At 39.1% G+C, this 524,194-nt stretch overlaps 3 protein-coding genes, 1 non-coding gene and 1 pseudogene across 14 annotated transcripts; 3 read left to right on the forward strand and 2 right to left on the reverse strand.

Annotated features, from left to right (window-relative positions):
- Nucleotides 1–36,866: 36,866 nt before the first annotated feature.
- Nucleotides 36,867–36,986, forward strand: LOC123789760 (U4 spliceosomal RNA; annotated as a pseudogene).
- Nucleotides 36,987–140,397: 103,411 nt separating this feature from the next.
- Nucleotides 140,398–402,883, forward strand: WDFY3 (WD repeat and FYVE domain containing 3). Of its 11 annotated transcripts, none has more exons than XR_015725422.1 (69): nucleotides 140,398–140,526; nucleotides 172,578–172,663; nucleotides 229,325–229,535; nucleotides 239,551–239,674; nucleotides 246,813–246,866; nucleotides 250,541–250,650; nucleotides 255,251–255,412; nucleotides 259,732–259,924; nucleotides 261,591–261,777; nucleotides 263,890–264,056; nucleotides 266,398–266,865; nucleotides 267,860–267,961; nucleotides 270,591–270,784; nucleotides 275,527–275,984; nucleotides 277,222–277,305; nucleotides 282,427–282,604; nucleotides 283,395–283,609; nucleotides 285,958–286,070; nucleotides 288,540–288,771; nucleotides 290,366–290,466; nucleotides 290,609–290,827; nucleotides 294,860–295,041; nucleotides 296,862–297,093; nucleotides 298,640–298,800; nucleotides 301,017–301,128; nucleotides 302,863–303,053; nucleotides 304,486–304,638; nucleotides 310,022–310,095; nucleotides 310,178–310,339; nucleotides 311,706–311,800; nucleotides 315,147–315,267; nucleotides 315,484–315,701; nucleotides 319,638–319,873; nucleotides 321,119–321,253; nucleotides 323,810–323,989; nucleotides 325,282–325,515; nucleotides 331,959–332,058; nucleotides 334,137–334,297; nucleotides 335,473–335,702; nucleotides 343,234–343,343; nucleotides 344,946–345,128; nucleotides 346,030–346,187; nucleotides 347,258–347,335; nucleotides 348,770–348,997; nucleotides 355,471–355,524; nucleotides 358,038–358,206; nucleotides 360,565–360,728; nucleotides 363,001–363,149; nucleotides 364,260–364,380; nucleotides 364,924–365,009; nucleotides 366,581–366,661; nucleotides 369,257–369,311; nucleotides 369,576–369,695; nucleotides 371,051–371,168; nucleotides 372,329–372,435; nucleotides 374,053–374,206; nucleotides 378,811–378,902; nucleotides 379,121–379,333; nucleotides 381,488–381,635; nucleotides 382,972–383,126; nucleotides 384,069–384,227; nucleotides 387,246–387,425; nucleotides 390,529–390,711; nucleotides 391,816–391,912; nucleotides 394,449–394,772; nucleotides 395,341–395,452; nucleotides 395,845–396,042; nucleotides 399,556–401,203; nucleotides 401,242–402,883. XR_015725422.1 is itself a non-coding variant. In XM_045790966.2 (69 exons), the coding sequence occupies exons 4-69, from the start codon at nucleotides 229,356–229,358 to the stop codon at nucleotides 399,677–399,679; spliced, it is 10,638 nt and encodes a 3,545-aa protein (XP_045646922.1). In that variant the 5' UTR covers nucleotides 152,763–156,673; nucleotides 159,346–159,427; nucleotides 172,578–172,663; nucleotides 229,325–229,355; the 3' UTR covers nucleotides 399,680–402,883. The 11 variants fall into 11 exon arrangements, 10 of the variants coding, with proteins under 10 accessions (XP_045646904.1, XP_045646941.1, XP_045646959.1 ...); XM_045790966.2 differs by lacking the exon at nucleotides 140,398–140,526 and adding exons at nucleotides 152,763–156,673; nucleotides 159,346–159,427 and having other exon boundaries at nucleotides 399,556–402,883; XM_045790948.2 differs by having other exon boundaries at nucleotides 399,556–402,883.
- On the reverse strand, nucleotides 149,418–149,522 carry LOC123789828 (U6 spliceosomal RNA). The gene has a single exon (XR_015725621.1). It is a non-coding gene; the product is annotated as a U6 spliceosomal RNA (small nuclear RNA).
- Nucleotides 402,884–403,056: 173 nt separating the features above from the next.
- LOC148109526 (uncharacterized) lies at nucleotides 403,057–408,952 on the forward strand. Its single transcript, XM_087864023.1, has 4 exons — nucleotides 403,057–403,316; nucleotides 404,091–404,222; nucleotides 404,585–404,668; nucleotides 405,402–408,952. Exons 2-4 carry the CDS (start codon nucleotides 404,201–404,203, stop codon nucleotides 405,875–405,877), a joined length of 582 nt encoding a protein of 193 aa, XP_087720149.1. The 5' UTR covers nucleotides 403,057–403,316; nucleotides 404,091–404,200; the 3' UTR covers nucleotides 405,878–408,952.
- A 10,088-nt stretch (nucleotides 408,953–419,040) lies between these two features.
- CDS1 (CDP-diacylglycerol synthase 1) lies at nucleotides 419,041–485,524 on the reverse strand. Its single transcript, XM_045790934.2, has 13 exons — nucleotides 484,876–485,524; nucleotides 470,177–470,304; nucleotides 459,503–459,599; nucleotides 452,581–452,678; nucleotides 450,011–450,150; nucleotides 437,548–437,606; nucleotides 435,892–435,974; nucleotides 434,505–434,592; nucleotides 431,821–431,889; nucleotides 430,921–431,073; nucleotides 429,129–429,248; nucleotides 426,956–427,059; nucleotides 419,041–422,695 (listed from the first exon to the last, which is right to left on the reverse strand). The coding sequence occupies exons 1-13, from the start codon at nucleotides 484,990–484,992 to the stop codon at nucleotides 422,566–422,568; spliced, it is 1,386 nt and encodes a 461-aa protein (XP_045646890.2). The 5' UTR covers nucleotides 484,993–485,524; the 3' UTR covers nucleotides 419,041–422,565.
- Nucleotides 485,525–524,194: the final 38,670 nt, after the last annotated feature.

Below are 524,194 nucleotides of genomic sequence, written 5' to 3' on the forward strand. Positions count from 1 at the left end.
CCGCCGGGCTCCACACAGGCCATGGGACAGACCTCAAAGACTCCCAGGTTTGAGCTCCACTTGTTGTAAAAACTCACAATAATCAGCTCCTCTTGTTTTCACAGGTGACGGTTTTGGGAAAGTGTTTTTCTTGTGCAAACCCCTGTGTACTGCGCTCTCTCTTTCTATGATCATGGCTCCCTCCCCCCTGCAGCACCTGTGATCCTTTTCTCCCCCAAATCGAGTCTCCACACCTCCTACCTTCCATAATGTGGCCTTTCTCTTCTTTACTTCGACAGTTTGTTCTCTCAGTTCTCAGATCAATTTCTTGGGTGTTCAGAATGATTTGATATTGATCGAGCTGTGTTCTAGGGACGAGACAAGTGTAAGATTCTCCTACCGCTCTGCCATCTTAACAAAGCAGGAAAGAACATCCAATGGAAAAGTTTCCTCAACAAATGGTGCTGGGAAAACTGGACAGCAACATGCAGAAGAATGACAGCGGACCACTTTCTTACACCATACACAATAATAACCTCAAAATGGGTGAAAGACCTAAATGTGAAACAGGAAATCATCAAAATCCTAGAGAAGAACACAAGCAGCAACTTCTTTGACCTTGACCAGAACAACTTCTTACTAGACTTGTCTCCAGAGGCAAGGGAAACCAAAGCAAAAATGAACTATTGGGACTTCATCAAGATAAAATGCTTCTGCATAGCAAAGGAAACAGTCAACAAAACTAAAAGGCAACCTACAGAATGGGAGAAGATATTTGCAAATGGCATAGCTGATACAGGGTTAGTATCCAAAATCTATAAAGAACTTATCAAACTCAACACCCAAAAAACAAATAATCCAGTTAAGAAATGGGCAAAAGACATGAATAGATATTTCTCCAAAGAAGACATCCAGATGGCTAATAGACACATGAAAAGATGTTCAACGTCACTCGGCATCAGGGAAATACAAATCAAAACTACAATGAGATACCACCTCATACCTGTCAGAATGGCTAAAATTAACAAGTCAGGAAACAACAGATGTTGATGAGGATGCACAGAAAGGGGAACCCTCTTTCACTATTGATGGGAATGCAAACTGGTACAGCCACTCTGGAAAACAGTAGGGAGGTCCCTCAAAAACTTAAAAATAGAACTACTCTACAACCCAGCAATTGTACTACTAGGTATTTATCCAAAGGATACAAAAATAGTGATTTGAAGGGGCACATGCACCCCAATGTTTATAACAGCAATGTCCACAACAGCCAAACTATGGAAAGAGCCCAGATATCCATCAATGGATGAATGGATAAAGAAGATGTGGATCTATACATACAATAGAATATTACTCAGCCATCAGAAAGAATGAAATCTTGCTATTTGCAATGATGTGGATGGAGCGAGAGTATATAATGCTAAGTAAAATAAGTCGGAGAAAGATAAATACCATATGAATTCACTCATATGTGGAATTTAAGAACTGAAACAGATGAACATAAGGGGTAAAAAGAGATAGAGATGCAAACGGTAAAACAGACGCTTAACTATAGGGAACAAACTGAGGGTTGCTGGAGGGGAGGTGAGCAGAGAGGAGGGCAGGTTAAATGGGTGATAGGTATTAAGGAGGGCACTTGTGATGAGCACTGGGTTTTATAAGTGATGAATCCCTAAATTCTACTCCTGAAACTAATAATACACTACATGTTAACTAACTAGAATTTAAATTTAAAAAGAAAATAATTAATCCAAAGACACAATTGGAAATTGAGATCTGCTATCAAACCCCAGAAACTATAATTTGCCTGATTCTGGAGGAATAGTATCTCAAACTAAAAACTTTGCCAGGAAGTTAGAAAGTAATGCAGAACAAGTTTTTTTGGTTTTTGTTTTTTTTAAAGATTTATTTATTTATTTGAGAGAGAGACAGAGAGAGCAAGCAAGGGGGAGGGGCAGAGGGAAAGAGAGAGAATCTCAAGCAGACTCTGTGCTGGGCTCAGAGTCCTACCCAGGGCTCAATCCTATGACCCTGAGATCATGACTTGAGCCAAAACCAAGGGTTGGACACTTTACCAACTGAGCCACATAGGTGCCCTTATAAAACTAGTTCTATAGTGACAGTCAAGGGACTGGCTTCTAGCCCTGGTTCAACAGCATATTAGCATGAGACTAGACTAGTCCATTAGCATTTCTGAGCCTCTGTCTGTTGCATATAAGATGAGGGATTTGTACTTCCTGCTTCCAAAACCTTACATGACTTAGTAAGTTAAAAACATCATAAAACTGGAGGATACTAGTTTTAAAAATTTCAAAGCAGAAAGGTGACCATCTAAAAACATAAATGGATTATCCATTACCAGATTTCTGAAAGAAACTAATTGCTAGATTGGGACATCTTATTTGATGTTAAGTTTCCCAGAGAGAATAATTTTTTGAAAAAGAACAAATTCATCAGCAAAAACAACCTTATTCCTGGAAACAATTTTAAATAGGAATTAATTCATCTCCTGCCTATAGTAGAGAATCTGGCTAACACTGTAAAAATTTGTCACTTAATCAATTATGGCTTTATAAATGGCACAGAAATGTCACTCAAATGCAGGTTTCAATTACAAACCCTCTCCATAAAGACAGAGCAAAACATAAAGGGATACTAGGATGAGATACTGTGGCTTAGAAATGCTGTTCCCTGATGACTTCACCAAAGAACGGAAAGAGCTCTTTCTCAAATAGCAGAGGTCTCAAAAGAACTTTATGCAAAGCAGCTTTGTAGTCAGCATGAATTGCTTCCTCTAACTTCACTTGTATTGCTTCTAGGCTGTGATGTTAGCTGAGGTTCAAAACACATACTTTAGATATCAGAGAAATAGAGGTAAACTATTCATTTTATTGTGGAAAATGGAGCAGCCTGACCGGTATTCTGTCCAGGCAGGAGGCTAACCCACTCTGTGTGTACAGCAATAGACACCTCCCAAGTTGAGCTAATTATACAAGGATTTGAAAATTTTCCAAACACCTACACATGTTAATTGTGTAGTGCAGAGCACCTGCACATGCAAAAAACATATAGGAATCTTTTTATTTTAGGGATATAACCCTTGATCTATGATTTCTATAATTGCCCTTTCCAACTATCATTTATATTTGGACTTTGTGGTCTTTCATCATATTAACTTATTTTTATCTCTATGAAGTATATCATCCTTTTTCTTTGTGCTCCTAGGTTTCTCATTTTTTTGCCATGTTTCCTATTATCTTTAATATTTTCTTTTTTTTTAATTTTGATCTATCTAGAATTTATTTTAATGAATGACGTAAGGAACAGATCTAATTTTGTTTTCTTCCAGACAGGTTGTCAATTAGGACAGCATCTTTATTCAATAAACGTAGTTTGGGATTTTATTCTAAATGTAAGAAAGGACATATGCTACTGAATTTTTTATTTATTTTTTTTTGTATTTGGTGTTAAGTTTTTCCATAGTAGAATTACCGGCTGAGACATCTAAGTGCTTCTTGAAACTTATTCTCTTAGACAATAAAATTATGTTATAATTTTAAATGATGATGATTATCTTTATGCTTATTATAATCTAAGATCCTTAAAGACAGAAACATACCTTATTCTGTATCACACCACAATCCGTGGGTTACTTTGCATATATTAGGTATTCAATAGTACTTACTTAAATCAACATTATATTCATAGAACATATATCCAATTTATCCAAGAGACTTGAAAAGAAAAGAGGCTCAAGCACACTGCCACCATTGAAGATTCATTTTGCAGGATGTGAGAGCATGTCTACCAATTGCAATTAACAGGAAAATTCCCATAGGTTTAGTGTGATTACAATATTTGAAGGAAGGAAGCCACAATATAATTGATCATAATAGCAAATATGAAGATAGCTAATTGTTACAAATACTGTTGGATTTTATACCCAACAGGCTGGCCCCTTCTTCCTTGATAGCATATCAGACTTTTGTTTGGGGCTTTGTTCCATTATGGAAGAAGGTTAATTCTCTGAGGTGAATTATGACTGTTGTCATAATTATAACATGATGTCCCATTTCCCTTGATAGTGATTGGTTCGTGCATGGACACGTGACCCCATTCTGGTTGATGAGACCTGTGGGCACATCTGCTGGAGGATTTCTCAGAAAAGTTTTCTCCGATGGGGCGCCTGGGTGGCACAGCGGTTAAGCGTCTGCCTTCGGCTCAGGGCGTGATCCCGGCGTTCTGGGATCGAGCCCCACATCAGGCTCCTCCACTATGAGCCTGCTTCTTCCTCTCCCACTCCCCCTGCTTGTGTTCCCTCTCTCGCTGGCTGTCTCTATCTCTGTCAAATAAATAAATAAACTCTTTTAAAAAAAAAAGTTTTCTCCTATAATAACATGGAATGCAAGAGATGAGACCCTCTTCTTTTTCTCTGGTTGTTTTTGATCTGTCTTGCAATCACAGATTGCTAAAAGATTAAAAAGACCTGGGTCCTTAAGGACATTTTTGAGCCACTAAATCAACCAACCCTGGAACTTCCTCTAATTCCAGACTTATCATTACATGGAGAATTAAACCCCTTATGTTTAAGAGGGATATTTGTAGTTGAATTTTCTTTATTTACAGTAGAAAGCATTGTAACTGGTACACACCAAGCAGTGAATAACAGCACAGACTTGGGATCAAAGGCCAGCTTCACTATCCACTACTCTTTATTTTGAAATTGAGATAAACTTTTATCTAGTTTCCTCTATGTCGTTTTGTTCTATGCAACTGAAACTAATCCCAATTGAGTGTGTTAATCAATGAAATAGATAATTACTGGCACCAAAAGGATAATATGAAACACAGTATTTTTGTTTAGAAAGAGTTGAACACTTTTCACCAATCTGTAAAATGAGGACCGAGGGCCTTTCTTTGACAATGATTGGAGTTCCACATCAATATTGTGGGCGACCATATCATTTATCATCAAACTAGGACTTTTCAGAGTGAAGAAGTTACTAAAGTAATTAATTAAAATTATATAATTTTTTTGAAATATTTACTTATTGACTGACAAATGGCTTTATTTAAAAACTATTCTCAATTAAAATTCTTGCTAAAAAATATGCACATGTACATTAAAACAAATGTTAAAAATCTTTCTATTAATTATATGAGTCTTAAAATAAGCAGAATAAATAAGGAGTCTCGATATGCATTCACATACTTTAATCAATTTCTTAACAATATCTGTCTAATCCTAGGTCACTGGAATTCTTCTAACTGATGTAGTTTTTCTAACTGCTTTTTTGGTTTGTTTTTGGTTGTGGTTGTTGTTGTTTTCCCCCCAACAAAATTGCCTGCAATCATTTTCAAAGTAGCATTTTATAGTCAATAAATTTTTAAATGTTGACACCTTCAATGAACTTTTCTGTGTAGCGTAACTTTTTTAAATAAGAAAATATTCTTATTCGCTATAGACAGCAATATTTTCACTTAGAAATTTATTAATATTTCAACTCAATATTTTCAGAATATTGCCTTTTCACCCACTTCAGGGCACCTTTCCTCAGTAAATATTTTTTACAAGACAAAACTTGTCTGATGAGCCATCTGCTTACTGCATACACACCTCACACCCCAGAGAAGGGGCCGAGGCAGAAGCTCCCAGGACCACACAGAAGTCTAACCCATTCGGACTTCCTTTAATGCAAACAGTGGTGATAATGTTTTGTTTCAGGAAAAATGCTCAATTTGGTGTGCGATACTGGATGTCCAACCATAAAACAAGCAGTTCCACACAAGCCAGGATGTGCAGCCAGCCTACCTATGAGGCAATGTCTATGACTTCAGTTTGAGACTTTCTAAGCAGAGCAAAAAGTTGAATACTTGCTAAGTATCTGAATTTATAATTTTTTTTTACAATTCCTGAACTGCATCTTTTAAAAAAAAATTTGTATTTAAATTCAAGTTAATTAACATATAGTGTATTATTAGTTTCAGGGGGAAAATTTAGTGATTCACCAGTTGCATATAACACCATATTGCTCATTCCATCAAGTGCCCTCCTTAGTGCCCATCACCCAGTTACCCCATCCCCCCACCCACCTCCCCTCCAGCAGCCCTTGTTTGCATCCTATAGTTGAGAGTCTCTTATGGTTTGCCTCTCTGTTTTTCTTATTTTATTTTATTTTTCCTTCCCTTTCCCTGTGTTCATCTGTTTTGTTTCTTAATTTCCACATATGAGTATTAAGTTCAGTTTTCATAGGAACAACTACTATCTTATTACACTCTTGTGGATTTTCATAATTTTAATTAAAGTATGGAATTTCAAAATAAGCTTAACCAGCATAAGCGGGTTTGGGACCAAATGCAATTACTCTTGGTCATCATTGTAGAATCAGAATAGCATAAGCCACCTGGGGTGTGGAGTCTGCTTAAGAATTCTTCTCCCTCTGCCCCCCTCCCATGCCCTCTCTCTCTCTCTAATAAATAAGTCTTTTTAAAAAATTAAAGAATAGCATAAGCCCCTCCTTGCGATGGGAAATATGAAAACAGAAATATAAGTCTCCCCTTTAAGAAGAGAATTAGCTTTAAAGAGAAATGCTAAAGTAATTACTAGATTGTTTTTCAGGAACAGTGAAACAAATTGCCCCTGCTTTGGAATAGCCACTGTACCTTGTGATGCATAAAACTTCTGACTTGTTAGGCTAAGACCAAAGGTTCTGATACAGATTATGTTTTGCTGTATTCTGTTGAGTCTCATACTCCTAATAATTACTGACACGGAATGCCTAAGGAGAGAAAAGTCCTCAAATATATGTATTTTATTTTAAAATAAAAATCCTGGAGTGCCTGGGTAGCATAGTTGGTTGAGTATCTGACTCTTGGTTTCAGATCAGGTCTGATATTGGAGTTGTGAGACAGAACCCCGCTCCGGGCTCAATGCTCAACACGGAGTCTGCTTGTGTCTCTCTCTTCCTCTCCTTCTGCTCCTCCCCATTGCATCTCTCTCTCTCAAATAAGTGAAATAAATCTTTAAAAAAAAAAAAAGAAATAAAATAAAATATAAATCCTAACTCCTGTTCTTATATATGTTTTAAGTTTTGTAAAATTATGGAAATTGCATATACACATCAGTGTGACTAGTAAGGAAAAAAGGGAATGGTTATGAACTTTTGCTCACAACAACTGAAAATGAGAATAAATTTGCAGTGAAACAACCAGGTATTTTTTTTTTATTTCTTCCTTTCTGCTTTATTCTGAGTCTTCTATTTTCCAGTAATATAGAAATTCAATGTAATATCCATAGAGTCCATACTGATACGAATACACTATTGAATAAACAAATAAGAGAGAACAGACAAATCTCTCAGGCAGAAGAATTCTGAATGATTTATATAGATAACCTGCCCTCAAAGAAGTAGAGTATAGCATCCCACTACTTAAGTGTGGGCTACACGTACTGACTTTCTTCAAAGAGTATAGGAAGGTGAGGGGCAGGTAAGTAACTTTACAGGACAGAAAGCTGACAAATACTACCTTACTCATGTAATCAAGGTCAACATCAACAGTGATAAGTCATGTTGATAGTAAGTACTCTTGGTATGATGTAATGAAAATGGCACTTCACCTCTGCGATCTTCCTCCAAAAAACCCATAACCCCAGTCTAATCTTATGCAAAACAGTTTGGAAAAGTTTCAATTTTCAATGACAACAAAGTTACCTTAATAATAATCTCTTCAAAGTTTTTCAAAGACAGATCAGCTTATAATTCAGGATGTACACATATATAATTCAGACCATCTTTTCTGAATTATAAAGTTATTTTCTCCAGGATTGGAGTCAATTATTCAGGACAGATTCTAAACACTGGTTGTAGCAAGACAGCATCTCATGCAGACTTGTTCAATTTTAAATGACACACCGGACAAGAAGGGGTGTGTGTGGTGAGGGGGGGTGGTGTTAAATAAACAAACACCTTCGACTAGCGTGTAAGTGGGAAGGTCCCTAGAATAAATAAGAAGACATTAATTCTAGTGAAGATTTATACTTCTATTAATCTTCTCATCCAAGCCATGTTACAAAGATCAAGATAGCTATGCCTAAAGCTTTTTTTGAGACTCATTATAAGCCACTTGGAATTCTGTTACTGCTTTAGGTTTTTTTGGGGGGAAGAACAGTAAAGACGAACAGTACTTTCCCAGGTCGGGGTGAAGTGGTGGTGATAGTGGTAAAGATGATGCATGCTAATGATAACAGACAGCAAAATTGAACGACTAATTATATAATTTAGTAGGGACGCCTGGGTGGCTCAGTCGGTTAAGCGTCTGCCTTCAGCTCATCTCAGGGTCCTGGGATCAAGCCCCACGTCGGGCTTTCTGCTCAGTGGGGAACCTGCTTCTCCTTCTCCCTCTACATGCCACTCCTCCTGCTTGTGTTCTCTCTCTCTCTCTCAAATAAATAAATAAATAAAATATTTTAAAATACATTATATTTTTAAATATTTAATAAGTATTATTAAATATTTAAATATTTTTAAAATATTTAATAAATATTATTAAATATTTAAATATTTATTAAATATTTAAAATATAATGTATTTTAAAATATTTTATTTATTTATATATACTTATATATATATATATATATATAAAAAATTTAGTAAAGGACTTCTCTGTCCCAACCACTATACAAGGTGCTATACATTTAGCAGCTCATGTAATACAACAAATTTGTGAAGAAAATATTACTCCCATCTTAAATATGAAAAAATTGAAGTGCAAGGTAACTGTTAAAAGCCATACTAGCAGAAATGACTTGAATGTCTGGGCCTTCTCCACAACATGGTACTGCCTCTGAAGAATATGAATTTATTTCTGATATATGAGTAATCCATGTATGAATGATCAGCAGACATGCATTAAAATGCATTGAACTGTCTAGTTGTTGGAACAAGATTGGGGGGAAGGTATTCTTTTTATGTGGGCCAGGGGTCCCCTGATGCTAATTCTTGAATAACAACTAAAACTACAATTGCTAACCCATTCTCACTTCCTCAATTTTTTTTTTTAACTGGAAGTCATGGAAGAAAAGTGAATTGAAATTTCAGAGATGAAGAATCTTCTCATATCAGCTCTATTGCCATGGTCAGACAAGAACACTGATGATCAGGATCTTTCCCTTTGATCCCCAACCCTGGGGATGTCATTAAGGACACTGACCGGCTTACAGAGGATCCTTTCACTTGAGACTTCACGGATATCAAAGAACAGACATGGTCAGAATTAATTAGGTCTAGGACAGTAGTCACTGCAGTAAGTGTGAGGAGCTTTTCACTTTCAGAGGTAAGATAGGAAAGCTGAAGTAGAGGTTACTAGAATCGGTGACTGAATACAGGTTCTGCCTGGACTGAGTGACAGGAAATGAGGGTCAGTCTGAGAAAAAAGAATCACTAACTAGAGAGAAACTTGAAAAAAATTTTACAAATACAGTGAGAGAAAATCCCAAAATACACATATATTCATCAGGCACTGGGCTAAGAGATACAATAACTAGAAACTTTGAGTGTCAAATACCATCAATTAAACTTGTGCATGAGAAATAGTCTCTATTTCTCAGTGTTTTGTTTGTTTTTCAAGTATATCACATACACTGAAATTAGTATTCTTCCCATCCTTACAAAAATACGTAAATTTAATTTAAGGAGAAGCTCTTCAAATTGCTTCAAATTGTGGGCATCAAGAAATTCCCTTACAGGGGCTGCCTGGGTGGCACAGTCGTTAAGCGTCTGCCTTCGGCTCAGGGCGTGATCCCCGCATTCTGGGATCGAGCCCCACATCAGGCTCCTCTGCTAGCAGCCTGCTTCTTCCTCTCCCACTCCCCCTGCTTGTGTTCCCTCTCTTGCTGGCTGTCTCTGTCAAATAAATAAATAAAATCTTAAAAAAAAAGAAATTCCCTTACAGAACGTTGCATCTTTGGACAGGCTATGCAGCAGTCTTTGTAATTTCATGGAACTCATAAAGGAGCTCTAACATGTAAACTGTGCATTGGTTGTCATAGCAAATTTGTTTTCAACTATAGTATATTATATCCATGGGTAGCATGACAGTCATCATCCTAAGACCTTGTTTGGAACATTTCCAAAAATAAGAAACTTCAGCTTTGTTTTCACGTTAACAGAAGGGAATTAAAAAACACCAACTATATAGATCCTGTCTTGATAATAAGTGGAACATTTATTAAAGCCATTCTAAAAGTAAAAGAGTATCAAAACAAATAAACAAAAATTAATAACTTATGGGAGATATCCTACCCCCAGCCTAAGTAACTCTTGAGAGAGAATTGCAATTATTTGTTGTATCTTTATATTAATTTTCTAAAAATAACTGAGGATGCTAACAGATTATATTGAGTAGCACCACTGATTTTAATAATTATAGTAATAATAGAAAACATTTATTGTATTAATACATATAGGTTATGTCACTTGCTAAAGATCTTACAGCTCTTAACTTGCAGAATCAGGATCCAATATCACAGAGTTAGGCTCCAGACTCTGTGTGCTGTTTCTAGAAGAACAGGATTAACTCGGAATGTCAGGAAATGTAAGTGTTCTAGAACTTTCTCTTAGGACTTCCTCAGGTACTCTGAGGCTGGATTCCTATTTTTTTGTAAGGAAATCCTACTGATTTTTTTAAAGTAATCTCTAAGGCCCAACATGGGCTTGAACTCATGACCCCAAGATCAAGAGTCACATGCTCTACTGACTGAGCCAGCCACATGCCCCAAGGAAATCTTACTGATTTTAAATGTGGAGCTGTCAAATATTCCCTGAAATACTCAGACTGATTCTGAGGATCTCAAGGGAAGGTTAAGGGTGAAGAGAATAGTTACCCTTTGGGGAAACAAGCATTATCCACTGGGCTGTTTAGCCTTCCTTTTGGTACTTCATTAAAAGGTAGAAGCAAATTAATATCAAGTAGATATTATAAAAACAGGCTCATGGGATTTGAATAGATGGCAGCCTAATCTGGCCAAACAGTATAATACCTAAGGCTAAATTCTATTTAGCCCATATTTCAAGCACACCTGAGAAGTCCATTCTGCATTTTCTGGGCAATACAAGAGGTAAAATATGTCATAATTGACAAAGTCACACAGTAGACTAAGAAGAGGTCCACAAGATGAGAGCCTTGGGCAAAGAGCCTTTGAAATCTTGCCTGATGCTGACAACTCCCTGGAATTTTCCTCTAAGGGGGATGATGGCTAATAAATCTGGACAGAAGGCAACAAACAGAACACCTGTTGGCTGAGGCACAATTATTCAAATGCAACACCTTCTCTTCCCTTCTCAAACTGGGATCCCCGGCACTTCCATCTCAGCTTCAACCAGATGAACTCTAAAGACCCTGAGAATGATGACATTCTGAACCTTTGTGGGAAGAAAACAGTGATGACAAACAAACAAAAGAAAAAAATCCCTTTATTTTTCCAATAAATGTAATTACATATGCTAAATCACATTCAAAACTATACCTATTATAAATATATTTCTCATTTAAAAATAAAGTGTGTGTGGAGGAGGAGTTAAGATGGCAAAGAAGGAGGGGGACCCTGGGCTTGCCTTGTCCCTTGAATACAGCTGGAGTGAGGTCAGATCACTTGGAACACCCAAGAAATGGGTCTGAGGACTGGAGGAAGGATCTCTATAGCCCGAGGGAGACAGCGTGGTAGGTGCAAGGTGTATGGAAGTGAATTGGGGGAGAGAAAAGCTGCCCTGCTCTGGAAGGGAGGGAACCTTTCCGTGGGGAGAGAAAAAGAAAAGAAGAGAGGGGTTGAGAGAGTGTGGCATTCGGTATACCAAGAAAAAAACCTCTCTGACCACAGACTGGGGAGACGGGGGTACTGAGCGGCACAGGTTTTTTGCCAACAGTTGAGTGGAACTCAAGCTCTGAGGGTTTGGAAGTGTGGGACTTTCACCGGAGCGGAGCTGCAGTGTCTGCTCGTGGAGAGAAGGAGGGCTCTGGCCGGGAGCACACACAACGTGGTGTAGGGATCTCCTGGGTCGCACTGGGAGAGATCGGTCCCCTTCAGACCCTGCAGGCGCCAGCAAACGGCCTTTCATCCACAGGGGACAAAGGTGCACGGAGAGGGTGGATAACCTGCTCACTGCTTTTCACGGTGACATACCATAGATTCCACACACTGCACAGGCCGGGACTGTTCTTCCAGGACAAAGGGCACTACTCAGAGAGCAGGGAGGCTCTAATAGGGAGGAGGGAGTGCATCTGAGTGGCGCTGGCTCCTTTAAGATTTGGCGTTTTGAATCCCCACGGTGGGACAAAGATAAAATGCGGGAGAGCTAGGCATCTGGAGTGCCGAAGGCCCTGGCTCTTCTGTGAGGTCCTCCCAAACAGCGGGGTGTGTGAGATCCCCTGCCCCGGGACAAGAGAGTGGGGTGTTTTATCCCCGCCACCAACACAGTCGGACATCAGAAAGCAACACAGCGGCCCCCGGTGGAGGTGGGAGCTGCTTACGTCAAACCCCACCCTCCCTGTTCTTGACAAGTGCTTTTCTTACTGGGGCAGGATTAACCCTGAGCCAGCACAGCGGGCCTCTCCCCCAAAAAGGCAGCACACCCCCCACACCAAGTCTACTGGTCATACAGTGCTTCAAAGCGTCCCCTTCAGTTCTGGTGGAAATAGGATCAGGCTGTATTTTTCTTCTTCTTCTTCTTCTTCTTCTTCTTCTTCTTCTTCTTCTTCTTCTTCTTCTTCTTCTTCTTCTTCTTCTTTTTTGTTTCCCCCCTTTGGAATTAGGCTTATAGTTTTTCTTTCTTTTTTTTTTTTGGTTTCCTTTTCTCTTTTTTTTGGATCAGTCTTCTTTTTTCTTTTCTTTTTCTTTTTCTCTTCCTTTCTTTTTCTTTGGAATCAGGCTTACAGTGTGTTTTTGTTTTGGGGGGTTTTTTATTGTCTAGGGTTTTGTTGTTGTTCATTTTCCTTTTCTTTTTTTTTTTTTTTCTCTTTTTCTTTCTTTCCCTTATTTCCGGGCTTTTTTCAACAAACAAATCAAAGCATATCTACATAAAGGTCCAAGCACTTCCCACTTCAAGCAAGGAGGAACTCTGTAGAGAATAGGCCAGTGGGAAAGAGCACCAAAACACAACAGCAAAGAGCACACAGCATACACCAGAAACACTTCCTGAAGTGCCAGGCCCTGCACAGTGTAGGACCTCTTTTTAATACAGCATTTCTCTGAGGCGCAGAAAACATAACAAACTTTCATAACACACAAAAGATAAAACTTAGCCAATATAACAAGACGGAGGAATTCTCCCCGAAAGAAAGGTCAGGAAGATATCACAGCCAGGGTCTTGCTGAAAACAGATATAAGCAATATATCTGAACAAGAATTTAGATCAACAGTCATAAGACTACTAGCTGGACTTGAAAACAGCCTAGAAGACACCAGAGAAATGCCTGTTGCAGAAATAAAAGACCTAAAAACTAGGGCGGCTGAAATTAAAAAATGTTATAACTGAGGGGCACCTAGGTGGCTCAGTCCTTTAAGCATCTGTCTTCGGCTCAGGTCATGATCCTGAGGTCCTGGGATCGAGCCCTGCATCAGGCTCCCTGCTCAGCGGGGAGTCTGCTTCTCCCTCTCCCATTCCCCCCTGCTGTGCTCTCTTTCTCTCTCTCTCTGTCAAATAAATAAATTAAGTCTTTTTTTTTAAGTTATAATTAAGATGCAAAACAGACTGGGTATAATCACAATGAAGACTGCAGAAGCAGAGGAGAAAACAGGTGATATAGAAGACAAAATTATGGAAAATAGTAAAGCTGAAAAGAGGGAAAGAAAACTATTATATCATGAAGGCAGACTTAGAGAACTCAGCAATTCCATAAAGTGAAATAATATATCTGTATCACAGGAGACCCCAAAGGAGAAGAGCAGGAAAAAGGGGCAGAGGTTTATTCGAACAAATTATAGCTGAGAACTTCCCTAATCTGGGGAAGGAAACAGGCATTCAAGTCCAAGAGGCACAGAGAACTTCCCTCAGAAATCAACACAAAGAGGGCAACACCAGGCAGGACACATCATAGTGAAACTTGCAAAATACAAAGATAAAAGAGAGAAGCTGAAAGCAGCTAGGAAAAAAAGGTTCTTAACCTACAAGGGTAGACACGTAAGGTTAACAGCAGACCTGTCCACAGAGACCTGGCAGGCCAGGGAGGTGGGTGGGAAGATAGGGTAACTGGGTGGTGGGTATTAAGGAGGGCCCTTGATGTAATGAGCACTGGGTGTTATATGCAACTGATGAATCACTAAATTCTACACCTGAAACTAATAATACACTGTTAACTAACTTGAATTTAAATAAAATCTAAAAAATAAAATAACATAACATAAGTGTGTATATGTATATATGAAAGAATTCTTTCCCTTTGAGAAATTAGCTTAAGGTATAGTTTCAGTTTATATGAGTTATAGGTCTTCTAATAAGCTAACACTTTTCAAGTGTTGCAGAAACAGGTGAAGAGATTGTCAACACTCAAAAGGTTCCATATCACACCTTTGTGACATTCTTTAACACACTTTATCTAGTTAGGTAACTCAGAGCCCTGAAGAATCATTCCTTTGCCAGCTGACTCTCTGTCCTTCTGCCTTCACAATAATGTCTTTAAAAGTGGCCAAGGGGTGCCTGCATGGCAGTTAAGCATCAGCCTTCAGCTTGGGTCATGATTCCAGGGTCCTGGGATCAAGTCCCATGTCAGGCTCCCTGCTCAGTGGTGAGACTGATTCTCCCTCTTTGTCTGCCCCTTTGCTTACTTGTGCTCGCTCTCTCTCTCAAATAAATAAAATCTTTTTTTAAAAAGTGGCCAATCAAGGTTTGTACCTGATACCATCAAAACCTTCCAGTAGAGGTGTCCAAACACTGCAAAACTAAAACCTAAAAGCTATGTTATTTTTATGGAGAAAGATATCACCACATAAAGATGAAGAAATCCAGTTTGTTTTTTTAAAGGACCTATAATCCTCATTGGCCCCTAACTGGAAACGTCTCTGATAGACAAGACATTTGCTTGCTGCACGGAAAGACTGTCACAGCACAAGCAAAGGGGTCAGCGCGGGGGACAAGAGTGCGGACAGGCACCTGGCCTTGCAGGCTACGTGAGTCCAGTGGTTGTCAAAAGCAAGATTTTTAGATAAAACAAAGAAACCAAACCAAACTGAAATCTCCTATTAACAATTTAGGGCAGGGGCCACCTGGTGGCTCAGTCGGTTAAGCAGCTGCCTTCGGCTCAGGTCACGATCCCAGGGTCCTGGAATCGAGTTCCAAATTTGGCTCCTCGCTCAGCAGGGAGTCTGCTTCTCCCTTCCCCTGCTCCTTCCCCCTTCTTCTCCCTCTCTATCTCAAATAAATAAACAAAATATTTAAAATAATACTACTACTAATAATAATAATTTAGGTCAGGACCAGACATTCTTTCTTCTTCTCTCTTATCATATTGCTAAACCATGTTTTCTCCACCTTTCATTTCAGCTAATCTTCCGGACACCCAGCTACACTGAATTTTGTTTGGTCACTCTCCCGCCCTCATTCTCTGCCATCCAGCCGCACAGCTTCCACCGCAGCTTCGGGCGTCCGTAGCTGCACTGTGGGTATTCTGACAGAGTGCATTTTATTTAAGCTCTAGGATTGAGCTCCTTGGAGCACTCTGAACAAAATGCAGCTATCATAAAAATAAAGGCTTACAAAGTGTGATTGTAAGTAATGCTTACGTGTTGGCAATGGAATTAGAATATCTGCACAGCCTCTGGAGATTAGTGCTTGGTTTGTTGTTGTTGTTGTTTTACCCCCCAGGTTTAGTGAGGAAGAACTGACGAGTAACTGCGTAAGTTTAAGGTATACAAGGTGACGATCTGATGTACATGTATGTTATGAAATGATTGCCATCATAAGGTTAGGGAACACAAGCTTTGTGCTTTTGAATGCATTTACTCTGTCAGGTTTGTTTTGAAGTTTTTCAGATTAACATACATGCCTCATTTATCGGTACACCAGTCAATGCGTCATTATTAGAAGACAATCTACTCGATTCTGCATATAGTAATTATGAAGTCTAACTATGTAAGTGAAAAATTAATAAATAACAAATACGATCCTTGATAAAGCCCAGCCTCAGTGGTAACAAAGGCTGTTACCCATTGGCTTAGACTCCAGAGGTGAAGTCAGACCACTGGTTAGAAGCTCACAGCCATCAGGCGTGAGACACTGCACATTTAGCGAGGAGACAGGCTGGGTGGGGGGGGACAGCTAATGGAGGATTTAAGAGAAGGTCATTACAAACAAGTCTTAGTTAAAGAGATGAAAGCAGCAATGTAAAGCTCGGCAGGAATCAGAGCTGAAGACTGAGCAGGTGATCAAAGGGAGAACAAGACAGAATGTGTGAGCCATCCTGAATTCCTGTGATATAAACAACCCGCCGTTCGGGAACTTAATCCATCAAAACTGATTAAGGGAAAAAGCGGAGCATCTTTAGGTTGCTAGTTCTTTAGAACCCCACATGTTCCAATAATTTCCCTGAAACAGAAAGACCTGATCTCACACTGGTGATGACCATACAAGAGCCCTCTGTAGACAGGGAATTCTGGTGGCCCTACAAGGCCCTACAAGTGCACCTGCCCAAGTTAGACAGCAAGGCCACCCGGTACAAACACACCCACAAAGGTCACACCTTCTGCTGAGTGATTCCTGACAGACACACATATAATTCTAGATTAAAAGGGAAAAACAATCAGGTGACACTAATTGTAATAATATTTTTCCAAATAACTTTCTTTTATATATCCAAAAGGCATCGCTTAGCACATAATCAATACTAAGAAATTAGTTAGATATTTTACCTTTTTTTTCATACTAAGTCTTAAAATCCTGGGTGCATCTACATCTATGGCCTGTGTCATTTGAACTAGTCACACTGCAAGTGCTTAACAGCTACTGTGGCTAGTAGCTACCACACTGGACAGTGCAGAGCTGAACTATCATTCAAATGTGTCTGTTACAGCCTTCAAATGAAATGTTAAAAAACAAAAATAAGGGCAACTATCACTTGAAAATCACATTACAATCTAAGGAATGCTTTCATATTTTATCTCCTAGAATTCAAAACAATAACCCATGGGGTTGGTATGACAAATATTATTATTATCTATCTCTAGCTGACAGATTAGAGAACTTAATAACTTAAGCTCTTTATAAGATCACAATCTTAGTAATAAACTTGAACCCAAGTCTTCTATCCAGAAGTTAGGGTACATCCGAGAGATTAAATGAATTACCAAAGGCTAGCCAGCATGTCAGTTGCAGAATATGAATTAAAATCTGGGCCATTTACTCCCAAACCAATGCTCTCCCTGCAACAACACTGCAGATGCCCTCATACTTATATATACAATTCTCAAGACTCATTTTCCCTGCAGTTGGTCTGAAAGTCAATGCTAATCACATTACTAAACCTAACCTTCTTCTTCTTACTTGAACTACTAACCAGGGCCTATTCAAAAGAGTAATACAATTCTTCAGCTCTCTCTCTTCCTTTATATGACACAATTGTCACAGGACTGTTTTAATGGATTCTTGTTTTTTTTTTTTTTATGGCAAGAATAGGAAACTGCAATTTATAGAAGCAGCGTTTGAAACAAATCACTGAGAGTATCCTTTTAAATAATGAAATGCACAAGACTAAGCATAATGTGATCTATTTTGTAAAACAATCAATGACAAGGTGCCCTTCTATAACTTTATATTTAAATACATATAACATATGTATTATGTCTTTATAATTATAATAGTGTACAGAAGAAAAATGCAGGGGAAGACCGAGCAGATGGTTACTCTGGAGCTGGGAGAACTGTATAGTAATAGGTAAAGACAAGGAGGGAAGGGAGAGGCAAATAAAAAATAACACAGGGGAAAAACTGCATCTACAACATGACCCTGTTTGTGTAAAATAGTAAGTTTGTGTGTATATATATATATACTGTGTGGGTGTGTGTATATACACACATGTGCATATAAATGTATATATTTTTGTTTAATATTATATAAATACACAAACCTATATATTTTTATATGATCTCTTTACAGTCACATCATGTGAATAGTTCACCGCTAAAAGCTGAAAGAGAAGTAAGGAAATACTTAGGAACAGGTTCCAGGACACTACTCTTTCTAAAAGTACAAATTGATGTGATTTGCAATTATAAATACCACCACCACCAACAACAACAACAATAACTAAAAAAGAACAAGACCTCCTAAAGCACAAGAATTCCAACAGGAATTCTGGGAGGAAACTGGATTGGATGGTGAATAAACATGTACTTTCTCCAGCCTGTATCTGTTATGACACATTTGCTGCTCATTTCCTAGACATGGATTACTGCTTATATCTAAAATCTTGAAATTCTCAAATGTAAAGTAAATATCAAAAACTTGTTTAATTTGAGAAGGTGGCAAAAAAGAAAATAGAGGAAGTGACCAGACAGATAGAAGAGGATGCCTGGGCTCTTGGCTTTGGCTCCGGTTGTGATCTTGGAGTTCTGGAATAGAACCCACATGGGTCTATGCCACCCAGCTCCGAGTCTGCTTGAGGATTTTCTCTCCCCCTCTGCCCCTCCCCCGCTCTCTCTCTCCTCTCCCTCTCTCTCATAAGTAAATAAATCTTAAAAAAAAAAAAAACAGAATATGGTATACATATTTTGATTAAGCAAATAATTTCCTTTAATAAAAAGTTAAATTGACCATTTTAAGTGACGTATTGTATTTTAAGTGTATTTTAAGTGACGTAATGAGAGTTCCTATATTTATGTTTATATATATGTTTGTATATGTTTAAGTGACGTAATGAGAGTTCCTATATTTATGTTGAACAAATTAGTTTTCCAAATGTAAAGGTCACTCATTTCAATAACTGGAGTTTCTGACTTTTCCTAATTATCAGAGCAATGCATGTGGAAAATAAGAAATAATCAAGTCCCATTCTTGTAACATTACAACGTATCACAGGAAAAGCAAGAAAGAAGTCTCTTGGGAAAGTCAATAAATAGGCAGCTTAATTAAATATTACAGTTTTGTCACTGTGTAGGCAATGTTATTTTTTTTAATTTGGAAATGGAAAAGTATCTCTAAAGACAGCTTATTTTCTAAAGATGATTCTACTCAGCAATTGCCAAATAATTAACTTTGCGGTGATAGATGCTTACCCAAATGTTCTTAAAGGTGGAGACGCCCACTATCTGCCCTACACAGCATTTGGAATCAGAACGGCTATTTGGGAATCATAATGACCACATGCTGCCAGGCTGCCCTCTCCACTCCTGTTGACAGGCGGGCTGATGATGCTAGAACTGCCTCCTCCACGAGTCACAAAGGACCTGACAGGCTTACTACAATCAACGGTCTGGGAGGATGCTCACACTAGCACACGGAGTGTTTCATATAAACGGAACTCTAAACGCACGGAGTGTTTCATATAAACAGAACTCCAAAGGAAATTCATCGAAAACATACGTCAGTAGTTAGTGCTAGGAATATTATTCTCTTAGAGCATTAAGCCAAACATGTTTCTCATAAGCCAAGGTTTTTTTTGAGATTTATTTATTTTATTTGAAAGAGAGCAGGGGGGAGGGGCAGAGAGAGTCTTAAGCCGACTCCGCGCTCAGCGTGGGACTTGATCTCGCGACCCTGAGATCATGACCCTGAGAGGAACCTGGGCCAAAACGGAGAGTCGGAGGGTTAGCAGACTGCACCACACAGGTGCCCCTCTCGTAAGTCAAGTTTACTACAGCTCAGGCAATACCCAATTTCTAAAAGCCACGGCCACATATTGTGTGAAACAAACTGGAGTAGATTCCTTGTTTAAAAATTCGGGAGCTGACAATGTTCTAAAGGAGACAGATAAAATCCAAGTAGTTATGAAATCATGTGATTGCAGTAGACTGAGCATTCTGTAACCATGTATTATTGCAACTGGTCTTCAACAGGTCAACATTATTGCTGGGTTAGAAAAACTGAAGAGAATAATGAATGTGAATTGACTGTCAAAAGGGCAGAATCCCATTTGAGTTACGGAAAATGGAGGGTATTTGAAGTTTACATCCTCAAAGTATACAAGTAGAATCAGGACTCCCATGAATAAGAACTGGACTTTAAAAGCCAGGCACTGGGGCGCCTGGGTGGCACAGCGGTTAGGCGTCTGCCTTCGGCTCGGGGCGTGATCCCGGCGTTATGGGATCGAGCCCCACATCAGGCTCCTCCGCTGGGAGCCTGCTTCTTCCTCTCCCACTCCCCCTGCTTGTGTTCCCTCTCTCGCTGGCTGTCTCTATCTCTGTCAAATGAATAAATAAAATCTTTAAAAAAGAAAAATAAAAAAAAATAAAATAAAAGCCAGGCACTATCACACTCTCCATCCAGCAGTAGTCAAACAGACATTAGCTGAATCTACCTCAGTCTTCCGTTCCCTCTCTCTCCATGGCTGCATGCGGCCAACAAGGCCACAAGTCCCAAGTTTGCATGATCTGCTGGGTCCAGTGCCTACCACTGTTCATTTGAATCAGGCTCGCAGCATTCCACCTCCAAATTTCAGGCTTAACTTGAGTCAGATGTCCATCTATGGTCCAGTCAGCCATAGTGTGGAGCATGAAATCATATGATACATAAGACTACCCCTTCCAGGGCGTAAAGTAGATTCCCTAAGGAAAAAGTATGTGTAGGGAAGGGATGACTGGCATCTCTACCACAAAGGCATTCATTCTTCACCATCCCACACGTCCTAGTCTTTGTCCTTGTTCCGCTCCCAGCACACCACAGCATTTGTCAACGATCAGCTCAAAAGTGCACACAGTGGTAGCAATCAGCCTTGGCATTGCCTTGGGAGTATAAGTAATAAAATGCCTCTGTCATAGGACTGCGTGTTAATTGGGATGTGTGAGGCCACAGAAGGCTCTCTTTTAGACTCTTGCTGCTGGTATGAAATTCTTACCATATCGCCTATAATTATCTCAGTGGCAAATCAAATATCCCACATTCTCAAGTCAGTCTTCCTAAAACCAAAAAGAAAAAAATAAAAAGCTCTGCTATAAGCAGAAGAAATTACACAGTTACCTATATGCAGAATAAAAACGAGTAGTGTGCATTAATCAGTATATTCTATTCCTATATTCTTTAGTTAGTACATTCCTATATTCTTTGATTCTGAATTTTTCTGCTCAGCCACCTGAGGTCAGTTTTTCTTCTATCATTCTGAAGTCTGGACTCTCTCAAGACCCCGAATACTTCTATTCTACATCGGATCCGAGCTGACTTTCTCTTTCCTGCACCTCTTGATCTCTGCTTTTTTTCACAATTCTTTTTTTTTTTTTTAAGATTGTATTTTTGAGAGAGAGACAGAGTAAGAAAGAATACGAATGGGGTGAGGGGCAGAGGGAGAAGCAGACTCCCTGCTGAGCAGGGAGTCCCATGTGAGGCTCGATTCCAGGACTCCAGGATCATGACCTGAGCCAAAGGCAGATGCTTAACCTACTGAGCCACCCAGGAGCCCCTGCAGTTTTGACAATCCTGATTGAAGTCTTTTCTGATTTGCAGGTCCTCATACAGATCCCTGAGTTCTCCTTGAGCCATCATTCCCAAGGTCCAGAGCCATCTTCCTCCACTGTATAAACTAATCAGCTTGTTCCCTTATTCGCTACAGCTCCTATTCACTGGTGACAATAAACACTTTATTACCGACAGTAAGGCTGCGAGTAGTTAAGCACCTGATTACTGGTCCGGATAGTAATTACAATGGGGAAATTCAAATTCTGTCTTTATTGGAACCTTGTGCTATCAGGTCAACATCACCTTAGACAGCTCTGAAAGTATTTTGTTATAACAAATGTGAGGGGCGCCTGGATGGCTCAGTTGGCTAAGTGACTGCCTTTGGCTCAGGTCGTGATTCCGGAGTCCCAGGATTGAGTCCTGCATCAGGCTCCCTGCTCAGCAGGAGTCCACTTCTCCCTCTGGCCCTCCCCACTCTCGTGCTCGCTCTCTCTCTTTCAAATAAATACACAAAATCTTTAAGAAAAAAAGAAGTAAGCATCATGTTCTACTTTCTTAAACACTCAAGCAACAAAATTATTTAAACTACTGGACCAAATGAGAGAATAAGAAGACAAAATTTTTTTTTTAAATAGAGACAATTCATGAAAAAACATCTGAGAATAAATAATAGGTATGATATCAAGAAATGGCAAGTAAGAAAATAAGTCACTTTCGTATGTCAAAGCAATGCTATTATATTTAGCGTTTCCAATAATCATGATTTAAAGCAGAGCAGAGTCCATTTATTCATTAACACCATTTATAAATGCCCACCTTATACAGATGCTGTGCAGGGCAAATTAAAATTAAAATCATAACCCTTGGGAACTTCAGAGTCTAATTGAGAATTGAATGCATAATAAACAGAAATAATCACTCACCACTTTTTTTATCTTGAATACATTTTATCACATTTTAACCAGCTAAAAGCATTATGCCTTTTTCCCCCCACTTGATTGATAGCTTAGCTGAGCACAGAATTCCAGACTGAAAATCATTTCAATCAGAATTTTGAATATGTCACTCCATTATCTTCTGGTGTTCAGGGTTGTTCATGAGAAAATGTGTGCAGTGTTGAACCCTGGTCAATTTTCTTCTTCCTCAGAGACTTTTGGGAGTTTCTCTTGGTCAATTTTCTGGAATTTCATGATGATGTACCACTGTGTGGATCCTTTTCTTATCCCTCAGTGGTCCCTTACCAGTCTGCCCAACCATAATCTTCAGAGATGGGGTGTTTTCCTGATAATTCTCCCCCATTTTTATTCCCTTCTGTGTTCTCTGTTCTCTCTGCTTATTCTATTATCTTGATGGGGGAACTCTAGAACTTATTTTCTAATTTTCTTGTAATTTCTCAACTTTTTCATCTCTTTGGTTGTTTTACTCATAAAGCTTCCTCAAATATATCTTTCAAAGATCCTATTAAATCTGTAATTTCTGGTCCCATTTTCACTTCCAAGAATGCTACTTTGTTTATTCAATGTGATCCAATAGTTTTTATTTTAAGAATTCTAGTTTATTTGATGGCCTTCTTTGTTTCATTTACAAAATATACTTTCTCATCTACTTAGGGATATTCACCCATCCTATGTTCTTTATTTCTACAGGTTTGGTTGGCTTCCAAAAGAAGCTGCCTCAAATGTCTATCAACCCTTGATTGCTGATTTTAAGAATGAGGTACTAAAAAACAGAGTAGATGCTGCATGTGTATATGGGACTTGTTGACCGCTGCACTGACGTGGATCTGATGGTGTCATCCCACTGGACCCCCAACTGCCCACATCTGTAGACATTTTCTCTTAGATGTAAATTTCAAGAGAGGAATCCTCCAGCTCTTACCTAGGAGTCCATCAGTATCATGAGAACTCACTTAGGAAATGAGTGGAAGGGGATTTCATGGCACAATATGTAGGCTTTAATTTAATATATTTGTTTTCTATATGCTTCTCCTGCTTTCAGTTGTGCTCAAGTCCAAAGTCTGCTTGGTTTAACCTCTCTAGAATTTAAACCTCTAGTCTTCTATCAGCATGGAGAAGGGGCTCAGCAAACCATGGAAGGGGATCAGAAGACCTAACTGCTTTTATACAGACTTTAGACCAATTCTTATTCTTTTGGCCCTACTGGTACCACCTTCCTCTTTTCAGAAGTACCTGCAATTCCTAAGCTTAGTTTTCCAGGCCCTGAGGCAGACTCAGCTGACCTCTGTGTTTCCCTCACTGCTAGCCCGAGTTTCAGATTCCTCGCTGTAAGTCTATTACTATTCATATATACAGGTAATAAAGATGGCCATAAATTTTTTGGTCCATTTGTTCTATTGAAACTACTACTTTGACGAATAAAATAGGGCAGGAATGGAGCTGTGCCAGTTGTCAGACCCAGGCCCCAACAGAGTGACGGCCTCCTTATCCCATCTCTTGGACATTCACTGTAGGTGCCCTGGGCTCCTGGGTACACAATCCAACCACCCTGCAGGACAGGCAGCATGGTAAGACCCTGACTGAGACTACATGGAGAGAGAAAGAGACGGAGGTGAGCTCAGACTCCAGCTGCCTGCTCAGGAGCATGAGTAAAGCCACCCTGGATATTCCAAGTCAGCCCAACTGCCAGATAGGTAGCCCTAGGGATCGCAGTCAATGCCACGTGAAATGGAAGAATCTCGCAATTGAACCCCGCCCAAATTTTGGACCACAAAAATTGCAGAGTTTGATAAAATATTTGTTTTAATCCAGTAACTTCTGAGATAATTATGTAGCCACAGAAGAACAGAAGAATCAGTTTTTCCCTTCCAAATTATGTTGTATTGTTCTCCCCTCGTGGTCTTTCTGTCCTTGAGATTTATGGCTTTTTTTTTTTTTTTTTAATCTCTACATTGTCATTTTAGGGAGCTTTCAGTGGCGGTGGTAGAGAACGCATATATGTCATCCGCCATGCTTAATGAGAAGTCCCCTCAGTTATTCTTTAATCTCTTTTATATTCTGAAGTATGATTTATTTTTTGTGTATTTTCGTTGTTAGGTTTTTGTTAGATTTGCAAAATGTAAATGGAAAAGTCTGATGGCATAAGCTATCTCGTCCATTAATCATACCTCTACAAACCAAAGTCATTCTGATAAAACAATTACATTCCTTCTGGTCTACCAACACATTTGCGATATTAAGATTGAGCCATATTTCTAACAAAGTTTAGCATTCATTATTCTTCCCAGAAAAGCCAATGACAGATAACGGCAATGAATTTAATGCCACATGTCAACTCATTTTACAGAACTAAAGAGACTGTCCTTTTTTTAAATCTAGTTAAGGAAATGTCTAATCTCATCTTTTAGCCCAATTCCTGACAGGATCCATCAGGTCTTGGTAAAAATTGGATCAAATTAATGCTTTGCAGCATGCATTAGCAGCCAGCAAGGTCACTCATTAGTGTGTGAAATAAGCCCAGCATTTCAAAAAGGTAGAGGTGCCATTTGAGAAGAGAACACACTAGCACTTCACCCCAATCACTCCTACACCCCAACCTAAGTTGTAACGCACCATCCTCTTCAGGAACATGGCAGTAGGTAGGAGTATAAGCAATAACAGGCACTCTGATATTTCCTTAGAAGTCAGCATGCTCCTGACATATGGCTAAACAGCCATTACAGTGATTTAGGGATTTATACAAGTCGGTGACTCCTGCTACCATAAGCCTGATTATAACCAAGAATTAGGGAGTGGGGGAAGAGGAAGGAAGGGTAACCCTAGATACGTCTGCATTTCAAAGTGAGTGCTCAACAGACATTAGTTTCCTAACCCACTTCTTGTCCCCCTGTGGAACTATCTGATGAACGCTGTTTATGGAGCCAACTCAGGAGAAGGGAAAGAACAGGGATCTGGAGAATGGACTGGACAATGTGCTACAGTCCAGTGCTTCTCAGGCTAATGTGCGTACAAATCACCGAGGACGTTGTTAAAATGCAGATTCTGATTCAGTAGGTCTCACTAGTGCTGAGATTTTGCATTACTAATAAGATCCCAAGTTATGCCAAGGCTTCTGGTCCAAGGAACACACTTCGAGAAGTGAGACTATAATCAGATGTTCATATATCTCTCTTCTCTCATTAATTTCAGAACTTATCCTCCCAGTATACCAACAAAATTCGGAAAGGTTTTATCAAGGGTTTAGGGCAAAAGAGCACAGCATAGCCACTTAAAAATTAGGCCTGTATATATCCCTAAATACCACACTCTTTTAATATGCTTTTTTTAGCTTTATAAAAAAAAATGTTGTAATCTCTAATCTTCTGAGACTTGCTTTTTTCATCACGTTTCTAAAATGTATCCATAAAGTTGCAGCTTCACCAATAATGATAATGTGCTGGTTCTTAGCCGGGTGGTGTGTTCAACAAGTGTTCATTTTACTACTATGCTTCAAAATTAAACATCACTATATATTCTTTTATATGTATCAAGTGTTACATTCCTTTTTTTAATTAATTAATTTATTTGAGAGACAGAGAGTGAGCAAGCAAGACAGAGAGAGAGAGAGAGAGAGAGGGAGAGCACAAGCTCGGGGAGGGGCATAGGGAGAGGGAGAAGCAGACTCCCCACCAAGCAGGGAGCCCAACATGGGGCCCCATCCCAGAATCCTGGTATCGTGACCCGAGCCGAAGGCAGACACCCAACCGACTGAGCCACCCAGGCACCCCTCAAGTATTACATTCTAAAAACATTTCAACTAAATATGTGACATCTCCACTCTTCAAATTCCTACAGCCATTAACACTGCCAGCAGCATCTTACTTCTGAGCATCCGCTCCATGGAGCCCAAAGATCACGTCACTTGTCTCCAATCCCCCCTCTCATTTGTTTTCCTCTAATTGAAGCACTTAACCCTTCAGTCCCTATTACTGATTTTTCCAGATATATTAGTCAACATTAACTTGTGACAGACAGCTGCAGCCTCTCAGCAGCTTGATTCAATAACACAATATTCCTGCTCATATAAAATCCAGAGCTGAAGTTCCCGGCCCGGAACTGGGCAGCTCTTGCAAGCGCTCAACTCAGGACTCAGGATATTTCTGTTGTGTGCTCTGCCACATCAAATGCCTTTCCTTTACCGCTGTGTAGTTGGGGTGAAAGAGCAAGGGAGATTGCACAAGGGCTTTTTATGGCCTGGAAGTGGCACATATCACTTCCACTCACCTTCCATTGGAAAGGCTCAGTAACACAGTCCACCTGGACACAAAGGGATACTGGGAAATATATGTCTTCTTGTATGCCCAGGAGAAAAATAAAATCGTTTTATAAACTAAGAAAAAAGAAGAACTTACCATTCTCCCTGCCCCCATACACAGTGCCTTAAAAACTAAATTCTTGATACTATTCATGAAATGAATTGGCATGGATAGTTGCTTACCCACGTAGAGGGATATAATCTGACTGCATACACCTGGTTCCTTGAGTAACTGCTAAATATTTTTAAACTCCATTTTCTTTAATTGGTTAAAAAAATGTTCCTATATAATTGAAAATCAATAAAATATCCATTGAGAACTTCATTAGGACTTTTGGGTAATACAAAAATTAAATTATAGTCCCTGTTCTCTGAAGGCTTGCAATCCAGTTAGCAGGAAAAAAAGAAACTAGCTGTGCAATAATACAGAATCTAAATACCAGTTTTAAAATAACACAAGACCAGTTGCCAAATGATTGCTGCAAACTCTATGGAATATAAATTTTGATAAGAAAGTAGTAACTTATGGCTGGGGAAATCTAGAATTATTTGAAAAGATAGATAGATGATAGATGATTGATTGATTGATTATAGATAATTAGATAGATAAATAGAACAGAACCTTTTCTCCAAGAGGTACAAGACACTCTTGTAATGCACAGAAAAGAACAAATAGACAGAATTTAATGTATTTTATTAGCTTGACCTATGCTGCAATAGGCCCATTTATCCTATAGCTCAGTTCCTAGTATAGTTTATGCCCCAGTAAAAATAAGATACTATAATGTTCTACTCTAACTGTTATGCTTCTACATTAAACATTCCTTTGGTAATAAGGAAACAGGCAGGTTCATTTATCCCACAGGGCCTCTAAATTCAGTAGACAACATCCTGTATTGCCCTTAAAATTAATCACGTCCCAGGGTGCCTCAAAATGAACTTTAGCAAATAATGCAACTGCGATAAAATTTGCATATCAGATTTACAATATAGTCAAGGCTTCTATTTTCCCCCATCTCAGCACTTCTCTCCTGAATGAAATTGCACATACCTGGTAAGAGCAAAGGTGAAGTGCGCTGCAAGAAATGTCAACCTTTCTAAAAGAAGCAGATATGTGACTTGTGCCCTGGGACCACAGTAACGATGTTTAAGCAGATGGTAAAGCTGCATTTAGATTTGCAGTTGTGGCTTGGAGCAGGACACACAGGTTATCTAGCAAATAAGATCTTCTCCTACTGGCAATTTCATAACAGGAAGTGGAGCCATTTAGAATTATTAAAGGGAAAATTTGCAGCTCACATTAACTAGTGTGTGAAATACACCCAGCATTTCAAAAAGATAGAGGTGCCATCCCGACCGCTCCTGCACCCCAGTCCCAGTTGTAACACATAATCCTCTTCAGGACCATGGCGTCAGTGGGAGTATAACCAATAACAAGAGCTCCAAGCAGTATTTTCCTAGAAGTCAGCAGACTACTGACGGACGTATGGCCAAACAGCAATTCCAGAAATTCAGGGATTTATAGGAGTCTTATAAATTCACTTATATGAATTCTCAGACATCAGGATGAGCCAAAGGACAAACCCAAAGGGATTCCCACCCTAAACTTTCATTCACCTGTCCCATCCCCAAACTCTTCTTTCCTGCCCCTACTGCAAACACCTGATGGCCTCCAGCTCTCTTCCTCCATCAGAATGTTCTCTTAGAAAGAGATGTGCCACCAGCAAGCTGTCTATCAGTACCCCAGTGCTGTACTTCTCAAATAAGAGGCATGGAGAAGGTGAGGGCACCTGCTAGGGAACAGTGCGCCAGCCCGCACACAAAGTCTCAGAGTAAAAAATCAGGCCATGCATTGAGAAAGTCAGCTTGATTCAAGGTAGAAGACTTTTCTATTGTAAAAGACACGTAAATTGGGTTAAATTTACATTTAAATTAATTCTAAAGATAAACTCTCTGTTTGTGGCAGATTGGCTTCTTAATACATACCACTATAATGGATCTCAAGTCCAGACCTACATACTCACCTTCTTCTGCCCTCATGGATACTTAGGAGGAAAATTTTGAGACGCACGGTCTCCACACTTGTACTATGTTTGGATCTACTTTAATTTTCAATCCAGTATTGTTATTTTCCAATGAGTCAAGAAGTGTATTGGTAGAAGACGCTCTCTTATCCACCTTTTTCTGCGTGAAAACACCTGGGGATAAGACACTTTGATAGGTAACACAGAGAGCAATGCTCAGCAGAGTATCAGAATCTTGGCAAAAAGCTGATTATGATCATTCCCTCGGGAGGGGATACTATATTACCTCCCCCCATACCTCTACCTATTCATTTAGCCAATAAACATTTAAAGTCAGTTCTCTGTAAGTGAAATGCTATGCAATCATTAAGAAACTTACATATGTTTGAAGCTGGGGATAGGGAAGGCAGTGAACGTTTATTGCAACATATTGTAATAATCAAAATTCATAGACCTTTGAAATGGCAGTAAGATGTGTCTAAAAGTCAAGAGAATAAGAGAATAATAACCAATGCAGACCCAGGGATGACTCAGATATTGGAGTTAGCAGAGAAATCCCCTTACATTCTTCACTGTTGCCTCTCTGTCTCAACCCAGTCATGAGCAAGTCCAGGAGACCAGGAAATACAGCCGACAGGACTCAGACAGCAGCATACAGCACAGAGCAGAATATGCATGAGGAGGAATCTGAGGACAGATTGTCCCAAGACTGGCAGAGAACTCACACAGAATAAGGACTGCAGAAAAGTTACTAGGTTTGGCAAGTATAGAGTCAATGATGACCAATATTTGAGATAGCTAAGAAGTACTTGGGAAGTTTGTGGGTCAGAAAACAGGGAGTAAAGCATACAGTCCTAGAGCAGATAGAAAGTAGATTTAAGAACACAGCTTAAAAGACTAACCTTGGGTTCCCTATTTTCTGCTTGACCTAAGTCTTAGGGAGCTTACTTATCATTGTGGCACCAGTGTAAGGGATGATCTGACCCTCCTTCTCAGATATTCATCACCTCCTTGAATACAGCCCTCATTTCACATGATCCCCAACACATGAGCCCAAAACATAACAAAAAATAGAACACAGACATACATGATGGAGGCACAGTTAGGAATGCCGTTACTGCCACTGGCATGCCGTGTCCCCACCCACAGAATAGTTGTTTCAACAGCAGAGAAGGGCCTGAGCTTTCCTGTCTGCTCTGAACTAGTGTTCCTAAACTCCCCGTAGGCAGCACTGATGACAGGATCTGGACAGCAGCTCCTTAAGAAACAAGGGAGACCTCAAGGGAGACCTCTGATCACTGCGTACCTTCACTTACGTACTTTTCTGATGGACATAATTCTCTTACAGTTTTGGAGACTAGAAGTCTGAAATCAGTTTCACTGGACTAAACCTAAGCTCTTGGTAGTACTGATTCCTTCTGGAGGCTCTGGGGAGAATTCATGTTCTCGTTTTTTCCTAGCTCCTAGAGGCTATCTGCATCCCTCGGCTCCGGACTACTTCCCTGCATCCCTTCAATCTCTTGCTACCATCATCTTCAAAAAACTCCCTTCCCAAAACATCATCTTCCTTTTATGAGGTCTCTTGTGATTATATTTAGGGCCTGCCCAGATAATGCAGGATAATCTTCTCATCTCTAGATCCTTAACTTAATCACATCTGTGAAGTCCCTTTGCCATATAAGGTAAGTGTCACAGGTTCCAGGGATTAGGACACAGATATCTTTGGGAGAGCCATTATCTAGCCCATCAACTATGAATACATAAAAACAGAAAAACGCCAAATGCCAATACCACCGTGGAAGTGGAAGAAAATACTACAGTAACAACAGGAAAAAATAACTTCTAAAACAAAACAATTACCAGGGGAGCCTCGGTGGCTCAGTCAGTTAAGCTTCTGCCTTCATCTCAGGTCATGATCCCAGGGTCCTGGGATCAAGCCCAGCATGGGGCTCCCTGCTTAGCGGGGTGCCTGCTTCTCCCTCTCCCACAGCGCCTCCCCTGGCTTGTGCTCTCGTTCTCTCCCTCAAATAAATAAACAAAATTTTTTTAAAAAATTACTAAAACTATCATTTTTTTAACTTTCATAATATTATCAAAGGCTTTCCATTGAATAATTTAAGAGCTTCAAATTTTTTTCATTCAACACCCAAGTGAGGAGGGCTTCATGGAAAAATCATTTTTCTTTTCACGATTAAAAAAAATCTAAGCTTACTCACAAAAGGATTAATGCAACAACTTCTACGTAGACCAGGTATAATTTAAATAAAGCCATGATGGGGGTGCCTAGGTGGCTCAGTCAGTTAAGCAGCTGCCTTCGGCTAGGGTCATGATCTCAGGCTGCTGGGATCCAGTCCCAGGTTGGGCTCCCTGCTCAGCAGGGAGTCTCTTTCTCCCCCTTCCTCTGTGCTCTCTCTCCCTCCCTTTCTCTCTCTCTCTCAAATAAATAAATAAAATCTTTTAAAATATTAAAATAAAAAATTAATACATAAAGCCATGATGACATAACAGTAGGTCAATACACACTGTCTAGGGTTCTAAAATTTAAGCCTTTTTCTTTCCTCTTTTTTTATTATAATTGATATAAATAAGGTGGATACGTCAATAAAAAATAAGGTGGATATTATCAAACGGAAGGCCATCAGGTAGCAAGCAAAAATAAACAAAGGGCTTTAAATATCATTCAAGATGTCTTTCAGAAAATTCTGTGCACTTTTAGGTAGACACATTTTGTTTTTAAATTGCATCTTTATCTTTAGAGTGGGTCAGCTTGTGAGCAAAATGTAAGTACAAACTTTCATCACAACCTTAAAAGACATATTTCATGAACAATATTACCTGGGCTCCCACAGGTTATAAATATGTACTCTTCCTTAACAACTTGCCTAGCACTGTGAGTAACAGCCCTACCTCAAGAGTCATGGTGCATATTCCGACCGAAGAGCAGTATAACCATTAACTCCTCTGTGCTTGGGTTTCTGCATCTACAGTACCTAGTGCTTAGGGTAGTTGCACAGATTAGATGATACCAAAGAAAGCCCCTAGAGGAGAACCTGGCAAATAAGTTCCTACTCCATTTCAGAGAATTCCATTATCTCAGCTTTTGAATTCACCACTTTAATTTTTAAAAACAAGAACAATCTAGAATGACCATAAATTAGCAATCTTAAAAATAAATTGTAGTGGGGCACCCGGGTGGCTCAGTTGGTTGAGCGTCTGACTTTTGATTTTGGCTCAGGTCATGATCTCCAGGCTGTGGGATCAAGTCCCACGTCGGGCTCCACACTTAGGGGGAGTCTACTTAAGATTCTCTCTCCCTCTCCCTCTGCCCTTTCCCCCTCTCATGTGCATGCACTCACGCTTGCTCTCTCTCTCATAAATAAATAAATAAATAAATAAATAAATAAATAAATAAATAGTGACTTCATGTAAAGAACATACACTCATCAGATTAGATAGCAAGAAGAGACTGAATAGCTTAATAATAAACACATAGAACAATGAAACGAATAAAGGACCCAAAATGGAGCCACATAAATATGTTTAAGTGATTTTTGACAAAGCTACAAAGCAGTTCAATGAAGGGAGGATGGCCTTTTCAACAGATGATGATGCAGCAACTGGACATCCATGTGCAAAAAACTAAATAAACCTTGATTTAAATCTTATACTGTGTATAAAGATAAACTCAAAATAGACCACAGGCATAAATATAAAACCTGAAACTCTAAAACTATTAGGAAAAAAATACAGAGGAGAAATTCTTTGGAATCTGGAGCTAGAAAGAATTCTTAGAATTGACACCAAAAGCAAAAGCCATAAAAAGAGAAACTGATAAATGGGACCTCATCAGAATTTAAAATTTTGCTCTGTGAAAGCCCATTTGAAGAGGATATACATACAGATGGAAGTGAGCACATGAGAAGATGTTCAACATCACCAGCCTTTACAGAAATACAAACTAAGACCACAATGTGATTTCAGTACACACCTATCAGAATGGCTAGAAGAGTGACAACACCAAAGGCTGGCATAGCTCTCTCTGTTTAGAAACTGGATCACTCATATATAGCTGATGAAATCGTCAAACGGTACAGCCATTCTAGAAAACAGTTTGTCAGTTTCTTATAAAATTAAACACTCAACTACTATACGACCCAACAGTTGTACTCCTGGGCCTTTATTCCAGAGAAAAGAAAATTTACATTCACACAAAAACGTGTACATGAATGTTCCCAGCAGCTTTAACCATAATAGCCAAAAACTGGCATCAGTCCAGATGTCCTTCAACAGGTGAAAGTTTAAACAAATTGCAGTACATCCATGGGATACTACAGCAACTAAAGAGAGGAGAAACCATTCATACATACAACAACCTGGATGAATCTCCAGAGAATTATACTGTGTGAAAAAAGCCAGTTTCGAAATCCAACTATGATATGTATGATTCCGACTACATAACGTTCTGGAAAAGGCAGGACTATGGAGACAGTAAAAAGATCCATGATTGTAGGGGTTGAGGGGAGGAAAGACTGAACAGGCAGAGCACAGAGGATTTTCAGGACAGGGAAACTATTTTGTGTGATAATGTAATGGTAGATATACGTTATTATACGTTTGTGCAAACCCACAGAATGTACCACACCAACGGTGAACCTGATAATACCTAAACTATGGACTGCGGGTGGGAACGATGTGTCACTGCAGCTTCATCGGTCGTAATATACGTACTACTCTGGGTGGGGGGCTATGCACGTGTTAGAGCAGAGGGATATGAGAACGCTCTGTACTTTCTGCTCCACTTTGCTGTGGACCGAAAACTGCTCTAAAAAATAAAGTCCACTTTCTACCTCAGGCGTGATTCGATTTATATAGGTTTATTGACACGGCAAAATATAGCAACAGGAAACAGATGAGTGGCTGTTTTAGGAAAATATGGGAGCAAGAGGAAGGTAGGTATGTTTTTAAAAGGGTAGCACGGGAGATCTTTATGGTATCAGACGTGTTCAGTATCTTGACTGTGGTGGTGGATACATGAACCTAAAAGATGATAAAACTGCATAGAACTTAATACATACATCATACAACATACACATACATGCATGTGTGAGAGCACAAGTAAAACTGGGGAAATAGGAATAAAAGTGTTGGACTGCATCCGTGTCAATATCCTGGTTGTTTTTATACAACAGTTGCTACCACTGGGGGAAACCAAGCAAAGGGTCCAAGAGAACACTCTGTATTACATATAACAATGTGAATTACAATTATTTCCATTTTAAAACTGAACTTCCTTTCCAGCAGGTTTTAATGATGTCCTAGAAACTTGCCATAGCCTTCTTAATTTTGCTATTTATAGCCAATGTTCACTCTTCAGCTATGGTCATCAGCAAATGAACATGACATGCTTCCTCTCTTTAAGAACTGAAAGCTCTTCTAGCGTCAGAAATTGCCCAGTGTGCTGGCACTGGGGGCTTGTCTCACCCTGCCTGTGTGGTTGTGCAGCCCTACCGTCCAGAGATTAAAGGAACCACAATCCATGTAGTCAGGCACTCACAGTGTTCAGTAGCTCACAGGCTTTGTCGATGTCACTGAAACATCTGTGAAAATGATCTGCTCACCTGGGTTTTTAAAACAGCAACTTACTGGCCTGGGGGAAAGAAATTTGTGCCACAGAAAATTATATTATAAAGATGCAGCCAGCCACCAACAAAAATGTTATGGCAGAAGGCAGGGGGCAATGAGAATTGGAAGGAACTACACAGAGCATTTCTTCTTCTTCAGCAACCATCAGGGTATACTTCTGGCATTCTCTCCAAAATAAAGAGCATCAATCTGGATGCCCGTAAGCTTATCACTGCTCAAAACTTAATTTCATTTGAACCATGAAATCGTATCTACTGTGTGAAGTGTAAAATGTAAAGATTTTGTTGGGTTCTAATTGATACCATCTGATAGGAAATAGCAGATTTTGATACCAAGAGAAGGCAAAGGTTAAATATGAAACAAACAAACGTCAGAGGGACCACATACTGACTGAGGGAAGAAAGCTGACTGAGAGACCGGTTTACTGTTTTTGCTGTTAATTTTTTTTTTTCTTTTTTGCCTTTCCTTTTCTTCTACTTATCCTCTACTTCTTTTTCTCCTTATTGTTTTGTTTCATTTTTTAAGATTCTGCACTCAACCTGATCTCCCAGCTTCTAGTTCATTTCCAGGCTTCCAACGTGTCTACATTTTTCTGACAGGGTTGGGAAAAAGGGTGGAGGAGGAAATATAGACATACATTTGCATTCAGGACTGAGAAGCAAGCCCCTCAGGAAAGAATGTATCCGAGAATTTAAATAAGTTGGACAAATAACGTTAGTCACTAGTAGAGAGACAGCAAAATGTTTATCATAAGCCATCTATCCTGACCCATTCACTCAATCCTAGTTAGGTTTAATCGATATATATGTGATCTTTTCACTAAAACCTAAGACAACTAAACCAAGGCAGCGCTAGTTTGGTATCCGTTTGACAAAACAAAACTCAGCATGGGAGAAAGACACCCTCCCTATCTCTGCAGGGAGGAGGCCGGGTGTGGCTGAGGGCCCACATTTCACTAAAGGTCCCACACAGCACGGTAGTGCGTTAGGACATCCAAGGGCAGCATTGCCACTGGATGGTGGTGCCCAATGGCTGTGTCTACTAGAAAGCTGTGGAAACCAGAAGAAGCTAGGAAAAGCCTTTACATAGCAGCTGAAGAGACATCTTCCTGAGATCACAGGAGACAACCCTGCAGATGCCCAGAGATGTATAGAAGAGATACAAAGGTTTACTCTCATTTAACGAAGAAAGTACTCAATCAGAATCAATTGACCTCTGGTCTCCTCTCAGATCTACCTGAGTAGACCCTATATATGTCTTTTTATTCTTTATATAACTAGTTAAATATGGCTTTCTCCATGACAAGTTCTTTTTTAAAGATTTTATTTATTTATTTTAGATAGAGCACGCATGCGCATGAGCTGGGGGTGGGGAGGCGGCCAGGGGGAGAGGGAGAAGCAGGCTCCCCATTGAGCAGGGAGCCCAAAGCAGGGCTCCATCCCAGGATCCTGAGATCATGACCTGAGCCAAAGGCAGACGCTTAACAACTGAGCCACCCAGGTGCCCTTCAATGACAAGTTTTTACACCAGCATATAAATACTCATAAATAAAAACTTCAAAAAACGATTTCATGTATACAACAATTGATTGTCAGCAATGAAGTAAATGCAGCATATAACATACTATTAACTGCCCAATAGATGTGATTTTTACCTCTGAGCAAGATACCTATAACATATACTTCAAGATATAAAATAAAAGTTCTTCATGAAGGAACATCCAGGTCATACTTGTAACACCTTCCAATTTGTTCTGTGATTTTACCTAATATCTAATAAATTCTTTCTTCCTAAATGGAAAATCCATGGCCGCCTTTGGTCATTATTTCCACATCTGAACTTCACTCTCTCAATAATATTCTTTAAACGTCAGTCCCTTCTTTGTTCTATTTCATGCCCTCTTGCTTTTGAACTATTATATCCTTGAAGAGTTTCCTTTCATACACCTTTTCTGTCTTCCAAACTTCATCTGCATTCGTCTTGTTCACCTTTCATTTCCCTCTCAAGAATGAGCACTGACCTCATATTTTTAGTCTCCACAAGGATCTATGACCTAAAGATCCTTTATCATCATGGCTGTCTTTATTGATGCTTCATTACCATTCCTGTCATATAAGGTTCAGAGTCACGCACAAAGCTTCAAGTGGGGTGGATTCCCAGTCCTTCGAAATGCTTTTATAATGATGTGAACCTGCGTCCCATTAGCTTTCCTAAATATTAAGATGCTACTGCTCTCATTCTGCTTCATCTCACCCATAAATCTTGTTACTAATATACCCTTTAAAAATGTTATTCTAATATATATTTCTTTGCAAGCCTTGGCCTAATTCTTTTCCCCACTTTTCTTAAGTTCTTCTGTGCAGTTTCTAATTGACATACACGCTTTGTGCAGAGGCGGTATCATGGCCAATGAGGTTGATCTGAGGTGCGATTACTGCTCTTGGAAAACTTTTCCATTATGACGTACAACAAGTACAATGACAAACATTTTCTTTAGTATAAAAAATCAATAGAGTAATTGTGTTCTTCTAATTAGATCAATTTACATGAATGTTTTATCTCACCAAAATACCACTTAATGGTCTTCTACATGGTATTTTCACAAAAGGAAAGGAAGCCAGGTGAAAGGAGATGAATGCAAAGAGTGGTATAGAATCATTCCTGCTACTGAAAGAGGAACCCAAGAACGTATATTACTGATCGTGCACTAGTTGAGTCAGCTCTTTATGAACAGCATGTTTTGTGGATTTTTCTGGAAGTATTTATATGACTTGAAAATATTTACAAAGCACACAGCAGACAAAACTTTCAACTAAAATAACCTAAAAACTCAGAGAGCCTATACTTTTTTTATCAGCTTTGGTTTTTGATACTTTGATTTCATTTTGGTTTTTTTCTTTTATTTTACAATTCTGAGAACTGGGTAGTGAAAAGAACGCCCAAGGCGTTCTTGTTCAAGGCCACATACAAGAGGACTATGCAACTGAAATGAGGAGTCAGAGCAGCCACGTTTATACTGCAGATAATCTTTTGCCTTATTACCTTATAACACTCTGCAATTTTGCTTTCCCTGTTTCACATTCCCGGAAAAATGACAATTAGTGAACTCTGCGATGTGCCACTTTCTTTTTCCTTCCTCACCAATTTCCCAGAAGCTGACATGCTCCAATCTGTCTATCACATCCACATCCTATCTGCAGTGTCCAGAGCAGAGAAAATGAAATCCTTTGGTACTGTCCCAGAAAACAGAAATAGGCCGCCAGTATAGGTAAAACCGAAATAAATCTATAAATGGTCAAAACAATCCATCTCCCTGCTTGCTTTCTTTTATATATATTTACCTTTTTCTCTTATATTTCCCACCCCAGACGGTTTATCTCAGAAAATTCCTACAGAGATTACCTCTGTTCAACGGAACCCACACCTGCCGTCCCAGGGAACTTGGGGCTAGACACTAAAAGTGAGAATTGGAGGAAGGAGAGCATGTTTTATCCATATTTTTTTACCTCTGCATGTAGCAAAACACCTGCCACATAATCAGTACTCAGAAGTGTTGAACAAATAAAATATAATGTGAGCGTGCTATAGTCTCCTTCTAGATCATGCTTACATTTGAGATCGCACTGCCAAATTATTGTAAATGATACCAAATATAATACGATTTCTCATTTCTCTCCTCAGAGTTTACTATCATGTTTTATCATTAAGGCTTTGATCACCTGGGAGACAATGAACTCCAGAGAAACATGAGCTGAATTATGCATGGTCTTGTGGTGAAAAGCGCTGACCCTGGAGCCAGGCTGTCCGGATTCAAATTCCTGCTCCACCACTTACCAGCTGTTGACGTTAGGCAACTTAATTAATGATTCCATGTCTCAGTTGATCAATCTGTTATAACACTAGCTACTTCATCAAGTTATATAAGTATTAAATGAGCTAATAGTTGTAAACCTCTTAAAACAGTGTCTGGCACATGGTAAAGATTATATAAATGATTGTTTTTAAAAAGGTGTCTTTTGGGATACTACCATCAGTTGGTCAACTAAGAAGAATTTACTATTTGTTATAAGAAAAAAATGGTAGGCTACGTCTCTGAAAATATTCCATGCTAGATGTAATATTTTAATTGATAAAGCCTATCAAGACCTCAGAATATAATTAATTGCACGATCATAGGTATAAGTCGTTAAACTAAACTTCTCTTTTCCATCCTCCTCTCCCTGTTCATACTCACAAAAAAAAAAAAATTAAGAGTAATATTTCCTCCCAAAATCTGGAAATGTTCTTTAAAGCACACTGTTTCTCTTTGCCAAATGGAGGAGGCTTTGGCCTCTGGCAATACAGAGAACAAGATATCCTGAAAAACCCTTCCAGACAAAACACCAATGTGAGATGACTTGCAATAAAGAATAAAGATCCTATAAGTAAATAGCTAAAACTACAAAAAGTAAAAGAAGTCCTCAGAGGCCGCAGAATGAAGAAGAAGCAGGAGGCGGTGTGACAAATTGGTACTCAAGTGACTGCTGCCTGAAGGCATGTGCTGACTCCTGGAACCTAGAGCCTTCCATCTTAAGGCTACATTGGATGGATCTGACAGAAATGTGCCACAAGATAGCAATATTTATTATAAAGCTAGAGCAAATATGACTGTTTAGTAATGCTTCAGAGATAGACAAATAGATCAATGGAACAGAAAAGAGTGTCCAGAAATAACACACACATATGAATATGTGATGCATGACAAAGGAATTATTACAAACAAGGGGAAAGGAGGTGTTATTACAAATTGTAACTAGATGATCTAGGGTAGTTGGGTATCTTCATTTTTATTTTTTTAAAAGACTTATTTATTGGGGCACCTGGGTGGCTCAGTCGTTAAGCGTCTGCCTTCGGCTCAGGGCGTGATCCCAGCGTTCTGGGATCGAGCCCCACATCAGGCTCCTCTGCTAGGAGCCTGCTTCTTCCTCTCCCACTGCCCCTGCTTGTGTTCCCTCTCTCGCTGGCTGTCTCTGCCAAATAAATAAATAAAATCTTTAAAAAAAAAAAAGACTTATTTATTTATTTTAGAAAGAGCGAGCACATGAGATGGGGTAGGGGTAGAGGGAGCAGGAGAGAACCTCAAGCATACTCCCCGCTGGACACAGAGCCTGATGTGGGGCTCAATCTCACGACCCTGAGATCATGACCCTGAGATCATGACCCAAGCTGAAATCACGAGTCAAACACTTAACTGACTAAGCCACACAGGCACCCCAGGTAATTTCATTTTTAAAAAAGCCCTGCCTCTTGGCACAGAATAATGTCACTTTAAAGTAAATTAAAGACCTATGAGAAGAGCAAACCATAAAGCTTTCATAAGATAATATAGGAATGTATCTTCAAGATTTCAGTGGAGGGAAAGATATTTAATATGTAAAAATTACTAACCATAAAGAAAGAATGATAAATTTAACTACATTAAAATTAACTCTTCATCAGAAGACACCTTAGAAAGAGAAGGAAATGAGCAACAAAGTGGAAAATGACATTTGTGACACATATCATTGACAAAGAACTGGTGTAGAGAAGATATAAAGAACTGCTACCTTTGCACCCCTCCCAGGTTGCCAAAAATATGAAGAAGGTTACAAACAATATCAAGTGTTGTGAGATTGGAAAGCAAAGGAAACTCTCATGCACCACTTACAGGAGTATAAATGGTAAAGCCATTTTGGAAAACAGTTCGGTAATAGCTAGGAACGTGACAATGCACATATTGCAGATGAAGGGAAAGTGGAATCTTTTTTTTTTTTTATTTAAGATTTATTTCTTTATTAGAGAGGGAGAGAGAGAGCACAAGTGGGAGGGGCAGCGAGAGAGAGAGAGAGAGAGAGAGAGAGAGAGAATCTCAAGCAGACTCCCTGCTGAGCGAGGAGCCCAGTACAGGGCTCGATTTCCAGACCCTGAGATCATGACCTGAGATGAAATCAAGATTCGGTTGCTCAACCGACCGTACCACCCAGGCATCCCGGGAAAGTAGAATCTTAAAAATCTTCACCTACTCAAAAGAACGTAGAAAAGGGTGAAAAAATCATATATAAGGACAAAATAAAAACTGTAAAATAAGATGGAGGAATTAAACCCAAATATGTCATAGACTACATTAAGTATACAATTCAAATTTAAATATTTAAATTTACCAATAAAGAAATATTATCCTATCAGATTTATAAAAAGTATTCAGCTATAGCCTACTTACAAGACACATCTACATGATACAAGATAATATAAACATATGAAGTGTTTATTAATAAAAAACATGCAGCAGATAAAAATCACTCAAAGGAAATCTGGTATAGTGATATTAATATCAGACAAAAATAGGTGTGAAGCCAAAAAGAATGATCAAGGTTCACTATAATGATAAAATTTTTATTTAAACATTTCCAAATATATATCCTCCTAAGAACACATTTCCTTAGGGCAGACGAGCCAGCTAGTCACCAAACACCAGACTGGAGTTGGACTATATCTCCTAGCCTCCCCTTAGGTAAGGCCATTTGCCTAGATCTCACCAATGGAATATGAACATTCTGTTTCCATATCAAAGGGATGGTCCTGCACATATGCAATCATTTAGTTAGTAATTCATATCTATTCAATGATGACTTCGATTGTTTAGAGATACTGAGCTATTAAGACAAAGTCCCAACTCTCAAAGACTTTCAAGATTCTGAGGACACAAATATAGAAAGAAACACATACAGTGCAGTCATAATTGCTATGATGTATTGGAAATACATACAAAGTACCACAGGAACCAAGAGAAAGGAGTGCTAAGTTTCCTTGGAAAGTCAGTCATGGCTTCCCATCACAGAAGGACTGACACGAGCTGACTAATGAAGGCAGATAAAATGCAGAGATGCAACACGAAGGCGTGAGCGTTTATGGCTAGTCCGAAGAAAAGCAAGGAATTCAATATGACCAGAGCACATGACCGTGTGGGGAAATGATCCAACCTAGGGCCGTGGCAAACAGTATGGAGAGGAGAGACTTTTGAGCAATATTGAAGAAGTTCATAGAAATGAATGACTTACTGAGAAGCAGGGAGAAGGTGGCATGCAGGATCACTCACAGGTAGACGGCAGTGGCATTACCTGAGAAGGAAATCAGAGAAGCAGGTCACAGAGCAGTTGGGTTCGAATGGGAGAATGTTCCAAATGAGGATCATTTGTATATACTTGGTAGCTGGGACAATGGGCTTACATAAATTTCCCTGGAGATTGTTTAAAGTAAAGAAATAAGAGCATGAAGAATCGTCTAGTTTTGTCCCAGATGCTTAGCAACTGGTGCTAAATACCAAGACAATCTGAGGGTCTCAGTCAGAAGGTTACCAAAATTCTAATTAGTTGTGAAATTTCCCCTCAGTAAACTAGTGAGCAGTCTGGAGTGATGAAGCATTTCTAAATCTTTGCTACCAGAGTCTCTGGGGACATGTTAATCTTTTCTCATAAAACAATCTGGACCAGAGAGAAAGAAGATGTATTTTGTTTTAATTTTTACTTAAGACCCAGTATAGCAGAACTGTTTACTATATGCAGAATATTGAACTGTGCTTGGGCTCAATTCTTTGTGGAAACTTCCAAATCAAGCCTGGGAGACGTCCTGGCCAAGTTCCTCCCCACTTCAGCCCCTCTCGTGGTCCATTTTCTTCTCCTCAGGGCAAAGTGCTACTAGAACCACTTTGCATGGAAAGAAAAAAAGAACTAACCTATCAGGGAGCTCAAACAGCTCTGCCACCTGAGCAAGATTGAGTTATAATATCTTAACCTGGGATGGGTCTCAGTTTATCTTTTAAGGGTTCCGGTGTCAGAACAGGGAACTGAAGGGAGTCCTCTGACAGCTTCTAGGAGCGATGAACCACGAAATGAAGGTACATGCTGATCTTCTTGAGCTCCCTGCTTTCTCAGGTCTCTGGAGGTGGTGGACAACACCCTCTCAGATTCCAACTCCGTAGCTTTTGTCTTACGAGCTTTCAGACTTTATCTGACCATTTCTTTTTTCGGACTGGATCCAGAAACTGGCCTGAGTCAGACTGGGTCTGGCTTCAGCCTGGACTAGGTCCAGGGTCCGATTGGGTCTGACCTGGAAACTGGACTGGGTCTGAGGTGGGACTAGGTCTCACTTAAGCTGGACTGGGTCCAGTGTGAGGCCTCAGGTGAATAAAAAAATTTTTATGGCTGAATAAGTAGGTTAATCTTATTAAAGATAATCTTCAATTGCAGTGACCACCGTGGAGAACTTTTAACCTAGATAAGCTTATCCATTTATGAGGAGTCCTAGAGAAAAAGGGGTCTCAGCCAAGCACTCACCATAAGACGTAGAGGGAAACTTTTCCTCCTCTATAGTTTCTGTTGACCAGCATGAGACCTGCTGGGGGACCCTACTTGCTCCAGAGCCTGCAGACAGGACCCTGGGAAAACCGGCAGAGGCCAGAAAGGGGTGAGAATTCTTACCCAAGTTAGCACTCCCAGATCACTGTCTGTAGTGCCTGGTTGAGAGAGGAAAGTAAAATTTTGCATTTTTCCTTTTCAAAGTCACACTGGCAGGCAAAGAAACATTTGTAAGAATTCGATCTTTGAACGTGACTTGTGAATTTGTTTTGGGTACCTATTGGTTGCTGATACTTATTCTCCCGGGGACAGCCATTGTCTTCTTGTTTGTCTCATCTAAGAACTTGGCTTGGCAACCCTCAGGTTGGGGCCCCAAAATATGGTCAAACAGAAATGCAGTTTGCACCCCATTTGGCCAGACAGAAATGTGTGTTTTAATCCATTTGCTGCTAGTGTCCAACCATCACTGTCTGCTTTCAGGGCAATTGTCTAAGTCTGTCCTTCTTTGGTTATCTTTGGGAGTGGCTCTGGTTCTTGCAAGGGGAGTATCTTTTACACCCTCTTTGGGGATGCCTCTTGACCATATCTCTACAGTGAGAAGTTGGCCAGATTGGAAGCTGATATTCAGAACATGATAGGAATTTATTTTAGACCCTCTCCCCTAAGCTAAAATGAAACTATGTACTCAGCAGGAAATATTGTGAAACCTTTGAGGAAGGATTTATGAAAACACTCCAAGACACGCAACTCTAAATTTACATTTCAGTTGAAGATCGTCTCCATAATATCAAGAAGAAAACTGAGGATAATATAGTTGGATGGGTGGTGGGTCAGCCTCTGACTATCCTCCAGTTTGCAATCCAGTTCTTTAAGGAGCTAAAAACCACTGCACTTGTCTTAACAAGCTAGTCTTTATAGGCACAGAAATGCGACTCTAAAAACAACTCCAAGCCCACCTGTTCTATTTACCCATCCTAAACCTCCCTTCTTCACTTCAAAAGGCCCAAAGATATTATAAAAAACCTAGACTTAGAGAACAAAAATCATCTTGGTGGAACTTACATTCTTTCTCTGTGCTTTTTGAGATGGAAGTATTCAACTAGTTTTCCCTAGAAACCAAGGTAATTCTTATCAGAAGAAAAAAAGAAAAGGAAAGGTGATTTTAACGACGAGGACCATAAAAAGTCTTAAAAATCTCTTGCACAAATATTAGTAAAAATCTTTAGCCATCTGTCATCTGAGTGGGTAACCTTAATTTATTCTATCTGCCAGAAACACAATTTGGATCCAACTATTCTTTTAACAAAAAAAAAAAAAAGAAGAAGAAGAAGAAGAAGAATATTGCACTCTTGGAGCTATATTGTGGCTAAAATTTTAAAATAAAAGCTGTATCTGTTTGCATTTGTCTGTATGTTTATGTATGTGTGCATGTTATAAACATGATTTTTTTTTCTACCTCCAGATGGTATTGCCAAAATTAATTTGTAAAGACCTCTATTTACTTGGCTTAAATACAAACAGGTATTTATATAAATCAAGTATATTCTCAGAAATATGGAAATTAACCCAAATATTTTCCAACTTCATTTGATTGACGATAATTTTCAGTAAAAAAAAAAAAAAAAAGTAAAAAGCTAGTTTAACTTTGCTAGTTTAATTAAAACAGGCATGTTATCAGCATTAATAATACATTTATTCCACCTCGATTTACTAAAAGTCAAATAAGCTCATTATCTCTGTTACAGACTTTGTCAACAAAAGAGATAATTTAAAATAATGGTTAGGTGTTACATGTCTCATAAAATTTTCATGACTAATCTAAACGTAATTGTTAAGAACAAGTGAATTAAATAGATGGAATTAAGATAAAAGTTCATAAATGAACTTTCCAATGATAATTATGTTTTATGGTATGCCAACTTAAAAAGTTTCCATAATTTTTTTGGTAACTTGAAACTTTAAAGTTATACTGAGATAAGTGAAATGATGGATAGTTATTGAATATCTAGATCATTTCCAAATGAGATAAAATACTTAAACATTAATTACTGAACACAAATTTATCTGCTTTTGGCTACTTATTACAAAGAAACTAAAGATATTTGGGTCAGTCAGTTAACAAACCTTGTACTACACTGAATAATTTGAGAAAAAATATAATTCTAGAAATTATGAAATGTATTGATAAATTTGCCAGTTCAGAGGGTGCTGGTGTAACAGACCTCCACAATTGTTTATTTCTCAGTTTTCACCAGGAATAAAGGATTCTAAGGATAAGGAATTCTAATTAATATATGCAATTAAAACTACTTAGAAATAACAGAGTGAAAGGAAAATGTGTAGGAAAAGTAGGTAAAGAAAGTAAAATGAATGATTGTTCCAGAATGAGAAAAAAAGAAAAACTACAGTAAATCTGAATAGATATACATAGTTGTAGAAATTTTGTTGGGAAAAAAATTTTCTGTGTAGTCAAGCTGGCTAAGATTAGAATGGATTTATTTAAGGTTTTAAAATGAGTTTTTAATATCAAAAGTACACTGGTACCATATCAGAATTTGGTTTTCTCTCTATTAGAAACACAGTTTTCTTGATTATTGGTCTGCTCTTGATAAGAGATCGTGAAAGGTTTTTGTTTTGTTGTTTTATTTTTTGAGTAACCTATGTGGAAAGCAAAGATGTTGTCTTACCAAAATAACTTACGTGTCTCACATTACGTTTATCCGGTCTTTAACCGCTTAAGAAAACCCAGTCCTCCCAATACTAAGAGCTAGGTTTTGTTCACAACTCTGTAACCTTCTATATTTGCCTTTAGAATCTTCTCTCGTCACTTTGTTAAAGAGATAATTAAGTGTTATTTGGTAATAATCTATGCTCTTAAAATGTTCAAACCTTTTGACATTTTGACAACTTCCCAAAATGAAATTCTAGATGTAGTCTTTTCCGGGTGCCTGGTGGTTCGATTGGTTAAGCATCTGTCCTTGGCTCAGGTCAGAAACCGGGGTCCTGGGATCGAGCCCCTCGTCAGGCTCCCTGCTCAGCGGGGAGTCTGCTTTTCCCTCTGCCCCTTCCCCTGCTCGTGCGCTGTCTCTCTCTCTCTCAAATAAATAAAATCTTTAGATATAGTCTTTTTGACCTCAAAGTAACTTTGAGATTTCCCAGAGGATCCCAGAAAAGTCTCAAAGGATTTATCTCTCATCTTGTACAGGAGAAATGCTAAATTAATTAGGTTTATTTGGCATGTTAAATTACATGAGAAGCATCGGCAAATAAGTGATGGTAAACCTTCTAAGGTACAGGTACATGTTATTGATAACTATTCTAAAAAATTGTATGAAATTCCTAAAAATCTGATATGCCCTGATATAATGTTAACAGTAATATTTCCAGTTATTATTTTAAAATGTTACATATCACAGAAATAACCAAATTTCCTGTCTATTCCTTTATAATAAACTCTTATTGGATCTTAAACCCTGGGCATTTTAAAATCTTTTGTCATTTACAGACAGTTATTGTTTTACTCTGATGCTTTTTTTAAAGTGTCAATCATTATAATTGATTGACCCCACCAAGAACTCCTGACCACTGACACTGCTGCCAAATTACAAGGTGTCAAAAGTCAGGTGAATATTTCACTACCGGGACGCCTGGGTGGCTCAGTCGGTTAAGCATCTGCCTTCGGCTCAGGTCATGATCCCAGGGTCCTGGGATCGAGTCCCGCATCAGGCTCCCTGCTCAGCAGGAAACCTGCTTCTCCCTCTGCCTGCTGCCGCCTCTGCTTGTGTGCTTTCTTTCTCTGTCAAAATAAATAAATAAAATCTTTTAAAAAATATATTTAACTACTGAAGGAGGGGCTCCACCTGACATCTGGTCCTATGCAAATGCTGAAGACCTAGAAATCAAATTGGCCAGGAAGAGGAGTAGCTGACCTTGATGCAGACTGCTTCCTCCCAAGATGTGCAACGAGAACGTTTCTTTCTAGCTCTCCTTTCCTCTCTGACCACCCTTTTCCTAATTCTTATACCTGAAGATCTTTATGATTCTTTTGTCTACCTTTCCCTTGCTCGGGCCTGGGAAGATACTGCCACTGTTCACCTATCTTAGGCCATTGCAGAAAGGGGTACTCCAACCTCCAAACGAAGATGGATTCGCCACAATGATGGTGACCAGTAATTCTGCCCATCCCAAACTTCTCCCTGATTTCCGATGCCTGTTTCTCTGCAACAAACTCAGGCCCATCTCTACCGTGTCAGACTCCCTAACCCTGTAGGTCCATTTCCCTATCTCTAGTTAACAATCCCAAACCTGAGAAACTTGGCACACAGCCTCTATACCATGAAAGGGACACAAGGCAAGGGTAGTCAAAATAAAACCGCTTGTGTGGTCTATAGACCTTTACATTTTACGGGCCTCCATGGCTGTCACCTTTTCAGTAGTGAACCACAGAACCAAATGGGAATTACCAGGAGGCACTTATTATTCAAAATCCATTTTCTTTGGCAGAGCCCTACTCTTCCGGCTAGGAGTAAGTGCAAATGAGGCTAAATGATCAGAAAACCTGTCCTTAACTCAAAGCTGTTGCAGAATCTCCTGCTAAAGAAATACCCGCCTAACAAAAGTCCTCAGATTCTCTGGCCAAAGTTGTTCATGGTAACAGGAGAGCCCTTAATTATCCCTTAGCAAAGCAAGGAGACGTCTGTGCTGTGGCCAACAGCACTTGCTGCACTTAGATGGACGTTTCTGGGGAAGCTGAGACTGAACTACGTAAGATCACTGAACAAGCCAGTCGGCTTAAGAAAGTGACTCCTTCAAAAGGGTTTTTCTTTGACTTATTTGAGTCTGATTGGTTTGGGCCTTGGAGACCATGGCTGTAAAGTGCACTCCACACATGCGGAATGATCCTGCCCATAATAATCATAGTAGTCTCCCCGGTGCGCTATATTCTCTCAAAAGATTTAAATGCATGTTCACAGCTGCTAACCACCAAGCAAATGACCTCCCTAAGAATAGAACATCGTAAAAGGAACAAAGAGAATGACCAGCTTAAAGAATGTGAACCCAACAGTGAGACATGTGAATAACACAGAGAGATGTAGCAAAACTTCAAGAACTCCAGAGTGGTAGCTGAGAATAGAGCTCAGACCTTAAGTTTTTTTTAATCAAGTCTCAGTTAGACTTAGAGTCTGATCAAAAGTGGGGAATTGGGGGCACCTGGGTGGCTCAGCCGTTAAGCATCTGCCTTCGGCTCAGGTCGTGATCCCAGGGTCCTGGGATCGAGCCCCGCATCAGGCTCCCTGCTCGGCGGAAAGTCTGCTTCTCCCTCTCACACTCCCCTTGCTGTGTTCCCTCTCTCGCTGGCTGTCTCTCTCTCTGTGTCAAGTAAATAAATAAAATCTTTAAAAAAAAAAAAAAAAAAAGCGGGGAATTGTTTAAAAACAAAAAAGACAACAGACCCAAAATAGACTTGTTTATGCTAAGCCCCACATGACCATACTAAGACTTAATTACAGTTTTGGCTCCTCCAGAAATGACATTTTAAACCAGTTCCTCAGGAATCACGTCATCAGCACTCATTAGGTCATCTGCCTGAGAAATCCTTGCTGTCTCCTAAAGGAAAGTAACCTTGCAATAATCAACCTGGTTCCTTGCCTAGTAGAACTTGTTGCTCCTCCCTTCTGCCTACAAGCCCTTCACTTTGTAAGGCTCCTTGGAGTTTCTTTCTATTGGCTAGATTGTATGTTGCCTGATTCAAATCAATTTTTGCTCAAATAAACACTTAGAAATTTTCGTATGCCTCAGTTTATCATTTAACTGAAACATATACACCACCACCACTCAAGCCGTCTGGAGCTTTAAGTCTATAGTGACTTCATTCTTCCATTCGTGTCCACGGCTCTTCGTGGGAGGCACTCCCATGCAGCTCCATGCCTGGGGTGATAATAGTCTCCCCCTTGTTGACAGTCCCAAGGTGGCTCCATGCCACTAGTTAATTCTCTCCACCTTCCCCATTCTGTTGTCCCCGTATGTCTACAATGCCTTCTGTTTGCTGCTCAGATCTTGAGAAATGGAACCTATATGAAAATGCACTTCATCTATGACAATGAAACAAAGCTGAACTAGTTCTCTGCTCATGAACAGGCATGGTTTGTTTTCTTGATTAGCCAGTGTCCAGAAAGAACTCAAACTTCTGACTCCAAGAGGGTAAGACAATAGAATAGGCATGTTTTGATGAATGTACAAGTAAAATGAGTTTGCTGAGTGCCCACAGCGGTGAACATGGAGCAGCTGGTGAGAGCAAGAGCAGCAGCTGGGAGAAGGGACTTCCCAAAAGTAAATGGGAAAGTAGAGAACCCCGCAGGATACCAAAGACAGGAATTAATTCACCACTCTGTAGTATTGCCTGGGGCTAACTTTAGCCCTTAATACCCTCTAGCTTTTTTTAAAGATTTATTTATTTATTTGGATGAGAGAGAGTGTGTGAGAGAGAGAGCATGGGGAGGGGGGAACAGAGGGAGAAGCGACTCCTTGGGCTGAGCAGGGAGCCCAAGTCAGGGGCTTGATCCCAGGACCCTAAGATCACAACCTGAGCTGAAGGCAGACACTTAACCTACTGAGACACCAGATGCACCCCCCCCTAATTTTTTAACTCAGTATCCAATGACTTCAATTAATAAAAACTGTTGCTCTTTTTAAATCTATTTTTCTTTAATTTTTCTTAAACTAAGAGTTTAATGCCTTGTTTTTTTATTTTATTATATGTATTTCATAAGTAAAGATCAAAACAAAATTCACATTCTCCCTAGTGAGAGTTTCCCAGATTAATATGCCTACATACAAAAAGTAAGCTAGGGTATAGGTATAGATCAGCTCTGACATTTTCTACCTGACACCACTATTGTTTTTCAACTTGCATCTCATGCCACCTAGTGCTATAATTTGGTTTTACAACTTGACACTACCAACAACTATGATTTCAGCTCTGAAAAACACAACTCAAATTTTTGGTTTCCTATTTAATGATTCTAAGGAAATTTTTCACATTATACCATCATGTGGTAAAAGTCTTCTACAGAATAGTACTGAACGAATACTTGTTGTTGTTGTTGTTGTTGTTAAGAATTAAAGTTAATTCAGGGCGCCTGGGTGGCTCAAATGGTTAAGCATATGCTCTGGCTCAGGTCATGATCTCAGGGTCCTGGGATCAAGCCCTACATCAGGCTCCTTGCTCAGTGGGGAGTCTGCTTCTCTCTCTCCCTTTTCCCTCTGATTGTGCTCTCTGTCTCTCAAATGAATAAATAAAATCCTTAAAAAAGAAAAGAATTAAAGCTAGTTAAAAGTAAACATTAAAATAAAAACATTTGTGGGGCACCTGGGTGGCTCAGTCAGTTAAGCATCTGCCTTCGGCTCAGGTCATGATCCCAGCGTCCTGGGATCAAGCCTCACATCGGGGGTCCCTGCTCAGCGGGAGTCCGCTTCTCCCTCTCCTCTCCCCCTCACGTGCTCTCTCTCACTCTCTCTCTCTCTCTCTCAAATAAATCAATAAAATCTTAAAAAAAAAAAACTTCCATGAAATTTTAAAAAATAAACACATAAGAATTTTAAAAAATTAAAAAAATAAAAACTTGTTTTATGATTCTATCTACCTCCTTTCTTCCCTTAATGTAAGACCGAGAGCCATTCAAGTAAACTGAAAGCAAACTTGTTTGAAATCAGCACTACAAATTCTCTCAGCTACCGCTATCACAGTTTCCTTCTAACAGTAAGAATTCTCCAGGTCTCCTGACAAACTGTTATCAGCCCCCTTTCATGTCATAAACTTCAAAAAAAGTTTAAATCTGATTCTTTAATTGAGACCAAAAGCCCACTTTCTCTTTTTCCATGTACAACAACAGTTTCTGAAATTCAACAAATACTTATTTTGTGCAAGGTACTGTTCTAGCTTAATGAATTCATGGGGAAAAACTGACAAAATTTTTGCCTTTACGTCATTAATTATATTCTTGAATACTCTTAGAATTATAGACTTGTATAGTTGGAAGATATCTTAGATATTAGTTAATCCAACCTAGTTGTTTCATTTGTAATTCATTACTTACAAACAGGAAAACACAAACACAACTGGTAAAAAGAGAAATACACAAAAGCCTATCACTGAGCAGTCACAATACTTTGAGTTTATAACAAAGTTATACTTCTAACCATATCTGGTCCTTATTATATAAGAATAAACCCTGAGGGGCGCCTGGGTGGCACAGCGGTTAAGTGCCTGCCTTCGGCTCAGGGCGTGATCCCGGCGTTATGGGATCGAGCCCCACATCAGGCTCCTCTGCTGTGAGCCTGCTTCTTCCTCTCCCACTCCCCCTGCTTGTGTTCCCTCTCTCGCTGGCTATCTCTGTTAAATAAATAAATAAAATCTTTAAAAAAAGAAAAAAAAAAAAAAAGAAAGAATAAACCCTGAGTGTGGACTCCAAGCCACAGATTTCCAGTTTCCATCCCTGTCTTATACTGGTCCCATCCATATTGGACTTCTGCCTGCCACGATCCGAGGTTCTTCCCAGGGAATCTGTATACTTTCGTAATCTGTCCCCAGCACTAGGGTATTATGCTGAAGACCAATGTGCTTGAGTAGGGCGCTGATGCCCCAATGATTCCTGCTAGTTCTCCCTTAGCTGTGGGGTCAGATTCTGCTTCATCTGAGCCTGAAGGGGTCTTCCTGATGACATGAAATAGAATTCCTGCAATTCCTGAGTTCGAAAAATACTGACCTACTCAGCTACTGGATTCATCTACCAGATCCTGGTACTGATACTTCACAAACCACACTGTGCCTTGAGTCTTCCTCATCAAGACGAGCCATTGCACTTAGAGCAGTAACTTCGACTTCATTTAATTTTCCAATGGTTTTCCAGTGTAATTAGGCTCATTCGTATTATGAGATTTGCAAGGTATCAGCATATAGGTGAGAACAGAAGTTAAAACAGTGGACGCCATAGCCCAGGGATACAATGTAAAGAATAGGAAAAGAAAATGCTTAGTATCTCTTTGGGTGCCCATCCTTCTCCCATTCTCAGGCCATGTGTTTCAGAAAGAGATATAACCAAAATCCCAATTCCAGTACTGGGTGTGTGATCCAGGCCTCGGAATTCCAAGTCTTCCCTTCCCTTGGCCATAGTGATTGACTCAAGGATGATGACAGGATCCAGGCAAGCCAGTAAAGTATACCTCAAACAACTCCAAAGTTATCAGAAGAGGGACATTCTTTTATCCCCAGGATTGTTAGCTATAATGATAATGTAAGCCTAGAACTGTCAGTGGTCAACTTTGCCTCCACGTGGGCCCACAGTATGGAGGAATACAGGGCAGACAGATTCTAACGACAATATTAGAGCCTATGAATCAGACCCACTGTTACATTCTTGTTACTGCTTCAATTGGTCTGAGTTGGGTTTTGGTTCCTAGTAACTGAGTATGGAACGTCACTTAGCATCCATTTTGTTGTTGTCGTTACTGCATATGAAAAACAAGAACCAATGAAATAAGTAACATAGGAATGGCCAAATATGTATAAAGAAAAACAAGGAAGCTAAAGAGAGCTAACAAAAATGAGATAGGGTTATGAAATATAGGATGGATCAGCAATGTCAAATGTCAAAGAAAGGTTATGAGGTCATATGGTATGAAGGTAAAGAAGAATTATTGGATTTGACAATGAGAAGATAACAGGTTACTTCTGAGGTAAAAGGGCTGTGGAGATGAGGCAGTAGGAGAAGGGTTTGGAGCCCTCTTTCTCTGCTATAAGAGGAAAAGAAAGTTTACATAAAAATTAAATACAATTTGGGGCACCTAGGTGGCTCAGTTGGTTAAACATCTGACTCTTGATTTTGGCTCAGGTCATGATCCTGGGATCCAGCCCCGGGTCAGCCTCCACACTTAGCAGGGAGTCTGCTTGAGATTCTCTCCCTCTCCCTCGACCCCTACCCCCCCCCAGCACATTCTTTCTCTCTCGCTCTAAAATAAATGAATAAATCTTTTTAAAAAATTAAATACAACAGAGAACATGAGGGAATTTACATCTAAGAGAGTCTGTATTTTCAGTGGATAAATCAGAAAATATTCTACTAATTAAAGAGTATGTTGGATGTGAAGGAATTCACAAATATACAGGTTTGATGCATTGATCATGGATAGTGAATGAGGGACAAAACAGAAAGTCATTAGAGATGATGAAAAGAACATAATTGCATGTCCTTATATTCAAAAGATATTTTAATGAATTAAAACCCATTGGAGCAAAATCTAATATCTTGCATAAGAATAAAAAGGGAGAGCAGGTTGTGAAGACATCGAACAGCTGAGCACACAAATGGGCAGAATCAGCCTTCAAAAATAATTAGCACAAAACGCATCCATATTCATGCAAAAAGTTGGGCTAAAGAGCCTACTATATGCTAAATACTGTTTCAGGCAACCAGGGAGTCAATAGAAAACCAACCAGAAACATCCCTGCTCTTGTGGAGCTTTCATTCTAGCGTGGGAAACAGACCACAAATGCATACAGAGCAATATACAATATAATGTCAGGTCACAAGAGTCCTGGAGTTCAAGGATGAAAACCAAATCGGGGTAAGAGGATAGGAAGTGACAGTGCAGGGCAGGGAAAGGGAAAGTTTCTCCAAGATGACAAACGAGTAGCTTAGCTAAATAAAGGAGGGACCGAGCCCTGTGAGCTCCGGCAAATGTGCAGTCTATACAGAACAAACTGCAAATAAGAAAGTGCAGAAATAGGGACTCAGCATGTTCGAGAAGGAGCTAAGAAGTCATGTGGCTGGAGCAGCTTGGGAGTGAGGAACGATACGAGAAGAGGTTGAAAAGATAGGCAGAGCCCAGGTCATGAAGAGCCTTGTAAGTGAGAAGTATGGCTTTTACTCTCTATATCATCTGGAGGGTTCCAGACAGGAAAATGGCATAGTACCACTCATGAGTCAAAAGAATTGGGCTGCGTGTATGTGGAGGTAGGAGATATATGGAAAATCTCTGTACCTTGCACTCAATTTTGCTGTGAACCTAAAACTTTTAAAAAATAAAGTCTATTTAAAAATATATATATGTACCTAAAATATAAAGTAAAATAAAGACAAGGGTGCCTGGGTGGCTCAGTCGGTTAAGGGTCTGCCTTCAGCTCAGGTCATGACCCCAGGGTCCTGGGATCCAGCCATGCATCAGGCTCCCTGCTCAGCGGGGAGTCTGCTTCTCCTTCTCCCCCTGCCCCTGTTCTTGCTCTCTCTCTCTCTTTCTCACTCTCTCTCATGCATGTGCTCTCTCTTTCTAATAAATAAAATCTTTATAAATAAATAAATAAAGTAAAACAAAGACAGAGAATTAACATTCTAAAAAGCAAAAACAGGAATGGATTTTCCTGGTCACAGTGTGAAGCAAGGACACCAATTAGGAGATTGCTACAGAGGGGCACCTGGGTGGCACAGCGGTTAAAACGTCTGCCTTCGGCTCAGGGTGTGATCCCGGCGTTGTGGGATCGAGCCCCACATCAGACTCCTCCGCTGTGGGCCTGTTTCTTCCTCTCCCACTCCCCCTGCTTGTGTTCCCTCTCTCGCTGGCTGTCTCTGTCTCTGTCAAATAAATAAATAAAATCTTTAAAAAAAAAAAAAAAAGGAGAGTGCTACAGAAATCGAGGCAGAGATGGAGGTTAAATATGTGGATATGAATCCAGGTGATAGGCAGGAATGGATATATAAATTATTACCATATGGATGATATTGAAAACCATGGGACTGGATGAGAAAGTGTAGAGGGAGCGAAGGTCGGAGGATTGGGTTGGGGTATTCCATCATCTCAGAAGTAGCCCTCTAAGAAAAACATACTTGAGAGTAACAAAGGATTAAACAAAGATGGGGAGGTGGAGATGGAATGCAAGAGGAATTCAAATAACTCTGAGTCTTTTTTTTTTTTTTTAAAGATTTTTTATTTATTTATTTGACAGAGATAGAGACAGCCAGCGAGAGAGGGAGCACAGCAGGGGGAGTGGGAGAGGAAGAAGCAGGCTCATAGCGGAGGAGCCTGATGTGGGGCTCGATCCCATAACGCCGGGATCACGCCCTGAGCCGAAGGCAGACGCTTAACGACTGCGCTACCCAGGCGCCCCAACTCTGGGTCTTTTATTTCCAATTAGCAAGTCCCTAAAGAAAACTAGCCATTGACTTTATACGTTATAGCAATCATATTATCACTGACAGAAAACCATTGGAAACTTGTCTATGACAGCAGTTATAAAAGTTCAAATTATTTATACGGCAAGAACAGATGTATAATTGACTTGTGCCAACTACGCCATAAACCACGGTCCTTGCAGTTGCTTCTCTGTGTCTGTTTTAAAAGTCCTCTTTCACACCTCCAGCTATTTCTTCACCATAGTACTGACAGGTATTTATTCTATCATCATCACTGACGGGAAAACGTAAACGAATTCACTGCCCTTAGGAATAATGGACTCTTCAAAATCGTTTCATGGTATAAATAGATAAATAATCCCATTCGCATTTATCACTACTCACAATAGCCAAGAAATGGAATCAAACCAAATGTCCTTCAATAGATTAACAGATAAATAAAATATGATAAAATAGATACCATATAATATATAACTGAATATTATGCTGCCTTAAAAAAAAATAAGAAAATCTTGTCGCATGCTCCAAAATGGATGAACCTTGAGGGCATTATGCTAAGCCAAAAAAGCCAGTCACAAAAGAACAAATATCGTATAATTCCACTCATATGAAGTATCTAAACTAGTCAAAATCATATAAACAGAAAGTAGAAAGTTGGTTGCCAAAGGCTGCGAAAGAGGAGGAGGAAAAATTAGTAGGTATACAGTTTCAGATTTGCAAGACGAAAATGTTCTAGAGATCTGTTGCACAGTAATGTGAATGAATATACTTAACACTACCAAACTGTACACTTAAAAATGGTTCAGATGGTAAATTTAACATTATTTATTTTTGCAAGAATAAAAAATAATAATAATCCCCTTCAAACTGGCATTGGTTCTTAGAATAAAGCAAGACTACAGATCTCCTTGCTTCCAACCTTCACAGGTAAATTTTCATCCATCGGCCCCTGTATTAGTCTGATCAGGCTACTATAGCAAAATCCCACACACCAGGTGGCATAAACAAACAAATTTATTTCTCACAGTTCTGGAGACTAGGAAGTGTGAAATCAAAGTTCCAGGGGATTTGGTTCCTGATGAGATCTCTCTTTCTGGATTGCAAAGAGCCACATTCTCACTAAGTCCTCATATGGCAAAAAGAGGAAGAGAATGAGCTTTCTGGTGTCTCCTCTAATAAGGGCACTAATCCTATGGGTTCCAGGCTCCAACCTTATAACCTCATTTAACCCTAATAGCTTCTTTATCCCAAATATAGTCACATTGGAGGCAAAAGCCTCAACATATGAATTTTGGGGAGCCACAACCAGTCCACAGCAGCCCCACTGATTGATACATACAATGCTCCTATAGGTGTGCACACACACATGCAATGCTTTGGGTATATGGCTGCAGAAGGAATATAACTTCTGGAGCTGAGGTTTTAAATTTGCTGATACAAACACCAATAAAATGTATCATACAATCACAGATAAACTAATTCACGACAGTAATTTTAATGCAATAAGGAATTGAAAATGGGGCACCTGGGTGGCTCAGTCAGTTAAGCGTCCAGCTCTTCATTTCCACTCAGGTCATGATCTCAGGGTGGTGAGATGGAGCCCTGAGTCAGGCTCTGTGCTGCGCACGGAGACTGCTTAAGATTCTTTCTCTCCCTCTCCCCCCGCCACTTTCTCGCTCTTTAAAAACAATAATAGTAATAAAACTTAAAAAAAAAGAAAAGAAAGGAAAATGCAACTGTTTGAGCCTTTAGAAAATGAAGTCAAGTCAGTAGCCACAGGAGATAAGAAGACCATAGATAAACGATAAAGTAAATAAGCTAAAAACTTCATTTCATTCAATAATTTGTCATCAATCTTCTCTATGGACTTCTACCTCTCTTTGACGAAACTGTTCTTTAAGAAGTTATAATGTAGGCTTATTTCACAGTCATATTTTGAGTTTTCTCTGGTTCACCCACTAAACTTTCAATAAACAACAAAACGGACAGTGTATGAAGGAAAAGGGAATTCACAAAACTTGACTGTACAGTCTTGGAAAGAAAGGATAAGTTTTGCTTACCACTGTTATGTTTCCATGGTTAGCAGCAGGCCTAGCGCATGGTGATAGACTTGATCTATCATCTGTCTATCTAGCCACAGACACGTACACACATGGATTTGTTTATGTTGTCAATTAAGGGATGAAAAAAATGAAGGAGATACTGATAACTGATTCACACTAGTAACTCACTAATTAGATAATCTACCTCTGTTCAAAATTCAACTGTGATATGGCGTCACAATTATAGGACCATATTTTATGAGGATGATTCCTGTTGACTCTCATTCGCTTCTATATTGTATTTTTACTTTGCTCTAAAATGTGCCCATGACATACCAAAGATGAACAACATGGCAGATTGGAGCTGAAGAACACCAGGTGATGAGAGGTTATTTACAAGTCTGGCAGTTTGCCCAATGTTCTGAGTGTTGAAACGTCCCCTGTTCCCAAGAAGCTGTTAGCATCACAAGAATTAAAGCACTAATCTGTGACCTTTGACCCTCACTGACTGTAGTCCATCAATGCCAAGATGCATCATAATGATTTAACTGAGCCCAGAATGCTCAAGAATATAATAGACTCCTCCACGCTCAGGGGCTTGGAAAATATAAACTGATCTACTTTGGAGTTTTACAGTTCCCATTACCATAATAAAAACTTCAAGAAATCCCAAATTAATTTTTTAACCTGTGTTTAACTTTGTCAACTCCTCTGATTTAGATTATCTGTCAGCAACTCAGCACCATTCTTGCTCTCTTGTGGAACAGGGACTAAAAGCCAGGGAACACTATTCCCCACAATCTCTACAGTCTACCAGGGAGAGACCCTTCCGTGAGATTGACAAGGCAAAACAGGGACAGAAGCAACTGTCTTGGGGCGCCTGGGTAGCGCAGTCGTTAAGCGTCTGCCTTCGGCTTAGGGCGTGATCCCGGCGTTATGGGATCGAGTCCCACATCGGGCTCCTCCGCTATGAGCCTGCTTCTTCCTCTCCCACTCCCCCTGCTTGTGTTCCCTCTCTCGCTGGCTGTCTCTATCTCTGTCAAATAAATAAATAAAATCTTTAAAAAAAAAAAAAAAAGAAGCAACTGTCTTGCTCCATGATCAGTGTGGACAGATATATGAGCATTGAAGACATAAATCCCTAAGAGTTTCACTGCAAATCACCCACTTCTCTTTAAGGAGCTCAGGCAGCAGCAAAAGGAAATAATTAATAATAATAATAATAATAATAATAATAATAGAAAACATTTGTTAGTCTTTACTATGTACCATCATTTTCTAAAGATTTTACAAGTGTTAACTCATTTAACCCTCATAGCAACTCTTTGGCATAGGTCTTACTATTTAGGTGATAACTATTGGTATTTATTATATTGGAAATTAAAACTGAGAACGTTAAAATGAAAGTTTTAAGAAATCATGTAAAAAATAATGAACTTAATAAATATAAACACAGAGGCGCCTGGGTGGCTCAGTCAGTTGAGCATTTGCCTTGGGCTCAGGTCAGCGGGGAGTCTGCTTCTCCCTCTCCTTCTGCCCCTCTGCAATCCTCCCACCTCCCGTTCATGCTGTCTCTCTCAAAAAAATAAAATATTTTTTTAAATAATAAATAAATATAAACACAAATTACCCACAGTGTGTAAAAATAATTACATTTTCCTAACAAACAAACAAACAAAAAATACAGTGAGATGAGTGCTCTTGTTTCACATTTTTACAAATCTCTGCAGTAGATGACTTAGTAAAGGAGAGTTGTATCCTCACATCTATTTCTGCATTCAATCTTTTGCAACAAGCTGTTGAGATTGAAGTACATGAAGAAAATCCAGCTTCACACAAATATGTAGTTGGAAAAGGGAGGAGTACTTTAAATAGCCTTTTCAGACAATTATGGATACTTTTCCTTAATATTACCAGGAAAACTCAACCAAAGTTGTTTTACTTTTTTTTTTTTTTTGCTTTTTTTTTTTCTTACTTTTTTCTCTTTAACCAAAGGTTATTTCTTAAAGGTTAGCTACAATATGGACTCTGAAACCGTATCAGTGATTTTTTTTTTAATTTGGAATACACTAAATTTCATTAGATTGTCTTAAAGTTTGAACGGATTTTCTTTTTACACCAGCATTATTTTGTAATATCATATATTATTCACTTGGAAAGTATTACTTCAATGAGTTATATAGATCTTCCAAATGTTGACAAATTTCATTCTACAAAAGTTTTTTTTAAAAAAACCACAGTTCTTAGTATGAGTACTGATCTCATCAGAAATGCCTCTAAGTATTGGAAATCTGTTAACCTCGCTGTGGCAGATAAAGGTTTTCCAAAATTCTAATTTTCATCTGAATGCTCAAATTTTGTCATTGGTAACAAATACTGTCAGCTGTTTCTCTTGAAACAAAAGGCTCACTTTGTTTGTTTTTGATCAATCAATTTTACTTTATTTTTTTCCAGCTCTCCTGAAGCATAACTGACAAGTAACCATGGTACGGATTTAAGGTATATAATGATGTTTTGATATACATATGCATTGTGAAATTGTTCCCCCAATCAAGCTAAGTAACCTGTTCATCACCTCGCATATACCTTTTGTGTGTGTTGGGTGAGACCACCTGAGATTTACTGTCTCAGCATATTTCAAGTATACAATACATTATTATTAACTATAGTCACCACGTTATGTATTAGATCTCCACGATCATTTGTTTCTGAGAACAAGTCTACCAAACACTTCATCTGAATGACTGCCTTTCTCTCAAATAAAAATGATGTTTCTTTTTTGTTTTTTAAGCGGCTAGGTCAGATTATCACGAAATAAGGACACTTCCTTAAACAAACCATATTTCAATATGCAACGGTGTTTTATGCATAGTTCCCATTTTGTCACAAAGAACACTAAGAAGATGTATTCTCAAGGGTTGAGATTTAACAAAATTAAACATTATTACCACTTCATACGAACATTCTTTTTTTTTTTTTTAAGATTTTATTTATTTATTTGAGAGAGAGAGAGAGCACAAGCTGTGGGGAGGGGCAGAGGGAGAAGCAGACTCCCCCCTGACCTGGGTCTTGATCCCAGGACGCTAAGATCATGACCTGAGTCGAAAGCAGATGCTTAACCGGCTGAGCCACCCAGGCGCCCCTATGGGGACATTGTTAAGCCACACTGGCCCTTCAAGTGTGCGGTGATAATCTTCTGACTTCTAGTTCAGCACTGCCGCCTTGATTCACACAAAGATGCCAATAGTTTCACCACCACTGCTTTATGTCATCAGTGCAAATATCAACATGGTGAACCAGGGAAATAACATGTGAGTGTTATTACAAAAATAGTTTTGACCTCATAGATCCCTAAAATGATCTGGGGGATGCCCAGGAGCCTGTGGACCGCACTTTGAGAACCACTGCTCTGTTCTTCCTCTCTGTTACAATTACATTTTCCTAAATGATTGTTTTCCCCCTGACTAACTGTTCTCCCTCACCTACGGCACAGAACTCAAACAGCCAGCTTTTAGGGATGTATCATCGATGTATCTGGCACCGCCTACCTTTCCAAAGACGCCTCCCCAATCTCTCTACAGTCACCAAGCCTTACTCTAAAACCAGGTCTGATCTATTCCCTAGATTTCCATTTTCCTCTCACTTTAACCTGGCACACACTATTTGCTTTTGTGAAACATCCCACCCCTTCCTCACTGGCCATAAAATCACAACCAGCTGAAGAGTGCCTTCCTCAGTAACGGTGCCCCTCTGACCACTCCTCTCCAAGGTAATTTGTTCATCCTGTACACTCAGCATTTATGTTCTACATCGTTCCTTTGGCACCTTCTGCGCTGCTTTGGTTGAAGATATCCTTTGTGGTTCTTTTGCACAAATTAGTCACACTTTCATAGGCTTGATGCCTTGGCTCCCCAGTTCCCTCAGGGGTGTTACCATGTGTAACAAATATTTGTACCTAGAACAATGGGAGATACATAGGCCCCAAAATAGGTTTCGGATGAAAAGTTGTGGTTGCCCCAGCTAGTCTACTGAGAGCCAACTCCTGACAGTCTTCAAGAAATAATTTGCAATCTAATCATCAATGAATATCTTTTATGGAATGTCAAAATAGAAAAAAATGGACCATAAATTTCAGCTACAATTCCGTACACTCCTCTAATGTGGTCCCTAGGACTACACTAGTTGAGAGAAACATTTCCTAAAAACTGTAAGCTTGACAAAAAACATGCACATGTTAATAAAACATCCAATGGTCATTGCTCTTGATGACAATTCCTCTGGTCCCAGAACAATGCAGAAAAAGAAAAAGACTAATCAGTGCTGATTGTGGTTTGTGTGCTCTTGACTACAGATCTTCTTACTAACCGGATATCTGAAGACTCTGCTGTCTCTGGGTATGTGCTGCCAGCCTCCAGTCTGCCTGAAGGTTTATTGCAGAAGAAACAAAGACAAGGATGCCCCAGCTACGGTGAGTGCTGGAGACGTTTTGTCTCTCCCTCCCTCGGCAACAGGCTTGCACGGTATATGAAGCAAATCCTATTGAGAAGCCTTGATTACTCTGATGTTCTCATGACTACTACACTGAACGCTGGAAGTGTGTCTCTGAGTCCTAAAAAATTTTTTCATAAGCCTAGGCCATTAAGTGAGCAATTGAGGCAGAGAGGAACATTCTCCAGGCTGATTTTAGTTTCTCATCAATGAGCATTAGAAGATCACCATGACAATGGTCTGTAATCTCCAGGTGAGGTCTACCCTGAAGAATCAAGTGAGTGAGCAGGATTAAGTGCGAGACTTGAATGCATATTGGGTGTTATAGGAGAAAAAGTATGGAGACAAATCTAGAGATGAAAGCTTTACATCTGTCTGAGTGTAATTTAATTTCCCCAATGAAGTATGTACGCGTACCCATATCCTCTTTTGTGTAGCTCCTATGAAACAGACAGGGGTTGGAGGTGTCAGCAAATCTTTACCTAGGCTTTTAGTCTTATGTGTAAGAAGCTCCTAACACAGAATTGCGTCTGGTTCATTTCTTAATGTCACGATCAATGCTGAAGGACGGATTGTCCAATTAAAGAAAAATATCCCATTTAAATATATGCATTTATCTGTTTTTTAAAGACATACTTAAAAAAGAGCTAATATTATATAAATCTTAAGGAAATTATATTAATCTTCAAATAAGCCTAAAAGGGCCTCAGAGATTATTTACTCCAAACCATGTGATTTCATAAAGGGAAAGCCAGAAGTTCAAAGAGGTTGTGATTTTCCAAAGCCATCTAGGTGATTATAAATTGAAGTAGGACTAAATCCGAGGCTCACGGTTCTTGGTCCAGGACTCCTGTCTCTTTCATATCACATTTGCATACCACAGATGCCCAGGGGTGATGGTTATTACAAATGCCAATATTTATTATCCACATTCTAATATTCCCTAAATGAATACAAATTTCAAAAATATGACTACTGCAATGAGGAACTATCTTTCCTATTTAACATAGTGATACCTAAATTAGACTAAATTGGAAGAAATATTTGTCTGAATTAATAACAGTCTGAATTATGAAGTATTTTGTTTATAACGTATCTCATTCCACACAGCATTTGGGGCTGTTTATAGAAGTATAATTGCTAAATATGAATAAAAATGTATCATCAGAAGCACTGAGAAATATAGGTCGGAAGAAACAATTACAGACTCCGGTGGTGTGGAGGAGGGTAGTGTGAAAGAGAGTATTTACGGTGATGAATTTCTGACTATTGTTTAGCTATCAATTTGATGCAAAGCTGCCTGACTGAGAAAATGGAAAGAGAAGCATGGTCAGTGACACATTTGACATTAAACACGGGGATAAAATATTCTAATTTTCCAGGGAAAGTAAACGTTTCCCACATCTCATACTAACATTAATTTCTCACATGGGTCATATATCTCACCTACACCAATGAGAGCTAAGATTGTCTGTAAACTTGTAATTTGCATAGTAATTAGTGTAATTAGATTGAGTTTGTAATATTAGTAAATGCCACATATATAAAACCTAAAAACGACTGTTTCTCAAAATATGGTTGAGGTGCCACCATCATCAGAGCCATGTACTTGTCTAAAATGCAGGTTTCTAAGCATGTACCTAAATCTGAAATCTGAATTTCTCCAAGTGGGATCGGGAGACTACGTTTGACAAGTTCCAAAGTTGTTTCAAACGTTCTCTAAAGTTTGAGAAACACTGACCTAGACCATCTAGAGCTGTGATGAGAAACTCTCATTCCATCAGGATTCCTGGAGAATCCCCAGCATGACCACATGGCTGTTATCTCATTCCAAATGCAACTTTCATGTCATTAAAAATACAGGAATCTGAAATCAACCAGTGATCAGAGTTTCCCAATGGGAAAATAGCAGATTATCACTGTAGTTCAAACAATACCTCTTTCAACTGGGGTTTGGGAAAGTGTTGCAAGGTAGACCATTCTAGGCTATAGAATGTAAGCTCATAAAAGCAGCAATTTTGTTTGGTTGACAGCTACCCCCTGCATGCCTAGAACAGGGTTGGGCCCACGCGAGACACTCAGTAAAGATTTATTCATTCATTCTCTGTCAAGGACCCAGCCAATAAATATTCAAGGTTGTCGAACATATATTTTAGCAATCCATTCCCTTTCAGAAAATGTACATTGTCCTTTTAGGAAATTCTAGCACCGCCATGTGAAGCCAAAATAGAATCCCTTAAAGAGACAACTGTTTCTATTTAAGAAACATAAAGTAGAGAAATGAAGGTTAAAGCAATGGCTAATCATGATTTGTAATCAGCATTTTAAGGTCATCAGCATAACAAGCAGATTTTTCTAATTTTATCATTATAATGTTGACATTAAAAATGATTCTAAAACAATGTGTTGCCTTAGACAAATCCTCATGATCTTGCTTTAGTCTAACATTTTATAGCTACCACAAAGGTCAAGGTACAAGAGGTCTCAGGGGTGAATGGTGAAACAAACACATCACATATAAATTACTAAGGTTTTTTCTCATAGTTTCTCTTCTATGTCACAACAAAATAATGCTAAATTAGCTGCCTAGGGTTTGTTACAAAACTCCTTTACAAAATAATGATGACTGCTGATACTAATGTTATTATCATTTACTTGAAAAGCATTTTGTTTTCCCGTGGAGATAATATTAAAACCTCTCAGTTAAAGCAAGAAATTAAAGCTATACATAAACCATGATACCATTTTAGAGCATTATAAAAGTTGCAAGCAAATTTAAAAGGTACTGTCGCAATGTACTAATGGCAACATGTCTTCTGCCACCTCTAAACATCACGGCTAAAATACTCTGCAGGTCACATAAGGAAATAAAAGAAGAATCAATCACAGGAGCTACTCACACTGCTATTAAATGCAATACTGAGTGATTACAACTTTTATAAACTGATGACTAGACATAACTACAGTTTACATCCTAAAATGCCCTGGTGATGGCCAGAGAAGCACAAGCAGTTCCAGCAGGCTAACAGACATATGGATGGGAGCAATCAAGGACAAAGCACTCATCACTAAAATCACAAGGAGAAAGAAAATGTCAGTTGTTCCTGAAACCAAGTGAGGCAGAACAACTAGTAATAACCAACAAAAATGGGTAACATCCCAGAAAGCCCCATCTCAGTAACTGTGCACTTTATCGATCACCACTATTATGGTAAGATTACAAGCAGAAATCAGCCCAGATGTATGATGGTAAACAATTTACACAATTCCCTGAGATTCAGGACTATTTTGGAAATAGCTGTTATAAGATATACTAACTACTGTTGAACTGACCAATGAATCTTGGCCAACACACTAAGAGTTCCGGGATTTAGTAAAATAAATATGAAAAGCATTGCTCTAGTTCCCCCACATAGCCTAGCTATAACACATGAAAAATAATAATCTCTAAAGTAGATTTGGAATTGAGTATTTATCATCTTTAAGCAAATAGTCGAAGCTTTTACAAACTTGCACTTTCATCCAGAGATTTCTTTCCCAACAACAGATTACTGAAATGTGGTAAGGTATTAAGAATTAAAAGAGCTTAGCCAAAACAATCCTGAGAAGGAATAGCAAACAATCACAGGGACGTATCACAATTCCAGATTTCAAGATATATTACAAAGCTATAATAATCAAAACTGTATGGTACCGGCACAAACAGACACATAACAATGGAAGAGAATAGAGAACCCAGAAATAAACCCACATTTATAAGGTCAGTTAATCTATGACAAAGGATGCAAGTCTATACAATGGGAAAGACAGTCTTTCCAATAAGTGATATTGGGAAAACTGCACAGCCACATGTAAAAGAATGAAACTAGACCACTTTCTTACACCATACACAAAAAATAAGCTCAAAATGGATTAAAGACCTAATTGTGAGACCTGAAATCATAAAACTTCTTGAAGAAAACATGGGCAGTAATCTCTTAGACATCAGTCAAAGCAACATTTTTCTAGGTATGCCTCCTCAGGCAAGAGAAAGAAAAGCAAAAATAAAATATTGGCGCTAAATCAAAATAAAAAGTGTTTTCACAGTGAAGGAAACCATCAACAAAACAAAAGGACAACCTACTGAACAGAAGAAGATATTTTCAAATGATATATCCAGTAAGAGATTAATATCCAAAATACATAAAGAATGTATACAACTTGATACAAAAAAAAAAAAAAATCTGATCAAGAAATGGTCAGAGCACCTGAGTAGACATTTTTTCCAAAGGAGACATACAGACAGACAGCAGACACATGAAAAGATGCTGAACCTCACTAATCATCAGGGAAATGCAAATCAAAACCACAATGAAATATGACCTTACACCTAGCAGAATGATTACAATAAAAAAGGCAACAAATAACAAATGTTGACAAGGATATGGAGAAAAGGGAACTTACAAAAACAGTTCCTGGAGTGTTCTTGTAAATAGCATTTTGAGAGGATAGTAGTGAATTCAACTATGTACCAAATAGTTTGCTAGCACTTCACGTCTTTCCTAACATTAGTCCTGAGCGGTAGATACGATTACACCATTTTATACGAACTAGCTCAGAAAGCTTCAGAAATGGTAAGTTCAGTGCTTTCTCCATTGGCCTGCTGCTTTTCACACTTTAATCCCCACAGTGCCCCTGAGGGCAGACGAGAGGAAACATGGACCCTGAGGTCTAGGGTCCCAGCCTATCTTTCCAGTCTTGTCCCTTGTCCGCCATCACTAGCATCCACACAGAGTCAAGGACACAGCAAGTCAACACACCAGACACTGGAGGCCACCCAGGTACACCAAGTCCACACATACACAGGTCCTCTCACAACTCTGTGGTTCTGACCTCCTGTCCCTTCTGCCCAGTTCACTATTTGTAACTTCATTCCCCCAAAACTTCTTACTCTTCGCCTCAAACCCCAACTTAAGCATCACCTCCTGAATAAATCCTGAAGGCTTTTTGGCTCCTATAAACAGTGACTTACACATTTTGTTCAAACACGTACAAGAACATTAACTACATTTATTGTGACTTATTTCCTCTCCCTCCTGTCACTAGACTTTGAGTTCTCTGAAGATAGAGATCTCTCTGATTCATTCTGATATCTTTAGTGCCAATCACAGTTCCTGGGACAAAACAGGCTGTCAATACGCATTTGCTGAATAAAATGTCCCTCATTAGTAGGTGAAGTAGAAAAGCCTTATAACCACGGAGTTTTTTAATGCAAATATGCTTCCAAATTATTTCTGGGTAAACAATGAATGAATAGTTAAAAACTGTATTCTCATTATTTTTTGAAACATTCTTTCTACAATCTTGTTTTCTCAACCTATTTGCTGTACCATTGGTTTCAGACCTGGCTAGAAGAATTCCACTCAGCCTAAACTATGACATATTGCCAATTAATATCATCCAAATTAATGAAGTACGGTATTTCTAAAGGGAAAAAGATACTAAAAATTGGAATGCCCAAAAATACATAAGTAGCTATTTTCTTTTAATAATCAGAACAATCAGATTTAACTAAACTATTCAATATTTTTTATCCTGTTACCATGGAAATACATTTGAATAGTCTTGCTCAAGCAAAAACCCTGATGTCATGAAAATAAATTTTTATAAAAAGTTTAAAAAGTGGATGTTTTTAAAATTCCAAACATCAGTGTGTATCTTTTATGAAGTTTTAACAAAGCATACCAAGAAAAAAAAAAAAAAACCCATACCAAGTAAAACTTCTATTAAAAGGAAGAAATAAATAGTAATCACTGTTCTCTTGTCCCCAGTCATCTCTGCTAGCCTTAGGAAAATATTCATTCTCGTGGAAATTACACACATTTTCAAAAACTACAAAGCAATGACGAGGTAACAAGATAAAAAAGTTTCTCTCCTCCACTGAAAGCAAAAGGCAGTTGATTTCCTATACTTCCATGATTTTGTCTACCTAAGATCATTCTTCTAGTAATTTCAACAATAACAACAGCATTAACAATATGTTTCAAGAAGTGATATTCTTCCTGGAGATCGATTTTATTATAGGGTTCCCCCACACCAACAGCAGCAAATGATCTCCCGGCCACCCCTAAAACAATCGCAGTTTAGGAACCAGCCAGCGAGGACCACAGAGGCTTAAATGGAATTGGCAGGGTTCATTTGGCCCTCGTAGTCACTTTTACGACAGTAGATGTGCAAACATGGACACAGAACCACCACCAAAACCATGAAGTCCGCAGGAAATGATGCAAACTACTCAGAGAACATACATACTGATTCCTGAGCATGTGTGGCTAAAAGCAGTGGCCACCAGCCCTGACAGACGGGTTTCTCTGAGGGCGAAGTGAAGGGTCAACATGATTGGCACTTGACTAGCAAAATACAAAGGAGGAGAGAATGGAAAAGACCAGCCCCCCTGGAATTAATTACAGAGAAACAGCATCCAGTCTCCAGCTTATGAAATGGTTCCTGCAAACCCACCTGCTGATTCCCCTTCTTTCCCCTTTCAAAGTATGGGAAAGCAGCCAATCAGAAGCAGTTACAAGAGGCCACCCACCCCACTGCCCATCAGTTAGCTGTATGTTGGCAAGAGAACCACCACCCCCCCTCCTGACTTTGCAGTCACGGTTAATACTGATAATTATTTGGTCACTGGAGAGTCCTGTAATTGCTACCTCCTCCTCCTCTCTCACATTTGCATTTCAATTACCTTCATCATAACACTGAATGGCTCAAAGCTTTGTTTTGCCTGACCTTGTGCAGACAACATGCACTTCTTTACAGTCAGTCGCTCCCTACCATCTGGGTCTTCCTTGAAGGCTGCCTGGGTAATGTCCTCCTCTCCTAACAGATGTTCTATAAATAATCGGGCGCTTTTTTTCTTGAATAAGCATGAGTGCTTATAATATCTACATGTAAAATAGAATATCTACATGTATAATATCTATAATATCTACATGTAATATCGACATGTAAAATATATACAAATGCATATGTGTGTATACATATATGCCTGCAATCTGATTATATGTGCTTTTCTTTCAAGCTGTTTGGTGATCATTCAGCTTTAAATGGTTTTACAAACAGCATAGTCTCATTTTGACTAAAGATGAGATTGTTAGTTCCATCTGTAAAGGAAGCTCTTAAATTGCAGCATATTTATATATTGAGGCTTGATAGCTGGGAAAGTCAAAGTGTGGGCTTCACTAACAAATGTGATTTGCCAAGTACTTTCACAATATTTGAGACACTAAATCAGGCACTTCCTTCAACCAGAAAAAATGGCAGTCTTTTCCCTTATCGGGTTTATATTCTAACAGATATCACCATCTGCTATTTATTCTTTATTTTGAACATGGCATCACAGAGACACAACAAGTTTTAATGAATTTGTAAGATCTTATAGTTAACTTACTCCATCCAGGGAGCCGGGAAATTTTTAGAGAAAATGAGGTATTTAAAAACCCACTTTCTTGGAAGACATTCTCTCATTTACACTGGTGATTAAGAGCACAGACTCTGAAAGCAGATCGTCTGAATTCAAACCCTACCTAGCTCTGCTGTGAGAGCACCCTACTTAACTCTCATCTCCTACTTAACTCTTTGTAGATAAGTTTCCTTATCCACAAAGGGAAATAATAGCTCTCACTACTTCTCAGAGTCATGGGTAAGGGTTAAATAAATGAATACATACAAAGAACCAGATTCAGGGGCACCTGGGTGACTCAGTCGGTTAAGTATCCAGCTTTCAGTTTTGGCTCAGGTCAGTCTCGCGGTTGTAGGCTCGGGCCCCGCGTCAGGCTCTGTGCTCAGTGGAGAGCCGGCTTCAGATACTCTCTCCCTCTCACTCTCAAATGAATAAATAAAAATCTTAGAAAGAAAGAAAAAAAAAAAAACACAAAGAACTAGATTCAGAGTAAATACCCTGTCAACATTAATCATTATCCATGTGCTGGGAAACTACCTAGGGTGTATCTTCTAAATCCACTGTTCAAGTCCACATATCCACCATTTCTGTATATTTATATACATTTTAATTACAATCGCAAGCCTAATGTAAGCGTGTGTAACTAAGTACCCATCGTGTGTGCCTTTCCCCGCTCCAACACAGTTAGTTACCTATCCAGTATCCAATCCCCACTTTTTCTTCCCAGCCTAATCCTCTTTACTTTGGCGATAGCAATATGCCCAGCTAAAAGAAAGAGGACACATTCCCCAGACTCCTATTCAGAGGAGGGGTTCATGTGACACCGTTCTGGCCAATGAGATATACTGGAAGATTTGGGTTGAGACTGAGAAATCTCCTGAAAGGGCGGCAAATCACTCTCATAGAGAGTTTGCTTGTACTCATCTCCTTTTTCCCACCTGGAGAGCAGATGCAATAGCTGGAGCTCCAGCATCCACCAGGTGACCATAGTAAAAGGCACACTCCAAGGTTGACTAAAAGAAAGGGTAGAAAGAGCCTGGGTCATGATATCATAGACCTGCCACACAGCTCTGAACTACCTCTCTTTCAAGCAGCTTCTCATTAGGTAGTGAAAGATAAACTCTTAATCCTATTTGGATTGAAACTGACCCTTGAACAATGCCGGGGCGGGGGGGGGGGGGGGGGGGTCGGTTAGGGGCACCAACCCCACTCCCATGTTGTTCATGGATCAGCTGAACTCCTCTCTGGGTTTTCTATACATACAAACTTACATCCCTGACATATCCACTGATACAAGTGGGTGTAACTGTCCCCATTCACAGATAAAGTCAGGGAACATTATGTGATGACATATCCTGGAGATGACAAAACTAGATTTGGAACCTAGGCAGTCTGGGTCTTAATTACACACTATATGTCTCTCCAAAGAGTAGTGATATGATTGGATTTGGGAAACAAAAATTGACTTTTCTAGATTCAACAATCATTCCCTTGGACAACCAATAACCATTTAATCTATTAAGTACCAAGCACAATGTGTCAGGCACTGGAGACACCACACGGAAAAAGCAGACAAGACCCCTCCCCTCGCAGAGCCTACATCTGCTGGGGTCGGGGTGGGGGGGACATAAGAACACAGACAACTATAGTATTGTAAGCCCAGTTACGTGAGTGATACAAGGCACTCTAATAGAACAAAGGAGGCAGCCTAACCAGGCCAATTTTCTCTCCCTCCCCCAAAATATTCAGTTGCTGAACGTGCAGGAAAAATTCTGCAATGGTCAACTGCTACCCTTGAGTAGTCTCAGAAATGATTTTCTACCCAAGGTGAGAAAGGCAGGCTGAACTACTTTCCCCTTGCACCCTCCTGACCTGACATTGGGTTCCCAAGGCTTTTTCCACACTAACTATGCATTCACCCTTTCTCTTACTTAAAATTGTTCTTACTCTTAACATGCAGAGGTGAGAAATGTCTCCCTAGCTTCCCCCACATGCATTAAATGGGCTGTTACAGGTTAGTCCTGCCCATGTCTGTCCACAAGCTCTGTTCTCGCCAGCACTCAGAGGACATCCCTTCAGTCTATTCTATCACAGAACGTTCACCACTACACTTGCCTTTGCTCATTCCTGTCACTCCTGGACGGGACGGCAATTAAAATGCGACCATGAGGACCCGCCTTTTAAATCTTCAGTGTCAAATCCAAGTAAAATAATTCCCTTCTCTGAATCATAAAGCCTGAACGTTTCCTCTGACTCCATCTCGGTCTTCATCTGCAGTTCACGTACCTAATCTAGAAGGACCTCCCTTTGTTAATCATCACATTGGGAAATCAAGTAAAACAATAAACTAGTCTCTTTTGTTCTCACCCTCAATGTCCTTCTCTCTCACGACAGCAATATATCTCATAAGGTTCCAAAGAGGAAGGCAGGGTGACATTGTTAAAACCTCTGCTGTGTTTTGATCTTATTTTGTCGGTTAATTATCCACTCACCATTTGCCCTCCGAGTAGGAACCATGAAAACATGGAACACCATGGGACCACCAAGCCCTATCTAGGACGTTTCTACCAATGATAAGAGCTACTGTGGAGTCACTTGACAAACCGAAAAGCAAGGTCAGTGTCCAGGCAGGAGAGACAGCACAAATAACAACAATGAAAAAAGCAAATATGTATTTATTTTACTTGTCCTTAGTGGCTTAAAAGCATGGCACAGTCTATGCTTGTTGCCTGAATAATGGCCCCTTTTGCCTTTCAGCTTTTTGCATCAACAGATTTCTATGCCTGCCTCACTTCTTAACACATTATCCCTGGTCATTCTATTTGTCACTATAATTATGTGACTCAAAGGGCAATAATCTGGTGAAACAAGGACTGTAAGTTCTCATCCTAAGCCAATAACTTCTCTTGTGACCTTGTAGGACTTGCCCAAGCTCCACATTCTTATCATGAGAATGGCAGTGACAATAACCTACCTCATAGGTTTATGTAAAAACAAGTATATTTTTCAAATTATGATAAAACATTTCATAAACAAAGGGCTTTGAAGCGGCATGATCATTCTCGGACTTGTGCTGCATTTCCAATTACAGACTGAGTCATTACTGATTCATCATGACTGGAGCCATAATCCCTTCCCATCAAGTACAGCCACAGGGCAGAAGAGTGTCAAGATAAAATACGCATTGAAACGCAGCTCGCACAACTCGGGATATCAAAAAATGCCATCAGATGTTTTTCATTGTCACACAAAGCACCGGAGCTCTTTGCATCTTCACACAAAACTGAACATGGGGAGGCTCAATAGAGGGGAGTCAAGGATGAGAACATTGATTTCCATCATTTACCCTTGCCAGGTTGGAGGAGAATCAGTAATGAGCATGAAATAAAGGCTGCTCTCTTCCAGTCTACTCACCCATACTCAGTATCTGACAGCAGCAAGGTTTAGCATGTTGGACAGAAGAGGCAGATTCAGGTGGCACAATCGTGCTCCTCACAACACCCTGGTTTGCTAACCCTTTTGAATCTCATTTTCCCCTCCATCCAGCGTTCCTGGTTCATTCGTGACTCTCTGACCAGATTTTTGTACAGTGTAGTTCTTGTTCAACTCCCAGGTGTTGGGCCTTTTCCCTAGGGCCAGAATTCCAGGAGACACTTCCGCTTGTAAGAGCTTTATTTATGGTAAATATTTACATTGATTTGAGGCAAAAGATAGTAGCAGCCATTAAACTCCAAACCCTCCTGACACACTTAGAATTTTTCTGTGCTTTCTGCCTCAGTGTTTCCTGTTTCTTCTGGCCCTGCCCACTTCTGCGAGCTCCATTCACTTCTCTCTTGATTCATAATCCCTTCAGATTCTTGAGTAAGAGCCTGGGGTAGGATGAACAAATTAGGAGCATGGAGAGTGACAAATGCCAAGCTTCCACACTTGCCCACCACCTGCCTCCATGAAGCCACGAGGGAAAGATGCATCAGTACCTACTTCATAGTAATCCTGGGAGGCAAAGGGACATGCTCCACGTCAAGCATTTAGAGCAATGCCTGACATTTCCTAGGTACTCAGGAAATATTAGCTATTCACAGTAGCTGAAATATGGAAAGGTCCCTAGTAGTTGTTATTATTGCGACAATAGTCATCTCTATTCTTAACCTGTGTCTACTGTAGTGACCAAGTCTTTAAGAATTTCCATCATTGATATTTTTATTACATTTCAAGAAAGCTTTTTTACAACTGTATACTATATCCTATTTCAACTAAACAAACTCAGAAAAGTATAAAATTTATATGTACAAATTATTTCAGAGTAAATATATTCCTTTGATTTGGAAACCTTTGATTTGGAAAATAGAGATAGAAAAGGAGGAGGCTCTTTAAGGGAAAAGTTCTCATATCCGAGCTGTATATAGCAGGCGATGGGAAAGAGAATGTGGGGGTAAGGGTGTTACTTGAAGTAGGTCTCTATGAGAAGGTAATGTTTTAGCAAAAAACTTAAAGAAGGGGCACCTGGGTGGCTCAGTCGGTTAAGCATCTGCCTTCCACACAGGTTATGATCCCAGGGTCCTGGGATTGAGCCCCCAGTTGAGCCCCGTGTAGAGAGCTCTGCACTCAGCAGGGAGTCTGCTTCTCCCTCTCCCACCACCCCTCCCCTCTCCCCCCTCCACCTGGAGCTCGCTCATGCCCGTGCTCACACATGCTCTCTTTCTCTCTCTGAAATAAATCTTAAAACAAACAAACAAAACAAAACAAAACAAAACAAAACAAAAAACACCTTAAAGAAACCAGCTGAACATCTGAGAGAAGACAATTCTAGAGGAAGAAAACAGTGGAAAAAAGCCTCTTATACGAAAAGATGCCTGTTATGTTAGAAGGACATCAAGAAGGCGAGCATGGCTTTCTTCTAGGAGTGGAATGGGAAAGCAGGAGAGTGGGTGTGTCAGAGTGGTAATAGAGCCCACAGTGCTTAGGGCCTCAGAGACTATTATAAGGACTCTGGGTTCTAGATATATCTGAAAACAGAACCAAAAGATTTCTTAATGGATTGGGTATAAACAAAGAATTCAAAGATTATTTCAAGAAATTTGGCCTGAGCCCTAAGACTGAGGGCAGAATTGCCACCAACCTAAGTGGAAAAGGCTACAGGTAAGGATGGGCAATCAGTAGTTTAGTCTTTAACATGGTGATTTTTACATGTCCAACAGACATCCAAATGAAGATGTCTAGTAGGAGGTTGTCTGTATGAATCTGGAGTTCAGAAGAAAAGTCTGGACTTAGGAACCATGGGCTTCATACTAGATGACAGCACTGAGTTAGTATAGATAGAAAAAAGAAGATCAAGGAATAACAACCACTCAATCCTAGAGCACTCTAACATGACAAGCTCAGAGAGAAGAGTAGGAGACTGAGGAGTTAACAGTGAGGTTCAAGGAAAACCAAAAGGGGGTGGTGTGATGGAAACCAGGTGAAGAAACTGAATCGAGGAAAATGGTGTGATCAGCTATGTCAAATAGGCTGATAGATACGAATCACCATATTGTACAAAAAAAAAAATGTGCTGACAGATAAAACAAGATAGGGGTTAGGCACTGGCCAGCAGATGAAGTAAGTAGTAATGTGGATATCACTGGTTACCTTGACAGGGGTCAATTCTCTGGAGTGCTGAGGAGTCCTCCTGATTGGAATGAGTTGAAGAGAAAATGAGAGAAGAGAAATTGGAGACAGCCAATACAGACAACTCTTCTCAGGAGTTTTTCATTAATGGGGATTAAAGGAAAGGGGTAACTGGTGAGAGAATAGGCAAAGAGAAGATTTTATTTTAGATGGGAAAAATTACAGTATATTTGCATGCTGATGGGAAAGATATAGTAGAGAGCAAAGAATATATGTAGACGATAGAAGAACTACTAAATGAATGTCTGTGTGGCAAGAGGAAAAGAGATCGAGGGCACAGGAAGATGGATTGACTTTAGATAGACCATGGATAGCTAACTCGTACCAACAGGCAAGGAGACAGAGTATCAGGATTTACATACTGTTAGATATGGAGATGGACATTCCAAGGAAGTTCGCTTTCTATTGGTTCGATTGTTTTGGCAAGGAAGTTAAGAGTGATGACAGGGAAGAAAGGATAATGGGTTTGAGGGTAGAGGAGAAATGTTAGGTAGTTGTAAAGGACAATGGGAGACTGAATGGGCCACTATGATTGCCTGGCATCAGTAAGGGCCCGCTTGAGGTTTATATAGTGAATTTAAATGAGACCAGTCAGCATGGTTCCAAGTTTCTCTCCGGCAATACTGAGCTGCATGACTGTAAACCTAGAAAAGGGAGAATTTAACCCAGCTGTAGTTTCATGAAGCAGTGCAATGAAATGAGAGGTGGGGCAAGAGAGTCAAGAGTGAACGTCAGGGAGATGATTGTGCATGAATGAGGCTGGCTACGAAGCACAATGAAGATGTCACAAGGAGAAAGACAGTTTAAAGGTAGTGGATCAATGAACTGTAGGTCCCAGTGGAGGTAAAAGGATGGCTGGAGGGGAGCTGAAGGGAGGCCCTAGTTAAGGAGTAGGATATAAGTAATTAAGATTATGCAACATGATATACCACATTAATAAAAGAAAGATAAGAAACATATGACCCTCTCAAAAGATGCAGAAAACGCATTTGATATAGTACAGCATGCATTTATGATAAAAACCCTCAACAAAGTAGGTATACATGGAACATACCTCAACATCATAAAGGTCATATATAAAAGACCCACAGTTAATAGCACCCTCAATGGGGAAAAACTGAAAGCTTTTCTTCTCCCATCAGGAAGAAGACAGGGATGTCCACTCTCACTATTTAATATGGTACTGGAAGTCATAGCCTCAGCAATCAGACAGCAAAAAGAAATAAAAAGGTATCCAGATCAGCAAGGAAGAAGTCAAACTTTGACTATTTGCAGACGGTGTGATACTCTATGTAGAAAACCCAAAAGACTCCACCAAAAAATTGCTAGAACTAATGCATGAATTCAGCAAAGTCACAGTATATAAAATCGATGTACAGAAATCTGTTGCATTTCTCTACACCAATAATGAAGTAGCAGAAAAAGAAATCAAGGAATCGATCCCATTTACAATTGCACCAAAACCATAAGATACCTAGGAATAAGCCTAACCAAAAGGGTAAAAAGATCTGTACTCTGAAAACTATAGAAAACTGATGAAAGAAACTGAAGAGGACACAAAAAAATGGGAAAACATTCCATGCTCATGGATTGGAAGAAAAAACATTGCTAAAATGTCTATACTACCTAAAGCAATTTATACATTTAATGCAATCCTTATCAAAATACTACCAGCATTTTTCACAAAGCTAGAACAAACAATCCTAAAATTTGTATGGAACCACAAAAGACCCCAAATAGCCAAAGCAATCTTGAAAAAGAAAAGCAAAGCTGGAGGCATCACAATTCTGGACTTCAAGCTATATTACAAAGCTGTAATCATCAAGACAGTCTGGAACTGGTGCAAAAACAGACACCTAGATCAATAGAACAGGATAGAAAACCCAGAAATGGATCCACAACCATATGGTGAGCTAATCTTCAACTAAGCAGGAAAGAATATCCAATGGAAAAAAGACAGTCTCTTCAACAAATGGTGCTGGGAAAACTGGACAGCAATATGCAAAAGAATGAAACTAGACCACTTTCTTACACCAGGCACAAAAATAAATTCAAAATGGATGAAAGACCTGAATGTGAGACAGGAGTCCATCAAAATCCTAGAGGAGAACACAGGCACTCTCTGACCTCAGCCGAAGCAACTTCTTACTAGAAGCATTGCCGGAGGCAAAGGAAACCAAAGCAAAAATGAACTACTGGGACTTCACCAAGATAAAAAGCTTCTGCATAGCAATGAAAACAATCAACAAAACTAGAAGGCAGCCTACAGAATGGGAGAAGATATTTGCAAATGACATAGCTGATACAGGGTTAGTATCCAAAATCTATAAAGAACTTATCAAACTCAATACCCAAAAAACAAAAAAGTCCAGTAATAGAAATGGGCAGAAGACATGATTAGACATTTTTCCAAAGAAGACATCCAGATGGCTAACAGACACATGAAAAGATGTTCGATATCACTCATCATCAGGAAAATACAAATCAAAACCACAAAACACCTGTCAGAATGACTAAGATTAAGAACACAGGAAACAACAGATGTTGGCAAGGATATGGAGAAAGGGAAACTCTCTTTCACTGTTGGTGGGAATGCAAACAGGTGTAGCAAACTCAGGAAAACAGTACGGAGGTTCCTCCAAAAGTTAAAAATAGAACTACCCAAGACCCAGCAATTACACTACTAGGTATTTACCCAAAGGATACAAAAATACAGATTCGAAGGGGCACATGCACCCCAATGTTTATAGCAGCAGCATCAACAACAGCCAAACTATAGAAAGAGCCCAAATGTCCATTGACTGATAAATGGATAAACAAGAAGTGGTGTATATGTGTATAGATATATATAGATATATATATCTAATGTCTAATCATGTCTTCTGCCCATTTTCTTTATAATATATATATATATATATATATATATATAATGGAATATTACTCAGCCATCAAAAAGAAGGAAATCTTGCTATTTGCATGGTGTGGATGCAGCTAGAGGGTACTTTGCTCAGTGAAATAAGTCAGTAGGAGAAAGACAAATACCACATGATTTTACTCATATGTGGAATTTAAGATACAAAACAGAAGAATATATGGGGAAAAAAGAAAGAGAGGGAAGCAAAACATAGAAAGACTCTTAACTATAGAGAACACACTGAGGGTTCATGGAGGAAAGTGGGTGGGGGATGAGCTAAATGGGGGATGGGCATTAAGGAGGACACTTGTGATGACCACTGGGTGTTATATGTACGTGATGAAGCACTAAATTCTACTCCTGAAACCAATATTACAGTATATGTTAGCTAACTAGTATTTAAATAAAAATTTGAAAAGAAAAAAAAAGAAATTAAGGTTATGGAATTAAGACTAATGAGTAAGTCTAGGATATAGCCATGAGAGTAAGGGGCTACACTAGGCTGGAGTCAAGTTCATTGAAGAAGAGTTCAAGGAACTAGCAGGTCAGTATGTTGGAAGGATTCTTTGTTTCCGTATTAAAATTAGCAAGACTCAGGAGGATATCAGAGAAAGCAAAAATGAGCCACAAGTAAAACCATAGAAAAAAAGAGGAAATGCCTGGAGAACCAGTAAATATGGCAACAGTAGGGGACAATGACAGATATAATATGACAGCATAAGAATCAATGTTGAGAGGTCATAGGTAGGGAAAAGGGAGAATGGTCTGGAAGCAGCAATAAGGTGCAAAGAAGAGATCTTCTCCACTCTCGTGCCTTGTGGGGAGAAAGCTATGGAACAAAAACAGCCATCATTTGAGATGGATGTCAGGAAAGCAGAAACTCTGGGAGAGAGCCAGCTTTCTTTCAGAGCAAGAAGATGAAAAGAATATTCAAAGAATAGGATGAGGAACGGGAGATTTTACTTCCTATAGAACACAAATTCCAAAGGGCACTGCAGAAGATTTTTAGAAGTTGGATAAAGGCAGAGAAAAGAACAGAATGGGGGTATGTGGCACTCAATGGGGATTAAAGTGTAGGAGACTAGAGGTGACCTGGATGTCTGGAGAGCCCTTTGGAGGCTGGTGTAAATAGGCATAAATGGAATAACTGAGTAATCCAGGGAGATACGACACCAATGCTATGCTGATAGGCTACATTAACGCGTAGGGAAAAATGGATTTCTGGAGCTTCCTAACAATGAGAATAAAAAGTTAGAAGTAGGTGCACCTGGTGGCTTAGTCCACTAAACGTCTGCCTTCGACTCAGATCATGATCCCGGGGTCCTGGGATCGAGCCCTATGTCAGGCTCCCTGCTCAGCAAGGAGTCTGCTTGTCCCTCTCCCTCTGACCCTCCCCTCCGCCTGTTCACGCTCTTGCTCTCTCTCAAATAAATAAAATCTTTAAAAAAACAACAACAACAACTTAGAAGTAAAATGGTCTTAATCTAATGTACCATCTCTCTCTTAGCTTCTGTTGGGGAAGAAGCAGTTCTATTTTAAGCATACGTGACCCATCTCGACCCCTACAAATGAACTCAAGGACTGGCTGTACCTCTTCTCCGTCCTCCCCTCCCCCACTTCATTATCTAACCAAAGTAATGACTTGAATAAAGAGAATTTTGAGAGAGTTAGAAAACAATGTCATAACAGACTAGCAAGGGTGAAAGTTTAGACCAGAGAGCAGCCTTGTGTATCCTTCAATCCATTGTGACTATGCATTTAACTTTCTGGTAAGAGGAACCCTGACTTATTCTTCTCTATAAAGTCTCTGGGATCACTTACATTTTTCTCAAGACACATAAATTCCACTCTACCTATTATTTCCCTAAATTAACCATAAGAATGCAAATCTGGTGTGTATCTTGCCTTTTAAAATGTATATATATTTATGTGTATTGTTAATTACAGGAGATGCAATAATTAAATTTTTCAGCTAAAATTTTCAGTATAAATGGCATTATGTTCTATTCTATAGATAGTAAAAATAAACTTTGAAGGTACAAAAAGCTAACAAGCAATCAACCTAAAATCTCCAAAAACAGAATTCCCCTACTTACGAATGAAAAGTTGTCTAACTAATCAGTTATTTTCTTAGTTTCATTCAACACTGATAAGTTGCTAAAAAAAAAAAAAAAATCCTGTAATACTCAGTTTGAACTAAATTCTCTAAATGTGCTCACATTCAGCTGATTAACTTCTTAAAGGTAAGTTGTTAATATAGGCCCGACAAGATAGGCAAAAATGCAACTTGTGCTCCAAACATAATTTTGGGTCACCTTATCCTTATTCCATGCTTCAAATAGCACCTATATTCTGATTCTGATTCACCTATATTCCCAACTACCATAGGAGATTAAGCAAAATTGATCTCTTCTCTAAATGCATACATTCATCTACCAAAAAGTAAATGACATGGGGGCCTGTATCAGTCAGGTTACTCACAGAGAAAATAATACCCCCAAAATGGATATTGAAAAGAGCTTAAGATATAGATAATTTACAAAAGTGTGGTCAGTGATAATGGGACTCCAGTAAGAAATAAGGAGCCACCCTGAGTCTAGGAACAGTGGGAAGCAACTACTATCCCTAGGTGTGAAAAGGCAAGAATAAGGAGCAGTTCTAAGAACCTACTCGTTAAGCTTTATTAATACTTGTTAAGCCTAGTAGGAGCTGTGATTCTCTGTAGAGAAATTCAACCACTGCCCATGAATGGCTCAGCTGGGAGGTTTCCATAGGAATAAATACATCAGTTTTACCTTCGTCCCTCCTTCCAATATGATGCCTGCCATTGTTTAAACCCAACTACTGGAAGCCAGAGGGCAAAAAAAAACTCATTTTTGCAGTCCATAAAAGCACCCTCCTGCGGCATACATCAAGATGAAGGGTGGAAAGTGCATCCAGAGAGACAAGTGGAGAATATCCAGCACAGGAGTCAACACAATGAGACAGAAACAGCAGGCATAGGAAACAAAGATCTTAAATTGGCAAAGGAAAATGGAGACCTCTAAGAGGGAGGTCTCTAAGGAAAAGGGGATGGGGAGAGAATTCAATACAATCTATGGTATGGATGAGGGCTTGAAAAACTCAAGACCATGTGTACTTCTGCTCAATGATGCAAGTAAATAAAGAATGAGAGACAAAACAACACTTACAGGAGAAAAAGAAACAGATAAAGCTATAGAAGAAAGGCAGCTTAAATTTGAAGTAAACTAAAACATGGCATGAGTTTGAGCAAATAACAAAAAAATTCTGAACTTGACACTGGGATTATTCTTTTTTAGATGACACCAAATCCTGACTGTAAACTTAAAAGAAGGACATATACTCGTAGTGCATTATTTGGCTCACTAAGCAATTTTTTAACAGCTTGGAATATCATGAATGCTATTTATTGGTCTTCAATGTTAAGAATTTACCCATATGTGGTTCATTCTAATTTATAGATTAGAATGTAAATTTTATCAAATAAAAAAAATGGGGTGAGGGGCAGAGGGAGAGGGAGAGAAAGATCTGAGATTTGAGATCATGACCTGAGCTGAAATCAAGAGTCAGCTGCTTAGGGGCACCTGGGTGGCTCGGCAGTTGAGGGTCTGCCTTCAGCTGGGGTCGTGATCCCAGAGCCCTTGGATCGAGCCTCACATCGAGCCCCGCATCGGGATCCCTGCTCGGCGGGAAGCCTGCTTCTCCCTCTCACACTCTCTTGCTTGTGTTCCCTCTCCCGCTGTCTCTCTCTGTCAAATAAATAAATAAAATCTTTAAAAAAAAAAAAAAAAAAAGAGCTGCTTAACCAATTGGGCCGCCTGGAAAGCTCAGTCGAAGGAGTGTGGGACTCTTCATCTCAGGGTCGTGAGTTCCAGCTCCATGTTGGGTACAGAGATTACTAAAAAAATAAAAAAATAAAAACTTTAAAAAATTAAAATAAAAAATAAATTTAAGAAAATAAAAGCAGAACTGATATATAGAGGGAGACCGAAATGGGGCAAAAAGGTGGCACAAAGGAGGAAAGTGATAATGGTCTCACCTTACAAAGTTGTTGACAAAAAATATACATATGTTTTCTTTAGGCACTGGAATAAGAAACAGGGATTAGGTATGTAATTTGAAGTTGCAGGATGACTAGTGGAGGAACTTAAAGAGATATTAGTTTCAAGGGGAGAAGGAAGAGATGACGGAAGAGAGAAAGGAACAGAAGTGACACGGATAGCACAAAAATACACTAAGTCATCATTTATTAGAACAGCCAAAAGACAAAAGAAAAATTAAAATGATAAATAATCAAAAACAGTAAAAACAGGGGCACCTGGCTGGCTCCGTTGGAGGAGCACGTGACTCTTGATCTCAGGGTCGTGAGTTCAAGCCCTTCATTGGGTGTGGAGATTACTTAAAAATAAAATCTTAAAAAAAAAATTTTAATTAAAAAATAGTAAAAACAAAAAATAGTAAAAAGTTATTGCCTCTGGAGAATGGCATTAGGTCTGGTGTAGAAAAGATGACTGTATCAGACTCCAATCAGGAGAAACACCCCAGTAATTTGAAGATGGGAAGTTAAAGTGCTATGAACTATAACATAGGGTTGAAGTAACAAAAGATTGACTAGTGAGAACTAGAGAGAAGTCTGAAGAATTAAGGACTAGCAGATGAAAAAGAGCAGCCCCGAAGTCTAGGGCTGAGCTAGGGTACTTAAGGAAAGTGCACGCCACAGAGCTGATATACAGACCTGGCAGTAGGGGGCAGAGCTGTGGCTCGCTGGAGGCCAGAGGAGTCATTGTGGAGCCATGCCATGGAATTTTCTGGAAATCCGTCATCTGGAGCTGGCTGGAAATCCACCCTCTGAGGTGCCAGAAAAGCCATTCATAGGAAAGTCATTTACGGAGAGGCACCAAATCTAGAACTTGCTACAAAGCTGCGAGAGGAGACATTCCAAGGAAGCTGTGGGCCACTGCGTGCTGGAGAACCTGGGCACACTGCCAGAGCCCGAAGCTGGGGAAGCCTGCTTCTGCTATTAGTTCCAGCCCAGACAGAAGCCATCCACGCTGCAGGAGCTGACTGAAGGCACACCCAGGAATCAGTAAGAGACATCTCTTTCTCTTCCAGTGCCCTGCCAGCATCTTCTTTTTTTTCTTTTTTTTAAGATTTTATTTATTTCTGTGACAGAGAGACAGCCAGCGAGAGCAGGGCAGTGGGAGAGGAAGAAGCAGGCTCCCAGAGGAGGAGCCCAATGTGGGACTCGATCCCGGCACGCCAGGATCACGCCCTGAGCCAAAGGCAGACGCTTAACGACTGCGCTACCCAAGCGCCCCAACATCTTCTAACGTGAAGGCTTAACGATGTCCTTGCTGCAATGGGGAAATGCTCAGAGGGTCCAGGCTCATGCCTGCAGAGCAGGCATAGAGGGTGGACTTGGAAATGAGAGCCAATAAATTGGCAACCGTTCTACCATAATCATGATTTTTCTTTATACAGATGATTTGATGTTGTTAACTATGGGTGCGTTTTATTTTGATAAAATTTTATTTTCCAAACTCCTGTATCTGTAATGTAATTCCTTGATTTTCAGGCCTACTTATAGAGTATTTCCTTTTAGATATGCCATATATATGTTAAATTCAGATACGAGCCATCCTCTTTCACCGCTCCCCTCCAGAAATCCTGTTCCTGCTTCTCTTCCCATCTCCCTTGTCTCCCCTGGGAGCCCTAACCAGGAAAAATAGGAGTTAATTTAGACACCCCCTCCAGAGTCACACACACTGCCCCCCACACACAAATGTACCCACCCCCTACAGCCAGCTTGTCACGAAGTCAAGTCATTCAATGTGCCTTATTCCTCGAAATTGTTTCCTTCTTTGCTTTACTACTACTTTACTTCAGGTCCTCATTATCCTAATAGCCTCTTAATGGTCTCTCTCTCATCACTCTCCCATAAGCCAATCTATATTTCACACTGTGGCCGGGCCGAGGCTTCTCTAAATTCACATCTTACGCTCTCTCTCAGCCTTCCTTGAAATTCATCAATCCATTACCCTCTCTTGCTTGCAGAATGAAATCCGAACCCCTTAGCTTAGAACACCAAAGCCTCCAGGGTCTGGTTATTTGTCCAGCCTCACTCTCAACATACCCTTATGCTCTAATCACACCAAATTTCAGGTATTTGTCCAAGAGAACAAGCGTTTACACATGGCAATCAGCAAATCCCTCACTAGTAGAGGGAGAAAGGAAAAAAAAATTCATGCAGACAAAGCATGTGAACACTACTTGGAGCACATGGCCAGAGGCTCTGCCAACAGTGTCCTGGGGAGCTGTAATCCTGGGCTCTCTTCCTCACCTTGGCGCCTGAGATAAACGTGAGGTCAGGACTCAGCATCAGAAGGAACTGAGGCTGCCTGGCCAAAGGGTAAAGAACAAAAGTGTTTGGTTTTGATTTTGCTTATTTGATTTTTTGTTGTTGTTTGTAAAACAAAAAATAAAAATTAAACGTGTAACAAGAGAGGTATCTTTATCATTGAAATGTCTGCAGAAGAAAAAAACTTCCACTACAATCTTGTAGCCCTCTAGCCTCTTCTCTGTCTCCACTGGAGCATATCATGCGCTATAATGTGACTTTTTAGTAATACGACGTTTCTTAAGAGGGCAGCCAAACAGACTGTTTCCTCTGTCCGGCTAACATCAGCGGGTCCTCTTTGACTTAACAAAAACATCGTCACCTTTGGAAAGCTTTATCTGCTTCTTTCAGCCTAAATCCAGTGTTCTTTATCCCTGCTGCCATGGCACGCTACCCGTATTTCTTCTGTTGAACTTAGCACTCTATGTTCCAATTGTTTATTTAATGCTCTTTCTCTCCTGCCTGTTGTTTAAAGCGGGAGCTTGAGAGCAGAAGCCTTCCTTCATCTGGGTATCACTGTGACCTTAAGTGGTACTTCGTGCACAATATGTTCACAATACATATTTGTTAAAAAGAAGTGATCGATTGTAGGATGGCTATTAACTGATTGTACAATCGCTATTCTTCTTTATTTGCAAATTGTAAATGGTTCGGGAGCCCCTTCCCGATAATCTTCTCAAGGGCTTCAAATTTCTAAGCTATAATAATTTTCTCCCAGCATTTATTCCTGCAACTCACATGCAAATTGGAACACCACCCTGTGGAAAATTCTATTTATTTCCCATCCAGAGAGCTGGACTACACTTAAACCATTATCCGTCCTACCTAATAAACAGGATTAGCTGGCATTGTCCCCTAAGATCTGATTCTCTTGCCAAACTGGGAAGACATTTAGAAATCAATAACTCATAAAACATGCTAATAGCTTCAAATAAGCTTCTTTAGAACTGTAGCATTAGGGGAAGTCCCTGGATGACATTTACTCTATCCAGCCTCTCCCACACATCAAACATTAAATCACCGACGGTGGATACTTATTTATTCATTTGCTTACTCATGATTCGTACTCCAACTTCCTTAAAATAATATTATAAGAGTGATTAGCTAGGAATATCACTAATATCTGTATTTTGGGGATCTTATGATTCATGGGTGCGTGAGAGTAGCTAAAATAGCTTGGGTCTAAATCGATAGCTTAGTTCTATATTTGCTTCCCCTGGCCTTTGTAGCAGCAATTTTTTAAGAACAGTTCATGGATCAAGAATACTGTGCTATCGGGATGCCTGGGTGGCACAGTCGTTAAGCGTCTGCCTTCGGCTCAGGGCGTGATCCCCGCGTTCTGGGATCAAGCCCCACATCAGGCTCTTCCGCTGGGAGCCTGCTTCTTCCTCTCCCACTCCCCCTGCTTGTGTTCCCTCTCTCGCTGGCTGTCTCTGTCAAATAAATAAATAAAATCTTTAAAAAAAAAAAAGAATACTGTGCTATCACATAGCTGTGTGCAGAAAGTATGGAGTGACTCCATGTGAGTTTGTATGTATAGAAAACAAAGAGAATTCATTCAGTGCTTTCCTATAGGACCAAATGATTAGTAAGAGAATTCAAGAGCAAAACATTATGGAGACAGTAGTTTTACTTTTTGAAAATCAATGGCTCTAGCAAACTGCACACTTAAAATGAATGCATTATCTTGTATGTAAATTATACCTCAATAACTTGAAAAAAATCAATATTTGTAGTGACAGAAAGTAGATTAGTGGTTTCGTAGGGCTAGGGAGGTGAGGATGTTATAAAGGGGCCTGTTCTATATCTTGACCGTGGCTGGTGATTATTCGGGAGGATATACTGCCAAAACTTACCAATATAAAAAAGGATTTATTTAATTTTATGTAAATGATACCTCAATAAAGTTGAATAAAAAAAATCAATGACTAAGCAAAGCAAAATTCATTTTTTATTCGAGCCACACTGAGTTGCTATCTTAAAGATTTATAATAAATTAATGGTAAGTACTATATCTTTATGGTGACTTTTCTTTGCCAGATAGCTCACACACAAAAATTATTCATGTAGATCTCATTAAATGAGTCACATCATAAAATGTCTTTCTCTATGAAGGGAAATTATTAATTTTCAATAATGAAAGGTGAGTGAATTACTCATGTATATTAAAATGTTTATAACATTCCATATATATATAACAACTTACCATCTAGTTGTTAAGCCCGTTCTAAAAGAAATGCAAATAGCTGATAAACTCGTGAATTCACAAATATAGTTCACCCTATGTTATATTTAGGTGGAGAAATTGTCACTTCAAAATGGAAGAATTGGACAGTAGCCACCATCAATTAGATGCTATCTGAAGAAGAAACACCCCCCCCAAGGTAACGGTGAAGTGCTGTAATTGCCAGGTATACACGGCACATTATAGTGGAGACCTCTCAGGCATGGCCTCCTATCACCTTTTGAATATCTTCTACATTTTATGAGTTTCTCCATTGTGAGCTTTCCCTTCTCAAGAGAAAATCCAGAAAACCCATTTCTCCCCCATCCTTGGCAACTGGGATGCAAGCAGATAACCTTGGTTCCAACAAGAAGGTGCACCCATATGAGGTTTCCACTCACAGCGTGAGGAAACAGGCTAAGTGTTGAGCATTTATTTTCCTAGGACAAGTGACAGCTGAGGATCTTGCTTTAAAGGGGTAGCTGCAGAAGTTGCGATAAAGCCAAGTGCCGGACATCTAGAACAATTCATGAGAAGCTGAGTCCCTGGCATCTGCAGGCTGGGTTGTGGCAGCAGTGACAGTGACAGTTCCCACACAGGCACGTCCTGCAGTATCCCTCTAGGGTCTGGATGTGGTTTCTGGTAATTTGACCTGATGACAAGGATTCTGTGAACCACCTGATTTTCTCTACTAAAATCTTTATTAGTTTAAACGAGCTGGAATGGATTCTGTTTGCCACTTTGACCAGTATGCACACTTATACAGAGGTTTGATAAGGAAGGAGTACTCCCAGTCTTGGAAGATTCCTAGGCAGTTAAGATCATATGGAGAAAATTCTACTCCAGGATATTCTGAAAAGTTAATTTTACTACAGCAGCCACAGAGTGGAAACAATCTCACAAGCTCTTCCAGGGAGATATCTGCCCTATCCCTAAGTGGGCAGTCTTAGTGTTTATTCATTAGGTTAGATTCTTTCTATTCGTAGATTATCCCAATACTCTGGGGCACACACTGAACCCCAGTGCTATGTGTAATGATTATGAATTGTGTCTTTTGTGACTTGCCTACTTCTACTCTCTCTTTCTCTCTGAGGGATCGCATCAGGCCCAGGGGTTTAAATATTATCTATACACTGAGTACTCCCATTTCTATCCAATGTGAGCTCTCCTCTGAAGTTCAGACTCCTACACAACTGCCTACCTGATATCTCCATTTGGATGTCTAATAGGTAACTAAAATTTAACCTGGCCATTTCTTAGATATGACACTAAAAGCAAAAGTGACTAAAGAAGAAGACAAATTAGGCTATATCAAAATTGAAAACTTTTGTGCTGCAAAGAATACCATCATGAAAGTGGAAATCCAGTCCAAAGAAAGAGAAAAAATATTTGCAAATCATTGTCTGCCAAGGGGTTTATATCTACATTATATAAAGAAGCAGTACAACTCTCTTGAAAAATAACCCAACTTAAAAATGGGCAAAAGATTTGAATAGGCATGTCTCCAAAGATATACAAATGGGTAATAAGCACATGAAAAGATGCTCAACATCATTAGTAATTAAGAAAATGCAGACTCAAGCCACAATAAGATACCACTTCATACCCTCTAGGATGGCTACAGTGAAAAACAAAGACAATAACAAGGATTGACAAGGATGTAGTGGAATCAGAATCCTTATTCATTGTCGGTGGAAATGTAAAATAATACAAACACTTTCTAAAATAGTTTGGCAGTTTCTCAAAATAGACATAGAGTTAGCACATAACCCAGCAATTCCACTCTTGATTATATGCTGAAGAGAAATGAAAATATATGTCCAAATAAAAACACACCTTCATAGCAGCATTATTCATAATAGTCAAAATGTAGAAACAAATGTTCATAAGCTGATGAATGAATAAATAAAGTGTGGTATATCTCTATAGTGGAATATTATTTAGCAATAAAAAGTATTAAAGTACTGATGGATATAATAAGATAAAGTTAAATGAAAGAATCCACTCATAAGAGACCACATGTTATAGCATTCCTTAATTTGAAACGCCAAGTATGGAGAAATCTATAGAAACAGAAAGTAGGTTAGTGGTTGCCTAGGGCCAGGAAAATAGATACAGTTTTCTTTTTAAAGTGATAAAATATTCTAAACTTAGATTGTGATGATGATTGCCTGGCTCTGTGAATATACTAAAAAATCCTTGAATTGAACAATTTAAGTGTGTGAATTTTATGTTATGTGAATCATATCTTGATACAGATGTTAAAAACAAAACAAAATAAAACCTAACAGCTAAAACTAAATTTCTAATTTCTTACTCCCTCAAACCCAAACATGTTGTCTCCCAATTCTACCCCTATTTTTTTCCAGGCCAAAAGCATAGAGGTCATCCTTAATTCTTCTTTACACATTCTCTACATCCAACCTATCCACAAATCCACTTGCTATTACTTCAAAATATATCCCAATTCTGACAACTTCACTCCTTCCCAGCTCTCATCCAGGTCACCATCACCCGAGTTCCGGTGAAAGTGTGTTCTAGCTGGTGTTTCAGCTTCTATATTTACTTCTCTCTGTTTCCTCATTATAGCTAGCAGACTTTTTTAAAACTGTGAATCAGCTTCTGTACAGCGAAGGAAACAAAACTGAAAGGCAGCCTAAGGAATGGGAGAAGATATTTGCAAATGACAGAGCTGATGAAGGGTTAGTATCCAAAATATATAAAGAATTTATCAAACTCAACACCCAAAAAGTAAATAATCCACTTAAGAAATGGGCAGAAGACATGATAAGACATTTCTCCAAAGAAAACATACAGATGGCTAAGGGACACATGAAAAGATGTTCATCATTCATCACCAGGGAAATACAAATCAAAACTACAATGAGATACCACCGCACAACTGTCAGAATGGTTAAAATTAACAACACAGGAAACAACAGATGTTGACGAGGATATGGAGAAAGGGGAACCCTCTTATTCTGTTGGTGGGAACGCAAACTGGTGCAGCAAACTCTGGAAAACAGTATGGAGGTTCCTCCAAAAGTTAAAAATAGAACTACCCTATGACCCAGCAATTGCGCTACTAGGTATTTGCCCAAAGGATACAAAAATACAGATTCGAAGGGGCACCTGACCCCAATGTTTATAGCAGCATTATCAACAATAGCCATATTATGGAAAGAGCCCAAATGTCCATTGACAGATGAGTGGATAAAGAAGATATGGTATATATATCCAATAGAATATTATACAGCCATCAAAAAAAAAGAAATCTTGCCGCTTGTAATGACATGGATGGAACTAGAGGGTATTATGCTAAGCGAAGTCAGTCAGAGAAAGACAAAAAATACCATATGATTTCACTCATATGTGGAATTCAAGAAACAAAACAGATGAACATATGGGATGGGAAAAAAGAGAGAGAAGCAATACATAAGACAGACTCTTAACTACAAAGAACAAACTAAGGGTTGCTGGAGGGGTGGTACTCAGGGAGATGAATTAATGTGTGATGAGTATTAAGGAAGGCACTTGTGATGAGCATTGGGTGTTATTTGTAAGTGATGAATCACTAAATTCTACTCTTGAAACCAATATTACAGTATATGTTAACTAACTAGAATTTAAATAAAAACTTTGGGCGCCTGGGTGGTTCAGTCGGTTAAGCATCTGACTCCTGGTTTCAGCTCAGGTCATGATCTCCCTGTCGGGGAACTGAGCCCCGCATGAGGCTCCACAAGCAGCCAGGAGTCTGCTTGTCCCTCTCCCTCTCCCTCCGCCCCTCCCCCCACTCATGGGCACACACATGCATGCACTCTCTCTGTCTCTTTCTCAAATAAATAAAATCTTTAAAAAGTAAAAACTTGAAACATAAAAAAATAAAATAAAAGTAAATAAATAAAAATAAAAACTGTGAATCAGATCCTATCATCCACTACTTAAAACTCTCCAATGAATTTCTATCATCCTTAAATAAAATTCAATCTCCTTTCCAAAGCCCACCAGTCCCTACAGAATCTGCCTGCCTCCATCAGCAAACCCACTGCATGCCCTGTGAATTGTCTACCTCTTCTCCTTTATGTAGGACAGATTTGTTTCTGCCTCATGACCCTTGCATTTACTATTCCTTCAGACTCTCATGACTAATCCACGTCATCAGTCTGGTCTCAGTTCAAAAGCCACTCCCTCTGGGGGCTTTCTAAAGTAGCATCGCCTTGAAGTAACTTTACGCTATTATCCTGCTTTATTTTCTTAATAGCACTTACAATTATCTGACACTAAATAATTTCTACTACTTATTATGGCAAAAAACACATAAAATTTACTATTTAATCATTTTTAAGTGACTAGTACAATAGTGTGCAGTTAACTACATGTACATTGCTGCACAACAACCTCTAGAACATTTTCGTCTTGGGAAACTGAAACTCTATACTAATTGAATCACAACTTCCCTTTCCCCCTCTCCCCAACCCCTGGCAACTGCAATCCTACTGCATGTTTCTATGAATTTGACAACCTTAGGTACCTCATATAAGTGGAATCATGCAGTATTTGTCTCACTGTGATTGATTTATTTCACTCAGCATAATGTTCTCAAGGTTCTTTCATTTCGTAGCATATTGTCAAATTCCCTTCCTTTTTAAGGCTGAATGATACTTTGTGTGTGTATATATCAAATTGTGTGTATTTCTTTGTTGATCTGGTTCTTATCTGTCCCCAGCTAGATTACAGTCTACAAGCTTACAAGCTTCATGAGAGCAGAGACATTGTCTGCTTTGTCCGTTGCCATATCCCCTGCACATAGAACAGTTAAAGGAAGTTCCACAGAGGTGGCAAGACAGGAGTTGAAACCTGGAGCATATGATTAAATAGGGAAATAGTAGTCCCCAAGAACAAAGAGCAGGAATGTTGAAAAAGATGTTGGAATGCATATGGCCTGTTTGTGGCACAAAGAGATTGGTGTGATTAAATAATAGAGATTAGTGGAAAATACTTTGATATAGGTAATTACAGCTAAACTCTCATGATCTGGAATATCAGTTGAAGTTTCTAGATTTTATCCTGGAGACAATAAAACAATGAAAAGCTTTGCAGGCAAATGTATTAGTAAATATCATTTACTAAGCATCTAGTATATGCTATATACTCTTGCATATATTAATTCATTTAAAACTTACAACCCTACAACAACCCTACTACTACCTTTATTTCCCTGAAGAATATTTTAGGTAAGCAATTAATTAGTGAGGACAATTCAGAAAGAGCAGTAAGAGTACAAGTCTTTAACTATTTAACTTCAACTTTTAAGTATTTAATTTTTCTTTTTTTTTTTAAGATTTTATTTATTTACTTGACAGAGCAAGAGAGCACAAGCAGGGAGAACGGTAAACGGAAAGAGAGAAGCAGGCTCCCCACCGAGCAGGGAGCCTAATGAGGGGCTTGACCCCAGGACCCTGGGTTCATGACCTGAGCTGAAGGCAGATGCTTAACCATCTGAGCCACCCAGGCATCCCTAAGTATTTAATTTTTCAAAGGAAAATTACTAAGACAAGGTAACAGACTGTGAATAGAGAAAGAAACAGAAGGAAAAATCATTCCAAAATTTATTACCAGGGTGTCAATTGATTGGGAGTGTGCAAAGTTGGTTGGTGGAAGAGAGGAAAAATTTGGCAGAACATCTAAGTAGAGAAGCTTGTAGATATGCAAAAAATGTGGCCAAAAAAATAAATGTATTCATGAAAGATCAAAGCTACAGATGGAGAATTTCAGTATTTTCCCCCCACAGTATGGTGAGATCTTAAAACTGAATTAATGACTTAATATTAAAATGTTGCCTTCTTCTTGTTTGATGTTTCTAACAAAAGCAAACTTCGCCATACTCATAATGATTCCACAAAATTTTATCTAAGTGTGGTTTAACTTTAGGCTCAGCCTCCAAAGCCAACTGGTGTGAGACACCCACAGAAGAGGGAATTCATCCAGAGTGAGATCACATAATCGTGGAGGAAGTAGGAGAAGGACGGTGTGGTTTTAAATTATTGTTTTACAAAGTCACACTCTCCCATTAACCCCGAGATTACTTTCAAATTTCCCAAAACCAAATGAAGCAGAAATGTTCAGGTGTTCCACAAGCCATTCTGTTACTGAAACCTTCAATGGTATTTCAAAGACTTCAGACCCTGAAGTCTAAAAAGAGTTATCTTTTTATTGTTTTGATCATCCTTACTTTTCTTCATTAAGTCTTTTTTATATCTGCTACCACTGGGACATTGTTTCCTGCTTGCATTCACATCCAGTTAAATGCTAATTATTCTTCAACACCATCTTTCTGATTTTCTTCCCTAAATTATTATAGTACTGCACTAGGGAACGTGAGATTTCCAGGAAGCTGTCAAAAGACTTAACAGCATCGCTTAAAGATAAAGAACAAGCTTTGTTGAATTTGGCTTCCCATTGGGTTTTTCCAAAGTTAAACTTTGAATTTTATGTGAATATATTTGAATACATTGAACTTTCAATATTTTTTACCTATTTATCATTTACTGGTATAATCAGTGTGAATGTGTACATACACACACATAATGTACACATTTCACTCGCTCTTTAATTAATTTATTCAACATTTCTTGAATCCCTTTCTGTACACTAGGCACTACATTAAATGTTACTCCAGAAACCTTGTTCTTCCTTATATTATTATCTAATTTAGAGTTAATCATTCTCCAATATTCCTATATATTTTCTTCCCAAAACTAGTTTTGCTACTAAAAATAAGAATATTAAGACATTAACCCATCTGTGATTCTTAATGAGGTTCTATTAAAATGCTGTTGTCTTGCCAGAGTTGATTTCCCTTCCACTTAACAAGCACTTACTATGTGCAGGTACAGGGCCTAGAGCAGACTAATTCCGAAGAGTGGGGTATTCAACAGCTGAAAGCAACACTGTTCCAACAAGGTGTCCCTGTAGACCATATTACAAGCTGGACCCAATCCACCTTTTCAACCACATCTTTATTCCTCTACACACTCAGGGATCTCTATTTCAGCCATAGAGAACTATTTCCCAAATTGAGTTCATAGGAGGCTTCAAGCTTTAGGTCCTGTATGTAAGCTCTAAAAGGACAAGATCTTTAAATCTTGTATTTAAGATTGTCTCTATTTCTTTTCTTTTCTTTCCTTTTCTTTTCTTTTCTTTCTTTCTTTCTTTCTTTTCTTTTCTTTCTTTTCTTTTTCTTTTTTTAAGTAAGCTTTACGCCCAATGTAGGGCTTGATTGAACTCACGACCCTGAGATCCAGCATCACATGCTCTACCGACTGAGCCAGCCAGGGGCCCCATTTCTGATGCAAATTAAATGAAAGGTAATATCTAAGACCTATCATTTATCCCAGGAAAAAAATACAGAGAAATCACAGAATGATAATTTTGCATAGACATTTAAGCAGGAAAATTGTAGAAATTTCTTCTCAGTAGGGGAAAAAATAAAAATCTTAGTTATTTTTCACAAGTTTAGTATCCAGATAGTACCACACTTAACAACAAGTTCTAATGAATAGCACCTAATTGTGATGCAAATATTTGGGAGGACATTTGTCTAGCACAACAATATTTTTGTAACAGAACCAAATATTAAAACTAGACAAATTATACCATACTAATATATGTATATAAGGGAGGCAGAATAGGACGGCAAATAGGAAAGAAAGCTGGCTCTGGAGTATGACAGTCCAGAGAAAGAATCTCTGGCTATTACTTATTAGCTGTATGACCTCTAAAATCTTAACATCTCCAAGTCCCAGTTTACTAATCATTAAAGGTTAGCCATACAGTGGTCAGGAAAATTCAATAAGAGTGTAATAGGATGGGGGCACCTGGGTGGCTCAGATGGCTAAGTGTCTGCCTTTGGCTCAGGTCATGATCTCCGGGTCCTGGAATCAAGCCCAGAGTCAGGCTCCCTGCTCAGCGGGGAGCGTGCTTCTCCCGCTCCCCCTGCTTGTGCTCTGTCTCTCTCTCTCTCTCAAATGAATAAATAAAATCTTTAAAAAAAAATAAAATAAAATAAAAAATAATAATAATATTTTTTAAAAAGAGTGTAATAACATGAAGAGCACATACAAAGTATTCCACCAATGTTATTACCAAATGTTTTGGTCTTGTATCTTCACTAAGAGTACTTAAGTTTAATCAGGTTAACCGGGTATCTTCCTTTCTGGGAGAATGTTCCATATAAATGAGCAGTGTCAAGTGTTCAGCTTTAGGGAAGAAATGGAACAACAGTGTCAATATTGAGCAAAAGAGACTTGTTTTCTTCTCTAAATAGACTATATTAAAACCTCAGATATGGGATTTTAACCTCTTCATTAGGTATATTTGACATGCCATTAACTATTTTATCTCTGGATATAATTGTACTTTTTTTTTTTTTTTTTTTTTACCAGATTTGCCCTGGGTAGAGGAAAGGTGCTCAAATATAAGAATTATATTATTTTCAGGGTGTTTGTGTTATGTTTCAGTGTTTACTGTGTTTATTTGTGTTGGGTGCTGTTATTCAGACTATCTCTAGAGTAATTAAAAGAACCTTCTTGGCATGCCTGGGGGGCTCAGTCAGTTGAGCATCCGTCTTTGCTCACGATCTCAGGGTCCTGGGATCGAGCCCCACATGGGGCTCCCTGCTCAGCAGGGAGTCTGCTTCTCCCTCTCCCTCTGCCCCTCCCCAGCTCATGCTCACTCTCTCTCTCTTCTCTCAAATAAATAAATAAAATCTTTTTTAAAAAAGAAAGAAAGAACCTTCTCTTTACCTTTTGTCCCACCCTTATCTATCCCCAACCCCCCCCCCCATCAGATTGCAGGTTTACTGACTGGTCCATCACTAAGGATAAAATTTCTACTAACCCCATATGCTTTCTCATCCCCTTTTTCTCTGAAGAAAGCAAGTAAGACCTTTTGTTAAAAGAGTAAAATTCAAGACTCTGGTTTGGGTTTGGAGGTGGAAACAGAGTGGGCTTACTTTAAGTCTACTTTAGTATACCTGGTATGATAGTCTATTAAATACTGAAAAATATTGATTGAGTGAATGTCATTGAAATGGCATCATGGTAATCTTGACTAGGACCTGGAAATATCCATACCTGCCTTAATCCACCTCTCCCCAGAATGTCGTGTGGGAGGTATACGCACATATGATAAATCAAAACAAAGCCACACTTTACTGCCTGGGTCCTGCCACTAACTCCCATAATAAGCCTCAGTTTTCTAGATTAGACAAAGGAGAAAACTCCTCTCTACACTGGATAGGCCTGAGGAGCTCTGAATTGGAAGGTCTGATCTGTTATTTCCACTCCAAAGCCAAGTTTGGATCTCAGATCTTATTTTGTCGATGCTACATAGAAAGCCAGAAGAGGGAGATGAGAGCCTGCTACCCCATCTACCCCATCCTGCGTAGGCTCCACTCCTAAAACAGCTTGGATAATGTCCTGATAAATCCCATTCAACACCTCCCCTCTCTAGAGTGGAGTAGGGAAGGGTAGGGTAGGCAAGTGGGAACTGGGAGATACACAAAATGTTCGCAGGCACATGGGTGGCTCCACTGGTCAAGCATCTGACTCTTGATTTTGGCTCAGGTCACGATCTCAGGGTCCTAGGATCAAGCTCCAAATGGAGCTTTGGATTCTCTCTCTCCCTCTCCCTCTGTTCCTCTCCCCGCTAGCACTATTTCTCTGAAGTAAACAAATAAAATCTTTAAAAAAGAAAATGTCCCCCCAAAAGTCTACAAGAGATTTTTTCATAAGTGAAAGTGTTTAATAAAAGGAAACTATAAGGATCTGTAAGCCATCAACATATACGAATTAATTTTAATGTATTTGACCACTGCATTTAACAGAAAAAACAGAGAAAGGTTATTATCTCTATGTAATCCTAAAACAGATAGCAAAACTCAAGGCTCCAGGACCACTGATGTTAAGTATCCATAAAAATAAAGTCAACTTGCTAGAGTAAAGAACTCACTGAAACCTTTCTATATTCACAGTCATAATAATCTCATGACTTATCACTGTACATCCCGTAGTTCAGCATGTTGGAAATGACTCGGAAGTTAACTGACAGCCTTTTCCAAAGCAAAGAATAGTATGATTAGTGGGAAAAAGCGAATACAATATTGCTCTTTAAAGAGGAAAAGAAGAGCCAGTTCATATGAGAGATATAAGACCTAAGCTAGGTAATCATTGGTCTAATGTAAATTCCTTTTCCAAATACCCTTGTGTGCCTTTATAATACAATCTTCCTATACCTAACACTTCACTTAAATGCCAAGACAAAGCTTAACAAAGTTTTTCTTCTCGGCATGTAACATTGTCTCACAAATAATGTTCCAAAATTCTGACATCCTGATCTGATAATTGATACTTTCTGAAGGAAATGACAAGAATCAATATGATATTGATCTGTTCAACTAAAGAACCACAGAGGGTAAAAATTAATGTTGCTGACTGAAATGGGAAGACCAAGCAGGAAGATTTCAGTGAAAACCTTACACTTCTGGAAATCAGCAGCTATTAAGTTGTTTCTGAAGAGAGCCCAGATCTTCAGCTTCATCAGTACAATTACATTAAAACAAAAGTAACTTTTGAAAAGGAGTAGAAACATGGACAAAAATAGTAAGTGCATGTGGGAGAGGAGTTAATGCCCATTTCAGAGCAGGGGCAAGGACAAATGAGATGCGGATGAAGTTGCTTTTGAAAGTTCTAAACAGGTGTATGTTGCCCACCTTTCACATTAGACGTGCACAATTAAAGTTTTTTGAATGAATGATGGCTAGTTAACTAAATAATTAGTTAAAAAAAATGCTTAGTGAAACAGGGACATGAAAAATAAGAAGGTACTGTGCTGCAGAATGATTTGTGACTCAACCAATTTTCTCTTTTCCTATGATAGGTAAGATCATGATTCCCATTCTAACTGATTTTCAGTACAGTTCTCTTGACAACATTACTTTTATGCTCATAATATGACCTAATGCAATTAAGTCAGAAGACCCAAAAAGCTATATTAATATTTTCCACTGATCAGAGGGATGAAGTTATTTGACTCGATTATTTAAGTCAGCTTGGCAACCCATCTATTTGGAATATTTGTCACTTGAGGATCTCAAGGCACTTTATAAAACTTTAGTGAGACATATCTCCTCTCTACTTCAAATGGTAGGAAGCAAGGGCACACTTCATTTTAATGAAAATTTTCCAATGGAAAAACGCCTTTACTCTGAACTTCACATGTTAGAATGCAGTTGCCCCTAGTATTTCAAGTTAGTATTAAATGAAACATTGAAGACAATGAAAAATTTTTCTTTGGAAGGTACAACAATGCATTCTTCCCCCGGAACAATATACTTCAGAGAATAGCAGAGAGAAATTTCCCAAAAAATCTTGTGAAGCTTTGTGGCAGTAAAGGGCAAGAGCAGGTCTGGGTTTAAACGGCAGGACTAACCCTTACTAATTGTGTCATTTGGACAAGTTACTTAACTTGGCAAGTCTCATTTTCCTTGTCTAGACAAGGAAGACAGTAGCAGTAGTTCCTTCATGAGGTAATGTGAAGATTAAAGAGCGTAAACTGAGAAGCGCAGGGTCTGGCACGTGGTAAGCATTCAATGCAGTGCACATGTCACCATCACCACCATCACCGTGGCCATCACCACCATCACCATCATCATCCGCTCTAAGCACCTCTAACCAGTGATGGTTAATGCTATATGTCAGCTTGAGGCTAGTTTTGGATGAGATTAACATTTAAATCAGTGAACTGTGACTAAACAGGTTGCCCTCCAACTGGCTTCATCTAATCTACAGAGAACAAAAAAGACCCACCTCCTCAAGCAAGAGGGAATTCTCCAGCATCAGATTGCTTTTGGACTTGATCTGCACTATCAGGTCTCCTGGGTCGCCATCCTGCCAGCCTTTGGACAAGAACTGGAACTTTCACGAGTCTCTGTCTTTTGGTCCACACTGCAGATTTGGGTTTACCAGTCTCCGTAATCAATGTGAGTGAATCTTTATAATAAATCTCCTTCTCTAGATAGACACAGGTTATTGTTCCTGTATCTCTGGAGAACGCTGACTAATACATTTGTACAAGCCTGAGAATCTAAATCAATAGTAAGAAAGAGGGCACTAACGTCATCACAGAGGCTATAAGATCCTTGAGGGCAAGGATCAACATCCAAGTACTGACCATGCAACAAATATCCAGTAAATGCTCAAAGAGTAAATCAACCAATCAGTATATTTTATCACAACCATGTAAATATGGTGCCTTTTTTTTTTAAGTGTATGTGAGCTGATATGCATTAGGCAAGCCTTAGGATTATCGTGTTAAAAAGGTGTCGATGAAGACGTGGTCAAATCACCAGCGATGCCAGATGGCTGATAGAGAATATGAGCTGCCCTAAATGACATCCTAGGGAACAAAATGTCCCAAAGGAAACAGAAAACTAGGGAATGGATGAATCACATCTGCCGTTGTCATGGATACCGTTCATCTTATCGGTGTGAACTTGAAAACTGAAAGCACTACAGAATAGAGTGGCTAGCTATGTAATTGAGGCCTCATCTGTTACTAACAAAGTCCAATAGAGTCATCCTTAATGTTTAATGAGTATTCCAAGTATAGTTGGCCTCGTGCAAATTCTGCAAAATGTACAGTTTCTATTCTCTTGTCCAGTTGTTCTCTATTCTGGGGGCTCATTAGAATCGTCTGGAGAACTTTAAAAAATATCCTTGATAGAATCCCATCTCCAGATATTCTGACTTGGTGGTAATGGGCAGTATCCAAATATGTGTATTTTTAAAAGGTCCCCAGGTGATACTAATATTATGTATCTGGGTTAAGAACTGTGGCTCTGGGCTTCTACAGTCCAAGTAAGACACAGAAACACATGTAACATACACACACAAAAACCCTTTCACATATTAACACTCTTCATAATCCTTCACATCTCCAACTCAAATATTTCGGGAATGATTAGCCATGACAACTGTGTCTCAATGCTTTGTGATATTCTAAGTATATGTATTTGATCCTCATCCATGGTTCCCAGCTCCACCTTCTAAAACCTTTGGAATTTCCTGTGACAAGAGCGATAAAGGTATCTTTTGTTATTTCTATGAGGTGACTTTCGGAAAGCCCTTAGGGTAACCTAAGGATGGGTGGGGGCTGGTTGCCAGGGGAACCAACCAGGTGGTGAGAGAGTAGGAAAGTTCAGTCCCAGCCTGTCCCTCCTACCCCTCACCCCTACTCTCTTCCCCACAGGGAGGGGGAGAGAGGACTGGGTTTGAATCAGCCAGTGGCCAATAACTTAGTCAATCATGACTAGGTAATGAAGTCTCATTAAAAATCCAAAAGGGTGGTTTAGAGAGCTTCCAAGATGGTGAACATGAGAAATGTGGGGAGAGTGGAAGCTCCGCATCCTTTCCCCATGACTTACCCTATGTATCTCTTCATCTCGCTGTTGATTCATACCCTTTATCACACCCTTTCATAAGCTGGCTAACCAACTGTTTCCCCTAGTTCTGTGAGCCACTCTAGCAAATTAATTGAACCTAAGGGGGAGGTCCTCGAAACCTCCAGTCGGCCGCCAGTGTTAATGATGAGGGAGCAGAAAGCCAGCTGAGGGCAAAGGACAAGCTGACACCCTACAAGCCCCATCCCCCCCCCCACCACTCCTGGGTGGGTACATGTGACACTCCTCCAGGAAACTTCCAACTATCTTAAAGTTAATGCTTTGCTAGAGGGAAAAACTACCTTAGCTTAACAACTGTGAGGCCTCCAGGATCCTGAGAGTCTTAGCATATGAAAGTCCTTTTGGACACCTCCCTTTTTCCTTACCTCCCCCAACCCCATACTATATAATCAGTCACCCCTCACAACCCCAGTGTCCATGGGTCCTGGCCCCATGCTTTAATAAAATCACCCTTTTGCACCAAAGACATTTCAAGTATTCTTTCTTGGCCGCTGGGCTCCGGACCTCACCAACATTCCAAAACTACATCAGTGATAGCCTAGGGCTTGTGGCTGCCATCTCGACACCCTGCTGGCATCTAAGAACTGCTTGGTGTTGGGGGAGGAGGGGCTCCCCTCATGTTGGAATTGTTCGAGAACCCCAGTTTAGTGCTTGAAATCTCTATCTTCCAGTTGTTTCTATGCTCCTCATGTCCTCTTTCAGAGTCTACGGAGGTAGGGATAATAGGCAAATGAAAGGGTAGCTGATTTTATCATTGACGAGAAGCTGGAAAGAACAGTCACTTGAAGTTAATGGTTAAAATCAATGGTTCTGTTAACCTGTGAGTTGTAGAACAATCACATAAAAATCAAAAGACTAATACAAGACAGAGACAAATTCAGGCGATAAGTTATCTGAAAATAAACTAATTTGTGAACATATATTTATAATATTATAAAGCTCTGGAACAACCACATTTGTAGGGATTCACTGAAGTTTCAATGATTTTGGACAAAACTGTCTCATTTAGAAGTTTAAAGTTTAATTTGTGGAACAAGGCACCATAATATCCAGTGAAAATAATATCTAGAAAATTTATATGTGAATATTTAGTGATTTGTTTGCAATGTATTCTTTATTTAAATTCAATTAATTAACATATAGTATTTAGTTTCAGAGGTAGAGTTCAGGGATTCATCAGTCTTACATAACACCCACTGCTCATTACATCACGTGCCTTCCTAATGCCCATCACTCAGTTACCCCATCCCCCGCACCCCATTTGCTATGTAGTCTATACTAAAGGGATTGCTTGCTTTTGACCAGTTTGGTAAACCCCATAACAAGTAGAACAGTACTTCTTAGTTTAATTTATTTTCACTTTTCAAAAACAAATGACAGTGAAAAATTCCATTTCTAGGTATATATCCAAAATAATTGAAAGCAGGGGTTCAAACGGGTATTTGTATATCCATATCCATAGCAGCATTACTCGTAATAACCAAAAGGTGGAAGCAACCACGTATCTATTGACAGATGAATGTGGAATATAACACAATGTGTTATATACATTCAATGAAATATTATTCAGCCTTTAAAAAAAGGAAATTCTAATACTACAACATGCAGATGACAACATTATGCTAAGTAAAATAAGGCACTCATCAAAAAGAAAATAAATAAATAAAACTTGTGTTATTTTGCTTATATGAGGTACTTCGAGTAGTCACATTCATAGAGACATAAAGAATGTCTTATTCTATGAGAAACAAACTGAGGGCTACAGAGGGGAGGGGGATGGGGAAATGGGATAGACCGGTGATGGGTAGTAAGGAGGGCACGTATTGCATGGTGCACTGGGTGTTATACACAACTAATGAATCACCGAGCCTTACATCGAAAACCGGGGACGTACTGTATGGTGACTAACATAATATAATAAAAAATCATTATTAAAATAAAAAAAAATAATGTAAATTGAAAAAAAAAAAAAAAAGAATGTCTTATTGCCAGGGAGAGGGGAGAGAAGAATGTGTTGTCCAACAGCTATAGAGAGTTTCAATATTGCAAGATGAAAAGAGTCTAGAGATGGACGGTGGTGATGGTTGCACAGTAATGTGAATGTATTTAATGACACTGAACTATGTACTTAAAAATGGTTGATAAATTTAACATTATGTGTATTTCACCACAATTAAAGATAAAAACACTAGTATCAGTTGATGTAGGAAACAAAGGCAAAAGAAAAAGTAAATTTCCTTACTACTTACAGCCCATTGACAAGTCCTTGAAACAGGCAGAGTGACATTCCTCTAAGAACCCAGCTGCCTGGAGGTTAATACTTTGCTAAGAGCAGAAGGCAATTTTTAGCCCCACCCCCCAGGATCCTATAAGTCTACTTTAATGTATGAAAATTCCTTTGGAAGCTTCCTTTATCTCTACCCCCAAGATACATGTTGGCAATCAACCCCCAAGCATATGACTCATTGATACACATCTAAAGGGTCTCATGACTGAGACTGTTTTTACTAAACAGTAATAAATGATCTCTCCTAACAATAGCTGCCCCTCTCAAGGTCCTGGAAATCTCGTTTTCAAAATACCTTGGAGGCTTGTGCTATCCCTAACCCCCTCCCAACCTGAAAGTGTATCATCAGCCACTCCTCATAACCCCACTGCAGCTCTTTCTGCCCGCGGGTCCTGTCCCCGTGCTTTAATAAAACCACCTTTTTACACCGAAGACGTCTCAAGAATTCTTTCTTGGCTGTTGGCTCCCAACCCCAATATCTTTCCTACATCATCAGTCATTTATTTTGCTCCTGAACCTGCAATTTGGGCAGGGCTGGATGTAGATGGCTCTACCCTGTTCCTCATGGTGTCAACTGGGGCCATTCAACTGTACCTGGAGGATCATCTCTATAATGGATTACTCACATGACTCCTATATTAGGGCTGCTGTTGGCTGGGAGCCCATTCCAGGTTTTTGAAAAAGAGAGAGGGGCCATGGTTCTCCACATGGGCCTGCCTCTCCATGAGCCTGCCTCTCCATGAGCCTTCTTAGTGGCATAACATGCTGGCTTGTTTCCTAGAGTAAGTATTCAAAGAGACAGAAATTGGATGCTAACAATCTCTTGAGATTGCAGAACAGCACAGGATCACTTCCACAGTATTTCATTGATCAAGCAAAAAAAGAAAAAACAATTCCACCCAGATTAAAAGGGAGAAGATATAGACCTCACCTTTGCATAGGACAAAGTGTCAAAGAATTTGTAGCCATATTTAATTTACTACACCACTGGCCCAGTTTTTTTTTTCTTTCTGTATTCTAGAACTCTCCTCCCCCCAACCCCATAGCTTCTGCTTATAACTCACATTTTCCTGGCCTTTAATAGACTTAAATCTAATCTCTCATACGTGGCTACAGATTTGTCTCAAGGGTTTCTTTCTATGCATCCTCAGCTTCAAGCCCAATATTAATGGCCTGATTCTTTCTTTTCTCAATTCATGCAAGTGGGAGTGAGAATGTGATTGGCCCAAATCATCATTTCATGGTAAGTCGTGCATGTCAGAGGTTACAGACCTATGCAATGGCTGCCATCAGATCAAGAGCTCCTAATCCTATACCGATAGCCAAAGGGGCAGAGTCAAATAATATAAAATGTGGCTGGTTGATTCATCTTTCTCACACCTGCTGTGAGTATACAGTGAGGGATGCAGGTAGAGCAGTGTATGGGTCGTGAATGCAGCAAGCACTGTAATTCATTTTCCTAGAATAAAGTGGCGCCCTTAGTGGCTCTGAAAATACTTACAACTGCTTCCCAGGTCATTAAGGTATGGAAAATAGAACTGGTTTATTGCTTTTCCTTTCACACTTCCTTCAAAAAATGCATGTGGTTTTCCTTTAACATTTTATTTTCCCCTTAAGACTGCTGCCTCTGAATAAAAAGCATAGTGTGATTTTCCCTGGACCCTATACAAGATTAATCCTTCCTATTCATGTTAGCAGCAAAGAGGTAGCAATACATAGGTGATGATTTCTTCCTGGTTGACAAAGACCTCTCCTTTACCAAACTTCGGTTAGGCTCCCCTGAGCCCTCTTCTCAACTAGGCTTCAACCTTGGGCTTCAGTGTCCACACTTGTTGGGACTGAATTGCCCAATTCATCAAGAATCCTGACATGTCAGTTTAGCGACAAACTCCCTTATGCCTGATATTTCCTCTTAGTACTTTTTTTAAAATAATTATTTATTTATTTGAGGGAGGAAGGTCAGAGGGAGAGAGAGAAAGAGAATCCCAAGCGGATGCGACGCTGAGCGGAGAACCTAACACGGGGCTCGATCTCACAGCCCTGACATCACAGCCTGAGCCAAAATGAAAAGACAGATGCTTAACCAACTTAGTCACCCAGGTGCCCCACCTCTTAGTAATTTTCGATACACTGACCCCCACCCTGCTTCTTGGCAGTAAATCCCCACTTGTCCTTATTGCATTCAGAACTGAGCCTAGTTCCACACCAAGATCTTTTTTCTCCTATCACAACGGTTCCTGAATAAAACCTGTTTTTACACTTAAGCTTGGGTTTTTCTTTAACATGGTTTATTATTTGATTTTATGTATTACATTTTGTTTCTCACTTTCATCTTTACCTATTTTCACTTAGAGGATTTAATCTGCTAACAGAACTTTGACAGAAGGTTTAAAGAGAGAGAAATCCTTAACAAGCAAACTGTTCTCTCATGTAGCTGAGATTCAGGGAAATAAGAAGCCTCAAAACAAAAGAGTAGAAAAATGGGTGAAGACATCAAAAAAAGTCCCATTAATAAGTGTTCATCAAAAATAATGCGTGTTTAGCATAAATCTAATTTGATTTAAACAAATCCTAGTTAAATCAACCATTTCCAGGTTTTCAAGTACGTAAAAGGGGATGGTGATCCTTATTTTCCTCATGCTACTCCCTGCATTCCCCTCATGATTCAGAAAAATGAGTTTCCAAAGCATTCACACTACTCCTTTCTCCATTTTCCCCATGGAAACCAGACCGATCTTCTTAGAATTCATTAGACTATATTTCTCCCCTCTTTAAAACTCCTCAATGGCTTTCAATCACAATTAGAATAAAAGACAAGTTCCTTCTATGTCCCGCAGGGCCACCTATGATCTGATTCTTGCTTATCTCTCTCTCCAACCTGAATTTGTACCATTCGCTCCCTTAATCCAGCCATACCATTACTTTCTTGGATTTTTGCACCCCTTGTTTTCCTTATTTTTTTAATCTGAGCTTTAATGCCATTTTCTCAAAAAACTTCCTCTGTCATTCTATCAAAGTCATCCCAGTCCCTCTCTGTACTATGCTCCCCAGTGTTTTTACGGGACTAAGTGCTATCAGAATTATCATATATTTGTATGTTCCTTTGTTGTCTTCACCTCTTAGCTCCATAACAGCCAAGACTATTTCTTGTATTACTAGTTACCAGTTCATTACCTAGCATGTCATTTTCTTATCAAATATTTAGTGAATGTATGAATGATGAACGTCATCTTTCACAAATACCCAGCTTTCCATTGGAAAGCTCTTTCCCTCAGATGCATAAACCTCTAGCAACACAATACAGCAATGCTAATAAGTCTTTCCTGTCCTGTACTGTGTTTTTAAGTTACAACATAAAAAGAGTCGTAGCTAAAAAACAAACAAACAAAAACCAGCTATAGAGAGACTGACTCTTATCAATACTGATGTTCAGGTTTAACTTGAACATCCCTATAACTAACTAATGCCTCAACTCAACTGAATTCAGATATTCACCTTTTGTTATCTGCTGCTGTGCCCAGATCTGTTAATATTAGTTTCAATGGTTAAGATATATATTTACCTTTATAAATTGGCCCACCCAGATGGAATAATGAAAATTCAAACAAGTATATTGTCAAGTAACTAATTAAAAGAAAGTTTTTTTGATGAAAGCATTACAGGGAATGCACTAAGCATAGCAATGATGTGTTATTTTTTTAAGAGGCAAAAGGATGTATTCCAGAAAAATAATGATAACTTTCCACATTAGTATATAATAAATGTCCATTCTGTTATTGCGTTACAAACAGTAATGAAAGGATTAGCTGAAAAAAGAAAAAATAGGGTGTAGTCAAGAAAGTGATAAAGAAAAGTTTGCATAAGATTTAAAATCAACATGTTCTCCCTTTCCTAAATTCAGTTTATTTGAAATGAGTGTAGTGATAATTGCTAAATGAGTAATTAGTGATTAACAATCAGCAAACACTTTATTATTTTTGGAAGGTATGAAGGGTGACAGAGGGAGTATTGGTAAAAGAATAATAACTTATCATACCATATGTAGTGTTAATACCTGTAAAAAAATAGTTGTATAAAAGTTTCATGTTTATAGCATAATTTAAGTTACAAGAAAGATTTTTTTCTATTCGAAGATCATATCTACATACAAGATATATCTACTATAAAGTAGGATGGAATACATTTGCATATTGGTATATATCACAGAGACCATTTGTCTCAGAGTAGCAAATCAGTTTCATCTTCTTTGCCAATCCTACGTGACTGGAAGTGGCTGCCTGGGGCATGGTGTTGAGAAAGATTCTGAGGATGAGATGTGTTATTATAAAAAGGCCTGAACACCAAAATGATGTGTTTGATATTAATAACTAGTTCCCAGAGAATTTAGAAACTTGAATTAATCATATCCACTTAGAAAATTCCAGGGATCTACAGCTAAAGAAACAAAATCATTAGGAAGCCAGCAAACGAAGGAGAAACTGAGGATCAGATAGAGTTCCTAAACAATATGTTCAAAATTCCTAATTTATGAGGTAGACCAACTAAGGTATAAGTCAAGGAAATAAGCAAACTGTGAGCTATGCATCTTATATAATGGTATTTAAAATACAGTCTGAGAGCAATGGTTGAATTTTAATATACTCTGAAACTTCGTAAGTATATTATGAAATCATGCCAGCCTAATGTCTTGCATAGCTTTTATTATGATCATGAAAAACCAATCCATTCTATTTCATGCCCAAAAGGATGACCTGCCTGTTCTCCATAATAACCTAATCTTCTCTACAGGAGATCAGAGGAACAGAAATCAGCACAGAGCATCTGTTCCCAACATCTGGAACTCATGGCTCGTAGCAGTTGCTCAGCTGATCGCAGCGGAGACACTGTCGTGTATGTACGTCCATCTTTCCGCTGGGATACATTTCAGGACCAAGCTTCCATAGTTAGTAGAAAAATGGTAAAAACAGCATGTGCAGGTATAAACATAACTAATAAACATAACTTCAATGTTAGTGGTAACCCTACTTTGGGGGAGGAAGTAGCAACTACAACAGATGCTATAGGATGTGAATTTCTATCTCCGTGTGCTGATGAATTCCAAAATCAAAATTTCATAGTTAATGGAAAATTGGTAAAATTGATATGTGCAGGTATAATTATAACTCCAACACTAGTAATCTTAACTCGGGAGAGAAATTAGCAACAGTTACAATCTCATTACTATGGTTTATAGAGGTCAAGAAAAATTATCTTCCTAGATTTTTAAATCTTCTATTATCTCTTAGCAAATCACAGCAAGCTGGCCCCTGAGATGCAGCAGACCAAAGTCTGAAGACATTACAATCGTCAAAGCTACCCAGGCTATTACAGTTATTATATGGTAACAGAAATTTCTCCAGGCTACAGAAAATGACCAAATATACATGAATCTAAGGAGACTATCTAAGATAGTTTTATCCAGTAGGTCTCAGGTTGCACAAGAACAGGTCCCATTTACCACCATCTTTCTGGTGCTCTATTTTGATCCAGGCTCAGACTCTTTCAACCAATATTTATCGAATACTTTTTAAGCTCAAGGCACAGTAGAACACTGTCCTCATGGGGCTTACATTCCAGTGGAGGGAGAGACAGACAGTATTTAAGTCCATCACATGGTATATTACATACACATGCAACTGAGAAGAAATCAGGTCAAAGAGATGGGAGACAGGCTACAAGGGATTTTTTAAAAAAGCAATTTAAAATAAAGTGGTTGTAAACAGCCTCACTGAGAAAAATGACATTTGAGAATACCTAACATGATACAGAATCCAGCTGTGTGGCTATCTGGGAGAAGCCTGGTTCAACCAGACTTAGTTGCATGCTTGGACTATTCTAAAAACAGCAAGGAGGCCAAAGAGGAAGACAATATAAGGAGGTGAGGTCAGAGAGATTATAGAGACCAGACTCTGTGGGCTCTTGTAGTCCAATGTTGAATTTCGTAGAGCAGTTGGGAGGGTTTTGAGCAGGTTGATATAAAAAGTATTAAAAATTGCAACTCACCTCCCCACCCCCATACACACTCTCAAGGTGTGTCTTACCCTATACAACTTTACTCCACAGTACATATCATTAATTATGTAATTTTTATCACTTATTTTCTATCTCCCCCAGTTACAACTTAAGCTCCACAAAAACAGGATTTTTGTCTTTTTTTTTTTTTCTATCTCATTTAGTAATGTGTCCCAAGTGCCTGGCACACAGTAGACATTCAATAAGTAAATATATGTAGAATGCATGATGTGACTTTTATTTTATTAAGTTACTCTGAGGCAAAGCTGAGAGATAGAGAGGAACCAAAGCATATAAGCATAGAAGAGACTCTCCAGGAAACAAACGAAAAAGCAACAGCTAGGCGCCCTCAGAACAAAGCAGAAATACCAGATGCGACAGGGTAAGCCCCTAGTTGCTTAACAGGGTTAAATATTTTAACACAAGGGCCATCAGTCAATTACACTTCCTGCAGTAGGAGACCTGAGTGCTGCATTTTCATGACCACAAATGAGGAGTGGCTACAAATGAGGCGGCAAAGTAGGTAGGCAAGGGTCAGACCATGAAATGCCTTGTATTCAGGGCTACAAAGTTTAGAATTTAGCCTGTAGGTCCAATAGAGTCAAGAGATAGCTATGAAGTAGGATTAACTAGAAAGGATGGCAAATTAGACTTGGCAAGAAGAGAGAGCCTTGACCCCCAGGTTTCTGTTCTAGGAATAGCTTATATGTGCTGCATGAGGTTGATATTTTGGGGGCAAGATGAACTGAAATTCATCACTTACTATCAGGAGAAAATGTACACACAGGCTTAAAACCTCGGTATTGTTTCCGTCCCAATCCAGCATTATAAAATGCCTACAGAAATAAAACATTTGCCTTCCAGGGGCTGGTTTCCTTAGCACAATAATAATAGCGCACTATTAATAATAATACACTAAATGTTAAAAGATAAACTGAGGTACACTACAGTTTTGAAGAGTGTATTTGAGCATACCTCTATTCAAACCGAGCGCTCAGCACCCCGGAAAGTGGTTTGCAGCGCTCTACCGCCGGGAGCTGGGGGAGAGGCCTTTACACGACAGAGGCAGAAGCAAAGCCAGCAAATTATTTAATTGGCTCCAGCTGAAGCAGTTCCCGGTTGGGAAAGTCTCCTTGTCTGTTTGGTCTTCTTTGGGTTTTGCTTTCTCCACCTTGACTCTGGCTTCGGTTTGGCTTTGTTTACGTAGGCTGCCAACTTATTAGGGCCAGTCAGGTCTAAGGGCCTCCAGGTTTTGCAACTTTAACACTATTTCCCAAAGCTTAGTTTGGGAGTCATACTAAGAGGAAGAATTGAAATTCTCTATGTTGAGAATAGACCGGTTTTCAGAGGAAAATTAAGACAGATAAAGTACGTTTGTGCATAAGCAAACTGAGGAAATAAACCGCCTCGCTCTTACGGGGGGAAAGCCTGAAGCGAAGTCAAAGCACCCACCAGCTCAGGGCCACGCCGGAGACCGGACTCCTCCTCTCCCCTCTGCCCGGGGGAGAGTCCCGGGCAGGTGCAGCCCTCCAGCCAAAACCTGCCACAGGAAAACTGACGGGAGGTGTGAAAAGGCTCTGGGGCCAGGGCTCCCTCAAGCTTCTTCTGTCACATGGCGAGAGTTGGAGTCTCCCCAGGGAGGGATCAGGACACAAGGAAGGAGTGCTTGATGAAGGCACTGAGGTAAGAAAGCCTTGGGAATGAAGATGAGAATGGGTCTCGAAGGGCTTCATCGCTTTTCTGTAGAACATGGGAGCAAATTTAAAGTCTGTACTCCCGCCTTCCCATTTTATACTGCTTTAGGATATTTATCTGAACACTTTAGTTTAAAAAAAAAAATGAAACAATACAAAACTGTCTTACCACCTGTCGATTCCAAACCTCGGTAGTTCCTCCGATGAAAATTCTAAACTGGCCGCGGTGGGGGAAGGGAAGAAGAGACCCAAGAAGGAGGCATCCGCTCCAGGTTGGTGGGTGGCAGGTTTCATAAGCAAGGGAACTTATTTATACACAAGGCTTGTCTTACGGGGGCCGGCAAGATGGATCTGCGCACCAGCCCGCCGGGAACGTAAGGGTTTATAAAAAAGCCCTCGTGGGGTTCAGTCACGTGTATCCCCCAGAGATTCTCAATGGTACATTTGTATCTCATTTCTGACCTTGTCCTCGAGGTGGCTCCTGCTGCTGGAACAGCGGAGAAATGTACATTCCAAAGACGGGAGGGGCTGGGGAGCCTCTGATTGATTGCTCGGGTCAAGGGGTGGTCGCGTCCTCTCCCTTACCTCCCCAACACCACAGAGCACAGCACAATGAGAGAAGAGAGACAGCATTCCAGAGGAGGGCAGCATGACTTCCTGCTTGCCTGGGGTCAGGTTATCCTGAGCCTTGCCGTTTGGCATTAACAGGTTTATAAAGTATGCCTTCTGCCCAAGGTACCGCGGAATAATCTCCATCCTTCTGTTTCCTGACATGAAAGACTAACTGCCAATTTTGAGCACTGAAGTACAATGATTGCTTTAGATGCTCGATTAAAATAACTAATCAGACAAAAGTTAGTGTTTTCCAAAGCTTGTTTGAATGATAGCTTTGATTTAATTCAAAAAGCTAATAAACTTTTAACTTTTTTTCAACTGTGACACACTTTGTCTTAAAATATAATAAATAATGTGTGGCTTTTTTCCTAGAGATTCAAATAAAAGAATATGACTTTATATTATGACAAGAACAAATTATCAATATTTACACTAAAATTACAGATCTAATGAACTATAAACTGTGGATGATTATTTCTAAATGTTTTAGTTCCATTATTTCTAAAAGTGTTAGTTACATTTTTGTAATTTTTTTGTATCTACATTACAAACCCCTTGAGGGCAGAACTGATACATTATCTTTATATCCCTTCCATTCCCTATGCAGTGTCCTGCATGTTGTAGACGGTTAATAATACTGGAACAAATCAGAGATAATGCTGATATGTTAAACCTAACTGGTAGAAACAAGGGAAATGAAATTGACAAAAGGAAGTAGTAAAGAAAGATGAGTTTAGATGAAGTAGACTATCTATAATGGAAAGTCTGCAAACAAAACATTATTCCCTAATAAAACATATTTTATACCCTCATAAAGTCTTCCAGTAAACAATACTGTTAATTTGTTCTGGTGATTCTCTCAATCTGCTCTTACAGAACATCACAGTTGTGAGAACTGTGTTATGCTGCTCACGTGGGGTAATGGTGCTGATATTTTTATATATTCTAAATTTGTGGTGCCGATAAAGAATTTATTGTGGAGGCTGGAAGCCTAATACATGATTTATATTGCATCAGAGGCGGAATTGCTACTAAAGTTGCAAAGTGTTATGGCTATTTTTAAAATGGTTTTTCTATACCTTAATCCTTACCTATTCTAATTGTGGTTTTAGCGTTGCTGTTTCTTTGCCAAAAACATAGCATGCCACCTCAGTCAAGAGGCTCAAATTATTATCTTTGTTACAGAGGATTCACGCAGATTATGCAAAACGATGTCTGTGTTTTGTGCATGTGCTATTCAGGTTTGAAGAGTCTCATTATGTCTCATTCTTTGAGAATATTCCCCTCTGTACGTTGAACAAATCCAGGTACAAATATTACATTAATATCTAACTTTTTTTTTTTTTAAGAGAGAGAGCATGCAAACGTGCAGGGGGGAGGGCAAAGGGAGAGAGGCAGACAGAGACAGAGAGAATCTTAAGCAGGCTCCAGGCCCAGCACAGAGCCCATGGGGCTTGATCTCACAACCCTGAGATCATAACCTGAGCGGAAATCAAGTCAGGAACTTAATCCGCTGAGCTGACCTACTATCTAATTTCACTACACACCTCCCAGAGTGCCTGGGTGGCTCTGGCTCAGTGGGGGTTAAGCAACAGATCCTGATTTCAGCTCAGGTCATGATCTCATAGGTCATAAGATCAATTATATCCCACCCAGCCCTGCCTGGGGCAGGGCAGCTCAGCTGGAAATCTGCTTCTCCCTGTCCCTCCCCCTCTGCGCCTCCCCCACTCACCTGGGCACACCTGCATGCGCTCTCTTGCTCTCTCTACGGGTGCCTGGGTGGCTCAGTTGGTTGAGTATCTGCCTTCTGCTCAGGTCATGATCCAGGGGTCCTAAAATTGAACCCCCACCTCAGGCTTTCCGCTCAGAGGGGAGCCCCTGCTTCTCCTTCTGCCTGCCGCTCCCCCCTGCTTGTGCTCTGTCCCCCTCTCTCTGAAATAAATAAAATCTTTAAAGAATAAATAAAATAAATAAATCAAAAAAATAAATTAAAAAAATACATATCACACCTCCTTGCAATTCTCCTTATTCCTTAATCTCACATTGAGGATTATAAAAGCAAATTAGATTAAAATTTACAAATACTCAATATATTAATTTTTTCAATGAATCCACAAAATGCAAAGCCTATAATTTCCCATATGGTAATTTTTCAACTGCTCTGTGCTGCTAACTTCTGCCTGAGCTTCTCATGGGTGTGATACCCAGAAACAGGGACAGACCGGTGTGCCAAAGGATAGTGAGTTTACCCAGTACTGACTTTTAAGAATTTTCTGTCAAATTCTAAAAAATGCTATTCATTAAAAAAAAAAAAAAAGCAAAAGTAAACATGTTCATTGTAGAAAGTTCAGAAAATACAGATTAATAGAAGACAATAAAAATCAACGGTAATACTACCCCCCAGAAATATTCATCATGTTTCAGGATTTCTTTTCCTTTGGTGCCCGTGGTTCTTGGTCACGCCGCTTCGAAGAATGAAGAAGTAGACCAGATGAAGAGTGGTGGGCAGCAAAGCAAAGTTTATTGAGCGATAGTATAAAGCTCCTGAAGAGGGAGGGGACCCAAGAGGGTTGCCACCGGAGGTTCTAAGTCCAGGCATTTTTCGGAGATTGTTGGCGGGCTGTTTTAATCGGATTACTCCTCCATGCGCCTGTCACCCAGTCAGGTTTTTGTCCATGCGTTCATCTACCTGTAGGTAGGTGCTCACATGGAAAAGGCAGAAGGGCTCCTTCCACAGTGGTGTAAAATCCTTTTAAGGGTGGTTTCCTCTTAGGACAGGGGCCCCTTGTCCCTGCCTACCTTTCTTCCAACTATCCTTCATTCATTGTTGTCGGTAATACAACCTGTTTTCTAAGACTTGTCTTTTTTGAAAAGAGGAATCATACTGTAGACATAACTAATTATTTTCTCTTTTGGGTAAAAATATATGATTTTTTTCTTGAGACCTTTGAGCTGCAAGACACAAAATATTCAAAGAATAATAGAACAAAAGTAGAATTTGTGGAGAGAACATGAAGATATACATTCAGCTCAAACGATGTGCATCATCTTACAACCCCAAATTCCAGGACACTATGACTACTCTGTGCACCCTGGTTCAAAATATTGAGAGAAAGTATATTTGAGATGATTTCTCATGCAAACAGCAATGATTACTACAGTAGTATCACTTGATGTGAAAATGATTACCTAAGCCTAGCCCTTAAATAGGGACTAAAATTTAATTGTAAAATAATTGTTAGCTGGATGAGTACCTCTAACATTTCTCTCTCTTTTTAAATTATTGAGGTATAATTGACATACAATGTTATATTAGCTTCAGGTATACAACATATTGATTTAACAATTGTATACATTACTTAATGCTCACTGTAATAAGTATGGTCATCATCTGTCACCATATAATGCTATTACACTGACTGTATTCCCCATGCTAGACTTTTCATCACTGTACCTTATTTATTTTGCAACTAGAAGTCTATACCTCTTAATCCTCTTTACCTACCTTGCCCATCACCCCACCTACGTCCCCTCTGGCAACAGCCAGTTTTTTTCTCTGCATTTAAGAGTTGTTTTTTGTTTGTTTGGTCATTTGTTTTGTTTTTAGATTCATATATAAGTAAAATCATATGGCATTTGTCTTTCTCTGACTTATTTCACTCAGCATAATACCTCTAGGTCCGTCCATGTTGTCACAAATGGCAAGATCTCATTCTTCTTTATGGATGAATAATATTCTAGTATGTAATGTATGTATGTGTGGTGTGTGTGTGTGTGTGTATGTGTGTCTGTGTGCATATGTATGCCTTCTTTATCCATTCATCTGTTAATGGACACTTGGATTGCTTCCATATCTTGGCTATTGTAAAGAATGCTAAATAAACATAAGGGTGCAGATTTTCTCTTTGAATTAGTGTTTTCATTTTCTTTGGGTAACTACTCAGTAGTGGAATTACTAGATCATAGGGTAGTTCTATTTTTAATTTTTTGAGGCACCTCCACGCTGTTTTCCACACTGGCTGCACCAATTAATCTTTCCACCAACAGCGCATGAGTGTTTGCTTTTCTTTACATCTTGGCCAACATTTGTTATTTCTGGTCTTTTGGACACTAGCCACTCTGACTGGTATGAGGTGATATCTCATTGTGGTTTTGATTTGCATTTCCCTGATGATGAGTGACGTTAAGCATCTTTTCATGTGTCTATTGGCCATCTGTGTGCCTTCTTTGGGAAAATGTCTGTTCAGATCCTCTGCCCATTTTATAATTGAATTGTTTGGGTTTATTTTTTGTTTTTGTTTTTTGGTGTTGAGTTATATAAGTTCTCTAATATTTTGGATATTGACCCCTTATCAGATATATCATTTGCAAGTATCTTCTTATTCAGTGGGTTGCCTTTTCGTTTGTTGGCTTTCCTTTGCTGTGCAAAAGCTTTTTATTTTGGTGTAGTTCCAATACTTTATTTTTGCTTTTGTTTCCCTTGCTGGAGGAGACCTACCCGTAAATGCGTTGCTAAAGACGATGTGCAAGAGATTACTGCCTATATTTCCTTTTAGGAGTTTTATGGTTTCAGGTCTCACATTTAGGTCTTTAATCCATTTTGAGTTTCAAACATTTCTACTATAGCATTGAACTTTTTTTGTTGTTATTAAATATTCAGTACATCATTTTTAAGGGCGACAGAGTATTCCTTCATAATGATGTGAAGTAATCTATTTAAAGAGGGGAGCCTGGGTGCTCAGTTGGTTAAGTGTTCAACTCTTGGTTTCAGCTCAGGTAGTCATCTCACAGTAGGCTTTGAGTTCAGCTCAGAGTGTGCTTGAGATTCTTTCCCTCTCCATCTGCCCCTCCCCCACTCTCTCGATATTTTTCCTCTCTCTAAAATAAACAAATAAATAAAGTCTTTAAAAATATATATATATATTCTCTCTCTCTGTTTCCCTTTCCCTTCCCCCTGTCGTAAGGATGCATGCACTCTCTCTAAAAAAAAATTATTTAGAGCATCCACTGTTTTAGACATTTGTGTTGATTCCAGTTTCTACAATTATACACAAAGCTGTGATACCTGTAAACCTTTGGGAACAGTCATAATTTTTAAAGTTAACTTTTTAGAATGAAATTACTGGGTCATAAGTATGGAAGAGATTACTAGGTGTTCACAAAAATCTGTTTTCTCCTCCTTCTTACACATGGCTGACCAACTAATCTATATTCCCAAGCTTTCCCTGTAGATTGGTGTATAACTATATATAACCACATTTTCACTAATAGAATATGGTGGTGAGGCTTGGTCTTGACAATGCTGGACATGCCTCTTCCATGTTTTTCCCCCTTTCTGCCACCAGGAATTTGGATGTAATGGTGACCCAGCTTTTACCATGCACATGATGACAATGACTCATAATATGGTAGTCTTCCCGCTAACCTGTGCTCCTGAATGACTCCGTGGAGCAGAAAGAAGTAAATCTCTTTGTTATTTAAATCATTGCATTGTAAAGTCTCCTTGTTACAGAGGAGAGAATAGTTTTAAGGTTTCTTATGTGATTTGTTAACTTGCTGTCCAGAAAGCTCACACCAATTTGTATTCCCTTCAGCACTGTATGAACATTCTGTTTTTCTATAACCTATTCTACAATGGGCAATCATCTTTTTAAGGTTTCTTCTTGTAATTTGAAACTTATTGTGAAATTCAAATATCTTTCCAAGTTTTCTGGCCATTTGTGGTTTCTCATTTATAGAGTTTTACTTCCTGTCCCTTGTCCATATTTCTATACTAGATTTTCAACAGTTTTTTATAGAAAGTTGGAAACTAGATAAAATAAGATAAGCAAAACACAGATAATCTGTTGAAAATGGAAGATGGCACATGAGGGATTTATTATGCTATTTTCTCTACTTACAGGTATGTTTAAAGTTTTCTATAATAAGAGGTTAAATTTTCTGTAATAAGAAGTTAGCTCTGTCTACTGAAAATGTCTAAGTAATGACTATACCTAGTGACAGATGGTGAGCTCTAGATATCGTTCATCAATAAAAGAAAGTAGGACTCCTTATAAAAATGGCCAGATTCCAGTGCAGGTCAGGCAATTTATAAGAAAAGCCTTAGACATCTTGTGGTAAAAGACAAAGCAGCCATCAAACTATAATAGGGTTTTGTCAAAAGGCTGTAAGAGCCAGCTTGGTCAGAGATGGAATAAGTTGAGCTTAAAAACAATAATTTCAATTCATTGAAAATAACTTTATAAAAATGCATAAGTGGGGGCGCCTGGGTGGCGCAGTCATTAAGCGTCTGCCTTCGGCTCAGGGCGAGTCCCACATCGGGCTACTCTGCTGGGAGCCTGCTTCTTCCTCTCCCACTCCCCCTGCTGTGTTCCCTCTCTCGCTGGCTGTCTCTCTGTCACATAAATAAATAAAATCTTTAAAAAAATGCATAAGTGATAATGATAGTCCAACAGAGAGAGATAGTCAAAAACAAAAAATTAACAAGAACTCATCAGAAATCATTGGAGGTAGTAAGAGCACTGACTCATTACTTTGAAAATGGCAATTAATAAGAAAGAAATAAGCTTTTATCACATCAGTTCTGCGTAAAATATTTAAAATAGTCCTCATTGATAAAGGAAAGTTACTTAGAGGAAAAATTCCAGAAAATATATGTAAAAGAATTGATGGCTGAGAAAAATCCATTAGGAGAAAAATTGATAGGAAACTTTAACAATGAGAGGACCAGGGCACCTGGGTGGCTCAGTCAGTGAAGCATCTGCCTTTGGCTCAGGTCATGATCCCAGGGTCCTGGGATAGAGTCCCGCATCAGGCTCCCTGCTCGGCGGGGAGTCTGCTTCTCCCTCCACCCTCCTTCTCCCTGCTCATGATCTCTCTCTCTCTCTCTCAAATAAATAAATCCCTCTACCCTTCACCCTTGCTCATGATCTCTCTCTCTCTCTCAAATAAATAATTAAATCTTAAACAAACAAACAAAAACAATGGGAGGACCAATTTGCCACCACCAAAAACCAGTGATCAGACTGAAGCATCAATAAAAGTTGGATAGCCATTTATCATGTGCCTTCAGGTATGATGCAATATGGAGTATACAGCACAAGTAGTCTTGCAAAAAGAAAAAAAATCTAAATCTAATTAGAACTTTCAAACCAAATTCTAGCTTAAGAAATGTAGGGGCTAGAGGTGCCTGCATGGCTCAGTCATTAAGTGTCTGACTCTTGATCTCAGCTCAGGTCTTGATCTCAGGGTCATGAGTTCAAGTCCCATACTGGGGCTCCATGCTGGGTGTGGAGACTACTTAGAAAAAAAAAAGAAGATATATATATGTGTGTGTATATATATATATATAGTGCCCCTCTAGGGGCTAGAGGACAAGTTAAACAATACCACAAGGAAACAATTAGACAAATGGGTCATTTCTCAAGACTCAAGACAAGTGACCCAGTTTCTCCAATAAATCAATGGCAAGTTAAAAAAAGAATAAAAAAGGTGAGACTTTTAGATTAAAATACAGCAAATAATATATTAAGTGTGAATCTTGTGTGCATCTCTAATCTGATAAACCAACCTATGAAAAGGGAGTTTGGATGCAATTAGAGAATTGAAATATGAACTGTGCATTAAATGATATTAAGAAAATATGTTGACTTTTATATGATGTCGACAGTTTGTGTTAGAAAGAAATAAATTCTAATTTTTTTAGTGGTACGTGTTCAAGTATGTATAGATAAAATGACCTAGTGTCAGGAATTTATCTTAAACAGAACACAGAAAAAAGAAGGGGAAAAGAAGAAATAAACTAGTAGATAAAACAAGGGTGGTGAATATTGGTAATGGTTCCATCTGATGATGGAAATAACGGTTCATTATTTAACTCTCTCTGCTTTGGGTTAACTTGGAAAAGTGTAATCTTTTTTCCTCACCTGATACCTAACCTTGGTTTTTTGAAGTTTGATATAAGTAATAAAGTGCTTAATACAGCTCAATTCTACAACAAATAGGGTGGATGTTAGAATTTTCTTAATGTCAAGAACTTCCAACCGTGTAGAATTAAAGACCTCTAAGGACAAAAGACAAAGAGTTCAACCTCCCTTGGTAACATTCCCTCCACTTCTCTATTCTTTATCAGGTAGAGTTTATTTTGTGAAGACAGTAATGGGGGAAGGAAGGAGAATTATCTATCTAATTATATAGAGAATTTTCTACAATTAGATAGATAGATAGATAGCAGACAGAAAGAACTTGAACTACCTCCATTTGGACCTCAGTCTGCACTTTCTGATTAAGTTCTTCTTTCCACCTTATCCCTTGACTCAGGCAAAAGACCCTGTGGGCAAACCATCCCCTGATGGGAACCGAAACTTCCCCTTATGCAATAAGGACTGCCCTTATTACTGAGCCAGCAAGACCCCTGGTGACAGACTCCAAGGCAATGATCAACCTGACCTTTACTTCCCACCTGCACAAACCCACCAACCTTTGCCCCACATTTCCCTTATATAAAGCAGGAAGTATTTTCAGCACTTTGTAGACAGTCTTTGAGAGACCAGTCTCACGTCTTCCCAGTGTTGGCCTCACTGAACTAAATTCCTTTCTTGTTTCACCAACACTCGTTTCTCTGCTTTTGGATTTTGTTAGCAGCAAGTGGATGAATCTGGTCTGTTTGGGACCCCTGAAGCCGGGTATCCCTGCACCCCAGTTACAAACAGACAGATATTATAAGGAATTTGCTTATGTGATTAGGGAGGCTAAGAAGTTCCAAAATCTGTAGTCAGCAAGCTATAGACCCAGGAGAGCTGATGGTGTATGTTCTAATCCAAGAGCAGAAGACCAGTGTTGTAGTACAGGCAGTGAAAATGGCTATTTACTCAGCCTTTTTGTTCCACCTGGGTCTTCAATTCATTGGAAGGGAGGGCAATCTGCTTTATTCAGTCTACTGATTTAAAAGTTAACCTCATCCAGAAAGACCCTTACAAACACACCCAGAAGAATGTTTGACCACGTATCTTGGCACCCTGTGGCCCAGTCAAGTTGACACATAGAATTAACTATCACATTCTTGATCTAGAATATTGCCTGAATTCCAGGGTATGAAATACACTATGCAGTAGACAAAGAAAATCTCCTGAGACTCTAGCCTCCTGTGATTTTAGTTTATGCTATCCCAGGATAAGGGAATGTGTTCTGGTGGCTAAAATACACTTCTTTCTGCTATCCTCTCATGTTTTCTCTGTTCATCTTGCTCTTTGTCACAGGTCTTTTTTCTTTGAATATCAATGACAGTGCATGGTATACTGCAATGATGACCAAAATTTTTAATGGTGTATCCATATCACATCACTGAAAAAATTTTAAGTACCCCCAATATATATATAAATTATATAAATGTAAACAAAATATGTTGACAAGATGAAATAGAATTTTTATATATAACTATTTTATTTACTGAACATGTAAAACATTTTTCCTCTCACCACTAATGATTATTTCAGTGAGATCAATGTTTTTAGAAAGAATAATGTGAATATTTTATTATTCTTGAAAACATTGTTTTAATACTTTGTAATATACCAATCCGGCAGTCTAAATCTAAGTTCATTTTATCCAGATGCTCAGATTTAATAGTTTTTTGGCTGAAAAATATGCCACATTCAAATATATAAATCTTAATCCAGAAAATTCATCATTAATTCTGCTTATAAAAATAATTCAGTTTAATCTACTAATTAGGTAAAGATTTTGTTAAAATTTGAAGAGTAAATTTTGATCTTCCGTGATTTTGATCACTAAAATCCTATAAATCCATGAAAAGTTAATTTTTATATTTTTCATAAATATTTTCTTATTTTTTATTATTTTGGGGGGTGGGGCAGGGGGAAGAGAGAGAATCTTAAGCAGGCTCCACACCCAGCCAGGAACCCAACATGACATAGGGCTCAATCTCACAATCCTGAAATCATGACCTGAGCTGAAATCAAGAGTTGGTTGCTTAATTGACTGAGCCACCCAAGTGCCCCTTCGTAAATATTTTCAAAAACATTGAAACTCCTCATAAGGAGGATTTTTTAAAAAGTTAAGGAAATCTGTTTCCAATTTTTTAGGTGTGCATAGAGTTTTACTAAGTGATGCATGTTGCAGTTTAGGTTCTCAGAAAGCAGACATTTCTGAGTATGGGGACAAGATGTTTTTCAGGGACCAAAGAAAAGAGAAAGGAAACAGAGTGAGACAAAGGAAGAAGTCGAAATTCAATGGAAGCCGATGATGCTTAGATGACCACTCAGACAGGGAAGTCTGGAGAGTGTATCTTGCATAGGTCACAAAGGGCCGAGCCTTTATACCCCCGCATCACTCAGTCATCGTGTATCCCAGGAAGAGTAGCTCTGTAGCTGAGGCTAACTTTGAAGCAGCTAATCTCAGCCCCCACTGCTGGGCAGGAACAACTTCTTTAATCTGGTCAGCTCATCTCAGTTTCTCCCATACACTTAACATGACAGAAAGATGGAAATATTTCTAAATATCTATTTTTTTAAATGTTCTTTTTATAGTACGACTTCCTTCAAAAAAAATACTATTTTTTCTCATTAAAATGCCACATTTACCTCCAACGGGCAGATTGTGATTTTTAAATTATTATTATCTGATAGGTAGTACAATCGTTTAATAGACAGCCATGTTCGTTTATTAAAAAAGGAACTTTTTTTAAAGAAAAATGTATAGTATACCTGTCCATAAATTAAACTTTTTTTAAAAAAAGATTTTATTTATTTATTCGAGAGAGAAAGAATGATCAGGGAGAGGGACAGAGAGAGAGGGAGAAGCAGGCTCCCTGGTGAGCAGGGAATCCAATGTGGGGCTTGATCCCAGGACCCTGGGATCATGACCTGAGCCAAAGGCAGACGCTTAACCGACTGAGCCACCCAGGCACCCGTAAATTCAGCTTTCAGTACAGGATAACCAATTAGACTCACTGTAGTATAAAAGATTTTTATGATCATGCCACAGGTGGTTGCAATATTCAGAGCTTTTGTTGTAGATTTAAATTTGTCATTTTTATGAAATTAACCATGTTGGGGCTCCTGGGTTCCTCAGTCAGACATACCAACTCTTCGGCATGCAAAGGTCAGTCTGTGTATTAATATCGGCAAAATTTAACTTCTATCTTTTTTTAAATTTATTTATTTATTTATTTATTTGTTTATTTATTTATTTATTTAAGAGAGAGAGTGAGCACATGTTCCCGAGCAGGGGGAAGGGTAAGAGGGGAGGGAGAGGGAAAGAATCCCAAGCAGACTGTGCTTGAGGTGTGCAGAGCTGGTTGGGGTAGGGGGTTCGATCTCACCACCCAGAGATCATGACCTGAGCCAAAACCAAGAGTCAGGTACTCAACCCGCTGAGCCACCCAGGTACCCCACTATCTTATTTTTATATTTAAAATATAGAAGTGATCGTTGTTTCTCACATCTAGTGGATTTTTTGTGCACCAGTTTATTATATTGTTTAGAGATCACTAGGGAACCCATGAGCCTTCAGAGTAAAAAGAAAAATAGAAGAAAAAAAAACAGGAAAGTTACTTAACCTCTCTGAGCTTCAATTCATTCATCTGTAAGATGGCAATTATAATAATAATACCATACTGACAGATTTACTATGAATATCAAATTGAATATTTGTACAAAGTGCAGTATAAAACTCCATATAATTGTTGATTAATACTAATAAACATTTTGGTGGGAGTTATAAGCCTGCAGGTATTGAGACATAAGATGAGTAAAAGAATAGTGCGAAACTGTTTGCATAATGTGATTTGTATAAAAGTTTAACTACTTTTAAGACTTTTTAGAAATTTGACACTAAGATGTCCTATTATCACAATAAAACTGGGGAGGGAGGAAAGGGACATGCTCTGATATTATAATATTATGGAATGCCAGAAACTGAGAAATAATAAATTTCTCAAAGAAAGTTACTGTGATATGCATATAAAATATGTATAGGTGTAGAATGAAATAATAAGTGAAAATACCATCCCTGTCTACAATTTTAAATATCTCCCACTTTGAAAACTGTGAGGGGGGATGGAATGCTTTTAATCATCCTTAGTTCCATTAACTCAGCTTGAGTCAATTTAAGGTATTTATTTAGAGGGGTTAAAACCAAAGTAAGTTGTCTGGTAAAGTGCAAAATAATTATAAACAGTAATTTGATAATCTTATTTTTCCATATACATTGTCCACAAATAACCATATTTAATATAGATAATCCCAAAGCTTATTTTTTATTACTACTGTTCTCCTAGTATCTCTCTTAGAGATTTTTTTCCATTCTCTAACATATCAGCTATCACCTTTATATAGATTACTACCAAATGTTTATTGTTGGTACAATTTTCTCCTCAGAATTTTAGTCCCTCATCTTAAACTATGTGTAATATATTTATATTCACATATTTCTCAATCTCCTTATAATTAAAATTTCTAACATCTATTTCCAGCGCCTTCCACCTCCCAACATGGCACCAGGCTCCTATCTTATTGGCATTGGAACTAAAGGTGTTTTTGTTATCCTGACTCTCAATTTGAAAGTCATATTTCACATGGTTCTCTTTTGCTCCAAACCCGAACATAAGAAAAATCTTGATGATTTTTCCTTCAAAACATTTATCCCATCATCCCTACCTTGCTACTCTGGTGCTAACATTCTAGTTCAGGCCTTACTTTTCTTTATAGTTAAGCCTCTTTGCTCACCTTCCAACCTCCAATCCTTCCCTAATTTAGTCCTTCTGGCATTCTGCAGAAGATTAATCTTCCTGAAGCATTGTTCCCCCGTGACATTTTTCTATTACAAATAATTCAAACTTCTTACTATCTATAGAATAAAGACCCAAACTCCTAAATTTGGCATTCATTCTAGTATTCAAATCTGAACACATTCGATCTTTCCTAGCATACATATTATCCCTTTCAGCCAAGGTAGGAAAATGACTTTATTATAAATATCCTTTGCTTTTTCCTCCCTCCTCTCTCTGTTTTGTCACAGCATAAACCACTAGAAATGCCTTTTCTTCTCCTCTGTTCCCAACTCTTCCACCCATAGCCACTCATTCATTTATTAATCAAATATATACTGAACATTACCAGTGGTCCAGACCCTATATAAATAGAGGTGAGCAAAGACACGCTCCCCTGACATGTTAATCTGGTGAGTTAAAAAGACAGAAAAACAACTAATGTAATAATCCTATAATAGAGACATAGAGAAAACATAAAGTCAGCTGCTCAATCTATTTCATTCTATTTCTAAAATTTGAGAGGAACACCTCAATCTTTTGAGTTGGGAGTCTACTTGGCCTGCCGTGAAGCTATGACAAGCTGGGGAATACAATTCAGGAAGGGAGTGAGTGAATCCAGTCCACCAGCACTAAGAAAAAGCAAATGAATTAAAATGAATACAAAATCCTGATCTTCACACATGAAATATTGTGGAGCCCATGGACCACCCTTAACAGAAGCGGGATACACAGTAGTGTGGCTCTAATATGACTGCTGCTCTTAATGCTGCCATTGATCCCTTATGCCCTGATGGAGCCCCACGCTAACCAGCATTTAATGCATCTGCAACCACGGTTAGGAGTTGGGGTCAGGTTAAAAGAACACATTATTGATCCGGTGGACAATTTTCTCATTCTTCCTTTTGACCAAGATAGTAATTTTAAAAACAAGAAAAAAATGGTTGCTGATATAATAATGATTATTATAAGCCTAAGCAGTGTTTATAATTTAGTTGATGGTGGCGATTTATCACTTGTTTCATTTGCATCTCAGTGGAAACAATCTAATAAGATAAAGTATTTATTTTCTCGATTTGTTATGCAGGAGTTTATCTATTCCCTACTCATGCTTGCGGGAAGTCACAGTTCTCATTATTTTTTAAATAGAGTCAGTAACCCTTTTGTATTATGCAGAACCAGCCAATCAATCAACAAATATTTAGAGAATAAGGGCAATACGCTGGGAGCAGTAACAAAGGAGGAGACTGAGAAACGAGGAGAGGTGGAGCGGATGCAGCGCAGGAGCAGATGTTTTTGCAGCGCCCTCTTGGAAGGGATAAAGGAAGCCGAGGCAAAGGGGAGTGGACCTTGAGAAGGGAGCTCTGCTCAGGTTCAAGAACCACGCCCTGAGGTCTGTGCGAGCCGTTAATGCAGTCAGCGCAGAGACTTAGTAGGCATCAAGAATATTGGGCCAGCTGGCGGGGGGATGGGAGCCATCGAAGGTGAGGAGAGTGGCCAACAAATTCTGAAATCAGGTAAGGACTCTTCTCTCATAGAGAGAGAAAGTTGCGGAGTGTTTTCACCTGAACCAATGAATTAATTCTCCGTCTGGAGCTGTTGCCGAAGCTCCCGCTAAGTGTATAATATACACAAAGATCTACAAGTATTTAGTCTATGAGCCCCAAGGAATCCACAGCCCAATTAGAAAAACTTCATGTTGACCCAAGAGAGAGAGAAAGTCCAGAGAGAGTAGACTGGGGGCTTAAACTGCACATGGGGGTAACTTTTGAGGGACGTGTACACTGAGCTTACAGTCAACTAAGAGTGTTGATGGTTATTAGCCCACGGGTCAGCTAACTCTTTTCCTCCCCTAACTTCCTGTCATAGTGGAAGCAGAGAAACAAAAGCAACAAGTTCTTAGTTTTGAACATCAAAGATCCAAGTCTAGGTTTAAGAAAGACGTATTTTGACAGGACATGTAAATAAGCACTATGAGTCTCCCGACCACCACATTCTTGAATCCAAGCTTCTAAGTAGTTTCCTGTCAGGATGACCTCTCCTTGTGTTCTCTCTCTCCCCCACAGAGATGGAGAGGAAGCAAGGCATGGACACTGATACAATCTCCTAGAAAAAGCCAAGTGCTCCCCTACCTTTCCATGTCGGCCCCATTCTGACACTTTAGCTCCTAAAGGAGAGAAGGGATGGTGATGATCTTACAGGAACTATTGGGGATCTGGGACTAGAAGAGACCTGTGTTCAGCTTCAGGTCTGGTTGTACCTGCAAGCTGCTGACCCCAGAAGGGTCCCTCAACCGTACCAGTGTGAAATAGCTGAGTAAAACCTCTGCCCAACATCTAGAGTCCAGGAGCAAGACAGACTCATGGAGAGCCATTTTGTATCCTAAGAAGGGATGACAGAGGAACCAAATGTTTTTCTTCTTACTTGTGGGAACCCTGTGAAGAATGATGAAGTCTCACAGGTAAGAGAGGGAATTGGGCAGTAGACAGTAATAGAAATGCATGACTGGAAATGAGATAAGGTCAACCAGGACTCAGCAGCTGACACTGAGGAGAAGTCCCTATAATTGAGAACTGAACCCTCAGGCAGATGCCAGCCCAGGAGCTGTAGACAGCTCACACCATCATGCTATGACTACACTTAAGCCCTTTGAAGGTAACTGCTATCCCAGGGAGAGGAAGAAAAAGAGAGAAAACAGTCAAGGGAATTATGTCTATGAAAATATTATTTTTCTGCTATAATAGAGGCCCTGAAATATGTGGGGTTTTTTTAAAGATATTTATTTATTTGAAAGAGAGGAAGAGAGCGAGTGAGAGAGCATGAGCAGGGGGAGGGGCAAAGGGAGAGGGAGAAGCAGGCTCCCCGCTGAGCAGGGAGCCCAATGTGGGACTCCATGCCAGGATCCTGGGATCACTACCTGAGCCAAAGGCAAATGCTTAACTGACAGAGCCACCCAGGCACCCTTAATGTGGTTATTTCTAATGTGGTTAAGGTGAACTATAGAAAAGCAATGTGACATTTTTCACTAAACCCAATAATGGCACAATGGTGTAGAAATTATCTATTCCTTGAGGATTTTTCGGCTGTTCCTTATAAGACTGTCTGGGTCTTGGGGCACCTGGATGGCTCAGTCAGTTGGGCATCCAACTCTTGATTTTGGCTGGGGTCATGATCTCAGGGTCTTGGGATTGAGCCTCCAGTTGGCTCCACCCTCAGTGGGGACCCTGCTTCTCCCTCTCCCTCTGCCGCTCCCGTTGTGCTTGCATGCTCTCTCTTTCTCTCTCTCTCTCCCAGATAAATGAATAACTCTTTTTAAAAAATACTTAAAAAAAAAAAAAAACCTGTCTGGGTCTTATACTTTTCGGGGGGTAGCTATTTTTTACTATGACTCTTGATACATTGATATTTCCAAATTCATTTTTGCATCAATTTTTTTATTCTTTTTTTTTTAATTTATTTATTCGACAGAGATAGAGACAGCCAGAACACAAGCAGGGGGAGTGGGAGAGGAAGAAGCAGGCTCATAGCAGAGAAGCCTGACATGCGGCTCGATCCCATAATGCCGGGATCACGCCCTGAGCCGAAGGCAGACGCTTAACTGCTGTGCCACCCAGGTGCCCCCATTTTTGCATCAATTTTGACTATTGTATTTTCTTAGAAATATCCATTTCATTAAAATTAATGAATTTAATACCATCAAGTTTCCTCTGGTACCATCATGTAATATTTGTCATGTCCTCTGTCATTTATTTGAGAGAGAGAGAGAAAAGGAGAGAGTGTGTGAGTTGGGGGGAGGGGCAGAGGGAGAAGGAGAGAGAGAATCTCAAGCACAGTCCTCACTGAGCACGGAGCCAGGTGTGGGGCTTAATCTCACGCCCCATGAGATCATGACCTGAGCAGAAATCACCAGTGGGTTGCTTAACAGACTGAGCCACCCAGGCACCCCAAATTTTTATTAGTCTTTAAAAAAGAAAGAAAAACAGTCAACAAATGTTGCATGTAACAGTATGGAGTGCAAATTTTAGAATCAGAGACTGACTGTATTTGAATCCTGACACAGCCCTTTACCATGAAACTTGGTATAAACTATTTGAGCTCTACCTGCATTTTCCTCTTCTGTAAACTAGAGGTTAATAATTGTACCAAAAATTGTAGGGATATTATGCAGATTAAATCAGTTAATGCATGTAAAATGCTTAAAACAGTGCCTGGTTATTACTGCTCAGGAAATACTAGGTATTGTGGTAAATGTACATAACTAGTACCCAGCATTCATTCCAGCCTGCTTTTCATGTCACTTTTGGTACAGACGCATCCGAAAACCTAAAACCACATTTTCAAGGTCCATTTGAGGCACGGTTCTGGATGCTTCTAACCCAGCTGCTGCTGCTGCCTGACCACGTGGTAGAGACCGGAGTTTTCTGCAAGAGCAGAGCCTGGTCATGAGTAGCAAAGCGGCAACTGCAGTGGTAGCCACAGGAGCTCCTGGCCCAAGATGTCTGATTCCTGTATAAAATCTTCAATAATTGTGTTCTTGAACTCAACCATTCCAGCTGTAGCATCTTAAATCTCCACCTTCTTGATATGACAAGGTTGAAACTCTCAATGCAGTTCAGCAATCTTCCAGCAGTTCCTGAAGGCCCAGCCAAGAGCTCTCGTTTCCAGCCCTTCTAATTATGTTGTAGGTATCAGATTCACTGTACTAAATCCTCATCTATTGAAAATAATTGGAATACTTTCTGTTTCCTAAAGGTCTGTATTTTTGATAGTCCTATTATTTTCTAATTCATTAATATCTGTTTTATCTTTATTCATTCCATTTCCCTATTATATAGCTATCTATTGTTTTTTTTCCTTGATTCTTGGATACATTTCATGCTTTTACTTCTTTTCTTCCTTCCTTCTTTCCTGCTTATCTTTCCTCCTCTTTTATTCCTTCTCTTGTTAAAGAGTAAATATATTAGAATTTAAAGAAAAACTTGAGGGGTGCCTGGCTGACTCAGTTGGTAGAGCACCTGACTCTTCATCTCTGGGTCGTGAGTTTGAGTCCCACGTTGGGTGTAGAGATCACATACATACATACATACATACGTAAAAATAAATAAATACCTGAAACTTAAAAAAAGAGAGAGAGAGAGAGAGAGAGAGCAAATACATTGAACACTATGCATTTTCCTCTGCTAATGATTTTGGGTCCAACCCATATTTTGATATGTGGTTTAGTTGTTGTTGTTGTTAATATCCAACTTGCATTTTATTGCAGGCTTCATTTCTTCATTTAACCAATGATTCTTTAGCAAAATATTATTTCCAAGGGATTGGAGAGTCCCTCTATTTTTTTGATACTTTTTATTTATCTAATTTTATTGCATTCTGGTCAGTGACTATAGCCTTCTATCTTTCAGAAATCATTGTATTTTTTTTTCACGCAGTATATGATAAAATGCATAGATGTTCTTAGGCACTGAGTAATCATATTCTTTGTTTATAGGGTACAAACTGATTTTACTTATATTTTGTATATTTTAAATTGTTTTATTTTTTTGCCTACTCTAAATTAAATTTTCTCACTTGTATTTCTGCTAACTTCTTCTTTTATTCAAATAGCTTTCGAATAATACATTTTAATACACATGATATTTCATTAAGTTACATTTGTGGATTGTATTCTTTCTTTCTTTCTTTCTTTCTTTCTTTCTTTCTTTCTTTCTTTCTTTTCTTTCTTTCTTTCTTTCTTAGAGAGACAGGTGAGGGGAGAAGCAGAGAGAGAGAAAGAGAATGTTAAGTGGGTTCCACACCCAGTGCAGAGCCTGTCACAGACCTCCATCTCACAACCCTGAGATCATGACCCGAGCTGAAATCAAGAGTCAGATGTTTAACCCACTGAGCCAGCTATTCAGGTGCCCTTCCTTCATTTTTTATAAAATTGGTTCCAAATGTAGGTGCCTTTTTTTTCTGAAATGCACCCATTTCTTACAGCAATTATGCTTTATTTTTGCTTGTATTTTCCTAATATTTTCTTGCACAATAAACTATAGGCTTATTAAGTCATTTTGTTCCATATGTATTTATAAAGAGCGTATAGTTGAATTTTAGATGTAGACATTTATTTAATCAATAATTTGTTTTATCTTCTCTTTCATTTTATTAGGTATATACATTATACTTTTAATTTTATTAGTAATTAACAAAACTTATTTATAAGAAAAGTTAGTTTTATAAAAATATACACACATCATTTTATTTCTTTTTTTTTTTTTTTAAGCGGGGGTGAGGGATAGGGAGAGGGAGAGAGAATTCCAGGCAGGCTCCATGTCCAGCAAAGATCCCAACGCAGGGCTCGATCTTAGACCCTGAGATCATGACCTGAGCCAAAATCAACAGTCATTTAACTGACTGAGCCACCCAGGTGCCCCTCTTGGTCTATTTATTACATGATTTATTTTGCACTGTATACTCTCCTTTTCCAGTTCATTTATTTTCTTTTTCTCCTCTTTTTAGTTTTTTTATTGCTAGGTTCCATTCTGGTTCTTCTGCTTTTTTTTTTTTTAAATAATGGCAAAAATTGCAGATTTGCTTACCTTTCTCCTTTGCTTGTCTCTACCACAGAAGCTATAATAGGTATTTGTTTTCCCTGCCTTCCTTACAGCTAGTCGTTGCCATGACACAAAGTACTTGTAAATGAGTTACTGGCAAAATTTCATTTAGGGCTGAGGAGTGTTATGAGATTGCTGGCTCCCCACTTCTTTTCCTCGCTCTGCTTTAGCTCCAGCAATCTCCTTGGCTCAGAGAACAGGCAGAAGGCTGTAAAGATGGCGTGCCAGCCTGGTGTCTTCTTTAGTTCTTTCACCCCTTCAACTTCAACTTAGACATTCCACTTTTGCTGAGGCTCTTCCAGGCCCAAATCTTGCTATTCAAATCACAGTCTTTCATAATTGTGCCTCTTCCTTTGAGAGAAGTCTGTGTCCTGCTCAAGGTGAGAGAGGGCGTGATTTGGTTCTCAGCACTCAGTCTCTTTCCTCATTTCCCTTCATTGCCTGGAAGACCTGCTTCCTATTTTGTAATTGAGGGTTGCATCATTTCTTTATTTCATTGAAGATGAGGGTTTTTTCCTCCCTCTACATTGTTTTTCAATTTTTTTTTATTAGTACGTTTTAAGGAGGGGAATGAAATAAAAATGTCTTTATTTTGTCATCATTAAAAGCCTCTACTAAACTCGTTAAGAGTTTTGATCTAATTATTTAAACTCTACTTCTATAATATTCATAGTTGAGAATAAAATGATGTATTTTTAATTCTATTTGATACAATGCATTTTGTAAACTTTTTTCCTTTTCCAACTATGGAATTTAGATCCAAGGTGTTACTGTATTAATATTTTATATCTCTTTCCTTTTAGGAATTATTTATTATATTTGCATTCAGTTATAAGCAGATATGCATACATTTTTTCAGATATTGCTCTTTTACCAAGTTTCAGTGCTCATAGTCATTTCAAATTCTCATTTTCCATTAGTTCTTAATTTTGCTTCATAGTTCACTCTTTGGAGAAATATTGAAGGCGTTTATTTTAAAAAGTCATGTAAAGATTATCCAATAGGATTTCATATTTAAGAACATCTTTCTGTTGCCTTTACACATTACTAATCACATGTATGGATATAAAATTCTCTGGTTAAAACTTCTTTGGTCCCAGCTCCATCAGTTTAGGCTAGGATGTGTTATGTTAACAAATGACCCCCACATCAGTGACTAAAATTTTAAAGTTTTATTTTCAGTCACACTACTCTTCGTGGCAGATTGGCTTCATCTTAGCTACCTAAGCTGATGGAGCATCTAGAATATTGTTTGTTATCCTGGCCTAGGGCAAAAAAAGTATGACGAACTATGTTCTGGCTCTTAAGTATCTGCTGGGAAATGACAAGTCATTATACTTGCATTTTATTGGCCAGAGCAAGTCACATGGTCAGACCTGTTGTCAAAAAGGCAGGGGAGTGTAGTTGTCTCCCAGGGGTGAACAGCCAATATTTGTAAACAGTAGTTGTAAATAATAGTGCAATTTATGCAATTGACGACACCCGCCATATGTCACAGATATTGCCCCATTATGCTAGCATTTTCATTCATAAAGAAGAACGTTAAATGAAGACTACTACAACTGAGACATGAGAAATAGGAGCAGGAATCAGTTTAGGGAAAGATAATGATTTTAGTTTTAGAGAGTTGAGTATAAAATATCTAGCAGTAATTGGATATGAGGCTGAACGTATGGGAAAGTCTAGGTTGGGGATATCAAGTTAGTAATCAATGTATAGAATTGAATTTCTTAAGAATTACTGGGAGAAGCACTGAAATAACGGTGTCACCTTGGAGAGCAATAACTGTAAGGATCAGGCAGAAGAAACAGGTTTGGTAAAGGAAACAGAAAGAATGGGTAGAGAATTTGAGAGGAACCAGGAAGAAGCCTGTCATATTGCAGCCGGGATGCAGGTGTGTAGGACCCCCTAGCTCTGGGGCTACCAAACAGACCAGGTTCAGCCACTCACTGCTAACAAAACCCAAAGACAGAGAGAGGAGTGATGGTGAAACAAGAAAGGCATTTGCTTCAGTGAGGCCAACACTGGGAAGCCTGCAGACCGATCTCTCAAAGACTGTCTCCAAAGTGCTGAAAATATTTCCAGGTTTATATAAGGAAAATGTGGGGCAAAGGTTGGTGGGTTTGTGCAGGTGGGAAGTAAAGGTCCGGTTAACCACTGTCTTGGAGTCTGTCACCTAGGATCTTGCTGACTCAGGGCAGTCCTTATTACTTGAGGGAGTAGTTTGAGTTCCCTTCAGGGGATGGTTTGCCCTCAATGTATTCCACCTGAGCCAAAAAAACAAGCTGGAAAGAAAGAACTAGAAAGTTTGAGATCAAAATGGAGGCAACTAGGGGCGCCTGGGTGGCTCAGCCGTTAAGCGTCTATCTATCCTCGGCTTGGGCCCTGATCCCAGGGTGTTGGGGTGGAGCCCCGCATCAGGCTCCCTGCTCTGCGGGAAGCCTGCTTCTCCCTCTCACACTCCCCTTGCTTGTGTTCCCTCTCTCGCTGTCTCTTTCTGTCAAATAAATAAATAAAATCTTAAAAAAAAAAAATGGTGGCAACCAAAGTCCTTTTTCAAAATAAATTAAGGAAGTAGAGAGTACCAAGGAAAGAAATTATCAGCATTTCCAAAATAAGGATAGAGAATCTCTCTTATAAAATGGAAATAATTTAATGCTGCCTCAGATTATTGGTAACTTTGGTAAGAACAGTTTCAACAGAATGGTAAAATTGGACCAGTTTCAACAGATCAGTAAAGTAACAGGCAATTGAATGACTATTAGGGATTTGAGTGGAGAAACTGAGTATAAATAGTCTATTCCTTTGAAAAGTATGGAGGGAAGAAAAGAGATTGGGAGATTTTCCCACATTTGATCAAGAGAATTTGGAAGTGTTTTAAAGACCAAAGACTCTGTGTTTGCTTGTGTGTGTATGTGTGTGTTTGTGTGTCTTCATTCTTATAAATAGATGAATATACAAGATAAAATTGCATGGAATTTAAAGCTAAAATCAATCCACATAACTATGTTTAAATACTATAAAATCTATGTACCCATAATCAATCTTTAATATCATGGTATGTATATTTGGGTTCTCTAGAGAAACAGAACCAATAGGCTACAGAAGATAGATAAAATCTATAGATATGATTAAGAGATTCATTATAAGGAATTGATTCACACAGTATTGGAGGCTGAGAAGTCCCAGGATCTGCAGTGAGCAAACTGGAGACCCAGGAGAGTCAATGGTAGAAGTTCCAGTCCAAGTCCAAGGCCAGAAGACCAATGTCCCAGCTTGAAGATAGTTATGCAGCAAATAAATTCTCCCTTACTCTGCCTTTTTGTTGTATTCAGGCCTTCAACAGACTGGATGAGGTTTACCTGCATGGGGGAAAGCAATCTGCTTTACTCAGCATACCCATTCAAATGTTAATCTCATCTAGAAATAACCTGAAAGATAAACCCAGAAGAATGTTGAACCGAATATCTGAGTGCCTGATGGTCCCCTCGAGTTGACACCTAAAATCAACCATCTCTGTATGTCATTAAATGAAATCTGGATTTAGTTAAAGAAAAATGAATGCTTGACGTTGTATGTATAATGTAAATTGATTTTATATAAACTTGATTTGAATTAAGAATGATTTAACTTCTTGACAATGCAAGAAAATAGAAATTTGTTTTTTTAGCAACTGTTCTATTTAGAAACCCAAGGTACTGTGGGGTGTCTGGGTGGCTCAGTCGGTTAAGCATCCAACTCTTGATCGCAGCTCAGGGGCTTGAATTCAGGGCGGTGAGTTCAAGCCCCTACAGTGGAGCCTACTTAAACAAGACAAAACAACCCCCCAAGGTATTGAGACAATGTAAAAGTAAAACAAAGAAACTATAGGTTGTGTTTTTGGTTGATTTGTTTGTTATTATGTCCTTCTACTCCTATCCCATTGGCTGGAAGTTTCAAAAGTACAGTAAAAAAGGAACTTGATGTTTAAAGGCACACCATGATGGCAGAAATGTCAGGAGATAAGGAACAACAAAAGAGGAAGCACAGAACATTTCAGTGATGGGGAAGATCCAGAAAAAAAAATAGGTCCTTGTTTAACTTTATTTGTAGTTTCTCCCCCAGTATAATACTGTCTTGAAGATAGTGCACCCCCAAGTGAGCAAGGATTCTGATTGAGATAACTAGACCCAGTAGGCAGTTTTAGAGAAAACAAATCTGTTTTCTAGTCTCATTGTGACATAGAGGAAAGAAGCTGGTAACAATTATAAAGTAAATTAGTGTTCCAATAAGAGGAAATAGTATGTTTGGAATCATCAGTAATCCAGCTTGTTCTATTCATCCTTTTTATTCGTATATGTCATTAAGTAATAATAGCCCTCGCTTGATTTAATACTTTCCCATATGAATTGGAAAATGTTTGTAATGCAGAATAGTGTTGCCAATATTGGAACAATAAAAATCCCAAACAGACAGTCGCTGTCCTCCTTGAATTTATAAACATAAGTCATGTAATATCATGTTATCACTAAACGTATAAAACTATAAAATCGCATCTTGTTGAGTGCTATGAAGAAAGGTTGAGTGGCTATATGAAAGCTTTGAACGTTGGGATTTTGTGACTTAGGTAGTTAGTTCACTGAAGGCTTCTTTATGATAAGTGAAGAACGAGAGACAGGGAATAGACAATGGAAAGGCCCTGTGGCAGAGGGAGCATGCCAGGAAGGAGGGTGAAAAGCAGGGCAGGGTGGCAGCAGCAGACAAAATGCAAGATATCAGGGTGTGAGCTGACGCTACCGAGGTGGTCGGTGGACCAACCAAGCCAGGTCCTAAGAGCCACTGAACATTTCCAAGTGGGAACAATGGATTGGGAGGGTCCAGGGGAATGTGGGTAGACCAGATAAGAGGTTATTGCAGTTGTGAAAATGAGACTAGGGTAGTGTCAGGGAAAATGGAAAAGAGCGTTGATGTTTAGGGAGTAGATGATGCAGGGAATGAGAGAAATGCAAGTGTTATGAATATTGCTTTTTGAGGTTTCTGAGTAAAGCAATAGAAAACACCACTCAGGGAGAAAGTTCTTAAAATACAGTTAAAATACAGTTCTTGGAGCGCCTGGGTGGCTCAGTCAGTTGGGCGTCTGCCTTCGGCTCAGGTCATGATCCCAGGGTCCTGGCATCAAGCCCCGCATCGGGCTCCCTGGTCATCAGGAAGCCTGCCTCTCCCTCTCCCTCTGCCTGCCATTTCCCCTGCTTGTGCTCACTTTCTCTCTCTCTAATAAATAAACTCTTTAAAAATAAATAAATAAAAAAATACAGTTCTTGCGCAAGTCCAAGGATTATTTATAGCAATTAAGGACAGGAACAAATGCTTATTAGACTTCAATTTATATGAAGTGTTGATAATGATTTGTGTGCCTTACTAGAGCAGAATGAGGTACTCACATAGCATCCTACATATGTTTCTATTATAATTCTTAATACATTATAATTTCTGGTTTACATCTATTTCCTTTAGTAGACTGTGAACTATGTGAGGGCAGGCGCTAGGTCCGATTTATGTCTCCAGCAGGCAGTGAAGTTTCTGACATAGCAGCCACTCAAATATCTGCAAAGTGAAATAATTAGGTCAAGAATCAAACTTTAAAATTTTTCTATTTTCCAAGTAATTTTTAGTGTGATTGCATATTTTTAAACAAAAGTCTTTACATACAATTGGCCCAAATCAAAGTTCCCAGTTAATAGCTTTGCTCACTCATTTAAATTTTGCCCATAAAAGAAAATGTGGTTTTAGCCAAATATGGCTAGAGTACTAATATGATCAGATTAAACTGTTGGCCTGCTTTTAAACAGTGCCACCGACAACAACCACATGCTAGTATAGAATTCAGAATCCTAAGTTTCTTTATAGGAGATTGATTAATTTTACATCACCCAGCATAGTACTTTTTAGCATGATTAAAAGATAAATGGAATCAATTGATAACGTTTTCTTGAATTTATCTTCTTATGGAGGTGTCAAAGAGCAGCTACTTTTTTTTTATCTGGTCAGCAGATGGCAGTGTTTTACTTTATTTAGCTAATAGAGGTTTCTCTCAGGCTCTTAATTTAGACTTAATCTATTAAATAACGCAGTATTTTTGAGAGTTAACTTTATACTTTTTGCCCCAAAAATAAATATTATAGAATAGGGCCTGCTCTAGGTTAAAAAAATTTCACAGTTTTTAGTTAATTAGAATTTTCTTATTATTTTTAAACTAATGTGGCACAGTTAAAAGTTTCACTGGGCTTCAGTTTCCCCCTTGTAAGATTAATCCTTTCAACTCTGAAGTTTCTGAACTGGAAAGTGAATCAGGAGACCTGGGTTCACTTCGGAGTGCCATAAAATACGCATTAAACGACTTATAACAAGCCATTTGGATTTTTTTTGCCAACATTTTTTAATGGGTAAAGTAAATCTAGTCTGCATATCACTATATTTAACTTGTAAAAACATTGCCAAGATAATGGTTTGAAAAGTCTGAACTCTCCGTAAGGACATATAAAGGGATTGAAGATCAAGGGGTCCTTCCACCTTTAAGTTAAAACACAATTCACTAATAATGAAGTGTTCAGAACACCCTTTTTCTATTATAATCATGATCATTGAGCAAAAGCAGAAATTGTTACTCAGTTTCTTCATGTGGTCATGTTACTTTCAAAATATAAAGCTTTATCTTCTATTATTTACTTAAGTAAAACAAAAACAATGCACCAAGCTATGACCTCCTCCCCACCAAACACACACACACACACACACACACACAAAACCCCACAAAACAAATGCTTCAGTACCTCCTTCGAATGTATTTATAAGAACAGAAAAAGTCTCTAATTGGAACTTTCTAAAAGCATTTCTCCCCAATTAGAGTGCAGTAATGACTCTAAATGGCACTGTCTCAAGGACAGCTCATCAGTTAATTATAAGGAATTCTCTAAATTGAGGAGTGAAGAATGATACTAAATTTCAATCAGTGTAGATAAATATGGCTTGTCATTATTCATTTGATATTTTAGACAGTCCGTTTAAAGAAGAAGACGTGGAACAGAAATATTGTCTTTTCTAAAAGAATAGAGATTATGAGAATCACACTGAACATTTACCCCAAGACTATATACTCTTGTCTGGAATATGGTTTTCATAGTCATTCAATTTCCATGATCCCCAGAGACTTTCATTTGCTTGCCCATTTATTTTCCATCTGGCTCCTTCAAACAAGAAAAAAATAATATATTACTATTGTTGTACTTAACAGCCTGGAAAAATGGGTGTGTATTTTAAATATGGTAGTTATGTAATTTAAAAATATGTCTATTGAAGTTTCAATTCCTTTTAATTTTTGTGTTCCAGCATAATTTAGCACTCTGTTTTCTGGTAATAAATGTCTTAAAATTCTATAATTTACTTATGTTTATCTCTGAGATTATCTACCTGCCCAGATTTAATTTACTTTTTTAGTTCTAAAAGCAAACATAAAAAAAAAAACCAACAATTGTTTAAACAGCAAGTTGTCAATACGTATTATTTATCCTAACAATCTTCCAAAATTGCTCTATTGTATTTTATTTTCTTCCTCTTACTTTTTGATATTTTTCATGAACCTTTTATCTCTATTTTCCTTCACTTAAAGTTATGCTTTGCTTATTCATGTTCATAAAATTCTCAATCATGTTAAAAACAAATATGGGTTTTGTTTGTTTATTGTCACAGATATCCTCTTGTTATTCTTCACAATCACCTTATTCATGAATTGTAAGTTGGGGACCAGGCTCTGCTTAGAAATAGCCCTTCATGTTTGTTCCTCTATTCCCAGAGGAGTTTGCTGCACATGCCTCAATCCTTTCCATCTGGCTTCTGCACAAAGGGTTTATCCCACTTTAACACAATTCTTTGTTTTATGGAGGACCTTGAGTTTATCTGAGAGTGAATACATATGAAACAATAATCATGTTACAGGAGAACCTGATCTGACCTTTTTTTTTTTTTTTTTTCATACCCAAACCCTAAGATGGCAGAGAAATTACACTTAGCCAGAAACAAAGACTAAAGAAGGTAAGGGCTGTAATGATGACAGATCTGAAACGCAGCTGCAAAAAAGTAAATGTGAAGGGTCTGATTTATCCGAATGCTATCCATTATTATAGTGCTTGTGTTTATATGGCTTCAGGAAAAGAGAAAAAGAGCTTGCTACATTTTTGTGTGTATCAGTGAAGAACCTTTGTGATATTTTCACTTTGTAAGACATTAACAAGAAACAGCTGTATTTGCATACTGATCTATCCATGAACTTTATTATAATATATCTGTCAACAAAAAATATATAATTAAGGTATTAATGAATTAAAAAATGTGAACTCTTCTTTCCTTAGTGTAAATAAAATTACAATAAGATTCCTGAAACCTCATATTTAACTGAAAATCCTTTTAAAATGCATGCTGGTCTCAGTGTTTAAGTCAATTGATTTTCTTACCCTGTATTCCTGTTATGCAATCTTTATTTCTGCAAATACACAGTTTTATAAGGAAATACTTGAGTTAAGAATTTTGTGGTAATTTTGCTTAGTAATAGACTGGAGAAACACAAAGTCTAAATAAAGAATAAACATCAAAAGACCAAAAAGAAAACACACACAAACAACATATAGGCCTTTTTTTTTTTTAAGGTGCTTTGTTTTTAATAATTTATTCTAAAATGTATTTGGAATTTGAGATGCAAGGCTGTCTGACTTTATTTGGATTTGAAAGAGTTTTAGATGCAGGTTGTTGATTTTAAACAGAATTACTGGTTTGAAAGATGGCAACTGAAATCTGGAACCTACCTGGGTACAGGTTACTTTGTGAGGATCAAAGAAATAGAACCCCACCTCCCTGACCCCTCAAAGCATACTAATATTTTTTATTGAACATGCTTTTTTCAGAGAGCTCTTTGAAACACATTTTTATAATAACAGTATTTTAGAGTTAAACTAAAAAATTACTCACTTTGAAGTAGCATCTAAAACTACATTTGAACATTTCTCCCCATACTTGGCCCGTAGAACGGAATAACCTTTGAACACATATAGTCCTCTTATTCTGAAAGGGTAAGGTGCTTTTTTTTGTTTGTTTGTTTTTTAAATAGCCACTATCCTTAAAGGAGCAGGAACTGTGGGCCCCCAACTCTACATGCTCACATACAATATCCCGTGTGTTTGGCAGCCGGGCTGAACCTTGTGTGGATCCTTACGAATGGATTCAACTTGGTTAAAAAAGAAGCAAACAGCCAAGTCCCCCTTGCTTCATCTTCCGTGGAGGAAATTCACAAGCTTCTGTAGATTGCAGTGTTAGGAAAATCAAATTTGTCATTAGAACAATGTTACCACTTCCCCACTCTAAGCCTGTTTCAGAGTCTCCACTCATAATTGCTGACTCAGTTTGCCTCCACTGCCAGAACTGAGGCTTGCCCCAAATTATCTACTGGGTTGATCAGGACAGACAACAGAGGGACAAACTGATGATCACTCAGTAGTTCTTGGTTTACCAAAGCTTGTTAATTTGGTCTAAACATTGTGTTTGTTAGAACTGCAAAGGTATAAATAGTATCCTTTACGGCAAGGGGGGGGAACCCTAAAATTTTAGGGCAACCGGCTCAAGGTCACCGAGTGAAGCCAACATTTGAGACCTGGCTCTTCAACTCCTCGGTCCAATAATGGACTGGAGCCAAACACGACACCATCCAGGAGTTTCAAAGCTGCGTAGTAAAATAGCTAGCGTGGGCAGTCCTTTTGTACTCCAGCTAGAGTAAAATTAACGCAGTCTTCCTTTCTTCCATCGCTGTCTGACAGCATCCAGCAAATGGGTGTAGGGTTAAGGAGAGCAGAACCCAGCTGTCCTTTCACAGCTGAGTCTTTGAGAAATTGGAAATGAGGGTGAGAACCACGGGAGAGGGGCAGTGAGCTGGGAGAGGAAAACGGGAGCAGCTGAGCGCTGAGCGAGGGGAAGGAAGCCGGGGTGTGTGCGTCTGGAAGGGAAGTGGGAGAGGGGCAAGAGTGAAAACGGGGCCAAACTCAAGCTGAGAGAACCCAGCGCCCGCTGCCTGCAAAAGGGGGTGAAGGCGGTCAATAAGAGTGAGGGGGAAAGCGGGAAGCCGGGGTAAAGGAAGGAAGTAAGGAAAGAGGAAGGAAAGGCAGGAGGGGAGAGAGGAAGAGTGGCTGCAATTTCTGCGGCCGGCTCAGTAGGAGGAGCAGGAGGAGAAAAAGGAGGAGCCAGAGTCAGTCAGTCAGGCAGCCAGCGGGAGGTGGAGAAGGCAGGAGGAGGAGGAGGAGAATTAAAGATGGCCACCAACAGCTGCGGGAATCGGCAACAACCCCTCACTTTCCGGGATGGTCCCTGCGGGTCGGCCCGGCCTTGATGGAGAGGAGAAGCCCAAGAAGCGCCGAGGCTGAGGCGGCGGCGGCGGCGGGGACCCAGCGAGGAGGAGGACGTGGGGGAGCAGGGACCGGGGCAGGAGAAGGGAAAGGCGGCGGCGTCGCTGCCCCGGCCGCCTAGCGCCGCTGCCCGCCGCGGCAGACCGGTTCCCGCACCTCGCGACCGCAGAATCGAGGCCGGCCCGCGGCCCCGTGCCCCGCCGCGGGGCTCCCGGGCCCCGCCGCGGACGCCGCGCCCGCCGCCCCCTCGCAGTCGCCGGCGCGCACTCGGGCCCGCCGCGGTCCCCGCTCCCGGGCCAGGCCCGCCCGCCCTCCGGTGAGTGCCCCCTGCCAGGGCCCCCTACCCCACCCCGGGCCCGGCGCGCCCGGGCCGCTTTGTTTGTGCGGGGCGGAGGCGCTGCCCACTCGCGGCCCTGTGCCCGCTGCCCCTGCGGACAGGCCGCGGCCCAGCTGCCGCCCTCCCCCGGGACCGCGCTGCCCGGAGCCGCCGCTGCCACCGGGGTTGGCCGCCTGCCTGGTGTCCTCCACCGCGGCCTGGAGAGGGCGCCGTCGCGGTGGGGTCGGGGTTGGGGTCACGCGCGGCTGGCAGTGGGGGGAGCGATGTTGGGGTATTTGGGGGGGCGGGAAGGAGAGGGCTGGACGTTGCCCATAATGAACAGTGAAGGTGTAACCTGGCGGTCGAGGGACAGGGGTCTGGTCCCCTTTTCCAGACCCCACGGGGTCTGCGGTCCCGGAGCCCCCTGCTCCCGTGCGGAGCCGAGCGAGGCCTCCATCCCTCGGGCGCTGTCGCCCGGGCTGCGGGCCTCTCCTGCTTATTCCCGAGCTCTGCTCTCCCCCAACGCCCTATGCTGGAAACCCTTCGTTTATGCAAGGAACCGAGATGCTCCTGGGGTGTGTGTTTGCCCTTTTATTCTCTTGTACATGGGATGTAGTGGCATCGCAAACATTCAGAGTTACGGAGGGGTTCAGAAAGCAGATGTGACCTTTCCTACCAAAAGCCATTTGGCCCACCTGGCCAGTGTTAGATCCTCAGGTGCAGCGTTTCATTGATTTGTACTATTGAATTCTGAGATCTACAGCATTAGGTCCTCTTTTCGCTGAAATAACCTGGTAAAACCTGATTGAAAGGGTGTTTACTATATGTGTGAATCCTTGCCTCTACTTCCAGTGCCTTAAAAAATGGTTGTTTCCTGTGGGAAAATGGTGCTAATGCATAGGAAAAACAGTTTTTTGTTCAGTAATGGGCATGAGTTGGTTAGTGCCAAATGGTTATTGTAGTCTGAAAACCAAACAATTAAAAAAGAAATAGAAAACCTTTTGCTTTGAGATAGCAGTGTATTTCCAGGGTGGAATTGTTTGAGAGCAGGTTTGGAACAATTAGTTTCCACCATCAGGTTAATAGAACAAACATAATGTAAAACAGAACCAAAAATATGTTGGTTAAAAAAAACAAACTAGGTGTGTATTAGTGCACAGGTCTAGCAAAAAATAAATCCTGCTTTAAAAAGCAACTTTATGGTGGAACTCTAAGCACAGGAAATAGCTTGGTATGTTTTTTTATATTTAGAAATACATATTACATTAGACTGACTTGAGAACTCTTCCTAGGATATTTGAGCACAGTAGTACATGTTACACATTGAACTATTCATTCTCAAGCTGCTAGAAATACAGATTTATATTAGTTTCTTTTTCTGAGTTGAAATCGATTCATGTAAAAAATGTTAGATTTCTAATTTAAAATTTCTGCAAAAAGGAGATATGAATTAGAAAACGTGACATTCTGGGCTTGCAATATCTATTAAACCAGAAAAGAATAAATGACAGTATTTCAATATTAGTTGGATTATCTACTTGGAAGATTCCTAAACTTTGCAATTTTAAGAGTTTACGTCAAGCATTCTTAATTCATGTGCTTCTGAGGGTCCTTGAATCCTTAAAAATCCTATCCAGAATGTAGCATATATTTGGATTTTTTCTGGATAAAGTGTCCATGGAGTCATCACATTCCAAAAGATATGGCTCCACAAAGGATTATGAACTGGTGGATATATAATTAATAAGTCTCCCGCATTTGGAAGGTAAAATTCTTAGAGATTTGATAATTTATATCCTTCACTGGCAGTTAATGGCTAAGAAATTTTTGTTATTGAGAGTTTAGCACATAGAAATCATTTTTCATGCATTCTTATTGAACCCTCAGGGAAATGTTAATCCCATTTTACAGATGAGGACATAGCTATTTAGAGACGCTTGTTCAAAGTCACACAGCCAGTGGTGGGCCAAAATTTGAACCCAGGCTGTCTAAAGTCAGAGCTAGCGCTCTTAGCAAGAAGGCTACACTAAGCTTCGAGTTAACGATAACATTTGCTTGATGTTAAAATGAGTGATGTTTTGTTAAAATATAAAAATTGGATATGAGATTATCATAACATACTATATCATGGAATTTCAGAGCCACTGACTCCCCAAGTAGGAAGCTACCTTAGTGATGCTAACTAACCTCTCTTAATGATACTAATCTGAAATCACACCCAAAGGAGGGCCATTTCTATAGCATCCTTGGAAGGATCATCCAGCCTCTGATTTTCATACCTATGTGATTACAAATTCACTTCTTTTTTCAACATTTTAAATCTTTTTCTGTTTATGTACGTTAAAATCTGCCTTCCTGACATTTCCGCTAAGTTCCAGTTTCCCTTTTGTATGTATGATGCATTTATCATCCATAAAAGAATTAAGAGATAAATGACTCCTACTCTAATTTTTTTGTCATCAGGTTTAATGAATTATAATTTACATGCAGTAAAAGTTTTCACAAGTGTATACAATTGGATAATCACAATCAAGATATGAAACATTTCCATCACACTGAAAGGTTCTCTCCCTCTGCCCCCAGCCCCTGCCACCTATTAATCTAATTCATGTCCTTATACTTTTCTCTTTTCTTGAATATCATGTAAATGAAATCCTACAATATGTAGTCTTTTGTGTCGTCTTTCTCTTAGCATGATGATTTTGATATTCATTAAGTTGTTGCATGTATCAGTAGTTTGTTCAGTGGTATGCTGATAAATGTAACAACGTGCTCTCCAAAGGAAAAAATCCCCAATTTGTAGTATTTGCTGGTTATTGCAGCATAAATACTCTTATCATGGCCTATTTTAAAGTATCTTTGAGTCATGCCTAGTTTGGGTCAGTTATGAATAAAGCTGCTATAAACAATGTGAAGGACAACTGTTTTCAGTTTTCTGGAGTTGTACCTAGGAGTGGGATTACGGGGTCCTAGGAGAAGTACAGGTTTGTCCATTGTAGTAACTTTATATTGAATTCGCGAGACTTTTCCAAAATGACTACTATTTTGCATTCCTACCAGCAATGTTAAGAGAATTCCAGTTGCTCTGTGTCCTTGTCAGTACTTACTGTCAGTTATTAAGCTTTTAGCCATTATTATGTGTGTAGTGGTCCTTTAACGCTTTTGACTTTTTAACTCATTTTCAGTAGTATTTGAACCAATATAGGAAGTTTAGGACCAACATTGCTGAATAATTTTTTTTTTTTTGACTTGGTCATCAGTCATGATCTCACTGTGAAAGCTATGACACTCAAAGATTTTTTATTATGAAATTGCTTTTCATGTTATTAGAATTGCTTTTTAAAGAGGAATCATTAGGGAATTCTAAAACTTAGCTGTTAACATTTTAAAAATGTGCCTAAGAAAAAGCTACCTAAAGCTTTGTTTCTTTCATGAAAATTTAGAATTAAAAAAAACTCAAATTATGAAGCGTTTCTTCAACTTCTGCTTGGACTTAAAAAAAAGAAAGTGAGAGACTGAAATAATTCAATCATGTAGACTTTGAACTCATCCAGGAACTTGTAAGAAGTGTTAATACATAAATGATTGTAGCATTACTTTTATGGTAATTAGAAAAATTAGAAAATTAGCTAATTTTCATGTAATATTATAATGTATATTTCTGATTAAGTGTAATTGGCTTTTTTTTTCTTTTGCTACTGTCAAGTTTGTCATATATATATATATGTCATATATATATATATTCTTTTGCTGCGGTCAAGTTTGCCATATATATATATATATATAATTTTTATATACTAATGTATAGGCATTAATGACATTTAGAGTGCTGATTTTATTCTGGGAGATAAAATGATTTTTAGTTTTTCCATATGGAGTGACAACACATTTGAAGGCTAATCATTTAAATATAATTTTAAAATGGTACATTTGTGATATTTGAGCATACATCCTTAATTATCACTTGTTTATTTTACCAGTCCAAACCTTACTTAGCTCTAGATTCATATATCCAACTGCTAGTTTAGATATATGCAACTGAGATGTTCCATAGGCATGCCAACCTCAACCTGTCCAAACCTCAACTCATAATCTTTTCCCCCACAAAATGCCTCCCTCCTCCTGTCTCCTCAATTTGAGGAAATGCCAGTCGCATCTAGTGTGTCACTAGGTGGACACCTGGCTGTCATCTTCCACTCCTCTGTCTTCCTCAGTTTCCACTTCCGGTCCAGTATCAGGTCCAATAGCTTTTCTCTTCTGAGTACTTCTCCTCTTACCTTTTCCTCCTCAGAGGCCTTTATTAGGGCCTGTATTTCTCTGCTGAAGTATTATCGTTCTTCTATACATGCTTTCCTTGGTTCTAGTCTCACTTCTGCTCATCAATTCCTCTCACACCCTTTCCAAAACAAATACACTTTTCTAATTTTTAAAAATACACAGTTGTGATCTTTTCAATATGCATTTTTTCCTCTTTAAAATCTTTTAATAGATCCTAAGTCATCAAAGAGCCATTAAAGCATGGGGTTCTAGTCTTTACAAAGCTCTTTGTGACCTGGCTGTAGCTTCTCTGGTCTCATCTCTGACAGCCATTCATTTGTTCATTAAAAAAAAAAAAAGATTTGGGGGCACCTGGGTGGCTCAGTTGGTTAAGTGTCTGCCTTTTCGGCTCAGGTCATGATCCCAGGGTCCTGGGATTGAGCCCCATGTCAGGTTCCCTTGCTCAGCAGGGAATCTGCTTCTCCCACTCCCTCTGCCCCTCCCTTACGCTCCTGCTCTCTCTCAAATAAATAAAAATCTTAAAAAGAAAAAAAAAAAGGGTTGAGTATCTGCTCTCTGCAGAGTGCTAGATTAAAGAGTTTTATCAAGGAGCTTGACTTCTAGAGGGGGACAGATGACAAGTGTAGACTATTATCAGTGGGTACTAAGTGCCTTGAGCAACGTAAGGCTGAGTAAGGAGTTGGGGACTAGTAGGTTGCTGATGTGTGGGTGCTGGTGCCATTTATAGAGGGCTGCATGAGAAGGCCTCTGTTGCCGTGACATCTGAGTGGAGACTGGAAGTATTCTAGGGAGTGAGAGTTTCAGTTTTGCGAGAAAAGCAGATGCTGAGGCCTTGCAGAGGGAGGGTGCTTGAGATGTTCGGAGAACAGGAAGGGGTTGGCTGGAGGCAGGTGAGAGCTGGGGTCAGGCTGATGGAGGCGCCTGCAGAACCAGCAGGCCAGTGTGAGGACTTCGACGTCTGTGCTCAGTGAGTTTGAGTCTAGAGTGTGCCCTCTCCATGGACAGAGATGCATTCCTGTCTCCTACTTGAGGTTTCTCAAGGACGTATGCGACCTCTCCCACCTTAAGCCTTTCCTTCTACCGGGAACAGTGCTGAGTAGTCCCTCCCCTGTGTTCCCTTAGCACTCTTTGTCATACCCGTACTTAATAGCAGCGTTCGTTGTCTCCTCTCCCTAGACTGAGGTCCTAGATTTTTTTTTTTTTTTAAACCTCTGGATTCCTATTTCATTGAATTAATGTCTGTCGAGTTTTAGGATTGCTGAAAATGGGATAATTATTGAAAACTGGGTAAGAGATAGTCAGCAGTATTATGTAGTGACCACTACCTCATGTGAATATGGGTTCTGTCTGTTTTGCTATCACCGTGCATTTAGTGCCCAAGCAATGAGCCGTGCATAATAAGTGTTCAGTAAATAGTTGGTGAATGATCAAGCGAACATCCATGTGCCAGCCTCTGCTTTCTCTTTCTTCCTTTTTTTTAAAAGATTTTATTTATTTGACAGAGAGAGAGAGGCAGCGAGAGAGGGAACACAGGCAGGGGGAGTGGGAGAGAAAGAAGCAGGCTCTCAGCGGAGGAGCCCGCCGCAGGACTCGATCCCAGGACCCCGGAATCACGCCCCGAACTGAAGGCAGACGCCCAATGACTGAGCCACCCAGGCGCCCCCCTTTCTTCCATTTCCCTGAAACCCATGGCCAAGCTTCCCCCCAGATCTTTTAATATCTTTCCCTGCTGCCTTATCCTTTCTCTAATCACAAGCTCAAGAAATGCCAATACTTCCGGAAATTCATTCATTCGTTCATTATAAATGAATGCAAATGTAAAAAAGAAATGTAGATAATTTCTCTCTAGGCTAAATAGATGGGGGTTATTGCACAATTTTTGGCTCATTTGCACTTCTGTTTTCTTTGGTGGGAATTTTTTGAGGTTATGTTATTACTGAGCCCTTGAATCTTTAATAAACAAGACACTGATAGGTCTAGAATATCACTTCTGTAAACAACTCAAGCAGGAGCAGAGTGTGAAAAGTCTAGTACCAGAAATAAAATCGACAATATTTCTTAGCGTGTTTCATTTGGTCGAACAAACAATTAGAGTTGGTTTATTTGCGTCACCGTACTGGGTGCAGGCCGATGGGCTTTTTGTGCTTATCACTGAGTCCGTAGAAATAGCCAGCTCCAGTAGGAACTCTTCAACCCCACAATATCTAGGGATCATCTTAAGCCTGGAAATCTTACCAGTAAGTCTTGAGTCCCTCAGGCCTTTACATCTCAGGTTTCCCCATTCCATTCTGTCTCCCCCATAATACGTGCATGTCTTTGAGCCTGCAGGGGAAGGACGTTGGGAGACCCTAAGTATTGTATTCGCTATAAGATGAGGCAAAGCATTTAATTTTTTTTTTTTTTTAGATTTTATTTATTTATTTGCCAGAGAATGAGTGAGAGCACAAGCAGGGTGAGCAGCAAGCAGAGGGAGAAGCAGGATCCCCGCTGAGCAGAGAGCCTGATGTGGAACTCAATCCCAGCTGGGATCATGACTTGAGCCGAAGGCAGACGCTCAACTGAGCCATCCAGGCGTCTGGAGGCAAAGCATTTAAAGTAACATATGTTAGTGATAGGAATTTTCTTCCATTTTTGTTTAAAAAATCGTTGTGTACAGTAGGGTGTCTTATGTATAATCATAAGTATTGGATTATTGATCTTTAATGGTGTTGCAGTCCGTTGTGATAAACCTAATGGGATAGGCCCTTTAGTGTTTTAGTATGTGAAATGCTTTGTATATCTTAGTCCATTAATGTGGGTACTATTTGTATTTTGACCAACAAAATTTCACTGCCTGCTGAGTTTTTGTTTTGTTTTGGGTTTGAGTTTTTTGTTGTTGTTGTTGCTGTTTTAATGGTTATGTAGTAGGGCCTTCATTTTATTTCTCTAATAGATCGCTCTTACTGTTAAATTTGTACATTGGTTTTCTTATGTCAAGGACAATTGTTAGTGACTTAGGTTTAAGTTTTCTCCCACAAATTAAAAAAAATTGTTACCTGCTTCTATTTGTATTTGGTATATTAGTGTACGACTTGGGACAATAGTAATGCATTTGGCTATTTTAAGTACAATATGTCATTGTTCGGGCTTTTCCGCGGAAGAGCACCATGGCAGTCAGGTGCTGCAGTACCCAAGCACGCTGGAGACTTGCGGGTGCGCTGTAACAGCCCTTTCTTTTTGTAATGCTGACCCAATAGCAGACACTGTGAAGCCTTAAGAAAACTCAATCTCTGCTTAGCAAAGAGAACAGACTTCGGTGGTATTGTTGTTATCCGTTATCCTTGTGAAGTTACAAGCTTAGATTAGTTAACTAAGTCAGCTACATTCGTGTGAAGCTGTAGTGGGTTTAAAGTATAGTACTTGTATTTTGGAGTCTAGAAGACTACTGGGTGAGAATTTTTTTTTTTTTCCCTAATAAACTAATTACAGTTATTTGATTCTTTTGTGTATGGCCTGATCCCTTTAAAGTATTCTTTATTACTACTCATGAAAGATAAGCGCCTTTTTATAATGGCACTTCAGAGGTTCAGAAATTAAGGGATTTGAATTCTTGTACTGCCTCTGCCACTACAGAGCTGTGTTACTTCGGGCCGGTGACCTGTCCCATCTGGCCCCTCGTTCTCGGTCTGGTGGCAGCAGGTCCCTCAGATAATAGTGATAGTTGAGTTCTGACACTCGTTCTGTTTGCTTTCCTCAGTCCTTAAGCCCTTGGTACCTATGTTGTGAGAGGGATCCTGTTTCAGGGTACTCTTTGACATGAATAAAAGGTATGTCATCAACACTTGATGAATTTGCTCTTTTTTTAAAAAAAGATTGATTTAAATATATACACACTGCAGGGAGGGGTAGAGGAAGAGGGAGAGTCACAAGCAGACTGCTGAGTGCGGTGCCTATACAGGGCTCGATCCCACAACCCTAAGATCATGACCTGAGACAAAACCAAGAGCCCGACGCTTAACCAACTGCGCCACCCAGGTGCTCCAGATTTGCTGCATTTTATTTTATTTTATTTATTTTTTTTTTTAAAGATTTTATTTATTTATTCGACAGAGATAGAGACAGCCAGTAAGAGAGGGAACACAAGCAGGGGGAGTGGGAGAGGAAGAAGCAGGCTCATAGCGGAGGAGCCTGATGTGGGGCTCGATCCCGTAACGCCGGGATCACGCCCTGAGCCGAAGGCAGACGCTTAACCGCTGTGCCACCCAGGTGCCCCCAGATTTGCTGCATTTTAAAATACCAGTTCCAGCTTCCTCTTCCTGTATGTTTCTTCCTAGCTTGTTCCCCTCTTCTCCAGCCGTATGGACTTAAAGAGGCCAATTAATTAATATTAGCCTAAGAGAAGTAAGCATTTGATACATAGCCATCGTATCTACTGAAGTATAGTTGACATACAGTGTTATACTTGGCCATTACTTGATAATAAAAACTCATGCCAAAATTATTTTGTATTATTTTTTTTCTTCAGGGGGACAACTGATTTGTTTATATCTGCATAGAGCCTTGTAGGTTTATTGCCTTGCTCTAAGTAAAGCCTCCACACACATAAATTTTACTTTATAATTTAGGAGGTGATTAATTATTATATATGGGACTCAACACTTTATGTGTCATCCTTACACCGGGCGCATGCTTATCTTCCCTGTATCGTTCCAATTTTAGTATATGTGCTGCTATAGTGAGTGATAGGACTCAACACTTTAAGAAGAATCCCACAAATGGGGCGCCTGGCTGGCTCAGTCAGTGGAACATGCGGCTCTTGATCTTGGGGTTGTGAGTTTGAGTCCCAAGTTGAGGTGTAGAGATTACTTAAAATACAATCTTTAAAAAAAATCCCACAAGTATTGTCTCAAAATATCCAGATCGCTTAGTACATTTTAAGTGTCTGAATTTAGAAAAGCAATTTATGTATTTGTTTAATCTCTCTAACATTCAAACTGCATTACCTTACTGATAAATATATATTTTAATTTTCTTTAAAGATTTTATTTATTTTGAGAGATAGAAAGAGAGAATGAGTGAAGGGAAGGAACGGAGGGAGAGGGAGAAGTAGATTCCCTGCTGAGCAGGGAGTCCGATGCCGGGCTTGATCCTAGGACCCCGGATCATGACCTGAGCTGAAGGCAGACACTTAATCAACTGAGTCACCCAGGTGCCCCTATATATTTTAATTTTTTTTTTAAAGATTTTATTTATTTATCGGAGAGAGAGAGAGAAAGCTCCAGCACAAGCAGAGGAAGAAGTAGGCTTCCTGCCGAGCAAGGAGCCCGATGCAGGACTTGATCCCAGGACCCTGGGATCATGACCTGAGACAAAGGCAGACGCTTAACCTACTGAGCCACACAGGCGTCCCTATATTTTAATTTTGAAGTAATTACAAATGTACAGGAATTTGCAAAAATAGTAGAATCCATGTTCCCTTCACTCACCACCATTTACCCAGCGGTAACATTTTACATGACTATAGTATAATACTTATTTGTATGTATTTTATTGCTAAAAGCATAATCTTACTCGTTTTGAAAAATGTTGACAAATACAAGAATGTTGATATTTTTGTACACCTCGGTGAAGAGGTTAGTATGTACAAATTCAGATTCTATGCTTATTACCATAGGTACCAGACAAAGATACATGTTTCTCCCATGCATTTGCTATAAATAGAGTGACGAGTAACTAGGCAAATGGCTGATTATTTTCCGCTGGGTAGTTCATTCACAGCCCTGGATATAGTCATGTAAAATTTCAGTGACATGGCATTCTTCTTATTTCTGCTTTGCTGGACTTCTTTAATCACTAGTATATTTGCTTACTGGGAACTTTCATTCTTAACATGTAACAGAATATAAAGAAAGAAATATTGGACAGTTAGTCAAGAGATAGTTATTAAGTACCCTCTATCACTGTACTGAATATAAAGGAGATTTTGGAAAAGCAGAAGAGGTATTTATAGTGTAGATGAATAGACAGCTGTAGAACATTACCACATATTGTATAATGTATTTCAGCAAGTTTTATTCTCTAAACACGTACACATAGGGATATAATTGGCCTTCAGTAAGCATTTGTTGAGTGAATGAATGTACTTAGGTAATAAGCCTGTTATCACAAAATTATGTAAGTCTTAAGAAAATAAATGTTTACTGTCACTCTTAGGAATTCTAAAACTATTCATTATCGACTGAAAGAATGATAATGCATGTTTTATTATGTTTCTTTATTCTCTTCACCCTAGAAATCCTTTGGTAAATTCATAATCAGTTTTCCTTGATAAAAGCCTGGGTCTCTGTGACTCTAAAGCCCAAGTATTTCCCCCATGGCACGTTGCTCATTAAAACACAGTATTAGGTGATAAATGCCATATTTAAGTAAATAAGTATGAAATAAAAATAAACTCCCTATCAGTTATTTTTAGAAAAATCATTGTGCATTGATTGCCTAATAATTTTATTTAGCTTGACTTATTTCTGTAATGACTAGTGACTAAATTAGATCAATGTAAGGGAGTAAACTTGCTCTGAGCACCTATTTCTTATTTCCCAAAATGATGATACACTGTAAATAGACTCTCAAATGTGCTAAAAATGTATATTAAAAATTCTGTAATTTTTTCTTAAATATTAAGTGTTTTATAGTATGCTATGCTGGGTACTGTGGGAGCTATAAGGATGTCTAAGACATGGATAGTTCTCTCAGTACCTTTATAATACAGCGAAGATAAGACAGACTCATAAGTAATTGAATGGTATATAATTAGTCTGTGAGGTACAGAAGTTCTATGGCTGCTTAGTGAGTAGAAAGATTACTTTTAGTTGAGATGATAAGGGGAACCTTAAGATGATGTTTGATCTGAATATCAGGGTGAATAATAGAATTTCCTTGATGAAAACTGTGAAATTTACTTATGTCAGAATTACAGAAAATTATAAAATCAACTGATTTTACTGTCAGGTGATTTTTCTAGGAAAAAATAGTCTGATTTTAATATTTAAATAATGAAGATTAGGATTAGGAATAAAGTAAAACACTTAGGAAAAAACCTGTTTTTAATATGAAAACCTTACTTTTGCTCCTGAAGCATTTTGCAGCTAGGTTCCCCTGAAAGTTGTACTAAATATGGTTTTCCTAGCCTGTATTCTTTTTAAAGATAATTTGATCTGTCGGATTAATGACAAACGTGCTTTATATATTTTCATCTTAGTTTGGTAACTCCAGAAATAGATGAGTTATCTCTTTGGTGAAAATGAAAACTATTTTGTTGCTGGTTTTTTTTGTTTTTTGTTTTTGTTTTTGTTTTTTTTTTTTTACTTCTGAAGTTCCAGTGTTTAAATTATTTCTGTTTTCTCTGAGTGAAATAGCATTGAAAAAATTATCTTGATGGGGCATCTGGGTGGTTCAGTCGGTTGAGTATCCAGCTCTTGATTTTGGCTCAGGTCATGATCTTGGGGTTGTGGGATTGAGCCCCATATCTGCCTTCACACTCAGCACAAAATCTGCTTGAGATTCTCTCTCTCCCTCTCTCTTTGCCCCCCCAAATAAATAAATAATAAATAAAATCTTTTGTTTTGTTTTGTTTTTTTAATGATTTTTTATTATATTACTTTAGTCACCATACAGTACATCCCCGGTTTCCGATGCAAAGTTCGATGATTCATCAGTTGCATATAACACCCAGTGCACCATGCAATACGTGCCCTCCTTACTACCCATCACCGGTCTATCCCATTCCCCCACCCCCCTCCCCTCTGAGGCCCCCAGTTTGTTTCTCATAGTCCATAGTCTCTCATGTTTCATTCCCCCTTCTGATTACCCCCCTTTCTTTATCCCTTACCCCCCTTTCTTTATCCCTTTCTTCCCCTACCGATCATCCTAGTTCTTATGTTCCATAGATGAGAGAAATCATATGATAGTTGTCTTTCTCTGCTTGACTTATTTCACTTAGCATTATCTCCTCCAATAAATAAATAAAATCTTTAAAAAAGGTTATCTTGACATTGTGAAGTTATTGCTAAGAGGTAGCTCTTGGTGGCAGCTTAAAGTAGAGGCTAGAAGAAGAAGGAAAAAGACAATGTGTGTGAATGGCAACACCATACGGGAGTTCTATGTAGAAGGGAATTGTTTTACCTCAGGTCATTCAGTGTGGCTGATGCGATGCTGGACCTAGTTAGACCTGAGCATTTCTGAAAGCTAGTTTCTTGGTCAAACCTACATAAAGAAAAAAAAAAAACCCCAAAAACCTATATAAAGAGCAGAAAAATCTTTTCAGTTTGCTTTAGTTATATAATAAATATTAGTGGAAAATGGTGTCAACACATTCGTTTGTGTTCTCCACCTCCTTTTCCACAGAGACCTAGATTTAAATCTGAGTCATCGGAGTAAATAAGTTCAGTGATTCCCAGCTTGCTAGATTGTGTTAGATTGCATAACCTAACCAACCACATGGGTTGGCATAGGTGTTTCTGCTTTCAAGAGGGTGTGGGGAAGCCGGACAGGGCATGGCAGCTGCTGAAAGGCATGGAGGCTACCATTACCACGGGACATATACTTGTGTGTTTGGGGCTGGGCAGGAGAAGTATGTGCTGAATAGCCTTTCTGAGATGACTATATTTAATGCTAGTGATCTGTAGGCATAGCTTGGAGAAGAGTATTCTATCTTTCTTAGAAAGCTTGTTCTTTTTCTTCTTTATGAATTTGCATGTACTTTGAATTTTCTCAGTCTGACTAATATATTTATCAAAAATGACCCATTTTTTGACTGTTGCTTGCCAGGGTTGAAAGATCTTTAAAAGGATCTTCACATTCTGGCCTTTCTTCTTATTCTGCTTATTAACACCTACTTTAAGCAGACATTTTAATAGTTGTTTTGCATATCCTGATGTCAAAGCATCATTCCATCCCAGTCAAGATCATTTAGCAAGTGCTGTTTTAATGGTAGAAGACCAGTTGCATTCCATACCTAATTGTTGTTTTGGTGTTACTGTTTAATACCTAGCATGCTTATATCTATTAATCACATCTGCATGTGCTTTCTTCCATTTTATTAAAGCTTAGTAATGCTCTTATATAGCATGCTGATTTTGGCATTTTGAAATTTTTTTCTCCTCTCCTTCTGGGTAGCAGAGTTAAATACTATATACTACTTTTGAGTTTGGTCTCATTTGATCATCTGTTATCATTAAGGGGTCAATAAAATAGTCCTGTTTTTACAAAAAAAAATTTAAGGATGGCAAAGTGACTACCTTAGTAAAGAATCCTCTGGCTTGTTGGAGTTATAGGTAAAACTAAATTATGTTATTATTATTTTCTTATCACATCTGTTTTCTTCATGAGAGTTCACCTCACTATAAGATGTCTGCGAACAGCAGTTTAGAAGATATATTGGCCAGTAACTCATTCCCAGATGCCTGTAATAAAATGGATTTTTAAAAGATAAATATTAAGCATGGTGTTAGACCGAGGACAGGGTTATAGTAATACAAAATTGGAATAAAAAATAATTGCCTGGTGAAAGGGTAAGAGCAAATGAAGTTAATCCATGACGTGGGATGCATTTTGCCTTGTGCTTATTGATGTCAGTAGGGAGTTGTTTTTGGAAGAGGGACTTAGAACTCACATTACACTTGGTTTTGTTAGAGTAAGATCCTCCCTGGAAGTTCTCTTTCTACAGTGAGTGTATTGCATCTAACTTGAGTACATTTGACACTCCTTAACTAGCTGTCTGAATCCTTGATTGTTTTTTTTTCATTCAACAAGAGTTTATGAACGTCTACTTTCTGTTGTGAAAGTGTTAAGATAGTAAAATACTGTTTCTCATTTTGAAGAGCTAGTAAACGACTTTAGCTTATGAACAGATAATTATTAAATATTGTGGTAATGACATCTGTGTTGAGGTTTCATTGGCTTTCCTCCCCAGCCACAGTATTTGGGGTTCCTTTTTAGTCATTGCACTTGTTCGTACTGCAGCTCCCTTGGCTTATAAGGGGCCTAAGGTAAGTAGACACACCTTTTTCCTTGAATGTTGGGCTACTTTGCAGTTTTCCCTTATACCTATGATCCACTTGTGGCTTGATCTTTAGTTAGGAATCAGGGTAGAGAAAGCCAGGGAAGAGAACAAGTTTAATGAAGGTAAAGTATAATGAAGGTGGAGAAAGTGATGGGAATCCTATTTTGGATACTAAATGGGATTAGAAGTTTAATTAAGTTTCATAAAGAACTACTCAGCATTGATCAAAAGAGATACTAATTGGGGGCACCTGGCTGGCTCAGTTGGTAGAACATGTGACCTTGATCTCGGGGTTGTAAGTTGGAGCCTCACGTTGGGTGGAGAGATTACTTAAAAATAAATAATAATCTTTAAAAAACATAATTTATATGACAAGATATATATACTGTTTTACTGTTCTCGTTACCTTATCAGTTTTATGTCAAGAAATTATTGCTAGGGGCACCTGGGTGGCGCAGTCATTAAGCGTCTGCCTTCGGCTCAGGGCGTGACCCCAGCGTTCTGGGATCGAGCCCCACATCAAGCTCCTCCACTGGGTGCCTGCTTCTTCCTCTCCCACTCCCCCTGCTTGTGTTCCCTCTCTCGCTGCCTGTCTCTCTCTGTCAAATAAATTAATAAAATCTTTAAAAAAAAAATATTGCTGGAACTCTCAGGAATAAAATGGTCATTTCTGTATGCCATAGTGAATATATTTATAAAATGTAATGTAGTCTTTGTCTTTTTTTTCTACTTTTAAAAATTGTAATCTAGTGATTAAAAAAAATTTTTTTTGGCATGTAAACATCCGGAAATCATATTATGTTATTTTACTGTGCTACAAAGTTTACAATCTCTACCATTTAGAAAATGTTTTTTCCTTTCATTTATCTGTTTATGTGCTTTGTTTCTAAATTCTGTAAGTTTTCTTACTTGTACCATATCTCAAGATGTGATAGTGTTTTGTTGTATTTATGATGCTAGAGCATGGCCAAGTTTTAGACTAGAGCAGAGGTTACTATTCTACAGGGCATAGTAGAAAGAGTCCATACTTAGAAATAGTGCTGCATGTTAGAACCAGTCTCATCTAAACTGCAGGTGTGGAGGAAAGGTCTCTTTGGTAAGCCATGTCAGGAGTAGAACAGCTAGATAGCAAACCTTTTGTTACTGTGAATTCAAGGTGAAGAAGCACATGGAAGCTTGGAGAAAGAATGTGTGTGTGTAAATGAATAGAAAAAATACCCACAGGTACACACATATGAGTGGCTGTTAGAGTATTCTCTTTGTGGGTACTGGGCTCTAGATCATGGCCTGATTTCTGTCCTTGGGATTGGGACTGGTAAGCAAAAGTAGGTGTCCCAGTCGTAGGAAAGACAAGATGGGGACCAGACTAGGAACCTCCAAAAGTGTCAAAACAAAAGCCTAGTTATAATAACTGAGGTATCAGCAGGGTTAGGCTAAGAGTAGAACAGAGTGTGAATCGGAACAAGCTAGGAACCCTCCCCTAATCTGGGGTGTAGGGGTTGGGTGAATTAGTGTTCATGACAACTTGATCCGGAATTGAAGATTGGGGCTGAAACTGCTTATGCATCTCCTGTCCCAAGTCCAGGTTGGTGATCTAGGATTTAGGTGACAGGAGAAGCAAGGCTCATGGAGAGCAAAATTAAGCTGGGCTTGATGTTTTCACACTGAGTATCTGTTAAGGAAAAAATTCATTTCCATTGTTAATCAGTAATCATTTAGTTTGCTTTATTGGCACTGGTAAGGTGTCACGAGTTGCAAAGAACTGCTGATGCCTCAGAGTAAAGTCTTAACAGGGAACTGCTGCTGAAATGAACAAACTGAAGCTTTGGAGTAAGTACACTTTCTTGCAAAATAAGAGGATATGAAAAAGCATGGTAGGCATGAGGGTTCTAATGTCATGATTCTGAAGGCAAAAGTACAGCATGATAGGAATTGAGTTTTAAGAGGAAGCAAGGAAAATGTATGATTATGATAATTTGATGTTAAAATGAGAACCTTCCACACCTTTTTTCACTTCCTAGAAGAAGTCATATTAGCATGTTTTGGGTTGTGATCAGCTGATACTCATTAGCTTAAGAGGGAACAAAAGCCGTTTTTGGAACCCATACTGTACACTGAATGATGAATTGAACAAGTAGGGCTTGAACAGGAGAAACCAGAGGAGCTCTGGGGATCTCATCAGCAGTTTTTCTAGACCCCTGCCGTTAATGTGACTTCACACTAAAAATTTAGTCTCTCTGCCTTGCCTTTTCAGTTTTTACATTCCAGTAAGAATACCCTGTTCAGACCAGGTATGTGTCTCCCAAAGCTTGGGGACCAAGATTATTATATATAGTCATAGCCCCGGGAGTGTATGCTTTATGCTGGTGGCCATCCCCAAGAACGGGATATCAAAAGTGGGGTAGCCCTCCTAGGAAATAACTAGAATATCTCAGCCTTTAGTATTTTAACCACCTTTTTTCCCTTCTCTTCTTTCCCCTCATTTCCCTCCCCACTCACGTAAATGTAGAGATAACCCTGTTATCCCATCTGTTGATGCAGTTTTTCTAGTGGGAGAAAATCTCAACACAAGCTGAGGTACCATATCCAGAGGCAGGGCCATAGAGCTACTGGTTCTAGTGTTATGCTGCCCTTGGTTGCACTGTGATTCTTGATATTTTACAACTTAAATTTAATTCCTGCTCACTTGCCATCTGCATGATTGGGGGAAGGAAAAGGAGATAAAAAGAAATTGTGTTTAAAGGGAAAGATGGGTGTACTTATCACACAGCAGTGACTAGTAAGGAAATCAGTGGTGGCTTCAATCTTTAGTTTTGTGTCAGTGTGCACACCCTGATCTGTTCCACTTCAGATTTCATACCTTCTGCTAGTATCTTGGCTTGTCAGGGTCTGTTCCTAACAACTGACCCTCTTTAATTCTTGAAAGAGTCTGAGCCCCTCATAGGTCCAACTGTATGGAATTGGGATGGTCTTCTACTGACCTGAACATGTGCACAGTACTGTGAGAGTGTACTCCAGGAGATTCCCCTGAGTTCTTCTCATGGTCTTCCTAGCTCCCAGAGTTACAGTAGCAACCTTACTTCCCCTTGATAGTCAGGCATACTCACCCCGACCAATTCTGTAGCCTCTGGTGTTTGTTCTTGTTTTTCTACTGTCCTGAGGAAATCAAACTGACATGATAAGCTCAGCTTTCAATAGAGTGAAACAGCTATTTTGTTTCCTGGCATAAGAATTTCTTTGTCGGGTACTAAAACTTCTAGATCAGCACATTTCAGAGTTCTTGAGATAAGAAACAAAACCTTGAGAGCAGGAAAGACATCACTATAATCATGTGTTCCCTCTTCCGTTGTATTCTGGAGATGGGAAACAGCGTTAACTGGTTGGTGGTTCAAAGCATATTTTATATCCTGTAGCACCGTAAATTCAGAAGTTCTTAGCTGGGGCAACAACTGGTCTGTTAAGCTTCAAAAAGCCTTTCCTTTCTACTAGGGAGACAGCTGTGTCTGAGTAGGAGTCTTGCTCATCATGAGGCTCTGAGCATCCATCTACTCATTGCCATTTGAAGTGCATTCTTGGATCAGAGGCCCTGTGATGGATTGACTGAGTTTGTAAATAAGATTTTATTTGAGAGAGAGAGAGAGCGAGAGCACCAGAGCAGGTTGAGGGGCAGAGAGAGAAGCAGACCCCTCGCTGAGCAGGGAGCTGGATGCAGGGGCTCGATCCCGGGAGTCCGGAATCATGACTTGAGCTGAAGGCAGATGTTTAACTGGAAGCAGATGCTTAACCGACTGAGCCACCCAGGCCCCCCAAGGCCACGTGATTTATATGAAACATTCGGTTAATCTTGCGTAGTGTTCCTGGCAAGGCAGATTGAGAATCTGTATCTCTTACAGCAAGAACCAGCCATCACCATTTTTTTTAAAGTTTTTATTGAAATTCCAATTAGTTAACATGCAGCGTGATATTAGTTGCAGGTGTGAAATGTAGTGATTCAACACCTCCGTATGACACCCAGTGCTCATTGCAAGTGCACTCCTTCATCCCCATCACCTGTTTCCCCCATCACCCATTCCGCCCATCCCCACACCCTCTGCCATCACCATTTCTGTAATCCAGGGGGCTTGCAGTACTTTGCCTACTAAGAAGTAGTGCCTATGGGGAACTCAGGCAAATGGGTTCTAAAGTAGTGGCAGTTGAGGTCAGTCTTAGTGAGTCAGGTAATTGATCCCTTGCATAACTGCTCTTCCCACCACCTAGTTGTGGTTTTCATGAACTCACTGAGCAAGGACTAGGCTGGCTGCAGGAGGAGTTAGGACTGATCTCTGACGTGGGTCATCTATCCACTGATCATTAAGAGGCTTTATATTTTGATTTGTTTGCTTTGGCAGTGGCAGGATTCTGGTGAGGAATTTTTTTAGGCTGTGGCCTCACTGTGAGAGGTTCCTTCAAATAGCCATTCCTTAAATCTCCCCATGATTTTTCCTCTGATCTTTTCCTTCAAGGCCGTTGATCATGGCACAGAAAGGGAAGGATCGTAGGCTCTCTAGCCACTTCGAGAAGTGCCTACTACAGAAGTAATAATCTGTAAGTTCTTAAAACTTAATTATATATTCTTAAAAGTTTTCAAAAAATTTTTAGTTTTGATTCATATCTTTTCTCTCTTTGATTTCATGTTTTGTATTTTGTCAGCCATAAAGGCCTCACTTTAAAATTTCTTTTTATTTTCGTTTATGGAATGCTAAAATGCCATATATCCTGTGTTTGTGAAGGTGTGTGTGTGTGTGTGTATGCATATGTATATGCTTATTTGAGCATAGGGAGCATTCTAAAAAGTGCATTCCAGACTGTTATGATTCTCTTTGGAGCATTGGGTTGGGGGAAAAGAAGACGAGGTATTGTGGTGGAGAGCAACTTCTGCTGTTTTACTTCAAAAAATGTGTTCTGCTTGACATTTCGTGTTCTCCTGACCATGCACTTTCATTAATATGAAAATGCCAGCATATGACTTTTATTTCTTAAAGTTAGGAGAGAGAATTTCAGAATGATTAAGGACTAATAAACACTACTTACATAAAAGCTACCTCTGTTGTCAACAAAAAGCATATGTAGTGGTTTTTTAACCTTTTTTTAGCCTATGTATTCAACAGTCAGCTTCTTATTCAAAGTCATTGCATAGATTAGTTTTTCATGTATTTACCTAAAGTTGAATTTCTTTGCTTTTCTCATAAAGTTTTCATTTAAAACTGTCACTAGGGGCGCCTGGGTGGCTCAGTCGTTCAGCGGCTGCCTTCGGCTCAGGGCGTGATCCCAGAGTCCTCCACTGGGAGCCTGCTTCTTCCTCTCCCACTCGCCTTGCCTGTGTTCCCTCTCTCGCTGGCTGTCTCTCTCTCTGTCAAATAAATAAATAAAATCTTAAAAAAAAAAAACTGTCACTAACAAAATGTATAATATATCCTAATCTAAATGTCTATAATTCAGAGGTCAAATTGCAAAAAGGAGTTGCAGGAGGGAGGCTTTCAACATGTTATTCTCCCTTCCTAATTTTAGGTTTCATGTCAGGCGTCTGATCGGGACCCAATGCCATGAAGAGCTCTAAAGTAGAAGTAAAAGGATGCGCTTCCCAGTTTTTATTATGGCTGTCCAGATTGTATCATCCTGAGACTAGTTGGTAGTTGATGATGATTTTGTTACCTCCCAAAACGCAGTCAATTATATCTCTTTTTTTTACAAAGGAACCTATTCCTTAAAGTATATACATAGAGAAAAGTGAACAAATTGTAAGTAAATTTTCTGTACATGAACGTTTAAGTGTCCTATTTTAAAAAAGGAAAAGGCTAGCCATAGGCTGGGGAAAATATTTGCAAAACCTATACCTGGCAGAGAATTTGAACCAAAATATCTTAAGAACTGTCACTATTTGATAATAAGACAAAGAACCCTATCAAAAAATAGACAAGGAATTCACACCAAAGATATATGAATGGCCAGTACATCCCACATAAAAAGATACAAGTATGTAGAAAGATGCTCAACATCTCTAGTCATCAAGGAAATGCAAATTTAAACCATAGGGTGATACTATTACCCACCCACTAGCATGGCTAGGAATAAAGTCGGACAGTGTTAAAATTGGTGAGGATGTGGAGCAACTAGAAATTTCCTTTCATACATTGCTGGTGAAATGGTATTGCCACCTTAGCAACAGTTGGGTAGTTTCTTATAAAGTTAAACATTTTCTCTGTGAACTATAAATTTCATTCCTAGGTATATATGCAAGAGAAATGAAAGTGTATGTCCACAAAAAAGCTAATGTTCATAGCATTATTCAAAATGGTTCCAATTTAATTTTAATGAATAATCAACAATATTGAACATCCTTTCATGTATTTCTCTGCTCTGTCAGTCTTTTTAAGAAGTATTGGCATCTTTAGCTCTTTTTAGAGTTAGGTTGCTTATTTTATTGTTGAATCATAAGAGTGTTTTGTATATTTTGGATATAATTGTCTTTTTTGCTGTATATGTTTTATAAATACTTTCTCCCAGTTTGGGAGGTTTTTTTTTAATGCTTTTTTTTTAATATTGTTGTTGTTATTTATTTTTTAAGTAAACTCTACTCCAATGTGGGGCTCGAACACACAACTCTGAGATCAAGAGTTGCATGCTCTATCAGCTGAGCCAGACGGGCACCCTAGATTTGTTTCATTTTTAAAACTGTGTCTTTTTGGAATTTAAGAAACAAAACAGAGGACCATAGGGGAAGAGAGGGAAAAATAAAACAAGATGAAATCAGAGAGGGAGGCAAACCATAAGAGACTCTTTTTTAAATTTTTATTTTATTTTTATAGATTTTTATTTATTTATTTGAGATAGCATGAGAGAGCAAGAGAGAGCTAGGACAAGCTGGGGGCAGGGCGGAGGGAGTGGTACTCAGTGGTGCTGAGCAGTGGTGCTCAGTGGTGCTGAGCAGAGAGTCTGATGCGGGGCTCTATCCCAGGGCTCTGGGATCATGACCCAAGCCAAAGGGAGACGCTCAACCAACTGAGCCACCCAGGTGCCCCGTGAGAGACTCTTAATCATAGGAAAGAAACTGAGGGTTGCTGGAGGGAAGGGAGGTGGGGGGATGGGGTAACTAGGTGATGGACATTGTGGAGGGCACATGATGTAATGAGCGCTGGGTATTATATCAGACTGATGAATCACTGAAGTCTATATATGAAATTAATACATTATGTTAATTGAATTTAAATGAAAATAAAAAAATTCTCAATAGAGATTAGAACTTCAGGAAAAACATATAAATCATCTTGCTGAAAGGCAAATATTTGTGGGCCCTGAAGCATGTAGGATTAGGGGATCCTAATTAGTAAAAGAATATAAAATTATGATTATAAAATTAGGTACAAAAGTTAACATTTGCTGTGGACCTTGGGTGATAATGATGTGTCACTGTAGGTTTATTAGTTGTAACGAAGGTACCATTCTATGGGGGGATGTTGATAATGGGAGAGGCTATGCATGAGTGGAGGCAGAAATTGTATGAGAAATCTCAGTACCTTCCATTCCATTATGTTGTAACCTAAATCTGCTCTAAAAAAAAAAAAAAAAAAAATCTAAAAAAACAACAACGAATGACTATGTCTTTTGAAGAGAGAAGTTAATTTTGAGGAAATCCATTTGTCAGTGTTTCCTCTTATGGTTTGTGCTTTATATCCTATCAGAGAATTCTTTGCCTAACCCAAAGTCAACATTATTTTGTACTGTTTTCTTCTAGAAGTTTTATAGTTTAGCCTTTACATACAGGTTTATGATTCATTTACATACAGGTTTATGAGTTAAATTTTGCATATGTTCTGATGTATGGGCTGGTTGAGATTCTTTTGCTTTGCTTTGGTTTTTGCATGTGTTCTAGCACCGTTTGGTGAAAAGTTTTTCCTTTTTCCACTGAATTCCTTGACATCTTTGTCAAACATCAATTGACCACATATGTGTGTGTCTATTGCTGGAATCTCTCTATCTTTTCCATTGATCGAGGTGTCTACCTGTCACCAGTACCGCACTATTTTGATTACTATAGCTTTAGAATTAGCCTTGACATCAAGTAAACGAGTTCTCTTTTTTTTGTTTTAGAATTGTTTTGGCTATTCTAGTTTCTTTGCTTTTTTTGTGGAAATTTTAGAATCATTCTGTCAATTTCCAGAAAAAAAATTACTAGAATTTTGATTGGGATTGCATTAAATCTGTAGATAAATTTGGAGAGAAGAGATAACTATGTTGAGTTTCCAAATCCGTGAACATAGTATATTGGGTCATCTTTGATTTATCTTATCAATGTTTTGTAGTTTTCAGAATACAAATCTTGCACATAGTTTGTTAGGTTTATCCCTAAGAATTTTACGTTTTTCAGTTGCTATTATAAATGGAAATATGTATATGTGTAATTTTCAATTGTTTCATTGTTGATATGTGGAAACATGATGGATCTTTGTATATTGAATTTTGTATGCTGCCACCTTGCTAAATTCCCTTAGAAATCTAGTAGGGTTTTTTGTAGATTCTTTGGGGTTTTATATATAACAGTCATGTTGCTTGGAATACAGTTTTGTATCTTCCTTTGTAATGTATGCTTTTTATTTATTTATTTATTATGCCTTATAGCACTGGCTGGGACTCTCAGTATAATTTTAAAGACAAAAACCATTCAGTCTTTCACCATTAAATTTGATATTAGCTGTATTTGTTTTAAGGATGCCAATTACCATATTAGTTTGCATTCTGTTCCTAGTTTACTAAGAGTTTTTAAAATCATGAATGGATGTTGAATTTTGTTAAATGCTTTTATTATATCGAGATTATCATATCATTTTTATATTTTATTCAGTTGATACAGTGAATTATATTGTTTTTTTTAAAGATTTGTTTATTTGAGAGAGAGCACGAGAGTACACACACAGAGGAGCAAGCATGGGAGGAGGGGGCAGAGGAAGAGGGAGAGAGGGTTGTTTTGTTTTTTTTGTTTTTTTTTTAAGATTTTATTTATTTGGGGCGCCTGGGTGGCACCGCGGTTAAGCGTCTGCCTTCGGTTCAGGGCGTGATCCCGGCATTCTGGGATCGAGCCCCACATCAGGCTTCTCCGCTATGAGCCTGCTTCTTCCTCTCCCACTCCCCCTGCTTGTGTTCCCTCTCTCGCTGGCTGTCTCTATCTGTGTTAAATGAATAAATAAAATCTTAAAAAAAAAAAAAAGATTTTATTTATTTGAGAGAGCTAGCATGAGTGGGGGGAGGGCGGTGCAGGGGCAGAGAAAGAGGGAGAAGCAGATTCCCTGCTAAGCAGGGAGCTCGATGTGGGGCTTCATCCCAGGACCCTGAGATCATGACCTGATCCAAAGGCAGATGCTTAACTGACTGAGCCACCCACGTACCCTGAATTATATTAATTTTTCAGAGTTTGAGTCAGCTTTATATTTCCATGATAAACTCCACTTGGTCATGATGTAATATTTCTATTGTATATTGCTAATATTTTGTTAAAATTTTTCCCATCCATCTTCACAGAGGGTATTGGATTTCCAGTCTCCTTTTCTCTTAATGTCTTTTTTGGTTTTGGTGTTAAGAAATTACTGGTCTCATAAAATGTTTTGAGAAGAGCTTCCTCCAGTCTGAGTTGAACTGGTTAGTGTAAACACACATATATAATTTGTTATCTTGTGTTTTTTTAAAAAAGGGTGAGGGATAAAATATACATATATCTGCTGAACTTTGCAGGTGGGGGTAGGAGGTGATGGCACCAAAGGTTTGTGGGTAGAAATGACACTTCTCAAGTATATCTTTTTATATATTAATTTTTCGAAGCAAAACATGTTATCTTCCATATTCAAGATAGGGATGGGGAAAATTTTAAACTACTAAAGCAAACGAACCTGACGGTATCTTAATTTAGTGCTATACCTACACTGAAAGGGAAGAAAGAGTGAATCTAAGTGATTTATTTACAAATATTTGACTATTTACCCTCAACTTGGGTGGAGGAAGAGGGAGGGATTGCAAACAAATCTTGAACTCTTTCTACTGAAGTTTATTTTTGTAGTGATAAGAACAAAGCAGCTCTGGGTCATTTTTAGGTGTATTATGCTTTGAGTAAATATTTTGAGGTTGGAGCCAGGACCTGAGGAAGGAGGGACATACAAATATGGAATGGGGAAAGGCAAAAATGAATCCTGTGGGGATGGATTGGAATTGAAGGCATTAATGTGAATTCATTATTTTTGAAACTAGTATATGTATGTGTATGTGTGTCTACATGTGCACGTGTGTGTGCATGTGTATATATATATATATATGGACATATATGTGCACCTGTATATATATGTATGGACATATATGTACACACATATTTGTATGCATATGTGTATATATGCACATGTATTTCCTGGTAGCTCTGTCCAAAAAAAAAAAAAAAAAAAAAGGCTAAGAAGGAAAGAGCAGTGAGAATACTTAATTGCCAAATCTTGATCCCTAAAACTATTACCAGCATGAAGGAACCAGAGATCTCAGAGAATTGGCTGATTGCAGGCTCAGGCAGGGTATATACCAGGTGAAACTGTATCATTTTCCTTTTTGGTGTACTAGAAAATATGAAAATGTTTTTGGGAAAAAAATGGGACCATTTCATAAGAACCCTGTTGGGTTTCCTGCTGGCCCAATCTAGATTACTTAGTTGTCAAATAAATATAATAATGAATTATGAACCAGTAAAAATAAGAATTCATTATTTATAGTAATAAACTGATAAATGAATAGAGAAGGGAGGTCTCTTGCTTATATTAAAATTCTGAGTTCTAGAGTTGGCAGATTGTCAATTTGCAGCCATTATAGTAAAGATAAGACAGGACAAGAAACATAACAAATTGAGGGGGAGATATTGGTGAGTTTATTTCCATGGTATTAAAATGTCTCCCCACAGATGACCTATTATTTGGAAGGTATAAAGTTGGGATTACATTGGTGACAACAACAACATGGGGCAGATGGATACCATGTGATTCCAGATATGACATCCTGAGGGGACATATCATCTGTGTGGTATTCTGGCCAAGACTGCATAACCCGAATCTAATCATGAGGAAACATTAGACAGACTCACACTGAGGAGCATTCTACTTAATAAAAAGGGAAGGGAGCTGTGTTCTTCCAAAAACCAATGTCATAAAAGACAAAGGATGTGGAAGTGTTCCATTTTAAAGGAGGTTTAAGACAATCACTCCCTGCCCCTAGACTGGGTCCTGTACTGGATGGGAGGGGGAATACTATAAAAGGACATTATTGGACCAGTTGAAAAAATTGGGAATGTGGATACTAGAGTACATAAAAACATAAGACTGTTCAAATTACTGAAGACAATGTATTATGGTTATAAAAGAGAGTATCTCGATTCTTAGGAAATGCACATTGAGTCAATGGAACAAATGGCCATGATGTATATAATTTATCCTCAGTTGGTTTAGAGAAAAAATTGTGTCTGTGTGAATGGATAGAAAGTGCAAGAGAGCACATGAGCACAGATGATAAAACAAGAAGAATAACATTAATAATTGGTGACTTCGGGTATAATGGTGGTTTTGAATTCTTACATTTGCAGCTTTTCTGTAAGTCTGAAAATGTTTCCAAACCAAATATTTAAAACATTTAAAAATATCTGCTCTTTATTTTTAGAGTTCCTTTATTTATAAAGAGCATGGTTCTTTGTCTGGAACCGGTTTGGAATGAACATTTTTATAATATTTTCCTGTGTGTTGGTGTTGTGGCTCTGCAAGCCAGCCATTGTTGAATATGACAGCAGTTAATGGAAAATAAATGTCGCTGTGTAGAGAGCTAGAGTCTAAAACCTAATTTGGGGAGGGGAACTATTTACTATAGTGATTACTTTAAATTTCTGGAAGTATTAGTTGCAACGTCTACTGAGGTCTTCAGAGTTGTTATCAACTGTTGAAAAATTAGAATGGTTATTTTATATAAAAAATCTAACTCTTGCACTCTGATTAGATTTTCTTGTTTTGTAAACTCAGAAAGATTGTAACTTTTAGCCTAAGAGTATAATTATTTGTTCATTTAAAAAATGTTAATTGAATACCTTCTGTGTGCCATAACCCTTTCTAGGCATTGAAGATATAGCACCAAACAAAACAAAGCTCTCGCCCTGTGGGTTTTATGTTTTTGTGGGAGGATATATAGACCAACAGAAATAGAAGTGAAATAAATGTATGTTAGTAACATTGGAGAAAAATAAACCAGAGAGGTGGATTAGGGATCCTGGGAGCCAAATTGTTACGGTTTTAAATAGAGTAGACAGGAAGACTTAGCCCAGGAGACATTTGGGCAGAGATCAGAAGATAGTGCAGGAGTGAGGCATGCAGGGATAATCATCTCCTGGAAAAGCATCTAGGCAGAGAGAACAGCAAATGTTAAGGCTCTGAGATAGGAAGGAGTGTGCTTAGCGTGAATAAGAAATAACAAGGAGGTCAGTAGGAAATGAGGTCAGAAGTAATAGGGGCCAAATTATATAGGTTCTTATATGCTGTTCTAAGGATTTTGGCATTTACTCTGAGATGAGAAGTCATTAGGAGATTTTTGGGCACAAAAGTTACATTATATGAATTATGTAAGATTATCAGGATCACTCTGACTGCTTTGATGAGAGAAGAGTGAAGTAGGGCAAGGGTAGAAGTTGGGAGGCCCAGTTACTAAATTATGGAAGAAATCCAAGTGAGAGATGATAGTTATTCTGGTCAAAGTCTCTAGGTGATGAGGTCAGATTCTGGATGCATTTTGTAGAGAGAGACGGTACAGTTTGCTGATGGGGTGGAGAGAGGGTAAGAACTTGAACTTTAGTGATCAGTGCGAAGAGGAGAGAAACAAGCAGCAGAGGTGAGGAGTGGCCAGTGAGAGAGGATGAAACCAGGGGAAACCAGGAGAGTCTTTGTTCTGGAAGCCAGGTAAAGAAAGTGTATCAGGGTTTGGTGAGTCATGCCAGTTGCTGCAGATAAGTCAAGAAAGATGAGAACTGACTGGCCTTTGGATTTAACAATATGTAGGTAATTGGTGGCCTTCAAGTTCAATGGCATATTGGGAAGCAAAAGTCTAATAGGAATGTGTTCAATTTGAATTGAAGAATCTTGAAGACAGTACGGGCTACTCTTTTGTGACCTTTTGCAAAAAGGGAATCAGAGAAATTGGCCAAAACCTATTGCGATGGTGGGTATCAAAAGGTTCATTGTTACTGTTTGTTTTCTACTGATTGGAAATATATGTATATACTAATGGTTTGCTTTATCTGGAGGAAGAAACTAGGAAATTGATGATATAGGAGAGAGAAATGGGCCTTACTAGAGCATTGCCCTTGAAAGATAGGGGCATGACGTCTAGTATCAAAGTGGAGGAGCTAGACTTTGATCCAGAAAGTTCAAGCACTGTAGAAGGGTACAGATTTAGGTGAGTGGATAAGTGTGGTTCTGGAAGTTCTCTTCTGATTGCTTATATAGGAATTGAGGCTAGCATGTAGAGTGATTCAGATTTTATGTGCCTTCTGATTTTTATTTTTTTTCCTTGCATGATGCTGTTCATCAGATGATCTGCCAGGAGTCCTGAGAAGGTATAGGAGGGCTATAGCCCTGCTTATTAAGGTTTTTTTCTTTTTTTTTTTTCCAGACACTCAGCTTTTTGTTACTCTTTAGTCTAACCATCTGATTTGTATAACACTTGGGAAGAGATTCCTAAAACCCTTCTAGAGCTATCTGAAAAAGATTTTTTTCTTATTGATATTCAAGCCAAAGAGTATGATTTTAAAATGATCCTTAGAATTTTCATGTTAGATATAAGAAAATCAACTTGAAGACTTATTTATTTATTTATTTATTTATTTATTTATTTATTTATTTATTTAAAGATTTTATATATTTATTGACAGAGATAGAGACAGCCAGCGAGAGAGGGAACACAAGCAGGGGGAGTGGGAGAGGAAGAAGCAGGCTCATAGCGGAGGAGCCTGATGTGGGGCTCAGTCCCATAACGCCGGGATCACGCCCTGAGCCGAAGGCAGACGCTTAACCGCTGTGCCTCCCAGGCGCCCCTGAAGGCATATTTAGACCAAGGAGGTACAGCTAATTGTCTAGCCAGTTCTGGAATTGGGATCTCTGTTGTCTCTAATTTATATAGCTTAATTTTGAAATTTCAGTTTTTATACCTATGTGCATATTCATACATTCAAACTCACCCCTTTGACAATATAACTGACTTATTCTAAATCAGAGGCAACCAAAGCATGAAATAAAAACATGTAAAATGTCAGGGTCAAAATGAGAACTCTGTCTAAAGTGTGACTTTAATTGTGATTTGTGTAAAGCTGCTACTTGAAATTATATTGCATATTGCAATTAGAATGCACTGAAATCATGTCAGTGCATTTGTCCTTGGCTGAATTTATATTAAAATAAAGGATTATAAAACAGGCTTATGTAATATTCTACACTTCTGGTGCTTTAAGACATCTGTAGATTGCATTAATATACAAAAACATTTGGTCCTCTAGCTCGCTGTTACCCATTCTGTCTGGCCTCCTGCTGTTCTGTTTCTGCTTCTTTATTTCAACACTCGCCTGTACCTGGTAGTTCAAAATGGGTAAAACCAAATAATCATCCAAAATACTAAAATTTCTATGAAACAGTAAGTGAGAACAAACAACTGAGGAGGAAGTGGCAAAATATGTGAAAAGGCATTTCATAAAAGAGGAAACATGAGTTAGCCAATAAATCTGAAGAAATGCTCAGTATCATTAATCAACAGGAAAAAGCAAAGTTAGACCACAATTTGATTCCATTTTATACTCCCAAAATTAAGTTAGCATTACTAAGTATTGGATGTGGTTCAGTATGAATAGGTAGTTTAGTATGAAAGAGTAGTTGCTGGTGGGATTATAAATTGGGGAAAATAAAAATTGGCACAGCTTCATGAAAAATTGAACATATGCATATATCTCAGCTCCTAAGCACAAACTTAAGAGAAATTTTGGTACATGGGGCATAGGAGATGCATATGAGAACTTTTATAACAGAAATGCTTATAATAGGAAAAAAAACCTGGGAGAAAAATAAGATACTATTGTAAGGAAAATGGATAATTCAGTGATGATATGTTTATACAACGCGGAATTATTCTGCAGTGAAAAGGTATGAACTACGACTAATGCGGCAACATGGATGAATTTTTATAATATTGAATGAAAAAGTCAAATGCTAGAAGACAGGAGCTATTTAATATTATTTCCACAGAATTCAAAAGCAAATAAAATGCAGCACTATGTTGTTGAGGGATATGTACATATATGAGAAACTTTTAAAAATATATATACATATTTATTTTGAAGATTTTATTTATTTATTAGAGCTGCAGACAGAGGGAGAAGCAAGCTTTCCACTGAGCAGGGAGCCCGATGCCGGTCACAGTCCCAGGACTCCAGGATCATGACTTGAGCCAAAATCAAGAGTCAGGCGTTTAACCAGCTGAGCCACCCAGATGTCCCTATGATAACCCCCCCCCCCTTTTTTTTTTTAAAGATTTTATTTATTTGAGAGAGAGAGTGCCAGTGGGGTGGAGCAGAGGGGGCGGGAGAAAGAATCTGAAGCCACCTGAGCGCTGGGTGCAGGGCCTGTTCCCACTACTGCAAGATCATGACCAGAGCCGAAGTCAAGAGCCCAAGAGCCACCTAGGCACCCTCCTGTGATAAACTTTTTAAAAAGCCAAGTAACAATAAACACAGAAGACAGCACAGCGGTTACAAGGGATGAGAGAGGTGGGGCATGGGAGGGACGAGCAAGTCAGGAAAACATTCCAGTAACTTCTATGTAGGTTCTTGAGTTGGGTGGTAGGAACCTGGGTGTTCATTCTTTTTCGTGTTCACTCTTTCTTTTTCTTTGATTTTAAAACATGTTACGAGTAACTGTTGTATGTAACAAGAAGTTAAAAAGTAGGGAAGGCATATTCCTAAGTCACAAGTTGGGAGACATGTCATAACTTCTGTTTATTCCCTTATTGCCACTTGAATTCCTAAGTCACTCAGTTTTTCACTAGAGGTATCTTGTTTTGAAGTCTTTTATCTGATTAAGCCTGTGTCTGCCATCTGTCAAGTCACTCAGTAACTACTTGTTGGATGAGTAACTCCATGAATGATTTGGGAAAATAATTCAGGATTTTTCTTTAAAACTACCTAAGACATAGATTTTGAAACATACTTTTCCTTCTACTTCTAGCAGGGTGAGATAGACACTAAAACTAGGTTATTGTTACGTAGGCTTTTGAATGATAATTAACCGTACATTTGAAGGCAATATTTCTTTCTTCCTTTTTTTTAAAGTAAAACTCTTGGGGCACCTGGGTGGCTCATTTGGTTAAGGGTCTGCCTTCTGCTTGGGTCATGATCCTAGGGTCCTGGGATCAAGCTCCAAATCGGGCTACCAGCTCAGCAGGGAATCTGCTTCTCCCCCTCCTTCCCGCTCATGCTGTCTCTCACTATCTCTGTTTCTTTTAATTTTTTTTTTTTTTAAATAATCTTTATACCCAGTGTGGGGCTCACAAGCAGGGAGAGTGGGAGAGGAAGAAGTGGAGAAGTGGAGAAGACCCCAGGATCACGCCCTAAGCCAAAGGCAGACACTTAACCACTGAGCCACCCAGGTGCCCCTGAAGGCAATATTTCTGATTATGTTTTAACTGTTAAGAACATGATCAAAGAGATTAACAAATACATGACAAAAACAAATAGTTGATTAGAAAAGCAGAATGTTGCTAAAAAAGGAAGCTATTTTTAGGTATATTGTATTAGAGTTAGAAGGCTCATGGGAATTAGTCCAAGCTCCTCATTTTTGAATAAAGGCACTTTGGAACCAAAGAAGTAATTGATTAAGATCATGGAACTTGTTGAGTACAGAGTTAGGAAAGACCAGAACCTAGATCTCCTGGTTCATATGCTAGTGTTTTCATATTGAAAATACTGAATGGTAAATAAAACATTGTTTTTAAGATTTTTTTTTTTAAGTACTCTCTATACCCATCATGGGGCTTGAACTCACAACCCCGAGATCAAGAGTCGCCTGCTCTACTGACTGAGCCAGCCAGGTGCCCGAAATAAAGCAAACATTTAAATATCCTATATAAGGCATGCTAAATAACTCAAGGTTGGGTTATAACCATTAAGTGAGAAAGCATTATTTTCTGATTTTAATTTAGAACAAACTACACTTACCTTTAGATACTTGACAAATATGCGTAGAAAACTAACATGAATTTTTTGCTTTTTTTGGCTCATATTTGGTTTTCCAAAAACAGACAGTGTGATCCATGTTGTACAAATGGATACTGAAGAGGTGTGGGAAGAATCAGGTTCTGAACCTGGTTTGGCTACTAAGTAACTGAGTTGTCATTGAGTCTTTGCATAACGTTTCCTGATCTCAGTAAAATGAAGAAGCTGAACCAGATGGTTTGTAGAGATGAAATTTAAATGACTCTATATTCTTTATGGATTTTAGATAGCAAATTTTGTCTGTCTTAAATCATTGTCATGGGTTCTACTATTAAACTATCACCAGCAAATAAGGAGATAAAGAAGGAATCAGTAGAAAATGAATGACTCATTATGCCAAAACATACTCTGAAAATAAACTGGGTTTTCTTTTCCTTTCTTTCGTCACAGGTATACTACTTCTCCACATCTGCTTCAGGAAGAAAGTGTCTGCCACTTTCTACGCAGGTTCATGCCAGCCCAGAACGGAGAATCAGGTCAGTTTTATGATTGTTTGTCTGTTGAAGAAGGAGCCAGGAGCAAGTATCATCATAGTCTTTCTCACATCATTGTATTGTAGTAAGACCACTGAACTCTTGACTCCAAAGAGCTGAGTTTCAGCCCTTCTTTACCACTAATAGCTGGGTAAGCTTAGGCAAGCCTGCTTTCCTGAATGGCTTGTAGTTTTCTGCACCAAAAAAAGGGATATATTAGAATAAGTTATCTTCAGTTTCAATTTTGGCTTTAAAGCATTATTATTTTTATTGTAGGTATCTACATAGATAAAATAGTGTTTTTAAAACATCATTTTCTTTTCTTTTTTTTCCTGGAAAAACTAGTTGTAAGCATGGGCTTTGGAACTCTAATTCTGTTCTATTGTAGTTCTTTGATGGTTAAATGATGAACTATGTTGTGAGGCAGTTGAGAGTACTACTGCTACCTGTTTGCCTTAGTTTTAGTATTTTACTTGGCTTCATTGTTACTGAAAAGTTTTTTTACATGAGGTTGTTAGTCCTTCAGTAATATTCTTCAGTTTCAGAGAGGGTACCTATTTGACCATGTTATTTCTCTGTGATAGCATGTGATGCAATTCCAATAGCTTAAGCAAGAAGGGGAAGTTAGCAGGTGTTTAGGTGTGTCTCCCAGGGGACACCAGAAGATCCAGGGACACACAAATGTAGCTGAGATGTACAAGAACCCAGGAACCAAATGCAGTCAGGTTTCCCTCACGCTGTCAGTGGAGCGCCACTCCTGTGCGTCTCTCTCACTGTCTTTGGAGAACTAGCTTTCTTCATTTTCTGTTCTTTGTCATGGGAAACATGGTTGTCACCACTTCCCACACTCTGTGTCTTATAGTTCAGATTTCCAAAGAAAGGCTAACACTTAAGTACCCAATCCCAGATTTCCCAGAACAGACTCTTGATTTTTTTTTTTTTTACCCCCAAATGTTCAGTTTCCTTTAGTGACCCCCATCTCCCTGAAGGGCAGGTACAGGCAGCTAGGCGATGGCAAGAGATGTTCACTTGAAGATCTTGCCCTGATTGAAGGTTTTGCCCACATGCTGGAAGGCCCCCTCCTAGGAAAAGTACTCTCGAACCATCGTCTGAGTCTCAGACTCTGATTCTTGAGTCAGGTACCCCAGTATATGTTGTACCTTGGGACAGGGTCATTTTAAACTTGGCAATGGCTGTCTTGACATCTTTGTTTCAAATCCTATTTTCTGAAAAAGGATCTGATTTATTCTTACTAAAATGCAGATGATTCATAATAGAGTGTTACCCCTTCTAGGTATATTTGTATTTTAATTGGGATCAAACATTAAGCTAAAGCCGTATTTCCCAAACTGTGTAAATGTGACACCTTGAGTTCCAGTTTATAACAATGATTAACACAGATGAAAGAAAAGCATCAGAAATTGAAAGGCAGTGTTTTAGGGTTTAGGGAGTGGGAAAAAATGAGCAACCATGTTTGTGTAGTCAGAGAAGGGCAGATAGATAATCACATATATATTTCTAAGGTAGCAGTGTTACAAAATTGAATATAGCAAGTAGAAGAAAAGCTTTTCCACTTAACTTTCTGAACAGAAGATCTGAAGGTAAGAGAAAGGACCATTAGGTGTTTTTGGTTTTTTTTAAAGATTTTATTTATTTATTCGACAGAGATAGAGACAGCCAGTGAGAGAGGGAACACAGCAGGGGGAGTGGGAGAGGAAGAAGCAGTCTCATAGCGGAGGAGCCTGATGTGGGGCTCGATCCCGTAACGCCGGGATCACGCCCTGAGCCGAAGGCAGATGCTTAAGGACTGAGCCACCCAGGAGCCCCTCTTAATTTCTCTTCTTATTTCCTCATCTATAAACTGGGTTTATTAATAGTATTAGTAGAAGTATCATAAGGGTTAAAAGAGGTAATGCTTGCAAAATCCTTAACACTGTACCTAGCACATTGTAAGTAAAAGCTAAATTTATGTTAACTGCCATTCATTGTTGCAAGCAACGGCCGGCCATAAGTCATTTTTACCTCGGAATTTTGAGTGTTAGAATAGAATGATGTCCTGCTAATGATAGTATATAAACCTTAATGTTTAGTTGATTACATAACTTATTAGCATATTGGCTTTATTTTTGAAAGGTAGAATAGAGTTTGCATAAAAGGATATGAGGTTAGAGCCACTGCTGAAATTATTCACTCAGGAAGGGGAAGAAGGGAATGGAGGAAATAAGTGTGCTGTTTTGCTGTAGGTCTGAGGCACTATTTTGTAGGCACCAAATACATTTGGCGTTATGTATCTGTAACACGAGGGCAACTTTTCATTTTCGTTTTCTTTTTAGACTCTTACTGCTAGCCATTCTCTTCTGTTTTTTGTTCTGTTTTGACCTGGGAGAAAGGAGTGGGAGAAGGGGTGCTTGTTCCCTCTACAGTCTTATGAAGCACTTGTCTTCTTACCCGTGGTCAGATTGCCCCTTGCTCCGGTTTTATGAAGACGTCTCCTACAGGGCACCGTTCGGTGTATTAACCTGGTTGTGAGATGACTGTGGCCACTTAGGAGCATCCTAAGAGAGCCAGACTCCTCCTTGTAGAAGAAGGATCTGTGCCTAAGTGGAGGGAAATGTGGAATTTTGGAGGAAATCTCCTCTTCACATATGTTCTGCTCTTAATTTGGTGAGAGGTCAGCTTTACCTTGTGGGAGTACATTTTTGGGGTTTTTTTGGTGCTTTATGTAAATGAAAACTAAGAAGGCAAGGGCTTTCCTTAAGAGTTTGTAATTTGGAAGTTTTGTACAACAAATGGTATAGAAAGAGGACAGGAAATGGGAGGAAATCTAAAGCATATCTCAAGCTGTTTCATTATCTTCCTTGTGTGTGGTAGTGAGGAACCTCAGAAAGCCTAGCCTAGGAGTGTCTGGGGGGCTCAGTTAGTTAAGCGTCTGCCTTTAGCTCAGGTCATGATCTCAGGGTCCTGGGGTCCAGCTGTGTTGGGCTCCCTGCTCAGTGGGGAGTCCGTTTCTCCCTTTCCTTCTGCCCCCCACCCTCGCCACTTGTGCACACATGCGCTCCCTCTCTCTCAAATAATTAAATAAAATCTTTTTAAAAAAGCTTACCCTAGAATCATATTTGGAAAGTAAAGATTCAGTATTTTTTTTTGACGGAATGAAGGATTGTTGTGAATATGTCCATATGCTGAAGTAGAATGTGAGTTAAAGAATGATTTCAAAACATAAAGGGAAGGACATATTCTTTCTAATTTTTTTTCTTTTTGCTTTTTAATTTAAAAAATATTATTTTGGATCTTTAAAATAAAAATTAGGCTGTCTTAGTTCTTTCCATATTCAAAGAGCTGTTATAATTTATAATGGTCTGCCCTCTTTCCCTTCCATCTTTACTCCTTCCTTTCCTGTTTTCTGTCCACATAATTTTTGACCTTTCAGTGTGATTCTTTTATATTTGGTCTCACTGTGTGTTTTGTAGGAAGCAAATCACGTTAATATGTGTTCATGATGGAAGAGTTGTTTTTCTCCTTACAGTATCTCTAGCTCTTCCTTAACTATGTAATTGCCTAGTCCAAAAAATGTTTCAAAAGCTCCATAAGAATGAATTTTTGAAGTTATCTCGGAGCCAGTCATGGTTCAGAACTCAAACTTTTTGAGATCAGAGCTAAGATTGGTTTATGTTTAAAAATCTTTTAAAATTAAAAAAAATCTTTAAAGATATTTTTACCCTCCTCCAACATCAGCAGATCATCCTGATGCTTTTCCGTATCTTAAGTGGGCATTCAGGAATAAAGGCTTGCTTTTATGGTCAGTGGTTGCTGAAGGAAAGCTTTTACAAAATATTACGAGAAGGCAAGCTGTCCCCCGTGAAAAAATACCTCTTAGTTTATTGATGCAGAGTCCGTATGATAGAAATTAGTTTTTTTATATGGGTTTATCTTTTCTCCCCTGTTTTTTGGGATCAATTTTATGTTTTTCATGTCCTATGTCTGCTAAAGAATGGCCCTGTTCAAGGAATTCAGTTTTATAATATCGTAGATAAATGAAATCCAGCCTCTTCCCTTGAATAATAGTTAGTGATAATGAATACTATTAATTGCAATGTACATTTACTTTTTTCTAGATTTTTCATATATTACGTCATTTAGTCTTCAGAACAATGCCGTGAGATTAGTTCTATTATACTAATTTTTATGCTGTTAGAAACAGGCACAAGAAGTAACTTGCCCACAGTTACAGGATTAGGTAATGGTAGAGCCATGATTCAGACCTAGGAATGTAGCTCCAGGGCTCAAGCATTCACCTGCTCTGCTACCCTGCACAGGGTACAAGAGGAATGACATCACTTATTTCTTTTCTCTAAAAAAATGTGAAGCATTTGTACTATATCTGAATTTATATTTGAAGACAGTAGGCTGTGAATGTTCTTTATATTAAAAATGGGCTTCAAATATTTAATTGTATTGCTGAGAAAAGTAAGAAAATATCTACTAATATTTGGAGCAGAATGATTTATTCTGTCTTCTCAGGTGACCCTGTGTAAGGTTAATATTTTATTTTGGGGAAGAATCAGTTGATTTGAAAGTAGTCGAATCCCAGGTTTTGCTATATCCCAATCATATTTTTGGTCTTTTGTTTGCTATTTTAACTCATTTGTTTCCTTCAGAAGTTCTGTACCCACATAGATGTCCTTAACCTTTTTTTTTTTTTTTTTTTTTTTTTTGAAAATAATTTTGAGAACAATTATCCTGGTACCAAATACTATACAACTCAAGTACAGGAAGTACAGAACTGAGTGTTTTTGTACTCATTCTCCATTTCTTTTTCTGGACTTGCTTATATTCTTGTCTGTTTCTCTCTGCCAAATGGTTTTCTTTGCTTTTTTAATTAGTGTACAGCGGTCAGTTGTGGGTGTTAAGTTCAGCTAGCTCTTAGCTCTCTTCTCCATAGCTAATTTTCTCAGTTACCACATTCTAAATTCTAACTTGCCAGGAGAGAGAATCCGTTCGTCTCATGTTATGAAGGATGTCCGTTGCTGTTCAGTCAGCTGTTGCTGGAAAGACCCTGTTATGTGTTTATAAGAGAATTGGCTTTTTAGTGAGTGGGGAAGGGCAGATTCTCTAAGGACTTGCGTGAGGGCGCCTGGGTGGCTCAGTCAGTTAAGCGTCCAACTCTTAATTTTAGCTCCGGTTATGATTTCAGGGTTGTGAGATCGAGCCCCATGTCAGGCTCAATGCTCAGCAGAGTCTGCCTGAGATTCTCTCTCTCCCTTTCCCATCTGCCCCAACCCCACTCGTGCTTGCACTCTCTCTCTCTAAACTAAATAAATAAAATCTTAAAAGAAAAAAAAGGCTTGTATAGGAAGAAAATAAATATCTTAGTATAATAACTAAAGCAAACTATTATGAGAAAATTTTTGAGATTTTAAGTTTTAATACATTTTACGTTTATTGATTTAAATTAGCTCTTTGCTTTTTCATATTTTTATGGTTATGGGGATTTTGTGGCAGTCTTACTTTTCATTGTTCATAGTTTATGAGTCTGGGATACAGTTGAAGTCTAACTTAATAGTGGAAACTGGTCTGTGAATTAAATGAGTGAATATTTTAGTCATATCTTACAACTATATTTTGAAGAAGCATAGGTCCTAAAAATGAATATTTTTAAGTTTTATTATTTAAGTAATCTCTATATCCAATGTGGGACTTGAACTCAAAACCCTGAGACCAAGAGTCACATGCTCTTCTGATTGAACCAGCCAGGCACCCCAGGTCCTAAAAATATGTAAACAGCGTCCTTTGTGATGTGTATTCCAGAAAAAAAAAATGTGGTTGTGTCAGCCATCTTTTTTACTTTAAGTTTATTGGACTCCTTTCTGCATGATTTGCCAAAGAGCTAGGCTTCTGAGAGTGTTAGGGTCTTTTAAGAATAAAAAAGTATCTATCACAGAATTAGCAGAAAGGAGAACAACATATATGAGATCGTATGAGGTGTATACAAATAATTCACAGATTATGAAAATATACTTTGCTCCGTGACCTTTTGTGTGCCTCGATACGAGATGTCCTAATGCAGACTGTAAACTACATGGTTTAAGGAAAGATTTGTACAGTATAACCACAAATTTTCATATTTGGTAACATGGGAAAAATTATGGTTTTGTGTTTGAAGTATCGGTGATGTAAAATACATTTGTTTATATAGGAAAGAGTCATCATTTTGTGTATTTACAACCCAACTAGAGTGGTAACCCGTTCTAAGATTTATCAGTTAGCATTTTGTAGACCAATGGGAAGTTTCTTAGTTTTGCTCTTTCAGAAATACGAGAAATCTGGAAACAAGTAGAGACTGCTCAGTGGTTTTATCCCTCTCCTTTTATTTTTTTAAAACTATTTATTTTAGAGAGAGAGTATGCATGTGCGCGAGTGGGGGGAGGGAGAGAGAGAGAGAGAGAATCCCAAGCAGAATCCCCGCTGAGTGCAGAGCCCCGACTTAAACCAAAGTTTGCATTTTGAAAATTTTAAACATACAGAAAAGTTTAGTGAAAATGCAGTGTACATCCAAATATCTTCAACCTTGGCCTCAGTAATTACCAGTGTTTTGCCACATACATTCCCATTGTGTTTATGTACATTTCAATGGGGAGGAGGGGTGGCATTGCTGAACCATTTGAAAGTAATTTCAGCCATCATAATACTTAACCCGTAAATACTTCAGCATGCACCTCCTAGAAATAAGGGCATTCCTCTACATGACCATTATACTGTTATCATAGGAAACAAAATAACAATAATTTAATACACTGTCACATTAAGTCCAGTCCATATCCAAATTCTCCAGTTATCCCCAAGATTTGTTTTTAAAGATTTTATTTATTTATTTGAGAGAGAGAGAGAGTGCATGAGTGAGAAAGCCTGAGCAGGGGGAGGGGCAGGCAGAGGAAAAGGGAGAAGCAGACTTCCTGCTGAGCAGGGAGCCTGATATGGGGCTTGATCCCAGAACCCTGGGAGCACTGCCTGAGCCGAAGGCAGACAACCTACTGAGCCACCCAGGCACGCCCCCCTCCCGCAAGATTTCTTTTATACCTTTTTCAAACAACAATCTAGTTAAGGTCCACACGTAACATTTGCTTTATCTCTTTACTCTTTAAAAATCTAGATTAGTTTTTCCTCTCCTTTTTTCTTTCTCTCTTTCTCCTTCTTTCTTTCTTTCTTTCCACTGAAGTTGGAAAATATTCCTGTCACAGGAGCAGGAAGCCGCATGAGATATATATGACAGAATTTGTAGGGGAATTGAATAGTGACTGGAAATAGTTATTACTGGGTTGAGGTTGACAAATGAGAACAGGGAAGGTTTCTTTCAGGTTAATGGAGCAGAAGTTGGGAAAAGAACAGGAAAAGAAAGAGGTTAAAGGGAATGCATATGGCAATGAGGGATAGCACTGGGCAATTTATTTGATAAAGAGAGGAGGGGACGTAAAAGAGAAAGGAGAGGTTTGGGGAATCATAGTGCCCAGTACCTAGAGGGTTAGATTCTCATTCCACATTGGCTGAGTGGTTGAATGAATGAGGTCTTTGAATTTTCTGCACTGACTGTAGGCAGGCACACTGAGCCCAGGTCAGCTTAGTTGCTGTTGGAAGAGCAAGGAGGCTGTGTGCATTTGTATGTTACAAGGCTTCCTATGGAAGTACAGGGGACATATTAATATATTGTACTGCTTCTTGCAAATTTCCAGGGGAAAATTTGGAGTCGTGATTTTATACTTCGGCTATATCTCTATGTATTAGAATAATTGTGTAGGTAGTCTAAGTGGGAAGAGTTTCAGCTTTATAACTTTTGTGTGCAATATATAAAATATATATGTAGTTTTATATAATATAGTTATGTGCTGAACCCTTGAACTGCAAAATTAAAAAAAAGAATCTACAGGATGAAAACAGTAGAAACATGAGTTTATGTTTGCTTATAAATATTTTCACTACTCAGAATATACTTTGGTGAAGAATAATACTGCTCTCAAGTAACTTCTGATAAAATGTCAGATATTCATAAAGACATAAAGAACTTTTCTCTGATTATCTTCAGTGCTTTTCATTTAGGAGAAATTGAGAGATGGCTAGTTAATTCTCAAAATGTTGACATTTTACTGCGAGACAAAATTGTTACTGTGAAATCCTAGAGAATAGACTTTTTCCCCCCTCCTTTCCCTTTCTTTCTCTTACCTTCTCTACTTTTCCTTCCCTTACTTTTAGGTAATCTACCCTTCCCTTCTGTTCCCGACCTTTTTCTTCCATCCCTTACTTTTAGTGACCTTCTCTGTTTCCAGAGGTTCTATCCCGTATTGTTTGTGTAAGAGCACTGAGGATACTGCTTTTAATAGCAGTTACTTTGTGATTGGTTCCAGGAAGGTCCTGCAGTTGTTTCATGAGTAAGTTTACAATTATGTTATACTAGCTTTAAGCCTCTGGACAGTCATTTTTGCTTATTTGCTTCTCAAGATCCAAAGTAATACATTTTCTCAGTGTTGGGATTTTTAAGTTGATCTAGTAAGTTCTTTCCTACCTATATTCAGGACCAATTGAGAAATACAGAGTGACATGATCAGATTTTATTTGGGCATGGGCACTCTGTAGCAGGGTGGAGAGTGGTTTAGAGTGAGGACTGGTGGATGGGTAATTATTAGTAGATTGTAGTAGTAAATCAGATGAGATATGCTAAATGATTAGTTCCTGAACCCATTGGTATGATTGGAGAAAAATGGACAAATATATCCCTTAGGATATGCTCCCTTTGAGTGCGGGAGTTGAAGGAAAGGAAGGAAATGAAACCATTGGGTAGGCTAGGTTGACTGCCAAGTGTCTAGCTGGATGACTGATGGACTCTGTATCTTGTTTAGCTATGTAGAAATTACAGAAGAAAAAATAGAAATTAGGGAAATAATGTGCTAGATTTTTGAACAATGCTATAAAGACCATCCATGTGTCCTCTGTCCAGATTGACCTGTTAACCTTTTGTCCCAAATGCTTTGTTGTTATTCACTTTGTGAATAATGATTATTTCTTTGTATACATGTATAAACAAACATGTGTATATATGTATTCTTCTCATTGAATCATGCAAAAATTAAATTGAACATATCATAGCCCTTTAGTCCTAAATATGTTAGGGTGGGTTTCCCAAGGATAAGGATAATCTCTTACAAACCAGTCTTTTTGATTTGATTTAATTGAGAGTGTGAGCATGAGCAGGGGGGAGGGGAAGAGAGAGAGGGAGGAGCAGATGCCCCACTGAGCAGGGAGCCTGATGCAGGACTCAGTCCCCTTGGGATCGTGATCTGAGCTGAAGGCAGACGATTAACCCACTGAGCCACCGAGGCCGTCCTACAAAGCAGTCTTAAAAACTTCAGTAGATTTAGCATTGCTACACTATTTTTATTTCTGTTTAAGTAGGCTCCATAACTAGCATGGAGTCCAAGATGGGCCTTGAACTAATGACCGTGGGATCAAGACCTAAACTGAGATCAAGAATCGACTGCTCAACTGACTGAGCCGCCCAGGCACCCCTATATTATTTTGATCTAATCTACCATTTCCAATTTTGTCAGTTGATCAAGTAAATGTCTTTTATAATAATCAAATTCTTCCCCTCCAGTGCGGATTGAGTCTCTGATCCCATATTGCATTTAGATGTCATGTCTTCAGTGTCTTTTAATCTGTGACAGTTCTTCAACTTTTCTTTGTCCTTTATCACATTGCATTTTCAAAGAATATAGTCATCCCTCTTTCCCTTTTTTTCCTTTTGAACAGTGTGTTCCTTATCTTCAGTTGATCTGATGTTTCCTCTTGATAAGATTCAGGTTATGCATTCCTGGTTGAAATACTAGGTAAGGGGTGTGTCTTTCTAAGGACATCATATCTGGAGGTAGACAGTGTCCATCTGCTCCTCATTTGTGATATAAATTTTGACCACCTGTTTGATTATCTGATTTCTTCACTCTATATGGTTACTATAGTCACATACAGTTAATAAGCAGACTGTGAGTAGGTACTTTGAGACAATTAAAATATCCTACTTCTCATCAAAATTTCATCCCCTTTGTGTAGGATCCACTGATGATAACTTGCTTCGACCAGGTGTTACTATTGTGATTGTTACATGATGATTTTTTCCAGCTCCAGTTCTCCCTCTACTTTTACCAGTGATTACTCAGCATTCTGTTGAAATAAGAGCCCTTTTATTTGTCTGTCTGTATTGTTTTATTTATTATTGAACTCCTGGATTCCTATTTGTTACCCAATGATTAATAATTCATTACTGTTCTTAAATATTTTGGTTCTCAAATTGTGCCACTTCTGATCAGTGGGATCCTCTTTCTCCATACTGGCTCCTGTGTCCTTCTGCATGCTCCCATCATTTTTTATTTTTTGTTTTTCAAGTACTTTATTATTTTCATTATTAAAAAGACTCCTTTTATGTCTTCTCTGCCTCTAGACTCAGTCATTTCTCCTAGGAGCCCTGGTCCCTTTTAGTGGGGGATGGGAAATGATAGTAGGAGCCAAGATCCGGGCATTCAGTATGTATGTTGCTGCTGGGTATCTTTGCTTCTGCGCCCTATGAGGAGACAAGCTAGAAAACATATGTGTCTTTATATATACATACACATATATGTATATAATCATCTGCATGCATGAGCTCATATAACATGGATATATGCTTGAATATGGGTATGTATTTTAGAAATATGAGTTCATACTGATTGCTCTGTTTTCCCTTTTTCTCTAGTGAGAACATAGGCACCCAACGATGTCAAGATTTTTACTCATTTGCTCTAAATGAGCGTCATCTAAAATGGTTTCAGAACTGCTTCACCTATACCACTATAAAACCAAAAACACCCCCCACCCTCATAGATAATTAACTTCATTGGTTTTGTGTTTATCCTTCTGGTTTTTCTTTTGCATCAATAAGCAGATAACATGCATTTTTTTCTTATTTCCTTTTTCTAACGCAAACATGCATGCTGTCCATATAAGTACTTTGGCACTTAGCTGTTTTCACTGGAAAATATACCCTGAAAATCACGCTGTATCAATTCATAGAGATCATCATCATTCTTCTGTGTGTATGTATGCAAGTTTATTTGTCCTGTCTTCTGTCCTGTCTCCTCTGGGCTATCCAGGTAGTGTCTAGTAATTTTGCAGTTTTGGAGTGCTGCACTGAATGACCTTGTACATGTCTTTTTTACTGCTGGAGGTGGATCTTCAGGATAAATGTAGGTGTGGAATTACTGGCTTAAAGGGTAAATGGATATGTGGTTTTGCTAGATGTTACCAAATCTCTTTCCATTGGCGTTGTACTGTTTTGCATTCCCACCAGCAATATGTGAGAGTACCTATTTTTCCACAGCGTTACAATGAGAGTGTGTTGTTAAGCTTTTAAATTTTGCCAATCCGAAGGGCAAAGAAATATCTCAGTGTAGTTTTAATGTGCATATTTCTTATGTGTTAAGTTTGTATCTTTCAGTTATATAAGAGCCATGTATATAGATGTGGATATCTATACATGTCTTTTTTCCATTTTTCTGATAGGATTTTTTTTTTTTAAAGATTTTATTTATTTATTCGACAGAGCTAGAGACAGCCAGCGAGAGAGGGAACACAAGCAGGGGGAGTGGGAAGGAAAAAGCAGGCTCATAGCGGAGGAGCCTGATGTGGGGCTCGATCCCATAACGCCGGGATCACGCCCTGAGCCGAAGGCAGACGCTTAACCGCTGTGCCACCCAGGCACCCCTCTTATAGGATTTTTGGTCTTTTTTCCCTGAAGTTATTAAGGTCTTTATATATTAGGAATATTAGCTCTTTATTTGTAATAGGTATCTGCAAATATCTTGTCCCAGTGTTCTCATTTGTCTTTTGACTTTGCTTACGGTATTTTTTGCTATTCAAAAATTAAAAAAAATTTTTTTATGCAGTTGAATTTATTAATGACTTCTATAGCCTTGGCATTTCGAATTATAGTTAGAAAACATAATGAATTTGAATGAATTTGCTGTAATTAACAGTGAAGGAATGAGATAGTTATCTATACCAGAGAAATAGGGATAATTCTCTGTGCTCTATCACTGACCCACAATTTTACATTTTAAAGCCTGAACTATAGGAGTCTGCTATTTCGTATATAGAGTATGCCAGTTTAATTATTTTAACTTTTTATTTCAGAAAACTGCAAACACCCATAAAACTAACACCAGACCTGACCTTTTTCAGGTCTGTAACTCCACCATCTCACATACCTGACATACATAGAAAAAAAGATGAGAAAGATAATAGTTTAGAGACATAAAGTGGCATGCAACAGTGGAAAGAACTCAGAAGCGGTCTGGTTGATGGATACATTAAAAGTTGTATCTCTTATTTCAGGTCAAAATAAACACAGTGTATTGTATACATATCTATTTGTTATTAGAATAGAAGCTACAAACATCTTTTATCAATGAGCCTAAGATAACTTACAGACGTTTGCTAGCCAGCATCTCAACATAACACAGAAAAGACTCAAAAATTCTAATTAGCTTAATGGAATTTTCCTTGTGTTTTAAACTGAAATTATATTGCTTTCATTTGATAGCCTCCATGAAAATTGTTTTATTAATTTGGTGTATTCATTTTCAGTTCATCAAGAGTCCATGATTAGTTTGAAAGAATGACTAGACATCACAAGGGCTTTGGGATTTCTTCATTTCGTTTTATTTTATGAGCCTGTATTCTGTTTGGAACAACATTCTCAATGTGTTGAAACCCAGTTAAGTACAACATTGGAGTTTTAGAACAGCTTTCCCTCCTCTTTAAGTAGAAGCTGACCAGTCACTTGCTGGTAACCATATGCTGAGAGTATCAATATTCTTTTGAAAAATATTTTAACAGAGGCAGGAAAGGAAACCAGTGAATTCTTAGTGATTATTCATCATTTGTATAAGTAAAGTCCACATCTGGTTTCTTTTCTTTTTTTTTTTTTTTTTTTCACTGAGAATAACAGTGGTAGTGATCATGGCAAGACAGAATACTTGTTGGCAAGAGTGGATAGAGGACTGGCATAGTCACAGAGGAATATTACTGCATAGGTCTGTATTCACTGTTTTTCCTGTGGCCAATTATTGTGAACTTGCCTTGATGGACTAGATGTTACCTTTTGCTTGTATTTTACATTTCTTGACTTGTTTTTGTGCTTGGTTTAGTTTATGATGTTGTTTAATCCTTCTTCTAAAATTAGAGCTTATCCACAAAAAAGTTGATTTTCTTATAGCTATCCTGCATGGTGATAAAGCATGATCTTTTTACGATTAACATCTTGCTTCTAAATATATGATAGACTCTACTTTTGTAGATTAGGAACATCAAATGTAATTTCAGGAATAAATTTATTATGAAACAGTTTTTGGAAAATAGTAGCATTTCCAAGTAGAAAACAGCATGGTAAGTGATTGGTTTTATGCTACTTGCCAAAAGCAGTAAGACACATTGTGGTGTTTTGCGTGTACAGGTTTGTGTGTGCAATTAAGATCTTTCCTCCTTTATTTTTTAAGACTTGTAGTAAAACATATATAACCTACAATTTACCATTTTAACCATATTAAGTATTTAATGATAGTTAATAAGTGTGTAATTCAGTGGCATTATGTACATTCCAAATGTCATGTAACCAGCATCACCATCTGTTTGCGAAACTGTTTCATCATCCCAAGCAGAAATTCTCTACTTGTTAGGCAACAATTCCCCATTCTCCTTTCTCCTGGCCCCTGGTAGTCTCTATTCCACTTTCTGTCTCTGTGAATGTTCATATTCTAGGTATTTCGTATGAGAGTGACCATATAATATTTGTCCTTTTGTGCCTGACTTATTTCATTTAAGAGGTTTTCAAGGTTCAATCCATTTTGTAGCATGTATCCGAAATTTGTTTCTTTTATGGCTGAATGAGACTCCATTGTATGTATATACCACAAACAAACGTTTTGTTTATCCATTCATTGGTTGATTATTTTACTTTTGCTATTGTGAAAACTGCTGCTGTGAGCATTGGCTTACAAGTATCTGTATAAGTCCCCGTTTTTAATTCTTTTGGGTATATAGCTAAGGGTGGAATTGCTGGGTCATATGGTAACTCTAGTAAACTTTGAGGACCTGCCACACTGTTTTCCATAGTGGCTGTGCCATATACATTCTTACTAGCCATGTACAAGGATTTCAGTTTCTCCACATCCTTGCCAACACTCGTTGTTTTCCATTTTTTGATAATTGCCATCCTAGTAAATGTGAAATAGTCTCTTATTGTGGTTTTGATGTCCATTTTCTTGATAATTACTGATATTGACTATTTTTTTAATGTGTTTACTGACTATATATCTTCTGTAGTGAAATGTTTGTTCAGATTTTTTGCCCATTTTAATAAAAGATTTATTTGTTTATTAGAGAGAAAGGCAAGTTGGGGGGGCGGGGCAGAGGGCAATGAAGAGAGAATCTTAAGGCTCCAGGCTCAGCAGAGAGCCTGATGTGGGGCTTGACCTTATGACCCTGAGATCATGACCTAAGCCAGAATCAAAAGTCAAATGCTTTACTGACTGAGCCACCCAGGTGCCCCTGCCCATTTTTTAATTGGGTTGTCTTTTTGATGCTGAATTGTAGGAGCCTCTTCTTTATGTATCCTGGGTATTAAACCCTACTCAGAGATATGATTTGCAAATATTTTCTCCTTTCTGTGGGTTGTCTTTTCACTGATGATAGTGCCCTTTGATGCAAAGAAGTTTTTAATTTTGATGAACTCCAATTTATCCATTTTTTCAAATGCCATGTGGTTTTGGTATCATATTTAAGAAATGATTGCCAAATCCAATGTCATGTAGAATTGCTCTTTTTTTTTTTCTGAGTTTTATAGTTCTAACTTTTAAATTAGATCTGTGATCCATTTGAGGTTCATTTTTGTATGTGATATAAGGTATGGGTACAACTTTATATGGATTTCCAGTTCTCCCAGCACCATATATATATATATTTTTAAATTTTATTTAAAGTCCTTTCCTCACTGAATGGTGTTGGCCCTTGTTGAAAACAACCCTAACCCTAACTGTATTAAAGGTTTTCTTTTTGATTGACTAGTTTATCATTCTTAATTTGTACCTTTAAAAATGTTTCTAATATGTATCCTTAAAATTTACTTTTAATAGTTTCATTTAGTTGACAGTATTCAGCAAGAACTGCAAGTATCAACTTTATAATGAATTCTGTGGGAGTTAGTATACCAGGAAAATTAATATTAAAGCAGGCAAATTTGGGGTTTTTTAATTGATACTGCATTTTCTTTGGAAATTAGAGGGAAAAGCATAAAGACAAAATGTGAATGTTGTCGGGGCACCTGGGTGGCTCAATCGTTCAGCGTCTGCCTTCGGCTCAGGGCGTGATACCGGCGTTCTGGGATCGAGCCCTGCATCAGGCTCCTTCGCTGGGAGCCTGCTTCTTCCTCTCCACTCCCCCTGCTTGTGTTCCCTCTCTCGCTGGCTGTCTCTCTCTGTCAAATAAATAAATAAAATCTTTAATAAAAAAAAAAGTGAATATTACTTGTACTTGCTCACAGAACAAAAAGAATTGGAAAGACCAGTTATTTATATAGTCTAGTAAGTGATGCTTTAATTTCATGTTAAATGTCACTTTATTTAGTTCCAGAAGTAATCTCCTTAATGAAACTCTTACAGAAATTTCATAAAAGAAAATAATTTGTATTTTGCGAGGAGCATTTTCAGTAAGGAGCTAGTAATGGCAGACTCTTAAATTATTAAGCCAGATCTGAACGACTATGTTTATTAGGCTTTTTTTATGTTACAGATTCCTAACTTAATTTTGTCTGCTTTCAGACTGCAACAAAAATTAGAAAATTAGAACATCAGATGTTATTCTTTCTCTGTTGATATACAAATTTTTGATTTGTCACTTTTTTCAGAGTAGGTTTATACCCTCCTCTCCTACATTTTAACTGTGGTCCTTCAGTAAATTATTTGGGATTTATGAAGTAAAAATATTTTGTAACAAGAATACTGGTTATAAATTAAAGGTAAACCTCTGTAAGAAAATATAATTTAACTTTTTTACGGTTTGCTATAAATGAATTAATTCTACCCTGTGGACCAGAAAAGATGCCCCCCTCTAACTCAGTTGCTTACTTTCACTTTTTTCTGATAAGTCTCACAATTATTAAAAGTAGTATAATGGCCAGTCTTGCTTTATCTATATCCCCATGCATTTATTCTCTCCCTGCATAATTTTGAAACAAATCGTAGACATCATTTCATCAGTAAATATTCTGGTATTGGGGTGTGTGTGTGTAGGAACAAAGTGCTAGTGTTTACAGTTTAGGGCAAATCCATTCAGTAAATATTTAAAAAATTTTTACTATGGTCTGATGCGGTAGATCAGTGCTAGGGATAGATAAATGTTTAAGATAGTCTCTTTTCTGAAGGAGCTTACATTATAGCCTAGAGCCATTTCTTAGGCTGAAAATTTATGGGCTCTGAAGTCCTGAAGAGTTTGAGTCCAACCTCAGAAAAACAAAATAGAATTCTTGAGCCAAATAAGAACAATGAGTTGTATTCTGACATACTGACTCATACTCAAGGAGAGGTAATATAGTATTCTCCCAGCCCTTTTATCTTAAAAGGGGGAAAAAATAGAACTATACTTGATACCAGCAATAAAAAATGTTAGAAATAAACAAAGAGGGGCGCCTGGGTGGCTCAGTCGGTGGGTGTCTGCCTTTGGCTCAGGGCGTGATCCCGGCATTCTGGGATCGAGCCCCACATCGGGCTCCTCTGCTGGGAGCCTGCTTCTTCCTCTCCCACTCCCCCTGCTTGTGTTCCCTCTCTCGCTGGCTATCTCTCTCTCTATAAAATAAATAAATAAATAAAAATTTTAAAAAAAGAAATAAAGAGGCTTATCAGTTATAAGTGACTATTATGCTTTTAGATTAGGTGAATTAGAATGATGCAAAACCACTATGCTTTCATCATACTGACTTTATAGTTCCTTTTTTTTTTTTAATGATTTTTTATTATATTATGTTAGTCACCATACAGTACATCCCCGGTTTCCGATGTAAGGCTCGATGATTCATTAGTTGTGTATAACACCCAGTGCACCATGCAATACGTGCCCTCCTTACTACCCATCACCAGCCTAACCCATTGCCCCACCCCCCTCCCCTCTGAGGCCCTCAGTTTGTTTCCCTGAGTCTGTAGTCTCTCATGGTTCATTCCCCCTTCTGATTAACCCCCCTTTCTTTATCCCTTTCTTCCCCTATATAGTTCCTTTTTAAAAAAATTTTAGTACAGTGGTAATTTTAAAATTTGTTTTCCATTTTCAGAATGTGCTGGTGATTTTTTAAATTTAGACGGTATGTCACATATGCCAATTAAGATTTTCTTTTATTCTAAATATTTTTTTTTTTAAAGATTTTATTTATTTATTCGACAGAGACAGCCAGCGAGAGAGGGAACACAAGCAGGGGGAGTGGGAGAGGAAGAAGCAGGCACATAGCGGAAGAGCCTGATGTGGGGCTCGATCCCATAACACCAGGATCACGCCCTGAGCCAAAGGCAGACGCTCAACCGCTGTGCCACCCAGGTGCCCCCATTTTTTTTTTTTTAAAGATTTTATTTATTTATTCGACAGAGACAGAGACAGCCAGCGAGAGAGGGAACACAGCAGGGGGAGTGGGAGAGGAAGAAGCAGGCTCCTAGTGGAGGAGCCTGATGTGGGGGCTCGTTCCCATAACGCCGGTATCACGCCCTGAGCCGAAGGCAGATGCTTAACTGCTGTGCCACCCAGGAGCCCCATAAATATTTTTATATTACTGTGGTTTTTCTTTTTTTCAGCTTTAAGATATTGATGACATTAAATTTCAGGTACAATCACAAAATCTTTTTTTTTAACTTTCTTAATATTTATTGATTTCACCTACTACTTTTTGTCCTTCTTGCTGTTAACATTTCGGGCCATCATCCTGCTTACACTGAATGGCTGCACTTTTCCTCTTAACTGTTTGGAAAAGGCCTAAAATGGAGCTTTCTCTAACCCATAGTGTAAGAGTCCTCTTTGTAGAATGCAGATCTGATTTTCGTACTCTGCTTTTTGAAATTCTCAATGTCTCCCAGCTCAGAGTATGTCCTGTAACATGTTTCTTTACCCAGCTGGTGCTTATATTTCTAGTCTCTTCATACTTCATCCTATGCTTTCCTCACCCCTTGTATGTATGTATATATACACATCACATCCACTCTTTCCTCCTGCTGCTACTTCTCAGCTTCCTCTCCCTTCTTTTGAAATCTGATACTTGTGCTAGGTATTCTGGTAGGGCCTTATATTTACCTTTTTACAACACTTTTGCTGTATTGCCAGACTACTTAATTTCTGTCCTAATTTTAGTGTCTTATTTTTCCTCTTTATCTTTGAGGCCTGGTGACTGGGACGTAGTAGGCACAGATCAATATTTATTGAATGAATGAGTGCATATTAGTAACCTATAGCTATGATGGAAATTACCTTAAAATTTAGAAGCATGAAAAAACCCAAGCATTTATTATCTCCCAGTTTCTGTGCGTCAGGAATGCAGGAGTGGTTTAGCTGGGTGGGTCTGGCTAGAAATCTCTCATGAGGGTGTAGTCGTCAAGATGTTGGTGGGGGCTCCCTGAAGGCTTGACTGGGCCTCGGAGGGAGGATACTTCCGGGATGGCTTGCTCACATGGCTTTTGACAGAAGGCCTGTCTTTTGCTGGTTTTGGGTATGAACCATTTCTGTTGACACAGACGCCTCCATAGGGCACCTTCCACCATGATGTGGAAGTCTGCTTCCTTTAGAGTGAGTGATCTGAGAGAGAGCAAGGAGGAAGCTACAGTGCCTTTTGTGATATGGTCATACATAGTCACTACCACTACGTTCTGTCCCTTAGAAACATGTCACTAAATTTAGCTCACAATTAAGAGGAAACTCTCCCTGTGATGGGAGGAGTATCAAAGAATTTGTGGATATATTTTATAACTACTACAGAATGGAACAGTAATTGGATCCTTGGACCCAACCAAAATAGGTCATTTTCCCTCTTTATAAAATAAATTTGTTTAGAGATGCCTGGGTGGCTCAGTTGGTTAAGTGGCTGCCTTTGGTTCAGGTCATGATCCCAGGGTCCTGGGATTGGGTCCAGCATTGGGCTCCTTGCTCAGCCAGAAGCCTGCTTCTCCCTCTGCTTGCCTCTCCCCCTGCTTGTGTGCTCTCTCTCTCTGACAAATAAATAAAATCTTTTAAAAATATTTGTTTAAATGGAAATACATTTTTAAAGTATACTTTTATTAAAATATTTTACTTGTTTTTGATGAAACAAAGTAACTAGATTGCACATTATCTAAATATTCATAATTTTGTTGTTGTTCTTTCACTTAGATTCTAGAAATAAAATAGGAAAGTTGTCCCTTAAGTTCTATATTGCCTGTAAGATGAATGTGACACAGTATTTACTGCTTTAAGGTTTATTGCAGGTCTTCAGAAAATCAAACACGTCTGTCTGTGAACTGTACTTACACACTTTTTTTTTTTTAAAGATTTTATTTATTTATTTGACAGAGAGAGAGACAGCCAGCGAGAGAGGGAACACAAGCAGGGGGAGTGGGAGAGGAAGAAGCAGGCTCATAGCGGAGGAGCCTGATGTGGGGCTCGATCCCATAACGCCGGGATCACGCCCTGAGCCGAAGGCAAACGCCTAACCGCTGTGTCACCCAGGCGCCCCTGTACTTACACACTTTTAAGAGAGGAAATTATAACTTTTTAAACTTGTAGCTTAAAACAAAATTTAAATGAGTTATATAGAAATTAAAGTCTTTTTAGCCTATTACACATAACTTGCTCATTCAAGAAAAATCGGAGTTGCTATGCCAGGCATTTTGCTAGGTGCTGGATGAGTATCAGTGAACAGAACAGACATATTCTTGTCCACCTGGAGTTCATGATCAGGTAGAGAGCCGATAATAAACAGATGAATAGATATTTACCAACAGCAGTCAGTACTGTCTGCGGAAGAAATGAAAAAGGTGAAGTGATAGAGAGTTATAGGAAGACAGAGTTACTTCTACGTTGTGAGAAAAAGGTTGTCAGGAGAGATGACCTTGAAGCTGAGAAGTAAAGGAGTTAACCCTGCCAGAAGCTTATAGGAAGAGGGAACGCCTGCAGTGTGAACAGTTGGTGTATGGGGAGTTGAAAGAATGCCTGGAGATGTCCAGGGGGAGAGTGGAATGGAGTTTGAGAGGTAGAAAGAGATGGTGTTATCTAGAGTTTAAGAGGCTGCGATAAGGAGTATGGATTTAATTCAACGCACTGAAAACCATTAAAGGATTCTGAAGTTCCATATTACAGTTTGTGCTAACCGAAGCAAAAAGGCTCTTTGGCTGCAGAAGAGAAAATAGGCAAGCAAGAAAGTGGAAAAACAGGAAGAAGGCATTATAGCAGTCCAGGTGAACCATGATGGCAGCTTGATCTAGAGCGGTGGGAGAGAAGACGATGGATTTGAGACGATGGATTTGTAGGTACAACCAGTAGGACCTAACATGAAGTCTGAGGGAGAAGGAACGTAAAGATAATACCCAGGCATTTGTCTTGAGCAGACCAGTGAATGGTAATATCCTTAAATGAGATTGGAGGTCAGTAAGAAGGGAAATCAAGAGTTTATTTTGACAGTGTTAATTTTGTTGTATTTGCCAGCCATCCAGTGGACCTGTCAGATGGCAAGTCTTGGAGCTCAGAGTTTTAAGAGGAGATCCACAGATGGTATTTAAAGTTGAGGAATAGATGAGATCTTTTTTAGGGAGGGGATGCCCTAGGAACTCCAGCTTTTGGGATTTGCATGTATGGGCAACGTTGTTGCTTTCTTCTTTAAGAAAAAAACCGCAAAGACAAAACAGCACACAAAGTTTGGTTTATTTCTATCCAATATATATTAAAGACATGTTCTGTTTTTTTTAATTTGGCAGCAGTGTGGTTAAATGAGAAATTTAAATCTCCGTCCAGCCACCTGTTGAATGAATAAGCCACTTTTACCAGCTTATGACTTTGGAATTTTACTTCTCTGAGTCTCAGTTTCCTTATCTGCTAAAGGGAGTAACAGCAGAGTTGTTTTGAAGATTAAAGGAAATTATCTTAAGTTTCTGGGATGGTGTCTGGTACATAGTAAACACTCAGTATTTTATTTTCTTTTTCCTTGCTCGTAATTTGTTTAGATGTGCATCTCAACAGGAGAGGGGCTTGAAACAGGTAGTTTATTTACTAGGTAGATAGAAATGGAGAGATAGTTTATTTCTAGGTAGATAGAAATGGAGAGATACAGACATATAAATATGTGTGTGTGTGGCATAGTTTCTGAAAGATCTGATAACTGTTACTTGCTAAATGTTCATAGCCTTTTTTTTTTTTTTTTTTAAAGATTTTATTTATTTATGTGACAGAGAGACAGCCAGCGAGAGAGGGAACACAACAGGGGAGTGGGAGAGGAAGAAGCAGGCTCCTAGCGGAGGAGCCCGATGTGGGACTCGATCCCGGAACGCCAGGATCACGCCCTGAGCCGAAGGCAGACGCTTCACGACTACGCTACCCAGGCGCCCCTGTTCTTAGCCTTTTTGTCCTGATTTTCTCAGATTTTCATAACTCTCCTGTCTTCATAAAAAGTCATTTCTGGAGTGCCAGGGTGGCTCAGTCAGTTAAGCATCCAGCTCTTGATTTCAGCCCAGGTCCTTATCTCAAGGTTGTAGGATTGAGCCCTGTGCTGGGCTCTGCCCTCAGCAGGGAGTCTGCTTCTCTCTCTCTCTCTCTTCCTGTATCCACCCCCCCTCCCTGCTCACAGGAACTCTCTCTCTAAAATAAATATATAAAAAAGAAGGTCATTTCTTAAATATTGAAACATTAAAGATAAAGGTTTGTTCTGAAATATTTTTGAAGTCTCATGAGTGGGAGAATGAATTACAACAGTATTATAGAAGTCATTCCTACGCCGGTGTATTAAAGCTTTGTAATTATTAATATAGAATTCTCAATTGTATATTAAATTACTCATTTTCAGACATAAACTTGGATAATCTAATACTTTGAAGGCAAAGATAAAATGCTAAATTTGAATCTGTGAAGTCTGTTTCTAATTAATTCTTACCCTCCCTCCCACTTTCTCCCCCCTCCCTTCCTCCAGATAAAAGCAGTGACTCAAACAGACTCTTTTCATGTGTGTACTGCTGTGGAATATACTGGAGGGGTATTCCATTACTTTGAAATATAGGATCATGTGTGTGATATCAAAGGGAATGTATTATTTCAGTAGTCTGTCACCTAAATGTACTCAGTATAGGTACCAGTGTTTTGAAAGAAGGATATGCATTGTACAGTGGGGCTTACAGTGGACTTTCTTACCTAGTGCCTTGCATGTGGGACAGCCTGCAAAACCTTAGTCCTTTGTTCTCTATTAATACTTCTTGGCAAAGTGATGTAAAGAAGCTCCTTGTCCCTTCTAGAACCCTGTGATCAAGCAGAAATCTTGTCCCGCAGGTGTATCATAGTCCTATTGACTTTTATGTATGAATTTATATCACTATAGAGTGATATATCTCATCAATTCTAAGATACACATTTTTTTCTCGAGTGCAGTATTTTGACACTGGAATCATCTTGCAATAGATATTTTAGGAAATTGTGTCACTTTTGTAATTGGCAGTGTTTTTTTCTTGGTACATAAAATAGTAAGTCTTCTAGTTGGTGATTATCTTAGATTTGATGAAATATGGTAACCTCTCAACTTTAAGTCTCTAGCTGTAGGATACATAAATTTGATATTAATTTATGTTCATGTCAAATATGAATCAGTTTTTTAGAGATCAGGTTATGTTTTTGCATTTATTTTCTGCTCAGTGTTGGTAAATGTAACAGAGGTCAGCAAACTTTTTATAAAATCTACTTAGTAAATATATGAGGCTCTGTGGCCCCTATTCAGCTCTGCTGTTGTAGCACAAAAGCAGCCTTAGACAACACAAATAACATGGCTATGTTCCAGGAAGTTTATTTACAAAAACTGTTTGGGGACTGAATTTTGCCAATAAGCGAAGTTTTCTAACCCATAGTAGAGCATTATAATGATCAAGTCACTTCTGAAACATCAGTCACCAGAATACTTCTAAATCATCTTTGAGGTTTTGTCTGTATATTCTGTATTTAAAAAGTTTCTTTCATTCCCACAGTTGCTTTTCCATTCCGTCTGTGTTTTGCTCAAGGTCGTCTACTTACCTTCGTGAACCAGTAGATGTTTGTCTTTCTCCCTGTGAGTGAATGATCTTTGGTTTAAGTTTGCAAATGATTTTTCAGTTTTTCAACAAATGATTTGTTAATTTGTGATTCGTTTGATAAAGTAAGATAGATAAAGTTAAGATAAAGTAAGATCAGTGGAAAACTGTTAAAGGATTAGTAAGTCAGAGATTTCTGTTTTTGTTTTTTTGTTTTTTGTTTTGAGAGAGAGAACGAGTGACAAGGGAGGGGCAGAGAGAGAGGGAGAGAGAGAATCTTAAGCAAGCAGGCTCCATGCGATACACCCTGAGATCATGACCTGACCTGAAATCAGTAGTCTGATGCTTAATTGACAGCCACCTAGGTGGCTCTCAGAGGTTTTTAATACTTATTGTGTCTGAGAATGATACTATGTTTATTTTTTATTTTTTAATTTTAGGACAGAGAGAGACAGCATGAGTGGGGAGGAGCAGAGGGAGAAGGAGAGAGAGAATCCTAAGCAGGCTCCATGTTCAGCATGGAGCCCAAAGCAGGGCTCAGTCTCATCACCCTGAGATCATGACTTGAGCTGAAATCAAGAGTCGGACACCCAACCTACTGAGCCACCCAGGCACCCTGAGAATAATAGTTTAATTTAGTCCTCTTCCTTGATTGTCAGGGTTGATACCAGGAAATTGACTATATTTGGATCCATGCCTATAAAGTTTAATCTAAGAGGTAACATAATGAAGTTAGTTGAATATGAGAGGTGGCATGATGAAGTTAAGAACACTAACTGTGGAGCCAAATAACCTGATTAAATCTAGGTTTACTACTTCCTAGTCTTGTGACAATGGGATACTTACTTAATCTCTCTATGCCTCAATTTTCTATTCTGTAAAATGTGGGTAATAGTAGTACTTATCTCATAGGGTTGTTTTGCGGATGAAATGAATACCTAGAACTTAAGTGTCATAAATAAGTAAAAATGTGATCTCAAGCATAAAATATATGAATATATATAAAATATATATTTAGAAATATTTCCATTACTATTGAATTTGTCAGAATAATTTGCCATTTAAAATAATAAAAGGAGCTTGGAATGCATAGTGTTTTCTCCTTTTTATACCACAGACATATTTAAAATACTATTCTTTTCTCTATGGTTACTTCATGGCAACTATCTAGTATCTGGCTCTCAAATGGGAATTTGTGTTTTTCTCAAGGTGCTAATTTTCCAGTCATTGTTCTGATTTTTATAAGACCCATCTTTTGTCTGAATTGGAGAAAGTGATCTGTTGCTCACTGAAAAACATACTGTTTTCTACTAGAAGCTAAAATCTATGAATTGTTCTTAAGGCTTTGTTCTGCACCACTTCCCTCACTTTCAGTGCCTCGTAGTGATCTTTCTGATAGAGAATGCTGTAACTATATACAAATACATTTAACTTTCATTTGATCTCAGATGAGGCTGGGTTAATAACTGACATATTAAAATGACTATAAAAAACTATCATTTTATAGCAATCTTGGCTTCAATTTTTCTTATACCATAACTTGTGAAATATAAATTTATTTTAGCTTATAATAATTTTAAAAAGCCACTTCTGTAATATTTCTGTGGTCACCTGTATTTTCTTTTATAACTATTAGGTTTAACCATATAAAATTGCTGATACTCTACACCTTCTGACCTAATACAAATGGCATTTCATATGATTCAGCCTAATAGAAAGCAAGAGTTTTGTCTAAAAATCTTTATACTCCTTGTGGTTTGGTTTAACTTCACTGTTTGTGACTTTCATTCATTAACAACATAATGAACTTTTTTCATCTTTATTTTTATTCTTTAAAAAAGATTTTATTTATGGAATGCCTGGGTGGCTCAGTTGGTTAAGTGTCTGCCTTGGGCTCAGTCGGTTAAGTGTCTGCCTTGGGTTCACGTCATGATCCCAGGGTCCTGGGATTGAGTCCCACATCGGGAATCCTTGCTCAGTGGGGTGTCGGCTTCTCCCTCTGCCTGCTGCTTCCCCAGCTTGTGCTCTCTCTCTCATAAATAAATAAATAAAATCTAAGGAAAAAAGGAAAGATTTTATTTACTTGACAGAGGAAGCACAAGTAGGGGGAATGGGAGAGGGAGAAGCCAACCCCCCGCTGAGCAGGGAAGCCCTATGTGGGACTCAATCCCAGGACCCTGGGATCATGATGTGAACCCAAGGCAGACACTTAACCGACTGAACCACTCAGGTGCTCCATCTTTATTTTATTTTTAAAGATTTTTTCTTTTTATTAGAGAGCACACATGCACATGTGTGCATGGGGGGAAGGGGCAGAGGGAGATAGAAACACAAGCTGACTGTGCTGAGCATGGAGCCCCAAGCGGGGCTTGATCTCACAACTCTGAGATCAGACCTGAGCCGAGGTTGAGTTGGCTGCTCAACCAGTTGCACCACCCAGGCATCTCACTTGTTTCATCTTTAAATGTTGGTAATACACATCTTCCATGAGATTTGGGGCCTATAAATGGTTGTTTAGAAGCTATTTGTTAAGCTTCTAATGTTCTGGTACCAAGTAAAAGACTTTACATATGTTATCTCCAATTCTGACAACAGACCTGGAAGAGGAATTATTATAAATGGCAGAACTAGTATTTGAACACTTTTTAATGACCTAGTCTTAGAAATTATATAGTGTTACTGCCAACATTGTATTTAGTAGAAGAGAGTTCTTTTTCAGGAGGGAGGTAGACTCCTCCTTTTGAAGGTAGGAGGGTCTAAGAATTTGTTGACATTTTAAAATCACCACAGAAAGCTAAAGATGTGCTGTCATGATGAAAAATTTATTTTGCCCTTAAAATTTTTTTCTTCTCAAATTTATTTTTCTTCTCTTTGATGTCGATATAAATGATTTATAGATTAATGATCACTCTTGAGTTCTCTGTCTTGATTTTAACTTGGGATATGGTCTATTAACTATACACAATGGAAGCAATTTGTCTGAATGTTCTTGCTGGTACAGGAATCTTAATCTTCCAGTTTTTATTGATTTTTTTTGGAATCTTTTATTACATTTACAAAATATATAATAAGTTGCTTTTATTGTTGATCCTATAAAAGAACTAAACCATACCCCTTGCCTTCCCTGAAAATTATTTGGTATTTACCAGATTTACCTTTACCTTTTGATTAATTCTAAGTAGCAGTTTCCAGACTGCTCCTGGGCAATCTGCAGGTCAGGTTGCCAGAAAGAAAATTGCAGACCATGTATAGAACGAAAACATATGTGGTAGAGGCCTTTGGTGTATGTATGGAATAAGATGCCACATTTTCTAGACAGCTGGGAATGTGAAAGAGCTTTGCAAGCAGAGTGAGAAAATATGAGTGTGTAAAAAGGTCTGAGAACTATGATATAAACTACACCTTTATATTTATGGCTAATCTTGGGGGCAGAATGGAGGTGTTCCGAGACAAGTTGAATTGCAGTATTTCTTCATGTAGTATGTCATATTTGAAAGAACTATTGTGTGGAGGATTTTATATTCATCCTCAGATATCACCTATCAAACTATATGCACAAAAATCATAGAGAAATACTGAAATGGGTTGTTGATTTAATGCCTCATAGTGAATCAAACCCGAGAATATAGTGACCCAGACCACGCTTTCTCATCTGATCTTCCTTGGCAAACTCTCATTCTTTGCCCTGAATTTTTAGAGACTGTTTTCTTGTTAGCTTATTGTTTTTCTTTAAATTATTATCCTAGTCTGAAAATTTTTTATTTTTTTAAATTACTCTCAGATAAAAGTTTTCTTTCTTTGGTTGGTATACAGTTCTGTGAACTCTGATAAATATACAGGTTAGTGTAGCCACTGACACTATGTGGATATCACCCCAAAAGCTTCCTTGTCCTATCCCTTCCTTGTCTCTCCCTTAAGTTTAACCCTGGTGACCAGTAATCTGTCTTCATCACTTTAGTTTTCTCTTTTCAAGAATGTTATGTAAATGGAATCTCACAGTATGTACCCTTTTGAGACTAGTTTCTTTCATGCAGAATAATGCCTTTGAGAATCATCCAAGTTACTGTATACATCGATAATTAATTCACTTTTATTGTTGAGTTGTATGTCTTTGCCACAGTGACGTTTCAGTTGTTTCCATTTTGGGGCCATAATGAATTGAGCTGCTATAAACTCGTGTTTAGATTTTGTGTGATCATAAGTTATTTCTCACATGCAGGGATCAGTAAAGGACTAGATAGTCTGTATTTTAGGCCACAGGATCTCTGTTGTAGCTACTCTGCCCTTGTAATATGAAAGCAGTCATACACAATACATAAATGAATGGATGTAGTTTGTGTTCCAAGAAGACTTCATTTACAAAGCAGGAGGTGGGCCAGATACGGCATGTGGCCATAATTTGCCAACCCCTTTTCTGTGGTAAATACCTAGTAATGGATTGCCAGGGACACGATAAATACAGGTTTCACTTGATAAGAAACTGCCAGTCTGTTGGGGCGCCTGGGTGGCTAAGTGGTTAAGCGGCTGCTTTCGGCTCAGGGCGTGATCCCGGCATTCTGGGATCGAGCCCCGCATCAGGCTCCTCCACTGGGAGCCTGCTTCTTCCTCTCCCACTCCCCCTGCTTGTGTTCCCTCTCTCACTGGCCGTCTCTCTCTGTCAAATTAAAAAAAAAAAAAAATCTTTAAGAAACTGCCAGTCTATTGATTTTTAAATACTCACTTTAATAATATTTGACTGTGGAATGTTGATAAACTCAGGCCTTATAGTTCACACATCAGGCCTACATAATTTATGGTAAGATAGGCTTTGGGCTTGTCTTACATTGAGGATCTGTTTTGCCTTCTACTTTTATTCTAAATGTTCATGTGAGGTCTTTTGGTTTAGATGGATCTTTCCTTCCCAGATAAAGGGCATATCCTTCTTTCAGTCATTTTTATTTGATTTACTAAGATACTAAGATATTCAGGGATGTTGTGTCTTTCAGGGATATATTAGGAGCCGTGAATCACAGAGCTGATAAGTTTTTTAAGTCAATTGAACAGTTGATTTTATCCTTGAAATTTGAGTGTAACTGAATAGGCAGCCATCACATCATTACAGGCAGCCTGTTTAGAAGTGTTTGTTCATTTTTTCAATACCAGACCCAGACTGGTTATCCATAATGGGAGTTTACCTAGGAGACCCTTGACTTTATATTTTGTGTATGTTCCTGATGACATGTTAGGCATTAAATCTTAGGTTTATATCCATGTCCTTGGAGTTAGTCTAAGGAGCAGGATTCTACAGTTGCTGTTGGGAGGCCGTTGTTTCTGTTTGCTTTGTCTGTGGGATGCTGAATTAGCTTTCCATAAGTAATATTTTGTTGTGGTTCCCATGGCTACAAAAGCAGGGATCTGGGCTTGAAAGGGAGGCAAGGGGCGCCTGGGTGGCACAGTGGTTAAGCGTCTGCCTTCGGCTCAGGGCATGATCCCGGTGTTATGGGATCGAGCCCCACATCAGGCTCCTCCGCTATGAGCCTGCTTCTTCCTCTCCCACTCCCCCTGCTTGTGTTCCCTCTCTCACTGGCCATCTCTCTCTGTCGAATAAATAAATAAAATCTTTAAAAAAAAAAAAAGAAAGAAAGGGAGGCAAAGAATCTTGACTCTACCACTAGCTTGGAGATGGTGAATAAAGCAGAAGAAGTATATCTTTTTGGTTGTGGTTTACAGTTAGTTTTGCTCTTCTGAAAAAGCAGTGAAGCCCCAGGATTGTGACAGCATCATGGAAGTGAAAGAACATTTTGTACTTATTGTAGTCCCACTTGTCTTAATGTGATGGTTGAAAGGTTATGTCAGTGGGTGGGAAGTGCTACTGTTAATATATGCTTTTTATAAGAGGTAACTTCTTTGGAGAACGAGCTCTTTCCTACCTTCTATGGGCTCAGGCACTGGCAACTGTATCATAGATGATCTCTTTTGAGAATCAAATAAAAATCATAGACCATCTTCCTAGAATATATGTATATTCACAAATATAATATGCAGTTTCAGAGGTTCATTTATCCCAAGCCAGCACTGTTTAATACATCCTTCTGTGACGTTTGGTTCTTAATACGGTATTCACTAGCTCCTTGTGGGTGTCGGGTACTTCAGATGTGGCTGGTACAGCTGAGAAACTGTATTTTTTATTTAATCAACTTTATTTGAATTTACATTTCAATAGCCGCATGTGGCTGGTGGCAGCTATGTGGGACGACACAGGCCCACGCACTTCCATGTCACCCTGGCCAGAGTCCCTGTGAAAGAGGTTCTTGGGTATGCTGCTTCTTGGGAGTTTGACTTGGTCACCTTACTGCTGATTTTTTTGCAGCCAAGCAGTGGTCATTGTATCTGGCTCTTCAGTTATTAAATTTAAACACGAGTTTGGTTGTCTCTAAGTGTGTAACCTTTCATAATTCAGGGATATTTTCAACATTTTTTTTTTTAAGATTTTATTTATTTATTTGACAGAGAGAGAGACAGCTAGAGAGAGAGGGAACACAAGCATGGGGAGTGGGAGAGGAAGAAGCAGGCTCATAGCGGAGGAGCCTGATGTGGGGCTCGATCCCATAACGCCGGGATCACGCCCTGAGCCGAAGGCAGACGCTTAACCGCTGTGCCACCCAGGCGCCCCAGATTTTCAACATTTGATTCTATTTTTCCATCATGCAGTATCTGGAGCAGGCTTGTCCAGAGAACATCAGGTGAAGACTGTGTAGTGCTGTACTGTGGGATCTTTGTCACTTTGTCCTGCCCTAGGAACACTCTGATGATTTAGAACCACTTTTGCCCCTAAGAATTGTATTTTTATTCATTTATTCATTCATTCATTCATTCATTCAAAGATTTTATTTATTCATTTGAGAGAACACGAAAGAGAGAGCGAGCAAGCACAAACGGGGTGTTGTGGGGGGCAGGGCAGAGGCAGAAGGAAAAGCAGACTCCCCGCTGAGCAGAGAGACTGATGCGGAGCTCAGTCCCAGGACTCTGAGATATGACGTGAGTGGAAGGCAGATGCTCAACTGACTGAACCACCCAGGGGTCCCTGCCGCCAAGAATTTTAAAAGTACATTTCCCATACTTGAACATTGTGTAGTAACAAGATAAAAAGGTTGAGGGCAACTTCTATAAAATCTGATTTTTGGTTTCTGTGGTTGGTTGTTCTCAGTCCTGGGTGCATGTTAGAATCAACTAGGGAGGGGCGCCTGGGTGGCACAGCGGTTAAAACGTCTGCCTTCGGCTCAGGGCGTCATCCTGGCGTTACGGGATCGAGCCCCACATCAGGCTCCTCTGCTATGAGCCTGCTTCTTCCTTTCCCGCTCCCCCTGCTTGTGTTCCCTCTCTCGCTGGCTGTCTCTATCTCTGTCAAATAAATAAATAAAAAATCTTAAAAAAAAAAAAAAAAAAAAAGAATCAACTAGGGAACCCGTGAGAAAAATGCCTGGGCTCTAGCCCCAGAGATTTTGGTTTAAATGGGGTGTGTTCTCGGCATTAAAATCTTTTTTTAAAGGTCTCTAGTTCATTCCAGCAGGGTTGAAATTCCCTCATGTGTGAGATAATTGGTGGATCTGGGCTAGCCATGTTGAGTAAAATATTCTGAATTAGAGACTAATTCATAATCTTTCCCCCCTCCCCTCTTTCTAGTTGGAGCCCAGATGTCAAGTCTTGAGTAAAATATGACCAGGGGAATGGGCCTTATTGTGCTCACACTTTCAGACCCTGTTAGCCAAGGAATTCCCTGAAGGTCAGTGTATGGGAAAAGAAATTAGTGGGGTTTTTTAAAAATATTTATTACCATTAAATTTATTGACAAATTAAAATTATAAATTACTCATGAATAGAAATGCCATTTTTAATTGACTAGATTTTTGGTTCTATCATTATAAATTTGATTTATATAATATCATATTTAGAAAATACAAAATGGAGTGCCTGGGTGGCTCAGTTGGTTAAGTGTCTGCCTTCAGCTCAGGTCATGATCCCAGGGTCCTGGGATGGAGCCCCACATCCAGTTCCCTGCTCAGTGGGGAGTCTGCTTCTCCCACTGACCCTCTCCCCTCTCGTGCTCCCTCCCTCTCTCTCTCTCTCTCTCTCTCAAAGAAATAAATAGAATCTTAAAGAAAAAAAATACAAAATGTATCTTCCTGGGAATTATTTATTTTTCATTGGCTACTTAAAGGAGCATGCATAGAATATATACGTCTATATGCTTATACATATATGGCATGTCTTTTCAAAGACATTCAAGAAGTTAGTAATGATGATTGATTCTGGGGAGGCCACCTGGGGCCCAGTGGTGGCATATTTACTTTTATTGTATATTCTTTTTAGTCTCTTTTTCTTGACACCATGCATATTTTAAACTTCAAAAAGTCTTCTTCAGTGGCTAAACATGCTTTTTAAAAAAAAGTTTTGCAGGGACGCCTGGGTGACTTAGTCGGTTAATCATCTGCCTTCAGCTTAGGTAATGTTCCCAGGGTCCTGGGATCAGTCTGCATCATCAGGCTTCTTACTCAGTGGGGAGCCTGCTTCTCCCTCTGCCTGCTGTCCCCCTGCTTGTGTGCTCTCTCTCTCTCTGACGAATAAATAAATAAAATCTTTTAAAAAAGTTTCGCAGCTATGCTTATAGTTTTTACTACTTAGAAAATAGACGATAACCTCATCGTCCTTGAAATTGAGGCTATCTGCTTATTATTTGGTATATTCTTGTTTTGGATGTGTTATCTGCTTTTTCCTCTTCTGAACCCAAGTCCTGGGTTTGCACTTTGCTTAAACTTTTTCTCCCACCTCTTTTATTTCACCATGGCCAAATTTGTGTCTTTTTATCTTTCCCACTAATCCTTATTCCTTTACTGTATTTCCTAGCTTAGTTAATGGCACTCCCATTCATCACTCAGGCTGGAAATCTCCGTCACCTTCATCCATTTCCTCTGGTAATGGAAGACATCCCATTTCTGGATTGTTCATATTGTGTTGGTGACATTTCTTGTGTTTTCTCATAACATTGTTCCTCACCCCTACCTCCATAGGCACTGCCTTTATCACTGAAGGATCATTAAATATCCATTCCGCACTTGACATGATGTCTAGAAATATTTTCTCCACATATACTACTCTCCTGCTTACTAGGAGTTTATTGTTATCCTATGATCTGCCCCGTCTACCTATGCTGTGCAAGCCTCACCTCCAGTTTCCCCCACATTTCCCCTGTGCTGCAGCTGTGCCGTCTCTACCAGGACGCAGCAGTGGGTCTCATGCCTTCTCTTCTGTCTACAGATCTGCGTGTTTGCTAGTCATAAGGTCTAGCCCATTGTCAGTTTCCAAGATTTAGTTCCTATGTCACCTTCTATATTGATAGTTCTTGTTCACCTATTTATTGCTTATTTTAGCACTTAGCGCTTCTGTAATATCTTTTGGCTTAACTGTGTGTTCCTAGAGGTTAGGGACCCAGCAGAGTACTTGGATGTAGGAAGTATTAGTAAATGAACAAGAAGATGAAAGTTAAAACGTAGAACGTTTTTGCACACTTGCTTTATAATTACTTGAACTCACTAGTTCAGTGTTTTTGATAATTTAGCAAGAGCTAAACTAAGCTGTACGTTTATGAAGAGAGGGCTTACTAGATTGAATACCTGAGTTTGAGGAAGATGTTTACCTGTTTAAAAGAACTGACATTTTTTTAAGTACCTTTAGGTGATTCAGAAGAATACTTTTTATCCAAAGCATTTATGTAGTAAGTACAAGACATTTTGACTATTATTTAAATCAGAAACCAAAGTAAACTTTTATTGACATAATCAGAGCTTATCTTCTTGAAAGTAATAATGCTGTATTTACTTAACATATATTCTGTTGTTTTGACCTTTTATTCTCTTCACACTGGGTATTCATTTGGATATTGATACCTGTTTGCCTTTTATCATTTCTTAGCTTGAATATAAGTGTCATGGTAGAAATTCACTGTCGTTTCCAGTTTTGTTTCCTTTAAATACTTTCATATGCATATAAATTGATCCTGTGCTAATTTTTTAAACAAGAATTATCTGTTTATAGATGTCATTGATCTATAACTATAGTCTATAGACCTGAGTGATTACATTTTCAAATAGGAAAGTCTGTTGAATGAAATTGAAAATGTAGGAATTGAAAAAAAAGAAAATGTAGGAATTGAGAAATTTAAGTTTACTCATCTATAGACATCCCTGTCTTAATGAATGTCTAAAATAAAGGATTTCCATTTAGAGATAACTGGGTAAAAGCATTTGTATTCTCTTCTTCCTCATGCTAACTGAACAAAGTAAGAATAAAGAATAGGGAAGAAATCTTTTAAATTTAGCGAAATGAGAAAACCACAATCCCAAGCCTCAGAGTGCAAGATCTGCCAGACACTGTGAACTTTAGAATAAATTGAGGAACTGTGAAAACATCTTAAACACAGCATAGAGCTCCCCCAAAGTAGGTGGCCTGGGGACTACAGAGTGGCAGGCGAGGAGAGGCTGCAGGAAAAGACACAGACTTTTTAGGCAGAAAACTGTGGGGAGGAAGCAGCAGAGTGGAGGAGGTAGTTTACAGAGCTGTCACCTTGGCATCAGTTGATGTAAAGCAACGGATGAGAAGTAAATCCTGAATCACAGTGCAGACAGTCGACAGCTTAGCATTTTCCTCTTCTCTCTGTGCCTCAGCCATGCTGGCTTCATTACAGTTCTTCAGCCATGCTAAGCACGTTCTTACCTTGAGCCTTTGATTTTGCTTGTCCCTCAGCCTGGAAAATTCTTCCCCTAGAAATGCTTATGGATCGCTCCCTCATTCAGGTTTCTCTTCTTGTGTTCACTCTTTAGAAAAGCATTCCTTGACCATGCAGACTCAAACAGAAACCCTGGGAACATTCTATTTTCAAAGCTTACTTTATTTTTCTTCATAGCCATCTCACCCCCAGGCCTATATATTGATTTGTTTTCCTCCTCCCTACTAGCATCTAAGCTCTAAAAGGACACGTAGTTAGTAGGCTTCTATTCCCCTCCTGTGTTCCTAGCACCTAGAACAGTGCCTGGCACATAGGGTTGCTTAATAAATATTTGTTGAATAGATTATTAAACAAATGAACACACAGGTGTTCTAGTGGGCAACATAGAATTAATTCTTGTACCCTGTAAAGACTGGGAGATCCATGTTGAGAGGCATTATCAGCAAATAGCAAAAATCTGTCCTTATTTTTATCCTGATTAATGTAAAATAGTGATAAAAATGACATTTATGAAATAATTGACCATTGGAACACTGGATATTTAAGACTGTGTATGTAGTAGCACTATAAGTCAGTCAGGATTCAGTTGTGAAGACCGGAATCCATTCTAGCCAGTTACAGCAGGAAGATACTTATTGCAGGTTTTTCATGGCTTACAGAAGGAAGGAAGGGCTGAACAAACAGATTTTAGGCTCATGGGTCTTGACCTTTTACAGACCTTTCCCAGTGCTATACCACAGAGCTGGGCTGTTGAGGGATCTGCTTCTTTCTCTGTAGATCAGAATACTGTTGTAGGGATTAGCAAACTATCACCTGTAGGCAGCATCTAATCTAAACTGTTTATGTATGTCTCTAGTTAATAATGGTTTTTGCGGTTTTTAAGATAGATTTTATTTATTTGAGAGCGAGAGAACATACGCGAGCAGAGGGAGAGGGAGGAACAGGCTGCCTGCTGAGCAGGGAGCCTGATTTGGGGGGGGGGGGGGCTCAATCTCAGGACCCTGGGATCATGATCTGAGCTGAAGGCAGATGTTTTAAATGACTGAACCACCCAGGTTCCCCAGTTTTTGCATTTTTAAATGGATGGGGGGGAAAAGTGTTTTGTGGCACCTAAAAATTATATGAAATTCAAATTTCAGTGTTCATAGGTAAAGCTTTATTAGAACACAGGGACACTTACTCATTTACCTATCATTTATGGTTACTTTTACACCACGGTGGCAGTATTGAATAGTTGCAGCAGAAACCACATGGTAAAATATTGATTATCTGGCTCTTAACAGAAAGCAGTTTGCCAGCTCTTGCTCTGGAATACTCCCTTTCAGTGCCGTTTTAGGAAGCTACCTCTGCTGCTGCTTGCTTTACAGCCAGTATGATGGGCCAGCCAAATGGGATGTGTCATACCCTGCTTCCCTACTGGCTACTGAGATCTCTGCTAACACTGCAGCTAAAAATGTAAATGTCAGCAGAGTGTGGTCTCTGCTTCACTTCTGCCTTTCAGAATTTGGGCAAGTAAGTTTGATTGGCTGAACCTAAATGGCAACAAGCACCTATTCACATAGGAGTCTGGAAACCCTGCCATTTGCTTTATGGCCTCTGTAATATATGAAGGTACATTATAGAAGCAGGGTAGAGTGGATGTTGAGCTCTAACTCCCACCGTATTTCTTATACACTAGTTGTAAAAATTTGTTTTGTTTTGTTTTTGTAAGATTTTTATTTTTTTTTAAGTAATCTCTACACCCTACGTGGGGCTGGAAGTCACAGCCCCAGGATCAAGAGTCGCACACTCCACCTACCAAGCCAGCCAGGTGCCCCATTAGTTGTAAGACTTCGAAGCAGATAGTCTCTAACTTTGTTAATTAAAATAATTTTTTTATGGGGCACCTGGATGGCTCAGTCATTTAAGCATCTGCCTTTGGCTCAGTTCATGATCCTAGAGTCTAGGGATCGAGCCTTGCATTGGGCTCCCTGCTCAGTGGAGAGGGAGCTTCTCCCCTTGCCTCTCACCCAGCTTGTGCTCACTCTCTCCCTCTCTCTCTCTTTCCCTCAAATAAATAAATAAAATCTTAAAAAATTTAAAAAAATTCTTTTTCTAATTCAGAGTTATTGACTGGTTTAGCTATAACTAATTCTAATTGTGTAATTGGACATTGATTATCTACTTAGGTGAAAGTCACATCACACATATTCTGACATTCCTTTTTTTTTTTTTTTTGTAAAGATTTTATTTATTTGAGAGAGAGAGAGAGAGAGAGAACAAGCACAGGAGAGGGGCAGGAGAGGGAAAAACAGGCTCCCCGCTGAGCAGGAAGCCTGATGCTGGGCTCCATCCCGTCATGACCTGAGCCAAAGGCAGACACTTAACCACGCAGGTGTCCCCCTGACGTTCCTTTCTTTCTTTTTTTTTTTTTTAAAGATTTTATTTATTTATTCGACAGAGATAGAGACAGCCAGCGAGAGAGGGAACACAAGCAGGGGGAGTGGGAGAGGGAGAAGCAGGCTCATAGCGGAGGAGAGGAGCCTGATGTGGGGCTCGATTCCAGAACGCCGGGATCACACCCTGAGCCGAAGGCAGATGCTTAACCGCTGTGCCACCCAGGACCCCCCTGATGTTCCTTTCTTAACAGCATAATAAAGCTGGTACCAGTAGTATGTGGCTTATGGTAGTTTGACTAACTTTCCTGAGGTCACACAGCTAATGGAGGGACAGAGTTTAAAACCTGTGTCTTCTTGACTCCAGAATTCTTTTACTACCGTCCTTGACTCTTGTCAGCCTATTGCTTGTTTATCTGTGATGTACCATTTTTATGAATCTGCCAGAAATCTTATATCACATACTGAGAACATTTAAATGCTCTAATTCAGTTCTCATTGCCTTTACAGAAGTTACAACCTCTTAGCTGTGTTTCTTCAGTAAAAGCAGACTAAGAGATTTTATCCTTTTTTTTTTTTTTTTACATAATACTAATTCATACTTGATGCAAAGGGTCTCTGAGTATACAACACGGTATAATTTATTATTTTCTTAGAAGACAATAGAAGTTTTAGTATTGATACTAAATACATTTATATATTGTGAGGAACACATGTATAAGCTTCAAACATAATATTCATATCAGCAGCCTCACAGAGAGTAGAGACTTTGCCCTTAAAGGAGCCGAGTATGCTAAATCAGGCCAATCAGATAAGGATTCAGGAAAACATTTTCTGTGAGAATATTTTGGTGAAAGAATATTTTTAATTTAGATCATTAGTCATAATATCCTAACTTCTCGAGGTTGAGTTGAAATATATTCAAGACTGGGCCTTGGGTAAAAATAAATGAAAGCACAAAATCAGACTTGAAGAGAAAAAGAAGAGACATAATGAAGTAAATAAAATGTGAGTTTCTGAAGTACTAGTGAGGCCCAAGCACAGAGGTGTGCTGGTAAATGTTTAACAACCGGCTCCCTAGGAAGAAAACCCAAGAAACCCTAACTCTTAGCATTTGTTGATTTCTTTGGTATAAATACTCTCATCATGGTTGGTTTCAAGCTATTAATGGTTTGACGACTGGCTTTCTACATTTCTGAGAATGTAGCCATCAGCTCTGATGAGCTGGTTCCATCACACCACTTAGCCCGGAAACAAGGTAAAAACACTAGACAAGGCAGGGCAGAAACAGTTTACGTCTGTATTTATAATGAATATGCAGGGAAAATATTTTATGAAACTTTGAGTGTCTCTTTTTTTATTTTTACTTTTTAAGTTTTTATGTAAATTCTAGTTAGTTAACACACAGCGCAATACCAGTTTCAGGTGTACGATATAATAATTCAGTCAGAGAAAGACAAATACCATCTGATCCCACTCATATGTGGAATTGAGTTTCTCTTTTAATCAAAGTGTTCATCTTATTTAAAAAAAGTATTTTATTCACAGACGAATAAGATGAATAGCTTCTATTGATGTTGGAAGAAATTTTTTCTAAGGTTATTATCTCATAGTTTCTCTTTAATGAGAAAAATTGCTCATAACATGTTAAATTACATAATATAGTGTTGTACGTAATTGTTAATAGTATTCATTTAATTTGTATTTTTCTTTGATGAATCCTGCCAGGAAATTATTTCCTTAATATTCTGAATATTATTCCATATTTGGGTAATGTGGTTGAGTGCATGGTGTGAGAACTGGGGAGGACTTCAATTAAAGAGAGCAGGAAACTTAAAGGAAAAGAATATGTAGTTAGGTGTATGTGGCATTTCCCTTATGTGTCTGATGTATCTAGAGATACTAAGAATTCTCTGCCAAGATATTACTCATGAATCATGTTTCTCGTTGCTAGTCTGGTTACACCCATGGTGGAAGATACACAGAGTAAACATGGGCTTTGTGTGTGTGTGTTTTTAACTTCTTGGGGACAAAAATACTTGGGATAATTTTGTCCAAATGTTTCAGAGAAGAACAAATAGTACTATCACTGCTAGGAATAGCTAGAAAATAAAATCACAGTTGCATTCATAAATTATTTCACAACAATAAAGAGAGAGCTTCCATTTAATAGGAAGAGCATTGGACTTGAAATAAAGTGTCTTGAATTCAGATTTCAGCTAGTTCTACTTATTGGATCTTTTTGGCAAGTTGCTATAACCTTTCTGCACTTCAACTTCTTCATCTGTGAAGTAGGCATTGTACCATTCTGTGGTAGGAAATAAATGAATACATTTCATTGTACTTGGCTGTGGATTTCAGGTCTGTATTTCCTAGACAAAAACCGATGCAGAGGCAGGAAACAAGAGTTCCTTAGGGATTAACTCCAGCACTGGCTACTAATTGCTGATGCTGTCCCTTTAGACTCTTAAAATGATTCAGGGGCAGAATGGCTGGTGTTTTCCACTTGGAAAAACTGATTACAAACCAATGTGTAGAAGAGTTTGCGTGTGAAGAATTAACATGGAGAGAACAAAGCTGCACAAACCTGATTGGTTAAAATAGCCTGTGGATAGGCCAGTGAATTCCATCTTTTTTTTTCTTTCTGTTTTTGAAAATCTTTTTTTTTTTTTTAAAGATTTTATTTATTTATTTGAGAGAGAGAGTGCAGGGGGTGGGGAGGGAGGGGCAGAGACAGAGGAAGAGAAGCAGACTCCCTGCTGAACGGGGAGCCCGAGGACGACATGGGGCCTGATCCCAGGACCCGGAGATCATGACCTGAACTCAACTCAGACGCTTAACCAACTGAGCCACCCAGGCGCCCCTCTACTGTTGAAAATCTTTTAAAAAGGTACTTATTTTCCCTGATGCTTTTCTTTCCCATAGCTCTGTCACCCTGCAGCTAGCTGAAGTTCCCTAGTGCTGTGTGCTTCCCTGGTATAACGTGCTTCATCTGTATGACACCCAGACTAAGCTCCATGAGATCAGATATGTCATTCTTAAATGAGTTGGCATTTCAGAACAAGTGGTAAATGCCACATGTGCTAATTGTTACTGATATTCACCACTGTATCCCAAAGATCTTCCTAGCAAAATGGCTGACATTTTATAATTTAATTCAGAATATTATAGTGCAAAAGTCATCATTCTGAACCATAGTTTCTTAATATATAGCCATAGAAAAAATAGGAGAGAGATTATGACAAAGTTGTAATGACTCCAAAATACTAATAGAAGCTGCTTTTTTATTAAAGTCAAATCTAGGTTATTGAATACTACAGAACCATCTTGGTATTCCCTGTGTGATTTTTTTATTAATGGAGATCATGGGTATGCTTGTCTGAGGATTAGAAAAAGCTCAGATTTATCATTAAAGGCTGCCCAGTTTGGGGCACCTGGGTGGCTCAGTCGATTATCTTGCTTTCGGCTCAGTTCTCAATGTCAGAGTCCTGAGATGGAGCCCTGCGTCAGGCTCCGCACTCAACACCAAGTCTGCTTGTCCTTCTCCCTCTGCTCTTCCCCTGCACTCTTTCTCTCATAAATAAATAAAATCTTTATAAAAAACTGCATAATTTATTTTGATGTAATAACCCAGTTTTATTTCCATTTTTTCTCTCTGATACTGGAAATCTTTCTGGAAGTCTGGCTCTTCTTTCTCTGAGCTAGGTCCTACTTCCTTAAGGTTTATGATACATGCCAGATTATCATCTCTGGCTAAATTCATTCCCTCATCCTCAAGAAGATGGAGAACTCTATCCATTCCGACAAACACAAATGATTTTTGAAAAATGTTTAGCCAAATATTCCTACACATACAAGTTTTTTTGTTACTTGCAGAGCAGTTAAAGTCTCCTTTAAGGGATTTTTAAAATGTCATAGGATTAAAAGAAACAAAAAGGCTAAATTGAGAAATAACTAAGAATCACTTTAGAAAAAATAATGACTTGTACGTGATTTCAGTATGGTTCAGTTGAAACTCATTTAAGAAATGAAATGGTTTTTATTTAAGTATTTGATTTTAGTCATCATAGTGTAAATGTATAGTTCTTATATAAGACAGCAGTTTGTTGGTTTTAATTTAACTCAATTTAGAAGTATTACAAAGCAATTATTTCCTTTAAAGACCTGTAATTTAATGGAGGACTGGCACAATAATTTTGAAGCATTTAGTATTCTCTTTAGTTAGTATGTTTTCCTGCAAAATATTTGTTTTATGTGCATGTTTTTTTAACTTTAAAAAATGGTATTGTAGGGGTGCCTGGGTGGCTCAGTCATTAAGCGTCTGCCCTCAGCTCAGGGCGTGATCCCAGAGTCTTGGATCGAGCCCCACATCGGGCTCCTCCACTGGGAGCCTGCTTCTTCCTCTCCCACTCCCCCTGCTTGTGTTCCCTCTCTCGCTGGCTGTCTCTCTCTCTGTGTCAAATAAATAAAATCTTTAAAAAATAAAAAAATAAAAGAAAAAGGTATTGTAATATATATTTTATCCTATTTTTAGTTCCTTTCACTTATCATTATATTTTTAAGATGCATCTATGTGAAATGTATACTTTTAAATGAATATATATGATTGTGTATCAACCCTGTTTTACTTACTCCTCTTCTTAGTGATGAACAGTGTTGAACCTCTAAATAGCCTCCAGCCCTCTAGTCTCCACAAACGACAGTACAGTAAACATCCTTTTATAAGTTATTACCCATACAAATTTCTTTGGAGTATATACTGAGGAGCAAAATGCAAGATTGAGTAGTGTGAAACTGCCCTTTAGAGAGGAGAAATAACAACTGACACCACAGAAATAGAAAGAATTATAAGAGAATATAATGAAAAATTATATGCCAACAAATTAGACAACGTAGAAGAAATGGATAAATTCCTATAAACATATAACCTCTGCAAACTGAATCAGAAAGAAATACAAAATTTGAACAGACCAATTACCACTAATGAAATTGAATCAGTAATCAAAAAATTCCCAACAAACAAAAGTCCAGGACCAGATGGCTAGGGAATTCTACCAAACATTTAAAAAGAGTTAATACCTAATCTTCTCGAACTATTCCAAAAAATGGAAGAGGAAGAAAAGCTTCCAAATTCATTCTATGAGGGCAGCATGACTCTACAAAAAGAACTACAGGCCAGTAGTTCTGTTGAACATAGATGCAAAAATCCTCGAGGAGATTTAGCAAATCAAATCCAACAGTACTTTTGAAAAATCATTCAGCAGGATCAAATGGACTTTATTCCCAGGATGCAAGGGTGGTTCAGTAGTCACCAGTCAACCAAGGTGATACATCACATTAATAAGAGAAAGGATAATAACCATATGATCATGTCAATAGATGCAGAAAAAGCATTTTACAAAGTACAACATCCATTCATGGTAGATACCCTTTCAACAAAGAAAGTTTCGAGAGAACATACCTCAACATAATGAAGGCCATATATGAAAAACCCACAACTACCGTCATTCTCAATGGTGAAAAACTGAGAGCTTTTCCTGTACGGTCAGGAACAAGACAAGGATGTCCAGTCTTACTACGGGTTTTTGTTTTTTGGGGTTTTTTTTTTTTTTAGATTTTATTTGTGAGAGAGTGAGAGAGAGCATGCACATACAGGGGGATTGGCAAGCAGAGGGAGAAGCACGCTCCCTGCTGAGCAAGGAGCCCTATGTGCGACTCAATCCAAGAACCCTGGGATCATGACCTGAGCTGAAGGTAGACACTTAATTGACTGAGCGACCCAGGCGTCCCCACTCTTCCTACTTTACTTTTATTCAACATAATACTGGAAGCCCTAGCCACAGCAATCAGACAAGAAAAAGAAATGCATCCAAATTGGTAAGGAAGAAGTATAACTTTTACTATTTGCAGATGACATGATAATATACACAGAAAACCCTAAAGACTCCACCAAAAAAACCTATTAGAACTGATAAGATGAATTTAGTAAGGTCATTGGATGCAAAATTAATATACAGAAATCTGTTACATTTCTGTACACTAAATGAAATAGCAGAAAGAGAAATTAAGACAACTACCTAACAGTTGCACCAAAAATAATTAAATACTTAGGAATAAACTTAACCAAAGAGGTGAAAGACCCATACTCTGAAAACTATAAAATGAGGAAAGAAATTGAAGCAGACACAAACAAATTTCCATGTTCATGGAATGGGAATATCCATACTACCCAAAGCAATATATAGATTTAATGTAATCTTTATCAAAATACCAACAGCATTTTTCAGAGAACTAGAACAAATAATCCTTAAATTTGTGTGAAACCACAAAAGACACCAAGTAGCCAAAACAGTCTTGAAAAAGAACAAATTTAGAGGTATGACAATCTCAATTTCAAGATATACTACAAAGCTGTAGTAAGCAAAACACTATAGTACTGATACAAAAATAGACACATAGATTGTTAGAACAGAATAGAGAATCCAGATAAACCCCCGATTATATGGTCAATTAATCTATGACAAAGGAGGCAAGAATATACAATGGAGAAAAGACAGTCGTCTCAACAAATGGTGTTCGGAAAACTGGATAGCTACATGCAAAAGGATGAATCTGGACCAGTTTCTAACACCATACACACACACACACACACACACTTACACACACACACACAAACTCAAAATGGATTAAAGACATAAATGTAAGACTTGAAGCCATAAAACTCCTAGAAAGAAATGTAGGCAATAATTTCTTTGATATTGGCTGTAGAAGCATTTTTCTGGATATGTCTCTTCTGGAAGGGAAACAAAAGTAAAATGAAACTACTAGGACTATACCAAAATGAAAAGCTTCTGCACAGCAAAGGAAACTGAACAAAACAAAAAGACAGTCTACTGAATGGGAGAAGATATTTGCAAATGATATATCAATAAGGGATTAATATCCAAAATATGTAAAGAACTTCTACAACTCAACACCAAAAAACCAAATATGATTAAAAATGGGCAGAGGACGTGAGTAGACATTTTTCCAAAGACCTACAGATAGATGGACAACAGACACGTGAAAACATGCTCAATAATCACCAGAGAAATGCAAATCAAAACTACAATGAAATACCACCTCACACCTGTCAGAATGGCTAAAATTAGCGACACAGGAAATATCGGATGTTGGCGAAGATGTGGAGAAAAGGAAATCCTCATATACTGTTGGTGGGAAATGCAAGCTGGTATAGCCACTGTGGAAAACAGTATGGAGAGTCCTCAAGAAACTTAAAAAAATGGAAATATCAGGTGATCCAGTAATTTCACTGTTGGATATTTACCCAAGGAAAACAAAAATACTGATTTGAAAATATATGCGGCCCTATGTTTCCTGCAACATTATTTACAATAGTCAAGATATGGAAACACTCCAAGTATCCACTGGTAGACAAATGGATAAGGGTGGTGGTGGTGGTGTGTGTGTGTGTGTCTAACACACGCTGGAATATTAGCCATAAAACGAACGAAATCTTGCCGTTTGCAACAACGTGGATGGACCTAGAGGGAATTACACTAAGTGAAATAAATCAGAGAAAGACAAATACCATATGATTTCAGTCATACGTGAAATTTAAGAAACAAAACAAATGAACAAATTAGAAAGACAAAAAAGCAGACTCTTAAATGTAGAGAACAAACAGTAGTTTACCAGAGGGGAGTTGAGGGGGAGATGGGTGAAATAGTTTAAAGGGATCAAGAATACACTTCTTGTGATGGTCACCGAGTAATGTCTGGAATTCTTGAATCATTATATTGTGCACTTGAAACTAATGAAACACAGTTATCAGTTATACCTGAATTTTAAGAAAATGAAAAAAAAAAACACCCCCCACACTGCCTTTTATTTAGATTCTCTACCAGACAGATTTCCCTGTATGTGGGTCTTGTCCACATGTCCAAGAACACAGGGCATTTCCTAACTTGCTGCTTGTTGCTAATCTAAGAGGTCTAAAATGACATTTCCTTATTTTAGTCTGCATTTCTTTGATTCCTGAGTAAATTAAAACATCTCTTCATGGGTTTGGCCTTCCAGGGTGCTTGTTCATGGTTTTCGTTTTGTTTTTGTTTTTTTTTAAATTGGGATTGCTATTTTTTCTTGGTGATTTGAGTTTGTGATTTGGGATTTTTCTTGGATTTTTTTTTTTTTTTTGTAAATTCTAAATTATAATCCTTTTGGTTTTAGCCATTTCAAATATCTTTTCCCATTGCGTTATCTCACTTTTTGCTTGGTTCATCATGTTCTTTGCTGAGCCAAAATATTAAAAAAAGAATTTTTTTAGAGAGGAAGTGAGGGGGTAGGGACAGAGGGAGAGGGACAGAGAAAAACTTAAGCATGCTCCATGCCCAGCACGGAGCCCAGTGCAGAACTCCATCTCCCAACCCTGAGATCATGACCTGAGCTGAGATCAAGAGTTGGACGCTTAACCGACTGAGCCACCCAGGGGCCCCAAAATATTTTTTATATGATCACATTCATTTTATCTTTGGATATGTTATGTAGTTTTGATTGTATGCTTAAGAAATTCTTGCGTGATTAATAAAAATATTCTTCTCTTTATAGTTTTACCTCTCATTGTTGGGTCTTTAATCCACTTTGAGTCTGCCATTGTATATGGCTTTAGGTAAGAGTCAAGTTTGTCAATACCACTTACATAAGAATCACATCCTTTCCTGTGACCTTTATCATATGTTAGGTTTCTTTTCTTTTCTTTTCTTTTTAAGATTTTTATTTATTTATTTCAGAGAGAGAGTGCACAAGCTGGGGAGACACGTAGAGAGGGAGAAGCAGACTTCCCGCCGAGCAGGGAGCCCAGTGTGGGGCTCCATCCCAGGACCCTGGGATCAGGACCTGAGCTGAAGGCAGGCGCTTAACTGACTGAGCCACCCCGGTGTCTCGTATGTTAGGTTTCTAATACATGTATGGGTCTGTTTCTGAGTTCTCTCATCTGCATTTTGGTTTGTTTATTCCTATGTCAGTCAGCCACTGGTTTTTACTACCATGATTTGGCAGACGATTATTTTCAAAATTTAAAATGACAAAATTTAATGTACAAGTTTCATTAAGTTTTAACAAATTTCATTGTTACCGCTTTCTTAAAGACATTTATATTATGTTTACACTTTAGTAACCATGATCTATGAAACATTTGTATTGGAAATTCTGGATCAGTTTCTTTAAATACTGTTTTAGAATTCCAAATCCATTTAAGTATAATTAATTTTAACTGCTTCGTGGGTCTCTTCTTTTCCCCATTTGTTTGAAGTGCTAAATTTTGCTTTTTAGCAAAATCCACTAAAATGTCTTGGAACGACTGTAGAATAACTTTCTTTTATATAATTTCAGAAAGAAAGATAAAGCTGAAAAGTAATCTATATTTTCTTGAATCCCAAGTCTTTGCATGCTGCACTTCTCTACCTGGAACATCTTGCTCAATCCAAATTGCGATTTTTAGAATGTTATGTGTACTTTGTAGGAGGAAGTTAAGTAACAAAATGAAACTTCATACCCTTCATTTATAGAAGGTATCTTTTATTTCTTATAGGTTATATTTTCTTTTTAAGGAAAAAGCCTAGACATTTGAAATAAAATACTTTATATATTTAATTTTAACCTTCAAATGCTAAGCCTACTAGTAAATATTTGAGTTAGGAGATTTCCGTTGTAGAGTCAATACCTTTGTTTCCCAGCTTGAGTTGAGAAGTTAACTGTAAAATGGATAAGGAGATGAGCAGAATGAAAATAATGCTGGGTATGCTTGATCCTTTGGTCTGGGAAAAAAGTCAGTGCTTTTTAAAGATTGTTTCCCCAAAACAATGAGAGTTAGGTTTTATTATGGAACATTAAAAAAAAAAAAAAAACTCAACAAACCTAGGAACAGTGGTCTCACCATAGTCCATCGTTGGGGTCATTGTGACAACTTGTTTAAGGTAGTATTTTATGTTTTATTACGTCGCATTCCTTCTGAGAGGAGGATGAGATTATTATAAGAAAATATAGTAAACTGAGTTGTACTCTGCAAAATTATTCACTTCAGTAACTTATTTCCCTAGAATAAAGGGCAATATATTTAAAATATTATTGTCAGTATTTCAGATGGATTTATAAGTTGTATTAAATAGCTAACTGTTAAGAATAGCGTTTCTCCTCTTATTCTTCCCCAAAGGCATTTTTTAAAATAGGCTACATGTGATCAACAGTGAAATGATGTAATTAGGACATGGCTATTTGTGGCAATCATTCTTAACGTGTTGGTATTGGGAGGATAGAGAAATACAGTTTTCTTATTCTTTTCTCCTCTTCTTCTACCCCTTCACTCCTCAACTCCCTTCACTTGACCCCTTTAGTGAGAATGTACCCCTCAATCATGAGGGTGTAAGTACATTTTGTATTTCATTTGTAGAATACCTACTGCAAAAAAATTAGAAAGGAAGCAATAGTATTCTGGATAGCTAAAGGTTATATCCAGTAACAAATAATTTTTTTGTCCAAAAGATTCATGTCATTACCACTTTTTGTATTTTAAAGTATGTTTCTTCACAGATTTTATAAATTTCATAAATGTTTTCATTCATATACCTCTATTAAATGAATAAAGAATATTTAAAATATTGGATAGAAGAATTTATAAAAAGTTAGTGTCAGCAGGAAGATATCTTGCCTCACTGTATCCACCTAACTATCCATGTAGCCATCCATAATACATTTATTATTCATGTTTGCTATGTCAGGTATGTGACAAACACTAAAAAGTTGAATATAAAAAAGTGTACCTATTTTTAAAAACATGATAGTTTTATTTTTAAAATCTCTAAGATAGTTCTATTTAATATATATCTATTTATATATATATCTATTTAATATATATATATATATGTAGCTGACCTCAAACTAGGTTCAATGTATAGAAATGGTGGTGGAGCTGACTGTTCCCTGGAGATACTCTCCGTAAATCCTGAGATATTTTTACTCTACCTGTGTTAGGTTGAGAAATAGCCTCGGATGAGATCAGACTAGGTTACTGGCTGTTGACTGCAGGCTCAACCCTGGTGGAGAAGCTTTACGGGGATCCCTAGTGCACGTTTCTCTAGGTGTTGAGAATGAGTCCTGTGGACTTGGGGTGGGTGGATGATAGTCAATGGCATAAACGCAGACAAAGGGTAAATGAATATACATTCTTACCACAGAATACAAAAAGCTGTCAGAATATTATAAATTTTTATTTCCTTTATTACTGATGAGGTTGTGTGGCCTTTCTTGTATTTGTGGTCATTCGTTTGCCTTGTCTGTGAAATGCCTATTTGTCTTTTGCCCGTTTTTTTATTGGGTGGTTTACTTTTCTGTGATTTGTAGCCATTCTTTATGTATTTTAGAGAGAATGCTTTTTTGTTCATTATAGGTATTGCAGATATTTCATTCCCAATTTGTGGCTTGAGTTTACTTTCTGTTGATTTTTCATGTACAGAAGTTGTTAATTTTGATAAGGTTCATTTTGTGTGTGTAGTTTTTTTTTTTTAAGACATTCTTCCTTACCCTGAGGTTATAAAGATATTTTCCAACATTTTCTTTTAAATATTTTAAGAGTTTTGCCTTTCAAATTACTGTCTTAATTGCTTTAGTGGCAAGGACATGGCGAATATAAGCTACTGAAAGCAGAGCTAGGTGGCTGGAACAGAGGAGATTCAGGTGAGGTGGGGAATGTCTTGATACATATTTATTTGAATCTGTGATTGTGTTACTTCCATGGAGATATTTTTAAACTGTTTTAGGATTAAGTAAGATCATGCACTATCCATGAGAGGTTTCCAGGTGGTACAAGGATCTGAGGAGGCCATTTCAGGCAGAGGAAAGACCATGGGGGGGAAAGCATAAGAGTTTGAAATTCCATGGCATGTTCAGGGAATAGCGGTTAGGTGGTATTCTGTGAGCATAGAATGAGGGAAGAGATATTGCAGAAGACAAAGCTGCAAAATTGGATACGCAACAAATTTTGAGAAACAGTTTAAGTCTTGCAAAGGGTTTTGACTCTATTCCATTGCAGGCAGTCATGTCACTTTTAAGGGACGTTGTCCTGATCTGTTACGAATTTTAGAAAAATAAAATAGAGCCACATATACAGTGGAGGGTTGCTGCTCTCACAGTGCCTGTCATATACTAGACAGGCACTTGCCATTGCTCAGAAGCTAATAGAATATTTTCCCATGTAACATCTGCACAGTCTGCAGTGCGTTCTTTTGATTATTAGTGGTGAATCTTCAATCTTTTGGAAGGATTTGATATTTAGTAATAGGCAAAAGTTATTTGGAGGAAGTTTAGAAACTAAGGCCAATGAGCAAGCTGGGTAATTCCATTTTTGGTAAAACATGGTATATGATGACACTGATTTTTACTATAAAATGCTCTGAAAGCAACTTTAAAGAGGAATTTTAAAAAGTGTTTTGAACTATGTTAGCATCATTATGTGATGGGCAGAGCAAAATTAATCTGAATGTATGAACTCTGATACTTTGAGAAAAAGTATAGGAATTCATAATGGAAACCCTTATCACTGTGTAATCAGTCTGTGAAGAAGCCAGCACTTACTTTCCCATTCTTATTTTTATTGATATCATTATTTTTTTCATTTGTGTGATTTTGCTGGTACAGTTCTGCACCACCCTTTGCGTTTGTCATTTCCTTTCCCTCACTTTTAGGCCACAGAGTATATGCCCGCCCACTCAGGAGTGATTTGTTGTTGATGGGGGTAAGCTGACTTCCTCTCTTGGATGTTCCTTGTCCTCAGGATTGTTGTTGACCTGTCGATTCCCTGCAGAAGATTCTGGCTCACTGTTTTTTGTTCTGTCATCATCTGCTTACCAGCCAACTCTGTTAGGAGTGACTTTGATCGATCACCTCCTGCTCCTGACTTCACTTCTTAGTTCTTACTTTCTGAGTTTGTATCAGTTTTTCCTGACTACTTTAATTGTGTTGGGTTACTCAGCACCTCTCACCAAAAATAGTCGTGTAGTAATGATTTACTTTTTCAAGTAATAAAATTGAATTTAAACCATAAAGAACAAAGTTGTCTTCTAAGCCTTCTTGTTTTAAAATAAACAGATAAGGAATTTAGAGAAAAATTTCCCCCTTTTTGGCCTATTTAAATCACCTTACCTTTGGCTAGATCTGCCTCTAGTTCATTCATCTTCTAAACTTTTATTGATTACTATTTACTCATTTATCAATTACTTGTTGCCTGCCTCTTATTTGCCAGGTGTTAACTATCGGGGGAGAAAGTTGAATACAACATGATCTTTGCCTTCCATAAGCTTACATTATTTGTCCAGTGCTGGGAAAAAAACCATATAACAGTTACATAACATCGTGAGAAATGCTATGATAAAGAGATGCACAGGATTGTATGGGGGACAAAGAAGGGAGCATCTCTGTCAAACTGGGACATTGGGGAATGCTTTCTAGAAGAGGGACACTTGACCTGAGATTTAAAGGATTATCAGTAGTAATTAGGTAACTGCAGATAAGCTGGAAGGGAAAGGCCCCCCTAACCCTTCCCTTCCTCCCCCCAGGAAAGGGTTCAGGATGTGCTGAGGCACAGAAGTGTAAAGACACAGCAGGGAGACCTGCACCAGACAAGGTATGGGCAGAGACACGTTGGAAAGGTTTTAGATCTTTTTTCTTCTGTAGTAAATGCATTTAGTGCTATAAATTTCCCTCTCACCACAGCTTTCACTGTATTTCATACGTTTTGATAAGTAATATTTTCATTTTGTTCAAAATGTTTGTAAATTTTTCTTGACACCTCTTCCATGTGTTATTTAAAGGTGTATATTATTTAATATAAAGTATTTGGGGGCTTTCCAGCTATCTTTTGTTATTGATTTCTTATTTAATTCCACTGTGATCTTAAGGCATACTTTGTATGATTTCTCTGCTTTTAAATTTGTTAAGATGTATTTAGGGCCCGGTGTGTGATCTGTCTTGAAGTACGCGCCATGCAAGTTTGAGAAGAATCTTGTTGGATGGAGTGTTTTATAAATATCAACTGTGGAGCCAGTTGACTGTAGTACTGTTCAGTAAACTATCTGTGTTGATTTCCTGCACACTTGATCTGTCCTTTATTATAGGAGGGCTGTTGAAGCCTCAACCCTAACAGTGGATTTGTCTTTCTCCTTTAGGTATTATCAGTTTTTGCTTCATGTAGGTTGACACTCTCAGGCTCATACATGTTAAGGATTGTTATATCTACTTGAAGAGTTGACCCTTGTGTGTATGTAATACCCCTCTTTATCTCTGATATTTCTCTATATCCTCGCAAACACTTTTTATTTCTTGTATTTTTGGTTTTAGCCGTTCTGACAGGTATTGGCAAGGATGTAGAGAAAAGGGAATCCTCCTACACTGTTGGTGGGATTGCAGGCTCATGCAGCCACTGTAGAAAACAGCATGGAGAGTCTTCATAAAACTTAAAAATGGAAATACCATATGATCCAGTAATTTCACTACTGGGTATTTACCCAAAGAAAACAAAACACTAATTTGAAAAGATATATGTGCTTCTATATTTATAGCAGCAGCATTTACAATAGCCAAGATACAGAATCAGCCCAGGTGTCCATCCATAGATGAATGGGTAAAGAAGGCATGTCATACACACACACACACACACTCTGGAATGTTATTCAGCCATAAAAACAAATGAAGTCTTGCCATTTGCAACAACATGGGTGGAGCTAGAGGATATAATGAATGCTAAGTGAATAAGTCAGATAAAGACAAATACTGTATGATTTCACTTATGTGTGGAATTTAAGAAACAAAACAAAGAAAAACAAAAACAAAAAATCCCTAGACTCTTAACTCTAGAGAACAAACTGATGCTTACCAGAGGGGAAGTGGGTGGGGGATAGGCTAAGTAGGTGATGGGGATCAAGAGTACACTAATCTTGATGAGCAGTGAGCCATGTATGGAATTGTTGGATCACTGTATTGTATATTTGAAACCAGTGTAACAGTGTATGCTAATTATACTTGCATCAAAAATAATAAAATTTTATTTTATCTTCATTTATTCCTTCTCTGACAGTCCTCCTTTTCTTATGTAAATACAGTTTTCTAACCGGTATCATTTTTAGTAAAGACCACAGATTTAGGGAGTGAGAAAAGTAGATGGATTGAAAATTAGGATCTCAGAGTGAGATTGCACAATTTGAAATTTCAGAAATAAAGAAATTCCTGTTGGGGGTATGTATAGGGTACGGCCCTGAAAGTTTTGAGCTTGCTAATATGCATCTCACTCCTCAGGTTATTAGTCTCCCTGCACTGGGCCATCCACAGAGGATACTGATAAATGATCACTGAGCTGAATGACTTGTACTAGAAGTTAGTGGAGGTTGTGGGATGCAAAAATGTATCGGTATTAGGTAATCATAAACTACGGAAGCATTGTGCTAAAATATCCTTTTCCAGATCCTATACAAAATTTGGAACACAATTTGCATAAAAATATACTTTCAGAGAAAGCTGGGGATTTCAGGTCAGCTGAAAGTTTATTTATTTACAGAAGTTTATTTATTCCATAATGTAATTTAATTATACTATATTAATCATATCAGGTAACCTAACTGCCATTTAACTATTAGAGTAAATTTGCCTTTGGGGCTCCGAAAACAGCAGTAGAAGCTGCTAGAAGGGAGGAGTTTAAGAAAGGTGTCAGGGAGATGCCACAGTGGCTACTTGTACTTGGAAATCATACGTAAGTGAAATGTTCTTAAGTGGAAGTGAGTTGCTTTTGACTTTGGAATATGCTTTTGTCTATGAAGAGAGAAAATGAAGCACACCAGAAAGATGCTTTGAGAAGTTGTCTAGTTCAGTATATGTGTGGATGATGAGTGTACAGACAGGCTGGGAGGGATGAGGGATATTAGGAATAGGTCTTAAGTAATTGTATTTTGCCATATAAATGAGGTGACTGATCTTGTAGAGGCTAAAATCTGATCATGACTGTTCAGGTAAGGCAAAAAAACTTAATGCTTAAGCAGGCAGAAAAATAAAATTCTAATTCAGCACTGTATCTATAGGTCTTTTTCTTTTCTTTTTTCTTTTTTTTAAAGATTTTATTTGAGAGAGAGTGGGAGAGAGATCACGAGCAGGGGGGAGGTGTAGAGGGAGAAGCAGACTCCCCACTGAGCAGAGAGCCAGTACCCTGAGATCATGACCTGAGCCAAGATGCTTAACCAGCTGAGCCACCCAGGTACCCTAGGTTTTTTTCAAAGTATATATATGTTAGATTGCTGGGTGATAAACCGTGTTTGTTGGGAGCCTTGCCAAGATTTGCCCTTCACTCTTCGAAAGTGTAAGAAGTTCTGCTTTTGCTCTTCACAGTGAAGAAAAAAAATAGGATTTTTCCCCAGAAGGTTTAAGCACAAAATAAAAACCTGAGAAATTACTTGTAGTTCTTTGAAGAAATTATAAGATTTCCCTTAGCTGTGTGAGCTATTTATTTTTTCTCTTGTGGAATTAAAGGATTTTTTTTTTTTTTTTTTTTTTTTTTTTTTTTTTTTTTTTTTAAGGAAAGCTATTTTAAGCTTTTGGCTCAGCTACTCAAAGGCAGCTAGTTACTTGACAAATATATTTTGAAAACTTAGGCTATTTACTTGTTTTATACCCTTCTGTAATTTAAATAATGGCAGACTCTTTAAAGAATTTTGGGCGGAGAAGGTTAAAGTATCTGGGGTTTTCAAGCATTAACACAAGAGATTAGAATAAGAAATATTGTCTTGGGCTCATTGCAGTAATTATCTCATTGCTATTTAAATAACCCCCTGTTGGCACTATGGCAGTACAAACACTTTTGTGAAACAAAATAGGGTTTGTATTAGAAAACTAGTTCTTATAGAGAATAATCTTTATAAATATTTTGAAAACCTCTAATAATACTGTCCCCAAAATAATCATTCTGTGGTTTGTTGTTGTTATTATTTTTATTATTATTATTATAAAATTTTGTATATCTCTTCTATGTTGCTTTATAAGTCTCTTATTGAGCATCTAACAAAGAAATAAAATATTTTGGTAATCTTTTATCATTGTGTAAGTCTCTAAAACATAGACTTGAACTGTTTTCCTTACTTGCTTAAATAACTAAAAATGTAAATGTAAAGGATTAAATGTTTCATGATTAGGCTCAAAGGAAGAAAAAAGAATTACTGAATGTAACTAAAGTGCTTGGCACTTAATAGAAACGAAGTTCTTTTATGTATGCATTACAGAAAGGCTGTGAGGAAAGATTTTACAGCTGAGAGAAACCCAAGATTCAAGGGGGTTCACCTGAAGTTACCTGTCTCACGTGGATATGTTTGTACAGGTTTGACTGAAAAGTGCTTATTCTTTTTAGTCTCTCACTGCCGAAGAGTATTTTAAACATGTTAGTTCTTGGTCTAAATACTACTTTAAATATAAATATTGGAGTGGAGACAAAGCAATGATCCAGCAATCTGATATGCTTAAGTGTTTCTTGCTAATAAGTAAGGAGAAAAGGAGGAATCTGAATTTTTTTTCCATCACTGAGATTATCTGAGTGAGAAATACCAGTAAACCCACTTAGCTGATTGATATATATCCTTTTGTATCAGATAAATATTAACGATGGTACAATAGTTTCATTACATCTAGTTAATATTTGTCGTTATGTGATCATGTGGTTTCTTTTTTAAATGAAAGTTGATTAGTTTAGAACCTTAAGAAAAATAAAAAAGATTTATTTCCCATTCTAACTGCTATTTGGTGCTAAATGAATATGCTAGTTACAGTTTCCAAGAATTCTGTAATTTAAAAAAGACATATGAGGGTGCCTGGCTGGCTCAGTCAGTGGAGCATGCAGCTCTTGATCTCAAGATTGTGAGTTCGAGCCCCACGTTGGCTGTAGAGATAACTTAAAAATAAAATCTTAAAGGGGCGCTTGGGTGGCTCAGACAATTAAGCATCTGCCTTTGACCCAAGTCATGATCCCAGGGTCCTGGGATCAAGACCCCCCCCCCCCCCGAGCTCCCTGCTCCAGGGAGCCTGCTTCTCCCTCTCCTTCTGCCTGCTGCTCCCCCTGCTTGTGCTCTCTCTTTCTGTCAAATAAATAAATAAAATCTTTTTAAAAAAATCTAAAAAAGGCACGTGAATATGAGTAAGCAGGAAGGACACTCGACCAGGAGGTAGGAGGTCTGGATTCTCATCCAGTTCTTTACCACTGTGAGGTTTTGAGCAAGTTGCTCTTGTCTCAGGGCCTTATGGAAAGGTAGAGTTAATCGCTCTTCCCCCCACTTGCTTAAGGTAGAATGAAGAGCTAAGGAGGTCTGAAAGAGCTTTGAAACTCTAATATGGAACGATACTTGACTTTTTAAAAAATGACATAGACCGCTGGAAAGCTGGGATCTCTTAAAAATGTTTTTGAAGTGTTAGAGGAACGTGAACCTCCTCAGCCCTCTCCAGGACTGTCTAGATTATGAACTCTAGCTGTGGGCTAAGGAAAAAGAGCAAAGATAAGCATACTCTAAAATGTTAGCTAATTATCAAAAGTTTTATAATTTACTTCAAATTTTAGTTTTGTTCTGGGGCTCTCCGGGACTGTAAATAGCACATAGGTGATTGAATCTATTTGTTAAAATCCTTGTAGTTGGAGGACTTACGTATTTTCCGAGGAGGAAATAACGTTAAACGGCTTTAAACTGGACAACCTTTTGTTTGTCATTTTGTGGTGTAGAGGCTCTTTCAGCCTTTGCCTGTGTGTCTGGACACTCTTCCCCAGGATTGGACCCCTTAGACAGCGTCCCTGGCCGAGCTCTAGGCAGTGTCTTTCTGCTCCTCACCTGAGCTGAGGCCCCTGTGGCCGCCTGTTGCAGACTGCTAGAGCGCAGAAGCATGTACCCGTGGCCAAATATGGAGTTCATTCAAAATTCTCAAGGGCAAGCATATTTAAGATGCCAGTTCTTCTTAGAGTTTTAAAATCAGTAGACAGATGTTTAGTAAGTAAAGCTCTAGCCTCGCAGTAATCTTTTCATTTCTTAGGAAATGGCATTACTGGCTTATGTGGTTATGCAGCGAAATTAAAAAGTAATCTTGGGTTATTCCTGTTTTTCTTCAGTTTAAAAAGCAAATTGCCTTTATTCAGATTCAGTATATTCATAATGTCCTCATAGCCTTCCTGGTTCCCTTTGTAAAATATCCTTTTTGTGTCTGAAATTAGCTAATTGTTGGCACAGTTAGTGGTGGTTGAAAAGGGCTGATGATGCTTTCTGAATGCTTAGTGTTATTGATTCTGGTACATATTCTAACCCAGTGGTTGGTTTGTTTATTCCTTAACTGCAGCTCTAGCCAGGGATACATTTTACATTGTGATTTAGTATGCATGAATTACCTAAAATAAGTTTCATGAAATAATAATCACCCTTACTATGTGTATTCCAATATCTTCTATTTCACTATTTTGTTTTGTTTTAATGCTCATCATGATCCACTAACTGAATTAACATGACCTGCCAAGGGGTTTCAAACTATAGTTTCAAAAAGTGGTCTTCAGGTGTATGAAAATTTTTACTGTCTTCTTATGATTTGTAAAATATATTGGGATGCATTCGTTTTAATTTGCATGTTTTCAAACTATAACAAAGTAGACTCTTCAAACAGGTACCCAAACTGTAATCCTTCATCTAGAAAAAAAATAATTAAAAATAGAAAATTTCATGTTTGGGGATAGGTGTTTTGTTTTGTTTTTTTGGTTGTTTTGAGATGAGGGTGAACTTTCTATTCTTCATTCTTTTTACATATGCTAAGCTCTTAAGCAACATATTAACAGTAGGATCTTTGGTCCCTTTATTTGTTGAACTTCATATGACTAACTTAACTGGAAATATTTAATATGTGTCCAATTAATGTTTTACATTTAATGTTTTACATTTAATGTTTTACATTTTTGCACCAAAGCCAGTAGGAATATTGGGTGCCATGATTCCTAATTTTTCACTTAGGGAGACTTATCAAAATTAGCTTTGCCTCTCTACCTTTTCTATTTAAAGGGGTAGAAAAAAAATGTCTTTCTGACATTTTATAAGCTCTTGAGCTGGTCAGAATGATGACATTTTGACTGCGTATAAACATCTTCCCACAGAATTAGAAGTGTTTATCACCAACCAGCCAAGATGAACATGGTGAAGAGGATCATGGGGCGACCGAGGCAGGAGGAGTGCAGCCCCCAAGACAACGCCTTAGGACTGATGCACCTCCGCCGTCTCTTCACGGAGTTGTGCCACCCTCCCCGGCACATGACTCAGAAGGAGCAAGAGGAGAAGCTGTACATGATGCTGCCAGTGTTCAACAGGGTAAGTCTAGGCTGCCAAGGCCATGCCTTCCAGGACTGGCTAGCACTCCAGGAATTTTAAGATTATTGTAAATCACAGAGAGGAAAAAGTGATAGAATGAGTTTTTGAGAAGCTTGATGTTTTCATTCCTTCCTTTCAATTTGCTGTAAAGCCATGTGACTTTATCTGACATCTGGTCAGAGTAAATTCCATTTAGTTCTAACAGATAAAAGGAAGACTGAGCATTCTGTAAAATGTTCCTATAATGGTGAGTTTTGGAAGAGCGATAAGTTATAAATTACCATTTGTTATTTCCTTTATTTTTTTGAAATGATGGTTTATTGCACCAAAGAATGTAATTGCCCAAGTATTTTGTACACTTTACAGAATCATCTCAGTTTGCTTTGTTGTTTGGCAGGTTTTCTGTAAGAGATTTTGAAAGAGGATAGTTATGGGCCCAAGAGAGTCTAAATAGAGTTAATTTTTTAAGGTATTTTGTCAAGTTGATTACATGTAGCAGTCTTGGTGGGGATATTTAAAATAATTTTAAATTTCTATCAAAGGTGTACACGTACATAGTTTAAAAGTCAGGTAGTTCCATGGGGCTTTTAGATGCCCCACCACTCTTCACTGCCAATTACTGCTGCTACTTTTAGCTTTTTTAGCCTTGAAGGGCACCCCTTGAAAGAAAGTTGTATAAAAGTCTGTGGGGATTAGGGAAGGGAAGTCTCCTTAAAGAATGTGATGTGGAGGTGCCTGGGTGGCTCAGTCAGTTGAACATCCGACTCTTGAGCTCGGCTCAGGTCATGATTTCAGAGTGGTGGGATCGAGCCCTGCATTGGGCTCTGTGCTCAGTGCGGAGTCTTCTCGAGAGTCTCTCTCTCTCCCTCTGCCGTTCATCTACTCTAGTGCGCACATGCATGCTCTCTCTCTCTCTTTCATATAAATAGGTTAATCTTAACAAGAATATGATGTGATTCTTGAGGCCTTAAAAGATAAGCATTATTTAGCCCAATTGGAATTAACTGGACCAAATTAACTAAGAAGATAATTAGAGGTTAAAGCATGAGTCAAGATAAAAGGCAACAAATATTTTAGGGACACCTGGGTGGCGCAGTCGTTAAGCGTCTGCCTTCGGCTCAGGGCGTGATCCCGGCGTTCTGGGATCAAGTCCCACATCAGGCTCCTCCGCTGGGAGCCTGTTTCTTCCTCTCCCACTCTCCCTGCTGTGTTCCCTCTCTCACTGACTGTCTCTCTGTCAAATAAATAAATAAATAATCTTAAAAAAAAAAAAAAAGGCAACAAATATTTTAATATGTACCAGCATCTATAAAGAGCCCAAGAAGTTGATTTTATATCGAGGAGGAACATAAAATAAGACTGTCAAGATTGATAGGAGGTACATCATGATGGATTTGTATGTTATATTAGGAGCCAATACTTTTTCCTGGAGGCGTGCGGAACCAATGAAGTACTTTAAGCAATAGAATAAGAGAATAGAAGGGATCAAGGTAAGCGATCTATTAGGTTTCTAATTTGGGAAACTAATTGGGAATGTTTTTCCCAATTGCTGAGAAAGAAAGTTGTAAAAGATAGATTCTGTTTGTATCATTGAGTCTGAACTATTTGCGAGCTTCCCAAGTGCATGTATTCAGTAAGAAGCTCAGGTAGAGGATTTGGCTGGATATGTGGTTTGGAGGCTGTGGCACAGATGGGGTAGTTGCAACCCTGGAAGGGGATGAGAGATTACTCATGGCTTATACTGCCAAGTGAGAAGAGCATTAGGCTAAAGATCAGCAATGGAGAATGTGAATGTCTAATGGAAGAAGGGGAACCCATGAAGGATATAGAACAGGAGCTGGTCAGTAGCAGTACAAAAAAAATCAGGAGAGGGGTGGTTATAGAGCTCAAAAGATAAATGTAAGAAAGAGAGTAGTCAACACTACCATGTACCATAGAGAGACCCAGTAAGATGAGGACCGAAAAACGTTCATAAAATTTGCTAGTTTGTAAGTTAGTAGAATGGCAGAGCCAGAAAGCGGTGAGTTGAGGAGTGAATGGGAGATGAAAAGAGATAGTAAGTATATACTGGGCTTGTAGAAATTTGAAATGAAAGAGATTGATGGACATGAACTTGGTGACGAAAGGGTTTTTTCAGTATGTTTCTAGTGTTTTGCTTTCTAAAGATGAAGGAGATGTTGGCTCATAAAGAGAAGGGAAGAAATGAGCAGAAGAGGAAATTTGGAAATTTTTAAGAGTGAAATTGAGGGAGGAGAGCACGGAGTCAAATTATGGGAGGGGGGCAGGTGAGTCTTGAGTAGGAGAAAGATACTCCATCCTGCAGAAGAGCCATTTTCTTGGGTGTGAATATGATTTGTAGTTAGGTGGGAAGTTGAATAAAATCTTGCTGGATGACCTCGATTTCTTACAGTCACCAACAGGAGATGTGATCTGTTAAGAGCCTTGGAGTAAGTTGAGTTAGGGGGCTTAAGGAAATTGTGATGATTGGGAATATTACGAAAGGGAATGAGAGAGGTAGTTGAAAAGGATGGTAAAAGAATTAAAGGGTCTTGAGGGTCCAGTGAAAGTTGGAGATGATAAATTTGTACTGGATCTTATCCATGTGGGTGTGTGATCTTTCTCTTGCAGGAAGTGCTCCACAGCACGTGTGTAGTAGTGAGAGGAGGCAGGTAGATACATTATTTATTGGGATTGAGGTTTTGCTGGTAAGGTAGAGGGGCGGGAGGAGAATGAGAATAGTAAAATCACTTCACATATCAGCCGTCAGGCTGGGTGGAAGGGAAGAGCGGGTGCAAACTTTAGTACAGTTAGAGGATGTTCATTGTTGTAATCTATGAAATAAAAGGCTGAGAGTGGTGGAGGGAGGAGATGGGCACACGAGGAGAAGTGGGGAAAGGTTTAAATTAGCTGTTTTGAAAGAGAGAGAACTGACTGCGGACAAGCCATTTTTTTCAAGCCCTGGTGAGGTAACAGTCATTAATTTTTATTGGAATCAGTTCTGGGAAGTTGTTTGTTTCTTTTTTTAATCTTTTTTTTTTTTTTTTAAGATTTTATTTATTTATTTGACAGAGAGAGACAACCAGCAAGAGAGGGAACACAAGCAGGGGGAGTGGGAGAGGAAGAAGCAGGTTCCCAGCGGAGGAGCCTGATGCGGGGCTCGATCCCATAACGCCGGGATCACGCCCTGAGCCGAAGGCAGACGCTTAACGACTGAGCCACCCAGACGCCCCTCTTTTTTTAATCTTTTTATTTTTGTTTTACCTCAATGTCACGATGTACTATTGCCTACTGAATAGTTTGAGGTAATTTCCTTCTCTCAGACTTCACGTGTAAATGATGATAACGTTCAGAATAGTCAGGGCAGTTGTTCTCAGCTATTAACATAAATTAATAAGTCATATCGTACATGTGTGTCCCATGTATTTCATCAGTTAGGCTTCTATAGCCTATTCAAGTGAGGCTTAGTCTGGAAGAATCATCTAAATATTTGGTTTTTTAGAAAAAAGGTAGATTTGAGAGGTTTAATGATTCTCTGTTGCTTAGACTGTGACTTAGTTCTCTTGTGTTCTGTATTGTCGTAAGTTTCATTATTCTTTCAAGTGAAAAGTTTTTAATTGCCTGAGTAAAAGCATACATACATATATATATATATATATGCATTGCCTTACACCTCCAATACAGTGAGTGACTTAAATATCATAAAAGTCACTCAGCTCTTAACTAATGAAAAAATAGGAACTTATTTCTGTACCATTGTGACCAATTTAAAAAATATATAGTGTTCACTGGATTGTCAATAACAAATTAAATTATCCTTAGCTAAGACATCCCATCCATTAAGTTTGAAATACATAGCTGTATTTATTTAGTGTTTTACCATTACGTGAACATTCTCCACTGCTAAGACATAGCTTTGATGAGGGGCGTCTGGATGGCTCAGTCGGTTAAGTGTCTGACTCATGATTTTGGCTCAGGTCATGATCTCAGGGTTGTGAGATCGAGACCTGCATTGGACTCTGTGCTGGGACATGGAGCCTCCTTAAGGTTTTCTCTCTCTCCCTCTGTCTCTTCCCCCCTTCCTCCCTCTCTTAAAAAAAAAAAAAAAAAAAAGAAAGGAAAAAAGAAAGAAATAGCTTTGTTGAGAGAATATGTCAGTATGGCTCTAGAGTTCCTACCATGATTGCTAAAAATGAATCGTACTATCAGTTTTTGAGACTTTGCTCGATTCATACTAAATGGCAAATAAACCATATTGCTGATAGACATGAGCATCTATCTACGGAATCGTTTTTAAGGAGTGCTCAGTAGTGTTATTTCATTGTGTGAGTTTTGCCTTTAAGAGACACAGGTTGAGAAATGACATGTGTTGAGTCCTTTTTCTGGGCCAGGGCTCATGCTGAGGCCTTCAGCTGCCTCCTCTGGTCTTTATCACAGTCCTGCAAGGAGACTGCTGTTGTCATCTGAGAGGTGATGGTGGAGTCTGAGAATAGCTGAATAATATTTATCCAGCATTTTTAAAAATAATTAACCTTTTTAGTCTTAAGAACAAAAGCTTATTGACAAAATACTTGGCTTAAACTATTCAAAAATGAATAACATTTTAGTCATCTAAAAATTAACTGCTATTGTTAATTACCATGGTATATGTTATCATACTTCATTGTGTGTTTTAAAATATAATTTTAGGGGCGCCTGGGTAGCGCAGTCGTTAAAGCGTCTGCCTTCGGCTCAGGGCGTGATCCTGGCGTTCTGGGATCGAGTCCCACATCGGGCTCCTCCGCTGGGAGCCTGCTTCTTCCTCTCCCGCTCCCCCTGCTGTGTTCCCTCTCTCGCTGGCTGTCTCTCTGTCACATAAATAAATAAAATCTTAAAATATAATTTTACTAACTAGATCTTCTTTTAGAAACTCCCCTGTTTTTGAATTATTTGAGAAGCACCTAAGTTGAATATAGTGTTTTTCTTTTTTTATCCCTTCAAGTGACCTTTACTTTTTTAAATTGTTGGCTTTAAAGGAAGAATACTCAAGTTGAGAACCAAATGAGAGATCAATCAGAAGTCAGACAGGTTAACCATTTACATTTTTACAGCTTTGTATTTACAATATACAGTTTAGTACTTATTACATAATAGCAATACAGTTGATATTGGACAGTATAGCTTAGGTCTGTGCAACAAAGGATTTGCTAAATTCGCATCTGAAATAGCTCTATTTTCTTATAGCCCCTGGCAAAACTGGATGGTTGCAAGCCCCATGCAGAGCCGATGAGAGTGCATGTTCCTACGAGGCAGGCAAATCCCAAAGAAGAGAAAGGGACTGAGCCTTCTCAGTTTCTTTTCTCTTGAGTTGGTGGTCCTTCTTAGAAACCAGGAGGATATACATGTTTTCCTAATCATTTATATTAATTAATAAGACTCATTTACTATGAAATAATGCAATTATATCTTCATTGTTAATTTTTTAAATCTGTTATATATAGCAAATTAGTCCAGGACTCCTGATGGTCAGTACAATGTAACTGAATTTTAGATATTACATATGTTTAGGAGACAAAGGACACCGTTTTAGAAAACTTTGTAAAAATTCCAACCTCTCTTATTAGTCATATTTAATAAATTTTTATTTGAGTAGCTTTATTCAGCAACAAATATAAATTGAGCTGCTTCTTTTTTTTTTTAGATTTTATTTATTTATTTGTCAGAGGGAGAGCGGCAGGCAGAGGGTGAAGCAGACTCCCCACTGAGCAAGGAGCTGGATGTGGGGCCTTATCCCAGGACCCTGTGATCATAGCCAAAGGCAGACACTTAACTGACTGAGCCACCCCGGCGTCCCTATATTGAGCTCCTGTGTTGTACATGGCATTAAATAACACTATTAATTTGTTCTCCCTGAGTATGCCAAAAACATTTTGTTGAGGAAGTGCCAGAAAATTTTCTGTAATTCAGGTCACTATTAAAAATGACTCTTCTGAAATCAAGTCTAACCATGCTGTTCCCCTCTTAAGGTGAAACTGTGTAAAGTGACAGTGATAGGGTTCATATGAAGTTATGAGACAACATAGTACTGAGTGATTAAGAGCACGGCTTGGAATCAGACAGACCTAATTTTGAATTCTGTCTCCACCACCTTCTGGCTTAAGTTGTTCAACTTCTTTAAACTTTAAGTTCCTTATGTGTAAAATGAGAACACTATATAGGATTTTATGAGATTTAAATGATATTACATATCAAGTATTTGAATAGTGCTAGGCACATTATAAATGCTCCTTGCTTGGTAACTAGTATTTTTCTTGAATTTGGTAGACAGCATGTTTGTTCCTCACTGCTTTTTTTTTTTTTTTTAATCTGAGTTATGAATGTCACATATATTTCTTCTGAGTTGAATGTATTACTATCAGTCTCTTGCTTGACTCTGTCCCTAGGCAAATGGGGAAATGGAGAACGAGAAAAATTGGACCAGTAGTGTCTGAGGGTGAGGAGAAGCCAGGCCTCCTTGGGTTCCCAGCTCCATGCTTCATCCTCTGTAGCACACATTTAAGCACATGATTGAAGCATTGTGTATTTTCAAGTAATATCGCTATTTGTGGAAGGTGGCTAAATACGTACCTAATATTTTTAGATTTAATTGTTGAAGTTAATCACAGAAAAATCTCTGTTCTTTGCTACCTTATATATTCAGTATTATCTAAATGTCAGTTCATCTTTTAGTCCTTGTACCTCTCCAGCCTTACCTTGCACATTTCCCATCTCATAAAATACATTCCAGTTGCACCAGCCTTTGGATTCCTCACCCCGGTCTCGTGTCCACCCGGAGGTCTTAACACAGCTCTTCATGCTGCCCAGCACACTCTTTCTTTGGTGCTCTGAATTGTGTGACTTTGTCTCATATGTACTATGTCACTCCTTCATGCCAGTGTCGTCTCAGGGAGAGCCTGTCCCCACCATAGGCATTCCCTTCCACTTACCCTGTTTACTTCTTTTAGAATGTATCACTAATGTAATTTCCATTCTTAATTTATGTTTGTCTCCTGTCCTAAAATGTGGACTCCACAAGCATGAGAATCCTCGTTGCTTCATTTACTTTGGTGCTCACAACTTTCTGTTTACCTTTGTATTCATGACTCCAGATGCTGCCTGGCATATATAGGAGATCAATAAATATTTATGAGTGAATAAATGAAAAGAATGAGTCACTAGACTAAAAGTTCTTTATGTCAAAGAAGCAATAGTTGTCCATTTCAAATTAGCAAATAGGACATAACTCTTCCATAATAGTGATTTGGTCAGTTCAAGGAAGACGTATCTTTTGAAAAAAAGTTTCTCATGACAATAAAGCAGTTAAATATCAGGATTTGTGTGAAAAGTTAGGTGTTTTTTTTTTTTTCCCTCTTTTTTTTTTTTTTAAAGTGAGCAGGGGGGTGCTGTGGGGAAACAGAGGGAGAGAGAGAATTTTATGCAGGCTCCACCCCCAGTGTGGAGCCCAATGCAGGGCTTGATCTCAAAATGCTGAGATCATGACCTGAGCAGAAATCAGTGGTCGGACGTTTAACAAACTGAGCCACCCAGGTGCCCCAAGTTAACTGCATTTTTAACAATGTATTATTCACCTAGTGTGAAGACTGCTTGAATATCCATATACTGTCTAAGAAATTATCTTATTATTTTATGAAGTTGTCTTCGTAACTCTTCAGAATAAAATAGCTCTTAATAGTTCTTAGGAGCAAAATATATATTAATATATTCTGGGTAATAGGAATATTTGCCTGTTATAAATTATTTTGATGAAAGGGTTCACAATTACCTTAGCAAAATACACAATTGTTTAATAAACAACAGTTACGTACTCACATCTCTGAGTTGGAAGTAGAATGGTTATTCAAGTGTGTGTCATTATTAGGCTTCTCAATTTCTAATTTGCCTCTAATTTGTTAAAGAATATGGGTCTTACTAACAAGTGACCCAGTTGAGCTATAAATGTACAACATTTATCAATATCTCAGCCGGAAACAATTTATTGAGGTCTTGAAAAGTAGAGTTTATTTGTTCTTTGAGATAATGTAAAATTACTCCTGTGTCAAGTTAATGAACAGTCTTTATAGCCGAAGAAAAGTGTACCCTGTAGAATCGATTTGTTTGTTTGGTAGTTTCAGCTCAGTTTGAAGGCGATTGTAAGGAATATAGTATCTGTTCTAAGAATGTAAGAAATAAATTTCTGTTACAAGAATATTACATTATAAGTTATATCCTTTTTTGAGGATCCTTGGAAGGAAGTTTTTATGGTATAGTATGAAAACAGAGATACTTCCTTAAATATATTTTTTTCTTACCTAAAGACATTGTGAACCATGTAATAGAGTAGGTTTTCTCTTTTGTATATTTGAGCCAAAATTTATGACCAAAACACAGCAAATACAGAATTGGTCTTTTGATCTTAGATTTTTACTTAGATTTTTAGTCTTTTTTTCCCCATGGTTTATTTCCTTGTTTTTGTTTTCTTTCTTAATTATAGTTTATATAGTTTATTTTATTTCCTTGTTTTTGTTTTCTTTCTTAATTATAGTTTATATAGTTTATATTCTCATGTTATAATTTATGTATTCTTCAGTGCTACTTAAATGTTCTCCAGAATCTGTTGTTATGGGGGTGGGAGACAGCATATAAATGAACAAACGTATTTAGGGAACATCTCTATAAATTAAGGCAAAGTCAAATACAAAGATGAGTAAGATATGTTCCATCCTTTTGTAGTGACATTTGAACACATAATAAGAATACAAAATACTGTGTGATTAGTATTATGATAGAAAGCTATCATAATAGTTTCAGAAGACCGGATTTCCTTCTCGCTATAAAGAACATTTTTCAAAATAATATTTCAGGATACATCCAGTTATATAGCCATTTTTTCCCCAAGACTGTCAGTCCAGGTTGCATTTTCTTATCCTCTTTGCTGAGCCCACACTGGTTTATCTTTAAGAATTATGTATTCTAGGGGCGCCTAGTGGGTTAAGCTTCCGACTCTTGGTTTAGACTTAGGTCATGCATGACCCATGGGTCTTCAGATTGAGCTCTTCCCCTCGTAGGGCTCCACACTCAACAGGGAGTCTGCTTGAGATTCTTTCTCTCCCTCTCTCTCTGCCCCTCCCCCTGCTCACCTGTGTGCAATCTCTCTAAATAAATAAAATCTTTTTTTTAAAAAGAATTATTTATTCTTAAGTTCATTTGTCTTAGATTTTTAATTAAAACAAGGGTATTTCATAACCCTCACATTCATTTTCTTTAGTCTTTTTCCTAACAGTCTTGTTTTGGGAATTGTTGTAGAATTTAGAAATTCTGAGCTATAGCATGAGTGTAGTGAATTCTATACTCAGCCTAAGACTTAACCATAGATAAATCCCTGCTTTTCACCATCTGATGTAATCTATGTGCCATCATAGAACCTTACCATTTTTCTCTAAATTCTTTTTTTTAAAGATTTACTTATTTATTTTAGAGAGAGAGAGAGTGCACATTTGGGGAAGCCGGGCCAGTGGGAGAGGAAGAGAATCTTCAAGCGGACTTCCTGCTGAGTGCAGACCCATATGCAGGGCGGGGCTCTGCTTGGCTCCATCTCAAGACCCCTGGATCATGACCTAAGCCTAAACCCAGAGTCCAAAGCTTAACCCACTGAGCCACCCAGGCTCCCCTTTCTTTAAATTCTTAATTTAGATCTCTTCAGAGAAACGTGCTTTCTAAAGTTTACCAGTAAGATTGATTGAAATATTATAGATAACTACTCTTTGATGTTTATTTCATTTATTTAATCATTCTATTCAAAAGATTGTGTAATATGTACTAGGAAATGTGGCTAGATAGGATTTATTGAGAGTTGTATTTTAAACATATTATTCAGATTCAAAATATCTGTATAAGAATACTTTTTTGACTTGATTTTTAAGTCCTACCACACTTTGAAATGTATCGAATGAAAGTCAGTAGTTGACAATGCTTAACTAAAATTTTTTTTTTTCATCCACAGGTTTTTGGAAATGCTCCGCCAAATACAATGACAGAAAAATTTTCTGACCTTCTGCAGTTCACAACCCAAGTCTCACGATTGATGGTGACAGAAATTCGAAGGAGAGCATCAAACAAATCCACAGGTATTTTTACTGAAACCAGCAAAAACTATTTGAATAGGCTATTTGGTAAAAGTGCTATTAAAATTAAAGAGAAAATTGAGCCAGTTTTATCCACGTGGGTTTTAATTACCTGTCCCTCACTCTCGGCTGTTGGTTGGTTCAATATCTCCCTTCAGGTGGAGCAGTTGTACTCAAGGACATCATCCTTGGACCTCCCATCCCCACCCCCGCTCTCCCAAAAACTCTGTTTCCTTCTGAACAAAATCCAGATTCCTACCATGACATTCAAGGCAGATCCTAGATCTGGCCATATGAATTTTTTTTTTAAGTCCATGTTTTATTTCTTGTTTTCTATATTTCAACCAAATGAAGCTGCTTGTAGTCGTGAACATATCTGTGTTCTTATTTTTATCCTTTACTTATGATGGTTCACCCAGAAGGGAGACTCTGCCCCCAACCCCCGACACCAGTATGTCTAAATCTTTGAAGTTTGGATTAAATCACACCTCTTTGATGGAATGTTTCTTAATTCCCTTAATCAAAAGAAAAGCTTTCTCTTTGGAACTGCTCTTTGTTTCTCAGTTCCACCAGTGGTTATTTATGTGTGTGTCTTTATCTTCCTATTAGATCATAAACTGCTTAGGGTCTTTAACCTATAATCTTTACATATAGTCGGCTTTTTATGAATGCTTCCTGAATAACTGTTCTTATTCATAATTAGGTAATTTTAAACTTCATAAGGTATCATCCCTTTACCCAAAATTAAAATAAGCTTTCTTGATTTTATTTACCATTAGTCATTTTCTAACTTAACAGTATGTCTGAGGGATTTTTATCTTGACTTTGTTTTATTTTGTTATTTTGGTTTTGTAATGATCATTTGAGTGGTAGTTTTCTTATTGAAGCATTAGACTGATAAATTGATTATTTAAATTCTCTTTATAATGTCCCTTTGGACAATCACTTATCTTTTCAGGCCATCAAATTATTATTTTTCCAATACTAGCAGTAAAGCTTTTGTTCAACAATCTTCTTTTTAAATTTATTCTTTATTAACATGACATAGTCACGTACTTAAGGTCAGGTAATTAAAAGGTTTGTTGGAAATGGCATCTCCCTTCTGCCATCCTAGTTCAACTCCATTTCTCACACTTATTTAAAAAAAAAATTTTTTTTTATATTCACTTCTGTGTCTCTAAATTATGTGCTTACCGTGTGTGCCCTTGTTTTTTTACGTTTAGATGCTATCTTTTGACTTCCCACAAAAGAAAAAAAAGAAAAAGTCTTTAGAGACTTTCACTCTCTAAAGCTTACCACCACTGCCTGTACTTGCGTGCTTCCTAAGCCCCTCCAATATTGTACTGTCATAATTTGATTAGATCAGTATTATCTTGTATAGACTGTGAAACACTATTTTAAGATGAATCCTATGGTATTCTGTGATTTCTTTTCTTGAAAACTTCTTTTCCACCTCCAACTGAGTTAATAATTGCCTGTTTTTTATTTACTAGATTTTCATCACACATTCGTCCCCTATTGCTAAAATGTTTTTCTGAATCTCCCCTCAATATGATTGAAGGCATCAGATATTCCCTCAGTTTCATCTTGCAAATAGCTCTTCCATAACTTTCTGGCTTGTGTTAATCCGTTAATCCGTGTTGGTTGCTCCCTAGGCCAGCTGCACAGCTGTCCTTTTTACATTTCCACTCACGTCGTCTGGGATGTCTTTTCCACTTTCGGATGGAGCCTGTTTCCTGAATCTCCAGGCGTCTTTTTTTCTCAAACTAACATTTTCATTTTTGTTGAGGCATCTTTTCCAGCAGCTTTCTGAGAAAAGATGTAGGGACGTTACCATTTAAGGTTTTGGGTTTTATGTGTGTATGTGTGTTTTGTTTTGTTTTTTTTAGAAATCCCATTAGTGAAAAAAATTTTTGACTGTTACTGTGTAAGATGGGTTCCTTTCTTTTTGTCAAGGAAGGTGATGGCTTTAGGCTTGACAGCCTTTCAAGTACCAGGGCTTAGAACAACACGTCCTATAGCGTGGCTTTATTGCAGAATGGGGAAACATAAAACCAAGGGTTCAGCAAGAGGAAAGAAGGCGCAGGTCTACCACCCTCATTATCTCACAGAAAAGTGTGCTTGGAAAATCCTGACGCCCCTCTGTTCCTGAAGTACAAACATAAATGCGATCTTAGCAGTGAAGACATAAACAAACTGCTTATGATCTAGGCTGTTTGAGTACCGGATTGGAATGTCTTTTGGATGTTTATAGGAGCTGTTTGCAGATCCTCGCTGTTTAGCCCCAGGAGACTTTGGGGCCTAGGGGAAGTTACAGGCCCTCCTACCAGAGAGCGGAAGCTGCCAGTGTCATGGGAAGTTGAGTTTGGGTCTAGCAACTCCCTTGGGGATGTGGTCGGTAGGGGGTGTCTTAGCTAGGTTCTTCTCCAGGCAGCCCAGGAGGAGGTCTCAGGGTCATTTTGGAAAATCTTGCAGCTTGCCTTACATTTATCCCCCTTCCAGTGGGTATCAGATACTAGGTTGGAAATCATTTTATGTGAGAATTTAAAAATAATTTCTCCTTCATATTCTGGACTCCTACACTGCTATTGAGAAATCTGAAGCTACCTAGATTGTTATTTCTTTCTGTGACCTGCTTTATTTATTTATTTATTTATTTATAACACTTAGGATCCTTTCTTTGGCCCTCCTGTTCAAAAATTTTATGATAACATGCCTTGGAAGCATACATTCTTGTATATTATGCTGAGTACTTATTGGACTTGGAAGCTGGGAAATCTGGGAACCCCTTGTTTTATCCTTTAACTTTGGGAAAATTTTGTGAATTATTTGTATAATGATGTCCTCCACTCAGTTTTCTTTTTCTAGTCAGATGTACCGCTGAGACTGTCCCTCTCCTTTTCTTTTTTTCTCTTATTTTGTGTTTTTGGTTTTCGACCCTATCAGTTTTTACCATCCATCCCTTCTGTGGAGGGTTTTTTCTTTTTTTTTAAATTTGTGACGTTATAATTTTAATTCCTAAAGAGTTTCTTTTTCTATTGGTGTCTGTGCTTTCGTAGATGCTTTTTAAGCTCTGTTTCTTTCAGGTTGTCTTTTTTGTGAATTTGCTTTTGTCTGTCTTTTAGGTTAGAGAACTTCCCTGGCCATCTGCTCCTGTGTAAGCATGGAGCCTTCGAAAGCTGCTGGCTAGCTCTGCAGTTGTGGGTGGGGCTTGAAACTGGGCATCAGCCCAGTGTGATCTTGTTAGGCTGTTCTGTTGACTCTCTCCCCTGAGCTAGGCAGAGTCCCCAGTGAAGAATGTCCAGTTGCTACTTGGAAGATACATATCTGTCTCTCAGCATTTTGGAAGCCGAGTAGGGGAAAGGTCTGAGGACCCTCAGCATTCAGTGTGTACGCTTCTGTTGGATCTCCAGGAGCCCACAGCTGTGTCCCTCACTCCTACCCCAGCCCTAACACATTCCTCACTGTTCCTAGTGAGCAAACCTCCAGTCTGGTGCCCACATGGTGGCATCTGGGGGGGTCTCATGCTCTTTGACATGCTTTTACCAGGCCTTCTGTGTACACGCCCACGTTTATCTCTGCTTCCAAAGATACCTGGTGGCCCCAGTTCCTGAGCCTCTTGGGGGTCCTGTTGTAGTTTAGTTACTTTTTCATTTTTCCTGCGTTTGCTTTAAGATTCTAGAGTTTGCTAAATCAGTTACCACTAACCTCTCTGCTATTTTAGTATCCAAAATGTTGCTTTCATCTTTCCTATTCTCTTTGTCCTTATGGGTTTAGGCTTTTTGAAAAAATCCTTTTATAACCATTTTAGTGGGTGTATTAATCTGCTCAAGCTGCCATAACAAAATACCATAGACCAGTGACTTAAATAACAGAAATATTCCTTCACAGTTCTGGAGCCTGAAAGTCTAAGATCACAGTGCCAGCATGATTGGTTTCTGGGGAGATCTCTCTTCCTGACTTGCAAACAGCACCATCTCAATGTGGCCTCACCTGGAGGAGAGAGAGAGCGAGCTCTGGTGTCTCTTCTTATAAGGGCATTAATCTGATCATGAGGACCCCCACCATGATGACTGCATGTGAACCCTATGTATTTCTCAGAGGCTCCATCTCTGATACCATCACATTAAGAGTTAGTGCTTCAACATAGGAATTTGAGGGAGAGGGGCACAATTCAGTCCATAGATGTGGGGCTTCGGGAGAAAGCAGATAAATGCATGTGCACAACCTTCCGTCTAACTGGAGCCCATTATGGAGTCTCTGGAGCAAAAGCCATTAAAATATTTTTAGATCGAGGGACTAAATCTCTTATTCAGAAGCAGTACCTTATATTAATTGATGTATGGATTTTAAAGTGAGATGATTTTATTTATACTTGCAGTCCTTAAAGCAAGTTCAGTGAAAGAGGTAGTACGATAGTTTAAGGTAACCTTCCACCACTGTCTTCTCCTTTCTCCACACACAGTAGGACTGCATCCTTTTTGTCTTTCCTGATTTCAGTGATTCCTGTAGAACAGAGAAGTTGCTCTTAAATATAAGATTTGTGTGTTTTATGCCTTTTTAGCTTTTTTAAACAGGTAACATGAAGGGAAATTTCTCTGTTCTATCTTCACTCCTGTATTGAATTTTCTTTCTTGAGTGAGATCCCTAGATTAGAATAAAATATTCCCCAAACTGTATTTGTACTTGCTTTTCTGTTGCTGTCTTTTAAATACCTAATCTGCATGTTTGTAGAAAACGCTTTTCTGCACTAGAGATTTGTTTTCGTAAATCCTCTTATGATTTTACATACATAGGGTAGGTTTTCGACATGATGAAAAGTATCTTAAATGGAGTACAAGATGTCTTATTGTTAAATACGGTAACAGTTACACAAGTTGTTTGGGTTTTTTTTGTTAACTTTTTACATTGAAATAATTCTAGACTCACCGGATGTTGCAAATATAGTACATAGAGCCCCCAGAGCCTCTCCTCCATTGGTGACTTCTTGATTTCCAGGTATTTTTAAGATATATTTTTCCAGATCATGTAATTCCATACAATTTTTAAACTTTTGAAATTTATTAACTTCAGAATCCATTGAATTGAAATTCAGTTCAATTTTTGTAGATATTATCTCCACAAGAGAAACCTTTCCTGATCACCCAATCTCAGATAGATGCTTTATGCTCTACCCCCACACCAGTGAGTATTTTATTCAGTCACCTTGAGCGCTTCCTATAGAGCTTTGTCCTCTGGAGGTATCTCGTTTACTTAATTTTATTGTCTGTTGTGTTCACCCCTGGGTCACCTAGAGGACTACTTGTCACAGATGAGGTGCTCAAAAAGTCTTCACTGATTTTTGATAGAGGATTTCTCTGTTTGGTTGTTTATTTTTTTAAATGCTTTGAGAATTGGAGTAGTGTTAGAAAAGCCAGACTTACTGATGTTTGAGAGAAAAGCATAATTTTGGAGTATCTCCTTCGTCAGTCTTATAGACCTCTGGCTGTGGGAATCCTTGTTCTTTTATTTTTAGTCTTTAATGTTGGAAGTTTCTTTTGGTCAATATTGTTATCAAACTTGGGTGGAGGGGCGCCTGGGTGGCTCACTCATTTAAGCAGCTGCCTTGGGCTCAGGTCATGATCTCAGGGTCCTGGGTTGGAGCCCTGCCTTGGGCTCCCTGCTCAGCGGGGAGTCTGCTTCTCCCTCTGCCCCCGCCCCTGCTCATTCTCTCTCTCTCTCGTTTTTTCTCTCTCTCAAATAAATAAAAGTCTTTAAAAAAAGATACTTTGGAGATTTTTTATCTTTTGATTTTTCTAGTAAAAAAATTTCAAGATCCCTAGGTTGATTCTAAATCATCTTTTTTAAAGATTTTATTTATTTATTTGAGAGAGAGAGAGAGCATGAGTAGGGGTGGACAGGGGGGAAAGCAGACTCTGCGCTGAGCTCGGAGCCCAGTGCAAGCCCAACCCTGAGCTTGATCCTAGGACCCTGAGATCATGGTCTGAGCTGAAATCAAGAGCCCACTGCTTAACCAGTTGAGCCAGCCAGGTGCCCCTGAGTCATCCTACTTCATGTATATCCCATTCTCATTTTCTGATTGACTGATTTTTATTGCAGTAAAAAACACATAACATGAGATTTACCCTCCTAACAAATTTTTAAGTATATTGTACGGCTCACTTTAACCGCGGTGTCGAACAGCAGATCTCCTGACCTTTTTTATCTTGTATAACTGTTACTTTGTACTCACTGAACAGCAACTCCCCATCTCCTCCCAGCCTTTGGCATCATTCTAACTTTTTGTTTCTATGAGTATGGCTACTTTTGATACCTTACATGACCTTTTATTGCACAGGAAGTTATCATTGAAAGTAATTTTGCTATAATTCACATGCACATCATTTTTCTCCAGAAATTGAGCCCTCTATTATTCATTTGAAAGTTGTCTGTATTTGTTGTGCATCGCGGCAAGGTTATTTTTTCAGGACTCCTCTGAATTTGGTATGAAGTACTTGTTATTTTGTTACCTAATTACCACTCACATATCAAGTCTTTTTATCAGATCGCTCCTAACATGGATTGTAGATATCTCAGTAGGAAGATATTCTTATCTGCAATTCTGTTGTTTGAATCCATCCATCAGAAGTTAGTAAAAATAGAAACATGCAAAATGGATACAAGGACTGACGTGTAATGTATGAAGGCGACTTGACAGTTCTAGTTTTCTCTCTCTCTCCCATAATTCTCTCTTGTTGCCTCCGTGTAGCTTTTGTTAAAAATAGGTAGTGGCCCTCACTAATTTGAGAAAATTTATAATTTTGTGGCCATATTGTGTACAGGGTATGGCTTAAGATTTTTTCCTACCTCCTTTAGTTGTTTTTTAAGTTCAGTTATGCAGTCTGCTTAGTTGTAAGGGAACGTGGTCCGTATGTGTCACTGAAGCAAAAAATCTCCATCCATGTAAAAATAGTATCTTCAGTTTATTATTAATGACATCACTGTGTGATAGGTGCTGCTGTTAAATACAGTGGGCGGCGGCCTGGTGATGGAGAAGCTGGTGGATGCTTACCACAATTGGTGTCTTACACAGCATCTGTGGTGGGATTAGTGCAATGTAGTGAATCCCCAAGTAGACAACCCAGCCTCTTTTTTTAAACAGAAAAACAGTGTGCCCCGCTGTCCTCCAAGGATTTCAAAGCCACAACACCCTCAGGTAATTTTATTCCCAAGGTGTGGTTGTGTATTATCAAATGAGAAAAGAGCATGGAAGCTATGAGTTCTAATACTATTTTTCTTACTAACTTGTGGAAGTTTTTTTGGGATGGGAAAGAGTTTCTAGGGCTTGGTTTCTTCATTAATGAAAAAAAAATATAATAATACTATTGATGTGTTTCACATTATCATCCTGTTGCATAAGTTTGAAAATGACAAGGCTTTAAATGCAAAGGAAAAAATGTATTGCACTAAGTTTTGCATTCTGAGTGTTCTGAATATTGTCTAACTGAATTCACTTATATTCTGTCTTTAAATTTCTTTTAAAATTGTCTGCCTTCTATTACTTAATCTAATAATGAGCTCTACTAACTCCATTTCTGTATTTTTCAGTAAACTATATGTATTGAAATGCAGTGTGAAAGCTAAAGCTTGAATCAAATGATTGGTAACTCTCAAGATGGACTAATATTAATATGTTCCTTTCATTAACTTTTATAACCTTAAGTTAAATCAGTTAAATTTGTATTTGTTAAATATTAGTGAAATTGAAAGATCCTTAAAAAAAATTTTTTTTTTCTTGAAGTGTTTTTCTTTCAAAGTTTTAAGAAACTATAATTTGTGGAGGTTTAATTTAAAATTACTTTCTAGTATACATAATTTTTTTAAAGATCTCACCGAATGTTCAAGACTTTTACAGTGAGCTTCTTGGCTCATTTAAAATAAAAAGTGGGAGATCCCATTAAGGTGTTTTGAATGGCAACATACTGAAATAAATAGGTGAGAATAAAATAGACTTGTTGAATACATTTGCTATATAAAAATCCTTTGTCAATGAGGTCTTCTCCCCATTCTTCTCAAAAAAGGATAGTTGTTGTTATTAAGTTGATAAAGTTGTTAGATACTGTTAATAATTACACTGTCTTGATTTTTTTCAATGTTTATTTTCATGTGTACTATTTAATCAGCTCAGCAATCCACTGAACTGTTGTAATGTTTAATAATAATTAGAACATTGAGGGTTTTTTTCAATCTATTATTTGTTCTTATCTTGAGGAATACCTTAATATTCATTGTCAACCAACACAAGAGTAACCACACATTTGTATAAATGCCCACTGTCGCTCAGATAAATAGAACTCTTGCAAGCCAAGAGTACATTTTTGGTGTTTTGGTTCTCAAAGCATTAGCATTCATTGTTCACAATTGACAACTTAACTGAACAGCAGCTGTTGAGTAGCAAAAAATACATATTTGTCCAATTTCCTTTTAACATTAATAGTGTTATGTTAAAAAACATGGGTGGCATTTTAATTCACCCAAAATGTGTCTTATCTATAGCTCTCTAGCTTTCATACCGGGAAGGTAATTTTGTTCATCTCTTCAGCATCTTTCTTCTTTTTGTCCTCTATCAGAAGCATAGGTGGTATTGACTGATTCATTTACTAATCAATGTTTTTGTTGTTATTGTTATGAAATAGAGTTTTGTTACATTGATTTCATGATGGAATAATCAATTTGAAGACTGCAAGTAGGTTTTTAGTATGTTGAGTTATGAAGTTGGAAATGCACAATTTAAAAACCAAAGTTGCCTGACTTGTGCAGAAGCTTAGGAAATGAAAGCACAGCATGTCAGCCGTTGAAAATTTTACTTACTGGAAAGGAGTCATCTTCCTTACACAAGCATTTAATTCCTGTCAAGGAAAGAGGGCTTATGTAATATAGTGTTAAAACCTAGCCTGTTACAGATTTGCAAGGAAAATTTGCAGATCAATTTTTACTAATGATCTCAAACTGTAATTGCTAAAGAATGTTTCTCAGTGACGTTCTTTTATTTGTTTGGTCCCCTCTCTACTGAGACTTTCACAATTTAACTAGCCTTAAACATTGCTTTCTTTATATTATTACTCCCCTTCTCAGAACTTTCAGGAATCTGTCATCCATAGTAAACTCAAACACTCTTGATGTTTGTAACAAGTTGAGCTCAAAGTGTCCTTCTTTGACCTCCTTAGCTTGATTTATTCACTCATTTAACAGATATGTATTGACTACCCACTTAGTGCCAGTGATGTGCTTCATACTAGGGATTGGCAGTGAACAAGGCAGACAAGAAGTCTGCTCCCATGGTGTTTATTTTCTAGAGATGGGAGAGAGGGTATACATCAGTGAAAATATGAATACAATAATTTCAACACTTTTAAGATATTGAAATATTAGAAATAAGCCAGGATTCTTTTGGCTTCCCTCTTTTCCAGTAATTTTTTTTTTAATCACTATCTTTATCTTAGAGGCTAGACAGCTTGGATTTGAATGTGAGTTCTGTCACATACTAGCTGCATGTCTCTAGGCAAATTACTCATCCTCTCCATTTCTCAGTTTGTATTATTATAACAGGTATAATGATAGAAAATAACTCAAAATGTTCTTGTAAAGATTAAGTGAGTTAAATCTTTAAGTACTTTAAAGAGTGTTTGTTATAGTTAAGACTTAGTAAAAATAAGCTATTTAAAATTTTTCCTATTAAAATATTCTTTCAAACGGAAGTATATAAAGATGAAACATGCCCAGCACAGTATCCTGTGTAAGTCTTGTCTTCATTCAATTATTTAATGAAACACTTTTATCTTGTCTTAAATGGAAGAAAAACCTCAAAGGCAACCTAAATTCTATTTATTATACATTTTGCATTTTTATGATGTGTATTAAGTGTACACTAGCAACTTACCAGGTTGATTTTGGTAAGTGAACAGATTGGACTTATTTTCTGACAACTTTAATTCATCTCATATTGATAGAAACATTGATGAACTCTGCTGATGAAATTAAGCACATGCTTCAGGATTTGTCCATTCTCCCTCACCTCTAAAACCATAACTGACTAAATTTACTTTCATAGATTCCTCCAACACTGGCTTTCTGTGCATGGCACTCACTATTCCTACTGTCAGCTGTTTAAGCCCTTCCCCCCCACTGCCTTGCCTTGTGCGAATCACTGGGTTGGCCTCCTGATTTGGGTCACCTCCAGCCAGAGTCTTTGCCCTTCCAGTTTGTCCTACACATCACCACTATGTAGTCTTAGAACGATCCTATCATCATCTACTTTGCTCGAGAAACTACACTCGCCTGCTCTTGCGCAAAGTCAACAGCCTTTAGATTACCTTCCTTCATAAATTGGCTTCGATTTTCTGTCACTACTGTTGATGCTAGACTCTAATTCTCAAAATGCTCTTGTAGAATATTAACACAGTGTTATTACAGTTCTTTGTCTTGGTCTTACTTATTAGGCTCAGTCTTCTATTTACACTTTTGTTTTAATACTGTGCTTTTAATCTCTCTGTTCCCTGCCTTCCCTCCCACTTCCTAGACAAACATATCCTTGTTTTCCAGGTACGTTTAGCTCAAATTTTACCTTACTCATGACTTCTTTTGACTAGCTCATGACATAACTGTCCCTAAAATATATAGGTTGACTCCTCCATTTCTGTATTGATATGATGATATGCTGTAAGATATACCAATAAAATATTGCTCTTTTTAACAGATTTTACATAGAGCATGTAATTGTGCTGATATAAAGCACATGCTTAGTAAATGATCATTTTTTGGCAGGTTTTAAGGAAGAATCTCTTTATATGTGATATCCCCCCACCTCATGGCTTTCCTTTGGTTTTATAGAGGCTGCAAGTCGGGCCATAGTCCAATTCCTAGAAATCAATCAGAGTGAAGAAGCCAGTAGAGGTTGGATGCTTCTGACAACAATTAATTTGTTAGCATCCTCTGGTCAGGTAAGTTCTTTCTTTTTATGATTGATAACTTGACTTTTTTTTCATCCTCTTGGAGTTTTTATCTCAGAATCCAATTGAATTTATCATCGTATCCAAATAAGATTTTGTGATAATCATTGTATTCTTCTAATGCTTCTTACTCTTGATTTCATGCTTCTTACAACATCTTTATGAGAAGGCTTCTGTTTTATAAATTTTACGCCTGAAGAAATACCTAACTTGAACAGTGTTTTCCATCTTTGTCACATCATAACACACGTGGAAGACGATAGCATGCGTACAGCATGCAGGGCACAGTGGTGGACTTCTGTGACTGTAGGCCAGTAGCCCTGAGCTCTGGCTCCATCTGGTACAGACCAACGCTCCTGTGACCCATGTTAGGGCACTTGCCTTATTATTAATATATTTTTAAGTTTATTAAACACATTTATTCTTTTTAAAAAATATAATTCACATACCATGCAATTCACCCATTTAAAATGTGTGATTCAGTAGTTTTTTGTACATTCACAGAGTTGTGCACCATCACCACAGTCAATTTCAGAACATTTCATCATCCCAAAAGGAAGCCCTATACCCTTTAGCTATTACACCCCCATTCCCCACCCCCACCGCAGTCTTTTTTTAAATTCAGTTAATTAACATATAATTTTATTATTAGTTTCAGAAGTAGAGTTCAGTGATTCATCAGTCTTATATAACACCCAGTGCCGTTCAATCAAGTGCCCTCCTTAATGTCCATCACCCCATTACCCCATCCCCCACCCCCTTCCCTCTAGCAACCTTCAGTTTGTTTCCTGAGATTAAGAGTCTCTTATGGTTTGTCTCCCTTTCTGGTTTTGTCTTGTTTCATTTTTTCCTTTCTTTCCCAATGATCCTCTGCCTTGTTTCTCAAATTCCACATATCAGGGGCACTTGCCTTAGAAGAATTCATCTGAGGTCACTTCGCTAATAAGGAATAAAGGACATGGGAAATGCTTTTAAATTCTTCTAATTTTTATGGAAAATGGGGAAATAGTGACATTTTCAGGATAATATATATCCCTTCCCGCTTGATTTATTCTCTAAATCACCTTTAAAGATCTGCCATGATCTGTATTGCATCTACTTGGTGGTGAGCTATTTGGAGACCTGATTTTTGGCCTGTGATGTGGGCATGGAAGAAGTTTATTCAACCTATTACAGTTCCGAGTAGAATCAAAGTGCGTACCAGTCTTGAGAATGGTTATTATCTAAATACAGTGGGCTTTCAAGCAACTGACATCATTTAATAATGGGATTTACAAAGGTGGCCGTGACACTAGTCATACTATGATGACGGGCTATACCAGAAACAGTGCATATTACTTAGTAACCACATCCTGACACTAGTCACTAGCCTCACGTAGTAGTACTCAGACTTTTTTCCCTTAGGATGATCTGTTTCCCTTTATGTTTGCTGGTTTAGGTTTCTATCTATCTATCTATCTATCTATCTATCTATCTATCTGTCTATCACAAAAGGAATCAGACCAACATGCTCTGATATACTTGGGACTTTCCAGATTTTAGCCTGGAAGCCCCACACCCAGACAACCCTGATTCCTGGGCAAATGGAGATGTTTATTTACCCCAAGTAACCCTCAGATAGTCCTCAAGAGGCCCATTGTTTCCATGTATCTGTGACCATACTGGAAAACTATCAAAATGTCAATTCTATTTGCTGTTGATGGTAGCTATAAATGCCTCCATACTACTGTACCAAAATTTGGTTTGGTTTAGAATAGCATGTAAAATAATCATTTTTAATTGGAGTATTTCTAAGGGTTTTGTTTTTTTTTTAAGATTTTTATTTATTTTTTAGAGAGCACGAGTGGGATGAGGGGCAGAGGGAGAGGGAGAAGCAGACTCTCAACTGAGCAGGGAGCCTAACTCGGGGCTTGATCCCAGGACCCCGAGATCATGACCTGAGCTGAAGGCAGACGCTTAACCGACTAAACCACCCAGGTGCCCCGAAATATTTCTAAGTTTTATTCATACTCATATTTTTATTCATATTGTCTTTCTCAGGTGTGAACAGAAAGTGTGTCATGCCAAAATACCTAACACAGTAGAAAGTCAGTAAATGTGGATTAACTTAAATATGTACAAATGGACAGATTGCCTTAAAAGTGTAAGAAAATCAGGAGAAACGTAATCACTTTTTGAAGAAATTATAGATGTCACCGATTACTAGTTTGGACACCAAGTTATACTTTAGTTTATCAGTTATAAAATAAAAATAAGAAATCATGCCATTTTGCCTAATGAAAAGAGAAAGCTAGTAATAACTAGAAAAAGAGATATTTTTAAAAATTTTTTAAAAAAGATTTTTATTTACTTATTTGAGAGAGACAGAGAGAGATAATGGCAGAGATAGTGAGAGAGAGCAGGAGCAGGGTAGAGAGGGAGAAGCAGGCTCCCCGCTGAGCAGGGACCCCCCCCCCCCCGCCCCCCAATGCAGGGCTTGATCCCAGGATTCAGGGCTCGATCCCAGGACCCTGAGCTCATGACCTGAACCGAAGGCAGATGCTTAACGACTGAGCCATCCAGGCACCCTGAAAAAGAGACATTTTAAAAGAAAATTCAGGGTTATATATTTTGAGTTGGCTTTTCTGTTTGCTTACCTATTCCTGTTGGTAGCCATGAGCTACAGAGATGACTAAAACACGTCCTAAATCAGCATATAGATGACAGAGATGGAGTAGATGAAGATAATACTATAAAATGCTATCATGGGGTATATGTAGTGCTATGAAAATAGAAATGTGGAATGCGAGAGTTATAAGTTGTGTAGGTGAGGGTGGGAGGAAGATGAGGAATTAAAGCTTCTGACATGGGCAGACCTTTAAACCGAATGTTAGATATATGGAGACAAGGGGTAACTAGATACAATCATAGTGGAAAGAGCAAAGAATTTTTGAAATATTTAGAGGCAGGAAATGATACTGGATGTGTAGAAAGGGACCAGGTCATGCAAGGGATTGTTCTTTTGTTTGTTTTTTTGTTTTGTTTGTTTGTTTGTAAGAGATTGTTCCTCAGGCTTTCTCTCCTCTCATCACCCTCCTACTGCATTAGTTCAGGCCCCATCTCTCATACGGTTTTCTGTATTAGTTTCCTAATTACCCTTGCTTTCTTGCTCTTTATATCTGATTTAGATCTAGACTACCACCAGCTAATTTTCTGAAATCTGGTCCTGTTATTCCTTTGTAACACTTCACTGGTTCTCCAATGCCAGCAAAATAAAAGTCAAACCAGAGTGGGAGACCATATGCACACATAGGTCATCAGACATGCACACTTGGGGACCATTAAAGCAGCTCTCTCACCAAAGGCAGGTGATGTCAGAGATGAGCTTCAACTGCTTCATGTGTAAAGTAAGGATCATACAATAATAGAACCTCCCTTGTAGGCTGATGGAGGAATAGATAAGATAATTAAAGTGCTTAGCCTTATGCCTGTTTTATAATTAACACTCGTTAAAGATTAGACATTAATCTTGTGGCTTTTCAGGAATTAACAATTTTGGTCTCAGCTTCCTGAAACATACTGTACCATAGAGTTCAGCCTCCTATGTATCTTCCAGGTGGTCTTTCCCCTCTTAATTCCTCTACTTTTCAATTCCATTCCTGGCAGTGGTGATCATTCCCTTCTATATTAGCCTGTGTGTACTATCATTGCTACACTTAAGAGATTAAATCATAGTTGAAGCTGCTTCTGTTAGTAGACTACAGTCTTCTGAAGGGCAGGGGTGCTTTGTCATTGTATGCCCCGTTCCTAGCACACTGCCAGACATACCCTACGCATTCAAAGAATGCTTGATGAAAAAGCTAATAAGCTAAATAGAGATGATGCTAGCCTCTTGATCTCCAGTATGGTAAAAATTTTTATTCCGAACTACACCATGAGAAAATTTGGCAATTATTATAGCATACTTCTTAAAAATACTGAAAGGTTCACTATAAGAAGAAGGTGAAATTTCTTTAGAATTGTTGAAAATGATACAGAGATTTTTTTGTGTGTGTCAGTGATGGCTATTATCCCTCAAGTGTCCTTCCAGCCCCAAGAATGTATAATAAGAATAAAAGTGATAGTCAAGCAACTACTAATACGTAATTTAGTGCTTAATAGATGTCACATTTGTTATACAATGCTTATATTAACTCTAAAACCTATGTGGCATTATATCTGTTTTATAGGAGAGGAAAGTGAGGTCCAGCAAAATTAGTTTGCCCAAGTTTATGGTTAAGTTTCTTTTTTCTGAATCGCAAAGCTTATGTTCTTTGAAACATGCTGCCTCTTAATAAATAAATAAATAGCAAACTTAATAAATAACAAACACATCTCAGTCTTTGAATGAAGCAGACTTGTCCAAATGGAAAGTCAGTATTTGTCAGCATGGAGTCTTTTTTAAAAATTTTCAGACATTTAAAAAGTTATTTTGATATATAATTTTCTGGCTTAAAATTTGTGAGTTAATGATTTAACTTCTGGCTTAAAATTTGTGAACTTCCTTAGCTGTACCGATTACAGTTATATCTGTCTAACTACCTATTCACTTATTTACTGGTTTGTTTTCCAGAAAACCGTGGACTGCATGACAACGATGTCAGTGCCTTCCACCCTGGTTAAATGTTTATATCTGTTTTTTGACCTTCCACATGTGCCTGAGGCCGTTGGAGGTGCACAGAATGAGCTACCTCTAGCAGAACGTCGTGGACTACTCCAGAAAGTTTTTGTACAGGTATGGAAGGTGCTGTTTGCCCATCAATACAGTCTATTTAAAGTGAAACAGGTGTACTCCCTAAAGTGTCTATTCCATGTTCTATAGTATTCCATGGTCTTTATTTTTTTTTTTTTTTAAGATTTTATTTGAGAGTGGGAGAGAAGGAGCGTACAAGCTGGGGGAGTGGCAGAGAGAGAGGGAGAAGCAGGCTTCCCACTGAGCAGGGAGCCCAGTGGGGGGCTTGATCCCAGGATCCTGGGATCATCACCTGAGCCAAAGGCAGATGCTTAACCAACTGAGCCACCCAGGCGCCACTTCCGTGCTCTTTATTATTGACTTTATCTCATATAATTGTCACATTTCTTGAATCTGAACACTTTGAGGAGTAATGGAGTGAGGCAGTAACAAGTTTATTTCTTTGGACAGATTCAGCTATTAAGGTTACCTTTGATAAAGCAATAGCATCTCTAAAATGAACTAAGCAAGAAAAACGTCTGTGGACAATCATATTAAATTTGGGGTAATATTTCTTAAAATATCAAGAAATCCTGTTTGTTGCTCTAACTACAGGAAATTCCTAGCCTATAAATACTTCACTTGTAAAAGGCAGTGTATTTTAGTGGCTGCGGCCACCTCCTCTGCGCCCTGCTTGTGAAGTCCTTCTTTACCGCTGTTGCTGCTATTTTCATAGCATTAGCAGTTAACCAAGGTTTAAATAGATCTTTGTTAGTTAGCCTGGAAATACTGCCATCATTTTGATATCCTTCCTTGGGAGAAAATTTTCAAAACAAAGTACACCCAAGTGGGATACCGTCTGTCCATGGGACTAATATAGTATTAAAAAAAGCCCACACATTTGACACAAGAGGACAGGTACTGCATCATTTTACTTACGTGAATCCAAAATGGTCAAACTCCTAGCAAGTAGAATGGTGGTTCCCAGGAGCTGGAGGCTGGGGAACAAGGAGTTGTTGTTCAGTGCGTATAGTTTCAGTTTTGCAAGATGAAAATGCTCTAGAGATCTGTTACACAGCAACATGCATGTAATGAACACTATACTTACTGACTAAGATGATAACTTTGTGTTACATGTTTTCATCTCCATTAAAAAAAAAAAAACCACACCTGTTTGAATTCAGTTCTCTGGAATTACATAACTTAAGATGCAGGTTTTTCACCTCTGAAATAAGGATAATGATACCTACCTGAAGGATTTTTGTGAGGAGTGGGTGAAATAATACACAAAGCAAAGGTTCTCTGTCCAGGGTGTGGTAGACATGAACTAAAAGTCCCTCTGATTGCTACTCTTGCCACCACCAATGCTACCGTCGTCAGAGTAGCAGAGAGGACAGTGGATCTGCAGTAGATGAGGTGGAGCTGGGTACAGGTGACGGTTGCACCTCATGGTACCAGGGTCTTTGCTGCAGAGCTTTGTGGAGGTGTGAGCAATGAAGGCACAGGAGAGAGGGAGACTAAGGCAGATTCAGAAAGGAAAAGACAAGGGGCGCTTAGGTGGCTCAGGTGGTTAAGTGTATGCCTTCAGCTCGGGTTATGTCCCAGGGTCCTGGGGTTGAGCCCCAGGTCTGGCTCCCTGCTCAGTGCAGAGTCTGCTTCTCCCTCTGCCTCTGCCCCTCACCCCACTCGTTCTCTCTCTCTCTCTGAAATACATAAATAAAATCTTTAAAAAAGGGAAAAGACAGGATTATCAATAAAGTACTAATTCAACAAATATTGATCACTGGATTTCTTAGATACTTTTTGCTAGTGGTTAGGTAGCATCCATTATCTCATATGATTTGAAAGACAACCCATGACTTTAGAGGTTTTGTTTTTCCACAAAATGATGAGAGCAAATGGCAGAAATAGGATTAGAATTTATGTTTATCTGAGTCCTGAGTTAGACTGGATGAGAAAAGCAGTGGGAATAAACAAAGGAGTAAATCTCGTAGGAATTAAAGCTGGTTTAAGACATTACTAATGAATGTAGTGGGTTAGTCTTTGCTTATTAGACTAGTAACCCTATTTCAGTAAAGACCTTCTAAAGAACTAGTTAGTACCTTAGGCAGTAAATGGAAGCTGAATTTTATATATTTAATGCTAAATAAGTATGCAAAGATTTCTTCTAAAACTTAAAAAAAAAACACGTTTTCTGTATATGAATGCAGTGGGAGTTTCCAAATGAATGTGGAATTCATTTCAGCATGTTGGAACCATTGAATGTTAAGGCCAAAAGGAACTTGCAAGAGAATTTGAATGAAACTCACCATTTAAAATTACAGAAACTAGTACAGAAACTGTGATCCACAGCAATTGTGTGTCAGGGATGAGAGCCTGGCTCTTCCCACCTCCTAATCCAGTGCTCCGTTAGCGTCACTTCCTCATTTCAGTTTCTCCTCACAAGCTGGACACTGTGGTCGCCATTTTGTTTAGAACGTCAATGGAGACAGACTTACAAAATGTTTTCAGAATACATATTTTTTATGATAGATGAAATCCACGTGTTTATGTTATGTGACAGGTGGTTTCCTGGGACCTTAGCATTGGTACTGCTTCTTGTTGGCATTCTTTGTGCTATTTTGTTTGTTTGTTTTGTGGGGTTTTTTGTTGTTGTGGCCAGTTATTTCTCTGCCACACCTGGCTAGATTTAATAACAGAGTCCCTACACATAGAAATGGTTAGTGTGTGGGAGAAGAGGAATGAGATATAGACTCTGGTTTTCTATTCTATAATATGAAAAGATTACATGAGATTATTCCTTTTGCCTTTAAAGATTAAGAGCTAGCTAGTTTAAGAGAATCCTTTTGCCTTTAAAGATTAAGAGCTAGCTAGTTTAAGAGAATCCTTTTGCCTTTAAAGATTAAGAGCTAGCTAGTTTAAGAATCAGCAAATTGAAGGAATTAAGTCCATTTCATTTTTGAGAACAAAGATTTTATTTGGAAAAAAGTGTTTTATTTTTGAGCTTGTTTTTATGTTATGAATTAGACAAATGACATTCATTTCTCTAGTCACATAAGGACAGTGTGAGAGCCAGAGAAAAGTATAATCAATTATACACCTTTCTGGGGATAGATAATTTTGCTGCAGTCGATGATCTTTTTTTCATATTATCTTTTTTGTTGCATTTCACACATATGGAAAAGATAATACCTATTACATGTATTAAGTCAGTATCCAACAGTGTCTCCAGGAATTTTTGTGTGTGTCTGTTGGGTGGGTGGGGGGGAATGCCTGTATTTACTGATTTTGTGAACATCTTATTTCTCTGAATTCTTGGTCTTTTTTTTTTTCCTTCCTGATATTTGGCAGCTATGAATTTCTATAGAAAGGCCTTCTATTTAAGTAAATTTTTGCATTGAAGGAAACAGGAAAAGTAAAACCTAGCTTTCTCAGACAAAACATATTTTAAATACTTTTTTTTATTTTTAGCAGTTTCCACAGATACTGGAACACTCAAATTTCATGAAGCACTTATCTTTCAAGAGAATACAATTTACATAAATTATAGTTACTTTATTATTATATATATTTTTAAATATTTAGGAAAGAAATTTTAGCAAGAAGAAAAGTTAACTTCTCCTGATGCTAAGTCAAGATTAGAAGGAAAAAATCCGGTGAGGGCAGAAACCATAGCTGAATTCTTCAAGTAGTGGCTTTTAGTGCTTTGACTACTTGTGTAATGTGTATTCTGCAAATCATAGGTAAGGAATAAGATCTCATTCCAAAGTTTAAGAAGTTTTGAATCTTCTTTGAAAGCCAAGCCTTAGAAGATTTTTGGCTACTAGACATAATTGAAAAATACTTCTGAATTAAGGTGATTTTGTTATTGTAATATCCCCTTCTACTTGTATGGAAATTGGAACAATTTAAAAATACTTTTCAAGACCTGTTTTTACTTTCTCATCTCCCTAAAATTGTCCTTTTTAGAGAAGAAAATTGCATCTCACCTATGACAATCTAAGCGTCAAAGAACCAAATTAGAAAACCAAAATGTTGACCTTGAAAGTTACTGTTGATTTATTCCATTTCAGAGTCACTATGCAAAAATACTGCAGAGAAAACAGGATAGTAAACGGTTGTTGTTGTTGTTGTTGTTGTTGTTTTTAATAAGCTGATAAAAGTAGGTCTGGCTTACCGTCTTAGCATAACACACTTCTAAATTATAGATTTTTTTTTTTAATGTGGCCTGAGTTAGAGCACCCATCATTGTGGCTTTAATGATGTCACTTAATACTAACCCTGAACTTACAGAGTTTTTAATAATCAGATCTGGTCCTCTTCTGGCTCCTCCCTTTGCCCAACCATTCATTTATTTAAATACACATTTGTTTTGTTTTTAGATCTTAGTGAAACTCTGCAGTTTTGTTTCTCCGGCGGAGGAGCTGGCTCAAAAAGATGATCTCCAGCTTTTATTCAGTGCAATAACCTCTTGGTGCCCTCCCTACAACCTGCCTTGGAGGAAGAGTGCTGGAGAAGTCCTTATGACCATATCCCGTCATGGTCTTAGTGTCAATGTAGTGAAGTACATTCATGGTGAATATTTCTTTATGTTCATTTTTGGTGCTCTTAAGTTTCTTTCATTTTTCTCTTCCTCATATGATGACAGACTGCTTTTTATCTCTCAATTCTCTAACGATTCTATTTTAAATTAAAAATGGTATTTGCCAGGAGAAAAAAAAATTTTTATTTGTGAGACATTTCAAATGTACAAAATTTTTGTATGTTCCAAGCAATGGATATATACAAGCGTTGAAATAATTTCATTGTCATGTAAATTTTTAATCACAATGTAAGTTTGGTGTCATAGCCTATTCTTTCCTACTCTTCTACTGAAAAAAAAAAAAAAAGTTTTTTTGAGATACTACAGTTTAAAGCCTTTCTGAAGATATTTCATAAGTAGATAGATAAGTATCTGCCCAATGGGGCATAAGTGGATTCTTTATCATCACTAAGGAGAAATTAAGCATTCTGTTTAACTCCTGTGTAAGTGTCAGCTACCCTTTAAAATGTCTTCATAGGAGACACTGTAGCATCTCAAATAGTTCACTTCTTATATATTTTTTCCTGAAAATCTTAAAAATAATTTTTAGTACAACTGTTCACTCACCTAACATCAGTCGGTCATTAAATCGTCCTTGCCCACATTCCCATGTTAAATCTTACTAGCTTTTGTTATGTGACATTGGGTTTCTTTAGACAAATACATTTCCTTAAAGATAATAGAAAATATTTTTTTGAGAGTTTACACTCTATTTTATTTCATGGAACAAGTAATCACAGTGAGTTATGCTTCATTCAAAACCCCATTTCTATTCTTAAATTTGTTCATGATTCATGAGTCAACCTGATTCTGTTCGAACCCACACTCTTCTGTGCTTTTACTAAGTTAAGAGTGTTCCGTGGAAAATTTGCTTTAACTGAAAGGGAAGGGGCCACAAGGACAGATGAGTTATGTTCACACCCTGATTCCTGCCCAACTGTGTAAGGGCTTCTGTGACACACGTCACATCCACCCAGCACCTTGCCATAAGGCTCAAAACCCTGCTGTGTAGGTGGGGAGTGTGTGACAGCCTGCTCAGAGGTCCCAGCTCAGCATCTCTCTGACTGGGAGGCTGGACTAGGCATGCAGATGTGTCTGCAGGTGGCTGAGAGAAAATCTTTTTTGAAATGCCTTTAATCGCCAAAGTCAATGAGAAAGTATAACTGTGCTTTAAATGAGTAATATACAGTGCAAACATAATTTTAAAAATTTTATTTCCTGAAGTATTTCTGTATCTCATTTGTCCATATTCATTCTAATTTGAGCTTTTAAACTAATGATTGGATTTTTCTTTTTAAACTTAGAAGATAAGTTTTTTCCCCTCATCCTTCACTGTCCTAACATAAAAGATCAAAAATGTCATTTGGCAGCAAGCAATCATTTTGTTTAATGAAAAATATCCAAGTATGATGTAAAAACTATAATAAATGTCAACTATTTTTCAACATTTCCTTAGAGGAAATGTTTACTACTTAGAGGCAGAGCTTTTCCAGTGAATTTGAATCTTATATTTACTTTGAGAATTTGTAACAATTATCTTACAGTATTTTATAGATATGTTAAAATTTAATGTTTCATTAAACACCGGTTTAAGAACAAAAGTTTTCTTAAGCAATTGCCATAAATAATACATATTTATTTACTTCTTAATTTTTTCAGAAAAAGAATGTTTATCTACATGTGTTCAGAATATGCAGCAATCAGATGACCTGTCTCCCCTAGAAATTGTTGAAATGTTTGCTGGGCTTTCTTGTTTCCTCAAGGATTCGAGTGATGTTTCCCAAACTCTTTTGGATGATTTTCGGATATGGCAAGGATATAATTTCCTTTGTGATCTCTTGCTTAGGTAAAACCCCACAATTTAAGAATATATTTTAAATGTCTATTCAGTCTTTTTTGTCAATGGAAACAGCGTGGTTTGGGGCTATGGAAAAAAAGGAATTAATCACTTATTCAATGTATACTTTATTCCCTTGGCTTTAATCACTTCTTTTTATTCCTGTCAACAGAGCCTAAAAAGTGAGTTTAAGCTTGCAAAAGTGGGCTACAAATGTGGTGGAGTCCATGGTTAGATGTGGAAGTAAATCTGTTCTTCAGTAGCTGAGGGAGAAGAGCTTAGATGAACTAAATAACATTTTCCTGAAGTAGAAACTCTTTGTGCTTAGTTGTATTTTTGGGATTTCCTACTATACCGGTGGTTATTAATGTAGCTAATAACAAGAATAATTATGTAGATTGAATGAGACCTTACAAATGTATATATAAAACAAAGTATTTCACAAACCCCCTTTTCCATCCCACATGTTTCATACACATCCTGGGAAAATGGCTGGTTGCAAATTTATTAGGAAGAAAATGCTGATGTCTCAACTAGTTGTTCCTGGCCCATTACTTACTTTTAAATCATTTGATCTGTTGTAAACCAGCACTATTTTGTGAACTCCTTATTTCTTTTTTTTTTTTTTTTTTTTAAGATTTTATTTATTCGACAGAGACAGAGACAGCCAGCGAGAGAGGGAACACAAGCAGGGGGAGTGGGAGAGGAAGAAGCAGGCTCATAGCAGAGGAGCCTGATGTGGGGCTCGATCCCACAACGCCAGGATCACGCCCTGAGCCGAAGGCAGACGCTTAACCGCTGTGCCACCCAGGCGCCCCGAACTCCTTATTTCTAACACCAATTTTAACCTAGTTGCCATTACTACGAAGCATCTCCCCAGAGTACAATTTGAATATATATCTTAATTTACAAAAGAGGACATAAAAGTTGATGAAGTAAGCATTTCACGTTACTAGGGGAGTTGTTAATTGGTGTAATCCTTTGAGAATGCAGTTTGGTCAGATACAATCAAGAGCCTCAAAAATGTTGATACTCTTTGACATAATAATTTCACGTATGGTTATTGATCCTAAAAATATCCTAAATGTAGACAAAATTTTATGTGTATTAATGCTCCTATATTCTGATTTCTACTGGCTGTCCCTCCTTCCTCTCCCCAAATCTGTGGTTGGCTCTCCATGACCATGGAAAGAATATCTATAGGGACTTTATATTAAAAGGAGAAGCATTTGTGTTAACACTGGTAAATGGAAAAAACAGGTTATAAAATTCTGTTTATGGTATAAAAATAACTAAGACCAAACTTTTTACAGTAAAACAAGGCAAATTTATAAACTGTATCAGAATATTAAAAAGTGTCTGACTTGTGAGGCTAAACATACTTTTTTTCTACTTTTGTGCATTCTTCAGCTTTTTTTAAATGAGAATAATTAGTTCTATTAGGGAGGAAGCCCCAACAAATCTTACTCTTCAAAAGAGATAGTTTTGCACCCCCTTTTGTGTTCTTAATAAAGCCACAGTCAAAAGATAATTCCATAATGACATCAAATATTCTTTTAAAGAAATACTGTTTTTAAAATATTGTTAGACTCTTCAGAACTTCATTTAAATGTATTCTCATGAGAATACCTGAATTAATTAATAAGATAGAGATGAAGACTTAGAACTCTTTCCAAGAAATTCATTTTTAAAAATTGTTAACAGAAAATGTCTTTGGAAAAAAAATGGTTAATAAGGTTTTCGGTTGCAAACAGTGAAGCTTTTTAATCTTAAGAGTTTTAGGGAACTTAAGAGACATTTAATGTAATTCTTTTATAGATACTTTCTACCAAAGATTAATGATCTATCTAAAATAACACTGTTAAATGCAAAAATCAGCACTTATATATGAGGCCTTAGCCTGTATATTATAATTTTCTTTCATTATGGTGTAATATCTTATACTATTTTTTTTAAATCTACGAATTTTATTATGTTTTTACATAAGGAAAAATTGTACAAAGAAAGTTCTTGGAGTACTTTATACATTTACTTATTGCATACGCAAACTGAAAATTTCTGTGTTAAATTTGAGAGTACAACAAAAGAGAAGAAATATTTACTAAACCCTACTTTTCCTAGATTGGAACAAGCAAAAGAAGCAGAATCCAAAGATGCCTTGAAAGATCTGGTTAATCTGATAACTTCCCTAACAACATACGGTGTCAATGAACTAAAACCAGCTGGTATTACCACAGGGGCACCCTTTTTATTGCCTGGATTTGCAGTACCTCAGCCTGCAGGCAAAGGTGAGTCTTTTTTTTTTTTTCTTTCTATTCTGAGCCACTCAAAGAAGTAGAGACAATAAATCAGTTTGACTTTCATTGCTCTTTGTTACGTGTGTAAAGGTGTAATAGGCTATTTTTCATTAGAGTTTATGCTTTATTTATGGTACAAATTCTTGAGTGATAGCCTTACCAGTTCACATACTTGAAGATAATATATATGATGGAAACATTATAACATCAGCCAAATTTAAAGGAAAAGGTAAACTGAATTATTAATGAAGGTGGTAAACTTACCTGTTTGTGTATATGTTAATGCCTGAGAATGACTTATATTTCTATATTTTCTAGCAAGAGCTTTTTTAAAACTTTGTATCCTCACCAGCAGAAAGCATTTTCTTTTCTTTTCTTTTCTTTCTTTTCTTTTCTTTTCTTTTCTTTTCTTTTCTTTTCCTTTCCTTTCCTTTCCTTTCCTTTCTTTTTTTTTTTTTTTTAAAGATTTTATTTATTTATTCGACAGAGATAGAGACAGCCAGCAAGAGAGAGAACACAAGCAGGGGGAGTGGGAGAGGAAGAAGCAGGCTCACAGCGGAGGAGCCTGATGTGGGGCTCGATCCCATAACGCCAGGATCACGCCCTGAGCCGAAGGCAGACGCTTAACCGCTGTGCCACCCAGGCGCCCCCCTTTCTTTTTTTTTTTAAGATTTATTTACTTATTTTAGAGAGAGAACTCGAGCAGGGGGGAGGGGCAGGGGGAAAGGGAGAGAATCTCAAGCAGGCTCCTCACCGAGTGTGAAGCCCACACGGGGCTCGATCCCTGGACCCTGAGTTCATGACCTGAGCTGAAATCAAGAGTCAGACGCTTAACCAACTTAGCCAACCACGTGCCCCTATATTTGACTTTTAATTGTTGTATGTGTACACATTGTATTCGGTTCAGCTTTTTATGGTGGACAATTTGTTCTTGGGATTGGTTATTATTATTCCTTATCTTTTGTCAGTGACATCACTTCAAACCAAATAATGAAGATAAAACTTGGGAAGTTCCAAATTTTCCCATATTACTCCAAACTCAACTCTTTATGACTCCTTTCTTTATAGTGAAAACTGATATATTGTCAATTAGTTGAAAGATGCAAAATATTGGTTATAGTTATCCTTTAACCTTATTTGTCACCGTTGGTCACTTATAGTCAGACTTTAACGTTTGTATGTCCACCAGTCCATCTGAACTTGGTTTTTGATTTATTACCTGCAGGTAATAAAAAGGGAAGATGTCCTCAAAGAGCAAGCGTACTATTAATCTGGAGCTGGAAGTAAAAATATATCTTTGGTATTTACTGCACATGGAAGAAATTTATATGTTATAGACAAAATTGAAATTGTGTATAGATTAAAGATTTTTAAAAATCTTTTCAGTTTTTAAAAAAATGTCCAAGCCAGGATTTTGGAGCAGTCTTTCTAACTCGTTTTCTAAATTTTTCCTAGTTCTGTGTTTATCTTCTTTCTGAAATCCAGCTTATTCTGTAAGGCACTATGCTAATTTCTTGGCACTAGGTTAATGTTTTGGTCACTCTGACAAATGCCCTGTACTCCTAATAGTTGTCAACCTGGGGTCAGTTTTTAGAGGCAAACACTTGTTTTCAGGTGCTCCAAATACTTTATATGTTAATTTCTTTATAATTATTTTTACTAATTTGCCTCACAGGAGCCAGGTATACAGATTTTTTTTCTCAGTTGGTGTGTTTAAAAATCAGATGTTAAAAAATACAGCTGGTAGTTAGCCATAAGTGGCTTTAACAAACATATACGTAAAGAAATGGCACTTTTAGCTTGAAAACAAAACACATTTTCAAATTAAAATTTATGAGAGCTCTGGTGGAGTAACGATAAAGAGACAGTGGAACTCAGAGAATATTCAACGCCCTGTTTTCCTGCTTGCATTCTTGCTGCTCCCTGGCCTTTTACTGCTTCAAGCTAAAAGTCTTTTCATGAAAGGTAACTGTTCTTACAGTCACGGTCCATCTTACAGATAATAAAGAGTGAAAAAAATCCCTGCACATTTCCAAACTCAGATGGCTGGATTTACATAGTATGCTTTATTTTCTGTAAAACTGTGTAATGTTTCAATATATGCAATTCTTGAATTGGAATATTCATGACGATGCACTAAAAGTTTAAACAGTATTGATTTTAATTAAATGACTGAAGTCGGATGGAGAAAAACAGGACTTTGTGAAAACAGGATGTGTTCTTGGTAAACAGTTGATAAATATTACAATTCATGATCTGTTTAAGTAGACTAGTTTGCCATGATTAAACTATCACGTAGCACCTACTTTTGTGTTCTTGTTTTCCATTTCAGGTCACAGTGTGAGAAACATCCAAGCCTTTGCAGTTCTTCAGAATGCATTTTTAAAAGCAAAAACCAGCTTCCTTGCCCAGATCATCCTTGATGCCATCACAAATATTTACATGGCTGACAATGCCAATTACTTCATCCTCGAGTCACAGCACACACTGTCACAGTTTGCAGAAAAGATTTCTAAACTCCCGGAAGTACAAAGCAAATACTTTGAGATGCTGGAGTTTGTCGTTTTTAGCTTAAATTACATCCCTTGTAAAGAACTCATTAGTGTTAGCATCCTCTTAAAATCTAGCTCTTCTTACCACTGTAGCATTATTGCAATGAAGACACTTCTTAAGTTTACACGACACGACTACATATTTAAAGATGTGTTCCGGGAGGTGGGCCTTCTGGAGGTCATGGTAAACCTTTTGCACAAATATGCTGCCCTCTTGAAGGATCCAACTCAGGCACTAAATGAACAAGGTAAAGCATTGTCCAGAATGTCACTTCTATTTGGGAAAGGGGTTTGGGCAGGGTATTTTGTTCATGTGTTGCCTTTCATTTGCCTGTTGATTTGAATGACTTACTAATGGGCGTTACTTTGATATCCTTGTGAATATTTCCCACAATAAACTTGTTCATTCAGCTTCTGTTAGGGAATTGGGAAGGAGCGGGGGCCTAGAAATATGTCATTGTGGGGGAAAATAATTTAAGGTAAAAATTGAGGGAAACATTTATGTTCCATCTGAGTCATACGTACTACTTTTTGCTTCTAAGAGGGAATTTACAAAGCTCCTAGAAACAATTGGGATGTTTAGGTGCCTCACAATGTTTTTAATTATAGAGAGCCACAAAATAAATCTTTTTAGCAACGTTATATATGTACACATATATTATCATTTAGGTACCTTCAATTTGATATTTTTCATCCTTTCTAATCTGATAAAAGCATAATAGTATCTGGCACTTAATATTACATATGTTGAATGAATTAATACGGTTTTAATAGATTGCACTATTCATAAATAGTGCCTTAAAATCTAGCTTTCTTCTGTTAACCTTACTTAGCCTTGATTAGCAAAACCTTTCGTAAGAAGAATACATTTAACTTTGGCATTTTCCCTTTTTTTCTTTTAAGGTTCTAATTTAATTCCAGTTAACCTACAATGTCATATTAATTCCAGGTGTACAATACACTAATTCATCACTGCCCATACATCACCCGGTGCTGGCATTTTCCTTTTTCCTGTTTGCTAGACAACTGTAACTTTCTAGCCACACCAGAATAAAATCTGTAAACACTGATTTGGACCTTACTTTTGGTAGCTGGTGGACACATGTATCATTTTTAAAGGTTGTATTACATCATTTCTATTAGTGGTAAAAGTGACTATTAAAAAACTAATTATTAAAACCAAATCAAGAAAAAAAATAAGCTTACAACTTTAGTATATGAACCTTCGGTCCTTTTCCCTAGGGGACTCAAGAAATAATAGTTCAGTTGAAGACCAAAAACACCTGGCTTTGTTGGTTATGGAGACCTTGACAGTGCTGCTTCAAGGATCGAACACAAACGCAGGTGACTAGACAAGCTACTAGCAAATGCTTCGGGGGAGTATTATCTCTGGGTTTGTCTTCTCTAACGACTCTTACTTCTGAAATGTTCCTGTCACTTACAGAAAACACTGTTGATTTGGTGATGTTACCATGATATCTAGAAATACAGTACTTTTGACCTTTATAAATTTATTGACATAATATGTCACATTATTATTATTATTTCACAGTATGTTCTTATATTGCTTTTTTTATACTCTGCCTTGTTTTTAGTAGTCTTTTAAAGTAGTCTTTTTTCAAGTAGACTTTAAAGTAGTGTTTTTTAAAATTTACATAATACAGACTTTTAGGGGAATGACTTTGTTTAATTATTTTCCAAAATATCTCCTTCCTATGGTGATTTTCTTAATGTTTAGTAATTCAAGTTAGAGTATTATAATGCTACAACTGTAAGGAAGTATTGAAAAATGATTCTGTAGTAAAACTTGCCTCTCCCAGGTAAACTGGATTCATTAAATCTTTATCGTTGGTCTCAAATTTTCTTCAGTCTTTTTCTGTTTTTAACAGTCCATTTGTATTTGTAAAATATCACTCTTGCTCTTAAAAAAGATCCCTTGAAACCTCTCAGGCAACAATGTCAGTACAATTTGAGCAGAGTAAGTAATGGGGAGGTGAACTGAGATGAGTAGGCTGGGCTCAGATCATACAGAGCCTTTCAGGCCATGCCAAGGAACATGAATTGTATTTTAAGTGTTGTGGAAAGCCACAAATGAATGAAGGAATGAACAAACGAATGAAAAAATGAAGTAGTAAACAAATGTGTTGCTTATTTGCCTGAATGCAGAGGAACTCAATATTCAACATATTTAAAATGTATTGTGTGTCCCGGCCACCATCTTGGTGTTCGAGACACAGATAATTCTTGCCCTGAAGGAATTATAACCTGATGGAAAAAGATGTAAACATGTAATTATGTGTCATTACCTAAGTACAGTTTTAGCAAATTCCAAGATGGAATTGAATGCATTTAGTAGGTTACTTAAATAATAAGTATGATGAAGTTTAATGGATATGATATTAACATTTCGTCTTTGGTATAATGCATAATCTCCTTACTTCCACTAACTAGGTTTAGTTGACTTAGGTAGAAGATAAAGATGTACTATCAAGGATTTATTTGGCAGATTATCTCTTCGTGACATGACCTGATGTTACACAGGAGGGACTGAAGAGTATTGGAGGAGAGTGGAGAGCTTACCCTGTGTGACTAAAAGTCACTTAACACATTTCCCCGAGGGCCAGACATTTCACTAAGTTCTTTTCTTATTGACTGTCTTTCCTTGTTAAGAAAGATATTACTTAGCTGTGTGATCTTGGGCACTTAAAGAATTCTTTGCTCGTAGTAAGTGTTCAGAAAACATTAGCCATGATGATTATGTAATAGGCACTAACTGGCCACCCAGAAGTGAATACACATGGTCTTCCATGTGCTAAGTCTCAGCACGGGACTTACACTCACTTCAGTGCCATATAATTCTTAGAAAGTTTGCAAATAGAAAGGACAGTGGCCACCACAGCAAAAACACAGACATCTTTTCACTCAGTAAACATTTATTGAAATACAGACTAGAAGGAAATCCCAAGGCTAATGGGGGACCAAACATACAAACAAATAATACTAAACTGTTTGATATAAACTACTATAATAGCAGCATATACAAGGCACTCTAAAAGCTTAAAGCTTTTTTTTTTTTTTAAAGATTTTATTTATTTATTCGACAGAGATAGAGACAGCCAGCGAGAGAGGGAACACAAGCAGGGGGAGTGGGAGAGGAAGAAGCAAGCTCATAGCGGAGGAGCCTGATGTGGGGCTCGATCCCATAACGCCGGGATCACGCCCTGAGCCGAAGGCAAACGCTTAACCGCTGTGCCACCCAGGCGCCCCTAAAAGCTTAAAGCTTTTAACCTGGGCTATGTACATATCAGTCCTGCTCTGTCATTAGCTAGCTGGGTGACCTTGGCCATTTGCCTGACTTCTATATGTCTCATTCCCTCATCTGTACAGTAGGGGATGAAGATTAAATAAATCAATTACAAAAGTCTTTGGAGTGGTACAATGACTGATGCTTTTTATTATAGAGTTTGTCTTTGTTTCTTTGTGTGCTCTACTTCATCAAGCCGTTTAGTTCCTTGTGATTTTTCTCAACAAAGAATAATTTATTCCACTCCTTTCTCGCAAATACTTTGGATGCCTTGTTCAGTTTAAATCTCATTAATTTGGGCTGTTCTTCATCTGAAAACTTTTTACATAATTTGATTTCCAGTATCATTCAGCTTAAAGCCTTTACATAAAAATATTGAGTCTCTTTGGTGTCTTCCTGTGTAATTTCCGAACGTTCTAGATTTGGAGAATTTGAACATGGTGAACATATTAGGGCACTAATCTTTTATTAAGGAAATCTAGAGAGAATGCGCTGCTTTGCTGACCTTCCCTCATGCAGTTGTATGTGATTTAAAAGGTGAAATGGCTGGGTGGGTTTTATTTGCATTCTTTTGAGTTATTCATCCTACAAAAAGATCAGATTTTAATCCATCTGACTTGTCGTAGAAGGTTTTAAGTTAGCCCCTGTTGTTCTTTTCTCTCTCTCCAGGGATTTTCCGAGAGTTTGGGGGTGCGAGATGTGCACATAATATAGTGAAGTACCCGCAGTGCCGGCAGCATGCCCTGATGATTATCCAGCAGTTGGTGCTCTCTCCGAATGGGGAGGATGACATGGGCACCCTCCTGGGCTTAATGCATTCAGCCCCGCCAACAGAACTGCAGCTGAAGACTGATATTTTAAGGGTAAATTTAACAAGCATCTTGTTACTACTCTCTTACCATTAAAATCTGTGGTTATTTTTAAATGACTCAAGTTGATCATAAACTATTCTTGCAGCTTTTCTTCAAGTCTAAAATTATGTCCAAGTCACAATAGTAGAGGAAAAGCTCATGTCTTTTCTGGCCTCCAACGTCCTCAGGCTGCCATCTCCTTACTCTCAGACACCCTCCCCTTGCAACCTCACCCCAGGCCTGGCACAGACGTCACCGCAAATACCACTACCTTCCAGAATCATAGCTTTCTTTTAATAACTTTTGCTTTATTTGGTGACTTTCTAGACAATAAGTTTTTAGTCTTTACACAATTGTATATTTCATCCTGTTTTGATTGAGTCTAGTAACAATTTTGAATATGCATTTTAAAACACAATCTGACCATAATTTATCTCACAGACAAGAAGGAAATTTACATGCGTATCAATATTGGGGAATATTTGTATATTTGAAGAGATTGTTCAGAAAACAAACAAACAAACAAACAAGTACCTTCCAGAGCTGTTAAGATTGCCAGCTTTTTTAACATACATTTTCCTTCTTTCTTGGTCCTTTTTAATTGGATTTGTAAAACGTTGGTCGATAAAGCCAACGGGAGGTAATGAGCTGACCTGTAATATTACGGCAGTGTTGTTCTGGTAAATGATAATAACTGACTCTCAGAATGGAAGAGGGCAGAAGGGAGGTCCTCATGTGTTACACTTACTGATATCCGTGGTGTAAATACTACCACTGTGACCTATTTCGGGCTGCTAATGTGTTGCTGAATGTGGATTGGGAAGAGATGGACAGTAGCACCCCGTTATGCGGTATCTTAAGAGTAGAGACAATAGTAAAATACAGAAAATAATAGGAAGTGATGAGTTTTGAATGTTTACTGTTTTTGTTTTTAAAATTATTTAGTTGTAAATATAGAACTTAATTTTTAATTATGCCTGTGTTTTAACAAGGCACATTAAATTCCAGAAATATAACAGTTGTCTTTCGAGAGCCAGTGTGAGCTGGCTCCAGCATTGCACTGCTCTGAGGGCATGAAGGAGTGTGGGGAGGCAGCGAGAGGATTTGGGACCTCGATTTCAGTTTCCATTTTTGCTGCATTCAGAACTACTTCTCAGTGCCTCTGTTCAGCTGACACTACCACAGACCTGTGTAATTTAATTTGTAATTATTTGTGCAGAAACCCAAAATTCCATATGCAGTATTTTATAATTCTCCCGATGCACTAATTTGAATTGTATACATTATGTTTATGCAAATTATGTAGATAATATATAGCTGATGATTTTTGTCTAATTAACCACCTACCATCAACCTTTCGTTGTAACTTTGGCATCTGCTACTGATGATTAATTATTGATTGAAGCAGCATATTATTCACAGTATTTGAAAGTTTTCAGATACCAAATTGATGCTATGATGATGTCAGAGTGCCAGGAGAGTGCCAGTCGGAAGGTAGTAGGAGGGGAACTTATCCAGAAGTGTGTAATATAGACGATTGGATTCAGCATTGATAAGCACTGTTTTTCTAACCCTTATCCTGATTCCAACCTGTGATATGGTTTTCTGCATATTACTTTAACTCTGAACTTACCTTTCCTCCTATATAAAATAATACTTGTCCTGTTCTCCCCAGTGTGTTTTTGAAGATGATGATGGTCACTGGCTTATGTCAGGCACTTTGCTAACAGTTTTGCATGTACTTCCTGTGGAGAAGGTTACCATTATTGCCTCGATTTTACACAAGCGAAAACTTAGGCACAGAGAGGCTAAGTAGCTGACCATGGTAAAACATTTTGTAACGCTGGAGTCAGAATTTCAACCCAAGCATTCTGACTCAAGACCTTGCATTTAATCTCCAGGCTAGATGATAAAATGTTTAAAAAGAAAAAAAAAAGTTGATATTGCAAGTGTAAGTACAGTTTATTAAATTTGACAAGATAGGGAAACTGTACTGTCAAATCCTGGTAAAATGGAAATTTATTGGCAGAATAATGGAAGAAATGCATTGTAGTTTAGATTTTTGTATATTAGATATTTGCATACTTTCTTTTAAAATATAAATGGTATGTATAATATACCATATTTAAATGGTATGTATAATATACCATTTTTAAAATATAAAAATGGTATGTATAATATCAATTTCTGAAGCAGTGTATTTGAAAAGGGTAAGTATATATATTAATATTTAGCCTTTCCCTTCAAATACCATTAGAAATATGAGATATCTTAATAAAATGGCCTTTTTAAATGTAATGATTGGGAACATTATAAACGGTGTCGTAAATAATATTGGATACCCATGTGTTCCAGTGGCTGAAACAGAGGGAAATGGAGCCCATGTGTCAGCAAACAGATTTCAGATTGCTGTTTGGGCCAGGAGTGTCACGGTTAAGTGCTTGAGTGGGGGCATCATTGTGCTGGGGTGTATATCCTCCCATTGCCATTGTGTAAGCCATACAATCTTAGGCAAGTTCATTAACCACGAAGAACCACATTTAACCGCCGTGTATGAAGTGGGGACAATAGCAGTGCGTAACACATAGGATTATGGAGAGGTTGAAATATGCTAATACACAACTTAAAGAAGCGCCTTATACATAGCCCAGAAAGTGTCACCTAATTTTATAATGTGTTATTTTTAATAATAAACTAAGTTATGATTGTTCAGAAAATAACTAGTAGTTTTAAAAGGTTGTTTGACTTGTTTCTTCAGGTTTTATTTCATAGTACTTACAGCTGTTCTGGGCAAGAGCACACTTTCAGCCATCAGACTTGAATTCACTATGCAAGCGGGAATGTCTAATAAGTCCCCTGAAGTTGCTCCTCTTTACAAAGCATCAGCATATGGTCACTTGATATGAATTGAAATACTTCAGGTCGTGGCTGCCCTGACTTCTAATCTTTTCTAGAATAAAACATTTTGTATACATACACAATCATAAGTGCTCATGATTGTATAAAATTATACTAGAATAATTATTTAATACAATTACTTTGTAAAAATCACTGAATTCATTAATGTCATTATCCATCAAAGACAAAGGAAAAGCTTTTCCATTAGGATTTGGATGTAGCCTTAGTCTGCCAAAAGAAATATGTGACAGTGTTTCCTAACACTATCTTCTGCCTTTAATATGACATCTTTTAGTTGAAGTATAATTAATATAAGCGTCTTATTAGTTTCAGGTGTACAATGTAGTGATTCAACAATTATATACGTTGCTCAGTGTTCATCATGGAAAGTGTACTCTTTAATCTCTGTCCCTTGTCTCACCCATCCCCCCACCCAGCTCCCCTTGACAACCATCACTTTATTCTAAGAGTCTCTTTTTCTTTGTCTCTTTTTTGTTTGTTTGGTTTCTTAAATTTCATGTATAAATTATGGTATTTGTCTTTCTGTAGCTTATTTCACTCGTCATTATACCCTCTAGATCCATCCATGTTGTTGCAAACGGAAAAATCTAGCTCTTTCTTATGACTGAGTAATATTCCATTATATATACACACCACATCTTATTTATCCAGTCATCTATGAATGGACACTTCGGCTGCTTCTATATCTTGACTATTGTAAATAATGCTGCAATAAACAGGGGTATATACGTCTTTTTGAATTAGTGTTTCTGTTTTCTTTTTGTAAATATCCAGTAGCATTATTGGAATGTATGGTATTTCTATTTTTAATTTTTAGAGGAACCTCGATAAGGTTTTCTACAGTGGCTGCACCAATTTGCATTCCCACCAACAGTGCACGAGGTTTCCTTTTCTCCGCATCCTTGCCAACACTTGTGATTTTTTGTGTTTTTTATTTTAGCCATTCTGACAGGTGTGAGATAATATTTCGTTATTGTTTTGATTTGTATTTCCCTGATGATGAGTGATGTTGAGCATCTTTTCATGTGTCTGTTGGCGATCTGTATATCTTCTTCGGGAAAATGTCTATTCATGTCTTCTTCCCATTTTTAAATTGTATTGTTTTTTTTTGTTGTTGACTTGTGTAAGTTCTCTATGTATCTCAGATATTAACCCTTTATCAGATAAATCATTTGCAAATATCACCTTCCATTCAGTAGGTCATCTTTTTGTTTTGTTTATTGATGGGTTTCTTTGCTGTGCAAAAGCTTTTTATTTTGGTATAGTCCCCATAGTTTAATTTTACTTTTGTTTCCCTGTCCTCAGGAGACCTATCTAGAAAAATGTTTATACAGCTGATGTCAAAGATATTACTCCCTGTGGTTTTTTTGTTTTGTTTTGTTTTTTGTCTTTTTAGGAGTTTTATGGTTTCGGGTCTCACAATCAGGTCTTTAATCCATTTTGAGTTTATTTTTGTGTATGATGTGAGAAAGTGGTCCAGTTAAATTCTTTTCCATGTGGCTGTCCATTTTTCCCAGCATCATTTGTTGCCGAGACTGTCCATTTTCCCTACCGTATATTCTTATCTCCTTTGTCATAGATAAATTGACCATATAAGCGTGGGTTTATTTCAGAGCTCTCTATTCTGTTCCATTAATCTATATGTCTATTTTTGTGTAACATGTCATTTTTTAATTGGTAAAAATATTTGATATGCTTCATAGGGCTGCTTAATGGGGAAGTGACAAAAACATTCCTATCAGATATTCATAGAAATGATATTCCCCCTTGACATTCATGTATTTTGTTTTAATTTTAATTATAAGGGAAACCCTTTGTTTTCTCGTCTCCTGTAGGCCCTCCTATCAGTCCTTCGAGAAAGCCATCGTTCAAGAACAGTTTTTAGGAAAGTTGGAGGATTTGTGTACATTACATCCTTGCTCGTTGCTATGGAAAGGTCTTTGAGCTCACCACCCAAGAATGGCTGGGAGAAAGTGAACCAGAATCAAGTGTTTGAACTTCTCCACACTGTGTTCTGCACGTTGACTGCAGCAATGCGCTATGAGCCAGCCAACTCTCATTTCTTCAAAACAGAGATTCAGTATGAGAAGTTGGCAGATGCCGTTCGATTTCTTGGCTGCTTCTCAGACCTAAGAAAAATAAGCCCCATGAATGTCTTCCCCTCAAACACACAGCCATTTCAAAGACTTTTGGAGGAAGATGTGATTTCGATGGACACAGTGTCACCCACTTTACGGCACTGCAGTAAACTCTTTATTTATCTCTACAAAGTAGCCACAGATTCTTTTGACAGGTATGGCTTTGCTCTGAATTAAAGGATCTGCTGTGTGTGACTTCAGCATTAAGGCTTGAATTATAACTTAACCTAAAAGAAAATGAAAATCTTTTATTTGCTGATCTGTTACTTTATTTGCCAGTATTACTGTTGCTCTGATGTTAAGGTTTTCAACATGAATATTTGTGTATTATTTGTAAATCTAGGGTTAATTGGCTCTTGAGGTACTTAATGGAAGTTTATACAAAGTTTACTTTAATGGTGGTGTTTACTATTGTTCTCAACAATAGGTACATCCAGACTGACGATATTAGTTATCAGTAGAACATGGTTATGGTTATATGTATTTCCAGACAGATGATATACTTTCAGCATTCCTCATCATTCTCAACATTTTGTAATCCTTAAAAAAGAGTATAGCTCCATAAGAGACATTGGTAGTTCGAGTCTTTCAGATTTGTTTACTCATTCCTTCATTAAACAAGTACTTAACGAATACCTACTGCATGCCGTGTTATTGTGCTAGTCTTAAGGGTTCAAGCACAAGACTGCTTTTGCCATGGCCATCCATTAGCTTAAATACAGACACGTAAACAATGACAATATATTGTGATAAAATCTAGCATGAGGGAATTCCAGGATTGTTTCTGTATTGCCCCCATAAGTAAAGTGAGTAGCTCTATTTGGATAGAGCTTCCAATAGGTTTTATATCCTTTACTGGGAAATAATCTACTTTGAAATATCTACTGAGATGTTTCTTGCTTCTTGACAATATTTCTTAGACCTTACCATTTAGATAAGAAAATACAGGTAATGTAAGAAAAATTGTTTTCCCATTTTTAACATCTCGAAAATCAAAATGCATATATATTGTTAAAAGAAACATAGTATGGTGTACTATTCAAGGAATAAGGTGTTTGAAATTGAAATTTTTATATTTAGACTCTCTTTTCCCTTTTCTACTTATCCTAGTTAGTCTACTTCATTTTTAGTTTTCTTTGTCAAAAACAGGGCTTATCACCCTCTGTTTAACAAACGTGTTAAATGTTAACCTTAATAGATAAGCATCTGCCTTAAGAATGCTTTTCTGTTCCCCTCAGTGCATGTGTTGTAGTCTTGTTTCTTGTTCCTGCTGAGGATGGAGGATGTTCCTTATTACACTTTTACTGGTATTTCTTGTGAAACTAACCAACTGCCAACCTGGTGTTCTCTTCTAACCTCTCTGAACCGCCCTGTCTGTTTTGTTGTCTGTAGTCGTGCAGAACAGATTCCTCCTTGCCTGACAAGTGAGTCTTCTCTCCCCTCTCCTTGGGGTACACCAGCTTTGTCCAGGAAAAGGTACTGATCTTATAACAGAAGTCAATCTTTATTTGTGTGGGTTTTGTTTTGTTTTGTTTTTTTGTGTCTGTGCTTAATTATATGTTGATGTGGTGATTGTGCTTTGTACAAAAATTTTTTGGCTTTCTATTTGATTTTTTTTTTTTAGGTTTAGAATCATCAACTTCTGAGTATATTTATGAGAATAAAATGTGTTAGTGCCATGAGGATATGAGGGACATTTAGAATATTGTCATCTGATTCTATTTAGAGTAAAATACACATTTTACTTTTAGAGCATGAATATCTCCTATTAAAATTAATTTAGAAGTGAGGACTTAGTGCCTCTTTAAGTACAGTACTTTTTCTTTTTACTTAAAATGTGTTAGGAATCATTCTTCGGTTTTTGCTTTTACTCCAAAATGCACATCACAGCACTGGCAAGGAACTGCGAATTTTCTCAATCAGGTTCAACCAGTTGAAATGTGATGCTGTTGTGGAGACTTGTCACAGCCAACCTTTGAAACAAAAAAAATGAATAAAAAAAGCTACCCTAGCTCTTGTTTTCATTGGTTCTGTGTGCATCTCATTCTAAGCTCATCTGGTCTACCTCATATATAAAGCTTGTAAATATAAAGACCCAGCAGTTGATTGACAAGAGTACAATTAAGTTCCATTTAAGATTCCGTTTGCAACCTGTACTAAAAATGATCGTAGCCTGTAGAGTTGGGACCAGTACTCTTCCTTCCCCAGTTTTTCTCATAACCAAGTACAAGTCCTTCAGTCTTATATTAATATATTCTTCCATTGTGGCTTTCTAAAAATGAATCCTGAGGTTCAGCTATGTTGTTGATTAATTTTATTTCTGTTCAGATTTTGAAATTTGAATATTAGTGGAATTATTATATTAAAACTATTTGTTACAGGTCCTGTATTTCAATATATTATGGTAGTAATATTCATTAGATAGGTGGACTTTATATTTTCCTTTTTCTCTTATTTTTACAGTAGGAGTTAGAGCTCATTTTCTGACAATAAATCATGGAATAGTTCAGAATAATCTTAAACGAATTTAGTGTTGCTTAGTATATTTGTATTTTAAAACTATTTTGTTTTTGTTTTTCTAAGAGCAGCTTTTAATATAAGAAACCATAAAATCATTTTGAGTTGACGTGGTGTATTTTTCTGTTGCTAAAATGAATGCAGTAACTTTGTGTTTGAAGATTCACGTGTGCTCACTATCCCACATACTGGATATTAAAAAAATAGTTTTAATTACTAAGTAGTTTTAATTATTGAAAATCACATTTATGATTCCATAAATTGTGAAGGTATAAAAATTGATGTTTAAAAACATTTAATCATTTTTAAGTATTAACCAAAAACTATAAAATACTCGCAGTAGAAATCCACAGATTAAAGGAGCACAGGGAAAGAAAATCCATCAGAGCTTACTATTTATTTAAATGATAATTTGACAAAGGGGAAATTTTATTCCATCTCATAGAGAGTTATTTAAGGGCTTAGATCAAAACACTTTGTCGTGATTTGCATCACAGCCACATGTAAGGATGCCCTATCTTTGACTTTAGGGAAATGGGCACTGACTCAACAGTCCTGGCTGAATCTTTTCTATGGGAATTCCAATTAGGCTCTCAGTTTGGTTTTACCCAAGGAGGTTCCTAATACTGTTCATAATAATAAGGTCAACGTTGACATTTTCAGGTTGCCATTCTGGTCAGGTTACATACATTTTGCTCAGTAATAAGAATCATAAGCTGATCAAGAAAACAATGTTTTTGTTTTCAAATGCGAATACAGTAACTTTTGAAATCAGAATATCTCTAGAACATTTCAACAAATTACTTCAGCATCGTTTTCTTGCGGCAAAATGTGTTTTTGTTGACAAAAAGAGAAACCAATATTGTATTAGTTTTTATGGCTTGTGGAGTATTCAGATACAGCAAGTTTTGAGTTTGTGATGCTTTTCTGGCACATAAAATCCTGGAGATTCTTCTCTATTTTAAGAATTGGGGGGAAAAACCTAAGAAACCTTGTATTTGGAAAACTAAAACTCATAACACTTTTCATTATTATTCATTATTCAGAAAGAATAGTGAAACAGAATTATAGCTGAACAATATTTAATCAGAGCTAGAGGAAGTGAAAACAAAATACAATATAAAAACCAAGGCTCTCTAGAATCTCTCTGCAGGGGAGAAAAAAATGGCAAGTACTAGTTATTGTTCAAACATGGTATCTGTTACTCAGGGCCTGTACACACTTGATGAAAATTAAGGGCAAGCATACTCAGAATTTAAATATTCAAGAATATATTCCCTAAAGAGCTAGGTAAGTCTTAAATACATATGAAAATTTAGATTGAAATACTAAGTTAAAGTAGCAGTTTCTCTAAATTTTAAAAGTAGCTGCAACATAAAAGTTAAATTTTGAAATGTTGTCTTATCCTATATTTGTAAATGATTTAGGTCTTGCTTGGGATTATTCATTTAATAAGCTTACTGTAATCTCTAAATTTAAAAAGTGGTAATACCTGCAGTGATACCTAAGTGACTCAGTAAGTATTAATAATACTATACAATGCCTGTTAAAATAGATCTAATTTTAGTTAATAAATAATCATGTTTTAAATTTATGCAATGTTTGCAAAGTTTTTCCAGTTTGAGAAGAATGAATGTAATTTTTATATTAGAATATTGTTATCTTATGGAAGAGTAAAAGGTTTACTACTATAATAGCTATATATTAATTAATAAAGAGTTTGGTTTCTGAAGACATAAGGGCTCCTTCCTGGGTATATCCATAATTAAAGCTCAGTCTATATTAAATCTGGAAACTCAGAAATAATTTTGGAAGGCCTGTTACTAAAATATACAAGTAGAATTGGGTTTTTCTCCAAATTGAGTTTTTTTATGTGTAATGAAAAATAGTTTTTATGAAATTTCTTAATGGTTGAGAATTCCTATTACACTATAATCTTTTCTTCTAGATGGGTCAGAATATTTCATAGAATAAACAAAGCAACATAGGAAGAAAATACCTATTGGTAATAAACATTTAGAAATCTATCCTAGTAAGTTTAGAAATTAAATATTTCTGAACAAAAACAGCAAAAAAAACCAAAACAAGACAAAACAAAAAACCCAGAGTTGAAAAAATGAGTAGGTGGAGGACATGGTGACTTTAAATAAACTGGGAGAGCCCACGTGTTTTTTTTTCTAAGTGAAGCTGAATACTTTCCTAGAATCTCTGTTAAAAAGAGAATGGTACTTTAAAAAAAAAAAAAATGGCAGTGCCAAATCTTTGCTACAAAATCACTGACTTAAAGCATCTGTTTCCCAAGCTGCTCTTGTGCCAGAGAGCTGAAACTGCACTGCTCTCAGTGACAGAGCTCAGCATTAGACAAATTATGCTGAAACCGATTCATTGGAACAAAGAGCTCCCATAGGCTGAAGCCACAAGCATCTGTTTTCTAGTGCCAGGATACAAAATGTGCAAAACTCATGAATTGTAGAAGAATAGTATGAAATAGAAAGTGGAGATCATTGATGAGAAGAAATGTGCTATGTTCAGGATATAGTGAGGTTTTCTACCTCTAGAAGCTTATTATGTAAAATATGCCTTCTATGTTTTTAAGAAATTGTGATGAATATTTTCAGTGGTAAGTGGGTAACGCAAAAGAATGTGACTGTAGTTCCAAATAAACTAAAGGAAAACTTCCTTGATGCTTAACATTATTTCTTGTCAGGTAGCCAAGATTCTTAGCCAACCCTGTCTGATTGACCCAGTTAGAGAGTAGGCCGCTTAGATCTTGTTAGTCCTTTATTATGTTACGCATGGTTTAAGGAAAGGTTACAAACACATAGGTAACTTCAAAAGAAAATCTTATTGAGGGGCGCCTGGGTGGCTCAGTCGGTTAAGCATCCGACTCTTGATTTTGGCTCAGGTCATGATCCCAGGGTTGTGGGATCAAGCCCCGCATCTGGCCCGCACTGGGCATGAGCCTGCTTGATATTCTCTCTCTCCCTCCTCCCTCTCCCCCTCCATCTTCCACTCCCCCCCCCCCCGCAAAAAAAAAAAAAAAAAGAAAAAATCTAATCAAGGGAAGGATTTGATTTAATTTATACCCTCATCACATTATACCAGAACTTTTACCTTACCTAAAGTTTTGAATCACTGTGATTTCACCTGTTTGTTGCATCTTCTGGTACAGGTGTCATTTTTTTCTTCCAGTTTTATTGAGATATAATTGGCATGCAGCATTGTATAAGTTAAATTATACAGCATGATTTCTCTTACATATGTTGTTAAGTGATTACCACAGTAAGTTTAGCATCCCTCATCTTAGGGCGTGTGGGTGACTCAGTCGGTTAATCGTCTGACTCTTGATTTTAGCTCAGGTCACGATGTCAGGATTGTGGGATCAGGCCTGCATACCTGCTCAGCACAGCGTCTGCTTGAGATTCTGTCTCTCCCTCTCCCTTTGCCCCTCCCCCTTGCTTGCTAGTGGGCTCTGTCTCTCTTAGAAAGAAAAAAAAAAAAAATCCATGGGGCACCTGGGTGGCTCAGTCAGTTAAGCGTCTGCCTTTGGTTCAGGTCATGATCCCAGAGTCTTGGGATCAAGTCCCACATCAGGTTCCTTGCTCAGCGGGAAGCCTGCTTCTCCCTCTGCCTGCTGCTCCCCCTGCTTGTGCCATGTCTCTCTTTCTGACAAATAAATAAATATAATCTTAAAAAAATCTATATCTCATACAGATACAGGGAAAAAAATGTTTTCCTTGTGATGAGAACTTTTAGGATCTACTCTCTTAGCAGCTTTCAAATATACCAGAGAGCAATGTTTAGTCATCATGTGCCCTTCTTAAATGAAACAATCCAGGTAACAAATGGTAAAGACATATGAGAGCCTAGAAGAATTAATAGTGAAATTGTTTATACGTGACTCATTAAAAATTGATAACATATTGCTCTTTTATATCTCAGCCTTAAAGTGTTCTGTAACCCAACCTTGAATTACAAAGGTTTTTGCTTGTCAGTGGATAAAGGTAATAAAAGATGAAGAAATTGAACAGAGAACTTGATTGGAATTTGATGCTAAATTACCCTTCTTTCTTTTTACAGGCATGCGTATCATTCTGTTTCAACTCCCCCTGTTTACCCTCCTAAAAATGTCGCTGACCTGAAACTACATGTGGCAACGACATCCCTCCAGAGTTCTGATGCCGTCATCATCCATCCTGGAGCCATGCTTGCTATGCTGGACCTGCTGGCCTCTGTTGGGTCAGTGACACAGCCAGAAGTAAGCTTGGATATGGTAGCTCCTCTCCATCTTTAATAAGCGAAAGGACGTGAATATGACTGTATAATCAAGGAAGTGGGGCCCAGAAAGACAGACTGATAGAGAACCGTTCCATATTACATACTAAAGTAGGAAAGGAAAAAATAGGGTTTTTTTTATTTGGGCCCTAAGTTTCTTAATGAGATAGATATGTATGTTTTAGAATACAATTCATTTGTCACAAATGCAACCAAGACAGGTGCTAAAATAATTATCTCTCCTTATAAATCCTGCTCAGCAGTGGAAATTATTAATAGTACAGAAAGAAAAATGACTGAAGATACCACTTTGGGGCTATTTATCTGTTTTGACTTGTAGCACTCAAGAGTTGGGGTGAATTAGAGCTTTGGTGACTAATTTGTTAAATGGTATATGGCCTCTAAGGCCTAAAGGGTCACAATTGTAAATGATAGGCTTTCCTTGAAACTGGTTCTTTACCCATCGTGTAAAAGACCTTGCATTCATTGTTTCTACAAAAAATTTAAATACTATTAGTTATATAGTCATTTAATACAGAAGACTTAGAAGAGCGTGGAGTCTGGCTGGGTATGCTTCCAGCAAAGTGAGGCTAGGACACATTTGCCTAGCTCATTTCTAGAGTTGCTCCATCTCTCCAAGTCAGCTTCTGAACTCCTCTGAAGGTAATCAGAAACGTGTAGAGACCTCATATTAAAAGGTGTGCTTCCTGTGGAGAGAACTATCACCTTTCTTACTAAGAACGCCCTGGTGGCATGGATTTCTTTAACTTTAGCATGCTCTGGACCTTCAACTCGCTGTGGCAAATATCTTACAATCCCTGGTGCACACGGAGAGAAACCAGCAGGTCATGTGTGAAGCGGGTCTTCACGCACGGCTGCTGCAGCGGTGCAGCGCGGCGCTGGCCGACGAGGACCACTCGCTGCACCCGCCCCTCCAGCGGATGTTTGAGCGATTAGCCTCCCAGGCCCTGGAGCCCATGGTGCTGAGGTCAGTACGTTCTCTTTTGCACAGTTGAGTAAGCCACAATTAGTAATGACAGTTCCTTCAGTCTTTATATCCAAGAGTTCCTGCCTTCATAGACATACATTCAAGTATCTGTGGGCAAAACCAGAATAATAAAAATGGGCAAAATGCTTGGAATGTCAGTCTTAGTAAGTCTAGTTATTAGAAAACAGGATGTTCCTGTCCATGGGTTATTCCTTCCACTCGAATCCAGCAAACTCTCCTTTAAAAATAGTCATGTTATGTTTATATGACTTGCATCTACTTTATATTGAAGAACTTTTTATATATAAGAACTCTTAAGAAATGCTTTTTAAATGTTTTTATTTTAAAATACTTTATGGATTTAGAGAAAGTTGTAAAGATAGAGAAGTTCTGTGTCCCTTTCACCCAGTTTCTTCCACTGGTTACATCTTATGTAACTATAATACAAGCTGAAAACTGAGAAACTGATATTGCTACAATGTATCCTTGTATGCTACAGTTCCCTGTTACTTATCACATGTGTAGATTTATGTGCCCACCGCACACTCAGAATGTCACAAAAATCGCCCTAGTCCTGCTACTCCTTTACTGTCACATTCACTTCCCTAGCCACCCCCCCCCATTCCTAGCCCCTGGAAACCACGAATCTCTTCTCCATCTCCATAATTTTGTCACTTTGAGAATGTTACATAAAGGAAAGTATATAGTATGTGACCTTTGAAGATTGACTTTTTTCACTTTTTGTAATGCCTTGGAGATGCATCCAAATTGTTATGTTTCAACAATTTCTTTTTAATGCTGAGTAGTATTCTAGGGTATGAATATACCTTCCACAGTTTACCCTTTCAAGAAATATATATATTCAAATCTTGGTAATGTAAGAGAAACAGTCCTCTGTGTTTTAGCGATAAAACCCTTTATTTTTTTAAAAAAAAGATTTAGAGAGAGATAGAGCACACTTGGGGAGGGGCAGAGGGAGAGAAGAGAGAGAGAGAGAGAGACTCTCCACTGAGCACAGAGTCTGCCATGGGGCTCAATCCCAGAACTCTGAGATCATGACCTGAGCTAAAACCGGGAGTCGGCCGCCTAATCGACTGAGCTACCCAGGTGTTCCTGGGGATAAAACCCGTAAAAAAAAAAAATACTTTCCTTGAGGGGCGCCTGGGTGGAATCCAGCTCTTGATTTTGGCTCGGGTCTTAGTCTCAGGGTTGTGAGATCGAGCCCCCACTGGGAGTGGAGCTTGCTTAAGATTCTCTCTCTCTCTTCCTCTGCCTCTCCACTCCCCTCTCTCTCCCTCTCTTTCAAATAAATAAACATATATATATTTTTTTTCCTTGAAATTACTTGCCAAACAGATTTCAAGTATAAGTCATCTTGTCCCTCCTTATAAAAATATACTATATCTCATCACTTTCAGATATAAGCAGCTCTCTTTATGAGATAATTTTCTTTTCTGCTGAAGTACTCCTTTTAGGAACTTTCTTAAAAATGGTTGGCCCTTATTTATAATTTATATTTTTTAATTGGTTCCAAATAATGGTGGATTAAATAAACCATGCTATAAACATTAAACAGTATTGTATCAGGCAGTGTGTAGTAGGCCTTCGCAATACCAAGATGAGTGAGACTGTCCCTACTCACTTTGTCCATCATCTTATGGAGATATTCAGAGACCTAAAATATTGCAAATAGCATGGAGTTTTTCCCCTGATCATTTTTGGTAATCTGCTTTAAAAGTAGAGAGAATGAATGAGACAGATTATCTCATACTTAATACCAGTATTTTATTAAATAACTTATATTGCCTACTTAGGTAAACAGTAAGCAATGGAGACCAACCATTTGCACATGCTCAGTTTTCACAGTGAATAAATTTTCAGAACAAAAGTTCTCATGATAGTACAGATACCAGAGTTGATGAACCATAGGCTATAAGGTTATAAACTAATCATATATTGTACTCTACATGAAAAACTGGCAAACGGGACCTAATTTAAAGTTTCTTTTTCTGGTCTAGGGAGTTGAAAATTCAGAGAAGTGATCTCCCCCCCCCCCTTTTACGTGATGACATAAATGACTGGATATGAAGGACTCTTATTTGTGTAACTCCTAGACAATTCAGTACATTTTTGTACATCACATTTCAAGAGAACATGCTCCCCAAATTTCATTTTTTCGCCCTTTACAATAAGCTAGGTAATTCAAATGTAAAATTAACATTATATATTAGTTTATAATAACTGTTTGGATTGCTTTTGTATTTTTAAGTAGTCTGTTATAATTCATGAGACCCCATATCTTGTGTGTTTGGTTTATGAGTTCTGTAACTGCTTTGTTCCTTCTACAGGGAATTTTTGCGTTTGGCAAGTCCATTAAATTGTGGTGCCTGGGACAAAAAACTGCTAAAACAATATAGGGTCCACAAACCAAGTTCACTGAGTTATGAGCCAGAGATGAGGAGTAAGTTGATCTTTGAAGTTCCCTTTTTTGGTTATTGCGTATATGAAAATCATGTTGGGGATGAGTATTATTTCAAGGAGTTTTACAGTGAAAGAAAGGAAAGGAAAGGGATTGTTGTTATTTACATGAGGAAGCATAAAATCTGGTTGGCTGACTGAAGAAGGGGGCAGATGGGGGTGAGAAAGGAATCACTGATGGAAGCAGGATCCCGTGGAGATGAGAATTACGTGCAGAGTAACACTTGGCTTGAAAGGGGCAATACCTCTTTCTCAGAGGATTCATAATTTCTTTGCCTTCCTCAAGTAGCCTCTGCCACCCGAACTAGGGTGGGTAATTAGCTTGTTAACACATCGTGGGTTTGCAGGATGGCTGCTGCAGGGGACGTGGAGGACAGGAGATGAGACATCCTGATAAAAGTAGTTGAAGAGCTACACCGAGGAGTATAGGCTGGATAGAAAAGAAGTGAAACAGAAGGGGGAATGAACCACGAGAGACTATGGACTCTGGGAAACAAACTGAGGGCTTCAGAGGGGAGGGGGGTGGGGGAATGGGATAAGCCGGTGATGGGTATTAAGGAGGGCACGTATTGCATGGAGCACTGGGTGTTATATGCAAGTAATGAATCATGGAACTTTATATCAGAAACTGGGGATGTACTGTATGGTGAGTAACATAACATAAAAAAAAAAAGAGTGAAACCAAGCAGCAGTGCTGGGCCGGGAGAAAAGGGATAGGTCACCGGACTGGAGAATAGTGGCTAGGACAGAAAGCAAATGTGGTGAGAGAAAAGGACTGAGAGAGCTGGAGGAAGAGGAGTGGGGGAGAACAATGGCAATCAAAATTGGAGCAGTGAAACATGCGAGGGAAAGGACCATGCTGGAATCGTGGCTCTGGAGTGAAGTAGAGGAGCGGTTGATCCTAGAGCTCGAAGTGGGGTGTTAGATGGGTTGCTCATGTGGACCTGAACAAACATGCCCCAGAATGCTGGCAAGCACTAGTACAGAGAAGACCGAGAATGACCTGCCAGTAGTAGCAGAGGGCAGTCTCGCAGACAGGTGTGTGGTAGTGTGGCTGAGAGGGGCCCCGAAGAGACGTTTCCGCGTGGGCTGCTGGAATGATGCCTGGCGACTGGCAGAGCACAGGCACTGCCTACCAGTCTGGCAGGGACCCCTGAGAGGCCACGGATTCCACCCGAGACATGGACAAGCACGCCCTCAGCAGAGAGCTGTGTGGCACTGGACCTCTTCCTAGTGCGAATTCTCTGCTTTTGTTGGGTTTTTTTTTTCTTTACGATTCATTTGTATAATTATGAGCTGTGGTGATAGGCATTTGTTTTGATGGATTGAAGTCACCATTACTAGCAAAGCAGGAAAGAATAAAACTTAGAAAAGCAGAACGGCTGCTCTGAAAGGAGGTAGTGAAGGTTTCGTTCATCCCCTTGTTCTTTCAGGTGAGAATCCAAAAGATTAAGCAATGTCCCCCTGTTCTTTCAGTCTTAATTTTTTCTCTTGCGAATTATCATCAGTGATTAGTGAATACTGTGTTTTGGAAACTAAGATCTTTTGAGTTGCTGAACAGTTTTACTGGAAAACAAAGTATTGCAGTTTTTCATGTTTGTCAGTATACCTCCCCTAGATGTATATGTGTTGCTTTTGTACTTAACACGGTTCCTTAGAATTGGATTGTGATTTCCTTTACAAAGAGTAGAAACAAAAATAGTTCCTTTAAGAGAAGATCGAAATATCTTCATGGTTGCCTGAATGCTTAGCACATTTAAGAGAGAAAACAATTGTATTTATGTAGTTTATCTTGAGAGGGAATATTTTCTCCATTTTTTACATTGGAAATGTATTCCTGAAAAATAGGCCAGTTTGTTTAAAATTTGTCTTTTTATTCTCGACGTTGTTACCATTTATGCACATAGGAATTTTTAAATTCAAGTACTTTTGTGATTACATATTTAATTATAATAATTGTAAGGGAAGGGTTAAAAGGAAGAAAATGGGAGAGAAGCAAGTTTTTGCTATTTATCTGATTATTTTTATGATAAAGATGACCTGTTTCTTCCTACTGTAATTCTTCTAGAATATTTTGCTTTCTTCTCAAAGAGAGATAATAATTCCTTGAAATAAAAGTATAATCTGGCTTTTAGAAACATCATTATCTGTAATTTATAACTAAATTACATTGTAACAGTGGCTTGGATAGTGGTTGTACTCTGTAGTATCCAACATTTCTGCAGTGTGTTTATGACTTTCGTTATAAGTAAAAAGGGAAACACATGCTATTTAAGTTTAAAAATGAACATAAAGTACATTAAAACTGAATAATAGCTTTGGTGTTTTTGAACATAAAATTATTATATATTGAAACTCAAGACTGGTATTTAAAAAATAAGTCTGCTTTGTAAAGTCATTATTTTAGAAATCTGCATGATATTTTTCCCAAGAGATTTTCTTTGACTTACAGGTAGTATGATCACATCTATGGAAGGTTTGGGTTCTGATAATGTTTTCAGCTTACATGAAGATAACCATTATCGGATAAGCAAGAGCCTGGTAAAATCTGCAGAAGGAAGTACTGTACCTCTAACTAGGGTGAAGTGTCTGGTCTCCATGACAACCCCGCATGACATCAGACTTCATGGGTCATCAGTTACTCCAGCTTTTGTTGAATTTGACACATCCCTTGAAGGGTTTGGGTAAGGAATTTGTAAGGTAGCCAAGCCTTATATGATTTTATGCCTCCTACTTGCCTTTGACAAATAGATCTTTGGTTTTAAATATACTTATATATTCTCAAATGATTGAGTTCTTTGAGCATGTTACTTTAAGGCTTTTAGATTTAATTTTAAATTATTTATTATATTAAATAAGTTGATATGTTATAAGAGTCTGGAATCTTAAGACCCATGGTCCAAATTTTTTTTGTAAATTTTTTTATTTTTTGGCAAATAAAGTTTTATTTTAACACAGCCACACTTATGTATGTATGTATTGTCTGTGGCTGCTTCTGTGCTCGAATGGCAAAGTTGAGTAGTCATGACAGAGACCCTCTGGTCTGCAAAGTGTGAAATATTTATGGTTTGGCCCTCCCAGAAAGTGTTTGCCACCTGATTTAGTACAATAAATTTATAGATTATATGCAAATTAAAATTAGATTAAAAATTGTTTGAGTTTACTCATCATCCTTTCCCCCAAATTACCTAGCTTAGTACCTTATACATTATACTCAATGACTATCACATCAAATGAGTAAATAATTTCAAGTGGCAGAAACTGCTATAGTAGCAGAAGCAGCCATAAATCTGTAGAGAATCTAGAAGAGAATCTAGAATAATTTATAAAATCCATTGGCCTCAAAATGGACACAAATGCTAATACTATTGATCTATGTCTATACTCCTCTGTGGGATTCTTATACATCAATCTAAAAATATAAATTGTATTTTAAGAACATTGTCATGTGTTATTATTGAATGATGGCTTAAAACGTATTATGGAATAGTCAAAACTAATCAGCACAGGGGAAAACAACTCAGTGGAAAGGCACACAAGGAGATTTCTCAGCAGTGATGAAATTGTTCCAGTGTCTTGAGCAGGGTTATGCATTGGTGTATTTTATCGTACGTGGCCTATAAATTAAAAAAAAAATTTTTTTTAAGATTTATTTATTTATTTGACAGAGAGAGAGACAGCCAGCGAGAGAGGGAACACAAGCAGGGGGAGTGGGAGAGGAAGAAGCAGGCTCCCAGTGGAGCAGGGAGCCCGATGCGGGGCTCGGTCCCAGGACTCTGGGATCAAGCCCTGAGCCGAAGGCAGATGCTTAAGGACTGAGCCACCCAGGCGCCCCATAGATTTTTTTTTTTTTTTAAAGATTTTATTTATTTGACAGAGACAGCCAGTGAGAGAGGGAACACAAGCAGGGGGAGTGGGAGAGGAAGAAGCAGGCTCATAGCGAGGAGCCCGATGTGGGGCTCGATCCCATAATGCCAGGATCACGCCCTGAGCCGAAGGCAGACGCCCAACAACTGCACCACCCAGGCGCCCCGCCCCGTAAATTTTTAAAAATTTAAAATAAAAATGATGGCACTGGAGATTTTTAAAGTATACCTTTCTGCACTCTCACATAATTACAAGAAGGGAAGGACTTTGTTAGGCACCCAGGTTTATTCCATGATCTCTTCGCTCTAATTACCCCTAAATGATGGCAGTTAATTACTGTACAGTAAGTGCGTAGTGGTAAGAGAAGAAAACAATTGGTCTCTAATATGTACATTGTCTTTTCTCTAACAGCTGTTTGTTCCTGCCCAGTCTGGCCCCTCATAATGCTCCTACAAACAATGCCGTCACAACAGGCCTTACTGATGGGGCTGTGGTCAGTGGCATTGGTTCTGGTAAATACTAACTTTCTTTGCTCATGAGATTCTCTTTTTTTTAGTAGATTATATTTTATTTAGTGTTTATTGCCTTCTTTTTTAAATATAAGTATGAATCAACACAAGCTCTTTCATTGTTACTTTTCTATTTTTATTTTAGGTGAAAGATTCTTCCCTCCTCCATCTGGCTTAAGCTACTCTAGCTGGTTCTGTATTGAACATTTTAGTTCTCCTCCAAATAACCACCCTGTCAGACTTCTTACTGTCGTGCGCCGAGCAAATTCTTCTGAGCAGCATTACGTGTGCCTTGCCATCGTTCTGTCAGCGAAAGACCGATCTCTGATTGTTTCCACCAAAGAGGAACTACTCCAAAACTATGGTCAGTATCTGTCTGTTTCTTTTTGCTTCTTGTGATAATTGAAAGTATTAAATTTCATTATAATATTTATCTTGGGTCCAGCTGGTAATTCTTTTCCAATTTAAATTATTATAGAACAGAACAGGTTATATAAAACATTGAATATTGTTTACCAGTGAATTTTAAGGCACTTTCAAAAGAGACTTAGATAGAAAACAATGGAAAGAGTTCCTAAAATAAGGTTTCATCTCTACTTGCCAAGAAATCACAGCTTTTGCTAGGAAAGCAGATTGCTTGTTTGATATATTTTAGTAAGGATTTTCATTGGCCATGAATTCTGCTTAACTAATGAATATTCATTGAGCACCTGCCTACCATATGTGCCACTCTGTGCTAGACACAATAACATTTTAATTACTTTATCCATCACTTACCTTCAAGGCTTAATACATACCATTTAATAATCCTAATTTCCTAAATCTCTCCCACATGCCATAATGTTACATTGCTGTCCAGTAGAATTTCAAACACAAGACATTCATGCAGATCTTCCTAAATGATGTGAATAACATAAAATATAAATCTCAGTTTACTGAATGTTCTTTGCTCTGAATATAAGCATTTGTAATATAAATATACCTCTTTTTTATCATCTTCTAAATTTATCTTTTGACTGACCAAAAATACCATGTATTGCTTCACATATGCTTGGTATTCAAATATTAATTTGAATGTTAGCTCAATTAGATAGTAAGGCCTCTTTTCTTAGTATTTTTTATGACTAGCACAGAGTAGGCATCAATATAGACGACTGCTTTAAAATTCTTACTAGGACACTCTGTTTGATCCTGTTCTGATGTTTTCCTCCTAATCGAACCTGTCTTCAGTCTTGCCATTTGGGAGACCCACTCTCTCGTTCTTGCCCTACATCTCTGACCTCTCTTTTACAACTTCCCTCAACAGCTTTCTTCTCCATCCAGGGTTTCATCTTTAGTCTTTGTATTCAAGCTTCTCTTTGTGAGGGAGGGGAGTCTATCTTTATTAAAAAATCCCTTTTAATCCCAGGCATTCCAGAATTGAAATTTTTTTTATTTTTCTGTGTCCCATGCTTTCTCCTCACATTTTAAATGCAAATTAGACATCTTTATATGAATAGTCTTTCTGTAAACAACTCAAACTGTAATGTTTCTTCTTTATAAAACTTGCATCTCTATTTTCCTGTCTTGATAAATGACACCCCCACCACCAGTTAGCCGAGCCAAAAACCTCGAGTCTATCTTGATAATACCACCCCTTTCACTAAGTCTTACCGAATTATGCTTCCTTCTTATTTCTTGAGTCTTCCCTTCCTCTTATGCCCACTGTCATAGATATTATTCTGTTTTTTTAATCACTGATCTGGACTTCCAAGATTTAAATTCTTTGTTTTTGTCTTTGTCTAGACAAAAATAGAAGTAGAACTATATTCTCGCACACACAACAATTACCTTGGTAATCTGGGCAGCCCTGCCACGTAAAACACTTGAAATACAATGTAAATAGACTGAACGAATGAGTGAATATATGAGTGAGTGAGTGAATGAATAAGAAAAGGAAAATAAATGGACAACTTGAAAGGGAAATAATGAGAAAAGTGAATAATGGAGAATTTGGAAGAAAGGATAGAATTTAATGGAAACGTTTAAGGAACGGATCTAGGGATATTTCATTAAACTAGGAAAATATTTTCTATTGTTTTCATGAAATGTAATTTGCAAGACTGCTGTAGTCCATATATCACCAGAATTTACAGTAAGAGATACATTATTTATAGATGATATTACTACTACAGGAGCCAGCCTCTAAACAGCTGTAGCCCATTAAGATGCGTAGGTAATTAAGAGTTGTCCGAAACCAGTTGGCTCACCAAGATATCCTGACATACCACTGAATGCTGGATATGGCTTAGTCTCAGCCTGAGTCAGAATGTGAAGCTCTCAGAAAATTTTTATAAGTAAAATCTTCTGCAGTTCTGGAGAAGATTCAGTCTGTTCACAGGAAAGGGAAAGGGAAGAGTTCTTAGTTTCGCCCATACTTTTGATCTTTTCTTTCACATCCTTTGGTCCATACACTAGACCTTTCAAAACTGTTTGACTCTGCTTTTCACGTAGTTTCTTCAATTCTTTTCCTATATTAGGTCACCAATTGATAAGATTCTGCCTTTTTTAACTTATCAATGGATGTATATTTTGTATTATCATTTTAAAATATAATCTTGGCATTCCAGTGTATGCTGATACTTTAAGATTCTGAAAGTAAAACTAGTATTTTATTTGTAATTCTTTCTTCATATAATTGAAACTTTTTTTTTTTTTAAAGATTTTATTTATTTATTTGACAGAGACAGTGAGAGAGGGAACACAAGCTAGGGGAGTGTGAGAGGGAGAAGCAGGCTTCCCGCTGAGCAGGGAGCCCGATGCGGGGCTCGATCCCAGGACCCTGGAATCGTGACCTGAGCCGAAGGCAGACGCTTAACGGCTGAGCCACCCAGGCACCCCCATATAATTTAAACTTTTAACTTTTAGTGTATTTACTTGTATGTGCCTATCGTGAAAAACGGTGGGTCTGCTTTAAGTTATATGGTTACAGATCAGCTCTTTTAAAAATTTTTTGGGGGGTAGGTGGGTGGAGGAATGAATTTTCAACATCTGGATATATACACTGTTATCCCACCCCTTCTTGAATGTTTACAAGAGTTAAATTAATTTTTAATTAGCTTAACATTAAGTTTGAATTAATATTGACCCATTATTTCCTAGTATGATCAGGCAACATACTGGGTAGCAGAGAGAAGCCAGATGGGAGTCAGGAATGATTGCAGAATGTTAGAAAGTAATCAGAGTTGTCTGGTGAAGCAGGAAACTTGAATCAAAAAATACCTTTCCATGTAGCCACTGTGGAAAACAGTATACAGTTCCCTCAAAAAACTTAAAATTACCATATGACCCATAATTTCACTACTAAGTTATTTTTGAAAAGAACACAAAAACATTAATTCAAAAAGATACATGCATCCCTGTGTTTATTGCAGCATTATTTACAATAGCCAAGATATGGAAGCAACCCAAGTGTCCATCACTAGATGAATGGGTAAAGAAGAGGTGGTGTGGGTGTATGTATGTATGTATGTATATACGTATGTATGTATGTATAAATACATACATACATAATGGAATATTACCAATAGAAAAGAATGGAATCTTGCCATTTGCAATAACGTGGTTGGAACTAGAGGGCATTATGCTAAGTGAAATGAGTCAGTCAGAGAAAGACAAATACCATATGATTTCGTTTGTATGTGGAATTTAAGAAACAAAAGAAGCAAAGGGGGAAAAAGAGAGAGAGACAAACCAAGAGCAGACTCTTAACTGTAGAGAACAAACAGATGGTAACCAGAGGAGAGATGGGTGGGGGTATGGGTGAAATAGGTGAAGGGAATTAAAGAGTACATTTATCATGAGCCCTGAGTAATGTATAGAATTGTTGAATCTCACTCTGTTGTGCGCCTGAAACTAATATAACAAACCTTTCCACTCCATCAGTCACCTCCTTACTACCAGTTATCATCAGACAGGGGTCAGGACAGTACAACCACAAACTGAGAACAGATCGTTGGCTCTTTGTGTCATTGAGCAGAGCATATAGCAAGAGTAAAATTTTTAATTTTCTGACCAACGCTGTAATCAAATGCATGGCAAAGGAGAATTTCAAAAGACCTTTCATAACAGATCATGACATAATAACCAACTAGTCTCTTTTTGTTGTCTCTTCTAACTTTATCGTCTATTTATTTTGTATTTCATCAGCTGTTATAACTTTATTTGATTATATATTGAGCAGAAGAAAGCAAAACACATTCCAGGTTTTACGTCTTGCTACAGATAAAGTTGTAGAACGAATAGGGCCTGTTCATTTATATCATCACCATTATTATTTTAACACAAAGTCAAGATCTAGATATGAATAATTGTAGAATGAGGATGTTGAGTTTTTTCTTTCCCCTCTTTATTTCAGTTGATGATTTTAGTGAAGAATCCTCTTTTTATGAGATTCTCCCATGCTGTGCCCGCTTTCGGTGTGGAGAGCTTATAGTTGAGGGTCAGTGGCATCATCTGGTTTTGGTGATGAGCAAAGGCATGCTGAAAAACAGTACTGCAGCCCTCTATATTGATGGACAGCTTGTTAACACCGTGAAGGTAAGCATGCGTGTGCTTGTAAGTCTTAACCTGCTCTACTTCACGGGAAAGTTTACGGGTGGGTGTGCGTGTTTGCAGGGGTATATTGTAAATTGCCGTCTTAATTTCAAATTGACCTTTGTTACCCATTTGAACAATATGTTTGGGAGTCATGTGGCTGGCTAATTCATATCACTTGATTAGAGAGGAAGGGAAAGAAGGGCTTACGTAGTACTAAAGAAGTTAGTGAATATGTCAGCGCGTGAGCCAGTTGGCTCAGTGATTTTTCACAACAGAAAAGCCAGCTGAGGGATGCCTAAATAACCTGTGAGCACACTGTTTTGCCATCACTTTATCGTTCTTACGCATTCCAGTAGACTCTGTATTCCTTTGGAGCTGGAATTGTTTTCATTCATCCAAATCTGTTTTCAGATCGCCCAGATTAGTCCCTGATAATAATAGTAGGTGTTCCATTACTGTTTGCTGAATGAATGAGTGTATAAATATTCCTGTAGATATAGATACATGGTATTCAGAAGAGAGGCAAGAGAGTTGAAATAACTGGTAAAGAGTCAGAAGTTCTTTTTTTGTATCAGGATGAATGCCGCTAGTTACTTCTGACAGAACTCAGGTAGCAAGCTGTTAAAATGCTTTAGCTATCTAAAAGATAGTATCCATTTTTATAGCGATTATCTCTTGAAAGAAGCAACAAAAGCGAAGTTTGTCCTTTTGTGTGAATTAAAGTTTAAAAAACAGTGAAATCAGCAGCTTCCTTGAATGCATTTCCTTCGTTAATGATATTTTATTGTGACATTGTGTTTCAAGAAGATAAACCCTAAAATGTACTCTGTCGGAATAGTCATTGTTTGTTTTGTACATATGATGGCATTTGAAATGGGCTTGTGGATTCTCTAGTAGGTTGCTCCTTTGTTATTTTTAGTGTTATTTAAAATAAAAATGTCCTTAGCTTCTAAACATTGAGAGGTGGATTTATTGTTGATACATTTACATCGTCGTCATCACCGTGCCTGTGAGGAGTCAGCGGTCCCGGGAAACCAGCTTTAGGCTGCGTGGTGGTCTGCACACACACTGTTAAGGTCACCAGGAGCTGTTCTGTAATCTATGGAGTGATGTAATCTGAAGCGAGGACAGTGGTACCAAAAAACATCCTTCCTACCATCGAGTAGTAGAAGCTGCCTGTGCCACAAGAAACAATTTGACTTCATTATCTCTTATACTCTAATTATATATTTGTTATGAATGAATTGAATGATAGTTTTGCACTTCGTCAGTAAATAAACACTAATGTAATTTCAAATCTGAGAATGTGTTTTACATTGAGATTATGGTTATATAAATTACATAATAGAACTTAAATTTTATCACTTTTAGAGCACTTGACCCATTATAAAACACTTCTCATGAATATAATTTAATTTGACAGACTCACATTGAAGGCGACATAGCTAATTTCAGGACTACTTGAATTCCGTAGTTGGAAAGCTCTGCTTTTATATCAACCCAAAAATTTCACAGAAGCATCATTAATTTGGTATGCAAACCAACCAGATAGTAACAGTATCCCTCTATCTGATTGTTTCCCGTTCTTACGTTAGATAATTTATCAGAGAGTTGGATAATAACAGATTTCCGTCTTCCACATTCGTGTTCCAGAATCTTGGCCTGCCCTCGTATTTCTCAAAGCAGCTGCTTTTGTACATTCGTAAAGTTGCATCATGACCAGAGAATACTGAAACTATACACAAAAAGTGGCTATTTTCCTGGTGAAAGTGGGGGGTTTTTGGTTCTGTCTCATACATTTGCTTTCATTTCTTTCACAGCTGCATTATGTTCACAGTACTCCTGGGGGCTCAGGTTCTGCTAACCCACCTGTGGTCAGCACAGTCTATGCGTACGTTGGCACTCCACCTGCCCAACGCCAAATTGCTGCATTGGTTTGGCGCCTGGGACCCACGCATTTTCTGGAAGAAGTTTTACCTCCATCAAATGTTACTACCATTTATGAACTAGGACCAAATTATGTTGGAAGCTTTCAGGCCGTATGTATGCCATGTGAGTAACTTAAAAGTATAAAACTTAGCTCCTGCCGTGTAGATCTGTGAATCAGGGTATATACGGGTTTGTAGATAGGGTATGGATGGGGTTGTACTTTATGTTTGTCTTAAAAAAGAGCCTTTTCCTTCACTCTTCGTCAGTGTGATACTGTTGACCAGTCACTCCTAGTCCCAGTGCTCTCCTCCACTGATGGTACTATACTTTCCTGAGTTTTGTCTTCATGCCTGATCACAAATTTTCTAGTTCTCTTATTGGCTCCAAGATATGTATGCTCTCCAAGAGTCTAACCACAGCTTTCTTCTCATTCTATAATTTCTCTTATTATATAAGCATCTTAAGGTGTATCTATTCTGGTTAGAGGAAGGAGAGATGTTTCCAGAAAACACACACACACAAATATATTTCAGGTTAGACCAGTAACATCAGTTTTCCTCATCCCTTTACTCCTACAGTCCACTTCTTGTTATCCTTACTCCCAAAAGAAATTTAGAGTCAAAGGAACTGATGTAGGAGTACTCTTTCCAAGTGATGTTCCCCATCCTCTTGTTCTCATTCTCCCAAAGTTCTCAGAAGCGTTAGGACAAGTATATTTAAATGATGATAGTTCTGTGGCTAAGTAATTTGTTTTTCACTCATGTTCTTTTTTTTTTTTTTTTTTAAGATTTTATTTATTTATTTGAGAGCGTGCACAAGCGGTGGGGAAGGGGAGAGGGAGAAGCAGACTTCCCGCTGAGCAGGGAGACTGATGTGGGACTAGATCCCAGGACCCTGAAATCGTGTCCTGAACCCAGGGCAGATACTTAGCCAGCTGAGCCACCCAGGCGCCCCTCTCTCACTCATGTACTTGATTTAGATAGCGTCTAACAATAGCTAACACTGAGCACTCAGTATGGGCAGTAAGTTATTACACATGAAGGGCAGAGCTGTTCTGAGCCCTTCACATGGATTTGTTCATCTCCTCAAAACATTGGTACTTACGTACTGGTTTTATAATCCCCATTTTACAGATGAGGGAACTGAGGTACAGAGGTGTGGAGGTCACATATCTTTTAAGTGATAAAGCAGGATTCAAACTTAAGCCATCTAGCTTCAAAACTTGTATTCTTAACTGCTCTGCTGTGTTGTTTAGAAGAATATAGAGAAGCACATAACGGGAGCTGTCACTGGGCAGGAGACCTACTGCTACGAAACTTAGAGGCATTCTACTCATGTTCATGCTCTTTCTCCTTTGATCCGAAGGGGAGAAGTGTATTTCTTTGATAACAGTTAAAACTCTTTTCCTTTACATTATGCTATTTGTAAAGCACATTTTAAGAATAAAACTTGGAATGTAGAGGTCTGTGACTAGGTGGTTTTCTCTATTTTCTGAAAAGAAATGAAGAGCTGAAAATTTAAATAAAACAGTTTTTAAATTTAGCTCTCATGTTCCACTTTAAAAGGTTTTTGAGTTTACCCATTTAAAAATGACAGTAAGAATAAAACATTTGTGTTAGGATAAGGAGAAATAGTGACAGTTTTGAAAAGGATTGTTATTCCTTTGCAGGTAAAGATGCAAAGTCTGAAGGTGTCGTCCCGTCTCCTGTGTCATTAGTGCCAGAAGAAAAGGTGTCCTTTGGCCTCTATGCACTCTCCGTGTCTTCCCTAACGGTGGCAAGAATCCGGAAGGTCTACAACAAGTTGGACAGCAAAGCCATTGCTAAGCAGGTAAGCAGAATGATTTCCCGGGAAGCTGTGGCAGGTTCTCTCAGGAACAGTGTTTCAGAGAGTTGTTACGGGTACCAGCCAAGTATGAATAGTCACTGGAAACTCTGCCTCTCCTGTATTGCTTATATTTGTTTTATTTGGCTTTGGATTTAAGCCAAAACATAATTAGATATTAAGCTTAATTTGGAAAAGTGAGAATTTCCTTCTCTCTGCATGATTTATATTTGTTCTTTTTTTTAAAATAAGCAATTAAGAAATTGAATGGCAGAAAACAAAAGAAAACAATTGCTCTTTTTAAGGTTATAACTGTGTGCCAGGTACCATCTTGTTTAGGACACAGCAGTGTATTTAGAGAAAATGCCTACCTTTATGGCTCTTACATTGTAGTGGAAGAGACAGATGATAATAACTAAAGAAATAACCTAATCATAGGTTATGTTCAAAGGTGAAGAGTGCTCTGCAGAAAAATAAAGCAAAGAAGGAGAAAGCAATCAGCTTATAGTGTTAAATAGGATGGTCAGAGGAGCCCTCACTGTGAAGGTGAAATTGGAGAAGACTTGAGAGAGGTGAGGCAGCAAGCCATGAGAATATGCAGAATGGGATACGGACACGGCGCGGGGGGTTTTGTCCCAGCGGTGTAAGTGCTAAGGCCCTGAGGAAGGTCGTGCCTGCTGCAAAGGCAGGTGTGGCTAGAACAAATGAGAGAAGACCTGGGTAGTAGGAGAGGAACTCAAATAGGTGATGGGGACTAGACTGTAGGCAGTGGTAAAGGCATTGGCTTTAACTAAGTGACATGGGAAGCATTATAGGGTTCCGGACCTAATGAATGAAATGTTAGCCCGGATGACTATGACCTCTATTGAATAGACTGAAGGGGGACAAGTTTTATAATAATTCGTGTGAGTGATCATGGTGGTGAGTACTGGGGTGATAGCAGTGGCCGTGATGAGAAATGATCAGATTTGAAGTATATTTTGAAGATCAAGCCAGCAGTTTTTGGTGATTGGGTGTGAATCGTGAGGGGAAGAAAGAAATGAAGGGTAATTCCAAGGTTTTTGGCTCTAACAGTGAAGAAAATAGGGTCACTTTTTTTGATTCGGAGAAAACTTCAGGAAGAGTAGTTTGGGGAAGAATTCTGAGAACTGTGTTTTGGAAAAATTTGAGAAGCGTATTAGATATCTTAGTGGAGATCTCAGAGCCGTTGGAAATAGGAATCTGGAGTTTGGAATTGAGGTTTGAACCACGGATGTTCAGAGGTGGTATTTAAAGCCACGAGACTAGATGCTTTCACCGAAGTGTGGGTATGGATAGAGAAAGGTTACAGACCGAGACCTGGGACATCCAGTACTGTGGAGCTGAGGAGATAAAGAACCAGCAGAAAACAGTGAGGAGTAGCAGCCAGCCAGAAAGAAAAACCAGAAGAGTTTGATGTGTTAGAAATCGGTGATTCACCATGGCAAATGTGTCCGGTCAAGAAAGACCGGGACCGGGGACTGATGAAAAGTGGGGTCTAGCGAGGTGGGAGTCATCAGTGAGCTTGGCAAGCTGTTTTGGCTGATTAAGAGAGGCAAAGACCAAGGGAGGAAATCAGGAAACTGGAAGGAAGGGATTTGGGGACAGTAAGTATTTACAACTCTTGTGCAGTCTTATGTCTGTAAATATATGTACCATCTTTAAAGGAACATGAACTGTAGGTAAATTTAGTTCTACAGGTAACAGCAGAATTAAAGTCTTAGGATTGTGTTTGCTTTGAAAGCACGTTATGTGTTTATGTGTGTGTGCACTTGCAAAACTTAACATTTCTTTTCTATAGGCATGTTTTATCTATGAACACTTGAATAATTTATGTGACGTTTACTTGGATATGAAGTAAAGCTAATATTATGTTCACTAATCAGAAATACTGTGAGGCAGCGAGTGATAAGAACTTTAAAACCATGACCGAGTTTCATTCAGAAAGATCTCTGAAGCTATTTCCAGAGACCCCACTCACCATCGTTATCTCAGTAGACTGTACTTAATTTACTTTCTGTGACTTTCTACCCATTGGAAGAGCTCGTGCATTAAAAAAAAAAAAAAAAATGAATGCCCATGTTTTTAATATTCTGATATGGAGAGAAAGAAATGATATGTTACTAATCATGTATTTTTTTCCCCCAATCAAAATGTTCAGACTCTTCTGTAGTTACATTTTATTTCCCTTTCCTATTCTTCAGTTAGGCATTTCCTCCCATGAGAACGCCACTCCTGTGAAATTGATACATAATTCAGCAGGACATCTTAATGGACCTGCACGGACAGTTGGGGCTACTCTGATTGGATACCTGGGTGAGTCAGATTGTCTCACAGAGTTTCAAACTTCTTTATTTGCCTTCAAATCTGCATTCGCTTTCCTCACAGGAGGGCAAGTGTTTAAACTCATATTTCATAGTGTTCTTGCAATATTTAGAGATGAATGTAACAATCTCAAACTGCAGTCAACTTTAAAAATCATAACCTTTTGAAAATCTCATTAACTTTTTCCTTCTTTTGTCAGCACAGATGAGTGCTGACTGCATACTTCTGTGTAATTTCAAGGTAAACTTCGCACTATGTTTAGGGATAGATGTAAAGGCTTGGAAATATTGATGGTTATTGCATGGCTTGGTTCAGCAGTGGTGGCACCCATGAGTGTTATTTGGAAATGAGCTAGAAATAAGAGCTTTGGCGTATAAACAGTGAATCCAGCTATAGTAAAAGTTAAAGCTGGTGGACGTTCTGCAGAGCCTTGTACCTGATGTGTGCTTAAAGAGTTGATTTTTTTGGTGAGATAGAATCCTGAGACATAATCCAGTCATGTCATCCAAAATTCAGAACCAGCCATTATATATTTAATGTACAAATCAGTACTTAATATCAGCTCTTATTTAGAGTAACAAAAAGTTAGTGTTCTGTTGGTCAGAATCCTACATGTTTATCAGTCCTTGGCAATTTTTATTGTCTCAGTGATGTGCACATATCTTAACTTTGATTTTCTTCTTTAACCACATTGCACTGATAAAACTGTTTTCTTTATGCTAATGCACATGGTAGTTTTTCTTCATTCAATTCAGCAAATACTGACTGAGCTCTGCTTTATGTCCTTTACAAAAATATAGCAGCACGTGGTATAGTAAAAAGAGCAGTGAGTGAAGAGCTCAAAGATTTAGGTTCTAGCTCCTGTTCCGTTACTGTGTGGCATTATGCCAGACATTTGAGCTCTTTGGACTTCAACTTTCTTATCTATAAAGTAGTAATGCTGGCCCTAATTACCTTAGAGGGTAGTTTTCAAAATTTAGTACCATAATATATGCAAATATTACGAATACTGCAAAGCACATAGAAATATAATGCATATTAGTTTTATTTTTGGATAACTCCATCTTGATTAGTAGGCAGACAACATTCAAACAGTACCTTTTTTTAAAAGCAAGGTTGGGAACATAGATGTGAGGTTTTTTTTAGTGGACATGAAATTGGTTCTAGTCCTGTCTTTCCACGTGATGATACTCTCCTGGGGTCACTGATGTACTCAGACTACGGAACTAGCAAAAGCTTTGAGTAATGGCCAATGATGTGCCTCGCTTAGCTTGTCTTGGGACTACTTGGTCCTTCAGGATGGCATCCACATCCCATTCCCCAAGTCAGAGTTAGAGTGCTGTTGCCCTCCCCAAGTTTATTCCCCAACAGTACCTAGTCAGGCTTTCTCACTCATCTCAGAAATGCATTCCCAGGGCCTCTGTACTTTTCCTTTATGTGGCCCAAAGCAACACAGTTAAAACCTTGCAGCTTACTCTCAAACCCTAGCCCTTCTCTACTCACTCCTTTACTCCCACCTCATCTCTGAGTGTAGCTATTAACATTTATTACCTTCCACATCCTACCTTGAAATTTTTTTTTTGTTGTTGAATTTCTGTTTTAGGATAGAGGTGGGTTTTTTTTTTTGAAGTATAATTTAAAATTAATGAAGTACTTCTTAAGATGATTTTTTTCAGTTCTTGTTAACATGGGGAATTTAACTATTTTTTACTGTCTTTTAATCAGGAGTAAGAACATTTGTCCCTAAGCCTGTTGCCACTACTTTGCAGTACATTGGTGGAGCGGCAGCCATCCTGGGCCTGGTGGCCATGGCTTCGGATGTGGAAGGGCTGTATGCAGCAGTCAAGGCCCTGGTTTGTGTGGTCAAGAGTAACCCACTAGCCAGCAAAGAAATGGAAAGAATCAAGGGCTACCAGGTTTGTTGTTTTTTTTTTTTTTTTTTTAAAGATTTTATTTATTTGACAAAGATAGAGACAGCCAGCGAGAGAGGGAACACAAGCAGGGGGAGTGGGAGAGGAAGAAGCAGGCTCATAGCGGAGGAGCCTGATGTGGGGCTCGATCCCGTAACGCTGGGATCACGCCCTGAGCCGAAGGCAGACGCTTAACCGCTGTGCCACCCAGGCGCCCCCAGGTTTGTAACCATAAAGCTTCACCTTCATTTTTCTTTGTGTTAAAAAGAAACCAACAAAAACCTTCTAATTTTCATTATTATTCATATTTTTTCAAACTCTGGAAGAATTATTTCACCCAAGTAAACTTCAAAACATCAGTAGTTTTTAGTAAAACTAAAAACTTTTATTATTTTGGCTCAAACTTCGTATCCTATCTCATCATATCTCCCTTCCTAAACTCCTGAATTAGGCTGTGTTATTTCAGTTTTTTAGTTATTTCAGATATATTTGCTAGGTTGGAATTATTTTTCTCTATGGAAATAGGAATGAAATGAAATAGGGTCATATTGCCGGCTGCTCCAGAGGCTGCCAAATCGGTGATGGATCCAGAGCTTTCCTGGCTTTCCTTGTCTCTCCCCTCCACATCCACTCATCTTCTACCGCTCCCCCCATATACTTGACTAGGGATGAGAGCCACTGTATGATACCTGTGCCGTTGCTAGTCCTGAACACTCCTTTGGGAATAAAAATAGGCAGTGTTCATATGTCCACAACCCACTAGGGTTAGGCAGAAAGTTATTTGTCAAAAGAGAAACATGTATTTGGAGCAAGATTAAATCCCTTTAGTGTAGATGAAGTATAAATGCCTTCCGTTACTGTAGCCGGTAGTTCACTGGTAGTAAATAAACTATTTACTACACTGTTTTCTGTAGATTTAATCACACTATTTTGTAAGTGTTTTATTCTGTAAAGCTTTCAAAATGACATTGTGGCATTGCTTACCACATTTCGGGAAAGTACACAAACCCTCTAAATGTTCCAGCATTATGAGAATGATTAATAATTATATAACCATTCCAGAGGATATCATTCAACCTTTCCAGATTGTAATTATGAAGACTATGGTGCAAAAGAAAAATCTTTGTAATAAAATGTTGTGTGGAGAAAAAGTAAAAACATACATGCACATGATGACAACAAATGAAATACATGTGAGTTGAAAGGGTTTATGTAGACGATATTTTAATGATAGAGTGATGGGATTGCCCTGCTTTTCAGATTTTCTCTAATGTTACATTGTCATAATAAAAATTGAGAAATCAGCTTAAAGGTCTCAGGAATTGCTTTACGTAGAGCTCTCCAGTGTGTGTGAGTGTGTGTGTGTGTGTGTGTGTGTGTGTGTGTGATGATGATGATGATGATTGATCAATGGGCATGTGGTATTGCTTTCTTTCAGTTGCTGGCGATGCTGCTTAAGAAGAAACGTTCCCTCCTTAACAGCCACATTCTCCATCTAACATTTTCCTTGGTGGGAACTGTTGATAGTGGACATGAGACCTCCATTATTCCAAATTCAACTGCCTTCCAGGATCTCCTTTGTGATTTTGAAGTATGTATATGAGCACTGACTGGTAGTATACAGTCAATGAATCCATTTCTTACTCTGTATGTCGCTAGAGTTAACTATTAAATAATTTTTGTCTCTAGGATGTGTTTAAGTTTTATAATTTTATGATCTCCTGGTAATGTCATTAGTGAAGTACAAAAAAGTAGGGTAGTGATGGGGTTTCTTCTCCCCAAGGATATTCCAGTTTACAAGTAGTGTAGAAGTGAAATGGTATAAAGCATTTATCTAACTATAGCTAATTTGCTGCTTCCTCTGACATTATGAGAAGCAAACATATTTTCATCAAATAATTCTAATAGAAATTTTTCCTCCATAAATATGAGCTATTACGCCTGAAATTTTGGTTAATAGTAGCCTCATGGTAAAATATTATTTATTTTGTTTAGATAATAAGGTACCACTTAATCTCACATATCCCTTCTCCATTAACTTCCCATTCACAGTACTTTGCGTACTTACCACTGTATGCTTTGTGTATACACACACACACACACTATATGCTTTATATCTGTATATATCCCTCCTGTGGGGCGGTAGGCTTCACGTGTGCAGAGATCATGTCTTCGTCTATATCCCTACCACCCAGCTTGGTGTCTACTACTAAATGTTGCTGGCTGTAATGTCTAGGCCACAACTCTTCTTCCTCGTAACTACTGTAAGCTCTTCTTCTTCTTCTTCTTTTTTTTTTTTTACTATAATAATATTTTTTTATTATATTATGTTAGTCACCATACAGTACATCCCTGGTTTTTGATGTAAAGTTCCATGATTCATTAGTGGCGTATAAACCCAGTGCACCATGCAACACGTGCCCTCCTTACTACCCATCACCAGCCTATCCCATTCCCCCACCCCTTCCCCTCCGAAGCCCTCAGTTTGTTTCTTAGAGTCCATAGTCTCTCATGCTTCATTCCCCCTTCTGATTACCCCCCCTTTCTTTATCCCTTTCTTCTCCTACCGATCTTCCTAGTTCTTATGTTCCATAGATGAGAGAAACAATATGATGAATGTCTTTCTCTGCTTGCTCTTCTTATCAGTTATTTTAAATCCCTGGCAAACAGGCTGTGTGCCCTAATTGCTTTCCTGAAACTTTATTTGAAAACATATTAACAGCCTGGCCCATACTTAGTTCCCAGTACCCACAGCTTGGGAGCAAATGCTGTAGTGTCTCCCTCTTTTGTCTTTTTTTTTTTTAAGATTTTATTTATTTATTTGATAGAGAGAGAAGGAGCGGAGGGAGGAGCAGAGGGAGAGGGAGAAGCAGGCTCCCCACCGAGCAGGCAGCCCAACGCAGGGCTAGATCCCAGGACCCTGAGATCATGACCCAAGCCGGAGGCAGATGCTTAACTGACTCCCCCTTTTTGCAGCTCCTGACTGTCTGACTAGCCTTCAGGCAGCAGTGTCCAGGTTCCTATATCATTCTCACTACTTTCCCCATAATTTTCTGGCTCTGAAATTTTCATTATTTTTACATAAAAGTGTCCAATTTCTTTATCTTTTTTTAATTGTTTTCTTTCCTTTAGGTTCTTACCCCGTTCCACAGCCTCATCTCTACAAAGTTGAGCCCCAAACTGAATCTCTGGCTTGACATCTGAATTCCACACGGAGTTCTGATCTCTTGCTCAACATTTCCGTTTTTATGTCCCAGCAACACCTAAACTGAACGTAACATCCTTCCCCAAATTAGTTCTTCCTTCTAACTCTATTTCTATTAATAACACCACCATTTCCCTAGTCACTGAGGCTTGAAATTGAAAAATCAGCTTTCTTCTTTTTCCCTGTTTATAAACAGTCTTAAGTCCTATAGACCGTACCTCCATATTCCCTGCTGTTGACCTTCTTGTTTCTACTTTTACATCCTAGCCCAAGCCCTAATCATCTTTTCTTACTTACTACGGTAACTATCGCTTCTTTCCTCCTTTCCTCAACCTATCCATAGATCTTTTTTTTTTTTTTTTAAAGATTTTATTTATTTATTTGACAGAGATAGAGACAGCCAGTGAGAGAGGGAACACAAGCAGGGGGAGTGGGAGAGGAAGAAGCAGGCTCTGGGCGGAGCAGGGAGCCCCATGAGGGGCTCAATCCCAGGGACCTGGGATCACGCTCTGAGCTGAAGGCAGACGCTTATGACTGAGCCACCCAGGTGCCCCTATCCATAGATCTTTTGACCTCATTCTTTCTAAGGCATAATCATACTAATTATTCAAAAACTTCCAGTGATTTTTCTTCCAACACAATAAAGTGTACATTTCTCAACCTGCTCTTCAAAATCGTAATATACAAACCTCTCTTTCTTTTTTTTTTTTTTTAAAGATTTTATTTATTTATTTGACAGAGATAGAGACAGCCAGCGAGAGAGGGAACACAAGCAGGGGGAGAGGGAGAGGAAGAAGCAGGCTCCTAGCGGAGGAGCCTGATGTGGGGCTCGATCCCACAACGCCGGGATCACGCCCTGAGCTGAAGGCGGACGCTTAACCGCTGGGCCACCCAGGCGCCCCCAAACCTCTCTTTCTTTTAGCAAATACCTATTGAGCATCTTGAGCCAGGTATTGTGTTAGGTGCTAATGATGTGAAAATAAAAGATTCCTTGCCTTAAGGCATTTAATCCATTAGAAGAGAAAAGCAAGTAAATAGACCATTAAAAGCTTGTGAAAAGCACAGAGATAACTGTATGCAGAGAGAATTATGGGAGTACTAAGGAGAGTTACTTAATCAAGCCTGGCTTTGTTTTCATCTGAAAATGGATACTTTAAATCATGGGTTATCTTTAGTTCCAGGTATCTGATTAAAATCTAATATACAAACATCAGAAATTCAGTTGCTGGACAAATTTTGGCTTCATTTTAAATTACCTTGCTCACTTTATATCATTATATAGCATCCCTCATTACTGCAAACCATAATAGTCTATAAATACTTAATTCAACCTTATTTTTAATAGAGCATTTGACAGATACAAGTAATATAATGGTGATAGAATTACAGGTGTTTTCTTTTAGTGGTTGTTCTAGAATTTATAAGATACATCTATAACAATTCAGTCTGTCCTCAAAGTATGTTACACCACTTTACCTGTAGTGTAAAAACCTTGTGAAGATACACTTCGATTTCTCCCATCCTGTCCTTTGTGCTATTACTGTCCAACATTTTATTTCTGTATGTTTATGATCTCCACAGTAGTTTCTATATTATATTTGCATAAGTAGTAAGTTATCTTTGAAAGACAATTTTAAAAATTCTTTTACTCTTACCCACATATATAAATAATATTCATGCCATTTTTATTCCTTTGTATAATCCAGATTTCCATCTTATATTATTCTTCTAACTTGAAGAACTTTCTGTAACATTTTTCATAGTGCCTGTCTGCTAGCCTTAAATTCTCCGATCTGAAAAAGTCTTTATTTTTTCTCTTTTGAAGGGTATTTTTGCATAGAATAGAATTCTAGTTGACTTTTTAAAATTCTTTTTATGCCTTAAAGATGTCAGTCACTCCGAGGCGCCTGGGTGGCTCAGATGGTTAAGTGTCTGCCTTTGGCTCAGGTCATGATCTTCGGGTCCTGGGATCGAGTCCCACGTGAGGCCCCACATTGGGCCCCTGGCTCAGCCGGGAGTCTGCTTCGCCCTCTCCCTTTGCCCCCCGCCCCCCATGCTCTCTCACTGTCTCAAGTAATAAAAAAAAAAAAAAAAAGTCAGCCACTCCATTTTCTTTTCTATGTTTCTTCTGCTTGGGGCTTATTAACTTTTCTAGATATGTGAGTTTGTCATTTTTATCAAATTAGAAATTTTTTAGCCATTATTTCTACAGCTCTTTTTCCTGTTGCTCTCCCCCAGCCTTTTCTGGACTCCAGTTACACATGTGTTAGATTGCTTGGTATTTTCCCACAAGTCACTGATGCTGTATCTAGTTATTTCTTTTTAGTTCTTTTCTCATGCTTGATTTTGAATAGTTTCCGTTGTGTCAGGCTCACTGAATTATTTTCTGCAGTGTCGAATCTGCTATTAGTCCCATCCAGTGTCATTTTCATTTTAAATATTTTACTTTTCCTCTGTAGAAGTTCATTTTGGATCTTTGGTTACTTTCTCCTCCTCATGTTCATATTTCTAGTTACATTCTTTAGCACACGGAGCATTTTTCTTTTTAAAGATTTATTTATTTTAGAGGCCTGCGAGTGGGGAGGGGGCAGAGGGAGAGGGAGAGAAATCCTCAAGCTGACCCCCTGCTGAGGACAGAGCCTGATGTGGGGCTCCATCCCAGGACTCTTGAGACCATGACCTGAGCCAAAATCAGTGGTCTGCCACCTAACCGCCTAAGCCACCCAGGCGCCCCTGGAGCGTATTTTTAATAGATTTTTGAAAGTCCTGGTAATTCTATCATTTCTGTCATTTCTGGGCTACATATAATAATTTTTCACCTCCTTATGGATCATGTTTTCCTTTTTCTTTGCATGCTTGGTAATTATTGATGGTATGCTAAATTCTACATTGTTAACAGTGCTTGATCTTGTTGTATTCCTTTACAAAAGTATTGAACTTTGCTCTGGTATTGCAGTTATCTTTTTCGAGGCACACTTTTTAAAGATTTGTTAGTGTGGACCTAGAGTAACCTTTAGCACAAATTTAGCCCCGCTACTCACGTATTTCACTTCTAGGGCCTCTACCCAACTCCCCATGTATTAAGAAGTTTACATGCTGGGGCGCCTGGGTGGCACAGCGGTTAAAGCGTCTGCCTTCGGCTCAGGGCGTGATCCTGGAGTTCCGGGATCGAGCCCCACATCAGGCTCCTCTGCTATGAGCCTGCTTCTTCCTCTCCCACTCCCCCTGCTTGTGTTCCCTCTCTCACTGGCTGTCTCTATCTCTGTCAAATAAATAAATAAAATCTTTAAAAAAAAAAAAAAAAAAAGTTTACATGCTTTTTGGTGGGAGTGCAAACTAGTCTCAGACCTTTGTAAGTTCCAAGAATTGTTTGGTGTACTCTTCTGCAGTGATTGATTCCAATTTTGGACCCCACATGAGATTCCAGTCACTCGGTCTTTGTCTTCAGGATGCAGCATTCAGTATTCATTCTATTCCGTATGCGGTGTTCTGTATTCAGTAATAATATTCAGTCCTTGATTTCCAGACAAGTTTTCTATACATTTTCCTTTTCTGGTTGTTTAGGAGGCTAATTTCCATAGCAATTATTCTTTTATAAACAGAACCAGAAGTCTTATATACAAGCAGTTTTGTAGGGCTTTCCCCTATATTATATTCAGTTAATTATATAGGTGAAATAAGTTCTATGTGCTGCATTTATCTTTGTTGGATAGTCATTTGGGGTATTTTTTAACCCTAAATGTACTGCTATTCTTTATTTTTATTGTAGGTTTGGCTCCATGCACCATATGAACTTCATCTTTCCTTATTTGAACACTTTATTGAACTGCTCACTGAGTCCAGGTATTAGTTAATATCTATGTAGTTAATTGTTCAGTAGAAGAGATGATAACATTGCCTTTATAAAGTCTTCTTTTTCTTACAGTGAAGCTTCAAAGAATGCCAAATTAATGAGGGAATTCCAGCTAATCCCCAAATTGCTACTGACTCTTCGAGATATGTCTTTATCCCAACCTACCATTGCTGCTATTAGTAATGTGCTGAGCTTCTTACTGCAAGGTTTTCCCAACAGCAATGATCTGCTCAGGTAGTGAAAACTTCTGTTATCTGTCTGTTCATTGACTAAAAGTACCAATGAGATTAAAGTGAATGAGAGGAATGTAATTGATTCTTATGCCTGTGTAATGCCCATAATGTTAATATTCACGATATTTGTAAGGCACAAAAAATATGCATATCTTAGTATCTTGTCTTTATACAGCAAAACCAGTTGTTGCCACTAGTGAATAAGAAAATATGTAGAACCGAACCCAACAAGACTGATTGTCCTAGACATAGAAGCGTTCAGTATAGGAATTCTCGGTTCATCTTCCCTAAGCTCTACTACTTATTAAGTGTATGTGCCCAAGTGTGCGTGTGCACACATGCACACCCCCCCTATTGTGGGCATGTCATCTCTTTTATGTATTTATTTTCTACCACCCAAACAGGTGGTGATGTTTTGTTTTTGTGTATTCAACCTTTTATATAATTGATTATTTTGCTGCTATTGAGAAATGGCTTAAGGTGTATTTATGGATTGTCTATAGAATAATTTTAGTGTCTACATGGTAATTCCCATCTTAACTGAAAATGGAAGGAAAACACTCCCTAACCAAAGTATTTTCCAAGTAGAGAATTGCTTAAACTGAATTTGACCACTTTTCATATAATCTCCCAGGTATCACAAGTGAAATCACACTGACTGATTAGAATATTCCCAGTAGACTAATCTCTAATCCGTGTAGCCTGTAAATCACTCAGGTTTATATTCATTTACCCTGAAAACATTTTTGTAACTTGGCAACAGATTTAAAACTGGAGTTTAAAAATTATTTTGGAGATTAGTGTTTGTTATTTAACAGTATTTGGTTAAATCTTATTACGGAACCATAATGGTCACTTTGCTAAAATTATCACTGAAGTCTATCAAGTTTTTTGTTTTTATCTACTTACCAATTAAGAAACTAAAACCCAGAGAGGTGAAGCTATTTGCCTCAAGTAATAAGATTAATAACTGGTACGGCCGGGATTTTAACATTACCTGTGTTTCCAAAACCCAAGTTCTTCATTAGTAGGCTACAGTGGATCCATATAGATAATGTTAGGACATTTTCATTTGGATCATAGTGTTTGGTTCCTAAAAGTGCATTAAAGGATTAGTGCATTAAAGGACTCATATTTCTGGAGAAATATTTTGCCCTGTGTTTTCAAAACATTATAATATATAATATCAATTGCAATGGTCCTAGGGGAAGTAAATTGAATATAATCACATAAAGGTATGTAAAAAATTAGTTAAAACATGAAGTACCATTTTTTCATTTCTTTGTGTTTTATTTCTTTATATTTTTGTTTGTTTGTTTTGGGGAAAGAGAAACCTAAAATCCATAACTTTTTTCTCGTATTTAAAGGTTTGGCCAGTTTATTTCTTCTACTTTACCAACATTTGCAGTTTGTGAGAAATTTGTAGTTATGGAAATAAACAATGAAGAGAAGCTTGATACTGGTGAGTCGAGTCTAGAGCTTGAAAACTAATTACTATGCCCTGTTTTCTGGCACAACTTAGAATTATATGTGATGCTATGATAATACTTTCTCCTAACATTTCTTTTCATGGTCTTTCACAGATGTCTTTGTCTTAAGGCAAGTCTGTACAGTATGCAGAAATAGAGAATTACCTATGAAATTTAGTAGGGTGTGAATTTTACTTAAAAACTAAAATCTTCCCTGGAGGTGGGTAGAGAGATGGGTGAAGTAAGGGGGATTAAGAGTACACATACCTTAATGAGCTCTGAGAAATGTGTAGAATTATTGAATCATTGTATACCTGAAGCTAATAAAATACTGGATGTTAATTTTATGTAAATTTGAAAAAGAAACCTCTTAAAGCAGTGAAAACAGAGAAGTCACAGGGATGAAAGGTTCAGCATAGGGAATATAGTCAGTGGTATTATAATAGTGTTGCATATAGTGACAGATGGCAGCTACACATGTGGGTGAACATGGTATAACATATATAGTCGTCAGTCAAATCACTGTGTAAAAAAATTAAAAATAGAATAAATTAATTACATCTTTCCTATTCTTAGAGGAGTCAGCAGTGTTCCTTAAAATAGCAAACTCTGTTCTGTATGATTTGTGAACATTGATTAATTTTTTTAAAATTTATATACATCTCTTCAGAAACATAGATACTTGCCTAATACAAATTATATCTATATTACTTACTTTCATTTTCCTGTTAAATATTTCGTAGTCACTTAGGGAAAAAGCATTTTACTAGAATCTCTTTTTCAACCTTTCTTCGTCTTGTGCTTATTTTTTTCCCCTCTGTTCTATAATTTTCCTTTTGTATATTCTAGGATAGGAGATTTGTTTGGAAAGCTTTGAAAGGACCTTTTAGATTGACTTGTAATTAAATCCACAATATCGTATATTTGTCAGCATTATTTACATTATTATGTTATTCCAAAATCATATCACATAAATGACTTCCCTTAGACCACTGTCCACGTGGACAGTAGAGAAATGACACGTCTGAGTCAGTGCCTCACAAAGGTGTTCTCCACGTCGGCTGTACCATCTGGAGCGCAGCCTCTCTGGTACTTCATGAATAAGAAGAGAGTGTTTAATCGTGTTTTTCAAAAGAGAACCTAAGATTTGAGAGCCTCCGTGATTTCCTGCAGATTATAGTAGAGCACAGGGCTGCTGCTGACCACTCGTCTGCTGCCTCCTCATTTGGAACAATGTTGATATTTCTTTGGGAACGCAAATTAGCAGTGGATGAAAAGCATAAAGATAAAATCAGTGGATAACACTGAGTGCTTAATATCTGCCGTGCGCTGTTTAAGTGCTTTTATATTCTTGTAACAGTCCTATGAAGTAGGTAGTATTGTTATCCTAGTTTTACAAGGGAAGAAACTAAGGCCTAGAAAGATAAAGTAAAAGAAATTTACCTGAGATCATACTACTTGCATTTGAACCCAGGTAATCCAAACCAACATTGTAAGCTTTTTAACCACTATGTTTTTCTACCGTATGCAAGGATTATTTCTTAGCTCTGAATTAATTAATATAAGCCAAGTAAATAGGTATTAGCAAAAGTCCTTTAAAAATCTTCGGAAATAGATGAGGTTTATTTCAAGTGTAAAAAAGACGTAGGAAAAATATTTCTCTAGTCTCCATATTTCTTGCTGGCTATTGAATTCAGTTAGCACAACTAGTGTATAATTTTCTTTGAGAAGAGCACAGCAGTGGAGATGTATAAACTGCTAAGTTTTTCTCTTGATCTGCCAACTTAATTGGACTGGTATTCTCATTAGTTCATTGCCATTTGAAATAAAGTCAAAAGTACATTGCTGGCCTTGTTAGTATAGGGCATTTGCTGTTTATTCGATATGGACTGAAGACTATATTAACTATAATATGATGTTCTAAAAAATTAAAAGCATAGTTTTTTATTTGAAGTCATTTATGCAGCATTCAGAATACACCACAAAAAAGAAAATGGCTTGAATAATAATGCCGAACAGCAATATGTAATAAACAGTGCAAAATAAAATAGCATAAAAGGGTAGTGCAATGTGGAAGAAAGCATCAGTCTGAGTGGGAAGAAGTTAAGCTGGAAATTTGGAGCTTATTGTTTTATATTTTATTTGTAAATTAAGGGAAGCAAAACTGACAGCGAGAAAACTAGGCATACATCTAAGGAGAATTTTTTGATTCTGTGTGGATCGCCATTTTACTGAAAAGAAATAATTGAAAAGGAAATAATTGAAAGGAAGTAATCCTTATCTCAATTTAGGTTGTATGGTATGTGTTTAATAAAACAGTTTATAAAATACCAGTCTTAACTCTTAGAAGAGAAGGGAATCTTGAGTTCCCCTTGGTAAGCTTGAAGCACCCTTCCCGATGATTAAGGCACGAAATTAGCAGTTTAAAAGACAATGTTTAAAAGTAAAAAGAATCCCTTGCCCAAGCTAGTAAAAGCACACAACCATGGTAAGTCAAAGTTTAGCCTGAGCTTCAATTCTAGAATAAAGGAAGGCATGGGGATTGTGACTTACCAAGCCATAGCCTGTCATGGCAGGCCTGGCCTCGAACTCTGATGCCAGTTCTGTGTGCTGCCAGCACTGCCCATTGAGAACCATAAGCTGTCTGTTTTCCTCCCTTTCTTTTCCAGTTTCTCTGTGCATTTGAGTGCCTTTATCTCTCTTCTCTGCTATTTAATTCTGAGTCTCCTTTATGTATTACATTTATTGAATAGCTTATGCTTCCTATTTTTCATTTTTAAATCTGGTAAATTTAACTATATCCTTCAAAATGGAACTGGAACTTAAGGATTTGGATTGTTATTTTTTTTTTAAAGATTTTATTTATTTATTTGACAGAGACAGCCAGCTAGAGAGGGAACACAAGCAGGGGGAGTGGGAGAGGAAGAAGCAGGCTCATAGCGGAGGAGCCTGATGTGGGGCTCGATCCCATAACGCCGGGATCACGCCCTGAGCCAAAGGCAGACGCTTAACCGCTGTACCACCCAGGCGCCCCTGGATTGTTATTTTTATCCATGTGACTACTTTCACTCTATTGGTGGAGGGTAAATATTATGTAAGAAAGGGTTTACAGCCTTTTATTACTTGTTTAGACAATGTCAAATATAAATGAACAATTTTCAGGATTCTAAAGAGAAGTGAGTTAATGGACCCTTTTGTTTGTCCGCTTTAGTGGAAAGTATTCTTGGAGAAAATGGTTTCTAAAAGATGTATTTTTCAGTGAGATTTCCTAGGACAATGTTGTATATTTTATACTGGCTTATCTACTAAGGCAGTTTAATGTATATATTTTCATTATAGGAACTGAAGAAGAGTTTGGAGGTCTTGTATCTGCTAATCTTATACTTTTGAGGAACAGACTTCTAGATATTTTGCTAAAACTAGTTTACACATCTAAAGAAAAGACAAGCATTAATTTGCAGTAAGTAAAATTTTCTTAGAATTGGTGGGACCAGGTGCTATTATTAGTTAATTCCTGGTAGAGAAAAGAATTGCTATTGACTTTTAATAGATTTTTTGAACCCTGCAATTTATTATTTTGAGAACAAAAGCTGGTCTTACTTTTTAAAAATTTTGAGTCCTAATCCTTGAAATTAATGTTCCATTTTTTTCTTCTTAATTCCTCTGCCTTTAATAGAGCTTGTGAAGAATTGGTCAGGACACTGGGTTTTGACTGGATCATGATGTTTATGGAAGAACACTTGCACTCCAGCACCGTTACGGCAGCCATGAGGATTCTTGTTGTGCTGCTGAGTAATCAGTCCATCCTCATCAAGTTTAAGGAAGGGCTCAGCGGTGGAGGGTGGCTAGAACAGACAGATTCTGTCTTAACTAATAAGATTGGAACTGTATTAGGTATGGGACTTAATGTCAGCTGCTTTCAAATAAGCTCTCTTGTATGCTTGTATTTTGTTTTGTTTTTAAATCTTATCAAAGCTTATACTCTTCAGTTTATCTGACAGTCATTAAGAATCATGAGGTTTCTTTTTAAAGATTTTATTTGAGAGAGAAAGAACGAGGGAGAGGGAGAAGCAGACTCTCCGCTGAGCAGAGAACCCGATGTGGGGCTCAATCCCGCACCCCAAGATCATGACCTGAGCTGAAGTCAGACGCTTAACTGACTGAGCCACCCAGGTGCCCCAGAGTCATGAATTTTGATGAATGAACGAATGAATAAAAAGCTTAGTTTCAAATTTGAATTTTTAAATTACAAATTAAACTGAAGTCAGACACAGGATATTAAAGATGTGAAAACGCAAGGGAATTTCTTATGATCTTTTAATTCTGTAGTTCCCTTTCTGATTTATAAGTAGGTAATTAGCAAATTATCAAAACTAAATTAATAATAATCAGTACTTTGAGTGCTAATTCTGTGCCAGTTACTAAATATTTTCATTTTCACAATAACTCATTTTCACAATAGTCCCATGAAGTATAAATAACTATCATACCCATTTTAGAGATGAGAAAACCAAGAAATAGGGATGAAGACGCTTGTCAGCTAGGAAATATCAAAAAGTGAATCCAGGTCGATTAAGTCCAAAGCCCGTGCTTTTAACAGTTATATTACTTCTCAAATATTTAAGCTCGAAGTTTCAGCCAAAGTTCTCTATTGTCTGCTTGCCAGTTCTATGCTGTTTTGAACATGGAACTGAGCATTTAAGTAATATTAGAAAATTATAGTTTCCTATGTTAGAGTCATTTGAACTGCTATATTTTTGCTCATATTAATGACCTTATTTTGGAAATATATATATTTAAAATAATGTTTTTGTTGAAAATTATAGTCATTCAATTATTAAAGTATTGTTTTTAATTCAAGTATTCTAAAAATATATTTGTCTTTATAACATTATGATTTAAAATCATATGTAATTGTATTCTGGAATAAGCATCAAGAATACATGTTTGCCCGTGTCAATTAGGGATCCAAATTGAGTATGTAATTTATCTGTTAAAAAAAAATGTAAAAGTACCAATACCTAGGTGCTGCCTGCACTGCTTTCTCAAATATCAAAGAAAATGATAGGAAGACTAGAGTTTTTACAGCGTAAGATTGTTTTATTGATATTTCATATTGGAAAATGAAACTGTAATGAAGAAAGGAATTCACTGTGAAATAATTTCTCAAGAAAATCATTGGGTTTAAAATACGTATTCAAAATTATCATTATATATACCTTTATGATCTAAAAAATCACTATTTTGCATTGACCCTAGGGGAGGGATATAGCCTACAAATGTTATTATCATGAACAGTTTGGTAGCAAGAGATTTCACTTGTTGACCTTAATGGGAGCTGCTAGGAGAGTAAGCAGTGAATGTGAGTTCTGCTGAATGTGAGTTCTAAGTGCAAATTGACAGCACCACTTCCCTTTGAAGATGAAAACCACAGTGGTAATAACAACTAAGATTCATATAGCACATTATGGTTTGCCAGAGTCTTTTAGCATGTATCGTCTCATTTGGGCTTCATGATTCTGGAGACAGGTGTATATTTTATGGATATAAGTTATACTTTATAGGCAATAAACCTAATAAATAAAATTAAGGATTAATTTCTCTAATTAGGAAAGTAAGACTGTTAAATGCATAAGGTTTCTGAGTCCAGTAGTAATAGTGTCTAAGTAACTGTCTTCTAAGTGTTAATCCTGTTCTTTTGTCTGTCCTGTATCACTTCAGTAACATCAGAAAAAGGTTCTTTTTCCACATCTGATCTTAGAATTTATTTGTCCTTCATTGATACCAGCTTAGAAATTGCATATGCTCCTCTCTTTCTAAAAGAGAAATCTAAGAATTTAAGTTTATTTTAAATTTGATTCAATTTTTCCTGAATATCTGTGTGATAAACACACATATATTTGTAAACATACGTACATGTGTGTATCTCATAATTTGATTCTCGTTCTCTTTGATGTGATGAGCAACCAAATGTCTTTGAATGTTTTATTCACGTTTATTAGTTTTTGTCAAATTTTACTATATAAAATACCTTCCATGTAGTTACATCAATCTAAATTAAGGCATAATTGTTAGTAACATACTAAGTATTCCTTAAGATTAATTATAGGGAAAAATAGAGTGAGAATTTAGAAAGGAAAATAAATGCTGATACTGGTTTTCGTTTAGATCCTATAATTCATCAAAATTTATTTTCCTGTGTAATGTATAAAATACCACTTTATCTTCTGACTTCTTAAAGCTCAAGACTTTTTTATACTGATAACTACACTTAGAATTCACTATAAGCAAAAATCACCAGTGTCCTAATGCAGCCAATCTTTCAGAAATGTGGCGATGTCGTTAGGAAGGCCAAGGGAGACAGTGCAACTTTACAAACTCTGAAATAGAGACATCAGGCTCAAGTCCCAGTGCCACGACACCACTGTTCAACTTGGTGACTTTGAACAAATTGCCTATTTTCCATGTTATAAAAAGGATCATAGCAATTTCTGACTCACATGTCCATTGTGCTTGAGAAATGAGATGATCAATGAAAGAGGTTGGTAAATTGCTATATGATTTTTTAATTAGAACATACTTCAGGGGTGCCTGGGTGGCACAGTCGTTAAGCTCCTGCCTTTGGCTCAGGGCGTGATCCCGGCGTTCTGGGATCAAGCCCCACATCAGGCTTCTCCGCTAGGAGCCTGCTTCTTGGAGCCTGCTTCTTCCTCTCCCACTCCCCCTGCTTGTGTTCCTTCTCTCGCTGGCTGTCTCTCTGTCAAATAAGTAAGTAAGTAAGTAAATACATAAATAAATCTTTAAAAAGAAAAACTTCAGAAGATTAATTCACATCATGCTAAGCAGTTGATTAGGATGAAATCATTAAAAAGCTAGCTAGACACAAATTTATTATTTTAAATAGTAGCAAGTATGCACTCACTTCATCCTAGAAAAAACAAATTGGAGGGAAAATAATGAATATTCATTTGAAATAAAAATGGCTTCAGCGTAAAAATCAATCCTTCATCTCTTGGTTGCTCTTCACACAAGTTTTACATTGAAATTCTGTGCCAAGCACTGCACTAGGTTTGGGCAGGCGAAAGAACTAAATGTTCGCATTGTATCCTGCTTAGTTACATACCAGAGGGAGCAGTATTGACCGAAAGGCTGATGCTGTCTAAGCCACATCGGTCAGCACTGACCATCCCCTAGTCGCTCTGTGTTTCTAGGAAGAACCCTGCATGTTCAGATAGCCCCAGTCATAGCAGGCTCCGATTTGGTGTCCCAGCGCCAGGCAACTTTCCAGCAGAATTACACATCATGTTGGGAGAAGAGATCATTGTGCTTATTTTTTTTGTCTTGTCTCAAAACTTGTAGGTAATTTACGGTTAACTAGTTTAACGGGATCCAGGACAAATGACATATATTAACTAAATATAGTTAATTATAATTATATGCTAAATATAGTGGCAGCAATTTTAGTTTGTTAAGGTACATTTTTGTAGCATCCTAAATTTTGGCTACATTTTGAATTTTACTTTCTTTTTAGGGAAGTGTTAGAACTCGTTTGAGGGCATTCTTGTAATGAGTAGAATTTATATTACCTCTTGTATCTGATTGTCTGAGGTAGTTTTCAAGACCTGTGTTCTAATAGGCTTGCTGAAATCAGAGACAGTAAAGAACTTTTAACTGGAAGATTAATTCAACAATGGAATAGTTAATTGCCTGTATTAATATGGATGTTCTGGAGAGAAATGGCACATATACTGAATTACTCCTTTCTTTGTTAATACTGGTGGCAATCGATTATTCATTTTGTACTTACTGTTCCGTTTCCTCTCCTCTTAGGGTTCAATGTGGGCAGGAGTGCTGGCGGGAGATCGACGGTCAGGGAGATTAACCGGGATGCTTGTCACTTTCCTGGTTTCCCAGTGCTTCAGTCATTCCTTCCTAAACACACTAATGTCCCTGCTCTCTATTTTCTCCTCATGGCATTGTTTCTGCAGCAGCCCGTTAGTGAGCTGCCTGAGAACCTGCAGGTCAGTGTGCCTGTCACCAGCAGCCGATGTAAGCAGGGTTGCCAGGTAGGAATTATCTAGTAAGGCGTAAGTGTAATTGTATGTGCCGGCAAATCACCGCATGGTGATGGGTTACTCACAGTAAAACCAGAGGGATCCCATCCCTTTCTCATATTTAGGATTTGATTTGGGAATCAAAATCTGAAGATACTAAAGAAAACTTGCACAAACAGAAGTCCTTTTTCCCTATTTGGTCTTTTTTTTTTTTTTTTTTTTTTTGGATTACTCTGTATGATCCTGTATGCATAAAGACTTTGGGTGGTATTTTAATGGTGATCTGAAGAATTCTGGGTGGTATTTTAATGGTGATCTGAAGAATTCAAATTATGTGCTTTTATCTAGAAGTGTGATGTCATTTCTATAGAACTGAAAATAAAGAGAGTGGTGTGTATACCATGAATTAATTGGATAGGGTTCTTAGTGCAGGTTCTGATTACAGAAATGTTTTTAGTTTCTTAATGATAGATAACATCCACTTTAGGAAAACACTAAGGCTTTATTCGAATCCTAATTGCAGACTATTGTGGATATCTGTATATAGCTTATGTTTGTGGCACTGCGAAGATCTCGGAATTCAGTTTTAAACGTTACTACTGTACTTGCATCATAATGCCGAATGCTAACTCAAATCAGTTCTAGTAATTGACAGAGCCTTTTAAATGAAAACAAAGTCTGTACCCTTACATTAAGTCAGGATACAGATTCAGACTAAACAGAGTTTGCTTGGTTATGTAATTTTTCAAAATAAGCATGACACCATAGTCATAAAGTGTTATATAAAACTGCTATGAATAAGTCTCCTAAACTGATTTTTATTTCTTCAGATCTTATCTGTATGTAACCTAAAAGTAAATTAGAACATTCCCAAGAGGGGGGAGAAAAGTGAGTCCCACATGCTTTTTTAAAAGCTCCTGCTTAAACTCATCAGTTCTATAATGTCATCTCCTGGCTGATTAGCATGTATTTTCTTTTTGTTTGCTTTCATAGAGGAAAAAAATAGAAAACAAAGTTTTTAACCTGGGTATCTAAGACAGGATGATACATAGTATTCTCTTTTCTTTATAAATGTAAAAATTTACAAATTATCAAAATTTCGGAGGGAGTAATGCTAGGTCTCTATCTCTCCATCATTGATCACTTTGAAAAAACTCTAATTAGTCTCAAAGAAGTTTTAGAGTATTAGAACTTGTGAGAGTCTCTAGCTGACAAAAATTAACGGTGGCTAATCTTCCTTCACTTCGACCTCTGCAGTTTGACTTAGATTCCATTTGGACATTTATCTTTGGAGTTCCTGCCTCCAGTGGAACCGTGGTCTCTTCTATCCATAACGTGTGCACGGAAGCTGCGTTTTTACTACTGGGGATGCTGCGCAGCATGCTGAATTCAGTAAGTGCACAGAGACGCTCCAGCCTGCTGGCGCTGCCTCCTGCCGGCCGTAGGTTTGTTTAAATAGAGGGGTCCTTGGCTAGCAGGACTGTTTGTTAACTGCGCGGTCTGGGAGCTCAGCCTCTCGGTTTTGTTGTCTCTGCTGTGAGGACGGGCTGCGCAGTTGGTGAGACCGTGGACTCTGGAGCCCTGCTGGGGTTCACATCCCATGTCTGATACTTGACACGTGCGAACCTCTGTGTGCCTCAGTTTCCTCATGTATAAAATGCTGGTGATAAAGAGAACTTATCCTTAGGGTTGCCGTGAGGATTTAATGAGGAGTTAGTATATACACAAAGCACTTACAAGAGTGCCTGGTATGTAGTAAGTGTCTTGTAAGTTTTAGCTGGTATTATTAGCGTTACAAAATGTGTATTACAATATATTCATGTATATAACGGATATATATTATAGTATATGTCCTTGCGATATGTTATTTGAACTTTGAAGATCATGTTCATTTAAAGGTTAAAAATGTATTTGTTTTGTATTTGCTTTTATTTTTATTCTAATTATTTCTAATTTAGATATGAAGAATTGAAAGACTAAGTGACAGTGTATGTTCCTATTTATCTTACAGGGATACTGTGAATAATAATTTGCTTACACAATTTGCTTACTCTTTGGATTGCAAGTACTGACAAACCTAATTTAGTCAAAACTATTCCTGTGTCATCTTAGAAAAGAACATTACTATTGTATTAATTTAGAATGCTTTGGGACTCCTGGCTCCTTTTCATAAACAAACTTAAAAATCTAAATTAAAAAAAAAAGTCCCTCTCTGGGCAAGTATCAGAAGATTGGTATTGTTCACGTCTATTCTTTTTTCCTTTTCCTTTTTTTTTTTTTTAAGATTTATTTATTTTAGAGAGAGAAAGTGCAGGAGCGGGGGTGGGGAGGGAGACAGAGGAAAAGATGGTAAGCAGACTCCCCAATGAGCATGGAGCTCAACAGCGGTGGGCTCCATGGATTGATCTCCAGACCAGAGCTCATGACCTGAGCCAAAACCAAGAGTCAGACGCTTTATGAATTGAGCCACCCAGGCGCCCCCTTTTTTCCTTCTTTATCATCAACGTTACTGTTGTTGTATTGCTCTTAAGGAAAAACACACTCCTGTGTGTCTCCTCTACTCCCAATATTCTGCTGTAACACTACTTCACTTCTGACATTTCTGGTCACCAAATATGTGGGGGTTTTTCCACACTAGCTGGGTGTCCACGGTTCATTTCAGTTCTGATGCTATCTACCTGGAGATAGCATTAGTCCCGCATGACTGCCCTCTACCCCACCACATGGATGCCAGTCACAAGCCCACGTTGTTACCTGTGCTTCTGACCTGCCAACTATAAATTGGAGGTTCCCATGACTTGGGAAAACATTTTACATACTAGATTACCAGTTTATTATAAAAGGATGTGACTCAGCAACAGCCCGTTGGAAGAGATGCAGAGGGTAAGGGGAGGAGCACAGACCGTCCATACTCTCCACCTCAGCACCTCTGTGTGTTCACCAACCCAGCAGCTCCCCAAACCCTGTCCTTTAGGGTTTTTATGCAGGGTTCATTACATAGACATGATTGAACCATTGGCCATTGGTGATTAAACTCAATCTCCAGCCTCTCTCCCCTCCCTAGAAGTTAGGGGTTGCAGACCTTTATTTTATAAGATTTTATTTAATTATTAGAGAGAGAGCACAGAGGGAGAGTTAGAGGGAGAAGCAGACTCCCTGCTGAGCAGGGAGCCTGATGTGGGGCTTGATCCCAGGACTCTGGAGTCATGACCTGGGCCGAGGGCAGACACTTTAACTGACTGAGCCACCTAGGCGCCTGGGGGTGCAGAGCTTTAGTGCTGAAAGTTCCGACCCTCTAATGATGTGGTTGGTTGCCTTGGCAAGCCTCCATCTTTAGGGGCTTTCCAAAAGTCTTATGATTAACATTAACTCAGTGTGGTTGAAAGGTGTTTGTTATGATTAACGAAAGACACCCTTTATGGCTCTTCTTACTTAGGACATTCCAGGGGTTTTAGTAGCTCTGTGCCAAGAATGGGATGGGACAAAGAGCAGGTATGTATTTCTCACTATAAATCATAATATCACAGTTGCATATGGTTGAAAGCATTGTTTTTGTCATTTTACATATGACGGTATGAGGCTCAGAGAGGTGAAGTAACTTCCCCATCTTTTGTGTTACTCCTGACTCTCACATGATGGAAGATGGGACAGCTTTTGGCAGCAACTATGCTCATGTTGATAATGATAAATAATCAAAATCACTGACTCAGGTTACTGAGCTGTGAGTACACCAACGAACAGACATCCTGTCAGTTTCTAGGAGTATTGTTTCTGTTTTGGCTTATTTCTAGATTTGTTTATGTATATTTGCTGGTGTGTGTGGTTCATAAGAGTTCTGAACCATGAACATACCAAGTTTTAGAAAAGTAGTGAGTAATGGATTTTTAAAGCAATTTTTAGCAGTGTTGGTTTTCTAACATATTATTTCTTTTCTTGTCCCCATGACAGCCTTGGCAATCAGAAGAAGAGGGATCTTGGCTCCGAGAATATCCTGTGACCCTGATGCAGTTCTTCAGATACTTGTATCACAACGTTCCTGACCTGGCCTCCATGTGGATGAGCCCGGACTTCCTGTGTGCACTAGCAGCCACCGTCTTCCCCTTCAACATTCGCCCTTATTCGGAGATGGTAGGAAAGGGGGCCGGGGGCGGGGGTGTCGAACTGGAATTAATTTGCTCCAGTGGTTAGCAGGATTTTCTTCCCAGTCTTTTAAGCTTCTGACCAAGTTACAGCCTCACCTCTCACATTATTGTCTGGTGTCTCCTCCTCACACTCTCCTTCTGCTTTCCCCTAAAATAGCAGTGAACTTTGCTTCCTGTTTCATTTCCTGTATTCTTGCAAGTCCCCGGTTAATCACTTCCCTCTCCCAAGTCATTGCGGACGCACTTCTTTATGTGCTCATAGCTGTGGTGTTGTGAAATGTCGCATCCAGGTTACAGAACTCCAGTTAGACCGAATTTGTCTCCACTTTATCTCAGGAATTAGTCTCTACAAATTAATTATAGGAGCGGTTGTCTTTATACAAAAATGAAATCTGTGTTTGTGTTTTTCGTTCAACTTTTCTTTGTTCAACTTTTATTTTTATATTCTGTATTAATTTAATAGAAAATTATTAGACTATAACTACAGGTAGTACAGGTACTTCTTCTGTCCTTTAAAACAAAGCCCCAAAGACAGTTATTACTCTGTTTACTTCAGAATTTCATTATGTTTTCTCTGGTGGAAATGAGAGAACCTGGAATAAACTACCTTGTTCATACTAATTTTTCTTCATTTATAAAGGTGAAAAACTCATTATAAAACTGTGGGGAATTTTAGGAGAAAGACAAGTTAAAACATATGACCTGACTTGTTTCTAATTTTTAAATCCTAATTTTTTTGGTAAAAATAGACATTAAGTATTATCTCAACGTCTTTTCCTCATCAGCAGCTTATAATCTGTCTCTGGTACTTCTTTTTTTCCCCTCTTGGCTCAGAATTGGCTCTGGTTTTGTCATTGTTTTATTTATCTGGGTTTTTTTTAATTTGCAAAAATGAGTCAGCCCTTAGGTGCTACCATTGTGCCAGATCTTCATCTGAAATTCTGTAGGTATATTTTAATATGTAAATATAGTCATTCTCATCATTTCATTATCCACAATAGAGATAAAATTCAGCATAAAACAGATCCATGGTTAGTGGCTGGTCAGCTTAATATGAGAAAGAGCATGTGTTAAGTAACCGTGACCTGTGGTTCCCAGTTGGTACCTTGAAATGAGAGTCAAATAAGCCAAGTGAAGTATTGTACTGAATAGCTTAATACGAGGTAAATGTTGGGAAAATACGGTTGTTGCCATAATTTGGTTTTTAGGAAACATGGAAGTGAAAATATCACATGAAATCAAATATGACTAGCATATATTTCTTCTTGGTTTTACCAGGTGACTGATCTTGATGATGAAGTTGGATCTCCAGCAGAAGAATTTAAAGCCTTTGCAGCAGACACAGGGATGAACAGAAGCCAGTCAGAATACTGCAACGTGGGCACCAAGACCTATCTGACCAATCACCCAGCGAAGAAGTTTGTTTTTGACTTCATGCGAGTCTTAATAATAGACAACCTCTGTCTTACTCCTGCCAGCAAGCAGACTCCACTAATTGATCTTTTGTTGGAGGTAAAGACAAAAAAAATGCATTTACATCTCTTTTGTATAGTTTTTCTAAATAGAACATTAATAACCACGCACATTTGATGCCAGAGGCCTTTCAGATTTCATATTCTTCTGGGTTGTGCAGGCAGAACATATCACGGACTATGGGAATTTTTTATCTCCGATGTGCTATATACCCTAACAATTTGTTTCTCTTCTTTCCATTCCCACAAGCATATCCCTGATTCAGTCCTTTAGTCATCCTTTCCCTAGGCCAGGAATCGACAGTAATGGGCCAGACAGGAAATATTTCAAGCTGTGCAGGCCATACAGTCTCTGTTACAGCTGTTCAACTGCATCATTATAGCCAGAAAGCAGCCACTGGCAGTAATGAATGAGCATGGCTGTGTTCCAGTAAGACTTTCTTACTGAAAGCGTGCCAGCACTTCTTTTGACACAGCGGCCTTGTCTCCTCAGCTTGTAACTCCCTACTTCCGTCCCTCTTTCATATTGTCGCTGGATAGTATTGCTCTTGCTGTCCTGTGCAGCTTAAGCCATGGTACGCTGCACGTAGTAGGTGCTTAATATGCACTTACTGAATTTTTCCCAAGGCAGCAAAGTTCTAGGTTGCTTGCTGTCTTAGCTCAGACTGCTGTAACAAAATACCATAGACTGGGTGGCTTAAGAAACAGACATTGCTTTCCCCCAGTTCCAGAGACTGGGAAGTCTGACCTCAGGGTGCCAGCCTGGTGAGGTTCTGGTGGCCTCTTCCGGGCTTGCAGATGGCTGCCTTGCTGTGCTCCTGCATGGCGGAGAGAGAGAGAAAGAGAGGGAGCGACAGCAAGTACACACGCACAGGCTCTGGTGTTTCTTTGTACAAGGGCACTAACCTTCTCACAGGCACTCCACTGTCGTGACCTCATCTGAACCTGATTACCTGCTGTTGGCTTCATCTCTTAATGCCATCACACTGGGAGTTAGAGCTCCCCCATATGAATTTGGGGGCACACAGACATTTAGTCCATTGCACTTGCCTATTCTTCTCGTAGATGAGACGAATCAGCTGATGCACCAGAAAATGAGCCCTAAGCGGCCACATTGCTGGCTCTAGAAATTGGTCATCCTTGAAAACCAAACGTTCACCTAGAAAAAAAATCTCAAAAGATCATAGAGAATTTAATATATGACTGTTGCCTGTACATTCATATTCTTTTGGTCAATTCATGTAAGTAGGGTCACGCAGTCAGTCCATTCCAGGGCTCTGAAAATAATAACGGTCTATGAAGATTCAGTCAGTGCAGAAGACTGACTGCTTTTCTCTCTGGGGAACTTCCCACATGCTCTCAGCCATTTGGCAACTGGACCTGCACTTTCTCTGCTCCCTCTAGTGGCTAATACAGTTAATTTTTTTATTTGAAACCTTAAATCCACAGGAGATATTTTATCTTATTCATGTGAAAATATCTCCATTCAGTCAATTAAAAGAAATTGCTAATGTAATTTAGATACCAGTCATGCTGAGCATTTTAACCAGGACCACAGTGTTTAATATTGGCAGAAAAATAATCATTATCGTCAGTAATTCATTTGGTAGAGTTTAAAAGGATGCCTGGTAGAGCTTGTCCTCGTTGAAAACATTCAGAAGCAAGAGCAAGATGGCTAGTATCTTAGTGTATCAGGTAGGAATTTGAAGCACTCTTTGCAAAATGAAATGGTGATTAGAGTATAACAAGATAGTAAAGTTCGGAAGAGGTGTGTGCAAGAAGGCATAACTGAGCCAAATAATAAAATACACATGTGTGGAATATATAGGGAGATATATCCAGTAACAGCATTTTCAGTCTTGTAGGAATCTTAATAACTAATTAACTAGCTTTGGATAGATGATATAATTGTCTTTTATTTTGGTTTTCTATATTTTTCAAAGAGTAGGTCTGATATAATATGTGTTAACCTTGAATTAATGTTCTCATTGTTGCAGATAATAATTTCCCCTACAGTGGAATTGTATCTGATTGTCCTGGGGAGTTAGGGGTGGCTAGGGTTATATTTCAGGGAGAAGCAGGGAATGTCAAGATTGAAACTCCCAGGTAGATTACTCTTCTCCCCTCTGCCCTTAAAGTTAGTCACTACCTTTCATGTGTCTTTTAATGTCTCACAGAATTAGTACAGTTTTTTTGGTGTGTTCTTTTCTGTATTTTTGAATCATTTAACTATAAGTACATCCTGGCAGTTCTCAAAACAGGAAGATATGATACCATCTATTAAGAGAGATACACATTGGCTTTAAAAAATTATCTTAATACTTTGAGGAACTTCAACTCTAGTACACATGTACAGAATAAACACACAACATTTATTGCACTAACTGTCTTCCTATGGTATAAAAAAATAAATGGCAAGCATATGATTGTGAATGTTGTGATTATGAAGTCTTTATCTCTGAAGAAGCTCAAGAAGAGAATTAGCCTGTATATTTACCATTTACCTACATGAAGGATAGGGTTTGAACTAACTGATTTTCAGGTCAATACGTTTGAGGCAGGCCATCTTCAGTCTTGCAATTGTTAGAATCTCACCACGACATTACTTACTTGGCTAGGTCTACAAAAGAATGTGTGAAATTATCTTTATTAGCAGTTAATAAAAACAAGATTTCCATTCATATAGGCTGACAGAGTATGACACTGAGGCCAGGTACAAGGGAGACAGTGTGGCGTAATTGAAAGAGCATGGGTCTGGGAGTGAGAAATACCCGCTTTGAGTTCCGGCCCTGTTATTTATTATATAAGCATTTTCATCTCACTGAGCTCAATCCATTCTCTGGGGAGTAATTTATATACTGTCTCCCCTGCATGATTTTTGTGGGAGTTAAGTATATGTAAAAACCACCAGCAGAAACTATTTTAAGAAATTAAACGTGTGGTGGTGATAGCCATGTGACCTTGGCCACTGTCAGTCTCTTCCCCCCTTCTAGTGTGCCCATCTTGCAGATGGTGTAGACATAGAACCTGTCTCTGAGGCCTGCTGTGAGAATGAAATGAGATCATACATTTAAGGTCCTGACACGGGACCTATGGCGTGTCAGGCTCCCTCAGAAACTGCAGTGGCCTACGCTGGCATCTCCCCGGCTGTCCTGTAGCTCTGCTCCCCGCTCCCCGGTGTCTCTGCTGTCATCGCGGGGCATAGTATGGAGGGCCCAGTGAGTTGGCGGCGCATGAATACCACCGTGGCAGCAGGAGGAAGGTGCAAGGGAACAGATAGAAAGGGTTTTGGCTATACCTGCAGGAAAGATAGTCAGTGTGTGCTTGTCTGATGCCATAAGTACTTTTCTCTGGTCTCAGAGTTCATGACTCTATTCCAGCTGTCTTCTAAAAGACCTCCCCATTCCCAGCAGTGTGCAGTCCGCCCTGGCTGACTGAAGGGCAATAAACAAACAGTGGGCAAAGGGGGCACAGAGAGCTCTGTAACATACCTGAGAGAGGAGATCAGCTAAGAGGAATACTGCAGCCAGAATGAAGAAGCTCAAAATCCTCTTCTTGGAGGGCTTCAGCCCACTACAGAAACCACAGAACACCCGAAGCCTTCCTCCCAGAGCCGCAGTGCCCACTACAGAAACCACAGAACACCCGAAGTCTTCCTCCCAGAGCTGCAGTGCCCACTACAGAAACCACAGAACACCAGAAGTCTTCCTCCCAGAACCGCAGTGCCCTCCGCGTGGGCAGCAGGTGCCGTGGGCTCCCTGGCCTGTGCACGCGAAGGTTCTGCAAGGCGTCTGCAGGCTGCAAAAAGGAGGCTGTGATTCTTTGAGTACTGGTGTTGACTGGCTTCCTGTTTCTATAGGGAAGATACCTTGACAGCCGCAAGCCACAGCATGCGTACTGCTCACCCTTTCCTCCTCCTGCCCAAACTCATCCCACTTACCTGGTGTGGCCAGGTTTATCTAAAAGATTGATGAGGACATGGTAGCAGAGCTGCTCTTGTGCATTTGTTAACTTCAATATGGAGACTTTTAGTAAAGCTGGAAGAGTATGATATAGCAGGTGAGGCCATGAACTTTTGCCATCAAAGAAACTGAGGTTTGAATCCTAGTTGTAACTAACCACTCTAAGCCTCAGTGACCTTATCTCTGAAATGGGGTGATAGTATCTACTTCAGAGAAAGATTTTGCAGATTGAGATAACGTACATAAGCACTGTGTCTGGTACATAATAGTAAGTCCATAGAGTGTTTTTTTTTTAAAAAAACGCCTCTGAGACAGCTGTGCGCATTTATAGTCTTAAATCCTTTAAAAGTTAGGCTACAATAAATCTCAGCAAGAACATTTAAACTCAGCAAGTAGAGCCAATAACAAGTATAAATTCTGGGTCATAATCACTCATATAACAGCTTCTGTGAGGGGATTCAGAGGATTAAATGTCTGCTGGTGCCTGAGCCAGCCTGAAATCCTTGCAGAATACAAAAGAATATTTCTTAATTAAGTAAAGATAAATATTGTTGATGAAGCTACTTCTCTGTGTTCTATGGTCTCTCTGTTTGCAGACTCCAAAACTTTGTGGTTAAGATTTGATAAACTCTACTCACGACTGCTTATCCCATTAACCACGTTTAGTTGTTACGATCCAGAATGAGCACTCCTGTGAATGGAGAGCCTTACTCTGGTAAACTTTGATCGGCTCAGGCTATTTGATAAAATGGTCTCTGATCTGATTACAAGGTAAACCTCAGAGATCTAATCTGCTTACCACTTAAACATTCTCACTTTCTCTTCCTGTGGCAGGGGTAGGGTCTCACTGTATCATCAGGTGAGGAATCGGCAGGGTGTGGGTGGCCGTGGCTTTCCTGCTGACCATTGTGATTCATCTGTGTCCAACTACACAGGAACATTTATTACAATTAAAAACATGACAGGCCCTTCACTTTTCCCCAAATAGATACCAAACCAAATTCCTGAACACTGGTAGTCTTTTAAATGTTACTAAGTAGCCCACATTTTGTCATTTTAGACAAAACATGTCTTACCAGCAAAACAGTGAGATATTTGCTGCAACTGTGGTTTAGCTGTTGGTTTTCAAATCCCTAGAATAAGATCTTTGAGATGAACATAGAATTTAGATTTTAACTGCTCCTTTAAACCCTTTATCAGTACCACCTTGAAAATCAAAATAGAAAGAAGTGGCTTTTTTTGAAATGGAGATTTTAATTTTAAATGAAGAACAGTAGTCTAAAGCCCACTCTGTAACATGGTCATAAACAGAGTCCCACATCTGTCTGTTCAAGGAACTGCAAAGCATCAGTACTGTGCCTGTATGTAAAACCTACAGATCTCTTTTTAAGAAAAATTTTATGTCAGTTTGTTGAATTGTTCAATACCCAAATCTTACCAAAACCTGGCTAAAACCCTGGCATTTGAGGATGACAAAAGGATCTTTCCCACCTTTCATCTACTGGGCTCCCAGTGCTTTCTGCCCACCTCACAGGTTAGATACTTGACATTTATGCACCTGGGTTATTTTACCCTAATTACCAATAGAAATGTCATCTGAGGACTGTAGTTCAACTTTGTGCCGTATGCTTTTATTCAGGATAACTTTTAAAATCATCTTGGTACTGTATAAAACCCTTATCAAAGTTATTACCTATAGGGTTATTGTTGTCCTCTTTATAAAAACCCACAGAGAACATTCCTCCAAGAACAGTTTTAGGAAAACATCCTTGATGGCAATCTAGTGTGCTTTTTTTTTTTTTAAATTTATTTATTTATGTGACAGAGATAGACAGCCAGCGAGAGAGGGAACACAGCAGGGGAGTGGGAGAGGAAGAAGCAGGCTCCCAGCGGAGGAGCCCGTTGTGGGACTCGATCCCGGCACGCCGGGATCACGCCCTGAGCCGAAGGCAGACGCCTAACAACTGCCCTACCCAGGCGTCCCCTAGTGTGCTTTTTTATAGACGATGTGGTTTACAAAACTTTTTGTTATCTTTTTTTTTTCTCCTTCTTGATACCTAGGCAGTTCAGAGCTAAATTGTGTGCTTAGTTAACTTTTTAATACAAATATTCCCCCCCCCATTGACTTTACCCACTTGATTACTAGATTCCTGAAGTTTCGTATTTGTTTTAATGGCTTTATGATTTTATCAGCATCTCATAATAAATTGCCAGCTGTCTTTGGAAGTGAGGTATATTAGTAGATTATCAAATATTTATTAAATACTTATGCTGCTTAGAATTCTGTTTTTGGAGGACTGGATTCAAAAGACGATGTTTCACTTTTGCTTCTTTTTAATTCTGTGGTCAGAAAAATAAAAGAAAGCATGAGCATATCTACCATCTCTCATGTCATATTTTGTTATTTACCAATAGGTGTTTTTTTTTTAATGTAACTATGTAAGTATGATAATATAACTGTGATGGAGCCCTTATCTTTGTTTAGTTGGTTCTGTTTCTAATTCTGAATTTCATTGATTAGGCTTCCCCTGAAAGATCTACAAGAACTCAGCAAAAAGAATTCCAGACTTACATTTTGGATAGTGTGATGGACCATTTGCTTGCAGCTGATGTCTTATTGGGTAATACTATGTTTTATTTTCACTTTATGAAAGTACCTAAAATCACTCTTCTCTGTCTAAACTCCAAGTATATCTCCTTTTTAACTTCATCTTTTCTGTGCATTTTGCCTTCATATTGGTATTTTTCTGTAATGAGGAAGAGGCCCGTCTAGCTCTTTCCTTTGAATCTGGGATAAAGAATCAACAACAGGAAGTACTTAAGTTGCTTGTCCACATCTGTACACTAAGGTGACAGGAAGAGGACAAGAGAAACAATGTTTTAAAAACCATATTACGTAAACAGGTTACATTTCTATGAATGTCTAAAATACTTCTAGAAACTAACTTATTGTGCTATAAATAAACAAATTATAAACATAAAGCTCCATGAATTACCACCCAGACATCATGCCTATATAAGACCACTCAGACAGAAATGCATTACGGGCACCCCCACTTCCCTCCTGCCCTGACCAAGTTACTGCTCACTGAATCACTGTCTTAACTTCTAAAATAACAGATTCATTTTTCGTGCTTTTGAACTTTATAAATGGAATCATACAACATGTATTTGTTGTAGTCTAGCTTCTTGTACTCAACATGATATTTATGAGATTTGTCCATGTTGCTGCCGGTAGCAAGAGTCCATTCATCTTCATCACTATGTAGTGTTGTATTTTATGAATATATAAATGTGTCCATTTTGTTGTGGTTGGACAGTTAGTAGTTTCTAGGTTGAGACAATTAGAAATAAAGCTGCTGTAAATATTCATATGGGCCACATATGTGTACAATATATATACATATCTCTTAGATATATACTCATGAGTAGAATTGTTGGGTCAGAAGTATGTATATGTGACTCCTTTTTTGTGAGGGGAGGCGCAGAGGGAAAGGGAGAGGGAGAACCTTAAGCAGGCTCCACACCCCGTGTGGAGCAGGACACAGAGCCCAAGGTGGAGCTCCGTGTGGGGCTTGATCTCATGACTTGAGCCGAAATCAAGAGTCCGACGCTTAACCGACTGAGCCACCCAGGCGCCCCTATGTTATTCTTTAGGATGGCTTCCAGGAGATAAATTCAAAACACATTAAGATGTTTTTCTGTATGTCTCTATCTAGTTACAATAAAAATACAAAACTTGATACATTTACAGTGAAGCTAACATTTATATATAAAATAATGATAGAATTTAAAGGAGAAGGAAAAGTAATGATTTACTTGAGTGCCAAATAATAATATTAATCAAAGAACTTCCATCCTATTAAATTATCATTTTTTTGCTAAGTAAGTCCGCCAAGAAATCTTTAGTATTGTCTTCACATGTAACTCTCAAAGCATGGTGTCAAGTCAGACTTTTGTTGGTTTTTATCACTTGCAAATCCTGCTTACACAGTATCAGTCTTACTATGTAAAGACACAAAGTGAAGAGTTTTACACAATGGAGTAATTTAGAGTTAGGTAGGAATAATAATTACACTCAGTGGGGCTCCGGAATTTCTAGGAAGGAGGGGCTTCCAGAGGGTACTTTTGGGTAGGAGGGTTAGTCTTGAAGCGGTGTGTGCACAGCAGACACACTGAAGGCACCTGGGTAGCTTTGTGAGGAGAAACAGTACCGAAGGTGATCGGGGGTGGGGAGGGAGAGGAGCCCCCGGGCCCCACCAGCACTGATTGAAGTTTAGTTTTCACAGTTCTCAACCTCTCTTGTATGACTTCATATTCAGAACCAGAGCTTTGTTTGATGGTTTTACCCTTTATTAGTTACAAAGAATCGATTCACAGCTAATAACCTGACAGCCTTTTTCTCAGAGATCCTCTGCACTGCCAGCTTAAGTTGAACTTATCCCACACAGTCTCAAGCAATAAGAGACGTCACACTCTCAATCCGTAACTCTTTTATCCTGCAGAAGTTTTTTCTTCCAACATTTGCAGGATTTCCGGCCGTGAACATCATTTTCTGAAAGTAGTCCGTGAGAGCCTCGTGGTCTGTTTCTAAATGTAGATGGGCTCATCTTGCCTTAGCTTCGTTTGCTGGAGGACCTGGTCTTGTGCTGGTTGATAGCAATTTTCTTAGATATTTTTTTTTCCTGCTCGAATTTAGGGGAAGACGCATCTCTGCCTATTACCAGTGGAGGGAGCTACCAGGTATTGGTGAACAATGTGTTTTATTTCACACAGCGTGTGGTGGACAAACTTTGGCAAGGCATGTTCAACAAAGAATCTAAACTTCTTATAGATTTTATAATTCAACTAATTGCACAGGTAATCTTTTGTCACTGTTAGTTTTAGAGTACATGTTTTCCTTGAAAAACATTTCCTAATGTGTCAAAATTGTTGGAAATAAACGTAACTAATAAGATAGTGTTAACATTTAATATAAAGCTCATAAGATAATGTTAACATTTAATATAAAGCTCAGCTTATTGAAAGTGAATAAAGACTGTAGACTTGTAACCCTTCCCGTCTTACCCATAGCTTCGTGCCAGCGTGTCCCTTATAAAGTTGCCCGGTTCTCTCAAGCTGTGGGGTCTCACTCTTCTCCCCACTGGTATTGCTCAGCTATCCAGATACCTGGATAGCTTCCTTTGGGTTTAAATACCTTAAGTTGATACACTTTGATAAGTTTTGTTGTTGTTGTTGTTGTTTTTTACAGTATGATACATTTGTGTGTAAAGGTTTACAGAGCAGGAAGAGTTGATATTGAAGGAGTAATTTCTTTTGTAATTAAATCTTCACAAAGTTCATTGTAGGTCTTTGAAGGTTTCATTTTAGTGAGTGTGTGTATGTGTGTGCGTGTGTGTGCGTGTGTGTGTGCGTGTGTGTGTGGTACCTTTGACTAAGGAATATTGGCCTGGTTTCCCACAAGTGATTCATCTTATTCAACACCTAATGCAGAAACTGGAACATACTATTATCATGTGTTACTAGCATACGGTACATAGGATTTTTCATGTCATCTAAGAATTTTTTAAGAGATAAATTTGTATTTAAGCCAAAGAGAAAAGTTTACAAGCGAGGAAATGAAACTAGAATGTCAAAAGAAGTTGTTTTTTTTTTAACTAACATTTTAGGTTTGCTTGTTTTTCCCAATAATTTTGAGTAGGGATCCTTCATCCGAACAAAATTTCTGTGGTAGGAATTCTCCCTGGACGGCACTGCCTCATATGCTCAGCAGGTGGCGCTGCTCTGCTCGGCTCTGTTCTGAGAGTGTTAGCCGCTCTCCTCGCTGGGGCATGAGCGCTCATCTCACTAAATTATATTTATGTGTCTCTTGGGTTCTGATCCTCATCATAGCAAGAGCTTTTTGGTTTTTAACTTAGCAGCCTGTACTGAGCATGGCACCTGGTACATAATAAACCTAATGTTGATGTATGAATGAGAAGCAGACCATTTATTTCTAGCCGTTTTACTAAGTAAAGTATCTTTCATATCTTTAGTCAAAAAGAAGATCACAGGGATTGTCACTCGATGCGGTTTATCACTGCCTCAATAGGACCATCTTGTACCAGTTCTCACGGGCACACAAAACCGTTCCGCAGCAAGTAGCTCTCCTAGATTCGCTCCGGGTGCTGACAGTAAACAGGAACTTGATCCTGGGACCTGGCAACCATGACCAAGAATTCATTAGCTGTCTTGCTCACTGCCTTATTAATCTACATGTTGGAAGGTAACTTTTTCACATTCAGTTTGCCGCCATGAATTTGTCTGTGAGAGTTTTCCACCAAGATTCTTTGTTCTACTTTTTTGATAGTTACATTACTTTTTCTTTTTTTTTTTAATTTTTTTTATTAACATATAATGTATTATTTTTTTCAGGGGTACAGGTCTGTAATTCATCAGTCTTACACAATTCACAGCGCTCACCATAGCATATACCCTCCCCAGTGTCCATCACCCAGCCACCTCATCCCCCCCAACCGCCTCCAGTCCAGCAACCCTCAGTTTGTTTCCTAAGATTCAGAGTCTCTTATGGTTTGTCTTCCTCTCTGGTTTCATCTTGTTTCATTATTTTTCCTCTCTTCCCCTATGATCCTCTGCCTTCTTTCTCAAATTCCACATATCAATGAACTCATATGATAGTTGTCTTTCTCTGATTGACTTATTTCACTTAGCATAATACTCTCTAGTTCCATCCATGTCATTGCAAATGACAAGATTACATTTTTTGATGGCTACATAATATTCCATTATATATATATCACATCTTCTTTATCCATTCATCTGTCGATGGACATCTAGGTTCTTTCCATAGTTTGGCTGTTGTGGACATTGCTGCTATAAACATTGGGGTGCATGTGCCCCTTTGGATCACTACATTTGTATCATTGGGGTAAATAACCACTAGTGCAATTGCTGGGTCATAGGGCGGCTCTATTTTTCAACTTTTTGAGGAACCACCATACTTTTTTCCAGAGTGGCTACACCAGCTCGCGTTCCCATCAACAGTGTAAGAGGGTTCCCCTTTCTCCGCATCCTCGCCAACATCTGTTGTTTCCTGACTTGTTAATTTTAGCCATTCTGGCTGGTGGGAGGTGGTATCACATTGTGGTTTTGATTTGTATCTCCCTGATGCCTAGTGATGTCGAGCAGTTTTTTGTGTGTCTGTGGGCCATTTGGATGTCTTTGCAGAAATGCCTGTTCATGTCTTCTGCCCATTTCTTGATTGGATTATTTGTTCTTTGGGTGTTGAGTTTGATAAGTTCTTTATAGATCTTGGATACTAGCCCTTTATCTGATATGTCATTTGCAAATAACTTCTCCCATTCTGTCGGTTGTCTTTTGGTTTTGTTGACTGCTTCTTTTGCTGTGCAAAAGCTTTTTATCTTGATGAAGTCCCAGTGGTTCATTTTTGCCCTTGCTTCCCTTGCCTTTGGAGATGTGTCTAGCAAGAAGTTGCTGTGGTGAGGTTGAAGGGATTGCTGCGTGTGTTCTCCTTAAGGATTTTGATGGATTCCTATCACACATTTAGGTCTTTCTTCCATTTTGAGTCTATTTTTGTGTGTGGTGTAAGAAAATGGTCCAATTTCATTCTTCTGCATGTGGTTGTCCAGTTTTCCCAGCACCATTTGCTGAAGAGACTTTTTTCCATTGGACATTCTTTCCTGCTTTGTCGAAGATTAGTTGACCACAGAGTTGATGGTCCATTTCTGGGTTCTCTGTTCTGTTGCATTGATCTATGTGTCTCTTTTTATGCCAGTACCATACTCTCTTGATTACAACTTTGTAACAGAGCTTGAAGTCCAGAATTGTGATACCACCAGCTTTGCTTTTCTTTTTCAACATTCCTGGGGTCTTTTCTGGTCCATACAAATTTTAGGATTATTTGTTCCATTTCTGTGAAAAAAGTTGATGGTTATTTTGGTAGGAATTGCATTAAATGTGTAGATTGCTCTAGGTAGCATAGACTTTTTCACAATATTTGTTCTTCCAATCCATGAGCATGGAACGTTTTTCCATTCCTTTGTGTGTGTCTTCCTCAGTTGCTTTCATGAGTATTCTATAGTTTTCTGACTACAGATTCTTTGCCTCTTTGGTTAGATTTATTTGTAGGTATCTTATGGTTTTCGGTGCAGTTGTAAATGGGGTCAACTCCTTAATTTCCCTTTCTTCTGTCTTGGTGGTGGTGTATAGAAATGCTACTGATTTCTGTGCATTGGTTTATCTCCTACCACTTTACTGAATTCCTGTTTGAGTTCTAGCAATTTTGGGGTGGAGTCTTTTGGGTTTTCCACATAAAGTTTCATATCATCTGCGAAGAATGAGAGTTTGACTTCTTCGCCAATTCAGATGCCTTTTATTTCTTTTTGTTGTCTGATTGCTGAGGCTAGGACTTCTAGTACTATTTTGAATAGCAGTGGTGATAATGGACATCCCTGTCATGTTCCTGACCTTAGGGGGAAAGCTGAAAGCTTTTGATGATATTTGCTGTGGGTTTTTCATAGATGGCTTTTATGATTTTGAGGTGTGTTCCCTCTATCCTTCCACTGCGAAAAGTTTTAATCAAGAAAGGATGCTGTACTTTGTCAAATGCTTTTGGTTCTTGTCCTTTCTTTTATTAATGTAGTGTATCACATTGATTGATTTGTGGATGTTGAACCAGCCTTGCAGCCCAGGAATAAATCCCACTTGGTCATGGTGAATAATCCTTTTAATGTACTGTTGGATCCTATTGGCTAATATTTTGGTGAGAATTTCTGCATCCATGTGCATCAAGGATATTGGTCTGTAATTCTCCTCTTTGATGGGGTCTTTGGTTTTGGGATCAAGGTAATGCTGGCCTCATAAAATGAGTTTGGAAGTTTTCCTTCCGTTTCTATTTTTTGGAACAGTTTCAGAAGAATAGGTATTAATTCTTCTTTAAATGTTTGGTAGAATTCTCTTGTTTGTTGGGAGATTTTTTGATTACTGCTTCATTTTCCTTGCCGGTTATGGGTCTATTCAGGTTTTCTATTTCTTCCCGTTTCAGTTTCGGTAGTTTATACGTCTCTAGGAATGCATCCGTTTCTTCCAGATTGTCTAATTTGTTGGCATATAGTTGCTCATAATGTGTTCTTATAAATGTTTGTATTTCTTTGGTGTTGGTTGTGATCTCTCCTCTTTCATTCATTATTTATTTGGGTCCTTTCTTTTTCTTTTTAATAAGTCTAGCGAGGTGTTTATCAGTCTTATTTATTCTTTCAAGGAACCAGCTCCTAGTTTCGTTGATCTGTTCTACTGTTCTTTTGGTTTCTGTTTCATTGATTTCTGCTCTCATCTTTATTATTTCTCTTCTGCTTGGTTTAGGCTTTATTTGCTGTTCTTTCTCCAGCTCCTTTAGGTGTAGGGTTAGGTTTTGTATTTGAGACCTTTCTTGTTTCTTGAGAAAGACTTGCATTGCTATATACTTCCCCTGTAGGACCACCTTTGCTGCATCCCAAAGATTTTGAACAGTTGTGTTTTCATTTTCATTTGTTTCCATGAATTTTTTAAATTCTTCTTTAATTTCCTGGTTAACCCATTCATTCTTTAATACGAAGCTCTTTAGCCTCCATGTATTTGAGTTCTTTCCAACTTTCCTCTTGTGATTGAGTTCGAGTTTCATTGCAGTCTGAAGATATGCTTGAATGATCCCTATTTTTTGGTACCGGTTGAAACCTGATTTGTGACCCAGGATGTGATCTATTCTGGAGAATGTTCCATGTGCACTGGAGAAGAATGTGTATTCTGTTGGTTTGGGATGGAATATTCTGAATATATCTGTGAAGCCCATCTGGTCCATTGTCATTTAAAGCCCTTATTTCCTTGTTGATCTTTTGCTTAGATGATTTGTCATTTCAGTGAGGGGCGTGTTAAAGTCCCCCACTATTATTGTATTATTGTCAGTGTGTTTCTTTGATTTTTGTTATTAATTGGCTTATATAATTGGCTGCTCTCATGTTAGGGGCATAAATACTTAAAATTGTTAATCTTCTTGTTGGATAGAGCCTTTAAGTATAATATAGTGTCCTTCCTCATCTATTGTTATAGTATTTGGTTTAAAATCTAATTTGATACAAGGATTGCCACTGCAGCTTTCTTTTGATGTCATTAGCATGGTAAATGGTGTTCCACCCCCTCACTTTAAATCTGGAGGTGTCTTTGGGTCTAAAATGAGTCTTCTGCAGACAGCATATCGATGGGTCTTGTTTTTTTATCCAGTCTCATACCCTGTGTCTTTTGATTGGGGCATTTAGCCCATTCACATTCAGAGTAACTATTGAAAGATATGAATTTAGTACCATTGTATTGCCTGTAAGGTGGCTATTACTGTATATTGTCTCTGTTCCTTTCTGGTCTATGTTACTTTTAGGCTCTCTCTGTGCTTAGAGGACCCCTTTCAATATTTCTTGTAGGGCTAGTTTGGTGATCACAAATTCTTTTAGTTTCTGTTTGTCCTGGAAGCTTTTTGTCTTATATTTTCAGTGACAACCTAGCTAGATATAGTATTCTTGGTTGCATATTTTTCTTGTTTAGTGCCCTGAGTATATCATGCCAGCCCTTTCTGGCCTGCCAGGCCTCTGTGGATAGGTCTGCTGACAGTCTCATGTTTCTACCATTGTAGGTTACAGACCTCTTGTCCAGAGCTGCTTTCAGGATTTTCTCTTTGTCTCTGAGACTTGTAAGTTTTGCTATTAGATGTTGGGGTGTTAACCTATTTTTATTGATTTTGAAAGGGGTTCTCTGTGCCTCCTGGATTTTGATACCTGTTTCCTTTCCCAGTTTAGGGAAGTTCTCCACTATAATTTGCTCCAATATACTTTCTGCCCCCCTCTCTCTTTCTTCTTCTTCTGGGATCCCAATTATTCTAATACTGTTTCACTTTATGGTATCACTTATCTCTTGAATTCTCCCCTCGTGCTCCAGTAGTTGCTTATCTCTCTTTTTCTCAGCTACTTTATTTTCCATTGTTTGGTCTTCTGTATCACTAATTCTCTCTTCTGCCCCATTTATCTTAGCAGCTAGAGCCTCCATTTTTTAATGCACCTCATTAATAGCTTTTTTGATTTCAACTTGGTTAGATTTTATTTCTCCAGAAAGGGATTCTCTAGTGTCTCCTATGCTTTTTTTCAAGCCCAGCTAGTATCCTTATAATCATCATTCTGAAGTCTAGTTCTGACATCTTACTAATGTCCATGTTGATTAGGTCCCTGGCAATCGGTATAGCCTCTTGCTCTTTTTTTTGAGGTGAGTTTTTCCGTTTTGTCATTTTGTCCACAGAAGAATAGATGAATGAGAGAACAAAATGCTAAAAGGGTAACAACGACCCCAAAAAATAAACACTAAACAAATCAAAAGAGACCCAAAACCGGGGGGGAAAGGAAAAAAAAAGATTATGATCAGGCTGGTGAATAGAACACTAGATTTTGGGTGTATTTTGGTCTGTTAGAAACTGCCTCCCAAAATGTTAAAGAAAGAAAAACGTATATATATACAAAAAATAAGGTTAAATACAGTGAGGATTATGACTGTAAAAATGAAAATTAAAAAAGATTTCAAAAAGGAACTGATAAGTTGATTGAAAAAGGAAAGAAGAAAAATTCAAAGAAAAAGAAAAAATAAAGAAAGTTAAAAAAATTAAAGTTGAAAGACTGTTAAAGAATCGGGGGGAAAAGTTATGAATTCTATGCACTGTATTCCCCTAGCGCTGGAGTTTTGCAGTTCTCATTGATCGGTAAACTTGGTCTTGCCTGGATGTTCTTGCAGATCTTCTGGGGGAGGGGCCTGTTGCGTTGATTCTCAAGTGTCTTTGCCCCAGGCCGACTTGCACAGATCCTGCCAGGGGACCAGGCTACATAAGTGGCTCTGGATTGCTCTATGTGGCTTTTGTTCCCTGAAAGCTTTTCTCACAGTTTTAGAGGACAAGAATGAAATGGCGGCCTCCCAATCTCTGGCCCCAGTGGAGCTGAGAGCTTGGAGCCCCCCTCCTCAGTGCACCCTCAGAGAAAAGCAGTCACTCACTCGGGTCTCCCTGCTCTCCGGCGGCACACCGTGCTCACCTGGCCTGGCTGTCTCTGGCACACGGCCTTGTTAGGAGTCTCCAAACCCAGCAGATTTCTGCGGCACGCTCCCGCACTGCTCCTTTCCAGGGGAGGAAGGGGAGTCTCCCCAGATCTGCCGCTTGTTGGGCCCCTGCTCAGAGCAGTCACCTGACTGTGCCGCAGATCCTGGTTTATGGCAACCCCAAGCTCAGAGCCCACTCCTCGGCTCACTCTTTGTGGTGGCTTCCCTGCTCTGATGCCTGGGAGCTCTGCCACACTCAGGCACCCTCAGTCTTTTGTGACCCCGAGGGCCCTAGACCACACTGTCCCAGCGAGGGTTCCACCTCCCCGGTTAGCCGCTGGAGCGACGTCCCTCACCAGAGCAGACTTGTGCAAGTTCCGATTTTGTGCTCTGCTGCTGTAGCACTTGCCAGTAGCTGGCTGGTGGAGGCTCCCTCCCCCCTCGGTCTGTCTTCCATGGACCACCTCTGATTCACTTCTCCACACATCCTCCCCTCCAGAAAGGGGTCGCTTTTCTGTTCATAGAGTTGCCGCTATTCTTTTCTTCGATCTCCTGTTGAGTTTGTAGGTATTCAGAATGGTTTGATAACTATCTAGCTGAATTCCTGGGGCCAGACGAAATTTAGGTCTCCTGCTTCTCCGCCATCTTGCTAAGCCCTCTCTTTTCCCTTTTAATCTCGGTTTTAGAATTTCATGGAAGATATAAAAGACAAGGGTTACATTTGTGCAATGAAATAATGAGTATATTTTCCATTAATTTTCTGTGTCTTTAAATCGGTCATTCATCACCTTATGTCAAATTTAAATATAATTTTAAAAGGAAGTTTACTTTTAAAATAAACAAAATACACATTGTTGGAGGTTAAGAGGGATAAAAAGAAAAGAATGTAATGAATAAATACAGTGCTGTATGCTAAATGGGTTAAATTAGGATTTTTCGATCGATTGCTTAGACAGATCCTTATTTAGTGTCTGGAGGTTGAATTAGGCACTGGGATGATATGTGAGCCAGAAAGACCCCACAGCAGGGTCTTGGAACATGCAGTCCAGGAGGGGAGACAGACCAGTCAGTCAGGTGTGCTGAGTGCTCTGCTAGAAACATGGTGCTTTGGGAGCATGGAACGGGTGCCCCTAACTGGAAAGAGACACCGCTGAGTTACAGCTTGAACGTGCTTGAGGTGAGCCCCTCCATAGAGGATGAGAAAGAGTGATGTGGGAACAAAAAGCCATCTGTGTGAGTGCCCAGGGGAAGGAAAGAATATGGCACTTTGGGGAAACCGCAAGTATTTCACTGCTACTGGAGCGAAGGGTGGTGGGATGAGAGACGGGGGGAGGTGGCGCATAGGCCTACGAGGAAAATGTTCTTAGGAACTCTTTGTAATTTTTAGGTAAAAATGTTAATAGTGATCAGAAAGCGCCTTAAATATTAAGATGCTCATCTTGATGCTGTTGTTTAGTTTAATTACATTTAGTCTGTGTATTTGTGAGATCACCCCTATAAATGGGCATGTTTATGATAAAGTAGTTCTGTTTTGTGCATCGGCTATATATCTGTCTGCCGGTTATGGAACTTTGTGACAGAGCCAGCATTTACTTGTGTCTGCAGTTTACACTTAGCCATTATAGTTTTCAGCTACAGTCCTTTCCTTCATAGAGTTTAAACTGACTGGCATTTTGCAGCAACGTGGACGGGTTCGGACTGGAAGCAGAAGCCCGCATGACTACGTGGCACATTATGATCCCCTCTGACATTGAACCAGATGGTGGTTACAGCCAAGACATTAGTGAAGGTAATTACCTCGATTTGTTTTCTTCCTTTTCTCTCCCCATTCCTGTTTTTTTGTTTTTTTGTTTTTTTTTTTTTGAGAGAGAGAGGGAGAGCATGAGTGTACGATCGGGGAGGGGCAGAGGGGGGAGAGAGGGAGAATCTTAAGCAGTCTCCACACCCAGCACAGAGCCCAACCCAGGGTTCAATCTCACGACCCTGAGATCATGACCCAAGCCAAAAGCAAGAGTTGGACGCTTAACCGAGTGAGCCACTCCCGTACCCCTCATTTCCAATTTTTAAGATAGACCCTGTCCCCTTCCAGAAAAACTCACCTCACATACTGCCAACATTGGCAACCAATGTCCAGTAGGTCATCCTTGAACACATACCAATATGCCCACCAACATAAACCAACCCACTAGCTGTAGCTCTCCATATGCCAAGATGGGTAAACCACTTAACCACTGATACTGCTAGCCCCTAACATTTCATGGTAACACTGGGAGATTTGATGATACTTACGTTTGTATGAATAGTAGCACCAATACTAACGTGGCATTTACCATTAAGAGAGCTGCCTATTGGTAGTGTTAGGTCTCATTAGGGGCGCAAGTATTGCTTGAGACAGGTTGTCACTACTACCATTTTTATTCTCTTTTATTCGTTTTCTCTTAATTTAGTTTTCCCAATGATTTTTATAAGTATTATGCATTAAAATCTTTGGAGTGGATTCATTTCTAATTTGCACATTGGTCAGTAGGTCATAACTATAATAGTGTTTGTCTCCCTAGCCATACAGTGTGGTAGTTTTGCATATGATTTTATCTTCTGGAAGTCTAGGACTTATTGTTCCTTCATTTAAGCATTGATTTATTCTCTGTCCTTCACTAACACATCCTGAAGCCCAGACACTGAGAACACCCCCAAGGAGCTGACAGTCTAGAACATTGGTTCTGAAAGCAAGGTGCTCAGACTAACAACATCACCCTTGTTTGGGAACTTGTTAGAAAAGCAGATGCTTTGGCCCCACGCAGATCTACCGAATCAGAAACTCTATGGGTGGAGGCCAGCTATCTGCTTGAAGAGGCTATCCAGGTGACTCATGCTTACTAAAGATTGGTCTAGAACAGGAGTCAGACAAATTAGCAAGGAGTCCAAAACAAGATAGAATTTAATAGTAAATGTTCTTTTAAAATATTTGTTATTTCTTGCCTATTACAAAATATTGAAGAACAACTAACTTAATTTTGAACTTATTTTAAATATTCAGATATAAAACTTACTTTTAAGTGGGGGTAGGTTCTTACATACAAGAAGCTAGACAATGAAATGTGTATGTAATTTCCAGTTTTATAAATAAAAAAAATGCAGTCTTCTGCATACATATGAAGTTTTTTTTTTTAAGTTCTGCAAGTAACCAACCACATTTTTGGTTACCTGAATAATCCTTTTTATTTGAGCTTAATATGATATGAAGCATTTTTTTTCCCCACAGTTAAGTACTATAGATGAGATTCTTAGATGTAAGACATCAAGAAAATCACTACCTTTATATTGTGTTTTTGATAAATTGGTTGGGGTTTTGTTTTTTTTGTTTTGTTTGTTTGTTTGTTTCATTTCCTAGGGCGTCAGCTTCTAATAAAAGCTGTCAACAGAGTTTGGACTGAATTAATTCATAGTAAGAAACAAGTCTTGGAGGAGCTTTTCAAAGTCACTCTGCCTGTGAATGAAAGGGGTCACGTGGACATAGCTATAGCAAGGCCGCTCATTGAAGAAGCAGGTTTGAAGTGCTGGCAGAATCATTTGGGTAAGAGTCTCCTCAGAGATCATGTGACTGACAGATTTACATGCAACTGTGTATATGGGTGCACAACTGTGTATATGGGTATGTAATTAAAACTTTCCCAAAAGGATGTCATGACGGCAACAGAAGTGAAAAGCAAAACCCATTCTTGAATGACTGTGTTGAGGTTTGGCTTTTCTTCTCAGATTAAAAAAAACAAAAATAACAACAACAAAAAAAACTAAGATGTGTTACACATCTGGCATCTATGAATTTGAAAGATAATACATTGCTCGCAGATATAATTATGGTCACCATCTTTGTTATAAATCTGTAATCCCTTCACTGTAATTCTGAAATTCAAAAAGCCCTGAAAACCTAAGGTTTTTTCATGAATTTGGTGCCCAAAATTACTTGGTAGCAAAACCTAACCTGTTGTTATTTCTCCTACTTAGTGTAAATATTCACATATTTTGCTGCAGAAATAGTACTGTATCCAATTATGGTTTACTGCCATTGAGCCTTGTATTACATAATATACAGTGTACGTACCATATCACCTTTTTAAAATCCAAAACCTTCTAAATTCCAGAGTATATACAGCCCCAAACATTTTAGATGGGGAGTTGTGAATTGTTATTAACGTAGAAACTGAATACAGTAAAATAAGTTTGCATATTACTGCAGAGCTGTGCCGTTTCAACCAAATGTAAATTCAGCTAGGACAGTAATTGTCAAGCAGCTATGAGTATACCAGATCACCAGCAAGTAAATCTGAAATATCTAAGAAAATGTCTGTGTCTATAATGTAAGCTGCTTTTGATAACTACAGAATTGTGACTTGTAGCCATGATGCAGAAGTGTTAAAAATAAGTCTGATAACTACATGGAGAAATTGTAAAGTAATCTAATTTTAATTTCATAGCCCATGAAAAGAAATGCATAAGTCGAGGAGAAGCTTTAGTGCCCACCACACAATCCAAATTGTCCCGTGTCAGCAGTGGCTTTGGTCTTTCCAAGTTAACAGGATCAAGAAGGAATCGAAAGGAAAGTGGTCTTAATAAACACAGTCTTTCCACCCAGGTACATTGTTTGATTTCATCAATGGTATTATTAGAAATCTATATTTCAAGATTTAGTTGTAACGTTTTCTATAACACACTTAACATGTACAAGCACATGATTTGAAGTGGAACTTCTCCGCATTTTTGCTTTTAGAAGAGATAAAGAAATAACCCAGATTATGGAAACTTCTCCCAATTTATTATGATAAAATTGCATTGTGAGTGTTGTGTATGCAGACCCACTTCATAAATGGACATAAGATGAGATTCAGATTATTGATATGTGATCAAACCATGGGTAGTTTTTTCCCGTTTTCCAAACTTTCAGTAATTTTGTCCCTGATCATTATGTGAATTTTAAAGCAGTAGCAGAACAAAGTGGTTTTTTTATTCTTTATAATCTTGTCATATATATTTGTGATGGAGTTTTTGAAAACTCTACCTCCATTAATTTTCTCCCCATCATACTTCCTTTGCCATCCTAGAATCTTAGTGGCAGTGGTGAAAAGGGTCTAAGAGAAACAGTGTGTATCATTCATTCTCTGTGTCAGATTGGGTTCTCCAGGAAGCACACCAAGAGGGTGTTTGGTGCAGGATGGTTTCTACAGGTACCCATATTTGTGGAAGGGTAAGAAAGGAAGCCGGATTGGTCAGAGGGAAATACCAGGTTACAAGGCAGGTCTAGGCTCAACTGACCTAAGTGGAATTTTGGGGCCGAAATGGCCTGTCACAGTTGACCTGTACTGAGTGGAAATGGCTGAACCAGCTTATCTCCAAATCAGCCATTGGGTTTGGGGTTTCTCTACAGTCGAGGTGATCCCTGAAGGTGCTGATGGCACTCTCAGAGGCTGTGGGAGCCAGCCCGTCCTTGAAGGGGCATAGGGATCGGGGAAAGGGGACGTGGACCTGTGTCCATCACACAAGCCTCCACTAGATCCATCCTCCAGAGTTTTTGGTTTTGTTTGTTTTGGTTTATAGTTGTGTCTTGAAAGGAATTTTAATAAACCTACTTGACATTATTTTAAGGCTGGTTACAATTTTCCAGGAAAATCCATGAAATACTAAGGCTCTTTTTCCATCCGTTGTTAGGAGATTTCTCAGTGGATGTTTACACATATTGCTGTTGTCCGTGACTTAGTAGACACACAATATAAGGAATATCAGGAGGTAAGAATTCATAACCACAGTAAAGGTTTGTTTTGCATTCCTCGAGTGAGAAAGAACTCTGTTTCTCATGATACTTTTTTACGCCTTCTAAGAGTAAGTTGCTGAACTGCATTCATCATCAGATGATGTTTTTAATTATCCCTGCCAATGGCGACTTTGGTCATTGGTTTTTAAGATAGATAATTTTGAACTTTCTAGAGGCAGATGGCATTAAAAAGACAACAAACTAAAAATCACAACTGAATCCCATTGGCATTGACTACTGACATATTGCATGTGTTGTTCCTATAAATATTAAAATACAATAAAATTCCTCTCAGACTTACGGAGACAGTGAAAATATGCATCAGAGTCTCTGAAAAGTCTCTTAAAATTAAAAAAAAATTTAAAGCTAAAATGATTTATTATAGGCACTTGATGTTTATGTTGATAAGAAATAAAATCAGTGAAATTCTCTTGGTGAATTCATAATTACTCAACAACTTATCCTAAATATTTCATTTCCAGAGTGGCTGATTTAGATCTATGAGGTTTCCGAATGATAAACTGCTAATATTTTATGGGCATACACCAGCTACTTGTTATAGGGGATTCACCCCTTCTTCCCCCTGGAACACATAAGTGCTGCTGTGATATCATGTAATTTCAAGATTGTTCATTCAGTAATCTTCACTATATAAAGAGATCTTTATTCTGAGATTGATATTATATACTTATATTCCATGAACCATTAGGTAAAGTGGTTATAATTTATAATCATCTGCTAAATTGTTATACATCTTGACATTTGATAAATAGCAAAAAGTTATACCAGTTCATAAATTTTCATTTAAGTAAAATGGTGTAGATCTATCCCAGTGATCAGTGGAAAATGGTTTTCCTTTTATTTTTATATGAACATCAAGTTCTTTATCAGAGCTGCATGTTTATTTACCTAAAATCTTTGGAAATGTTACCAAGCTTGCCAGTAAGCCAATATGCTGGCAGTGTTTCGTGCTCTGGTTTACTAGATCTTCTGTCCATGTTCTAGTACCCGTTTTATAACTTAGGGGTTCGAGGGAGAGTCGTCCTTAAATAACCACGATCATCTATTGACTTACACTGGACTAACCATTTCCGTGTATTTTCATAAGTAATACTACCGTCTTTCCTGCTTCCGTGTTCCTTTGTTCAGATGCACCCACTCCCTTGTATGTAGCTGTCATTTACTTGGTGTTAAAGTAAACACTTGGGCCCCCACAAAAATCATACCTTCTCACAAAATTAGCAGGCTACTGTAACCATAAATAAATACAAATTTACTTTTATAATATTGACTGAAATGATATGTACTGGTTTTGTTTCCAAATATTAACTTGGTTTTAAGTTATTCGTAGATTTTTGATTATTACTCGTGCTTTTGCTTGAAAACCAACCTGGACTTCCTCCCCTTAGCGTCAACAAAATGCCCTGAAGTACGTGACGGAAGAGTGGTGCCAGATTGAGTATGAACTGTTGCGGGAGCGAGGGTTGTGGGGCCCCCCCATCGGCTCCCATCTGGACAAATGGATGTTGGAGATGACAGAAGGGCCCTGCAGAATGAGGAAAAAAATGGTGCGAAATGATATGTTTTATAACCATTACCCTTATGTGCCAGAAACAGAGCAAGAGACAAATGTGGCGGTGAGTATGCAGATTGAATGTTTGTAACGGCTTTTTCCAGTTTCTCTTCCTCTTGGCAGGCATTTTTCTTTTAGGTCAATCACCTAAAATACCTAATTTAGGAAATACACTAAGCCGTATTAAGTTCATCATGCAGGGTGGCAGTGGTGGTGGGATGCTTGAGGCCCTAATGCAGCAGGGAGACATGGAGTGAAGGGGTTTAGCGTACAGGCTCTGCAGCCACACTGCCACTAGCTGGGTGACCTAGGGCAGGCCGTCGGGCCACTTTAGGTTCCTGTTTGCTGATGCCTGACGTGGAGAAAAAGAATAGTTCCATCCCAAAAGCTGTTAGGATTAGATTGGTTAACATTAGTGAAGCACTTACATAGTGCTTATTTTGTGCCAGACCCTAGTCTACGTGACCGTTAATGCATAACTATTGGCATAAGCAATATTCTTTGAAGAAACACAGAAGAGAGCTAAAGAATAATAGCCTGAATATGTAGATCTCTCTGTGTATGTTAAGAAGCTTCATCACTGATTCCACAGGTTTAAAACACAGCATTTGCCCATAAGTTTGGTTTTTTTTGTTTTTTGTTTTGTTTTGTTTTTATTGTAGACAAGTCACCCTTCCCAAAGCCTTTATTCAGACTTTTGCACGTGACCAGAAAAATTCTATCTAAGCTGCTGATGGTCCAGGAATCATGTTTTTAAGTTTAGAAAAATATACTCTCCCAGTAAAGCCACTATAGGTTTAAAAGAGAAAACACAGGAGTATAAAAATCTGCTGAATTTAATTCTGAAAATCCACATAACACTTCTAAATAGTAATTCAGCTCTTTATTGTCCAATAATAATCCTTTGTCTCCAAAATGAAGAGTACTTTTATCCTTAGAAAACTCATACTCGTCATAGAATCACAGCTTTGGGAGTTGAGAGGGGGGTCTCACTGGTCATCTCATCCAGCCTCCTAATACTATCATTTTAATGTTTAATCAGTTACGGAGACATTATCGATGAAGCATTTTACCCGTTTTTTGTACCCTGGTGTTTGGAGTGCAATCTGCATTTCACACTTACAGCCCAGCTCAGTTCAGACTGGCCACGATTCACGTGGGCAGCAGCCGCTGTACAGGACCGGGGCAGCTCTAGACAATCCCTGATTCTTAGATCCCTGTTTTGTGACTTTTTAAAAATCTATACTCCTTTTTGATAAAATTCTTTCGTCTCCTTTAATATCATTTAAGTTTTTTTGAAAGTTAGTATTGTAACTTTTAAAAAATATGGTCTGGAAAAGCATGTTCTAAGATTCTCCCCCTTCCCAAGAATCTGACCATGCTATGCTTCATTAAGACAGAAAGGTGATTCTCTCTCAAGGGAATGTATCCCATGCTTTGTTTCACTTTAATGTTTAGCTGCCTCTAAAATAAATCTAGTATAAACTCCTATACCCAGTTAGAAACCCAGATCCCAACAAAGAATCATCCACTGAAGAACATTTTCGGTTTATTGTTCTTAGATGTTTGGTTAATAGGACTTTAGAATCTGTGAGGTCATAAAGTCCAAACACTTGTCCAGTTTACAAGTTTTATTATATTTTATTTAAAAACTTTATTTCAAGCCCTTCATTCATTTTAAATACTTTCACATTCTTGACTTTATATTTGATTCTGTCAACAGTGGAAGAAACTAAGATTTATAAAAGAGGCTTGGAACATGGATCTTCTAAGAAATAGTTTGGATGCTGTGATGTGAGGGCAGTTTGCATTGTTCTCAAGTCTCTCTTTTTTCTGCCAAAACCCTGGCTCTATTTATTTTGTGGTCAGTGATTTCACTTCTGTCCCGGTACTTCTTCGAGTATAGGTCTTAGAGCTCTAATAGATAGTTATCTAAGATTTTTCAAGATAGCTTCCTAAAGTTCTCTTTTCTCCAAGCTATTCCGTTCCGTCAAGAATGTCATAGTTGGTACAGCTGTAACTTGAAGCACCATAATTTCTAGTACTGCTGCACCATGGGGAAAAAAATTAATCCACCCATACTTTGCAGCCTTTACTAGCACCTACTTTTGTCCAACCAAACCAGTAATACAGTCTCAAATTCTTAACCTTTCTTCCCCAAATAAATACTTTAAGCCTGTAACAATTTGATAAAATATTTCTTACTGAGTCAACAATCATATAAATGGAATCCATTCAAGAATACTAAAATATAAGATAAATATACTCTCCTAAAAATGTGACCACCTCACTATTTTTATTTAACTGAGGCATATGCTTTTGAGTTTTTTTAATTTAACTGAGGCATGTTTTTTACTTACATAACCATAATATTTTTATACTGTTTATTCCTTTCCTTCTTTATAACAGCGCCATTCACTTTATAAAAGTATATTTAAACTCCAGTATCAGATAAAAACAAAATAACCTATTGGGGGTTCACGCTTACAACCTTAGTATTATTAGCACTTTACGTAAGCAAAACCGTTCACCAGCCTGAAAAATCTAAACAGTCTCAGAAATAAGTCTGTACCATATGGAACTTATTTTTTAACCAGATGGGTTATATATTGGGAAATACAAGGCAGTCAAGAAATGTTGGAGATAGATTAACAAAAAAGGAAAGAGCGGGTGGGAAGGGGAGACAGTTACAGACTGTGGAATTTATGTGACTTAGTTCATGCGCAAGTCAAGGTTAATCTGCTATGATGAAATTTTCTGAATGACTAATTATTTTGGTCTTGCCAGTTCAAAATCCTTGTAAATTTGAAACACCATTTAGTGTCCACTTTTGTTTTATGGAATATGCAATCTGGCAATGTTGACAGCAAAGAAAATTCCCAAAAGTAGAAGCAACTGCTATCCTACTGACTCCTATCATGAAATCAAAAAAGAAGAGCAGATACAAAGCACAATGAGTGCGATGCTAATACTATTTCCCCAATTTTACAGGTGAGGAATCAAAACCTAGAGAAAGGTCTAGGCACAGCTCCTAAGTGGTAGAGTACGATATGAGTATATAGGATGATAGTTCCTTAGAAGTTGAATCACTTTTGAAAAAATCAATTCCAACTTTCGATGGTTTTGTGACCTTATTCATGGATAGTGAATTTCTTCCAGACAGAAACAATATACTAGGTTTTGTCTCTCTAATGCTACCAGAGTATCAGGAACTTAATTCTCTTTCTCCCAAAATTATAGACTTTCTCCATTGCTTTCCCATTCAGCATTCTGTAGAATTTTCCTAATTCTGAAATTTTTCCACTAAAAAGCCAAATTATAAAATTTGGGCCTAAAGTTTATATAACTTGACAGAGGGCTCTATAAAGAAAAGGTATAAACTTATGAATATGAAATTATTCGGGCACTCTTTCCAGGGTTTTGAAAGGATCCCATGGGAAGTGAGGGCTGTTGAAGTTTAAGTTTTATTAACTTTATAGAAAATCCACCTCTGCCCTTAACAATATTCCAGATTGCCTCCCAGAGTTAGAGATCAATCATTTCTTCCATTTCTATTTCCATAAATGTGGTGCCTTCCTTGCCTGAGTGTTTATAAAATAGAGTCAGTACTTTTTGCGATGTAAGAGGTATGTGCCAACCTAAAAATTGCTTTGGAAGCCTCTTCTCGCTAGGTAAAGCAGGCTTTAGCTGAGCTAGGGCAATTGGTTAATCTTTTGTCTTCCTAAGAGTAATTACATTGTAAGTGGCATTTAAGTTTTTAGTTCTGTTGCTTAAAGCTGAAAAAATACAGTGATGATTAAAAGTTATTTTCTTGTTTTAAAATCTTTGATGTGTTAGAGATGAATCCAGTGATTTTTTTTTCTTTAGTCATTAAAGTTTTATTTTTTTTTTAAAGATTTTATTTATTTATTTAACAGAGATAGAGACAGCCAGCGAGAGAGGGAACACAGCAGGGGGAGTGGGAGAGGAAGAAGCAGACTCATAGTGGAGGAGCCTGATGTGGGGCTCGATCCCATAACGCCGGGATCACGCCCTGAGCCGAAGGCAGACGCTTAACCGCTGTGCCACCCAGGCGCCCCTAAAGTTTTATTTCTTAAGCCTTGATACTGTTACACATTGTATATGGGATAGCTTACCTGTTCTAAGTTTTGAACTTTGTTTCTTGATTTTTAAATTGAATATTTGTTTATAGAATATAGAATATATTTTTAGAGTCTCATTTGCCTCAGACTTAAGAGCTTTCACAGTTTATCCACTAAACTTATTTTAATAAAAGCAAGAGTAATAATTTTTGTCATGAGAAAAATTAGGTACATGTGGAAACTTACCTATTCTCACATGAAAATAATTCCTCTGCACAGTGACTTTCCATGTGGGATAGTTTCCATAACTAAAACAGCTGTGCTAAATTGCACTGTAATTCTATATTTAAAGTGGCAATGTCAGTTGTAGATACTGTTAAGATGTGAGCCTGGGGTATGATGAAAATATAAAAGCCAGTGGCTTTTAAACACTTGTCTCATAACCTGAATCCTATGGAAGGAAAATGAAATTCTGTATTTTGCCATTAAAAAAAATCGTATTTAGATATGAAAACCCGGTTTTAATTTTGTGATCCCCTTATTTTCATGAATTTATTTTCATGGAATAATCTCAAACAAATATACTATTGTTTGTAAATACCATTGGGGTGAGGACACCACTGTCTACCTATTAATTTGGGGCTGTTGGGGACAGAAGGGTAATTGGCTTACTTGAAGTTTCCTTTTCTAATTAAGGGAGTCTCCTGTGGCTGTCTCCACATATATTTTTTTATGTAACCCATAGATGTCACGGGACTCATAGAAACTAAGCAACTCATTCAGGAAATTCCATTGCCAGCATTATAGAGAAATTTGAAAAAAATTTGACTATAGAGAATTATTTTCTAGAAATTCTGACTTTGAAAATTTAAGGTTTCTGTGTAAACATAGTTACAATAATTATAAAATTTTAAGTAAAAGAAAGCTGTGATAATACCAAAATTATTGGGATAGCGTATCTTTTTACTATGCGTTGAATGCTGTGTCTTGTAGCCAAAGAAGAGCCTCAGCCAGTGGATCCGTGAGTAAATGTGCACTAAACCAGCACCGGACCGTATGCTGCAGGGAGGATACAGTGTGCGTGTCAGACCCTGCCCACATTCTGGTTGGGGGTAAATAGTGGACATTAAAGTTGCCTTTGGCAATAGTGTGTGGGTCCATCTTGCTATATTGGTCTATCACACACCCAGCAATCTACCTTGGGTTTTTTTTTTTTTTTTTTAATGAATTTCAGAGAAAGTTGCAGAAGCAGTACCCTTCACTCCTTAACACTTCCACCTGCATAACATTAATTAGAGTTGAGTTTTTGTTCATAATTCATTTTTTTATTGATGTTAATTTTACATACTTTGAAACATACAAATTTTAAGTGTACCATCGTGTGTTCACATGTGTATTTTATACTCATATAGCCAAAACCCCTACCAAGATAGGAAACATAGATGTATATTTTAAAGATTATTCTTCATTGCAAGGTATGTTTTTAAAAGTTTGCTTTTAAAGAGAAACATTTATTAAAACCCTGTGAAGTATTTGAAAGTATGCCGGTAGTCCGGTGTTTGTTTCGCCTAGGGAGGAAGCAATTGTGAAATCATTTTGCTGATGCATGTTTACTGTGGGGGAAAGTACTAGATGTCATCTCCAGATAAAACTGTGAGAAGGAAGAAAAATTGGAAGTAGTTCTTGGGTGTGTTATTGTCTGTATGTAGCTCTCTGTGTATGTTTACATGCGTAAGCCACACACGACAGCCCCACAGAAGTTGCCCTCTTGTTAACTGAGATTTTATTCTAAGAATAAAATATAAAGCAACCACCTAATATTTTTTAAAGTACTTTTTACAAAAACTTTTGGTCTGGAGGCTGATGACCCAGTCTCCCTTCTGTTTGCAGCCTTTCTGGGGTTATCGCTATGAAAGTAGTAAAGAAAGTAGGGCACTGGGCTTTTATGGGAGGATGTGTTTTCACTAATGAGCACCGTATGATTTCTGTGGTATGGGGTATTGGAGATAATGATATAAACCAGTTGCTCCTGTTACAAAACAGATATAGGAATAAGCACAGTGAAAGGTAGGTGGAAGGTAATAGCTGGCATTAGATTCTATTATCCAGTTTTCAGGTTTTTTCCCTTTGGAAGCCATACAGAGTTGTCTGTCAATCATCCATGACACCGGCTACCTGTGCTGAAGTTTTGTCTGTGATTTTTAAGTTAGCCTGTTCAGTAGCCTTGAGAATTCTAGTGTAGTTTCTACTTTAAATAAAACTACTTTTGATAACTAGAAAAAATAAATTACAAGATGCTAAGTGATTATTTCAAACAACTTAGGATATCATATTAATTTTCTTTGAGTGTGTGCATCTTCCATATTTCATACAATCCTCAAGAAAATTTTATTTTTGTGGTGTTCTTTATGTTGTTTTTTTTCTGATATATCTATACTTAATACCCTGTTTTCAGTCTGAGGTCCCAAGTAAACAGCCCGAGACACCTGATGATACCATTCCTCAAAAGGTAAAACACAAATTACCATAAGAGAATGCAAAATACTTGCAGTTTTCTTTGTTTTGTTTTTGTTTTTTAGTGCATGGTAGACTAGACTAACGTAAAAGATTGACTTTCAATCTGTTCTTCCTGTAAGTTCCTTAGAGTTGAAAAGTTGGTGTCATCCGTGCTGAGAGATGTTCTGGTCTTTCTCGGCTTTGTTCTCATGAGCTTTCCAGGGCCTGTCCGCTGCTCACTAACGGGCTGAGTACTCACTGCTCTCACCGTACAGCGTATACGGCTTCACCTGTAAACTAACACGTTCTGACGCATGTTAGTAATGGGCAGCCTGACACCCTCAACTTTTTTTTTTTTTTCATTTGCTCATGTAATTCTTCCAGATACTAAACAGTGTGTATCTTGAGAATGCAAGGAGTGTCCTCTTTTAAAAATTATTTTTTCAATCAGGAGGAACTAATGAAAACTAAGGGTTTATATAGATCACTTTTTAAAATGCAATTTTAACTTATTTTAATTAGTCAAAAAATTTACAGTTGTTTTCTTTTTCCAGAAAGATTCAGTACGTAATTCAGTTAAAAAAATTTTTTTTTCTTTAAATGCGGAAATATACCACAAAATATTTAGGGAAAAAGACATGGTTTCAAGATGAAGTCAGTAACTGAGTCCCACATCTGTTAATTCATTGTCTTGCCCATCACTAACTATGCTTTCATCATTTTAAAAATGAACAATTTTGAGTTGAAGATAATTGTAATACCTTACATAGAAGAATCGGAATGGTGCAAAGTTTACTACCATTCTTTCATTTAAAAAATATTGCAATATTCTTATTAGTTTGCTCATCAGATTGGTCCTTCCATCATTGTAGTATCATTTTACCTCATTTTAATACTTTCCTATGTTATATATTTCAATTTCCATTTACTACATATTATTCCTCAGATAGCTTGCAGCTCTCTTGGTTCCCTGACTCTGGACCTGAATTTAGAAGAAGGGCAGTGTGACTTCAGTTAGGTAGCTTTTTAACTCAAAATAGGTTCAGTGTTTTAATCTAAATATTCCAACCAATTGAACACTTGTTTTCCACTCCAGTTGGAAATCATGTGTTTAAAAAGGTCTTGCTTGAAATAAGCATTATTGTAGATAATACATAGTGACTACTTGAGTCGAAGAGTAGGCCAACAGTATTTTTAATTAGGTATTCTTATTCATGGAGAAGGAAAAGTGAAATAATGTTTAAAAAGTGAAGGTTTTTAAAATTTTTTTTTTATTTTAGAGAGAGAACATGCATGTGAGCAGGGGGAGGGGCAGAGAAAAAGGGAGAGGGAGAGACTCTCAAGCAGGCTCCCCACTAAGCACGGAGCCCAACAGGCAGGGCTCGATCTCAAGACCCATGAGATCATGATCTGAGCCCAAACCAAGAGTTAGGTGCTCACCCGACTGAGCCACCCAGACGCCCCTAAAAAGGAAAGGTTCTAAAGCATATTTCAAACCCCATCTTTTATTTAAATTATTAATTCAAAGGCTGGGTCTAATTCTCATTAAGGAACCTTTATACATACTAAATTCTCTCTAGGGTTTTACAGTTTTGAGGGCATTCTAGGCCTTATTTTTTTCATTATGTTATGGTTTTAAGGGGAAAAAAAGGTTTAGGTCAGCTGGAGAGTATATTTTTAGGATAAATATTACTACTGAAAAAGAAATGCTCTTGTATCAGATGCCAAAAATATCAGATCTTTTCTGATGTTTCTAGGTAATAAATTTCTTCTTCAAGATGGACTTACATATGTTCTTAATATACTCGTTTAGTAAGTTTATGGAGCCTATTATTTTACACAATAAACAACAGGGATGTTTTAGCAAATTGAAGAGATCAGCTTGGAGGAGCAGGCCAAGCAGAGGGCGCCATGTGGCCTGAAGCTGGTTGGTTCCATGTGGGGTCAGAACTCTCGGAAGGTTTGGGCCATTTCTGGAGTTTTAGTGAGAACTGGGAATATGGGGAAGAACAGTGCAGTTCTGAGTCTTTACCTCCAGGTATGTGAGGTAAGCATTGGCACAGATGATTCCAACTGGATGGCTGGCCTTTAGGCCTCATGACTGCTTACTAAATTGGGGTGAAAGCAAAGTTCCAGGCTCCCCACAAACCAGACACCCTCTTGCAACTGGATGCTTTCCAACACTGGGTGTTCTCTTTACTGCCTAGGAAGGTTTTCTAATACATCAGTGAGGCCACATCATACTAACATGAAAACGATATTTGACTAGCGATGATTGATTTCTATTGCAGGGAGAAAAACTAATACTGTTTGTTTAATATGTATGTTTTAAAAATCAGTGCATTTAAAAATAGAGAAACTTAACCCAAAAGTCTGCAGACATACTGTATATAAATGCAGTCTGTTAAAAATCCCTTTAAAAAGGTAACACGTGTAGAAGTCTTGATGTCACCCCTTCCTCCAGGAAGCTTATATTTTAATTCTTGAAAATAATGATCTGAATCCTTCCCTTCCGTTATTTCTTAGAAACCCGCTCGATACAGAAGAGCCATAAGTTACGACAGTAAAGAATACTACATGCGACTAGCCTCTGGCAATCCCGCCATTGTCCAAGACGCCATTGTAGAGAGTTCAGAAGGTGAAGCTGCCCAGCAAGAGCCGGAGCACGGTGAAGACACTATTGCCAAAGTCAGAGGTCAGCCTTCCTCTCTCCGTGGAGTAAAATCACCGCGCAGCATTTCTTACTCCAATTCTTATGAAAATAAGAGCTACTGTAAAGCATAGGGCCAACCGTATGGATAAAAGTATCCACACATAGTTTACAGTCTCACTCTTTTTTAAGATTGATTCCTACATCAGAATGAAAGAGACTGGCTCTTCATTGCCTGCAGATGGATGGAATGTGCCTTTTGGCTTGATAATGTTTTTATTGCATTTGGCAGGATTCTCAGTGACACCTGACATTTTAATTTAAGGCCCTGATAACTAGATAAATATTTTGTAAAATTAAAATAAGTACTAAATGTGTTACTAGCACATGTTAGACAACAGTTAAGAAATCATGGTCTTTCTTGCTGTGAGCTAAGACTGATTATTCCACATCTGTGCTTTACGACCTTAGTAAAACATACACGGGATGATGAATTGGACTTTTTGATTCTGTACTTTCACTTTATGTGTGCCCTCTGCCCCCTTCCTCCAGCTTCTCCCTGATGTGGATCCTAACAAACCCCACCCAGCCTCGAAGACACTCAAATACCAAATTCTCCTTCTCTGAAACCTCCCCCTCCCCCAGCCACAGATACCATTTGCTTGTATCATAGCAATTTCAGTGATTTCTCACTCCTTTATGTTTTCTAAATCATAAGTTTCTCAGAGGCAGAGATCATTTTTCTTCTCACTTTATGTTTTGGCACATGCCTCGCACAAAATGGGGATTCAGTCAATATTGGATAAGTACGTCTATTGTTTTAACTCTTGTAAGCCTCTGATTCATGATAAATTCAAAAGTCTTTAGCATATTCTATAAACAAAGCCTCAGAATGTAAATTAAGAACTTTAAAAATTAGTTTCAGATCCCATCGATGAAAAAATTGATGGTATATGATGCCAACAAAACACACCATCAAAAAGTTTGATCCATTTCTCTTATTATTGTAATTTTCCTCCTCTCTCTCATGGTGACTGTGGCTTACTAAGCATTTCATAATTGATCTAATTTTTTCATAGAATCCTTGAAACTTTTAATAGTTGAGTGGGTTTTTAGTCTTCTGATTTTCTTGATATTGCACCAGAAGAGCTATAGAAGTAGGTCCAGTTCTGTTACTTGAGTATAAGCTAAGGTATAATCAGAAGAGTTAGTCAGTAGACTTACATTTGGGTCTTTAGCACTTCACTTGTCGTGGCCTCATTTTCCTAATCTCTACTAACATAAACCCACAAATTTTGGTGTCGCTACTATGCTATGCAAGGTGTTTTGGTAGACATAGAATTGGAAGTTTTGATTTATTAAAAATAATGCAATGATGGGGTGCCTGGCTGGCTCAGTTGATATTGGGCATAGAGCTTACTTAAAGAGACAGTGCAACTACGAGCTTTTACCCCTTGTGGATATTCTCAGCAGGCCTTGATCTCTCTTGCTTACTTATTATACTCTTTCATATGTGAGAAAAAGGTTCTTAAGGCAAAGCAGAACCTCTGTTAACTTCTGCTCGAAGGACAAGATTCTATGATTTATGCTTTTTCAGAATTCTTAGAGCAACTCTCATTGGGATATAAAAGGACTTTTTTTGGAACAACTAGAAAATATCAGTTAAATGTGGGGTTTAGAGTATATTTTGAATGCTTCTCATACTTTGGCATCTCCTCAATTGATTTTGTCACCTCCTGTGCTTATCAATAAAGTTATCAAAATGTAGACAGTAGAATGTTTCCTTAATCTGCAAGTTAAATGATCTGCCCCTGTATTTTAAAGAATTCTATTCTTTATGACGTGATGATTTGATCACCTTCATTCGTCTATAAATGACTGTTGCTTGTGACATGTCTTGAAATAGTCCTCATGGGCCCTCCAAGTAGGTGGGATCTCTTATAATCGTATTTATAACTTGCCGTCTCTTTTGTTTCTGATAGTGATTGATCATTTATTTATGGTATCCCCTCCGTGACACCTGTCCATAAGCAGTACTGTTCTTACCATCAGTTATGCTAATCTCTGTTTATCATCATCATCTGACACTTATTTAGAATTTACTATTAAACATGATGTTAAGCATGAATAACTCATTAAGTCCTCCACAACCCTCTAAGATAAATAGTATTTTTGTCCCAATTTTATAGATGAGAAAACACGTTCAGAGAGGCTGATAAATGTCCAGGGTCACACAGCTATTTAACTCTGGAGCCTCTGTCATTAACCACTGCCCTGTGCCACCTCCCCGTACCTTCTAGAGTTATCTGAATTGGAAATGTGTAGGAGGGACTGCAGGAGCCTGGACTGCTTCCCAAATGGCCCCTGCAAGGTCACATGCCTCTCGTGGTTACGATCCTATAGGTCTGGTCAAGCCTCCTCTGAAACGGTCTCGGTCAGCACCTGATGGAGGAGACGAGGAGAGCCAGGAGCAGCTGCAAGACCAGATTGCCGAGGGCAGCTCTATAGAGGAGGAAGAGAAAACAGATAATGCCACCCTACTCCGCCTGCTGGAGGAAGGAGAAAAGGTACTGTGCGTCTAAAAACTAAGGATTGCATTGAAGGTAACTCGTTTGCATTTTACAACACAAACTGATAGAATATTTCCTTGGTGTCAGAAGATAAATATTTTACCCTCTATAATGAAATACAGTGTGAACAGTAAGCAACCTTTTGGATTCAGTACTCTACATCTCTCATTTTCAGGTTTTTCTGGCCTGTCTGAACACACTACACAGCCCAGAGTTTCATGAGATACAGTAATAGCAGTTGATACCTAGTTCACTCTATCTCATTGCCTTTATTAGACTGTACTTCTTGCCATCATTCTCTGTTTCAACCATGCGCACAAACGATTCATTCATCTGCCCTTGTACTATTTTTCTACACTTCCATATTCCCTGTATATTCCATTAACCATCTACAAGCAGCTTCAGCTCATCTGTACCCTCATCCCTAGGCTGGTATTTAAGCCCTGTTCTCCTTCACTCACAGAAGACTCCTCTGGACCCCCTACACCCTGCCAGCCTGTTCGGGCTCACTTCACTGGCTCTTATACTCAGAAGCCGAGGCCCCTGCAGCACTGTATGCCCCGCAGTTCACTACATCCATAACACTTTCTTTTCTCTGCTTTACTCACTGTATTTTCTGCCAAAATGCCCCTCTCTCCATCACTTGAGTAGTCTCTATCCTAGGAACTCCCTCTGGATACAGTCTCATTTCTCGAGATCTCTTGAGTAAATAAAAGGTTAAATAAATGAAGGAATGAATTAATATGTTGTATCACCTTTTTTAAAGGACGATCTCTTTGCCTCTCATATTACGTCTTGGTGTAACCCTTGAAATCTTACCCACTGAGAGATAGCCAGAAATTAGGGGTTAATTTTAAAAATTTTGTTTGAATATACAACTTAATCTTGAATGAAAATATTTTTAAGAATCCTATAATTATAAAAGAACATTAGGTCTGAAGGAAGCACAAGAGAGGCTTCTGGAGTCTTGGGAATGTTCTGTTCTTAGTCTGAATGCTGGCTGCCTCGTATTTTTAGCATTTGAAAAATCAAGCTATGGACTTAATAAAACCATTTTTGTGTTTGTATATTATACGACAATGGACTGATTTCTTAAAATATCAGTGTTTTTCCTATAACATTCTACATTTTTATTATTCACGTAGTTCAGAGGTGATGAAAATTGATTACATTTGCGTATTTTACTATTTTCTAATGTTGTCATTTTTTAAAACTTTTAATCTCATGAGTACAGATTTTGCTCTAATTGCTTTAAGTTTGAATAGTGCAGGAAGTGTTTTCAGACTGACATTTATGTGACATTTGTTTGACTCTGGTTCAGTTGCTGATATTTTTTCCTTGACTCATGTTGCACTGAGTTTAAGCAAAAAGTAGTTTTTAAGCAAGAAAGAACTGGATCCTGCCCGTTGGAAAGAAAACAATACTTACATTGAGAGATTTAGCAACTCTTTCTTCCTATGAGGAAAATACAACTTCTGCCAAATTTGGCTTTTTACAATGGCACAGCAGTCTGCCAAGCAAGCAGGACCCCAGGTGGGGAGCAGAGAGGGACAAATGCCGCTGTCCCCGTCCAGGAGCTGTTGTGGAAAAAAACGAAATTGAGCTGTGTAGAAGGGACGACAGCCAACAGCTTCTAACACGCTTACGTACATTATCCCAGTAGCTCTCACAACAAGCGGGTGTGTATCTGAAATTCACAAACGAAGACACAGAGGCCCAGAGAAATCAAGAAACTTGGCTAAATCTCCAACTAAGTGACAGAATTGGGGATTCACTCAGGTTTGTTAGACTCAACAGACCTGACTGTTTTCACTCTTGTCTCACAAAGGGCACAATCCTAAGCTCCTTACATATACGCTTCAATTTTTTTTTTTCCTGCCAAGTTTATTGTATCTGTCTCCTTCCTTATCTAACGTGTTCATCGCTTCTAGAACCTAGGACACATGTCCCTGGCACACAGCAAGTACTCTGTGAATAGTGGGAGAAGTGGGTTGGACGGGTAGGTGTATGGATGTGAGTAAAATGGTTGTCTCCTTTTACTGAACTCAACCGCAGATCAGACGGCAGTTTCAGCTGATTCTTTTTAACATGATTAAACTCAGGTTTCATATGCTTAGCTCAGGGGATGCCATAACAGACTATATCTTAAAACCCTGTTTGCCCATTAAATCCCTATTTAAAAACATTTTGTTTCAGTTTTATCAGAAAAGAAATTATCAGGGTTTTTTTGGTTAACTATATTAAGGAACGTTTATGTTTTTCTTTATAGATTCAGCACATGTACCGCTGTGCTCGGGTCCAGGGCCTGGATACCAGTGAGGGGCTGCTGCTTTTTGGTAAAGAGCATTTTTATGTGATTGATGGATTTACAATGACCGCAACCAGGGAAATAAGAGATATTGAAACCTTACCTCCAAAGTAAGTAAATGAATGAAGAGATACAAAGTACAGCTATCTTGAGAACAACAGTCTATTTACATAGTTCTGTTTTAATCCAAGAATTGTGTTTTAAGTAATGTTATCTTTCAGTTTGTGTATCATTAAATAATCACAAGGGTAATAGTAATTGCAAGGTAAGAAAACAGTTGCCTTATTTATCAAAATGAAAAATAAAATTTATTGTTAATGCATTAATAGCATCAGACACCAAGTTCCTTATATTATAATCTGTGTATTTATAAACTTCGTCAGAATTTGCAAATTGTTACTTTTAATTTTAGTACAAACAACAGTTGTAGAGAAAATGCAGGTGACTACACAATCCTCTAACAAATGGAAGAGTGTCCATGTCCTTGAGTGCCCTCGAAACAGCATGACTGAAGCACAGGCAGGAATTAACTGAGTTTTACCTTCCTTTTCTTCTGCCACTCCTGTGATGGGATGACAGTGGGGAACAGAAACCCAGAAGACAGACAAAGCCAGAAGGAAGACAGAAAGCTTAAGGCTTAGAAAGTCAACATGCTCTTCTCTCTTTAACATTTTGAACACCTAACACTGTCGAATATAGACATGCTCTCTGTGGTCCATTCCTAGGAGGGGTTTCAAATACTTACTGTCAACAACAGTCAGGGCCACATTATGACGCCCTTGGGCCCCTTGCTCCATATAAAAATATTAAAAATTATATTTTGTGACTGTGTTGCTTTAAAGATGAATATAATTCATATGATACATTAAACCATTTTCTTCTACCAGAAAGTTCAATTTTTTCTTCTGATTTAAAAAAAAAAAGTAAAACATTTTCTCGGGCCCCTAGAAGTATGTGGGCCTATGCACCGTACCAGCTGTTCCTCGTAGATAAGTTGGCCCTGATAGTGGGATATTTTAAATTATGTTCATCACAGGGGGTTCTTTGTTTGCTGAGTAGCTGATACATTATTCTCTTAAACATATTTTTTTTGAACTCAGTATTCTGATGTATTGTTCCCTGCTCCTATTCATATGTAGAAAATAACACACCCTTTGTTGAACGGTGAATTTATCTCTTGCTGTGTTTTTGTTTGTCTTTTTTCTCTTGGCGGCCTCTAGTATGCATGAGCCAATTATCCCTAGAGGAGCCAGGCAAGGCCCCAGTCAACTCAAGAGAACGTGCAGCATTTTTGCCTATGAAGATATCAAGGAGGTGCATAAAAGAAGGTATCTCCTGCAGGTGGGTTGACTTAGTGGTACTAAAGATTTTGTCATCTTCCTTTTCTCAGAGGGTATATTATTTTAAAACTCATACTTGCCATGAAAACCCTTTATAGGACCCACACTGTCCTTTATAGTATTTCCTCAGATAATTTTTATGATAGGCAAACTCATGTGCCGTAGGTGCACAGCTCTGTATAATACATCTCTCTTTTTTAAAACAACCTAAAAGTTGAGTAATATCTTTATTGTCCATCCTTCCCTACAGCATCCAAATCAAAATATATTGTCTTCTAATATAAAAATTGCATCTTCACTCCAATTTTTCAGTTATCGTTTTATAATTATCTTACCATTATTCTGTTTAAGATTTTTAGAAACAAAACTTAAACAGAGCACATTAGCTCTGTTTATTTTGTAATTTAATCTGCTGGGAATTCATGACTCTAAAAATGTTCTTTACCAAGTTAACTGCTTCAACATTGTAGATACTCATAGTAGAAAAGTCAATATATAACCTTATTTGTGTTTTTCTTAATGTTTTTCTCTTTAATCACTTCAGCCTATTGCCGTGGAGGTTTTCTCTGGAGATGGACGGAATTACCTCCTTGCTTTTCAGAAGGGAATTAGAAATAAAGTCTATCAAAGGTATTGTTTATTAGGAATACTTGATAATGCTTTCATGGGAGGGGATGGAAGGGAAACTAATACCAGATAAGCTAGATTTTTAAAGTCTAGGATCTTGAGATGAGTGAATTAACTTCTTTGAAGAAAATGTTTGTTACATTTTTGCCAACCTCTTGAAACATGATTCTTCTAATTAGCTTTTAAAGTGATGCCATTCTGTTGTGAAATACCGTTTCTCTCTCTGGTCATTATGGTAGGTATCATCAAAAGCTACGTTTATCATTGAGTCCTGTGTCTTTAAGTGTAAAAGAATAGGAAACTAGCTTAAAAAAAATAATACTTCAGGTTCAAAATAGTTTTCTTTCCTATTTACCAAAAAAGAAGACAGTGCCACTGCTTGCATTGCGTGCATTGCCTCGAATGCAGAGACTGAGTTGCCTTAGAAATTATATTCATAGGAGGCCTTCTCTGGCCTTGGAAGAGAGGTTGATATCTTCATCCTCAAAAAAGTAGCATAGCCAAATAAAGCAGTTAATCTAACCTCATCATATTTTACTTTTGCTGAGCTGTATGTAAAGTTTGCCTTGTAAAAGCAAAGCAGTGTGTGTGCACGGTGCTCAGAGTATTTCTGTTGGGCGTGTGACCGATGAGGCTTTTATGAACGGGTCACAGACATGAGAGACTTTCTCTTATTCTTTGAAGGGTGGTGTAGAGCCTAGCACGCGCTGTACCAAGGGAAGGTTTGTATTTCCCATTACTTCCGTGAGGAATGGTGAACGCCACACAGCATTGCTTATTATTGCGGTGTGGTAATATTACGTGTGCACGCATGGGAAGCGGGGCTTCTTGGGATGGGGTACCTGTGGGCGGTGATGGGCAGTCCAAAACTCCTGTCATGTGTGGGAAGAGCTAGGAAAGTGGCTGAAATTTTAGTTACCTGTCTTACTCCTAAAGGCGGTGTTGTTTTCAACACTGGGAAGTTACTTGCTCTTCATAATTAGCAGCTTTACAAGGAGATGAGTTTGTCTTTCTCTGAGAAATGTCTGTGCGTGTGCCAAGTTCAGGGTCCACGTCTATTCTAAGAATTTTCCCATAACTCTCTTCTGCCTTTAAAATACCTGTGTTGACATTGTGAGCAACTCTGAAGAAGATGAAGAAGTGTACATAAAGTTGCTTCTCTTGTGTGTATCTTGTTGGTGTAGTGTTGTCCCTGTTCGGTCATTGGTTAGCTATCATTGTTGCTGCTGTCATGTGAATATTTAGCTGTTAGGCACTCTTTAGGACTTCATGAAGTTGACTCAGTTTCTGTGAGTCAGTGTTGCAAGGCTTTTTCTTCCAGTAATAGGACAGCATATTTGAAGTCCAGAATGATAGATTTTGCTGTGGCCCTTATATTCGGCTTCGGAAGCCATCATTTGACCCTTTTTTAAACAGGATTCCAATTATTGTGTATTCCCTTTGCCTGCTGTTTACTGAGGAGTAGAGGGGTAAATGCAATAGTCGAGGTCTGAACGAATCATCCTTTCTGAGGCTCCCAGTAGGTCCCGACTTTGATTTCATTTCCAATTTTATGCTGTTTTTAAATTTTCCAGATTTTTGGCTGTCGTGCCATCTCTGACTGACAGTTCGGAGTCTGTGTCTGGGCAACGACCGAACACAAGTGTGGAACAGGGGTAGGTTGTTTGCTTCTTGCAACATAGTTTAATAGTGAAATTAGGATGGCTTGCATCTGCACAGTGCTATTTAATATTTGTAATGAGTGTTTTCCCCTCCTAGTGGTTGCACAGAATGTTTTAAATACTGAAAACTTAAAAGGAAAAGGGCACGGTATGCGTGATCACTCCTGTCAGATAGCACTCATGGTTCGATGGATTTCCTGGAGTCTTTGAAGCAGCATATGGTCCTGTGTGCATAATTGAGCTCATACTCTAAACACAGATTTTTATTCTGCTGCTTCTATGCAGTGTTGTATGTCACTGTTTCTCCCTGCATTTAAAATATTCTTCAGAAATAATTACTTTTATTTACTACCCAGTCATGGTATGTATAAAGCATTCTCTTATTTTTGGATACTTCATCTTTGTCAGGTCTCCTTATTCTCATAATGCAAATGTGATTGCTCATTATTTTTTTGGGGTAAAATCCCCTTAGTGAAAAAAAGGGGTATGAATTTTAAGGCTTTTGATAAACAAAACCAACTTGATTTCCATAAAAATTATACATATCTATGTCCCACCACTAGTGGGTAAGTTTACTTATCTCAGTCGATGCTTGTCAACTTTTTGTACTTACCTTTTCATTTTTTACTGATTTTATAAGATGCTTTCTCAATTTCTAAATGTGCATTTCTTTTATTTTCCTAATCTCGAGGACTGTATGTGTTTGGTAGCCATTTAAAGTCCTCATTTGTGAATTATCCATAACTTCGCCTATTTTTTTCCTGAGTTCTTTTTTGTTGATGGTAGTGACGGTGGTTTGACTTTCTTTTTTAATTGAGGTATAATTGATATATAATTATAGTAGTTTAAGGTATACAGTATAATGATATTTGCATAATTGAGAAATGATCATCACGATAAATCTACTCGACATCTCCTCTGAGTTCTTACTAACAATTTGTGTGGGATTTTTCTATAATTATGTATTACTACTCCTTTGTTATATTTGTTGCAAATTGCCCAGTTTTCCTCTTCATTTTGTCTTTTAACATGTTTTTATGTGTTCAAGCTTTTGTTTTTATGTGTTCAAGCCTATAAGTGGTTCCTCTGTGCTCATTTCACCTGCTTTTAATCTTAAACTTTTGTTTTTATGTGTTCAAGCCTATAAGTGGTTCCTCTGTGCTCATTTCACCTGCTTTTAATCTTAAAAAGTCCTTCTGAATGATACAGCCATTTCCAGAATCCATTTATAGTCACTCAGGAACTGGTAGCCATTTATAATTCATTGGAAAAGAAGCAATGCTTTTGGGCTACGGATGATTGCAACATGCAGGAAAGTGACTTAAAACTTTACTGGGGATTCTGTAATTTGTAAATTTTGATTTCAGTCTGTGTGCATCTAACTATATTAAATATGTGTGTTTCTCTTTTAAATTGTTGCTTTTCTTTTTCTTTAGCTGAGGTTTAGCAAATGCTAAATATGTGCTTTTGTTAACCTCAGATCATGTTCTGTTCCTATCATTTGTGGTGGTGCTAAGATAAATAACAGGAAGTAAAAGGTCGCCCTACAGGACACTGAGCCCTTTTTTCTACTTGTAATTAAGTTGCCAGTACTTTCACCTGCTTAGATAATCTTCATCTTGTTATTTCATTGTTCTTGCTACTTTTTGTGCTGAGTTGGCAGTTCTTTACTTAAAGATCTGTTAAAAGTTCAAAGGCAAGAAGCAGAAATTCATTTCCAACTTAATCTTTTCAATTGTTCCCTTTCTGAAAAAGTTGAGGAGTCGACAAAGCTCTTTTTTGAGGGAGAGTTCCTGTACATTCAGTTTGCCTAATGGGAAGAACTTATCTAGAAGTGGAAAGTGTTACCTGTACTGTTGAGCTAGAAATGTTTAAGAACTAAGATTTACAAATCTGTTGATTTCCTTTCAGACAGTAAAATACATAGTTCAGTGCTTTCCTATGGGTTCAGTGACCAAGTCACAATCTTCAAATCATTAATTACTAATATTATAAAGCAGTTAGACCTTAAGAAGGGTTTTATAGCATTCTAGGAACAGCTGATATCTGAAAAAGTCCATAATTTCAAATGACCTGAACAGCAATGACTTTCCTCTCATAAAATACACATATTTTTATTCACTCTCCAACATCTCTTTTAAGAAATATGCTATGTATACTATTTCAGTTATTCCAATTTAATGTCTTTGAATTTGTTTATGTACAGATCATTGTAAAAGGTAGACAGTTGGACTAGATCATTGTTTTTCAAACTCTTGCTATAACCCATCGTAAAAAATAGACTTTATATTGCATCCCAGGACCCACAAACTGAGTTACAAATACTAACACAAAATTGACTGGAAATACTTTCCCCTTACTGTACGTGATGCCTTTCAGTGTTCTCTGTTTTCTTCAGTTTAATTCCATGTTATTCATATTTCAAAATGTTGATTACAACACACTAAGCTGATTTCATGACCCATTTGTAATAGGTCTTCCATAGTTTGAAAAATTCCTGGATCAGATGACTTAAATTTTTTAACTTGATGATCACTCAGATTTAAAATTATATCGCCTATAATTTATTTAATTATTTCTTGTTTTTAGATCTGGGTTGCTTAGCACTTTGGTTGGAGAGAAGTCTGTGACTCAAAGATGGGAGGTAGGCTTAATGAAAATATAAGCTTCATTCATAATTTGTAGTTAGTATAAGTCATACAGCTAAAAGCACTTCAACAATCCGTAAAATACATACATTAAAAAAAAGACTTTTTTTTTGTTCTTTTTGGGAAAAACAAGTGTTTTGCTGTTACGAAATCTGCAAGAAAGAAACTATCTTTTACCTCATTTTGCATTTAAAAAATTTTTTAAGTGAACGTAGTAGAAATAATGGTCCTGAAACGAATCTTTATTTATCTTTCCCAAGAGAGGTGAAATCAGCAACTTCCAGTATTTGATGCACTTGAACACTTTGGCTGGCAGATCCTATAATGATCTCATGCAGTATCCTGTCTTCCCCTGGATCCTTGCAGATTACGACTCAGAGGTAAAACTCAAATCATTTTATGTAAGTGGAACACATTTTCAAAAGTAATTAAGAGGTACTTGAATTGCTCAGATGTTTTACATGCTTTATAATTTAATTTATAATATAATTTATAATTTTTATAATTTAAAGTCCTCAACAGGCACTTATTACAAGAAGATGAGAAGAGTTTTAGCTGGGACTTGCACAAAGTTTAAGTCATTGACCAATTTTGTAGATATTAATTCATGGTATCTATTTGGTTTTCCTAAGTGCTAGGTAAATTTGTATCTCCTGCTGGGTGTCCCTCTGTCCTCTACACTGCAGCCAGTTTCAGAAAAACAAATGTAATTGAATCCTCACCCTGTTTGAAATTATTCAGTGAATGATCATCACAAGTGAAAAGAATTCAGAAACCTCAGCACAGAACCCTTCACAAAGTAGCTCCTACATGTATATCCCTTGAGCGCAAAGACAATCCCATATCTCTCAATTCCCAACCACTAGAACGGTGCCCAGTACTTAGCATACAATTTAAATTTTGTTGAATTAACCAAAAAACTATTAATGAGGGATTTTGCACATAGATTTTGAGCAGACAAAGGTACTAACTTGACTTACATTCATGGATGTGGATTCATTTAAAGTACAAGCTTGGCAAAATTGGTTGGTCGTGATACCCTTTAAAAGGACACAGATTAAATACCCCTTGGTACATATTTCAGATTTTTACTTTGAAAACCCCAGGTGGTAAAATTTGGTTCTGTTTTAAGTATATGAATTAGGTCAGTTAGAAATGAACTTTTACAATAATCGGTGGTAGAGAGACTGAAAGGTTCCATCTCATTTGGAAGTCACATGGTCTGTTATGGTGTCTTTCGGAGGTGAATGAGTTACCAAGTGCTCTAGTTCATTTCACTTCCCGATCACCTCTAAGAAGAGAATACTCAGAAGTGAAGTTGGGGTGAAATGGGGGAGGAGAGGAGGAGAACAGGAAGGAGATTTGGTGCTCCAGTTACGTGGGTGATGGAGGATAAAGATGAATTCCAGGCTTTTGTGTCGAGTCCCCTGCTGTGTCCTTGCCAAGACTGGGAAGGATTTTCCCTTATTCCTCATCTCCAGCCTGGACCCTGTGTGTCTTCTGTGAATACTTAATTTCCAAAGAAGTTGTCTTCAAACTGAACCAGTTAACAAACTGCCATGTGCCTGTCTATAAAATATGGATAACCGGTAGGCACATAGCATTGTTCTGGAGCCCTGTTCTGCCGTTGTGACCACAAATATTTATAAATCATCATTGCTGTAGCCACTGTACCTATGTTGGCGAGAATGAAAGGTGTACAGTAATTTGGAATTGATTTCATTTTGTATTTTAGGAGGTAGATCTTACTAATCCCAAGACATTTAGAAACCTGGCTAAGCCGATGGGAGCACAGACAGATGAACGGTTAGCCCAATATAAGAAGCGGTATAAAGACTGGGAAGATCCTAATGGTAAGTAACATCTTGTCATTGGACCTTGTACCTCAGTTTCAAACATAAGCCATTATTTAGTGGTCTGACATACTTGTATCTTTCCCCAAATTGCTTGTGTATCATTACATCTATTTAAGTTTTATATTCACACATATATACAGCTGTCAGATTTTGCATGCCAACTGATGGCCATGCTTAGACGGCATGTTTTAGGTGGTTTATCACGTACTGGCAGAAAACTAAGTGTCTGCATTTCCCATCAGATAACCTGCCTTTATCTCTAATCATATTTAAGCCAGGAACTACAGTTTCCTTAATTAAACTGTCTTTTAATTTTACTGAGGCACTTTTTGGAATCCTTTTACTTTAAAAATACTACTACTAATAATGATGATAATAATAGATAACCTCCTAAAACTCTACACTTATTATTTATTATGTTTAATGTTTTGTTTTATTTTAAAAGACTTATTTGAGAAAGCGAGAACACGTGTGCATGCATGCACATGCATGTGCAAGCTGGGTAGAGGCTGGGGGTGGGGGAGAATCTTAAACAGACTCCACACTGAGCATAGAGCCCGATGCAGGGCTCAATCTCGCAACCCTGAGATCACAACCTGAGCCGTAAGCAAGAGTCAGGTACTTAACCAATTTCACCACCCAGGGACCCCTGTTATGTTTAATGTTTATCATGTGCACCTCCCCCCCCCAAAAATGGGTGAAACAAAGAAAAAAAAAACTTAGCCTAACAGTATTCCCTGTGTGGACCCTTTTTCCCTGCCAAGGGGAGTTTGTAATAACAATTGGATAATATTCACAGACATCAATTTCGAGATATAGATCATTGTAAAGCCAGAACCTCATAAAAGGTGGCTGTAAGTCAATATCCTGCTTCAGTGGAAGGTGGTTTGCTATTAAGGCTTAGCTATTACAACATGAATTACTAGATGTGCTAAGTTTGTGGGGAAAGGCATTGAGTTATACTTAATTTGGATTACTGCCAGATACGTAAGTGAGGGGCAGCGGTGCCATATGTTCTAATGCTACAAACGCCAGTACCAGTTGTGTTTAGTGTCCCAGCTATCACACGCATTAGTGCTTTCAGGCCTATTAATACCAGTTTTATTTTTCACATTCACTCTTTTGTTTTCAATTATGCTTTAATTTTTTTTGAACAGGAGAAACTCCAGCCTACCACTATGGGACCCACTATTCATCTGCAATGATTGTGGCTTCGTACTTAGTAAGGATGGAGCCTTTCACCCAGATATTCTTAAGGCTGCAGGTAAAACTACAAATTTAGTATTTTTCTATTTTATTCAAGCCTTCTTTCTATTTAAAATTGTTGCTTTTTTTTTTTAAATGTTGTTATCTTGGCTTACAAGAAGCCCTGTGGAGTTTTAGTTACAAAAAATAGTCAAACATAATTCAAGTGGAATTTCACTGGATCAAAATTGATGAGTAAACTAGAATTTGTTTACAGTAAACAAAAGCCAGGGTCCTTGAGTCAAAGAAGCAAGTACCATGTGCTTTCCAGCCAGGTATATGGAATTCAGCCTTAACTGCTTTAAATTGGCAATAAATGTTTTTAAAAGAGTAATACAGTCTAGCTCATTTGCTATCTTCTTTATTATAATTGCTTTTCTCCAAATTCTCTTTGATTTATTCAGCAAATATTTATTGAATACCTACTATGTACCAGGCACTGTTCTAAGTATGTGGAAGATATCAGTGAATAAAGACAAAAGCCCTGCTTTGTAGAGCTTCTATATTTTGGTTGAGGGAAACAGACAAGAATAATAAATTAAATACATCTTAAAGTGTTTTAGAATATAATACATGCTATCAGAAAATACAGATAGATCAGGGAGAGGGGGCTGGGAAGTACAGAAGTAGGAGTAGGAGGTAGAGAGGGTGCAGTGCAGTTTTAAATAGAGTGGTCAGAGTAGGTCTCCTTGAAAAGGTGGCATGTGAGCAAAAACTTGAAGGAAGTGGGGCAGTTACTCATGCAGATATCTGGAGAAAGTGTGTTCCAGGCAGAGGGAACAGTCCATGCGAGGGCCCCAAGTCAAGCATGTGCCTGAGATGTTTTAGAAAGAGCAAGGAGGCCACTACATCTGGAGCAGAGTAAGTGGAGGGGAAATTCGTAGAGGATGACATCAGAGAGGTAACGGGCCAGATCGTTGCAGGCCTTGGTGGCACATTGTATGGACTTTGGCATTTTCCCCGCAATAAGCTTCAGCATAAAGACAGACTGTGTCCACTGAAAACACAGCAAGAGGGAGTTTGATTGAGGAAGGTGTGGCATATCTATGAGGCTGTGTAAGAAATCCCTTTTCTATTTGAATTCATTATAACTTTTTGATCACTTTCTTAGTTTTTTGCCTAATTCCTAGTAGTGTGAGAACTTGAATGTCATTTATTTTATAAATTTGTAATTATTTAATTATAATTTAATTATAATTATTTAATGTATAAAATCAGTCGAACATGTATATTGAATTTCCAGCTGTAGCTGGCTACATTAGAATCTTGGGGCTTTTTTGGTTTCTTTGTTTTTGTTTTTTTAGGGGAGCATCATGAAACTGTAGCAGAATTCATATTTCCTTATATTCTTGTCCTCTCACTAAAAACTAATTTTTCAATGACTTTTAAATGTCTTTGTATTTGGGTTTCACTTTGATTACAAAATACATGCATTAAGTACCCTTTGTCAGAAACACCCCCGAAATAGTTTTCTTTTTGTGATTATTTAAAATTTTGTGTGTTTGACGTAGGATGGTGGGAAGTGGAATTGTCACCAAATGTATTTATTTGGGTTTTTCGAGCCCGTGAGCTTGACAGAAGCCGTGAGGTGGGGACGGCGTCCTAACAGAGCGGTGCCTTCTCATTCTGCCCACAGGGAGGCCACTTCGACCTGGCTGACCGAATGTTCCACAGTGTGCGCGAGGCCTGGTATTCAGCATCAAAGCACAACATGGCAGACGTGAAAGAACTTATCCCAGAATTTTTTTACTTACCAGAATTCCTGTTCAATTCCAACAACTTTGATCTAGGTATGTGCAGCTGTGGCACGGTCTTAGGAACGTTATCCTGGAAAGGACCAACAGAAATGTCGCTTTCCTGCATATTGTCTGCAGTACACACTGACAAGGAAAGACTTCCTTGTGGTTTCAGCAGCTGTTATTTACTATAATTGGGTGTGTGGGAGTAAATGTAAAAAGAAAAATAGATTTATGCCCAAAATAACTGTTTCAAATGTGGAGTCTTGGGAAAATTTAAAAATTGACACAGATTGCATCTAATGGTCAGAATATTGTGATTTCAGTAAAAACAGAGGTGAGGTGAAAATTTATTTAGAAATCATTACTGTTGAAATTAAAAGCCAACATTTTTCATGTACTGTTTTAATCTTATCTATTGCCTGAGGAATTCTCAGGTTGCATGCTAATATGTTTGAAAATTAGAATTTTAGAATAAGTTAATTCCTCTTCTTTATCCTGTTAGGCTAGTATTATCTAGAAAAACAAAAACAAATCAATAGTCCTAAAAAGGAGAGAAATTTCATCAGTACTCTGCTCTCTTTGTATAATCCAGCAGTTACAGGAAATAGATTTGATTTTGGCTACAGTTTCTTGGAACACAGTTTGCTGATCTAGGTTTTTTAGTATTTCTTTTAAAACATATCAAAATTCCATTATTTCCACTTCAGAATATTATTGCCAGATTTTGTTCTATTTTCATATATTTTTCATAGTTCAAATCATATTTAAGTGTTCAACCTATAAATCCTTACTATAGTACCTCAAAGTTTTGTTAACAGAAAATTCAGGGAAATGTTCATATCCGTTACATCTGAGTGACTTTTCTTTTTAAAAACAGTTTTAAATAATTTTTGTTTAATTGTCCATTAGCAGTTCTAACCTCGTGAAATTATATTATAGCTCCAGGTCTAATGGGAAAGATAATAAGACTCTCTTAATAGCCCCAGCGAAAGACCTGAAATTGAGTCTCATTACCTGTGATCAGGCCTGGAGCTCACCTTTGAGCAACTAAAAACACCAAGTTCTGGGTCTTAGAGTTGTAGGGGTGATGGCTCCTTGAAGAGAATAGATGGTGAACAGAGAAGAACAACAAATGCATACACAGCATCTGAATATGGATGCACATTAGTATTTTACTGTGTTCACTTACAATTCATCTTTGGAGAATGCCACTGTCTTCCCTGGGAACACCACTTTCAAAGAGAAAAATATGGAGAGGTACAGAAAGAGAGAGCCCCAATCTTCCAGAAACACTGAATCAGTTATAATAATGTATGTTGCAAGAATGTTTGAGTCCAGACCACTTACAAACCCAACTAAATTATCTGCTTTTAAATAAGTAAATTAAAAAAAGGGTCACGTATTTTTGTCATGCTCATCTTCATAATAAATCATCTTCCTTCCATGAAATCACACACTTTAAAAAACACTATTTGCGTATAAGAGCTTAAGCTGTTAAAAAAAAAAAACAGCTAAAGCTCTAAAACTCTTAGAAGAAAACACAGGGTTAAATCTTCGTGATCTTGTATTTGCTGATGCATTCTTAGGTAGAATATCAACAGCACAAGCATCAACAACTAAAAAAAGATGACTTGAACTTAATCAAAATGTAAAACTTCTGTATCCAAGAGCATTATGAAGAAGGTGAAAAGAAAACCTACAGAACAGGAGAAAATATTTGCAAGTGATGTATCTCAACAAGGGTCTAGTGTCAGAATATAAAGAACTACTACACTCAGTGGCAAAAAAGATAACCCAGTTAAAAAGTGGGCCAACAACCCAAGTAGACATTTCCCCAAAGAAGTTCAACACATGGCCAGTAAGCACGTGAAAAGATGCTCAGCGTCATTAGTCATTAGGGAAATGCCAGCGAAAATCACGATGAAGTACCACGTCACATCCATGAGGCTGGCTGTGGTAAAAACAAAGAGCCACCGCAACAGAAAAGAGCAAGAGCTGATGAGGGTGTGGAGAGAGTAGAAGCTTCACGCACTGCTGGTGGGAATGTAACATGGCTCAGCTGCTGTGGAGGACAGCTTGGTGGTGTCGCAAAAGTTGAAAATAGAACCACCGTATGACCCTGCACTTCCACTCTGAGGTCTGTGTCCGAAGGAACTAAAGACAGGGACTCAAACAACGTACATATCCACAGCTGTTCACAGCAGTATTACGCACAGTAGCCAAGTGGTAGAAGCGAGCCACATGTCTATCAGTGAGTAAACAAACTGTGGAGTGTACATTCAGCCATGGAAAAGTATGAATTACTGGTACACGCTGGAACATGGATGAACCTCAGAATCATTATGCTAGTTAAGCCAGACATAAAAGATCACATAATGTATGATTCTGGTTATATGGAATATCCAGCGTAGGTCAATCTATAGACACAGAACACAGATTGGTGGTTACCCAGGGGTGGGGGGGGGGGCAGAAGGAATGGGATGCCACTGCTTAATGGGTACTAGATTTCCCTGTGGGGTGATGAAATGTGTTAGGGCTAGATAGAGGTGGTGGCCACACAAAATCGTGAATGTCCTACTAAATGCCACTGAATTGTTCACTTTAAAATGGTTAATTTTATGTTAGGTAAATTTCACTTCAATTACCCAAAAACAAAAAAAACCCCACAAACCCAGAAACACTGTTTACTATCTTTACCATCTTTAAATGATGTAAAACAAAGAGCACTTGGGTTTTTTCCCTGGCTCTAGGATGAGTGGCATTCCCCCTGGTCTTGTTATCTTTCCACCCTTGGACGTAGGTCTACATGGAGGCGAGCTGCAGAGTACCAGAGTCAGACCAACAGTATACGGCAGAATGTTCCCTTTAAATTTTAAAATTACAGTTAGTGCTGGTGAAATAAAATTATATTGCCTAAATATTAGGGATGATAAGCATATTTCTTGAAAAGTAGATTTCATGTCAAGTCTGGAGACTTGGGTGATATTTCAAGGGGAGTAGACTGAGGGTATGTATGAGGGGGAGGGATGGTAATAACTCGATTGTTTTATTTTTTTCTTAAGTCATATGGTAATTTTTCCAACCAAGTCAAGACATTCCTTTAAACAATAAACTGATTTTTATGTTTCTTACTTCATATCACATTGTCAATAAGCCGTCAAGTAACAGTGACAAGAACAAGTTTGTTTCTGTGGGAGATATTTTCATTGGCCCACACTTGAAACTGCCTTTATGTTCTAGAATTTGAACAAGTGTACTTCTCTGAAAATGTCTAATACACCTGTTTACCTAACCAACTGCTGTTGAGCTTGAGTCAACATTATTCATAGAGTCATTGTTTACATTGATCAAATGATTTGTATCTAGGAAAACTGTAAGCTAAAGTTAACTTTTTGGTCTTTACTTCCAAAAAATGAAAAGACAGGACCTGTTTCCTGAGATGCCAGTCCCATTTAATGTTTTGTTGTGGATAGATTTTATAGCAAACACGTTCTTTAATATTTTTCAGATTATCTAGCTATGACTTAAATTAACAGTTTCTATGGAATAAATATCACTTGGTATGCATTTTTTGTTTCTGCCAGGTAGCTCCGTAGTTTTTGCAGATGTTTTTTTTCTGTTAAGTGATGTACTAACAGCAAAAAGTTACATTTCAGATTTTATTTTTTTAATGAGAATCCTTAGAGCAAAAGACATGCCAATTCTACAGAGCTCTCTCAAGAGTTTAAGAATCAGAAAGAGGAGAAACCACATGTATTGCAAATATTTCTAGAAGACTGGTATTTTTATTTCCTCTTTAGCAAAGAGAGTACTGAAACTCCTCACTGTCTGAGAAGTTAGGTATTCCTTCAGTAACCTTCTCCATGTAAGAGGCAAAATTTTGTCAAAACATTAAGACAAGAAATTCAGTACTGGTTCACTGCCGATGACTCACCAAGCGCTAAGCATTCAGGAAAAGCCCAAACAAAAGAAGATTTGAGAGAAATTGCTAATGATCTTCCAAATGTGCAGTCCTAAAGGGATTGAATTTGAGCAGTTTTTCCAAACTCAAAACAGTAGCCTCACTAAATGTTTCGTTAAAAAGGAGTCCTATGGTCAGTTAAATTTCAGGAATGTTGTGTCTAATATCCCTCCTAGAGAAGGGCTGTGCCTCTGAGGAGTCTTGCAGGAAGAAACATGTTGAACTTTGTGTAACTCAGCATTTTCTGAAGTCAAATTTGACAGGGTGGGCCCCTCAGTTTTGCTAATGCTTAATAATCTCTCAGGGAGTTCTCTAAGGAGCAGACGTAGGGAAATATCAGAGTAGATGATCTCAGAGGGTCCTTTCTGGTGGTAAAATTTCAAGAGTTCTGGTAATGAATCTAATCGCTATTTCTCTGTTACTTTTTTTTTTTTTTTTAAGATTTTATTTATTTATTTGACAGAGATAGAGACAGCCAGGGAGAGAGGGAACACAAGCAGGGGGAGTGGGAAAGGAAGAAGCAGGCTCCTAGCAGAGGAGCCTGATGTGGGGCTTGATCCCACAACGCTGGGATCATGCCCTGAGCCAAAGGCAGACGCTTAACGACTGCATCACCCAGGCGCCCCTCTCTGTTACTTTAAAGTTACTGTTTATACCATCTTTCATTTTCTTTTTTATTTATCTAATTGCACAGGCTGCAAACAAAATGGCACCAAGCTTGGAGATGTTATCCTTCCACCATGGGCAAAAGGGGACCCACGGGAATTCATCAGAGTCCACCGTGAGGTAATGGGAGCACCCTTTGCAGTTGAATTTGGATTTCATCGGGTCATTGACCACAATACAAAGAGATGACCTTGAGCAAGATACCCACTTGTACAAATTACAGATATTGTTCTTACGATTTTTAGTTATTTCAGTTCCTTGTAATCACTGGCCAATTCTTTTTGCTTTCTGAGCAAGTAATAAAAGGCTGTGACTGAATGTGTGTTTTGAAATTACAGGCTTTGGAATGTGATTACGTGAGTGCCCATCTGCATGAGTGGATTGACTTAATCTTTGGCTATAAACAGCAAGGCCCTGCTGCAGTAGAAGCTGTAAATGTCTTCCACCACCTTTTTTATGAGGGTCAAGTGGATATCTACAACATCAATGACCCACTGAAGGAGACAGCCACCATAGGGTTCATTAATAACTTTGGTCAGATCCCTAAACAGGTATGGATATTCTTTATCATTGGTGCTCTCCATTTCATTTTTTAAGCTCTAATATTACTATAGATGATGAATGACCATATAATACAATAAGTTTATTATTATAAACTTGCCACCCAATAGGTTCAGTAGGTTCCAGTAGGTTCAGCAGGTTCCAAGATTATTGCTTTCTCCTCCCTTTTGCAGTCCATGTAAATAGAAATGTTGTTCATAGAGAATTTTCCCTCACAGACGAGTGCAGGGAGCACTTTCCTGGATCTGCACAAGACCTGCGATCAGGGAAGAAGACGGGGTCTTGGGGGCCACAGCACACAGATATGGGGTTTCATCCCAAGGCCAGTAGAAAGCCAGTGCTGACTTTGAACAAGGAAATGGCATGGTCATATTTAGACTTTATTTTTTATTTTTTTGTTTATTAAGATTTTATTTTAAGTAATCTCTACACCCAGCGTAGGGCAGTCTGATCCCCCAACCAAGTAACTGTGTTTACTTTTAGAGAGGGGGGTGCAGAGGGAGAGGGAGAAAGAGAGCCCCAAGCAGGCTCCATGCCCAGCCCAGAGCAGGGGTCGATCCCACAGCCCTGAGACCAAGACCAGCCAAAACCAAGAGTTGGACGCCTAACAGACTGAGCCACCCAGGCGCCCCGGAACTGTGTTTACTTTTAAAGTGTGAAATGCTTGTTGATAAACTCTAATCGTAGCTGAAGAATTGTAGTTAAACCTTTCCTTTTTTTCTGAGGGTTACAAATGCAGGAACTGTGTTTCATACCCTCTGAGAAACAAATGTTCGGAACAAAACCAAGACACATACACTGTCATAGGATTTTAGTCCCACTTTTGAGTTTAAGAGGCAGACAGCCTGGGAACTATAGTTTGAATATTCCTGAGATATTCCAGTGACTGGTAGAGTCCTTCGAAGTATGCCATCCTAGAAGATCAAGGTTTAACAGTCAGCATATCCGTATACTGTTATATACCCTGGCCTGGTGAGGGTCTCTATCCGTAGGTCCTCTTAAAAGTTCTTCAGCAGGGGCTCAGTTGGCTCAGTCAGTTAAGTGTCTGCCTTCAGCTCAGGTCATGATCCCAGGGTCCTGGGACTGAGCCCCACATCGGGCTCTCTGCTCAGTGGGGAGTCTGCTTCTCCCTCTCCCTCTGCCTGCCACTCTGCCTACTTGTGCTCTCACTGTCGAATAAATAAATAAAATCTTTAAAAAAAAAAAAAAAAAGAATTTATTAATGTGATATCTGTATTTAAAAAAAAAGTTCTTCAGCAAATGTCCATTCGTGAACGTGTTTTAAAGTAGGGGGGTCTTTTTATACAGCTGCAGAGTCTGTGTCATTTAGAGAAAATAACAGAACCCTGATACATGTAGATAAGATAGGAACAAGGTGTTTAAATGTTCGGGTGCTTAAAATGTCTTTCTCTTTACAAAGCATTTTTTCTGTTTTTTCTTCTAGAAATCCAGAATGTCACACTCACAAAGTGTGAAGTTTTTCTAGTCATTTTAAATCTCATTTTATCTAAGATCTTCCAGATATCTTCCTCAGATAACAGTTTTTTAACAGAAATGGTTCTGTGCCTATTTCGAAGATCTACAGTATTTAAAAAATAGTCCTCTTAAATGACTATTTTCTTTTTTCCCCTTACAGCGTTGCAAAGTAAAAAGAAGGCAACAGTGTTCATACTTTCAACAAATTAGTAGCATCTAAAAGACACGAAAATGGTGTCACATAGAGAAAGGCCACGTCGAAGCCAGAAATAACTCAGAGTGTCAGTCTGCCCTCAGGGGTACAGAGTGGTACCTGGCTGTAAAGAATTCGTTACTTTTTAAAATCATTGGAAAATAATTGTTGATCAGCTACAGTTTTAGTAGAGGATTTACCCTGAAAAGTTAGGAAATCGGAGTAGCACAGAGCATGGTGGTAACCCAGGCTTTTAAAAAGTACCATGGTCCCACCTCTGCTTGTGAAGATGGGAGGCCCCTGGCATCCTTCTGAGCCTCCTTAAAAGTTCTTTCCTCAAATGGGAGGCATGACAATGTAGTGCCTAGTGGTCATCGTGAAGCTTAAGTGAAATAGAAGCATAATATGTGACATATAAAAGGGCTCAGTAAGTGTTAGCTTTCGTTGTAAAACGTGTCATCCTCTCTCATCCCAGCTATTTAAGAAACCTCATCCACCAAAGCGAGTGAGGAGCCGACTGAACGGAGACAGTACGGGCGCCTCTGCCCCCCCGGGGTCTACAAGTGACAAGATCTTTTTCCATCACCTGGACAACCTGAGGCCTTCTCTAACACCTGTGAAAGGTGAGGTGACAGGAAGTCAGCCTTTGCTTCATGATTCTGTGGGAGTAGGTAATAATCCTAGTTCAGCAGTGACACATGTGCCTTTCAGCATTAGTGTCGTTGGTGATAAGGGCTATACTTTTTGTGATAAGTCACCAAATACTTGTTAGATTTTCTCCTTTTCCTTTTGGTTTGGTTTGGTTTAGATTTTTTTTTTTTTTTTTTTTTTTTTTTTTTGCCTGTTGGATTTTTCATCATAAAGAACCAAACAGGTTTCTCCTCCCTCCTAAGATATCAAAAACGCTAATATACCAAATCGTGTAGCTCAGCTTGATATTATGTATGGAGAGAAACCTTTGTAATCTTCCTTTATATGTGCTGCTAATTTAGAAATAGCAGTAAAAAGACTGCATTTTTAATATGCCAGCTAAAAGTATCTTGTCTTTTATCTACCATGGTTATGAGTTATCTAAAAGTACTTTTTCGGGGAGCCTGGGTGGCTCAGTCTGTTAAGTGTCTGCCTTTGGCTTAGGTCATGATCCCAGGGTCCTGGGATCCAGCCCTGAGTCAAGTCGGGCTCTCTGCTCAGTGGGGAGCCTGGTTCTCTGTCTCCCTCTGCCCCTCTCCCCCACTCATGCTCACTCTCTCACTCTCTCAAATAAATAAAATCTTAAATAAATAAAATAGTTTTTCAAGTGGCCTTTTTTTTTTTTTTTTGAATGAAGAAAGGTTTTTGTGAAGTCTTGAAGTTGGCGCTGTTAAACAAATTTAAAGATTGGAGTATCAAATTCTGGTTAATTGGCTAGGCTACCAGCTCTGCCATTTTGGTTCATGACACAGACTGCCCTGTGCCAGCTCCACTCACCACCAGTGACAGTTATGGAGCACTGGTGTGCTGAGCAGTGTTGAGGGCAGGGCAGGGAGTCGGACCTCTTGGGGGATGGCATGTCCTTCCTTCAGGAAGTCTAAGGCTGGATATCATTTGGGAGGTGCTGCAGGCCTAGGTTGGTTGAAGGTCTGTGTATGGCATTCCAGAGAGCTTCCCAAATTACTCTGTGTGGTCCTAATGATCAAGAAGACAGGCCGATTGCTAGGAGCCAAACTCACGTGTGTCAGGAGACAGGAAGTCTGGGAGGAAGCCCTGCAGAACACCTGTCAGGGTCTCTGTCCATCACCCAGTGGAGACTCAAAAGCCAAGCTCTCCCTCTAAGGTCATTTTGTCCTAATGTACGTGTCAGGAGGCTTAATTCACATGAATATTTGAGATGACAGTCCCCTGTAGGATCATGAGGTTCATTTTCCTTGTTCCTATTCTGATCTGTTGATTTTTTTTTTTTTTTTTTTTTTTTTTTTACAGAACTTAAAGAGCCTGTGGGCCAAATAGTGTGTACAGATAAAGGCATTCTTGCAGTAGAACAGAATAAGGTTCTTATTCCACCAACCTGGAACAAAACTTTCGCTTGGGGCTATGCAGACCTCAGCTGCAGGCTGGGAACCTATGAGTCAGACAAGGTTTGCATTGTTTCTTGCTCACTCATTTAATCTTGCTCTTTTGTGGTTTGGATGTCCTGCTTGAAAGGGGTGGGAAGAGCCCAGGCCAAGGGCTAGTCACCTGCTCCTCCAGAGTGCAGAGGAAGGGAGAGCTTCACCGCATCAAATCAGGTTAAAGGAGCTAGTGGACAAGCCGGGTTTCCTACAAAACAAGCCGCTTTTGAAAAAGTTGTGTACCGAGCTCTAGCAGTTTCCCTCCCACTCGAATTCCTCCAAGAGGTCCTAGCCATCCAGGTAGTCAACATTCCTGACCACTAAAAGAGCCTCCTTTCGGTGTGGCTCACCATCTGGCCCACTTACCCATTCAGTACTCTTAAGTGGCTGGTAGAACACCTGTCAGCCCATCGCCCAGGCGGCGCAGCTCCTGTGTGGAGTCCCACAGTAGCCCTTGGAGAGCCCTACGTCGTGGCCGTCCGGTGCCCTGTGCTTGCCCTCTGCCAGGCCCCTCCCAACGGCGGGGGGGATCTAGTTTGCGCACGTCTGTGCATTGTGCTGTGACACAACTCTACTTAGAGAACCTCGTTAAACAGCAGCACTTACGATTTCTGTTTACCTCTAACTGGCTACAGCAAGCACATCCTTCTAGCGGATTATCCCCTGCATCGTACACAGCATCACGCAGTCCGAACGTCAGTTTCCGGGACTGGAGAAACTGGAGACACCCAGTAGGAGTAAATCCTTTTTATTATGGTTTCTCACAGCAACTGCAGTTAGGAGGCCATAGGGCTAGTTCAGGGTAGAGCCTCAGTGAAAAAGCCAAAGTGAATCCAGCCCAGAATGTACGTGGGCATTTGCCCGTGAGGCGCCTGCGCGGGGGCTCTCCTTCACTCAGTGCGCCCGTCGTGATTCAGAAGTTGATTGTACTTGATGGCGTGTGCGTCTCACATCTGTTTCATTTTACAGGTAGTGACTGTTTATGAATGTTTGTCTGAGTGGGGCCAGATTCTCTGTGCAATCTGCCCCAACCTCAAGTTGGTCATCACAGGTGGAACGAGCACAGTGGTGTGTGTCTGGGAGATGGGCACCTCGAAAGAAAAGGCTAAGACCCTCACTCTCAAACAGGTAACGGAATAAACGGAAGAGGGACATACTCCATCTCAGCAGCCTGCACTCTAGAGAAACCACAAAGCCGCTTTAATCCAGGGTGTTTCAGGCATAATGGACAAAATCAAAAAAATATGTTATTTTGCTAGAAATGGTCTTTAAAAAAAGGAAATGAAATCAGACGGTACTGTTTCTAAAAATGACCTAAGCTGGTCCTTTTGTAAAATCTGAAGCAAGCTGTCTGCAGGTAATATATTTTTAATATGGGGAACTGGCAGCTCAGTCGGTTGAGCATCCAACTCCTGACTCTGGACTTCGGCTCGGGTCATGATCTCGGGGTCGTGGGATCAAGCCACGCATTGGGCTCCACTGGGTATGGAATCTGCTTTGGGATTCCTTCCCTCCTCCTCTCCCTGCACCTCTGCCCCTCCCCATGCTTGCTTATGTGAGCCCTCTCTCTGAAATAAGTAAATAAGGGGCGCCTGGGTGGCTCAGTCAGTTAAGCGTCTGCCTTCGGCTCAGGTCATGATCTCTGGGTCCTGGGATCGAGCCCCGCATCGGGCTCCCTGCTCAGCCAGGAGTCTGCCTCTCCCTCTGCCTCTTCCCCTGCTTGTGCTCTCTCTCTGTATTTCTTGGTCTCAAATGAATAAATAAAATCTTAAAAATAATAATAATGAAATAAGTAAATAAAAATCTTAAATATATATATATATATATTTTTAATATATTTAAGTAATACAGTTGAGCCTTGAACAACAGGGATTTGGACTGTCCTGGTCCACTTTCATACAGACTTTTTTCGATAAATCTAGTACAGTGCTGTAAATGTATTTTCTTTTCCTTATGATCTTCTTAATATGTTCTTTTCTCTTGCTTTATTGTAAGACTACAATACATTTACAAAATACCTGTTAAATGACTACCTATGTTATCGGTAAGGCTTCCAGTCAACAGTAGGCTATTGGTGATTAAGTTTTTTGGGAGTCAAAAGTTACACATAGATTTTTGACTGCATCAGGGGTCGGTACCCCTAACCTCCATGTTGTTCAGGGTTAGCTATGTTGTATGTAAATTGGATTTTTCTAATCCAAATTATATTTGCTATTGATTCATATTCATTTTCTTTCTGGGTGATTTCCATTTGGCCGAACCAGTATCTTTGATTCTTTTTTTCTCTTTCCTCATTTATCATTTGATTGCGTACTATGTATTTACTCCCATAGAATTTTACCTAACGCAAGAAACCTTTTATAATTAGGGCATCCTTTTTTAATATTTGATTTGTGAGTGAATTTGCCATACAGTTTTTTTAATGCAGTATACATCTAAGTGTGTGACACGGGTTTGAAAAACAGTGTAACAATAATATCTGTCATTTACTGAGCATGTACTATTGCTCAGAGCACTGTGCTGGATGTTTAAAAATGTAAAACTCCAATCCTCACAATCCTGCAACGTAGTTTATAAGCCCTGTTGCTTCCTGAAAATACCACCGCTTGAAGAGATTCGGACACATGCCCAAGTCACAGTTTGAGTAGAGCCAGGATGTGAATTCAGTTCTGTCTGACTCCAAAGCTGTTTTAAAGCCAAATTCAGACAGTGGTGTCTTCAGTGGCTGTGGAAAGGATGGAACCCCTTTTTCTTATACCACAGGTCATATAAATAGGCCAGAAACTTCATTGGTTGCTGAATCTAAAGATGGGCCACGTAAAAAGATGCAGTGTCGACATGAGCAAATACAAGGTTGACATTGTAGTTCGCTAATCCAAACTCTCTTGTTTACAATATTTTCCATTTAGAAAATAGGCTTTGAAGCTAGTGTGCCAGCCAGTAACCCCTCAGTAGAAGGCACTTATTATAACAGCCTCCTGGGGTTTGCTAAGCATACAGAAAGGATTTATGTATGACAAAATTTGTAAGTCAACTCATTATTTAAATAGTTAAATACTCAGGAATTCTTTTTTTTTTTTAAGATTTTATTTTTTTTATTTATTTGAGAGACAGAGTGAGTGAGAGAGAACACAAGCAGGGTGAGGGGCAGAGGGAGAAGCAGACTCCCCACTGAGCAAGGAGCCCCATGTGGGGCTTGATCCCAGGACCCTGGGATAATGGCCTGAGCTGAAGGCAGATGCTTAATGGACTGAGCCACCAGGTGCCCAATACTCAGGAACTCCTAACAGTAACCTGAATCTTCTTCTCTGAAATGCTTGTTCTCCTACATTGCCAGTTCCCTGTGTCCTGTTTCTCTTCATGTTCTAGCAAAAGACAAAAGTTCCTGTTCTAGTCTGAAGAAGATCTCTTGGGCACACATGTGTCCAGGTCAGTAATAGGAGCTCAGTACACTTTGCCTTTATCTTGCTAGGACCATGTACCATCACCGTGCAGGGCATCCAGCTGTAGTTCCTTAGACTAACAGTGGCTTAAAAGAATCAGTGCCCAGTTCCTTAGACAGTGGCTTAAAAGAATCAGTGCCCAGGGGCGCCTGGGTGGCACAGCGGTTAAGCTTCTGCCTTCGGCTCAGGGCGTGATCCCGGCGTTATGGGATCGAGCCCCACATCAGGCTCCTCCGCTGGGAGCCTGCTTCTTCCTCTCCCACTCCCCCTGCTTGTGTTCCCTCTCTCGCTGGCTGTCTCTATCTCTGTTGAATAAATAAACAAAATCTTTAAAAAAAAAAAAAAAAAAAAGAATCAGTGCCCAGTTTAAATTCTGTACTTTTGGGGGACCATAACTGATGCAGCTCCATGTAGAAACGGGATGAAGAAACCCAAGCTGGGTGGCAGCTGCCATTCTCCCTTCTAAGATTCTAGCCCAGATCCGGGAACAAAGTGATGTAAAAATGGAGGTTAGAGCCTCTGGAGGCCCCCAGACTTCTCTCTCCCCCCAGCGGGATGAGGCAAGGACAGTTGGCAAAGAAGGCTTTGCAGAAGCTGCTGCTCCCAGCACGTGCTCCCCTCATAACTAGTGCAACCAGGACCTTCTGGAGCCCTTCAAGGAGCGCACTGTGATCAGCCTCGTTTTTTCTGTTCTCCTTCATAGGCCTTACTTGGCCACACAGACACTGTCACCTGTGCCACAGCATCACTGGCCTATCACATAATCGTCAGCGGGTCCCGTGACCGAACCTGCATCATTTGGGATCTGAACAAACTGTCATTCCTAACCCAGCTCCGAGGCCATCGAGCTCCAGTTTCTGCTCTTTGTATCAATGAATTAACAGTAAGTAGTCAATTGCCCACTTGGTTTATGGTTAGGAAAACAACTGTTGCTGGCTAATGTAAACAAAAAATGACTCTGGTGTTTTCTGGGTTGAAAGACACTCATTTCATAAATGCTAGTACATGTTCCTTGACTTATGCAGAAAGCAAATGGATATTAAAGTTTGTCGCTCAGAGGTTATTTTGTCTTAAAATCCATTCACTGCTGCATACTTTGAAGAGCAAGATTTGGTTCAAAACAACATTCTAACTAGAATAAGCTTTTTTAAAAACAAGGAATTTGTAGGATCTGTTAAAATTGTGTTGAAATTTTTATGAAATACATTCAGATTCTTTATTTATTATGTAGGGTGAAAAGAATAACATTTGGGTAACCAGACAAGCAGAATTGTTATAGAACTATTTTCAAAGTTATCCCAGATTTACCAAAGGATATTGTCTCTTCTCAAAAATAAATATTTTATGTATAAATAAATGAGTCAACCTAAAATAAATACACTGGCCTAGGAGTCCCCATGGAGACCATGCCTGCCTAAGGTGGGGTGAGGGGAGGACAGTCATTGCTTAGGTGTGTGGGGAAGCAGGGCAACACACTCGTTGTCCGAGCTCAGGTTTTTGTGGTTATACAAAGACTGAGGTGTCTGAGGGACAAGTGACCACATTCGTATGTTGGTGATGCCCACATACGCAAATCAGTCTTGTAAACTGAGCAGAACTCCCAGTCTCACTGCTTCTTAGCTATGCACACTCATTCCCTGCCTTACCCTTAGCACTGTTCTGGGGTCTTCTTGTGTGACACCAGGTGGCCACATCTTATCACCGTCCACACAGACAGCTTTCCTTTGGAGGAATACAACATCCTTAATTTCCGCCAGAAGATACTACGTAGTATGCTCTTAGTCAGGTACCTTGTAGTCAGTCAAAGAAGAAGGAAAAAGAAATTCAGTTGTAGTGAATGGCAGGTAGAGTGTCTGATAGTAGAGAGATCAGAGCCGGCAAGGAGCGGGGAGTGTGCAGGGGTAAAAGTCGAATTCATTTTTTGGTATATCTGAAAGGTTTAAGATGCTTTTAGAACAGCACCTTGGCTTGGCCCGACAAACACTTGTCCCTAAGAGCTTTACGGAAACCTCAGTGCAACAGAATGGCTCTGTCCTAGCGGGGTTGCTCTGAGTCAAATGCTTCATGGCACTATTTTGAGTGCTTTGTTTTAGAGCTATTTTTCACTTAAATACTGAGGATTTTATTTACAGTCAGTTGTTATTCTGCAATGGATTGCTGTAGTTGCAGCAAACACCACAGATGTGTTTGATTTTTCCCTTTTACAGTGCTTTGGTAATCCCTTAATAACGCATGAAAAGATTTCTGTTTCTGCCATATTTTTGCAGCCAGTATCAAGTCTGCTTTATTTCAGTCTGCATTTGGGGCGTAAGCGACCTTGCAGCTGCCCTTTAGCCCCTCCTGTTATGCTCTGCGCTGGTAGCCACAGGATTTGCTCTAATGCTCTCTAATTGAGGCACTCTGGAGTACTGGATGAGAGCCTCGCGCAGGGCAGAATGGAGCAGCGAGCGGCCTTTCGTCTCTTGCAGAGACTGAGGCCATTAATTACAGCACAGCTGCTCACACTCGTTGTCCGAGGTGGTTCAGTGGCTGAATCAGAGGTAGACACAGCCATGCTTGGCTAAGTATCACTTTTGTTTGGGTTTTGGTTTGGTTCTTGCTATCTTGATAGAAGGACAGAGAGAGAAAGAGAACAGTAGCAAGACCAGCACAGAGGGTGGTTTGGGAAAGCCCCAGGCCTCCTTATCTTGCCGCCCTTGGCTCCCCCTTCTTCCCTTCTTTCTTGAATTGATGCTGCTGTTCCAAGCTTCTAGTTCCCCCCTGCTTCTGATGGCCGTTTTCCTATTTTCATACGTCCTCATGTGCCTGCTGACTGTACCGAGATTCCCCAGGTCATTTCCAGAGTCAGTGCCTAGCATCGTGACATCCAGGCTGTCTGAGGGATAAGCAAGCTTGGGGGCCAGAAAGGGCTGGATTCAGATCTTAATCGTGTGGCGTTAGGCAAGTTACTTAAAGTCTTTGCCCCGGACTTTGATCCCTACTAACGTGTTACTAGTAATAGCTGACCTCACAGGTGTTGAAAGGATGAAGTGGAATGTCAGAAGTGTCCTCTACACTAACTGACACAGGATAGATGCTTCGGAGGCATCTTCATTCCTGTAACAGGAATGGGTTGGATTCTCACCAGGTTGGGTAGAGCCCCGCCTGGTAGAGTTTAAGGGAGAAAGCTTGTTCTTTTCTAGCTTTGGAACTTAAAAAAAACCTGAGTTCACAGCCTAAGGAGTCTGCAGGTTTATTCAGTTGGCCAAGAAGTGACCTATATTCCAATTTTCTTCTTTTTTTCCTCAGTCTCCTCCCCTTATTATGAATACAAATTGTAAAGTAGGATTTTATAGTGTTGCCAACATTGAAGAGAGATACAACTGTATCTAGGCTGAAAGATTTCTCTTCTGCCTTGTGCTGTTGGTGATTGGACTCGTTTTGTAAAATTAAGCAGAGGTGGATTTGGGCTGTAAATGAAAGTATGATTAGGTCTTGAAAGCAATGGGAGGCACAGGAGTAGTGCCTCACCCCCTTAGGGATGAGGAGGAAAGGCAGCTTTCCCAGGACTAAAGTGTGACACAGCAGTGTGCTGGAGCATAAGCCGAGAGCGTGGAAGGGCCCCTACCTTGTGTCCATACGAGGTGGCTCCTTGCGAGCCACCAAAGAACTTAAAAGGTTTTTTGAGAGCTAGGAGTAAAGTGTGACACAGCAGTGTGCTGGAGCATAAGCCGAGAGCGTGGAAGGGCCCCTACGCTTGTGTCCAGGTAAGACCACCCCAGCCACGGTATCCGTTCACCCGTGAATTCTGTAAGAGGTCTCTTTGTTCGGGCTATGTCTTTAGGTCAGCAAGCACTGAATTCCAGGCTGCCTCAGAAATTCCGAGCCACCAGTCAAAGAACTTAAAAGGTTTTTTGAGAGCTAGGCCAAAGATTCACTTTGCTTCTGAAGCCAGAATGTGATATGAAGGGGGCAAAGAGAGTGACGAGGTTGTCTTACCTTCTCAGGGGGACATTGTGTCCTGTGCTGGCACGTATATCCACGTGTGGAGCATCAACGGGAACCCCATCGTGAGCGTGAACACGTTCACGGGCAGGAGCCAGCAGATTGTCTGCTGCTGCGTGTCGGAGATGAACGAGTGGGACACACAGAATGTCATAGTAACGGGACACTCGGACGGCGTGGTCCGGGTGAGTCCTGTGCGAGAAGCATGCTCGGTGTCTGCCTCCCGGTTTACCTGAGACTCGTGGAGCTGTCCATGGTGGGGAGACACCTGAACAGGTTGTGGTATTAGGAGCAAACTCTTGCTCAGATTCAGACAAGCCTCAGCGGCTGTGTTCTCAGACCCGGGGAACGTCAGGGACTTGGCCCCTTTCCTGACCACTAAGCTGATCTGTTAGTGCCACTTAGCACTGGACAGCTTCACCCAGGGGCACTTAAACATGATTTCCGTGTCACAGTAGATTGTTAAAAATGGAAATTGCAAAAGTATTGGCTTTTCGGCCTCTTGGACGGTTTCTTGGAGAAAACAGGGACTGTCTCTTGTCTACAGAGAATCACAGCTGGAAAATGCTCCAGTCCCATCTGGAATCCTAGAAGATTTACCCGAATCCTAGTTTATCCTTTTCATAGTTTTCTTTGGTTTGGGCTTCTGCAGAAAATAGAATCCACAGAATATTTACCTTTACAGTCTTTTCAAACATTTGGGTCTCTCTCTCAGGAAGATTTTCCTTTGTGCCTATTTTCTTGAACTGTGCTCTTTGTAAAAGCAGAGAGCAGCTGATTGCTGCCCTGTATTCATGGTCACCGGCCAAGCGAAGATGAGGCTCTCAGCCCCCGCCACACCACACCCTGCACCTCAGACAACAGGCACACCCCGACGTCTGCTCTCTCCAGAGCGGTGTTTCAGATGATTTCATTCTTGAGGCATTTAGGGAAAAGCTCCATAGCCAAATGCATTTGGGGATCCTGCTTACTTCATGCCTTCATGCGTGCAAGGCTCTCGGGTTTTTGCTGGAAAAAAATGTGCTTAGTTGAACAATGTTTTTCCAACTTCCTTGACCACCATGCTTTTCCCTCTGCCATGAAACACCCATTAACATCTCCTGGAACCCGGTTCGGGAAGCACTACTTCTGTGTACACAGTCCTCTCCCCCAGTTTTCAAGAGAGAGGGAAATTTAATCAGACACAATAATAAAAGATAACTGTTTAACCCCAAGAGCTTATCTTCAGTCACATGTAAATTGTTTCTTTAAGCTGCTTAACTTTTATTTTCATACTTACTTAAATTCAGTTTTGGAGAATGGAATTTTTGCAAGTTCCTGAAACACCAGCTCCCGAGCCTGTTGAAGTCCTAGAAATGCAGGAAGACTGTCCAGAAGCACAAATAGGTATTGGAAACTTTCTAATTATTCCATAGTTTTCATATTTCTTTTTTGTTTGTTTTTTTAAAGTCACTGTGGATAAACTTACATCAGACAGCAAGAACAGTAGCCTAAGGTCAGGTGTGGCTGTTAGAAGCACGACTGCTCCCCAGCACGGGAGGTCGTGGGGCGGGCACACCAAGACTTCGCCAGCTCACCAGGCAGTGCTTGGTGTCGGGGCTTGGCTTCCTCATGCTAGTAGGGCAAATATAGCTGCTAGCTTTCCAAAGTACCAAAGGCTCGGGCTTTCCGTTCTGCAAATACAAAGCACGTCTGGAGGGCACAGTGGTGGACAAATCTGATGGCCGCCAGTCCCACATCTGTTCTGCTCATCGCTTGTCACACTCCGTGTGGGTGACAGGGTGGCATCATGTTTGTAAGGTATTCACGGAGGCAGATCAGAATCCCCTCCCTAGGCCTGCCTTTGAAAAGGGCTTTTACTCAAACTAAAGCCTGGTGCTCTGTACCCTTAGTATTATCTGAGGAATACAGAGATGGATGATTGCTTTACCGAATGACTAGAAGCCATGCCATAAACCCAGGCTGAGACCCGCTTTGGGCTGCTCATCTCCAGGAAAGGTCCCCCCCCCCCACCCGATGTAGAACAATCGGTACAATAGACTTCCCCGAGAGGAACAGAGTGTTTTGTTTTGTTTTGTTTTGTTTTAAGATTTTATTTATTTATTTGACAGAGAGAGAGCCAGTGAGAGAGGGAACACAAGCAGGGTGAGTGGGAGAGGAAGAAGCAGGCTCCAAGTGGAGGAGCCTGATGTGGGGCTCGATCCCAGAACGCCAGGATCACGCCCTGAGCCGAAGGCAGACGCTTAACCGCTGTGCCACCCAGGCGCCGCAGGAACAGAGTTTTAACTTTGACCTTCAGATTGCTTCTCCATGATTAATTTTTGTACACTGAAAATTCCGCATGAGTTTGATGACATGAAGGAAAGGACTTATTATCAGAAAGGCATAAATCATTTCTCTTTGTAAGCCAAAAATAGTTTCTACTTTCATTGCCAGAAAACAGAAATGATCCAATGGGCAGGGCATTTTAATACTTTATTACCTTAATGTAAGTTTCTGCATAGTCCTTTGCAGCTCCACTAAAAAGGTCATCTGGGCATTTGGGAACATAAAAATCCAGTTCAGTTCAGTAAGTATTGACACAAAAACCTTTTTGTGTCAGACATTGGATTAAGCAGTCCTAGGAGAAGTCTGTCCTTTCCTTTAACAAAGTTTTAAGTGAATAACAGCAGAAGATGAGAAGAATAAGATAGAAGAGGTCACATTCAGGAAGGAGAGATATTGGTATGTCTTCTTTCTTCTTATATATTCATATCCTGGACAGAGTTTGATAGAAGTGGCAGAGGGGAGAGCAGCCCACAGGGGAGGGTTGACTTTGGACAGCATAGGAGTGGCAGGCTCGAGGGCAGTCACCTGGGTGAAAGGGAATGCAAGCCCGTGGGTCACTGGAAATGAAAGCCACTTCTAAGACTGCTTGGCAGTGAAGACCTTAAGCCATTGAGTCATAAGCCATTGAGTCATAAGCCATTGAGATGAAAAAAAATTAGCTAACTAGACTACTAGTGTTAGTACAAGGAAGGCAAACTAAGTAGTTTGTCTTGCTAAAAAAATTAGAGTGAGCTGGTACTTAAAGACTTGTTCCTGCTCTCCTTTTTTCACAATTCTGTGTATTCGTTTCTTATAAATTTTCTCTCCAGCAGACTCTATCGCAAGAGAGTAGGGAGTTGAGTCGAGGAAATGCATGATAACAACGGGACGAAGGAAAAACCCCACAGCAGATTAAAGCTTCCATCAGTAATTGATTCACGTAGATTGTCATTTATGCTGACTGCCACATGGAAGGCACCGTGCTTGGGGCCCCTTCTCTCAAGCTGACCACTATCTTGTAGAAAGATTATCCAGAGGTAATAGTTCGGGGTGAGAATTAAGACACAAAAGGCATACAGCTGTTCAGGGAGTCCAGGAGAGTGAGACTTGCTTTCGGCTGCAGCCACCACCACGTACGATTTTGGAGAAAGCAGTGTTTGAGCCGTGCCCTGAGGGTTGGGTAACACGGGAACACAACGAGAAGAGGGCGCTAGTAGGGCCAGCGGCACGCGCAGCCTTCCCTGTGAGGGGGAGCAGGACTCTGCGGAGAACAGAGTTGGCGCCGGCCAGCCGAGCTGTGGTAGTGAGTGTGCGGCAGGCGCTGAGAAGTTCGCAAAGGCAGGTTTGGGCCAGATGGTAAAGCAGGAATGCCAACCTAAGGATTTTGGCCAAAGCATTCTTTGAACTCAGAAATTCCTTTTTTTTTTTTTTCCTTTTTGCTTTATGTAATCTAGCTGAAAATTCTGGTGTGTTTTTTTTATTATTATAACTTAGCTTAAAATGCTATGTATATCATGTCTTACCTTGTAGAAGAAAAACAGCAGTGGGACAGAGCTGGGTCTAAACATAATGTATGTGTGTGTGTGTTTTCTCCTTCTCCCCATGCATTACCCAGGGCAGGAAGCCCAGGACGAGGACAGCAGCGATTCGGAAGCAGAAGAGCAGAGCACCAGCCAGGACCCCAAGGACGTGCCCAGTCAGCCCGGCAGCAGCAGCCACAGGCCCCGGGCGGCCTCCTGCCGAGCAGCGGCCGTCTGGTGCACCGACAGTGGCTCCGATGACTCCAGGCGCTGGTCCGACCAGCTCAGTCTGGATGAGAAGGACGGCTTCATATTTGTGAACTATTCAGAGGGCCAGACCAGAGCCCATCTGCAGGGTCCCCTTAACCACCCGCACCCCAACCCCATGGAAGCGCGGAATTACAGCAGACTAAAGCCCGGTAACTAGGCGTGTGGTGTCCATTTCTTGTTCCTTGTGGGTGGTATGAGGGCTGGTAGAGTGAGGCAGCGGGCTTTCGTTCTCCCTGCACCCCGTCCCTGTGACCTTAGCCACCCACAGAGAAGGCCTCTTCAATGTCTTACCCCACGACGGTGTTTGCTCTATGTTGGGCATTTCTTAAAGAAAAACACCTCACACCAGAAACTTCCTTTCTTCACACATCATGAAAGCTTTTGAAAATGGGCAAGTTATTGATTACAGATAAATGAAACTATATTTACGGGTAGCTTTGTCTGTTAGAGAGTTAGAGGCAAGGTTCTCAATTGGAGAGAGTCTGTCTTCTTGCATTGAAGGTTTCCCCATCTCTGCATTGTCTGCCCCGGCCCATGACCGGTGTTCAGCTAAGACAGCTTCACCTTCCGCCGAGGCCGCGGCTGCTGGCGACAGGGAGAGCTGCTCTAACTGTGCGATGCAGCGCCCTAACTTGGAGAGCGCTGTATGAGGGCGCACCTACCCAGTGCCGGCCTCTCTCGCTTCAGGGTGTAATGTCTTGCAATTTTGCACTCCAGGGTACCGCTGGGAACGGCAGCTGGTGTTCAGGAGCAAGCTCACTATGCACACAGCCTTCGATCGGAAGGACAACGCGCACCCGGCAGAGATCACCGCCCTGGGCGTCTCCAAGTAAGTGCCCGACCTTGCCAGCTCCTCCCCCCACGGAGTCACTTGCTTAGCCCGGGTCCACACATCCAGACCCGTCTTCGGAGAAAACAGATTCCGTTTGCAGTGTCAGACGTTGCTTGAACAGACAGGTGAGAGGAAGAAACCTGCCAGTGCATGGAGTTTAAAATCTCTGTTCTTCGAGGTTACATTAAGGTTTGATCCAGAGACTTGAGACGAAAGTGTAAATTCGGGCTCGGTTCTATTTTTGTCTCTTCCTACACACACCCTCACCCCAGCACACACATCCACGGAAACGTGGAGAACCTCAGCAGTCACAGAAAGCGCTCTTCAGCCACGTGGCTGTGCGGAGGCCTTCCCCGAGGTAACTCCATGTCGTGTCATGTCTCCTGCAGGGATCACAGCAGGATCCTCGTTGGTGACAGTCGAGGCCGAGTGTTCAGCTGGTCCGTGAGTGACCAGCCGGGACGTTCTGCTGCTGACCACTGGGTGAAGGATGAAGGAGGGGACAGCTGTTCAGGCTGCTCCGTGCGGTTTTCTCTGACGGAAAGACGGCACCATTGCAGGAACTGCGGCCAGCTCTTCTGCCAGAAGTAAGATGAGATGCGAGCGTTTTGAGTTTCTGTGGGTCAGGCCCCTAGGATGTGCGTTGTGCCCTGCACGGAACTGCTCATGTGCTCCGGGGTCCCCAGCACACGGTGCCGCGATGGTCTAAACCAGCCTTCGCTTTCTCTTTGTTCCTTTTTCTCACAATTGTGAGAAATTCTTTCTTCTGTTAAGAATCCTCACAAACACCTGGTCCTGCGAGACTCAGAACGGAAAGGGGCTATGTTCCGTCGTGTTTGCGTATAAAACCCTGTGGGTGCGCACACTCGCCTGTCACCCCGTCCGCCACGTCTTCTGCTTGGGGTGCCTGTGGTCTCCATAAACAGCACCGTGTTATCGTGGCGTGGGGTTTCCGTTTTACAGAAGTACAGCAAACTGTACCTTGTATTAGAACTTCCTTTTTTACTCAACACTGGTTTTGAACTCCACGTAAATCACTAGAATTTTCATTGTGGCCGTTGTCGTGGATCTTTGGTACGAGCATACCAGAGTTCACTGCTGCCCTTGCCGGACTCGTAGGGGGGAGACTGGCGCGCCGCCCGTCCCCTGGCCGGTGCCGCAGGACCGCTCGCAGCCGCCTCTTCTCGGTGCGCTGGCGTCGAGGAGGCGCCTCCGGCCGGGACGGACAGATCCGAACGTGCTGGAGCTGCGCTGGCTGTGGCCGGATGCGTCTCGGCCCGCGGTGCTGCCCGACACAGGCTCGGGCGGGCCCGCAGGCTGTCCGGGTTCTTCCGCCGGCACTGCCGCATGCTGTCACTCCCGCCGGCACTGCCGCTCGCTGTCACTCCCGCCGGCACTGCCGCACGCTGTCACTCCCGTGGCATTGCCGCACGCTGTCACTCCCGGAGCCGCTGTAACTCGCAGCGCAGAGGTGAAGCCGCGTGGCCTTTGCTTCTCGGCCATTGGAGTTTGCACTTGGCTAACGTGGCCCATTTTCCTTTTAGGATTGCTTGTCTTTTCTCTTTTCCCCGTGCTTGAGGAGTTCTTTATTCACTCTGGGTTCTAATTCTTTGTCTTTTCTGCATCTTGCAGGTACCTTCTGCTGGTCTGTGGCCTCCATTTGCGCTTTATATGTATTTTTTCTGACACACAAGTCTTTAATTTTGATGTAGTCACATCTCTTACTTTTGTGATTTTTGCTTTTTGTGGCTTAAGAAATCTTTTCCTGTCCTGAGATCATAAAGACAGCCTTGTTTATTTTCTTTTACGAGGTTCAGGGTTTTGTTTTCCACGCGGAGGTCTTGAGGTCCAGATACACTTGGAGTTTATTTGGAGGTGTGCTTCGTCGTGGGGACCCTTTTTAGTTCCCTTCTGTGGACAGTATGTTGTCCCATCACTGTTGATCTGGATGTGGTCTCTGTTGCACGGGGTCGCCTACGTGCGTGTGCAGTCCTCTCGCTCCGTGGCCGACAACGGGAAGGACCTGCAGGCAGCACTCTCTCATGCTGACATTGCCCAACTCTAGAGATCCTGTCACGGGAGCATGAGCTGTGTAATTGTTTCTGAGCCACTTACTGTGGTTTGCGGGCACCGGCGTATTGAAAAGGGTGTGGCCATTGGGTTTATACTGACCGGATGCTCCCTGGGTTCCTGTCCATAATGTCATCTCAGGCAGGTTACTGACCCTCTCTGGGGCCTGTTTTTTTATCTGTAAAATGTGGATAATTATACCTCTCCTCCTGGAGGTGCTGAGAGAACAGTGAAATTATGTGTGTGAATTTTATAAAACACCGAGTATGGAGTCTGGCAATATAGGTGTTCAGTAAAAGATGTTGTTATAGTTTCTTTTTTCTTTTTTCTTTCTTTCCAGATTAATGTCTTAAACCTTTTTCCTGAGAAGTCTGATTCAAGATGAGTGAGGTAGACAGTTGGTGCCAGCCATTCCTTATGGGACTTTGTATGAGCTTGGCAGAGGGTTCTGTCTTATGCTTCTGTGCTTGGAGAGGCCCACTTTATGAAACCTAGTAACCTAGTAATTTTTGGTAGTCAACACCCCCCAAATACACCCTGGCACACATTCTTCCTTGTCATGTTTAACTTTCCAAATATTATTTAAGGGTAGATAATTCTTTAAATTATCCATTGCTTTCAGATGTCTGGTGGAGGCCGTATTTGAAAAACCAAACCAACAGTGATTGATTATGATAGAGCAGACACAGAAGGCAGAGCAGAGCCCTGCCCACGTTCTTTGTGCCTCTCATTGGTGAGAGAGTTTGTCAGCACTTCTTTTTTTTTTTTTCTAACAGTTTTCTTTCTTTCTTTTTTTTTTTTTTTTAGAGAAAGTGTGAGCAGTGGGGAGGGACAGAGGGAGGAGAGATTCTCAAGCAGTCTCCCTACTGAGTGCAGAGCCGATGTGGGGCTCAGTCTCATGACCCTGAGATCGTGACCTGAGCCGAAATCAAGAGTCAGAGGCTTAACCAACGCTTAACTCAGGCACCCCTGAGACTTTGTCAGCACTTCTGAGGGTCTCGTCAAAGTCCCAGGTCCAAGAACGGCCTTTAAATCCCTTAAGCTGGTGACACTTTGTTTATCTGGACACCTTTACTGGTAGGTTATTGGAGGAAAAATAATTCTCTATCTCAGGAGCGCCTGGGTGGCACAGTCATTAAGCATCTGCCTTCGGCTCAGGGCGTGATCCCGGCGTTCTGGGATCGAGCCCCACATCAGGCTCCTCTGCTAGGAGCCTGCTTCTTCCTCTCCCACTCCCCCTGCTTGTGTTCCCTCTCTTGCTGGCTGTCTCTCTCTGTCAAATAAATAAAATCTTTAAAAAATACTACTAATAATAATTCTCTATTTCAGTCTCATGAAAAGGCAAGCTTAAAGTGATTAAATGCCACATCCAAGGTCACACCCTGCTTTATTCCAGGAAGAGGAATACTTTTTAAAGAATTTGAACACCTCTGAAGTAGAGTCTATTTCAGGGAGTTCTATCAAGATAAACAGAAAATGAGAACTTTTGGACCAGACAGAAAAGCCAAACTACTGTTCAAGAAATCACCGAGGGGTAGATCAAACAGGGCTTAAAAGCCCAGAGGAACTTGATAGTCTTTTAAAATGATCAGTAAATCTTCTGCCAAGAGAAAAAAATTAAGCTCCAAGTGAAGACGTTGGCATCCCTCCCGGGTTTACAGGGTACGAGAGCCCATCCCGCACGGGGAAGAATGGCCTCACAGCTGTTCAGACCCTTTGGCATCATCCCGTAGGAAAATCTTGCCTTTAAAAAAAAAAAAAAAGAAAAATCTCTTCAGTCACACAGATAGCTTGCCTTGGTTTAATATTACTTTTCTTCATAGACCGAAACAAATAATATGGTGTTGTGTTTGGTCACGGGTGAACCGCACGCCGCAAACCAGTGCGTCCTTGGCATTCTTCTGGCGTCATACTTCTGGTCTTGGGCATTATGGTGCCGGCTTTCTGTTCAGCTTTTATGTTTGTGTTTCTCAGCCCAGTGATGAAACGTGGAGAGGACCTGTAACTACTTGATTTTGCCTTTCCTTTAGGTGCAGTCGGTTTCAGTCCGAAATCAAACGCTTGAAAATCTCATCGCCAGTGCGCGTGTGTCAGAACTGTTACTACAACCTACAGCACGAGAGGGGTTCGGAGGATGGTCCTCGGAATTGCTGAGGATTTGACAAGCTGGTTGCCAATCGCGGTCTGTAACCCCCCTTCCCGATTCCCCGCTCCCGGCTCACAGCTCGAAGGCGTCGAAGCAGTCTCCGTTTACGCCTCTCTTCATACCACGTGTTTGAAGCGTCGAATTCAGTGGGATCAGTGAATAAGCGGGTGCAGAGTGCAGCAGTGGGGCGGACACTGTTCGGGGGACAGCACAAGAAGAACAGGAGGTGGTTCCTAGGAGCGACTTTTCCAGTATCCCATTCTCCCTGTTACCAGTAGCTGTCTCCAAGAGAAAATCCTCACTTACTAACTGTCTTTTCTTGCGTCTCATTTTTATAGATCTACTCATCCTTATTTGGAAAAACCACCACCAACAAAAAAAAAGGCTTTTAGAAAATGGTTGTAAATCTGACTTCTTTGCAAGTAACTGTGTATATTGTAAATAGGTATAAAGGCCTTTTTTTCTAAATAAGGACTTAACTGTCTGTAACATGAGACTTCAAACTAAACCACTAACTCAGTGAACTACTCAATGGTTTGTCTGACATCTCTCACAAATTAATTATAAATATGTTTTTTAAATCCTCAAAGACATTATCTGTGGTCTTTTCTCTCCCCTTTCCAGCCCAGCCTGTGTGCCCGATGTCCTTTCTTTCAAGTTGCCCACAGTATCTCCACTTAAACTAGGCTAGTAACCAAAACAATGCAGACCTTCTTTAGGAAACAGTGTGGGAGACTGAGAGTCCTGCCATAAGATACCTTGGGAATACCTGGGCATCTTGCAGCTGGCTACGTGCCACCTCAGTGTTGTTCCAGTGTCCTAAGGCCCCTTGTAAACTCCTATCTGGACTGCCGTGTGGCCATAGCGTCCCTTCTGAGCGCTGCACGGAGATGGTCAGGTGATCGATGCAGTGCAGGAGACAGCCTCAACTAATGGAAATATATTTGCATGTAGCCCACATTAGCTTCTCTTGCATAGAACATAATAAGGGTGTGTCTTTGGTGACACCAATGTTCTACTACAGCTTATTTTCAAAAAAGGGTAAAAAATGAAAAAAGTGTACAGAATTAACATATAAACCTTGTAAAACTGGATCATGTCAGAACTGCTTATAATTAACCTTTACCATTTAATGCCATCTACCTGAAAACAGTGAGATTTATACTGTATCAATGTCTATTTTTTTGTTTTTGCTATGAATATAATTACAGTATTTTAATATTTAGTTATTTAATTTGTTCTACTAGTTGGATACAGAACACACAAATCCAGGGAGACTAAAGCTGGTTGGGGCTTAAGAGAAGTTTAGTTTACAGAAAAAAGGCTTTGGTGGTGGGATTTTTTAAAATGTGTGTTATGTACATATATATATATATATATATATATATACACATATATATAAAAAACAAATGAAACAATTAATCTAGATTTTAACATTTTCAGATATTTAGTGATAATATTATGAACAATTCTAAAAGCCCTGTGATTTGAAAAAATGTAGAATTATTTATGGCCCAAGCAAGGAAGGACAGGCCTTCACAGCCTCGTGGAGGTATCGTACAAAGGACAGTGGCTTTGGCTTTCCCAACTTTTCATCTTTAGGCCCTGGTGACAGGCACACTTATGCACTAAAATGCACATATATGCACATGCATTCAAAAATAGGCATTGGTACAATAGTAATCTTGTACCTAATGGGCTGAAACCAGCTTAAGAACAAATTTGTTCTTCCTGATAACTAGGTCTCCAAGAGAAAATATAAAGGCTGCTTTAGTGCCTTATGCTTACTAAATTTAACCCTTTATTTACCGAGGTTTGAGCCTACAGTCTATTTATGATTACATATCAAAATTGATTAACACACTTCCATTTCTAAAAGTTCAGATACACTTGTTAATAAAAGGATTATTGGCATTAATACTTTAACTTGAAGAAAAGTTGTGTTCTGTTTTCCTTTCTGTGTCTTAACTCCTCCCCATGCCCCCCCCCACCCACCATCTTACTTCAATTCTAATAAATAATGCTGGATGTTCAACAGTGGTAGGAATTGTGCTATCACATAATCGTGGGCTTTGCCCCTGTCCGGCCCTACAGATGAGTTGTAGCAGTGTTATTCTACACTTTTTAAAAGAAGCGTCCTCCTTGTGTCTATGAACCATGTTTACCCCAAACCCAATGGCAGAGGTGTTCTTTAAAGACTTGAATATATGAATGTGTGTATGTAGTTACTTGAAGGTTATTCCTCTGTGTAATACGAAGTCATATGGGATGAACACTTTCAAACTTTCCGACACAACTTCCGTAACTAGAAGGTGGAAACCAAAACCCTCATGATAGTATTTCCTCTGGCAGCTGGTGCTGTGGGCAACTGTTTTATTCGGTGGGGTTTCTTTTCTTTTTGCTTTCTGATGCAGAAATCACAAATCACTCACACATGCAAGTACACTCACATACATAAACTAATTGTTTCTCTGGATGTCTTTCTGTGTTTCGTGTACATTTGTTTACCAACATCTGTTCTCAGCATGTGCACCCACTTCGTGTGGTCCGTGTTCCTTCTCTGAGAGTACCTCACAGGGCTCCTGCCTGATCCGTGTACTTCATTTGTTCATCCGTCCATCTATGCTAACATTTGTGTGTAGCGTGCAACCGTAACGTCACGCTTCGGAAGAGGAAAATAGCTGCCCATAGCAGCCATCCGTCTGGATAATAGCAAAACACTCTAGATAAGTTATTTTGCACTTTCTTATGTATAAAGTTGGTAGAAACTTATTTTTTGCTTTGTATCATTTAAATACATTTTGTTTTGGTAAATGAACTGTGTATAAAATATTTATGCCGTTAAAACTGTTTTTAGAAAGTATTTTTAATTTCAGCAAGTTTGGTTACTTGTTGCATGACTATTAACACAGCTGACTTTTTGTGTCAGTGCAATGTATATTTTTTTGTCCTGTTATTAACTTGTAAGCCCTAGTAATGGCCAATTATTTGTACAGCAGCAGAAGTAAATTGAAGATACTGGCTAAGACTGGATTGATTGTGGACGTTTGTACTATACTGCAGAATCCATATCTGTTCTTTGGTGGTTATGTAAAAGGCCTGAAGAATTACTATCTAGTGTGCAATCTGTGATAACTGAATGTTCATTGTATATCTGTCTCTGATGCAAAAAGGTAGAGTAACACAATTACAATACATGATTAAATGCAATAGTCCAGGTACTTTTTTTTTTCATTTCAAATAAATACCTACTATTTACCACCCAAAGAAAAAAAGTTGTTTTTAAGCCAGTTTATTCAGGGAAAGAGAAACAAAACAACACAGAAGGCAGATACTTCCCTAAACTCTGTGTAGTTCTTTTCAAGTTGTGAATGTCTCTTTCAGAAGCTCCTGCTTGCAGAAATGTTGGCTGTTAGGGTCTGGCTCAAGCTCTAGTTCGATCCATCTTTCAATGCTGTCTGCCTTGAGCTTCACAATGGTGCTGGCCTCCTGGGGCTGATGAGTGAGTGTGGACGGCCGCAGGGAGAGACAGCTGACTTCAGGAGATCACCTGCAGACGCGAATGGACCCACGGACAAAGCCTGCGTCGTGTGGTTTCTGCTCTTTTTCACTGAGCCTCATTCTCTGTCCATCACATTGTGAAAAGTAAGCAACAGTAAATCGTCTGTCTCCTACCCCTGCCATATTCACATCAGGAATATTCTGGTATCCTGCCCTTTTCCTGGAAGCACGGCACCTACTGTCATAAGCTGGTCTTTCCATTTCAGTCTTCAGGCTGAGAGTTAAGAACTCGCAAATCCATTCTTAATGTTTCTAGCCTATTTAGTTTTAAAACTGCCTTCTGAGTATAGAAAACACTTTTTATATTTATTTAAGCTGCTTTGGCAACTCTAATTTTCCTCTTTCTAAAGATGCTAACAAAATCCCAGTCCCATGTAAGCTTGAACGGCTGAGTCCCACATTTGAGAATATTGTGCTTGTTACAAATCCCACCTCAGTGCAACTCCCTTTAGAGGCAAAGATGGAGGAATGCCAAGAACTTCTAAGAGCAAACAGTCATTTCTTCAACAACAAAGTCAATGGTAAGAGAAAACAGGGTCAATCCCATTCCTCTAGTGCAGTACTACTCCGGTTTCTAGTCACCTCCAGAAGCTCTGTAGTCCAGGATGGGCATTGCTGAAGTTCTTTTAGGATTTAAAGGGCACACATGCAAACGATCACCAAGTCCCTTTTCGACCATTTGCTTCTCTCCGATAAAAGGACACGTGCACCCCGCATTTTAGCCCCTTTGAAGCATCAGAGAAGAAGCAGGCCAGCAGAATTGGTATAGCATTGGCTTAGTCTCCTTACCGCTATTCTCATTTTCCCCACACGTCGCTAAGTTCTTTTTTATTTACTGTTCCTTTTGACTTTTGCTAGAATGGCAGCAAGCCAAGCTCCACACTGAGAGCCAGCATGGTGTTTTGGAGAGCCCCGCAGTAGGAGCTGAGAGCCTGAGGCTGCAGCCGCTCCCTGCTTGTGAACTTGAGATGTCCCTCTTGAAGCAGCTCAGTGCGTCAGGTTTTCCTGTGTCCGCGGTTGCCCGGGAGCAGGGAGGGGGTTAAGACCGCGCTTCCTCGGCTTCTTGGTTTTAGGACCTTTTGGCCCTTAAAAACTATCAAGGACCCCTACACTTGCTATTTATGTGGTTTGCGTCTATCAATAATCATTGTATTAGAAATCAAAACAGATTTTAAAAATGTTAATTCATTGAAAAATAACAATGATAAAACCATTATATATTAAGATCAATTATATATTTCCACGGGGAAAAATCGTCCAAGCCAAAAAAACCAAAAACAACAATTTAGTGAAGAGTGGAATTGTTCTGCAATTTTGCAAATCTCTTTAATGTCTGGCTTAATCGAACACAGGTGGATTCTCCTATCTGCTTCTACACTCCATCTTGGGTACTTCACTTTGGTCGAAGCATATGAGGAAAATCCAGCCTCACACAGGTATGTGGTTGGAAAGGGGGGAGGATATATTAATAGCCTGCCCAGATTATTGTTTTTTAAAGATAATAGTTTGTTTCTTAAATTTTGGTTACCGTATGGCATCTAGAACTACATCAGTGAACTTTCGGTCTGTCTTGCTCTGTGAATCCACGTTCACCCGTGCGTGACTTACGGCCTGCACTGGTCATTTAGACAATATCGGGTCAGTGATGTGGTAGTGAACTACACCACTGCTCCAGCTGACGTGTGTAGAGAAAGTCCACGTGTTGACTATTTCACTACAAAATAGATATTTTCGTAATCCAGTGGAACATCAAAGTATCACCAGCTGTCTTGGGAAATTCTGAGCCAAACAGTGATGGATATGAGTTTTCTAGTAGAATTTTTGCTTAAAACCTATAATTTTTCATTAGCAGTATATACTTTGAATGTCTCCTTTGAAGCAACAGGCTCACTTTGTTAATTTCAAGAACGTCTCTGCCCAAGAACCACAATTTGTCAGTACTTTTAAGTAAACCTGGTGAGCGGTGAGAAAAGCAGCTAGTTCAGCTCACAACCCAGTGACCACGGCGCTTTTCTTCAAGACCGACGTTGTACTTCAGGCTGGGGTGCCTTATGGGAGCTTCTCAGTTTGCGTCACACAACTTAAATTTCAAGATTTAATAAAAGTAGCAATTTTTACCGCTTCTCTAAGGACATTCTTAAGTGAAACGGCACTTTTTTTCCTTTATAGCAAGTGCTGGAGATAAAGAATACCGTGGTCCTAACCAGCAGTTTGGCGCCCCTGGCTTGATATGTGTGTGGACTCCGGCAGTTCTACCCACCATTGCTTCTGCACCTCGTTCAGTACAAGTATCAGTGCAAATCACATTTTTAGTATTATTACGAAAGCAGTCTAATCTTGCAGACTCCACAAAAGGCACTCAGAACTCCCAGGGCTCTGTGAACCTGACTTGCAGAAGCTTTAGTCCAAGGAACCCAAATTGTCAAGAAGCATGTTGCGTGCAGTCCTCACTTGAGAACAGTGTTCCTTATCGTAGGCCTGGGGCTTCCAACGGGGCTCCCACTGAAACCTGCCCAGTGCAAGATCAGGCCCCACCTGCCGTCCGCCCGCCGTGGGCGGCCACACCAGCCGTCGGAATACCACCTCCTCCGCTCAAAGGAGCGCAGAGACCAAGAGTGTTATCTCTGAAGCATTGGAGTTTCTAATGTCATGTTAGTTCTTTTAGCCAAGACTTTCAAATTTTGATCAAGTAAAAAAAAAAAAAGCTTAAGTAATATTTTCAGGGGCACCTGGGTGGCTCAGTTATTAAGCATCTGCCTTTGGCTCGGGTCATGATCCTAGGGTCCTGGGATCGAGCCCCGCGTCGGGCTCCCTGCTTAGCAGGGAGCTTGCTTCTCCCTCTGCCTCTGCTGCTCCCCCTACTTGTGCGCTCTCTCTCGCTTGCTGTGTCAAAAAAAAAAAAATCTTCATGCTGGGGACGGTTCTACCGGGTGTAATACACTGGTGAGGAGCCTGGTGGCAGTCGGTCCGGGGGTTCAGCTCCCGTTCCACCTCGTACTGTGAAATATGGCTCACTCTCTGCATTTGAGTCTCCTCACATGTAAGTTTTGTATTATGACACCTGCCCCCAGAGAACTGTTACAAGAATGAAATCAGGTTACATAGATAGGGGACAGGTAGCGCCTGAGACGTGTGTTCTCAGTATATCGTGTCCGGGTGGAAATAGGAACATGAAAGGAATGCGTTGAAACATTTGTAAAAGCCTAAAGAGAGCCTGGCAGGTGGTAACTCTTCCTTTAGACACACAGCAGGCAGAACGGTAGGTGTGGGAAGAGGCCTGAGAAATCAGCTGTCCAGACCCTCATTTAACGCTGGAGGAAAGGGATTCAGAGAGGGCTTTGCTGGTCCCAGAGCTGCGCCGGTGCTGAGTTTCCTCTCAGCTCCACCCCTCAGCTCTGACTCCCAGGCCGAAGCTCTTTACCAACGGTTCCCGGTTTGCCTTTTCCTTTTTTGTTTTTTTGTTTGATGCTGGTGACTGCAGGGAAAATGTGCTTAGGATTTTTTTTTTTTCAGTATCATCCATGCATAATCATGCCTTACTTTATTGAGAAAATAAAACACTAGAACTTCAGCCTTGGCCTTCTGCTGTCACACTTCCAGCTCTACGAAGGAAAGGTGCAGGCTGCATTCCAGAGCAGAGGACAGTTATTTAAGGACAAACAAGTTATTCATTAACTTGTCCTCAAGCACCACTTTAAATTTCAAACCAAAGCTATACCCTAAGTGCTATTTCTTCTTTCTTTTGTTTTAAGATTTATTTGAGAGAGAGAGAGAATGAGCTGGGGTGGTGGGAGAAAGGGCAGAGGGAGAGGGGAAAGCAGATGCCCCACTGCCCAGGAGCCTGACGTGGGGCTCAATCCCTGGCTCAAACCCTGGGATCATGACCTGAGTCAAGGCAGACGCTTAACCGACTGAGCCACCCAGGCGCCCCCAAGTGCTATTTCCAGCCACAAAAGGGAGCCACTCTTGTAACCTCATTAGAAACAAACCCTAGAGCGAAGGTCAGCCTAAGGAGTTTTTGCAAAGTTAAGGATCATCCCGTCAGGCTCTGCAGGCTGATTCTGCCAAAAGGAAGAAACAGATCTGTGAAAACATGGTATCAGGTCCGTGTCTGGCTCGGATGTGGGTCCGCCCATGCGGACGTATTTTGCCGTCTCCAAAGGCGGTTTTCGTGTTCCTGCTGGTACCTCTACCACTGGGCCTCGAGGATGATCGTAAACGACACGAGTACCCTCTTCAGGACCTTTCTAGCCGTAAACAAAAGGCGTGCTTTCATGTAGGTTTCTGTAACTCAGTTTTCAGCAAGTCTGTTCTCAGTTTCTAATTCAGTAAGAAAGACACTCTCTTCACAGTTGTCTTCTTAGCTCTGCGGTCTTCGTATCACCCTGCTAATTTGTCACCTCATCTTTGATATGAATTGAATTCATGCTCTTCTAAGTTACGTATACTACAAAGCCCTACCAGAACGTTCTCTCTACCGGGATTGTGTTCCCTCCAGGCCGGGTTTTGGTCTTTGGCAGCCCGTGTCTGCCCGCTGGCCCGCGTGCCTTCGTTCCGTACAGGCGTCACCCACTGATGTCCTCCGCCTCTGCAGTACGGTCACTCCGGCCGAGGCTTAAGTTCCCTGAGACGCAGTGCGCGTGCATTCTCCTTGACCCGGGCCCCTCCGTCAGGTGGAGGGCCGGCTGCTTCCGCCGTCGCCCGCCTCTGTGCCTCCCAGCCGAGGAGCCGCAGCGGCCCGTCGCGCTCCAGTCCGGGCAGGAGCGGCCTGACCCCGCTGGGCCCCTCCTCCCGCCTCACCCCCTTCTAGTCTTCAAGTGACCTTACGAGGGGCCTCTTCCGACCAGCCTGCACTGGCGCAGTTGGCCGGCCCCTCGCTTTTCCACGGTGGCCCTCGTCCGCGTTGTTCTTGCCCGTGGCACGTCCCGCAGTCTGGCCCACCGGCCACGCCGTGGGGGCGGCGGCTCCCGGGCAGCGCAGCTCCGCGGAGCCAGACGTTGGCGCCCGCCCGGCTCGCGCCTGTCCCCGGCGGGGAGGGTAGCTGCTGGCGGATTTGTTGAGTGAGAGAATTCGAGGCAGACGACCAACCTTTACCAATCTTTAATGTTTAGCTTTTGTTTTTATTACTGTAGGAAGACTCTTAACCCGAGTTCTACCCTCTTGGCGCACGAAGTGCGCGATCCCGTCCTGCTAGCGTGGGCCCGGTGTTGCACAGCAGAGCCCTGGACCTGACCGCCCTGCATAACTGAAGCCTTGTGCCTGCCGAGCAGCAGCTCTCGGTTCCTCCCCACGCCGCGCCGGCCAGACACCATGCCACCCTCCACTTCATGGGTCTGATTTCTGTAGAGGCCTCCTGTGAGGGGAATCCTGCCGTCTCTGTCCTGTGACGGGCTTATCGTCCGTAGCGGAATGTTGGGGAGCTTCAGCCTTAATGTAATCCGCTTTGGGGGAGGTCTTAAATCCTCTTTCATGTGTTGAATTTGAGCTTTCATAGACCACATGCCCGAGCACTTGTGTTTCAAACTCTCACTGGAGTTTGATCTTAAACGTTCAAATCTCCTTAGCTCTCGAGGGTACCTTTGAGCAAGGCACGCTGGCCCTATGGGGAGAAGCAGCTGCCTGCCAGCCCAGGGTAGGAGCCTTAGGGTCTCTGCAGCGACACCAGAGAAGAAAGCCAGCCCTCCTCCTCCTACTCCCACCTCACTGGGGGGGGGGGGGGGGTTAAATATTCCAGCGCAGGTCCCGCCCCTCAGTGCTGCCCATCAGACAGTTCACAGAGAGGTGGGACCCATTGTCGGGTGTCATTATGGAACCAGCTGGCCCTTCTCCGATCCTCCCAAGGCCCAGAATAGCCTACCCTGCAGATCCCATCATTACAGGTTCCTAAATCAGATTTTTAAACCATTTGATTGAGCTATAATTAACATACTATAAAATTCATCAGTTTACAGTGTACGACTCTGTTAGTTTTAGTATGTTTACAGAGTTGTGCAGCTATCACCACAATGTGATTTGAGAGCATATCACCCCAAAAGAAACCCCATACCATTAGCAGTCACTTCCCATCCTCCCTGTCCCCAACCCCTAGCAGCAACAAATTACTTCCTGTCTACAGATTTGCCTGTTCCGACATTTTGTATAATGGAGGCAAGCAATATGTGGTCTTTAGTGACTGTGTTTTATTTCACTTAACACATGTGTGAGATTCATCCATATCGTAGCATGGATCAGAACTTCGTTCCTTTTTATTGCTGAGTCTAAGTCCACTGCATGGACATATTACACTTTGCTCATTTACCACTTGACGTGGTTTCCACTTTTTCACTATTTGGGAATAACACTGCTGTAAACACTTATGTACAGGTTTTTGTGTGGAAGGGCATTTGGCTTCTCTTGGGTGGAGTTGCTGGATCATACTGTAACTCTACATGTAACATTCTGAGGGACTACCAGACTGATCTCCAAAACCATCGTTCCATTTCACATTCCCTCCAGCAGTGTATCCAGTCAGTTTCTCCTCTCAGGGAACAGCACCAACCAACCGGCACTCCCCCTCCTTGTCCCGTACAGGCCCTCCTTAGAACGTCTCTTTTCGAGACAAGCCACTTTCCAATATACCTTCAAGAAAGGCACCTGGTTAGGAAGTAGGAGGCAGCCTGCACCAGCAGCCTCTGAAGGCGCCAGAGTCTCTGCTCCTGTTTGGGTTTCTCCTGCCACCTCTCCTCCTCATTCCCTCCCCAGATCCAGCCAGGCGAGGGCCCCTCCTGCAGAGACCACAGTCACAGCACCTTCAACAATGTCTCCCCAAGTAACCCAGAAATTCTTTAGAGGGCAGGAGGGTGTATCTGAAGGCTCTCATTGAGAATTGATAAGAAGTTCTGTAGGCACTGGTTTTATTTGTTTTTTTTTTTTAATATTAGCGTGTACACTTGGTCACTATTCCTCAGCCAAGGGTGTCCTGTTTGAATCAAGACCTATCTCTTCTCTTCCTGCTTTAAAATAGAATTGCCAGCGTGGGATTTCCAGCTACGGCTGAGGGAGAGGCTGGCATAACCTCTCCCCAGAAAGGATCTGTAAAGCTGGACAAAATTATTTCACTGCTCTGGAAATCAAAGAAAGATCTACAACAATATGAGAGGCATCTATGCTTGAACAACTGGTGCACAGTGGGAGTCTTTGCAGTTCTTTCCCCAGGCTACTCCCATTCCCCGGCCAGCTTAGTTGACATGGAGGTTTGGTCAGAGCTTGACAGAACTATGAGGACCCCAGCAGTCCAAGAGGATTCACTAGATTTGAAACAGTGGATGAAACTTGAACCCAGGAAAGTTGTCAGTGGAAATGGCCATCCCAGCAGAGAGTGAGTGGGGTGAGCTAATGGCCCCATAAGCCTGGAATTGTGTGTTTGAGTCAAGCATATTCTTGGATGAGGCTATGCCCACGCACAGTGGAGACCTGAAGAAGGTCTCACTTATCTGCATACTCCTGGCTGACCTTGACATTGCCCACAGTATCCTCAATAGGCAAAAGTGATTAATAAAATACCTTCAAAATTAAAAGGCATCAAACTTCAAAAGACACCATTAAGAAAATAAAAATCAAGCCATGCACCTGACAACTGAGTACCAAACTATGTGAGGCAAAAACTGGTAGTGCATTCAGCTATTTCTCCTTGAAATTCTATCATAGTTGAAGACTTCAACATGACACTATCAAAAGTGGACAGATCTAGCCGGCAGAAAATCAGCTAGGATATAGTTGAACTCAACCCCATCAATCAACTGGGTATAGCTGATATCTATAGACTGTTTCAGCCAACAACAGCAGAATGCGCACGCTTCTCAAGCTCACATGGAACACTCACCAAGACAGACCACACTCTGGGTCATAAAATACATCTTAATTTTTAAAGACTAGAAATCATACAGTGTCTGCTCTCAGGCCACTAAGGAATTAAACTAGAAACCATTAGCAGGAAAATCCCAAAATACATGGACGTCAAGTACCACACTTCGAAATAACACATTAGCCAAAGAAGAAATCTGAAGAGACATTTAAAGATATTTTGAGCTAAATGAAAATGAAAACACAACATACCAAAATTTGTGAGATGTAGTGAAAACAGTTCTTAGAAGGAAATGTATACCACTGAATGCATATATTAGAAAAAATATCAAAAATCAATTACCTAATTCCCAGTTTAAGAAAACGGAAAAAGAAAAATTAAATCTAAAATAAGCAGAAGGAGAAAAGCAATAATAAAATTTAGAGGAGAAGTCAGTGTAATTGAAAAACAAAATACAGAAAATCAGTGAAACCAAAAGCTGGTTATTTAGAAAGATCAATAAAATCAGTAAGCCTCCAGCCAGGATATTTACAAAAAGAGAGACAGAGGAAGGGAGGATACAGATTACTAATATCGGAAAAGAAAGAGAAGACAGCACTACAAATCCTATGGAAATTAAAAGAATAATAAAGGAACACTATGAACAACTCTGTCCACAAATTTGATAACCTAGATGAAATGGACCTATTCCATGAAAGACACTATTTGCCAAAGCAAATTGCCAAATTGTCTGAATAGACCTACATCTATCAAAGAAACTGAGCCAATAATTAATAACCTTCCAAAACAGAAAGCACCAGGCTTAGATGGGTTCACTGGTGAATTCTACCAAACATTTAAGAAACAAATTCTATCCGTTCTCTACAGTCTTTTTTGGAGATTAGATGCAGATACTTTCTAACTCATTCTATGAGGTCAGCATTACCCCAATACCAAAACCAGACAAAGACATTACAAGAAAACTGCAGACCATTATCTGTCATGAATATTAGATGCAAAAATTCTCAAAAAAATATTAGCAAATCAAATCCAAGAATGTATAAAAGGAATTATACACCATAACCAAGTGATACTTATCCCAAGTATGCAACATGAGGCTGGCTAAGCATTTGAAAATCAATTAATGTAAGCCATCACGTCAATAGGCTAAAAGTGAAAATTCATATGATAATCTCATTAGATGCGAAAATATAACTTGACAAACTCCAACACCCATTCGTGATAAAACTCCCAATAAACTAGGAAAAGAGGGGAACGTCCTCAACTTGATACAGACTATCTATGAAAAAAACCTACAATTAACATCGTTCCCAATGGTGAGAAACTCAAGAGCTTTACCACTAAGATCAGTCAGTTATAAGGCAAGGATGTTCCCACTCACCACTCCTTTTCAAATCATACTGGAAGTTCCAACTTATGCAATAAGACAAGAAAAAGAAATAAAAATATACAGTCTGGAAAGGCATAAAACTATCTTTGTTGGCAAATGACATGATCAAATGTAGAAAGTCAAAAAGAAATTGGGAAAAAACCTCCTGAAACTAGTAAGCTAGTTTAGAAAGGTTGCAGGATATAAGGATAATATACACAAGTCAATCGTTTTCCTATATACCATCAATGAACAAGTGGAACTTGAAATTAAAACCACAATGCTATATTTACATGAGCATCCCCCAAAATGAAATACTTAGGTATAAATCTAACAAAGTATGTACAAGGTCTCTGTGAAGAAACCTACAAAATTCTGATGAACAAAATCAAAGAACTAAATAAGTGGAGAGATATTCCATGTTCATGGATAGGAAGACTCAATACTGTCAAAATACCAGTTCTTCCCAAATTGATCTATAGACTCAGTGCAATCCCAGTTAAAATCCCAGAAGATTGTTTTGTGGATATCAATAAACTGATTCTAAAGTTTATATAGAGAGGCAAAAGACCCAGAATAGCTAACACAGTATTATAGGAGAACAAAGTTGGAAGACTGACACTACCCAACTTGAAGACTTACTTATAGTAAGTTATAAGTCATAAGCTTACATATAGTGAGCTGTAAGTAAGACTTATAGCTACAATAATCAAGACAGTGTGGTAGTGGCAAAAAAATAAACGTGTAGATCAATGGAACAAGACACAGAGCTCAGAAGTAGAAGCACGTATAGTCAACTGATTTTGACAGAGGAGTAAAGGCTATACAGTGGAGCAAAGAGAACAAGGGTGGTGGAACAACTGGACATCCACATGCAAGAAAACGAATGTAGAGACAGATGTTACACCTTTCACAAAACGTACCTCAAGATGGCTCAGAAACCTAAATGTAAAGTGCAGAACTATAAGACTAGAAAATAACATAGAAAACCTAGATAACCTTGGGTATGGCAGAGACAACATCTAAGTCATTGTTACCTCATAGTTACTACATCATAGGTACCGCATCAAAAGGCACAGTTCATGAAAGAAGGAATTGATAAGCTGGACTCAACTAAAATTAAAATTTCTGCAGGTGCCTTGGTGGCACAGTCACTTGAGCAACTGACTCTTGGTTTCAGCTCAGGTCCCAGGTCATGATCTCAGGATCGTGAGATCAAGCCCCAAGCTGGGCTCAGCATGGAGCCCGCTGAAGTTTCTCTCTCCCTCTGCCCCCCCTTCCCCTCCCCTGCACACACGCTCTCTAAAATAAATAAATAAATATTTTTAAAAAATAATAAGATTTCTGTCCTACAAAAGATAATGTCAAGAGAATGAGAAGATAAGCTACAGACTGGTAGAAAATACTTGCAAAAGACACGTGATGAAGGACTGTCATTCAAGATATACAAGAACTCTTAATAAGAAAAACAACTGGGGCACCTGAGTGGTTAAGCGTCAGTCAGTTAAGCGTCTGCCTTCAACTCAGGTCATGATCTCGGGGTCCTGGGATCGAGCCCCACATCGGGCTCCCTGCTCGGTGGGGAGTCTGCTGCTCCCTCTCCCTCTCTGTCCCTCCCCTCTGCTCATGTTCTCTCTCTCTCTCTCAAATAAAATCTTTAAAAAAACAAACCAAAAAAAAAAAAAAGAAAGAAAGAAAGAAAACAACCCCATTAAAAACATGGGCCGAAAACCTTCACAGGCATCTCACCAGGGAAGGTACACAGATAACAAGCATATGAAAAGATGCTTGGCTGCTGCCTCCTCCTGCCGCTTCTTGTGCTGCTTGTGCTCGCTGGGTGCGGACCTGGTAGCTCCCTGGGAAGTGGCAGCTGGGGAGACTTCGGCACTCACTGTGGCCGATGAAAAGCCCAAGGATTTTTCATCTTTCAGATTGATTTCAGCAGCTGAAAACAGCTATATGCTCATTTCTCATACAGAATCAGAAATGTGTGGATTTCTGAAGCAAGTTGGGCTGCTGCTCCTTTGAAAGGGTTTGTCAATGAGGCAGATCAGATCCCGACTCCCTGAGCCAATCAGTGAAATAGACACACCGCACCGTCAGAGAGGGAGGATGAAGACGGAGTTGGCGGTTCCAGCAGCAGACGGGAGGTATCGACCGAGAAGGGAGCCTGCTGCATTACCACCAAGCTCTGCCCCTCCAGACCAAGATGACACTGTCAGTTAGAAAACTGCAGTCTGGTCCCACCACATGCTGGCCACTACAGTAGAACTTTCTCTATTCTTTCATTTTTTCCTTCCCATTCCTTTATTATACAGTAGCTGTATGTGCACCTGCATACTGCATTTTTGTTACAAAATGGCCAATGGTATGTTTGGATCAACATCAGATGGAGACGGGATGGGGAAAAATACTGGTTCTGTGAAAATGCCCCTTCTGTCCATTTGTGGCATGCTCACTCAGCTCTTACCTTTATAGTCCAGTAAGTTACTTTGTGCTCACTCTTTAACAAAAAAAGAACATAAAAATCCTTGCATACCCTGTTTGATTGGAGAATATTAGTGTTTTTCATTGATCACTGTAGAACCAAGGGCAATGTTATAACTTTTTTGTCTGCAGCTGTTACGTGTAGGGCCATGTCTTTAAGTAGGGATAAATTACTCTAAAATAAGTGAATCCTAGATCATTTTCCCTTCAAGTGTCTTGTCGTTTAAATAAACTTCTTATTTAAAAAAAGAAAAAGATGCCGCACGACACACACCATTGGGGAAATTAAGTTAAAACCCCACGCCTACCTACCGGAACGCCTCAACTCCAGAACACCCACGACACCAAGTGCTGGCACGCGTGTGCAAAATAGGAATTCTCATTCAGTGCTGCTTAAGAATGCAGAATGGTATGGTCATGTTGCAAGACAGCCTAGCACTTTCTTACAAAACTGAACATACTCTTACCATGTGATTCAGCAACTACAATTCCTGGTATTTATCAAAGGGAGATGAAAAATAAGGTCTGCCCCAAAACCCGATGTTTGTAGCACACCGATGTTTACAGCAGCTTTATTCATAGTTGCCAAAACTCGGAAGCAAGCAAGATGTCCTTCAGCTGGTGAATGGATAAACTGTGGTACATCCAGGCAATGGAATATCTTTCAGTGCTAAGGAATGCGCTCTCAAGCCATGAAAAGCCATGGAGGAAGCTTAAATGCACGCTACTAAGTGAAAGAAGCCCGTCTGAAAGGCTCCAACTGTATTCCTGCTGTAGGACACCCTGGGAAAGGAAAAACTATGATTCCCGAAAAGACCAAGGGTTCGGGGTACAGGGAGGAATGAACAGCGGAAGCACGGAAGTTTTTAGGGCAGTGAAAATACTCTGTATACTACCACAATGATGGGTATGTAGCATCATACTTTTTTCCAAATCCGAAGAAGTTATACCACCAAAATGAACCCTAATGTAAACTGTGTACTTGGGTGATTATGATGGGTCAGTGCAAGTTTATCAGTGTAACACATGCACGACTCTGGTTGGGGATGTGAATAATAGGGAGGCTATGAATGTGGTGACAGATAGATGGGAGGGGGGTGCAGGGCAAAGGATTTATGGGAAAGGTCTATACCTTCCCCTCAGTTTTACTGTGAACTTTAAACTGCTTTAAAAAGAAGTATTGGGGCGCCTGGGTGGCTCAGTCATTAAGCGTCTGCCTTCAGCTCAGGGCGTGATCCCGGGGTTCTGGGATCGAGCCCCATGTCAGGCTCTTCCTCTGGGAGCCTGCTTCTTCCTCTCCCACTCCCCCTACTTGTGTTCCCTGTCTCGCTAGCTGTCTCTCTCTCAAATAAATAAAATCTTTAAAAAGAAGTATTAAGAATGAAGGGGAAAAAAAAAAGGAACTGAAAAGACAAAAAAACCACAGCCTGGGAGAAAATAATTGCAAGTCATGTATCCGATAAGGGTTTTACATCCAGGATGTAATCTCTTACAACTCAATACAAAGAAACACAATACAAAGAACTATCCCATGTAAAAATGGGCAAAGATATGAATGGACATTTCATCAAGGTACACACACAAATGCCAAATAAGCACATGAAAAGATGCTTAGCACCAGCAGCCATAGAGAAATGCAACCCAAACCATCCTGAGATACCTCTGTGCCCCAGTTAAAATGGCTTTCATTAAAAAGATGGACACGTCAGGGCAACTGGCTGGCCCAGTTGGATAAGTGTCCAATCTTGGTTTCAGCTCAGGTCATCATTTCAGGGCCCGGTGCAGGGCCCCGCATCATTGAGCCCCGCGTGGGCTCTGCAAGGGGCGTGGAGCCTGCTTAAGATTCTCTCTCTCTCTCTCTCAAGAAAACCAAAACGGACATGCTGGGTTTCAGCGAGGGTGTAGAGAAACTGGGACCCGGGTACACTGCCAGCAGGAATGTCAGGTTGCACAGCCACTTTGGACAGTTTGGCCATTTCTTTGAAAGTTAACACATAAATATATGACCCTGCAATTCCACCTTTAGAAATCTGAGACAAATGGAGACATGACCACACAAAGACCTGTCCACAAATATTCATAGCAAATTGGAAATAACCCAAATGCCAATCAACCGGTAAGTCAGTCAGTACAATAAATACGGTATTCATAAAAAGGAATGAAGTACTGATACATACAAAAATATTATGCCAGATGCAAACCACGACATATTGTATGATTCCTTTTATAGGCGATGTCCAGGAAAAGCAAATTTCTAGAGACAGCAGAGCAGCGGGTGCCGAAGCCTGGGGGTTGCAGTGGGGATTAGGTGCAAGTGGGCACCAGGGAGCTTGTGGAGTGATGGAAATCGTGTTAACCTGGATGTGGGGACGTTTGCACGGTGTTACAGTGCATAAACTCTATCTCGATAAAGCTGCTGAAAAAAAACAAACAAACAGAACTGCTGACGGTTCAGTTGTGTCTGTCTCAGCTGTATCAGCTAAAGGCTTTGGGTTTCTTTTTCTCACAAATCTTGAGATTAAAACTGATCGAAAATACACTTAATAGATGACTCAGAAATGTTCTCAAACTTATCACCCTTTTAGGTCCTGTCTGAAGTTTGACATCGCACATTCCGGAACAGAATACCAGCTGGACCCAGTGAACTCAAGCTGGGCGCACAGTGGAAAGGGGGGTCTGAGAGCTCATGCCCAGGAACCATAGGTTGTGCTGTAAGTTCGAGGGCAGTGGGAGGACACCTTTGGGTGGACCTTCCCTCAGTGATTCTCCCTATCTGGGCAACCAGGCTTTTGCTCTACCCACCCATGTTTTTTGTACACATTAGAGAGCCAGGCTGTATTTTCTCAGCTCCTTTTAGAAGCTCACTTGCCATTATCAAATAACGTTCCATTCATTAACCCTTACTAAATGACTCTTGATGTTATCTAACGATTCAAGAACGTTCTCCCCTTTGGTACGGGAAAAGGAAGACAATGGAATTAAGGTAGGACAGGTTCCTGATTTTGCTTCAATTGCTTAGACCTGCTTTTTATTTGCAGCCACAACATACAGATTCCCAAATAGAGCCCCTCTTTAAGGAGTGACTTTTAAACTTTGGGAAGTTTCTGGAGCAGGTGGAGAGAGCTGGCTCCGGACTGTCTGTAGGGCCGACAGATACTCCGTGGAGGTCAGAGTGGTGGTCTCCCATTTCCCCCTCTGCTTTATACATTTGTCACCGCCCCAATCAACATCTACCTCATATGGCATTCACCTTCGTCTCTGTGACTAGGCGGAGAACTAGAGTTCTTATTCTTGGTGCCAGGACAAAGCCAAGTGCTGGCTGTGTGGGAGACACTGTGGGTTTGCTGAAACGAATGGACGGGCTGTCTACCATTCAAGGAACTCTCAATGTTAACACCACCTACATCGTAAGTGGCTGAACGTGGTTACCTTTTCGGTCCGTTCTACCAGACCGTCACTTTGCAGTGGATCTGAGCAACAGCAGAGGAGCAGACAGGAAGAAAGGAAACTAAGGATGACAAATCAGCTTCTCTATGCTGGACACAAGTCATGGTACGTTCCTATGGATTTTTTTACCTGATCCTTAACCCTACAAACTAGGACTCCTGACATCCATTTTCGAGTCACGCAGAATGAAAACGGGTGGGCAGGGAAGGGCTGCCGAAGAAAGACAAGTGGAAGTGTGCACAGCTGGGTCTTAAGACTCCAAACCCATTCATCGTGCAGGAGCTTGAGGGCCTCAGGGGTGCTGGCGTGGAGCCGGACAGACACCAGGGACACGATGGCTGATGGAAACCGCTGCCGTCCAGCAGCCATATAGCTTAAAGCTCTCGTGGGGATCGGATCAGAGATTCGCAGAAGTAAATGCATCATTATAAACTATGGGAAATATAAAAATTCAGTACTCTTTCTAGTAAGAGGACACCTTTACACACACACGTTCCCTCCTCACAGAAGTAGGTATCCCCGCCGTGAGGATGTCACTGGAGATGCCGGCGATGGAAGGTACACAGTGTGCAGTCCACGCACCTGTGGTCGTTTTGTAAACACCGGCCACATGAACGAATGATTCTTCTCCAATGAAAAAATGGCACAACAAAGTCAAAATGTGATTTGTTTCCATTTTATTTTCCTGTCTCTGTTTCAGTAAAAGATTCGGAGAACTTACTGACACAAATCATAAGCTATCTCCCACCCATATACAGTATATGTCCACTGTTTCTACTTTTTTCTTTTTCACTGAACAAGGTGATACTGTCTTTGTTCAAATGAAAGTACCAAGGAAAAGAAATTACAAATGAAACAAAAAGGGGGGGAGGGTAAAAGGTGTGGTCTTTTTATTCACAGACAGTAAATGTGTATGTACCACAGGGGGACAAGCACTGAGGAAACATTTGCATCCCACAGGTTAAAAAGTCAAGCAATTAGTACACAAGTAGAGTTACCTCCAAAAATAGCAAATCTGGAACAATTAGCCATTACTGTGAAGGAAGTCCCCAGTCTTATTTTCCTGCCAGCCCATTCCTACACTGGAATTTAAGCTCTCTTCACAGTGCAAGTATAAAAATGATCAAAGTCAGGGTTTTATGGCAATCTTTTGCTAAAATATATTCTATTTTAATATACATGCTATAAAAGTACACTAAAAAGGTCAATCGTTAGAACTCTGTTAAAATTAAGAATTTACTTTTTTACATATAATGTACACCCACCTCTAAAAGTATATTTGAGGAAAGCAATTACTGTGACCCCAAATATTTCTACCTTCGTATTTTGTTTATAATAGGATTGATTTTATAATACGTGTATTCAGTAATGCTTATAATTCTGCGTCGCCGTGCCTCACCAATCACTTCCAAGAAAAATGCGGAGGGAACCGTGTATCTCCAAGCAGCTCTTTATTATTGTGCAAATCACCAAGTTTTCGATGTAAGTTCCTGTGACAAATTTTTCATCTTATTTCTTAACCTCTGCTAATCTAAATTCTTTTATGATCAGCATTTGGAGCTCTTAATGAGGCAAATATATATGAGAGATGCTGAAAATGAAACCTGTAGGTAGCCTGACTTTAAGAGGAATCATTCCCTCCTGTAATAACATTTCCGGTGCCAATTCGAGGTTTTTACGGGACGGTCTGAAATAGTGCTGGCTGAGCACATCCCGTGCGGACGAACTGACCGCGTGCGTGCCAGACCGAGCAACTAGACGCCCGGCACCGAGCTTAACCAGACGCGCCGTACTCATCACGGAGCGCACCGAGCTTAACCAGACGTGCCGTACTCGCGGAGCGCACCGAGCTTAACCAGACGCGCCGTACTCATCACGGAGCGCACCGAGCTTAACCAGACGTGCCGTACTCGCGGAGCGCACCGAGCTTAACCAGACGCGCCGTACTCATCACGGAGCGCACCGAGCTTAACCAGACGCGCCGTACTCATCACGGAGCGCACCGAGCTTAACCAGACGCGCCGTACTCATCACGGAGCGCACCGAGCTTAACCAGACGCGCCGTACTCGCGGAGCGCACCGAGCTTAACCAGACGCGCCGTACTCATCACGGAGCGCACCGAGCTTAACCAGACGCGCCGTACTCATCACGGAGCGCACCGAGCTTAACCAGACGCGCCGTACTCGCGGAGCGCACCGAGCTTAACCAGACGCGCCGTACTCATCACGGAGCGCACCGAGCTTAACCAGACGCGCCGTACTCATCACGGAGCGCACCGAGCTTAACCAGACGCGCCGTACTCGCGGAGCGCACCGAGCTTAACCAGACGCGCCGTACTCATCACGGAGCGCACCGAGCTTAACCAGACGCGCCGTACTCATCACGGAGCGCACCGAGCTTAACCAGACGCGCCGTACTCGCGGAGCGCACCGAGCTTAACCAGACGCGCCGTACTCATCACGGAGCGCACCGAGCTTAACCAGACGCGCCGTACTCATCACGGAGCGCACCGAGCTTAACCAGACGCGCCGTACTCGCGGAGCGCACCGAGCTTAACCAGACGCGCCGTACTCATCACGGAGCGCACCGAGCTTAACCAGACGCGCCGTACTCATCACGGAGCGCACCGAGCTTAACCAGACGCGCCGTACTCGCGGAGCGCACCCGACGAAGCAGCTCGTTCCAGACCGACATCCACGGACCCCGGGCAGGTCTGTGGTCTTTTATTTCGGGTATAGTAGTAGAACGGAAATAGAAAATAACTGAAATCTGTTTCTGATTTAAACAAAAATATTTACTCTTTTCATTAGCAAAACACTCTTAAAAATCTGTTTTTCTCCTGTCTGAAGAGTTGGCCGAGGAGCGCGAGGCAATTTTCGGAGGGCTCCGGGCCACGCGGGCAGCACAGTACATGCGGCCGTGGGGGGCGCTCAGAGCGTGGCTTGTTTCCCTTCGCGGAGGAGAATCAGCCTCGTGTCTGTTACAGCGGCCGGTCCACGGGGACGCGCTGGCATTCGTGTGCTGCTGGTTCTTGAGGAGAATCACTTCTGCTTGATTTTCATTCCTGAAGGAAAAAAATCGTCAGCTGCAGTCCTCGGATTTTACGACATGATGTGAAAGAGGACGGGGCAAAGGTGAGCTGTTAGCAGGGAGCTGGGCGGGGCCTCGGTCCCCGGGCACGTCTTCCTTCTCGCCAGCTGCGTGTGCCCTGGGCGGCCCAGGGCGCCAGCAGGGAGGCCCCCGGGACAGAGGCCCGCAGAGCCTCCCGGGGACAGGCCACTCCGCACCCCGCTCTGCGTCGGCCACCACGCCTACTCGCTGCCCTCTGCGTGCATCTTATGTGCTGGAGGCTGCGGAACTGATGGAAACCGGCTCAGGGGGAAACGAGGAAAGGCAGAGAATTCGAGCAAGAGGTGGCCGGGGTCGTGCGCCATTGTCTCCCGCTGCCTCCCGAGCTGTTGTCATCTGTGCAGATCATCTGTGGAGGAGGTGGACCTTACGTTCTTCGTAGCAGAATTCTTCGTTTTTCTTGCAACTGTCTGTCGTGTTTTTGCAAACAGTTTTATCAGGAGTAGAGTTTGATGTCTGCTCTTTTTGAACCTACCTAAAAGTGGAACGTTTTCCCCTGGCAAATGATTACTTACTTCTTTTGAAAAACGGACAAGCTTTTTTTTTTTTTTTTTCCTTTTTGGATCCAACTCAGCCCTTCAGAAAGGACTTCAGACTAAGAGGAGGAAGTGCAGGAGAACTAACTTCCTATTGTGCCTTACATAAAACATTTTGTTAAAATTAAGAGCGGCTCCAAGTGCAGAAGTCAATATTTGTGTAAAGGGCACAACGCCAGATGCAATCTTAAGACATCCTCAGTTTACTCTTTTTCTGTTTGACTCTTTAAAACACAAGTCTTTTACATTATGAAACCTAGCAAGTCAGGAGAAGGAAGTTAACATCAGAAAATACACTCTAGAAAAAGTACAGGATCTTTTGTTGATAATTTGCTACTTATTTCATAACTTAGATCAAGTAAGTGTTAAATATTCACAGTAATTTCGAGAAGAGACATTCGTGTCTGCAAAACTTCAATCTATTGCGTTTTCGGCCAGGTTTCTGTACAATTACAAAATTTCATCTGTCAGTGCTTTTCTGTAGAATTCCTTATGGTCAGTCCTTCCCTCTGTGGATCCAGCTATACCTTCAAGGCGGGCTGCAGGATTCCTTTCTCAATCAGGTGAGTCTTCAGGGTTTTATATATATTTAACTGCTGTTCTGGTTGAAGCACCAACAACTGCTGTAGCACTTTGCTGGGATTCGGACCCCTGATAACGAAGCAGAAAAGGCCAAGTTCATGCTATTTGAAGAGAGCCAAGGGAAGCATATACCCCCAACTGAAACTAAATCATGCACTTAAGTGTAGAGTAACAGTGTTCACTTGCTCAAGCTCACTTCAATGCCCAATGTTAGTGTCGAAGGGAGAAAAAGCCCCAGAAATATTCTGCACCACGAGGCATTCAGTCTAGATTTGGGAAGAATGCACAAACACAAAACCCAGGAACAACATTAGGCAATCCAGGGGATGCAGATCTGAGTTCTACAAAACTTCTCAAAACGGCAACCTGAGTTAAAGGTGGGGACAGGGAACAAATCCTGACTGGACAAGACACAAAAACTATCCGGTAAGAAAAGGAGCAAAAGTCCCAATGGATGAAGGTAAGCCAGAAGAGGACATGAAAAATAATACTTTAAATTTTTAGCTTCAAAGAAACTTTGAGTAGTGCCCCTGGGGTATATGAATGTTCGAGAGACAGGACACCGAGGTGCTAACCCAGCACTGCAACCGCTACCCAGGATCTACAGTAGATGCCCCAGCGTCTGTCCAAACACAGTCTTCGGTGAACCCCAATATAGTAAAAAGTGGGTCTTTTTCTAGTTGAAAGGAGGGCGAGGAGGCAGCCCGCCGGCCCTCCTCACCCACCTGCCAGCAGTCCCAGTGGTGGCGAAGCGAGCCCGGGGAGAGCTGAGGCAGCAACGAGGCAGTGGTACAACGCGCTCCCCCTTCTCTCCCAGGGACACCTCCTCCAGCAGCTCCCCCAACGTCCCCTCTCCAGCCCTCCTCTTCCCACCCTTCTGCGTTGCACTCTGAGTCAGAAAAGGTCCTAAACAGGCCTCTTACCCTTTCCCCGCTCTGACACTTTTACAGTCAGAGATTCGTAACTCCCCCCTACCTGCCCCCACCCGGACTCTAGAACTCAATCCATTCACACCTGTGTGATCTTCTACAGTGTTATTCTGTCAAATTCAGAATGAACTGAATTCAGATTTTAATGTCCATGTATCGTTCTCTGCAATTTCTACAGTCCATTTGAAAACGAGAAACAGATCATGGTTCACTTCTTGTAAACAGAGATTAGTAAAATCCAATGGAGAAGAGCAAGACATAAATGATGTATGGAGAAGGGCACCGAATTCCGAGAAAGACATTTACACAGGTAACTAAATTTATGACTAGGACTGTTCAGTTCAAACGGAATTATAGGAAATAGAAAACCCAGCAACAAAAAGAAATGTCTGCTATAGAGGGATATCACAGAAGTCTTTGATTAAAAAACCACACCACAGCACAGACTAGCCATCCCACGGGTTAACTTCATGCACGTGGCTCAGCTCATGTGCCAGAAGTGTGGCCAGATGTCTCTCACAGCCACTGTCTACTCAAGCCGGGGCACGGCTTGTCTTCCATGTCTTCAAAAGATTCAGCAACTTCGTAACAAACCCAGAGTAGGGCCCACAGATAAAAGGAAGAGTATTATAGCAAGTTCAGCTAAATGCAAAATTATGTCAGCAGGTGCTCGCGGCTCCATGTGCCCTGGCACTAGCCCTGTATTCCTAATAGTCTAAATACTTGCTTTCAAATGGTAGGCAACAGGGCTCAGCATGACTTTTCTCTAGTGAGACAACAGCAGGTTAAAAAAAAAAAAAAGGTGAGTTAATGCCCTAAAAGCTTTACCATCTGAAAATAGAGTTTTAATGATTTAAATATTAATTACTAATACACAGATATATCGGGAACTGCCATATAAAGTGGATTAGATGCTCCAATTAGAAAGACAAAGGTTGGGGACGCCTGGGTGGCTCAGTGGGTTAAGCATCCACCTTTGGCTCAGGTCATGATTCCAAGGGTTGGGCTCTCTGCTCAGCAGGGAGGCTGCTTCTCCCTCTGCCACTCCCTACACTTGTGCTCTCTCTCTTGCTCTATCTCAAATAAATAAATAAAATCTTAAAAAAAAAAAAAAAGACAAAGGTTGTCATCTGGATTATTAGAAAAAACTAAAATCAAGCTATATGCTTGTTAGAATAGAAGCACACTTTATATAAGGATAAAGGAATGCTACAAATAAAAGGACTGACAAAGAAACACTATATAAATACTAACCAAAAGAAAGCTGATGCCATTCTTTCAATATCCAACAAAATAGGGGTTTTTTTTTTTTTAAAGATTTTATTTATTTTTTTGACAGGGAGAAGCAGGCTTCCTGCTGAGCAGGGAGCCCGATGCGGGGCTCGATCCGAGGACCCTGGGATCATGGGATCATGACCTGAGCTGGAGGCAGACGCTTAATGACTGAGCTTATGACTGAGCCCCCCAGGCTCAACAAAATAGGTATTAAGCAAGTGGCCTATAAAGATGGACGTTATAGAATGACATTAGGAGCGATTCAGTAGGGAGATAGGACAGTCCTAAATGTGTATATACGTAAAACCACCTCAAAATACACAAAGCAAAAACTGGCAGACTAGGATTAGGTAAATTTACAATCACACTGGGAGGGGAGGGGCGTGGGTGGCTCAGTGGTTGAGCGTCCAACTCGGGATTTTGGCTCAGGTCATGCTCTCAGGGTTGTGAGGTTGGGCCCTAGTTGGGCTCTGCACTGGGTGTGGAACCTGCGTGGGATTCTTTCTCTCCCTCTGCCCCTTCCTGCTTGTGCTCTCTCTCTCTCTCTAAAATAAATACATAAATGTTTAAAAAACAACAACAATCACGGTGGGATATTTTGACAAAGCTCTCTTCCTGAAAAAAGTTGAAAAAAACAAAGCAAACAATCAGTACAGAAGACTTAGCTAAACCTCACCTAATGGGCGTGTACAGCCCTGCATCCCCGACACGCAGGTGCGCATGCGCTCCGTGGGCACGTGGCCACATACCTGAACAGACAATATGCTGGGGCACAAAACAAGTCTCCACAAATACAAAAACTGAAATAATACAGAGTATGCTTTCTGACCACATGGAATGAGGGCAAAAGTCAATAAAGGAAGGAGAATGAGGAAATCTCCATTTGTTTGGAAAGCAGTCAATACACATTTAAATAATCCGCATGTCAAAGCAGGTATCACACTGGAAATCAGGAAATATTTGTAATTGATGATGAAAATGCAAACATAACAGTAAGATAAGAAGGCTGTACTTAAGAGGGAATTTACAGTCTTAGATGATTAGACAAGAAGGCTGAAAATCAATAACCTAAGCTTTATCTCAAGAATCTCAAAAAGCAACAGCAAATTGCATCTAAAGAAAGATGAAGGAGTGAAAGGTGCAGGTGGGCATCAGTGACACAGAACGTTAACAAAGCCAGCATTTGATTCCTTGAAAAGATTAATGAAATAAACTCCTAACAAGACTGCTCAAGAAAAATAAAAAATAGAAAATTCCTACACTGCTCTGGGTATATATTTAAAATATGTGTTTGGGGATCTACAAATATGAGTTTCTAAGTACTCTCTGAAGGAAATCCATGTTTCCTGCGGTCAGCTACTTTGTAGAGACCACGGCAAGTAAAGGGAACACGTGCTTGCGGTGGTTTGCTTTCGCACCTCAAACTAGCATTGTGCGGCGGAGCCAAAACCTTACAGGTGTAACAAGAATAAACCTATATCAAAAAGCAACACCCCTCCATTCACCCCACTTCTCCACCCCCCATACCACCATAATCCCCTGGCCTGCTTTATTTTTCTCCATGGCGCTTACCACCAGCTAGCAAACTGGGTTTGTTTTTTGCCCGTTTCTGCCCCTTCTCTCTCCAGCTCCCCAGTAAGAATGTAAGCTCTGAGGGCGGGCACTTTGTTCTTTGCTGTATGCATGCCTAGAACATTCCCCAACACATCACAGGCTCTCAAGCAGTAACTGGTGGACTGGAGGAATTACTACATCCTCCTCCTTTTTAGTTAGTACTCACTGTCGCTGTATACATACCACAGAAAATGGGAACACTGATGATTCAATCCAGTACCGTCCACATTACCTACATTTTACCTTGGTCCTACTAAAGACCATGACATATACTATTATTTAAGTTATTCAAATGTGTGTAAAATAATTATAATTTAATTACTTCTTCTTAATTTCTCCTTAATCATACTTCTCAGGGCTACAATGTGACACAAACTCCAGGGGCCACCATTCCCTCTTTATACTATAAATTACTATTGACAGAAAAAGTAACTCATTCAAACTAATGCCTGTAGAAATGAGAACTCCAAGAAGTCATCTAATAAAACATTTTTTAAAAATCTAAAAGTACCTTATAAAACTCGTGATGTACACGTGCACAAAAGTTGCCATCAAATACTGACAATCAAATCTGTCCATTATCCCGCCATGTCCAGGAATGGTGTTTGCAAAATCCTTCAGAAACAAACAGACATATAAGTAAATGTTCAAAAAATCACCTGCTATAAAACTCCTACCTGTAAATGTCTCTTGGCATCAGAGGCTCTAAGGAAAATACTTTACTACTGGATTTCCTCACTAAATACAGACTTACTAAAATGTGTCTCATAAGTTAAAAACACATCTTTCAAATATGTACCCTCATTAGAATGATTACCAAATTGACCAAAAGCATCCAAGTAACACTAGTTAAATATTAATTAAGTCTAGCACCAACTTTTTTTAGTTAATAAAGCTTTTTCTAAATCAAAAGCTCTATGGGCTATTATCAACCTAATATTGTTCTAGCTTACTTTTCTGTTTAACCAGAAATTATTTGGGGCGCTCTTTTTAGTAGTGTTGACAGATGTACAGCGAGTTCTAACTCATGTTTATCCTAATGGTTTCTACTCTGAAATATTTTGCTACTACAATATATATTCTTCTTTAAGTATTGGGGTAAAAGAGAATCAAAATAGATCATGTGGGACACGTTAGTCCATTAAATGGCCAAGCGGGGGGAATGGTTAGTAAGTCTCTCAGGTGGACTCTGTAGACATAGCCACGTGTCTGGATGCTAAATATACAGAAATGACGGACTGCTCGTCTAGCGTATGCAGGCCACCTAAAAACACCGAAATGCAACAGCTATTATACCTTCATTTCAGACATGCAAAATGATCTATCATTCAAGACGAAAGCTTGCATTAGACACCACTAAAGAAAATACCGTTCTAAACGTAACATTTCTGTTTCAAACAATTATTGAAAAATTCTTCCGTTACTTTTTGCCAACACGTTTCCTTCCTTCTCTTCCCTACTCTCTGAAGCAACAAGGGAGCCACAGTAACTCCATTCCATTCTGCTGTCTGCAGCCTTGACAGCACAGTCTTCAGGCACAGCTGTTGCTGTGGTTCATTGCGGACACACGTTGTCTTCCCTACTAGGTGGCGAGCATCTCGAGAACAGGGACATCTAATACGCTTCCGCACACTGCATTCCACCTAACATAGTATCTTCCCCATTTTAAGTCCTCACCAAGTTCATTTATTTATTTCCCTGGCTTCTGCGGCCCCGTGGGATCTGGCCCCACCAATTTCTGCAGTCTGATTGCCGCCTCTCTACCACAGTCACCCTGTTCTCACTCCCCTTCAAACAGGCTAAGTTCCTCCTCTCCTTTGCACTCGCTGGAACTCTCTGCCTTTGATTTCTGTAGGACTCATTCTCCTTTTCTCAGACCTCTGCTCAAATGCACCTCCTCCAGAGAAGGCTGCCCTGTTCACCCCACCTTCAGGGCCACTCTCTGATGCCCAACGGCACAACATTCAGTCCTAGTGAAGGCATGTGAGGACAGCGGGGATAACAGGGTAAATATATGTGACTTTATGAGAATCCAAATTAAACGAAATATAGGGATAATTATAAGCATCTGGAAGAGAGATCAGCAAACTATGTCCCGTAGTCCGAGTCTAATCTACTGCCTGTTTTTGTAAATAAAGTTTTATTAAAACCCGGTCAGGTCCATTCATTGACATATTGCCCACAAGGCTTTGCAGTACAGTGGCAGAGTTCAGAGTTGAGTAGTTGCAACATGATTAATAAATGATTTCTCTCTTTATAGAAAGAGTTTACTGACCCCAGATCTAGTAGACGGATGGTTAGATCCAAAGGCTCTCCTTGCTTATCTCTTCAAGTGAGACTATGGCACAACAAGTAAACTTCAGACAATTCATAGCTGGATTTTTGGATAAGCACTTGAAGGACCAAGATTCTGTGCTTGTCCCAACATTAAGTGACATATTCCAATTCTATAAATGAGGCTGACGTAACACTTTAAAATGTATTAACATGGCATGTCCAAAATTTAACGAGAGAGAATATATTCAAGTCAGCCAGGAAGCATTTCTGTGAGGCTGAAACAAACAGGATATAAAAGTTTTTGCCCAGAGGCTTAATGTGGGAGACCAAGAGAGAACCAAATTACAACTGTATTATATTCTCTAATCATATTCTTTATTAGTGTAACAAAGATTCTAAACACACACCTTGATTTTGAAAGCTCTTTTGAATCCACTGGCAAAGAAGCCTCCAAAAGGGCCAATCAAAGATGCAAATGTGGAAAGAGCAATGCTGTGTATCTGGAAAGGATATAAGCTCACTGTTTCCTAAAGAGAAAATAAAGGGGGAAGGGATTTAACTGCATTAAAACTGTATTTGAGCATGCCACCTAAACTAAGAACCATGATATACAAATAATAAGTCAAACCATTATACTACATTTTTGTTAACTTCATAAACTTTCAAGATCACGGGAGAAGAATATGTTGTAAGCTCTCATTCCCATCCTCTACTTAGCTAGCACTCTCCATTCCCTAAGCATACTGACAGCACCGGGCACACCAAAATCTTGCAGTTGGCAAGATACTCTAGTTCATCTAGAAACGTCTACAACACTTGAGTTGTAGACTTACACTAACAATCAGTTGAGTTAATTTCTGAATTTCTTACCCGTAGAACTTTATAATCATAACTGTTGTATTTTATTTTACTTTGATTTTATATGACAAAATGAGGGAAAAGTTTGTCTTTAAGTTGCTTTAAAGAAGACCACCAAATTGCGCATCAGCAAGACAGTCATAAAAGATTCAGGAAGGACATAATACAAATTAAGAAGAATTCTGCAGGCAAATTATTTTTTTAAATTCTTGGTTCTTGCTCCACTTTAAATAAACTGACTACGATTTGTAGTCAGTGCATAAATAGGTATGGCTTTAGAAAGATCATTCAGAACACCAATCTTTGGACCTGTTCTCAAAGCAAAGGCCTTACCCCTAATCAAAGATTGGTAGGATCAAAAAGTTTTATAGCAGAAAACAGATGGCTTGGACGTTGAAAAAAATTCTTGGATTCGATGTATTGCTCACTCAGAGAGAGAAATTGTTGGTTAACCTGTTCCTCAAAAATTACAGACTTTAAAAATAGTTGATACACACACACACACACACACACACACGGACCAACCACCTCCCAGTCTTGACGGCATAGATCAGCAGGGTTCTAATGGACAGCATGTCAACATGCTTCAGTGAGAGACCTCAACACTGCCTTTGAATGGCAACAGTGTGCCATTTCAAAGGGAATTTGAAAGGGAAATTGACACTTTAGAAGGAGCAGCTTTCAGGGGCGCCTGGGTGGCACAGCGGTTAGGTGTCTGCCTTCGGCTCAGGGCGTGATCCCGGCGTTATGGGATCGAGCCCCACATCAGGCTCCTCCGCTATGAGCCTGCTTCTTCCTCTCCCACTCCCCCTGCTTGTGTTCCCTCTCTCGCTGGCTGTCTCTATCTCTGTCAAATAAATAAATAAATAAAATCTTAAAAAAAAAAAAAAAAAAAGAAGGCGCTTTCTGTACTATTAAAGGTCCCCTAAAAATCAAGGATTCTTTGAGCTGTTGATTTAATTAAGCTTTAAATTGAGTCGGTGCCTACCAGTTACAAGTGAAGTTCACTGTAACCCATTTGATTGGTAGAAATCTACGGAATACTGAAAAATGTTTTCAAAACAAATACAAGATAAATTACTATCAGTGATCATCCAAACCACCAGGTAGGTAAATTCCTAACAGACAACTCATTTGTGATAGTAATATTCATTTTATGTTCAAGAAAGGGAAATCACAAGGGGACAGAAAATATTATTGAGGCTAAGCAGACAGTGATACCACTTCTGTATCATAGAGTTAAAAATTCTGTAGAAATTGATTTCTTGTAAAAAGTTTAGTCCTACTTTTAAATGAACCTTAATCTTTGGGATACAGGATCCTTAACCATGTTTATCTTACCTGTCTCAACACTGTCTTTAAAAACGGAGGAATTGAATAACTCTGAAGCTTGAAAAGTTCGGAGGGTTCACATTCTGTAACAAAGGAGTTTACATCACTTCGGTATTCCACTGGGCAGACGAAGTATTGGTATTTGGATAACACGTAGGCAGCCTGAATAACAAAGCAAGAGTCCATGAAACATTGAATGGGGGAAAAATTATATAAATAAATAAATAAATAAATAAATAAATAAATAAATAAATAATATCTATCCCTTTTCATTAGACTCTTCAAAAATTAAACTAACATTTTTGTATACTTATCTTTTATCCAGCCATTTTATTGTACCTTTGATTCTCACCTCTTTTAATAAAAACCTAAATTCCGTAACTGTACACTAATTTTTAAAACATTATCTGTTATGCATAGCTAAAAGTAAATGTCAATTATTTTTAACAAACTATTTCCGCAAGTTGGGCTCACAACAGCACCCCCTAAGTCGATTAGCCGGTACGGGTTAAGGAGGCAGAGTACTTCAACATCATTTGCATTCTCTGCTTTACTCAAAGCCGCTACTTGTCCCCAGCACCTGTGTCCCCCTTAAGGCAGAACAACTGTTAGAAACTACCAAAACACAACAGCACGGCAATGGGTCCCAAGCCCGGCTGTACATTAGAATCAGCTGGGGGAGTTAACTGATTTGGGATAGGGCTGGGACACAGATTTTGTATCAGATCCCCAGGTAATCCAGATGTGAGACCATGATCAGAGCTACTGGGGTACAGAATTGGTTCTGGTTAGTGGGTTTCAATAAATACATTATTAACATTTTGTGACTCAGTTTTTTAGGTTTAGAACAGATTAATAAAACTTGCCATCATTTTTCAAAATATAAATAAAACTCCCAGCAAAACTCACAATGAATCCAAACACGACTGTGGAAAAGAAACCGCCAATGAATCCTTCCCAAGTCTTTTTAGGAGACAACTAAAAAAGTCCAGATAAATTAAAGAGTTACTACTGCACTCACAAAACACACAAATACATATGCAAACTCTCTTCAGTGAATTCCCACAATACCTTGTATATCTCTATTTTTTTCTTATTGGAATGGTTCTGCAACACTTTTTCCTTCATTCCATGATCCTGATTTATTTGTGCAAATTTCTCTAGTAATATCTAACATATTAGACCCTCAAACATTTGACATACTCTGAATATATCTGTTTCTGTATAACCTCAACTTATTTTTTTTCTCTCTCAAAGAATGATCAACTCTAGATTGAAATCATTGTCCCATGACTTTTATGCTTATACAAACCCCCACAATAGTGTAGTTCTTGCAGTAAGGATACGATGTACTCATTCCAAGTGCATTTGGTCTGTATTGACTTACTACTGACAAAAAAATAGAATGAGTATAACAAAACACGGACATTGCAGCACACCAGATTTTCGTATATTCCCAAAAATGCCATGCATACAACAGACCTCTTTCTGAAATGGCAAAACACTCCAGATACAGTATTTGCTCCACAAGTATTCACATATCCTTCTCCCTTTGGTCACAATCTATGTCTGTCTCCATAAAGAAAGGAACATGTTGTGCTTCTAAGAATAGATACTGTTTCAGATTCCGGCTATTGTTTCTCAGTCAATGGGGCATTCAGGCAGAGATATCTGGAGGAAAGTTTGGAAATCAGTGATGCAGGGGCAGGAGGAAAAGATTTGGGAGTGGACAGCGCTAACTGCCTGAGGTGCCCTATAAGATAAGGATTGATATACGGAGGATCTGGTCATCAGGAGATCACTGATGACCTCCATGATGACCCTTTCAGTGGCTGGGTGTGGACAGAAGCCAAATAAATATCGGACAGAAGTTTATGCAGACAGAAATAGGTGACAGGCTAAATAAGCTACATGATCTCTTTATAGATATCTTGTCCTAATGATGTCCATAAAGCCCAAAGGCAAAAGTGTTGACAGAAACAGTTTCTTGACAAATCTGTTAACAATCCTGCCACAGAGAAGACACTGATATACACCATTTCCTAAGATAATTCAGTATTACTGTCACGAAGTAGGAGTTGACTCAAATTCAAAAGCGCCTGTTGATTATTTTAAAGATGATTTATCAGGCACCTGTGTGGCTGTGTGTTGGGCATCTGGCGCTTGATTTCGGCACAGGTAATGATCTCAGGCTCCTGGGCTTGAGCCCGGTGTCAGGCTCTGTGCTCAGCAAGGGAGTCTGCTTGGGGATTCTCTCTCCCTTCATCTGCCCCTCCCCCCAACTTGTGTTTTCTCTTTCTCAAATATATATAAATCTTAAAAAAAAATAAAGGTAGCATCAAATTAAATTGATCTATATCAAATTGATTTAGGGGTTAACTTGTTTAATTACATACGGGTACATTATACAACTAATCCAGCCGGTAGATTCACTAGAAGTCTATGTTCAAAATCAGACAGTGACATTCTTCTACGACCGTAACAGCCTCTTTGAAGGCTTCCTGAGCCAAAAACTTCTCATCTGGTATAGAAGCCTTGAATATTCAATCACTTGCTCTTATGCTGAAACAGCTTTAGAAATGCTTATATATATTTATGGCTTGCTTGCCAGTATCCCTACAGCTCAGCCTGGAGGGGAAGAATTTATGGAAGATTTTCCTGAAAGAGAAGCAGTCCATACTTTCCTCTGGAAACACTTATGCTACTCTTGTATCATTCTGATCAAATAGGCTTTGTATCTGTACAACTGTCTCCATCCCTCCAAACTGCCTTCATATAGTAACATCAAAATAGCCAATTAACATATTTGTGGGAATATTATTAAACACTTTGCCCAATACGTGAATGGAGTGAATTGAATCTAAAGCCCCAACATAAAAAGTTTTTTTTTAATCAGTTCTAGTAAAAAATCTGTTTTTCCATGAGGAATTGGTTTCTCTCTTCCCCAAAATGAGAACCGTATAACTTTTTTCCTTCTTTGCCTCCACTGACTGTGAGTAGAACCAAATCAAAGGCAAAATAACATGGTCTGCTCGTATGTATTTACTTTCCCTTATCTTAACTTTCACTTATTACTTGCATTACCACTATTTTATTGTAGGGCCTCAGGGGTTTTTTTGAAATGAGTTTGGGTGTAAAAGTTTTATGAATGGACATGAGTCTATGAAGATGGGTAAGTGCACACTTTCAAAACATCTGGTAAAGGAGGTGATAGATGAAATGGCTTGGGGGAGAGCAGAGTCTAGGAAAGGCTTGTTTGTAGGGCTGCGAGAGAATGGAAGAAAGAAGACTTGCACTGTACCTAATGGAAAGAAAGCAGCAGAAAGATGAAATGAGCCTTCACAAGATGGAGGATAACGGATGGAGTCAGGTCCTTATTGAGGAGCCAAGAGACTATCTCATGAAGAATCTAGATGGAATCCCTGGGAAATATGGCTCATTGCCCCTACACTGTGGCTGTTAAATACGGCTATGGGAAAATCAAAGCACCTCACAGATAAACATGTGCAACAGCACCGAATTGTTGGAAATTTTCTCCAGTGGCTCATCTTTAAGGTTATGGTAATGGCTTGCTTGAGATGTTGTTCCATTACCTTAATTAATGGAGTCCTCCCAAAAAAAAATCCAAAAAGGTAAGCAGTTATGTCATTGCAGATAACACTTGATATTGGAACAAGGAACCTTAAAGAAATCAGAAAAAAAGTCCTTATTATTAAGTGGCAAACATTTATACAGGTTATGACTCATAATGAACCAATGCAGTAACCCTTTGGATTATACTGCAGCCTCATCCAGAACATAACATTTGCCAAAACATTAGTAGAAATGATAAATATCAAGTAAATTTGCCCAGATCTGCTTAATGCAATTCAGCAGAGCAAAACCTATAAATAAACCAACATACCAGGAGAATATTGCTAAGGAAAATATTAAAAAATTAATTTTAATATTAAGCAATCCATTTCTATAGCTATGGACTTTCAAATTTCAGTTTTATGAGGAACAAGTTATAACAGCACAAGGAATTTAAAAAAGCAGTCTTTCAAAATGGAAATGAGTCATTTGTTTAGACAATATAATCTCATAAATTTATACTAAGCTCTTAATACAAATTCTTTTCAGGAATAACTATCAATTTTATTTCTACCTTAGCCTATAGTTACATTAAACCCTACTAATTGTACAGAACCTACTAATTTCAGTAACTGTTCCCTAGCAATTAAAAGTTTGCATATGGAAGACAATCTTAAAATGATTCTGTTTTATACACAGAATCACATACATACACACACACACACAACTTGTTATTAAAAAAAAAAAACATAAAGCTGTGAAGGGTTTTGACAAAACCTACCAACTATAAAAGATTTTAATTAATGGGTTAAAAAGAATGTGGGGATAATATGGTCAGATTTCTTAAATTGTTTTTCTCCACTCTGATCTTTAATGAATAATTTTTATAATTTTAAACTAATAAAAATGCTTTCTCAATCTTCAAGGCACTGCTAGACAGTAAGGAATTCCATCTGAAATCTGGACACCCACTCCTGTATAGAGGCAGAGCAGAACCTACCCAACTTTCACCCAGAGAAAATACACTGCCAGCACACAGTTTGCTAACAAGCAACCCTTCATGTTCTTTTGCATTCCACAAAAACAATATACTCTTTTTAAAGTCTACGTATGTTTTGAAAAAAGCCACATTAAGGTGTAGTAACACCTGAAAATGTAATTAATTTTTGGAGCTTTTATGAGGACTTCCTGCATTTTATTTGGAACCCAAAAAAGGGTTTTCAAGTTGTTTAACAAAGTGTTTGTCTTCAGTTGTCAAATACTAAGCAAAACTCAGTAAGATATTTTAGTGAAATAGAGCAACAACAAAGTACATTTTAGTAGAAATCTACAAGACACTGTCCAGTGTGAAAGAGCTTTAAAAAGGCTAGGACATAAATACAAAGCAGCATAACGCCGTCCCCTTACCATATCATGCCTTCAAACAGATTTTGGATGACAAGATGTGACTGAGTAACTGTTATCAGTAAAGTGACATGAGTCCATGCGAACTGTTAATAGCCCAACAACACAACAATTAGTGAACACAGCTGATCAGTGCAGCCCTGGGGCAATAGCAATTTTGAAACACAAATTTCTAGCATGACTTTTGGTCAAATTTTGTAAGATAGGGATGTACAAAATAAATGTGGTTAGTAAATTATAGTCATTTTGGTGCCTACTGGAACCTTAAAACCATGAAGACATTTAACAAAGTAATCTTAATTTCTATACAGATGGAATGCTAACAATACTGAGAAAGACTACTGAATTTAAAAACATATAAAAAATATACAATAACCTTGAATCATTAGTTTAAAATGATAACGAGAAAGTTTTGGTGTTGTTACAGCATTTAGAGAGGACCATTTTACTCTGGCTGCATTCTGCATTAAAATGCTAAAAGCTATTCGTTCAGAGTTCATTATGGTAACTTTTTCCCATAAAGAGTTATTTCTATCTTCAAATAATTCAAACCAGCAGGGACCAGTTACCCTTGAACACCACTTTCCATACTTGAAAGTTGATCTTTACAGTACTGTTCAATGACAGTATTCAATTTCAGAATTTCAAACTTGTGTGTTTCATCAAGTCCATCTAGCCTGGGAGATGCCACTTTAGTAATTCTTTTAGCATCACCAGTATGAGTAGACTGTGAATGAGAAAAAAAAAAAACAACCCAACGTTTCTATATATTTGTCTCATAATTTTGACTGGAATTTGTAAAATGTTCAAAATTCTTAAGATTTGGATTTGTTCATAATAAACCTATTTCCCATTTTGGCAAATAATATATTAGTTGTTCTGTTTTGTTTTTATCTGCATAAAGATCCAATTCTCTTTTATCTTGGTTGCTTCAAAATGCATAAATGATTTTTTTCCCAATAGGCACCATTTATATTTTCATAGGAGATTCCATTATTTCTAACTTGTCTTGATGGTTTCCAGATTTTTCATGGATAATTTTACTCTCCTCTCAGATCCCCCAAAATTAGAAATATAAGAAATACTACAATTTCCCAGTGATGGTGCTCAGCAGACTGTCTCAGTGGAGAAAGCAAAGCATAAAGAACGGGACATAGATCCAAATCCAAGACAAGCCTTACTAACACATGAATTCACAGATCTAAATACTACATTTTCCATTTTACAATCTTATAATATGGCTACCTTTTAAGAAAATAAGAAAAGTTCATTATACACAGTGATAAATTTCATAAAATATTAAACACAGTTCAATGATAAACTGCATTAAACACCTTAGGGCAAAAAGAATTATGCAATTAACTGTGTGACTGACCATAGCTACCAAGAAAATATATGTTCTGTTCTCTTTATGCTCAGGCTAAGGACAAATAAACAATTTCCATAGAAAAATATGGTAGACACTTTGAAACCAGTTAAAATGTTTAAATCTTCAAAAATTGTCCAACTTAAACCTTTTGTATTTAATAGTCATCCAAAATTGAAATACCCCTCATATTTAGGGAAAACATCAACTAGCAGATTAGATCTCACTATAGAAAAAAAAATAAAATAGAAGTAAGCACGTTTTTATTATATGTAGTTATGGTTAATACAGACCATATAAAACTGCAGACGATAATGTTTCTTCACCAAGCTCAACACAAACATGCAGAAACCTGTTTAAGAACAAAAAACATGTGCTTGTTGTGCAATTTGTTACAAAATACAAGATTCGCTGAGCTCAAAAAAGCCCATTTTCTGTACCGCTCCGAGTTATACTTCAGCATTTACTCATAGGCCACCTCTCCAACTCATAATAAACATTTTAAATAAAAGTTTCTTGAGTGAAATAATCTTGTATTCTCCAAAATGCCTAATATATTCCATGGTATAAATTCAGTAAACATTCCCTGCATTAATTAAGTGAATTAGTCCCTTGCAAATACGTGCACATACAAAAACAGATCCTGAATTTCAGCTGAATGAAAGTTATTTAATAAGAGAGAAACAAAAAGTTACCTACAAGGGAAAATCTCTAAGACTATCAGCTGATTTTTCAGCAGGAACTTTGCAGGCCAGAATGGAGTGGCATTTGGCATGCCATATTCAAAGTGCTGAAAGGAAAAAACCTACAGCCAACAATACTCTACCTGGCAAGGTAATCATTTAAATTTGAAGGAAAGATAAAGAGTTTCTCAGACAAAAGAGAAAGGAGTCTTACAAGAAGAGTTAAAGGGACTTCTTTAAGTAGAAAAGAAATGGCCATAAGTAGACATAAGAAAATTATGAATAAAAAGATGTGGGGCACCTGGGTGGCTCAGTTAAGCCTCGGACTCTTGATTTTGGCTCAGGTCATGATCTCAGGGTTGTGAGATCAAGCCCCACATCAGGCTCCACGTAGAGTGTAGAGCCTAAGATTCTCTCTCTCCTTCTCCCTTTGCCCCTCCCCCTGCTCATGCCCTCTCTCTCTCAAATAAGTTTTTTTTTTTTTAAGATTTTATTTACTTATTTGTTAGAGAGAGACAGAGAGAACACAAGCAGGGGGAGCGGCAGGCAGACAGAGAAGCAGGCTCCCCCCTGAGCAAGCAGCCCAATGTGGGACTCGATCCCAGGGCCTGGGATCACAACCTGAGCCAAAGGCAGACACTCAATTGACTGAGCCACCCAGGTGTCCCACAAATAAGTCTTTAAAAAAGAAAAAGGATGTAGGGGTGCCTGGGTGGCTTAGTCGGTTAAGCGTCTGCCTTTGGTTCAGCTCATCATCTCAGGGTTGTGGGATCAAGCCCTGCGTTGGGCTCCCTGCTCAGCGGGGAGTCTGCTACTCCCTCTTCCCCTCCCCCCATTCATGCTTTCTCATGCACACGCTCTCTCTCAAATAAATAAAATCTTTTTTAAAAAAAACATGTAAAATATGATCACATATACATAAAACATGGAGACGGGAGTAAAAAAGGGGGGGGGAGAAAAAGGTATTTTTTTTCTTTTTCTGTTTTTTTTTTTTTAAATAAGAATGTGTTTGATCTTAAATGACTATTAAATTGATGTAGACTGCTATTTACTTAGGATGTCATATATGAATCTCATGGTAACCACAAACCTAAAACCTATAATAGGTAAACAAAAAATAAAAAGAGAGAACACCAAACATAAGACTATAGAAACTCATCAATCACAAAGAAAGAGAGCAAGAGAAGAAGGAACAGAGAAGAACTACAAAAACAACCAGGAAACAAATAACAAAATGGCAATAGCTATCAATAATTACTTTAAATGTAAATGGCCTAAATGCTCCAATCGAAAGATATATGATAGCAGAATGGATAAAGAAACAAGACCCATCTACGTGCTGCTTATAAGAGACTCACCTCAGATCTAAAGACACATAAAGACTGAAAGTAAAGAGATGACAATGCATTTACCGTGGAAATGAAAGTAGGGGGGGAAAAGCAGAGTAGCAATACTTTAAAAGTAGACTTTAGAATAAAGACTGTAATGAGAGACAAAGAAGGGCTTTACATAATGATAAAGGGGTCAATCCAACAAGAAGATATAACAATTGTAAACAACTATCCACCCAACACTGGAGCACCTAAATGCCGAAAGCAAATATTAATGGGCATAGAGAAACTGACGGTAATACAATAATATTAAGAGGACTTTAACATACCACTTTCATCAATGGATAGATCATCCAGGCAGAAAATCAGCAAAAGAAAGAGTGTCTTTGAATGACACATGGGACCAGATGGACATAACAGATACAAACAGAACATTCCATCTAAAAACAGCAGAATAGGGATGCCTGGCTGGCTCAGTTGGCAGAGCATGTGACTCTTGATCTCAGGGTTGTGAGTTCAAGCCCCACATTAGGTGTAGAGATTAGAAATAAATAAACTTTTAAAAATAAATAAATAATAAAAAAAATAAAACAACAGAATACACATTCAAGTGCACATGGAACACGCTCCAGAAAAGATGACATATTAGGCCACAAAACAAGCCTCAATAAATTTAAGAAGACTGAAATCATACCATGTATCTTTTCCAATCACAATGGTATGAAAGCAGAAATAAATCAGAAGGAAAAAAATGGAACCACAAACACATGGAGGCTAAACAATATGATCCTAACAATTAATGGGCCAAAATAAATCAAAGAAGAAATAAAAAAAAATACATTGAGAAAAATGAAAATGAAAACCCAATGATCTAAAATCTTGGGAACACAGTGAAAGCAGTGATAGAGGCCCCCCCTCAAGAAAGAAGAGCTCAAATAAAAAACCTAACCTTACACCTCAAGGAAGTAGAAAAAGAAAAGCAAAACCCAAGGTCAGTAGAAAAAAAGGAAATAATAAAGCTCAGAGCAGAAATAAATGACATAGAAACGAAAAAACACAGTAGGAAAAAAAAATCAGTGAAACCAAGAGCTGGTTCTTTGAAAAGATAAACAAAATTGATAAACCCTTAGCCAGACTCATCAAGAAAAGACCCAAATAAGATGAGAAATAAGCGAGCAGTAATAACTAAAACCCACAAATACAAAAGATTATAAGAAACTACTATGAAAAATTATATGCCAACAAATAGAACAATCTAGAAGAAATGGATAAATGTCTAAAAATGTAATCTTCTATAATTAAATCCGGAAGAAATAGAAAATCTGAAGAAACTGACTACAAGTAAAGAAACTGAATCAATAATCAAAAACCACCAAAAAATTAAAGTCCTGGACTAGATGGATTCAGAGGTCAATTCTACCAAACATTTAGAAAATAATTAACATTTATTCTCCTTAAAATAGAAGGAAAACTTCTAAATATATTCTACAAAGCCAGCATTACCCTGATACTAAAACCAGACAAAGATACCACAAAAAACCAAAAACCAAACCAAAACAAAACAAAACAACAACAGCAAAACAAAAAAACCCCCCCAAAAACACTACAGGCCAAAATTCCTGAACACAGATGTAAAACTCCTCAGCAAAATATTAGCAAACCATATACAACCATACACTAAAAAGATCATTCACCAGGCTCAAGTGGGATTTATTCCAGGAATGCAAGCATGATTCAATATCAACAAATCAACCAGTGTGATACACCATCATCAACAAAATGAAGTATAAAAATCATATGATCATCTCGATAGTTGCAAAGCATTTCACAAAAGGCAACATCATTCATGATTAAAAAAAGAAAACTCTCAACAAAGTGAGGTTAGAGTATGTATTTATACACATACACTCACACACACACACACACACACACACACACACACAAACCACAGCTAATATCATACTCAATGATGAAAAACTGAGAGCTTTTCCTCTAAGATTAAGAACAAGACAAGGATGTCCACTCTCCTCACTTTTACTCAACATAGTACTGGAAGTCTAAGCCACAGCAATCAGACAAGAAAAATAAAAGGCATCCATATTGGTAAAAGTTAAAACTGATGAGGACATGACACATAGAAAATTCTAAAGACTCCAGCAAATAACTATTAGATGTAATAAATGAATTCAGTAAAGTTACAGGATACAAAATTAATACCTAGAAATCAGTAGTGTTTCTACACACTAATAATGAGGTAGCAGAAAGAGAAATTAAGAAACCAACACCATTTACAATTGCACCAGAAAGAATAATACCTAGGAATAAACTTAACGAAAGAGGTGAAAGACCTGGACTCTGAAAACAAAAAAACATTAATGAAAAAAGACTGAAGATGACACAAACAAATGGAAAGATATTCCATGCTCAAGGATCATAATAGTATTGTTAAATTGTTCATATTACCCAAAGCAATCTACAGATTCAATGCAATTCCTATCAAATACCCACAAGATTTTTCACAGAACTAGAACAAATAATTTGTATGGAACCTCAAAAGATCCCAAATAGCCAAAGCAATCTTGGGGGGCAAGGAGGAAGCTGAAGATATCAGGCTCCTGGGTTTCAAGATATACCACAAAACTCTAGTAATCAAAACAGTATGGTACAAACACAAAAACAGACACATAGATCAATGGAACAGAATAGAGACCCCATAAATAAACCCATGATTATATGGTCAATTAATCTATGACAAAGGAGGCAAGAATATAAAATGAGAAAGACAGTCTCTTCAATAAATGGTGTTGGAAAAACTGGATAGCTACAGACAAAAGAAACTGGACCACTTCTTAACGCCATACACAAAAGTAAACTCAAAATGGATTTAAGACCTAAATGTGAGACCCAAAACCATAAAAATCTGAGAAGAGAGCACAGGCAGTAATTTTTCTGATATCAGCCACATCAACATTTTTCTAGATGTGTCTCCTAAGGCAAGGGAAACAAAAGCTAAAATAAACTATTGGGAATACCTCAAAATTAAAAGCTTTTCTACAGCAAAGGAAACCGTCAACAAAACAAAAGGCAACTGACTAAATGGGAGAAGATATTTGTAAATGATATATCCAATAAGGGATGAATATCCAAAATACATAAAGAACTTCTATAACTCAACACCAAAAAAGCAAACAATCTAGTTTAAAAATGGGTGAGGACCTGAATACACATTTTTCCAAAGAAGACATACAGTAGGTAAATATGAAAAGATGCTCAACATCACTAATCATCAGGGAAATGCAGGAAACAGTTGACAAAACCAAAAGACAACTGACAGAATGGGAGAAGATATTTACAAATGTCCTAGCAGATAAAGGGCTAGTATCCAAAATCTGTAAAGAACTTAGTCAATGTCTAAAGAACAAATAATCCAATCAAGAAATGGGCAAAAGACATGAACAGACATTTCGCCAAAGAAGACATCCAAATGGTCAACAGACACATGAAAAAATGTTCAATATCGCTCAGCATCAGGGAAATACAAATCAAAACCACAATGAGATATACCTCACATCAGTCAGAATGGCTAAAATTAACAGGATAGGGAACAACAGATGTTGGCAAGAATGCAGACAAAGGGGGACCCTCCTACACTCTTGGTGGGAATGCAAGCTGGTGCAGCCATTCTGGAAAAACAATATGGAGATTCCTCAAAAAGTTGAAAACAGAGCTACCCTACGATGCAGCAACTGCCCTACTGGATATTTACCCCAAAGATACAGACATAGTGACAAGAAAGGGCACATGTACCCCAATGTTCATAGCAGCAATGTACACAATAACCAAACTATGGAAGGAGCTGAGATGCCCTTCGACAGATGAATGGATAAAGAAGATGTGGTCCATATATACAATGGAATATTACTCAGCCATCAGAAAGGATGAATACCCACCATTTGCATCCACATGGATGGAACTGGAGGGAGTATTATGCTAAGTGAAATAAGTCAAGCAGAGAAAGACAATTATCATATGATTTCACTCATATGTGGAACATAAGGAATAGCGCAGAGGACCACAGGGGAAGGGAGGGAAAACTGAATGGGAAGAAATCAGAGAAGGAGACCAACCATGAAAGACTCTAGACTCTGGGAACCAAACTGAGGGTTACAGAAGGGAGGTGCTTGGGGGGGATGGGGTAGCCAGGTGATGGGTATTAAGGAGGGCATGTGTGGTGATGAGCACTGGGTGTTACACGCAACTGATGAATCATTGAACACTACATCAAAAACTAATGATGTACTATATGCTGGCTAACTGAACATAATAAAGAAAATTTTTTTAAATAATAAAGTGTAGAACAACATTGGCATAGTGCACAGATTCTAATAGTCTTCACTCCAAAACTAAGTGGTTCTGGAGGTACAGTCCTCTGTGAACAGTTATTTGTAACATCTTCCTAAAGATTTCATCAATATCCTTTGAGATAATATCCAGGATGTTTGGGGAAAAAATTCTTAATTATGAATTAATTTTAGCTAAATTTAATTTTATATATCCACTGATTTTCTCAAATTCAAAGTATTCAAGTCATACCTTCTCCTTAATGGTTTTATTTTTTATTTTTTCTAAGGATTTTATTTATTTGTCAGAGAGCACAAGCAGGGGGAGTGGCAGGCAGAGGGAGAGGGAGAAGCAGGCTCCCCACTGAACAAGAGCCCAGTGTGGGACTCGATCCCAGGACCCTGAGATCATGACCTTAGCCAAAGGCAGATGCTTAACCAACTGAGCCACCCAGGTGTCCCACCTTAAGGGTTTTTAACAAAAATCAAAATAGCCATGCATACACACTAACATGCATATCACTGGTCAGCTAAAGAGATGGTAAGGTGATGATATTAAGAGTCACACATCTTAAGCTTATTCACTCAACACTACTCATTTGTAATTACATGGCTGCTCTGGTTCAAAGAGCCTCAAGTCCAAATCACCAAGATCTTTTAAAAACGTATCTAGACTCTAGAGAAAATGTTTGCCTTATTATTTTCAGTCTCATTGATTTTCTCTTCGCCATCAGGCAAATTCATTTTACAACAAAATTATCTAAATGTCAGAATGACTTTCTGGGTCTTTGTCAGTGAGGCTTTCTGTATGATATTAGACAAGTCATTTAGTCTCATGGGCCATGGTGAGGGGGTCAGACCTGGAGATAAACTACATTCTATTTTAATAAAATTCTGTATCGGGGGCGCCTGGGTGGCACAGCGGTTGAGCATCTGCCTTCGGCTCAGGGCGTGATCCCGGCGTTATGGGATCGAGCCCCACATCAGGCTCCTCTGCTAGGAGCCTGCTTCTTCCTCTCCTACTCCCCCTGCTTGTGTTCCCTCTCTCGCTGGCTGTCTCTATCTCTGTCGAATAAATAAATAAAATCTTTAAAAAAAATAAAATAAAATTCTGTATCAATGAAATAGCTTGGGCTGTCTCTGCTGTTTAAATCTGCTAAGACCTACACCTTCCAAAAGTCACCTGACCACTGCAGAACTAAAATTCTGACAGGACTCTTTGAATATTGTTTTACAAAACAATTCCAAAGATTTTCACAGCGTAATTTGGGAGAAAGGTATACATGTGTCAACACAGCACACTTTGTCCTCACTCCTGTTCTAAAGTCAAATTCCACCTGCTAGACTAAGCCCATGAATGTTGTTAACCACTTCAGGAATCACCAGTAAGGCCTCAAGACTCAGCAAACAAAACACTGAAGCTGGGAAAGTATCTCTGAGAAGCACTGTGTGTGAATGTGCGTGTTCTCAGCCTCTCGCCCGTTCATCTGACAAGTACGTACTGGGAACCTAAATGCCAGGCCTGGCACGAGGCGCTGGGTATTAAAAAAATAAAAGACACGACGAAGGTTGTTTATGGTCACAGGACCACATTTAGGCCACATGTAAAATGATAACAGATACAAAATACTATGCATGCTTTCTATTAGATGCTCCATCATTTAACCCAGTAGCTCCTAGGAAGCTTGCGTCAGGAAACTACGTTCGCAGGACTCTAATCGTGCCAATAGCCTGGTGTGATACTGTACTGTGGTTCTGCAAAATATCACCATTGCTGGAAACTGGGCAAGTGCATAAGGGATACCCTTTGGCAGTTCCTACAACTACATGTAAATACATGATTATCTCAACAAAAAGTACATTTTAAGCCAATAATGTGGGACACAAAAGCAATTTTTCATAGACTGTCATAAAGAGCAGCTGGTTTCTAAGATCAACCCACAATATCTTTAGTTTTTAATGTATAACCCACCCTCTTAGCATTAAATACAAACCTCAGTGGCTCAGGCCCTCCTCGTATTTAGCATAAGCTACAGCAGCAGCTTCCTGTCTGCTCATCTCCCAACTCATCCTTCACTTCACTACAGATCTAGTTATACCATCTCTTAACTCAAAATCCCCCCGCAGTTTCTTAGGGATAAAATCCAAACCCTTCCCATGACACGTAAGGCTTCTCAAGATGTGCTCCTGCCCCCTTTCCAAGCTTTAGTGCGTGCTCCCAGCCCTGAACATGGAATCCTCTCTCATTTCCGAGGCTTGCACAGCTGCTTCCTCTGTGTGGAATGCCCCTTCCCACCATCCACCTAGCAAATCCTGCTTGTTCTTAACTTTTCGTGACACCTACCACCCCTTTCCAAGGCCTTCTATGGTCTCCAACAGAGCAGAGTCCTCCTGACCCTGCATGTACTTACAGGTCCTTGTTCACATTTCAGCAGTGCACGAGGGAACTCATGTCCCACCAGTTCCAAGACCCTGGAAGGCATGCTATCACCCTTGTTTCCCTCTCTGTCCTCAACACCACTCATGGTACCTAGCATTTGGAAAGCACTCATATGTTTGCTTAAAAATGACATGGGGATGACTGGGAATGAGCATTTATGATTCCAATAGCCAAAAATACCAAGTGGTAAGCTATTTCTATGGCAGAAATTAGTCAGAAAAAAAGAAGAAATATTGATTTTACTTTGGAAAAACAGAGTCAGAAAGTTTAGTGTATGAAGCAAACAATTCCTAAAAATTAGCGCATACATCACATGTAAAATAAAACAAAGAAAATAAATTCCATTGTCTTTACCCACTCAATGGGGAAGTTATTCTCAAATATTCGTTGCAGCAAATCCCAAAGGGAAAGTAAGAAAAGGAAATAGCAGTCACCTTATTTCCTCACATTCTACCTCCAGTATTGCTATACTCAAATCAATAAAGAGGTAACTGCAGCTATGAAAAAATGAGCTTTAGATGTGCTGATATAAAACCATCCATAAACGGCATTAAGTGGGGAAAAAACAGATACAGAATAGTCCGTTCTCATTTTTAATAAAATTCTGTATATTTTTATTCTATATTTTTAAAAAATGAGGGTGGAGAAGATATAAATATATAAGCTTGAATACTCAAACTTTCTGCAATAGTAGTGGCCAGGCCCTGGAGATTATAAATAAAGCTCTGAGGCAGGTGGGGGATTTCACTGAATACTCCATTTTAGTCCAAATTTCTACTATGGGCATGTATGAGATGTTTGTTTTTAAAATCTAGTTAAAACAAAAAAACACAACCCACCTAAGGACTGTTGAAGCACTTGGCTTTTGGCACACTTCTGTTCAGAACCAGCCCTGGTGCTCTAAGACATCCAAGCCCCAAGGAGGGGCCAGACGTGCTGTTGGAGCCAGCAGCCAGCACGGGCTGCGGCCATGAGCGAGCCACCTCAGACATTCAGCACTACCTCCGTCCGACCGCAGTCGTAAGAGAGGCCCTAAGTCAGAGCTGCCCGGTGAAGCCAAGCCAATCCACGGGATCAGGAGAGAAACAGAATACACTGTTTTAAGCCAAGGAAAAAACAGCAAAACTAGTTAAGGATTTCCGCCTTCAAATGCAGGTTGATCACATGCATTCATTCTATTCAATCCCGGCAGTCCACTAAATTCACGTTAAATGAAATTAAGGGGATGCCTGGCTGGCTCAGTCGGTAGTGCATGTGAATCTTGATCTTGGGGCTGTGAGTTCAAGTCCCAGGCCGGGTGTGGAGACTACTTGAAAAAAAAGAGAAAGAAAGAAATTAAGGTGAAAACTCACAGAGTGAAAAAAACTGAAGAAATGTCAAGGAAAACAGAAGAGACATGGCTGCAAAACTGGAAGCTGGAGAACAGGATAACTTTTAGCAGAGCTGAGAAAACAGGGACTAGTAGTATTTTCTAGAGAAAACTGAACAGAAAAGACTCATTGGAAGGCCAGGTAGGGCCTAGGCTCCCACACTGGAGTACTAAGTAAAAGTCTACTAATAATGATTGCAAGCCCTAGCCAAAGCAGTCAACTGTGAGAATATTTTTAGAAATGTATGAACACACAACATTTACCTTCCAAGCACATTTCACAGGAAACTACTGGAGGCCATGCTTCCACAAAACAAGGATGTCGACCCAGAAATGGAAGATGCGGGATAGAAGAAACGAGGTGGCCAAATCAGGAGGACACTGAGGCACTGGGCTACAAGCAGACAGTCCAAATGTGACAGGGCTACAGAGTTTCTAGGACAGAGGTCTCAAGGTAAAAAAGAAACTGATATACTGATTTTTGTGAACATTGGAAAAAACGACCAATACACATTTGAATAGACCCAGAAGAGAAAAGAAGGATTCCTACATGGAAATTTATGGATGTGGAAAGGAGAAGGTGAAGCAGTTACTAAGTTCAGAAAAAGCAAAAAGTTGTGTAAGAACAGAAATGCAATCACAGATACTATTTCGTGCTCCAGGAAGTGATGTTTTAGGTATCTGTTTAACAATGTCAACAACGACAATAACAAACTGTGGAGAAGAGACAAAGTTATAATAGGAAGTCAACAGGTAACGCCTAATATAAATTAAGAAATGAGCATATTGATTAAAAAATGGGAAAAAATCTGTAAGTGGTGAGGTGCAGGTTGTTGTTTACATTTTGTTTTAAAACTGATTTTTTAAGTGGACATGTATTAATGCTACAATGATTTATATTTTCACTAATCCTAATGCTGTTATTCAGCAATTCCAAGAATGGTCGTATGAAATAATGTAAAATTGTTGGGTTCAGTAGCAGGAGCCATTATAGGCACTTTTCTTGCTAAAAATTGTTTTTAAAATTCAAAATACCAATACAGTCTTGCCAGTCTATACATAAATGGGAAGGCACTGTATTCTTCTCTCTTGTAACAGTAACAATCCATCCCCAAATCTACCTTACATTTAACAATGCAAATCAAACCTGTTAGCTTGGTAAGTGTGGTAAACCACTCAAAGTTTCTACCAAGAAAAAAAAATGTCACAAATGTACTTTGATAAAAACAGAATTAGTGTCGTGTTTTTCTCTCCAAATTTTAGCTGTTATCAGTCATCATTAATCTATGATTCTTCTAAAATGATTCAAATTTAAAACTGAATGACTACCTAAAATGAGTAATTTCTTGTGACCTTCAAAGAATAGAAATACCTTTCAGTCTTTTCCCAAGAATATACTTTCTTTAGATGCCTTAGTAATAATTTTTAAAAATATTGTAGCAAACTCAGAAAACTGGACTAAACACACAAAAAATCCTGAATGTAAAAAGAGGAAAACTCTTTAGAAAATACAGATTCCCCCTACCCCCAAAAATAATTCTCTGAAAATTACTATTATCATTTCAGACTGTATTTCACTTTCTGACTTCCTAGATTCAGAAACAAAATCGAGACCAGGATCTGAAGAAGGCTTTATTAAAGCAGAAGCACCATGAAGAACACAACAACTGAATAAAACGACATAATTCTAGAGGACCTGACGTACTTCCCATACACTCTGCGTATTTCTAGTTTAATGAGAAATGGAAAAGAGTCACCCATATCATGCTCAGTTTCCCCAAAATTGTACGGAGAAGAATTTATTTATTGAAAAACTCTTAGGATCTAAAACAGTAACAATTAAGAGCTAAAGTAAAAACTCAAAGTTCATATCCTCCTTTAAAATGAAAAATAGTGGGGGCACCTGGGTGGCTCAGACAGTTAAGTGTCCGATTCTTGATTTCGGCTCAGGTCACGATCTCAGGATCCTGAGATCAAGCCTTGAGTTGGGCTCCACACTCAGTGGGGAGTCTGCTTGAGATTCTCTCCCTCCCTCTCCCTCTGTCCCTCCCCCTGCTCGCTCCCTCTCTCTCTCCCTCTCTAAAATAAATACAATCTTTAAAAATGAAATCATAAAAACAGATGATAAAGTATACTATAAACAAATATGTATATATATTTATATAAGTTTATATATATATATAAATGTATACAAAGAATATATAATAAACCATGTCAGTAAAACTAAATATCCTGATTGAGGCTATAGGAACACTATTTTCTAGGTACAAATAAAACAATATATATGCAAAAATTTCTTTGTAAATTATACTTGGTTAACAATCAATCCATATATTTAAAAGTTTCTTTACTACAGTTTCCAAAGAAAATTTGAAAGCTGTGGACTATTAAACAAGTATGTACTTTTATTAGTCACATTAGGGAGTAACTGCAGTTTAAAACCACAATGAGAGAAACACCTTTATATATGGGACAATTAAAAAGAGAAGCTGGGTTAAACTGTAACAGATGAAGGGTGTTATGAATTTAAATCATGTAAGTAAAAATAAAGATGTAAAATATACTAGCTATGTATCAATACTATTTTCCTTACCTGCCAGATAGAGGGCAAATGATATAAATCTATGGTAGCGAATGAGGAACTGAAGTTGCTCTTCTCTTTGAACAAATGTAGCAAAATAATCAGCTACAGTCTCTCCGTAGAAGAAGTAGTTTACACACAGTAGAAAGTACCTATAATTTAAAAACAATTAGCTTTTTTATACTTGAAGCCTTTTTCCCTCTCAGACTCAACGAAACTATTCTTTACATTTTGATGACACAAAGATCAAAAACCAAATTCAAAAGACACGTTCAGGATATTCCATCAAAACACGTTTTCTGCTTTTGAACTTAATTTCAAATGTATCAGTCAACAAAAATTTACTGAATATAGCTCATGCCTGTACTTAGGTCAAAATCTTTCTTTTTGCTTTCTTTTCTTTCTTCTTCTTTTTTTTTTTTTTTTTTACTTAGGTCAAAGTTTAATGCCAGAGACAGATAATTGGGAAACAATGTAAAAAATACTACACACACACACACACACACACACACATTCAGTACTGTTTATAATGAAAATTCGCTCCCAACTACTCACAGCTCTAAAGCTTGTTAATAGTGGAGATCCTTGCCAAATTCCCACCTGCCCTGAGGAAGATCAACAGGGAAAGCAGGAAGAGGTAATTCAACCTCTGACCTCTCTCCTCACTGCCCTGTGCATATTGGTGTCTTTCTCCCTCTCCTCCATGTTCCAGATGGACTCCAGTGGCACAGTAATGCTTAAGACGTAATGGTGGGGGGTGGGAGCAAGCAGCAGGTAAACATCTCTGAGAGAAACTTCTTAAAACTGTGTAAATCACCTGCCTCCCCCCCCCCCCCCCGCCCAGCTCTGGTATGCCCTTTCCGCCAAGGGAAAGGTTGAACCCACGACATTTCTTTGATGGCAGCTTGTGTGAGTCAGGAAAAAAGGCTGAGAAATACTGCCTCAGAGTTCCTCTGTGCTCATTCTTTGAAGGGCAGAGTCCCAGGTGGCCAGGAGAGCAGTGGAGGAAAGGAGCGATTTCCCTTTGAGTTGTCATGGATGGAATCAGACTCCACTGTTTTCAAAGTAAAGTATTCTCATTTCTATCAGCTGCATTACCCTTTTCTATTCTCCTACAATGGAATCTGTCTTTGACCCCTCTGTAAGGCTATCAAGGCCCCCTCTCGCCCACCAGCCCAACTTTTTGCCCACTATCGTGCTCAGGAGAGCCAGGAACATCTCTCCATCTGCGGCACGTGCCTCGGCGGTCCCCTGTCCAGAACCTGACGGGTGCAGCTTCGCCAAGGCAGAACACTCCTCTCTATCCAAAACTTGTCTTTAGTTCAAGTGCTGGTTTGTTTCTCACCTTCTCCACAAAGACTTCTACAATCACTGGAGCCCATCCCAACCTGCCTTTTCCCCCCTACACTTAGAATCTATCAATCCTGCATGGGTTAGCATTTAATTACTCTCCAACTGCTTACTCTATCTAACATTCCCCATAATTTTGCCCTTCGTGGAAAAACCTGCTATAAGGAAAAATTAGCTATCACCAAAACCAAGAAACTATTTTTGGACCACTCTAAACCCCAAAGGTGATACATTTGTTTTCTTAAGACACTGGCCCCTCTGGCTGATACTAATCGAATAACTATACTCAAAGGCATGGCCAGTTAGGTCAATTATGAACAGTCACATTGTCATGTTTCCCGGTCAAGGTCTTGATAACTTAAGAATTACACCTGAAAAGTTGTAAGAAGATACATAAAACTTGAAATAATAAAATCACATAACTTTTTTTTTTTTTTTTTTTTTACTAATTTTTACATGCATTTGTACCCACACAATATTCCATGGGCTGGTAATTACCAGTGCTATTTACGAGGCTGCCTTACATGGCCCCCTCAGAGAGTCTTACTCTTCCCTCCGACTACCCTCCGTGTAGCCTGTCATGGGGCCCAGGGCCTGAACAGAGATCAAACCAGAACAACAAAGGTAGGAGTCTCATCTCTCCTCTCACTGCCCTGCCCAGCCCCCAAGGCCTACAGGGACAGGCCAGGGAGGGTAGGGGGGAGACAGATACTCACCCTGCGCTTTCCTCCCCTTCAACAAACCGCTGATCACTCAAGAAACAGAACAGAATACCCACAACCATGTTCATATCTCATCTTTCACTCTTTGTAGAGATAATCTGATTTTGTGTGTGGTCTCATGTCAACCGAGGCAAAATAAAGCAAAAGATCACACATATTTCTAACATTTTACAAAATGAAACTTTGTTAAAACTGTAATTATAAAGGATATAAAAATGTGCCCAATATAATGTTTTTTTAAAGAGGACAATAGTGAATATATGAGTATATACAGATATAAAGTATCTCTGCAAAGACTGAAAGATGAGCTATGAAAATATTTGTGTTGGGATGGGAGACTTTAAGGTGATTGTCTTCTTTTCAAAATCCAATTACATTCTTTTTATTTATCTTCCTCCAAAAATCAATCTACACGGTCACCTGTGTGATACTGACTGATCAGGGTGCTTCCTTTACAAACTTCAGAAAAGAGCCCTAGTTTCTTACCTGAAACAGTTTTAAATTACTTACCAGCTTAATGTTCTAAACCACGGCAGGTCATAAGAGCGATAGACTCTATAACCTATAGTGATAATTTCATGGAAGCATTTCACTTGGATGCCTAGAACCTGAAACCAAGAGAACACATTAACATACATCTCTTAGTGTTTACATTTGTGCTTCATCATTTAATATGCAATTTGTTATCATAAGTATTTTAAAAATCTTTAGCCTACCCATTTTTAATTATTCTGAATGTCAGTTGCAAAAACTGAATAGTCAATGCTATTTGAATGATACTCAAATATCAAGTGATATTTCAAAGGGGTAAGCAAATCAATGTTTTATCCAAAAAGTGAGAGCCCCTTCCTGGGGTAGGAGGGAGCACTGTAGCTTAAAGTTTGAGGGATACAGTCTGGTTGGTCACAGACTAGGCTTTATCCCTCATTACTACGTCATTTTCTGAGTTCATCCTTCTTAAGATGGATGATCTTTTCGTCCATTTTATTTTTTGAGTTACCGTAGGAAAACAATCATATGTGCAAGTTTGCTTATAAATATTTATTTTTAATCATACATCCTAGTATGCTTTCCAAGGATAGAGATACTGGCAGAACAAATGATTAAAACATCTTTCCCCTGCCACCCAGCAGGGTTTGGGCATGGTCTCTTCATTCTTCCAGCTGTGCCAACTCTCACATAGCCAGCTGCACACAGCTCTCATCAATCCAAGTGGGGCTACGCTGGCAAATCAGAAAACAGCCTCCCACATCTGCAGCCACTTCGGCCAGCCAATTGATTCTATGCAGTTTCGTCTGCACAGTGTCCTGTGTACATTCATAATAAATGGGTTAATATTTATGAATCCTTTTTTGATGGTCTATTTATACTTCGTAGTCCTTCCAACTGCTGTATCCACCAACCTGAGTTTAGGTAATCCCTGAGGATGTAGCATCATATCCAGTGCTTGGCTTAAGACAATTCCAACACTCAAAGAGCAAGTGACAAGTTGAACACTTATTGTCATGAACCGAGAGATTAAAATCTTTGTGAATATAGCAGACGAACTATTTCAGCCTCTAGAGAGTATACCCAAGGGCTTGGTTTTGTACAGCTCTGGAGCGAAGAATGGATTTTATATTTTTCATACAAAACCCAAACATGATGTGACAAAGAGATACATGCTTCCTTAAAGCCTAAAATATTTTTACCTGCTTCTTTACTTAAGAAGCTTACCAAACTCTGCCCAAGAATATACTTCGGTATTTCTTTTTAAGCTCTCCACAGTTTAGCTTTCCCACAGCTACTGTTCAGGATGTTCTTAAGTTGTGTTTCCCCATTATACCTATTACATGTCCAACCACATAAAGTAATTGTGTCCCCCAGCCGCATGATAAGAAAATATTAGGCCAAACTACTATAAATAGTTTTTTTAAGAAAAAAATCATTACTGCTTTATAACATAAAGACAAGAAGAAATTCAAATAGTGTCTTTCAAATCAGCTTTGAATATAATGTTGAAAGTCATTTTTTAAAATAATCACAGAAAGGGGACAATGATAGATGTTAAAATAAATGGCAAAGCCATGCTATTTATAGAACCAAGGGCTTTTAAAATACCAGAGGCACTGATGCAATTTCTATTTGCTAAATGAACACATTTGTTCAAGAACAACCATTAGCACTATACGTGGTATTTTACTGGGGGGGGGGGAACTACTTTTAATAGCACATACACATATATGTACATGATTGTCAATTACAGTTTGCAAGTAGAATCAATACAGAGCTACTGGAAAACAAGAGAAAACGGGGGATTCAAAAGAACAGAGCTAAAATCCTTAAAATATATGTGTATCTTCCAGGCTGGGTGATCACACAGACACTGATATTCCAGGCCATCAATACTGGTAGCAAAGCACATCGGTAGGACTCTGTTGGCCCAATAAACATGTTAAGAGCCTTAAAAACAACCACCAATATGTAAATACCTACTCTGCTAGTTACTGAGGATTCAGAGAAATAACACAGGACACCTGTCTTCAGAGAGGGGTAGTCTGTCAAGGGGGCACAGGTGGCTACAACACTGTGTGGAAACAGGCACGTGGATGTAAGCATGGCCAGACAGAACACCTGTGGCAGGCGCTGGGGCTAGGCTGCGGTTGGGACAGAGGAGAGGGATGTACAGAACCACAAATAAAGGAGAGGATGAGGCATGTTAGGGAACTACAAGAAGTTCAGAGTTGCTGAGACATGAAGATGGGGGTGAGAAGCAGAGAGAGACAAGCCTGGTCACAGAGTCACAGCAAACAGTATGAAGCACTACACAAAGAAGTTCATGCTGATCACTAAAGGCCATGATCAGATGTAGGTGTTGGGGATAAGAGAGGTGGAAAGAACGGACTGGAGAGGCAGCAAGGGTAGAGACAGGAAGGCAGCAAGATACCACCACCGGTCGAGTGTAGATGAACCTTTAACTGGGCCAGTGGCAGAGGGCCATGGTATAAGGAGTAAGACATCGAGGAGATAGAACTGGAGATAGAATTGGTGGTTGAGGAAACTGGGGGTCTAAGGGAGAACGGGGAACGTGGAATAAGACCAGGGAAGGCTTCTGTGAAAGTAAACAGATTTATGCAGAATGGGGATGGAACAGAAGTTCAGATTTGGATATACTGAGTTTGAACTATGGTCTCTATGAGTTATCCAAATAAAAGTGCCTATTTTCACTTTGGGAATCTATTCAAAGAAAATAATCCTCCATATGAAAAAGGTTTACATTCTAATATGTTCAGGATAGTGTTATTTACCATAAAGAAAAACCAGAACATAACCTGAATGTCTGAAAATAACACAGTAGTTCATAATTATGATGCATTCCATTTCACTAAGTCCATGAAGGTATTAAAGTTGACGGGTGGGAGATGGTGCCTGGGTGGCTCAGTGCGTTAAGGGTCCGACTCTTGGTTTTGGTTCATATTATGATTTCATGGTTGTGGGATGGAGCCCCACATCTGGCTCCAAGCTGAGTGAGGAGTGTGCTTCAGAATCTCTCTCCCTCCCCCTCTACTCCTCCCCCTGCTCCCTGGCACACATGCGTGCTCTGTCTTTTAAAAGATTTTATATTTTATTTGAGAGAGAGGGCACAAGCGGGGGGAGGGGCAGAGGGAGCGGGAGAAGCAGACTCTGCTGAGCAGGAAGCCTGACCCACGGCTGGATCCCAGGACCCGGAGATCATGACCTGAACTGAAGGCAGATGCTTAACTGACTGAACCACCCAGGCGTCCCTAAAACAATTTTTTTTTTAATGATGTTGATGGTTGTAAAGACGGTGGAACAACACAAAACACTTGATATAATATTTAGTTCAAAAAGCAGGATACAAAAGTCTAATCACATTATCATTACAACTATGATTTTTAAAGCATAAAAAAGGGATAAAAGAAAATATACTAAGTAGCACTATTAACTGGGTTTTGGTAGTTGATGATAGGGATAGGTTTCCCAAAGTAATTTTAACACACTTGTATAACTCGTGTATGTGAGAGAAAAAAAAAACTATTTAAAACTAAATTACATAATGTGAATTAAAACCTATAGAAATTTCCAAGAAAATGAGGGGGGAAACCTCTTATACTCTCTGCCTTTAAATCAAAATATGCTGTAGTATCTCCATCACTTAGAAAGTATGATTGTAAGCTATGAATGCAACAACTAAAAAAGTATTACAAGTGGAAGGCTGAGGGAAAAAAGCTCCTTTTATTTTAAGGAACATCTTATTATTTATTACTCATATTATGAGCTCCATCTTAAAGTAGTAGCTATCATTCCCTAGAAATAAGTTTTTAATAAGACTCTCTTGAATTAGTCATTTATGAGTGCTGATATCGTAGAGCAAATGCAAGCTAGACACGGTGCATAATTCTCAAAACATAAATGACCTAGTTAGGGATATGAGTATAAATAGGACTTTAAAACACATCCATTGAGTACCAACAGTGTGCACATGTGTGTGCGTGCGTGTCCTCCACATCTCCTTCACATGAGTATCACAAATACGACGTGAGTACGTACGCATGTGCACAGTGCGCGTGCGTGTGCGTGCGTGCGTGCGTACAATTAACCTGAATGAGAGCAGTAAGGTCAAAGCTACCTTCACTACATCGTTAAGGTTCTCCGCTGATCAAGCTCACCGAGGAAAGGAAGAACCTGTAATAAAATGTATTTTCCTTTCGTAGTAAAAAAAAAATGAACAAGAAAGCCCAAGCACGTTAGGTGTGCGCTTATCAGTCTCTTTTTGAAAATCAGAATCCAAATATACAAGGATGTCTTTAAAGGTGTTTTGAATTTTCTCATAAATGGGTGGTTAAAAACTAGCCTTCATCCACAAATTCTGGCCCGAGTTACCACACCGAACAGTTTAGTTTGGAGAGCAATGGAACTTACTCACAGGAAGCCCCCCAAACCGGCCTGAGTCCGTGTACTGAGGATGCCCCTGTTCTATGGGAATACGAATGTAAAAGGTCCCCAATATTTTCACTGGCTTCCCAGTGCTTCACAAATCCCAAACTGCTGCACACAGTATTGCAAGGCCCTCCATAATCTGATCCCCAATTTTTTTTCCAAGTTCAAAGGCCCTGTGCTCCAGGAAAAGGGCACCGCTCGCCCTTTCCTGACACATCTAGCGGACCTTTGCTCACCGTGCGCACTCCACCCTGATACACCCTCAGGTCCGCTGAAAGGTCCCCTCCTCCACAAAGCCTTACAGAGCTGTCTGCTATCACCCAATCCCTTCGCCCCCTGGCCTACCACTCAGCACACAGCACTGAAAAGTGCTCTGCACACACTCACTCCTGAAAGGCCCAAATTCTGAGGCAGGTGGTGGTCGCTGGCACTCATCGGCCTCCGTGGGTTCACACTGAGACGACTAGGAGTGGCTCTTCCATGGGCTCACACCTGGGCACTGCTCACACCAGCCTATCTGGCTTGTAGGCTCAGCATCTTCCAGCCTCACATTAAAGCTGTCCTATCCACTCTCCATTGTTCCTTTGTAAGAAAAAGTTCTTTATCATGTCAACAAACTAACAGAACAGAGAACATGATTTCTTATTCACTGCTGTTACCCTGATATCCCCAAGGAAGTACAAAATTAATGAGGGGACAAAAAGAAAGTGAAAGGGCTTTATGGCACTAATAAGAGCTGCTTTAAGTGCTTTTAGGAGGTGATGGGCATGAGAGACTATGGACTCTGAGAAACAAACTGAGGGCTTCAGAGGGGTGGGGGGTGGGGGAATGGGATAGGCTGGTGATGGGTAGTAAGGAGGGCACGTATTGCATGGCGCGCTGGGTGTTATACGCAACTAATGAATCATCGAACTTTACATCAAAAAGCAGGGATGTACTGTATGGTGACTAACATAATATAATAAAAAATATTATTATAATAAAAAAAAGAAAGAGAACTTTATCAACAGCAGAAAAAAAAAGGAGGTGATGGGATTTTTTTCCCAATCGTGTCTAATTTCACTTCAGAACTTATTTATTCTTTTACAGACTGAAAGGAAAACTATGTCCTATCGCCCATACTTCTCACGGTGAATAGGACTGCGCGTGGAGGGGAGCAGACAGGTCAGACAGGTAAGCATCTAAGTGGGCAAGAGCAGCCAGAGATCAGAGTGGTGAGTGCGAAAGAGACTAAGCAAATGGAGACCAGATGATGAAAAAGAAACAACAAAAAAGAGGGACACGTGCATCTGGCTGAGAGCAGGCTCTCCCTGGGCACTGAGAAACACGCTCGGCACCCACTAAGTGCTTGATGCATCTGTCAAACAAGGGCATTTCTCCTTCCCACTCCCACCACTTTGGGCTTCAAGTATTCATGAGTCTTTGGATATCAAGGCTTTTATACATGGGAATCTTCTGCTGTGACCCTCCTGCCCCCTCCTCCCCCTCTCGCCTCACCTGCTGAGGCTTCAAACTGCAGCCCACGGGTGGGGCAGAATACCTCTGGAAAGTCTTCTGTCTCCCCCCTTGCTCTCACAGCATCTTATTTTTTTTTCAAATGCTTATTGCAGTTTGTAATTATGTTTCTGATCAGTTCTTTAAAGTGTAGACAGTAAACTCCCTGAGGGAAGAGATGAGTGTGCTTTCCTCAGCACCCCCATCCCATACCCCGAATTAGGGTAATGCCTGGCACATGGCAGGCACCCTGGAAGCATGTGCTAAATGAATGAATTAAAAGCTTAAAATATCTGCTTGGCTTCAAGACTTCCCATACACAACAAAATCCCAAACGCCCAGAACGGCTTCTGCTCCTCTCTGGTCTCATCCCTAGGTACCCTCCAAAGGCACAGCTTGCAAACCCCCAACAAACCGCATTCTCTCATTACCTCCACGTCTGGTTTCTGATGTCCCCACCTTGGACTGCCCTCCCCTGTCCAGTCTCTTCTTCAGGACTCAACGTTGGCATCACCTCTTCTGGAAGTCCTCCCTGTTCTCTCTCTCTCTCTCAGGCTGGATTAGATACTTTTTTACTGTGCTCAACCAACAAGTTCTATCACAGCACTCACCTACTTACGTACTATACTATTTACTCATATGGTCACTTCTATATCTCTGCCATTAGACTGAGTACCTTGAAGTGAAGAATCTAGCTAATAGTCCTATACGATAAAGTCGTGTGTGTGTGTGAACTCATTAGCAATATTCAACGCTTGGCAAAATGTATTTATTATGCACACTTGGTCTCTGCTGAGCGAACACACTGAATGGCTATTTTGCAAACAGAAAAGATTGGTCCAGGTAATTTCATGAACTAGAAGATGCTTAAGGGAACTAAATTTGCTGTTACCAAACCATGAACTACCTTCTTTTTTATGACAGGCTCATATTACTTCAATCAAATCAGTGCTGAAAAACAAAGCAAGAGATACTCAGGGAAATGTGAAACACTTACAAGAAGCATCAGCATAAAGGATCCCATATAAATGATCAGGAAAAACACTGAAATCATAGTTAGAGTAAGAATTCCACGGATCCACCAGTTTTTCCACCTACAAAGAAAATGTTTATAAAGTTAGTATTTAATGTATTCTTTCTTAAAGTTTTTTTGTGTGGTTTCAGTATTACCAGACTTACATGGATTTTCCCTAACTCGACTTTAAGAATCCCTTACTTCAATATACAATCCCTAAGGGCGGAAATGAGAGCGAATTTGACAGAAATTAAAAATTCTATGAGCCAAATGCAGGCAAAACTAGAGGCTCTGACGGCCAGGGTCACGGAAGCGGAGGAAAGGGTTAGTGAATTGGAGGATGGGTTAATAGAGGAAAAAATAAAATTAGAAGATGGTCTTAAAAAAATCCACGCCCACGAATGTTGGCTACGGGAGATTACTGACTCAACGAAACGATCCAATGTTAGAATCATCGGCATCCCCGAGGGGGTGGAGAAAAACAGAGGTCTAGAAGAGATATTTGAACAAATTGTAGCTGAAAACTTCCCTAATCTAGCAAGGGAAACAAAAATTCGTGTCCAAGAGGCAGAGAGGACCCCTCCCAAGCTCAACCATGACAGACCTACACCACGTCACGTCATAGTGCAATTCGCAAATATGAGATCCAAAGAAACAGTATTGAAAGCGGCCAGGGCAAAGAAATTTCTCACGTACCAAGGCAAAGGCATCAGAATTACATCAGACCTGTCTACACAGACCTGGAATGAGAGAAAGGGTTGGGGGAGCATTTTTAAAGCTCTTTCAGAGAAAAACATGCAGCCAAGGATCCTTTATCCAGCAAGGCTGTCATTCAGAATTGATGGAGAAATAAAGACATTTCAGAATCGACAGTCACTAGCCAATTTCGTAACCACGAAACCAGCCCTACAGGAGGTATTACGGGGGGTTCTATAAAAGTAAAAAGGCCCCAAGAGTGATACAAAACAGAAAGTCACAGCCAATACAAACAAAGACTTTACTGACAACATGGCAGAATTAAAAGCATATCTCTCAGTACTCAGCCTGAACATTAATGGTTTGAATTCTGGTTTCAAACGCCACAGGGTTGCAGATTGGATAAAAAGAAATGACCCATCCATTTGCTGTCTTCAAGAGACTCATTTCGAACCCAAAGATGCATTCAGACTGAGAGTAAGGGGATGGAGTACCATCTTTCACGCAAATGGACCTCAAAAGAAAGCTGGGGTAGCAATTCTCATATCAGATAAATTGGATTTTAAACTACAGACTATAGTTAGAGATGCAGAAGGGCACTATATTATTCTTAAAGGAAGTATTCAACAAGTGGATATGACAATTATAAATATATATGCCCCCAACAGGGGAGCAGCAAGATACACAAGCCAACTCTTAACCAGAATAAAGAGACATATAGATAAAAATACATTAATAGTAGGGGACCTCAACACTCCACTCTCAGAAATAGACAGAACACCCTGGCAAAAACTAAGCAAAGAATCAAAGGCTTTGAATGCCACACTCGACGAGTTGGACCTCTTAGATATATATAGAACACTACACCCCAGAACCAAAGAATACTCATTCTATTCTAATGCCCATGGAACATTTTCAAGAATAGACCATGTTCTGGGACACAAAACAGGTCTCAGCCGATACCAAAAGATTGAAATTATCCCCTGCATATTCTCAGACCACAACGCTCTGAAATTGGAACTCAACCACAAGGAAAAATTTGGAAGAAACTCAAACACTTGGAGACTAAGAACCATCCTGCTCAGGAATGACTCGATAAACCAGGAAATCAAAAATCAAATTAAACAATTTATGGAGACCAATGAGAATGAAAATACAACAGTCCAAAACCTATGGGATACTGCAAAGGCAGTCCTAAGGGGGAAATACATAGCCATCCAAGCCTCACTCAAAAGAATAGAAAAATCTAAAATGCAGTTTTTATATTCTCACCTCAAGAAGCTGGAACAGCAACAGAGGGACAGGCCTAATCCACGCACGAGGAAGCAGTTGACCAAAATTAGAGCTGAAATCAATCAAGCAGAAACCAGAAGTACAGTAGAGCAGATCAACAGGACTAGAAGCTGGTTCTTGGAGAGAATCAATAAAATTGACAGACCACTGGCAAGACTTATCCAAAAGAAAAGAGAAAGGACCCAGATTATTAAAATTATGAATGAAAAAGGAGAGGTCACGACGAACACCACTGAAATTGGAAGGATTATTAGAAATTTTTATCAACAGCTATATGCCAATAAACTAAGCAATCTGGAAGAGATGGAATCCTTCCTGGAAACCTATAAACTACCAAGATTGAAAAAGGAAGAAATTGATTTCTTAAACAGGCCAATTAATTATGAAGAAATTGAGTCAGTGATAAACAACCTTCCAAATAACAAAACTCCAGGCCCGGATGGTTTTCCTGGGGAATTCTACCAAACATTCAAAGAGGAAATAATACCTATTCTCCTAAAGCTATTTCAAAAAATAGAAACAGAAGGAAAGCTACCAAACTCATTCTATGAGGCCAATATTACCTTGATCCCCAAACCAGGCAAAGACCCCCTCAAAAAGGAGAATTACAGACCGATTTCCCTAATGAATATGGACGCCAAAATCCTCAACAAGATACTTGCTAATAGAATCCAACAGTTCATTAAAAGGATTATCCACCACGATCAAGTGGGATTCATACCTGGGATGCAAGCGTGGTTCAATATTCGCAAATCAATCAGCGTGATACATCATATCAACAAGAAAAGACTCAAGAACCATATGATCCTCTCAATTGATGCCGAAAAAGCATTTGACAAAATACAGCATCCTTTCCTGATTAAAACCCTTCAGAGTGTAGGAATAGAAGGTACATTTCTCAATCTCATAAAAGCCATCTATGAAAAGCCTACTGCAAATATTATTCTCAATGGGGAAAAGCTGGAAGCCTTTCCCTTAAGATCAGGAACACGACAAGGATGCCCACTCTCGCCACTATTATTCAACATAGTACTAGAAGTCCTTGCAACAGCAATCAGACAACAAAAAGGGATCAAAGGTATTCAAATCGGCAAAGAAGAAGTCAAAATGTCTCTCTTCGCAGACGACATGATACTCTATATGGAAAACCCAAAAGAAGCCACTCCCAAACTATTAGAAGTTATAGAGCAATTCAGTAACGTGGCGGGATACAAAATCAATGCTCAGAAATCAGTTGCATTTCTGTACACGAATAACGAGAACGAAGAAAGAGAAATCAGGGAATCCATCCCATTTACAATAGCACCAAAAACCATACGTTACCTTGGAATTAACTTAACCAGAGACGTAAAGGACCTTTATTCTAGAAACTATAAATCACTCTTAAAAGACATTGAGGAAGACATAAAAAGATGGAAAGATATTCCATGCTCATGGATCGGAAGAATTAACATAGTTAAAATGTCCATGCTACCCAGAGCAATCTACACTTTCAATGCTATCCCGATCAAAATACCGAGAACGTTTTTCAAAGAACTGGAACAAATAGTCCTTAAATTTGTATGGAACCAGAAAAGACCCCGAATCTCCAAGGAACTGTTGAAAAGGAAAAACAAAGCTGGGGGTATCACAATGCCGGACTTCGAGCTGTACTACAAAGCTGTGATCACAAAGACAGCATGGTACTGGCACAAAAACAGACACATAGACCAATGGAACAGAATAGAGAGCCCAGAAATGGACCCTCAGCTCTTTGGGCAACTAATATTTGATAAAGCAGGAAAAAACATCTGGTGGGGAAAAGACAGTCTCTTCAATAAATGGTGCTGGGAAAATTGGACAGCTACATGCAAAAGAATGAAACTTGACCACTATCTCACACCATACACAAAAATAAACTCCAAATGGATGAAAGACCTCGATGTGAGACAGGAATCCATCAAAATTCTAGAGGAGAACATAGGCAGCAACCTCTACGACATCAGCCAAAGCAACCTTTTTCATGACACATCCCCAAAGGCAAGAGAAACAAAAGATAAAATGAATTTATGGGACTTCATCAAGATTAAAAGTTTCTGCACATCCAAGGAAACAGTCAGAAAAACTAAGAGGCAGCCCACGGAATGGGAGAATATATTTGCAAATGACACTACAGATAAAGGACTGGTATCCAAGATCTACAAAGAACTTCTCAAACTCAATACACGAGAAACAAATAAACAAATCAAAAAATGGGCAGAAGATATGAACAGACACTTTTCCAATGAAGACATACAAATGGCTAACAGACACATGAAAAAATGTTCAAAATCATTAGCCATCAAGGAAATTCAAATCAAAACCACACTGAGATACCACCTTACGCCAGTTAGAATGGCAAAAATAGACAAGGCAAGAAACAACAATTGTTGGAGAGGATGTGGAGAAAGGGGATCCCTCCTACATTGTTGGTGGGAATGCAAGTTGGTACAGCCACTCTGGAAAACCGTGTGGAGGTCCCTTAAAAAGTTAAAAATTGAGCTACCCTATGATCCAGCCATTGCGCTACTGGGTGTTTACCCCAAAGATACAGACGTAGTGAAGAGAAGGGCCATATGCACCCCAATGTTCATAGCAGCAATGTCCACAATAGCTAAATCGTGGAAGGAGCCGAGATGCCCTGCAACAGATGACTGGATTAAGAAGTTGTGGTCCATATATACAATGGAATATTACTCAGCAATCAGAAAGAATGAGTTCTCAACATTTGCTACAACATGGACGGCACTGGAGGAGATAATGCTTAGTGAAATAAGTCAAGCAGAGAAAGACAACTATCATATGATTTCTCTCATCTATGGAACATAAGAACTAGAATGATCAGTAGGGGAAGAAAGGGATAAAGGAAGGGGGGGTAATCAGAAGGGGGAATGAAACATGAAAGACTATGGACTATGAGAAACAAACTGAGGGCTTCAGAGGGGAGGGGGGTGGGGGAATGGGATAGACCGGTGATGGGTAGTAAGGAGGGCACATATTGCATGGTGCACTGGGTGTTATACACAACTAATGAATCATCGAGCCTTACATCGAAAACCGGGGATGTACTGTATGGTGACTAACATAATATAATAAAAAATCATTATTAATTAAAAAAAAAAAAAAAAAAAAAAAAAAAAAAAAGAATCCCTTACTTCACCTTATATAATAACAACAAAAACCAAAAGCAAACAAACAGCATCTCTTCACTTACTCGGAGCTAAATTAAGTGTAAAAATCATGTTAGCCAAAGAAAGAAAGGAATTTTTGTTCAAGCGTGATTAAGGATGAATCACTAGGCTAGCCAGTGAGATGGTCAATGTGGATATGTGCACATCCCACCAGGGTCATTCGGAAGGGAAGAAGGCAGGTGCAAAAGCCCTCTGAAAAGACACTCTGTCCTTTGGGGGGGGGGTAGGAAAAAAACAATAACGATTTTATTAAGGTGGTTTAGACAGAGAACACAGCCTTCTAATGACAGAAAGTAAAGAAAGGTTAATGCAGAAGTGAAACTGCAGAGCACAGCGACTTCAGCGAAATGAAGAAGGCACGAGAAGGTCAGTCACTGAGGGCAAGACCAGACTGACGGTCATTTCCTTCTAGTGCTCAAAGCGTGCTGCTGGCTCTCCTCACTTAGGGACAAGGGCCGTAAGTACAAAAGTGCTTCCTCACCCTTGGGCCTCCGCGTGTTCCTCAGAGCAGAGCTCTGCCGTCTGCCCAGCTAGGCTGAGCCTGATCTCCCTCGGTCCTCTGGCTGCCAGAAGGGCCGGGGTTTTGCCCAGTGGCCCTCCCTCCACACCCGGGACACTCACACTTCATCCCCAGCATACTTTACAAATATTGTCACTCTTTCTGTGGCCATGTTATGAAAAATGCCAGCTGCCACTGTGTAAAACCGAAAGGATTCTAATAATACCTATATATGAACATTTCTGAATCTAAAATTGTCTTCCTCCTGGTTTTATTTATTCTACACTCATTTTACACTGAACTCACAGTAAAGTTTTCCTTTAAGACTTCTCTGATTTCTCTTAATTCAAATGACAACATTGACATTATGTTACAAGAGATCTGGGTTCACCTTAAAGTATAGTAACATATATATGCTGTGTTCTAAACACAGGCCTTCACCCTCCTGTCTATAAAAAGAAATACTAGCTGACTTCATCCATTTATCAAGTATTGACTACATTCCCTGCTTTCAACCACTCTCCTATACAGTCTAGATATTTTTCTTTTTTTTTTTTTTTAAAGATTTTATTTATTTATTCGACAGAGATAGAGACAGCCAGCGAGAGAGGGAACACAAGCAGGGGGAGTGGGAGAGGAAGAAGCAGGCTCATAGTGGAGGAGCCTGATGTGGGGCTTGATCCCACAACGCCGGGATCACGCCCTGAGCCGAAGGCAGACACCCAACCGCTGTGCCACCCAGGTGCCCCAGTCTAGATATTTCTTAAATATCCCTTTTATAATGTCATTTCCGCACTCAAGATCTAAAATGCCAACAACATTAAGTTGAAACTCTTTCGTCTAGCTTCCCAGGTTTTTCATGAGGTGGCCAAATTGTACTTACCTGACTTTATTTCCCTCTACTGTGTAACAAACTATGTAGACTCATAAATTTCTCATGAGACTGTAAGTTTCAGGACAGAACTGAAGTGAGCAGAGAATCAAAAAATGCTATGGCTGAAAGGTTCCATTTAGTTTTATAGACATAACTCTTTGTGGATTAATGAATAGACTGGGAACTGGGCTAGGTCACAGAGCTAGTCAGAGGTAAAGGACCAAAACCCAGTCTCCTGATAATAATCCTGTCCTGTGTGCATGAAACCCAGAAGCATATTTAGCTCTCCTTTATAACTGATCCTCAGACTCGGAATTGTTCAGAACCTACAGAAGAGGACAGTATGTAAGTGTCAGAAATCAGTCCCCTTGGGGCGCCTGGGTGGCTCAGGAGTTAAGCGTCTGCCTTCGGCTCAGGGCATGATCCTGGGTCCTGGGATCGAGCTCCGCATTGGGCTCCCTGCTCCGCTGGGAGCCTGCTTCTTCCTCTCCCACACCTGCTTGTGTTTCCTCTTTCGCTGGCTGTCTCTCTCTCTGTCAAATAAATAAATAAAGTCTTAAAAAAAAAAAATCAGTCCCCAGGTGAATGTTGCCAATATCCGTATGTTCCTTTGTTAGATGTCTGGCTTTGAACTTCAGAGGATGGTACCTGCTGAGAACCAGAGATCTTAAACAGAAAACCTACTTTCTTCATATCATCCACAAATTCCTTGGTAACTGATAACCTGAGCCCTCAAGGAACATATCCTATCTGGTTATCTTTTATATGGCTTTTCCCCCTTCCAGAAAAATTCCCCTCCCCCAACAAGGTCAAAGAGTTAACTCCCTTGATTATTCTAATAGATTCCCCAAATCTCCTAAGAATACCTAATACTAAGGTAAGCACATAAAAGAATATACTTAAATATAACATATATATCCATTGATGCAGCAACAGAAAGTCATCTTTTAAGAGAGAACCACTAAATTCAAAACAGAGCATGATATGAGGGATAAAAAAACACTGTTACTAAAAACCAGAGGATAGCCTGACTCTGAATTCAAAATTCTTGATTTCGTTTACCACACTACCATGATCACATTAATAAAAGTCTTAATTTTGAGTCCAAGTCATCACCTCATGATTGCTTTGAAAAAAGGAACTCAGAATCAGTAAAGGAGAACTGCATTCAAGTCTCATGTCTCCAGGACCTACATAAGTTAGAAATGAGATTTCTAAAAAGTATATAATTAAGCAGTATCCTTAAAAGTGATTATCTAAAGTAGTTATACACTAATTGCTCAAATCGTTCATGAGATGTACAATGCTTTACTGTTACGACAAACATTAAGTGGTTTTTATTTCAAAAGTAATGACAATTTTTTAAAAAAATTATTTTCCTAGTGGCACAAACATCATGAGTCATCAAGAACCTGGGTTGGCAAGGCAGTTCAGCTGAGCCAAGAATTGGTATACAGAGATACTCGTCAAGAATGAGCAAGAATTCTGTGGACCATCTGGCAAAGAGTTTTGAGAAAATCCATCTATCAGCTTTTGAAGGAAGTGAACAGGAAGTGTGCAAGTTCCTGAGTGAAGAAAAATGCATCATACAGCGTAAGAGCACCAAGTATAAGGCTATGCCTGGATGTTTCCTTGGCTTCTCAATCTCAGTGGTAATAACATTCTGAGCCAGAGAATTCTTTGTTGTGAAGAGCTGTTCTGTGTACTGCAGGATGTTTAACGTCCTCCCTGGTCTCTCCCCACTACATGCTAATAGCGCTCTCTCTCTTAACAACCTAAAATGTCTCAAATGTCACAAATGATCAAATGCCACATGTCCACTCGTGTAGTCTGGGGGGGGGTCAAGACATTGTCCCTGGATGAGAACTACTAACCTAGACTGATAGCTTAAGGAGAGCTTCACTAACAGACAACCAGACTTAACTGGTAATGACTATTCATTCACACAGACCCACACACAAGTCACAAAACAGACTGGGACAATTTGCCAAGTGACTGAAAACCTTCAGGCCTCTTCCAATTTCAACAGCTTATGCTCTGCTTGATATTCTATATTAAAGACTTAAAAATGAGCATAATCTTAACCTAGCTACAAAGAAAAACGCTTAATACAGACTTGTTTTTAATCGTTAAAATTTGGAAACCAGCTAAATGCCCAGCAATAACCGTTTAGTTGAGTAAATGGAACTACAGTCATACAATGGAACATATCATGCAGTCATTACAAATATTTAAGCATATTTAATGATGTTGCTCCTAAAACTGCAGAATGAAAATGTAAATAGGTAGGAAACAGTACAATACCATTTTTATATTATACACCCCCCCACACACACATATATGCACAATGCATAAGAAAAAAAGCTTCGAACAGTAGATATCACAATATTATAAATGTCAGTATTTTGGGGGAAGGATTATAGGACTCTTCCCCCTGCAATTCATGTACTTTTAAAATGTAATTAGTATGTTTAATCCCATGCATCTACAACTTCTAAATCTTTGTAAGACAGATCATTTTAAAAAGAGCCTAAAATAAGATAGATTTTGAAACATTCATGTAGCCTTTAGGGCAAAGTTTGAGAAGACTGAAACTGGTTATATTATTGTTCATTTTTAAAAACCAATTCTTTTATGAACAGAGCACAACACCTAGGGTCCCAATGTGGTTCTGTCACTTACTAGCTGCATGACCCGTGGCACATAACATTTGTGTGCCTCAATTTCCTCATGTATAAAACAGGTTTATACAATTGAACCTGTGTGACAGGGTTGCTGTGAGAATAGCCAATGTGTGTGAAGAGCCTGGAGTAGTGCCTGGCACATAGCGTGTGCTCAATAAATACCAGCTGCTATTACTTGCTACTGTTACTTTATGCCAGGAAAAAAAACCCCTCATTATTAAGGAAAATCTACTATAGATGACACACAGGAATCCAGCATCATTCTTATATAACATTAATAAAAAAAAATTTCAGATCTGAGATAGACCTGATAAGATTTTAAAGCAAACGTACATCTGTGAATGAGGTCGGAAAAACTGAGATGAAGAACTATCAAAATAATAATCATGTTTTCCGTCTTGAACAGCAAAAAGTTGTTCTATTGGTTAAAAATATATGAAAACTTCTGTTTGAACCAATCTATTCAAATACAGTTATCTGCTAGGAATTAAAAACAGAAAAACTTATATTACATTTATTAGATATGACTAACCAGTGTTTTTTGTTACGACCTTTGGGTAGTCAAATCAACTTAGTAAGTCACATCCAGCATTTTTGTTCAATATAGAATATCAAACAAAAGAAATCAGAGGGTATCACACACAGTAATAGCGAGAACTGCTTTATAATATTTTTGCAACAATTAAAATACACATTTGTGTGTCTCGGGATGTGGTGTAAACTGTATCTCTTACTGTGTGTCACAGTCAAAAAAGCTGGAAAAACACTGTTCTATACCAACATTTAAGATTTCACACATTAATCAGGATAAAAGCTTATATTTATTTTGCTTTTATAAATTTTATAATTCATATTAGTAAAGCATACAATGGAGGGCAATATAAGAGTAGCTCAAATTTGGTGGTGACCAAACATTCAAAACTATAGCAAACATAAAATGGTAATGGGTTACAGAGTTTGGGCTGATAATTTAAAACTCAGTTAAAAGAAAAAAAATGACCTATTTCTATCTGGCATTTGAAAAACAGGGAACAGAGAATATGGAATTTTCTTTATTCGATGTTCCAATACCAGAAAAGGTAACCTGATCTGGTAAATGGATCACTCACTTGAGAAATCTGACAAATTAGGGCAAGAGCCCCAGGTCTGCATCTTCCTAGCTCTGAAACCTTCCCCAGTTAACCTCTCAGACTTGGTTTCCTCATACTTCACAAGACTGTAAGGATTAAAGGAAAGAATGTACACCAAGCACTTAGTACCATGCCTCACGTATGGTGAAAAAGTATAAGCCTTCTCTTTCACAGCTCCAAAACTTAGAAAAAGTGAGATGTATGACATCAACCAGCATAACCTCACAACTTCTCTCGAGCACCCATTCCAGTCATCTTCATCCAATCATACCTTGAAGATAAACCAGATAGAGCTTTCTTGAGGATCTCAGGGGTTCTATCTGAAGACGGTGGAATTTCTGGAATATCAGAATCTGTTCTGGAATCCAAATCTCCGTATCTGTCATCAATATCTGTTTCCTAAAATTAAGTAAAAAGGAAAATCACTTTGCAAAATTGAAAAAAAAAAAAGCACTTGCTTGTCAACGCATTTATTTACTGCTCAGTGTGTCAAATCTCGGTTATGTAACTCGAAGCAAAGAAACAACTATTAACTTATCTTGAATAACCAAACACTGTTGTACTCCCGTTAGGAAAGTTTCATGATTTTTGCTAAAATCTATCAATATAAAGGATTAATTTGAACAAAACACACAAATAGAAACTTCCCATAGTATCTAAATCAGAAATTTATCAACAAGAATCAAATTTTTGTTGTTTTGCTACTTAACTGGGAAAACATGGTATTAATTCCATGTAAATTCTGATCAACTGTGCACAGTCCCTTTTTTATTTGATTACAATCAAAGCATCAACAATAAATGCAGAATCTTACTGGCATAGGATTTTATAAATTTATGTGTATATATAAGCATTTTTCACTTCCTTCATTTTTATTAGATCCTCAAGAGACAATCTCAGTGAAGCAGGTCAAACAGACATTTTCATCTCTGTTTTACTGATAAGTAATTATGATCAAAAGCATTTGCTTTGATGGTAATATTTTTGATAAAGTTTTAAAACCCAAATTGCCTTCTAAGAGTACATGTACAGGAGCTGTGTGTGTACGCTGGGGCCTTTAGACAAAGGTGGTCACTGTGGAATTTCCAGGGTTAGAGTGGCCAAGGAATTTTGAGAACACAGCTGCCTGGGGTGCCTGGGTGACTCAGTCGGAAAAGCATCTGCCTTCGGCTCAGGTCATGATCCTAGGGTCCTGGGATCGAGCCCCGCGTCAGGCTTCTTGCTCAGTTGGGAGCTTGCTTCTCCCTTTCCCTCTGCCTGCTACTACCCCTGCTTGTGCATGCTCTCTTGCTGTCAAATAAATAAATAAAATCTTCAAAAAAAAAAAAAAAGAAAAAAAAGAACAGAGCTGCCTGATGTTATTTTAAAGTTGTTTGCTCTGCTGTAACGTGTTTCCACTCCTATGTCTTTCCCTCTCCTGCACCCCCCACCCCCCACCCCCAGCAACCTTGAGTAAAGAGTGCAACACATACATGTGCTTTGGAAGAGTGGTTTACAGAGGGGGAAACTGAGGCAAAAGGGGCTGAACTGGGGAGGAAGAGAATATTCACAGGAGGTGAATACAAGTAGAGGGAGCATTGAGCAGAACATTGAGCCAGAAGTGATCCTAGGAATGAGAGTGCCTAGGAAGTTAGAGTGTTCAGGAATCTCAAACCCAGCTCCGTCCCCGTGGGCAACAAAGTTTTGGTAAATTTCAGCACCTTTTTACCTGTTTCTTCATCCATAAAACAAAAGCATTTAATAGAATGCTGAGGCCTTAGTAAAGTCAAAGAAGTAGTAAGGTATGATTATGATTGTACCAAGTCTTCCAATTCCTCATTAAGTAGCTTACCAAATAAAATTTTAGCCTTGGGGGAGTATATTCAGTTTTCATAAAGCAATAATAAACTTGTTTACTAACTATAACTTTCTTATTAAATAATCATTAAATTAAATGTGTCATCATACCAAAAATGACAAACGAAATAGACATGCTGAATTCCCACTGTGACTGAGTCAGTTGTCCCCAAAGCAGCTTAAACAGAGAGAGATACTGACTAATAAACCACCAGACAGAACATCCCCTGAAAATCTCAGGGCATCTGCCGTCAGTCTGACTCGCCAGCAGGTCTTTGACATCTAGGACAATGGAACCCACCACTTTTTTTTTTTTTTCCTTTTCTCTGCTACTCTTTTTTAAACTTCAGTAACCCAGTGTTGTAGGCGTGGTGTGAGCAGTAGTAGAGATGGTGACTAATGGCCGTGGCTCCCTAAGGCAACATCACCATGCGCCAAAAGAGCACTAGACTAGGAATCAGAAGTTGCCAGCACTAATTCCACTTCTACTCCATTACTGTGAAGAAAGCCAAATTACTCAGCCCTTTGGTTAAGAAACTCAGCCTTTGGTTTTCCCACAAAAGCACTGAACTAGAATACAAACTGTGCTCCTCCAAACACTAAAGCTCTCAGCAAGCCACTTCCAAGTCTACTCGGCAATAATGGTGACATGCCACAACCCCCGTCCCCATGCACACGTTCTCAAAATAGCTGCCCTGCTTTTATTTTTATTATTTATAAACTTCTGATTTCTAATTTATATACCTTAGAGAAACACAAAATGAAACACTTAAGATTTAACTAGGCTTCTTCAATTCCATTCTAATAACTAAAGAATGAAAGATAATTCCAAAATAATGACATTTTAGAGCAATGTTACTCAAATACTGCAGTGAATAGCAGACTCTTGTGTTGCTGTATTTCTTGTATGGATCCTCTGTCACAAAGACAGAAAACTCGCAAAGAAAATGAGTGTGATTGGAGATCCTGGGAAAAAAGGAAATAGTAGTACAATGGTCAACCAGAGCCATGAAACATGGTGCCTGCTGAATGGAGGAACTTAAAATGTTTAAGAAAACCAAATTAGGGGCTTCTTCTCAAGCCTGTAATTTAAAGATGATGATTCTCCACTCTTCATCTTAGGCCCTGTTCTCTCCCACCACCTACCAGGTGATCCCATGGTAGCTTGCCTCTTCATCTCTCTGCGAACTCACAATTCCCAACAGACCTGCATCTCTAGCTTCCAATATGCCATTTCCAGGCGGGTGGGCTTTCCATGAACATCATCTGAAATTCAACATAAGCAAACTGACCTATCTTTTCCACACCAAACCTGCTGCCCCTTCTGTATTCCCTTCTCAGGTAAAAACACCACCACCAAAACCGTTCAACAATTAACTCAGGTTTGAAACTTGGTTATCAGCTTAACACCTGCATCTCCTTTGACCAAAACGCATTCAGTTAGGACCAAGCCTGTCATTCATCCTCCCCCATCTCCATCCTCTCCCACCACTCCATCCTTGCTGAGCATCACCCTCTCTCACGTAGCTCGTCCCCCGCCCTCCATCCAGCACTCTCTAATTCATTTTTTTAAAAGATTTATTTATTTGAGAGAGAGCGTGCACATTTGCACAACCAGGGGAAGGGCAGAGGGAGAGAGAGAAATCTCAAGCAGACTCCACGCTGAGCATGCAGCTCGATCTCACCGCCCTGAGATCATGACCTGAGCTGAAATCAAGAGTCGGACGCTTAACCAAATGAGCCACGCAGGCGCTCCTCTAATTCATTTTCAACATAAAAAGAATCTTTCTAAATTGCAAATCTGATTTTACCACTCCACAGCCCAACATCACCAGGATAAAGTCAAACTACTTAGCATTGCTTTTACTGTTTTTCATGATGGGACCCTGCTCTTCCAGCCACTCTTTGATGACTCCCCAGTTGTCGCACAGTGCCATACTCTCTTGAATCCAGACGTTTGTTCTATGTACAAAGTACAACTTGTATACTTTCTCTCTTGGTCTCATCCCAGTTCCAATCTTCTCTTTCCCATTTCTCAAACCTAGTTACTGCCCACTCACCCTCTGACCTCAGCTTCAAGGTTGTTTCCTTTGGAAATGTCTTCCCTGACCCCCAGCTCCAGGTTAGCTGCTCTTCAACTGTGTTTCCACAATCTCCCTAATTTTTACCTATTAGTTTAAAGTTATTTGTTTGCTTATCTTCATTTTCCAGGAGTCCATAGCCTTTGTGAGAAGAAAAAATACCATTTACTGGCCTCACTCTTGAATCCCAAGAAGTCAGCAGACGAATTGCCCCGTGGCTGACATTTATTAGACAGATATAAATATGTGTTGAATGAATTGAGTCTGTCAACTCATGCTAACTTTTAAGATTAAAATAAGAAGTTCTCATCTTTTCTTGCTAGCTGAGTAGTCTTGGCCAAGTTACCTCGCGTGGAAACTCAGATGCATTTATTTACGTAAAATGAAGGCTTCTGACTACGAAGGACTACTATTTTCCAAATACTAAATTTTAATGAAAATGTGTCTAGGAAATGATGGCTAAAAGTTGAAGAAATAAGTTTCTTTATTACCCTGTAAATTTAATTTCTACAGTATAAGTACACGTAGAAAATAAGAGCAAAAGCACTTTAAAATTATTGGTTTAAGTCTTTGCTAAAACTTTGGCTCATTCTGATTTTCCCCCAATGACACCCGATTCTATTATACATTAAAATCATACTATGTCTCATTTATATGAGTGTTAAATTCCAAATTAAAAATAAAGATCCCTGAAGTCAAAATCCGTGGGATAATACAAAAGAACTCAGAAATTTGAGAAATTTTATTCAAACGTAAAATATTACTATCATCACAAATTTGCATTCTATCTGAGATCATGTTAGTGTTGGGCTCTCCATAGGGAGAGAAATAATGCTTACAGCTCTTCTTGCCTTTTGGAAGGAAAAGCAAGTATATGCACTAAGGGTGATTAAACCTGTCCTTGGGGATGCCTGGATGGCTCAGTCAGTTAAGCATCTGCCTTTGGCTCAGGTCATGATCCCAGGGTCCTGGAATCGAGTCCCATATTTGGCTCCTTGCTCAGCAGGGAGCCTGCTTCTCTCTCTGCCTGCCACTCCCCCTGCTTGTACTTCCCCCACCCCCAAGCTCTTTCTCTGATAAATAAATAAAATCTTTAAAAAATAAAAAAATAAAAATAAAACAGCATTTATTTAAAAACAGTAACAACAACCTGTCTTTGGGTATTTTCTGCAAAGGATGAACCATGTTTGGATCTTGGTTTGAAGGGAAAGGGCAGAGGAAGAGGGGAATCTCAAAAACACATTTGGCAGCAAATGGGAAAATATGAATACGGACTGTAGATAAGAAAGTTATTAATTTTGTTAAATATGATAATGGTATTGTGGTTACAAAGGAGAATGTCTTTAAGAGATGTATGATTTAATATTGGAAGTGAAGAGCTGCGAGGTCTGCAACTTATTTTCAAATGGTTCATTAACGAAATATTTGCATATGCATATATGGCAAGATAAAGCAAACCTGGCAAAATCTTAACAATTGTTAAGTGCTGAGCATACAGATAATCACCATACTAGCCTTCTAACTTTTCTACATTAGAAACTTTTATAATGCGGCGCCTGGGTGGCACAGCGGTTAAGCGTCTGCCTTCGGCTCAGGGCGTGATCCCGGCGTTATGGGATCGAGCCCCACATCAGGCTCTTCTGCTATGAGCCTGCTTCTTCCTCTCCCACTCCCCCTGCTTGTGTTCCTTCTCTCGCTGGCTGTCTCTATCTCTGTCGAATAAATAAATAAAATAAAATCTTTAAAAAAAAAAAGAAACTTTTATAATAAAAAGCTAGGAAAAGATTCAAAACTAAGCAATACACTGTTTGGGGATGCAAATATGCTGTAAACCTATCAAGAGACGGAAATACTGAATATAAAATTCAAGCTGTGATTAGCTAGGTGCCTAAGGGGTTCCTTACAATCATGACCCTTTTGTACCAGTTCTATATTTATTAATAACAATATAAATTATTATAAGTAATAATAATGTGCAGAATTCCAGAAGGCACCATCTACATTAAATCCTACATGAATGGCACCCCAGGGTCGTTCAAAGACAACACAGAAACAGTTCAAGTATGAACACAGTAAATGGGTGAAAAGAAAAGCCCAAGCCTTGAAAGAGGATTCTAATTTTGTTTTCCAGACCTGGATTTGTGTATTTCGAGGTAAAATTTGAAGTCTCAGATGAGCTTAATAAACATTTGCTGACCCACAGCATACGCTGTTTTCAAATAACCTGCTTGGAATAGGAAGGTGGCACTGAGCCCAATCTTAACTGCCAAGGTTTGGTCCCACCTGGGCCAGACAGATGATGAAGTCAGACTGGCTTCATCAGCCTTACATAAAGCTCTTCAATAGCTGGCCATAGGCTCTGGCAAATAAAAGGGACTGCAAGCATAGCCAGGAAACAGAAAAGCAACACTGCTTTTCTAGCCACCAAGTTAGCACAAAAGAACTTTAAATGTCCATTGCTGTGAGCTCCTCATCCTGGCCTTGACTCTTGTTTCTCCCTTCCTGTGCACTCCAATTTTATATTTAAAGGAAAGCTTACAGTGTGGATAGTTCTGAGTCTTAAGCAAACAAACATTCAATGACATGACATGAAAAATCACTCTGACCTCTCCCTGTGGATAAGAAAATTAGTAAACACTTAGAAAGATAACTAAACTTGGCATATGATCAACAACCAATTGGTCACTAATGAAATTAGTTCCTTTTCTGGAGTCACTTCAAAATGTGACATCATTCTCATTAAATAGCTTCTGGAACATTTCCTAACTAAATGAATCAAAGTATAAACACCTGTAAAATAAAAACAAATGATTTCTTCTCCTAATCAATCACAAAATAAGTGAATAAGAAACTATTTTGGGGGGGGGGCGCCTGGGTGGCTCAGTCGGTTAAGCATCTGCCTTCGGCTCAGGTCATGATCCCAGGGTCCTGGGACTGAGTTCTGCATCAGGCTCCCTGCTCGGTGGAGAGCCTGTTTCTCCCTCTCCCTCTGCCTGCCACTTCCCCTGCTTGTGCGCGCGCTCTCTCTCTCTCTCTGTCAAATAAATATATAAAATCTTAAAAAAAAAAAGAAAGAAAAGAAAAGAAAAACTATTTTGGGTTTTTTGCTGTTGTTTTGAGAGACCATGTGCACATGCGCACACACAAGGCGGGGGGAACGGGGGGGGGCAGGATGCAGAGGGAGAAGAGAGAGAATCTTAAGCAGGATCCATGCCCAGCGTGGAGCCTGACATGGGCTCAAACTCATGACCCTGAGACCATGAGCTGAGCCAAAACCAAGAATTGGACATTTAATGGATTGAGCCACCCAGAGGCCCCTAGAAACTATTTTGTTTGATCTGAATTTAGCTGCTTAAAACCACAGATTTACAGGTTTTCAGCTAAAAGGTTCTAACCAAATTCAGAAAAGCCAAATTAGTTTTTTAAAAAATCACACAAAGTGGTAATAGTAATAAATAAATAAATAAATAAATAAGTTCCTAAGTAAATATTTTCATTAATTTTATAAATTTAGGACCACATACCTAATTTTCTCCTTTACATTTTTTCACTCAGAAAATTTAGGGTAAATCCCAGTTTTTAATACCATGTGACCTTGGGAAACGAATTTAGGTTTCCTCAGGGGTAAACTAAGGCTATTTCCCTTGTCTACGCAATTGTTAAGAGATTCAAATTGGCATTATATACAAGTGAGTATTTTGCAAACCATAAATTACTTTATTACCTTTATTCCATACAGTTAAAGTCCACAGTCCAAGAAATTATTATATATTCTACAATTACTCATTGAGCAACAAACAAATCTCGGCCTCACCCCTTTTCTCAAAGGTACAGAGTCACAAAAAAAGATGACATTTAATCAGAACCTCAAATATAATAGGCATCCAACAAGGATTTACTCAATGCAGAGAAGCAAGCCAAGCCTCATGAAATGTGTCTGTATACAAATTCTTAAATGACCTATTTTCCTTATACTGACTCAAAACCGGCTTTTTAAAAAAGACATTCCCAACCACAGAGTAAACACAAACAGAAAAAAAACCTTCATTTTTAGCTGTGCCATCCACGAAGAAACATGTGAAGATGTTTAACAAAAAGGCATATAGTTAAACATAAAGGAGAATCATACTTTATATGTACACGGCATAATTTTTCTGTATGAGCTAAATTTCCAGAGTACTACTTTAAATTGTCTCACTTTCCCCCAGTACATTTATGATAAACAAAACAGTGTTTGCATCAAAATGTCCATCACAGTACACACCCAAAGCCTGATACAACTTATGACGTTGTATGATACAATTTCTCAAAATATTAAGAAAATAAACTGTTTAAAGACAAGATCACAAACGTTTAAGTAAAAACTCACATGGGGACACCAGCATATTCTTTAGATGTCCCAAGAATAATTTAAAGACAGGAGAAGAAAGTACCCTCTCTCACCTCCAAAATTTACTGCCTACCATTACCATGACTTTAAAATGTGACTGTCTGCATTAGCATAACTGTATTATTCCTGGACACTCGATCTGGAGATCACTGTTCACCAAAAGAACTTCTGAGACACACATCAACTCTTTAATAGGAAGCATCAACAAACAAGTTTCTTTCTAAGATTCCTTGAACCCTTGTCTTAAAATCATTACATGGCTATTGCCACCAAACCCAAACTGTTATTTGTGATCTTTACTCAGTCCTAAACAAGCCCTTGCACTGAAAGACCTGCTTCAAGCCAAACTTCCAATTCTCACTAAAATCCAACCCTGCCTTTCCCACTCCAAGACTCTGCCAAAGCTCTGTTGAGGTGCTGTTCTCCCTCAACGCAGAAAGCCATAAACTCACCTTTGTCTTATCAATTGGTTGGTTGGTGATATGTGGGGAGCCAGCATTCAAAAAATGTTGTTAAATAAAATGAATATGCTGCAAATGACAAAATAATCATGGAAAATTACTTAGGTGGTAATACTAACAATTGATCAACAATTGGGGAGTATCAGTGTTAACAGTATTCTAGATGTCTATATTTAAATATTAGTATTTATTAATGGCCTAGATTTAAATGAAAAAAAAAAGAAAGAAAATGTTTATTACCACTTACAGGTGATACCAAGACAACCCATAGAGAAGTGTGCCAAAATGAAGAATTCATAGAAACACAAGTTCCAAAGCTAAAAGTTTATTTTAAAAAAATACTAAAGTTATTTACAAAAGAAACGACACTCATCTGAAATGGGGAAGGACAGAAATTAACTGCCCAGAATGTCACCCTCAACCTCACAAACCAAAATCTGTATTGAAGGAGCAGCCTCTCATACAAGCGTACCAGGGACCTTGTCCTGCAGCACACTATTTCACATGTGCTCCCCTTTACTAGCCACAACTTCCCTGTGCACCCCCTTCTCTCCCACTTTTGGTCCAGGAATCAGGTCTTAGCTTGACTTCCAACTGCTCAATCCCTCTCAGCTCATCCAGAGCTTCAATAACCCACTTTGGCCTTCAGTCCATTTCCCCGCCTACCCTCATCTGTGGTCATCCACTTCAATCTGGCCTTGCTGATTTGTTCACTCTTTTGGCATTCTTGACCTGGCATTCCCAGGTCGAAATCACACCTAGTGCCTTTCTTGTTCTCAGCTATTAAATGGTGGCTATGCCGAACACATACAGTCGCTGTGAGGAACAAGTAAAGTACAATGCTACAGGGGCCAGCCAAGAGCAGGCAGCCCCAAGATGGGCCACTTTGACATGAAGATTATTTTGAATTAAAAGCAATCAAAACCCAGCAGACTCAGGAAAAGCTCTTTATCTCCCCCTCAGCCACCTAAAAAGAATTTAGATCGAGGACTTGCTGCAGGTAGAGAGCTATCACCACAGATAACTATATTATACTATGAACAAGGTCTGATATGGAGGAACCTGGCTATGCCTATTTGATCAAAGTCCTCAATGTCCCATTGTTTCTCAGTGGCCCAGCAAACATTTTGTTGATCGAACATTGACTCTTTTTCATGTTTCTGTGAAATTGCATTCCTTCCCTCCCCAGATCCCTACTCCTCTTCTCCTTATATACCATATATACCCCCTTCTCCTCATGTACCATGTATACCTTATGTTGCCTGTCTTTGGAATTTCCATGTCTATTTTGATTCCCTGTACATACAAAATGAATATTTTCTCCTGTTAATCTGTCTTATGTCAATTTCATTCTTACTCCAACTAGGAGGACCTTGAAGGGCAGAGGAAAGTCTTCCTCCCCGATAATGTGAAAGTACTCTGTGAACTCTAAATCACTCTACAAGCATCAACTACTATGACCAATACTGCTACTGAGTTAAGAACTATGCTAATTTGATCCATAACAAAATTGTGTTATTTTAGCTCAACTGAATCTTCACTGAGTGATAATTCTATTAGTTGCCTCTTGGTCATTTCACATCACACTCCCTAAAGTAACACTCCAAACAGGTCCCAGTCAGAGATGACTTCTAGCTCAGCTCTGCTGCTTGCTCTAGGCCATTCTGGGCAATAACAACCACTCTCTAGACCAAGTTTATTATTTTTAAATATATATAAAGATTGGGTTGAACTAAATTGTTTCTAAGATCCCTTGAAGCTCCGTGGTTCTCAGATTCTAGTTAAAAAAGCAAAAGCATCAAACACTTTGATCTCCCCTCTTCTGCTTTTCAAAATGTTTCTACATCCACCCTCCATTCCTTCTTTCCTTTCCTTGGATACCCTCACCTTCTGTACTCTCCACACCATGTCTGTTTCCTTTTTTCTAAGGCTGTCCATCCTCTTCAGCATCTTTACTCTCCCTTGACTTCTTTCATTCAAATACCTTCTCCTCTCCCTTGAAAAAGCAAATCTTCACTTGAACATCCTCTCTAGCTGCTATCATGTACTCTCCTTCACTGCCCCTTCCAGACAATAACCACCAGCACTTCATTTCTCATATTCTTCAACCTAAAACCTGGCTTCTACTAGGATCTTTTGCCAAACTCAGTGTTCTATGCCTCATCTTTATTCCTAAATACTATTGCTGATATCCTCTAAGCAATCCCTCTTCCTTTGCAGGACCTCATTATCTTGGTTCCTTCCCTACATCTACAATTCCCAAGGTCCGGTCTTCAGTTTTCTCCCCTCTCTGAGATTCTAATCAAAAGTTGACATTTCCAGACCTGACCTTTCATCTCAGTTTCCATCACCACCTTGAATCATCTCTCTTATTTTAAAGAATGACAAACCAGGGCGCCTGGGTGGCTCAGTCATGAAGCATCTGCCCTTGGCTCAGGGTGTGATCCTAGAGTCCGGGGATCGAGCCCCACGTCGGGCTCCCTGTCCCGCTGGGAGCCTGCTTCTTCCTCTCCCACTCCCCCTGCTTGTGTTCCCTCTCTCACTGGCTGTCTCTCTGTCAAATAAATAAAATCTTAAAAAAAAAAATGACAAACCCTGCCCAGCCCAGTTCACTCATGCTCACTTTCAACCTGCAAAACTACCCCCAAATTTTTGCTTCTTCCCCTAAAATATCTTAAGTTATAGATCAAAGTATGTCTGCCAGCAGGCTTTTCCTGTATTACTCTTACTCTAATCACCCTAGTCTAGGTCCCACAACAATTATCTAAAATATACATTCTCTCTCCACACTTATTTCCCTGCCCCTACTACAAGCCCTCATCATTTCAGACCTATCAGGCTTGCAATACACTCCTATCTGGTTCCTTTGCAGCAGGTATCTCCCACTTCCAACACTTTCTCCAGATTGCTGCTAGAGTGATAGGCTAATGCCTCTGTAAAAACATTCCAGTGGCTTCCCAGGGTCCATAAAATAAAGCCTAACCTCCTCCACAAGACTTTGAATTTCCCAACCTCACCTCCCAAACATACACAGTTTATGTTCCAGGATTATCAAACTAATTTCAGTTTCCTGTGCCTAGAATGCTGACTCAAGAAACAGTTCTTCATGCCCTTTGCCTAGAACGCCCTGCCCCCAACTCTTGCACACTGATGAGTCCCCAGAAATCTTTTCATTTCAAGCTCAACCCTCACTTCCTCTTTAAAGTTTTTCCTGTTGTCTCCAATGTAGAGTCCAACTATGCCCTCTACGCTAACAATGAGCCTGTTCAGGCTTCTAAAAATTTAACTCATATGTCTCCTGGGAGGTTGAGGGACTGGTCTTGTCATCTTTCAAGTATTACTCCAGCATTTAACAACTGGAAATACGCCCCTGCAGGTAAGACACACTTTTTCACTGGCTAATTCTCTGCAGCACAGAGCCTTCTCCCAGCATGTCTCCTGGTCCTGAACAATGAGAATGTCATGTTAACAACACTATTATAAAAAGACTACAAAATGGCACAGGAGTGTACTATAACAGCAAAATACAATGCACCTCCTCCACTTCATTAATTCCCCAAGAGTTCTGCCTTTACTTCTACCTGAACAGAGAAGGGATTTAAATAGTTTAAATGGACGAAATATTAACCAGCATCTGATGTGCAAACTGATTTTAAAACAGCCCTTGACCTGAAAATATAGGTGCATTCAAATATAACCCTGATAAGAAAGGATAGATAGGGGATAGAGTTCAATGACTCAGAACTTGCCCAGTCAAGAGTTCCTGGGGCGCCTGGGTGGCACAGCGGTTAGGCGGCTGCCTTCGGCTCAGGGCGTGGTCCCGGCGTTATGGGATCGAGCCCCGCATCAGGCTCCTCCTCTATGAGCCTGCTTCTTCCTCTCCCACTCCCCCTGCTTGTGTTCCCTCTCTCGCTGGCTGTCTCTATCTCTGTCAAATAAATAAATAAATAATAAAATCTTTAAAAAAAAAAAAAAAGAGTTCTTTGTGATAAACTCTGGAAGTGCAGTGATACTTTAGACAGTTTGAAAATGCTCATCATTGTCTAAGGAATCTTAACAGACTGGGTTACATATGGCAACATCTTCTCCCAGAAAACAAAATCCAGCTGGGTACATATTAGTGAAAAACCAATAGTGTGGTATTTATAAATAAATAAATATGCAGTGAGGTAACCCAGTCACAGACAACAGTTCTAATGAGTTAAATCAAATCACAGTCGTTTCCATTTTAAATACATTAGGGCGTTAAGAAACTAAATTCATTCAGGGGCGCCTGGGTGGCACAGCGGTTAAGCGCCTGCCTTCGGCTCAGGGCGTGATCCCGGCGTTACGGGATCGAGCCCCACATCAGGCTCCTCTGCTATGAGCCTGCTTCTTCCTCTCCCACTCCCCCTGCTGTGTTCCCTCTCTCGCTGGCTGTCTCTATCTCTGTCAAATAAATAAATAAAATCTTTAAAAAAAAAAAAAAAAAAAAAAAAAAAAAGAAACTAAATTCATTCAAAAGTTATTTTATGCATGACTTCCTGAACATGTTTTCTCTTATTAAAAGCTTGTTAGCTTCTGCTGGTTAAGGAAGTCAACATGGGGAAGCTGGTATTTCCTTGATTCTAAACTATACCAGTGCTAAAACAAAACAAATCCCAACCTAATTAATTCTATTTTTGGTCTAGTTTCCAAGGCAGTTTTCACAAAGACTATTCTCAGCCCACTGTTTCTAGCTTTGTAACACCAACCTTCAGTAACTGGAAACTGTTATATTTTGCGTAATTCCTTGACACATATGTTCTATCACAGATACTCATTTTATTCCTCCTGTTATCAAGGGTAGAAAATAAAAGGATCTGTCATCCCACTGATTCTAAAGTTTCATTCCTAAAATCACTGTTAAATTTATTACTTCATGACATCCTGTGATGTTCCTACCAGGGCTTTGAAACTTGAGCTGCATCAAGCTCATCAACATCAGGTTGCAGGTGGAGCCCTCCCCAAATCAGAACTGCCAGTGAGTGTGTACAAACCAGAAGAAAGGGTATCAGGAAACACGTTCTACTTCAGAAAGGCCATTGACTTGACCTTGGGCAATCCACTTCACTTCTGTAATTCAAACTGCAATACCTGCTTCTTCTAAAGAAGAATGTTTCTAGGAATAGTTTAAGAGCTTTGAGCTTCTAAAATACAATGGAATTGTATAAACAGATTTTACGAAACAATCTATTCTCTGGCCCAATTTCCTAAACCATCTAGTTTAAAAGGTCATAAAAGTGCTCTGTTTTCCCAAAATCCCTAGTTTGATCACTGTATTATGGAATAAGCCAAACTTTGACTCTTTTTCTACCTTTAAATTGAACAGGAGTTAAAAGTCCTCAGGAATTACCACGTCAGGTCAAATAACATCCACTATACGGGCGCCTGGGTGGCTCAGTAGTTAAGCCTCGGCTTCCGGCTCAGGCCATGATCCCGGTGTTCTGGGATCGAGCCCCGCATCAGGCTCCACCGCTAGGAGCCTGCTTCTTCCTCTCCCACTCCCCCTGCTTGTGTTCCCTCTCTGGCTGGCTGTCTCTCACTCTCTGTCAAATAGATAAATAAAATCTTAAAAAAAAAATCCACTATAGACTGAAGAAATGCGCTGTCTTGGACTCAAAAGAAGCTGGAGGATTACAACTGTGTCACGTGCATGATACTCTCAACAACCCCCCACCCCCAAATCTATCATACCGGGAGAGGGCAGAGAAAACGAAAAAGTGCTGATGGGGCAAGCCAAGCTTCCAGCGTCTGGATCCAAAGACATGTTAGAAACGAAGGTGCATATTTTAACTTTAGTCCTTCCCAACTTTGCTCCTCTATGGAGAAGAGGTGTTAGGTGGCAGCTCCTAGGGTGCCAGCTCCCGTCCTGATTCTATCCTCGGCCTCAGATGCCAGGGAAGGGAAGCGGAATGGGAAGAAACTGAATTGTAGTCAAGTCGAATCATCCAGCTATGCTGGGCAGCAGTCGTGGTCATCCTGGGAAACGCACCATCTCTGGTGCCCGGGTTCTCAACCCCACTTGAGGAAGGAGGAAAGAATGCCAGGCCGGAGGAAGGCGGAGCGGGCAGCCTTCAGCTTCACCACACATTCCTCGGGCCCCACCCTGGCTCCCAAGTGTCCCGGCCCAAACGAGGACCTAGCCCGGGCGCAGGTGTGCGCCTCTCGCGGCTCCACTTACTTTGTCACTGGTGCTCTCGGTTTCGTGGTCACCGCCAGCCGCCTCTCCCTCGCGGGGTGGCGGCGCCACTGCTCCCCCGGGGCCGGGGCAACCTCCCCGGTGCCTCAGCTCCAACATCTCCCGCTCCCGCGCGGCCGTGGCGGCCTCCTCCAGCGCCCCGAAACCCGAGCTGCGCGCGGGGTCTCACTGGCTGGCTGCTCTGCCACCCCGCAGCCGCGCACTCGACGTCCGGCAGAGCCGCGGCCACTAACACGCCCCCACCATGGAGGCGCAGCCGCCGCGCCGGGTCACCCCCAAAACGGCATCAACGAGCGAGCGCTCGAGGCCGCCTCCAGCGAGCGCCGCGCCGCCGGAAGGGCGAGGAGCGAGCGCCAGGGGCCGGGTCGGCTCGGGGTGCGGCGCAGGCTCGGGGCGCCCGGCCCGAGCAGAGAAGGCGGGGACGCGACTGAGAACGGCCGCCGGTTGCCAGGTGCGCGTCTCCACGCAGAGGCCCAGGTGGGAGGAGAAGAAGGGGCGGGGAGGGAAGGAGGAAGCGTGACCCGCTTTAGCGCTTCACCGGGCGCCCGCCGCCTCAGCCCCGGCACTCCCCGCCCCGCCTCCGGACTCCAGAGCGGGCTGGTCCCGGCCCCCCTACACCTTTCTCTGGGTTCCTGCCTCCCGCAGCCAGGTCACGCGCCGCAGGCCCCGCCCCGGCCCGCCCCTCTGCGCTGCACTGCGGTTCCCACAGCCCCGCCTCCCTCGCGGAGGGGTGACGTCACGATCTCCCCCCCCCCCCCCCGGCTCCACCTCGGTCTCTGCACGCACGCAGGTGGGGGCCTTGAGAAAAGGTGGGAGCGGCGCGGGCTGGACAAAAGGGGAGGAGCGAGAAGGTGGAGGACGGCCGAGCACGGTGCTTAGCCGTGAAGTTGAGAACTTGTAGACTCGTTCCCGAGCAACCGAGAGGGCTGGAAGAACTGCCCGAAGACGCCTGGTAACTATTGACAGCGCTACACACTACCCCCTTGAAATGACTCCACGGCCGCATCAGCTTGGTACACTACGGCGTGCCGGAGCTTCACAGGCGTCCAGAAGCAGAAACTTGTCTGGCAGGATGGACTTGTTGACTTCGCGGCGTTCGAGCCCAGTGTCATCACCTTGAAAATAGATGCGGAAACACTGGGTGTCCTGGGATGGACTGGCCAGTTTCAGTCACAAACCCAAGCTCTGTCTCCTAGAAACTCGAGTATTGGATCTCACAAAATTCACTGCCTAGGGTCCAGAGAGAGAACCCAGACCCTAAAATGTCACGGGGTGCAGTTGCCAACCAGCTAATCTCTAAGCAATCGAGAACCTTGGGTTGCTAAAGTTGGAACAGGAAGGGCGCAAGATCCGCATTAATTCCATTCCAAATCCTGTTAGAAGGTGATTAGTTTTCTTGACATGTATCCACCACCTGGCCATTACTGATAGGCTGACGAATGGGGGGGGGGGAGTGAGGGGAGACAGGCCATCACACAAACGGAACACCACTCAGTAACAGACAGCTTAAGAGAAATGAATCAACAATATAAATTTCTCAAGGTCATTACTAACACGTTGTTCTGAAAATTTAATAACAAGCAAAACCAAAAAGTCAAAGTAGGATGCATTAAAAACCAGAGCACAGGGACATCATTTTATTTCACCAAAACGAATCTTTAAAGCTCTGAGTTCAGATTGGGTCATCATATTTTCAAAAGGATATAGAGAGATCAGATTCACGGGAAAAGTAACAAAAATGATAAAAGACATGAAAAAAGTCCTTTGAGGGACGGTCATGGTGTGGTTTACTTTAAGGAACAGAACACTATGGGGTGAGTAGGTTAATCAGTTGTCCTCCATTTCTTTGGAGGACCAGACATGAAGGACTGCCTGCTTGTCAAGAACATAATGTTGAAGAGGCTGCTGAAGGCAGTAGTCAAGTTTCCATCTCTGGCTCCTTCACCCAACTCGGCAAGAGGGAACATTAGAAGTGCTCCACTGGTCCATTCTAGCCTTCTTGGAAGTTAAGAAGCCTGAGTTCTAGTGTCACTGATGCAACTCATTGGCTTGAATTAGTCATTAAGCCTCAATGTCCCCAGCTATAATGTGGATACTAGGGAGGATGGCCTCTGTGGTCCCTCCCAGCTCACACAGGATTCTGCAACGGAAGTCTCACTTTTTCAGAGGCCAGTCCTTCCTTTCCCCCATGCCTCAAGAGAGGGGTACCTAGCATAGCAAAGTGCCTGAAAGGTTTCCTCCTTCCTTCTTCCCTAGTCAACCTGATAGCTCCTTTGACTTTCTTCTCCTTTTGCTGCAGGAGGAAAGGAGAGTAAGGCAAGTAGCAGGAGGGAAAAACAGAGAATAAAAGTGCATGAAAGGAGAAATAGTATTCCCTGACCTAGGAAAAGTGGGACCAATTCAGAGACTGTCAAAATAGACTGGTTTACTATGTTACGTTACCCTTCCTTAAGCTCTGCCTGCTTCTTGGATTTCAGCTGAGATAGTAATTTCTTTGTCTTCTTCATTATAGCTATTGCCACTCGTCAAATGATCACACTGAGCCCAGATGGCAAGAACCATAGTTTATTCCTCTTTACAGGCCAAGCCATTGCCACAGTGCTGGCCCCCACTCCCATATAGTTAATACATTTGTTGGAGAGGTGAATGAAGAAATGAATGAGTGACAGACGTATTGCATAACCAAAGAAAGACATATGGTATTTGTGGTTTTGTAATGAAAAGGTCTACTTTAGACTCAGATAGGTACCTACTTGTCATTTTTCACTTTATATGAAAAGAGAAAGATTGATTTTAATATATATTAAAAGGGGTTCTAGTAATGACTTGCACATTTTACTTAAGATATATTATGATATAGTCAACCACAAATGGCCTTCCTGAGCTCTATGTTCTCAGACTTTCTTGGTGCCTTTTTTTTCCCCCCATTTTTTTGGACACACAATGTTACATTTGTTTCAGGTGTGCTTTTTCATGGTAGCTTTCATTTTTCTTCATTCGAGGAGCTTACTGTGTTCGGTGACACAAAATCTGGCATATAATGGTTTCTAAATCCTCACCTGTTAGTTTTATGAGAGTTTAATCTGCTAAAGGGCGTCTTGTAAACCCCAAGCGCATGCATGGACTAATCACATAGGAGACACTTTGCCAATACTTCTTGGTTGGTTTATAGATTTTCTACTAGTGATATTGGAATGATTTATAACCCTTAGCAAGGGATTTGCTAGAGGGGAAAGAGAGAGAATACTAACATTATTATTTATATGGTTTTCATTTTAGTTTGATTTTACCCAAAGATGGACAGACCTTGTGTGGAGTGGTAAGTGGATAAAATGGAAAGACCTGTCACCACTGTCTTCCCTGAGAATCCTCAGAATGTTCCCAGACTGATGAACGTTCTCCTCTTGTGTGGGAATTTCAGCTGCTTTCCACATCAGAGCCTCCAAGGTGCCTGACTGGACTGTCCCCAGCTTGCCAGGGGAAGAAGAAATCTTCCTCAGCCAAGCAGCATTTCTGGTTGCTTGGACACCCATGTTATAGTTTCCTCACTTGACTGGTCTTTCGCTGTTGCCCTCTGTCAGTTTGTAAGTTGGAGTTAGGGATTTCTGACGTAGGCCTACCAGAGAAACATTCTGTGGGAAATTCTTGAAGGACAGTTTATGTTTACGTTTTTATTTTTAATGAAATGACATGGGAAATCAATGGTGTACCAGCAAATATTCCAGTGACTGAGTATCAGAGGGGCGAGTGCAGAGGTGTAGTTAGAAGCACAAGTTTTACATATGGGCGGCATGGGTTCTAGTCACAGCTCCGCCATCTTCTAGCGGTCACCCAATTTACTGTGTGGAACATCACGTGCAGCTGCAGCCGCATGCTAACTGACATGACCATTCGAAGTTGAAGGAATAACTCTTCGTGAAACACTTCACAGAGCACTTTTACATTCATTATTTGTTCTACTCAACAACCAATGAGGTAGGCAGGACAATTATTATTATTCCCACTTCACAAGGAAAAAAACGCCTGAGGTTCGGTATGTAAACTGCCCGGGTTTGGGATCGAAACGTACGTAGGTTTTTATAATAACTATAAAATAAGTATAAAAATAAGTATAAAATAGTATAAAAACTTCAAAAAGTATAAAATAAGTATGAAAACTTCAAATTCTGCCAGGCCCACTCTGTACTGCAAATAGGTAGCGGCAGAAACAACTTCTAAGAGGGGGCATTGTATCATAACAACTAAGCACAAACCTGGAGCCAACCTGAGTTCAAATCCCAGCTCTGCCCCCTACTGGTCTGTGTCTCAGTCAAGTCAATTAATTCCCTTGTGCCTCAGTGTCCTCGTGTACAAAATGAGAATAAGGGTAATAATACTGTCCTCCTAGAATCCTTACGAAGATGAGATTGGTTCAAATACTTAGGGCTGTCCCTGCTCATAGTGAAGGACTACAGGAGTGTTATCTGTGATCACTGTTTATATTATTAAAAGCTGCATTTCTCAAGAACAATGTTCAACTTCTAAACTCACTGAAGCTTCAACTCCCCCAGAATTAGACAGGATATGCCAACATGGCTTTGCTGAGGTGAGTAAAAGTTATAAATGGGGTAGGGCAACTTTGCAAATAAGTACAAAGAAAACATCAGCTTATCCAATTAATTTTTGCTTTATACTTCAGTGGTAGTAAGACTAACGAAACCAGCAGACCCTGTTGTTAACTGGAATCGATTCCTGCCAGGTAGCTTGTATATGGTGTGGTGATTATAGAGTTCCTTCTCTTTCTAGCTTCTCCACTGAATCAGAGTAACTCTCAGCAAATTATTTGGTGATTTAATTCTCTTGTAAAAGAACTCTCAACTTTTTAAGTTATGTACTGAAAAAATAGATATATGTGTCCTCTCGATACTGCATGGTTCGACTATTCTGTTAATGTTAAATCTGGCTGGATTTATATCTTTTTTGGAGGTGGTCATTTAGAGAAGTGAAAGAGATTGGTTAACTGCCCTTAGAGGGGCTGAATTATTGATTTATTTCAAATTACATCAGTGAGCTCTGTCAGTAAATTGCTAAAATCCAGAGGTACCAGTCAAGGTTCTTCGTTGCCAAGTCTGGCTGGTGTAGGCAGACAAGGGATTTACTGAAAGGGTAAGAAGTTCATAGAACTGTTTGGAAAGCTGAAGAACCCACGTAGAAAACTGGTACAAACAAAAGGTGCTAAGCTGCAGCCAGGAGTAGAGTCCAAGCCATACCCCAAATCAGCCAACTGAGGTCCCCACTGCTGGACACACTGGGACAGGCCACCATAGCTTGCACCATCTTTGTGGGGGCGGCAGCCACTGGGGACCACAGTTGCCACGGCTGGCTCTTTCTCACTTAGGTTTTTCTTCACAAACTCTGATTTACTTATACTTTAACAATGGGGGTCATTTCCTTATAAGATGCAATAATAACGAACAAAGAAACCAAAGGACAAAAAAAAAAAAAAAAACCAGACTCTAAAATACAGAGAACAAACTGGTGGTTGCCAGAGGGGAGCTGAGTGGGGGGGATGTGTGAAATAGGTGAAGGGGTACAAACTTCCTGTTGTAGAATAAATAAGATATGGAGATGAAAAGTACAGCATAGGGAATATTGTCAATAAGATTGTAATAATGTTGTTTGGTGACAGATGGTAACTATGCTTATTGTGCTGAGCACTGAGTAATGTATGGAATTGTTGAGTCATTATGTTTTATACCCGAAACTAATATAATACTGTATGTTAATTATACTTCAAAAGAAAAAAGGAAGAAAATAATTTGAAAAGATGCAATAATAACCATAAGATCGCTTTGTAAAAAAATCCTTCTGATCAGAGAAATAAAAGCTATAGTTCATGTCTGTTGGAAGACATAACACACGCCCTATTTCTTCTAGGACTCCCTTTTTATTTACACTTCAACCCTTCTGAAATCATGCAAATCAACTGTGTCTTACAGTTGATGTGGTAAGAAAACATTGTGTCATATTTGAATTGGCCATTTTATTTGTCTTAGCAGTACATGAAATAATGGTGCATTTAAAAAGTGATGGTTTAATTGAGTCAATGAAGTATAGCACTTTAAAGATTGGCTATCGTTGGTTGGGAAGATCACATGTCTGGGATTTTCCAGATGGTCCTAATTACATGTATCTTTTTTCTTTTCAGTAAAGGGTATTTGTTCAATATATAACTATAATATTATTAAGGTTTCAAAAACTTGAAAAACGTTGCCATATTAACATATTCTCATAGCAAAATAAAATAAAATAAAACAAACAAAAACCAAAAACAACTTTTGCTAGACTAATTTTTATGAAGCCTAATTTTTGGTTTGGAAAATATCATCAGCAAACATGTTTAAAAAGTTATTTCATTAGTGAATCTATTTTATTCCTGCATATGAAAAAAAATCTTTTTTTTTTTAAAGATTATTTATTTATTTATTTGAGAGAGAAAGAGATTGTGAGCAGTGGGGAGGAGCAGAGGGAGAGGGAGAAGCAGACTCCCCGCTGGGCCAGGAGCCCAAGGCGGGGCTCTCTGGGTGCTTGCTGGGGTGCTCGCTGGGGGGCTCAATCCCAGGACTCTGAGAATGACCTGAGCCGAAGGCAGAGGCTTAACCAACTGAAGCACCCAGGCGTCCCTGAAAAAAAGACTTTTAATGTTAGATGTATCTCTGGTAGTATCTCTTGTCTGTTGCCCCTTTACAATTTGTCTACTAAAAATATTTTCATCATATTTTAAGAGATTTTATTTGTTTCCAAATTAATATTAATATCCCAAATTATTACAAAGAATTGATCTCATCCACCCTCTTAACAGCAATAAGTGATGTCTTGATCAATGAGTATTTGATGCATTTGTCTGTGTTTAAATGTATGAGAACAGAAAAGGTCTGTAGCCTCCAAGCAGTTGGGAAAAGCCTAGAATAGGAAATTGGTGAGAGTATCTGGGTGGGCCAGGAGTGGTTGTTAACCTGAGATATTTAAGAAAGACCTAACACTGCAGCGTAGGTTTTTGTTTTTGTCAACAAACTTGGCTTTAGCAACATATCATTCAGACTATAAATACTGTACTGTTGTGTTTAGGGAACAAGTGCCAGAATGACTTAAACCGGGTTTTGCCAAGATATTTCCAGCATTTCTGAGGAGGTAAGTAGTGCAATAAAAAAAAAATTTGTACAAGGACACAACTTTTCATAAGGCAAAACTTTGAATTGCCTTACTTGCAAACCAAATTTAGACAACCTTGTCATTTGGCAATCTTGTCAAGAGAATGCATGAATAGTATCAATTTGCATATATATGGATTTAAGAATTTATTCAGAATTATGGAATCATTGACATATGTTAGAAAAGAGATTAATTAGTGTTTCAAAACATCAAGACAACAGATGATTGTTAACCTAACGGTGTCAGGATAAATTGACAATGTTTTGGAAGGGAGCTAAAGGGATTCTTAGCCGTCCTTGCAGTGGGTGCTGGGCTTTACCAGCAGGTTCCCTGGGAGTTATCTGATACTGTAGAGGGACGCACCTTTGTTGTCTTCGTCATCTTAGGCTGCTGTAACAAAAATACCACAGACTGGGTGACTCATAGAGAACAGAAATTTATTCCTCACTGTTCTAGAGGCTGGATGTCTAAGATCAGGGTGTCAACTTGGTTGAGTTCTTTCATGGGCCCCCTCTCAGGTTGCAGACTGCTGACTTCTCAGATCCTCACTTGGCAGAGAGCAGAGAGAGGAAACAAACTGTCTAATGATTCTTGTAAGTCACCAGTCCCATTCACGAGGACTCTAGCCTTGGCGGCCTCATCTAATCCTTATTAGCTCCCAAAGGCCTCACGGCCTAAGACCCTCACATTGGAGGGTACAGTTTCAACATATGATTTTGGGAAGGGGACACAAACATTCAGTCTATAGCAATTGTGGTTGATCACTAAGGCTATTTTATGACTCTGTAGAGATGAAAGTTGATTTGTGGAAAACTAATAATCATGGACATGGTTCTTGCTCATGACAACGTAAGCGAATTTTGTCTGATAGAGAATGTTAAGTCATTTTAAGTCAAAATCCCATTTGATATTAATATCTTTCTGGCTCCCTCATTAATTAATACATTAAATTCTTTGACATGGGTTCATTTAATATTTTTACAAGATTCATGATTCATGATTTTTAGAAATTATACTTTAGCAGCAATAATAATGCATATCTGTTTTCATTCCATAGATACTCATCTGTTTATGTAACAAATACACAAGTACACTGTACTAGGCACTTCATGGAATTCAGAGATAAGAACCAACTGAAATTCTTTTTTTTTATTATGTTATGTTAGTCACCATATGGTACATCATTAGTTTCTAATGTACTGTTCGATGATTCATTATTTGCATGTAACACCCAGTGCTCATTACAGCATGTGCCCTCCTAATATTTGGATTTGTTTTTTATTATTTATGTACACGCACATCCAATTACAAATGATACACGAATATATACTCAAAGTTAAAAAGTTAAACAATCTGTATTATCCTGAGTATATGGTAACATATAGTCTTCTTTCCTTCTTCCTAAAAATATACTACTTTACCTAGAAATAACCACTGTTTAACTGTTTGCTGGACCTCCTTGCAGATACACACATACATAGAAATATACACATTATATACATATACACGCACACACACTATATATACATTATGTGTTATATACATATATATGTGCTATATAATATTCTGTAACATACTTTTTAACTTAATAATATGCCTTGGAGCATATTATTTAATAAAATGCCAGCTGTCAGGATGGAAATGAAATTGAAAATGGACATTGGAAACCAGTGTATTGAAGAATTAACTTCATCCCATTACGTCTCCACCTCATCCTTGTGCATAGAATGCTTGGCAAATATCAAAGACTTTTTTTCTAAAGATAATGAACCAGTGCAATGGGAGGGGGGGAATCTCTCCAGTGCCTGCATCTCATGCAGTTCTCAGAGCAAAGCAAATTCCCTTAGTTGACCAACTCCTCCCATAGGCAGTAACAAGCCTAATGTTTCCAGCTTGTTCTTTAATATGAAGGGGGGAAAAGCCACCAGACATTTAAAGAAAGCATGCTACAATATGAAGATATAGCTATCTAAGCAGTAACAATTACCCCTGGCAAAGGTAATTTAAAAACTAGAAGAGAATTTTGAAATAAGAACAGAGCGCTGTTTTACTGACACAAACTCTTAGGGTTCCTGGACCCAATTCCAATGGCAGGGGAACCCCCCTCCTTTGCCCAACACCAAGCAGTTCTCAGACACCCATAGGATGTCAGAGAATTCAACCCAATTCTGACACAATCTACCCAGAGATAGCACCAATTTCCTCAGGTTAAGGGCTCAGTCCAACAAGACTGCCCCAAACGCTCCACTTCAGACACCAGTTTCCAGCCCCAGGCTGTTACCTGTGCTTCTGACCAGCCTGCCACAGATTGGGGGTTCCAGTGATCTCCTCCTTGGGTTTCAGATGCCAGTTGCAAGTCCAGGCTATTACCTTGTACTTCTGACCAATTGGCTATAAATCAGAAGTTCCCAGGACCTCCTCTTTTGGTTCTTTCGATTTGCTAAAATGGCTCACAGAATTCAGGGAAACATGGTTTACTAAAGGGTATGGTAAAGGGTACCAATCAAGAGCCAGATAAAGAGATACATAGGGGGAGGTATGGTCAAAGGGCTCAGCACTTCCATGCCCTCTTCAGGCATGACACTTTCCCTGCGTGTCCGCCTGTTCACCATCCAAGAAGCTCCCTGAACCCAGTCCTTTTAGGTTTCTATGGAGGCTTCATGAGATAGTCAAGATTGACTAAGTCATTGGCCACTGGCTGATTCTACCTCCAGCTCCTCTCCCCTCCCTGCACACAGGGGGTGAGGCTGAAAGGTCCAACCTTCTAATCACATGGTTGGTCCTCCTGGCAAGTAGCCTCCACCCTTCGGTGGAATCCAAAATCACCTTCATTAGTAACAAGACATCCGTGTCACCTTTATGGCTTCAGCAATATGGATAAAGACCAAATATACCTGAGAAATATATATATTTCTCAGAAAACATTATATCACAGCTTTTGAAAAAAGGGAAAAAAGAATAAGAAAGAGTTCTCAGAAATGGAAAATACGATTGTGAAAAAAAACACTCAATAGTAGATAAATAAAATCAATATGATATATATCTCTAGAAAGAGATTTATTATAAGTTATTGGCTCATGGGATTATGGAGACCAAAGATCCCAGTATCTGCTGTCTGAAAGGCAGAGGCCTAGGGATGCCAGGTGGTATAGTTCCAGTTCCAACTCAAAAGCCTGAGAATCAGGGGAGCCAATGGTGTAAGTCTCAATCTAAGTCCGAAAGCCCAAGGCCAGGAAGTGAAGGTGTAAATTCCCATCCAAGTCTGAAGGCCCAAGAACCAAGGGTACCAATGTCCAAGAGCAGGAGAAGATGGATATCCCAGTTCAAGCAAGAGAACAAATTCAACTTCTGCCACCTTTTTGTTCTGTCAGCCCTCAAAAGATTAGATGATGCCTGTCCATTGGTGAGTGCGACTTTTACCCTGTAGATTCAAACGCTGATCTCTTCTGGGAATACCCTTACAGACACACCTAGAAGTAATGTTTTCCCAGCTATCTGGGCATCCCTTCAGCCAGTCAAGTTGACGCATGTAGCTAGCCATCACAGTGGCACCGCCAGGATCCAACCCAGGTCCCACTCTTACCGGAAGAGCTTGTCAGAAAACTGTTTTCTCTTGGAGTTCGTCTTCGGCTGCTTTTCGCTGCCGTGGTCTCCTTAGCCTTCCCCTGGCACACCCCCACCTCCACCTCATCCACCCCCACCTCCCATCCTTTTCATGAAGGACAGGTTAACTTTTCTCAGCTCTCTCAGGTGTGCTTCTCACACCTACTATTCCAAATGTGCAAAAGCCTTTATCCTGAAAATGACAAACAAAAGATACTCCGATTACCAATCAATATCTACCCTTCTGAGAAGGGTGGAGGGAGTGTGTGCATAAGATGGGGGGGAGAAAGGGAGAAATAGATTTTAAATAATAACTAATTTTGTTTTCCTGTCAGATGTATCTTTGTAAAGATGGTAGTTTTGTTTTTGTCAGGGATTTTGATTTCTCTTTTCCTGGTATTTGGTAGGTGGCCTAGTGCTGTGGTGATTAAGTGGACAAGAAGGAGGATAGAAATGGAGAGTCAAAGGTGACTTCAAAGTTTTTACTGTGGAGACCGCTAGAGAATGACAGTGTTTGCCAAAAGCAGAGAAATCCAAAAGAGCTGCTACTTCCTCTGGAACCCCAATGAAAAGTAGTAGCCAGTGGGACCCGAGAATTTTATTTGGACGTGCGTGTTTTGAGAGGATAGTAGTACTCTGAAGTAAAAACATCGGGGTGGTGGGGGTTGCATGGGACTGTGCTGTAAGAGGGAGAACAGAGATTGAAGGTAAAAGACTTAGGAATTGCCAGCATGGAGGTGGGGGCTGGGAGGGAGAGACTGGGTGAGTGTGTAAAAGGCTTACTGGCTTTGGCAGGGAAAAGGAAAGCATCCGGGGGCAGCAACAAGCAAACTAGCATGAAGGCATAAGAACAGAGTCAGAATGTTAAACCACTGTGGATGCCAAAAAAGAAAAACATTCAACAAGAACAACAATAGCTAACACTTACAAACCTTTAATAATGGCATGCATTATGAGTGAAATAAGCCAGTCAGAGAAAAACAAATACCATATGATTTCATTCATATGTAGAATTTAAGAAAAAAACAAACAAGCAAAGGAAAAGAGAGAGAGACAAGGCAAGAAATAGACTCTTAACTATGGAGAATAGACCGATGGTCACCCGGGGGGGTTGTGACGAATAGGTGATGGGGATTAAGGAGGGCACTTGTGGTGAGCACAGGGTGATATATGGAACTGTTGAATCTCTATACTGTCCGCCGGAAACGAATATGACACTGTGTGTTAACTATACTGGAATTAGAATAAAGTAAAAAAAATAATGATGTGCATTATTTCAGTTAAAATTCTCAACAACCATGGGATCAACATACTGTTACATTATACCTCTCCTCACTGATGAGGAAGCTGACTTACGAAAGTTAAATAATTTGTTGAGATTATTACATAGCTGGTAATCAAATCCAGATTAGGGAAACCCTAGAATCAAGGTCCTTCGCACTAATCCGGAGGACGCACTTGAGAACCCAGAGTTTCTGTACAATCATATAATCCTCATTGTGTGTGAGGCTCAGGGATGCGCCTTGCCTATTTTTACTGAATCTCACACACTTGCAGACCTGGTATTCCCAAATAAATTGTAGATGGTTGTTCGTAACTCACCCTAGACTACACAGTTGTTAAATAGTGGGGTTGGAATTGGAACTCTACCAGTCTGTTCCAGAGTTTATTATAAAAAAAAATAAGTTAAAAGGGGGAAAAAGGCCATTATTCCATGTTAGCAGTTAAATACATTCCACGAACCTAAACTTTGAAAGCCACGGCCGCGACCTCTGTGCGATGGCTCTCGTACTCCCTCCCTGCACTGCCTCCACCTTGCAGGCTCAGCCTCTGAGAAAATCATTTCATGGTCTCCTGCCACCTTTTGTCCCTTTCTCCTTCACGGCCACTGCAGAGAACTTGAGGTTTCTGAAGGATCCAATAGTCTCAGTTGAACAGACTTTAGTTGCAAGTAGAAAACAGCTGACTGCCCTAATGTGACAAAAATGTTCATCGCGAAGCTATTATTTTCTTTTTTCCTTCTCCATTTCTTTTCTTTTTGATCGAAGCCAAGGCAAATATGAAATCTTTTCCACTCCCTCTTAGGCTGGCATTCATCCCTCCCCTTCCCCATGAACGGATAGAGGAGCAGTGGCTACAGCAAAAAGGTACGTGCTTATTATGAGCAGAAAGTAGGATCACCAGATTTAGCAAATAAAAATGCAGGCTTCCCGGTTGAATTTGAATTTCAGAGTCAATTTTTTGGAGACAACAATTTTTTTTCTTTTTAGTATAAGTACGTCCCGTGTAGTATTTGAAACATACTTCTACTAAAAGTAAATATTCACTGTTGATCTGAAATTGAAATTTAACTAGGCATCCTGTATTTTATCTGGCAACTGTACCAGACAGATGAGTTCAGATCATCTTTTTTTTCTGACTTGACAATTCAAATTAATTCAACCCAGCAAGTGATTGTACAAAATGAGAAACAGTACGAAATGTTGCCTCTGAGATTCTGTTCCATTTGAATTCACTTGGAGATATTTATAAACCACACTTCCTGAGTACTCCGATACTGTGGACAACAGGAGACAGGACGCCCACACTTCCCAGGGAATGGAGCATGACTTGTAGCTAAACTGAGTTTTATTTGTGCTGTACGTTCAGTCTGGGTGTCTCATGGCTATCTGGGTTCACACTGAATTTGAGCATTTGCTGGCTAAATCTATCCAATTAAAAATTAGGATCAATTCTGTGATTTTCAAATTTATTGAAACCAAGTAAGTGATTACTCAAAGTCTGCCTAAAGCCTCTTCTCTTTAATTTTAAATACGTGGTTTAAGAACTGAGGCAACCTAATTGTCTACTAGGTTACTCACGTTCTCACTTCCATAGTACTCTACTAACTTCAGGCCCCTTTTCTTCTCCATAAAACCATTAAAGATACCTAATCAGAACCAAACACGACGGCAATGGAGATGGATAGGATACACGTTGATTTGTGCTTTTCGTAACTTGGGCTTCTTCTCCTGCTAGATCTAAGATGTTTATACGTATCAACAGTACACAGGGCTTTTGTACGTCAACACCATGGAATTGCCATACAGTTTATACCCGCTAACAAATCCAAAAGAGGAAAAAAAGGAGTTGATTCTTTGTCATCCACTGATACAGCCACCAAGGATTTGCTTTGGTGCGATAGGGTGTGAGCCTGGCTGGGGATATAGCTTGAGGAATGACAGCTGGTCTTCATTTGTGCCATCCCCTGCTCCGAGGGGATAGTGTCATCCGACTCTCACGGCACTCTTGCGAGTAGGTCCTTTAATATCATCACCATTTTACAGATGGGTGATCTGGAAAATCACCCATTTGGATGTATAAAGAGAGGCTGAATAATTTGCCAGGCTCACATTCCCTGAAAATATAAATGGCAGGATGAAGCTCAGGCAGTTTACCGTTAAAGCCCACTCTCTTATAACGTATAGTTTCTCTGTGAACAAAGCAAGCATGGTCCCTGCCCTCCTGGAGCTTATAATATTCTCAGCTGCTATTTCCTTTAATATACATGCTATGTGCAAAACCTAACATTGGGGGCGCCTGGGTGGCACAGCGGTTAAACGTCTGCCTTCGGCTCAGGGCGTGATCCCGGCGTTCTGGGATCGAGTCCCACATCAGGCTCCTCCGCTAGGAGCCTGCTTCTTCCTCTCCCACTCCCCCTGCTTGTGTTCCCTCTCTCACTGGCTGTCTCTATCTCTGTCAAATAAATAAATAAAATCTTTAAAAAAAACAAAACAAAACAAAACCCCAACATTGATTAATAAAAGGCAAATATACTTAACTTTTAAAACACGTGAATACATATTTGCAGTTTATTTTTTCACCACAGATATTGATAAAAATATTCACTAATGATAGCCTAAAGTGCTTATGCTTGGAATCCAAATCAATTTAAGCTTTTAATGAAACCATTCTTATTGATGTGGCATCCTTGCACAAAACATTTCGCCAATACTTGTGAGTTAAAAGGTTAAAATAACTTAGTAAACTATGACTTACTACCTACTTATCTGTTTTCCATGTTAAGAATTCTTAGAATTCAGAAGATTTCAACTTCTCAGAAACCAATCAGTCTTACCCGAAAGCCATTGAACTAGCGGGCATCCAGTATTATTCACCGTGCAGCATACTAGCTGATTTGTTTGTCTCCAGAGAGTAATTCACTTTGTCCCTTTCAGAATAAGGGGCAGTTTTAATCAGATTCCTTTGTACATTTTGTATAAAGATCTTTTAAAGTAGTTTTTGTTTGTTTGTTTTTTATTCATAGATAATATTTAAGCATTTTTTTCACTCCACTTGCTTTTTCTAAACAAAATGTTTTCTATTTCATAATAAATCCAGTGTGGTCCTTTCATCTTGTTTTCATTCTGTATTTTCTTTCAATTCTGGATGTACTTTGTAAGGGTGTAGTCAATGTATTAATCCAAACCAAATACCAAGAAATCCAAATTTGCCCAAATCAACATGCATATGCATACACACACACACACACACACACACACACACACATACACACACCCCACATGCAATCATTGCCTTTGAAATTATTTATTTATTTATTTATGGTATTTTTTAATCTTTTTTTTTTAATTAAGTAGGCTCCATGCCCAACATGGGCTTGAATTCATGACCCCAAGATCAAGAGTTGCATGTTCTACCAACTGAACCAGACAGGTGCCCTATGGTATTACTTTAGAGAACAAGTCCCTCCTGACTAATTTTAAATTGAGTCCTAAATACATGTACTTTAAAGGAAATATCTATTTTCTGACCTCACTCCACCTGAGCTGAGGAGAATGAACTTTTCAATAGTTCTCGACTTGCCCTGGCCATCCTTATCAGTGTGTAAAAAGCAGTAGTGAAGGTGGGGAGGGAGGCGATGGGAAACCAAGAGTTGGGATGAAAAGGTGACTAGACAACTTAAGCCATTTTGGACGGTTGGCTTCGTGAAACTAAATCAAAGAAACCTCGTTTAAAATGGAGTTGGGAGGCCAGAAAGGGGGAGTTCTCACACCCTATCGCTCCTTGCAGCCCTTTGTAGATCCAACAGAAGGAGACATACTCTCCATTCTTCCTATCCCCCTAGCGTAAGGAAGATTTTTCTCCTTGCCGGGTGACAGCTCAGCCAATGAGAGACAATCACGATTCAGCCAATGAGAGGCCGTCACAACTCAGCCAATGAAAAGTCGCTACGTGTCAAACTCCCAGTTCAGGCCTATGGACTCTGTTTATAACAGCCACGCTGGCACCACCACCCCTTTCCTCTATTAAAGAGCAGTCTTGGCCTTTGTTTTCTGGATTTGCCTATGACTTCAGTGGTAGCTTGCATGTCCCTAATTGTTTGCAATTCCTCTGCTGTTCCCAAATAAACACATTTTGCTGGTAAAATACCCAGCTATTTTACTTTTAGGTCAACAGCTTCTGAAACCCAGCTCTGGTAAGGCCATGCCATCCAGTGGTTAGGAACATTTCCCAGGTAGGCCGTCCTGGTTTGTAATTCTGGCTCTTTTACTTCCCGACATGTGGCCTTGGGCAAGCTATTTAATCTCCATAAGCCTGTTTTCTCATCTGTAAAATTGAATGAATTATACTATAGAACTCAAATGCTTGTCCAACAAATACTTCCTATTTACTCTAGTATTTAAGACTTGGTATCATTCTAATTGGCAATTTTATGGAGGCATTCTAGTTACAGAATACCATTGGCTCAGCTGGACAGGTAAAAAAAAATTTTTTAAGGTGTTATTTTAATTATAGCTAGTAGGATGTTACCCTTTAAACATGTTATTCCTGTTTTCACACGCTGCTCACAGCGCCGCACATAATTTGCTGCCGTGAAAAATCCTTAAGCACAAACAGTATCTCTTTCCAGGAGGAAGTTAAAAGCAGAAAATGACTGCTTAACTTCAAACTCATTTCAATATATTTATCAGCAAAAGTTTTCTTTGTTTTCTTCTTCTTGAGCCGTGCAATACATGGAAAAGACTGAACCCAGAGTATCAGCTTTCTGGGTGAGGGAGAAACAAAAATAAGAATTGTAGGACTGTGGAGTTCCCACTTCTCCCACCCTGCTGCCTTCTTCAGACACACCCAGAAACAATCTTAAAGATCATTATCTAACCAAGAACCGAAGCCCACAAATCCGCAGGCCTCATGAATAATGAGACGAACAGAACACCAGCAGCCGAAGGGTGATTTATTTCATTGTTGTTAGGATGACCACTTTAATTTTTTATTTCTGCCCAAACTGGAGTGAATTTTATGGGGTTTTGGTTGGCTTGCTTATTAACTCTTACCCTTTCAAATGGTTATTCTTTCCTCAGGATTTGGATTTTTCTGAGGCCTTGCTTTAAACTTGAAATTAATGTTGATCTTTTGACATATTCCTTTCTAGTCACTTATGGAAATACACACATGCACATGCACATACAGACACATGCCCACATACAAATACGTGTATCTGCCCATGTACTGCATTTTAACCTTTTTTTCCTTCACTTAGTGGTATATCATAAGCAGTTTCCTAGGCAAAACTCTTTATTATTATTATTATTAACATGTAATGTATTATTTGTTTCAGGGTTACAGGTCTGTGATTCATCAGTCTTACACAATACACAGTGCTCACCACAACACTTACCCCCCCCCATGTCCATCACCAAGTCACCCCCTCCCCTCCAGCAACCCTCAGTTTGGTTCCTGAGATTAAGAGTCTCTTATGGTTTGTCTTCCTCCCTTCTTCTTTCATTTTTTCTTCTCTTCCCCTATGATCCTCTGCCTTGTCTCTCAATTTCCACATATCAGTGAGATCATATGATAATTGTCTTTCTCCGATTGACTTATTTCACTTAGCATAATACCCTCTAGTTCCATCCACATCATGCAAATGGTAAGATTTCATTTTCTGATGGCTGCGTAATATTCCATTGTATTATTTACACCACATCTTCCTCATCTGTTCATCTGTCAGTGGACATCTGGGCTCTTTCCATAGTTTGGCTATTGTGGATATTGCCCTAAGCAGAACTCTTAAGGACTGGACTATGCAGGAGTTTTTCTCCTAATTCTACCTTTCTGTGAAGTGGACCTTCAAGCAGCTGGCATGATGTGGCAGAGTCACATCTGTGGCTGGGCTGTGGGGCAGCTGGAGGTGTCTGCGGGACCCACCCGCTCGTTGCTGGTTTCCTGGCTTATCCACTGCATTGCATCCTGAGTAGCACTTTAAATCACTTCACCTCAAGTCTGGACAGTCTAGCTATTCAGTCCTGATTCCCCTAGTCACCCGCGCCTACCCCCTTCACTGGTTGTACATTTTTATAGTGTGTTTTTCAGACCGTCGTGGAGATGAGGAAATGGAGAGGAAAATGCTAGCCAATTTTCTTCTTTCATAATGCTAAGGTCCCACAGCCCAGGTATAATTGCCAGGTATGCACATAGCTTTGATGCAGTCCCATGGTCTATTCCAGCACCAGATACTGTCTTTAGTTTACATGCGCCTGAACTGAGCTTCAGAGAGGGTAAGGATAAGAGATCTGCCAAGGACTTAGTAGCTAGTAATCAGGTCTATTTTATGCTAAAGTTTTGTTCTTTCCACAATGACAACCTGACTCCCAGTGTATGGTGATATTTTGCAGTGCTACCAAGTTAGTTCACTGACTTTATCAAGTCAGTGAGTCCAAAGGTCCTTCTTATATTATTTTACTTATTTTTGAATACTACACATCATTCTGCATCTTTTCTTTTTTTGTACACCTTGGAGCGCCTTGTATATGAGGACATATCAATGAACTTTATAATTTTAATGTGGGAGTACCATTCCGTTTTCCATTGTACGGTATTTGTGTTGATTCTTAGTTGTGAATGACAGAATTTCCCGTGGATGGGTTAAACAGAAGAGAATTTGAGGGAGACTATTGAGCAGCTGAACAAATCTCTGGGACAGTCAGAGAGCCAGGCTCTGAAGCTCTGCAGCCAGCAACATGGTCCCTAAAAACCCTCCGGGAACCCGTGCGCATGGTAGGCCTTGCTGACTGATGGACTTCATTACCACATGATCGAGTATTGAATGTCGATGTCCTTCCCCCCACCCCACCCTTGATTTGATTGATTTCCCCAAAGAGAAATTCTTCAGTCATCTGCCTACAGATTGAAGTCTGCCTCTTGTGTTCTAGAAGCTGTATGGAGGTTGGTGGTGGCGGGGAGCAGATTTGGAAGGCTCACTTTTGAGGATGTGGCTTTCTGTACCTGCTTTCAATTCAGTCCCTTCCCACTGCTTTCCCCTGTGTCTAGGATCTCCAAGTCCATGGACTCCAGGATTCAAAAAGAATCCATCCGCTTCCACCAGAGTGGGGAATGGTGCTCACCTGGCTACACAGGGTGTGCATGAGGATCTTGAACCCTTTATATCATATCTGCTCCTTATGTGGCATCTCAAGAAATCCTCCGGTTTTTCGCCCTACTCCCAACTTCCCATCCGCAGGCAAGTGTGGTGTTAATCATGTCTTCTCAGTGACCGGGATAAGAGGCTGAAGTACCTTGTATGAGAAATACCTTACGTTGTATTGGCTTTTCTCCCTGGTAACAATTCAATCTCAGCTTTCTCTGGGCTGCTACCTTAGTTATTATTCATCTATCTACTTCCCAGGTTCCAAAATTTTGTTGACATTTCATCTGCTCTCTTCTCATTTCCTTATTCTTTCTTTTTTTCTTCTTTCTTTCTTTCTTTCTTTCTTTCTTTCTTTCTTTCTTTCTTTCTTCTTTCTTTCCCTCTATCTTGATTCTTTTGGCTTTATATCTTTTAAAATTCCCTTCCTGTAGTTTCAGTGGAGTTTTGGTAGGTAGTGCTGATAAACATGGTATTAAGTATACCATGGGTAAATGGAGATCCTTATTGCAATAAGACCTATAATAATATTTATCAGAAAGAAAATGCCCAGCCCTGCCTTTCGTTAGCAGGTGATATTGTTGTAAGTGTTCCTTAACATATCATGTGAAGTTACTTAGCTCGTCCCTGAGGAAGCTCAGGTCACTGACTGTAGCATTCCAGGCATGATGGCCAAGTTGTGCCTCATAATAGCTCACTTGAATGGTAAATGAGAACTCTGCCCATAAAGAGATGTCCTGATGCCAAGAAAATATGATAATAAAAGCATAGGTTTTACTTCTTAAAACTTATTAAAGAGTCATAAGACAACCTAGACACTATTTTGTAATGTTCTATTTTTTCTCCCTTGGAGCTTTTGTAAATTATTCACGTGGTTAGGACAGTAGTCATGATATTTTTCCAATTTTTATAAACAGATTTTGTTTAGAAGGTATGGAAAAAATTAAATTTGGAAGTTGAAAAGGATGGGCTTACTGTGAATTTAGAGAAAAACCATCCAAAAATGTTTAGACATAAAAGGGGAAAAAATCTAAAAGTAAAATACAGTAAAATAATTCACATTATTAGCTTAGGTGCCTGAATATAAATTGAAGTTTTTGAGATTTCCACTTTTAGCTATCATTGCATACTGAAGAAAATGGTGAGGACTTTTGAGACCTTCTGTTATAATGAGTACCTAATATGCTTGGTTCACTCTTCTCAGCTCCTTAAAATTAACTTGGCTTGATGAGATGGTTTGATATCTGGGATTTGTTTCAAAATAGCCCAGTGGAGGGGATGGAGGGAAGTGAGTGGGAGTATAGATTAAACAAGATTGTCTATGTGTTGATAATTACTGAAGCTGGCCTCGTGGATTCAATTTGTTCTTTCTAATTTTGTATTTTTGAAAAAAAAATCATAATAAAATCTAAAAAAAGAAAAAAATACTTAAAAAGAAGACCTTAGTTTTTAAGAGCAGTTTTGGATCATAGTAAAATTGACCAGAAAGTACAGAGACGGGGTGCCTGGGTCGCTCGTTGGTTAAGCTTCTGACTCTTGATCTCAGCTCAGGTCTTAATCTCAGGGTTGTGAGTTCAAGCCCTGCATTGGGCTCCGTGCTAGGGGTGAAATCAATCAATCAATCAATAAATCCCATATATCCCTTGTCACTAACCCCCAGCCCCCCACACAGCGTACCCCACTATCAACATCCCACACCAGAGTGGTACATTTGCTACTATCAACGATCCCACATTGACAGATCATTATTACTCAAAGTTTATCGTTTATGCTAGGGCTCACTCTTGGCGTTACGTTCTATGGGTCTGGACGAATGTATAATGACATGTATTCACTATTATGATATCATGCAGAATAATTTCACTACCCTAAGACTCCTTTATACTCTGACAATTCATGGCTCTCTCCTCACTGACCCCTGACAACCACTGCTCTTTTATCATCTCCATAGTTTTGCCTTTTCCAAAACATCATTTAGTTGGAATTAAAATCACTACTTTTTAAAAATCACTGCTCAAAATTAAAATCATATATTGCCATATAACTTTATTTATGTAAAAATGAAAAGAATATAAATATAATATGGTTTTTAAAATTTTAAAACCTTGGGGCACCTGGATGTCTCCCCCTCCCCTTGCTTACACGTGCACGCTCTCTCTCTCTCAAATAAATAAATAAAGTCTTAAAAATAAAATAAAATAAAATTTAAAAACCTGGATTTCCCACAAAAGCATGAATGAGGAATATGCAAAAGTCATTCCAGAGTATTACCCCATCACAGGAATGAACACACAACTATCTCCTGCTTGCCCATTTGAATCTGCTTCTCTTCTCTTCGTCTTCCAAGATGCCTACTAATAATTCTCCTAGATCCTTTGGATTGGAGACTTGAATTGAACTTGTTTTCCTGGCTTGATCTTAACCCTTTCCTTAAGCCTCCAAATTCTGTGAGTGACCCAGTTAAAGTTCTAGCTCGGCGGTCCCAACAGAAGATTAGGCACCAGGCTTAGAAATAAGCCAGGCCATACTCTCCTTTGCTAAATAAGGGTGCTGTTTGCTCTTTTTACATTTGCCATGGTGAATAATATTTACAAATAAAAAGAAATATTTTTTTGAATGTTAACTTCTATGCCTTGACTAATTTCATGCTCAGAATAACCTTAACAAAGTAGGCTTTAATACTATCTCCATTTTGTAAATGAGGACAGTGAGGCAACAGAAGTTAAGCAAGCAGGTCAGGTTTGCCTTGTTGGTAAGCAGTGCATAAACTCTGGACCGGGGCGCACCTCTGTGGCTCAGTCGGTTAAGTGTCCAACTCTTTTTTTTTTTTTTTAAAGATTTTATTTATTTGACAGAGATAGAGAGAGGGAACACAAGCAGGGGGAGTGGGAGAGGAAGAAGCAGGCTCATAGCGGAGGAGCCTGATGTGGGGCTCCATCCCATAACGCCGGGATCACGCCCTGAGCCGAAGGCAGACGCTTAACCGCTGTGCCACCCAGGCGCCCCAAGTGTCCAACTCTTGATTCTGATTCAGGTCATGAGCTCTGGGTCCTGGGATGGAGCCCCGAGTCGGGCTCTGTGATCAGCAGGGAGTCTTCTTCAAGATTTTCTCTCTCCCTCTGCCCCCCCCAACATGCTCGTTCTCTCTCTCTCTCTCAAATAAATAAGTAAATCTTTAAAAATAAAAATAAACTCTGGACTGGGAACTAGGAGGCCACGTTTGCTTTTGCCTCTGCTGTGAATCAGCTCTGTAACTTTAATAAACCTCCTAAACTCCCTGGGTCTGAAGACCTTGGTGTCTGACTAGGAATAGATTATCTTCTGGGTCCTGTTCAGCTGTGTGATTCTCTGTGTGGTTTTCACGCAAAAGGAGGCACCTCAAAAGGAGACATGCCAGTCTTCAGCTGAGTTCTTTTAAAGTTTTGCTTTTAGTTAACTTTTCAACTAAATGAAATATGTCCAAGTAGTATATATTGCATTGCTTCTTCCCTTTCATTCTTGCATCCCCAAATGGTTCCTCGAAGTATGAGTTATAACTGAGTGGCGGGGCAGTTTGTTCGTGCAATGACTTCTTTCTCTAAGATTTCAGGAGCATAATGCAATGTATAATTCATCAAGTATCTTTACTTTTAATGCAAACATCTAGCTGGAATACTCATCAATCATTCAGTAATTCTCCACTCAGCTCTTGTTATGCTTTTGAGGCAAAACAAAAGGCCCAAAGAAGCAAATTTGCCAGCCTCCAAAATGGTCCCCAATTCTTGCCTCTTGGTATTCACCGCTTTATCTGTTTGCCTCCCACATTGTGCCAGGTGGTCTGTGGGACCAATGGTACATGGCGGAAATGATGTTATATCACTTCCAAGGTTGGGTTATAAAAGGCATGGGGGCAACCATCTTAGTTGCCCTCCCTAACTTTTCTTGGATCGTTTGCTCTGGGGGACGCCAGCTGCCACGTCAGGAGCAACTGTGAAGATCTTGGAGGGCAGAACTGAAGGCCCCTCCTCGAGATGACCCTAGCCCTCACTGACACCTTGACTGCAACCTCACGAGAGACCCTGAGCCAATCTACCCAGCTAAACTGCATCCAAGTTTGGAGCTAATTTGTTTTGCAGCAACAGGGAATTAATTTTACAGATGAGAAAGCTGAGGTACTGAAAAGTTGAGTGAGTTCACCAAGAACTCTCAGCAAGCAAGCGGTATTTCTGAGTAAGGATCACCGTTGTATTTTCTTCTCATTTTAACACTGCTTACCATTGGCACTTTTCTCAGTCACTTTATGTAGGCATTTTTGTTTAGATTAATGACATAAAAAAGACTCTTGTTATACCTTTAATTTGTAAAATTGTTCATTTTTCCTTGAACAACGGGCTGAAGTGTTTTTAAGTTCCTTACGGTTTTTTTAAAAAAGATTTTCTTTATTTATTAATTTAAGAGAAAGAGTGCGCATGTGAGCTGGGAAGGAGCAGGGGGAGAGAATCTCAAGCAGACTCCCTGCTGAGCACATAGCCCCTCTCCGGGCTTGATCCCACGACCCTGAGATCAGGACCTGAGCCGAAACCAAGAGTCAGACACTTAACTGAGCCACACGGGTGCCCCAAGTTCCTTACAGTTTTTAATTATCCTAAAAGAATAATTGCATAAGAATTGCAAAAAATGAGGGTAAATTTAAAGTGACTTTTGTGTATTTATATCACCCATGGTGCCTGATTACCAACATGACAAGGTGTGCTCAGCACGGTCCTGCTTTTTGTCTATTGTCCGGCATGATTTTAATAGTGCCCCCTTTCATCCTCAAAAGTAGACTATGAATCATATACTCACTGCGGGTAGACCAAGACAAAAAATCAGTAATGCTTGTTTCCTACATCAGTTCCTATTTCAACCAGGGTTACCTGCTTGGCCCCTTAAGGCTTAATCTCATTCGTGTGCATTCTCAGATTGGTTCTGGCCACATCAGGCCATCCTAAGTGAATCCTTGTCTAGGACACCTTTAGCTCAGAATCAAGTAGCATTCTTGGTGCCCATTCCCCTCTGGTGTACAGAATGGGCTTTGCAGTCAAACAGATCTGCTCTTAAACCACCGCTCCATGACTTACCAGCTATGGGATCAAGTTGAATTACTTAGATCAGGCTGTCCAGTAGCACTTCTGCACAAATGGAAATGTTCTATAATTTAGCATGGGCCAGTACAGTAGCCACTATCCACAGGCGGCTATTGAGTACTTGCAGTGGGGCAAGTACGAATGAAGAACTTGATTTTTAGCCTTATTTCATTTAATTTGAAAATAAATAGCCACATGTGGCTAGTGGCTACCATGCCATCTTTGACCTTCAGTTTCCTCTCTCAAGAAATAGAGATGACACCTACTTCTCAAGGTTGTAAAAGATTAGAGAAAATGCTTCACACATAACTGATACCCAAATTATCTTTATATTTACATGTATAAATTCTTTGCTAGATTCTGTTCTCCAGTTGACCACTCTTGGCTCTATGCCTTGACACCTGCTTCTTCCCCATTGCCTCCATACGGAATCAGTCATTTTCCAGTGTTGCCGTACCTTCTGAAAATGCATCAGGTGTCCCTTATCTCCCATCTAGTGCCACCAGCCTAGCCCAAGCTACCTTCATAGCTGGTTGATTTTGTCCTAAAGCGTCCATCTGTTTCACTCTTCTCCCCTCCCGATCATTCATGACTCCACAGCCTGAGGCATATTTTAAAAATACAAATATTATAATGTCCCTACTTAAACTCCTTCAGTGGTTTCTCAATTGTTAAGGAAAGATAAAGACCAAGACTCTTCCTGAGACCTAAAAGCTGTGCAAGATCCCACTTCACCTGCCTCTCTGGCTGTCCCTCCCCCTCATCCTCCGACCACACCAGCCTCCTTGCTGATCTGCAAGTACAGCAAATCCTTCATGCCTCAGGCCTTTTGCACGTACTGTTCTTTTTGTCTAGACTGCTCTCAGTCCTTCCTCTCTTTGTGTAGTTAGCGCCTATCTTTTATTAATGCCTCCACTCAGAAATATCTCCTTTTTGGGGCACCTGCTGTCTCAGTCGGTGGAGCATGAGACTCTTGATCTCAGGGTGGTGAGTTGAGCCCCATTTTGGGTGTAGAGATTACTTAAAAATAAAATAAAATAAAATAAAATAAAATAAAATAAAATAAAATAAAATAAATAAAAATTACCTCCTTCTCACGAAAGCACGCTCCCTTGGCACCCTAAATTAGGAGGGAATCAACTCTCATTGCATCCTGCCTTGTCCCTTCAAGATGCTTATCACAGACTGAAATTCTATATTTATTAATGAGATGATGATGATGATGATTAACAACTAACACTCAGGCCTGACTGTAAGCTCCAAGAGCACAGGCACTGGTTCTCTTTTGCTCACCGTCGTATTCTTAGCACTTGATACAACACCTGGCTCATAGCAGATGTTCTATATATATATATATATATAGTTAAGTGAAGGAGTGGGGCCACGGAAAAGAATGGATTTTGCAGTAAGTGAACTAAACCTACAGTTAGGACAATAGCAAGACAGGACACACACAAAAGCAAACAGGGAAAGAGAAAGAGAAGAGGAAAGAGAGGAAGGCTGGCAGGGAGGGAGGGAGAAGGAGGGACGGAAGGAGAGAGAAAAGTTTGGTTTCAAACTATTGCTTCAAAAAAGTCTAGAAATAACCTGTTCAGTATCAACACATATGTAAGTTTTGTGTTTTTGTGGTTTAGATAGAATTACACTGGGAGTGGACAAGCAATCTTTTCAGTGCTTAGGGTTTCTAATGTTCATAACCTGGCCCTAATGATGACTGATTTTTTAAAATTTGTATGTATCTTTCAAATAAGAAAATGAACTATATTGCTTTAAAAAACACTTTGTTTAAAAGATTAGGTTAAAAGATGTTACTTATATTGACAAGTATTTTCAAATCCAGCATCACTTTATGATTTAGATAGCATGAAAAACAGAAGAGTACACTAAAATTACACTGGATATATCCATAATATCTTTTTACTCTTACTTTCGGCACATAAGGCTGAAGTAATCAGAAATCAACATTGAGCATGTGCTATTTTTATGAAATAAACCCATTTTGTAGCAAAGATATACATGTATAATCAGGAAAAAAGTTTGAACAAAGGCAAGAATACTGAAAACATTTGACATACTGGATTTGAGAATCACAGATTTGATAAATATATGAAAATTTTGAAAATAAAAAAAGAGCATCATTGGCTAGCTAAGTCTGAAATTTTCAAAATAGAAAAACAAAACCATACATATTCAGAAAGAGATTGACATCATATTGTGTATAAATGCATCAATATTACTTAAAACCATACTAGAAGAACAACATTGATTACATTGTCCTTAGGGGCTCCTGGGTGACTCGGTTGGTTAAGCATCTGATCTTGGTTTTGGCTCAGGTCTGATCTCAAGGTGATGATGAGATTGAACCCCACCTTGGGCTCCACGGTCAGCGGGGTTTCTCTCTCCCTCTCCCCCATCCCTCTCCTGTGCACGCGTGCGCACACTCTTATTCTCGTTCTCTCTCAAATAAATAAATAAATCTTGAGGGAAGAAAAGGGAAACGTCCTTAGACAGATACGCTTAAAAAATTCTTTAAGGCTAAATAGTAGGTGAAATAGAGACCTTCCCCCCGCCCAAGAAAGAGAAAGTGTGCAGAAATTCTTAAAGGGAACAGACGCTTACCTGTCATATATGGAATGCTTCAGATGAATTTTAGGTGACTATGTAAATAGTTTGATCATAGTTGAATTAGTTAAGGAAAATTGTCTTAAGGCCGGTTGCTCTGATCCTAGGGCGGGAGCACTGTGGTTGGTGAAGAAGGGCAGTATTTAGAAAACAAAAATGCAGGACTTGGCAACCACTTTGATGTTCGAAAGTGATACAACAGGAGTCGCTGACTGTCAGGTTCTATACTTGAATGCCTGTGTCGATGGTGGTACTCTATCTTATGCTAAGAGGATGGGGCTCAGGCAGAGGGGTACAGGTGAGGGCAGATTTGAGTTCGTTCTGGAGCATACTGAGTTTGAAGTGCTTCTCAAATAGTAAGATATGCCCATTTGACAGTTACAAGCATAGAACTCACAAGAAAATTGGGGGGGGGGTGTTAAAAAATTTAGGATTTATTTGTATATAAATGAAATCTGGTGCCATAGGAGTAACAACAACAAAATCTTCCAAGGGTATTGGGATATCCAATTGGCATCCAGTGATGTCAATGTGCAATATATTCAAGTCTTGCTCCACAGAGCACGGCCTGCAGACCAGCGTGAAAGTCAACCTCCAAGAGAGTCCACACCTCCAGGTGTTCATGAACTTGTGTTGTCCCCTCCCACAACCAATAGGGCTGACTTGTGTAACGAGCAGGATGCTGTGTAAATGACAGAGTGTGACTTCTAAGGAGAGTTCATAAAGGATGTTGTGGCTTCTGGTTTGCTCTCTTGAATCGCTAGCTCTGCAGGAAGTCAGCTGCCATGTCCTGAGGACACTAGAACTACCCAGGGATCAGGAACTGAGGGCTCCTCCCACCAGTCATGTGGGTGAGATACTCTCGCAGCACATAATCCTCCAGCCCTACTTGAGCTTTACATGACTACAGCTGTGGTCAACATCTGGCCTACCACCTTCTATGAGATCTTGATCCAGACCCATCCAGCTTTTGGGGCTTGGGACCCATCAGAAACTGTGAAATAATACCTTTGCTGTGTTAGGCTGCTAACTTGGAGTAACGTGCATGCAGTAATCGGTAACTAATGTAATCAGCATCAAAGTTATAATCTGAAAGCCTGTTGAAATGCAGAATCTCAGTCCTCACACCACATCTAATGAATTAAAATCCACATTTTAGCTCCAGGTGATTTTTATGCACATCAAGTTTGAGAAGCTCTGAAACAGAATAAAAAGGACAAGAGTGCCCAGGACAGTACTGGAGGGAGGGGGCAGGGCGGCTATTGAAAAGTGGGGCAGAGATTATGCGGTAGCAGTGGCAGAGGAAGAGTTGCTAGAGAAGGAGAAGGGACATCAGGAGAAATATAATAATGAGAAGAAAGAACTAATGAGGAAGACAAGGGAGAAAAAAGTTTCAAGAAGAAAGAACATATCAGCATTAAGATGATGCAGAGAGGCTGAGTGGGAGAAGAAATAGACAATGGCCATGAAGGTTGTGGTTATGCTTTTTTAAAAGTGTTCTTATAGAACTAGGATGATCCGTAGGGGAAGAAAGGGATAAAGAAAGGGGGGGGTAATCAGAAGGGGGAATGAAGCATGAGAGACTATGGACTCTGAGAAACAAACTGAGGACTTCAGAGGGGAGGGGGGTGGGGGAATGGGATAGGCTGGTGATGGGTAGTAAGGAGGGCACGTATTGCATGGTGCACTGGGTGTTATATGCAACTAATGAATCATCGAGCCTTACATCGGAAACCGGGGATGTACTGTATGGTGACTAACATAATATAATAAAAAATCATTAAAAAAAAAGGATTAAAAATGCAAAAAATAAATAAATAAATAAATAAATAAATAAATAAATAAAAGTGTTCTTATATTTCAGAGATAGATACTGAAATATTTAAGGATGAAATGACATCATGTCTGGGATTTGCTTCAAAATACTGGGAGAAGGAAGGGAATGGTGGTATACCTCAGACATGCTTGCCCATGAATTGATAATTGTTTGAAACTGGGGGATGGGTACTTGGGACAAATAGCACATTATACTCATTGGTCTATTTAATTATGTTTGAAATTTCTCGCATTAAAAAGCTTTAAACTGCCATAAAATTGCCTTGGGAGATTATGGGTGACTTTTGTCAAGTAAATTTATTGCAGTATAAGAACAGGAGCCAGACTGCAGGGGGCTGAGTGAAAGACAAGAGATGAGGATAGCGACTGGTGATGATTCTCTTCAGAAGTTTGATTTTGAAAGAAAGGAGAGAGAGAGTAAAGCTTCAAGGGAAGGGAAGGTTAATGCGGGTTTGTTAGAATGAGAGAGAGAGCCAAAGGCTCTCTAAAAAATAAAGAATAAAGAAAAAAATCCAATTGTTATGACCCACAATGGCCTTCAACATCCACCTCAAGGCTCTGAGTCTTCCCCTCCTGTTCTTTAGCTTTGTTTGAAAATGGTAGAATTTCTTTGAATGGCCTTCAGGATCTCCAAATGTGTTGAGGATGCAATGACCAGAACGGCAGGTAAGGCAAACGCTGCATAGACAGTGAGGGATAGTGCTTGTTTAGCACTCACGTGGGGAAGGCATTGCCTGAGTTGAGAATTTAGGGGTTGTTTAATGAGATCTCAAACAAAAACAAGTGGCCCAAATCCAGTGACACCAGCCTGGAGTTGTCATGAGGATTGAGGAGCATGAATAATAGTGCTCAGCAAGTGTTACTTTTGTTTCCTTCATTATTATAAACTGTTCTTTTCCAAAATGGGTTTGAAGGACAGCAATCCTAAAGGCTGTTAACAAGTGTCACAACAACAAAAAGTTGTTCCGTAGGCAAATACACTTGGGACATGTTGGGCTGACAGTTCAATACCCATTCTTATTGCAGAGCTTCTCAAAATTATTTGCAAGTGCTTTGTGAATTTCCAAGAATATACAATCATTTTTTAAAATTTCTTTTTTAGAAAAAGGTTTTTTAAAAATTTATTTGTCAGAGAGAGAGAGAGAGCACAAGCAGGGTAAACTGCAGGCAGAGGGAGAAGCAGGCTCCCTGCTTGATCCCAGGACTTGATCCCAGGACCCTGGGATCACGACCTGAGCTGACGGCAGACACTTAACCGACTGAGCCACCCAGGTGTCCCAAAATATACAATCGTTTCGAACTCTTTTAACCCTAGAATTTTTTTGGAAAGGAGAGTTTCTCAGGACTGCTGTACCTCAGAACCTACTTTGGGAAGTAATTGTACTAAATCATGGGACCTATATAATCATCACATTTAAACATTTGAATGCATTCAAACATTTATCTCCAGGAACATTTCCTTACAGAGATGTGCTCACTTTTGCTTTTCTGGTTTTATCAGTTACTGATAAATGCCTTATATATTCTAAACAACGAAATGCATCTTCCAGGAGTCATTTATAAAGATTTGTAAGGATACCAAATTCCCTTCAACTCTCTATCGTAATGGGAAGTTTGTTGTTGTTATTATTTTTTTGTTGTTAGTATCCCAATCTCCCAGAGAATCTTAGGAGACACTTTTCTGCAGTAGTTAAGAATATCAGCTCTGGAATCTGATAGCCAATATGGATTTAGAACCAGATGTGAGACTTGACAAATCTCCTGGAAAACTCTGAGCCTCAGTGTTCCCCTCCATAAAATGAAGATAAACGGTAGTCATTTCTGTTGTACAGTTGACCCTTGAGCAACACAGGTTTGAACGGTGTTGAGTCCACATATATGTGGATTTTTAAAAATAAGTACAGTACAGTACTAAAAATGTATTTTTCTCTTCCTTATGATTTTCTGAATAACATTTTCTTTTCTCTAGCATACTTTAAGGTAAGAATACAGTATATAATACATATACAAGATACGTGTTAATCGATGGCTTATGTTACGGGTAAGGCTTCCGGTCAACAATAGACTATTAGTAGTTCAGTTTTGGGAGAGTCAAAAGTTATAGTTGATTTTCGACTGTATAGGATGCCCCTAACGGCCCCTTACCCCGTGTTGCTCCAGGGTCAGCTGTATTTGTTTTATATATATATATATATGTGTGTGTGTGTATATATATATACATATATATATGTGTGTGTGTGTGTATATATATATATATATATATATACTTTAATTAGCCATCTAGTAAGTTATATTTTATTAATACCATCTTATAGGTTTAGCTCTTTACAAGTAATATCTTTATTTCCTTTATAAAGTCTCTATAGGTATTAGTAAAGAAAAGATGAGAGTCCTGAACCGAGAGAGCCTTACCAGCCTACAGTGAAGAAAAACCCTGCTGCTAAGATTAAGTGACCAAATATGAGTCTCTCCTTAATGAATGGTCAGCATCCTAGGAACAGGGTTAAGACTGGGACCTGTTTGGAGAAATGTCAAGAGTAGATAAAGCTAGAAGACACATGTCACATGTCCATGGAAGCCTGCCAAGGGTTAAGTGGAAGAAACAAAAGCTGTCATCAGGTGGTAGGGATGATGGTGATGAAGAGGGGGGAGGTGGCGGCCAGAGATGGAACCTGAGGCTAATTTGTGCCAGAGTTCAGAATATGTCACTCACAAACATGCATTTTGGAGCCAGTGCAAGAAGTACACTCCAAAATGCAGCAAATAAATCTCCCACAGGAAAGGTACCCTTCCTGGGCCAGGAGGCTAGAAGACATCCTTATCACCAGAGTCTGGGAATTTACAGCTAAGAAGGCTACATAAACAAACATTGTTACTTCTTCACCATTCTACTACCCCTAGCTCAAACCCATTTGTCTTGTCAATTCTTCACAAATCTATTGTTTCTTTGTCTAAAAGGTATAAAACTTTCCTGCTCTGGTCACTTCTTTGAGTCTCATACCTTTATGGGGCTCCTGTATGTTTATATGTGTGTACATAATTAAATTTGTTTTTCTTCTGTTAATCTGTCTTTATATTACAGGAAAGTCTCGACCAAGAACCTAAAAGGGAAAATTATTTTTCTTCCCCTACACTTGAATATATTCAAGAAACAAAGCAGGGGCAATTTGGGAGAGTTCAAACTTTTGTGGTAAATAGGGCTGAGTCACCCTGAGCCCCCTCTTGCTGTTGCTGGCTGCTTACTTGCAGGCCGGCTGCATGGTTTAGCCTGGGGTTAAAGACTTGTGTCACAGCTGGAAGGTGCCTCGACTGGTCTGATGTCTGTGTGATTGCTCAGTTCATTACAGATACGTTAGTTGCTAAGAGAGTTGCCTCTTCCTTCTAGGGCTCATTCCTTGCTCCCTCCCACATGCCTACTTCCAAGTATTACTTGCAAACCCTTTACTATTTCAGAGAAACAGAATCAATAGGATAGACATCTCTACGTGTCTATCTATGTATCTATCTATCTATCTATCTATCTAACCAAGAGGGAAAGAGATGGAGATTTATTTTAAGACATTGGCTCATGGGCTTATGTGATTACGGGTGCTGGCAAGTCCTAAGCCTGCAGGGTTGGCTGACAGGCTGGAGACCAGGGGAAGAGTTGATGCTGCGGTTCAACTGCACAAGTAATCTGCTGGCAGAATTCCCTCTTCTTTTGGAGAGGTCAGTTTTCTTTTATTAAGGCCTTCAACTCATTGGATGAGGCCCATCCACGGTATGGAGAATAATCTGCTTTATGCAAAGTCTACTGATTTAAATGTTCATTTCTTCTAAAACATACCTTCACAGAAATATCTAGAATAACATTCGACCAAATATCTGGGTGCCACGACCACCCAACTTGACACAAATTTAATCACTGAGTTATTCTTTCTTCTTCTTTCACCAAAAGCCAGTTGGCATATTAAAAAGAGAAGTAGTTGATTCTTGGAAACTTGAAACTCATTGTAGAGATGTGTATTAATTTTTATGCTCTCATTATTAGGCTCTCACATTAGCATGGCCTAATTTCTACTACCAGGAATAGGATCTGCGCTGTGCTAATGGGAAATGATATATTTAGTGTTTTGTAGGATCATTCTTTAGTGTCTATGTCCCTTTTGTTGGATGAGAGCCCATGTGGAGTAGCTGGATGAAAGTGTCCTTTCTGCTTACCCCTGCATTAGGAATAAAAGAGAGAAAATACGTGTGTGCTAAGGGGGAAAAATCCATTATTTTACAGTTATTTATGGTATTATAATCAATATAATAACTTTCAAGCACCTTCTAGTTAGTAAGCTCTGCAGAGGATGAAGTAATTCCGTATCAGCTGAAGCCTGTGACTTCTCCCATGTCGGGTTCAATTCTAGTTGTGCTTTAAGTGATACATAAAACTTTATATAAATACATTATGCTTAGCAGATAGATAATAGTTCTTGAATTAGAGTAATTTCAATCAATTCGCTGTCTCAATACTGCAATCAATCTAGCTTCTGAAATATGTTAAATAGCCATATTTGGTTTACAGAACAGCATAATGGTATGAAACCAATTTTTTAAAACCTCTTGACATTTCTCTTTGTTGATGTGTGGGAAAAGATAACATTTTCAAATCATTCTATTTATTACCATGGAAGATTAAGAGAATGACAGACAATATAGATTTCTTAAAGGTAGAGACCGAAGCTCCTATTTTCCAAAACAAGGGGACTTAACGTGATGTTTTGAGTTAACTGATGAAGAAAAGTGGGCTATTGTTTCTGTGATGAACCTGGGAACATCTTGTCAACCCCAGTTAGGAACAGCTATAAGTTCTCCTTCATGCCCTGTGGGTTCCTTAAACAACAAGAAAGGCAAGTGACCATGGAAAAGGGGTGCTTTAAAAATCCATGCATTCCCATCAGCAGTGTAAGAGGGTTCCCCTTTCTCCACATCCTCACCAACATCTGTTGTTTCCTGACTTGTTAATCTTAGCCATTCTGCCCGGTGTGAGGTGGCACCTGATTGGGGTTTTGATTTGTGTTTCCCTGATGCCGAGGGATGTGGGGCATCTTTTCATGTGTCTGTGCGCCATTGTTGTGTCTTCTTTGCAGAAATGTCTGTTCATGTCTTCTGCCCATTGCTTGACTGGATTTTTTGGATTTTGGGTGTTGAGTTTGGTAAGTTCTTTATAGATTTTGGATACCACCCCCTTACCTGCTAAGACATTTGCAAATATCTTCTCCCATTTCATAGGTTGCTTTTTAGGTTTATCGACGGTTTCCTTTGCTGTGCAGAAGCTTTTTACCTTGCTACTGGAAGTAGAGACCCTACACCTCCAGCATCAGCCTCACTGGGAGCCTAGAGAGTTGTCGGATTATAATCTTAAATTTAACAAGATTCCCAAGTGATTCAGATGCACATTACAGTTGGAAGAATCACTAGCCTAATCAAAAGAATATTTCATTATTTCACAGAACTGGAAGGTCGCTCCAGCTTCCCAGGCAGCATCCCTGTATTTTTCTTAGCTTTCCACTCATGTTCCAAAAAAGGCTGCCACAGCTCTGGACATCATGTCTTCACATAACTTTGCTCTTTCGGTGTCTCTTTTTCGACAAGGAGAAAAATCTTTCTCAAAAGCCCCTACCAAACATCTTTCAGAGTTATCGGCCCCTGCCTGGTGATTCCATTAGCAGGGAGGCCGAAATTGTCAAGATTGGCTGAGACTATTCAACGTCCACTTTGAGGCTAAAATAGGGTCAGCTTTCCTAGATACACAATCACACAGGAGCTCTGCTACGGAGAAAGGGGCAGGAAGAGCAGGCTACCAGATGGCCAGCAACAGTGACTGCCAAAAGTATTGCTGCTTTCTGGTTCTCTGTTCAGACATGTCTCCAGACAAAGACCTGTCAGGAGACTTTAGATGATACCACAGGAATCCATTTCTGTGATTAGGACTATAATTTGAATGTCAAATAAAAGTCTTCTGAAGACTATATATATAAAAAAAAAATCAATGCAAATTCCTGGGCCCCATTGCAGATCCATCCCATCAGGCTCTCGGGGCCGGGGGGGGGCTGGCAATCTATTGTTGGAAGATTCCCCAGGTTGGGTAACCACTGACCTGGAGCAGTTTCTCCATTTGCTGCCTCTGATCAAGCTCCCTGAGGTGTTAGTGAGTAGTCCTCTAAAGTAACATCTGCAATAACAATAACAACAATAAAATAATAAAATAATAACAACAATGTATCAATAGCCAAATACCTTTCTAATGTTTACCATGAGCCAGGTACTCTTCCAAAACTTTACATATGTTAACTCATTGAACCTTCCTAGCATCCCAATAAAGTAGGTACCTTTATTATTTCAGCTTTTCAGATGCATAAACTGAGGCACAAAATGATTAAGTAACTTGTCCAAGATAGACGCAGTTACTAGAGAGCATTTGAACAAAGGCCATCTGGCTCTTGAGTCTGTTACTAAAATAAGGGTTCCATGATCAAATATTTTTTGGAAATTCTGCTCTTTTTTTCGATCTATAATATATCAGTGCAAAGCTTTGAGGAGTCTTTCTGTAAATGACCCTGCTCAACATCAAATTATCTAATACGGTTCATAAATTTATCTCTGGAACCCTTTTCTTTATACCATTTATTAACATCGTGAGGGATTTGTATTCCGAGGGACACCATCTGGTAAACAATAATATAGATAGAGGGTGTCTTGATTACTCTTGATTATGTTTTCTCCCTCTCTCTCTCTGTCTCTGTCTCTCCCTTTTTAGATAGTATGATGTCATGGACATCACGGCATCATAGTCTGATGAAGACCTGAAATCCAGAGACTTAGATTATAGCTCAGGCTATCTCCCCTGCTGGCTCTATCACCCTGACTGATGATTCAATGCTGTAGACCTTGGTTTCCTCATGTGGGAAATGAGAAGGCCGGACGGATTGCCAAGTCTCCCTCCAGCACACAAATGTTTGAATCTGTGATTTTTGATGGAATGTTTCTTGAATGATGTTGAATGGATCCATTTATTTTCCCTAAGAAGAATGGAGTTTAATTTTAGCAGGAGGAACTTAGGTAAGTGTTGAGAAAAACATTCTGAACATAAGGATTATATTACTTTGAAACATTTTACCATGAAATATTCTGACAGTAATATTAGTAGCAACAATGGCAACAGTAACCAAATAAGTAGTCAGGCTGCCATAGGTTCCAAGTTCTTTTACCTCTCTGTAAGCACTGTATTTGGCATTCCCCCAGGTGGACATTACTATCATTTCCATTTTATTTTATTTATTTTTTTATTGTGTTATGTTAGTCACCATACAGTACATCATTACTTTTTGATGTAGTGCTCCATGATTCATTGTTTGTCTATAGCACCCGGTGCTCATTGCACATATCATTTCCATTTTAAAGATGAATAACTAAAATTCAGTGAGATTAAATGACTTGCTCAGGAACAAGAGCCAGTAGATAGTTGAGCTATTTCAATCCATTGCTTTTAACTCCAAATCCCAGATTCTTGCAAGGTTGTCGCATGAGCTTTGGTTTATGTGGTGACTGATACCCTATCAGGCTAGATGGCCACGCATTTGGCAGAGTTTGAATGCAGACCTTTTGGAATGCAGGGCATGACCTTTTGGTTTCAGGGAAGTTCTGATATTCTTCAAGAATGTTCTTTTTCTTCTTCTTCTTCTTCTTCTTCTTCTTCTTCTTCTTCTTCTTCTTCTTCTTCTTTTTTGTATTTTCCATGATTTCTTCTCTTTTCCAATGAAGACATAGGTATAGTTAAATACTGTATAGAGCACAAAACAATTCAAAGAGCAGTGTCTATTAAGCTGTATGGATTCTAGCCATAGTTATAATGGTAATGATGTTGTTTATATTTGTGAGAAATTCTTATCAACATCACCATCATGGTCAAGCCCTGCTTTTCTCTTTGTTAGTTCTAGCCAGGGTATTTCAACGCCATTTTTCTGGATGGTGTATCACCACTATATCTCTGCAAGTTGAGTGATACAATTTTACCTATAAAAACTGGGCCCAGGGTGTCTGGGTGGCTCAGTCAGTTAAGTGTCTGACTTTGGCTCAGGTCATGATCCCAGAGTCCTGGGACTGAGCCCCAGCATCGGGCTCCCTGCTCAGTGGGGAGTCTGCTTCTCCCTCTCCCTCTGCCTCTCCCACAGCTTGTACTCTTTCTCACTCACTCACTCTCTCTCAAATAAATAAATAAAATCTTAAAAAAAAAAAAACTAGGCCTGACATTTGAGTATGCATGTTAGTAAGTTTTCTCAGACAGGTGTTTGCCACCTTACAGTTTCAGGGAATTTTTAAATTTTAAATTTTTTAAAAAGGTTTTTGTTTATTTATTTATTTATTTGGGGGGGGAAGAGAAACAGCATGAGTGGGAGGGGCAGCAGGAGAGGGAGAGAGAGAATCTCAAGCAAACTCCATGTTGAGTGTGGAGCCCAACACAGGGCTCAGTCTCAGGACCCCGAGATCATGACCTGAGCTGAAACCAAGAGTCAGATGCTTAACCAATTGTACCACCCAGATGCCCAGAATTTTTACATTTTTATATGGAAAATTTCCAGCATATACAAAGGTAGAGAAAATGGTATAATGAACATGCATGCAGTTATCCAACCTTAACAATGATCAGTTCACAGTCCATTTTCTTGAATCTATATCCTAACCCACTACCCTGCCACTCCCCATCTTGCAAAACACCAGACATTGTACCATTTATATCAGGACATGTTTTGATAATAAAGCTTTCCTGTTATTTTAGTTAGAAACATCAGTGGGGAAAAAATGAGAAGGAATTGAAGACATACCTTAATTTTTGGCTAGAGGGTAAAACAAAATGATTTTAAGGAACAGTCAGTTGACACCACTTTTCATGACCAAAACAAACAAACAAACAAACAAAACCAGACAATACATCTCGTTTCGGAATGAGGCAAAATAACATAATCAGACATTAACAACTTACTTTTTCAGAATGCTATATAATTCACAAAGCACTTTCAAATACACTTCACACTTGATACATGAAGAGATCTGTGGAGTAAGTAGGCTCTTACCACTTTAAAGATAATGAATAAGGCTCAAGATGCCTGCTCCAGTGTGTCTTAGTCTGTTGAGTTGCTGTAACAAAACACCATAGACCGGGCAGCTTCTACTGCTTAGGCAACAGAAATTTGCTTCTCATCGTTCTGGAGTCTGGAAATCTGAGATCAGGATCCCGGCATGGTCGGGTGCAGACCCTCGTCTGGGTGGCAGACTTCTCGTTGTGTCCTCACATGGTTGAGCAGCAAACGTGTTCTCTTGCTTCTTATAAAGACATTAATTCCATGCAGTAGGGCTCCACCCTCCTAACCTTATCATGTTCCAAAGGCTCCACCTCCTAATACCACCATCTTGGGGGTTAGGATGTCAATAAATGAATTTTGGTGGGAATAAAGACATTCAGACCACACCGCAATGTCAAGCAACTGTAAGTGTCGGGACTTGGATTTTAAACTGATTCAAATTCCAGTTTCGCCTCCTCCCCCCCAGTATACACTGCAAACTCAATCTCAACAAAGGACCAAATTTACATGTGGCCTTTCTTATCAGCAATCTTTTGTTGTAAACGACAGAACGTCAGCTCTAATGAGGTTGTGCAAAAGGGGAATGTATGGGTTTAGGAAGCAGGAAGGGGCAGATACTGCACAGTCCAGCTGCTTAGACTTAAGTCGAGCTCTTCCTATGCGTTGGTTCTGCTCTCTTTTGCTCTGATCCCACTCTCCAACGGGTTCTTTCCTTTGGTGGCAAAGATGGCCACCACTAATTCCAGGCTTCCATTCTACCAGTTACCAATCCTAGCAGAAAGAGATTTACATTTATGGGCCCCAACTGGGTCAAAGGCCCACCTTTGGAATGGGTATGGGGTTAGTCCCATCTGTACCGTGCTCATTGCTAATGAGGAGGAGTGCATCTAGAAAGGGACATTTGAGCGCTGGTACTAGTAAAAAGGGGACAAGAAGCTCTGGGTAGATTACGGACTTGGCACAAGTCCTTACAAAGAGGCAGGAAGTTCGGAAAAGCATATTGGCAAGGGGCTGATGCTCCCACTTCTCTCAATCTGTCTGCTCACTCCCAAATCTCACTGGGGAGATGACAATGCTGTGACATAAAGCTCCATAACTGGAGTGTTTTCATAGTTTAAGAAGTAGATGGTTTTAAATTAAAAGGCCCTTTCACGTTTACAAAACAGTTTTATGTACATTATTTTGTAACCTTCACAACACTGTGAACAGATATCATCTTCCCCAAGGCCTGGAAATGAGACTGACCTGTGGGAATGTAGGGATGGGCTCCACGTGGACCTCTCTCTTCCTCTTTCCTAACAATGACGTTTCAAGACCAATAGGAGGACAGAGAACTGTAGGGCTCACAGGGTGTTGGGCCACTCCAAGCAAGGACTGGGCACTGGAGGGAGTTCCATTTGGGCAAAGCAAGT

Source organism: Ursus americanus, chromosome 8 (genome assembly GCF_024610735.1).
Source record: "Ursus americanus isolate L20-20 chromosome 8, mUrsAme1.1.p, whole genome shotgun sequence".
NCBI lineage: Eukaryota > Metazoa > Chordata > Mammalia > Carnivora > Ursidae > Ursus > Ursus americanus.

Excerpts from the sequence above, each read along its gene's own strand:
- WDFY3 (XM_045790948.2), top strand. The coding sequence starts at position 229,356 with ATGAACATGGTGAAGAGGATCATGGGGCGACCGAGGCAGGAGGAGTGC. Across the intron at positions 286,071-288,539 it reads TTATGAGCCAGAGATGAGGA|GTAGTATGATCACATCTATG; the intron begins GTAAGTTGATCT and ends TTTGACTTACAG. Across the intron at positions 303,054-304,485 it reads AAAGAATCAAGGGCTACCAG|TTGCTGGCGATGCTGCTTAA; the intron begins GTTTGTTGTTTT and ends GCTTTCTTTCAG.
- LOC148109526 (XM_087864023.1), top strand. The coding sequence starts at position 404,201 with ATGTCCCTCTTGAAGCAGCTCA. Across the intron at positions 404,223-404,584 it reads GTCCCTCTTGAAGCAGCTCA|GTGGATTCTCCTATCTGCTT; the intron begins GTGCGTCAGGTT and ends AATCGAACACAG. Across the intron at positions 404,669-405,401 it reads GAAAATCCAGCCTCACACAG|CAAGTGCTGGAGATAAAGAA; the intron begins GTATGTGGTTGG and ends TTTCCTTTATAG.
- CDS1 (XM_045790934.2), bottom strand. The coding sequence starts at position 484,992 with ATGTTGGAGCTGAGGCACCGGGGAGGTTGCCCCGGCCCCGGGGGAGCA. Across the intron at positions 470,305-484,875 it reads CCGAGAGCACCAGTGACAAA|GAAACAGATATTGATGACAG; the intron begins GTAAGTGGAGCC and ends ACTTAATTTTAG. Across the intron at positions 431,890-434,504 it reads GGAGGACTCCATTAATTAAG|TTGTCTCCTAAAAAGACTTG; the intron begins GTAATGGAACAA and ends GGACTTTTTTAG.